This window comes from Amphiura filiformis, chromosome 8, assembly GCF_039555335.1.
Source record: "Amphiura filiformis chromosome 8, Afil_fr2py, whole genome shotgun sequence".
In the NCBI taxonomy this organism is placed as follows: domain Eukaryota; kingdom Metazoa; phylum Echinodermata; class Ophiuroidea; order Amphilepidida; family Amphiuridae; genus Amphiura; species Amphiura filiformis.
The window spans coordinates 1,857,200-2,351,602 of NC_092635.1; the positions used below are offsets into that span (position 1 = coordinate 1,857,200).

A 494,403-nucleotide genomic window follows, 5' to 3' on the forward strand; every position below is an offset into this window, starting at 1 on the left:
GATAGCATCCTGATTTTAATACCCATGTTAAAAGAGAAAAACAGGTATTTTGAAACAATAGGTACACATTTGATGGAGATGTCAGCATGGTAGATCATTATAAACTAGTTTCTAAAAGTGTAATACGAAATTGAATTTGCCCACTTAAGTATCAGAAATAGAATATTAAGTGTAAAGGAAAATGCTCCCTTTTAGGTAATACACGCATTGCCATCATATTTCTGGAGTGCATTTAAGGCATGTGTATTCAAGGCAACGAAATTGGTTTCACCTAATATATTGGTTCATATACACTAATGATAGGGAACAAAAACTGATCAATCAAATCATCTGAGTAGCTTTTACAATGAATATCTTAATTTCCTGCCTGATTATCCAATGATGTTACAACTATTTTTAAATTACCTGCCTCAAGTATTTACAGGTGCCCCATTAGTCATTGTGATTTTATACTTTGATCATCGCTATGGGCTACACTTTACCTCATATGATTACAATATATGTGATACATACCTGAAGAACTATGAATAAGTTGGGATAAATGAGGCCAAAACCACCTTTTACCCAAATTCACTTCTGAATACACAATAAAACACACTGTTTGTGTAAGTTAATAAAAATCTGAATCTTTAATGAAAGTATATTATGATTGACAATGATCCCGGGACAATGATTCTGCACAAAAACATAAATGCATACACTTTATGAATCTCAATGGTAATTTTTATAAATTACTTAAAAGTCTGTCTTCTTATTCTTGTTGATTATAAAGTTCTGTTGCACCCAATGTTCCGGACGACTGATGTATATCCTGGTCAAACTTGTCCTGTGAATACTACTGCTTAGCGAAGTCCACTGATGACTTAAAGTTATATCCTTCGCGTACAAATCCTTGCACAGATGACAATTTCCAAAATGGTGCTGCTTTCACCAATCATCCACTTTCTCTTGGTGGCGAGTTCTATGGGCTAATGCAGTTGAAATCCATAGATCCTTCGTAAGCATTGTCTTAATTTCAATGAAGTTAATAGTTTCCTAAATATCCCGTAAAGTGTCCATTCGCCGCCTTAATAACATTTCCCCCGACAAATACACACTGATATCAAATGTGTCGATCGCAATCTACAGCTGATCCATGTACTGTTCGTACAAAAAATGAAAAAATTGTGAAAAAACCCAGCCAAAGTAAACTAAAACTATTCATAACAACAGCGTCATTCAGGAAAACAAACTTTTTTTGGCTTAATATTGCCCCTGCCATACAATCGTACGCTTCGTCTAGTTCTTTATATAAACTTAAAGAAAATTTATTACAAGGACATGACCAAATCTATTATGTTTGTAACATCTTAAGTTGACATGAAATATTAACACGCCTAAACAGAATGAAAATTGTAACTTATATTTCTGTATCTCACGATTATTTCTTTCATTGCGTAAACACAATTTGCGCTACACTTCTCAGGATCTATGCAGACATTGGTAGAATTTTACTTGAAACTCAATGACTCCATATAGAAATATTTTACTATCATTCAGCAAATACCAATTTGAATCATTTTAATCCGCTGTTAAATATAGGTAGAATCAGAATGCATGTATCATTGAGACTGTCGCATGCTCAAACTTGAATACTGTTCGGAAATCGTAATTTTGTAGTATTTTGATTCCTAAACAAGATATAATTTACACATTTGTATAATAAGACAGAAGCTGTCATATAATTTAAGGATGTGTATTAGGCACATAAAATGTACATTATTTTGACTCGTGGAATAGAAATGATGCGTGATTTTCAAATTGGTATAACTCATATAGTTCAATGTTTCAATTTTCGAAATTCACAAACTTTGTGATGGATGCTTTATAACGCAATATCATACACGATTCTGTTCTGTTTCGTAGTGGAACTAGAATACTGAAACATTGCATTATCTGACGGTACAGTTCTTTGAAAGAAACCATTTACATATAATGAAAGACAGAGATAAAAAGAATTTATCGCGTCTGACGTCATCTGTCAATCAAACTCGAGCACGGTTTGTTTACAAGTGTCGTGATGATGACTTGCTGAACGCGGCGGTATAACCGGGCGCCTTATTGTTAATTGTGCACCTTCAAACATACAAACCATCTCAAAAGTTAGGGCTTTATAGTAGGAAACTTTCTTTCGCGAAGGCACCATGTCAACAATGCCTAGAAAAGTTGCTTTTTGCCTTGTAAAAGTACGTAATTTTTCGCCATTTTCTGCTATTCCTTTTCACCGATCGGCACCAGATAAATCGGCCTTCCATTTACGCGCCATTATAACCTGTGTAAACCAATCAAGGATCGTAATTGACATTGACATCAGACGCGATAAATTCTTTTTATCTCTGTCTTTTGAGGAAGTTTTCTACATCATCATAATCATTGTTTACATAAGAAAAAGATGTATCCAATTTTGAAACTTTGTTAAAACAATTATCGTCAAGGCAACTTTTCTAAATGTCACAAACTATTTTCATGCAGTTTGAAATTGTATCCAAACACTAAAGAACACTTAGTCAGAACATTTTACTTTATAATGTACAGCTTATAGGCTTTTGTCTGCCAAGCGGCTCTAAACATAGCTATTTGTACCTCCCTTATGTTCCAGCTTATTGAATAACATCTTTCTGCTTATAATCGAACGCGGAAAGAAGATTACATGAAAATGTAATTTTTTCAAATGCGCGCAGTGCCACAAATAGCAAGAAACAAGAAATCGTCTACATTCATTCTACAAAAGCTAGAAAGGCGTCAAGGAGAATTGGTGGAAGCTGTATATCATTATATAGCACAATTAGGATTAAATTAAGCGTGTGAAATCATCATCTGAATTTCTCTCCTGAGACCAATGTTCCCAACTTGGGCTCATCAACAATTTCCAGGGGATAAATGAGTACCCCTATTGGCACCTTCACATTCTTTCCCCATTCACATGTAACTAATGTTGCCGTCACAATTCTATGGAAGTTAATATATCGACTGACACAAAAAGTAGAGTCTTGACTGATTGATTAAATATGTAATAGAATACCTTAAAGGTACACTCCGTTAGGTTTTGTGGAGATGATAAACTGGAATTATTAGAATTTATGACAGAAATTTGTTGTTACTATTTTGATTTCATGCTGGGGTACAATCAAAATTTCACATGAAATCACAAAGAATGTTCCAACAAAATGTTTAGTTTGACAAAGCGGCAGCAGTTATAGGACCTGATAATTTTCATCAGAATCATCACTACTCAAGTTATATTGGTCTGGGAAAGATTTGTGGTTATTTTCTGCGATTATTTTGATAATAGTGCCACGTCTGGTGATTGCCCATTTTGCTTTACAGATAAAGTTACATTGGCTAAGTTCAAAGTTAAAATAAGCTTAAATGGGCATGATTTTTATTGCTAAAACATGAATTGGTCATGATTAATAGTGGTGTTCCATCCTTCAAGTCTATGCCGTTAATGCATGAGATGATCCAGTAATATTTAACCATTAAAGGCGTCCATTTCCTTCTGTTTTCTGTCAAGACACTCTAGCATGATTTCGTATAGAGAGGATATATGTTAGCCCAGACTTTCAGGTCTATATGTACATGTACATGTAGATGTTAAAAATACTGAGGGTCAACCAATTGCTTTTCCAATAGTAGGAGAGATCGGGCACGGGCTGATTTCAACCATAACAGACATAAAAGGCACAACAGACAGTAGAAACAGTTTCATGAACTACGGTGCCCTTGTGGTTGTGTTGCTGTGACGCAAGGATAATGTGATTAATGTAACAATCCAGAATAATTTTTTCTCAAATCTAACCTTTTGCAGTTTGTGTACAAGGTCACCATAAATTATAAAAATATGCAAACGTTTTAAAACTCACAATGTCCCTTTAACCAGGTTTAACATTTTCATCAATTATTGCACCATTCCATTTCAACTGATTCAATTAACTTGACTACAGCATACCAATTAAACAGTTGTTACATTAATACCTAAAACAGTTGTTTACCATCAATACCCCTAAAATACCTTTCGTTTCTAAGATCGTTGAAACTTCAATTGAGTTAATACTTGAGTGGCATGTTGGAGTCATTATCCATTTAGTTTTAATCTTTTCATTATCAGCTTATTTGTAATTCTCTTTCTATTGTTTGAGGCATTGCCAACTTAGTTTTAATTTATTATTGATCGATTCATTTAACATTATCTGTTTATCTTTTGCAGTGCGACTTGCATGTATAGTGTAAGTAAAAACTGCTCAAACAACTGCTTGATATAATAAGATAAGATTTTATTTCTAACAAATAAAATCAAACGAAAAAAGCATGTGATGGCGGTGTTGTATCTCTATGGGAAAGAGCCAGAGAAACAATGTACTCCTGAAACAATCAAAGCAACAAATAAAATGCATAAAACATGTAAAAAGACAAACAAATGAATTACAGAGGTCTTAATCAATGTTCATTGAAGAACTCAATAGTTCATTCATCTGTACCTCAGATAAGTGTCTTGGGGAAGTTGCCGAAGCGTCTGTCAAGGTCGCAGGTGTCCTTGCTTCAGGATGATCTTCTATCCACCAAAGCTTACAAATTAAGTCAGGGACACTGTACAGATATACAGGGTGTCCCAAAAAAAGAGGCCCCTCATTGTACCCTCTTTTTCTCCTATTTCTGATAAGTTGATCAAATATATTTTGGTATGTAAAGAAACCTTGAATTGTTAGCTTTAATAAACCAAAACATTTATTTCAATCGGCTCACAACTTTTGAAGATATGCTCTTTTAAAGAAATGTACCCGTTTTTCACTCTGTCCACGGAGAAGGTTTGGCTACTTCAAAGATTGAAAAGGAGTACACATACCATGTATATAAATATCAAAAATTCCTCAATGATAACTTTATAAAATAACTTTATTTATGGAATGGGCTTTACCGGTGGGTTTATGGGCAATGGATTTTGTTAATAATGTCATTAATTGGTGGGTAAAATGGATGCCAAAAGGGACTTCTTTTGCTTTACTTGCAATTACTTTTTTTTTCTTGGTTATTTTGCCTTTCTGTTTTAGTATGTTTCTTACTTTCTTACTTTGTTGTTTCTTGCTTTCTTTCTTTTTTATTTACAACATAAGTCATTTCTCTTTTTAGGATAAAATGTAGCCCGAAAAGGCTGTTTGGTTTGTCTTTGGTTCTTCTGAAGTGAGTTTACTGTGCTACTCTGCCCTGTACCTGGTTGCTTTCTTGGCGAATACAGGTTTCAGCCCTGGTCCTCATTGCATCAATTGCGTTGCGTACCATCCTTGTGCGCCGGATACTTGCAAATGCATTTAGTAATACGTTTGCGAAGATCTTGGATTTTGCCACAAAGGAAAAAAATCAAGTGGTGTGAGGTCTGGTGATCTTGTAGACCACTCCACAGCATGAGCCATCCCAACCACTCTGTTTGCTATCCGTGGACAGAGTGAAAAAAAAGGTACTTTTATTCAAAAGGGCATATCTTCAAAAGTTGTGAGCCGATTGAAATAATCGTTTTGGTTTATTAAAGCTAACGTTTAAAGGTTTCTTTACATACCAAAATATATTTAATCAACCTTTCAGAAATAGGGAAAAAAAGAGGGCGCAATGAGGGGCCTCTTTTTTTTGGGACACCCTGTAGTAAAGTATAGCGAAGACTCTGATGATGACACCGAGACTGAAGGTGAACATGTTTGCACTTAGTAGCCGACCAACAAATGGATATTGTCTTTCCGATAATGTTAATTGTCTTCACATCAATATTGAGATGTTATACGTGCGAAATATGTATTTTTATGTTGTTGTGGTTTTTATTTTGTTTTTGTTTTTTGTTTTTTGTTTTTTTAACCCCTTCCAGGACAAAATTTGTTAGATACCGTGTGTTTACGCAAATTACGCAAATTAAGAGTTGCGACTTATAAAGCATGTCTTCAGTACGTAATTTATGAAAAAAAAAGTTATATAAAGAGGTGAACAGTAATTTAAAAATCATAATGGATTTGATTTCATTAATGCTTAAACCAATTTTGCTTTCAGTTCAACATCTATTGTATCTATGAATTGAAACCTGCTTGACTCGATAGCTATTTTGTAAATGTATATTCATGAATAATATCAATGTAATTGTGAAAACGGACCATAACAAAATAATATAAGAATACGATAATGGAACGGAATCCCAAAACTACACGATTCCCCACATGTGTCATTTTGTGGCTCTTAAAGAAACAGATTCCTATAGTAATATCTGGGGGGACAACGTCACTCAGAAGACCCGTTACTCAGAAGGCCCACTATTTAGGAAACCTGTCAACCAGAAAGTCCGCTATTCAGAATTCTGAATAGCGGGCTTTGTATTCATTTAAAATGACCCGCTAACCAGAAGACCTGCTAATCAGAAAACCCGTTAATCAGAAGGCCCGCTAAATATTTTCTGAGTAGTGGACCATCTGATTAACGGGCCCTTTGCAGAATCACACCCTCTATTCAGACAACCCGCCACTCAGAAAACCCAGTTCTCAGGGTTAGGGTTAGGGCTAGGGCTAGGGCTAGGGCTAGGGTTAAGGTTGTGGCTAGTGTTAGGGTTAGGGTTAGGGTTAAGGGTTAGGGCTAGGGTTAGGGTTAGGGTTAGGGTTAGGGCTAGGGCTAGGGCTAGGGTTAGTGTTAGGGCTAGGGTTAGGGCTAGGGTTAGGGCTAGGGCTAGGGCTAGGTTTAGGGTTAGGGTTGTGGCTAGTGTTAGGGTTAGGGTTAGGGTTAGGGCTAGGGTTAGGGTTAGGGCTAGGGCTAGGGCTAGAGTTAGGGTTAGGGCTAGGGCTAGTGTTAGGGCTAGGGTTAGTGTTAGGGCTAGGGCTAGGGTTAGGGTTAGGCTTAATCAAATGATTAAAACAGCCCACTGGTCAGAATTCTGAATAGTGGGCATTCTGAGTAGCGGGTCCTCTGGATAACGGATACAGCCAGAAAACCCGCTATTCAGAAAAAATTCTGAGTAGCGGGGCTTTTACATAAAATACAACAAAAATCCCACTATTCAGAAAGTCTGTTATTCAGAAGGTCCGCTACTCAGAAAATTCTGACTAGCGGGCCGCTAAATATGATAAAGCTGCGTTTTCTTATCAAGAGAGACATATCTGAGTTATTTAAGTCTAGACATACAGCACTAGCTCTATCCCGATATAGGGGACACGCTCTCAAAAACGAACGTAACCCTTTAATTTCGTTTTGCTTCATTGTGTTATTTCTGATATTCTGAAAAGGAAATGGTTAAAGGGGTTTTCTCCGATTTATCCGATTATCTACCGCTCTCAGCTCCGTGCGCAATTCGATGCAAAAAGCCAAACACCATCACTTTGCAAATAATGAAGTAATAAAGGCAGTAAAGAAACTTATTTTAGGACCATCAAATGTCAAAGTGGATAATCCAATTGACAGTCATACCTACATCAACATAGAACTGGTTCAAGTTACGGGGGTAATGGCCGCGAATCGTCCTTCGAGTACGATTGCGTTCGTCACGGTGACGAGCTAGGAATGGTGGATTTTGTCAGATAGGGCCTGTCATGGTCCCTTATGCACTTAACAAGTGCTACATCATCAACATTGAAATTGTGGCATCAGAAAATTTGGTAGCATGGATGAACATGTACTGTATTATTGGCCACCGAGGTACACATTTTGTGTTCTAATATTCAAACCACTGGCGCATACTCGAAACTTAGATTATTCAAGTGATGGATTTACGTGTAGCGTAAAAAACTATCATGTGAAACCATGCCCCATTGGCACCCCGACCTCCATGCCTCCAAGCTTGATAAAGTGGAATTTTTCCTTTCCGTGTTCTGACAGCCTGATTTCTTAAATATTGCACAATAATTTGATTCCAAAATGGATAAATTTTCAGATGAAAATGTTAAGAAACCTTTCAAAACAGTGGTGGTGCATTGCGTTTCGTAACTGGGTGATGCATTGGGTGTCATGTCACTGATAGCTACCGGGTGACTACTTAAATTTTAACTAGTGCAAATGAATAATTTTGTCAACTTCTAATTAAAAGTGGATGAATTCTTTGCGTAATTTTGATGCAAATTATTTGGTTAGCATGTGGCACAAACTCTAAGCTGTAATATATAGCCTACAGGGAATACATGCTTGTCTCGGTGCGATACGTTTATTTAGGAGAAGTACAAACTGATGTTAAGTGCAACTTCATTCCCTATTTCTAGACATATACCGTATGAGGCTTCTACAACGAACGCTAGACTTTCAAAAGCTTGCGGCCCTATTTCTGAAGTACTAAACCAATGTATTAATTATCAATTAGCAGTCCACGGTCAGCTGCTACAGATGTAAAAAGGGCGGGCGGGGGCAAACGTCAAATTCAGAATTCTGAATAACGGGCTTGTTTTCATTTACATAAAACGATTCGCTAATCAGAAATCCCGTTAACCAGAAGGCCCGCTACTCAGAAAATATTTTCTGAGTAGCGGGCCTTCTGATTATATAACGAGGCCTTTGCACTTTGCAGAATCACCCCCTCTATTCAGACAACCCGTTCTCAGGGTTAGGGTTTGGGCTAGGATTAGGGTTAGGGCTAGGATTAGGGTTAGGGTTAGGGCTAGGGCTGGGGTTAGGGTTAGTGTTAGGTTAGGCCTAGGGTTAGAGCTAACTTAGATTAAAACAGCCCACTGGTCATAAGGGAGCTACAAATAGCTATGTTTATAGCCGCTTGGCAGACAAAAGCCTATAATTCTGAATAGTGGGCATTCTGAGTAGCGGGTGTTCTGGGTAACGGATACAGCCCGTTAGCCGGACTTTAACATAAAATACAACAAAAAGCCCACTATACAGAAAGTCCGTTATTCAGCAGGCCCGCTACTAAATAGCGGGTCTTCTGGCTACCGGGTCTTCTGAATGACGGGCTACACCCAAACAGGGCGTATAGTAAACAATATGGATAAACCAAATCTGCCCTATGAGTAAGGAAAGATGACAGACCAGTTTACATTTTACTATAATGCCTAATGGCAAAGAAATAAAGGAGCATGATTTTATTTCCTTACCAACTGTTTTCAACTTGGTTTGACACCTTTGACTCCCACTGTCCACCGAAAGAAGTTTATGTTCTTATCAATCCCATCAGACCTTGATGGATTATTTAGTTGATGAATGGGTGAGCTCTTTTCAGACACATTTCGAACTACAAAATCGAAACAAAACATCTTTCATCCCTAATATTTTCCCTAGGTCAATGAAGACAAATACAATGTATACATCAAATGTCTATTCCTTTTATTGAATTTCTATCCCTTTTTGCCCTGTTTTAGAAGTAAATGATCACTCAACATATCTAACAAACATGACAAATGATAACCAAATGGGCCACAAATACATAAGGAAAACGATGCTGGATGATGTTATTTCCGTATCAGGCTAGTAGCAACGAAGCAAAAGAAATATTTAAACTATTCATCGGGACTTGCTGTTTATGATGGCTACAATATCACGCCTCATCCGATAGACGAATTTTCAGGCCTAATGGGCTGGCACTGAAATGTTGACCCGCGAACCATTTGGAGTTGTCTTGGAACGTTTTTGACCGGCTTGGCCCTGGTTTTTGATGACTGCGTCGTCTGAGTCGATTGAGTGAAGGCTCCTCACGCCAGACATTATACGCATATGGCCCGAAGATGCATCTGGGATGATACGTGATACTGTAGCAAGAATATACAGAAATTTCTAATGAACAGTTTAAAATGTTTATTTTACTTTATCTACCTGGTTGATTTAAAATATTCACAAATATGCTAGTACCACCACGTATAAATCTGCTAAACTCCTACCTTAGCACAGCCCAAAAGACCGTCGACGTCTAAAAACGAAACTAGTTGCGTTAGGGAAGGAAGGATTAAAATGTCGATTGCGTTTCTCATATGCTCTTACAAACATAAATGTCATTTTGACTCACTTACGGTTTCATTACAGACGGAGGGGGGGGGGTGTCAGCTATTTTAGTGAACAATTGCGTTTATATGACGTCATCAATTGTTTGGGATGTTCCCTATATGCGGAGAACGCTTGATATTCTCTCTCTTACTCTTGCTATTCACTGTTTTACTTGATGATGCTAGATGTGAAGATGCCTATAGGGTGAAAAGAGAGAAGGGTATACACACAATGTAAAGAAGTACACAGACAATGTATCATATAACAAACATAAACTAGAATTGTGGGGGACTAGACAATCTAAACTGTCAGTATATATAAGATACACAAAGGGAGAAACTATTATAATCCGGATTGGATGGATATATAAATGTCTATAGAATAAAAAGAAAAGGAGGATACAGACATTTTAAATACACAGACAATGTATTATTTAAAAAACATAATCTAGAAATGGAAGAGACTATGATTGTGTAAAAACCTTTTAATGTATCAAATCATCTATAAAATCCATACCATAAGTCGTCGTATAAATCATCATGTATCCTGTCAACTCATCAACTCGTCATGCTCTTCAGTGCTTCCATATTTTTTCACTCTCAAGATATTTCTTGTACTTGGAGAGTTTCTAACACATAGTGGTTTGTTTTGTTTGCATTAGCTGATTATATATTTGCTGTATAAGGCCAATAATTAAAACTTTTTTTTCACATCTATTTTTTTAGGATTTTCCTCCAGTTATAGACCTTAAAGGTACAGTAATCTTTTTAAAGCCTGATTCCTGTTTTGAACAGTGAATATGAAGTTACAAAAGAATGACTATATTTTTAGAAAAAAAGGGTTCTTGGCTCGTCCCATATTTAGAACCCTCACAAGAAAAGTGTTGTTGAACATTGTAACAATCCTAAAATGGTTCTTTGTGGTCTTTCCAGAACTTGTCTCAGGTCTATGGTTCTTTGAAGCTTTACCAGTAGACTTTTGATTCTTCGTAGAACCGTTTCCGAATATTTTTTGTAAGAGTGTACAGCGGATTGACGGTCGTGGTCAGGGCAATTTCTCAAGCACAGGTATTCCTCATTGAATATATTGTTGCAGTAACGTAAGATGACACTGGACTGGAGGCAGCAGACTTCAAGACAGCAATGGAGGACAGGAAGTTGTGGAAAGCCATCACAGTTCGAGTACACCACTCGAATTAAGCAAGTAAGCAAGTAAGCAAGTAACGTAAGCTGAAATGTGCAGTTGATGTTGTCTCGAGTATTTCTGTCGTTCGCTTGAGAATGTTTGGGCATAATTCACATGAAACAAGTTGATAATTCTTACCTCCTACCGAGACATTGTGACACTTTAATGTTGTTACTTTAATTGATGCCTACATATATTGTGTCACACTTTCTGGCTTGTATGTTAGATTAATCTTGTCTTGTCTCGTTCAAGGTCATTGAGCCTCCACCTTAAAACATTGCAGAAGCATAGCCAGGAATTAATCGTGAAGGAGCAAAGCTTAATTTCATCCACATTTGTCAATTGTTTGTCCAATTTTAGTCATTTTAAGGACGCTTTGCTCTATGCCGTCCCCATTTTAACCCTGAATATTTTCTGGGGGGGTAGTTTGTCCTCCTCCCCCTGGCTACGCCCCTGCCACATTGAGCACCACTTTTTACTAGTTGCGTGATATTGTTACTTGAAGTTACTTGAAATTAATGTCTGTACCTCTTTTTCTTTCAGGGCAATTGACCACCCACTCTGCTACTGTATATTGCTACAGCCCTATTAAATTTAAATTGATAGCAGAGTACTATTGGGCATATAGGGTGTAACAATAAAATTTGTACAATTGCATTTTGACTTCTCATGAAAAACTAAAAGAGTTATGGCACAAATGTTATATGCAATACAATCAGTAATATATTGGCTAAAAGAAGACGTTTAGTCGGTTTCTTTACCAGCTTTAGTTCAAAAGCTATGTCCGATTACCAAAATCATCCAGAAAACGTGTTGGGCCACTTTTGCCTTGTTTGTGCATATCAAGTTGCACCTCGTAAATATGTTTATCGTGCATTAAACATCAAAGAACTGACACAAAAGAATCATAAGTGGTTCTTCTTCTTATAATTAACATGAACTAAATAAAAACATGATATTTCTTTAAAAGTTATAAACGAAGTCATGATATTTTTTTTTAATTATCTTATAAATAACGTAATTTCTTATATCCCTGAGATATCATCATTGGTAAAACTAAGAGCAGTTTTTGCATCCATAAGTGCAAAACAAACGGTATAATAAAAGTTTTGAAATTAAGTTCAGCTGGGCTTCTAACTGTTCTTGGGCGACCACTATTGCTAGCATTTCTTTTGGTACTCTTACCAAATTCTACATACGTCTCATAGTTATACGTAATTGTATGACTTTATGGAAAATGTGAGTTGGAAAATGAGCTACAAACAATCTAACAGTCTCGGTGCCATAAATGTATTAAGGAGAATTGCTTTTCACATCGGAAAGTACAAACTGATATTAAAATGCAACTTAATCCTCTATTTCTAGACAGGTGAGGTTCATACAACGAACACTAGAATTTGATAAGCTTACAGTACTAAACCAATATAATATTTATCAATTAGCAGTCCATGATCAGTAGCTCCAGCTGCTACAGATGTGAAAAGGGCGTCTATGGCAAGTATATTGCACAATAGAACAGAAAAACCTGGTTTTTCGTAGAGAAACCTGGTTTTTCGATCGAAAAACCTGGTTTTTCGATCGAGAAACCTGGTTTTCCGGTGAAAAACCAGGTTTATCGGCCGAGAAACCTGGTTTTTCGCCGATAAACTTGGTTTTTCACTGATAAACCTGGTTTTTCAAACGAAAAACCAGGTTTTTTGAATTCGATTGTCATAGTTTTTCGAAAACCTGGTTTCTCGGTCGATAAACCTGGTTTATCAAAAACTATGACAATCGAATTTGAAAAACCTGGTTTTCGATTGAAAACCAGGTTTATCAAAAAACTATGACAATCGATTTGAAAAACCAAGTTTATCGGCGAAAACCGGGTTTATCGGTCGATAAACCTGGTTTATCAAAAACTATGACAATCGAATTTGAAAAACCTGGTTTTCGATTGAAAACCAGGTTTATCAAAAAACTATGACAATCGATTTGAAAAACCAAGTTTATCGGCGAAAACCAGGTTTCTCGGTCGATAAACCTGGTTTTTCAAAAACTATGACAATCAAATTTGAAAAACCTGGTTTTTAGATTGAAAAACCAGGTTTATCAAAAAAAACAATGACAATCGATTTGAAAACCAAGTTTATCGACGAAAACAAGGTTTCTCGGTCGATAAAGCTGGTTTTTCAAAAACTACGACAATCATCTTCGAAAAACCAGGTTTCTCGGTCGATAAACCTGGTTTTTCAAAAACTATGACAATCGAATTCGAAAAACCAGGTTTATCAAAAAACTACATTGTATGACAATCGAAGCTAATCGAATGCTCCTCGAAAAACCGAAATTTCCAAACCATTAGTAATGGCGACACACTTCATGGCGCGCGGGCATGGTGTGATCAACGAGGTAGAAAGGATAGAGCTCCTGCCGATTTGGTAAAGGTGCTCTTACATATACCCCTTGAAGATTCCACATCCATCCTACCAATATCATGTTAAAAACCTGTAAGCACATCATGATTTATCACTAAATGGCGGACGGAAAATTGCTGAAAATTTGCTGGCATGGAGTGTACAGTACCAGGGGGAATCGATGCGTGTACGAAGTTGTGGTACTCGACAGTTTGTTTTCAAGCTCCTTGTAGGCCTATGTAGCGTACAGACCACAATAAATCAGCAAATCCACTCGGCTTCATAAGCGTCTGTTGTTTTATATTCCCCGTCTCTGAAATCAATGACGTAATCAAATCTACTCAATATTCATATTTTCGAACGTTGTTTGCTCCAGTCCAGGCCCTGCTCCAGTCCTCAATACAACACAGTGAAGCGGCCGTGCGTGCGTACCGGTATTCGATGCCTGGAGGATCTAGCCTAAGTGCAATCGGGGAGTGCAAGCGTATAGTATTCGATTGTCATAGTTTTTTTTTGATAAACCAGGTTAATCAAAAACTATGACAATCGAATTCGAAAAACCTGGTTTTTCGATTGAAAACCAGGTTTATCAAAAAACTATGACAATCGAATTGAAAAACCAAGTTTATCGGCGAAAAACCAGGTTTCTCGGTCGATAAACCTGGTTTTTCAAAAACTATGACAATCGAATTTGAAAAACCTGGTTTTTCGATTGAAAAACCAGGTTTATCAAAAAAACTATGACAATCGAATTGAAAACCAAGTTTATCAGGAAAAACCAGGTTTCTCGGTCGTTAAACTTGGTTTATCAAAAACTATGACAATCAAATTCGAAAAACCTGGTTTTAGATTGAAAACCAGGTTTATCAAAAAACTATGACAATCGAATTGAAAAACCAAGTTTATCGGCGAAAACCAGGTTTCTCGGTCGATAAACCTGGTTTTCAAAAACTATGACAATCGAATTCGAAAACCTGGTTTTTGATTGAAAACCAGGTTTATCAATAAAAACTATGACAATCGAATTGAAAACCAAGTTTATCAGTGAAAAACCAGGTTTCTCGGCCGATAAACCTGGTTTCTCAAAAACTATGACAATCAAATTCGAAAACCTGGTTTTTCGATTGAAAACCAGGTTTATCAAATCGAAAAACCAAGTTTATCGATTGGATTGTCATAGTTTTTGATAAACCTGGTTTATCAGCCGAAAAACCAAGTTTATCAAAAAACTCTGACAATCGAATTGATAAACCTGGTTTTTCGATTTGAAAAAACCTGGTTTTTCGATCGAAAAACCAGGTTTTTCGATTGAAAAACCAGGTTTATCGACGAAAACCAGGTTTTTCTGTTCTATTGTGCAATATACTTGCCATAGGCGTCTATTAAACAATATGCATAAACCTGATTTTCAACTTGGTTAGATACCTTTGACTCCCACTCCCCACCTAAAGAATTTTATGTTCTCATTCAATCCCGTTAGACCTTGATGAAATATTTAGATGATAAATGGGTGAACCCTCTTCAGAAACATTTTGAACTACAAAATCGAAACAAAACATCTTTAAGCCCTAATAATATTTTCCCTTGGTCAATGAGGACAAATACAATGCATGCAAACATATATCTATTCATTATGCTGAATGTTTGCCCCCTATGTTAACAATAAATGATCATGATCAAGCAACAAATGTATAACTAAATTTCAAATACATCAGGAAAACGATCCGTTTCAAACCCTACCTTAGGCACAGCCTAAATGACGTCTAAAGCGAACCTAGTTGCGTTAGGGAAGGAAGCCCGCCGGAGGTGGTTAAAATTCAGGTTCTACATACCCGACAGCTTAAGAACTTACAACCCTTTATTCTAAGAGTGTACAGTACAACGGAATGACGGTCGGGGTCAGGGCAATTTCTCACTGACAGGGATTCCTCATAACGTAAGCTGAAATATGCAGTTGATGTTGTCTCGAAAATTTCTGTTGTTCGCTGTAGCATGTTTGGACATGATACATGAAACATGTTGATAATTCTTACCTTCTGCCGACAGGTTCACTGATAGGTCTATAACATCTCACCTTACATGTCTTTAGCAGTGTGACACTTCTATTTTGTTACTTTAATTGATGTCTATATTGTGTCAAACTCTCTGGCTTGTATGTTAGACACATTAGACACATTACACGTTTGATCTTGTCTTTCTACTAGTTGCGTAATTTTGTTACTTGAAATTTATACCTGTACCTCTTTTTTTCTTTCAGGGCAATTGGCTACCCACTCCGATCCTCTATATTACTACAGCCCTACTAAATTTATATTGATAGCAGAATGCTTTTGGGCATATACATAGCACAGTATAGGTGTATAACATCACACTAGTTTATTGACATCCGGTTCATTCTAACATACCTGTATTTGATACATTAAATCGTTTTCTCTTCCTTGCGTGTCCTACTTTAACTCTAATGTTGCAGGCCATTTACATTGTTTACCCAATTTCTAGGTTACGTTTGTTATACGATACATTGTCCGTGTACTTCTTTATATTGTCTGCATACCTTTCCTTCCCTTTTTACCCAATAGGCATTATCCCATCCAATCTAACATAAATGATACATTAAATCGTTCCCCCTTCTTTGCGTCAGTGTCCTACTTTAATGTTACAGACAGTTTACATTGCCTCCTCATTTCTAGATTATGTTTGTTATAGACCGTTTACCCCTCTTTTTACTCTACAGGCATTACCCCATCATCTTTTCTAGTTAGCATGGCTAGTGAGGCTGGAAAACAGTTTCATCAAAATAGGTTTAAAAAACCTCATTCCCAATTTGGTGCTTTAACTTAAAAAGGAAAAAAATGCTTGTATTTTTAAACAATAGTTAAAAGTGTGATACAAAATTAACTTTGCCCACCTAACAAAGCATCATAAATATTTTTGTCATGTTAACAAAGTTCAAAGGAAAATTGAATAATTTACACAGTTATATAATAAGACAGCTTTCATATACCTTTTTTACATTTTGAAAATTGACTGCTACGTTCTTGAAGCATATTAAAGACAGCAGTCAATGATGTGAAGTATCAAAGACTGGGTATTAGGCATAAATGGTTAAATGCACGTTGTTTTACTCGTGGATTAAAAATGTGGTGTGATTGTTTTTCCGGTGGTTTAATTTTCGAAATTCACAAAATGTGTGAAATTGTAAATAACATACACGATTCCGTTCTGTTTCGTTGTGGCATTAAGTACTCCAAAAATTACATTTTCTGACGATACAGTTTTTTCATAGACACCCTTTACTTAGTAATCCTTATATTATTTTAATTTACAAATTGTCTTACATCATTGTTCACCTAGGAAAATGATGTATCCACTTCGGAAATTGAAGCAACTTTGTTCAAACAATGATCGTCAGGGCAGCATTTCGAAATGCCCGATAGGTTATGATCATGCAGCAGAGTGAATGTCTTACATTTCTTATGTAATTATATCTAAAAACTAAAGAATACTGAAGAGTCAGAATTTATTACTTTCCAACTTGGGCTCATCAACCATTTCCAGGGGATAAATCAGTACCCCTATTGGCACCTTCACATTCTTTCCCCGTTCACATTTAACTAATGTTGCCGTCACAATTCTATGAAAGTTAATGCATCAACTGAAACAAAAAAAAGTAGAGTCTTGATTGATTGATTGATTGATTAATTAAATATGTAATAGAATATCTTAAAGGGACCAGGCTTTGCAGGATCTTCCCCGTCGTCTTCCCCGTCGTTTGTCACGTGACCAATCAGATGCCTGATGAAGTTCGGAGTTACCGGACGCAACTGTCGCATGTAAGTTGCAAATTTTATTTCCAGAATTCGATTTAACTTTACCTTATAAACATTCAGTTAGGTTTTGTGGAGCTGCTAATAATCGAAGGCGAAAAGACGATCACATGAAAATGTAAATTTATCAATTGCACGTAGTGCCACAAATAGCATATTTATGGCAAGTAACAGATTGTGTCATGGAAAACAAGAAATCGTCTACATTCATTCTACAAAAGCTAGAAAGGCGTCAATGATAAGAAGCTGTATATCATTATAAAATTATAGCACGATTAGAATTAAATTAGGGAGTACTACACCTCTCGATAAATTTGTGGCTATTTTTGCATATTTCTCAAAAACTAATAACACAGTGGTAACAAAATTTATGTTTATTATTGGGGCAAGGAATCCAATTACTACACTGGAATTTCAGTGACCCAAGACAAGCGGTTCGTTATTTATGATAAGAAATAAGGTACCGATAGGATGTACCTCATTTCTTATCATAAATAACGAACCGCTTGTCTCGAGTCACTGAAATTTCAGTGTAGTAATTGGATTCCTTGCCCCAATAATATACATAACTTTTGTTACCAGTGTGTTATTATTTTTGAGAAAAATACAAAAATAGTCACAAATTTACCACAGGGGTGTAGTACCCCCTTAAGCTTGTGAAATCATCATCTGAATTGCTCTCCTGAGACCAAATTTCCTAACTTGTTTCATCAACCATTTCCAGGGGATAAATTAGTACCCCTATTGGCACCTTCATATGCTTTCCCCGGCCCCTATTCGCATTTAACTAATGTTGCCGTCACAAATCTATGAAAGTAAATGTATCAACTGAAACAAGAAGTAGAGTCTTGATTGATAGATTAAATATATAATAGAATATCTTAAGTCAGATAGATTTTGTGGAGTGGTAAACTGAATTTTTTGACTGAATGATTTGATTTCATGATGTGGTGCAAACAAAATTTAACATAAAATAACTAATGAAAGCTGAAACAACATATTTATTTCGACAAATCACTACTCAAAACTTATGTTGGTCTGGGAAAGGTTTTAATCGATTTTGTGTTAAGGGGGTACTACACCCCTCGATAAATGTGTGTCTATTTTTGCATTTTACTTAAAAACTAAAAACACAGTGGTAACAAAAGTTATGTATATTATAGGGGCAAGGAGTCCAATTATTACACTGGAATTTCAGTGACCCAAGACACATGGTTCGTTATTTATGATAAGAAAAGAGGTACCATATATACTGAACCGCTTGTCTTGAGACACTGAAATTTCAGTGTAGTAATTGGATTCCTTGCCCCAAAATAGTCACGAATTTACCATAGGGGTGTAGTACCCCCTTAATACGTATATCTCTATAAATGTCACACTTTTAAGTAGAAATCTGGTCGAGCCATGTCTGATGCTTTACAAATACAGTATGACGGTTTAAGTTTAAAATTATAATTAGCGAAATGTGCAGAATATCCGAAATGATTTTTTTCCCTGAACGTTTTGAAGTGTGTATGTAAGGTCACCATTAAACAAAATGTATGCAAACATTTTAAAACTCAAAATCTTTGAATATCGTCACCAGGTTTAACATTTTCATCATTCCATTTTCATCAATTCACCATTCCATTTTCATCAATTGCAGTAAAGCTATTAGCAATTGTTACTTGGTTGTTTTCCACCATACCCTTACCTTTCCTTTTTAAGATCTTTGACTTCAATTGCGTTAATCTTTGAGTGGCATGCTGGAGCCAATATCCATTTAGTTTTAATCTTTTCGTTATCAACTTATTTAAAATTCTCTTTCTAATATTTGAGTCATTGCCAACTTAGTTTTAATTTGTCCATTATTCAGTTAGTTTTAATCTTTTCAATATCAACTTATTTAAAATTCTCTTTCTAATATTTGAGCCATTGCCAACTTAGTTTTAATTTGCCCATTATCAACTCATTTAACATTATCTTTTAATATTTTGCAGTGTGACTTTCATGAAGTACATGAAGTACAAGTACAAACTGCTCAAACAGCTGCTTGCTATAATCAGATAAGACGTTATTTCCATCAAATAACATCAAACAAGCGAACCATGTGATGGCGGTGTTGCATCTTTATAGACAGGAGCCAGAGAAACGATGCATTCCTTTAATCAATCAACACAAAAATAGATCACAATATAATACATAAAACATGTAAAAGACAGATGAATTACAGAGGTCTTATCAATGATCATTGGACAAATCTCAAACATTTTCCTTCAACGGTATTGTAAATTACAGTGTCTCTCAAGGTCGCAGATGCTATTGCTTTAAGGATGGTATTTAATACCTTGCAGATTATTCAGGAATACTGCATAGATAATACTTTAGTAATGTACAGCGAGGAATCTGAATATGATGATGACACCGAGATTAAAGATGAACAAGTTAAGGTAGCCGACCAAAAAATGCATGGATATTGTTTTCCAATAATGTTTTAACAGTATTGGAATATCAAGATGGTATAAGTACGAAATGTATTTTCATGACCATAAGTCTGAGAATTTGGGAAATTAAAGTCAGGTCAACATGCATGATATGAAAGAAGCATGGTACTAAAGTCTGTTTTTTTTTTGTTGTTTTTGTTGTTTTTTTGTCTTTCGACCCTTCCGGAGCAACATTTATTACAAAAAACAATAATATTCAGAATGATACAGTAAATAAAAATCCTTATATATTTGTTGCCAGTTCAACATCTGTTGTATCTATGCAATTAAACATGCTTTTTGTAAATCTACATTCATGAATATGAACGGTGATTCTAGAAGTTGATTTATACTAGTATCACAAAATAATACAATAATACAGAGCTTTAAAATAAACGATCCTCTCATGTGTAACCGGACGTAACCGTTTGATGTCAGTTTTCTTCACAATTGGTGATATTTCTGATGTGCCACGCCGACTGGCGGATGCTGACTTTGAATTCTCTTTTTGCTGTTTTTGCCACCCATCAGTATACCAATTTTTCACACACACACACACACACACGCCCACACAAAAGAAGAAGCGGCAGAAAGCTTGATCAAGAGATCTCCAAGAGAGGAGCTTATGGTCAACGTAGAAGACCACATGAAGAACACTGTTTGGCATAGCAGTTAGGAGAGTGAAAATAATAGTCATCAGGACTATACCTTAGATAGACGGGATCTTAAACATTGACGGATCTTGAATCAAGAACGGAGACCATCAATGGAATCTCATCAGAAAGCCAGCCAATCAAGATCTCCAGGCTTGGTTAAGTGAACATAGCTAAAGATATTCTTTGTAGTCATTTTCAGATTGATTCTTGTATGATATTGCATTGTTAGTTGATTGACAACCATACTGCACTAATTAATAAATAGTAATTAAGGTGTAATATAATAATGTTTGTGTGTTTGCAGTTGCGTGAACTCGGAAGCATTCAGGTGATTTTGGCCTGGGTCATTTTAGTGACCATAACAGAATTCAGCAGTAATCTCTTTATCATATTATTTTTATTTAAACTAGCTATAATAATGTTTCACTAAATATTCTTACGATAATAGGCCTATATTATTAATGACTGTTTAATTATTTAACGTTAGCTTTGTAAATTTCATATTTCCATTTGAAAACACAAAGCGTAATGAAATAACATTTTTCTTCTTTCTTTCTGCTCCTTCTCCATCTCTCTCCCCTTCCCCTCTTGTTTCCCCTCCCATCCCTTCTCCATATTCTCCCCTCCCTCTCCCTCCATCTCTCTCAAACTTTACCCCCTCTTCTGATACCCTACTCCCACTCCAGGGCACTCCAGTTTCCTCCTCCCTATAATTTTCGCTACTCCTACCGCGTGTCTACTCCTAGCACTACGCCGACCAGTTCCACCAAGCATTCACTTCTGGTCGGCGTAAACATCGGCTACCACTTCCGGTGTTTCCGTGACCTTTTTCAACCACGCAATATGTAATGTCCTAGTTCCGACCAACAAAAGGTCAAACTTACACCGGGTGCCAGGAGTAGCAGCGTTCACATTGCAACATACGCCTGGAGGAGGTTACACCCAGCTCGCTAGCGAAAATATTTGTGGAATTTTTATCAATGTTAGCGTAAGTTTACATCGGTTGTAACTCAAAATGTGAACACGACTTCTACTCGCATACAACATTGGCTATCTCACAACTTATTCGCTGTCGAAGTTGCGTAATAATCGGATTAAATACCGTAGCAATAGATGAATACAATTTTTGAATAGATCGCTCTGCACTACAAGCAGGATGCACTCATCACCTGTGTATGTCTGCAATCATAGATAGAATACAATACCGTTCTTTTCAATGATGCTAATCTGACAGCTGCGAGTGATTAGCATTTCTTTAGCATCCATGATTCAATGCATAGTAGGCCTACCGCATGAATGTTGTAGTGCAGGGCAATCTATTCAAAATTTGTATTCATCTGTAGCTTTGGTAATTAATCCTGTTACATCATCACTTCGACAGCGAATGAGCATTTCATTTTTGTCTCTGGCAAGATGGCAACTAAGGATCTAAATCACTGCCAACTGCGCTCGGTATATCTAATAACTTACCGCCGAGCAGGCATAACGCGCTTCCCAACACGCACCTCATATAGACGAATCCAAATTCACGCATTCCTATACCTTAATGGCTGCCAAAGTTGGGTCCCCGTCGGCTCAATCTCACATAAAATGTGAAATAATGCGGCCTTGGAGGGTATCCGTGTTACACGTAGACAAAAGAATAATGACAGAATACAACACAAAAGAATCTAACATCGAATTTTAAGCGGCTTTAATCCACCCAATTGGGCAGTCACTACACCAGTGTGGTGCATGCGGGGACCCGTCATGGCCGACCAAATCCTGACCATGACTTGGCTTGGAAGAAGTAGATGAAGTTCTTACAACAGCATGTGAGATGGCTGGGTCAGAGGCGGCGCTTGAGAGAGCAAAACTAAGAAGAGTAGATATCCTTTCAGAAAGTTTCGATGGAGAATGTGTTACTGGTTGTGACCAGCAGAGGCTAGAACAAGCCCTTGACATCCTGCAGAGAAACCAAATTGATAAAGAAGAGTTTTGCACAGCTGTAACAAATCTGCTGACAGAAGGCTGAGGAAAATACAGAAATGTATCATCACTGGGTCAACCAACTGCGGCAAAAGCTTCATGCTTCAACCTCTTGCTACCATATATAAAGCATTCGCGAATCCAGCCATCACCACCTACGCCTGGATTGGACATGTTGGAGCAGCAGAGGCAGAAGTCATTTCACTTAATGACTTTCATTGGAGCCAACAGGTTATTAAACTTGTAACGAGTATTCTGATACATTTTAAAATATGTAAACAACGGGAAAAGTAACATCAAATACAATTACATCGCTAATGTTCATGGAATGTTGGATTCAAAATCACCATCATTGTTTACTCTTCGTATGTTGCCATCTGGAACCCAAAACTGTCAAATTTTACACCTATTCATGAAAATTCACAGAAAAGGAGGAAATTATTTATTATGTTTAATGTATCATGTGACCCAGATTGGATAGATAATGCCTATAGGATAAAAAAAGAAAAAAGAAGGAAAGGTATACACACAATGTAAGTACACAAAACCATTTTAATGTATCAAATAGTCTAGAATGGATTGGGTGTCAAACAATCCATATCATAAGTCTTCCGTACCTTTTTCACTCAGGAAATTTCTTGTACTTGAGAGAGTCAAACACAAAGTGCTTGTTGTGTGCATCACCTCCAGTTATAACATTTGGAGTTGCAGTAATCTTCCTTGTACCTACATTGAACCTGATTCCTATTTCATACAGTAACTATTTAACTAAAGTTAAACATAAATTAAAACACTCTTAGAAATAATGGTTCTTGGTTGTGCCATATATATGTATACCCAGCAAACACAAAACGTTTACAAAACGTTTTTGTTAGGTTCTGGTTAGGTCTTTTACGTCTTCGTCTTCCAAAACGTGTTTAAAACGTGTTTAAAACGTTGCGATTTGGTTATAATGTTGAAGCTTTAATTTCGTCTTATTAGGACGTTAACAAGACGTATTGTGAACGTTATAAACTGAACGTTATTTCGCGACGTGTATAAAACATTCGCCTGCAACTTTCTCAAAACATATTGTGCTGACGTCTGTTAAACGTTTCTTTATCAATAGAATATTGGAAATGTACAATAGAATGTAGGCCTAAAAGAAGAATTTAAATTCTACAAGTAGAAATTTGATTTTAATTTATTCATAAACGTGTACAAGAAGATGACGCGTTTATTTGCATTTTGCATATGCCTATGGAGTCAATATAAATAATTATTGCGATTTTGTATTTATATACTCATGCATAAATAGTTCTATAGGCCTATATGTACACGTAGGGGTGAAAGGGAAGTAAGATTTCAAATGGTCCCATGAAAACGGTGTATATGTGCGTATACACATACACTTTCACTTTGTGTCTTGACCTCAAGAGCAAGACTATGATAGCACCCACGCAGAATATGGAAAGAATGCATCAGGTTGAACTTGACCTTAACGGTCACTCACCAAAGCAAGTACAGTACTATGTGCAACGTGTATGTATCAACTGTATTATTATGTATGCCGGAATCTCACTGTGACACATGGCTCCGGGAATAATTCCTCTCTCTCTATATATATTATCAAAGCATCAACGTTTTCCAAGAAGTGACATTTTCAGGTAGGCCTATAGTGATGTTTTTTCCTTGATTTGTGTTACCGACTAACCACTTCCCTGTGAAAACGGAAAGTGTGTTGTAGTGTTTGTAATGCAAGTATCTTGTTGGTACATGTATTGGCGGAATTATTAAGGTAAACATAATAATTATCCCAAACAGGTATGCATACAGGGATGTGTTTCTGCTTATCGTGTATATTTTTCCCGGGATCATGCTGATATTCCTGCCGGTAAAATGAAGAACCTGCTGCTGCTGTCGAACACGTAACTGTTGAGGTCATACGTATTACCTTTGGTGTGAATACTATCATCATCATGGTAGACGTATTACTACAAACGGTTCTCGTGTTTATACTACAGTTTTCGTCCGGAGTTTTCGTCATTTGGTCACTGTAAAACTGCCATGGACCGCGTTTTTTCTTCTAGAAGCCGGACTTATAGTTTTGTATATTATGTATGATATTTTTGGTACTTTTGTAAAGTGTACTAATAACAGTTTTCAATACGTCATTATAACGTTCTAAATACGTAGTAGAAACGAACATAAGTGCGTCCTGCAATAAAAAACAAAATATACAATACGTTTTTTACGTTCCTATAACGTTTTCAGGACGTTTTGGACGTTTCTACAACGTTCGTAGTACGTTCGTTGCGTGCTCCAACGTCCGATACGTTTTCTGTAGGTCCTGGATACGTCCTGGGTGACAGAAAGAAAGGTTTTTAAAACGTTGTTTACGTTGTGAAAACGTTTTTAGAACGTCTTTTAATAACGTTTTTAGAACGTAAAAAACCTTCAACAAAATTACGTGTTTAAAACGTTTTATGGAAACGTCTAGAAAACGTCAACGGTACTTTCTCAGAACGTTTTGAGAACGTTATTTGGTTAGCTGGGTAACCCTTACGGGAAAAGAGTTCTTGAACATTAAAAGAATCCTTACGGGAAAAGAGTTCTTGAACATTGAAAGAATCCTACAATTGTTCTGTATGGCCGTTTTAGGTATATGGTTCTTTATAGCCTTGCCAGATTACTTTTTGGTAAACCGTTTCAGTTCTACATACAGGACAGCTTAAGAACCTTTTTTCTAAGAGTGTACATGGATTCCTCATTGAATATATTGTTGCAGTAACGTAAGCTCAGATGTGCCGTTGATGTTGTCTCGAGTATTTCTGTCGTTCGCTTGAGCATGTTATTTTTAAGGCAAGATTCACATGAAACACGTTGATAATCCTTACCTTCTGTCGACAGGTCAGCTGACATAGTTATTGGTCCCTCACTTTACGTGTCTATACTTTAGCAGTGTGACACTTCTACATGTATTTTGTTCCTTTAATTGATGTCTACATCATACTTTCTGACTTATATGTTAGACACATTAAACGTTTGTTTTTGCCTTGTCTCTTTCAAGGCCATTGAGTACCAACCTTATAGTGCACCATTTTCTACTAGTTGCGTGCTATTCTTACTTGAAAGTAACGTTTCCAACTCTCTTTTCTTTCTCTATATTGCCCTACTAAATTTATATTGATACTTTATCTCATATTATGGTTTATGTTTGATATATTACACATTCTCTTTTCTTGGAGAGTGCTATTGGCCATATAACACAATGTAGGTGGATATAACATCATACTAGTTATTGATATCCAATTCATTCCAGCATATATGATACATTAAATCGTTTCCCCTTCTTTTCGTGTCCTATTTTAATACAAATGTTACAGACAATTTACATTGCCTCCCCCATTTCTAGGTTAATTGTCTGTGTACTTCTTCATATTGTCTCGATACTTTTCCTCCTTTTTTACCTCTAAGCATTACCCCTCCAATCCAATGTGATACATTAAATCGTTTCCACTTCTGTGCGTGTCCTATTTTAATACAAATGTTACAGACAATTTACATTGCCTCCCCCATTTCTAGGTTAATTGTCTGTGTACTTCTTCATATTGTCTCGATACTTTTCCTCCTTTTTTACCTCTAAGCATTACCCTCTCCAATCCAATATGATACATTAAATCGTTTCCCCTTCTTTACGTGTCCTATTTTAATATAAATGTTACAGACAATTTACACTGCCTCCCCCATTTCTAGGTTAATTGTCTGTGTACTTCTTCATATTGTCTCGATACTTTTCCTCCTTTTTTGGGCGAAAATCGCGAAGCGATTTTCGACCCATATTGCGCTGGGTTTTGTTCTACTTACTTCTTCACGGCGTTTCAGAATAAAAATGAAATATTCGTGCTGTCTATGTAATCAGGAAACTACAGAGGCGATAGTGTCCATTTAAATTTGTCATTACTACTTCATGTTGATATTCAAACAGTGCTATAAAGTTGTCTTACCAAGGAATATGTTTGTATTAAAAGAAATAATTGTTTTACAACTTCCATGAACTAGCATTACTTTTATGCAAATCAGAAAATTGCAACAGATATTTTTCATTTCTCTCAGACTGAGCAGTATTGCCAGATTGTACGTACAGTTGGGCTACATTATAATAGCCTCATTATAGTTTTATTGATACTGGCAAAATACTTGCTTGCATGTGCTTGTTGTTTTACCATAGCGTATAGAATATGTTAATGATACTTGGCCTTCACTTGGCTCTGCTGATGTAACATCAGTAACGCCCTCACTCAGGCTTGCTGGGTAACGAGAATCCTTTAATCGGTGTAAATGAATAAGTGGAGCTAAAAGGCGCAAGGTACCATTCGGAAGTAAATTATTATACATGTACCGTGCCAATTGGACTTTCTGAAGGGGGGGTTAAGATGAGCTGTAAATCTGTGTATATACTAGATAGAGAGACCTGATACTGCTAATAGGCCTAATATCTGGGTAAACGTGGAAGTTAACTAAAGAACGTCATTTATATTATGACACATTTAAAGCTAAAGACAAAAATGACATGTGAAAATGTTATTCTGATGGCATTTATTGTTAGAACACGGAGATAAAATAGCATTGAATTGTTAGAAGATTTATGCACTTCTCACAACACACGCATCATGGTCATCATGATATCAGGTAAATTACATTTGATCACGCACTAAAAACTTCACACTGTGGAAAGGACATTTACAACCATGCATGACTCATAGATGGATTGATATGAATATTTAGTAGGTACCGAGATTACCCAATCAGCGCACAATGCCAGTAATTGATCACGCAGCAAGTACCATCATGATAATGCACTACTGTTACGTCATGCGTGATTTTCGTTGATAGAGCACGGTGATTTCCGGTAAATGATAGACACCTAAATATGGTAATTTTGCAAACATCTATTGATTTTATTGGTTGAAATTGCACACGTGTTGTTTTGTTTACATGGCCTTTAAAATGAGACCGGTTCACAAAATATTTTTTAAGCACGGGAAAGGAATATAGCGGGTTCATTAAAATATTGGTTCCCAGTGTTGCACAGTGGCTAGGTGACCGTGTTATGGCTATGTAATTACCAGTTGCTCGGGGTTAATATCAGTTGGAAGATGAGTTAGTAAAATAGTAATATTGCACAGTAATAAATTATAAAATACACCTAGTTTTGAGAAGCTGAAGGGTAGAGGTAAAATCTGAATGTGGTGCTGAAGATATACGATAGAGCTAAGGGGTGGTGCAATAATTATGTGTACCCCGGGGGGTGAATTATAGGGGGGCAAAGATTTTTGGCAGGCCAAAAGGGGGGGGACAAGCATTTTTGGCAGGTCGAAAGGGGGGGGGGCAAGTAATTTTTGGCAGGTCGAAAGGGGGGGCAAGCAATTTTTGGCACAGATATTTTGGGCACCGTTTCTATATTACGCCCTAAAAGGCATAGGAAAACGTTACGAACACGTTGAAATATGCCAAATTTCCTGCTCGCTGCACTCGCATTATATGTTAAGACAATTTAAGGTTTTAAATGCGGGTTCCCCAAAATCTTGCATGTGTAAGGGGGGCAAAGATTTTTGGCACGTCAAAGGGGGGCAAAGGTTTTTGGCACGTCGAAAGGGGGGGGGCAAAGGTTTTTTGGCACGGCCCAAGGGGGGGGGAGCGATTTTTGGCAGACCATTTTGAGAATTCACCCCCCCGGGGGTACACATAATTATTGCACCACCCATAAGTGTGTTAAATCGGGTGAAGTTTTTTGGGTCCCTATACGTGCTCTGTGTGTTGCTGTGTGAGTGGGCCAAACATGGCTGAGGCAATTAGTGGAAGATGTCCACCTAGTTTTCGTAACACTTGACTTTCATTTACCTGTGTTTTCATTGGTCAATAATCTAATGACATTCATATTTTGTTATGGATATGACTGATGCACATAAACTTATTTACATAATAATGTCAACGTAATAACTACTGTGTTATGATGGTGCTTTTATGTTATCTCGATCTTTATAAGATTCTTTTTCCAGTAGGCCTATTATTAAAATTACAAAACTACATTGCATGTGTCTGTAGTAATTATTTGTGTTTCTTTTGAACCACCCTTTTGACAACAATTGCCTATCAAGAATTATGCAGTGTGTTTTTACTACATGCCCTACTTGTCATTTGACAAACGTACAAACATGCTTATTATGAACAATCCCATTTATAAAAACAGTTCGAATAAAATAACTACACCTTTATCTTGGCACTTCCTCAGTGGCTCGCCCTGTTCCTTTTTAAAGGAATTTTTATTACCTATAACATTACCCCTCCAATCTTATATGATACATTAAATCGTTTCCCCTTCTTTTCGCGTCCTATTTTAATACAAATGTTACAGACAATTTACATTGCCTCCCCCATTTCTAGGTTAATTGTCTGTGTACTTCTTCATATTGTCTCGATACTTTTCCTCCTTTTTACCTCTAAGCATTACCCCCTCCAATCTAATATGATACATTAAATCGTTTCCACTTCTGTGCGTGTCCTATTTTAATACAAATGTTACAGACAATTTACATTGCCTCCCCCATTTCTAGGTTAATTGTCTGTGTACTTCTTCATATTGTCTCGATACTTTTCCTCCCTTTTTTACCTATAAGCATTACCCTCTCCAATCCAATATGATACATTAAATCGTTTCCACTTCTGTGCGTGCCCTACTTGTTACAGACAGTTTACATTGTCTATTTCTAGATTGTTTGTTATGGAACATTGCCAGTGTATACCTTTTTACATTGTATAATTTTCTCTCCTTTTAACCATATGCAGGGTTAATTGTCCAAACCGAGTATACGCAGTATTGACAAAGTTGAATATTATTACCATTCAAATAAACTTACATATATCTTAATATCTCTACTTGAATAGAGATATTACAATTTCATGTAAAATGATAATTTTGATGATTTTTACGATTTTTAGTTAGAATGAGCTAATCAGTGAATAGAACTTTAACTTGGGCAATCTCTTGATTGGGTCTTTTGCGCCTTCACTATTTGTGTGTGTTTTATTGGTGCTTTTGGATTGGAAATTGGTCTGTGAGTTACAAGTATGGCAGCTCCCAGCCTACAAAGTATTTTGACATGTTTATAGCATTCCCTGGATGATGTGAAGTCCTCATATCCAAGACAATTGACTTCAGACATGTTTGGTTACTTGTCTGGTATGCAGCACATAATTCCCGCTTGACAAAGTTAAAATTGTATCTTCTTAAAATGTCTTGCCGTACACTGTACTGAGATTGACAAGTGACCTTATTCTTATACGTGGAAACTAATTTTGGCAAAGAACGACAAGATGGGCAAATACTATTTTCAAGCCAATCGGGAACTTTACTGTATATTGCGCTTCACTAATATATTGCTGACTTGTGAGCCCTGGAGAGTTACTGCACAAATATTTATATTTTAAGATAAAATTGAGCTTTAATATTTTTAGAAATTAGGTTATCAGGCCATTGATTGGCGCTTAAAGTTGCTTCTCAAAATATACCATGTTCAACCTAAATGGCAAAAACTCATAACATCATGACACACGTGACATCATGGATTGAAATAAAATGGTAGGTACGCAGTTGGGAGCGTAGCGTACTTACTGCAAGTACGTTTTTGCATAATGCGTGATTGGCGCGTGCTATATTTGTGCATTTATTCGAGTATAAAGTGGGACTTCATTGGCGCAAACAATTAAAAAAAAACCAATTCATTTTGCCACTTTCATAAGCAGGTTGACCAAACGATAGCATGGGTTGTTGTTGTAAAGTCGGCAGCGTCATCTCTCACTTATACACCCATCAGAATTGAAATTTGGCATCAAAAGACACCTTATATATTTCTGAAGTTGACCTGAGATACATTTTGGTATCAACGAAATAGGGAGCAGGATAGTGTACATCCCCATATTGTTCAATTGGCAACTGCCGTACACATTTTGTTTATATTATACAAACCAATTAATTGAAAAACAAATAAGCTTGATTGGGTGATGAATCTCTATGTAAGTTACAAAATGTGATAGATCGAGCCCAACTTAGTATTTAAAAATGTATAGTTATAGTTAGGACGTACGCGTACCTCAACTGCCAGAAGAGGGATCCTTATGGAGAATCTAAGAGTGCAGCAAGAGCGAACTAAAATCAACATTGATCTTGCTTACCATGCTTACTAAGTTTTTCACCTCCTTCTCCTCCTTCACCTACTCGTATTTGGGCGATGTGTAATTTTTTTCAAAAACTAATAAAACAGTGGTAACAAAAGTTGTGTATATTATAGGGGCAAGGAATCTAATTACTACACTGGAATTTCAGTGACCCAAGACAAGTGGTTCGTTATTTATGATAAGATAAAAATTCACTTTAAAAGGGAAAGCCAGCCTCAATGTAGAAGAGGTCTTGTAATTAGTTTTGGTCAATGTGAAAGGCATTTTAGGATCACGCTTACATCTACATGACAGTCCACCAAACCATCAACGATGAGAACATGCACACTGAAACAGCAGAAAACATTAATTCCTAATCTCATGTCAACTCTTTTAATTCATTACATGTACTCCAAATTGTTCTGGTCTGTTTGTTTTGTTGTTGTTGTTGTTGTTGTCGTTGGTTTTTTTTGTCTTTTCAGCTTTTTACCCACGATATCTCAATTTCCAATTTTGTAATACCAGAACTTACGAACTCAATATCTTCGCTTAGGAATGTCCGATTTCACTGCTTTCGATATATACACTGCCGGTTTGAGTTAACTTACATGTACATTTTATTTTAAAATAACTTAATTAATTCGCAATGTATAGTTTAAGCCTACTATATTATAATAGATAGTGGCCAGCACATTTATAAAGGACTGGTTACTCACTACAATCTTCACTCTTAAACTGTGTTTTTCTGAATGTGCTGATCATGTTGATTGCTAGTCGGAAACTCCTGCGAAGCTATGGACATGGCATCTTACATACTCCATTCTATAACAGTCTGCCTAGTGCCTTGTGTGTTTTCTCTTCAATCATTTTGTTGAATGTAATTTTATGAATCAAATAGTTATGTGTCATTTTATTTATAATAAAGAAGTTATTAAATTAATAAAGTAAGACAATTTATTTATCTATAAGTGCATGTCAAATGGGGTACATTGTTCAATACTATATGCATAAATTATGCCCATATTATAGCTAGGCCCTAAAAACTTTATTTTGCATCGGATTTTTCCCGTTGAAAAGACAAAACTGATGTTTATGATAGCAACCATTTCATCAATAACATTTTGAGTCATTTTTATCCATAAAACGACACAGGATATGATAGATAACTACTTTCACATCAATATGGTCCATATGATCACAGATTGTTGAGAATCTGTGATATGATCCGGGGATATGATGAAGATTTTGATTCTATAGATCTGTTATCAACATGATATCACGCTGTTCAGTGGTCAAGGAGTAAGGACCCCGGTCAAGGACACTGATATGACATCATAGGTGATGTCAGATTTTCTTCTGCTGACCATATGATGCTATATATATTAACTATTATTGTTACATTTAGGCCTTTAAACTTTTAAAGTCATAATTAATTAGTTCAAACATAACTTTGGTAATACTCACTCGTTTTCGTTCGTTGAAACGGCAAAACATACTTACTTTTCCTAACAAATCGAATTAAAATATTAAAAAAAAAATTTAACCACAAAAAGTAAAAAAAAAAATCATTCCAATACCACTAAAATATAATCTCTTGAGTAAACTGACCCCAAACCTGAAACAGGTACCAGCCCGAATGGGCTGGCGAAAAGAGGTACCGCTAGAATGTACGTAATTTCTTATCATACATACTGAACCGCTTGTCTTGAGTCACTGAAATTTCAGTGTAGTAATTGGATTATTATTTTTTGAGAAAAATGCAAAATAGTCACATATTTACCACAGGGGTGTAGTAGGCCCTATCCCCTTAATGTACGATTTCCTTCAAATTTTAAATTTGTTATTATATACTCAAAATGCTGAAATAATTATCGGGGAGGGTTTCTGCCAATTTTGAGCTGAAATGACAAGGTAAGTTGGAAGTAACCCTGCTGGTTATTTTGGCTGTTTAACACGCAGTATAGGAGGACATAATGTGAATTATGACATTATATCGAACTTTGCTCTGTTGACCTACAAACACGACAAATTTGGCTGATTCGATTTAGGTGCAAGTTGGAACATGTGTAAACATTACAAGTATGCCAAACAATCAGGTTTGAAAAAAAATAACCAATTTCATATTATAAGATCGTACACTATGGCTTTAAGAACCAGTGAGAGTGCTGTCAGAAGGTTAGCGCATGATGCTATTCAGTTGCTACACCCATCTGGAGAGCCAACAATATCAGCAAATCAGCAATGAAGTCAAAATTGACCTCTACCAAGCTTTAGTTCTCTCTTTTGCTCTTTATCGAGCCAAAATTTGGATACTCAAAAGGAAAGACGAAAACTGTTACAATATTATTTGAATTGAATAAAATCCACACCAGGCGACTGTCATATGTCCACATTACACGTACAGTGTATTAATGAATGGTATGCCATGAAGTATCACTATCAGGTAAACATACACTAGCGAATACACTATATTCACCAGTGACCAATGTCACGAAGTTTAAAAAAATGAACAAAATTTCTCCTACAAACTTAGCTTATCAACTAAAAACTCCCGGGTGAAAACTATCCGGAAAACAAAGAAGATACTAAGTTTGTTGAATTACTAAATACTTGACTTTTCATAAGAGGGCGTAGTACAAGTTTTTTGAACATGCTCATGGGCTACTTGCAGCCCTCGTCATTTTCTGTGAACGCGCGCCCAGCAATTAGAATGTACTGGGATGATGTTTTATAATTTTCGCTATCTTGAAAAATGAACAAAATTTCTCCTATAAACTTAGCTTATCAACTGAAAATTGTATATTCATCTGAGCGATACTAAGTTTGTTGAATTAATAAATACTTGACTTTCTATAAGAGGGCGTAGTTTACGTTTTCTGATGATCTTACCAAATAATAGAAGCAATGGAATGGATTATGATTCCCGTTGGTATAATAATATGCATTTCTCTCCTCTCTTTTCTCTGATATCTACTCAAAATAGCATTTACAGCGCGATCGCTCAATCATAGATCCGCTTCGACATGCATTCTGTGAACCCGCACATCCACTTACGGCCTGTCTCTGACGAACTCGTTAGGGCGGTCTTTTGGTAATAATGTTTCATGTTTGTTTGCTACTCAAGATTACGGCCTGCATCATTTTTTCTTAACTTTGCAGGGCTAATAAAACAATTCAGAACATAATTCACACTCTTAGTAGAACTCGTTAATAATCATTTTCTGTGAACCTGCGCCTGGTTCACTTAGCCTACGTCCTACAACAATTTTCTGTGAACGCGCGCCTTGCTAGTCGTGTGTTCGAAAGTGTTTTGGCATGTACGTTGATGATGTTTCACGATTTTTCAACATTTCCTATCTTCTGAAGGTATAGCATTGCCGGCCTATTAAAATAAAGTAATAATGATGTTTCATGATTATTCATTATCTTCTTAAGATAGCATTGTCGACCTATTCAAATACGGTAATACAGAAATAAATTGATACATTTTCGCTATATTGAGATAGCATTGAGGGCCTAATAACATAATAGTTTACAATACAGAAAGAAATTAATTCATACATTTAGTAGAACTCGTGTTAGGAAAGTATTATTTTGATGTTTGTTTTAAGAAAAGTTCAAGTTGAAAATGTTTGTTATCTACTGAAGATAGCGTATGTGATCTAATAAAATAATGCAGAAAACTATTCGTACATTTAGTAGGCCTCGTGTTAGGAAAGCATAATTATTTTAATGTTTGTTTGGTTTTCTCTATCCATTCAAGATAGTACGAGGAGTGTCTGGGTTTTATAGGCCTTAACTACAAACATTTGAGAAAGGTTGAAAATTATTTGAAAGTTTGAAAAATCTACTTAAAGCATTTGGGATCTAATAAAATAATGCCTAAATTTAGTAGAAGACGTGTTTGGAAGGTAATTTGGTATATTTTCAATGTTTTATGTTTGTTTGTTATCTATTCAAGATATAGCGTTTACGGTGCGGCGGCCAATCATGATCATGACTTATGGCCTGCATCATTTTCTGCACTGTGAACGCGCGCCAGGTCATAGTTGTGTGTTCGGAAAGTGTTTTGGCATTTGGCATAGGCCTACATTTTATAACGTTTCGTGATTTTTCGCTATCTTCTGAAGATACCGTAGAATTAAAAAGTAGGCCCTTAATGATGATGTTTCATGATGTTTTGCTATCTTCTGAAGATACAGGATGTCCCAAAAAAAAAAAAGGCCCCTCATTGCGCCCTCTTTTTCTCCTATTTCTAAAAAGTTGGTTAAATATATTTTGGTATGTAAAGAAACCGTTAATCGTTAGCTTTAATAAACCAAAACAATTATTTCAATCGACTCACAACTTTTGAAGATATGCCCTTTTGAATAAAAGTACCCGTTTTTCACTCTGTCCACGGATAGCAAACAGAGTGGATGGGATGGCTCATGCTGTGGAGTGGCTTGCACGATCACCAGACCTCAAACCACTTGAATTTGTTCCTTTGTGGCAAAATCCAAGATCTTCGCAAACGTATTACTGAATGCATTCGCAAGTATCCGGCGCACAAGGATGGTACACAACGCAATTGATGCAATGAGGACCAGGGCTGAAACCTGTATTCGCCAAGGAGGCAACCAGGTAGAGGGCAGAGCAGCACAGTAAACTCACTTCAGAAGAACCAAAGACAAACCAAACAGCCTTTTAGGGCTACCTTTTATCCTAAAAAGAGAAATGACTTATGTTGTAAATAAAAATTTAAAAAAGCAAGAAACAACAAAGTATTAAACATGATAAAAAAGGCATAAATAACCAAGCAAAAGAAGTCCCATTCGGCATCCATTTTACCCACAAATTAATGACACTATTAACAAAATCCATTGCCCCAAAACCCACCGGTAAAGCCCATTCCATAAATAAAGTTATTCTATAAAGTTATCATTGAGGAATGTTTGATATTCATGCATGGTATGTGTACTCCTTTTCAATCTTTGAAGTAGACAAACCTTCTCCGTGGACAGAGTGAAAAACGGGTACATTTCTTTAAAAGAGCATATCTTCAAAAGTTGTGAGCCGATTGATATAATTGTTTTGGTTTATTAAAGATAACGACTTAAGGTTTCTTTACATACCAAAATATATTTGATCAATTTGTCAGAAATAGGAGAAAAGGAGGGCGCGATGAGGGGACTCTTTTTTTTGTAGCATTGCCGGCCTATTCAAATATTACAGAAAATAATTTCTACATTATATACTATATAATACATAAAATAATTCATACATTTAATAGAACTCTATCATTGCCAAATGTGGTAAAAAGCACTTCCACTTGGCAAAAAACAGTTTTTGCCAGCTTTAGGGGGGGGGGAGCAGATTTTGCTATCTGGCAAACGTACGGTACCGTTTTTGTCAACAAAAACTAAACAAGTGATTTGTTTTTTTATATATCGAAACGAATAAAGGCCAACAACTAGCTAGGAGAGACGTGTAAGTGGTCTACTTAAGCCTTAAAAGGGCATTACGCGTGGTCTACAGTCTCATCCCTCCAAATTTTCTCAAAACAGTTGAGATTTTTATACCATTGGAAACCTCTGACTACATAATGTTTATGTACCAAAAAATTCTTGCAGATTAATTCGTTTAGCAAAAATATCGTCAATTTTGACCGAAATTACAACACATTGTCTATGGAGCAGTGTAATACACATAATCATTCATAACTCGCAAACGCAAAATCGGATCAACTGAAATTTTGGGAGTAGCCTAGGCCTAAACCTTTTTTTGTGGATATCTCCGGGGAATATCTCACTGAACAATGTCAAAAAGAGGATGCTAGGATCAAGAAATCCTCCTCGGAATAAGCCTGGAAGGTCTTCTTTACTTTATACTATTACCAGAGGCTCCGGAAGATTTTTAATATTGGGGGGGGGGGGGGCAATTTTTTGTTTTGGCCTGCTCCGGAACGCGAAATGCTGGAGGGGGTGGGTGCGCCCGAGGGGGTGATTTGAAATGCGTACCGTACATTTTTACATGAATTCTACATTACATTTTGAATTATACCAACAATTATGAATATTACCCTAAAAGTATGAATTTTATCTTAAAATTTTTTAATTTTTCCCCCATTTTACCCTAAAATTATGAATTTTACGTCAGATTATTGGAAGCCCCCTCACCAAAATTATTGAGGGGCCGCCCCCCCCCCCAAGGCCCCTCCCAGGTTCCGGAGCCACTGATTACTGTTGATTGATGGTAAAGAACATTTTAGGAAATTTTCACCCATGAATTTTAAATTTCGAATTTGAAGAACGCCCTGATGGACAATATCTGGACAATATCCGGGTCTGACAATATCTTTTTTGTAAAGTACGCCATCATTTTATGTGGTGGAAACAATTCTAAATTCTAAAATTTTAAACACAGTAAAAAGTTACTAAAAATGGTACCAACCCTGATTGTTATTGGTATTTTCAACAAACACAATTGTCTGATTCTATTTCACATATATAATGTGTACTTTCTAAAAATATAGTGAATAGTACTTCGACTTTATTTTTGTCCATTTGTTCGTAGAGAGAATTTATAATTCAATATCTAGAAACACTTTACCCGGAAATAATTGATTGACGCAAAGTCCGTTCCTTGAAACTGACGCACATAGACAGAGGACAGGTCATTCATGCATTGTTGCGGTTTTGTCAAGGTCGATTGGATACTACGTACCGGTATTATCTCTTTCGTATACATGTGAACATAACAATTAAGGGAATTTATAACTAATTGTGGCTCATACTAAGTTGTGGATTTATAAAGGATAATATTTCAAATGTTATAAGGTGAGTTTTAGTGTGCGACATCTGTTGCTAAAATATGACGATTTTTGATAAGCTTAAAATTTCATTTTGATTGTCGTTAGGTTTGTTTACGTTATTTACACGGTCATCATGCATTCATTGGTTTGCTTACATGTATTTGAAGGTAGCACAAGTTACTCTGGATCTGGATATGGTTTAAGCCATATTGTAACATTTCCATAAAAATAGTTCTTTTCCTAAAAATAAATGTAGGTATGAGAGGCAAACCTTAGTTAACACATTTGCTAGTCAGCCAAATTCACCTAGACCGGGGCCCAAACACAATACATGTTTACATAGAAATTTAAAAGAACAGATTGGACAGCCAGGTGGAGGAAACCTACATAAATATGTTGTCTATACTTCCCTTGACCCAAATATATGATTTTTTATGGTGATGAGACACTTGCACATGGAATTTTAGGGGCATTTTGAATTTGATAGCAGTTCCACATAGAAAAGCTGCTATCATCATGAGACTAAGATCTAGAAACACCACCAAAATGCTGTTTTGTTAGCTGAATCTTTTTGATGAAAGTCAATCTTTGACAAGATGTAACTTTGCTTCGGAAAGTGCTATGTCGACAAAACGGTTTTCAGTTTTGGCTTTCTAAGGGCTTTAAATTTTTTAATTTGATATAAAATGATGTATTTTGATGGCAAATTTGAATTCACCTGTCATACCTAAAAATGTTTAGTTTTTACTGTCAGATATGTCCCTTTTAAATTTTGATCAAGAAATCTATCCCCCGGGATCTATCTAGGTTAGCCTACTGTCTGTGGCTGTGTGGATAGATGATATAGTGAGGAACGGTCAATCGCCGCCAATTTTCAAATCCCGGTTTCATATATATTAAAACAATTCTTTGTGAAGTTTAATGTTCCCGAAATTTATTTTGATGACTTAGGGCTTAGGCCCATGGGAAGTAGATTTGCGTCCACCGCCCGCATGTTCCAAAACCTACCGCATATATTTTTTTTATTATTTGCAAAAAATTCATTATTTACCAGAAACATGAAAAATGGCTTTCAAACATAAAATCAGCAAGTTTGAAGTTGGTAAAACAGTCGTAAAAACCGTGAAAAATGAGTCTGCAACAAGGGCTTTAGGCAGCCAGCCATGTAGGGAGTGTTTTACACACCCAAATTTGTAAATACACACACAGGTTTTGCCCATGGCCTATACTTTGTACACAACTCTTAAATTTACACACCCAGTTTTTTTAATTTACACACCCAAACCTTCAAATCCTGCCTAAGACCCTGGTCTGCAATGATGATTGTTGTTCAGTGTTCACCCGGGTTGTTCATCGTGAGTCCCGGGTGTGTAGTTAACTAGTTCACTACAACAAGCATGACAGGCAACGCTGGTAGCCGAAAAATATTCATGTACATGTATTTGTATGGGATCAAACAAAATCAGTTGGAAGACAGAAATATTGATTTTGAGATATTTCCTTCTGTTTTCAGTTGTTTTGGAAACACTTAAGTTGCTTTCTTTGGAACTGCAAGTTCAATTTCAATGGGGTTTTCTACAAAATGCAGCTTTGTAAATGCTTTTTACTATATCCTATACGAAACTGAAAATTTAATATTCGCGCGTCGGTTAGCGTTGCTATGACAGTAGCTCCGCATCGTACAATGGAAAAATAACTATTGCACGGACGCGGAGTGCAATAGTCCTTTTGCAGAGCTCTGGCCACTAAAAATAGTAGAAAAAATCAATAGTGGTCATGATGGTTGGCCAATCAAATGACAAGAAACTTTGTATGACTTTGTGCGACAGGGTCATGTCAAAACATTTTATCACGTATGCATGCATTGCATGTATGATGAATGGGATGATAATGCCCCAGTGCCGTACTATTACGCTGACTTTCAGATATGCGAGGAGGCGATTTCGACCTCCTGGTTTGTTTACAAACAGAGAGGTAGACAAAAACCGTTCCGCTTGTCCAAACACTCAAGTATCAGAAGGATGGTCCACAATAGCGTGATTCACGTAACCTGAATAGGGATTAAAAAGCTGTCACGTAGAACCATGTGCTTCTATTGTCCAATTTGCCATCAAGATTTCATATGGAAACAGTTCAGACCCAGTACACGATCATGTCAGAAATTAATATTTTGTTCTGGGTCTGATTATTCGGACTAATAATGCCCCTCAGGGAGGATGTCCTGCAAAAAGTCTATTCTTCAAAGGAGTAAAGTAGGTAATGGGGACGGGATACACATCCTGCACAAGAACAAATAAACACAATGGGGATGGGCAGGTCAAGGAAACCTACATTTATAGATATGTTGTCTATACTTCACTTGACCCAAATATATGATTTTTTATGGTGATGAGACACTCGCACATGGAATTTTAGAGGGATTTTGATAGCATTAGCAGTTCCACATAGAAAAGCTGCTATCATCATGAGACTAAGATCTAGAAACACCATCGAAATGTTTTGTTAGTTGAATCTTTTTGATGAAAGTCAATCTTTGACAAGATTTACGTTGCTACGGAAAGTGCTTTATGACAAAAAGATTTTCAGTTTTGGCTTTCTTTTTAATTACTGAAGGGCTTTAATTTGATATAAAATGATGCAGTTTGATGGCAAATTTGAATTCACCTGGCATACCTACAATTAAACATGGCAACAAATAAATACAAATCCCGACCGGCACACACCCCAACTTGAAAAAACAGCAAGGGAATGTGCCGGCATGGGAATAGAACCCACGACCTTCCGATCTCTAGGCGGACGTCTTATGCTACCAGCTCCCACTGATTAATTAGGGGTTCATTCATAGAATTAAGGGTGTCTACGTTTACACGTTTCACGTTTATTCGACCGTAAAATGCACTATCACTACCTAATTAAGGTGTCAGATGTGCGTGGGTGACTGCGCATGATTAATGTGAGTGTTCGAAATATTGCTTCATGAGCTGCCTCCCATCATGAAACTGCGGTGAAGGTGCTGTTGTGATACATGTCTTCTGACAGGGTGTTCCAGTCAATAGTTGTGTGTGAAATGTAGAGTACCGTACGGTAAGTATTGAAAACATTCTGGGTTGCCTTGACCCTTTGAAGTTTGGATTGTGTGTATCATGTTATTGTTCTGGTGTTGTTGCAGTCTGTGAGGCATGTGTCTTGGCTAATGCCCACAGATCCATTCTGAATCTTCAACATCAAGGATAATAGGCAAGCTTTCCTACGCTTTTTGTGCAGTTCAGGTCTTCTTGAAGAGCGAGTACCGTAGTTCATCTTCGGTGTTACCAAACGTGTACAATACGCAGTCATCTGCAAATAACCAAACATTGTTCTCAACTCTCCATGGCAGATCGTTGAGTTGCCCCCCGGTACTCCTTAACTACACAAAATTATTTTCAAAGTATTAGTATCTCTCTCTTTACAAAAATAGGAAAATTACAAGTTATTCAAGGTTGGAACCAGAGAAGAACTACTACCGTACTTTTAAAAATAAAGAAAAAAGGTTAAAAGAAGTTAGGCCAAGTAACAGAAATTACAGGTTTCTCATCCCTGCCTGCTTCCTTTTTGGCCATCGCCTTGGCTATCGCCTCCTTTTTTTATTATTTTCTTTTTAAAAATGCAGAAGAAACACCTTTTTTTAAACCTTTTAAACGAAGATCGTGTTCAGTTTGTGATTGTGCACCGTTTTAACGTTCGATATAATCAACTTCGCTAGAGTCTAAACCTTGAGTAATGAGTCCTTTTGTTTGGCTACTTTTAAAGACGGCCGCTAATTTACGTTTAATTTCCCCACATTTGCTTGTAAAATTTTGCAATTTGTAGGTTTATTTGAGTTGAAATTCATGCCGGTTTTTGTGTGTATTTGCATACGTTCAGTGAAAAAGGTTGTCAAGCCTTGGTACGCGAGATTGATACCAGTCTCCTTGAGCATAAGAAAGCTGTGTCCTGAATTGAAAATAGCAATGTTCATAAATTCGGTAGAATTGTCAAGAAATTTACATGTTTTCAACATTTTATTGCATGGAACGCATCGTCACAGGTCACAACATCGATAATGTTACCACATACTTAAACATTTTGTACCATGGAATCATCTGGGCCCAACGATTCTAACATCAATGAATAATTTTGTAACCATTGAATTACTTTATTGTGTGCAATGAATAAAATATGTCTCAAATAAGTACCCTCTCAAGCAGAGTTTGCAAATGGTGAGCATGTAAGTGTTGATGCATATGTTGGCATGATTATCTCACCCTCAATGTAAATGAAGAAATGTGTGCTTGCATGCCTTGTTCTTACTCTAAACATTACATTTGTTTGTTATATTTAAATTGATATTTGATAATAAATCAGAGTTCATTGTATTTTATTGAATTGGAAGCCTCTGGGGTAAAATGTAAACTCACCTTGCATTGCTATAATACCATGTGTAAACATAAAAATGAGATACAGAACTGTGTGATTTTTGACATACAAATATGATTCATTTAGATTTTAATGCACCCTAAAAATGCTAGTTTTGGATTTTTAATTACCATGCATTTCCCAGACAGTATTTTAGTTTTTATAAATAGAACAGGGTTGCAGCTAGCCCAAGTTGAGTGCTGGCTAATTTTACTATCGAATTAGAGCACTGGCTCGGGCCCGGGCAAAATCTTCCGGGGGGGGGGGCACTCAAGTATGATAAGGTACACTCGAATCACAGACCCTAGAAAAAGATGTGTGACCAATTTTTTTTAACATCCCCTAAACAAGTTTTACCCTACCAGCAAATTTAGTCCCTTAATTATTAATAAGGTAATTTAATATAGAATTTACCCTCTAATGAGTTTTTGGCTAGTAAAAATCAGGGACTGTCTTTTGAAATTTGCAGGAGAGTATTAAATAGATCTTCTGGAGCCTTCAAGGAGAGCTGATAGACCAAATTTACAATAGAAGGTAAGGAGAGAATGGTCAACTAAGGAGAGCTAAAAATCACTCTCCTATATCAGATAAGGAGAGCAAAAAAGGCAGTCCCTGAAAAATGAAGAAAATGTACCCTTTTTGGACTCATAATTTACCAAAAAATTGAATAGTACCCTAAACAAGTTGTTCAGTTTAAGAAAACTACCCTTATTCTTAAAAATCAGTGGTTTTTAGACCCTAAATTCATCACACACGTATCTTGTCTTGCCTAAAAAAACACACCTTTTTACTTCACGCATGCGTACAGACCAAATGTCGCTCGGCGCCTGCTTGTTTCCAGGCTTGGAGTGGCCCCTGGGCAATCTTTTTAGCGAAAATGAGGGATCAGGGAATAGGCAAGGTGTATCTCTCGTAACTTTTTTTTTTGGTTTTTACTCTGATGAAAAAAAAATCATTTGTGGGGAATTTGTTTTGGTATCGGCAACCCCGACTGGCGTAATGACAACACTGTAATCTAGTTGAAGAATGTACAGTATAGCCTAGGCCTGGCATTTTCGGGTAATTTTGTACCCGGGTACCCGGCACATTTTTCGGGCGGGTAACCGGGTACCCGAAATTGCAAAAAACAACAATTTTTTTTTTTTTTTTTAAAGTTTTTTATTTTTTCGGTTTTGTAGTGTCCCTGGACCTATCATTAATTTTTATTAATTTTTTTTTAATTTGGTACCCGGCAGGGTATTTCCTGCCCGGTAATGTAATCTCAGGCGGGTACCCGCAAGCCCGCCCAAAAATGCCAGCCTTAGTATAGCCTCAATAATGTAAGGTCTCTGCACAAGTCCCTCTCAACAGTAAAAGACACATATACTGTATAATGCAAATTTGTGTGTATATTGTATTGTATTGACCATACATGTAGTACATGTACATGTACATAGCATTATCTTGTCTCATTTATAATCACAACAACTAATAATAACAAACCAATTGTAATAATACGTAATTCCATTATTTGTTTAAAATGTTATTAATCATTGTCATTTAAATGAGACAAGATAAATTAGAATTTAAAGAGATGTTATACCGTAACAATATTGCAATACATCTAGGTTTAAAATTATTTGTGGAGAGATAAATTGCAAACTGCAATTTGTCATTTGATCCAAAATACTTCCCTGACCTGCTTTCCATTTAATTACCTTAATGTGTTGCTGAGCCAAAACAATTTGCATTGTCTGGTATAAACAAGTACATGCATTGTGGACCTAGACACAGGAGCCTGTATACATGTAATAACAGTAATATACGCTTTTAAATTGGACCAAAAAGACAGTTATGCCCAATTCGCTGCTGTAGTGCACGTTAGAATATGACTGTTGCTAGGTCAACTGGATCACGCTTTCTTTGTTACGAACCACTGCTCGAAATGATCACAACACAAAGCCTACATGTATGGCATATCAAAATTCGGGATATACACACGTGTATGAGCCCAGGCTTGGAGCAGTAACCAATGGTTACTAATGTGCACTACGACAGCGAATACATATAATGTGCTCATAGAGCAACATGCAATGTAATATAGGCTGCATTGCATCTACATGTAATACCCTGTAAAACTACCTTTAATTACAGAATATGTCAAATGAATATTGGATACAAATAGAACTAATAGATTTAGCATTGAAATTCTTTAAATTTAAGTAACATGACATTGGAATAATTATCCCAGTAACCGCCACATCTCTCAGAATGTAATAAATGACAGCTCATGTCCTACATGTAATCTAGATTCTGATCTCCATCTTCATCATATTTGTATAGGTTGGCATTTAACTATATTGGAAATCGTTGTTAAAATTTAAACTTCACAAAATGTCATCGGGTCACGTTCAAGTTGCTTAAATATGGTGTGATCAAGATAAACAAGTCATTTTTCACACAAATTGCCTTGGTTTGAAAGAACTGATGTACTTCTCATGTATTTGACTGTTTTCTTCAACATGATATGATAATTAAATGCAAGAACCACCAGTTCAATGGCAATTTCAATGGCATTTTCAGCAAATTGTAGTCTGTGATATGATCATGTAGTCTTGTAGAGAAAAGGATATTAATAATAAAAACTGATTTTGTGACTTGATTTGCTTGCTTGTGTCCCCATATGCAAGGTATTTTGATATAACACTTGTAAAAAGCAAGAGCTGTAATAAGCTATGGAATTAGGCCATGTCTCTGATGAATTGCATCTATTCTGTTATCTTTTTGTTGCATGCAGGCTCATAATCTGGGTATTTTTAGGAGCGGGTAACAGTAAATTGGAAGTAAAGGTAGGCGTTTTGCTTCTTTTTCAGTTCTGCAGGTCTTGTTGCTTGTAGGTGTAATTATAAGAAAACAGACGTTGATTGAAGATGACGTCAGTCTATCCGTTGGTTAGCTACTGGTGCTGATGCTACTGTTGTTTTCTACCTATTCTTAGTGACATTGATTGGTTGATAAGGTTAAGCCATCACTCATTGAGAATAGTAAATATAGCATTTGTTGCATTTGGTAAAGATGGATTGAAACAATTTGACGACAAGAATAAGATGATTAAATCGTGCATGTGTAATTATTGTCTATGAGCTATAAGATTTAAATGCTTTAAGGGGGTACTACACCCATGTGGTAAATTTGTGACTATTTTTGCATTTTTCTCAAAAATAATTACACACTGGTATTAAGTTATGTATATATTATTGGGGCAAGGAATCCAATTACTACAGTGAAATTTCAGTGACTCAAGACAAGCGGTAACAGTATATATACACGAGGAAACGAGGTACATCCTAGCGGTACCTTATTTCTGATCATAAATAACAAACCGGTTGTCTTGGTTCACTGAAATTCCAGTGTAGTAATTGGATTCCTTGCCCCTAAAATATACATAACTTTTGTTACCACTGTGTTATTAGTTTTTGAGAAAAATGCAAAAATAGACACAAATTAATCGACGGGTGTAGTACCCCCTTAAATGAACAGTCAACAGGAAGCTACAATTTGATTGTGATGTACGTGATATGCATGTATGCAAGCATGTATGTTATAATTTGGTGAAGATATCTCAGCAAATCAGACATCCCAATTTCTCTCATCCCTCCCTCTGCTTTCATCTGATACTGATAGCATCTCTTCTATACACCTTTTCTCCTCGTCTAATCCTTTTCTGCCCCTCCCCACCCTTATTTTCTTTTCAGCTCTCTGAAAACATACATCTTTTTCAATGGACAGAAAGATGCATCTATATATTTTGATTTAATTTACATGGATTGATTGATTCCAACCAAGTTGTTTTCATATCATGTCGTGGTTGGATGTAGCAACTTGCCCAGCAGCTTGAGAAATGAAGCAGCCACTTGCAAAATTACCAATCAATAGAGCTTCATATTACTCAAAAATATGTCAGCCAATGGTAATGTTATTGTTGGGTTGAGCTTCAAGTTGGAGGGACATAGACATAAATGCAGTACATCTAGTAATGTTTAAAGGCTAGCTTGAAGTATACATGGAATGCTTCATGTAGCTGTTGGTTCCTATGTAAAAATCACTTGAAGCATGAACTGATGAATGGTGATTGGAAAAAGATGTACATCATGCTTGATGTTCTTTGGCTTGATCAAGCGATTTTGCTGCAGTTTAGTCACTTGGTTTTCATTTGTTTCTCCAGATATCATGGTTATAGAATTAGGTCTACATGAATGATCTTGATCTCTATTCAGACTTCATTTTGTATGATCTTGGCAGAGCCATTGTTTTTAAATGAAACTATTTAAAGATGCATGTATTGTACCAACGAAACAAGAAGTAGAAACTTTTATTTCAGTTCCTCCTCATTTACAATAACATTATCTGCAATTTCCTTTTTGTAGTCTTATTTTCGTTTTGAAAACATACATCATGTGAGTGGTATCAAAAAGAAATTGGGTATGAAAAGGAAGGCCTGTAACCTGAAATATTGGCTGCCTTTCTTTGGACTGATCTTCTTTCACACTACATGGAGGTGCATGTTGGTAATTCTGGTTCCGGACTTTTTACTTGAATGCCTGCATACCATGTTTTCGGTTTTTGTTTTTTTTATTATAGGGGGTAAATTTTGCACAATATGACCTTAGCAATTTAGTGTCACAATGGTATATCAATGGGGTGTGGTATATAGTTAGTTTTAAAATAGATTTAAAATGTAGTTAGGATTGGGTATTGTGTTAAATATTCTGTACCTTTAGGGTTCAGGATAGGGTAATGGCTCAACTTCATGGTTACAGTGATGACTTCATGTACCAGGTAGAGGTAGTGTTAAATTTCCTTGTGTATGCTCATGCTGAATATTTAAATGTTTTGAAGATGTTACAACATGTCATCAGGTGACATTAGTGTACATGGAATATCAAATGTACATGTATGAACGTAGCACAGGTACAGAAACAGTTTGAACAGTTTCCACACAAGGATTTGTAACAACATGTACGAAGCAATTGCCCCAAATAATTCTATATTATTATATATCTATTTATCTATTAATAACGGAATTGTTAGCATATAGGCATTAAATATGCATAGATTTACCACCTTGAAGTGTTTACACAAGAATTTAACTGCTATCTTGTAGATCAATAGATACATACAATTTCAAATTGGTTGATTTAGTTGTCATTGAATCTTGATTTGCAGATAAATAGATCAAATACTTGAATAATAAAGCTTATTCCAGAGTCCTGCCTCACTCCAAAACTGCCTGATCAACAGGTAAATTCTATTATATTATTAGTGTGTGTGTTTTGTGATATCTAACACTTAATATAGGTGCAACACCTTGAAGTGTGTGGTCAAAATGGATTCCATTGAAGATCAATACCTACAATTTCAACTATTTCATTTTGTTGGTAATGGACCATGTAAGCTAATCCCTTATGATATGAGGTAATATTTTCCCTCCTTTTCAACTCGGTTCTTTGTGTACTTATATTTTGCAGCCACCCAAATCCTTTTATATATTAATTATTAATGCTTCATACATCTTGAATAATATTCAGTTGTATAGAAGGCTAAATTAGATCCATTAGAAACCAGCTGATGACATAAGGGTGGGTCTGCCCAATGTATAGAACAGCGCATACATGTATGATATCAGAAATTGATTTTTGTATATCAAATATGGTGAAATATTTCTACGGTCTTTGTTATGGTGAAGGTTTTTCATTGAAATTATTTGTCGTAGTGGAAGCAATACAAAAGTACAGCTCCAGGGTCGATTGCACTAATGTTGATGAATTTTTTCCGTAGGAAGCACCCTCTGTACATGTACTTTGTTATATTGTAATATAGGGTGAACAATTGCTCTGCATTTCACTAGAGTTGTAATTTATACATTATTTCTAATTTTGTAAGAAGAATAATAGGGTTGTCATTGCAGAAATTTAATTTGGAAGTTAATCAAGTCAAAACACTCTGGAGCATTTCTTTAATTATGCCTCAAAGGCTTTATGATTTTGGATTTTAGATTAACAAATTGTGTCAGTGGAAATGACTATCAGTTTGAAGCTAATAATTATTGCATACACTGAGAAATATGAACATCAGAAAGATTTTTTGTTGGGGAAATGACATAATGTTTCAGGATGCAAGTCACCCATTCAATTTATGTCATAAGTTGACGATAATTCTTTTAAAATTATTTTTAGAATACTGTCATTTTTGATAGGCAAGTGAATGTTTTAAGTACATGTATTATAAGTGTGGACATCAATCAGTCTGGTATGAGGTAAAGGCATTTTTTTCTTCAAATTGGCTGTTTTTGTGCAAAGTGCAATGCACAGTAAAGTATCATATTTTGTCAAAATACATGTAAAGTAGGGTTTTTGGGGGGGCTAGGGTTCAGAGTGGGGTGATTGGCTGATCTACATGTTTTGTGGAACCTGCTACAAATTGATGACACAACTGTATTTTTGTTTTGTTTTCAGCCTAAATATACAGAAACCTACACAGTCATGGATATGCTTATTGTTAAGAAAAAATAAGCTTATTTGTGACATTGTCCCGGACATAGTACTTGTAGGTTAAGTTGGCAATATAATTCCTTTCAGCAGAGAAGAATTTGTATTATTGAATTGATGCTGAAATGTTACAGGAATTTTAATTCATATTGTCACATTTTAGACATATCTAAGTGTGATATCATTCCTGTGCCCTTGCCAAATTGAGTCCAATTAAGAAGTCCTAATGAACTGCCATGGTATGCCTCTCATCATACTCATGACCTACATTTACTATGCAGGCCACAGAAATGTTGTGTATACAGGGTGAGTCAACTGATGATAAATTCCTGAAAAAAAAGATTCCCGAATTTTTTTTAAATGACCTGGATGGGGGGTACTAACTTATCTACATGAAGGTTGAATTTGAATTTTAACAATAAAACAAGTACCATTGCAGGAATTGGTTCAAGGTCTAAATATGATTCATTTCTAAAATCAGAATTGTTTTTAATCCTTGAATGTGAACTAGTTTGGTAGGCCCTACGTGTATATCCAAGGTGTTTTAAAAATATATTTTGTATTTTCAGCTTTCAAAAAATGATGTGCATGAAAAATAAAAGCACATAATATTATGCTGAAACTAGAACTATAAAATTGCAGCCATGATGCAAGTCTTCCTGGAAAAAGGGCAAGTCCCTAAATTACTAGTAATTGGACACAATTGCAAGTGAAATCCAATTCCTGGATTCTGTGTGTGCCTCCTAGAGTCACAATGTCACTGTCAAAAATAAACTAGAGCATGCTGCTTAATAAATTTGCAGTTGACCCAATCTAATAATCCCTGTCCATTATAGAATTACAATATTCATAATTTGCTCAGCCTTTGGTATTAATCAAAGGCCAGTGTTTTATTAAACCCTCTCAACACTTAAAAGTGCTCTATGTTTTGCAGGATCAAAAATTTCATAATTTTTCTTGAAAAATTCAAATTACGTAGATAAAAACATTTGAAAACTATAAAAAACAGGTACAATCAGTAAATCATGAATGTAATGCAAGTCAGTAAAATTGTGACTCAAAATCAAACCCTAACATCTTTTTTACAGAATTGTTGAAATTTTAGTACTGAGTAATTTGTATTCACTGGCACCATTTTTGCTCTATGAATACACCAGAAATCATTTATCTACCAGCTGCTCTACAACTAACAATTATTATATTAGTGTCTTTGTTTCTATTTGTTCTTTTCTCTGTTTGATATGACCTTGCTCAATAATAATGACCTTGTATAGAAGTCAAAATAGCCCTTAAAATACAAAGAAAAAAATGAATTTGCAGTGGTGGCAGCAGATATGCTATAGCTGCTGTATGTTACTTTTTAAATTTTCAAGCAGATTCTACTGTATACTAGTATGTACTGTAAATTAGGCCAAAAAAGAAATTGTTTGTTTGTCCACGTCCGACCGACCGATTTTTGGATTTTTTTTTTTGGATTTTTTTTTTATTTGTTTATTTTTAATTTTTTGGATTTTTTTTTTGGCATCAATGGGACACCGTATAAAACAGTGGTTAGTATAAATTTAAAGAAAGAAAATGTAAAGAAAATGAACAGTATAACATGCAGAACCATCTCAAGAGTTAAACCAGTAAAGTGCTGTGTGTTTTGACTTATTTACCAGTCTTCAAATTGTCAAGTGCAATATCTAAAAAAAAAAAAAAAAAAAAAAAAAAATCAAACCTACCGACCCAACTGTTTCATAAGCCTCTATGGACAAACAAACAAATTTTGTTTTGGCCTTAAATGTTCATATAAAGTAGGGTGTAGCATGAAACAACAAAAGTCTGCTACATCTGCCCATAAGGGAGCTATTTCTGATGTTATTAACCAGAGGCATCTATTTATAATTCTTTATAATATTATAATGTTTCTACCAACACACTGTTTTGCACACCAAGTCTATATGATGGTTTTAGGGATTAACAAGTTTTTAGTTCCAAGTACGCTAATTGATGAATCACTGTTTCCTAAACCTTTGTACAGGTTTTGTTAGCCTTGTCACATTTAGGCATTGTGGTTACTCATCATTGGTCAATTGTGTGGCTAAAAGACCCATTTTTCTACACTGATTCTTATCTAGGTTTCACAATCAACAAGGTGGTTTGGTTTTCAACAGAATAGGGTGAGGTTCAACAGGGAGTGATATGTTGAATATCACTATCAGGACCCAATTTAACCCGCCTGAGGCAATTTGCACAGTAACGAAAAAGACAAAAAAGGTGTTATTTTTGGTGTAATTGTGAACTAATCATGTATGACCATGCACAATTTAATGAGGTTTTGACTGCCTTGTCCGCCCTTTTCCTCTTGATGTTTTTGTCATGGGAAGAAAAGGTGTTCCGGTATCTGTGGTGACTACCAGCATTTTGACAAGAGTGCTGACAGACTTTGTTCAAAGATCCTAAAAGGATCTTTGCTCTTTGCTTTGATAAAAGTAGTGAATTATAGAGCAGGGTAAGGTAGCATTCTCTGGCGGGTTTCGGTATCTGGCCAAGATTTCACTACCTGGGTAAGAGAGTCCGCTTATGGGTTGTATTTAGAAGTAGATCTGCCCCTGCAATGCAATGCAATGGTAGTAAAGGTCTCTACAGCTAGGATATGGTAATTGGCAAAGTATTCTTTACTGTAAAGTACATTACCCTTATGCCCCAATCTCTACCCTATGTCATGCAATAAGTACAGGCATGTTCCCATTCGAAATGTTTTATAATAGGGCTGTAAACTTCATGCACCATGATCCTTCATTGTTGTGCAAAGATCCTTGTCTAGGTCCTGGTGGTGTAGAGCCTGGTTCTATCCCGGGTAAATCAATCATATCACCTGCTTCATACTGATATCTTTCAATAAATAGTCCAGTGGATTTTATCCTAAAGCTAGCAGCTGCCTTGATCCTTAACTTGTTCTCACATAATTTGAGCACATGAACATAGTACAAGTGTTTTACAGGATCATTTAACTGGCTGAACTGCAGTTTTATAACTACCCTGGATAGATCATGGAAATATGCTGTCCAGGATCTGTGATAGGCCTACTCATCAGCTTTTGATTTTTAAGCATTCAACTTTATTATCCCATCATCCCATGATACACAGGGCAGGGTTTGTGAACAGCCAGGTGTGAACTCCTTCGTTATCCTGATCCAAACGGGCTATGAGGTCTTCATCATTCATTGCATGCACTCCCACAAATAAATAATGCAAAATAATCTTGCACCATGGTAGTTAAAGCATGGAAGTAACTGGCCCACTTTCCTCTCAATTTCGAGCAAGAGCAGCGAACTATGCGCATTGGGAGAAACCTGTGTCGGCGTTGGCCCAGGCTCCGCTGGTCACTACTGGCTATTGATACTTGACTAGTAGTTGGGATTTTGCCATGGCTCTAAATGCTTGTTGAAAGTTTGACATGTTGATACGCTTCTTGTGTTTAGGTTTATAGGTGGTCTAAAGCATTGATTTCAACATTACTTTTGTAACTCTGCTCATGTAGTAAGGATCAAACTATAACTTCCTACACACTTAAATCACAAATTTTGTTGAGCACCTGAGCAGGTCCAATTCCCATTTTTCAAGAGGTTAGCGAAAGGTTATATCAACAGCAATTCATAAAGCCCAATGCAATGCCAGAGAGTACCTTTACTCCAATGTAAACAAATCTTATTCAGGATCAGTAATGGGCACTAAAACAACAGATTTTGGTGCAAAAGTCAGCAACATTATGCCCACATACACTGTAGTTGCACATTAATAATGTGACTTGGGTTATGATGTCCAGGAGGGGATGAATGTGCGAAAACTGACACTTGAACTTGAATTTGTAGGTACATGTATATGTGATGCAGTTACTTGTGGAATTTTTAGTTCAGGTGTAGACTGGGGCAGCAGGTATGCAAGGCAAAGTAGTCCTACATGTATCAGGCTGAGTGGTTTTCTCCCGGTTTTCTTCTTCCTTCAAGTTCACATATAATATATAGGCCCTACATATAATGCCTTTGAATTTTAAAAAGTCTATGAATGATTTAATATTGCCAGTGGTGACAACTCCCAAATCATGTAACTGACAGAAAAAGAAAATAAATCTGAGTGACTTTTCAAAGATTCAAATAGAATATTTTTAAGGAGAGAGGGTGGGTGGTATAGTACATGTACCTGTGACCCTTGCCCTGGCTACCTTGCCTCCCAAATTTCACTCCCCCTTTGTACACACCTGCTGCCCCCTCCTTCACAGGTCAAGTTACTTGACCCTTCCAGTATTTTTTGCAGAGAGCAGTGAGGTTGCCAGGATATGGTTCATGGTGGCAACTAAAGGTGGAATACCTGATGTGGAAGGGTATAACTGATCCCCCTTCACTAGTTTCTCTGCTATATTATTAAATGGGATTTGGGTGATCATACTGTTCAACCCTACAATATCATTGTATGGAACTTGGTCTTATACAACATAAAAGTTGTATGGAACTTTGTCTTTACATAAAAGTTAGACTTAGCAGGGCAGAATGAGTTCATGTAGTCGTTTCTTGTCTGGCAACCTTCCAATCACCCAAGTAGTGTTTTTCCTATGTCTAGGACAGAACTTTGTGAATTGATATCAGATTGGGAATTGGAAAGTCTTAATAAATTGGTTAGACTTGGTTCCAATGAATATGTACATGTATTTGATACTCGGATTGTAGTCTGCCTCAACCTGGTCAATATATTCATGACGGGTACAAATTGCAAATTGTTGTTCAGACATGATATAATTAACCTAAACACTACATTCTCAAATATTTCTTAATTAGTGAGACTCAAAAGTCTTTCTAAAGAGTTTTTCAGAAAATTGCACTGTGTAAGAATCATTAACTTTTATGGCATTCCCCTCCCATCAAATCATCTTTTTGAAGGCAGGGCAAATAGGGCCTCTTCTTCATGAAATTTTATTGAAAATGTGTGCTATCCTGCTTGGATTTCTCCAAATTGGTCAAATTGTCAGCATTTTTTAAATTAAAATATCAGCCAGGCATGAAGCATTAATTGTGCCCCATCCCAGTGTCATGAAATTTTATTGTGAAATGGAACGATCAAAGTAGCCTGTTTCCAAGCATGTACTTTGGTTTGGTGCAGGTTTTTTTGGTATTCGCTTTGATCTTATCATGCTAGGGGCCATGTCCTTCTTGATTATTTGCTTTATGAATAGCGATAGGTGTCCTGGGATAGGCAGTGGATACAGATTCAGGATGACATGCCCTAAGCTTTAGTGTATATTGGTCTGCATGCTAAAAAGTAAAGACCAAAGCCTAGAGACCATCGTTTGCTACAAGCTTCACATTTTTGCAATGTTCCTAAGAGGCTTCATCATAAGGCGCTATGTAAAGGTATTTGGGATGTTAAACTGAGGACATCATACTCATACTCGTACATCAATGCATAATACCCATTGATGCATTTATAGTGAGGGATTCACAGAGATGCACAGGTTAATGAACTTTGTCTTCTGGGAATGGTGCAGCATAATTTGATGAAAGGAGCATGGGGATTGAGAATAAAAAGTGAGCAATAAATCATGTGTTATGCTTCATTCGATTTCATGAGACATTAGGCAGTTTAATTACATACTGGTATGCACCGTTCCCTATGTCAAATTGCGAACATTTATCATCTGGTGATGAACTTTAAAAGCTGGTTTAAGGTAATACACTATTTTAAAGTGTTGCGATTTGCTAGTTCACAACATCTTGCAAATGGTAGTGGGCTTTGGCAACAATTGCATTGCTCATTTCCTTGCGAGCGTGTAGAAGAATTCAAATATCACCGAAATATTTTGTAGGTCCTGTGGTTCTTGAGTTATGTTGTAAAGAGGGCCAAAACAACAACACTTTTGTAAAATGTACATAACTTATTCACAACAATAAATTAAGCAAGTTTTCAAAGTATATGATTTGTATAATGAACTTTTGCAAAACATCAAAGTGTTATTTTTCAATAATATATTGATTTAGACAATAAAAATCGATTTTTTTTTTGGCTGCTTCGACCAACAATACCGCATCTACCCTTAAAAGCATAGCCCTGTTTTAAAATTTGTTGCTCAAAGCGCTTCTTTTAAAATCATAAGAACTCAAGCATACAAAAAACAGACGACCTGCCATGCTTGAATGCTCTGTCCGCCGCGCCCATATTAACAGGGTTTTGTTTTTTCATCACCAAAGATAAAAGATATATAAGTACTTAAAACTTTTCCAACAACTTTGAGAGAGATTGCAGGTGCTTATTTTGCTCATTTTTATTGCTATACCCCTATGTTGCTGTAGTTCCAAATATCATGTGGGTTCAGTGCTCAAGTTCAAACCATAGACGTGAATGTCAAAATCATACCATTGATAAGATTGTGTTCAAATGAACATACCAGCATGTTATAATAAGGGCTTTGTTGTAGGTGATTGATTTGTAATTTGTTAGAAATTTTAAATCTCAAAATTATTCAGCACAGAAGACTGGGTATGTAAAGTCTAATATGGCCTTGTGAAAATAATTTATTATCTCATTTTACAGTTCAGTTGTGATCACAAATGAAGTAATAATTTTCCAAATTACCTTGTTAGATGATAGTAAATTGGATGTTTTGTGTTGTTATGCCTCTTTACATGTTTGTGTAATTACCAATGGTGATTTCGTACTTGAAAAGTGCAATATCCCTAGAAGGAAAAAAAAATCAATTTAATTTCAAATTCATTCTAGGTAGTTTATACAGCAATTTTCTGTTTCTTACCAGAGGGTGCCAAGGGGATGCCTTTATGTAGTTCAGTAGTTGGAAGAAATCATTCTTTCATTCATGAGATATTGAAGAGAGAATTTAGGCCTGGATATAGGATTTTTGAAAATTTCATGCCAAAGGGCCAGGCTGAGAGGCTAAAATTGACTGGTGCTGGATTTTTCAGATTTGATTCATACTGTGCAATTTGCAAACCAGCTTGGCTCATTTCAATACACATTTATTGCACTGAATCTGTTCAAACAACCTGTGTCCAATATTTTGATCCGGTGTAGTTTCAGATGCGCGTTGGATTACATGGAATGGCGACAGTCGGGCTTATCGATTTAATCTGTCTGTAGAAATATATTTATCAGTTATTAGCTAGGGTAATTTAAGGTAGTTGGAATGTCAAGTGTAGGACACAGCAAGTTGACCATGTTTGAATGTGGTACATAACAAATGGACCATTGGCAATCATTGGTTTGAAAAATGGTACCACAGTCTTGGATTTCAACCAGACTGTGGTACTATTTTTCAAACCAATGATTGACCATGGTCCCATGGATATACCACAGTCAACCATGGCACCACAGCCATACATGACCATGGTTGACCAAAGTTTGTATTTGAATAATTGACGATGTTGTGGCCTATGCACAGCAAAATGCGGGAGTTGTAAGTTAGTAACTAATTTTCAATGAACAATTCAAAACCAGTAAAATGGATTTGATGTGCAGTAACTTGAACCTACTTGAAGCCTGCCCAATTACACAGAAAACTCACTGGAAAGAAAGTCATTTAAACTTCTTTGTCCTATAATTGAAATTAAAACCAGACTCTGACTTGAACATACAACAAGTTGTAAATATAAGCTTTGAAATACCTGTGCATCAAAAACAGACCTAGAGAATTGTTTTTTTGAAGTAAAAGGTTCTAGAGTTTGTAATACTGTGGAAAACACACTGTTTTTCAGCCAATTCCTTTGTTTTAAGCATGTCTGCATGACCAAATAAACAACAGGGAACAAAGACGGACCTAGAGAGAATAGTTTATGTAGTTGTTTAAAAATAGTCTATCAGTACAAGACAGCTGATATCATGCTCAGTGCTGCAGAGGATAAACTTGTGTCTCAGATTTGTTGGGTTTAAGTGAGAAATAGGATATTAAATACGGCAGGCAAAGGAAAAGCAAAACTGCAACAGGAATGAACGAATGCTTGCATGGTAAATATGTTAATGCTGTGATGCACTTACAAAAACAAGCTGATAATGTTGTTTTAGAATGATTCTTATTATTGCAACATTGTGTGTAAATTACATTTTGCAATTACCTTGTTGTCCAGTAAAATATTAACTACATGAAATTTTCAAGCAACATTTCTTTGTAAAATATTTTTGATAAAGTGTTAGATCGTTTTCAAGCCAAGTATTATTAGAACTGTAAATTCTATCAAAAGTTATACAGTGTGTCAGTATATTATTAGTCCAGGTCACACTTGAGTTAGTGAGTTAGTCATGTGTTTCCTGATGGAGCCATGCTGAAATGGTAAGGCACTGAAATTGAACTAATATTTTTACAAGATACTTTTTTAACTGAACTGTGATGCTGAAAGTGTGCCTGACTAATTCAACAGTTTTTCTTTATTATTTGAATATTTCAGCAAGTTTGCATGTCTAGGTGCTGAAACTTTATAACATATCATGCAAAATTTACCCAGGAAATTTGGTGGTTCACTGATCATGCAAAATTTGCCCAGGAAAATTTGGTAGTTCACTGTGGTAAAGGTGACTCAAATTATAGTAATTTGGCAGCCTCTTGAATAGTAGTTTTGTTTGAAACTGAAATACCTGTTCTGCAGATTGTCATTTTGATGGGTTCAAGTGAATAGCACAAAAGTACTGGTGACACTTTGATCTATTATTTGTAGAAGGTAACAGTTCATCCTCTTCCTATACAATGTACTCCCAGGTCTGTTCTATTGGGGTGGGTGGGTTCTTTCAAGGATATTATGGTCCCTGGTTCTGTCTGCAAGTAGAACCTGTTGTTTAGTTCACCCAATGATAATGGCCTACTTTCATAATTCAGCCTATTCTTCTTGGTTGGAGCAGTTCAAAATTTCAGCTAATGTGAACACGTCACACACACAAAAAAACATGCGATATACACATTACACATGCCATGCCTATGTCACGTGTGGCAATTTCACGCATGAACATGTTTAATAATAATCTTAAATTTTATGTGATTCTTTATTAATGTATGTCCACATGATTTTTGGTTCAAAGACCTTTAGTAACAGTCGCAATTTGGTCAACATAAAGTTTAACAGATCTGTATGGTTCAAAACAGCAGTTATTGGCTTATTTACCTTGGAGTGGTAGGATACAATATATATTAAAATTTGTGTATTAAATACTGAACTTTCTTTAAATGTGTTTTCTCTATGAATGGACATCACATTAAATGTAGAATACTACGGGTCTCCTACTTACGTACCTATAAAATCAAGTCATTAATACCAACCATGTACGCTAATTGTTGGATAATTGCAGTTGCATCTAAATTTTACTCAAGTATGAAAAATATGAATGCAAAGCTTATGCTGTCGCTATTCTGTTCATTCTGTTTATATGATATCTCCTCTTAACTCACCCATACTCCGTATCAACTGACCCCTTTTTAAGCTTTAACCATCTGCTCAAATGACAAAAATGGATACAAATTTTGACAAGATTATGTAAAAAAAAATGTTTCAGCCAGCATGGAAAATGTGAGGGAAAAATGATCCAGATTAATGATAGAATCATGAAGCTGGTCTTGGCCTTAAAATACTTTAAGAAAGTGATTTAGATGAAGTTTCCAATTCCAACCTCAAATATAAAATGAGGAGATTCTTATGTGTACAATGAAAGGCATACAGTAATGCGTGTGTGAAGCATTATGAAAATTAACTTGATTTGGATACGGTGATGGGTGCCAGGAACCCATCCAATTCTGTAAATTGACACGGTTCGTGGTGGATGTCAAGAAAAGATGCATAATTCAACCCTTCTACATTTTTTGTATTTTTTTGCGATTTCCAACACTTTGAAAAGTACAAACTTTGAAGGTGTTACGATGTAACACATATGTTATTCCATGACTTTACACATTATAAATCATACATTTTCCTGTTCTTTTGCTAAATTTATCAAAATAAAATGACAAAAATTACAGCATATTATTTTGCAAGATGAAAGCATGGACAGTTTTGTTGAATACATGATGAGGTGCTTCTACATTGTATATTGCAATTCATCAAAATTATGAAATGAAAATTTCTGCTTGGCATTTTATTTATTATTATTCACACATTCACACATTACATGAATTATATTTTTAAAAAAATTGGCAATTCAGTGTTTAAAAGGATGCAAGAATACACACATTTACTAAATAAATACACTGTTACGAACATTTAATTGTTTAAGTTTATCAACTTAAAAATTGCTAGTATAGAATATTGCCCAAATGTGACAGGTATTACAATAGGACAACTGCATGTAAGAAATGTGTCACTATTTCACATATACTGCGTAGTGCTAGTGAAATGATTCTGAAGTTGTAGAGTTGTCATAATTTGACAGATAAAATTGATCATACTTATTGATGATTCTGTACTAAAATGGATAAGTCCCACTCCCATCTGACCTATCAAGTATATTAATTTGTATATTATTATTAATTAAGCAGGAAATGTATACAGGTAAAAATTGATTTGACTTTGTCCTTTCTTTGTGTGTCTTATATTAAAATGGTTTGGTCATGCCTTGATGCTTTAATCGTACAATAAGATTATTAGTTCACTGCCAAGACCAGGCCAAGATGGAGTCAATATTCTCATCCTTTTAGTTTGCCTTGTGGAATACAATAAATATGCCTGAGGGTTAATATGGCCATGTTATTACTTCGAAGCCAAGACAAACTCTTCAAATCAATTCAGCCAATGTATAACAACCACTACAAATATTACAATCATATCCTATGAAATATCCATGTTGAACTCTTGTATGTCAAAGGTGAGGGAGGGAGGGTAATTATGACAATAGCCAATGGGTAAACCAATGCCTCAAGAGTTACTTGAGATTTGTGTAGTTTCCGTAAAAAATTGATTTTGTTTTTCGAGAATAAGGCCTTTAAGAGCGCTAAGAAAACTCAAGATGATAAGTGAGAAGAGGTAGTTGGACAATGTTAAGTATTTACGTATACATGTATGTAGGTCTACATTGTACTCTGTTGCCTTCATATAGCATGTTACATACATAGTGTGATCAAGAATAAAATCACCCTGAAACATACCAGTACACATGGTACGTACATCATACTGATCACAGAATTGTACTCAGGTCTGGACTGTTGCGTCAAATATTTAATTTTAATTTAAAATTTAAAAAAACTGTTATGGTTGCCCTATTTAAAAAATGTAGTTCAGAATAAACTTTAACACCTTTAAGACTAATTATAGAGACCTACTTTTGACAAGTCATGGATAATATGAAAACGGTAGTTTTGACAAGCAAATAAGACTTTGCCACCCTGCAGAATATTCCCCATGTAATTTACACTATAAAGTATAAAGTTGATTCTTGAAACTACAAGCAGTCAATCTCTGTCACATTTATCATGGAGCCTTATCATGGAGCCATACAAACGTCATAACTATTTCTTACATTTTATTCATCATGGAGCCATACAAACATCATAACTATTTCTTACATTTTATTCATCAATTGCATGATTTTTTCTGGCATATTCATCAAGATGAAATAGACACTTCAGACTGTCAGTCATGCTCTTGTATCAAGCATGTAAAAGAAGCTAATTGAATAATTTTGTTCTGCATAGACAGAGAGATGACACTAAATCTGTGCGACTTCTGCCTTAACAACCATCTGCATCTAGGTACCCTAGAAGCACTATTATTCATTTTTGCAGTGATTCAGTTTTTCACACTTGAATTATTTCAAACATGTTCACTTTTGTGCATTTCATTAATTTGGGATTCTTACATAATCCAACCCAGTGCAATAATTATAATATATCTTTAATATCATGCTTGCCTGGAAGAGCATACAAAAATGCAAAATTTAATGTGGCATGAACAAATTCAACCTTTACCATAATAAGGCATGTCATGAAGGAACTGAAATAGATGAGATTAATTAATATTTTATTAGAGTTTCAAATCCTACATGGGCTTTATTAATTGAATCTTGATGAATTGCTGGTTTGGAAAAAAAGCTCAATGTATATCCTATAATGATTAAAACAGGATTGAAAATATATCGGACCACAAATCAGATTTGATACGAACGTGGAAAATCTCAAAGGGCATTTTCTACAGGTATAATTTTACAGGCAAATCAGCGCGAGGTGAATGTACGTATGTAATATGAACATTCGGTCAGCTTGCCACATCTATTGAATGTCGCGTCTGTTTAGAACGTACCTGCGATAAACCTGCGGCCCTGTTAAATTGATTATCAGATGAGATTCTCCAATCAGTCAATACCTGAAAGAGTTTTAGGTAACACATACATGCATAATATGGGATGTGACCTTTTTCTTCTGTGTTGCAGTCTTAAAACTCGTATTGTGGTTTGAATGTTCCAAATGACTGTTCCCAAAGTTCTAAATGGAGGCACCTTGAATGAATAAACTCAGCATTGCTGTGTGATAGATAATTGATGCAATTCACAAAATTCTTTCAGCCCAACTGATCCAAATCCTTTTTGTAACGGTGCTGCTTCTGCAAAGTGCTTCACCAATGCTGTAATTGCATTGCACATATTATAGTAGCGTAATGCATATAATGAAGATGAGTTAAAGAATGTTCTTTTAAAGGCAACTGGATGGAAGGATTTGACAACAAAATGGGTTATTAGAACTAGAAGAGAAAGAGCTTTGGCATGTCAGGGCTTGACTGGGGGACTCATGCATGCCCCTGCTCTTGGAAAACTAGGAAGATTTAGAGAGTGGTTTGAGTGTTGTTCCTTGCTGGGGTTAAGATCAGGTCCCGGGGATCAGGTAGGGCTGTCTCACATCACAGATCCTGGAAATAAATTTATTTCCAGGATCTGTGCTCACATAATGTGTGTCTGTATCTTCCACATTTGTACCTCTGAAAAGACATCTGTAATGCATAAATCATGTAGGCCTACAGTTTCTAATGTTTGCTTCTCCATGCATATGACTCATTTTCAAGGAATTTTAAATAGCTTTAAACCAATATTTTGAAATCACACAACGTTAACATTTCCTCAGTTGGAAATCAGTTTCTTGAAAGATATTTCTATTTCAAATGCTTTTCCTTGGTTTTTGTTCCGTCCTGTGGCATCATAGGCCTATACATGGACTGCTCACACATAAATCTAGGAAATGTGTCCAGGAAGCCAAGCATTACACATCAAGAATTCAGTAAATGCCAAATTTGCACAGTGTTTAGTGAATTGGTGAAGTTTCTATGCACTCTATGGGGGTGGGACCAGTGTACACATTTGACAAGTATATAAAGGAAGCAATTTCAATCTGTAGCAATTCCAATAGAGTACATTTTTATGTACATAGTATATGAAATAGTAGGTAATTTCTGTGGTTTGTGGTAAACATCATAAACAAAAGCATAAAGAGTAATAGAAAACGTGGCAATATTTCAAGTCTAGGAAAACGTGGCAGTATATCTTGAGTGTGTAGGTAAGGTAAGCTGGTACTCTATGTAAATTTGACATGGTCCTATTACAGTTTCATAATTTCATTATTCAAAAGTAGGAAAAAACATATAAAGTGAATTTGAAAGCATATTTATTGCTCATTGTATTTCATAGAATATTTTTATGTCAGATCTTTCCCAAACAATACTGTGAAAGCTCATAAAACATCGGCTTCATCAAAAGTGGAGTTCTTTTATTTACAGCCAAAACATTTTTTGGACTACAATTTCTTTTGATTTTGTCCATTGTAAAAAGCAATGTTCACCACTTTCAAAAACAAATTCTAATATTAATGGCACTTGCAGGAATTAACTGGAAGTATTGAACTGTATATTTTGAACAATTAATAGAAATCTATTGGCCTGAATTGAACATGGATGTCACCTGACTTATTTTTGCATGATCCATTCCCTGCACACATTACCTTATTGTCAAATGAATGTGATCGTATCGCACACATTTGACAGAAATGTAATAAGAATGGCTATAACATTCAAGTATTGAAAGAAAGCCCTAAGAAAATCAGCTGTAGTAAGTTCATGATCATAGTTGACGGGTGACAGGTGCCCAGAAGACATGGTAATATCTTGTCTGCTCATATAGGACATCAATGGCAGCTAAAATGATCTCATGTCCATAGCAAAGTTCATTAACATCCATTTAATACTGAAAGCAAAATAATTTACCTTAAGTTGCAGAGAATGATCGAGTTTCTGTACATGCACAGGTCGTTGTATACAGTGTGGAAGCATATTTGGAGGTTAAAGAATTTGCACTTGGAGATGAGTTTGCTTGAGTTCATTGTAATGATTTAGTATGGGAATTTAATGTTAGGAAATGATTTTCGTAGTGAGAACATGTCTATTACAATGATTACATGCATATTTAGTGTTGATGATGTCAATGTATTAATGAAGACATAGGAATTCAGTGCAATGTCAAAGTGATGTGAGAATTTGCAGTTTATGATGATAATTTCATGCAAAAGTGGTATTGAACATTAAAATAGGACATCAATGTATTGGTGAAGACAGGAGTTCATTGTGATGTCAAAATGATATGAGAACCTTTTAGTCTTTGACAGTGATGATATGCAAAAGTGCAATTGAGAGTTGAAAAGAGACATCAGTGAGCTAGTGATGTGGGTTTCAGTGTATAACATGACATATTTTAAAATGGAATTGTGTCTTTATGTGTATTATAATGAACAATGATGAGAAGTCAGATTCCAATCAATAATAGACCATTTATACATTATTGACTGTGGGGGAATTCATTGAATACTTTATGTGATGTATTTGTTATGTTTGATAAGAAAAACAATAAAGTGGCACCATCTTGCCGAACTGAGTGATATCCTTTCTTTGGAGTACAGGCAACATAATTCATGTTATCAAAATGTTCCTCTGTTTCCTGGCAGGTGAGAACACATCAAACCATTCTACAAACATTCTATGGTGTCCAGACCTCTTTGTATAGTGTGTCTCGTCTCAAGTTGAGAGTAATGTTATGTTCGATTTCGCAGTAGAAGATCCGAATCAGTGCTTATACACGAGCGGCGATTATGTCGCCATCATATAGACAAATCGTCTTTCTATGCTTGTATTAGCATGATTCAAAATTGCCTCTGCAAAATCCAACATAGCATTACTCTCAACTTGAGATGAGACACACTACATGTACATGTAGGGTATTTGTGTTGAATGATAACTTGTAATGTTGTTCAGTAATGGATAATGTTTAGACTCCGAAGAATAATTGATATTGGTAGCAGTAGCACCACCCAGAACATTACATTTTAATATAATAATTTTTCCATTTACCGTAATAGTATGGAAAGTCAGTGAACTTTGTATGAAATCAAATCATGCGTTCCTTACATTATATTGAGTAATTTGTTGTAATAGGATGTGTTTCAGGAAATATCTGTGTCCAGTCAATAGGAAGTTATGTACAATGTACCTGCCTCCAGGGATGATATCATATTGACTAACATGACCATCCTTAATTATTATTTATTAACCAAGTATTAAGAGGAAGCCAAATTTGTCTCATTTTGTGGTACATATTTGATGTAAACCACAAGTATTCATCAAAAGTAGACAGTATCATATTTACATTGTTGTTGTTTTTTACCCAAAGCTCTAAACAAAGTGTTTTTTTTCTGAATTTGTTTCTAGGCCTACATGTATATGGTCAAGTGGTTTTCAAATTTGAAGATTGAGAGAGCATCTATTGGAAGTTGATTGTGGTGGGATATATTCAAAACAGGTAAGTTTTTTGTTGTTGGGGTTTTTTTTATCTTATCATTTTTGATAACTAAGATTATGATAAAGAGGAAGCCCCACTAGAGCAGTTCTTCTGGGGTGAACCAACCCTGCCTGGTTATCAAATTAATAGTGACAAGGTTAACTCTGAATTTGACAGATGCTATTAAATTGATGCAATAACATTAAAACATCAACTAGCAACTGTCCAATTCATCTATAATGTTATCACTGATTAATTTGATAACAAGGCAGTTTTGGTTCACCCCAGAAGAACTGCTTTGGCGGGGCTTCCTCTTTAAGATCTGTCAGTCACACACAAGAGTTTCCCTTAAATAGCAAGCTGCGGACTGCGGTTGTTCTACAAAGCTCTACTGATGGCTGAGTTGGCTGTGTTTATGCTACTCAATTTGTGACAGAAATGTGAGAGAATTCAAAATAAACATGTTGGAAACCTCTTGGGTGACCCAGACCTAAGGAATTTTTTATTCAAGGGAATATATTGATGATAACAATTCCAATTATTGATAGCAATTTAAACTATTGGCATTAATTTAAATTTATTGCTTTTCAATATTTAGAACTATGGAATTGGAAGCTCATACTCTACAACTTACAAACTTGTGAATGAATTGATTTTTTTGGCATATAATCAAATTTGCTATGTATGTTTAGGATCTGAAAAAAATTTTATCTTAGGAATTTTGTTACACTTTATAAATGGAAGAAGTGGTTCAGATTCTGACAAATAAAATATACAATTTAGGAAAATATTATCTAAAAAATTACCTTGTTTTGTGTATGTTATAATATTAATAAAATCAAAAAAAGTAATTCCAAGTATGCGATAATGCTTTGCTGTTTTATTTATTCAAGCAAATTATATCGCCCATTTCCAAATATTCTACAAAATTTGCCAAAAGGTCAAAGGTCTTATTTCCCATATTAAATGATGCAGGCAAACATTATTGAGTGGCCCCTGTCAGCTCTGTGTTTATAAATGCTTCAGTCAACATATGCTATCCAGATAGCAAGCAACATGGAGGCAAGCATGGAGGAACCAACCAACCAACGTCAACAGTGGAAGGAAACTTAGTCTTGGCAACCGTTACCGAGGCGATGCAACATTTATCCATTATAATGTACATGAAGATGAAGTGGTACTATGTGCACATCCTTTATCTTTTGTCTCTGATGTCAAAATAATGGTGCAAGGAGTGTATATGAATACCAACGTACAACGCACATCCTGTTATGTATGCCTATGCTTTATGAACACATAAAAGGGGCAATTCATTTGTGCAATTGAAATCTGTAATAATTGGCTAAATGGTATAGAAGCATCATCCATCTGTATCTCCAGTATGGAATTTTTTAATGTGGATGTGCTATAGCCCTTTCACTCGTACTTATCCTGTGACGTTTTTCCGGTATCATGCAAGCTGATTGTGATCATAGCTTTAGTGGTCCAATTCAACACACTGTATTTTGCGTGCTTTCAGGTCGTAGGAGCTATATTATGTCACAATAACCTCATCATAAGTCTTACCTGAAGCTCAACATAATCCATTAATACTTTAATCTGTACTATCTCTATGGGAATATATGAGTGGAATTGTGAGACATTGATGAACACCTGAGGCCACCTTTCATAGTGTCTTTGCCATGAAGATGATATAAATGATTCTAAATGAACAAGCCTCAAAATAACATTGATGTGGAACACTCATTTCTACCTCATGTGGAACTGAGGTCTCTGTACACGTACTCGCGTAAGTGTCTAATTTTCCATCACTGTCCTGATTCAAATTTTGAGATCAATTCCAAGTCCTCTTGTTTGTATGAATTGTGGAAAATTAATTTCTAGATATGATATAAATCTAAGAAGCACCATTCATATGTAGTAAAACATACTCAATTTTGGATGTCAGCAAAATGATGCACTTACAGTACAGTGTATTGTACATGTACATGTAAAATTTTTGAATCAAATATATCAAATATTTTGATTATCTCTATATATGAATTCTTTGAGCTTGATGTCACTGTAAACCCCATACTGTATTTCTTAACCCTTTTGTTACAAAGTTATGCAAGTATATAGTCATCACAAAAACAAAGGGATTACATAAAAAATACTGACACATTCTTCCAAATATCTGCAAACTAGAATTTCCAACTTGCGCCTCATTTTGCTTGATCACATCACAATATGGGGAAAGATTCAAATCATTCTGTTGATCACATACATTTGTATTTTGTCAGTTGCTGACTTGATTCCCTCTGCTATTTTTATATTTTGCCAGCTGCAAATATGATCCCTTATGATCAATGGATATGACAATCACATCAAACGATCAAATTTTTGACAAGGGACTGAAATTTATTTGTCTAGCTCATTTCAAAATCACCCACCAGTTTGTTGCTTCTTTTCTTTGCATTCGTTTAAAATAGTGAAGTGTAAGTAAGTTTATCCGTAGTCTTAATTTCCTGAATTGCAAATTAGTATTTTGTCTCCAACTGAAGTAGTTGGAAATTGATGAAAATTTGAAAAGAAGAGTACCTCACTTGGAGCAATTATTTTGCAAATTATAGCATAAACAAAATACTCCTGTTATGCAGTCTGTGTTAAAGGAACATTAACTGCCTAATATCTACTTTTAAATGTGATTTGCATATCACAGGAAACTCATAGGAAGCAATAGCCCAAGTATATATATATATGCATGCATGAAATGGTTTTATTGAAACATTTAGCGATTTGCAATAGACTTATAAATTTGTAATTTTTTTAAAAGAGTGGCACTAAGGCATATAAAAATGCTATATTTGACCGTATAGCAAAAATAGAATATAAAAATAAGCAACAAAAACACATTTGGCACACTATTTGTGTGACTATATAAATTCACTGAAGAGCAGGCAAAGCAGGCGATACAAAAAATATAATGAAATTTTTCTTTCAGTAAACATATGTGATGTGTCATGTCAAAAGGAGACACTTTTGGGCAGGTTATCAATTTTGAGGTTTTTACCTATCTTAAATATAGAGATATTTTGCTCCACAACGCCGTTTTCCCCAATGAAATCGGACATTCCTAAGCGAAGATATTGAGTTCGTAAGTTATGGTATTATAAAATTGGAAATTGAGATATCAGCCTTTAAAAATATTATTGACAATGGTGAGAGTAGGAATTACCTTGAAAAATGTCTCAAAAAATACAAGATGCCAGTTATATTCGGTCTGAAACTATTGGCCAATATTTTTAACATTATTAACATCACAAATTCAAGAAACCCAAATTGTGAAAAAATCACCCGGGTAGATTTTTGGCTATTTCTCCATTTACGATCCTGCCCAAAAGTGTCTCCTTTTGACATGACACGTCACATATCATAAATTCATCATCATATTAGGCGGCTTACTAACAGTAATTCAGTATCCAAATTCACCATCTTATCACCTGATGGAGAAACCATTATATGCTTCAACAAATGTCACTTCAATTTTAACATTGTCAAATTTTATATCAATCGTTTCAGATATTTTCTTTTGATGCTATGAACTGTCGCCATTTACCACAATCAGTACGTGGGTAATAATGTGCGGTGCAGTGCGAGAAAGCCGACTTTGTTTATACCTCTAGGCCTGCACTTGTCAAGGTAGTTTGTACCCCATCGTAAGCGCATGTTTAAGCGTGTGTTTCCTTACGCTGAGGTGCCAACCCTTGTCTCATCTCTCTCATTTCATCTTACCAGGTATCATGTTGTATCTATCTCTATTCAAATACTTACTTTAAAAATTTACTCTTTCTCTTCTCTGATTCTTCCCTCTCGCATTGTGTATACTTTACACCATATCACATACATTGATGTTACATTGCTGCCATTTATTCATTCAAACGGCAAGGTCCAAAGTGCACTTCCTTCCAGCATTTGCTTCTAAGAGAATAGGGCTGTGTGATAAGTGCAATTCTGTATTTTAATGGATAGGTTGTGCTGTCTATATATCTCTTTCTTGTAGGGGTCCATTTGAAGGGAATATTTTGTTACCAGAGTGATGATAGATAGTACATGTCTTTTCTTGTAGTGAATCTTTCCCAGAAGGTGATGTTTTTAAGCTTTGGAGTGTAACCTTAGTGTCTCCTACAAATGCCCATAAGCGGCCACCTGGAAAATGTCGGACAAACCTCAACCATCTTCGGTAATTGAATTACACCATGTAATGGGAGGGGAATATGACCGCTGTAGTGAAATGTAATGAATTTTGTCCAGTTTTAGGTTAATGGTTGACTATTGGTTTGGTTAGATTTGATTAAATCGAAGGTGTGTGTTTACAATGTAGGTGTAAGACATCTGTTAATTGTGACAGCCCTAAGTGGAATAATCTGAGCAAAAGTTGTAAAATTGAGTTTAAAATGATATATCAGTTGAAGCTTCAATTTAATGTTGCCTTTTTATTTCAAAATGTCACAAAACTCAAATCATGCAAAGTTCATAACGTTTCTTTTGATATAATATAGGTATTTGACAATGTGACAATCAATTTCGCAAAATCTATTCATAGAGCCAGATTTTGTCACAATTTTAGGAATTTGTTTTTTTCTTGTAAAGGGAACGTCAAAATTATTTTAAATTTGATAAAATAGATAGCTACGTGTAGGTAATTACTGAATTACACCTGTAAAGAAATCAAGTTGACTGCACTGTCAAGATTGCAATCGAGCAACACTAAAGTTTGTTCGGTTTATAATTGGCGAAAAAATGACTCATAACATATTGACAGAATGGTGTGCACGCACTTGGGCGCAGTACATGTAGATACGCTAGTTGCGTAATGCGTAGCGGGCTCACGCTTATGTGAATTTGCTCGTCAGAGCATAAGTTTAGACTTTATTGACCCTCACAGCAACAAAAAGCAAATAATTTTCGCCAATTTATAAGCCAGACAAACTTTACAGTCATACATGTTACCGAGTACATGTACAGGTAAGGCACTGCTACACATTTTGTGATTAGAGCGTGTAGGCTGTCTTTATAAACCACTATAAAGTGCATTTTCAACTGAAGTGAATCTGTCAAGTAAATGACATACAAGTGTAGCAACATCAGAGTACTTCTGATTGCAATTAGGGGGTGTGTCATGATGCAGTTTCTAACAAGAGGTCCATATGATGAAACCTGTGTATCCCATACCATCATAATTTTGACTGTGTATTGGGATTGTAAATTCAACAATTGGTGCAGTATTCGCTATTCAGGTGCAAAATTATTCCAAAACCTTTTTTGCATTTTCTTTAAATGTTAAAAGTAAAATGGTAAAACAGAGGATTTTTTGTCTATTCAAAAAACAATCTTGGAAATTGCAGTCCTGTGTACTTTTCAGCTTTTACCAACATAGCATTACATATAGGTAGTTAGTGAAAATCTCTTATGAGATTATTTGCGAAAACATCATTTTTCATGGCAAGCGTAAAAGGCTGTCATTTTAGGAGCTCTCTTAAGACTGAGAGGTATGGAAATATGCGAGCACATGCATGAAACAGGAACATACTTGTTCATTGCATCGATTTGTCTATAAATATGACGTCAGTCACCACCAAACTGTTGGCAAAGCTACTTGGATATATGGACCTGAACAGTGTCTACTAGTGTTTTCACATATTTCTTCATGTTCTTTTCCCTCAAAATAACATCCACATTTTGTCAAGTCGTTTTATGTTATCAGGAGTAGACAAGTGCTTTTAGTCTGTTTTGGTTGGAATAGCTGTGGAAATATTAGCCAAATATACTGGAGGTTTCAACTTAAAACTTTTTTTATTGAGATGATTATGAAAGCAAGCACACTGTGATGTTATGATTAGCTTTTTCATAAGAAGAGAAAAACTGTACAAAACATACATAACTTTATCAAAAAACAAGAAAGTTAAGTATTTATGCTTGAATCTGGTGAAATTGTGACGACAGTAAAGGTAATAATATGCAATGCACCGGATGTCCAGGATCTGTTCCTAGTTCTGCCGGGGGCTCAGAGGTGCTTTCAGAGTTATGCGGGGGCTTAATGGGTACAATCGCCAAAAGACGTCTGATTTTACATGATTTTTAACAGACAGATGAACTTCATTTTCAAGTACATTATGTGTTTCTGGCTATTTTGCATTATTCCAGTATTACTGTGTAACAGGAACATCAGGGAACATGGTATGGTAAAACAGGCCTGAAGCAGGTAATATACAATGTATGTAGACTTAATGAATGAGTCTGGACACAGGTATCTATTTTTAATGAGCTTATATCCTTTAATAGTAGTAAAGTAATTTTGCCATCAGTTTATATTTAATTATTCAGGATAGGATCGGAAATAGTAATGGATGGATTTAAACATTAGATGATGAAGGGTACTTATTTTAAATTAAATAATTTTTTCCATCTCTAATTTAGGGGCATATTATGTTGATGAGAAATGTGATGTCGTCTTATAGTGTGTCAGAAACTAGTAGTGGTGGTGTAGGAAAACTGTTTATAAGTGTGCACCGTTTTTGAAGTTTTTGTTATCCAAAAGACTCCTGATTAAGCTGTTTTAATTTAAGAGATGCATTTTTTAATAAGTCTCTCATTACATGTCCCAAATGTATCACCAAATGACCCACCTTTGAGCATGAGAATTGTCAGGCTTTTGCCTGAATTCAGGCAGTTTTGTTCACACATTTTTCAAGTATTCAAAAAGCCATTCTCATGCCTGCATTTTGGATTGAAAGAACTTCAATTTGGGGAAGAAACAACAAAAAGTGATCATTATGTATGCCACACCTACCACAAGGTTGCCCCCATGATTCAAACCATTGTTGCTGCTAATGTTCCCTGGTAAAATCACCACTTCCCCCTCCCTTTCAGAGCTCCATTTCCTGTGTAGCGGTATAGAGACCCAAAAATTTCCATATATCCCCCAGGTATTCTAGAAGCCCAGGAAAACGGTGCTAAGCTATTCAACTATGACTCACAGCGTAGTAGTAGCACGGGAAGGGAACGACGGCGACGTGCTAAGACAAGACAATTTTCAAGATACACTCACTGAAAATTAGTGACAAATTAAATATATTTATATAAATTTTCAAGATTCAATAATTGACACAATTTGGCTTGCCTATATTCTTGTTTTGACATTCTTGTGTAATGAACCTGATCACATACAAAAATATTATTGCTTCCGTTTAATTTTGTGTCAGCTTTGAGGTATGTAAAATTGTAAATATTATGATAGAGTGAAATATGCTGCAAGAAAGATCAAGACATCCAGGTCATTATGAAGTAAATTTGTCTTCATTAATTATCAATCGGCATTTATCTTATTATCTTATAAGTAGTAGTCCCCAGAAACCAAATCTAGTCAGGCTTTGCATCTGAAATCACCAATTGTTCTTTTCCGGGATATTGGAGTTGAGGATTTAAGATGTGATGGTAAGAAAGCAGTGGAATGATTAGAAAGGAAGAAGTCTCGATTGCAATAGCACGTCAGTTAATATTATTATTGTAAATTAATGTTGTAGACGGTGTGAAGTGCAACCATGTTAGTTGGGGATTAGGAAAACGTGTTCAGGGGATTTCATATCAGTATAAATACCGGTATCTTTCTTGTTCTTTTAAAATCATGCTATAATTTACTTTTAGAACATGTAGCATTAATTCATAACACAGTGTATGAATAATTGCTACATATGATGTGCTTTCAATCAAATTTCATACTATGTACTGTATTGAAAAGAGGCTTATTCAAAGTCTGCAGCATGATCAACTAGCAAAATGTGAGCTTGTGTTATTTGAACATCTTAAATTTCCTAATTCATTGTAAGCAAAACAACTGCAATGTACACACAGCAAAATTTGATATTAAACTTTATTGAAAACTAATAAAAGCATTGATGTATATAAAACTAATATCTCAAATGAACTCTATTGTTACCGATGTACAACAGTGAGTTTAGCCTTATATGCAAAACTCTGCCTCAAGTTAAATTTGAAACTCTTGAGCCGTGAAACCGCAAACGTACTTCGTTTGTAAACCGAGAAGTAAAGGGTGGATTATCTTTAGCACGGCAAATTGCTTTTGTCGTAATAATTATGAAACCCAAACAATGCAATACAATATGCTTTTATGGTTTGGCTTTTCAAAGGTCAGGTTTCCTTTTTACAATTGCCGACCTTCTGTAATGTATCATTAATTACTTTCTTTTCAGTGGAACCTGAATATATACAATGTAGCACCTCACCAGGTAAATGTATCCTACCTTTTGTGATTCGTTAATTTTAATTTTATTAAGTCCATATATAATCATGGTAATAGGCAGGTGTGCAGTGAAATGACACCATCTGTAGAAAGCTTGTTGTCATAGCATTGGCTCCAGTATTGATACTCCATCATCAACAGGCTATACATAAGAACATTTTTTGACATCATTTTCTGGGAGCTCATACTAATGAGGGATTTTAGCTGCTCGGTTTGTGTACAGCTTTTTGGTCACAAAATGAAATCTGGGGCTCTAATAGGTACACAAATTAAAAATAGCAACAAAACCAGAAATTTGTCTTCAGTACTTGTGCTGTAGCCTATATGTGATGCGATTAAGCAAAATCAGTCAGAACTCGGAAATATTAAATTTTCAGTTTCTTACAGGATAGTAAAAAGCATAAAAATGCATTTTGCAGAAAACCGCATTGAAATTGAACAACCAGTTCCAAAGATATGAGCAATTACAGAGTTTGCAAAACAAAAGGAAACAAAGGGATATATTTCCTTTGTTTGGCTATATCTCAAAATCGATATTTCCGAGTTCCGACTGATTTTGCTTGATCGCATCACATATGTATTTCAGTAGCTCTTTCTTCAAATATTATCCTATACTAGGACTAGGAGATGCTTTCTGCACATACCAATTTACCATACCTTGAATTCTGATCATTAGGTGAAATCATCTGGTCACTGCAAGAACATCATACATGCAGTGATATTTTGGATTAAATTGAGTTATTAAATTATGAAAATATAGGTAAAAGGTATGCACACATTTGAGCTATTTTACAGGTCTCATGGTTTTTGTCACTTCTGCCATATAAGGGATCCTCAATTAGATTTTCATAACTGCCAAATAATTAATGTTTTTGAGCTGAAGTACCACTGTACATATCTTCATAAAATCTTAGAGATTGTTGAGAAATAAGCATGTTCTTTTATTTTTAAATGAAATAATGCTTTTTTTTTTATTGAATTAAAATTTTTAATGAACACTTGATATCAAGCCATGTACCAAAAGTGTGTACTGCCATTTAAGGAACCCTGTTCTAAACTTCTTTGCTGCATTGTATGTTACTCATTAGTGTTGTGAGAAGTAACTAATGCTTCTGAGATGCTTATTTCTTTACTAAAACTTTTCTTTTCATTGCAACAATTCATTACATGTCTTGCAGTTCTTGAACAATTTTGGGTAGAAGTTTCTTCACAAAATTAAACCTGTACAAGTTCTTAGATATAGATGAAAACTTTATACAAAAAATAGAATTCTGCAAGTTCTCTGGACATGCAAGAAATCAGATGAAAGAATATGCTAGATTGTCTTAAACTTCAGCATCTCTTGAAACTGAAGTGCATTTGAAATAAGATGGACCTCTCAGTTACATACAATCTCTTTAATTTGATCATATTAGAAGTGTTTTTGAAAGTGCCCACCATTAAGACGTACTTAAATATACATATATGTACTTAATAATGCAGCAGTATTTTCTGCAGAAACAATATTGTTTGGTGGGTAGGTTACTTGATGCACTCTAGTTGTTATGAAGTGAGTGTGGTAATAAAATCATCTCCTCTTTGCTTTCTTTTCCCAGTGTTGCCAAGCAAGACAAATCATCCATTAGATACATTTCCCTAGCTGTATTAGGCAATTTTTTTCTTCCCATCACCGAGTGTTTTACGGTGCAAAAATTTGCATAGAACATTGCATTTGATTTAAAGTACCCAGTATTAATGGTACTACAGTTGAGGGATAGGGGAAACCATCTATTCTAACTTTGTACCCCTCCTTTTCGGTATTCTAAACCAAAAATATGAACAATTCATTGCCATCAATGCCTCATAAGTGATCCCCAAAAGCTTTATTGGAGATAAACCGCATGGTTGGCAACATGAAATCTTCCTTGACACTGGTCACAGATGGCAAATGTCTTAGTACTTTTCATTATGCTTCTTAAGGTAACACATACCACTCCTTAAGTATTTTTGGTATATTTTGTTTCTTACAAGTTACATTACACTATGTGATGAAATTAGACAACACATCTAATAATATTAGGGAAAGGGAATCATATTGAAGACAAATGCATTAACTTTATTGCAAACCTAATGCAGCATTCAAGAAAACATATAAGTTGGTGAGAGAAATGATCTAGCCAGTCACACTTTAAAGAAAAACAAACAAGATTCCGATGTGACCGACAGTCACAGATTGTTGATAGTAGGATCTGTAATGGCCTCCCCAATGCAAAATTATAGAAGTGATTAAGCAGCATGAAATAATTATTTGAATGCGGTGTACATGCTCATCATTAAATCATAGCAGCTTTCTTTAGTGGTATCAAACCCTAACAATTTCCAAGTGCGAACAGGGTGTCCGTCGTTTGAGACTTAAATTTAATACCCATGGCATTAACACACAAGATACAATATCAGACTTTAATATGTTTCTTTTATGGCATATTAATCAGAATAGACTGCGGCGTTTCCTCGGTTGATGAGATGCCGCAAAAGTGAGTGAACTCATCCTTGCATAATTTGTTTGGCGATACAATTTGGGTAAAAGATGCAGTGTGAGGTGCCAAATTCGGTTCCAAATCAACTTAATTTTGCCAGATGCAAATTTCATATTTCAAATTAATAACAGTTGCTAAATTAATGTTATTTTTATACACATTTTGATCGTCATAATTACAGCTTCTTTGCCAAAAAGCATATTATGGAGAGGAAAAAGCACATTTATTTGTTGTATTATTTTAATGTAATTTGTGAAAGAAATTTCACTTGAAATATAGATTCTTGGCAGTACTTGCAGGTTAATAAACTGGTATATAGGTTAGTTTGGTAGTGAAATGTTGTGTGCAGTAATACGGTGCAGATGTCTTGTTAACGAAGCATATGTTGCTTTGTGTCATCTCGGCATGGAGGAGTTTGCTTTCAAAAAGACACTTTCAAATAAAGTTGTCTCTGAGAAAATTTTGTGTGATAAATTGGAGTGAAAATAAATAGGTAGTACAAGGTGGCAAAATATGCATAGCTTTTATGGTGATGATGAATATGTTTGGTGTCATCTCCTGGCAACTTTATTGTGTCATTTATTATGAAAATGGCATTCTGTGGATGTAATATTTGACAAGTAAGTTAAACTTTAACAAAAAATTATTAACATTAAGGGGGTACTACACCCCTGCGCAGATTTGTGCTTATTTTTGCATTTTTCTTTCAAATTATAGCGCATTGGGGACAAGTTTGATATGTATATTATAGGGGCAAGGACTACAACTACTGCACTGGAAATTTTATTTCAGCACAGACAACAGATATGGAGTTACAGTCAAAAATGAGGGAAAACCAATATTTGATCAATAAATCAATAACTACTTGCTTTGAGTTGCTGAATTTTCAGTACAGTAGTTGTAGTCCTTGCCCCTATAATATACATATCTTACTTGTCACCAATGCGCTTATAATTTTGAGAAAAAATGCAAAAATAGGCAAAAATTTGGCCAGGGGTGTAGTACCCCCTTAAAGGAAAGGGCACAGGAATGTTATTTTACAAAGTGAAACCTTTCATTAAATTTATTTTATTCAAATGTGCACTTAATTAAATGTTGTTTTACACACGGCAGGCATGGCTAGGCAATCAGTGTACGTGCATTGATACTTGTACTTAAATGTTCTGCTGAAGCATGTGTGGTGCTAAAAAAATCTGTTCAGTGATAGGCTAATGTTCTGTAAAAAATGTGCATTAGTTTCCCCAATCCTTTGGTTGTGTGTTGTGGCATCGTTGGAGTTCAGGGAGTTAGTTATTAGTAGATTAGAGTATGTCGTCAAGTATGCAATCTTATGTCAACGTACTTATATAAGGTCAGTTTTCTTAATACAAATTGAAATGCTAGAGTGATGGAATCGGTGGAATTGCAGGCACTACGAAATAGAGCCTGTGACTCATTGTGAATTTTGGCACTTTATTTTAGAGTTTTTAAAATTATAAATAAGAATTTTAAAATAATTTGGTTTATTAATGCATAAACACTGCATGAATTTGCATAATTGATTGCCCGGTGGGTTAGTGGTGTTTGTGTTATATCATGCATCAGTGGTTAAAGATGATGGTTTTAATGAATTTATTTCTGATAGAATGATGAAAACTTGAAGGGAAAGGATGAATCAAGAAGAGGCTGGAAATCAACATTGTCATTGATTTTTTGTGCCTTTATTAATTTTGTGGTTGGTGTAATGACAAAGTGTATGTGCTATTGGGTAGCTGAAGGCCATTGCATATATATTGATTTATACATATACGAGGAAACCTCGTACACCTATGATCTGTGATTTTGTGTTATGATATGTCATATGAAAATTGTAAAAATTATTTCAAGTGTCAATATAAATTATGATAAATATATTGTTGATAGACCTGTTATTGTTTTATTTCGTTATTGTTATTATTTTATGCAAAACATTGCTATGCATGAGAAATCTTGTGGTTCTGCATGCTTTGCAGTTGGAAGATGAGGATGACTATTATCATTATTATCAGTAATAGCACTTTATAATTATATGATTATCATAATCATTAGTATTATCATTACAATTATTGTTACTATTATATAGAAATTGCAGTTAATTATGGAGTGAGGTCAAAAATGGAATGTGGCCAACAAATGACTTATTCTGATCAAATATTTCACATTTGCATGCCACATGTAGGCCTAAAGCATAGAAATGATAAAAAATTAACATTGTCTAAAATAAGGTGCAACATGTGAGTATTCATCAGACATTTGACCTTTTTAATTTTTCTATGTTATTCTTGCAGCAAATCACATCCTGTCATCAGACATTTACACAATAAATACACTCAGCTCATTATGAGTAAGGAAGGAAGAATGATTAACCCAGGTCATAATCAATAAAACTGGGCTCCTTAATAAGTCTGTTCATATTTTGCATACAACGTGGTAACAAGGCTTAGAACAAAAATTACATACTTTTAAAATATAATTAAAGAAAATTCCATAAAATTCATGGAATTTTCTTTAATTATATCTTAAAATTATGTAATTGTAAAAACCAAATGAGAAAGAGCAAACAATATTAATTGAATCTTGCTCTTCTCTCTTTCTCATTTGGTTTTTAATCTTTTTGTATGACTTTCAGCTGGTCAGGCATTCTTAAACAATTAAGTTTTCTCTTGGTCAATTGATTTGTTTTTTCACTCAATTACTCATTATTTATACATCTGCAGCAGTCAGCATGCACTGACCTTTCTGTGATTTTAAAATAAGCAAAATTGAAGAAAGCTGTAGCCAAAATAAAAATATTCACTCACACATATGGATATATATTTTGTATTGATAGGTGTTTAATGTAGGCAATAATAACAGTCTTAAGTCATATGATATTATATGAAATTAGCAATATGTGATCCGGTCAAGCAAAGTGTTGCCAAAGTGGTTTTTGAGTTATGACTATGAGCATTTAACATCCTTAATGTTCTTTAAATTTGTTTTTATACCCAATGTTTGCAACTTCCACTACAATACGGAATTAGGTAGCCTACATCGCAAGTGCTTCATTGTATTTAAAAAGGTAAAATCAGACTAGCTACAAATTTTTAACTCAAGAAGATATTAATTAAACATATTTTGAAATGTGAATTAAACACCCACTAAACTGTCCAGAATTTATAGAATTGTGAAAAATTAATCCAACGAAAATATCCCACTTAACAGTACTATTGCATTTGCATACAGTGTAGGCCTTCATGTAAATGCTAAAACATTATCTTCATTATATTCCCATCCCAACATGTGGAGAATATTGCATTGATTCTTGTCACTAATTACGCCAACATGTTATGCATGTAAATTATGGCATTAAAATGCAAAGCAAGTAAATGAGGTTAAGCCTTGTGATGTATATCTTCTCTATTACTTGTACATCTAGGTTTCAGCATTGATTGGCAAGTCGTCTGTAGCATGCTAATGTATCATAGCTATGTTCATTACGAGGTGTGAGACTTGTGTTAATGTACAAATGGAATTCACATATTGAATGTTAAGAGTCAGTCAGTTTATACAGATTCAAGTAACACGCTTCAGCTTATTTGATACTTTTTCTATACAAAATATGAAAAATTACACCTGTTTATGAACAATGCCATGAGTCAGCTTTGAAACAGGGAATTATGATTATACAGATTTAGAGATACACAGTTTGTTCCTTTAAAAATATATCTTGTGATTCAACTCCTTTATTTTTGTTTTTAGTAGCTACAAATACTTCATTGCCATGGTAACTGTTTTTCCTCAAGTGAACCAAAAGCCACCATCTTCTACTTATCAATATATTTCCACAGGCAAAATCAAAGAATTCCTCATCATTATTGATTTTTACACTGAAAAACTCATCAACTTGGATTTGTGTTTTCTCTGGGGATATGATTAGTATGTATTTTTACTTTGCTAAAAATAAAAAGATAAAGAAATACCAATTAGCTTTTGCTAAATCCTGCTGGCAAGTGAGTATTACATTATTCTGATCTTCAAACACTTCCAAGATTATGATTGTAATTCTTTTTATTTTTTGTTCTCTCTACCAAAATATCTTCTGAGGATATCATAATGATGAAAATCATAATGTAATATGAGGCTGAAGGGTCATATGTTATCCACCTCTGGCTAGGGGCATGATGAAGGGATGATTCTTTATCTGTCCACAACAACTGACATCCTTAACTAGATTCTCATTTTCTTTCATATCTAGAATTTCATGGCTTATATTTCATGGTGTAAATGTGAAAATGTTCCCAGCAGGTACATGGATGTAAATACTCTCAATCTTCTTTCTATCTGCCATCTTTGTCATGTGCCTGCAGGAATCTTAACCCTCTTACTGCAACACTTCCAGACAACATAGGGAAAAGTTAGTGGGAAAAAAATCAGTATTTTTTTAATTTTTATGCTCATTTTTATTTTCACATGACAAATGCAATAAAAATATTAATTCAATTAGTATTGCTTTATATTACCAAAATATTTAACATTTCACAAAGAAAAATCATGAAGATTAGCAACTTTCATATTTCTTAAAAGATAAAACATACTGCCATTGTGCCATTCACAATATTATAAAGATATCGTATTTTGTTATGTGGAGGAACTAGCTGAAGGAAAGACAGTTAAAAGATGGCAATGGTTTCAAGCTTGGAATAGTTAGACAGTTAGGATGTAAACAACTTGAAATTGGAAGTTCAAGATGTACAACTTTCACCATTTTTGTGTTTACTGTTATAGTTTTTACTTGCTGTAATATGTGTCTAGCATACCTAAAATTGGAAGAGTTTCATAGACAACATTAATGTAATAGGACAAATATTGAACAGTACATTATAACCTCCTTGAAGGCCCACGCAAGTACATTAAATAAAATAAAGAGGAAAGCAAGGTATTCAATCACACACACAAGAAAAGGAACGTCAGGATGATGAGAGTGATTACATTACCCCATTTTACAAATGGCATAATTCAAATGTATTACCCAGAGAGGAGCTCATACAGCACACATGCATCATGATGTTTGGCGACTCAATATCCACCTCAATCAATGTGTGAAAACTCAATGCCTTGTGGATTTCTCACACCATTCCAACATAGCTTGGTGTGTCAGTGGATCTATTTTTTCTAAAGATTAGTTTCACTCTCACAAGACAAAAAGACTTTTCCCTAATGTCTTGTGATTCCCACGTTTGATTTCCACGTATATCACATATTAAAGAAAATCACACAATTTGAAAAAATAAGCAATTGTCAGTAGATCTATTTTTTCTAAAGATAAGTTTCACTCTCACAAGACAAAAAGACTTTGCCTAATAAATGTCTTGTGATTCCCACGTTTGATTTCCGTGTATATCGAGCATTAAGTAAAATCGTACAATTTGAAAATATACATAGTTTTTTAATCGGATTATATATTTTTTCGAAAGATCAGTTTCAATCTCACAAAATCATCCCTTAATGTTGTGTGATAGGTTTAATAAAAAAATTCACACACAGGCCTATATTAAAAAATACATAACATAAAATAAAAAATCTTCAAAAATGCAAATGGGATAAATGAGCTTTCAGGACAAGTGCTAAAGTGCTAATGCAATAGTTAAACGTTAGACTAATTTGCAGACATTAGTCCAGATTATATGCTAATTGATTGTAGTTCTGATTTGTTTAAAGCTTAATGCACGTCTCTAGTATTAGTAATTAATTAATGCATTAGTGCCTCTGTGAAAGAAAGCGTGCTTCCTATCAAATGTTGGAAAATTGTGCAAAATTTTGGAAGTTACAAATTGTTATTAGTTCAAAAAAATCTGTTTGCAAATTTTGTAATGTTAAACTGATGTGAAAATAAACATTTGCTATAAGTAATGTATGCATTGACACAGTCACATGATCCACTCATACATCAACTATCCATATCAATATTTTTGAATTGTAGGGTAAGTCAACACTTCACCCGAATTCATTTGCATCATCTAAGCTGATGATCACCAAAGTGAACTGGTTTTCAGCTAATGTCTGCCAGTCACTTTAATAGCATGGTCTACTCAAGTGGAAAGGGCTGTCAACATGACATATTTGAATCTAGTTTAGTTTCAGATTGGTGTAGATTTCATTTATCAGTATATCATCCACACCCCAATGCTATTTACTGTAACCAAACCAGATCAGGAGGTATGATCTACATGTACTTAGTGTATCAACATGATGCATTTTTAAACACAGTGTATCCATATGAGTGAAGATGTGATTCACATTATCCATCCACAGAGCTTGTTTTGCTGAAATGCGTATAATTCAGATTTAAATATTAAGATCAAACTAGATTCTAAATGTATAGTACATATTTCCTCTGAGTCTAGCTCCTCATATCGATATTGCCAAATTGTAGGCTAAGTCAACATCTCATGGTAACCAAATATCGTGAGTGGCACCCCTAAGCTGTCATCAAGTCGGAATCATACTAGCCATTTACGTAATTAACATGATGTATGTCTCTCAGATATGTTCAATATACAGTCAAATGCTTTTACAGAAAGCGGAGAAGTATTAAGATATAGCGGGTGTGGAGATTATTTTGAGAGTACTTTTAGAATGATTAGGTTGTTTTCTCATCTTGATAATGTAGTAGAGTTTGTCTAGCGTAGTATGCTCATAGTAACATTATACTAAATTGTCTGCACACAGTAGTAAAAATTGTTTTATTGTCTGTCTGAAATGTTTGAGTTTGAAATGACAAACCCATTTAGATGAGAGAGTGTGTACACGATATAAAATAATGTAGCTAAGATGCAATTTTGTTAGGATGTAGTTTTTAAAAATTAAACATGATTTCTCAGCAAGGATGGTCTGTATGCCCTTCCCTACTTGTATTCATACAGATAAAATGTGACAGATGACTGCCTTTATAACAAGTTTTTTGCCCATTCACATCAGTTGCCTAATATTAGCATAAAAAACAGGGCTGTAGAAAGGAGGATAGCTTGGGAGACCATGTCCCCCTCCCCCACCTTTCGATAATTTTTCTTAATACATGTAGCTGTGTTACAATTTTGGTGTATGTGATTTTGGCTGCCCCATATATTGATGCTGCCTCACATATTTCAACCTTGCTACGACATTGTCAGTGAGTGTCAGATAATAACTTGTTAGCTTTTCAAAAATAAGCCTTTTAACTCATGTACTTGGTCCAGTCTCTCCAAAAAATTAGAAGTGATAAACATTTTATGAAGAGCTGAATCACAATATCACTATGTGTTGACATATTATACTTGCTTCATATTCACTGGTATACAAGTGAAGACAGCCTGTGCATCTTTCATTCATTTGGAAGCAGTTTTGACTGAGCACTCATCAACACTGTCTGCTGATCTGTCTCCCTGATGACCCTTTTGTGCACAAGTGCTCAACCTGTGATAAAAGAAGAGCTAATACAAACACTCAGCACATCTGCAAATTGTATTGTCACTGAGCTATCTCTCACTGTCAGTTCATAAAGTCAACATAAAGTTTTCAAAAGAAGGCTCAGTCTTGAAATATTTAAGGGGTGCATCTGCAATCCACAGTGACAATATGATTACGAACCTTTCCGTGCAAACAAAGTTAAAGCGCCCTCACTTGTGGCTATGTATTATTCAAAGTCAACATAAATAGTTATTTGACGGTAAGGAAACTTCCTTTTAGGAAATTGAAGTGGGTTATAGTGGGTACACAATGAGTGCAAGTAAGGGACATGGAAGTGGTAAAATTGGAAATACCTGTTTACAATTGTTTACAATCACTTCCTTGACATCTGAATATTTTCTTTAGGAAGGTGGACTAACCTATTAATTTGAAATGCTTTTGCCACCTTTTGTAGCAGTTCAAAAGTTAATGTAAACTTTCCCAAAAGAAGCTTACCCAAAGAATGTGGGAATTGGTGGTGCATCTGTAGTGCAAGCTGAATAATTTGATGTAAATGTTTATCTAGAAAAGAATTTTCTTTTCTTTGTGATAGGTGTCAAGAAGAGGAGCTTACTACATGTACCAGGTACTCTGACAGGAATATGTACCTTGTAGGGTAAGGAGGGCAGAGCAATGCAAGGCAAGATGCTTTGTAACTATTCAGAATTGAAAGTATCTATAAATATATCCTTTTCTTGTGTGTGACCTTTCGAAGGCAATTTTTGCCACCTTTTCAACATTGTACCTGGTGATTTCCTTAGTATTGTCATGCATAATTGCAAGGATTTCTCACCTTTTACCAATGTACTTTTATTGCTGTTTTTCTTCCTTTTCATGTTATTTTCTCACTCTGGAGTGACATTATTTACTTTCATGGTGTTGCTGCTCTATTGAGATGTACCAGCAGTGTAGAATCTTGGACTGTCTGTCACAAAATGGCCGGGACTAACTTGAGTCATCTACTATGATCTACAGTCTGTCCACTTAAGAAGTACAAACCAAATCTGTGGCATCGGGATCGATGCTTTGTGTCACACGCACTGCGTATTAAAAAACGTGATGCGTAAAGAGTGTGGTGCGCTCGGCAAGTACAAATTGCGCAGCAGTTGGCGCGCCAAAGAAGTATTTACATATGCATTGCACTGAAATAATTATTCTCATACCTCCAGGTTCCGAGGTCTATTTACTTTGTACTTCTATGTGGACAGACTGTACTAAAATGTTGCCTCATATTCTTGATTAACTTTATGGCATAAAATGTCACAGAGAAGTACATAATTTAATATAAAGAAAAATAAGCAGAAAATATGTTGGAAAGTGTGGACACCTCTCCTTTAGACACAAAAGGTAGAAACATGGGTGACTGACACTGATACGTCCTCAATTGAATAGGGCTATGCCATTGTTTGTAAGCCCATAGGGTACAGTAGTTTTACCAAGTTGTGCCATTTTCTTTGCATGCACTGTACAAATATTTATTGTACAATAAAAAATACGGATTTGTATGAATTTGTAAAAGAAAAATAGCTAAAAGTTGACAAAAGCTTATTATGTACTGTATTCCTGGTATATCTCAAAAACTAAAAAAAGTTAGGCCTACAGGCGAGAAAACCTTTTTCTGAACAACTTCACATTTATCAAATTCTAACCTGTTCTAACCCCAAATGTAAAATTGTAAATCATAGCCTACATGTACATATAATACTGTCATAAATAACCTTTGGTTTGAAACTTCTACATTGTAGACCTTTATAATAATACATTGCACAAATGGCAGTATGTAGATCAGCAGGAAAGAAGTAATTTGACTGTTTTATAATCATATTTGCTTTCCATAAAATATAAAATGGAAATAAAAGTATTTCAAAGGAAAACAAGTCAAGTTTCTCCCATTAAAAAATTAAGCCAACCAAAGTGACTTGAACATATTCATAATAGTCCCACATCAAGTAGGCCTATGTATATCAAAATGCACATTTATGCTTTACTTTTTTTGTGTGTTTGTAGTAAATATACTACACCAGGCACAAAAAAGAAACTCGTCAGTTATATTCATCCTTGCTGTTCAATAACGTGATAATTTTGGATTATTCTGAAATAAACATTTTGTTAATTGGACTTTTCTTTCTCATTTGACACCCTGTTCGTGAACATTGAGCAAGAATGGACCAAGATATGCGCCTCCAAACTCTCAAACCCCAAAATGAAAAGTTGCTATTTTAACGATTCAATTGTGCCTGTAACACTGTGTGCTTTATTGATTGACCCGTGGTGCTTGTGTGCAATACCACGATGCGTTCCCATTGAAAATCGTTGAAAATGCAACTTTTGATTTTGGGGTTTGAGGCTTTGAGGCGCATATCTTGGTCAATTCTTGTTGCGTTTTTCACTTAACAGGGTGTCAAATGAGAAAGCAAAGTCCAATTAACAAAATGTATATTTCAGAATAATCCAAAATTATCAAGTTATTGAACAGCAAGGATGAATATAACTGACGCAGTTTCTTTTGTGCCTGGTGTATATTTAAGAAATAAAGGGTAATGCATGATCCTTTACGAAAATAATGTGTCCGAGGCAGTAAAAGCGTAAATAATGGGTGAGGCGCAGCCGAACCCATTATTTAAACGATTTTACTGCCGAGGACACATTATTTGCATGTAAAGGATAATGCTGCACCCTTTATTTCTATTCTATTACCACAAAATAGTGCGATTTAAAGAGAAAATATCACATTTTTGCCCAAAATTTTCAAGTTGTTTACCTCAAGGTGTAGCGCCTACACGTAGCCAAAGCGTATGCACATTCCAATAACACAACCTAAGGCTTATGAAACTTGATGTTGAGTTTAGCGTCCCATTTTTTTCAGCTCGTAATGAGGCAACTATTTCATTATTCATTATTCATTATTTTCCAGATTTCATTATATTCATAATAAACGGCCTTTTTCTCAATGCAATGCTTATTATGCGCTTCTGTTCATTCTATTTGGGTATCTTGGGTCCCAATATAATGTCAGTAACACACATTAACATTCATAAAAATATATCTTGCTTTTTGTTTTTCCAAACTTTAAATCAAGTCTCCGATTTCCACTGACCTCTCCGTATACATTTGAGGATGGGGAAAATGGGGGGTGACTCATTTATATAATAACAAAATCATGCAGAACATTTAATATGAAATAATTATTATCGTCACCAATTTGTTAAAAATATACATGTCTTTCAATAGTATCTTCTAGTTAAATTATTTACAACATAAATCCATCTGGTGAACATAGGCGTAGATCCGGGGGGGGGGATAAATCCCCCCAATATTCTGCTAGGGGGATGGTCCATACAATCACCCCCCCCAATGTTGAAGCTGTGAGTTTCTGACGAAATTAACCTCATATTTGGCCATTTTAACCTAAAAAAAACCTTTGTTACATTTTTTACCATATTTCACCAATTTAGCTTCAATATGCCCAAAAATTTGCTGCTTAAGAAAATTTTCCAACCCCCCCATGTCAAAAAAGAAATCTATGCCACTGCTGGTGAAAACATTTGGTCAGGTTCGGTTCAAATTTAGTCTACCCTGGTATATCCCAAAGGTATAATTGAAATAATTGGATAGAGCAAGGGTCAAACATTGGTATATTTTCAATGCTCAAATATTTAGATGAATTCTTCTAATAGTTTTTGAAGGCTTAAAATACAAAAGAAAGGGGTTTCAAAAATTTTCAGAACAAATTTTCTTGCTGGTTTAGTAGCAATTTGCACAATAATGAATTATTTTCAGATTTTACATCTCAAACGCGGCACAAAATTCATAACGCGGGCGGCGGACGCTAAACTCAGAATCAAGTTTCAAGTGCCTAACATTCCATTCTTCCCTAAAGCAGGTATGCGCACAAACACACCCTGGCATTCCATTCTCCCCTACATAAGCAGGTGTGTTGTGCGCTTTGCTAAAGGCCATGATGATATAGGCCTCACTGAACATAAAGTTCGTTGCCCTTGACACTTTATCGCTAATTAATGGTCTGTCACGTGACGCGTTCCAACAAATCACAGTGCGCGATTCATGAATAATGGGTCGTGGGGGTAATAGAATATTACATAGTAATAATATATGGTGGATACATAGGCCCTACATGGTTGGAACATAGCTAGTCCCTTCCAATTTTGATAGTTTATGGTTGGGATAAATTCAATTCGCATGGTTCAATTACAGGTGAAGCAACAAGCCGACAGTATAAGTTCAGTCTGATTCAATAGATTATTTTGTTGTTACCAAAATCAGACTGTGGTGCCTACTACTCCAGTGACCTGCAGACATGTAGAAGTGCATTGGCCAGGTTGTGATTACAAATTATGATTTGGCTCTGGAGAAAATAATATTTCACATACATATGATTGGAAACTGTCATGTTATATTGTGAAAATTTGGCATCAGAAATAGGTGAGATAAAATGACAAAAGCAGACCTTCATTTTCGTAACCTTTGTATGTTACATCATTTAAGAATTTGTGATCAATCAGTGTATGGATTTGACCAATTTTCCAAGGATTTGTTGATCTGGTGAGATTCCTGAGAATGTCACAGATCTTCCCACAGATCTGTGAGTTGTCAGCAGAGTGTTTGAGTATACAGACACAAAAGGGCTCAGAGGCTACTAAATTTAAGGGATGCCATCCGGATATGACGGGACAGAGATATGGGAAGAGGTCCGATTTTAGATGCAGGAGGAAAACCGGAGAACCCGGAGAAAACCTGCGAGGACGAGTAACCAAACTCACATGTGGCACCGCGGGGAATTGAACCCCAGCCACAGCGGTGAGAAGGGATGTGAGAAGACCCTACACTAACCCGCCCTCAGATGATTCAGTTTCACCAAGTGGTGTTCTTTTGCTCAATTATTAAAGGACCACAGGCTTGAGCCAGACATTGCGCTGCGTGAAGGCATTACAATAATTGTGAGTGTGTGTGTCATTGGAGAGAAGATGGATAAATGTGAAAATTAGAGAGATTATTTTACATTTTGGTAAACTGCCCGTGCCAAAAGCCACATGCATGATCAACATGAAACCTATTTCAGCCTTATATTTTTCAATATCGGCGAGACAAATATGAAGCTTATTTCTGTGTTCATCCAAAGCCTCTGTTTCATGGTGAAAAATGTACTGATCAGCATGCTGTTGAAAGAACCATTTTATTTATTTTTTGATTAGAAATGTTTTGTTTTTGTTTATTGGTGTGTTTTTTTGTGTGTGTTTTTTTTGGACTGGTTGACTTTAATACAATAATGAGACAGGATATGTAATGCAACCACTGACTGAACCACTGTCTGGCCACAAGCACCTATCAGACCTCATAATCGTATTCTACATGTAAAGCAATAGGCCTTAATAAGCAGTTATGGTCCCATATATCTCCAGGATCTGATCTCATCATGCCCCCAAAAGCTAAGGTCAATTGTTAAGACCATGGGAATAGAGGGTACTTGGGGTTACCATGGAAGTTGCCGACTCATCCTATGTATCCAGCGGGCCTACATGGCATCATATTTACTCTCATGATGTATCTATTGCCAAAAATGCAATGTAACAAGAAGTGTCTTTGTGTGATGTTGTTTTCATATGAAATTAATACATGGTAAACCCGATATAGCCAATTAACCGAAAAGCACGTCGGATGACAGCTTTCACCTTTTTTGCTGCTTACAAGGTTTAGCGCAATACCCCCAAAACAAAGTTCCACACATTTGACAGTAACACGTTATATAAATATTTATGCGGATATGATCAATCGTTTCCTAATATTAGATTTTTTCTAAATCTCCTCTAGTGCATATTGATATGTAGGCCTATGTTAATGAATTAAGTTTTGTAATTGAGATTACCATGGTTACCACCTTTTGATTGTGAGAGATTTGTCAACAAGGTGTTTCTAGATAAGGTTTCTTACTTTATTATGGCAGGGACACAATATACAGATACTAGACTGTCCCTGTTTATAGTGTGGGTTAATATATGCAGTGTTTAGTAACTTACTCCAACAGTTGAAACCTTAGTACTTGAATGTCAGATCCCTTGAAGCCAGATTTTCATTTTATCATAATTAACAGTTTCCTTTGCCTACACAGCATAGTGTAGCATTCGTAGAATTTCATATTTCCCCAGCATGAATTGTCAGGTTTCCAAAAATAATACATGTTTACGTGTGAAGCACAAACATTGATTATGATGCCATTTTTGGTCAAAAGGAGCTCATAAATATACATTATTTTGACCAACGTGACTCCAGCTCTTGCCATTTTTTGGTGCTTTCTTTGCAATTTTGTAAGTATAAAATTTGTCTGGCTTTACAGGAGAGAGATAGTGGTTAAGTGAACTCTAGTATTGCCAGGAAACTCATTTGTATGTGTGTGTTGCTTGTGTGATTGTAATAGGAAGGGCAGGCATTCCTTTATTTGGAAACAGTGGTTTTCTTTTCCTGTGACCATCTGTAAATGACTAGAATGGAAGATAACAGAGGGCATAGAAGAATACCCCATTGTATTGCAATTCTTTTGTAGTGCTGTAATCTTGTAGTTTTCTAGTGATGCTTTCTTTAGCATGTTTAAAATGATTAATTGGGACTTTCAATGGTCTGACAGGTATGCAAAATTGAAAGCAAATCCACTAAAGATGGTTTTGAAAAAATTCAAAAGAGTCCATAGATGCTAATTTTAGAATTGTCAGGATAATCAATTTTCACGATCCAGGGTTCACATTTTAGAAATCCAGCATGCAGCACCCTTGCCCAAAATATAAAATCCTGGTGTTGACAGTGTTTGTGATCTGTAAATGTGAACAGTGAACTCAGTCTGTAGGAAGAGGCACAGTTACCCAACTATTAACCCATAAACAATAGGGCCCATAACAAACCTGTAAGCCAGTATTGTGTAGTAAGCAGGTAAGGTCTTGTTTTGATCCTTCTGAATGTCATCCTGAGTTGTATAGTATGAGTTCTAGTAGCTTGAGGTTACCAATTTCTGTTTATCAACCATACTCACACATCTATCGTCATCCAAGACTTTTTCTCCGTCACTTATTTTAATGGTTACACACGTTTATAGGGTGTTAGTTATGGCAGGTAGTGTACAACGCAATCCAACGTATCTCATGGGAAGACATAATGACCATCTTCTCTAATGAAACTCTTTAAGCCTCAAGTCTATTTACCATGCTATGAGTGATCACCCTTGATTTAACCTACTGTCATTCTACAAGTTGACTTTTTATTCTGAAATTAGAGTTGTTAGTTTTGCATAAAGATGTACATGTAGTGACAAACGTCACATTGAAATATACTCCAAATATTACGTCATAATGTTCTGTCTTTGATGCCACCTTAAGGTATTAAACTAATATTTGAAGTTTGTATTCAACTTGCTCAAAGAGATTATTAAATAAAGTAAGTATTTATGTCAATATTGTCTTAAAGAAGTGTACTTCAATATATATTTTTATAAATGGGCATTCAATCTAATAAGTCATCTTTGGGGTCATACCCAATATTATAGTGAATGGAGCATAGCATATTTTGTGCTGCTTACCAGGGATCCTATTAGGTTGCAGGGCTGTGTTAAATTGCGTTTCAAGAATTAGTTACAAGATTTTTCCTCCGAGGGTGTTGGATTTCATATGTCATACTGCATAATATTCATGCAGTGTGGGAGAAAAAGACTGCAAAGGACAGTGACTGCATTTTGTGCAATGTTTCACTTGGAGAAAGACGTTATTTTGATGTTAACTTTGATGAGATGAGGTCTTAAAACATTCATCAAGAGATGCTTGAAGATTGTCTTGAACAATTTGATGACAGTATGCATATTAAAGTTGCCATCTAAATGATATTGTGGACTTGTATATGAATGGAGGCATGGTGACTGCCTTGTTGTGCACCATATTTAGTGTTGCAGAAGTCATGTTCATACGGTCAGACTTAAGTCACTTAATACCGGTAATAAGTCACTATTACCGGTAATATGTCGCTTATTACCGTTAATAACTCATTTATGTCCGACCATTTGAACACAACTTAACATTATTGTGGAAAAACATTGGATGTTTAGCTTCAAATTAGTTTGATCACCTCTTCAGCAGCACAACTGTATTGGTTTAGTTCTTCAGGAAGGAATTACATGGAAGATTCCCTACAGCACAATCTTTGATTTTACAATCTTTGATTGTATTTTGAAAGTAAACAGGACTGTGTAATTCATTGTTTTGAATTGTCTTTATGATCATATTTATCTCTTTATCAGTTGTTTAGATCCTTTACCACCAGAATAATCTGATAATAAAAGCAGGAAGTACTGATCATGCTATTCTGTCAAAGTCCAACCTACGTACTAGCTAGTCACAAATCATATTGACTATTGACCTGTACAAATAAAAGAATTATGTTGATAATATATCACAGAATTGAAAGAAAATAGTAGTGAGTAGGCTGTAGCTGTTTTGAATGTCAATGTTGTGGATTTCGGCCAACAGGAAATATGACAGTGTTCGTGATTATTAATAACCTAGGAGACTAAGAAATGCAGAAATTTTTTATCATTTTTTGGGCGAAAATTCGCATTTGTTTTCAAACCACTCGTGAGCTTTGAGACAAACTTTTTTTTTTGGCCATATCTGATTTACTGTGTGTAATTTATGTGGATGGTAGGAAGAGTAGATTCACTATACGTAACCGGAGGAACACGAACACCAAATGGCATTTTGTGACATCATTTGGTGACCTGTGCACTGGTAAAATCTTTCCATGACTGCACTGGTCCTCATGCAGTGCCTTCAGTGGATATGTTAACACATGTATTGGTCTACAAGTGGCCAACTGGGGATTGAACCCAAGCCAATGATGCACCAGAGGCAAGCAATTTGCTCTCTTAGAGCAATGTGATGTTAGTTTCCCTTAGCACTGTCTAGAAGTAACAGGCTTGTAAAAGCAAGACCTTTAATTTAATTGCTTGTCCAGGAGACTGCACTACATGAAGTAAATCTGATTAATTGTAATGGAGATGTAATGAGCTAGAAAAATCTAGATGTACCATGATAGTTTGCAACCTAAGTCAACCTCTGGTAATAGTATGGTCAAGTAAAAAAAATGTAAATAAGGAAACGGCACAGGCTTGCTTACTTTTCTTATTTTCTACTTCTCTTGCGGCTCACAAACAGTCACCAAATAAGTATCATGTATGATGTTGTTATTTGCCACGAGAAGACAGCATATCTGGATGTGATTCAAGGTGGTTTTTCTTTATTCTTTGTACATCTAAAACACTGAATAAATAACCAAATTTATCAAAAATGGTAAACTTCACTTTCTGAACTGGCTATATGAGTGACACAATGTCCAGGACAAGGGGAACAATAGTGAATTTCCCTTGAATATGAAGAGAAAGAAACGAAAGGAAAATGAAATAACATACCATACTATGAAAAGGAGTTGAAAAGGAAACAGTTGACTTAACTTTAAAAAGATACAGAATGAATTGTGTGGGTGATTTCATTTTGATGGAACATAAAAAAATTATAAGTTATATTTTAAATACAATATAAATCTGCTATTCGTGAAATTAAAAACCTTGCAAAATGCAAAATAAGGTAGTTTAAAAGTTTCCAATGGCATAGAATCAGGCTGTATATAGCCCTACCAGGACAAGGTGTTGCAGCAAGTTTGATGAGATTTTCAATGTACATGTATAGGCTATACTGTAAAAGGTCAAGACTTTTTACAGTCTTCACTTTCACTAAAAAAGTGAAAAATTTAAAATTGATTTAGGCCCTGCTTGACAAATTACCCGGTTTGTTGGATAACGTCACATTATTGATGTGAAGAATGATGTCAATGCTTTGATGTCATACAGAGGACTGGAATATTTTCAAGTGAACATTCTTTGTATCAGTTGAAGTACATAATCATCTTCATGTATGTGACTTTAATGTCAAGTGTGTCTGGGAGGAATATTGATAGGAACATGTGATCAGTGCAGCTGATAACGAGCCAAGCTGTGATGTCATAGAGCTACAGCTGCAATAATAATGTTACGGAATTTGAAAATACAGCTATCACGGCTATGGAAGGCAGGGCAGAATAAGTGAATTTACACAGGTACAAATACACCTGTACATACAACCCCGGGATACTACCCAGCATATCCTGAAGCACCCACTCCACCCCCACCCCACCCCACCCCGCAATCCACACGTACACACACCCTTTCATTCAATACAATTACAGCCGCATACCATGCCATCTAGTCAATCTTATAATAAAATTGCATGGTTATTTTTTTTCAAACATGATTTTTGCCATATTTTTAATGTTAACACATTTCCGGAGCCACTGGCCATTACTAATATTATTTCACCATTTTGAGTAAAGAATAAGAAAATTAAAATTTGATGGAAATCGTACAGTATGGCTTTAAATCCAAGTAATTTCCCCTATTGCTATGGGCTTTTTGATGACCCAAATACCTCCAGCACTCAGGGTAGGGGTCAATTCATTGTGAGCACTCAACCAAATTGTTACTATGGTCATAGGTTTGCCTGTACCTTTCCATAAGGTATTTAAGTTTTTGTGTGAATGTCACCACTTGGTTGTGTTGGTGGTTCCTATTCTGTGAATACAACAAAAGAAAGGAATGTGATATACTAGCCCCTATATTTTTGGTTGCAAAATCCTGGCATAGCTTGTATTTCAGTCACTTGAAAAATTGTCCATGTTGCAAGATAGGCTACATGTTGCATTGTTTATAGATCCTGCAACGTTATCATTTATGTCAAATTTTGAAGTCTTTTATTTCAGAGATTCCTAAAATAAAGCATAATAAGATAAAAAGGTCCAAATCATAAAAAAAATTGTAGTGAATTATATACTTTCTTTTTTTGGACTGCAATCACCCAAAGTGATGCTGCTTTACTGAGAACTTTTTCAGTGCTGAGGGGACCGTGACTGAGGCTCTCTCTTCCGGCTGTGGGCGTACCTTGAGGATTAGCTGTAGCCATACACTGCAAAAAAGATATGCTTTAGCATGCTCATTTAGGGCTCTGACTGCTCTCTGTTAATCAAAAAATAAGAATTAAGATATTGCATAACACTTTCTTTTAAAATTGGTCTATTTTCCAAACTTGCTTTTTCCAGCAGTTTTGTTAGCTCTTGGTGGCAGTCTTTTGGACTTTCAGAGTCTTCTTGTTCCATTTAAAATTGCTCTTGGAAGTGCTACCTCCCATTGTTTATGTGATATTACAAATTGAACAGCATTCATCCTAAACACCTAAAAATTTAATAAGATGTTGCATAACATTTTCGTTTAAAATTGGTCTATTTTCAAAACTTGCTTTTTCCAGCAATTTTGGTAGCTCTTGGTGGCAGTCTTTTGGACTTTTAGAGTCTTCTTGTTCCATTTAAAATTGCTGTTGGAAGTGCTACCTCCCATTGTTTATGTGATATTACAAATTGAACAGCATGCACCCTAAACACCTAGAAATGTAGTAAAAGGAGAAAACAAAGCAATGAACTGAGTTCACCTCACTTAAGAAAAAGTTTACTAGTATTTAGAATGATCAAGCAGCAAAACATGTTGCTTGATTGTACAATATTCTTAAGGGCTTTCCGGTATTTTACAAATTGCAGGGCATTGAGAGAGACATCAACTCAGTCTCTCATATGCCCCATAGAAGAAACTTAGTGCATTATGCAAACAGGTTCACCCCAAATAACTCCTTGCTTCATTCGGTGACGAAAATCAGCAGAGCATTGTGAGGAATCCATTGATACCTTTGGGTTTAAACAGATACACCACACATTTTTGCTAAATATGTATATTTTTAGTTGTGTGTATGCATCAGTAGATATGCGCATACATGTATGTGGGTGAGACTGTTTTGCCTTCCAGCTACAGGTATTATCTTGTTTCTACAATTTATGATATCAACAAATACAATCTGGATAAAAATGAAAGTGAATCTATGTGTCATTTATTCTGCAAAATTAATGTATCTTGTTGAATGGCAGTGCTGAAACGAGTAATATAATATGCCATTGTGTTCAGAAAAGGGTGTTAAATGTTCCAATCCTCTTCAGCTTGATAAAGAAAGTACTAATGATATGATCACAAATTTTTCTTTTACTCCATCACATTTTTACTCTTGGTGAGTCAATGACCTCAACCTGTTGGGGAACTGTTTCATGTGTGTGTAGCATCTTAAACATATGCGTTTATGTCGGTATCAAACACTCGCAATTTGAAGCTGCACCGCAATGAAATGCACACCAAGCACAGACATCACTAACTCATCGAGAGTAAAAAATACTATTTTTGTACAAGGAAAACAATCATCTTCCCTTTGTGGTAAGAAAGTTGGTCTGGAGTCCCAGAGGTCCCATGTTCAAGTCCTGGACAAGGATAATTTATTTCCTTTGCCAGCATTCATACCTTTTGTATTATAGAAAAATTGTTTCATTTGTGTACATCGTGGAACATTCAACTACGCTTGTTACTCCGCGACTAATCCATTAATCACGCTAATACACAGCGTACAACGCTACTCTCTACGCGTCCATATTAGCGAGGTTATCTGCGTACAACAGCTTACTACACACAGCCGCGCAAAGAGTATGTTCCACGATGTACACATATTAAATCATTTTTCTATAGTAACTGATCATTGACAAAGTACAGGTAACTGTTAATATATTCACTTATTATGAAATGAAGTAGGTCAATCTGTGCATGAATAAATAGTGTACTTCATTAGTCAATCTGTGAATATGCAATCATATGTAACTAAGTACCATCAATCATGTTTACAATACCCTTCCAGGTGTAAATATGTACCTTTGAGGGTGTGCAGTTTGATATTTGGCAGGTTACCGAAAACCTTTTGTATGTGACATTTAACACACTTTTGGTATACAAAGGGCGTTATCACAGTTTCCAATATTTTCTACACCAGTTTTCTATTCAAATTATTTTGCTTATTGATAACACCCCATGACAGTTCTTGCTAATGTCCCGATCAGTCATTTCCGAGTTTCCAGTAGGGAATGGAGAGAATTCAGATTGCATTCTGAGTCAACGAAAGTGCACAAATTCTGTGGGTTTTTTTAGTTTTACTGCAAAACACACTTTTTAATTTAAATTTAAAAAAAAATCACAATAATGAATCAAACACAGATATTAATTACATAAAAAGGTGACAGCAAACTTAGAATTGATTGTGTGCAGGACCTAATGTGTGTGTTTCTAGTTCTGTGTTATAAGTATTATTTAACAGTCTCGGAAATATGAAGAGATTTTTGGCACACCCTAGTTGTCCCAAAATAAAAGTATTCATGTACCTGCATAACAGCCAATTCTGAATAGTGTATTTGGAGCTGAGAATATGTCTAGATCATAATAATGAATATGTGTGGGTAACACTATATGAAACCCATAGATCAGATGATAAACCATGCGATCAAAAATGGATGCAGAGCTTGTCACCAATACCGTGAAAAATATGTTTCTTTGTGTGGTTTACTTTTTTGCTAGCCAATTATTTCAAATAACTAAGCATGTTTTTACATTTGCCAATTTGGAGTTGTTTGCTTAAACCTCTATTATATAAATATGTTCATGGTGTGATTGGTGCAATGCCCCAAGTTTTTAAAGTCTGACAAGTTTGAAATATTAGAGCATCAAATAATTGTTGTTCACACTTATTTCATCAGTTTGCTTGTGTATATTAGCTGTCACATTGTTTCCCTACCTTATTTTTCATCTCTAGTCTCCAAAGAAGTGTCCTATTTACTCAATGCATATTTTTCTTTATATGACTTACAGCTTCAAGTTTCTCGAGCTGGAGTTATGTCATAACAAATTTCCTCGTACAAATAGACCTAGATATAGTAATATTGTTCATACAATAGTTTCATATTATTTCTGTATTGTTTTGTCATTGCAGAACCAAGATGCATCGTGTATATACAATCATCTTTTTCACATCGTTTGTGTGCTACTTTGGGGTAATGACAGAATTTCTTGTACCGTCAGAGCCATTTCATAAAGGAGGTAAGAGTCGGTGGTCTTCTTGTCTTTTCTCTTCTCTTCTCTTCTCTTCTTTTCTCTTCTTTTCTCGTTTCTTCTCTTCTCTTCTCTTCTCTTCTCTTCTCTTCTCTTCTTCTCTTCCTTCCTTCCCTTCCTTCCCTTCCTTCCCTTCCTTCCCTTCCTTCCTTCCCTTCCCTTCCCGTCCCGTCCGTCCGTCCGTCCCTCCCGTCCGTCCCCCGTCCCGTCACTTCCCTGTCCCGTCACTTTCCTGTCACTTTCTTTTTCTTTCTTTCTTTTCTTTCTTCTATTCCTTCAAATGAAATATGCATCCATGGCAAAATGATTTGTTTCAAGATGGAAGCATTGCAGCCAATGCTTTTGCATCGAGAACCGTGTAATTTATAAATAGCATAAATGTGTAGTATAAAGTTGCACACATCACTTCTTTGCTCTGATTATAAAAGGAAATAGATATGGACACTGTATGATGATAAATGTTCATGTCTGCAACAACTGGGGAAAGGTTGGTGGTTGATGAGGTTTAGTTTAGAGTATTACTGGTTAATGTGCTCAGTAGAAACAGATCGGTTCGGAGTCATGTGGTGTGGACACCCGGCATCTGTGATCCACCTCATGAGGTAGACCATGCAGTGTAGCACCCGGTATTTCTGCTGGTAGAAACACAGTGGTTAATGGTTGCTGGGTGTTGTCCGGGGTGTTGTACTTCCTTTATGTACATTTATGTATCCCACTGTGATCTTGAAAGCAGATTGGGAGTCAGGAAAACACAAGTACTTTCAGTACACACCACAACCCTTATTTTAAGCATCAGCAGAAATATGATGTTTGTTGATGAATCAAATTGTTGGTACCAGGTAATACCGGATAAAAATACAGAGTACTAAGTCATGCAATTTTTTAAAGGCCAAATTAAGTGTCAAATCCTAAAATGTTTATGTGCTGGGTTCTTGCTATGAATTTGGTTTATGGGTAGATGTGGGTATATATGGCATTTCACATGCAATTTAAAGAGTATTATAACATTGTGCAGTTTTGAAGAAAAGAATGAACTGCCTTAATATCCAAATAATAAAGGTGGAACAAATGGTTCAATGTATAAATAATCACAATCTGGTCCATTGAGGCAAAATAAAGGAGACATTTGTGAACATTGAGTTACTATGGTTATTACCTTACAAACATTATGCTATCTTATATTGAAAACACCAAAGGTCTAGCATACTTAGTTCTAAAGTTTCGTGATGTGTATTTTCTTATGTATTTTATTGTTTTTTACTCCATATTTTTGCCTTTATCTCAGTTTCAATTTTGCCGCCTTTGGCCTCCATGGACCAGATTGTGTTACATATAATGAAATGCTGGTTTTGAAAGCAAAGATAAAAGAAATATTAGATGCAAACTCAAGTTTCATTTAGTCTATTTATGGTTTAGTTTAGTTGTGAAACCATACTAAATAAATGACAGCATTAATGCACTTTCAACAGAATCGTGTACAGGGTAGTACAGTATTATTTGTACAAGAATGATTAATGTTGAGTTTTCTTACTGGATAAGTTTCCAATGTATATAACCTGCTAGTTGCAGCATTTCTTTCAAAATCACTGATGCAAAGAAAACTTTTCTCAAGTTCAAATTCAGATTTATTTAGAAGTCTACAAAACCAATATTAGACTTACGTGTCATACTGACAATCCTATCACTACAAAGCATGGTAACAATAAAGAAACTTTGTTTGTTTAATTTTGTTATTTTATGTGTTGTTGTTATTACAGGTTTCGGAGCAGAAGATTATGAGTTGCCAAACACAACAGAGAACACAGAGATGAAATACAGAATATTACACAGAGTAGGGGATGTATTCTATATAGGCGGAAAGGGGTCGTTTTATAGAATAGATCCTCATAGCTCTTCATGTAAACTTGCAGTAAGTAGCTTGTTGTATAATGTTAAAACCCTGGGTTTTGGTTTGGTTGGAGATGTGCAGCTGGAATTCTGAAGATTGGACCTAAAAATATACCATGATTGATGAAAAGGAGATAAAATAAACTAATGTTTTGGACTTTTTCATAATTTCTGTTCACAATTGAACTTAATTTAAACTATTTAGGGCATTTTGTGCAAAGTTTTCTGTAAAAAAATATAGAAAATTTATCCTCATTTGATAAATTATAGTTGGAAACAGAACCCCTTCAATTTTCTGAAATGTTGTTACCCATAACTGAACCTGACAATGCTGCCAGCGTTCCACACAGAACATCAGCAGACACTACATCTCACTTGTTGACCATTGCCCGGGACCATTGCTTTGTTCCTTATTTTTACCCTTCCCTTTCTACCCTTCCTATTGATGTTTTTGCTTGCTCTATCCCTTCTCTCTCACTTTCTTTCCCCACCCCCTCCCCCTCTCTTTCCTCTGCCTCTTTCTCCTCCACTCTCTCTTGTCTTTATTCAGCCCCAAGCTATTGTCTCATTTTCTCTACATACATTACAATTCAAGCCCCTCTGCTATTATATTAATTTATTTTCCTCTTTATGCTTTTCCTATTGTTATGTACCAATCAATCAACAAAGGTTTGATTGTATTTTGTATTATTTCAGTACCCAAAGATAGAAATAGGGACGTGTGCAGCGAGTGGTGGTGCGTTACCATGTGCAGATGTGGCACCTATTAATGCAACTGTAAGTAGTTGTTAAATTTCTTTAACAATCTGCAGCTTTCTTATACAGAATGGTCGACTGCAGATCCGTCGGATAACGCTTTTTCAATGGGAAATGAACTTTGCTTTTTGGATGATGTCACGATGAGGTTAGCATTTATTCCGTATTGAAAAGCGTGTTCCGACGGATCTGCACTCGACCAGCCTCTATAATATCATAGTTTTGGTAATGGCAAGTACTAAGAATTTAAATTTCTTTTATACAAAGGTGATAATGTGTGCATGCTACTTGGTTGTATTAACCCCATGAAAACTACCTGCCGATTGGTCAAAAAGAAGTTTTCATTATCAATTGGACCAATCAGCAACATTGTTAGAATAATTTCACCACACAAGAAAATTGGGATGAATTATTTGCAAAGCTCCATTCTGATTGGTGATTAAAGTGAAAATATCATGTAATTGACCAATCAGAGGTCATGTTAGATCAGCAGGTAGTGCTCAGGGGGGTATAAAAAGGCAATAATAGAAATTGCAGGGTGTCTCATACAAATCTCTGTTTTATCCAATTCTGAAACATGGTAAATTAGTGATTGACACCCACAAGTTTCTATTATGTCTTTTCAGATGTCATGAGAATTCTAATATTATTTCAGCTTGAATGTAGAAATCTCCTGCTGCCAAAAATAATAATAGCAATAAGAATGAAAGGTACAAATTGTAAAATTTGGCTTGTAAACTGAAAGTATGGCTAGTTAAAAGTTCAAATTGTAATTTTATTTTATAGTTGTCTAGTACCAAACTACAATTGAAAGTTTTCTTTTTCTGTGGTATAAAACAAGTTTTAGAGTACTGTCATGCAGTTTTGCTCGTGTAATATCGAGAGCCTTTATATGTGTTTAATCACCCGTAGCAAATGATACTAAAATCAGCGTAATTATCCCTACACAATCTTATTATGTATTCTTGACAAAAATGGCACTGCTTTTCACAGGCTCAGCACCTTTTGTGTAAAGTAAAATAGTAAGAGTTTCATCAGTTTAATGATCATGGGAACCAAAGAGGATTTAGAAATAGTGAGAGTGCTTGAATACTGGAAATTGCATTAGGCACTTGATGTATAAAAGATTATAAGATGAGGACTTTAACCCCATGGGGACTACTGCCTTTCTTACAGTGCCTCTGATTGGATAATGACATGATATAATCATCTGAGTAACCAATCAAATAGATCTGTTGACAATTTTAAGCTTAATCCCCTTCAGTTCTGCTATCCATTCTTACCATTATATCTGATTGGCTCATTACATGATATAGGCAGCTTTGTAACCAATCAAAATAGTGCTTTTGAATCTCTTAACAATTTTAAGTTTAAACCCCTTCAGTTCTGCTATCCATTCTTACCATTATCTGATTGGCTCATTACATGATATAGGCAGCTTTGTAACCAATCAAAATAGTAAAGTTAAGTGCAGGCAATCAATTTCGCTGATGTAGAGGCACATTTAGTTCAAGCCTGGGCTCATACACTTGTTCCAAATTATGATATGCCATAGGCTTTGTGTTGTGATCATGTCGATCAGTGGTTCGTAACAAAGCAAGCATGAGCCAGTTGACCTAGCATATTCTAATGTGTACTACGCCAGCAAATTAGGTATATCAGTCCAATTTGGAGATTTCTTCATGAAATTCAAAGCAATATTGTGACATTTGCTGAGGAAGACGCCCTCAATATTTGTCAAAATTCAGAATGTTAGACATTATTGTACTGAATTACAAACAAACATACCCTGCAAAAATCATGGCTTTTGGTGCTGATCATTTGGTTACTTAAAAAGCATGTCTTTGAGTTTAGCCCTGGAGCTACTATGAAGGGCAATATACCCTTCCTTGACAAGCACTGTTTCAGGCATTTGCCATAACATGCAGCCAATTTCTAGCCTGTGGACACCAGTGCTTTTGGGTGAAAATTTCACTATTTTGTAAATGCAGTTACTGCACCTTTGGGGTGAAAACCTGGCAAGTTTGAGCTTGGTAATTGATGTGGTTTGTTTACTGCCAGTGGCATTTTCTCACTTTCTTAGTTTCTTTTATAGATTTAAAGCATACTTAGAGTTTTGATCTGGTATAAGCTGAGATTGTTATTGTAGCTTTTTCAGGCTTATTTTTAGCAAATGTAGGTACATGCACTGACTGCATATTGTTTTTATACTTCCTGTTATTTTGGGTTTGTTTGCTGCAAGCGGCTTGCAAATGCACTATCAAAAATAATTATAATGTTATGATATGAAACGATAACAAAAATGTATGAAACATTAAATATGAGGAACAGTTAGAAAATAATGAAGCACTAAAACTAAACTTGTATAGGATTGTAGGAACAATATGATCAGCTTTTTCTGGTTATCTAAGCTCAAACAGTGTATAGATAAGTTGACATCACTGTTTAACAACAACGGCAAAGGGACTGGCCTATCAATATGCTTTAGAGAACTGCATACATGTATAATCACTATAATAATACTGTTCAATGGCCTTATTGTCTTCAGAGTCTTATGTTGTGATGTGGCAGGAATTTTATAAGCACAGGTCCTGATCAAAACATGATGCACATGCATATTGCCGGGACATTGCTAACAAATTGCATCTAAGATGTGACATGTCAACTCATCTACAATGTATAATGTCCTGGTCCCGTCACTCTATACTCTATCGGGTGCACATGCTTGTGGAAACTTCACTAAGACATGCTGATTTCTTTTTTCACAAAATTCCGGAAATTGAAAAATTATCAAAATCCTTCAAAAGGGTATTTTTGTCCTAGTCTGTTCATCAGTAAACATAATTATACAATCTTTTGAGTGGGCATAGGGTATGCATAGCAAGTCAATTTTTAACTTCATATTTCCTTTACAGAGTGTATTTTAATACATTCCGTAAAGGAAATATGAAGTTAAAAATTGACTTGCAATTAAAATTGTACTTCCTGTTTTGTATAAAAAAGGGTAAAATTTAAAATAATTGTAACCTTAAGAAAATTGGTGGTATTTTACACACAAAAAATGTAAAAAGTTGATATTTTCAATTCCTTTCCATGAACATGCATTTCTTTAGTATTTGGGATGAGTTAAACTTGTATTGAGAAGTCCATAAATTCATTATTCAATTCATATTCCGTCATTATAAATTTGGGGTACAATTCTGGTTTACGCTGTACACCCTATTTCTTAGGGTTGGGGTTAGGGTTAGGATTATACTTGTGCACAGGGTATACCAGAATTATTCCAAAACATGTATAAAGTGCAATGTAACAGTTTATGGAAGATTTACAATATAGGGTTGAAGGTTATTTTTAGCATCAATGTTAGGATTAGGTTTTTTTTTGGTGGGAGGTGAAGATAAAGTCAATGTGGCACATATATTGAACAGAAAACATTACATGGGGTTATTGCAAGAAAGTCATTTTACATTTTGTCATTTTTCATTTTTTTAAACATTTTAAAACACATTTATTTATTTGAATAAAATTCAATTAATTATTTTGAGGCATGTAAAATAGCTTAAAATGTGTGCAGTTATCTATAGTTTCATAATCATTTAATAACTCAATTACACCCAAAATGTCACTTATGACTTACGTACACTGGCCCGTCAATATGACTAGACCGTCAGGATTGATTTCAAATCTGTGAAATTGATATTAGTCAATTAAAGAAGTGCTGTAGACCTGGTAATGTACCTTTAAGATGAAATAACATGTTCCTTATATGCTACATTGAACATTGTTGAATCACATAGATATGCACTGACACACTCACATGTGTATGTCATTAAATCAGAGGTTCATTAATAGAATTGAAGACATGAGTGATTGTTTTTCCAAGGGAAATTGGAGCAGTTTTATTGAATCACATTTTTTTTGTGTTAGATATTCAAAAGAGGAAACAAGATATCCATGCACAACAAGGGCTAAAACAATAATGTATTAATTACTTTATATCATTTTTCACCCTGAGTGGTAGGTGACATCTGTTCACATTTCATTGGTGGCAGCCTCAAATCTTTAGCATTCACTCAAAGCACTGATATGCACACACATGCGCTTAGCTTAAAGATGCTACATAGATGCGCACAAGAAACAGTTGCCTCAATAAGTTGATGTCACTACCATATCAGGGTGAAATTATGGTATAAAACATGATAAATCATCTTGAAATATATTTATTTTGATTATTATTTTTCAGTTGAAGATGGCTCACCACAAATATGTTACTGATAAGTTAATGCTTGGTCTTAGACAGCCAATAGTTAATGTTCCTCAAAAATTATGAAATTTATTGTTTCTGAACAGTAAATAAAAAATAAAAAAGTTATTAAATAAAGAACTTTAGAAATTAACCAAATTAATGGGTAACATAGATATGTGAAGCAAATTTTGGTAGAGCACTCTCTATAATTCCAAATCATGATGATAAATAAACAGTATGTAAAACAGTCACTCCCACACCCTTCTGATCAGTATTCACACTGCAGACTTCTAGTTCTATTCAATTCTCTGTCATTATGGTGTTAACAGATGGACTAGATTAGATACATTGTTATATCCACATAACAGCAGATAACTTGAGTGTCATCAATCATGTTTTTCTTTTGTCTTTTATTATGAACAGGTGGATTGTCATAACTACATCCGTATTGTGGAGGAGTACAGTGTGGATGGCACTACCCACAAACTACTGGTTTGTGGTACAAATGCCCTCGAACCCAGATGTTATACATTTACATTTGATGAAGTAAGTTTTCATATCTGAGTTGTATTTGGAGCACTTACTTGCACATTGCCATTTGAAATGCATTGGGCATGTTGTGAGAAGACATTTCTTGCCGGATGTCTAATTGTAAATTTTAAACCCTGTACCAGCAATTTGCATTCATTTTGCAAGTCCTAGGGAAAAGTAGAACCTGACATAAATTGAAGCAGATGGAGTGTTGGCAGGCATTTGTAAAATCAAGCAATTTTTCCAACATGGCCCAAAGGGCAAGTTTATTGAGGATTTCCTAACACAATTTGTGTTGGTATATGTGCTATACTGTAAAAACTCGATAGTTAGCATATGTGCTTACTATCGAGTGCTTTAAAACATGCAAACATGAAGTGCCCCATCCACGAAAGTGTAAAGGGTTTTGAGCAAATCATCGATACACATAGTTATACGAACAAGTAAACCTGCAAATTTGTGTCTCAACCCTATTAGCTCAGTTGGTAATGCGCTGGACTTTGGTACAATTTCATGTTTTCAAAAGCACTCGATAGTAAGCACATATGCTAACTATCGAGTTTTTACGGTAATGCAACTGTAAAAAGACATCGCAGTGTAAGCATAAGAGTGAATGTTATAGGAATGTCTTAACAAGACGATAGTTTGTTTGGCCTATAATTGGCCAAAAGAATCAGACTCATAACATTGTGTATTGATATAGAATGGTGTGCACAGAGTTAGGCACATCACTTATGTTAGTTTCATCTTATGTGAATCTATGCAAACGTAAGTTGCAACTTTATTGATGGGCGCAGTAACAAAAAACAAATAATTTTCACCAATTATAAGCCGAGCAAACTGTATTACCAGTATATGCTTCAACTTTAATACTTCCTCTCTATGGCTATACCTGGGTGATTCCCATATCCACAGATCCAAGATGGTGGCCATGGCATGAGAATGGTAATAATTATTCACTATGCAAGTTTTTGATTCATTTCAAAACTGTTTTTGAGGAATATTCATTTGAAATGCTTATGAAGTAATTGTAGTATGATTTTACTTGCCTACATATCCAAGATGGCTGACAGAGTGGGGTTTTCCAACAGTCTTAAAAATGCAACTTGCCCATATGAAGTGTCAAAAAACATCACATTGTATAAAGCATAACAGGTGAATGATATCCATCCAACTTGTGAAATCTAATTTCTTAAGAAAGATGTATTTTTCTCTCTCCATATATGACCCGTAATCATAGTGAGGTAATCATTCTCCCATTTAATTCATTGCATTGATTAGTCCCTTCTATTTAATTCATTGCATTAATTAGCCCCAATACTGCTGGGGTGGTTTAGGTGGGTTGCCCAATTATGTTGCCTGCTCTGTTCCAGGGGCACACAGATTGTTGTAATTTGTGCATTGACTGGTGTTAAGGTTAACCTGCTGATTAAATTAAACCACTGTTCAGTGCAGGGTATTTACTCTACACTATATATTCACTCATTACCTGTATGTGTTCTTTGAATATTTTTTACAGACAACATGTGATATTCAGCTGGATTGGCCTGCCAATGGTATAGGAGAAGAAAACTTATGTTCAGATGAGGCATCATATGATGCTAGAGGTCTAGCACCAAGAAATTGGAATTTGAATTACTCATATTGGTATTCTGATAATTCTAGTAGTAAGTATTTTGTACATTTATGATTGGTAGGGATATATAAGAGGAGAGAAGCCATATTGCTAACATATTGAGGCTTTGCATTTAGGCAAATAGTGGTGCACCTGGAAATCAACTTTCATATCCTTCTTGAAAATGCCACGCTTCTATGATCAATATTGTGATCTTTTCAAATCTATTTGTTATTTACTTTTCATCCATATCTAAATAAATAAAATATTTTTGATTTATCATGCACTTCACCTTGGTCATGTAGCAGCACACTTACAGTTTAATCCCCTGCCACTGGGATACTCTCAGTTTCATTTCGCCTCAACAATTGTGCAACTAAAGTGCAGCTCCTTTTAGATTGTAATTAGGCCTATCTACTAACAGATTCCCATTACACATGGGTGGGGTAAGATAAGTATCTCGCCCGGGTGCACAATACATCAGTGCTGCAGCATTTGAACCACGCCTTGTGCTACACTGCGATAATGAGTCTAAGTCTTTACCACTGCGCCCCTTTGCCCCATATCTGAATATTTTTTATTAGAGACATTAAATTGAGTCCCATTTACAATGTTTAGTTGAAGTGAAGATGTAGATTCATTGTGCAGATGATGTCACAGACTATCATTTCACTATTAATCAAGTGAACTCACATGATCACACAGGCTCTAAATGACAACCATACCCCAAGCATGACAGTCACTTCTATATTCACCCAATCACTTAAGGTTTCAACTGAGTCTCATTTAGTATATTTCAGGCATTCTCATATTGGTTTACTGTTCCTATTTTCATTTTCAGGTGGAGGGGATACACTATTATTCACTGGTGTCTCCAAATCTACAGATGAGACCGATCCTGTCTGGGCAAATCACAGAGTCACCACAGACAATCTAGGAACTGACACTTCACCATTTGCCACACACTTAGACACATATGAAATTGAGTCCAGGGCTGTCAATGGTGAGTCTATGTTTCTTTTCTTAATGCTGAAACAAAACAAAACCAAAGAAAGAAATAATATTGGAAATATAAATGTGTCCTAGATAGTCTAATGCCCTGCTTAGGTAGGTGAAGCATATATAGGCCATCCTCATCAATAGATATCTAATGTCATTTGCACATGTGATCATAGAAAACTATCTTTAGATTCACTAATGCATCACAGCCAGACTTTGTGACATAGATGTACAGTAGAAAAATGGGCTAATCCATTTAAAGTCCACCCTCCCTATGCAGAAGATTTTGGAAATATGTTCCTCATGGGGGAGCATGAATTTCAAATGGGGTTCTGATTAGCTGAATCAATCATCTGACAATCATAACAACAGACCAATGATCTGATTGGCCGAATACACATCAAAACATTGGTCGGTGCAGATCGGCGCTTTTGAAGGGAACACAAAGCTCTGGGTATGTCGCTCATTAACAAGCCGCTCATGTTAATCTGAGCAAGGGAGGATTGCCGTTCTTCTTTGAAACCAAGTTTAGAAGAGATTCAACCACATATTTTGTAACTGGAAATAAATACTATCAAACATAATGAAAATGTCCATGACAGCATTCAACTCCATGTTGGTGATGGTTCTATTGATAAAGTTCTATTTAGTCTGAAAATTAAAACAAAGTTTCCAGAATACTCCCAGACTAAACAATAGATGAAGAGAAAATTTCCATAAATTTCTAAAAGCACCAAATATTAGTGACCATTATTTTCAGTGAAGGAGTTTTTGCTTACAGGATTAGCAAAGTCATATACATACTAAAGTTGTATCAGTATATTTTAACCCCATGAGAACTACTTGCCGATTGGCCAAAAAGAAGTTTTCATTATCAATTGGCCCAATCAGCAACATTGTTAGAATAATTTCATCACATAAAAAAAATGGGGTGAATTATTTGCAAAGCTCCATTCTGATTGGTGATTAAAGTGAAGATGTCATGTTATTGACCAATCAGAGGCAATGTTAGATCAGCAGGTAGTGCTCAGGGGGTTAAGCAATTCTCCACTAAAGCTGTCTGCTTTGAAATGATGTATTTCTTTCACATTTGTTATTTTCAGAGGCCAACTTTATAGTCAAACCATATGAATACACAAAAGATGGCAGCACATTTGTACTGTTCTTCTATAGAGAAACAGCTGTGGAATATATCAACCACGGCAAGATTGTGTACTCACGTGTGGGTAGAGTTTGCAGGGTAAGTAATGATGCCTAACAATTGGGTTCAACAAGGATGGCAGAGATAAATTTCAGTTGACTTGAGAAATGATCAGTTTAACAGAATGGAAACCACCAAATACAATGTGCATCTACTGTGGAATTTAGGTGAAGGTTTCATATATTCTAGGTGTGCAATGTCATTTTAAGTAGTACTTTTATCAATATTAACTCAAACTGGACATATTTTAATCAAAAGTAATTTTTGAATTCATAAATTTAGCAGTACAGTACAGTATTAATGATAAAGATGGATTTTAGCCGGATAAGCTGTGTGAAAAGTGCTTCTGAAAGGCTTTTTAAACGGACACAAAGAACCAGGATATTGTAGCAGATGGAATGGTTTTTATTATTTTTTTGTTGTAATGTCTTGATTGTTCTGTGTTCAAAAATATTTCAGATGTTTCAAAACAGATGCTGTGAGATTGTTTTTGTAAAAGTATGATATCCGTGTTTAACCTTTATTAGTGATCTCCAAAATGAGCAATGTAGGCAAAGAGAAATTCTGACGATGCATAGTGGAATTTTGTACGAGACCATCTGTCAGTTTTTAAGACTCCATTCTTATAATAAGCACTTTCCTGTCATTGATGGAGTGAACAGCTGTATCACATATCAGGCAGGCAGCAAGGTGACAAAAGTTGGGGCGCTCAAAGTTATGTGAAGCTACAAAAAAGCTGTAAAAAAGTTCAAAACAGTGTAAAAAAGTGCAACGCGCCTCTTACATATTATATACTGTAATTAGAGAAGGCGGCCTATCTGCTGTGTCCTGGCAGAACATCAGTCAATATGAGTCATTAAATATTAAATGCGAGGATCCAGAGGATACAATGACTGATGTTCTGCCAGGACACAGCAGATAGGCCACCCTCTCTAATTATAATTAATTTACATTGGCCGTGAGACAGAGAATTAAATCATTACATGTTCAATTCGCCGGCAGACCCGCCATGAGCTGTTGTGGTGTGTGGTGGTGAGCTGAACGACATGTAATCGTTAGTGCACGCTTGTTCGAATCCGAACGGTTCTGATTTTTTCTCTCCTTTATTATAATGCCAGTTTGTCTGAGCTCCATTTTTTAAAATATTATATACTGCATACATAGATTCTTGTTGTTTGATTGGTTAAAACCGCATCACATGGCATGATTCTTGAGTTAAAAGGTTGTTCCCATGGCAGCGGAAAATAGTAGTACTATTCCCCGAGCAATAGTAGTACTATTTTCCGCTGTCATGGCAACAACGTAACTGTCTCACTGTACGCACTGCTTTACGCTGAAATAACTCGCACCATAGCCACCCCAAGACAGTTGTGGCTTGTGTGTGAAATAGTGGTTCATTGTGTAAATATTTGGTGAAAAATCTATGTATAAGATGCATAAAACAAATATTGACTGCCTGGTCAAAACTATTGCTCTGAGTGATCTCAAACCAAGCTATTTAATAGAATGGGTTTGAGATCACTCGGAGCGATAGTTTTGACCAATCACCTCTTGGGCAGTCAATATTTGTATTCTATAAATCAGTGAAAGTGAGGTCAAGAATGGTATCGCATGAACATTTGGTTATTTTATAATCACATGATGCCCTTTTTGACAATGCTTTCGTTGCTTTATAATACATGTATGTGATATTGATGTCCACTCCATCAACAGCAGGGAAATGCCAATTATAGGAATGGGTCTATAAACTCAATCCATTGCCTACTAGTTAATTCCAAATATACCTTTTTATCCACCTATTGATAGAGTGATGACGGGAACAGCTTTAAGTGGTCGAGTTTTCTCAAGGCACGACTTAACTGCTCCCTGCCAGATGATTATCCCGCTTACTTCAATGAAATACGTAAGTCTCAAAATAGTATTTTTTAGTTTTGTTTGTTATTTTAATTCTGTCTGACTGCCCGATATGGTATTGTGATGGAATTCAATTAGATACACGAAATCACTGTAAAATTCATGTACATGTAAATAACATCAAAGTGCAAGTGCAAGCTTGGCAGATCGCCGAATATAGATTTGATTCTTTGTTAAATACCATGTTCCGTTTGTTATGGTGTAGTGCCACATGGTCTGATCCCCTGTTCATTAATTCAAGAGAATTTACATGTAACATGCATGAATTTAACAAATACACAAATCAATATTTGGCAGTTTGCCAAAGTCATAACGATATAAGCCAATCAAGGATGTGTTTCTGATATGAACATTGCAGCATGTTGATGAATTGGTTAAGGAGCTTAGGTAATTCTAACAAACAAGCTTTAGTGACTCCGCAAGGACAATTTTCCCATGTATTTATTCCATTTCTACAGCAAGGTCATAGTTTCTCCCTTTTAGAAACTTTGTAAGAAGATACCTAGATCTGAGAAAACAAGGCTACTTCCATCAAATGAAATCAATCAAAAGATTTGATTTTTAGATTTGACTCACAGATTTGACTCTCAGATTTGAGTCAAGAAAACAGAAATTCTGAATTAACAGTTAATTTTGAGTACTTTTTTTGTGTGTCTTCCACAGAGGATATGTCCATTGTAGAGGAAGGAACAGACAAAACCAATTTCTATGCTGTGTTTGCAACCCCTAAGTAAGTTAATACATTCATTTGTCAAAAGAGGAAAGGTGTCACACAAAGTTATTTATTCTTTATTAGTTTTGTTTTTTGTTGCATGTATAGATGAGTTGACCTCAATGTTTATCAACAAAGGCAAGGGACTGGTATATTGATATGCTTAAGCAAACTGCCTACAACCACTAATCTGTATAATAGCCTTATTGTGATGTGGCGGGAGTTTTAAAAGCATGGGCCCTGAACAAAATATGATGCGTGCGCATATTACCAGGCAAAACACAATGGAAATTGTAATAATGCATGCGCATACTGCCAGGCAATAACGTCAGAAGTCAACTCATCTATACATACATTTTTCTATTAAGTGCTATTTCATATGTAGTAATAATGATTGCTTCTTTACACCATAATTCTCTGTTCTAGTAATGGAGTATCCACATCAGCGCTTTGCAGATATCGACTGACTGATATACACGATGTGTTTCAAAACAGCAAGTTTAAGAGTCCTGCAAGTGCCAAATCACTATGGTTACCAGTTAACCCGACAGATGTACCCAACCCAAGACCAGGTTATGATGTAAGTCAGGAACAATATAGTTGGATAAGAGTCATATGATGTAGTACACTGTTAAGCAATAGAAACAAATTAAAGATCGTCCATGGATGCTTGGTTGATCTGTATTATTTATAAAATAAATTAATTTACTATTTTTAACTGTCTTTGCATGTAATGATATAGACCAGTACAAATTTATCATTCTGATTAAAATTAGCTGGTAGTTCATTAATAACAAGCATCAAAGCTACATTGCCGGTTGATCCAAATATCAAATCAATTTAGTTGTGCTGCCTTTAGGTGTCGTTTTTAAGGAACAGTTATACTTGAGTTATATGCTGGTATATATTGTTATGTAGCATTGTGTTCTTGTTCAGTGGACGTGGTCTAACTTGTCAATGCTAAATTTTGATTGGTTACTTGATATCATCTATATATGAGACCATAAATGGCAAAAGGTGAGGTTCATCAGGAACACACTTAGGCCAAAAAAATTGTTATGTTGCCCTCAAGTGGGAAAAATGGAAAAGTTAGGTCGGGTGGTAGATTTTTTTTTTTTTTAAACCTTCAGTTTTTAAAAATCCCCACTAAATATTAAACAATGCTTTTTTCTGTTAGGGTAAATTTTGACTACTGGACACTTCTTAGATAATCAATTTAAGACTAGTCTTTCAATAAAATATTAATTTGAAGACAAAAACATTGATTTTTTGAACATATCTGTAAAAATCGTCATTCAAACAAAAAATTGCGACCCTGATATTTCAGGATTTAGGGTCGGTCGCTGAGGGCAAAACAATGCCTTATAGAGGTGCACATTTAATTCAGATTGCTATGCTATTGTTATGCTATAGCCTATATCCGCAGAACATACGCTGAACAATAAAGAAATTTTCACAATATTTTAGGGCAAGCACTACAAGATCACATCACACTTTCCTCCAACTCCAGGTCTTTTAAGGAAAATGGTAATGGAGATATATTATTAAGATAAATGGAGTTTTAAAATGCTGGGCTGAGGTCTCAAATTACTTGTGGATATGATAGTATCATGATTCTTACCGTTGCTAGGTGACATTGAGTTAATGCATAGAAGTGAGGAAGCTTACTAATAATGTAACTTTATCATTTTTTCCAGTGTAATAATCCAGCCACAGATACAGCATTTATACAAAACAACCCCTTAATGGATAACCTGGTGGATAACTACAATACACATGAAGAAGAAACCAAGTCAGATGCGCCCTTGTTTTACACAGACTCTGGAGGGCGCTTTTCTACCATCGCTGTTGATCTACGAGGAAATGATGACATAGATGATAACATTTATTACATAGGAACAGGTATGTTATGTAAAGATTTAATCTGGTCTCAATGATTCAATCTGATCATATTGGATGTGATCAAGTTGGATGTGAATGAGTAATTTATTGAGTGATTTACTTTCTGTGTTACAACAACAAAGTTTAGTGGTGCACTTGCCAGTTGTTACTGCTATGCATCTCATGCACTGGTCCACTAAATACCAAAATTCACCTTAATTTTGGGCTTCTTTACGGATTTCCAGGTTTTGGTTTTTTTTGCGGGGAGGGGGAAGTAAAAAAAAAATTCTGGAATTGGATGATGATATTTCATAATGAAAAAAGTGAAAAAAAATTAGAGGCAGGTGCCCTCAATGGCCTATTCCCCAATCACTAGCGTTCTTAAAAAAGATAGTGCTCTGATCAAGCGTTCGGCTTGCTTGCTTCACTCGCACCGTTTCAGGGTGTGTGTTTTTTCAATGGCTACTTATCCCTGAGCATGATAGTTTTAAAATGTTTCATAGTACTGTAACTTGTTTGAGTAAATGAGGCTCTTCTCACTTGTGAAGTCAAGGTGACACAATTTTCTAGTTTTGATTAACAGGAATAATTTTAATTCTTTGACTCTCCCAAATTCATAATTACATTTGCAACTTGCATTATCATGCTTTCTGATACATTCATCAGACCATAATGTGACATAATCTGATCTACTCAAACCAGAGTCAGACATTTTGAAAATTTAGTTATTAGTTGCTGAATACCTATGCTTAATGATGTTGAAGTCCCTGGCATACTTTACTTTTAAGGTTTTACCGTAGTCATCCGATTTGACTTGACTATTGCGCCTGTTTTCAACGCGTGCGTACTCCGCGTCGTGCTCGGCGTTGCGTTGCAGACATCGCAGAGAACGATGCGTGTTGTGCGTGTCAATGCTATTTTTACGCACCGGCGATAACTTGGACCACAAAATAAAGAAAACAATGTTTGCTGAGCGCAAAAAAAAGTGGCCGCTTCTAATATATTAAATACAACACAAACCAAATACCAGCGTGCTTCCACTGATAACGGACCTAGACCCCCTCCCCAAAGTAGGCCTACGACAGAATAGTGTCCAATAGATGGTATGAAGTTATAGGCCTACCCACACAGAATTACGGTGGTTTTGTTTTAACATTAGGCCTAAACAAGTGTTGGTTAAATTGGTTAATACGTTTTAATAATATTTTGGCCTGAATGTTGGGTAAGCACTCTATATTATAGGCCTATCATACGATTGTAGAACGTTTCATAATGAAACACACTACAACAAAATCTAAAACATGTTGTAAAAAATGTTATTGTAGACATATATTATTTTGGCAACATTGTACCAACTTAGAATATGTTTTGCAGCAAGTGTTGAATGTTTTTATTGTTATTTTAAAAATGTTTTAATAAAAGTTTATAATCCAACATTTAAATGTTTAAAGCATTTTGTGTTATAGGGTAAAAACCTACTACGTGCATTGAATTCATAATTATGCATGCGATACAGACAACATCATCAAAACTATTCAGTTAAAAAAAAAAGGTCATGGGCCTACATGTACAAAAATTATATCATAATTGGCCAAACGTTTTTCTATAGCTATAGGAAACCCAGTGTTTAACTGCAACCATTGATGATAATGAATCCACCTCGAGATAATTCCGTGAGGCCTATAGTTTTGTGACCAAAAAGTTTTCCTCTCGGTACTAAGCATGCTAAGTAGGCCTATGCATACGGTAGACCTATTATAGTCAAACACTTCCGCCCATGTGTCAAAAATTTTGACCTTTCATATTGAAGATATGGATTTTTCCCTAAAAAGACCTATTTTTTTTTGGTGTTTTGGGGAAAAATTCCATATCTTCATAATGAAAGGTCAAAATGTTCAATTGATCGTCGGCTTTTCATCCCACCTACATACACGTTAAGTATAAATCATAAGATTTATAAAGTTTACTTCAAGTAAAAAAAAAAAAAAAAAATATCAATTTTTAATCATTTGCCATAAAATGTGTATTGCATTGCTAATTTCAAAAAATCAAAATTATTTGATATCAGAATGACATTCTTCGTATTCAGAATGCAATTCGATATGTCTGATGTGCTCTAATGTCCCACAATAAATACTGTCCAAACGCTCATACCCCTTCCCTTAAGTCTTTTATAGTCGACATCATTATAATTGTTCTATTTAATATGGACACTTCTTAGCCTAAGAAGTATCTTAGGTAACTTTTGAAAACTTTCCTGCGTAAACAGACAATTTCTTTTTTGTGGCCATATGCGTAAACGAACGCTGATCGCGCATCAGATCGCGCTTGTATACCAGCGCGTTGGTACGCACCAAAATATCCATCTACGCAATTAACTACGCATGGTGTCGCAGAAAAAATGCTTTTTTGACCTATTTTGGTCAATTTACGCGAAAACAAGGTCCGGTACCCCAAAATTTTTTTGCACGATTTTGCAGAGCTTTTTCTTTTTCATAACATATATAAAATTAACAAAATTTTGTCTCGACAATTTTTTTATATAACGCAAAAGGTGGTATATTTTGGACAAATTGCTGATTTTGCCATTGAAGTGTACAGAGATTTTGGAAATGTACACCTCTTTTAAAACGGTTGTAGCTCAAAAGTGAGGTCCGGCACCCCCTGTTTTTTTTCCTGATTTATTATCTATACATATTAATGTACAAAATATGTCAATTAAAAAAAAAATCGTCGATAGGTTTAGTAACGACGGTAAAACCTTAAGTGTTGCTCAGAAAAATCAAATACAAAGGAAGTTGAGCACTATTATTGCCTCTATCTCAAAATCAATGTTAGTGACAAGTGACTCATTTAGCTTGATCACATCACATCTCAATTTCATTATTGCCAACTTTGGTCTAATTGGATCAGGTCATGTCACACTTACTGAATGTGTCCTAAACATGCTTTTCCCCATTAAATATTACAGAACCATTATGGATGGATTTCATATTTTTACATGAAGGAAAAATTCCATTTTGAGTGTTCTTTTGATCATTACTGACATTATGTCCACTCCCAAAGACACTAATCATACAGTCACTTCATCATGGTGATTTCAAAAACATGTTCAAGCTGACAAGTAAATTATACACCAGTTTGCATTGCCCGTTCAAAAGGTTGCTTTCCACACAGTGAATGACAGTCAATTATTGTTATAAGGGTTATACTTGTTTACAATAATGCCAACTTTTAAGTTGGCATTATTGTTAATTAAAATTATTATCATACATCCATAACCCACTGCATTTAAGGAGGCTGTGTACTCTCAGACATGCATGTAGTAAAAGTGCAATAACTTTGTAATTATTCACGCAAGACATATAAAAGTATACATTTTTAAGAAGGCAAGACATCAATAAATCTTAATATAAATACAGATTTGGGGTAAAAACAACAATTTTGAAGAAAATCACAAAAAAGTGAGTTTTTGGCAATATTTGTTAGGTACATCATAACAAAAAAACACTCTTTCCAAATATTTTATTTTGTTTTTCGCTCAATCTTGAGGCTCCATTCCAAAAACGTTTTTTTTTTTTTTTGATATTGGCCTTATTTTTTGAGATATTGACCATATAAGGCATCAAATTGAACTTTTTAAAATTCACAAACGCATATTTGCACAAAATGATGCCTAAAATCGGAAATAGACCAAAATATAAAAAATTGAGAAAACCGTTTCTTGAGTCGATCATGCTTTTTACGATGATCCTATTTGCTTACCTATAGATGCTGTATTTATTGAGTTATCGTGTACCTAAATCGTCATTTTACTGAGAAAATGAACTTTGAAATAATGGCCGTTGAAGTTTAAAGTGGTCACATTTTGCACTTTCATCGAATCTCGCAGGAGAATGCGGCAGTTTTTATTTTTCTACCTTACATTACATAAACATCGGGTAAATCCACGGCCCCTTGAGAAGTTTGAGCGAAATCCATTCATAACTTGATATTTAAATCGGGGGAAAGAACTCGAAAAAACCCACATTTTATCAGCTAAAATGGGAGACATTTGACCACTAAGTTTTTGTGCTTCCGTGGTGTTTCCATAAGATGCGCCGGCAAGATGCAGATAAGCGTCAGCGTATGCGTAGCGTATTTGTGCGTTAACAAATTGCGCGATCACGCGAACGCGATGCGTGATTATGCCGCTGTACCCTGCTGGTACAACAAAGATTTTCTTTCCTTTTCAATTTCAAACACGAGTGGAATAGTGAAATTGGAGTTTACAAATCTGGATTTTCATTCCTTGTATTTATAAAAAACATAACAAAGTACAAACATACCAAAAAAACTCAAATTTGCGAAGGAAACAATGTCTAAAGTACACAGCTGCCTTAATGACAACATTTGCTGCCAGGTGTAAATATTCAGTTATTCAGTTAATGCACTATGGTGATTTAAGAACAGTATTTATGAACAGGTTATGTTTCACTATAAGAATTCATCCAATATGATGTTATCAATAAAGAGTATCGAATCACAGCATATTTGTATTAACTGTTTTTAACCCCATTTCCACAGTTTGTTGCTCTGATTTCACTGTTCCATCATCTGAATACCATATTGTGATGTCCCACAGGTCTATTAGTCACCTTAAAGTTTGTACCACACTCGGCAGGAAGCTTGTACATGAATAGATTGAAATCACATATATGTCCTTGTTAGAGTTCATGTAAAAGCACACCAGAAAAAGTAGTATACTGATGTGCATTACTGTATATTTCTTTTCCTGAATCTCTGCACCAGATCCACACTCGTTCTCCAGGGGATAGTTGCAAAATTGCTGTATTTGTGCTCACTTCCATTTTACTTTGTGTATGTCTATATACACAATTAATTTTATCATCATTTTTGAACAGACAAACTAAAGGATCAGAGGGGTATGTGGCTATGTTGTAGGTAAACAGATATATGCCAGGGGTCTCACAAGTAAATTGTCCAGACGCTGTATCAAAGTCATCGCCAAAATTAGTGTGAACTTGTTCAAAAGGCAAAGCTTGACCCGCTGATGATGGTGTAAAGCTGGTACTCCTAACCACTGAAAAAGCAGACAGCTGACTGGTACTCCTAACCACTGAAAAAGCAGACAGCTGACTCTGTCCAATTTCACCCTTTTGACCTTTGACCCCAGGTACACCTAAAGATCCCAAGGGTCCAGCTATTCCCATAGGACCAATCTTTCCCGGTGCACCTCGTAAGCCTCTTTCTCCTCTCAATCCGACACTTCCAATGTCTCCATTTTCCCCACGAGGTCCAGCATCTCCCTTGACACTTCCTCCACTCTCTCCCTTGGGACCTATGTTGCCTGGTATGCCGTTAGACCCTGGTACCCCAGGGATTCCGGGCGTACCAGCAGGCCCTTGACAGCAACCATTGCAACTCATTTGAGGCTGTGTACCTTGCTGGGCATTGGTTGCAGAATTTCTCAGGACAAGGATGACAGTGTAAATCAAAGTGATGATCCCAGGTTCTGAAATTAATAGCAAAAGAAAGTTTGGAACATTTATGTATTTTTTGTCATCATTTCATTCTACTTTTTCCAAAATTAACTAATGCATTACCTGATCACAGAATCAGTAGATAGTAATGTCTACTCTATGCTTAGTACCTGTTCTGAGCATCAAGATGACTTCAATATAATTTCGTAGAGCATGCACTTTATAGCATTTATTTTACTCTCTCTCAATAATTCCTCAGCATCATGTCAAATCCAAATCTTTTTTCAGCAGCCTGTGAGAAGAAAATGAGAGTGATAGATATCTGAATCAAACACTTACCGTTCATGTTGATTATATTCAGGTACCACAAACACAGACGTATTACCAAATGGTCACACTCCTGTTTCTTTCCAGCTAGATGCTTCTGCTTTAAAAACAGATGATGAAGCTTGTGGAATTTTGATGGTTTGCCTGTTCCTGTTCAAGCTGATTATTTTACTGACACAAAGTGGTTTATCAAGTCAAGTTTGGGTTCTTTTTCAGTTTTCTGAAATTCTACAATCTTTCCAGCTAATTTCTATGAAATTTTACTGTAACAAAATGATATTGCTTTCTGCAGCCAAGTTGTTTCTGTGACTACTGATGCAAAATGGTTTTGCCAATCGTAGCTTAAGTGGAATTTGACTAGAATTGGCATGAATTTCAATTCCTGATAGTCATATCCTGTTCAAATGTGATGAAGGACATGTTAAATCTCAGGAGGAAAATATCTCATAATTTGTTATTAAAAGAGCATTTCTAGGTCTACAATCTCTAAACTTGATTTGTTTAATATTTGCCTCTTGATGTTTTAATAAATAGATTCTGGATAGTTTCTGGGTGGATTGCGCCACAACTAACCAATCAAATTAAAGAATTTCTGCCCATTAACAGAAATCTAATACATTTTGGTATTTCAGCAACACAAAATAAGGTTTACATCTGCAACTCCAATTGAACAGGTCAACCATTATACCCCATGAGTCCCTTGCTACAGAGGAATTTGTGCCATTCACATGCATGCCATTTGTGTATTTCACATGCATGCCATTTGTGTATATCACATGCATTATTTTAATAACTTAGTTTCTCTTCTTTTTTCTCAACAGAATCTGGCAATGTGTTAAAGGCCTATAATACAGCATATAACGGCAATTACAACAGCAGTGGCTGGACAGTGTTCCGGTATTGGCAAAAGGTGAGTGGGTGTGTTGTCTTTTCCAGTTTACGTCTGTTTACGATGTCTAAGCTACCATCTATCACATGGCAGGAGATATTATAAACACAAATTCATCTCTTTTATTCTCTATAAAACAAGAATATACTGTAATGCAGGACTATCCTCACTTCTTTACAGCTGCAATGGATTTCTGGTAGCGTAAAAATGCACTTAACGCTATGTGCCCCATTGACTATATAAAAGTACCTTGGTTTGTTGCAGTTTGACCAGGTGTGTCCATGGTCAGATAGTGACAGTTGTGTAAGGTTGTGTAAGGTTTTTCACCCATAAACATCCACCTTTAAAATCAGTAACATGTATGTGTGTGTGGAGGGTGTGCATCAGCATGGCTATATTATTATAAAAAGACAACATGATGGCAGAGATGCAACAAAAAGTAGAGCCTATAATGTAAAGCCATGATTTTTCCGTGTTACAAAATTTAAATTCCGTGTTACAAATTGGACGATTCCGTAATTTTCCGTTTTACATTATAAAACACTGAAAAGTGAATACAAGCATGTTTTTAAAAGTGTAATTTGTCTTATATAATTAGATGTACCTTTTTACTGTAGTCTCCCCTCAACATCCCCATTAAAATTAAGCATCATCAATTGTCTTGTGTGTACTTCCGATAGCGGTTTCGGCCAGAATCTTGCATCATTGGCTTAGAATAAATGCTAGAATGGATTGTTTAATGGTTGATCTTCTTTTGCAAAAGTTAGACATTTTACACAGTTTTTCACTATTTTGTGGCATTTTCAAATTTCTGTGAGCAAACCCTGAATTCCGTGAATTTTTATGTTTTTCCGTATCACAGAGAAATCATGGCTTTACTATAATGTTGCACCACCCCCTCACAAATAATTTACACAATTGAAACAAGGACAATACAGATTACAGAGCAATGCAGCCAAAAATTTATACAAAAATATAATGACTCTATACTGAGCAAATAATTAACTTAATTTCTGCAGTATAAACATGAGTATATCCATTGAGTTTGTTGGGTCATCTTGCTGAAGTATATACATATATACATTGACTGTAAATGTTGGGGTTTCTTTTTCAGGAGAATAATGAGGCGATCACCAGCTTAGAGTTTATCCCAGAAGTAGGTGGTAATGGACCGTGGTTATTTGCTACTACTGATAACAGTTTGACAAGAATAGATCTGAAATATCGAAAAGCACAAAATCAGGAGCAGTATGATACAGTGTATTTTCCCTATTTGTAAGTACACATTCTTTTAATATTTGTAAATAAAACTGCTCAGATTGTCAAGATGTGGTCTCATGTCCTAGCATGTGTTTGTATGTGTAACACGATCTGGTCTAATCAAACCCAAGTCGGGAATAACGAATTTGGGATCAAGACCAAAGTAAGGAGCAAAAAAACAAAAGACAAACATAAGAAATTGACATATCAAAAGTTGATAACTTTGCAACCAAGTATGCCAGGGACGTAGGAATTTCAGGTAAGATATGGTACTGAGCGATATTTGTTTTTGTTACTACCTTATTTTTTAGGATATTAACCATATAAGGCAAAAAACTTTTTAAAATTCACACACACCAGTCTGCACAAACTGGTGCATAAATCGGTAATAGACCAAAAAACCTATGCAACTCAATTTGTTGTTGCGCGTTTGTGCCCCGCTGATTCAACAAAGAGTTTCTTTCCTTTTAAATTGCAAATATGAGTGAAATAAAATCCATGAAAAATGCAGTTAGGGTTTTCAAATCTGGATTTTCTTTCCTTTACAAAACATTTCAAAGTACATACATGTCAAAAAAGCTCAATTCCTCAAGAGAAACAACATCTAGAGTGCACAGCTTACAAATTCTATCAAAATATTGATAAGTTGGTCTTATGAAATTAAATGACTATATAAATTAACCTCACTGCATTACTTTTTGTTTTGACAGAAGCGGTCAGACATTAGACAAGGCTACAGGTGGTAAGTGAATACTGTTTTATAAATCATTTACACTCCTAAACATTGACTACAAAGTTATATCATGCTGACGTAATATGAATTTCACTAGTTGCTTAAAAACAAGTGAAAGTGGTAGTTGTGATTTGAATATAAAATCTGATAACATAATTCTAAGGAGTATGACTTAGCATCCCTATTAAAACTGGGTATCAATGAAATTTCATCAATATTCTCCTCTCTCAGTGATTAAATTTTCATATTTATCTTCTTTCTGTTATTTTCTTTCATTTATCTCTGTTTTCTTTGTTTTTAATGGATCATTTTTGTCTTTTTTGAAGTTCTTTCTTTCCTTCTGTTTTTTTTTTTCATTTTTTTTTGCTTTTTTTTTTTTTTTTTTTTTTCTTGTACTTCCTCTTTATCTATTTATGTGTATCTATTGTACACCTGCACAACAAACAAACTGATATTGATCTCACTTTATCTTGTGTATGTATATTACAGTGATTAACAGCAGAACCAATATGTCAGAAATCACAACATGCGACAATCGTCAACTGAACTTATTCTGTGAGGGAAGACTAGATGAAACATCGGGCGTTGGCAACATAACATGGTTCAAAGGTGACGAGGCTGTGACGAAATCAGAACTAGGTCACCTATTAAGTCAAACACATCTGACTGGAAGTCTTAGTCTTCATCCAGCTAGTTTCTTAACGGTTCATGCCTTGGAAGGTAAAACAGATGGACGTTATAGTTGTGAAGTGTGGTACGATGCAGCACCAGCAACAAAAGAGAGAGTACACTATGAAATCATAGTTGAAAGTAAGTAGTGAAGTTGTGAAATAATTGTTTCTTGAATAATTGAATACTAGTGGTGGTTTAATGGGCTATTCCAGTTCTAATCCATACACCCCCTATGGAAGACATGACCTTAATCTCTCACTCAGGGAGTGTAAATCTCAAATAAAGTTACCCATTCAGGTAACTACATTTGAAATATACACTCCCTGTGTGGAAGATTAAGGTCATGTCTTCCATAGGGGGTGTATGGATTTCAACTGATTCGCCAATTTTATTGTAATCTTTTGCACAAATTGAAGTGGATGTTTCATATTTATATTTGTTTGGCTTGTTTGTTTGTTTTTGGGTTTTTTGTTTTGTGTGGTTTTTTTTTAATGTGAGCATGTGATGATGAGACCAAGTTCAAGCTTCTTGTTTTAGGCAGGCTATGAGCATGTTGTATGAATTGGGTAATTAACAGCGTTTTCAACAAGATAAACGGCACACAATTTTGGGTTTTTGCACCAATAAATTGTACAGGTATGCATGAAGTAGTTGTGAATAGTTCCAAAAATAAGAAATTTTCATAGCAATCCTCTTGGTATATGCACATGAAGATTGTGTTTCCATAAATTAATGGTACACCCCCATAGAAGACAATGGGAATCCAACAAAACAGAAGTCAGTTTTTGCTGTGGAAATTCCCAAGTATGTTTCTTCAGAAATGTTATAGAAGACATGGGAATCCAAAACCAAATTGTCAGTTTTGTTGTGCAGCTGGGAATTCCCAATATTTATTTATTTATTTATTTATTTATTTATTTATTTATTTATTTATTTATTTATTTATTTATTTATTTATTTATTTATTTATTTATTTATTTATTTATTTATTTATTTATTTATTTATTTATTTATTTATTTATTTATTTATTTATTTATTTATTTATTTATTTATTTATTTATTTGTTTGTTTGTTTGTTTGCGCTTTCATTATACAGGGTAGCTCATTCAGTGACAAAGCACTGCTATTCTAGGGGGCCCTGTTACAGAGTATAACTTAAGAATATAAACAAAAATATGTTAAGAATGGAATAACATTTACAGAACATTGTACATAACGAAATTGGTTAATATACAAGGACATAATAATAATATATTATTACATGATGATCAATTACCCTGAATATAGTTTTTAAATTGACCAATAGACATTGTATCAAAGTTGGAACGAGTATCAATGTCAATTGAGTTATTCCAAAGATTAGCTGCTCTGACATGAAAAGTTCTTAAACCAGAGTTGCTCTTGTAATGAGGAACAAGAAGTGAATTAGACGAATTTCCTCTTGTACTATAGCTATGAATAGAATGGGTAAAGCTGAAAACATATACTTGATGTCAAATGAAATTATGAATGGACTAATTACCACAATGTCTTTGTCTTGCAGATTGTATCACAGAGGACTCAGTGGAAACAAGGAGAGCTGAATATGAAAATGTATCAGAAACAGCAGAACTGAGAACAAGCAAATTTAATGGTGAACAGGTATGTTGTAGTTAGAGAATAAAGGTATTGTTTGTAGCCCCTGTCATGCAGCTCATATAACACAGGCGACATCATTATTTTAAGTAAAACAACAAAGCAAAGCCGAGTTGTTTAATGGCATTTTATGCACATTTTAAGGAATTACCTATAGGGCTTATAATCGATCAATCCCGTTGTTGCTATGTGCCTCCGATTGGTTAAAATAGCGTGTACGAGTATCGCATTGACGCGAACATGCTAAACCATGTTATGTCGTGTCATATCACAGCTCAGGAACCAATAAGATTGCAGGAACACTCTGAAGTGTTTAAGAATTTTTATTGTATCTTTCATGCTTTCAGATTGATTGATTGATTATTTGGCTTTAAAACACAGACATTAGGGGCAACAAGCAAAATTGCAGTACTAATTGATGCCCCCTCTAATAAACAGCCCCATTTAATTTCAAAGAAAACTTTACCAAAAAGGTGAAATTTCCATGCTAATTCATTGCCACATTATAATTGATGAGTGGCCATATATTTAACTACATAAATCGCAATCGTACATGCATAAAATTGCACTTACAGATGTAATTTTGTAGTATTTCCCGAAAATATATGGCCCCGGATGGGAGCTGCCTTGTTGTATTTCAAACCAGAAGTAGTATTTTGCGAGTTCTGGAACTTGTAATTTGCAAGTTTTTTCATTATAAGTTCACTTCTAATAAACGCCACTTCTTTTTTTGAAAATGTTATGCTCGGTAGCGTTAATTAGAGAAAATATGGTATATGCACACACCCCCACACACATATTACACCCACCCCACTCATAGACACTACTCTCCCCTACACACACTTGCACATGCTCAAACACACCCACACCAATTTGTCGACACCAGCAATTGTAGCCATCGATCTACCCAGTTACCATATTTTCTTTATTAAATGCCCCTTCTCTAATAAATGACCCTCCAGTCTTTTTGACAAATTTAATTAAATAAACGTCCCCCCTAATTCTCCCTGAAACAAACAATTTCCATGCTATCTTGTGTAGTTAGCTTACCACGTTACACAAACGATCAGTAATGGTGTCGGAAAGTGACGAAAGTGACATTGTTAACCCGGAAGTGAACTGTCCTTGCTTCTAAGTTCATAATTCGTCATTTCAGCAATTTGAAGCGTACCTAACAATTTTAACAGGAATTATCGTTCTAAAAATGACTTTCAATAAACGCCTTTTCGTTTAATAGACGATATACGGATTTTACTAGTACTCCAGACCCATATGTTTGAGTTTTATTTGCCTGATACTGTGGATGTGTTCCAAGTTTTTACTATCCAAGTGAGCACCCAACACTATCCGGCAACTGCATTCAATGGCTAATATACATTCTTATGCTATCTTGGATCCAAAAACGCTGCCCAAGAACTGCAGTTTCTGTGCATCCACAAGAGATGTCCTTGTTTGCCAGTGTTAATAATAATAATAATTTAATCTTATATAGCGCATTACAAACAAATCTCAATGCGCTTTACAAAGCATACATGAAAGCATAAACATGTTGGCAACAATATTTAAATATACAGTATTAAGATACGAACTAACATTTTAAAATTAAAGAAATAAGTTGATGTATATTGCACAGTTACGTCAGAGGCGAGCAAAGGAGGACAGTAGCATGTGAAATATACAACAAAAAACATGCAATCCAAAGCCAAAAGAACACAAGGTGCATATTTCACACAAGGAGCAAAACAAAAACAAAAAAAGGCACACACAGAAGCAGCAAAAATGAAAATGTGAAATAGGCACAAGTGCAAGAGGCAAGGAATTGGAAAACATACAATGCATATTGCACAGAAATGGAATGCTTTAAAGCACAAAAGAACAAAACAACAATCGTGGAATACGCATAGTTAACCAAAGCACACCCTCACATGTGTCACCATTTCCATACACACATTGCCTAATTCTAAATAAACCATGAGGGAAGCCAAAGTTTGAATTTGCTCCATACATAATACCAATTAATTTCATACTTTTTGCCAAACCAATACTCCATTGTAAGGGATTGAATGAGCATAACATTGTTCCAGTTGAAATCCATGTACCACCAATTTAAGATATATTACCTGAATCTTCCACACAGGGAGTGTGAATTTCAAATGGGGTTATCTGAATGGTTGATTCCATATCAAATATACACCTCTGTGGGAGATTAAGATAATCATGTTTTTCACACAGAGTGTATAGATTTCAACTGGAAAGCCCATTGTCATCTAAGATGCCTGCAATGTAACAAACACATGATTAATACAGGCAAACCTCTTTGTGCATAATTTCAAATAGCAAAAAAAACTTCTTTGAAACTGTTTTATTCATATACGAGTGGATATTCATACGTAGTGATATCTCTCACTGATGACGTCATATGATTGACAGGATGACGTCATAGGATGTTACGATGTAGCGCCCCCATGGCATCAGCAGGTTATCCCAAATAGGATCTATTGTGACCAAGGACTAGAAATAGATCCTATTTGGGATAACCTGCTGATGCCCGGGTGCATGCTACATCGTAACATCCTATGACGTCATCCTGTCAATCATATGACGTCATCAGTGAGAGATATCCCGATTGTAGACAAGATATCAACACAGCATCACCATCTGCTGAAGACGGACTAGTGAAAACGTTCCAGGTGAGCGAAAAATAGTGTAGTGTTGAAGTTAAACTTTTATTCATTTTGTTTTATTCATGTTTGCTTTTTTGTGTTTTTCTTTTTCCAGATATGTTTAATAGAAAATCCGATCCTATGTTCGCAGAGTTGTCCCTACCAGTGATGCAAGCTGTAAATCTGTCTAAGTATATAAATATATATATATATATATAATTATTATTATTTTTCTATTCTTATTAGGCTGTGATGTAATTGGTATGCGTATCAATTCTCACAGTGTAAAAAATAAAATGAAAAAAAAATATAAAAATGATAATTAAAAAAACATAAGGGAATGTGCATAGTGATACAAATAATATCATTTTCATTTATTTAAAATGTACACAGTTTATGTTAATTTTTTAAATTCAATATAATATGATCTAAACCTCAAAACTTTAGGTATTTTACTTCTTAAATCTTACCTCTCAGTTTGATTTTTGCCAGCTGTTAAATTAATTTGTCCTACAAACTTGTCATTTAACTTTTCAACAAGTTATAAGATGCTCATAAGTAAGAAATAAAATAACCAATTCATTTTTTGCTAGTTCATTGTCTCTGTACAAAAAACATGATTATAATTAAACATGTCACAATTACAGCTACGTCTTCAAGCCTTGATACTCTTATGTTGAATTTTAATAGGACTTGTAACAATTATTAAAGAATATTTGGCAATGATGAATGACATGGTATAATGTTTCATTTTCACTAGCCTACAAGATTGACATAAGCAATACAATGATAGGTGTGCTTCATTACACATAAATATGTGTGCCAGTATTCACAAAATGGTGATATATTTAATCCTGGAGCAAAATGGGATTTGGTCCAAACATACAAGTACCAAATAGACAGGCCTCATAACATTGCGCATTGATTTCAATACACCTCACATTAGGCTATGCACCTGTATAATCGATTAAAGATGAATGCATGATTTGTATGAGTCAAATCCTACAGCTGTTTGATTGAACATATTGGTTTGACATAGCATAACAAATGTAATAATACAAGAGCAGATAATCTCACCCATTAGACATCAAACTATTTGAGTCCAGGATTAAATGGAGTCTCCTTTTGTGAATACTAGGTTGTGTTTCACTAAACTTTTATCACATTTGTAAGTAACCTGTCATAAAGTTACGACAACTCTGTACTTGTCATAACTTTACTGCATATTCCTGTTTCAAAGCCCTATTATTTCTGATGTGTATCAACTCTAAATCTTCTTGGTAAAATAGCAGTTACAATACGTCATAATTCCTAAATGTTAGTGAAACACTCTCAGGCCATAACATTGTTTTCTTTAGATATAGCTAATGTTTGGTGTCTGCCAATTCATCCATGGTGTAGCTGTGTGATCACTAAGTCTTAAATTTGGAAAAGTAGAATGATTAATTATCTTTGCTCTATGAAAAGCCAGTGACAAGTTATACAAGTTATCATAACTGTTCAAAGTTGATGGACACGCTATACAGGTGCTGTATGTTCATACATGGCACATTAGAAATCCTAATTTGATTGACCGAAAAGGTGAAGCACTTGATTTTGATTGTATGTGTACATGCACATTATACTTGATACACAGCAAATAACTTAGAACAATTATGAAAATAACTTCACTTCAAAGAAGACACTGGCTATATGTATAGCAACAGTAGTCATTGCTACATATCAAAGTAAAATGATAAAATCATCCCACCTATCTATTACTATAAAAGATCTTATACTCAAAGAGTACCGACTCAAAATGTAACGCTGTGGTAAATCCGCCATCTTGGTTTGTCGCTCATGGAGGCTACTTGATGTACCTCCTGCATTCATCGGCAAGAGCCCAAACTCAAACAATTTAAGTTTGAGCATTATAAACGTTTGCGCATGCAACGCTTTGCGCATGTTTTTGGCACAATGTGCTCCATGCAGAACACAAACAACAATGCACTTTGAATCAAAGTTTGCCGGTCGCTTAGCAAAATTATGTTGAGGTAGACTCTGTGAGCGACTCAAACATGGCGAAGTTGGTACTCATTGATTCTACCTCGTTGATTTTTATGGAAATAGGGTATTTCTATAAGGTGTATGTATTAGTGATGGCAAATTACACAGGCAGACATAATAAGAAGAGCTATATAATCTAGACTTTACCACAGACAGTTATTACTAGCTGAAGCTCATCTGTTATATAGTTTTGTAGGAGTCTAGCAGAAAACTATTCAAACTGATGTATATGGCCATGCGTTTTGAGCTGGTGCATTTCTCGGTCCACAAGAGTGGCTAAAATTTGTCCCCTCAAAATCGCGCCAATTTTCGTATAAAATTATTATTTAGTTTTCTAGTTACCCCAGTATATGAAAAGTATACATTTTCTGAAAGGAAATTTCCCAAGGATTCCAAAATGCTGTTATTTTGAAGATAGGGTGAAGTGTAACAGAATTACTTCAAGTCAAGCAGCATACTTTTCATTATTTTTTTTTGACAATTGACTTTACCAAATTTTTTTACTGTTATGCCCCCTGTCCAAAAAGACACCATATTTGAATTGCTCAGACCAAGAGCTTTTGAAATATATATACCTTGCCTATACCTATCTGTTATAGTTTTTCCGATGTGCAAGCATCTTTGCGGCACGGTAAAATTCAAGTCAAATTAATTATAAACAAATTAATGTGTGCTTACTGCTTAATTAATTTAACAACATGTACCTATAAAATGATTTAAACTGGTCTGAACATGGTATAATGACAATCACTGAAGTATTTGAACATAAGAAATAAATTCACCTGTTAATTATCATGGTGTAAGAACTAGTATGTCATGACTCATGATCCTATATACTTTATGAAATTAAACACATAATTTAGACTCATCCACTGGTATCAAATCATGTCTAATATGTGGATGCCTTGAGGTTCCTGTAAGTCAACCCCTACATACAGAACACTTTCTTTTGATACAGTATTGCCTCTGTTGACAGTCTTTTGCAGTAGCATCCATCTTTTGTAGTGTTTTCTTTTAAAACGTTTGATAATGTGCACCCTGAGTGGAATACATAAATTTCATGAAATTTGATGTTTTAAAATATCATTTCTCAGTCCCAAGCAGCACTCAATAGCACATGTATAACTGTATGGTATCTGTCAGGAAATGTATACCTGCCTACATGTAGGCCTACATGTAATGCATGACTCTTGAGTTGCGAATGCACACAATCAATCACATTTCCATGTGTAGGCCTGATATCTTACTCCGATAAGGTCCAATACTGATTAAAATTAGCTGTTTACTTCAATAATAACCAGATTGTTAAAAAAACAAGTAAATAAATAATATGAAGCAAGGTATTTGAGTACTTCATAGGAGTTTCAGCATAATTTGATATGACGCATGGTATATTTTTTACATATTGGGTCATCCATATCGGTTCGTCAGTTCCCCGCCGTCACTTTTATAAAATGTCATTACTCATGAAGGCTACATGCTACATTGAAGGGTTTGATATTATTTGAAAACACTCATCAAGAGCTTTAATTTGATAGGTAATTTGTCTAGGTAGATATAAGGTAAAGACTTAAAAAATATAAAATTAGGACAAAGAATCTCGCACAAAGGCCCCGGCTCCTCAATATCAATGCAGCAGTTCAAAACACAATGACAATTCCCCCAAATAAGATCCAATACTGATTAAAATTAGCTGTTTAATTCAATATAATATCCACTTTGTCCTTAAAACAAATTTATAACCCAAAACAAAGTATTTGAATACTTCATAGGAGTTTCAGCATAATTTGATATACATATTGACACATGGTGTATTTTTTACATATCGGGTCCTCCATATCGGGTCCTCAGCCCTTGCGTCACTTTTTGGTATAAAATGTCATTACTCATGATGGCTACATGCTACATCCAAGGTTTAGGTGTCATTTGAAAGCACTCATCAAGAGCTTTAATTTGATAGGTAATTTGTCTAGGTAGATATAAGGTGAAGGCTTCAAAAAAATCCAAAAAGGCCAAAACATCTCGCACAAAGACCCCGGCTCCTCAATATCAGTGCACCAGTTCAAAACGCATGGCCATATTTTTCCCCAAAAGTATATAAATATTGTTAAAATTTACAAATTGTGCATTTACTTATCAGTTCCTTAGTGTGGTTTTTAAGTTACTTGATCAAATTTAAGTTTGTAAATTGCAAAAACATCAGTTTTGCTTTAACTTAAAAACCAAACATGTACTACTATTTAAATGCAATTTTATGTTTCTCATTTATTCAGAAGAATACATTTGCACTACACAAATGTATTATACAAAGAAAACCTAAATGTATCACTTGTGTTTTTTCAAAGACTTATATTGTATCCAAGTTATTGTCCATAACAAAACATTTCAATTCAAACTATCAAAGTAGTAGTTGAATTGGAAGGTTTGTTGTGGAGCATATACATTGTTGTCCAAGACAGTGGGACACTGGCTTTGGATCCTATAGGCCATTTCAAAATTACTTTGTGCTTTAATTAAGATCTTGAAAGCAAAAATTGTGCTGTACGCTGTAACAAGCATGATATTAGTCATCAAAATTGTCTCCAGGAAATTAATAAGCTAATGTAAAAAAGGAGACTTGGACTAAAGAAGTAAACATGCAATGCAACACAATACTGCAAGAATGCAAATAAGATGGGCAGCTTGGGGATATTTTGACGTAAATATTTAAATGTTTAACAAGAAAATGTGCCCTGAATAATGTCAGGCTAACTAACTTGAGTCAGTTTTCAGAGTTAATAAAATGAAAGTACAGAAGTCATGAAATCATGTTCAGAGGGGTTCAGTTGGCACAATTGACTGATTTTCAGGGGGTATAAGAGCACAAAATATTTTGAAACACCTGTGTATTGTGATTATAGTGATATGATTTGTGCATGTTAAAATTGCACAAATTCTATAGACAAGTTTGATAATCACATCCCAATATTGATTTTGATTTATTGTGTTATCACAAAATTGTAAGTATTGTATAACCATATAGATATATTATTATTATTATTATCATTATTATAATTTATGTTTTAATGTAGGTATGTATTGTTTGAACATTTTTGCCATTGATGCTGTTCTCAGAAAAATTAATATATATTTTAATGTACAAAGCATTCTAGTAGCAATTAGATAAATAAACCAAGTGAAATCATTCTAATTAAACAAAATAGTTGAAAATGTTTATCACAAAAAATGATTAGATGACAATGACGGGTATATTGCTAGATTTGTACATGAAGAGAGATTTCAATAATCTGTCGTAATGTCCAAAACCTTTGCAGCCAGAGTTGCTAGAACTTAATCACTAAGACCATTAAATAATGTTTATATCTGAAAAAGTTACCTTGTGCTCAACAGCACAGAAGTAGCTTCCCCAGATTCTGGTGGTAAAGTCAAATACAAAATTACACTTTTGTTTCTCAGTTGTTAACCATTACGTTGACTGACTGAGGTCAACACTGATATGTATTGGGGATAATTGCATAATACCAAGTTCAAATATCAGGCAGCAATGCTATTTGATTGATCATTTTTTTAAATTCAGAAATGCAATGGAATATCTAATGTGTTGCATTCCTTTATTACGATTCACCCTGTAATGCTTTTGATCTCATTCTCGATAAGTCCGATACTTGTAAAATTTAATTTCATAAGATGAATGATGCAATGTCCTGAACACACTAGATGCCTTAAAAGACGGGATGTCACAGGTTAGATTTAATGTAAGAGGGCATTTATACCCACCATTGAGAACATTATAATAGCTTGTCATACAGCATCAATAGTAGGAGAGTGCAGATGTCAAATCCGATATATCCATTATCTTCAATTCAAGATATAGGCAAATATAACTTGTCAAATATAAAGAAAATAAGAAAACTTGTGCTACTTTGATCTATAGTTTGAAACATTTACCTTTTTTGAGGTAGGGATTTGATTTCAAGCTGGCATTATTAATCACGCATGAGAATATTCAGTTTTTAAACTGAATTCAATTTTCGTTTAATTTCGGCCTGTTTTTGGTACTTTTTGCCCAATTTCACGAGCATTAAAATTTTTTTTTAGGAAAGTGCAGTCTCATGCCTGATTAATGTTGGTGACCTTAAAAAGTTTTAGAATGGTGTTTATCAGCCTTGGCTTCTGAACTCTTCAGTTGTATACAGATATTCTACAGGATTGATCAATAAAAAATTATGAATTTTTGTTTCTTCATGTTACAGACAAAAATAATTATACCACAGTTAGTTAGCACAGTGGCTAACACATGTGGTTAATTCTGCTATATAGCAGGTTGGACCAGCTGATTTGTTACCGATCAAACTGTAGTTATATGTCTCTTTGGGTTTGCTGGGTAATATTCTCATCACCTTGAATACTGTCCTTAGTGCACAAAGACATAGTCAAGTAATGGTCACATTGCCAGTGCTTTCTGGTGATGATGTGAATAAGACAAGGATCAAAGTGATCCTTTCAAACAGTTTTGTTGACATTTTAAATGTTGTCGAAGTTTCTTGATCAGAAGCATTGTAGGAGTGTGTATGAGCATACTTGACTATGTCTTTTGCACATGTAATATATAATCTTTCCCTTTTTAAAATGACCCCACACCAAGCAATGGCTTGCAATATTTTATAAATTTTATGAGTATGCCAAAGTTGGAGGGACTTCTATAAAATGGACAAGCAAAATTGAGACATGTTCTGCTGAACTCAGAACAGTACATTATATGTTATAGGTTCAAATATCACCAGTATGACAGCTTTGCTTGTTAAATATTGACCTGTGCAGTTGATATATGATGACTGATTTCAGCGGAGTTCTCATTTTTGTTTGTCAAATCGCACATTGACTGTAATCTAAATGTTCCTGCATGTAATCAAGAATACCTATTTCCAATATCTGTATATGTGTAAATATAAGATGACAAAACAGACAAAAGGAAATAATGATATCTATTGTATTTACTTTTGGTTATGTAAATGACATTGAAAGCATTTAAAAACCAACACTTCAGTGAAAAACAATTTGCCCATTTTCAGTGCTGCAAACTCACATAGTCAAATGAGTTTGTCAAAATTGAGTGTACTAAATTGAGTTGCAAAAAACAGCAAAGTATGTCTACACTTGGCTATGTCTGCAACACGACTCGCTAGTATATAGACATGGTATTAAAAAATTGATTTCACAAAGAATCTGATAAACAGATTTGCATGAATCAAACTTGAAGAATCAAATGATCACACAGTCAAACCTGAGACGAATATAACTTTCGTCTCAGGTCAAACATTTGTTTTTGCAAGAATGAACTTGATTCATGCCTTCCCAATAATCTATGTGCCCAACATCTAATGCATAAAGGGACAATTTGATCCTGCAGTCTATATCTGAGTTTGCAGCGATTTCTCTAAGAGGAATAACCATGAACTATGGTGTTTTGAGTGTGTGAGTGACTAGCTTTATCCAATTATAGTGCAAGCAAAAACAATATGACTCAGAATGAGAATTCCACCAATAAATAAATTGGAATAACAATGACCTCTGATGTTAGTAATTAAGCTTATACAACAGTAGTAGTGTAGAAAAGGAATACCAACTTGTTGTGTGGGTGTTACATGGTCACAAATGCAATGTCTACCCACAGAGTTGGTAAGAATATTGTTTTGAACTCCAACAGCCCACTTCTGAAACAGTCTGTGAATTTATGATGAGTTTTACCTAATTATAAATTACGCCAAAATGTTTACTTGCATTTGTGACCATGCCACATTCATTCAACAAATCAAACTATTTATAATACCTGCAAGCAAGCATAATTATCCCAAACTTTTCAAGTAGTAAAATTTTCCCCTTTTTTACAAAATGTATTCAACAAACATTGATGGCAGACAAAGGCATGATTGGATAACAAATCACCTTTTCTATGTAAATATGCATGTTTGCAATAGAGCAAATGATGCCATAATAAGAAAGTGCATTATACTATTCCAGTTGAATTGCATACACCCCCTGTGGAAGATATAACCTTAATCTCCCACACAGGGAGTGTGAATTTCAAATGGGGCTACCCGAATGGGTGACTCCATTTGAAATTCACACTCCGTGTGGGAGAGTAAAGCCATGTCTTCCATAGGGGTGTATGGATTATAGTCCATTATAATCAAACTAAATAGAAATAACACTAAGTCTTGCTCTCACAGGGAAGGCAAGTTTCATAAATTATAAAAATTTTTGGTGTTGAATTTTCTCCTTTCAAACTTTGCTGCACAAGATCAAGTAGTAATTATTGTGCCAAATTTTCCTTTCATTCCAATGTGTAAGTTACAGCTATATATCCAATCAACTGGTGTATTTACCCTCTTGGCTCTAAAGTCAATCTGGTCTGATAAAAATATATAATTAATCTATATTGAGTATAACCAAGATCCATAACCAACTCTTTTTTAAATGATGTGGTGGAATAAGATGTACATCAAAACTAATTCAGTCCACTCCAAGTCTTAAATGGACTGAATGAAATTTGAGACCAGATTATGGAAATGACTGCTGCATTTGAAAAATTATTCAATCATTTGACATATATATATAGGTATTTACTCATTATATTTGTAGCAAGGATGTTCAAAGTTTGGGAATTCAAATATTCCTCCAATCTATTATAAGTATCGTATATCTTGTTGAATACACTTTGTAATGTTATGTACACATTTGTTCACATGAAAACCAGACAATAGCAACTTGCCTGTGAGGCTGGCTATAAGTGCATGCATGAATGCAGGGTACATTTCACTATCATTTATGATGCATTGAATGTTCCAAACCCATCGTAAGTTTCAAACCCACCGTAACCCTTTCATATAATTCATATGATAGAATTACGATGGGTTTACATTTACGAAGCATTGAATGTCCCAAAGCCATCGTAAGTTTCAAACCTATCGTAACCCTTCCATATAATTTATATGAAAGAGTTACGATGGGTTTACACTTACATTGTATTGAATGTCCCAAATCCATTGTAAGTCCCAAACCTATCGTAACCTTTCCATATAATTTATATGTTAGTGTTACGATGGGTTTACACTTACGATGCATTGAATGTCCTAAACCCATCGTAAGTCTTAAACCTATCGTAACTCGTCCAGATGATTTATGTATTAGAGTTACGATAGGTTTAGACTTACAATGGATCAAAGAACTTAGGATACATCATAAAGTTGAGTGAAATGTACCACAGCATGAACTTTATAGACGTATGTAATGAATACTGTTATAGGGACAAGCATGCACAATGCCTCAGTAAAGACCAGTATATACTTCCAATTTCTTCTGTGTTTTCAGTTGCAACAGACACTTAGTATTTAGTTTCCGCTGCAACATTTGGTTCTGGACTGCGACATTACGTCAAATAATTGGCATCGTTTAAGGCTTTTGTCCTCAATGTTATTGGCAGTGGAAATTGCCACAGAGTTTGTTGCAACAGACATATGCAAATAGTTAACATATAGCCTGGTCTTTACTTTAGCTCCACTTGTATCCAATTTAATAATGCATTAGATACATAGTACTACCCAGGGTGTAGTGATAACCAGGCAGTGTGATTTGTCCTTTTGTATCCAACCATTTCACCCATATGTGCCTTTATTATACAGTTTTTATCATGTGTGTTTTGTACACCCAATTTTGCTTTAACTGAGAGTAAAATAAAGACCCATGCAGTCATTAGATATATAAGCAGAAAAATTGGCCTTAATCTAATGTGCATACAATACAAATAGCTTTGGTAGGAGGAAGTGAGCGGCTTATTATTGTGCATATTTATAAGCTAAACTGCTGTTATTTATCAATTTAGAATTTTTGGCTATTATCCCTGCTATCGCTTTGTTTGCTTCCTCCAATTGAAAAAAAAGCAATTAAACACACACATATGCAGATTGTACAGTTTATATGCATGACACCTAGCAACTCTCATATATATTAGCAAAAACCTAAATAAGTTAAGAATATTATCTTCCTGGGTGGATTCCACAAATATTTCTGATGCATGATAAATTATGATGGGGCCAATGCCAAAGGCGACTTTGGTGGCACAGCAGCAACAAGACATCCCTATTTACTTGTGATGTGCATGAGCATATAAGCAGCAGGAAGATGTATTTTCATTAGCTGCTATGTGGTTAATTGTAGTATACATGACTAATCATGCATATTCAGACAATCATATAATGGACATACATCTTTGTGCCACTGAGCCATGGACTTCAGACTGATATCATGAGTGATGGGGTCTATAAGAGGCTGTTTGTAATATTATGAGTAACTTACGATGACGCATTCAAAGTTCTGTGAAATCCAGCTGTAGATGAAACCAATACAATATTTCCCCAATTACATCAAGCTTAATTGGTAAAAGTCTTACATGTATGCATTGATTGAGTAATCTAGTGTGTGATATTGCTGTGTTTTTTAGGAAAGTAGATTTTGAAAGTGAAGATTAGAAGTGGAAGAATTACTGAAATGTTTTATTTGGATTCAAAATCTTGTTTTCATGTTCTGAAAGTGTCTATTATGAGAGTAAATCAACATATCTCTGGGGCTACAGCAACAAGGCACTGGAATTGAGTTAAGTTTATATTTAAATTGCATTTTTGGCCCACAGTTTGTGTATACCCCCCCCATTTTTCTCAAGAACCTACAAAAATAAATCCTTATGTGCTAAAATTAATTGTTGGTCCTATATAAACACAGGAAAACATAATGTAAGCACTTCCATTATAATCTTCCTATTTTCTGAGAGATGCTATTTAATTTGCATACATGTGACTTTTAACAACTGAACTAACCTGTAATGATTGCAACCCTTCAAGATGTAGATATCATTCAAAGAAAAAATAAACATAATTGTGCAATGTTAGATACAATACATAGAAAGTAATACCTCATAGTTACCTTCAAGCATATTGGTCAGTATGCACAAGGGGACTAACTTCAGTCTTGGTCAAAATGACATTTGATCTGATTTGGTAACACGTTTATTTCAATAACCAACTTTTTTTGTCAAAAACTTAAAAGATGCCAAAAAACTTTTAATAGTCAAATCAAATGTGTCAAATTCATCATTTTTTTAGGTTTGAAAAGTGAATAAACCAGCCATTTAGATTTCAGGCCAAGTGTAAAGATAGTCCTTCTTTGACTTTGTGAATACTGATCTTAATCCTTTAGCCACTAGCCAATGGGATATTGCATTTGAAATCCATACACCCCATATGGAAGATATGACCTTATCTCCCACACATGGGAGTGTGAAAGTCAAATGGGGTTACCTGAAGGGGTGACTCCATTTGAAATAAATCTTCACCGCCTGTGTGGGAGATTCCATGTCTTTCATAGGGGGTGTATGTATTTCAAATGGAATAGTCCAATAGGTTTCTGTAATCATGATCCCAGGTACACTGCAAAAACAGAGTCTAGCACTTTTCTTGTAAGCGATTTGTAAAAATATTTTTAGGGTTTTGATGGTTTTGTATTTAGGAATTCAACATCTGAAGACTGCTAATTTGACATCTGGGTGTTAGGTTTGAAAATTTTTGGAGTTTAGGTTTGAAACATATTTACAAATCGATTACAAAAAAGTGCTTAATCTCTGAGTTTGTCTGTGACCTTTAAAGCGGTCTTGACATTGTGACCTTAAGTGAGGTCATGAGATTGCATTTGACCTTCGCAAAGGTCAAAATCAATGTCTGTGACTCAAAATGTAGGGATAACTCAAATTGTTGGGCTACATCCTTCCATTTATAACCCCATCAAAGCTTGCTTGCGATTCTGTTCTATATAAATTGTATGATAGCCGCTTTTCTGAGTGATGTGTACATATGTATAGTTTTTTCTTTGTAAATGTTTCGTGGTGTTGTTTTTATTAAATCTTCACCACGCTAAACACAAAATTTCAACTTGCAACTTTTGTAAATTGGCACATTTCTGCTATCCCGACTGTATTGATATGATAACTAAGTATTGTATGATGAATTAATATATCTAATGTGTATTGATCATTTATTGGAAAATATGATTTTGATGGTGCTGTATTATTGTGTATAAACTTTTCTTTTATAATTGTGTGATAGATATGTTTGCATCAAGTTAAATACATAATCCATATTTAAACACATTAATTACTGGTAATTGTAACCATGAGGGGTAGTGACTGGGGTACGACCCTGGGGTGGGGCATGGACCTAAAAGTGATAATAAAGGGGGGTTTTAAAACTGGGGTGAATACATATTACACATTATAAATGTTAATTATATGCTAATTTACGTAATTTTAGTGCAGAATGTGGTATTACTACCCACCGATTTATTTCATTTAATATTTGAAATATATTGTATGTTAAATAAATCCTTCATCATAGAGCGTGTTTATAGTGAGCCATATTTTATCTGTTATTTCAAGTATAAGTACTGCGAAAACAATGGATATTGCCGTATAATCTTTTCTTATACAGCCACTATAAACATGCTCATAGTGTATTTGGGCCTTAATAAAATGGCTTTATATAAAAAGCATTAGAAGTAACACTATTAATCAAATTATTTTCCCATAAAACCAGAAGATCTTAAGATGTGTTTCATTTGTTGTCAGCGGATAGTCAGCAGTGATAATGATTAATGAATCTATCACTGCTGATTACCAACTAGCACACTGATTATCAGCAGATAGTCAGCAGTAGTATAATTTATGTTGACTATAATTGGTGCTGACTTAAACCTAGCACTTCTATTTTTGCAGATAGTCAGTAGCTATAATCGAAGACAGAATTAAAAAGACTAGTTTGCGTCTGATGTCACTGTCAATCAAACTCCCCATGACCCTTGATTGGTTAGTAGCGTAACAAAGGAGGTTGATTCATTTGGTGGCGATCGGAGAAAAGGAATCACAGAAGATGGCAAAAAATTACATTCTTTTTTCAAGGGAAAAAGCATCTTTTCTAGGAATTGTTGAAATTGTGCTTTCTGGAAAGAAAGTTTCCTATTACTAAGACCTAACTTTTAAGATGTTTTGTATATTTGAAGGTGCAAAATTAACCATGAGGCATGCTGTTTTACTGCCGTGTTCAGAAACTCAATCATCACCCCACTCGTAAACAAACTGCCCGAGATTGATTGACAGATGATGTCAGATGCAAACTATTCTTTTTAATTCTGTCTTTGAGTATACAACCACAGATAATTTAAGGGTATCTTTTGCAGTGGCATATGTCAGTTTTGGTGAATCTACCACCACTGACCATCAGCTGACAACAGATAGGGCACAGCTGCTAAAAGAATTGTCTAAATTCAAACTATATAATAAAAGTAATGTAAGTGCTTTTAAATTTTGACTGACTGTTATTATGGATGTATGCAAAAATTACAATGCCTTTAATGTGAGGTTGTCAGTTCTGGGCTATTCCATTTGAAATTCAGACCCCCTATGGAAGACTTGAGCCTAATCTTTCACACAGGGAATATGTATTTCAAATGGAGTCACCTTGATAGGTGACTCCATTTGTGTGAGAGATTGCGGTCATGTCTTCCATAGTGTGTGTGGATTTCAACTGTAATATCCCTATGAAACCTTGCCATAATTTATGCAGTGAGTGTGCAGTTGATGAATTGAGTGCTACTGGATTTATTTTTAGTTAATTATTGAGATTTCCAGAGAATGTGATAATTAGTGTTCAAACAGGTATAATATCGTTTGGCCATTCAGATAAAATCTTACACAATTTTCTGTGCTATTAAATTAGTTCTGCAGCAATGAGAGAAATGCAAGTTATTGAAAGTTGATGCAAAATATGCACCAAATGTTACAACTTATTTGTTTAGAAAAAATATTTTTGTTTTTGAATGGCCAACATTTTAGAAACTGTATGCTATAATATAATATAGACTCGGACAGCAAAAGACACAATAATATATTAAACCATAGCACAATATCACATAATGTTACCAATATAAAATAAGTACTTGGATAATATCATACAATCAATATGTTATGTGGTAGGGAGGTTACCTCAATTATGTCTCAAAAGTCTTTCCATATATGGTTATGCAATGTTGCCAATGTAGCATTCGAGCTGATAAATTGGGCTCTTATTGGAGAGTGTTTGCCAATTTTAAAACGGGTTTTAAAATTGATATGGGCTAATATTGTAGGTGTCAAGTGCAGCAATATTTTTATGAAATTTAAGACAGTTTTCCTTCTTCTTGTTGATTTTTTCGTGATTTAAAGCGATGCATATTGCTATTTCTTTGTGTATAAGCACTTCCATGAAATAATTGACCACTGGGTTCTGGGATCCATTTCACAAAACCGTAACATCCTGTGAGATGATTTCATCCATGGATTCAGCAAAAATTACCTGACCTTTGGTTCATTTATCATGACTTGGAGTACCAATTCATCAGACATTGGAAGTTACAGCAACACTGAATTATAAACAGCTTAAGTTCCATGAAAGAATTTTGAGACATAATTAAAATGATAGCCCATGTGAGTATTCAAATATTCAAATGATAACATGGTTGGAATTAGAGATTCTAACCAAAAAGTAAATTCAGAAAAAAAAGAAGAAGAAAAAAATGATGTAGATAATTTTGGCAACACTGTGCCAACTGTTTTCCAATTTGAGAACTTTTTTGTTTTTGGTAAGAATCTCTACTTGTAATTTGCCAATTTTCACTATTCTAATGTGAGGGAATACTTGAGTCATTCTGAAGCTGTTATATCTTGGGTTGGAATTGTATAAATTTTGTTCTTTTCTATGTTATGTTTTATGGGTTAAACCCACTTTGTGTGTTATGTGAATATCAAGTGTCAGAAATAAACTAGGAAGTGGCTACTTAAACAGAATATGGGTAGCAAATGATAATGAATGGAAGCTAGTGTGTGATTTTTTTTACTGTGTTTGCTTCAATCTGTCTGTCCAGAATGTCCAATGACAAGGAGGTTTAGCGCTACACACAACACCGTCCAGGGACATCTTTCTTGGGGGGGGGGGGGGGGCTGATTCCCCAGGTACCGTGAAGAAAATGATGAATCTACTGATTTATGTATGGATATACATAAATCGGTCGATTGATCACCCCATCGGTTGATTCGGCACCCCATCCAGACAATGAGAGTCAATTTTTTTGCATGCATTTCAACAAAATTAGGTATTATGAGACCATTTAAGGCCAAAATTCACTAACCTTGTTTATGACCGAATTACTAATATTTGTGCAAATATTTATACACTTCATTTTTAAAACTTATATTAAATGCCATATTTATTGGTAACTTGTGTGAAAAAATGAAGTCATTATGCTACTCTTCCTCTTTATGTATAATTTTACAACAAAAATAAGTAGTCAAAAGGCTCCTAAAATTAAAACAGTCAATGCGATTTACTTGATTTTTTCACCAAAGGTTACCATTGAGTAGCATTCCTAAAAACGTTCAACAATTGAAAAGTAAAACTTGGTTCTAAAATAACTTCTTTGTCTTATTACACTTTTTGACTCCCTGATGTTGCCAATTGTTGAGAGTTTGGATTCAAAACACCAGTTTGCTGACAATTTTGGTTTCTTGTTTCTCTTTTTGCATCAGATTGTCTGATTTCTCATGAGTGAGGGGTAGAACTAGATGGTATTAAGTCCAACAGGTTTCCTAAACCTGTGAAGAGAATCTACTGTAGATAGTAAATTGGCACGAAAGAGCAACATTTCTAAAGATAGTACAATCGTGTAACTAAAACTACTGTGAAAAAGATTAAAAACGTACTATGATTAGCATGATATCATCGTTTTAAAGTGTTAGAATTTGACGAAAGTATTATAACAAAAAAGAAAAAATGTAACTTGCTCACCAGATTAGCAAGAAGTGTTGAAATAACACCGTCCAGATTTAAAATGTTTTAGCCGTTTTTATTAAAGAATAGTTGCAAGCATCACCAGCTTACCAAAAATGAAAAGGAGGGGGCACCCGGATTTGAACCAGGGACCTCTCGATCTGCAGTCGAATGCTCTACCACTGAGCTATACCCCCGCAGCTGATATGCTAATCTCAAGCACTTTTATCAGATTTTAGATTTAGATTTAATTTACAAAATAAAGTATGATTCAATATGCCTTTTACATGACAATTGTACTGAGCCATATTATAATGATCGAAATTATAACTAAAACGTGTGAAAGTTAGTCGTACCCGTTGGTGTTTTTATTATTTTTTTAAATATTTTAAAAAGTGTATAAAGAAAATGTTGCAAGCAGCACCACCTTTTACAAATGCGCCTTTCGGCACTCAAAAGTTTAGCTTCCCCCCCCCAAAAAAGAAACCCAGAGTGGGCATCCGTTACCTCATGTTTGAACCAGGGACATCTCGATCTGCAGTCGAAAACGTGTGAAAGTTAGTCGTATTGGTTGGTGTTTTTATTTGTTTTTTAAATGTTTTTATTAATGTTTTAAAAGTATATAAAGAAAATGTTGCAAGCAACACCACATTTTACAAATGCACCTTTCGCACTCAAAATTTTAGCTTCCCCCTAAAAAAGGAAACCCAGAGGGGGCACCCGGATTTGAACCAGGGACCTCTCGATCTGCAGTCGAATGCTCTACCACTGAGCTATACCCCCGCAGCTGACATGTTAATCTCAATATAACAGTTTTATCAGCTGTTGTCAAGCATGATTCAATATGCCTGATACATGACAATTGTACTGAGCCATAGGCCTATATAATGATCGAAATTATAACTCAGAGGCCCTAAACCGTGTGAAATTAGTCGTATTGGTTGGTGTTTTGATATGTTTTTTTAAATGTTTTTATTAATGTTTTAAAAGTGTATATACAGAAAATGTTGCAAGCAACACCACATTTTACAAATGCACCTTTCGCACTCAAAATTTTAGCTTCCCCCTAAAAAACAACTCAGAGGGGGCACCCGGATTTGAACCAGGGACCTCTCGATCTGCAGTCGAATGCTCTACCACTGAGCTATACCCCCGCAGCTGACATGCTAATCTCAATATAGCAGTTTTATTGCCAAGCATAATTCAATATGCCTTATACATGACAATTAGAGCCATAGGCCTATATAATGATCGAAATTAAAACTCAGAGGCCCTAAACCGTGTGAAAGTACGGTCGTATCGGTTGGTGTTTTGATATGTTTTGTTTTTTAATGTTTTTATTAATGTTTTAAAAGGGTATAAAGAAAATGTTGCAAGCAACACACCACCTTTTACAAATGAAGAGCTTTGTTTCAAAACCCCTTACATCCACTTTTGGCTGAAATTGAGCTATTGCCATGATATTATAGTGTGGGTATAAATACACATTTTGGTGGTTGTTTGACCTTCATACTACCTTCCCTTCCAGAATTATCGTATAATTCCCGTTTGGGAAATCTTAGGGAATTTCCAGAAATCTGAACTTAAAATGAATATAGCTATATAGAATTATTTTGTTTTAATTTTTTTGATGTATAATAGTAGCCTGGAATGTTCTTTACCTATTAAAACCAAAAGAAACTCTTTTTTGGATTAGTATGTTTGAAAAAATCATTTTAATTAACCAAAAATGCCATTTTCCCGAATTTAATTAAAAAATCATGATGAAAAAAGTAAATGAGATATTTCAATTTTTCTTTTTGATCTTGAAAGCATTAGTCAAGTTACATAATGTAGTGCAAACAAATGGGCTCAAATTTGATTGCAAAGGTGGTTTCTAGAAAAGGGGTAAATTTATTTTGTTGCAAAACCCCTTACATCCACAAAAAGTGGGATATAAAATAAATAATAAAATAAATAGGAAGGCTTGAAAATTGTACCAAACATATTCTTTTAGTTTCTATTCATCAACACTTTATCCAAACCCAAATTGAATCAAATCGAACAAGTAGGCCTAATACTTGCACAATTAAAAAAAGCTGTTTTTCTCAAAAAGTCAAAAGTGGAAGGGGTTTTGAAACAAAAGCTCTTCAAATACGCCTTTCGCACTCAAAATTTTAGCTTCTCCTCCCCCTCTAAAAAATGAAACCCAGAGGGGGCACCCGGATTTGAACCAGGGACCTCTCGATCGAATGCTCTACCACTGAGCTATACCCCCACTGCTGACATGCTAATCTCAATATAGCAGTTTTATTGCCAAGCATGATTCAATATGCTTTATACATGACAATTGTACTGAGCCATAGGCCTATATAATGATCGAAATTATAACTCCGAGGCCCTAAACCGTGTGAAAGTTAGTCGTATTGGTTGGTGTTTTATTAATGTTTTAAAAGTGTATAAAGAAAATGTTGCAAGCAACACCACCTTTTACAAATACGCCTTTCGCACTCAAAATTATAGCTTCTCCTCCCCCTCTAAAAAAAAAGGAAACCCAGAGGGGGCACCCGGGTTTGAAACAGGGACCTCTCGATCTGCAGTCGAATGCTCTACCACTGAGCTATACCCCCGCTGCTGACATGTTAATCTCAATATAGTAGTTTTATTGCCAAGCATGATTCAATATGCCGTATACTGAGCCATATGATCAAAATTATTATAACTCCAAGGCCCTAAAACGTGTGAAAGTAAGTCGTAACGGTATTTTGTAACATATTCCAAGAGAATGGAAATTAGAAATAAAGAAACTCTCTGAAACAGATTTTGGAAAACTTAAAAAGTATTGAAAAAACATTTTGTTAAAAATAAAAGTAAAGAAGTTTAAAACAACTCGCGATGTATCTAAACAATTTAACATGTCACAATCCACAAAACCAGTAAATTAGAATTATTGTGATCGCTTATTTAATCATCTGGGTAATCGAAATTGGGAATATATTTGGACATTATACCTTTTTAAATTACCACTGAAGAAAGAGTGAGATATTTTCAATATGAAATCCTTCATCGAATTATTCCAAGTAATAGTAATACATCTATGTTACAAAAATAAAATTTTGGGACTGGAAGGACATCCAAGGTTCAAAGGGCTAAACTATATTATTTTGATAAGTATTACTTATTTAGAAACAGGTTTTTAAATGAGAAACCATATATCGCCACTTTTTCACATTTTTAAGTAAATTGAAGAAGAAAAAGCTTGTTTTCAAATTCAGAGAATATATAAATTGAATATCATTCGTATGAAATGGGAAGGTATTGTGTAAGAAAATATATGTTAATATAACATATTATTGTCTTTCTTGTGTGCCCACGGACAAATAAAGTATTTAAGGGGGTACTACACCCCTGCCAAATTTTATGCCTATTTTTGCAATTTTCTCAATAATTGTAGCACATTGGGGACAAGTAAGATGTGTATATTATAGGGGCAAGGACTACAACTACTGCACTGGAAATTTTATTTCAGCACAGACAACAGTTGCGGAGTTACAGTCAAAAACGAGGGAAAACCAATATTTGATCAATAAATCAATAACTACTTGCTTTGAGTTGCTGAATTTTCAGTACAGTAGTTGTAGTCCTTGCCCCTATAATATACATATCTTACTTGTCACCAATGTGCCATAATTTTGAGAAAATGCAAAAATAGGCAAAAATTGCCCAGGGTGTAGTACCCCCTTAAACGATTTAAAAAATATGCACAATGTTGTACTAGTCCTATATTATAATGTAAGAGATGTTTTTGTATTTGTATTTGTGTTGTGTATGTTGCTTTTATTCTTTCTATCTTTTTTTTTTCTCAATTTTTTTTTTTTTGTCTTTTGTCCTGTTTAGAAACAAAATGAATAAAAAAAACAAGAAAAAAAAAAGTCGTATCGGTTGGTGTTTTCATTTTCATTTTATTTCAATTAATGTTTTAAAAGTGTATAAAGAAAGTGTTGCAAGCAACACCACCTTTTACAAATGCACCTTTCGCCCTCAAAATTTCAGCTTCCCCTCCCCCTCTAAAAACAAAGGAAACCCAGAGGGGGCACCCGGATTTGAACCAGGGACCTCTCGATCTGCAGTCGAATGCTCTACCACTGAGCTATACCCCCGCTGCTGACATGTTAATCTCAATATAGTAGTTTTATTGCCAAGTGTTATGACGCTATTTGCTTTCCATAGCTAATTTAAATATATATCGCTCCGCGGCGTTCTCTCCTCAATTACCACTATTATTCGTGGCAGTTGTCAGCCAGCCATAGCCGGAGAATGAACTAAGAATGTTTCGCTCATCTATTATATTATTGTGATCACTTTGTTGATGAGAAATTAAAGTTTATTTGTGAAGTTATATTTTGCTCTCCGTTTGTTTCTGTTGAGTCTTTCCCCGTCTCAGATGGAAGATCCATTGGCCATGTGTTTGGTTTAATTTCTAGTAATCAGATAACTGGCGAGTGGATCTTCACATCAAAATCTGAGTCATAATAAATGGTGCAGAATCCGATCTTTTCCGGTACCAAGCAAGCTGTGACTGGCTGTCAGCTGCCCCTGGTGGGAAAAACCAACCCCCAGGTAAGTTAATTTGGTATTATTATTTCTAGCAATTTTGGATTGATTCATTTTATATATATTATGTGATATTTTTGATAGATTAAGTGAAATACGCTTCTCGTGATTTCCCGCCAAAGTTGTTTTATGGCGCGAAGAATTTTGTTGCGTGTTTTCTGTTTTCGGCCATTTTGTGAATAATATTGCAGCGTGATATTCTTGTATTGATACAATGTATATTAATGGCGAAAAGTAAATGTGATTATGGCTCCTATAGGCATACAAGTTGCCATGATTCAATATGCCGTATACTGAGCCATATGATCAAAATTATTATAACTCCACATGATGCAGTCATGTCTACAGTAGAATTCATCTCGACCTTTGCAGGACTTAAGGATGCACACAGGATCACTGAAGTGTTACATGGCCAAAATTGAGTTTTCATCATTAATGTCATCTTCAAACCGTATTTTATCTTGTCATTAATAGATTTTAAAGAAATTTTTAAAATTTGAACCATAAGAAAAGCTATTTTAAAGACCGTTTTTCATTAAAAATTCGTCAAAATGCAAAAGCAAATAAATCATTGTTTTCCCGCAATATATCGCGTTCTCGAAACGCGTACTGCGGCGTACAGCTAGCAAAGACACGCACACATGATAAACTGGATGGGCGAGGTGATTGCTGATTGAGGCGCTGGAGTCGCCAATCGCGATAACTACCGTATTTTATCGTATTAATTGATCTCTTCCAAGGTAGGTAAAGCTTGCACCATTGCATTGCGAAACTGTGGGCCGACAGACCACCACCGTCCCCATCCTAGAATCAGTAGGCCTACTCGATAAATTTCGCCAAAAAAAGTGCTGATATAGTGGTATAAATTATAGGTTTTTTATATGAACATAATTTAGTGAATTTTTTGTTTGTTTTTATTTTGTTTTTAAAGTTTCATTCTGAACTTGAAAAGATGAAATTTATCTGTAAGAAGTAGTTACCCGTAAGAAGCCCTGTAATGATGACGCAATCTGGTAGATACGATAGAAAACGTAGGCCCTAAATATTTTGCTAGTAGGCTAGACTTAGCCCGTACTTATTGTTTTATGTTTAAAAATTTGTTTTATTTCATTCATTCATTCATTCATTCATTTCATTGTTATTATTTGATTTACCAAGTTGGTGTAGTTGGACAAGAATATAGGCCTATTATATTAGCTTATAATTATGCAGTCCCAGCCTTGGTTCGGGGGCCTCTGCGGTCGTTCAGTCTCGTCTTAATTTTAAAGACCATAAAAATAGGCAAGCAGTTACTACCGGTAGGCCTATTAGATACCTAAGGCCCTGAATAATGTTTCAAAGTGTTATTAAAACACGGATTTAAGATTCATTTTCAAACGTTCTCTCTCCTGATTGATTATGATTGCGATAAAAGCTTTTGGTTTTACAACACTTTTTGCGAATGTTTTGGCCGAATGCCTTTTTATTTGCAATGTTTGCCTGGTTTTCAACTTTCATGTTTATAATGTTTTCTGCATACTTTAAAAGGTAAACTGCTTTAAAGCATAAATTTTTTCGTGAATGTTTTCATGCAGTGTTTTAAAACGCTCTTTACAGCATGATGCCTATACGGTAGGCCTACTGCATAAACCACAATCTAATTCAAAGCCACAAGTGTTCCGTTTTCTACTTTTGAAATTCGGTTTTGTTAGGCTATGTCAATTTCCGTGTTTTTCAGTTTTCTTGTGACCTCTCCGTGTTTTGCCCGTTTAACATAATATATAGGCCTACTTTTTGTCCGTTTTACAAGAAGTTTATTCAAGACATATTACAACTTTTACCCCAATTTTACACGTTTATTTGATTGAAAACAACAACAGACACACTTTTTTTTATATTTTTGTTGTTGTATTTTATTCACTTTTTATGCGGTACAAAATATTTTACAACTTTATTGTAGCTTTAGGCCTATAATAGGCCTATGACCTTTGTACGTGTTTGATATTCCGTAAAAAGTTAAAAATTAAATATGATAACTACAAACAATTACAATAACAAAAACGGAATATTGAGTAATGCGACACATCAGAATCTTTTCAAATTTTACTTGGGATTCCTGTGGTGTAGGCCTAGCTATAACGGGCGTTAAAATCTCATTGGCGCGGACGGGCCGTTGTGGTGCCTCTCAAGCACTAACTAAAAAGAAAAAGCAACGAGTAGTAACAACATCATGTTTGCGGTTCAGAAAAGGACAATGAACATAAAATGCAATTTTGTCAACACCAAAAAAAAAATAATAATAATAACCAAAAACGATAAATTAAAAACATTGCATTTTTAAACATAAATTAAGAAAATTAGGCCAAAACAGAAATCACAATATTATAATATGTCTCAATTTATTCTTCATTTCATAAAACTTCCTGATTATCTGCTAAAATAATTGCTTGTCAGTTATTCTATGCTACTTTTAATGTTCTGATGTCCGCAAATTTTAATACAGAGCATGATCTTTTTTTGTACGGAACAGGACAAAATTGTGCTTAAATAATCATGGTTTCGTTCGCGGCAACACTACCATGCACTGTGCAACTTATTCGCGTAACCTGTCTGTCTGTCCGCGCGCCCTGTCGCTCCTCAAACGCTGACGCGACGCCGCGGCGCGCCTTGCCGGAAGCTCTGCTGCACCATGGAAACAAGACTGCAGTAAATAAAATGATTACACCATGTGGATAAATATCTGCCGAATGTGCACGGATAATTTAGTAAAATTGTATATTTTACCTTATAAATCACCAAAAAAATGCCAATCTGCTGCAGTTGGACGCCCCTTCTCATTTTCTAACTTGACCAAACGTCACAAGTCACCGGATTATATATTTATGGAATAATCTTCAAAATGGACCTAAAATCCGCTGTATTTTTCTAAATCGCGATTTTCGGCAAGTTCACTTTTGACCACTTTTAACCATTTTTGGTCCGCCATAGCGTCTAAATGAAGCATCACTGAGGTAAGTTTTTAAGTCAAACGTTTAGATATGGCCAATATCTAGATAGTGTTTTTCATTTTTTTAAATTAGGGCCTAGAACTTTTTTTATCACCCACGATTCAAAATTTTGAACACGGGTCATACGTTTTTACTGATTTTTTGCCTATATTTTAAAAACTAAGCAAAATTTCGAAAAAATAAAAAAACACTTTCTAGATTTATTTGTCTAAATTAATAAAGTTCATGTTTTACAGTTTTTGATTTTCAAATAATTTTTTTATGGCGGACCAAAATTGTTGGTCAAAAAGCTGTTTTTGGGATTTTCTCGAAAATTGTACTTTTTGACCCAAAACTGACATTTTAAATGGATTGATGAGCTCATTTCCGTTCAAAAAATGTATACTTTTATATACTTTACATAAATAGTTTTCGAGTTATGAGGTGAATAATAATGGATAATTAGTGATCCTGTGTGCCTCCTTAACCCCATTAAAAGCTATTAAACCAAGATAACACTCATTGAAACAGCTTGTTACGTTCACTGCCGGCTTATCTTCTTAATAAAACTATGAAATCACACCATCAGGCGAAGTTTTACCATAATTCTTAGACTAGTTAGAGTCCTTTTATTTCTCTCTCCATCCTCTCTCTCCTCTTTTCTTCCCATTCCATAGTTTTACGACATCGCGGTCGGACATTACATTCAAAAGTGAATTACAATAATAAAATACATTCGCAATCATGGCGCTACGCAAATCTGCGGACATAGCGCGCCACGCCGCGTACTAGTTTGAGCGCATATTGCAATTAATCGCGCATTGATAACATTACTACATGACACTCCCCGAACTCCTATATGATTGTGTCAATCATCTCAAAAATGCACATTTAAATCGCGTTAAATTTACATCTTTTGTGTGCATAAATATAATTTCATGCAATTTGTTTTTAATGCACGTTTTAATTCATTTTATAAAATATTCTCCAAACGTACATTTGCCATAAATACAAATCAAATTTATGTGATAAATTTCTTCTCCAATGATAATCTCACACTAGTTTCCATTTCTCCAAAACATAATGAATTAAGTTATACATGTCCATGTTTATATGAAATGTCGCTTGACTAATTGCGCACTATAGCTGCAATACCAAACGCTTGTCCAGAAATTTAAATTCATCAAGAAATCCTGATCAATAACACGCACATTTTGTGATAAAATCTTGAATGTGACGGCAAAGTACAAACACGCCTCTTCAATAATGTCCGACCGTGATGTCGTAAAACTATGGAATTCAGAAAGAGGAGATGGAGAGAGAAATAAAAAGACTCTAACTAGTCTAAGAATTATGGTAAAACTTCGCCTGATGGTGTGATTTCATAGTTTTATTAAGAAGATAAGCCGGCAGTGAACGTAACATGGTGGCAGCGGAAAAAGTAAATCTACAGGTACGCCATTTTCAAGAAATAGCCTAAGAAAGACTCAAAGAAATCACAACGAAAACATCAACGAAGTTTTCGAAGAAAGAAACTGGAAAATTACCAAAGAAAACATCAACAAAGTTTTCGAAGAAAGAAACTGGAAAATCGCCAAAGAAAACATCAACAAAGTTTTCGAAGAACGATACTTGAAAATCGACAAAGATGGTATCAAAGTCGATAAAGAAGCTTAAAGACTAGTTCAGCTTTGAAAAAGAAACCTTCAGTGAGCTAGCCATAAGAAGAAAGAAGAGGACGCAGAACTGATTAACTGTTGTATTGGAAGCCCGGATTGGAAGAAAGAAGAGAGCGTCACAGTACCAGATAGCTTCGCTACAGAAGAAAGAAGAGAAGAAAACAGATAGCTTCGTGACTGTATCATCATCAATTCCGTTCAAATACCAGAATTGTGAGATTTGATGCATTTTCATCGTTGGAATATATTGCTGATTTGTGTTCTTCTGGAAAAAGACAGGTGAATCGTGTGTTTTCATCAGTGGCAGTGTTGTCTACATGATCTACGCATCGGTGTGGCAGATTGATGTGGAAAATGGATTACGAGAGGCTGTCTTCAGGTTCTAGCCTGCTTGGATTCCTTGCTAAATGACCAGACATTTGGTATGATATTTTGACTGTTGGCCTTTTTACTTGAAGACAATCAAGAGATGTTCATATTTTCACAGATGAAAATGATCAGTAATATATTATAAAATTTAAATGAGGATTGTGCGATAGTGAAGCAAGTATCTATATAAATAAAAGGAAGTCGCTAAATCTTGTCCAGAAGCAGTCTCCGAGATGCTTTCACTTTCAGCTCTGATTTATTCGTACATTGATCGGGTACATATTGCCATTAAACCATCTGACGTTCATTTTTGCAAAACTATTCAGTCACTATGGAAATAACAAAAAAATGTTCGGTTGCTAGGCCGTTGAGGTCAATAACCTTATGGGTCAGGTCATGACAGCAAACGCGTCAAAATGCAAGCGGTGTCCAACACGCGCGGTAAGTGGCGAGTCGCGCACCTGCGCGTACACGGCACATGGTTTCACGCGCATTGCGGCGCATGGTATGGACGCATTTAATGTTGGCTTACCGCGCGTAGGCCTACGTATGTTTGTCTGGGTGTGTACGTGACTGACTGCTTCTCTGAGACAGTGGCGGATCCAGGAACTTGGAAGGGGGGCACACTCGGAAGTTTTTGCCGCCACATTTTGAATGGCCACGAAGCACCATTGTGTCGCGCGCCGTGCAGCCGGCTGTGTCCCCTCAGAATTGGAAACTGGGTCAAAGCAAAGGCCTTGAAGCCATTTCAGGGGGATCATTGGGTGTAAGCTGATGAAAAGGGGGGGTTATTGGGTGACAGATAAAAAAAAAAGTCCACTTTTCAGATGGAATGTTAAAATATAGCCAACAGAGTCGTTCAACTGTTCAGTATAGCCCCAAAAGATTAAATGATAGGGGGGTGGGTGAGCTCACTTTAGTGGAACTTGAAAGTCCACATTTTGGAAATTCTGCGAACCCCGCAAATAAATCCTGGCTATATGCAGGCCTAGCTTTTAACACGGGCTCGCTAAAATGTTTTGCTGCAACTTTTAAACATGATACCTACATGTTTTATACCATTATAACCCGAAACGTTTTCTAGCAACCTCTTTAACATTAATGTTTTATGTTTGTTGGGATAAAGTTAAAATCAACCATTTTGTCACGAGCTGTTTCAAAAGAAATCTGAGGGATTGAGTGAGTAACAACATTATCACAGGTCTGGATATTCACTTAAAGTTATTCAGCTTCTTTAATATGACAGGAGCTAACATATGATTATCAAGCTAACAATATAACATGGTCATTACTATACATGCTATACTGGATGAATAATCTACACCAAGACACCATGATTATCATCATCACCGTTTACCATGTTTACTAACCACTCCCGTTTACTAACCGCTCCCGTTTACTCAACTAGCGGGGACCCGCGCGAAGCGCGGGTCTCCCGCTAGTTATAAATATTGCAAATGTACGTGCACAAATGAAAGGTACGTACAACGAAATGTGTATGCACATATCAAAATTAAATGTTGCATATATATATCACGTTTATTAGAGATGTAGGCCTAAGGCTATGCACGTCAATCTTTGTGGCATTCAAAAATGTTTTGTTGTGTAAAGCATAATTGCGTTTAAAAACAAAGATAAACAGCAATGAAACATTATATTGTTTTAATTTAGTATTATCATGCACATGGACAAATGTGTGCATTATTTCACATGCAAAAACTCAAGCCAGAGTACAAAAATGTGTGTAAGATTTTTTATTGGATTGTTGTAATAAGCGACGAGCGTTTGGGATTGCAGCAGTAGTGCGCAAGTCAATCGAGTCGACATTTCTTTAAAAATTGAAATGAAGGGATAAAGTATTAATATAATATGGTCGTCAAAAAACTGTTGTGTTTAAAATAAGATTTTATCACAAAATGTGCGTATTGATCAGGATTTCATGATGAATTTAAATTTCTGGACAAGCGTTTGGTATTGCAGCTATAGTGCGCAATTAGTCAAGCGACATTTCATATAAACATGGACATGTATAACTTAATTCATTATGTTTTGGAGAGCTGGAAACTTGCGTGAGATTATCATTGGAGAAGAAATTTATCACATAAATTTTATTTGTATTTATGGCAAATGTACGTTTGGAGAATATTTTATAAAATGAATTAAAACGTGCATTAAAAACAAATGTATGCATGAAATTATATTTATGCACACAATAAGATGTAAATTTAACGCGATTTAAATGTGCATTTTTGAGATGATTGACACAATCATATAGGAGTTCGGGGAGTGTCATGTGGTAATGTTATCAATGCGCGATTAATTGCAAAATGCGCTCAAACTAGTACGCGGCGTGGCGCGCTATGTCCGCAGATTTGCGTAGCGCCATGATTGCGAATGTATTTTATTATTGTAATTCACTTTTAAATGTAATGTCCGACCGCGATGTCGTAAAACTATGGAAGTGGAAGGAATTGGAAAAAAAAGAGGAGAGAGGAATAAAAGGACTCTAACTAGTCTAAGAATTATGGTAAAACTTCGCCTGATGGTGTGATTTCATAGTTTATTAAGGGCTGGGGTATGAACGTTTGGACAGTATTTATTGTGGGACATGAGAGCACATCAAACATATCGAATTGCATTCTGAATACGAAGAATGTCCTTCTGATATCAAATAATTTTGATTTCTTGAAATTCGCAATGTAATGCACATTTTATGGCAAATCATTAAAAATTGATATTTTTGATATTTAACAGTACTTGAAGTAAACTTTATAAATCTGATGATTTATACTTAAAGTGTATGTAGGTGGGATGAAAAGCCGACGATCAATTGAAAATTTTGACCTTTCGTATTGAAGATATGGATTTTTTCCCAAAACACACAAAAAAAAATTAGGTCTTTTGGGAAAAAATCCATATCTTCAATATAAAAGGTCAAAATTTTCAATTGATCGTCGGCTTTTCCTCCCAGCCACATACACTTTAAGAATATATCATTAGATTTATAAAATTTATTTCGAGGACTGTTATATATCAAAAATTTGAAAAATATCAAATTTTAATAATTTGTCATAAAATTTGTATTATATCGTGAATTTCAAAAATGAAAATTATTTGATATCAGAAAGACATGCTTCGTATTCAGAATGCAATTCGATACGTCTGAGGTGCTCTCATGTCCCACAAAAAATACTATCGAAACGCCATAAACGCTCATTCTAGATCCCTTAAGAAGATAAGCCGGCAGTGAACGTAACACAGCTCAACTGATTAAATCGGATTTTCTCTGGCTGTGCACATGTGACTGTTTTCATGTGAACTTACATGAACTTACATGAAGTGCCACACCATTCCTCCCTCTTCTCACTTGGTCGCAAGATCCTTTTTAGGGGAGGGGAGGGTCATAATGTGGCTTGGGTGAGTGGGCTTTTCGCCTTTAGTAACCCAAAAAGGTTTGGAGTTTGCTTTTGAAGTCGTTGATGGTTGGAGCTAACACTGTAGAATTTGGTAGCCTATTCCAGTCTGTTATAACTCGTTGGCTGTAGAAGTAGCGTCTTGTATCTACTCTCATGTGTTGTTTTTGAAGTTTCATTGGGTGGCCTCTTGTACCTTGGTATTCTGCTAGTTGGAACATGTCTGTCGGTTTTATGTTGTCAATTCCTGTGAATATTCTGTACGTTTGGATCAAGTCTGCTCTCCTCCTTCTATCTTCTAGTGTCATAAGATTCAGTTCCTTCAGTCTTTCGTGATATGGTTTGGATTTCAATTCTGGTATTATCTGTGTCGCTCTTCTCTGCACACCTTCAAGCAGCTTGATGTCTTTCTGTTGGTATGGTCGCCAGGCTTGTATACTGTAGTCTAAATGTGGTCTGATGAGGAACTTGTAAAGTTGTAAAACAATTCTCTTGCTCCTGTACTTGGATGTTCTTTTTACCATCCCTAGTGTTCTGTTCGCCTTCTTTGTTGCTTCCGCTACCTGTTTCCCTACTTTGAGTGTATTTTCCGTCCAGACGCCCAAGTCTTTTTCTTCTGTTGTACTTGCTAACGCTTTATTCTTCATTTGGTACTGGTGTTGTGGATTGTTGCGTCCAATGTGCATGACTGAGCATTTGTCTACACTAGCGGGACACCCGCGCTACGCGCGGGTCCCCGCTAGGTGAGTAAATAGGAGCGTTCACTAAAACGGGAGGAATTACTGAACAGGTAGAATCATTGAAAAGGTAAATTTCATTTATCTGAGTCTGACCCTCGTTAAGCCTAAGTTTCCATTTTAGCGTCTTTCTTTCTTTTTAGTTTCTTCTACATGGGCCAATTTTGTTCCATTTTTTAAAAACATTTTGCCGCTAAGCTTGCAAATTTCCGTTACCATGTTTTTTATTTACTCAATCCCGTTCCCATTATTTTCTAAATCTGTCCTTTCTTACATTTCCCTGTTGACTTCATTTTTTATTTGCTGCTTAGCTTGTGATTTCCCGTTTTCATGTTATTGATTTAGTTCTGTCCTCAGTTTAATAGCTTTTTTTTATTTAAATCATCTAATTTTATTAGATTTTATTATTCTTTCCTTCTTTAGCCTATTTTATTCCCGTTTTCATTTTCTTACTGTGACTAACTATAGGCTAACCCACATACTCGTAGGCCTACCTGTTTGTCCTCATTTTGTTTTCTTTTTTAATTACAGTAGGCCTACCTCTTCATGTTGTTTGTACTTTTTAACACACATCTTTTCCCCGTATTTATTACGCCTTCGGTCGTTCACCCGTATTATCATTCATTGCGCGACATGGCGTAGTGCTGCGTTACCCGCGCGCTATCGCTGCGCTACGCGAGCGGCTTGGCATTAGATACGCCCGTACGACGCGCACGGGCTAGCTTGACTACTGACTCCCTTTTTTGTTTACCCAGCATAGCAACGTACCACATTTTCACTGATTTTGAGGCCAATTCTTGACCGTTTTCAACCAAATAAAGTTTAAACACGTTCCCGTATATTCATCGATCTCCCGTATGAATTTGGCGACATTTGGATCGAAACTGACGGAGCCTTTATAGCATACATAGATAGATAGATACATACAACATTCCCTATTTATAGTAAGACTAGCGGGACACCGCGCTACGCGCGGGTCCCCGCTAGGTGAGTAAATGGGAGCGTTCACTAAAACGGGAGGAATTACTGAACAGGTAGAATCATTGAAAAGGTAAATTTCATTTATCTGAGTCTGACCCTCGTTAAGCCTAAGTTTCCATTTTAGCTTCTTTCTTTCTTTTTAGTTTCTTCTACATGGGCCAATTTTGTTCCATTTTTAAAAAAACATTTTGCTGCTAAGCTTGCAAATTTCCGTTACCATGTTTTTTATTTACTCAATCCCGTTCCCATTATTTTCTAAATCTGTCCTTTCTTACACTTCCCTGTTGACTTCATTTTTTATTTGCTGCTTAGCTTGTGATTTCCCGTTTTCATGTTATTTATTTAGTTCTGTCCTCAGTTTAATAGCTTTTTTTATTTAAATCATCTAATTTTATTAGATTTTATTATTCTTTCCTTCTTAAGCCTATTTTATTCCCGTTTTCATTTTCTTACTGTGACTAACTATAGGCTAACCCACATACTCGTAGGCCTACCTGTTTGTCCTCATTTTGTTTTTTTTTTAATTACAGTAGGCCTACCTCTTCATGTTGTTTGTACTTTTTAACACACATCTTTTCCCCGTATTTATTACGCCTACGGTCGGTCGTTCACCCGTATTATCATTCATTGCGCGACATGGCGTAGTGCTGCGTTACCCGCGTGCTATCGCTGCGCTACGCGAGCGGCTTGGCATTAGATACGCCCGTAAGACGCGCACGGGCTAGCTTGACAACTGACTCCCTTTTTTGTTTACCCAGCATAGCAACGTACCACATTTTCACTGATTTTGAGGCCAATTCTTGACCGTTTTCAACCAAATAAAGTTTAAACACGTTCCCGTATATTCATCGATCTCCCGTATGAATTTGGCGACATTTGGATCGAAACTGACGGAGCCTTTATAGCATACATAGATAGATAGATACATACATACAACATTTCCCTATTTATAGTAAGACTAGCGGGACACCCGCGCTACGCGCAGGTCCCCGCTAGGTGAGTAAATGGGAGCGTTCACTAAAACGGGAGGAATTACTGAACAGGTAGAATCATTGAAAAGGTAAATTTCATTTATCTGAGTCTGACCCTCGTTAAGCCTAAGTTTCCATTTTAGCTTCTTTCTTTCTTTTTAGTTTCTTCTACATGGGCCAATTTTGTGCCATTTTTTAAAAACATTTTGCTGCTAAGCTTGCAAATTTCCGTTACCATGTTTTTTATTTACTCAATCCCGTTCCCATTATTTTCTAAATCTGTCATTTCTTACATTTCCTGTTGACTTCGTTTTTTTTATTTGCTGCTTAGCTTGTGATTTCCCGTTTTCATGTTATTTATTTAGTTCTATCCTCAGTTTATAATAGCTTTTTTTATTTAAATCATCTAATTTTATTAGATTTTATTATTCTTTCCTTCTTTAGCCTATTTTATTCCCGTTTTCATTTTCTTACTGTGACTAACTATAGGCTAACCCACATACTCGTAGGCCTACCTGTTTGTCCTCATTTTGTTTTTCCTTTTTTAATTACAGTAGGCCTACCTCTTCATGTTGTTTGTACTTTTTAACACACATCTTTTCCCCGTATTTATTACGCTTACGCGCGACATGGCGTAGTGCTGCGTTACATAGATACATACAACATTTCCCTATTTATAGTAAGATTAAAGCTCATTTTCCACTTGTCAGACCAGTCCATGAGCTTGTCTAAGTCTTCTTGCAGTTTCTGGATCTCTACATCTGAGCCAACCTTGCTTGTCATCTTTGTGTCGTCTGCAAATTTACTGATCTCTGAGATGATATTTATCTCCAAGTCATTCATGAATATGAGGAAACAGAGTGGGCCTAGGACGGATCCCTGTACAACTGAACTTGACACATCACTTGTCTTGGATTTTGCTCCCTGAACTCTACCCTCTGTTTTCTATCAGCTAGCCACGCTTGTATCCATCTCAGTACTTGGCCTTCTATGCCGTGAGCTTTTAGTTTTTGCAACAGTCTTTATGTGCGATATCGCAATAAAGTTTGTATTATAGCCAGGCCCGTACGCAGGATTTTTTTGGGGGGTGCTGATTTTGAAAAAGTGGACTTTTTTCCCAGGAGGGGTGCGATTTTGTGAAGAGTGGACTTTCTTCCCCAAATTTGGACTTTTTTTGACCAAAAAAAGCGTAAAAAACCTGATTTTTTTGCTCGCTACGCTCGCAAATTCTGCAATTTTGGGACTTTTTTAAATACTTTTGCAAATTTGGGGAGGTGCGGTCGCACCCCCCCGCCCCCCCCCCCCCCCTGCGTACGGGCCTGATTATAGCTTCAGTTGGGTAACCGATTATAAAGGAAACGAAAGGAAACAATGGTATGTGTACTTTTGTTCACGAAATGAGACAATGGCGTGCTTTTTGTAAACCAGCATTCTTGAAAATGAGCAACATAATGATTGTTGACTTAACACGGTTTGGAAATAATTTCTTCATATTTTTGGTGTTATCTGTCGTTTATATCCTTCCTAAAACACAAAAGTACGACCCTCTCCAAACACCTAAATTAGCTAAAAATTTAGGACATGTTACAAAACTATATTGTCTAGAATTTTAGAAGAGTACTTTTAATATTGGCCGGTTATTTTTCACACAGCGACGTTAACTAGGCAATGTACTATTACCTATAACATTAACTAAAACACCAAAGTACGAATATTTCCAAACATCTAAATTAGCTAAAAATTTAGGACATGTTAAAAACTATATTTTCTAGAACTTTAGAAGAGTACTTTTTATATTGGCCGGTTATTTTTCACACAGCGACGTTAACTAGTCATATCCCCATACTTTTAACGTAGGGCTATTTGTAGAGGTCACGCGTCAATGGGAAAGAGCACTGTGTATTGTGTATAGGAAAACGGACAGTAACTGCAGTATGAAGGCCCTAAAACGTGTGAAAGTAAGTCGTAACGGTATTTTGTAACATATTCCAAGAGAATGGAAATTAGAAATAAAGAAACTCTCTGAAACAGATTTTGGAAAACTTAAAAAGTATTGAAAAAACATTTTGTTAAAAGTAAAGAAGTTTAAAACAACTCGCGATGTATCTAAACAATTTAACATGTCACAATCCACAAAACCAGTAAATTAGAATTATTGTGATCGCTTATTTAATCATCTGGGTAATCGAAATTGGGAATATATTTGGACATTATACCTTTTTAAATTACCACTGAAGAAAGAGTGAGATATTTTCAATATGAAATCCTTCATCGAATTATTCCAAGTAATAGCAATACATCTATGTTTCAAAAATAAAATTTTGGGACTGGAAGGACATCCAAGGTTCAAAGGGCTAAACTATATTATTTTGATAAGTATTACTTATTTAGAAACAGGTTTTTAAATGAGAAACCATATATCGCCACTTTTTCACATTTTTAAGTAAAAAAATTGAAGAAGAAAAAGCTTGTTTTCAAATTCAGAGAATAAATAAATTGAATATCATTCGTATGAAATGGGAAGGTATTGTGTAAGAAAATATATGTTAATATAACATATTATTGTCTTTCTTGTGTGCCCACGGACAAATAAAGTATTTAAACGATTTAAAAAATATGCACAATGTTGTACTAGTCCTATATTATAATGTAAGAGATGTTTTTGTATTTGTATTTGTGTTGTGTATGTTGCTTTTATTCTTTCTATCTTTTTTTTTTCTCAATTTTTTTTGTCTTTTGTCCTGTTTAGAAACAAAATGAATAAAAAAAAACAAAAAAAAAAGTCGTATCGGTTGGTGTTTTCATTTTCATTTTATTTCAATTAATGTTTTAAAAGTGTATAAAGAAAGTGTTGCAAGCAACACCACCTTTTACAAATGCACCTTTCGCCCTCAAAATTTCAGCTTCCCTCCCCCTCTAAAAAAAAAGGAAACCCAGAGGGGCACCCGGATTTGAACCAGGGACCTCTCGATCTGCAGTCGAATGCTCTACCACTGAGCTATACCCCCGCTGCTGACATGTTAATCTCAATATAGTAGTTTTATTGCCAAGCATGATTCAATATGCCGTATACTGAGCCATATGATCAAAATTATTATAACTCCAAGGCCCTATCGTGTGAAAGTAAGTCGTAACGGTATTTTGTAACATATTCCAAGGGAATGGAAATTAGAAATAAAGAAACTCTCTGAAACAGATTTTGGAAAACTTAAAAGTATTGAAAAAACATTTCGTTAAAAGTAAAGAAGTTAACAACTCGTGATGTATCTAAACAATTTTAATTGTTTAGATACATCACGAGTTAAAACATGTCACTCCACAAAACCAGTAAATTAGAATTATTGTGATCGCTTATTTAATCATCTGAGTAATCTAAATTGGGAATATATTTGGACATTACCTTTTTAAATTACCACTGAAGGAAGAATGAGATATTTTCAATATAAAATCCTTCATCGAATTATTGAATAGTTATTTAAAGCTGACGAAAAGTGTCATTTATGTCAAATTTAACAATTGATCACACAAGAAAATGTTGCAAGCAACACCATCTTTTACAAATGCGCTTTTCGCAATCAAAATTTTAGCTTCCCCAAAAAAAGAAAACCACAAGGGGCACTCGGATTTGAACCAGGTACCTCTCGATCTGCAGTCGAATGCTCTACCACTGAGCTATACCCCCGCAGCTGACATGCTAATCTCAATATAGCAGTTTCAGCTGTTGCCAAGCATGATTATACATCATTTTATATTGAGCCATAGACCTATATCAGATATAATTATTGAAATTATAACTCCGTGGCCCTAAACCGTGTGTAAGTAAGTCGTATTGGTTGGTGTTTTTATTTGTTTTGTTTTTTTAAATATTTTTATTAATGTTTTAAAAGTTTATAAAGAAAAAATGTTGTAAGCAACACCACCTTTTACAAATGCGCCTTTCCCACTCAAAATTTTAGCCCCCCCCGAAAAAAGAAACCAAGAGGGGGCACCCGGATTTGAACCAGGGACCTCTCGATCTGCAGTCGAATGCTCTACCACTGAGCTATACCCCCGCAGGATATAGAGCAGTTATATCAGTGAGTTTTTCCAATATAGGTGTTTTGAAACCAAATCTGTGTCTATTTAGATGTCTTGACTAATTTTCTTTACGAAAAAATGAATAGGGCCTACTCTTATATCTTGCATGAATAATTAAAAATTACATCACTTTTATTTAATGCATACTTTTCTGAGAGTACGCGGCCACTTTGAGCTTTAAGTCAAAGGACTATACTTTGGTTATTCTTACATTTATACACCCTGGTTTTGTTTCTGTTTGTTTGTTTGGTTGGTTTTTGTTTGTTTTTGTTTTGTTTTTGTTTTTTTGTTGCGATTGCGAGTCGTGCACAATGAAAATTTAGTCAACCGACAAACCTTGATGTGCATTTCGAAAATAATTAGACTTAATAAATCAAATATGAACAGTACTGATACCAAACTTCATTCTTTACATTAGTCTTTCATTCGTGATGTTATTATAATAATCTGGCCTTGTTTACTAACATGGTTTCGACATCAATAAATACAAGAAAATCAATAGAGAATTTTGCCGCTGTATGAACAAAGCTATATTGTTCTCAGTCAGTTACCAGTATAGTCTCAGGTCTCAGCGTGCATATTGGTGGTGCTCCGACATTGATCACTCATGGAAACATAGACAAATCTTTGAAGATTTTGTTAATTTTTTAAAATATAGGAGGTAAGTTTCTTTTAAATTGTTATATAGTTCACTGAAATTATCAGAATATGTCATAAAGACATCCGTGCAAGTGTTTTATTTTTGTATGGATATCTTATATTTTGACATTTTGCACATGTGTATCATGGGTATGAAAGGACGATTTACGATTGTAAGACGCCAATGAATGTTTATTAAACTAATTATTTAAGTAGACCTATATGAGCAAAGTATTTATTTTCACATAATTTTATCAAAATATTCCGTTATACAATGGGCTTCATAAGTAACATCATTAATACTCATAAATACACGTTCGAAAATAGAGTTTACACGGAGAATCCCGGTAGGTCTAAGTGCATAGCAACCACCTTGGCAACCAGACGCTCAATAAGTTATCCCACTTCCGGGTTTGGCGAATACATGGACCACATGACATGACTACTATTTGTGTGTGTATTTATTATTATAACTTTATCATACAAATGAAAATTCTATTTCTTGACGATTAACAAATACACCAAGTGATCATAAATAGGCCTACATAAGTTGAAGGATGTTTCAGAAATTACGATCCGATCTGCATGTGACATTTTATTTGTAGCTTTTCTTAGCCTAAATATTTTTGCCAGAAATTTAATGCATATGACGGGAGAACAGCATTAAAAATATGAATCATTTGCTTCCAAATTAAAAGTATTGTTAATGTATACCTATGTAACGAACGATACATCCTATAGAAAGATGGGGCAAAGTATTCTAATTTGAATGGTTTTTGCAAGGCGAACAATCTGAGACCATTTTGGTTAAAACCGAAGCATTTTTAAGGGTTGACCCCTGTGGAGCTCTAAAAAAGTCATACAATAATTATGATGCTTAACTTAAAGTATTAATGTGTGATTTTCAAATTTCTACATAATTGTAATACCCTACCCGTGAAAGACTAAGCCTGTATAATTTTAGGTTTAAAAAAAAATTAGAATCGGAGATCGCCGGTTTTATTCGTCAATTCTGCCATATAGGCCTAGCCTTGCTCCATACCCGGCTCCATAGCAGCAAAGTGGCCGTTTCTTTCAGATTACCAAATTATTTCGGCTTCAAATGATCAGAAAACCTTCTTGACAGTTGTTACTGATAGAATGTAATAATTTTATGCAAATAAAAGCAAATTAAAATTCGACAGAAATCATACATTTATGGCTGCAATGTAGCAACATCATACAAAATAGTTTTTTTACTACAATTTTGTTGCATAACTTCAAGCACATTTCAACGATTAAGAACAAATTAAAACCTATCAAAAGAGGGGACATTAGACTATATTCACTCAAAGTTGTCCCTTTTCAAAATAGTTTTTATTTTTGCCCCAAAAAATATCAAATTGTCTAAAAAGTACGTTTTCAGAAAAAGTTGCACTTTTCAACATCCAGCTTCTTAAACTTTCTATGTTCAATGAAAATGCAGAAATCATAATTATTGGTTCTTTCGTATTGGTTCACAGGTTTATTTTTTCAATTCGTCAAAATGTGCGTGGAGATATGCAACCAAATATTTTGTTGTTGTTGTTGTTGTTGTTGTTATTTTTTTTTTGAGGAAGGGTATTTTTCAACCCTTAAATAGGCCTATTCTGGAATTAATAAGACATTAAAATTTGATTACATTTCTTCATGTTCTTACAGATCCTCCTGTTCCTAAAAAAGTTTCCATTGAAGGCATCTTCCACAATGCCAGCAGCAAAGAAAGACGTGGTGCGTTTTGCTGTGCATCAGCGCACTGATGAACCTGTGGAGATGGTGGCATACATCATCAAAGATGATGACTTTGAAGATCACAATGAATATATGACAGAGAATGGCTATGAGTTATGTGACGTAGTGCAGGGTGAAACATTTAAAGCGATCACCGGGGAGGCATTCCACATCAGAATTGCTGGAGATCTTAAGGTAACACAACCAAGGATTGATTATTTAGATCAGGTGTAAAAACTAGTATGAATTACCCCCACCAAACACAAAACGTTTTACAGAATACGCTTAACTGTCGGATTAGGGTATAAAACGTTTCAATAATATTCAGAAAACATTTTTAAAAACTAATGCAGATGTAAACATTCTAACATAGGCAATGCTATTTAGTGTTGACAAAATATTTTCCAAAATGTTGTTGTAGTGTTTTTTCATAAACAGTTTTCATGACCTTCATAATGCCGACATGTAGTAAATGTCACTAAAACGTTTTGACCAAAACCAAACCACGTTTATAACGTTTTAAAAACATTGATGTCTCGGGTCATTTGTTCTAAACCCATTTTGTTCGTCTTCATTTACCTGCATTCCCTATATACCGTACTGGATTACGAGTCAAAAAAGGGTATTTATCGGTAAATTACCAACCTCCTATGTTCAATTTTGCCGTTTTATCCAACAGATGAACACCTTTGGCGACCACAGTTATCATCATGACAGATTTATGTTGATGTATCTACGCAATAGAACGAATAGGAAAGATTTCTTCATCAAGGGAGTCTATCGGGGACGATTTCAGCCACAATATGAAGGCAAAGTCATGCTACAAAGGTAAAATCATTCTCTCTGTATAAGGGACCATCTAGTATTTACTCACAAAAGTAGTATTGTCTTACGTATCATGGGTGTAAATGATGACATCATCACCAACAAAGAGGATCCTATAAACACGCGTGTTTGCCTGTATCATGCACCTATTTAAGTTTTGAGAGGGTAGGCATAGTAATAGGCCTACAACAATATCTATACATGTAACTGGCAACATACCTGTTCTGCTCAGGATTTATATTCAGTCTAGATTCTATATACCAACCACTCAAATTGCTACAATTATTCAACTATATAAAAAGATAAATTTGACACCGGAAAATGAACGATGCGAAACTTCTGCATGCTAAAAATCGCATCAACCAAAATGTGCTACGCGACAATCCTGATATCAATGTAGTTTTTCCAGTGCCCGGGTGTTCCACGCGTATATCTTTCGTGGTTCTCTGTGTTATGCACTTGTTGGATTCATGTCTTGCTGAAATATAGGCTTATATGTTTGGTAGTGTTGCATTGCAAGATTGCTCTTTAAATATGCCATATATATTTTTCGTTCCTTTGCTGGGTTTTCGATCACCGTTGCTGCAATTCAAAAAACGAGGTCTTAAATCAGAGCTAAGGGTACAGGTATTGGCTGCTGGTTTTGATTTTGACATATATTTGGCTTAGGATACACGGGGATGAACATTACTGGTACCTTAATGGTTTTGCTCTCTGGGTTTAGACCTAAATGTTGCTATGTCGGGCATGTGAATGAAGAAGATACAGATTCCAAACTTACACTCATGCATGGTTATTTACACTTACTCTCGTTGAAAATGTTGCATTTAGTGTATACCCTTGACCAGTATTGCCCAGTTATTTGTCCTTTTACCCCAAGATCATGCTCTATGTGTTCAAATGTCTGCATGGATATGGACCAAATTATCTCATTGAATCAATTTCATTGTACAACCAAACTCGTCTCGGCTTGCGTTCTGCAACAGACACTACACGTCTTTCTGTACCAAAATTCAACCCTAAAGGCCTGCAATCAGCTTTCGACAAGAGTTTTTCTCTCACCGCACCTGCACTCTGGAACTCACTTCCATCTGAACTCCGTACTGCTGCTTCTCTGCCAAGTTTCAAGAAAGGTCTCAAAACCTTCCTGTTCCCACAATAATCTGGTGGCTTTGTTTCAGTTTTGCTGTTTTATTTTGCCTTTCAAATATTTTGTGTTCCATCTTGGCGCCGTGGTCTTTATGAAATGGCGCCCTATAAATGCCTTGTACATGTTGTATGTAATGTAATGTAATGTAAAAAGAGGGGGCATTTACTTTTTGTGATGTGTGCATATAATAGTACTAGTAAAACTCAGTTTATTAGTACGTCCATGCTCTGACCAACGTAGAAAAAGCCTTACACATAAAATTGGTTGAAGGACGGAATTCATAGAACACCGCGGCATGCAAGGATCCTCTGATTAAAATGGACGACCTATAATGCCAAAGATCCACGGAGATTAGGCCTATACCATGTATACAGCTGTAATAATCTTCGAAAGAAAAAACAAAAAACCTCGCATTTAATACAAACACATTAAGGGTCTTTGGGGGACCATGGCGACTATTTGGGATTTTTGCCTTTTTATATTGTTATTAAGCATTTTGTTCTTTTATAGTTTACAGACAATATTTTAATTAAATATCGTTTGCTTGAATATGTGCTGTTATAGGTTAACCGTACATGCCGGGACAGTGAACAGAGGCAGTGGAAGACAGGTTGCTCTTAATAATCTGGAAAGTGTGCTAGGGAAAATAGTATCAACATCTGCTATAACATTGCCAAAGGTATGTGAAAAACTCCCCCTCTATACTTTGACTCTGTCTTTCGCATCTTTCTCTCTCCCTTTCTTCCCCCCCCTCCCTCATCTCTCTACACTCCACTTGTTTTTTTCTCTCATTTAGGCTCTCTCTCTTTCTTCATGTTCTTGCTTTCTCCCCTTTCTCTATCTCTCTCTTTGGATCCGTTGATCAGTTATTTTTTAAGAACTATTGACTAAATGTAGAATGTCAGCGAGTCACCAAGATACATGACCAAATCATCATTCATTGTTTTAAGGCACAAGTATATTAAAACCATTTGGTTTCTCTATCCACAATCTATATAGGATAAAGAAGACCCAGTTCCAACAGAAGTCCAAGATGAGTTTACTGATGAAGAACTCGAGAAAGACATCGTACTACGCACCATATCCAAAGACATCTCCAAAGAATATGTCATCCCGCTAGCCATGCATCTCTATGGACTCACAGAGACTGAAGTCCTCAATCTAGCTTTACTTCCACATCAAAGGGATTTTGATGAACAGAGATATTATTTACTGGAGAAATGGAAAAAGAGTCAAGAAGATGGGGCTACGTTTAGCCAGCTCATTGACGCGTTTAAAGGGGTTAAGATGATTGCAGCTGCTGGCACGCTGAATAGAAATCTGTTGACAGACAAAAGTAAGTTATGCATGTTTGTGTGATAATTCCCTAATATGTAAAGAAAGCATATAGTATATTAAAAATTGTAAGAAAGGGCATAGCATTTTTCTTAATCATGTAATACCCAGCATTAGGCCCTACCATTAATTAACCATACAGGGTCTTATTTGAAAGTAATTTTAATTACACTTCAACACTATACTTGTTTATTTTCGCTTACCAGGAGCGCTTTCGAGGAACGAACTTCCTCATCAGAGCTAACAACATTGGCTGATGACGAGGAAGTTCCTCGAAAGCGCTCCCGGTATAAGCGAAAATAAACAAGTAGTGTTGAAGTTTAATTTAAATTACTTTCATTTTATTACCACTATGTATGAATATGCAATTATAGGGTCTTATTTATTTGTTCTTTTTCAACTCATTTTTCCCAATCAAGGATTACGGATGGTTGCAAAAGGCCTTCCAGCTGACGTAAAACCTCTAGCTGACGTACTTGGAGTTGAACAAGACAATGTGAAGACATTGTATGAAGAAGAGCTGACAGAATTCAAATATCAGATACTCTGGAGGTAAGACAAAGACCCAGGGATAAGACAAGCAAATATTGTAACAACAGAAAGAGTATCAAATTATACCTTTTCAGCTTTTTTGAGATCATGTATTCATGTATTTTAGAGCTAATCTGTGTCAGTGTTTTTTTGAGATGCATAGGCTTAGGAACCGAGGGGGAGAGGGAGCTCAGCCCCCTCAATAATTTTGGTGCGGGGGCTTGAATACCTTTCAGCCCCCCCCCCCACCCAATAATCCCAGGTGAAGTTAAAAAATTGTGATCAAATAGAGGGGAAATGGGTGTTTGTGACCTATGTTTTGCAAAAGTTTGTGACTTGGGCACCCCCAGGGTGGCCTACCAAAGATTTTTCAATTTTCAGCCCCCCCAAATGGTTGAAAATCTTCCTAAGCCAATGAGATGGTATTGAGATTTGAGATGTATTTGAGATGCATTTCAGAGCTTAGCTAAGATAAAATATATAATGCATTTCAACCAAATTGCTTCGGTCGACTTGACAACATGAACAACTGTTTATTACCATCTTTCTATAAAGCTTTTACTGACTAGCTTTTATTGAATATGGTCAATTTGAAAAAGAATTCTTGCAAGAAGTAGGAAGCATTGGGCAGAAACATACGTACAGTGCAAAACAAACAAATTTTTTTATATCCCTTATTTTGAATGCTTAATTTGATTGAATTAATCTCAGATGGCGAGAAGACTCACACGAGAAGCTAACCAAACGAGCTTGTCATAGTAGACTACTGAGTGCTATGAGGAATTGTGGAATGGAAGCAGGTGCAGAACAAGTATCAGCCATTACTTCTGTTGCTGCAAGAGATGGTAGGTAAAAAGTACAAAACACAATTGGTTTCGCGAAAGTTTAGTAAATTTCAACTTCATTGTTATATAGTTATATAATCTGTTTTTTTCTTCCAAGATTTTATTACACCTCTATTAATTAATATTATGCATAATATGTTAGGTATACAGCAACACAACCAAAAATAATGCTAGTGTTAGTTTTCCTCACACAGCATCATTTCCTGAATGAGCATATAGCAGTTGGGTGTCGAATTTGACAATTCACAAGTTTACACAGATATACTTCTACACTAATTACTCCCTTCCGCCACTCCCTCCACACCCACAGCTATATATATCCCCACACATACACACCCCTACATGCACCTCGACACACCCTACCGGTGTCATGCATTTATGGCATTGAACATGCCAACTCAATTAAAATTACTTTTCACTTCATTTCAAGAATACAAACAAACATGATGCTAGTGTTCACTTTCCTGGTACTGCATCATCTCACAAAATGATTTTGAATATAATACACTGCACATAATGGCACTGGTCATATGAAAAGGCTTACACAAGTAACACATGCATGCATGCATAAGACATCTCCTTAACATACACCAAACACCTCATAGGCCAACCTAATTTTTTTTTTTTAATTGCACATAATAACTTTATAATGATTTTACCATATTACATTTACCAAATTCTTTGCAGTGGTCATCTTGAGAATAATAACCAAAGATGTAGGTCGAAAAAAGATAATTAGTCTTGTGCACAAACTTGGACTATCAGCAGACGACATTGAGCAAATCACTAAGGAACACGGCCAGGATTTCAACAAGAGACTATTTCTTCTGAATGCAATGGTGAAATGGAGAGAAACAAAGGGAGCTTCTTTTGAGGCATTGATGGAGATCATGGACTCAAATGGAATGACTCCCAATGCTGATATATTGGATGAAGAACTAGTATGTGATAAACGTGAGTAGTCTTTTCTTTCTAGAATTATCAGTCATATTGTATTTAAATGGTATAGCACAAATTTTTAGTGTGACGTTCTGAGGAGCCCTGCCACAAAATACATTATTGCACTCGCAGGTCAACAAAAGTGGGTAAAAATGGGGAAATGGGGGGTTTATTTTGAATGCTTCTGGTACAAACTTGGATGGAGAGATAAATAACTATTTGTATTAAAAAAGTCAACTCCTGAACTATTAGATGAACATATAGACCACTTGACATCATTGTTTATCAACAAAGGCGAGGGACTGGTCTATCGATATGCTTGAACAAACCGCTAGACTGTTCAATGGTTTTATTGTACTATATGAAATATGGTGGGCATTTTAAAATGCATGTGCCCTGAGCAAACTACGATGCATAACACGCACACTGCAGGGCAAATAACAATGGAAATTGCCATAATTTGTGCGCATACTGCCGGGCAATGACGTCACATGTCAAGTGGTCTATACACCTTTATATTAAAGAATTAAATTTCAATATAAAACTGGTCAAATGTTACCACCAAGTAAACACCTACTATACTGTGTTAATTCACTAACAACAAATAACTTCCATCTTTACTGTATATCCATTCACCTTAGGTCTGAGAGAGGCAGCATCCCTGATAGAGCATGATTTTATGCAGACATTGGCTGATGCATTGAAGGTTGATACAACACCTATGATGATCCCATATGATGGAAACTTTGCTGCTGAACTAGGATACAGGTTTGTATATAGGCCCTATATATTTTGTAAATTGCATGAAACAGTGTTGAGAACTCAAATAAAATATGTTAAATTTTCTAAAAGTTTACATTTCTTTTGTTAGATATTTGTGTGCTTTTTGAAGGCAAGGTTTGTTTGGCACACTTGTTTCCGATGGAAAATCAGTGACCTTACAAGCTCTTACATCTGCCTAGGAATTTTTCAACAAATCTGTAGAGAGATAACATATTATTTGACTTTTTTCCGTAATAGTATATACATCAGATATTACTTTCTTTTCAAATGCTATATATTCTTTTGCTTCACTCGACTAGGCACACAGTTATGTTTGAAGTTTGTACAGAGGGAATCTGCACCTCCTGATTGCTTAGTCAAGCACCCACTTCAGTTTGTTTGAAGAGTAACAAACTTCATTGGGCGCAACAACAAATTAAAAATCATTCTTGTTTATAATGTAATTTAAATTCTTGATTCTACACAGATTGATGTCTCGATGGAAAGAATCACGGGGTAAATACGCCTCACACACTCCCTTCCGCCACTCCCTCCACACCCACAGCTATATATATCCCCACACATACACACCCCTACATGCACCTCGACACACCCTACCGGTGTCATGCATTTATGGCATTGAACATGCCAACTCAATTAAAAATTACTTTTCACTTCATTTCAAGAATACAAACAAACATGATGCTAGTGTTCACTTTCCTGGTACTGCATCATCTCACAAAATGATTTTGAATATAATACACTGCACATAATGGCACTGGTCATATGAAAAGGCTTACACAAGTAACACATGCATGCATGCATAAGACATCTCCCTTAACATACACCAAACACCTCATAGGCCAACCTAATTTTTTTTTTTTAATTGCACATAATAACTTTATAATGATTTTACCATATTACATTTACCAAATTCTTTGCAGTGGTCATCTTGAGAATAATAACCAAAGATGTAGGTCGAAAAAAAGATAATTAGTCTTGTGCACAAACTTGGACTATCAGCAGGCGACATTGAGCAAATCACTAAGGAACACGGCCAGGATTTCAACAAGAGACTATTTCTTCTGAATGCAATGGTGAAATGGAGAGAAACAAAGGGAGCTTCTTTTGAGGCATTGATGGAGATCATGGACTCAAATGGAATGACTCCCAATGCTGATATATTGGATGAAGAACTAGTATGTGATAACGTGAGTAGTCTTTTCTTTCTAGAATTATCAGTCATATTGTATTTAAATGGTATAGCACAAATTTTTAGTGTGACGTTCTGAGGAGCCCTGCCACAAAATACATTATTGCACTCGCAGGTCAACAAAAGTGGGTAAAAATGGGAAAATGGGGGGTTTATTTTGAATGCTTCTGGTACAAACTTGGATGGAGAGATAAATAACTATTTGTATTAAAAAAGTCAACTCCTGAACTATTAGATGAACATATAGACCACTTGACATCATTGTTTATCAACAAAGGCGAGGGACTGGTCTATCGATATGCTTGAACAAACCGCTAGACTGTTCAATGGTTTTATTGTACTATATGAAATATGGTGGGCATTTTAAAATGCATGTGCCCTGAGCAAACTACGATGCATACGCACACTGCAGGGCAAATAACAATGGAAATTGCCATAATTTGTGCGCATACTGCCGGGCAATGACGTCACATGTCAAGTGGTCTATACACCTTTATATTAAAGAATTAAATTTCAATATAAAACTGGTCAAATGTTACCACCAAGTAAACACCTACTATACTGTGTTAATTCACTAACAACAAATAACTTCCATCTTTACTGTATATCCATTCACCTTAGGTCTGAGAGAGGCAGCATCCCTGATAGAGCATGATTTTATGCAGACATTGGCTGATGCATTGAAGGTTGATACAACACCTATGATGATCCCATATGATGGAAACTTTGCTGCTGAACTAGGATACAGGTTTGTATATAGGCCCTATATATTTTGTAAATTGCATGAAACAGTGTTGAGAACTCAAATAAAATATGTTAAATTTTCTAAAAGTTTACATTTCTTTTGTTAGATATTTGTGTGCTTTTTTGAAGGCAAGGTTTGTTTGGCACACTTGTTTCCGATGGAAAATCAGTGACCTTACAAGCTCTTACATCTGCCTAGGAATTTTTCAACAAATCTGTAGAGAGATAACATATTATTTGACTTTTTTTCCGTAATAGTATATACATCAGATATTACTTTCTTTTCAAATGCTATATATTCTTTTGCTTCACTCGACTAGGCACACAGTTATGTTTGAAGTTTGTACAGAGGGAATCTGCACCTCCTGATTGCTTAGTCAAGCACCCACTTCAGTTTGTTTGAAGAGTAACAAACTTCATTGGGCGAAAAAAAAAATTAAAAATCATTCTTGTTTATAATGTAATTTAAATTCTTGATTCTACACAGATTGATGTCTCGATGGAAAGAATCACGGGGTAAATACGCCTCACACACAGAGATGATGAAGGCATTGGAGGAAGCAGGGTTGGATGGTCTAGCCAAAGATGTGGATGCAATGGGATCAGTAGATACATCTAAAGGTAACATATATCATCATGGTCTTCATTGTACTCATTATTTGGAATGAAAATACACCTGACGTCACTGGCAATAAGTTAAAGGCTTATTCAGTGATTTGCTCATTCAGAGGACTGTAAAAATCATCAAAATTTGGATTTTGGCACCTTTGTTAGTGTCATAGATGTGCTAGTATAGCCTGCTAGTGGTTAAGCCGAAAGTTGTCTATTTAAGACAAAATAAGATATTTAACATGAATCTGTAATTTCTCTACTTAAGTAAGTAAAGAAATTAACTACATGTATTTGAATGGCGCTTCAACTTTGTCAATACTGCTGTTTTCCTTGTTTTTAGTCAGTTAAAAAATAATTTCATTGACTTATCCTTCACAAGTAAGATTATTGGCTAGTTTGAAACTCTTCTTTACCAAATTGATGTTATTTTACACTATAATATTTATGTTGTTTTCCCTTTTCAGGTGGAATGAGTGACTTCATCCTGCGTTATGTGAGTTCTTGGTGCCATGTGAGCCGTGCCTATGAGTGGCCATCCCTTGTTCAGAACATCCCCTCACAGCTTGTCAATGGCTTGGATGACAGAACCATCAAACAAATACAACGAGAACTGAGAGATCCGAAAGAACAGATGGCCAGGGCTTTGATCCTATGTCATAAGCGTGGTATATTGCAGTCTGCAGGGGCGCTTGTTAATCGTCTTATAGCCTGCGGTTTTGAGAAACCTGCTTTGACTCTGTTAGATGTGTCGCGATCACAGTATTATTGTTCATCAATTAAGCTTGATGAATAATGAGTAGGCTTGACAACAACAATTTCTAACACCCATGAATTCCTGCCAAAATTATCTAACATACTTTCCTACTTTATGATGACAAGTTGAAATGCATGAGGATTATGGGTGTGCTGTCATTATGCATCCAATTTCATGCATTCCTACACCTCAATGGCAGACACTGACAGGGCCCATCCACCTGATATGTGAAATAATGCAGCCTTGGCGGGGATTTGAAGATGCATTCCATCACCCGTGTTACACTAGACAAAAGACTGATGAAAAGTTACAACGCAATACAATATAACATCAATTTTTAGCGGCTTTTATCCACCTAATTCTGCAGTCACATCACCAGTTTGGTGTAGACGGACCCCAGTAATGGCCGGATGAATTCTGACTGACACTTGGCTCTTTGGATTCGTCTATAGAATGGTTAGAATTATGATAATAAAAAAACAAAACTCCGCCCATTATAATATAATTTTGTAAACAGCATATGCCAAATGAATAAGTTGGGCTTAGCAAGTACAACTACTGCAAAACGAGTTGATATACGACATGTTTCATAACTGATAATCTTGTGTAACATATTTTACATTTTCTATATGGCATGATAAATACACAGTATATCAGCTTTTACATTACATGTCTATAAACACAAATAATTATGGAACAACTCAATTTCAATGAGTATTTTGTTTTGAAGAAACAAGTTCCATTTTCAAACTTTGTGTGACAGATTCTATTTTTTTATATTTTTTTCACTAGCACTTGAAGTGATGAGTAAATTTTAACCACTTTGTATTAACTCATAAAAAAATTGCCTGCTGAGTAGTAAGTCGTAGTAAGCCACATTTACAATGCCTAATTTGTGTGGGGTTTTGAAACCAAGCATTAATTAACATTAACACAATAAGGTGGGTGGTCATACATGGTGTTCTAAATATTCTGAAGGCCCATCACCCAAATGTTCTTATTCCATGTTTTGAGTTAAATTGCTCATTGTACATGACTTCTAGGCTGATAATCACCAAACTATCACATAATTATTTCAGGCTGAAATGTGCTGGAGTTACGAGATTAAGAGATTTCATGTTACACCTTAATCTGTATTTTGATGGGATAAAGTACAAGAATGAGGCTGCCAATCTGGTTTGAAATGGCTAGAGTATCACTTCCAATCCAGGATGATAGTGAGAATCATTTAAAATTAGACCTCAACACTACTTGTTTTATTTCATTTCCAGGACTGCTTTTGAGGAACTTCCTCCTCGTCAGCTGATGTTGTAAGCTCTGATGTTTTTCTTTGAAATGGCTAGACACCAACGTGATCAGATGACGTCTCACTAGGCTAAGTCACCACAGTCAGAAAATTCCTTCCCCTGATCCGTCTCGGGTTTTCCCACTGTTTCCAAGAAAAACAGAGCTAACAACAATATCGGCTGACGATGAGGAAGTTCCTCGAAAGTGCTCCCGGTAAGTGAAATAAACATGTTAAATGTTGATATCTAATTTCAAGTTATTCTCCTTTTATTACCACTATGTATAAATTTGCAATTCTATACAGGATGTTAGTGTTTTTACACAGATGATCTGGCACAAATTAGCTAGGAATATTCGCAAACATGTTTCACTCATGAGGTAGAAGCCATTATATCATACAGTGACTTTAGTAGCTCCTGGCACACCTCAAGTATCAAAACACATAGACTTGGCATCCTCAATAGTGATACAAACTACAAATACCAAGAGGCATGGATTTATGATGTGACTTTCTTGCAATAATATTTGAGTGTAAAATTTTGTATGTTTATAATAAAATATTTTCATCACTAACCTTGACTATTCCGTCTCTGATCTTCCATGATTAATGTCTACCAATATTTTCAAAAAATTACTCGAGACTGCAACTGAGTGGATCAGATCCTTTCATATTGCTGTCTTCATTACTTTTAAAAGAGGGAGGTGGGTTAGCGTAGTGGGTCTGTCCTTGTTTTGCACCACTTATCCCCATCTTAATATGCATTTGATTTCCAGGCCATACTAACTCCTGGCGGTTTTCACTGAGTACTCCAATTTCCTCCTTCATCCAAAACTGGGTTTACTTATTTTGATAATAAAGGTATTGGAAAATAGGGAAAATGAGCTAAGCAACCTATAAACCCCAATAAATCCCGAAACCCAATTACTTTCCAAACGTATGGTGAAATAAATCTTGACATTGATAATACAGATACAGCTACTGCACACATTGTTGTCTACATGTACATGTGCATGTACATATGTACACTTACCACCCTCCCACAAAATTGAATACCTGAGTGGAAGAAGGGCCTGGGCCGAACTCCATCAACCTGTTTTTGAGATTAGAATGAAAGTTCATCTGTGTTGGTAGTAAACATAGTTTAGTGGTTTAAACCTTTGATCACAACACAAAAATTTGTGTACCTGGAAATTCCAGGTATGCAAATTTAAAACTATGTTTTTGAGATATTAAGAAAAAACTTAATATTTGGGAAAATTGTATACTATATAGACAGAATGTTTTCATCTTCAGGGGACCTTTAATACATGAACATACAGTATTACATACAACCAAAATTATATATGATGTTTCCATGGCAATGGTACAGGTCTTAATACAAGCTGGAGTTGGCCCCTTCTTCCACTAATATACTGCAAGTGCCAGTTCCGTAAGCAGATGTGTTATAAATAGCTACAGAAAATTGATAATTATCCATTAATTGCACAAGTAGAAGCATGTTATATGTTAGCAAGAAAGTTGATTGTTGATGGATGAACAAAATTCCCCAATATTTCTTCCATGAAAACCAAGATTAAATGTATGTGGAAGACTATTTAGAGAGTGGATTTTGGCTCATCTTTCACGCACAAGGAAGAACAGTCTGCTGGCAATAAAATGCTAGGTCTAACTCAATTTAGTAAAAAAAATGGAGTTTGGGCCCTTCTTCCACTTAGGTATTCAATTAAGCTATGTATTGCTTTGATCTTAAATGATAACAATAAAAATACATGTTTCCATTTAGTCCAATGTGATCTTCAATCATATACTGGTATACAGTACTTTATTTTATCTATACACATACAATGTACATTGTATTTAATGATATATCCATGTACAATATAACACATAATAATTGCAAATGAAATAAAAACAAAATAAAAACTGATATTTGAAAGATTACAGAGGCACATGAAGAAATTGAACCTCTTTTCTGTTCTCTGTTAAATTACAGTTTTTCAAACCCAGTAAACATGAGCAACATGAAAAGAAATTCTGGTTGTGGTCAATCATTACCTATTCATCCCTTCACTACGATAGGATTTACATTCTGACTCCTTAAGGGATCTAAAATGAGCGTTTATTGTGTTTCGACAGTATTTTTTGTGGGACATGAGAGCACCTCAGACCTATCGAATTGCATTCTGAATACGAAGCATGTCTTTGTGATATCAAATAATTTTCATTTTTGAAAATCACAATATAATACAAATTTTATGACAAATTATAAAAATTTGATATTTTTCAAATTTTGATATATAACAGTCCTCAAAAGTAAATTATATAAATCTAATGATATATTCTTAAAGTGTATGTAGCAGGGAGGAAAAGCCGACGGTCAATTGAAAATTTTGACCTTTCATATTGAAGATATGGATTTTTTTCCCAAAAGACCTAATTTTTTTTTGGTGTTTTGGGAAAAAATCCATATCTTCAATCTGAAAAGGTCAAAATTTTCAATTGATCGTCGGTTTTTCATCCCACCTACATACACTTAAGTATAAATCATCAGATTTATAAAGTTCACTTCAAGTACTGTTAAATATCAAAAATATCAATTTTTAATGATTTGCCATAAAATGTGTATTAAATTGCGAATTTCAAAAAATCAAAATTATTTGATATCAGAAAGACATTCTTTGTATTCAGAATGCAATTCGATATGTCTGATGTGCTCTAATGTCCCACAATAAATACTGTCCAAACGTTCATACCCCAGCCCTTAATGACCTGACTTAATTTTTCTTTTCAGAAAACACAAGCAATCATTTACACAGACACTTGTTGCAGTAATTCAATAGTCATATATCACTACCCAGCAAACACAAAACGTTTGACAGAAAACTTTTTAATGTCAGGGTTATATAAAGGGTATAAAATGCTTTAATGAAATGTTGACAAAATTTTGCAGAAATGTTGACAAAATTTTGCAGAAATGTTTGCCAAAATATATTTTACAGTAATATTTTGTCAACATTTTAAAACAGTTATTGAAACATTTTTCATATAAAACATTTTAAAAATATTCCCATGACCTTTATATAACCGGACATTTAAATGTTATAAACAATGTTTTGTCCAAAACCAAAACGCGTTTATAACATGTTACAAACATTTTTGTGTTTGTTGGGTATTGTAAAATAACAAAAATACTTGAAAGTGAGAAAATCTACACGGTACTTAGCTGAAATCCTGGAGCATGTTTTTATGCATTAAAAAAGACAAGGACAGCTTCATAAATAAGTACATGTACAGCTGCATGGTTACAAAGATTTATCAACAAAAATAATATTATAATATTTACACTAGAAATATCTTTATGCTCAAAGGATCAGAATTGTTATGTTCATATAATTGCACTTTTTCTCAAATTCAGTGTTTTTGTTAAAATACACACACTTTTTATGGAAATTTTCCACAATAAGCTAATATTATAATTTCTGTAGATCTTGAATCAAAATTTTACCAAAAATCAAAAATTGCTTTTTGATATTTCGTCTCGAGTTTCATATACCCTAGAGTTCTTATCAAGGTCCTTTCGCAATTGCCCAGATTTGCTGATTGTTCATTGTGTAAATAGAGCTACTCCTGGACCACTTGATGCTACACTGACTTGTTCAGGTAATGAGGTGTCGATAACCAGTGACAAGATCAAATCAGCTAATCAGGACCCAACTTCTGTTTTTATACTGTACACACACAGATACATCAGCAAAACAGTGCAGGAATATTTATGCAGTGTTACAGCACCATGATCACGCCACTGTGTCGTAACTACATCACTTGCAAATACTAGAAAAGTGCCTGAAAGTCAGGAGTATAGTTAGGATTTACTGGGTTGCTGATTTTGAAGGAAAAAACAGTAGATGTTTTTGGGCACCAAAAAAGAAGACATTTTTCATGCGTCACCACTGAAAAAGTTTACTTCTTTGACTTTTTAGGTGACAAAATTTAAAGTTGGACTTGTTTATCCAAAGCAAATCTATTTGGCAGACTCCAATTTATCATTTGTGGGGGTGCACCCTCACATCCCCTACCTATGCCCTGATGATCACTCATCAAACAAAAATTCCTTGAAGCATAACAAAATAAAATTATGAAAGTTATGAAAATACCACTCCATAATAAGTACATCATCGATTATTGTTTAAAATAATAATAATAATATATTTGAGTTGTGCTGTGTTGTACAAAAAAATGTGTACTTCAGTTTTTCTTGAATTAGGCAACAAAATTATACCAATCAGTTGCTCTCTTCCAAGTTGATTGACTGGATACCATGTTTTATTATTAATCATTTGTTCATTTTCACCTAAAACAACATAAAATTATTCATTTTGATCCTATTTTCAACATATTTTTTTCAAAAACTATGAAATTCCTTTCACAATCTAGGATGCTAGTGCTAAAATGGGGTCAAGTCACATTGAGTGCATTTTGAGATCAATGACAAAGAAGGTTGTTATTATGTTCATGTAGTTTCAATGCACGGTGGTAGCTTTGTCCACACAATTTCAATGCTCTGGCACATTATTTCACTATGAAACTTGCAGAGGGTGACCTCCCCCTTGTAGCAGAAATTAACACTAGCTCATTTTCATGATTTTGTGACTTAACCCTCGTTTAGAACTAGTACCCTCAATTTGCCAAGTGGCTAGCAACCATGGCAAAACAGCTTTGCCTCGTAAAAAAAGTCTAATAACATTGCCCTCTCTAGTCATAATAGAAAGGGAACGGTTTATAGTTACCTGTGATTCACCAGTATGTGGTGATCATGACGATATGAGTCCACCAGTGTTTACTCACAGACTCTATGTCACGATGACAATTTGATTTCTTGCATAAGAATTTGAAATATAATTAGTAAATTTGAGCCAAAATTGGGACAAGTTGGGAAAAAGATTTCATTTGGTGTACCCAATTTTCAGGGAGAGTAAACACTGGAGTCCACCTCGTGATATAAATCTTCAGAACAAAACAAGTTATATTACATGCTTTTCAAGTTATATAGCATACTTTATCAATCTTACAAATTAAAAATCATTTCTGCTTACTATTTCATACAATAACTTGGTCCGCAAAATTATGAACAATACCAGAGATTGTCTAGCATCCACCTACAGAATATGAAGTCAACTTCAGTTCCCCTCTCCCACTTAACACACTGCATTGCATTATGTGTAATATTAGATTTGCTGGCCAGCAGTAAGGTAAAAGGTTAAGTCCTGCTGGACAATGCTACTACCTCTTGAATTTTTCACCTGTCTGACAAGACAGCAATGTGAGTGGGTGTTAAGGTACACACCTGTTGGCCAGTATTTACAAAGGGAGATAAACTTTAGTCCTGCCACCTGCCAAATATACAGCTAGGCGCAATGCGATTTGGGTATTGGGTGACTAATATAGGCTTTTGTAAATTTACATGAAAGTGAGTCTGGACATTATTTACTCGCACAGCTAAGAACTAAAACCAAATAATTGTCGCCTATTACTAGCTGATCATCATAAAGGGCTATGTGTATTCTGCCTTCTCCCAATTTATTTCATTGCTTGATACACACACACAAATGTCAAAGCTACAACTTGGCATAAGATGATATGTGAAAAGCAGCTTACACACTATTATACTCCCAATATGTTCTATACATCATCAACAAACCCTCAAGTTTGACATAATTACATTACACCAATAAGGTGAGTACATAAAATTTGTATGAATTAATATAATCTACAAAAATGATTTGTATATAATAAACAATAATTGATTTAAAATATTTAATACAAAGAACTATACAACCAAATTGCTGTATTGAAGGGTGAGGAAGGATATTGGAAGAGGGTTGCAAATCCCTGCCTTGTTCTAATACTCAACCACGGTTACCAAGCATTTTCAGTGCAAATCTTGGGTCAAATCTCTTTCCCATTGATTTCTATGTGGAAAAAACTACCGAAAGTCGCAGGTGCCAATGCTGAAAAGTTGCCCAATGTTTTTCTAACTATTGGATTCTATTGGACCGAAAATTGTCAAAAGGCACAGGAAGAATCTGTAAAAGTTGCCCAAATGGGCTACAAAATCACAGGTTTGGCAACCCTGAACTCAATACAATGCTAATTGACAAGAGCAGGTAAGCATCTAGATTTGACAAGAAGAGGAAGGAGCACAGAGTGAAGTCCTCTGTAATGGAAGATATTTGGTTGTATAAATAAGGATATAAGGAAGCAGAGTAACATGTACAATCTCATTGCACATTAAATCTATCTAATACATAGTAAACCTTGTGTGACAAATGCATGTGTGTTATCAAAGGCACACAGGGATATTAGTATTACACAAATATTCTACCTTACTGCTCCTCAAATTCATCATTTAGCCTCTTTGAAGTGCATAACAGGAGCAGTATTCAATCTGGGTACAAACCTGTCAAATTAAAAAAACTTAACCCACTTTGTGCAGCACCGTGTGTTCATGTTATGAACACAATTAATGTCCATTTGATAATATACTTTTTGTCTAAATGCTAAACAAAAGTAACAGAGGCTCTGTGCTGGGACTCTGATACTTGTATACTGATCCAAGATATCTCAACAATAACTCACTGTTCGCTTAGCTCGCTTTTCGAGGAGTGTTGCGACTTGCGAACGGTGCTAGTTCTAATCATAAAAGCTCAAGTTTGTATGTTAAGATTTCTGGATTTGACAGCTTTACTTGCATAACTATGAAATATGCAGCATCACATTGGTCTCTATATACTTCCCTGTTTGCTATTTGCGGAGTTAATAATAAGCACAGGCATATTTCTGCCAAAAATACCACAATTTAAATAATCACTAGGATGTTCTGGTCATGCAAATCACTATGGGCATCACAGGTTAACGTCACAATCTTTTTGGATGATTTTGTTGATTCAGTTTGTTTGAATATGTAATACAGCAGTACAGTGGAGTCATGAAAGATACAATGAATCAGGTTATGAATAACAAAGTACCTTACAGGTAGAACATGCTATGGAATATGGGATTTATAGTACCGTACTGATGCGAGTATAGTCCCACCCCGTTTTTGGGTGAAAATTTTTCAAAATTGGGGGGGGTGGGACTATACTCGAATTTCAAAAAATTTTTTGTAGTGTCCCTGGACCTAGACCTAAATGCTAGGTTCATTCATGGTTGACCTAAATAAAATAAAAAAATTCAAGATGTTTTGTATTTTTAATATGAAAATTGATAATTTGTATTCATGTCATACTCTATTAATGATTTCAAAATGCATTGAATTTGTGCATGCATTTTGAAATTTTGTGGGACTTTACTCGAAGGTGGGACTATACTCGTGTCAGTATGGTAATATGCTCAATGGAAAATAAGTTAAATGTTTTCTGATCACAATAAATTACCAGCCATATTGGATGAGCACTGGAAATGCTCATTGCAATTTCACTTTTGCATTGATTAGATTAAATTGCGAGTTTATTACAGTACATACAATACAAAAATATCACTAATAATTCAATATAAGTCATTTATTATGGGGTCTTTTTTATCATGTCCTCTATTATGGTGTCTTGTTTTCACATTAAGTCAGCAATAACAATATGTAATTTGTACAAAGCAGTTTAACTGCAAATTATAAAACAAAATGTACTTGTGTAAACTTAATTGTTCAAAGATATCACACTAGTATACATAGAAACATCTGCCTCAAGTCACTGACATAGACACTCAAGAAAGCCAAATACAGTGTGCAAAACAATTAAGGTACTACATGTACATACATAAATGACAGCCAGTGAAAAAATTTCACTGACTATCCAGGATTTGAACCTGGGACCTTCGGATCACCGGACCGATGCTCTACCAACTGAGCTAATAAGTCAGATGGAGAAGAGCAGTGATGTTATTATCTATAGGCCTTCAGTTCAATACCCATCTGACTTATTAGCTCAGTTGGTAGAGCATCGGTCCGGTGATCCGAAGGTCCCAGGTTCAAATCCTGGATAGTCAGTGAAATTTTTTCACTGGCTGTCATTTATGTATGTGTTGACTTGACTTAAAAACCTTGCTCATATTTAATTTACCACATAGATTAAACTTTATTTCTCCGTCTCGAATATAATTTCGGAATGATTTCCAAACCTCTTTCTTAAAGCTTCTTGGATGAGAAGATGATAGAGGGCGGTATTGAACTGAAGGCCTATAGATAATAACATCACTGCTCTTCTCCATCTGACTAATTAGCTCAGTTGGTAGAGCATCGGTCCGTGATCCGAAGGTCCCAGGTTCAAATCCTGGATAGTCAGTGAAATTTTTTCACTGGCTGTCATTTATGTATGTGTTGACTTGACTTAAAAACCTTGCTCATATTTAATTTACCACATAGATTAAACTTTATTTCTCCGTCTCGAATATAATTTCGGAATGATTTCCAAACCTCTTTCTTAAAGCTTCTTGGATGAGAAGATGATAGAGGGCGGGTATTGAACTGAAGGCCTATAGATAATAACATCACTGCTCTTCTCCATCTGACTTATTAGCTCAGTTGGTAGAGCATCGGTCCGTGATCCGAAGGTCCCAGGTTCAAATCCTGGATAGTCAGTGAAATTTTTTCACTGGCTGTCATTTATGTATGTGTTGACTTGACTTAAAAACCTTGCTCATATTTAATTTACCACATAGATTAAACTTTATTTCTCCGTCTCGAATATAATTTTGGAATGATTTCCAAACCTCTTTCTTAAAGCTTCTTGGATGAGAAGATGATAGAGGGCGGTATTGAACTGAAGGCCTATAGATAATAACATCACTGCTCTTCTCCATCTGACTTATTAGCTCAGTTGGTAGAGCATCGGTCCGATGATCCGAAGGTCCCAGGTTCAAATCCTGGATAGTCAGTGAAAATTTTTCACTGGCTGTCATTTATGTATGTGTTGACTTGACTTAAAAACCTTGCTCATATTTAATTTACCACATAGATTAAACTTTATTTCTCCGTCTCAAATATAATTTGAATGATTTCCAAACCTCTTTCTTAAAGCTTCTTGGATGAGAAGATGATAGAGGGCGGTATTGAACTGAAGGCCTATAGATAATAACATCACTGCTCTTCTCCATCTGACTTATTAGCTCAGTTGGTAGAGCATCGGTCCGGTGATCCGAAGGTCCCAGGTTCAAATCCTGGATAGTCAGTGAAATTTTTTCACTGGCTGTCATTTATGTATGTGTTGACTTGACTTAAAAACCTTGCTCATATTTAATTTACCACATAGATTAAACTTTATTTCTCCGTACTACATGTAGTTATTTTTACCCCTGTATAAACAAAGACAGATATGTCATAATTAGAAGCAGCAACCAAAAGCGGCATCTTCTAGCTCAGATTAAGACCTCATTCCAGGGATGTACTTTAACACCCACCCAAACGCCGGGGTGACTTTGCTGTCGGCAGGTGAATTTTCAAAAGTACCTGCCCATCTGGTGGGTAAGAAATTGAGGAGGCTAAACAGGTTTTATCGCAACTCTGAGCTGAGCCGCCTGAGGTAGCTCTGGGATGTGATATCCACACTTTTCTTTTGCTCCGTCACCTCAGGTAAATCACAGAAATCCGGTCAGAGTAAATTATATTTTTTTGTAACTTGCGCTTTTCAAACTCTGGCAAATGTCGGGCTGGCAAGATTTCTTTCGGGCTGGTAACTTTTATGTGTTACCTGCTCGACTGGCTAGTGGCCAAAAAAGTTACACCCCTGCCTCATTCATTGAAATCGTTCAAGAAATAAAGACAGTAAGACACAATGAATGATCCAAAAACCCAAGGAAGTTGCAGTTTGCTTCATTGCCTGCCCTATTGATTTGTACACAAAGCATTCTCAAACAAGAGAATTAGCACTGTACTTTTCATTGATTAGCACATTAAAACTAGCATCATGCTTTCATTAATTTGAACATAAAAGTGCATGTTCCTTTCTTAGGTTTTCGATCACCATTTTTAAAATCTCAACCAATTTCAACAAATGAATCAGAGTTAAAGAAGAGAGTACTGGCTGCTAGTTTTCATTTTGACATATTTGACTTCGTTTAGGATATACATAATTAGTACCAAAATGATTTTGTGCACTGTAGTTTTTTTAACACAGGTTTGTACTATGTTATACTGTATAATATTACACAAGTACATACTAAAAAGTAAGTCAAACATTGTTTTCCAGTATCACACATCAATTTATGTTTACTTTCAACTGTGAAGTGCTAATCCATAAGTCCATTTCTATTATATCTCAATATTTATTGACCAACATGCATTGTTCCAGGACCGCCACCAACTGTTTTTGTTAGGACACTTGGTTGATACATATTTCTTATGATAGAAAGCTAAAGGTATAACTTTCCTAAAATGGAGTCTATGGAGTCTACATTGATCTACTGGTATAAGCTCCCTTGTAAAGAGATACTGTACCACTGTGGCTAATTGAAAATGGCATTTAACTCTATGCATGGAATGTTGTCATTAATCTAGTTCTTGATAAACTAAGTGATTAAGTAAGATGTAGGCCTATACAATTTCTTCTCAAGTTTTCTATTTAGTACCGTTCTGAACCTTAAAGCAATAATGTAAGATTTCTGACAAATTGGTTGCTTACATAAAATGATAAAATTATAGTTTTCATTATCAGATATATTCCCTTTTCATTTGGAGCCAAAATATAAATGAGGTAAAATTAAAGAAAATAGCTTTAACTACCAAACCTAAATTGGGAATGTGTGTATCAGCAACTCTGATTGGCCGATTAAATCCCATAATTCTGTGATTTAGAAAAAAATTGACTTTGTCACATATACAAATGCAATGCTTTACTCCTCATTCCAGAAAAACAACAGCACCAATTTTTGGGATTAAAAAATATTATCAACTTTTGCCAAATGAAACATAACTAAATCCAGAGGATGTTTAAAGGCATTCCCATAACCCAATGGGGTTTCTGACCTTGGTATGTCTGGCGTTTGTACACATTTGGCCCAGTTGACCATACCTTGCATTGGGATTGTGTGCAAATATCTGGTGTTTTCATCCTTTTATTTAACATTCAAAACATTGAGACTTATGAATAAAATTAATGCAGTGGGACAATATGAATGTTTCCTGTAAGAAAGTCAAATATAAGTTATGAGTCTCAACTATTAGCTCGTTGGCTGCAGTTTTAAAATTACCATTTTGTGTGTGTGGCAATGGGGACTTTGCCTTTAAAATTAGGTTATATTGATCAAATTTCCCAATCATAGTGCATTGTAGGAATGCCTTTAAGCCTCCTCTGAGCTAAATCCTAATCATTTAGTTAGTTCTAACTGGCAATAAAAGTAATTTTGGGCAATAAGGGCAAAAACCATGCGCTTTTAGGGCGTTTTTTTGTATGCTGTGACAATCAAGCCCAAAGACTTGTACTAAGACTAATTTAAGATTATGCATTCTAAAAACTAATACCTTTTTAGAACCAGATTATGAGCAATTTCATAGCCTATACTCAAGATTTTGAATACTTACATCCATAGTGGCGTAGCTAGGGGTTGTGGCACCCAGGGCTAAGGATACATAATGGTGCCCCTCCACAATTCAATTTTGCACAAATAGGGCCTACCACTCATTAATTTTGGCTATAACAAAATTGAATATCGGTCTTAAATGATTCTGTGCTGAAAAGGGGACGCAGAATCAATGTTGAATTGGTCACATGCCCCCCCCCCTTGCTGATGAAATATTAAGAAATCATGCAAAATTGCATGTTTTTGGCCCATTTCTCCTCAAATTGCAAAACTATTAAAATTTGACTTTATTGCTAGTTAGAACAAGCTAAAGGATTAGTAAAAACAAAATATTACTGTATTTTTCTGGAATGGGGAGTAGGCCTTGTTTTTGCAGAGTATTCATCAAAATATATTAAAATTGTGTAAAAATTGTAATTTTGAGAAAAAAGGGCATCTTCTTGAACAATCTTACAATACTGCTTTACAGTCCCATGAACCAGCTGTTTCTGCTATAGCTTGTGTTGATAGTTGTAATGTTGCTACACTTGCTAATGCTGATATTGTGATGTTACCTACTCCTGCATATCAGTGACTTGCCTATGCAATCTCAACCCTGAAATTCACCTCCACTTGCTGTTGATTCTGCTTTAGCTGATCCTGCTGTAGATGATTGTGGTTTAGATATTGTTGAACTTGCTGTTGATTCTGCTCTAGCTGATCCTGCTGTAGCTGCTGTTGATGATAATGGTTTCAATATAGTTGAACTTGCTGTTGATGATCTTGGTGGTGCCATTACTATTCCTGATGGTAGTGATGATGCTGGTGCATGGTTGGCAACATCAATGAATGTCCAATCTAATCCAGAAGAGTCCTCAGCATTCTGCTGTAGGTCTGATTTGATGCTCTCAAACGCCTCATCAAATCTACAGAAAGACAAGAACAATAAAACTGTTGAAAAACTTGTTGTCAAAGAGATTTGACACAAACTACATCATACTGTCAGCAGAATTTCATTCAGAATTTCATAGTGTTCTAATCTAATATGAATCAAGGGAGTTAAGCTAGTGCCCCATGTTATTATGCTTCCATTTCCAGAACAGCTGAACCAACGACCAGAAAATCAAGGGTATCACTGTGAGAGAGAAATGTTGCCGCTGACAGTATTTATGTAATTTATTATCTACTGAAGACTACAATTTTATAATTAAGTACTGCTATCTACTGAAGACAGTAATTATATAATTTATTACTGCTATCTACTGAATACAGTAATTATATAACTTATTATTGTTATCTAATGAAGACATTACCTATATAATTTATTACTGCTTCTACCGAAAAAAGCAATTATATATTATTGCATTCTACTGAAGACAGTAATTATATAATGTATTATTGCTATCTACTGAAGACAGTAATCATATAATTTATTACTGCTATCTACTGAAGACAGTAATTATATTATTTATTACTGCTATCTACTGAAGACAGTAATTAGACAGCATTTCCTCATTATAGTAAGGTATCAAATTCCAAAATAATGAAGGCCATAGAAATACATATTTGAACTCTCTGAACCCTTCATGTAGTAGGCAGGCTGCTGATATTTGGTAATTTCATTCACATCATGGGCAACTTCCCTAGTTACTTGATAAAAACAACACTGTTTCAGTTTAGAGAAGGCACCAACTTAAGGCAAGTCTTTTGTCTGTATCACCACATCATTACTTGAATCTGATTTCATATTGCAGATTTCAAAACATCTGATTTCATATTACAGATTTCAAAACATGGCTGCCATACCTACCTTTCTTTGGTTGAAAAGCTTTCTGTCATCACGTCCTGTGAAAGTTTATCAGGAGGCATGCTGACGAGGCCTCGTATGTTTGGCGATTCTGGTGTAGTAGCACCTGCCGAGTTGCCGGATGACGACCGACGACTTCCAGCTCGCTCTCGATGAAAATTCTGCATCTGAAAGTATCCCAAAGTGTGTATGGATGTGAGAGCCCACAGTTACACTATGTATTACAAGATTAAAAGATGTTCAAGTTCCACAATTCTATGCGATATAATACCAGACATGCCAACTTTGAAATCCAGATTTCCGTACTCAGAAGAACAAAAATCCGTATTTTGCACCCTAAAACCGTATTTTTAAAAAATGTACCTTTTGCATACCTGCCAACCCCAGAAACCCCAAAAGTAGAACACATAATTGCGAGGGAGCACTTGTGCGACCAAGCACGTAACGGCCGGTGTCCATGGGCCCACCTTACGAATTTGCAATCAAATTTGGCAATACCAAAGAACCATCCCATCAAAGTAATAAATCAATACAGAAAGATGCTTCCTTTACGAGTTATCACTCATTGAAAGTGCTACTTGGCTATACTTTACATGGAAGCGGCCTTCTTAAAGTCGTCATATTTCCTTAATTACATGACTGATCAAGCTGATTGTCGGATATGTGATGCACAATTAAAAATTAATTATTAAAAGATTTGGTGACCTCGGTCAACCTTTGACCTTGTATGTGACCTTTGACCTCACGAAATTGGTTAAAGTATGTAAACCAAACAAATTGACATATTTCTTGAAACATTGGGCTTTGTTACTTCTAATGTTGTTAGAAGTATGCTTTGTTAAATCTTTCAAGTTCAGAAAATCATTGATCATCATCTCATCATCATAGTATCAGTCGGTAGGCCTAACATTGGGTTTTGTTCATGTTTAAAAAAAAAAATTAAACAGTTTAATGCCAATGTCAATTAGAAGACTGTACTAGTGGGTATAGCAGTTATCTATGCATGGTTAAAGAAAAATATTAAAAATATCAATGTGCCACTAGCTGGGTGCACCATTGAGAAAACAAAGTCGGAAAGCATCTTGCAGGCTTATTCTTTTGCAGACCTAAATAGTTAACTAAATACTTCCAGAAGACATAGCATGATGTGTAGCAGTTAACCATCGGAAACCATCTTGTATAGGCCTATAAATATTTCTTTAATGTGCATGCATCGTGCGAAAGTCGGGAAGTAAAAGGAGGTCGGAAACCTTCTTGTAGGCTTATTCTTTTGCTCCAATAGAGCTAAATAGTTAAATAAATACCTTCAGAAGACATAGCATTAGGTGGCTAATAAAAAAATATTAATGTGCATGAAAAATCTGCAAGTCAGAAGAAAATTATTTCGGAAACCATCTTGTAGGCCTATTAAATATTTCTTTAATGTGCATGCATGATGCGAAAGTCGGAAGTAAAAGGAGGTTGGAAACCTTGTAGGCTTATTCCTTTGCACATAGAGTTAAATAGTTAACTAAATACCTCCAGAAGACATAGCATTAGGTGGCTAATAAAAAATATTAATGTGCATGAAAAATCTGCAAGTCAGAAGAAAATAATTTCGGAAACCATCTTGTAGGCCTATTAAATATTTCTTTAATGTGCATGCATGGTGAGAAAGTCGGAAGTAGAAGAAGGTCGGAAACCTTCTTGTAGGCTTTATTCTTTTGCACCAAAAGAGCTAAATAGTTGACTAAATACCTTCAGAAGACATAGCATTAGGTGGTTAATAAAAAATATTAATGTGCATAAAAAATCTGCAAGTCAGAAGAAAATTATTTTGGAAAGCATCTTGTAGGCCTATTATATAATAATTTTTTAATGTGCATGCATGATCGAAAGTTGAGAGAAAAACGATGTAGTCAACCACTTTAACAGACCAAAAAAGTGGTCAAATGATACCAGTAATTCAGTCGGTAGTCTAATCTTGCAACTGTTTATCTTCTTAAGACACAACATTTTATATTTTGGTCAAAATTCTGGAATTCCGTATTTTTTTGGAGGTGACCGTACTACCGTATTTTTCACGTTTTACCGTACAAAATACGGTGAAACCGTATTAGTTGGCATGTCTGTAATACCCATTAAAATCACGATTTATCTTTAAAAAGTCCTTGAGTTTCAAAATTGCCAGCAGACACAGTTAAGTTAGCAATATTGTTGGACTGTCATAACTGTTTTCACTACAAAATATTAATTAGTGGTTAGAGTTTACACAGCTAAAAAGTGTTCACTTTAAGTGAGCTTTCAACACAAAGCCTCAATGTCTCAGTGCTGCAAGGACTTTACTCTTTTAGGTTCGCCCATTTGATAACCTGACCATATCAATAAGTACATAGTACAAGTCCATGACACACATATGAAAATAACACCAATTACACAAAAGAACCAGAAGATTTTACAAGAGCCCAATTCCTACTTTGCCTCCTTATTGATAGTATTTGAAATATTTGTTTCTTACTACTTACCACATATCTGAGTAGTGTCCATATATCTTTCTGTCTCTGCTTCTGGAACATGATAATCTTAGTTTCAAACTCCTTCATTTCTTCTAGACATTGGCTAATTTCTGGCATCATCTTCTCTATATCTTGCTTACAAGTCATAAGCTTACTGAAAATTCAAATGAAATGATAACAAACGTCAAATAAAACTACAATATATATTCTGTGTAAAGCTCATGAAAAGAAAAATAATGTTATACTTAGCAATAAAAGTGTGGACCAGCCGTTAAGATCTTTGACTCTAGTGCAAGAGGTCCCCATTTCAATTCCCAGTGGAGGCAAATAATAATAATAAAATATACATCCACTCTCTCCATTACTGCATTATGCAGCGGACAACAAAGATCTCTCAACCAGTTCTGATCAGGGTATCACCTATACTTTGATCAGCTCGTAATTGGCATGAATTATTAGGCTTTTACCACTACACGAAAAAGTAGATCCACTTTAAGAGTGATATTATAGTTGATTTACCTGGTCTATATTTTGCATGTAATGTTAAAGAAACAAAAATATAGGACTTCCAATGAATAATTTATGATACTTCTGGCGAGATATCACAAGACAATTCTCCAAATAAAATATATTGTTATAAAACTGCGATGTTACAAGAAGAGGCTTTCTTGGGCCATTCTGGTCCATAAGGTTTAAACAACAACCAAAAAAGAAAGAAAGTCAGTCCAGGAAATGCACAGTAGTCAAATTCACTATGCAAATATATTTAAAATAAAACAAAGTAAAGTGCAATTAATGATTGACAGCTTACCCTAGATGTGAACACAGCTCCTTGGTGATTTTTTGTCTTTGTGATATACACTTGAGAACTAAAACAGCCATCTTGGTATTGTCTTGGAATATATGTGCTTCTTCTGTAAAAACAAAAAACATCTCAATGTCAAGGAAATTGGTTTAAAGAATGTACAATGCTATATAGAGGTTGTGCATATGACGTATATATACAGTAAATATGGCGGACTACTTAAATGCATTCAACAAAAGCATGATTGCAATCTACCACGGCAGATCGTCTCACACATAAAAAATGCACTACGATCAAATAGGTAGATAACAACATTTGATCGAATGGACTGCACTGCGCCATGATTACAATGAAGGACACCTGTTCAAATCCTTTGTTTGGAGCCAATCAATAATTTCACGCACATTCGCACAACCTCTATATGATTAATCCATACAACTGCTAATTTGACATGGCTGAATTTCAAATGTTGAAATCATTCAAAGCAAGATTTATTTTTAAAGTGCAAATGATATCAATAAAACACCTCTTACATGTATCTAGTTATCATCATAAGCTTACCTCTCCCTGATTGCCTGAGTTCTTGATAAAGACCTGTTGCCTTCTGCTCTCTGTGATGGGGAAAACAAAAACATACATTAATCACTGAAATAGATCACTATATAATATTATTACTGGATTTATAGCAAGTATGATGGTTCAAACATGTCTGCAAGTTGAATAATTACACAAGTTATGACCAAAAGTATGTCGCCTTTTACTGCCCATATTTGCATTGGCAATTGCAATTTTTTGGATCACATAAAATTTGTTCACCTCCTAATCATGGCTTGCCATTTAGCATGAATCGAAATTTTTGCCATTGAAACCTGTGTTCACTTTTAAACCATTTTAGCTAAAATGCACTTTACTTTCATGATGTCCATTTGCTTGTGTATGGTTATTTAGGCATCTGTGAATACACCCTACACAAGGAGACTTTAAAACATGGGATTTATAAAGGATAAAAATGAATGTTGAATTTTCCCCATATGCTTACACAGTAAAGTACACTGCCAAATGCTGCTCACATGGCATGCCATGATGATAAATTTTAGTATGCTATAAAGGACACCCTCTATAATCAATGATGTGAATCTGCCTACTTACGTATCAATAAGTGTATCAGCTTGTCTCATCCTAGCAAAAGGACTTCTCTGCAGTTCCACAACTCTGGTTTGGATGGCATTGACTCTGTAGTCTAACTTGTGAACTTTACCAGTCTAAAATTGAAAAAAGATGCACCAAATGTGAAGTCACTCATGGATAAAAACAATATTGTCTGTTGGGTAGATTTAGTGTTTAAATGATGATAGTATTACATATTTCAGCTAAAAATACTTGCACCAGCTCAATTCAATATTATCTATATTCTACAGTGGAAACTCATTAACACAAAGTTTTGCAGAATTCAAATTTTACTTCTTGTTATCAGGAGTTTGTGTTATCCAGTTCTAATAACATGTGAAATGTATGCTTGGGAATGTAAAACATACTTCTTGTTATCAGGAACTTCATGGTAAGAGGGTTTGTGTTAACGAGTTAATACTGTAATAGAAAAATAATGAGTTACCTGTTTGAAAAATTATTCTTAAACACTTGAGAATGTTCCTGCAACCTTATAGTTAGTACACAGGATGTTACCTGTGTGATATGACATAATATCACACACTTTAGCGTGTGGGTGTCGACGCCATACTTGTACGTGCTATATGAACCAATCGGAGGTGCATAGCAACAATGGGACTGATCAATTTTAAGTCCTAGGTAATTCCATGTAAAATGTAGGATTTAGTTTGATCAAAACTTGGTACACTTATTATATATTTTTTAATTGAAGTGTTTAAGAATGAGAATAAAGGTATTGTTTTTAGCCGCTGTCATGCATCTATCGTCTCATATAACACGCGACATCATTATTTTTGGTGTAAAACAACTCGGCTTCGCCTCATTGTTTTACTTAAAATAATGATGTCGCCTGTGTTATATGAAACGATAGATGCACTCCAGCGGCTAAAAACAATACCTTTATTCTCTAAATATTTGTCTTGGTTTTTGTTTTTGAATTGTCACTAGGTCATTTAGAAAAATCATATTGACTCTGTGGTGACTTATAAATATGTTGATAATTTGAAATTCTTCTGAACAAAACCATTGATTTTCAAATTCAAGTGGGTTACTAAGTTGTACAACCAAATCAACAAAGAATTACATACCACTGCAAACTCTACCACTTCTTTCTCAGTTGTCTTCCAATTTCTGAACATCTTCTCTGATGCTAGTGAAAAAAAACAGAATTATAAGATTGAAAACTACTTAAAGAATTGAATACTCTAGAATAGCTTGATGTTTCTTACACTTGTTTCTCCCAAGGATTTTTGATAACCTTTTTCAGTATGGTGACAGTTGAACATATATAAGTCAACATGTAAACATGTGATGTTTTGTAACTTGCTATATTATGAGTCACAATGAAATAGCTTAGTTGGTTTAGTAAAGCACACAATACACCGAGATAACTAGTTCTAAATGGCCTCACTTTACTAACATACTGTATCAGTTCCACTAAATGTTTTAACTTATTTTGCACAGCACTTATATTTGTGCATCTATGATTCTCAAGTACTTATATTAGCTAGACCGGTAAACAACTCCGGGATAGACTAAAGGGGCACAAGTCACCTGCCCCCAGCCGCAAACCCTCTGCTGTTGCAGAGCATAAAACAGAATCTTGCCACAGCATTGACTGGGAATCCACAAAGGTTTTAGCCAAGGATGATAGAGAGTACCCCCCTTTAGTGTGGGAGGCCCTCCAGATCAAGAAGAAATTGACAGAACTAAATCGCGATCAATTACTGGAATTGCCAACCTTATACAACACCCTCATTCAACCAACAGTCGCCAATGGTCAACAAAAGAGCAAGTCCATCACAACATCACAGGACTTTTTCTTCTGAAGATGTGTGTCACACATCGAAAATTCAAGGTTAGTTGAATTTTTGTGTTGAACGTCAGTTTAAACTTTTAGAAATTACACAACTGATTTTGATCACACTTCACTTGCATACCTTTTGCTCACTGGTTTCTTTTTTTTTATTAATTATGATGTTGTTGTTAATATTATTACTATTATGTTTCAATTGTTCCTATACTTACTGATTCCATTTGCAGCTTGTACAGCGTACATGTCAACATCAAGCTCCAAACTGAAATGACAGACGACATGTTGGGATTAGAGTTTATATTATATTAAACTGCATGGGAAGAATGTGAATGACAGTGCCCATATTACAATATCTTGACAACATATAGGACAACCAAACATAATGGCATCACTGGCCCAAAGCAGCAGTTTGAGGAAGCATATGAAGAGCTTATTTCCAAACCTTGTTAAGTCCACAAACCCATGTTGCTGATTTACCTGTGCGATGTTGCTGTGTGTTGTGCTGCTATAGGTATTATAACTTCAGTTGGATGCACCATTACAAAGCAAGCAGTGGATGGATACACAGTAACAATACTGTGTGAGGCCTTTGATTCCCAAATGAGAACAATAGTCTGCATATTGTAAGCACCATTGTTGTGGTAAATAATGGCTTGCTGCTGATGGTACAACTCATTGTGTCAAACTTGTCAAAGTATAAATTGTGATTGTAAATGAGAAACTTGTGGTTGTGGACTTAACACGGTTGGGAAATAAGCTCTTCATATATGGTTGCCTGTCAGCAGCCACATGATGATGGATGAGGATAAAGAGGAGGCATATTTTATATCATTATTAAAATTTGATATACAGAATCATACAAACAGCTTCACACACAATTACAGCTAATAACTCCATCTTACCTAACTCTAAAGTGTTCTTGTAGTGCTTGCAGCTTATACAGCTGCTCTGTAAGTTTACTTCTCTCTTTGTTCAATGCTGTGTTGAGTCTCAATACACATAACCTGCATGATAACATAATATAAATCAAATTAGAGAAACAGAATAATGCTTCATTTGTCAGTTCGCAAAAGTAATTTTAAAATTATTTTATCTTTTTTTCCAGAAATGACCTAGCAAATACGAAAATGTTTTTAAGATGTTATAAGCATGATGTAAACATGTTTTGGTTTGGCCAAAGTGTTTTAATAACAAGTAAATTTCAGATTATATGAAGGTCAAGAAAACGTTCTTAAAATTATGAAAGAACACTACAACAACATTCAATAATGTTTTCAAAATGTTATTGTAAAATATTGTTTGGCGAACATTTTTACAAAATATTTGTCCACAATTAAATAACATTATGTTAGAATGTTTTGCAGTAAATTTTCAAGAAATGTTTTTGATGGTCAATGAAATGATTTATACCCTTTATAATCTGACATTTAAACAATTTCTGTAAAATATTTTGTGTTTGCCAAGGAAGTAATAAGTCAAACTATTGGTTGACATTTGCATGATACTGTCAATTATTTTTGAAGCAAAGAAGTAGACATAAATATTTAAGATGTACTCTGAAGTCCTTAAGATTACCTAGCTACCTAAATATGCAAGTGAAAATTTAAGACACCATCAAATTTGTGATAATAAAAGAAGGGTTTGTCTTACCTTTTTAATCAAGTTGACTAGACTGTGTGAAAACTTTAATATATATTTTTATATCTTTAACTGATGAAGTAATATGCTGTTTAGACTCTATAGTCATTAAAAATGAAGACAAGATCAGAGCCTATATACTTACATGGCAGCTCTAGCACCCTCAAGCAGTCGTGAACAGTCTGCCATTTGCTGCCCACAGTAACAGCATGCCTGACCCCAGATCTTTTTTCTATCTTGATATGGCATCAAGGTTTTGGCATCATCAACTGAAATGAAAAATATAAATATGAAAGCTTAAAATTACACGCTCTTTCTAAAGTTTTATCAATATTTATTGTAAATGTTGCAACAGAGATGATGACAAACATTCTTTTTTAGCATCTATATGAGGCATGCATTTAAATTGTCTCAAAAGGAACAAAATTAAAAGTGCATCTCCCATATGCATGGTGCTGTGAACTGCAGACTAGCAGTGGTTATAGTATATTGTCTGAAACTCAAGTTCAGACTAGCACTATATCCATATGACAAGAGTACCAAGTATTTTTACTACAGTGCCCCCTCAATCTACCCATCTAACACATATACATTATTACAAATATATACACTGTGCAGATAAGTTATGAGGGCTCATAATTCTAATAATTAATATTCATATCTTTCTGAAAATAAGCAGTTTGCAGTATTAGCAAAGACATCCAGCCAGAAAAGAAGCTAAGAAATAGAAGCAATCTTTATATATAGGCCTACCTATAATCTGTACTAGTTCTGGTAGTGGTTTCTTCTGAAATGATGTTGGCATTTGACCTCTATGAAACAGGAATACTGTTAAATCTTGCTGTTCCTGAAAAATTGAAATAAATTGAAACATTTCTGTAAACCTACTATGCAAATTTATAATTACAATGAAAAAAAAAAAGAAAAAAAAGAATAAGAAAAACCGCACACCATAGAAACCAATGGTTACGAGAAAAATTGGGTGACTTCTCGATTATTTGACCCGCAATTTGGGCTGAAATTGCTTGGCAACCCTGAAGAGGCACATCTGACAAAAGCTTGGCCACTCACACAGGGACCGGCTGGTACTGTGATAGCTAACAGCATACTCATAGAAACACCATAACTTATTACTTTAGATACTCACCCTTCCACCCCAGCATTGCAAAGCTGGTTTTTTGCTGTCTGCAGCCATACCTGTAGGCAATAGGATCTCTTGCTCTTCTATAGGTATACCTGTGTCCTTGGCAAGCTGTTGTTGTAATGTTGTTAATGTGTCCGAGTCCTGAGCTATGTAGCTTTGAAGGGAATCATCCACCATGCATAGGACATTTAAAACCTGTAAATGACAACATGAATGCAGTTAGTACTTTGATCAAATTATATCCATGTACAAGTACACAATGGATCCAATCTCTGATCTCAATAAAATGGAATCACATCATCCTGAAATAGCATACAGATATAAGTACACAATGGATCCAATCTCTGATCTCAATAAACTGGGATCACATCATCCTGAAATAGCATACAGGTACAAGTACACAATGGATCCAATCTCTGATCTCAATAAAATGGAATCACATCATCCTGAAATAGCATACAGGTACAAGTACACAATGGATCCAATCTCTGATCTCAATAAACTGGGATCACATCATCCTGAAATAGCATACAGGTACAAGTACACAATGGATCCAATCTCTGATCTCAATAAAATGGAATCACATCATCCTGAAATAGCATACAGGTACAAGTACACAATGGATCCAATCTCTGATCTCAATAAACTGGGATCACATCATCCTGAAATAGCATACAGGTACAAGTACACAATGGATCCAATCTCTGATCTCAATAAAATGGAATCACATCATCCTGAAATAGCATACAGGTACAAGTACACAATGGATCCAATCTCTGATCTCAATAAAATGGAATCACATCATCCTGAAATAGCATACAGGTACAAGTACACAATGGATCCAATCTCTGATCTCAATAAAATGGAATCACATCATCCTGAAATAGCATACAGGTACAAGTACACAATGGATCCAATCTCTGATCTCAATAAAATGGAATCACATTATCCTGAAATAGCATACAGGTACAAGTACACAATGGATCCAATCTCTGATCTCAATAAAATGGAATCACATCATCCTGAAATAGCATACAGGTACAAGTACACAATGGATCCAATCTCTGATCTCAATAAAATGGAATCACATCATCCTGAAATAGCATACAGGTACAAGTGCACAATGGATCCAATCTCTGATCTCAATAAAATGGAATCACATCATCCTGAAATAGCATACAGGTACAAGTACACAATGGATCCAATCTCTGATCTCAATAAAATGGAATCACATCATCCTGAAATAGCATACAGGTACAAGTACACAATGGATCCAATCTCTGATCTCAATAAAATGGAATCACATTATCCTGAAATAGCATACAGGTACAAGTACACAATGGATCCAATCTTTGATCTCAATAAAATGGAATCACATTATCCTGAAATAGCATACAGGTACAAGTACACAATGGATCCAATCTCTGATCTCAATCAAATGGAATCACATCATCCTGAAATAGCATACAGGTACAAGTACACAATGGATCCAATCTCTGATTTCAATAAAATGGGATCACATTATCCTGAAATAGCATACAGGTACAAGTACACAATGGATCCAATCTTTGATCTCAATAAAATGGAATCACATCATCCTGAAATAGCATACAGGTACAAGTACACAATGGATCCAATCTCTGATCTCAATAAAATGGAATCACATCATCCTGAAATAGCATACAGGTACAAGTACACAATGGATCCAATCTCTGATCTCAATAAAATGGAATCACATCATCCTGAAATAGCATACAGGTACAAGTACACAATGGATCCAATCTCTGATCTCAATAAAATGGAATCACATCATCCTGAAATAGCATACAGGTACAAGTACACAATGGATCCAATCTCTGATCTCAATAAAATGGAATCACATCATCCTGAAATAGCATACAGGTACAAGTACACAATGGATCCAATCTCTGATCTCAATAAAATGGAATCACATCATCCTGAAATAGCATACAGGTACAAGTACACAATGGATCCAATCTCTGATCTCAATAAAATGGAATCACATTATCCTGAAATAGCATACAGGTACAAGTACACAATGGATCCAATCTCTGATCTCAATAAAATGGAATCACATCATCCTGAAATAGCATACAGGTACAAGTACACAATGGATCCAATCTCTGATCTCAATAAAATGGAATCACATCATCCTGAAATAGCATACAGGTACAAGTACACAATGGATCCAATCTCTGATCTCAATAAAATGGAATCACATCATCCTGAAATAGCATACAGGTACAAGTACACAATGGATCCAATCTCTGATCTCAATAAAATGGAATCACATCATCCTGAAATAGCATACAGGTACAAGTACACAATGGATCCAATCTTTGATCTCAATAAAATGGAATCACATCATCCTGAAATAGCATACAGGTACAAGTACACAATGGATCCAATCTCTGATCTCAATAAAATGGAATCACATCATCCTGAAATAGCATACAGGTACAAGTACACAATGGATCCAATCTCTGATCTCAATAAAATGGAATCACATCATCCTGAAATAGCATACAGGTACAAGTACACAATGGATCCAATCTCTGATCTCAATAAAATGGAATCACATCATCCTGAAATAGCATACAGGTACAAGTACACAATGGATCCAATCTCTGATCTCAATAAAATGGAATCACATTATCCTGAAATAGCATACAGGTACAAGTACACAATGGATCCAATCTCTGATCTCAATAAAATGGAATCACATCATCCTGAAATAGCATACAGGTACAAGTACACAATGGATCCAATCTCTGATCTCAATAAAATGGAATCACATCATCCTGAAATAGCATACAGGTACAAGTACACAATGGATCCAATCTCTGATCTCAATAAAATGGAATCACATTATCCTGAAATAGCATACAGGTACAAGTACACAATGGATCCAATCTCTGATCTCAATAAAATGGAATCACATTATCCTGAAATAGCATACAGGTACAAGTACACAATGGATCCAATCTCTGATCTCAATAAAATGGAATCACATCATCCTGAAATAGCATACAGGTACAAGTACACAATGGATCCAATCTCTGATCTCAATAAAATGGAATCACATCATCCTGAAATAGCATACAGGTACAAGTACACAATGGATCCAATGTCTGATCTCAATAAAATGGAATCACATCATCCTGAAATAGCATACAGGTACAAGTACACAATGGATCCAATCTCTGATCTCAATAAAATGGAATCACATCATCCTGAAATAGCATACAGGTACAAGTACACAATGGATCCAATCTCTGATCTCAATAAAATGGAATCACATCATCCTGAAATAGCATACAGGTACAAGTACACAATGGATCCAATCTCTGATCTCAAAAAAATGGAATCACATCATCCTGAAATAGCATACAGGTACAAGTACACAATGGATCCAATCTCTGATCTCAATAAAATGGAATCACATCATCCTGAAATAGCATACAGGTACAAGTACACAATGGATCCAATCTCTGATCTCAATAAAATGGAATCACATCATCCTGAAATAGCATACAGGTACAAGTACACAATGGATCCAATCTCTGATCTCAATAAAATGGAATCACATTATCCTGAAATAGCATACAGGTACAAGTACACAATGGATCCAATCTCTGATCTCAATAAAATGGAATCACATCATCCTGAAATAGCATACAGGTACAAGTACACAATGGATCCAATCTCTGATCTCAATCAAATGGAATCACATTATCCTGAAATAGCATACAGGTACAAGTACACAATGGATCCAATCTCTGATCTCAATAAAATGGAATCACATCATCCTGAAATAGCATACAGGTACAAGTACACAATGGATCCAATCTCTGATCTCAATAAAATGGAATCACATCATCCTGAAATAGCATACAGGTACAAGTACACAATGGATCCAATCTCTGATCTCAATAAAATGGAATCACATCATCCTGAAATAGCATACAGGTACAAGTACACAATGGATCCAATCTCTGATCTCAATAAAATGGGATCACATCATCCTGAAATAGCATACAGGTACAAGTACACAATGGATCCAATCTCTGATCTCAATAAAATGGAATCACATCATCCTGAAATAGCATACAGGTACAAGTACACAATGGATCCAATCTCTGATCTCAATAAAATGGAATCACATTATCCTGAAATAGCATACAGGTACAAGTACACAATGGATCCAATCTCTGATCTCAATAAAATGGAATCACATCATCCTGAAATAGCATACAGGTACAAGTACACAATGGATCCAATCTCTGATCTCAATAAAATGGAATCACATCATCCTGAAATAGCATACAGGTACAAGTACACAATGGATCCAATCTCTGATCTCAATAAAATGGAATCACATCATCCTGAAATAGCATACAGGTACAAGTACACAATGGATCCAATCTCTGATCTCAATAAAATGGAATCACATCATCCTGAAATAGCATACAGGTACAAGTACACAATGGATCCAATCTCTGATCTCAATAAACTGGGATCACATCATCCTGAAATAGCATACAGGTACAAGTACACAATGGATCCAATCTCTGATCTCAATAAAATGGAATCACATCATCCTGAAATAGCATACAGGTACAAGTACACAATGGATCCAATCTCTGATCTCAATAAAATGGAATCACATCATCCTGAAATAGCATACAGGTACAAGTGCACAATGGATCCAATCTCTGATCTCAATAAAATGGAATCACATCATCCTGAAATAGCATACAGGTACAAGTACACAATGGATCCAATCTCTGATCTCAATAAAATGGAATCACATCATCCTGAAATAGCATACAGGTACAAGTGCACAATGGATCCAATCTCTGATCTCAATAAAATGGAATCACATCATCCTGAAATAGCATACAGGTACAAGTGCACAATGGATCCAATCTCTGATCTCAATAAAATGGAATCACATCATCCTGAAATAGCATACAGGTACAAGTACACAATGGATCCAATCTCTGATCTCAATAAAATGGAATCACATCATCCTGAAATAGCATACAGGTACAAGTACACAATGGATCCAATCTCTGATCTCAATAAAATGGAATCACATCATCCTGAAATAGCATACAGGTACAAGTACACAATGGATCCAATCTCTGATCTCAATAAAATGGAATCACATCATCCTGAAATAGCATACAGGTACAAGTACACAATGGATCCAATCTCTGATCTCAATAAAATGGAATCACATCATCCTGAAATAGCATACAGGTACAAGTACACAATGGATCCAATCTCTGATCTCAATAAAATGGAATCACATCATCCTGAAATAGCATACAGGTACAAGTACACAATGGATCCAATCTCTGATCTCAATAAAATGGAATCACATCATCCTGAAATAGCATACAGGTACAAGTACACAATGGATCCAATCTCTGATCTCAATAAAATGGAATCACATCATCCTGAAATAGCATACAGGTACAAGTACACAATGGATCCAATCTCTGATCTCAATAAAATGGAATCACATCATCCTGAAATAGCATACAGGTACAAGTACACAATGGATCCAATGTCTGATCTCAATAAAATGGAATCACATCATCCTGAAATAGCATACAGGTACAAGTACACAATGGATCCAATCTCTGATCTCAATAAAATGGAATCACATCATCCTGAAATAGCATACAGGTACAAGTACACAATGGATCCAATCTCTGATCTCAATAAAATGGAATCACATCATCCTGAAATAGCATACAGGTACAAGTACACAATGGATCCAATCTCTGATCTCAATAAAATGGAATCACATCATCCTGAAATAGCATACAGGTACAAGTACACAATGGATCCAATCTCTGATCTCAATAAAATGGAATCACATTATCCTGAAATAGCATACAGGTACAAGTACACAATGGATCCAATCTCTGATCTCAATAAAATGGAATCACATCATCCTGAAATAGCATACAGGTACAAGTACACAATGGATCCAATCTCTGATCTCAATAAAATGGAATCACATCATCCTGAAATAGCATACAGGTACAAGTACACAATGGATCCAATCTCTGATCTCAATAAAATGGAATCACATCATCCTGAAATAGCATACAGGTACAAGTACACAATGGATCCAATCTCTGATCTCAATAAAATGGAATCACATCATCCTGAAATAGCATACAGGTACAAGTACACAATGGATCCAATGTCTGATCTCAATAAAATGGAATCACATTATCCTGAAATAGCATACAGGTACAAGTACACAATGGATCCAATCTCTGATCTCAATAAAATGGAATCACATCATCCTGAAATAGCATACAGGTACAAGTACACAATGGATCCAATCTCTGATCTCAATAAAATGGAATCACATCATCCTGAAATAGCATACAGGTACAAGTACACAATGGATCCAATCTCTGATCTCAATAAACTGGGATCACATCATCCTGAAATAGCATACAGGTACAAGTGCACAATGGATCCAATCTCTGATCTCAATAAACTGGGATCACATCATCCTGAAATAGCATACAGGTACAAGTGCACAATGGATCCAATCTCTGATCTCAATAAAATGGAATCACATTATCCTGAAATAGCATACAGGTACAAGTGCACAATGGATCCAATCTCTGATCTCAATAAAATGGAATCACATCATCCTGAAATAGCATACAGGTACAAGTACACAATGGATCAAATCTCTGATCTCAATAAAATGGAATCACATTATCCTGAAATAGCATACAGGTACAAGTGCACAATGGATCCAATCTCTGATCTCAATAAAATGGAATCACATTATCCTGAAATAGCATACAGGTACAAGTGCACAATGGATCCAATCTCTGATCTCAATAAAATGGAATCACATCATCCTGAAATAGCATACAGGTACAAGTGCACAATGGATCCAATCTCTGATCTCAATAAAATGGAATCACATCATCCTGAAATAGCATACAGGTACAAGTACACAATGGATCCAATCTCTGATCTCAATAAAATGGAATCACATCATCCTGAAATAGCATACAGGTACAAGTACACAATGGATCCAATCTCTGATCTCAATAAAATGGAATCACATCATCCTGAAATAGCATACAGGTACAAGTACACAATGGATCCAATCTCTGATCTCAATAAAATGGAATCACATCATCCTGAAATAGCATACAGGTACAAGTACACAATGGATCCAATCTCTGATCTCAATAAAATGGAATCACATCATCCTGAAATAGCATACAGGTACAAGTACACAATGGATCCAATCTCTGATCTCAATAAAATGGAATCACATTATCCTGAAATAGCATACAGGTACAAGTACACAGTGGATCCAATCTCTGATCTCAATAAAATGGAATCACATCATCCTGAAATAGCATACAGGTACAAGTACACAATGGATCCAATCTCTGATCTCAATAAACTGGAATCACATCATCCTGAAATAGCATACAGGTACAAGTACACAATGGATCCAATCTCTGATCTCAATAAAATGGAATCACATCATCCTGAAATAGCATACAGGTACAAGTACACAATGGATCCAATCTCTGATCTCAATAAAATGGAATCACATCATCCTGAAATAGCATACAGGTACAAGTACACAATGGATCCAATCTCTGATCTCAATAAAATGGAATCACATCATCCTGAAATAGCATACAGGTACAAGTACACAATGGATCCAATCTCTGATCTCAATAAAATGGGATCACATCATCCTGAAATAGCATACAGGTACAAGTACACAATGGATCCAATCTCTGATCTCAATAAAATGGGATCACATCATCCTGAAATAGCATACAGGTACAAGTACACAATGGATCCAATCTCTGATCTCAATAAAATGGAATCACATCATCCTGAAATAGCATACAGGTACAAGTACACAATGGATCCAATCTCTGATCTCAATAAAATGGAATCACATCATCCTGAAATAGCATACAGGTACAAGTACACAATGGATCCAATCTCTGATCTCAATAAAATGGAATCACATCATCCTGAAATAGCATACAGGTACAAGTACACAATGGATCCAATCTCTGATCTCAATAAAATGGAATCACATTATCCTGAAATAGCATACAGGTACAAGTACACAATGGATCCAATCTCTGATCTCAATAAAATGGAATCACATCATCCTGAAATAGCATACAGGTACAAGTACACAATGGATCCAATCTCTGATCTCAATAAAATGGAATCACATCATCCTGAAATAGCATACAGGTACAAGTACACAATGGATCCAATCTCTGATCTCAATAAAATGGAATCACATCATCCTGAAATAGCATACAGGTACAAGTGCACAATGGATCCAATCTCTGATCTCAATCAAATGGAATCACATCATCCTGAAATAGCATACAGGTACAAGTACACAATGGATCCAATCTCTGATCTCAATAAAATGGAATCACATCATCCTGAAATAGCATACAGGTACAAGTACACAATGGATCCAATCTTTGATCTCAATAAAATGGAATCACATCATCCTGAAATAGCATACAGGTACAAGTACACAATGGATCCAATCTCTGATCTCAATAAAATGGAATCACATCATCCTGAAATAGCATACAGGTACAAGTACACAATGGATCCAATCTCTGATCTCAATAAAATGGAATCACATCATCCTGAAATAGCATACAGGTACAAGTACACAATGGATCCAATCTCTGATCTCAATAAAATGGAATCACATCATCCTGAAATAGCATACAGGTACAAGTACACAATGGATCCAATCTCTGATCTCAATAAAATGGAATCACATCATCCTGAAATAGCATACAGGTACAAGTACACAATGGATCCAATCTCTGATCTCAATAAAATGGAATCACATCATCCTGAAATAGCATACCCAAATCACAGAGAAGATAGCTTACACTTCCATCCCACAATCCATATCTTCAATTACAATTTCCTGCATTGATTTGCTATCTAGTGTAACATGGGTCGATAGTGACAAACAGCGTGTTTCTACAGAGCAAATGCGGAAAGTAGTGAATAAGCGGTAACATTCTCAGTAGAAACAGTTTGAGTGACGATTTTGTGGGTGACACAGGAAGTTACCCTACTATAATACAATGGGAGCATTCAAAATCTGACCTTGAAGGTCATGACAATATTTTAGTCAGTCTATTCTCGACATGAAAACAAAGGGAACCTGCACAAAGTAATAGGAGTGTCATTTGAAGATTTTGAAGGCTAGCGGGAGCCTTGTGCGGTACCAGTACTTTTCTGGTTGCTGGTTAAGCAGTTTGTGAGAAATGGGAGGCGTAATTAATGACATGGGGCACTAGCTTAACTGCCTTGGTTCAACCTTACTTATTACTAACCTACCTTACACTCTATTATTCTATCCAGTATTCCAAAACATTTTGGTCTCTTCTTGTCATCTGGACCTCCTCCTCTTGATGTAGAATCCCATAGCAACATGTATTTTAACCAGTATTCAAACAGGTTCTGATACGGCCTGTGGAAAAAATTATTCTTCATTAATTTTTTAGACAGATGTGAGTCTGTAAATTTATGAGTCTTTTAAAACTGTACCTTCGTCTATTCAATTGCTTGTAACTTTACTTCTTGAGGTCACATTGGATTCAATGTGATGTCTAAATGTACACCGCAGGGCAGTTGGAGCAGCCACCCTCTTCCATCGTATGTTTTACAAGGAGGCCCCTGAGTTGTTATGCCAGCTGATGCCAGACATCCATGTCCATGACCCCAGGTTGCGACGGTCTGTGAGATCCCATGACCTAGCAGTGGAAGTCCCAAGATCAAACCTTGTCAGCCATGAAAGATCATTTCTACCATCTACAGCCCAATTATGGAATTCTCTACCTGCCCAAATTCCAGCCATTAGATCGAGGGCCAGCTTTAGCAGGAGGTTAATCGCTTTCTGGGTGCATCCTCGTCAGCAGCTTCTAAATGATTTATTTGTCTCTGCTGTTAATGCCCAGTTATGCCATGTCGTAAAAAAAAAAAAAAAAAAAAAAAGATTAGATAGTGCATCTTTTAAAAAAACAAATTTACCCCAATATTGTTCAGTTTTGAAATTATGATTATTTATCCAAGTGTTAGGATACTTTATTGGCGCAGTATATAAACATTTGGAATAAGCAGTAACTATCTTACCTTGAAAGATGGTTGGGTGATAAAAGATGCTCTGAAAATATCATCTCACCTACAAACAAAGAAAAAAAACTATGGGTAAAAACCTATTGATTCCATTTTGATTTTGATTTTTCAGTTACAATGATCATTGAGTGAGTGAAAAAAGGTTGTATATGTCATTTTTGTTGAAATTTAGTTTTTGGTGGATTACAAAAATATAGATAAATGTACAATGTACATATTTTAAGCTATTTTACAAGTCAGGGGAATACAAGTCTTAAAAGCAATTAATTGTTGTTTAATTAAATAATTAAATGTTTAAAAATATAAATAAGTAACAAAATTGAAACACAAAAATGCTTCTGCAAAATGAACAGGCGATCTTCTTTCATGAACAGAGCTTTACACTGTGTTATACTCAGAGGAAAGGGTTGTGATTGCAATGGAGCATGCAAAATCTATGCTTTGATTTTACCAAGTATTGAATACGGTACCGTCTTATCAAACTACTATAATGCCCTTGTATCAAAGTGATACTAGTAATATACAGACTGATACAGACAATAACTATTTTATTCAGAAATTACTCTGTACAGAGTTGATAGCTGACTCATTGCTTGTTGACATATCACATATTCCCAGGTATTCAATATCATACAAAAAAAAGCAATATTTAAGTGTATATTTCTTAAATTATGATATGATTTCATTCATGACATATACAAGCCATGTGCAGTAGAGTGGAAAGCAGACAGCATGATTACCAGCGATTAAAATGAGACACAACAATACAAACCACATCCTGGTCTGCAGGAAGTTTTCTTACTGAATTAATCAGAATTGGCAACAACAACTACTATGTTTTGCAGATTTTGTTTGAAACATTTGTCCAGGTATAAATGTGCAGCTCAGGCATTCTCAAATAGATATTTTGAAGTGCCACTGTGTGAAATGAAATGAACCTGAAGTGCCATTATCAAATGTGAGCGCACAAATTAAGCACAGCATGTGACAGGTGGGCCCAGACGGCCTGACTTAGGGCCACTGTGGGGTTGCTGGGGGCAGATCCCTCAGATGCTCTTGAATTTTAGCTTTCTGGAAGGGACTTTCCTGGCACATAAAATTGAAAATAAAAAGATTTCATGGCCAAAGCCAGCAAAGAAAAAATCTTGCAGTCTTTGGCAGGCCCAAAAAATTCTGCCTGACTCAAACTCCCATATACCCTCACTGAAAATCAAATGGTGCATCTCTAATAAATTGATATTATGAAGAGACTAAAACTACTTCAACCAACAGAGACAGGGTGATGATTTGTATGCAAAGTTTGTCTCCAATGATTTTAACAGCATATCATGAAAGTATTTGAACATGTATCACAACCACCACATCAAAATGAATAAACTAGCATGAACCTAACCAACTTGATTGGTGAAGTTGGCTGCCAAATTTGGTGTCGTACAATTTTGCCAAATCTATTGAACAAATTCTTAAAACTTACCGTTTGGACTTTCATATGCTGTTATTTGACTATCTTTCTTCTGGCTAACAGTCCCATGCCTGAAATATGTTACAACATAAGACATACATAATCGGATTTATTTTGCATAATAAGTATTCTTTGCATACTGGTAGTTGTTTTTTCGGTGTGTTTCTTTACATATTTGCTTGGGACATACATAAAATGAATACAATAATAATGTTGGCAGCAGCATTCTGTCATGAAATTGAAAAAACCCACAATGAAGGAACAAGGAACTTCCTAAAATGTATCTAAGCTCATCCACACAAAGTTACAAGAAGGAACAAAATAACATAGACACTATAAAATGTCATTAATTAATTATCATTCATGTTATTGTTATTGAATTTATCATGTTGTGAAACTTTATGTGCGTTGAATATCAAGTTGCTTTACAAATAAGTTTGATTACAGGGATGTTTGGAATGAATATGAAGTGCTTACAATTTGATTGCAGGGAATTGTGAATGCAGATTTAAAACCAAAGAAGATATCTTACGCTTCCCATAATGCATTTCTCATATTTAAATGTTCTGTCCTGATTTGCTATCAAGTGCCAAAAAGTACCTCAATGAATAGAGCACATACAGATCTTGGAAAAGATTATATCTTGACTATCAACACATGCTCAACATGAAAACAAAGGGAACATGTGCAATGTAATGAGGTGATGCGCCATGTTACACATGACTCTGGGAAGGGTAAGATATTTTCTCTGATTTATAACTGAATGTACAAGCAAAGAAGGTTTACCAGAATATTCTGCAGATTCAAAGAAACAAACCAATTCACTGAAGGTTTGACAATCTTTAATTTTAAAGACCATATCATTGATAGTACAGGCCTGTAGATTGAAAGGAACATACCATTGAACAGGGGGGAGGCTTGGTAGGAATGGTCTCTTCCCTGTGATGCATTCAAAGATGACTGTACCAAGACTCCAAAAGTCTACAGTCACTGTGTAGTCACGTGAAGCATATAACTCAGGTGCCTGAAAGAAAAAATTTGACAAAAAAAATATTAACTTGAGTTTAATTAAAAACAGGGAAAATATGACACAACATCCAATGGGGGAATAACATAAGACATATAAACAAAGTTAAAAACCCGACGTTTCGAAAAGACAAAACTTTTCTTTCTCAAGGGATAAAATAAGAAACCTGCTCTCAGTATAGTGGAGACCAGCTCTGATCAAAAAATGATGAAATGAAGATAAAAAGCTGCATTGACTGGAGCATTGATTATAACAGCAAAAAATAAAAGAAATCTGAATAACAGTGGAGGCTTAAGTGGGTTGGGACAGGTGTGAAAAAACCATAACAGCAGGCAAAGTATGGAGAGCCAAATGGGACAAAAACCAACAGAGACAGTGTCCGTGTCGTCTCGGAAGACGCAATTTGAGTTTGTAAGTATTATTCTTGAGTTTGTAAGTATTATTCTTAGTCAGTGGCTATGGTTCAGCTTGTTAGCGCTGAATTCCATTGGTTTCTGCATGCCATCTATCACATGGTAGATGGCAGCAATCGTGTCGTCTCGGAAGACGCTTGACCAAGCGTGAGTATATAGAGCGTAACATTTCAAAAAAGGGGGGTTTTCATGACAATAACTTTATTTACCCTCAGACCGAGAAAGCCAAAAAGGACAAGGACACAAAGATTTTGTAAATCATAAATCATAAATGACTCACAAACTCAATCGCGCACTACATGTAGATGTTTACAAAATCGATGTCACCTATTGATCCCCATGCCAACACCACAACACACACAGCAGAGAGCTAGCATGACCGTACCCGGATCGACAAACACAATAGGGATCGTCCATTTCTCGCCATGGGTAAATTTGTTTTCCTTTCGCTTTGCTCGTAAAACATTATTTTGCAGAATAAAACAGTGTTTAGTTATTTTAAAAAGTAATATTTAACTGACTAAGAATGTGCGCCGGCATCCACTACTCAAAATATTGGATCTGCCTGTCTATTAAATGAACTATTATGCAACTATCAAGTGCCAGGATCACCTTGAGTTTTGAAAAAAAAAAAAATCAAGTTTTGGTCAGTCTTGCACATACAGGGTTTCTGGCAATTAAGAAATATTATGCAACGTGGATGTGGTGAGTTGTTTCAGGGGTAAAAGCTGTATGAAACTAGATGGACCGCGGTTCTCGGATGTCGCGGTTTTCGACGCAAAGCGTCGACCGTGATGCCTCCACCAAAGGGAGTGATGTGGCACATACTCACAAGTTGATACAAAGCTGGGTGACCTCGGATGACCCCAAAATGACCTCCCAAAAATTTGGCTCTAAATGTGACTGTAGGCCCTACTCACCAAGTTTCATGCCCATATGATAGTTCAAACTAATTTGACCTCAGATGACCCCTGGTGACCCCAAAATGACCTTCCAAAAATTTGGCTCTAAATGTTGACTGTACCCAACACGGTACCAATACGTTTTATGCTCATCCAACAGTTTTTACTAATTTGACCTCAGATGACCCCTGGGTGACCCCAAAATGATGTCCAAAAAATTTTGCTCTAAATGTTGACTGTACTCACTAAGTTTCATGCCCATATAATAGTTTTATTTAATGTGACCTCAAATAACCCCTGGTGACCCCAAAATGACCTCCCAAAAATTTGGCTCTAAATGTTGACTGTACCCACCAAGTTTCATGCCCATAAGATAGTTTCTACTAATTTGACCTCAGATGACCCCTGGTGACCCCAAAATGACCTTCCAAAAATTTGGCTCTAAATGTTGACTGTACCCACCAAGTTTCATTCCCATACGACAGTTTTTACTAACTTGACCTCAGATGACCCCTGGGTGACCCCAAATGACCTTCCAAAAAATCGGCTCTAAATGTTGACTATACCTACCAAGTTTCATGGCCATATGACAGTTTTTGCTAATTTGACCTCAAATGACCCCTGCATGACCTCAGGTGACCTTGACCCACTAACCAATACAAACTTGTTCTGCCTGGGGTCAAGATGCACCCACCCACTAAGTTTGAGGAACATGCGACCCCTAGTATCTGAGGAAAGAGGTAAATAAGGAAAATGAGCCCCCTGACCTCAAATGACCTTTTACCTCAGTATATGACCTTGAACCTCACCCAAAAAAAAGTAGCCAGAGTTTTTGACCATGACCCACCTATCCTGAAAATCTGAAGTCAATCCGCCCATCCATGTCCGAGATATGGCATCCGGACGGAAGCACGGAAGGACGGAAAGACGGAAGGACGGAAGCACGGACATTGCAAAAACAGTATGCCTCGCGGTGGAGGCATAAAACAAACTACCATACAGGAATGAGAATGATCATCCATGAAAAAACCTGAAAAGTTTGAAAAAGCCTGAAAAGGAATGTGAAATTAGGCTAAAAAGGCCAAAAACAGGGTGAAATTTAAAGAAAGTGTGTTAATTTTGACCAAAAAAGCCTGAATTCAGGCTTAAGTCTAAAAACTCATATGCCTGTATATAGGGTTAATTAATTTTTATTGTAAGATGTATCAGGCTTTCTTACCAGATATTGAAGTGTTCCTACAAATGTACTAGCTACACTTCCTTGGTCCAACTCTTTGGCATAACCCAGATCTATTAATTTATACAATTTCTGAAATGATAAAATATTTAGCAAAATAAAGAGGTTAGGAATAAAATACTATGAACACACAGGATGTTTGTCTATGGAAAGATCTGCAATCACTTTAATAGTTGCCTATGATTTGGGCAGTGAGAAGCTTATAAGCAAGGGTATTCCACAAAGGCTGGATATGGCATCAATTAAATGACCATCACTCCGTCAGCACTAAAATCATCATGTATGTAGAACAGATTATGATTGGTATATTCATCTGAATGGTATAATTGAAGACCAAATTAAAAAGACTAGTATGCGTCTGACGTCAGGGCAAAGGCGCAACGTGATTGGTTGCTGGCCTGTGCAGTACAGCATTTTTTGGTCTGGTTGACAGGACATCATACGCAAACTAGTCTTTTTAATACCTTCTTTGCTTTAAACACATGGTGTTTTTAGCCTTTGATTTAAAAGTGTAGACATCTCAATTCTGTTTTAGATCTGACAGGAAATAGTGATTTTCAAGTTAAAGGTGGGTGTTCCTATATTTTCATATGGTGTTTCCAACATTGGAGGCCTATCACAAGTTTCTATTGATCATTTAATTCCAATTTGAGTTCAATTTACCCAGCGGTTTGGATATTAGAAGCATTAAGTGTATCACATAAGGCCACAAAAAAAAAAGATTGTTTGCTTGTCCTCCACAACTTTTTCAGAATTGGGTCGGTCGGTCAGTCAGGAATTTTTTTAAATATTTTTTTTAAAGGTCATAGCCAAAACATGACTGTACCCTTAATTAGCTTAATAAATAGCCCAAATAGTTGTGAATTGGGATATTTCTCTACTGTATCCAACTTCATTCATGTTTTAACACAGTTTAGAAGTGTGTAGAAACTGTAAAAAAAACTTTTCAGGATTCAAAAATGTTGAAAGAAAAAAACCTTTTTCTGGAATTTCCAAAATTAGGGTCGGTATTCATTTGTACAGTAAAACAAAAACACCTTTTTTCCAGATATATTCCAGATTAGGGTCGGTCGGTGGAGGACAAGCAAACAATCTTTTCTTTTTTTGGCCTAAGTGATGAGGCACTACATCTAATGCAAACATTTGTTAGGCTTAAAATTGTACCTAGGGTTATAAGAAAAATATGAGCTTTCTTCTGATACCAAAATCTTGATGTGATAAAGTGGATGACGAGGCTTATATAAGGTTGGTCACCCATCCACCCACACAGTATCCAAACACCCACACATATTACATGTACTTACTCTTCCGTCTTCTTGCTGAATGACAATGTTTTCTGGTTTCAAATCCCTGTGTATGATCCGATTAGAGTGAAGATATTCCACTCCACTGGCGGTGTGTTTGGCTACATCTAGCACTTCAGACTGCTTCAGACCACAAGCATTCTCTGCTTTAAGCAATACCTAATCATAACAAATAAAATGAAAAAATAATTGATTTATAGCTAATAAAAGTACTATGTTGAAATTATGATCTCAGAATCGAATGTTGAAATTATTTGGGTATGGAGCTCCATACACCTGTTGAGGTCACTCCATTTTCAATGGGAAATTCATATTTAGACTTCAGAAACGTGCAATCAGATATATCACCAATGCTGATTTTCGAGCACATACTGGGCCTTTGTTTGCCAATCTTAAAACTCTCCGTCTGGATGATATAAATGAACTTTATACAGCTATTTTTATGTTCAAAGCTCACAATTGCTTGCTTCCTGCACTTTTTGACAACTATTTTCAATATAGTGCTACAATTCATAGTCATAATACAAGGCGTGTGGATAATTTCTATCCGCCTCGTGTTCGTTCTAACCTTGCTGCTAACTCGATTAAAGTGCATGGAGTTAACATTTGGAACTCCATTCCCATTTCCATCCAAAATGCCACATCCACAAGCTCCTTCAAACATCATTTTAAGAGCAATTTGCTTTCTAAACCGGTTTACCAGGAATTATTCTTTGACTCCTGTTCACATCTTATTTTTTTGTAATGTCTTGTCTTGTCCTGTTTGTATTTGTATTTTCGTTTGTACTGTTTGCCGGCAACCCGCACCCACTTGCTCCTCGCGTGTTGCCCCACAACTTTATTTTAGGTTTTTTTTATTGATGCCCCTTTTAATCTTGTCTCAGGCCCACTCTTGTCCTGTCTCTTGCCTTTTAATAGGTTGTTTGATCGCATTTGACTGTCATCAGTGGGCTTGTGATCGGATTCACTACTTTGCTTTGTATGTAATTGGTTTGAAAATTATGGCATTTGTCATTTATACTATGTATTTTTGAAGTTGTGAAATAAATGTTTCTTGAATTGAATTGAATTGAATTTTCAAAAGAGTGGCTTTGAACAATAATGTGATCATGCCCAAATCAGGCCCAGCTCAAGCAGCTCATATACCACTGCAGATATATTCATGTTTGCAAATATATGGAATGTGGATATTGCACCTTTGAAAGATCATACATTAACCCTAACTCTATAGATGAATCCGACAAGCCAAGTGATGGCCAGGATTAAGTTGGTCATAGCTGGGGGCCATCCGCACCAAACTAGCTTAGTTCGTTTGGATTGCGATCCAAGACACCCACTATCTTGAGCGCATCGGAGCGCGTAGCACTTGCGCCGCATCATGGGAGTGGTAAACGCTGCACATCTATGATACTGGCGTCACGTAAAATGGATGGATGGCCCCCAGCTATGGCTGCCAGTGAGGTGTAGGAATGTGGCTTGTCGGATTCGTCTATAAAATCTTACAAAACTTCAAAGAAAACCACTGCGCATGCATGCATTGCACATGATACCATGACACAATCAGCCAAAGTCATACATACTCAGGAAATTGCTGGCTGGGCCAGCGAATCCCCTGTGGCTACAAGTGGGTGATCTTGTGTGTGGCACCAAGTGGTCTAATGTTCAAATCCCGAGCTGCCAAGTAACCTCTTTGTTCATCTTCTCTCCTTTTTTGTTCCTTCTTTCCTTTCAAATGGCCAAAAACCATGTTCAGTGTTAGCTTTAATATGGACTGTGTTAGTTCCCTAGCACTGTGATCAAAAAAGTTTTTAAAAAAATCAAAAACCAAACAAAACAAAACAAACTGGACAAATACCTTTCTGAGGTCTCCACCCACACAATACTCCATTCCTAACACAGGAATGTCTCCAGAGGGGGCCTGTAGATCTAGCGGAACATCCATGGATCTACAAACAAAAGTGTTATCAAGTCTCTTCATGATATCAATTTCCATGGTCCATCTTTTGCAGTTCTTGGCATCTAGTATCACACGGCACTGTTTAATGGCTATCTTCTCCCCACGCTGTTTCTGAAACAGGCAAGAACAAAAAAGCTCTATTTGTTATGACAATGTTGTTATTTAGCCTATATGTTTTGTGTTATGACAATAAGTATTGACAACATTTGCTCAATCATAAAACATGTTTTGAAACAATAAAAAAAGCAAATGAATAAAATTTATTTAAAGTTTAGTGGTAATAGAAATGTATGTTTTGAAACAAATCAAAAAGCAAATGAATTGTCTTGTGACATCTTGCCAGACGTATCATAAATTATTAATTCAAGTCCTATATGCTACTTTTTAACATGATCAGACAGGTCAACTATATTTCTCTTTTATAATGTGGGTCTACTTTTCAGCTTTGTGGTTAAAGACATGTGTAAGTATCTCCAATCTACATGTATGAATTCTACACTTACATATAATGAAGATGCTTTTATAGAGCAACCACAATAATTATGCCAATCTTCCATTGCTATTATTGATTATTGTTGTTGTTGTTAATGTTGTTATCATTGTTGAAGTATACATATCACTTTTCACCCAAACTTATATAACATAGGTCGGATATGTACTTAGAATCAAAGATCTCAAGACAACCAATATCATTGTGTGGGTGCAAAAGTAGCCTCAAACCTTTTGAATACTTATTAAGATGTTTTTATACAGCTAACACAATTACAAAAATGTTGAAGTTGTTATTATTGTTGAAGTAGACATATCACTTTTCACCCACAATTACATAATATGTAGGTCGGACATATACATTAGTCAAAGATCTCCAGAATGACCAATACCTAAAGAATTCTACACTTAATTGTGTGGGTGCAAATGTAGCCTCAAGACTTATACTTAAATGAAGATGTTATTACAGAGCTACAATAATAAGCTCGCCATTCTTATACTTTATTTTTGCCTCTTGACATTTCTAATGTAGCAAACATTTTATCTTTTAGACTTGTTGAGTGCCCCCATCAGTTGCTGATATGAAACTAATACTACATGTACCATATTCATTCCAATAAGCGCCCAGGGCCCTTTACAGAATCATTTTGAGTGGGCGCTTATCTTTTACCTGGTTTACCTAATTTTTTCATAAGGGCCGTTTATTAGAGACAAATTTACGATACCTACGTTATAATAAGGCCCCAAGATGTTCTAGTAGCTTTTCTGATGCAGTAAATGTATTGCCATAGGCGTAGATCGGGGGGATTACCCCCCCCCATATTTTGCCAGGGGGGGGGGAGGTGGACCATACAATCATCCCCCCAATGTTGACACCTGAATATCGGTTTCTGACCAAATTAACCTTATATTTGCTCATGAATTTTTAGTCCCAAAAGTGCAAATTTTTGTGCGCTTTGCGCGCATTTATTCCACTTTTGCACTATATTTAATCAGTTTAGCTACAAAATAGCAAAATTTTCCACGCGCTTCACGCGCATTTGTACCATAAACTTAATCTGTTGCGAAAAGGTCTACGCCACTGTGAATTTTGCAAGTTTATACAAGACTTCAAATCCTCAAGCTATTTCACTGTATCAACATCTATCACTTCAACATTAATGGTACCCTAATAGCAAATTGAAAATACCAGGGCTTGGGTGGGTGCTTATTGGGGTATGGGACTGCTTATTGGAACGAATACGGTATGTGAGATACCATTCCGACAATCATCCAAACATCCATGCTGTCCTCTATTTATCAGCATTCACAAATCTTAGCCACTTGACTTAGTTGAGATAATTGTGTATTCAAGCTTTAATATCAAACCTCAGGGCCTGTATTACTGTACATGTAAACACAGCCAAAGAGCCACCGCTAGTTCCATACCTATTTAATCAGAGTCTGATGAGTTTATGGCAAAATAATTTATATCATAATTTTCTATTCACTTTCCTTGAAGGTTGATACCAAATTTGATATCAAAAGTTTAATCGTTGTGAGCATAGGAACCGTTGTTTGGAACCTGGTGCTATAGTTCTACATAGGCCTTGCCTAATTGGTCTACGATTGAAACAGGCTATTGAAAATGTATCTTCCGTTTACTGTTTTCATTTGCATGCAAGTATGTGGGCATACTTCCAGTATTATGTGTGTTTGTTTGCGTATAGAGCAAGTATAAACACAGGTTATTTATATATCTAAAATATGATACAAATAATAATAAAATGTAAAAATATACACATTCCGCATATTCATCCGATAATCCGATCACCCGATAATGAGGGCCGATCGTTCCATGAAATGTGACCCCGGGAATGCGACAGGCAAAACAGCTATGCACATACTGCATACTTTTACGGTCTTTTGTGTAAACACAAAGAGACACAACGCAGGCACGCAATGCTGGCGTGATTGTTATACACACATGATCAAAGAATCAGCCCTCATGAATATATATAGTGTGAATTCCCAGCATACAGTACAGGGACTTTGACTGTTGGAAAATAGTCTGTATTTTAGTAGTCTATGGGAATAACAGTAAGTTGCCATCCATATTTTGTGCAGACAATAAATTAAGGTATCCGGTATTATTTTGCACCAACAATGTAGTTCCATGAGTCTCTCTTACCTCATGTTCCCATAGCGTCACTTGACCAAAACCACCAGATCCCAAAACTTTTGTGAGAACCCAGGCTCCCCTTCTCTTATTGACAGCATTCTGATTTTCCATGGTTACGTTGTGATTACCATCAATCTGCAAGATTAATAATAATAAAAAAGAACAGCAAGTTATTAGGACAAACCAGTAATGAATTTATACTCCTGTATGACAATTAATGGTATTGTATTTGAGTAATTGGGGTAGACTCTCTCCTGATTATGCCCATGTTATATCATTGGATGTGGTCGATCCTTCATGTAATTATTTCGTGTAATCTAATCCTAACTCTAACCCTAATCCTAACCCTAAGAAATAAGAATTATGAAAGTACATTTGTAAGGACTAGTAAATTTTAATGCAATCCTGATCTTCATTTGCAATTCCGTTTATATTAGTTGGAATATTGATGAGTGTGTAGTCCGAATTTATCAGGGCCAGAACAAAATTTGTTTTCTTTGATGATCGTGTTCTGGGCCTGAACTGGTTTGCTTCAAAATCTTGATAGCAACTGGACAAAAGAAGCATTTTCAGCTTTTTAAACTCCTATTCATGGTGCACAAATCACTATATTGTGGACCGTCCTGATGATACTTGAGTGTTTGGACAAATGGAACAGTTTTGGACAGGTCCGTCTTCCTCTCTGTTTGTAAACAGACAAGGATGACAAAATTGTAGTCCTCGCCGAATCCTAGTATGACCCGTTATCGAAAATTTTGTTTGATAAACATTGAACAAAAGGCAATTTTTTTCACGAGCAGAACGCACATGGGCAAAATCGCGGAGCTAATGCTGGTTTCATACTTTCATGTCGCTTGCCGCTGATCGGTATGACGCATGAGCAGTGCAGCTAAACGGACATGAACAAGGCTTACGAATGGCTGATACGTCATCGAATACAACTGTGTATAAATTAGTCTCAGGCCAGACTGTATACCACAGGTTTGTTAGGATTGACGAGCGTCAGACCGACACAATCTGGTTGTGTAGGAGACTATCATTGTGACGCCAACGTGAATACGGTAGAAATGTTCATTAACGGGACTGAAGCAATGTGGCCATGTCTGTGTTTGTACCGGGCAAGTCCTGGGCATTCTTCGACACGGAGAGACTGAGCAAATTCGTCCAAAGATAAGCAAAGGGTTGGGGATCGCATTTTTAACAATGACTAAACTGTTTCGGACTTGAGGTGCACTAAAAGTAGACCATTTCGCCCATGATTTCGGGGGCTGTACATGTCATGTTTTGAACAGAGTAAAAAACGACCATTACTTTATAGTTGCGAGAGAGACTCGCTTTACCATCCTGCATATTGCATGCGTGAGCCACACTTACATCTCACTCTGCTCGGGCTAAGCAAGTCAGAGGAATTAGAGAATAAGCGATAGGAATTTTTATTTTGCCTATCCTCTACCGTGTGATAGGCGACAGGCAGGTCCAATATTTTGAGTAGTGGATGCCGGCGCAGCCGTATCCACTACGATAAAAATATTGGACCTGCCTGTCGCCTATCATACATGTAGGTAGAGGATAGGCAAAATTAAAATTCCTATCGTTTATTCTCATTCTTAGTCAGTTAAATATTATTTTAATAACTGTACACAATTTTTAAAGCAAAAACTAAATTACCGTCATAAAAACTCCCTCATTATAAAATGAACGAAACTTGTTTACAACTTCACGTATTCTGTTGCGCGTACTGCTAGCTGCGTTCGCGTATTCCGCACTAGTCACGCATCCAGCGCGATACATACGCCGCACCTCTACACGCGTGTTACGCATTATCAAGACGCATGATGACGTGGGGTCGTCTACGGCCTAATAGATGGCATCCGAAATCATGCGATTGTCCAATCAGAAATGTGTCTACGAACTAGACCACTCCCACTGACTAAGAATTTCATTTCAGCTACAATGGCACTGCTGTTGTTCGAAAATTTCTAACTTTTGCATGAACAACCGATAGCTTGTGATACGAAAGTTAGAACGTGGAAGGATTTGCGCTCATGTAACGTACCTTGTTTGGTACATGTACACGGTTGGCATACAGGTCCCAACAGTGTCCAAAATAAGGAAAATATGGAGGTTGTCCCGAGGTCAACTAAAGCATAAATTCTGCTTGTCCTCAAAACATTTTGGTTGTCCCCAAAATGTGTCATGATTTTAGAGGTAATATTTAGTGATTATCCAGGGGATAAGTACATAGCTCAATATGGTTGTCCCCGGTGATTTTTGGACAAGAGGACAAGAGGATAAGTGCTTATTTCGAACACTGGGTCCCAATATCATGCATATGAATAAAAACTTCTTCCTCAAGTTAATTATTGTCTCAAAAATATGAGGATATTATTCTTGTCATATTAGTGACACCATGTGCTATACTCCTATGCCTGCCACTTCCACATACTTGTGCATAATACCATGGAGGTATATAAATAAATGGAGAATGATCTAGCCAAGCATCTTTTGTACTACGTTGGTTATGACCAATTATTGTTGAATAGGCAATTTCAGGGGATATTGATTATGCTAAGCTGATTACATTGTTAAGTCTGTTTCACTGGTCATTTATTTCAATGGGGTGCAAAATGCAGTTACTTATAATGTTTATTGGAAAGTGCTCATGTTTCAGAGAATTTAATATCAAAATGTCATTTTCGCCAAAAAAATGCATTGAAATCAGTCTTTTTTAATAAAATAAACACCCTATCTGTAGGCCTATATCTGTGGTCATATTGTGACCCCCTACATTTTGGTCATGATTCTTGAAAAATTAAATTAGGCTATGACCCCTATTTTTCTTTCCAAAAGTTATGACCCCCCGGTATAGGCCTATTTGGAACCCCCTCCAAAGAAAATGATGGCCCCTAATAATATTAATAATCATTTAGGCCTAAATACTGATAATTATTTATTATAAAATGAGAAGTTTAATGATGATGAAAAGATTTTAGCTGAATTCAAGTACTTCCGTAAATTTTACTCGCTCTTAACTCAATTGGCCCAAATTGGCCCAACATAATTTTTTCACAATCGGAAGGTAAAAACGTTTTGCTTTCATTTGCACTATATTTGAACTCCCTCAGACCCCTTAAAAGCTTAATATATGAACATGAAAACTAAGTATATTTGTCAAGTTACGGCACAACTAGTGTTGAAAACAGTTTCATAACTTGAGAACAGAACATCCAAATTTCATCGGGTTTTCGCACAATCATACATTGAAACTATAAGCTATCAAAACTGGCGACTTTGAACAGCTAATTGACTAGCTGACGTCATTATACAGTCTCTTTTACAAGCCTTCCGCACGGGTCAATGTAGGGTCAATTCCTATGAGGAAATTTTGGGAGTGACGATCAATGAACCATGGTAGAGTCTCATAACCATCGTGGAGATCAATAGCTTGGCTGAAGTGGCTAGTCATTCAAGTTTGGTGACTCAATGAATAGAGGTAATCGGATAATCTCCACTTAAGAGATTAGAATTCTGGCGATCATTCTCCATTTATTTATATACCTCCATGATAATACGGAAGGTCGATTTGTGCCCATAAATGTTTAGGCCTATGTTAAACTGTATGTTATACAAATTGTACAGCTATCATTTCTACCCTATGACGAACCGACATACCTGTAAATCAAATAGCCCACAACAAACCGGACATCGCCGGCATCTCTCATGAAGAAACACGACACTATTTTACGCCGGCCCACGCCCAAAACACGTCAGCTGACGTACAAGCCTCCCCACGCATGTACATAAACAAGCCGTGTTCATTGTTTAATTGTCACCTGCAGCTGTTCGCAAGAAAACTTTCTGCATAAAATTACCTGGGGTCGTTATCAGGCCTGAGACACACTGGCGCTAGTTTGAGGACAGTCACTATGAGTTACTAATGTCGGCACATGCAGAAAATGCGTGATGGGTCGCCATTTTGTGACTCGTGCAAGCTAACACAAACAAATTATTGGACTTAATAATCTTTTCAAGTTTTAATAAAACGTGCATCTATCATGATAATATTACATTTTATTATTTTATTATTTGAATTACATAAGCTATGTCAATTTGGTGTCCATGTTAATTTTTATATGGATTTACCTGTGTTGATTTTAAACTGTTGTGAACGTGGAGCTACGCAAATTGGCAGGCGATTACCCACCATGCAATGCGAATACACGGAAACGATCCAGTTTAGGATGCATCGCAGTTCCTGTTGTGTAAACCAGGCGTAAACCGCCCATCCAACCTGATCGTGTGCACAGGATTTGTGCTGGAGGCTAGTTAATGCGCACAACCAATGCGCAGAAGAAGACCTTGATACTAGGCGGAGCTTACGTTTCACAAGAATGATTGACAGCTGTGAGTAAGTGAAATTCTGTTCTGTGATTGGTACAAAAATATGGTTCTCGTATAAATGAATATATTATCCATGGCTTCAAAATTAGGAACTGTTTCTTCCACAGAGCCCTATATAGGGCTCTATGGTCTCTACTCATCATACACGACCGTAGAAGATCTGGCCAGCGACGACGCTTGCCACTCAGGCTAGCTATTTGTCCGGCGTGGCCTCTCATCCTTTTTATTATCTCTGGTCTTGTCACGCTGGTAGATTCGCCCACCTGTGATTACTGACCTGGATCTGACAGAAGATTGTGGAATTTACGATTTTCAGCAGCAGGATTTTATGAAACTGCCAATATTTGCAAGTATTCTGAAGGATCGGTAATAATTAAAATATTTTTCATGGTGTCGGTAGTGCAAGTTGAAGTTAGTGAATTTGTGGTTTTGTATGTTATGTGCAAGAGTGTTTTCAGGAAGCGTAAATAGGCAGGCCGTTATGCTAAGCTCTCCATCTTATATGTAAGTTCGGCGACGAACTGGACACATCACACGGTAGTGTGATGTGTCCAGCCTGGATATACTATACTCCTTCATCAATTCATCATGACTTTACTCACGAAAAACGTCATTTTGTGCCAATTTTTCTCGAGTGATCGCCAGACATCGCACAGTCCCCATTGTAAATAGGTGATCAACACGTGTAGTGCTGGGCTCACATGTTCAAGAACCGGAAGGGTATCACCATCAGTTTGCAATGACAAGTCAACCGTTGCAAATCGGGAGATGGATTGATTTGCCCGGCATTGGACTTTCTGAAATCTTTAAATCACCGACGCAGTTGGCAATTGTCAAAATATCATTGATCAAGCAAGGTTGCAGAATTAAACGGACTCATAATATGGTCGGAATTAATACTTCAGCGCCTGTATTTCCGGTTAAAAGTAAGAAAACACTTCAGCTAAGCTAATTACATAAATATGTTAGCCAAGCTATAAAATTGAAGCCAAACTGGACAATCTAAAAAATTGTTTTGCTGCGTTTTAAAACTGAAGACGCCACGATGACTGACCGTGTTATACTAGCAATCTCTATCTTCTATCCACACATTAACTATCGTGTCGTCGTGGATAGTAGATAGATTTCTCGATCAACACTGCTGTAGCCTTCATACGGAGTGGAGGCTATCCGCCCGGGGGGTCACTCCCATTGTGGCCTGTACACCATCCGCGATAATCAACTTTTGAAAAGCACCCTAAACAAGGATTTAACCCTTGGCTAAAACGACACCCTAAACAGGGATTTCATTCCTAACATCAAATTTCATACCCTAAATTTCATTTCAGCGTATTTAGAAATTGCAATTTTGCTACCCTTTTTTCCAATTTTTCATGTTTTTGACACCCTAAACGCGATACGCGCGTATCGTGCCTACCCACGGAAAACGACCCTTTTTACGCGTTTTCATTATCGTGGACGGTGTACAGGCCACAATGGGTGGGAGTGACCCCCCTGGGGCTATCCGGCTACAGCTTTACAGGACCGAACTGAGCTAGGCTCATTATCATTTTTAATCTATATAATAATAATCTTTTTGTGTGTTTGTCACTAGCTTTCTTTGTGTGTCATGTGTGTGGGGGTCACACACACACAGCACAGGCTCACCCCAGCCAGCATTGCCATTGGTTGCAGTGACTTGCGTGTGTGGGGGTGTACGTGCAAAGATAAGCTTACAGTAAAATTAGGTTTACGTGAAGAAATTTACCCCAACAAATACGTGGAATCTTACTTTTTTTGATGCAAATAGGATCTCCTAATTCACGATGATCATCTCTGAACGGTCAACCGATGAACATTGTTGTACGATGATGTCATTTGCGGGATGCGGGATTTCCCCAAATTTCCAAACTTCGTTGACAAAATAATTGCAAACCGATACACGTAAGTATGAAAAAACCCGTGTAGTTGGTGAAGCTATTCTTAAAAGTAAACATTTGTAAATATTAATAAATTCACAATTATTGTCATTCATTCCACATTTTTTCAACCGTAATGTACAAAATACATTAAAACACATATGCATGCTATATTTATTTTGATTTATACTTCTGATTTAATACATTTTAATATTTAGCTAACACCATTTTCTTGAGCGGAACATATACCGGCCGATATTTAAAACACATATGCTTTCGGAATCCCGGAAGTAAACAAATCAGCAAAATGAAAGCGCCATACGTTCAAAACAGCGAACGCACTTTGACTTCTTCGGTATGTTACAATTTTTGTTATAAAAACTTTAGTTTGTCTTTCATGGTGCAGCTGATAGAGTCAAACATTTTCTTTTGCCCGTTAGTTTCCTTCAATCATGTCAATTGCGCAACTTGCCCATTTCGTGATATATTCGGAGCGCCAAAATCAAAATTCTGAGCTGGTAGTGCGGGACTAGTAGCTGTCCGGGCTAGCTGTCAAGTGTCATGTCATCATCATGAACATGCATCATAGTTATTCATACTTGATCTTGATATAAAATGTCAACAGTTTTGAGTTTGACAGTTCTTTTGTCCCACGTCAATCACGGCACAATCACCCAGAAGCTTATAAAGTTATCACCTGTATAAAACAAAGAAATTACAAGCAGTCATTTTTTCCAAAAACGGTAATCAACTGGAACAATCTCCCTTACTCAATGTTACAAATTCAAGACCCTGCCAGCTTCAACACTGCAGTGATGGAACACCTAAGACAAGACTAAGGCAGCAACCCATGCGCACACCAATTCCTTTCCTTTTCTTTCCTTTCTAGTACTTCCTATAGCAGCTCATTTGAGCTAAACTGGAAGTCCTCTGGAACTTAGAGGAGGTGATTATACAGATATCAGAACCGGGGATGGTCCCCCTTCTCTTTTCGAATACCGTAGCTCTGACACTTAAAGGGGTACTACACCCCTGCCCAATTTTGTGCCTATTTTTGCATTTTTCTCAAAAATTATAGTGCATTTGGGACAAGTAAGATATATGTATATTATAGGGGCAAGGACTACGTACAATTACTGCACTGGAAATTTTATTTCAGCACAGACAACAGTTGTGGAGTTACAGTCAAAAACGAGGGAAAACCAATATTTGATCAATAAATCAATAACTACTTGCTTTGGGTTGCTGAATTTTCAGTACAGTAGTTGTAGTCCTTGCCCCTATATCTTACTTGTCACCAATCCAAACTCCATCAGACATCATTGATATGCTTCAAATTCGTGTTACGCAAAGGCAGCTTAGATCATCATGCTCAGATGGTACCTCTCTTTTGAACCAAGAATAATGTGTTTCTTTTGGTGACCGAGCTTTTGCTGCCTATGCTCCCAGATTGTGGAACAAACTACCAGGTCAAATCAAAATTGTACTTTTGAACAGTTTAAGAAGCTCCTGAAGAGCCACCTTTTTCAGGATGCTTATCAGCAGTAGTTCTTTTGAGCTAATGAGCGCCGTTGAACATTTTGTAATGATTTTGGCGCAAGGACATAAATGTAACTGATTGATTGATTGATTGATCACTCACATAAATGGTCTGTACGCATGCGTGACCAAAAAAACAAGTAAAAGGGGTGTTTTTTTTAGGCAAGGCAAGTTACGCGCGTGACGCGTTTAGGGTCTAAAAAACAGTGATTTTCAAGAATAAGGGTAGTTTTCTGAAACTGGACAACTTGTTTAGGGTACTTTTTCAAATTTTTGGTAAATTATGAGTCCAAAAGGGTACATTTATTGCATTTTCACCAGCCAAAAACTCATTAGGGGGTAAATTCTACACTAAATTACCTTATTAAGGGGCTAAATTTGCTGGTATAGGGTAAAACTCGTTTAGGGGGTGTTTGAAAAAATTTGGTCACGCATGCGTACACTGTCATATTTGAGTGGCCCCCCGGGTCACCAATGTGCTATAATTTTTGAGAAAAATTCAAAAATAAGCACAAAATTGGTCAGGGGTACTGTAGTACCCCCTTAACGTGCACAGGATTTGACTCTTCCTGTACACGGGACCACCAGCTTTACGTGACTTTCCGAACCACGAGACACCGTTCATACACTACATATATCTGCATGTGCTACGTATAGTGTATGGGGGCGAGAAGGAATTCTACAATTATATTCTATACTGCTTCGAAGCAGAGACAGAGACTGCTTCACACTTTCAGAGAAAATATCTCTGATACACTAACCTTGCAGTAACTGAACATAATTGTAGGATTCCCAACCTTATAGGAACATGCCTGGTTCCAGTAGGGAGCGTTGTGTAGTTACTAACTACAGATACAGATACTACCTCTCTCTGCTCTGTTTGTAAACAGACAAGGATGACAAAATTATCCGTAGTTGTAAGCACAGTACTTCACAGTGCTGTACTATTATGCTCACTTTCCTATATAGGGAGGTTTCATGTACGCCACGGGTCACTAGCCCTGGAGGAGGCACAACAACGATATTGGAGCATGTGTCTGACTTTCGTACTGCAGGGGTCTATGGTTTGGGCATGTACCTACTCAATTACGTTCAATTTTACTTTTCATACTTTTTTCCCACGCTTTACAATTACCAGTACTTACAATTTCTTGAAATAAAATGTCTTTCTTTTGATCATATTTTATACCCCCAGTCCTTCCATGTATTCTTCTCTCATGTCATCCTAATACCAATGATCAGGCATTAGGCCTACAATCATTTGAGTGTATTTGCAAAGTCCTGGTTAATTCAGGAATTGGATAGCAACGTTTGCACAGTATTTTTTGTTGGTCCTGAGAGCACATCAGACATATCAAATTGCATTCTGAATACGAAGAATATCTTTCTGATATCAAATAATTTTGATTTTTGTTTTTTAAAATTTGCGATATAAATTTTATATGGCAAATTATTAAGATTTGATATTTTTGATAATTAACAGTCCTTGAAGTAACTTTATAAATCTAATGATATGTACTTAAAGTGTATGTAGCTGGGATGAAAAGTTGACCAACAATTGAAAAATTTTGACCTTTCATATTGAAGATAACATTTTCCCCAAAAGACCTATATTGTTTTGGTGTTTTGGGGAAATGTTTAAAATCTAAATTATTTGATATTAGAAGGACATTCCTCTTTTTCAAAAGCCAAAAAGGTCCAATTATAAGAAGGACATTCCTCTTTTTCAAAAGCCAAAAAGGTCCACTTTGCAAGCATAGTCAGCGGAAAAAACAGGTTTTTGTGCTTTTGGGGTCAAAAAGGTCATAATTTGCCCATTAGGGAGTGTAACAAGTGAAAAATTAGGTTCTTTATGCTTTCTTGGTCGAAAAAGTCCAAAATATTAGGAAAAGATCCACTATAACAGGTCCACTTCAGCCCCCCAATAAATCCTGGCTACGCCCTGGTCGCAATAAAGCCAATTTAAGTGCCTATTATTAATTAGTGCATAGTTTTTGCACTATATCTGAGAGAGGCATCATAGTAAATAATTTTTTGGATCAATATACAATGTGATGAAACCCTGTTGTGTGTTATAAATGAAGAGCTAATTTCCAAACCGTGTTAAGTCCACCCACCTTTTTAAAACAAATTAATTCATAAAAAAAATTAAAAATTGACCCATTTGTGTTATATGCTGCCTCTAGCTATAATGACATCAACTCATTGACAGATACGAACCTTAGGAGGGAATTCAATTTTTGATCAATTCTCTCCAGGTAGTGAAACATAATGTGACACGATCGATCTGGTTCATGGGGGCCAAAGGCGGCAAATTTGAAATTGAGATAAAGGCAAAAATATTGAGTAAAAAAACAAGAAAATACATAAGAAAATAGACATCATAAAACTCCATAACTTTAGAACCAAGTACTGTATGCTAGACCTTTGGTGTTTTCAGTATATAATAGCCAAATGTTTGTATAAAGGTCATAATTTTAGTAACTCAATTTTCAAAAATGCCCCCTTTGGCCTCCATGGACCAGATACATTTGATGCAATCAAGCAAAATCAGTCGGAACTCAGAAATATTAAATTTTCAGTTTCTTATAGGATAGTAAAAAGCATTTACAAAGCTGGATTTTGAAAAACCCCATTGAAATTGAACAAACATTTCCAAAGATTGAAGAGTTTCCAAAACAAAAGGAAACATTTGCTTTGTTTCATGGTTATATTTCAAAATCAATATTTGCGAGTTCCGACTGATTTTGCTTGATCGCATCACATATGGATGTATTTATAACCTCCAAAATAGAACATGAGAAGTGATGACCATTGTGATCTTGTTATGTCAGACACTTGACTGAAGAAAGACAATTTTAGTGATTGACATTATAACATACCTGATGGAACTTTTATTTTACATAAATTCAGGGACAGCATTTTGAGAAATCAATCTCTACTGCTCTCCTTAAATCTGATATGGAGAGTAATTTTAAGCTCGCCTTTTTAATAGTTAATCATTCTCTCCTTGTAATTGCATTAACAATTCTAGCCATTTGACCTGCGGGTCACCATTAGAGTTTGAAATAAAACCTTCCTTTAAACCTTCCTTTAACAGCTCTAACATCTAAACAGCTTTCCTTGAAGGCTCCAGAAGAGCTATTTAATGCTCTCCTGCAAAGTCCAATTTTCAGTCCCCGATATATTGCACATGGAATAGGTTTTTTATTCACTGTTTAATTTCCATTTTACTTTGCACCTGTAGATCTCTATCTTCTTTGGATGTGAGTTCACTGGAATATTGGTGGAATGGTATTAGATTTCTAAACTCCTACTGCACTTCAAATTCCAAGGATCATGCATTGCATTAAGATTTTGTGTTGTAGAACTCCTCCTGTAGCCTTCCTGCATTATATTCGACCAATGTGTGCTTCCAGTTTAATATCAGTAACACAAAGGGGTCTTTCACAATATGTGAACAAGGCTCGATATCTTCAAAAATTAAAAGAAGATGGTGACTTTTGTAAGAAGTCTTTAGATGATGCGCAATTTGCAGTTTTCTATGGGTTAAGACCGTTCGTTCGGGAAGTACAGAGTGAATATCAGATTGCATGGATGAGTAAATCAGGTAGGTGCTAATATGTGCTGTGTTATTTGTTGGGAAGCCAATATTATATTATATTATATTTAATGGTAGAAGTTAACCCAAATGCTGAGCCTACATGTATATCAAATTCAATCCATTTCTTGTTATACTTTTTTTTCAAAAAAGTTGTTTTAAATCACTTTTTTATTCAAGTACCCCAATTGTTCCAAAAGGTGATGAGCAGATAGGCAGGCCCATATATAGCAAGGATTTATTTTCAGGGGGAGGCACGGCCCTGCACTTCTTAGATCCCCTTGATAAGAGTTCGAAGCCCTGTCGTCAACAGAGGGCAGTAAACTCGAGGTAAAGAATATCCCATATCGCTAATGAGCTGGGCAGTAACCGTAGAAAAAGCTCGTTTCTGGCGAAAATTGACAAGTAACTTGCACAAATTTCAGGATACAGTTACTATAAGGTTGTGCGATGTATTCAAACCATTTGTTAACCATTTCTTTTTTAGGGAGCAATAATTATTTATCATGAATATTATTGTCATGTTCATGACATCATAGTTACTTGCATTTTGTTCATTTTTAAATTTTGAAACATTTAACGCTCAAAATCAATCGCATATATTTTTCTTTATTTCACCAGAGTGTCCTTGCCAAGATTCTAGCATCAGACCATGCGCTTTCTCAAGATACAGCCTTCATAAGTGTTAGGTCACTTCTGTACAATTCTTATAATTTGTTTCATGCATACAAATAGCGATGCACGTTTTTGTTGTGTTTTTGATAGGTTTTCATGTCCAATTTTAACGATAAAACATTATTCCCTATAGAAAAACAATATGGCAAAACATACAACAGTTTGTAACATTCTCCATGAACTTAACCATCTATGTTTGGATTGTGATGTAATTAACATGTGTAATGAGATTTTCTCTTTCTGAATCTGACTTGTAAAATATTATTTTTCATCACAATTTCTCATCAAATTCATACATTTCTGGATCAAAAGTCAGGTAAAACACTTTGTGGTTTTGAAATTTGGTTTAGAAATAACGCTTATAAAATCATTTGGGTTGATCAAGCAGTTGCTTTTTATGATTTTCAAGGCAATATGCATAAATGATGAATCTGCATGTACATAATTTTTCACTTCAGTAAGCTCGTCTTTTGACCAACGTTCATTATTGATCACGGGTTATATTGTATGCGATTGACATCAAAGAACCACATGTGTATGAGCTTGTGCATTGAATTGAATTACACAATGGTTTATTCAGGTTATTGATCGCTAGATGGAAGCGGACATGATACATATTACGTAGGATTCCATGCCTGTGCAGGGATTTGAACCCTAGCGACCAGAACTATGAACACTTTGAATTGTTAGCACCATGCAGGGCCGTGGAGGGGGCACAGTAAGTCAAATGAATAAATGTCACACCTATGTTTATATATTAGTCAGCCACTAGTCACAATGACTAATCTATCTAAGTCACCACATATGACAAATCATGGACTAAATATTAGTCATTCAATACTATCAAAGATAGTCAGCAATTTGTCAGACTAATTCGTGAAGATCGAGTGATTTTAAATAATTATATTAGTCAAATGACTAATACATCATGTCTCGCATTCTAGTCACCTGACCAGCTCATACCGGTATTAGGCCAACTGGTAATTAATAATTAGTCATTGGCCCTATGCCTAAAATAGTCAAACTGACTAGCATATAATTATTTTCAAGTTCTTGGTGAATTAGTTAGTAATTTAGTTCAATAAATTAGTCACAATGACCAAATTTTCTTAGTCATTAATGTTGACTTATTTATACAAGTTAGTTCCGATATTTGAAAGCGAGGCAAAATTTTCCACCATCTTGTTTCGTATGTTAAAATCGTCTACAGTCAGTGTCGGTGATTACGGACATCAAATCATCATTTTCTTCAAGAATGTTCTCACTTGTCAGTATTAAATATAGGCCAGCAAGGTAATAGAGCTTTGTGTCCAGTATGCAGTTGAAATACTAAAACCAGTTCGCTTTTTCAATTGGAAACCGAGATAAGCTTACTATAAGTGTACAATGATACAACATAGTTTACTGTGGTAATAGAACCAATGTTAATTAAACATGCCAGTGATAAAAGAAATAGTAATTCTGGTGTAGTAATCACTGAGACTGCACTCATGATGATCAAATGCGCAAAACAAAAATAGCGGAGGATCATGTATATGCTGCCGATAAGGCTATTGATGAAGTAGCTATATCTACTGTTGATTGCAGTATTGATGAAGTAGCTATACTGCTGATAACGGTATTGATGAAATAGTTATCTACTGCTGATAACGTTATTGAAGAAGTAGCTATCTACTGCTGATAACAGTATTAATGAAGTAGATATCTACTTCTGATATCGGTATTAATGAAGCAGCTATCTACTGCTGATAGTGATATTGATGAAGTAGGTATCTACTGCTGATAACATTATTGATGAAGTAGCTATCTACTGCTGATAACGGTATTGATGAAGTAGCTATCTACAGTACTGCTGATAACACTATTGATGAAGTAGCTATCTACTGATGATTGCAGTATTGATGAAGTAGCTATCTGCTGCTGATAACGGTATTGATGAAGTAGCTATCTCCTGCTGATAACGACATCGATGAAATAGTTATCTACTGCTGATAACGTTATTGCTGAAGTAGCTATCTACTGCTTATAACAGTATTAATGAAGTAGCTATCTACTGCTGATATCGGTACTGATAAAGAAGCTATCTACTGCTGATAGTGGTATTGATGAAGTAGGTGTTTACTGCTGATAACAGTATTGATGAAGTAGCTATCTACTGCTGATATCGGTACTGATAAAGAAGCTATCTACTGCTGATAGTGGTATTGATGAAGTAGGTATCTACTGCTGATAACAGTATTGATGAAGTACCTATCTACTGCTGATAACACTAGGACCTATTGATAAAGTAGCTACTGCTGATAAGAGTATTGAAAGGAGTGACTGATGGTAAACATGATGTTATTCCTCCAATGCTGAAGTAGCTATCTACTGATGATTGCAGTATTGATGAAGTAGCTATCTACTGCTGATAACGGTATTGATGAAGTAGCTATCTCCTGCTGATAACGACATCGATGAAATAGTTATCTACTGCTGATAACGTTATTGATGAAGTAGCTATCTACTGCTGATAACAGTATTAATGAAGTAGCTATCTACTGCTGATATCGGTACTGATAAAGAAGCTATCTACTGCTGATAGTGGTATTGATGAACTAGGTGTCTACTGCTGATAACAGTATTGATGAAGTAGCTATCTACTGCTGATATCGGTACTGATAAAGAAGCTATCTACTGCTGATAGTGGTATTGATGAAGTAGGTGTCTACTGCTGATAACAGTATTGATGAAGTACCTATCTACTGCTGATAACACTAGGGCCTATTGTTAAAGTAGCTACTGCTGATAAGAGTATTGGAAGGAGTGACTGATGGTAAACATGATGTTGATGTTATTCCTCCAATGCTGATCATTTTTACCAAAGTGTCAATCTTTGCACTTCCTGCACATTTTTCTGGGTGATGTGTTATGTCACATAACTTGTGTGCTAGCCTGATAAGGACCGTCGATGTCAGGATTTTAAAAAAATGATGTATTGCCCTTTCTTATTCAGTGGGAGTTGCCTAGCTGGTAGACATATAATCTGATTGGACAATTGCATGATTTCAGGTGTAGTCTATCTGGTCATTTATTCTCTAATTATTGAATAGTCGATTTATTGATTATTATCGATATATCCATAGGCTTCAACATAAAAAGTTTGAGAACCACTTTACCAATACTAGGCTTGTTTGTACTCATTTTAATGCATTTTTCATGTTCATTCCAACTATCATCATGAAAATGTACAATTCCAAAAAAAATTGAATTTAAAAAAGTTACTGTGTGCAGTCGACAACCGTGTGAAGAGGGTTAAAATCACTGAAATAAAATAAGCACTGATATGTTTTCTATGCTAGCTCCCTCTATATGGTTTTACTGATGACACTTGTTGCTTAAATGAGAGCACCATATGTGGCTCAACCATTGTAGTATACATGCCTGTAGGCTATTTACTCGTTTACTGCATTTGCTATATTGTTTTATAGTCCATTAAAATAAAATCAGAGAATACATGCTTGGATCATCTCCATAAAATAAGGTAATTTTTATATGGTTGGAAGCGCATGTAAAGGCTTATTTTTTAATTTGAAACTTGCAAAATAATATAAAGCATATAGATATATTTTATATTTGAAGACTTTTTGCTATAAATGCATGGATAAGTCATATTTTATTGTTTTTCAAAATGAGTTTTCAAAACAATTGCATAATTTCAGAGCAGATTTTCCAATTTAAAAAATGATAAGCAAATTTTGTTTGTACATTTATATTATGTGTAAAGAAACAGTGAATATTTGGAAAGGAATGAACCTAGGAGAGGCACTTCTATAATAGCGTGACACATATGGTATGCTGTTTAAAAGTCAGCAGTTACCCAAAGAGATGGAGATAGAGAGGATGGAGATAAGAGTTGAGTGGAAAGGACAGAGAGAGAAGAGGAGAAATTATAGTCACCTATATCCTATCATCTGTGGATCTTGAAGAAATGATTATTTCCAACGAAAGCAAAATATCCCACCAATTCCTATTTTAAAGTATTTTTGTTTATTGGAAGAGAATAATCTTGATGAAACTCTCCAGTCAGAGTACAAAAACAAACACAGTACTGAGACCGCATTGTTACAGGGGAGGTGCTGATTTTGAAAAAGTGGACCTTTTTTCAAAATTTGGACCTTTTTGTCGGAAAGAGGACTTTTCGGGCCTTTGACATTTTGGGCGGGGGTGCACCATGGCCTCTCAAAAATGTTATTAGTCCAGTTGAATGGTTTTTAAGAGTTTAATTTTATATTTATACCTGGATCAATAACAACCCTAACAATACATTGTATAATCTATATGCATAGATATATTTTATAACCATGGTAACCAGTGATAACAGGTGTTACCACCTGTCTACTCTTAGAATTATTACTTTTGTAATGAAAAATTGTCAAAGGCATTGACATAATTTATATTTTATATCATTGTTCTAACTTCTGGCTTTGAATTTTATGTTCATTCAAAAAATTGAATCCAGAAAGGACATCACCCTTTTGATAATTATGTTGTGTGATTTGAAATGACAAATGCACCAGTATTTACTGTTTAGTCCAAAATCATGAACATTCAGGATTCCATAAGTGAGGTGAACAAACAGTTCACTACAGTGAACAAAATTGTTGCTCACTGATATATAAATGTATCATATTTAATGTTTTAAAAGATTAATCATCTTAATTTCAAGTCCTCATTAATCAATGATTTAACACTGGGTGAATCTGCAACATCAACTGTGTTACTTATTTCCAATGAAGAATTCCTCTCAAGAGGTAGATTTTTCCTCGCATTACTTTTTAGTTCAAGGTGATATCATGGTAATATTTGCAGCTACAAGGTCTTAACAATCAAGGTTTTATCTGTGGAAGATATTCTGGGTTCATGGTGTCTTTTGTATGGTGCAATATGAATAAACGCAGCTGTTTTTTTTAATATATTGTTGTTTCCCTTTTTTCTTTGTTTCTTTTCTCAGAAATTGAAGGCAAATTAGGTATTGATATACATTCAGAGAATCTTGCTCTCTTAGACTGTGATGAACTAGAAAGCACCACACCCAATCCCAAAGCATGGTTTGCAATCAGTATAACACCTGATGTGACGTCATCCAAGGATGACAGGAAACACCAGAAGATGGTAGAGGGTTCATTGGATGCTACCTCCATGAATATCAGGAAAGTCATGTTTTTGACTTCTCAGTCTCAGGCAAATCTTTTATCTCAGGTGAGGATATTTGTCTCTTTTATAGTTTGATCAGCTCATAATAGGTGGGACTGTTAGCCTTTTACCACTACGCAGAAAAGTAGAACCACGTTAAGAGGTTGATAAGTTGACCTGTCTGATCTATATTTGTATGTTAAAGAAAGCAAGAAGGCAGACAAAGTGTAGGACTTGAATTAATAATTTGTGATGCTTCTGGCGAGATGTCACAAGACAATTCGGACAATAAAATATTTTGATATTAATCCGCAATGTTATAAGGCCCGTCGATTATGAGCTGATCAAAGTATATAATGTAGGCTAATTTATGCACTTCAAAATTATTTTGACCATTTGTGACCTGTCGCGGCGAATGAGCCGTAAATTCCTCCTCCGGTCAAAATTGTTTTATTTCATGTTTAGCAAATAGATATCATAAGCTTTAAAATGGTATATTATTTGACTTCAAACGATATCCAGTAGCGGGGTTATGGTTTGTTGAACTTTGCTCCTTCAGTAAAAAGGTACATCATTTTGGTGCTACAATATATCTCTTTTTCTACATTGCTGGTATTAAATATCAAATGGTCATAATTGGCGATCACTTCAAATCATCCCCAAGTCAATGTGGTTCAGAAATGTCCTCTCATTGTTAATTGTTGGTTAACCCACCACTTGAACAGGATTTAGCCAAAGCAAACAAAGACTAAAGCTATTTACCATAAGTATAAGCTTATTATCCTCTTCAACAATAGCATTAAAGATTGGTATTTAACTGGACTGAAATGAGACACTTGTAGGACAATTATTAGGTACATTATGAATACAAGCTTTATGCACATTTTGGACTGTAACTCTGAATACAATTTAGGGAATTTACGGCTCATTCGAGCTGTACGGTCACATTTCATAAAACGAAATATGATATTATTCATAGTGAACAACCTTGTCCCAGCACATCCCTTTTAAAGCGATTTTTTTTTCTGTGGGGGTTCTGATACAGCATGTCTTGAAAATATCTTATCATTTGGATGGCAAATAATTTTAGAAAAATGGTGAAACCTATGGATAAAACTGTATTGTAAGGAGAAATAATCAAGCTTTAATAAACTTAATTTGACTTCAAAGAAACATGGTTTAAAAACCATGTTTCTTTTAACCCTTGCACATTTACATTTTATTCACCTTTTGCATGGATCCATGCGGTAATGAAAGCACTCGGTTAACAGACGCAGGCCCGTACGCAGGGGGGTTGCGGGGTGCACCTCCCCAAATTTGCGAAAGTATACAAAAAGTATAATCAGGTTTTTTATGCTTTTTTGTTCAAAAAGGGCCAAATTTGGTGAAGAAAGTCCACTTTTCTCAAAATTGCCCCCCCCCCCTGGAAAAAAGTCCACTTTTGAGGTGACTGTAGAAAGTGTCAATAAGAACACCTCCCCAGGTCGATATTTGACCCCTTTGTTGGATTAACCTTTGTTCTAGACCATTGCTGACTTAAGTTTATAATAAAGCTTTATTATTATTATCTTGGTGTAGATTATTCATCCAGTAGTTCAAAACATTATTTTGTAAATTAAATCAAATACTGGAACTAAAATTTGCAACTCACTTTGCTACGTTGCGTCCGAAAACATCGGACTTCGTCAGGCATCTGATTGAAGATGTTGTGATGAAGATGTTGTGACGTGACGTCAGATGTTTTGGACGTCAGCAAAGTGAGTTGCAAATTTTAGTTCCAGTATTTGATTTAATTTACAAAATAATCTTTATTATTATTCTTTATAGAACATTTTTTTTAATCCCTGATAGGTTTCACTCTTTTTTAGTGTTAAGATCTTTTTGGGACACCCTGTATGAAAAAAGTGCAATTGCTGCTTCAGGCAAAGTACATTCTTCTTTACAATACATTGTAAGGTGTTGTATTCCAGTAAATTACCTATCCCAAGGGGCTTCTTTGACAGCTTTGAATCTTTTCCGTATTTTTTATTGCTATTACACGTCTGTAAAAGTGAACAACCTAAATGATCGATGGTGCCCCATGAATGTTAATAATTTTGTTACCCGAAGTGGGGCGAGATAACGTTAATGCAATCAATATTTTAAAACTTCCATCACTAACAAATTAAGACTTCATCAATCTTATATCTATTATTAATGAATGTATTTCATGACCGTGCCCCTGTGTATATAACCTTGCAATATCGCCAAGTCGGCATCAGTGTTTACTCTCTCTGGATATATTGAGTGCACCAAATGAAGCATTTCCCCCAAATTGGCTCAATTTTGGCTCAGTAATTCCTCAAATTGACTAATTACTAATACAGCATTGCAAATTTAATGTGAGCCAATATAATTTTGCCAAAACTGTGACATAAGCCTACAGCTCCTGAGTAAACACTGGTCAGCATTATGGGCTCTTCAGTCCTTCGTTATAAATAAATCAGTGGAGCTCAATTAATTGCTCTCCTGGAATTGTTCAGGAGAGCAACTTTGAGCACTTAAAATTACACTCCTGATTACAGAACTGAGGAGCTTAATTTGTGCTCCCAATTGAACATGAAGGCAGATCGTTTTGCGTCCATATCCCATGCATTTATTGTATGTGGGCGCAGATAAAACTTCGAAATTTAATCATTAGTTGATGATGAAAATTAGAAATTTCAATTTATAAAAATATAATTTTTTTTCCACCATGGTGGGATAATTACCCATAGACAGAGAAAGGAAAAACCAAGCGGAAATCACATTTGCCACACATATCAGCCATCCAATAGGATCGCATTTATTTTGCTTATGCGAATCAAATACATCATCATGAATAAGCATTTAAAGATATTTAATACAACATTATCAAGCAAAATTGTATAAGGCTTCAGCAAGCAAGCAATAAGCATATTAATAGATGGCACATCTGAATATAAAATGAGGATACCGGTATATATCACAGGACTGTGTGAGATACGCAGGCCAAAACCTACGAGTATGCATTTTACCAAGTTAGCAATAGGTAATTGCTTCATTTTGCATATATATGCATGACTTTCTTTATTATACTCAAAATCGGATTTTATTATACATGTTTAAATATAAGGAAGTTGTTTACGTGCATATAGGCTCCTTCACAGCAGGTTTCTGTCGTGTATGTTTGCGAGTGAGCCACAGCAGACTGGGTTGCCAGGGACTACAGGACAAAATACCTGTTTCTGACTATAACTATTAGCAAGGCACCCTACCAGCTATACTGATAATGGTTTTGGAAATCTGAAAATAAACACTTATTTTGTAAACAGATGATACTCTGTGATTATTTATGGATGGAAACTTAGGAAATTGTAAGGGAATTTCAATATGAGTCCTTATAGTATGTCATTGGCGGTATTCGTGGTAACAACATTTCCAACCCGGTTAGTTGTGCATGTACTACACACACAAAATTACTAGCATTCCAAGTACTTGTCAATGTAAAATAATGAAACATGAATTTCATCCATGGTGTTGTCTTTTTAAAGACACTTCTTGTTCATAATAAAAGCCCCAAAATTTTGACCAACCCGCTATAAGAAGTGAAGTAAATTCTGCAATATTTGTAAATGCAACGTTAGGAAATCTTGCACTTTGTGTATGCTTTCCGTAACAATGGTTTGATGGGGAAATCCCAGCCGGTGGCCCGGTTGACGAAATTCACACTTTGGACTGACGACATGCGGTTAATGTTTATTTACTTATTTATCACAACCTGAAAATATTCAGTTTTTAATGTTTTAAGTTTATTTTATCATAAATAATCTACGTTTCCTTTATTAATATTATTGTTACGTTGAATAAAAGCAATTTTAAAGGCAAAATCGAAATGATAATTTTTTTTGTATTATTGTGGCACCATGTGTTTTAGCGCCATCAACAACACGTTAATTAAGAAGTCTGGACCCCGGAAGTACAAAAATTTGCTAGAAATTGGCCGAGTTTGTGCATGTTTTTGCACCTGTTTCTGACCACGTTTTGGACCAAAACTGATACAAAAATGAGACCATATATCGTAGTGACTAGAAATGGAATATTAGGGCGAAAATGTACTTAATTTATTGGAACAATTGACATTTGATGGGGTGTAGACCCATGGTACGTGTAGCATAGGTTATTATGAAGTTCAATGCGCTGCATGTATTGATGGGTTTGGTTTACTGGTGCTGGAGCAAGGAGCGCAGTGAATTGCGCTAAAGGATCAGAATTCAGGAGCGCCAAGGAGCGTTAGCGCAATTCCGCTCCTTAAAAACGAAGGACTGCTCTACATGTGTATATTACTTTGTTTTTGAGCAGGGTTAAATTCATTGGCTATTATGTGTATGTTGCTATCTTCAGTAGATTGCATGAGTATGTCCCCTACTCTGTATGTGTGAGTCACTGGTGTACTTGAACCTGAATCATTCATTCAAAAATGTTGAAAATGATTATGGGAAATGAATTTTCCAAAGTTTTGAAAAACAATTTTGGTCCTGTATTTTACAGGGCTAATAAATCCAATATCTTGTAAATAATAGTATGTAGAGGTATATATAATAGCTTTCAATGTCAGCTGGGTTCAATTTTCATTTATCATAATTATGTATTTATGGAAACATAGATTCTCCCAAGGGGATTGAAAATTGAAAAAGAATCAACACGCTCAATATTGCTTGTGGAACATTCAAGATAAAGGAGAATCAAAATTGATTTTCTTTTGGCCATTATTGTGGACATCAAAGCACCAAGATATAGTTTTTGTATGCTTCAGCGTGAGGCATTATGTTTTGTACGTCAGTCCATTTACTAGTCCTTCTGAGCTTGCGAGCATGACTTCTCTGAAAAAATTAAAGTGATTTATAGTGGGCTATTATACATGTGAAGGCATAAACAAACAAGCCTTGGTACACTTTACAGGAATTTGCTGACCCCTGTTGCTCATGGCACACCATAAACCATTAAGCAACAACCTTAATATTACATAGAGTGATGTAACTAGGTGAATGGGCGGAAATTGGCAGTATTCATATTCCTTTATATATTTTAAAATCTGTCCAAAATATGCTGATTAGATTGCTCATTTGCACAACTCAAAACCGGGTTATCATACAAGCTTCTGAGTATAATATTTCTTGGAACTGGTAAGGCGTATCATAGTGATGTGACTTGTTGGAGGGGAGCAGTGTTCGAATTAAGGAAAAATAAATGGTTGTCCCATGGACAACCAGATTACAATTTCTGGTTGTCCGTCTAAGTTTTTGGTTGTCTGTAGGCCTACAAAGGTGAGTTTTGGCTACAGATTTATGGTTGTCCTGCGGACAACCAAATCAGTATTTTTGGTTGTCCGGCGACTTTTTTAGTTGTCCCGGGTGAACGGACAACCAAAATTTTGAACGCTGCTTGGGGGGAGGTAGCTTAAATGCCGGTTCTCAATTTCCATTAGATGTTTATCACTAAATATGCAAATTAGACCTTTAAAAAACTTTCCACACTATGTGGGAAAAATAATTTTATCAATTTTCAAGCTTAAATCCAGGAAACTATAAGTGCTACAAATGTCAAATCAGTAAAAATAATGACTTATGTTAAACAAAATTCCTTAGATATGGGTCCCTATTAAGTTACCATCAAAAATGGGTAAGGGTTTGGCAGCTATGTATATGAAAGCCACCATTTTAGGGCAAAAACAAGAATGCATTTCAGTTGTTCAACAAGGGTTCAACACCACAGAATCCATAACAGTTAGTGTGTGAAAAAAAAGTTGTATGTAGGTTGTCTTCCCAATATCATGTTTCTTTCTGATATCCAAGTAATTAAATAAGCCTATATCTAAGATTACGTTATCATCGTCTTTCTTTTAAGGTAAAAAACCGAAGCAGTGTGAATTTTATTTTTTAGAATGAGGCTATGTGATATGCACAATTTTTTTGAAATTGCATTTTTTCCCTAACAAAAAAAAGTTTCTGTGGGCATGCAAAGAAAATTTTATTCGCTAAAATTGAAAATGAAAAGCTATAAATGCATGTGGATACTAGTATCTGAGACAAGGACTACGTAATAATTACTCTTACAATCAGAAAAAAACCCAGTTGAAACACTTACTCAAAATTCAAATGCATGACATACCAATAGTAATAGTATGAAGGCGATTGATACATGTTGCTACAGGTTTGTCATGAATTTGAAATAGAGATTCTGCCATGTATCCCACGCTATCCCACTCCCCATTTTTCAATGTTGGAGGGTCTCACGGACCTGATGACAATATGAGTTTGTCCAACATTGAATTGGTTGAGCAGGGGCATACAGGGTGTATCAAAATGATTGGTACCCATCAATATCCAGTGAGCATAACCAATACTGCCACATCAAAATGCAGCATAACATCCACCTTATTTATTGATTTCTGTTGTAAACAGTCATAAAACTATAAACTGTACCCATTTGAAGAGGATCTAACGTTGAATTTGGAAGAAACAGGCGTTTCATTAGACAACAAAGCTGATGGGTACCAATCATTTTGATACACCCTGTAGAATCGCCAAAGAACAGTGTGATGTGCCCTGAGTAATTTAATTTGATGATTTATCTTTGTTTACAAAGTTACATGAGTGATGACATTTTGGGGGAATTCCCCTCTCACATTGAGCAAAACAAGTTGAATCATATCTAATTTGGAATATTTGGAAACCCCCTGAGGTTGTAAAATGAAAGTGATGTAATGGAATTCCCCTAAGGAAGTGATGCAATGAGAAAGGTTAATGTTATAATTAAGACTTTGGAATTCCCCAGATTGAACATAATGTGAAGGTAGTAAATGACCCATAATAGAATGGGGTTTTTCCCAGGCTTGATATATAAGAAATCTAAACACAATTATTGTCACAGTTGATAGTGTTGATCTGGGCTATGCTTACAGTCCAATTCCTTCAAAGAAAGGAAGTTGCAAACCAGAAATATTTTATGTAGTCAAAGTACTACTATTTACCAGTGTTGTCGGAGAAGATCTAGAATACGTCAAAGAACGTTATTCTTCCAAGAAAGGAATATATATTCTTCTGTCGACTTGCTGAAGTCTGGTGTTTTGATTCAACGCAACTGTCAAAATAAGTGGGGACAACTGCATCGCAGTCCTGCTTCCTGAAGATATTGTGTGAAAGGTGGAAATAGCACCAAGTTTGGAGAAAGCAGCGCAAGGAGTTAAATTTGGAGAACTGCGCAAGGAGTTTAATATTGGAGAACGGCGCAAGGAGTAAAGTGAGTTGGAGAACTGCGCAAAGAGTTACGAATGTGTTTGGAGAACGGCGCAAGGAGTTTAGTACTTGGGAGAAAGTAACACCATTTTCGTATGAGGATTTTATACATAAGGATTTATCAATGCAAGTGTACAAAGGACTTCGCTGATTTTGCAGGACAAGTGAATAAGGATATATTACATCAGTAGTCCAGAACATTGCAAGAACTTTATGATCACCAAGAAGAAGAATGCTGGCTAAGTACTAAATAGATAAAGAGTGATTATATTCGATTATTGTGTATGTGCATTGTTGCCATATATTGTACCAATAATAACGTGCTTTCAATTAAAGACTTAGATTTTGTTAGCATAATCAAACAGTGTATTTGTGTTGTGCATTCGTGTGAGTTCGGGTAAAAGGTGATTTTGGCCTTGAGTCAAGTACGACTCGTAACAACAGTCAAAGTGTGCCAACGTTTGTTTCCATGATTGTAGCACTGTCAGTAGCAGGAATAACTCAGCCCTACCATAGGATGCTTACTGTGATTTCTGTCAGGTTCTCCTTCAGTCATATAAAACACAAATCTTACGTAATAAAGACCTGATGAGAAATTAGGTTACCATGAGCCCATGATGTTCTCAAGCAGTGCACAACATATATTGGGCTGGCTATTATTTATTAAGAGCCCAAAAAGAGTACATGGAAAAGGTGAGGCTTTAATCAAGACTACTGATGGTCTACATTGTTAGCTTTGACAGTGAATTTTTCTCATACATGTACTTTCATGGTTATTACATAAATATTTTTGTTTTTATGTATCTGTAGTAGAGTTTTTATTAAATACAGTTATTGACTGTGACAGGTGTCATCACCTGGTTGTCAAAACATCCATTTTCACTTTTTTTTTGTTATGCATAGGTATATACAATATTAAATGTGTATTAACAATGTGCTGAATCAGCGGTAGCTTGTAAATTGGTGGCTGCCTTTTTTTGTTCTTTTGCATCTTTCTGCTGTCTTCCATGCCAATTGCCAAGTTGCCTTCATATTTTTTCCAATGTGTATTTTATTCCTTTCATAATATTTGTTGTGTTTCTTGTACAATGCAGTGAAATGAATTGAAACTTCATTTCTTTAGTAGCTCCTTCAACTTATATTTTGGCAGGGGTGTGCAGCGTTTTGCGCTTGCTTCTTTATGTAATTATATACAAAATTAGGGTTAGGATTAGCTGACACAAAATAGTGACTTTTAATTTTGCATATTAAAGCGTTTCCGTACTGTTTTCCTAAGCCTTTTTAGAGCGTTTTATTTAAAAGGCGACCCATGAATGTGTGCCAAAAATGGCTTGCCCCCCTTCCTGGCTGGCCAAAATTGCTTGCCCCCACCCCCTTTGGCTTGCCAAATATTCTCCCCCCCCCTCCCAATTTTACCCTCCCCCAGAGCTCATAATTATTGCACAGCCCCTAAACAAAGTATCATAACCATGATAACTAAAACTTTAAAACCTTTGAATGTTTGGGGCAACTTTTTAAGGTGGTTGAGCTTTCTTTCACAGTTGCAGCAGTGCAGATGCAGAGTCGGATGTTATAGGGATTTATTTATGTGATATTTCCCTGGTATGTTTGCAAAGAAGCAAGACTTTACATATAAAGTATTGATTTCAGTCAATAATACATGTGATGCAAAGAAGCAGAACATTGGATTTATCAACCATATTCACATTTTGCTGCAATGTATCAACAAGACATCTTGTCTTGAGCAATCTATTTAAAGTTCAGTGTGTATATATCTCCTGATTCAACAGTGATTGTGGGACATGTGGGCATCAGAATACTGAAAACATTTCAACAATTTAAACTGAGATTGTAGTTGCACTTTATTTAGTAAACAATGCAGACAATTGCAATCAACATTTAACCTCATACTATCCAGGATTCTAGTTAACTCAAATGTCATATTACATGTCCAGTGGAAATTGCTATCATCCTCATCACTAGAGTGCCATGTTGACTAAAGCATACGCATATTCCAGAAGAACCTGTTGTATGATGCACAAAGATGTTGTGTAAAGCAATCGTAGTTTGACCCTATTAGAGCATTTGGTGAAACAAAGAATTACTATAATCAAAATACCAGCTTGAAGCATGCAGGTTGTAATAAGCCATTGAAATAACATGGATAAGAATAAAGCCATACTACCGGAGCCTGGAGGCTACTGCTGTCAATTCTTGTTGTCTTAGAATAAGTAAAATCAACAGAGGTTTTCAATTACTCAAATAAAAGCTAATACAAGGGTAGTTTCCTTCTAATGAATAAGAAATGATAGAAGATTTTCAATTTGCCGATACTTCCTAATGTGAATTTTATCTCTCCTCGTAGTCAAAGAAAAAAAGAAAAAAATAGAAGACTTGCTATAAAAAAAAGTTAAAGAACAAATATAAATATTTCAATGTAAAAACACTCCAAATGAGACAAATCAAATGCAGTTGCAGTTGCTTTGTCTATTTTTATCATCTTTTGTGAAGTTGAAACTGGTCCATTATATTGCATTTCCAGATTTTTCCAGTAACATGGGCAACTGGAATTCCAGTCGTTTTTAGGAAGCAAACCTGGAAATCCAGACATTCCTTTTATTGAAAATTTACTCCTCTATAGGGGGTGTGCACTTATTTTCTGGAATGAATAGCCCAATGTTGATCTGCTAAAGGCTTTGGGCTATTGTGTTTGAATACTGTTTGTTGTATTAACCCTAACACGGCCAAACATCAAAAAACCTTAATGCATAAGAGTCTGCAAGCACAAGTATCCCATGTGATCCATTTGCGTCATCATCCAAACACACCCGGACAACGTACACACCGGGATCATGCTATTCTATTTGTGGTTAATGCTCTGCGTGCTAGCCATGTGCTTCAATGGAAAAAGTTCAAGTTTTGAAATATTTTCTCAAAATATCAAGAGCTATCTTAAGAACTACTGAATAAATACTAGGCTTGTTTGTACTCATTTTAATGCATTTTTCATGCTGATTCCAAATATGGTCACGAAAATTTACATTTCTGAAATTTTTGAATTTTGAATTTTTTTTTTTAACTTGTTGTCTGCAGTCGACACCCGCGTGAAGAGAGTTAAGCTTTCACAGTTGCAGCAGAGCAGATGTATAGTCAGATGTTACTTTCCATAGCTTTATAGGGAGGATTTAATTATGTGATATCTTCCTGGCTTGCTTTCAAACAAACAAGAATTTACATATAAAGTATTGATTTCAGTTGTAGTACAAACAATGCAATGACGCAAAACATTAGATGCTTCATCTATATTCAATTTAGAATTTCTACTTTATATTCAAAACCACAGTCATGGTTTGCCCCCAAAGTTTGAAAATCAGAAGAACCATGAAATTTTAGCATTTGCATGTACCGTACTGACGCGAGTTATTTATTTTTTCGGCTTTGGAGTGTCCCAGGACCTAGACCTAAATGCTAGGATCATTCATGGTGGACCTAAAAAAAAAAAAAAAAAAAAAAAAATTAAAAAAATTCAAGATGTTTTGTATTTTTAATATGAAAATTGATAATTTGTATTCATGTCATAGTCTATTAATGATTTCAAAATGCATTGAATTTGAATGCATTTTGAAATCATTAATACATTGTAGAGTATGACATAAATACAAAGTTGGTTTTTTTTAGGTCCACCATGAATGATCCTAGCATTTAGGTCTAGGTCCTTGGACACTCCAAAGCCTAAAAAAATAAATAACAAAAATTTTTTTTTTTTTTTAATTTCTGAAATTTTTCGAAAATTTGGGGGTGGGACTTTACTCGAAGGTGGGACTATACTCGCGTCAGTACGGTACTTCACTTTTGGTGTTGACGCATGAAGAGATCACACAATTTTGGAGATAATATGTGACATTCACAATATTAATTTAGAACAAACTATATACTTCAAAGAATAAAAACCACATTATATATAGGGTGAAAATAAGAATGGCATAATTTATTTCAATACAAGTAAGAGTTTTCGTAAATGGGACCAAGTTTGAAAAAGGATGACAACACAAAGTATATTTTTCATTTTTGGTGGTGCTTTTACATTTGTAACATATGTTTTTGATAGATACTATAGCAAATTTACATTTTGCTGAAAATGCATCAAACTTTATTTGACAGCTTTCATGATTGTAGAATAATTGAATGTATATGAAATGAATATGCTTATTGCTAACTAGTTTGTATCAAAATTAATTTTCATAACATTTGACTTATTGCGCTCAGTCCCATCACATAATATCCTTTTGATGGTCTTTGTACTCATGTTCCTATTTGATATTCATGTACGAATCTTGAAATTCAAATTATGCATGGAATAATTATCAAATTTTTGTTTGAAAACATGTGGAGAAAAACATGATGTTAACAATATAATGTACTAGCGGTCACCCGTCTTTCGCGGTCAGGGTCTTTCGCGGTTGGTAAATTTTGTACATTTTGTGTACATGTAAATGTTTTATTTAATGTGATTAATGGTATGAGAGGAGATGATCATTTAGAACTTAGAAGTATAATATTTAGTATCTTTTCCAAAGAAATCAATGGCTTGAAATTGCAATTAGATTATGTCTTGCCCCTGTGGGATGCTGGTCGCTCTGATATTTAAGATTTTTATGCATTTGTTTCTACAGTACTTTTTAGCCCATTTTGGACAAATTTGTTGTACCTTTTAGCTCATTTTTTATCATTTTCATCCAAGTTTGTCCCCCACCTTGAAATGTACCTTCTGCCCCCGCCTCCTGCAAAAGTCCTGGCAACATCCCTGAGCAGATGAACACAATTTTATTCACATCCCTCTTGGCCCGCTGTGGCCTGCTGGCTGATCTGATATTTTAGATTTCTATGCATTTGTTGTACTTTTTATTTGTTAACCCATTTTGGATAAATTTGTCGTACTCTTTAGCCCATTTGTGACAATCCCCCCCCCCATGAAATTTACCTCACCCCCCCCCCCCTCTCTCTCTCTCTCTCTCTGAAAAAGTCCTGGCTACACCACTGTGCAGCTGAAACAATTTTATTCACATTTCCTTACACTCTATTTTATATATATACTAGCGGGACCCGCTAGATGAGTAAATGGGAGCGATCACTAAAACAGGAGGAATTACTGAAAAGGTAGAATCATTGAAAGTTAAATTTTATTTTTCTAAACCTGTCCCTTCTTGCATTTCCATTTTCTTTTCAGTTTCTTCTGCACGGGCCTAGTTTGTTTCCATTAAAACAAAATGCTATTTAGCTTGTGATTTTCCGTTTCCATGTTATTTATCTATCTAGGCCTAACCCCATTCCCATTATTTTCTAAATCTATCCTTTCTTATCGTTTCCTTTATAGCTTCATTTTTATTAGCTGCTTAGCTTGTGATTTCCCGTTTCCTTCAGTTGTTATTTATGTTTCTTATTTTTCCTGATTAGTTTCTAATTTTAACTTCTTTTTTTTCCCTTAATTTTCCTGATTAGTTTCTTTCTTTCCCTCTTAATAGTTTGCTCCCGTTTCATTTAGTTACTGTAACCATAACCCGTATAATAGGCCTACCCGTACCTTTTTTGTCTTCTTCTTTTTTCTTTTTTTTTAAAATTCATTTATCTCCTTTCTTTCTCTTCAGTTTCTTTTGCATAGGTCTATTTTGTTCCCATGCTGCTTAGCTTGTGATTTCCGTTTCCATGTTATTCATTTATTGAGCCCCGTTTCCATGCATTATTTTATAAATCTACCATTTCTTACATTTCTCCTTTTAGTTTTGGCTTTTTTTTTATGTTTTATTCCCATTTTTCATATTTCCTGCTTAGCTTGTGATTTCCCGTTTGAATTTTATCTAGGCCTATTTAATTCTATTCTCATTATTTTAGTTTTTTTACATGAGTTATTTATTTATTTATTTATCTTTCCTCTCGTATCCTCACGATTTTTTATCATCTTGGCGGGTAATCTCTTAATCGAATCCAGTACCATGCATATAATCCACAACCCGACCCATCCATAGGCCTACCTTTTCAGTTTTGTCTTCCTTTCTTTTCTTTTCTATTTCTCTGGCACGGAAAGTTGGTCTGTGCATTATTATGCACCCCGTACGTGCGCGTCACATTGCTCAGTACGCCGACGTATTAACGCCAACGCGCTGCTGCCAGTTAGTTACGGTACGCGCTACCACTGAGTTTTGACAACAAAAATCCGGGAAAAAAACCGGTTTTAACCATATTTTCACTGATTTTGAGGTCAATTATTGGTCTTGACAGTTTTCAACCAAATAAAGTACAATGCGTTCCCGGTATATTCCTCAATCTTCCGTATGAATTTGGCTAAAACTAAACGACGATTCATAGGCCTAGAATAAATAATAAAATTCACGCGACGTAGCCTTAATCTCTTGGCTGCCAACCGGTGCAGTGGCGGAAAATGGGGTGCGAGGGGCTTAAAAGCTCGTAAGATCATTCTTAAAGTACGCGATGTTGTGCATCTAGATAGCCTGAATCATTTCTTGGCCACCTCGCAGTTGGCAGAAAACAGGGCAATGTTGCTCTGCGTATGGTCTTTTAATGGAAATATTATTACGCGGTTCACACTGTCCTTATTACCCACAATGCCACTGCATGCGATTTTGCATAGCAACACGACAGTTTTTTATGTTATTCTCTTAGTTACCATCAATTTTTGCAAAAATGAACCTCAGATGGTTTAATGGCAATATGTACCCGATCAATGTATCGAATAAATCAGAGCTGAAAGTGAAATCATCTCTGAGTCTATTCGCGCACAAGATTTAGCGACTTCCTTTTATTTATATAGATGGTGTGGTTTGGCAACCCTGATTAATTTGTCCTTCAAAAGTTTCACTTTAACTATAGGTTCTCCATAAGAACACAGAATACATGCTAATGTTGATCAATTAGTTGAATAAACAATAGATGTTAATTGAGTTTCTACTGTGTCATGTAATAGTTGCTTCTACTGTGTCATGTAATAGTTGAGACTACAGGCATAATATCCTCACACCGATGACAGGATAGAAGGCCTAATTCCCCTCAGGCTATGTCAACATTAGTGTATTGTGTTGGCTTGAAAAGTTGTAGCATGCAAGTGCGCTGCCACTGCCTTTGCCCTGCCTTTGAAACTAATTAACATAATTTGACACCCTTAACGTAAACAAAAACAAAATTGGACATTTTATTGGGGTGGGGACAACTTTACTCTCATAGCGCAAAAATCCGTTTTCGAAATAATGTAAAACGTAGAAGTTTTTAGCCTTACCAATTCGAAAAACTCAGTAATTTATTATAGATTCTTGTACTGTAAAAGTCAATATTCGCGATTTTGAAGATTTTGTCAATTGCGCGAGAATTAAATTTCGCGGTTTTGATATTGATACAATAGAAACCTAATACAAAAGGTTATTTTAGCGAGTTTTTATTTTTTACCTCGCTGAAAATTTCTACTTTTACAGTATTACAATCTTGAGCATTTGGTTGAGGTAGAGAGTTCAGCGATTTATAGGAGTGAATAAAAAACTTGTCTTATTTATAAGTTAACACCAAAGTTATCAACTTTGGCTACTAACAACAAGGAAGTTCTTTGAAAGCACTCCCGGCAAGCAAAATAAACAAGTTGTGTTGTACTTGAAGTTGAATTATTTTAAATTATTCTCAGTTATTAACCTATTTCATACAGAAGAAAAAAAAACACTGTGATATTTGCTATTTTTATTACAAAATTGTCACTAAAAATGTTGGATATGCGAGCAAATATAAATGCATCAACATGCAAGAAAAACGAACTAATGTTAGTTCTGATTGGTTCTTAATTTATCAAAGAGTGTATAAAGAAATGTTAGCAAAGGAGTATTTATTGTATGCATCTGAATTTCTTTTCTTCAACAATGGCACTGTAGTAAACCATTTATATTTGTAGGATTAATTTTAGGGACAACATTATTTTGTCATGTCTTCAAACTCCCATACCCCTTACATCAGAACAAATTTGTAATTATTTTAGTTTAGTTTATTTGTTTGTTTTATGTATTACCAACAAGAAATAACATAATTATGCAAGGCAAAAGAGAAGTGTAAACCATAAGGTGGCAGAAGCAGGGGGGACATATCCCCTACATTTTTCCAATGGAGGAGAATCCCCTCTAAAAATCCTAATAGACAATGATAGAAGAAACAATAAAGCAATTGCCCTGTGAATCTTCCTTTTAGCCCAAAAAACACTGTTTTGGGCTAAAATAGGATAAAATTAACCAATTTTACCTGGTTTGGACGCACAAGCCCATCAAATAGCAAAATTCACCTTCATTTTCATTCACCTTCTGGCGTTACTGCTAATGGATGAAACAAGTCTGTGCAGTGTAACTACAAGGGACATATGGAAATGGCATTTTGGACACTTAGCGGAAAATTTGGCTGTCAATGACATGCCCTAGTGGAATGAGTACAAAAGGTACCAGTACTGAAAATGATTTGGATTTGCTTAAAAATAAAGTACCGTACTGACGCGAGTATAGTCCCACCTTCGAGTAAAGTCCCACCCCCAAATTTTGAAAAAATTTCAAAAAAAAAAAAAAAAAAATTGAATTTTACACTGTGCAAATTTTTTTTCGTTATTAAAAAATAAATCATACCAAAAATATCAAAATTTTTTTTTGATGTTAAAAACTTAAGAAAAAAAAAAAAAAAAAAATTTTTAAAATTCGAGTATAGTCCCACCCCAATTTTGAAAAATTAAAAAAAAAAAAAAAAAAAAAAAAAATTTGAATTTTTACACCGTGCAAATTGTTTTTTGTTAATTTTTTTAGGTCAACCATGAATGATCCTAGCATTTAGGTCTAGGTCCAGGGACACTACAAAACCGGAAAAATAAAAAATTTAAGAAAAAAAACCAATTTTTTTTTTAAATTTGAGTACAGTCCCACCCCCCAATTTTGAAAAATGTTCACCCAAAAACGGGGTGGGACTATACTCGCGTCAGTATGGTAATATGATTTAGTTGCTTTTCTGCCAAATAAATAGATATGGTTACATTGTCATTGTATTAAAATCACCTCCAAGGCAGGTATGAAAACTTGTCAACAAGAAATGGCAGGAAGAGCTCCTACTCAATCTTCTGCATTATGTGTAAAGATATTGTGTTCAAGGACATATTATATAGAAAAAACAAATTTGTCATCTTAAAATAGCCAATGGGAATGATACATGTTTGTTAGATACATGTATATGATTAGTATCGGCCAACAATAGGATATAATCAAGTTAATTGCTGTTTTTGAGTGGGAATTGTTTAACAGCTCCAGAGGCAAGGAATTGCATTAGGGCTTTACGTTTTACCAGCGTTTCTAGCCCTGCGGACCCCTATATTGGGGTCCCACTTGGAGTGTGTAGTCATCGTATAGAAGTCATTGGCCTCGGACCTGCCGGCCTTGCAGCCTTAATTTTTATGAACTACAATTTTGAACTGTTAATGCAGATATTATTTATAGGCACAGTTAAATGTTCAATTGTTTGAGTTGAATAATATATAATTTGAAACTTGAGCGGAACTTTATACATTTGAAAGATTTCGAAAGAAACACTTTTTTTTGCCTATAAACCTAAGGCGGTAATATAATTTGGATGGTTTACTAAAATAAAGAGAAATTAATGTATACATATATGAAGTAATACTACGAAGTTTCAGAAGATATGTGTGGTATTAGTTTTCTTCAACATGATTAAAAAAATACAGCTACTGAATAGAATTTAACAGATACAAGTGGTATAATGTGTTAAACATGTTGACTTTCTTAAATGTTGAAGGAAGTTGTGTTTTTGATAAAATATACATGTAGGACCTAGGGCCTATATGATTTGTGAGACAAATTTTTGATATTTTCTTTTATCTTTATATCCCTTCCAGCTCCTATATTAATTCTTTGAATGTAAAAAACTCCTACTTCAAAAATTACAATAAATCAAAAGACTAGACCTGTCTATGTGTCAGTTCATGATAGTGTATACATACTACATAGTGCAAGTATGCAACAGGTTTATATCAGGAAAATTGCATTTTTTAACATGCACTAAAAACAAAAATTGCTGGGTGGATGGCACAACCACCAGAAAGGTTTGCTTTTTCGTCCATATATAAATAAGCATTATAAAAACATGACAAAGTACACATTCTCTTCTAACATTGTTGATCAAGCTCCTAATGTGCTGTGTATAAACTATAAGATGTATATATGTATGTGAGCAGCAAAGGACTGAGATGATATCCGCATCAGCAAAGTGCAGTGACGGGGTTTGCTGTTTTGGCTTGCAAATAAAGTACATACAAGTCAAAAAAGTCAGCAAAGTTACAGACGCAATTGCGATATGATCAAGTGAAATGACTGAATGAATTTGACTTTCTGCTACTAGATACATAATATACATAATGGAAATTCTCTTCTACAAATGTAACTGGCATCATTGATGGCTTACTTCGCAAACTCGCACAAAATGCTGCTGCTCGTATTCTTACAAAGACAAGAAAATTTGATCACATAACTATATTAAAAGAGCTTCACTGGCTACCTATTCGTGGGAGAATTGACTTCAAAATGCTCATTTTAACTTGGAAAATGCCAAATGGGAAAGCAGCAGGACTTAAACATAAACATAAAACATAAATTTCATTTATAAAACGCATAAGACTGAAGTTTTTATGCACTGTACATCAAATAAAAAGCACAGGAAGATATACAGTGTGCCAGCATAAAGTTTAAAAAAATACATCGAGATAAAAAGTACAATAACATTATAGAAACATTATAAAATACAATATTATAACATAATTGAGATAAAAAGTACAATGACATTATAGATACATTATAAAATACAATATTATATCATAGCACAGAATAAGTGGAAAAAACATGAACATTGTCCTCCAACAAGCAAAGAAGAGATGCATGGTGCTATATAAGGACTTGATGGAATACCTGCAGAAGTATAGAAAACATGCAATTTTGACATCTTGCTTGACCTCTGTATAAATGAGACATTACTTAGACCGGAGATGCATAATATATTGTCTATGAATGGAATTGTGCTAATCCCTAAAGTACTTAAGTACTTCAAGGTGAGTGACGTTGGTGGATGAGCGCAATCTCCCACGGGCAGGAAAGTACAAAGTCAGGCATACCACTAATGGCCTTCAACAAATACAGTAAGATCCTAAAATCTACCCAATCCTTGACTGGCAGCCAATGAAGTTGTTGGAGAAAGGTTGTGAGTGTGGTGGTGTGAAAGATAAGTTTAGCAGACCAGTTTTGCAGACGTTGAAGTCTGGCAATATTAGCTTGTCTGTGGTCTTGCTCCCAAAAAAAGTGCATTATGTTATAGATCATGACTTTGCTGATGACATCGTTCAAGCTCAAGACTTACTCTTCAGAGTTAAACATGCTGCAGATTGGTCTTCAAATAAATACCTCCAAAACCAAAATTCAACTCAGCCAAAGGCTAATCCAAGACACAGGGTCAACAACTCAAGATCTAAACAACCTAATGCAAGACCGCACAGTTGAGACATTTCATTGCAAAAGAAAAGTAAAAATAAGATATATCAAATAACAAACTTCTTTCTTTATAGATATATTAATATGTTCTTCCTCCATTTATCACAAAACTTTTGAGCAGCATTCCATTACCTTGGGTATTGTTTTTATGACTTATTTAGTCCGCATGAATTATGGAAGATGGATGCCATCGATGCAACAAGATATTTGCCAAGTTTTAATTCATGAGGATGGACATAAGGGACCTCAGTATGCATAAAGTTTTAAAAAATACATCGAGATAAAAAGTACAATAACATTATAGAAACATTATAAAATACAATATTATAACATAATTGAGATAAAAAGTACAATGACATTATAGATACATTATAAAATACAATATTATATCATAGCACAGAATAAGTGGAAAAAACATGAACATTGTCCTCCAACAAGCAAAGAAGAGATGCATGGTGCTATATAAGGACTTGATGGAATACCTGCAGAAGTATAGAAAACATGCAATTTTGACATCTTGCTTGACCTCTGTATAAATGAGACATTACTTAGACCGGAGATGCATAATATATTGTCTATGAATGGAATTGTGCTAATCCCTAAAGTACTTAAGTACTTCAAGGTGAGTGACGTTGGTGGATGAGCGCAATCTCCCACGGGCAGGAAAGTACAAAGTCAGGCATACCACTAATGGCCTTCAACAAATACAGTAAGATCCTAAAATCTACCCAATCCTTGACTGGCAGCCAATGAAGTTGTTGGAGAAAGGTTGTGAGTGTGGTGGTGTGAAAGATAAGTTTAGCAGACCAGTTTTGCAGACGTTGAAGTCTGGCAAACCTAGAATCCAGCTGCAGCGAAGCCACCAGTGAGTGTCACCAGGCTATCTGTACAGGCAGTGAGCAAATTAAGAACAAAAATCAGGTCATCCAGTGGATAAGCCAGCATGATCAGTAACACAGAGTGTGTGATTATGATATCTATGATTTATGTATTGTATGCAATATAATGTTAAATTGGTGTCAATCTGCACATCATAGACATTTACGCTGAAAAGGTCTGTTCCGCAATACACCATACCAGAAATACACTCAATATGCATTCAAAAACATTATTGTGAAACACGTGTGGGAAGCCAACTTATTTTCATCGCATCACTATTCTCTCTCTCTCTCTTGCTGTATTAAACATGTTTATTGTTTTTAGTGTTCATTCTCATCTTTACCGCATTGACCTTGTGTTAATTGTCAATCATTTTTCATGATATATTATATAAAAATTTTGATTTTCTGGAAATGAAACAAGCTTATTTGTAAAAAAGAATATTGATTATGTTTGTCCATGGTGTTGAAGCATTTATTTATGTCCACAGTATATTTGCAAGCCCGCAGCTTCTTAAAGGAGAAGATCAAAATTACTGGGGAGGATCCTTGAGGAAGTTATATTCTCTGTAATAATGACATTTTTGTGTTAAAATTGTGGTAAATATTACATAAAAATTGTGTGTTTTAATCTAAATTTCTGAAGTTGTTTCACTTAATCCCATATCAAGAACTATTCAGCGTTGTAAGCTCTACATCTGTGCCAAATTTGGTGTATTTCCTATAAAAGAATGTAGGATTTCGCCAATATATTGCACACTACGGCTGGACAATGGTAATAAAGTATAGTATAGTATAGTATATTTTATTCACACACAAATCGTGGCCCTCAGGCCAAATTACAAGTGGTTTACAATATTAAAAACAATTAAACATTAAAAATACAGTATCAATATTAACAAGGAAAAATACAGCTACCGCTGTTGATAGAAAATAAAATATTGCACTTATTCAAGACATCATTCAAAAACATTATAAATACACACCATTAAAAGGCTAAAATTGCCTCATTATTACCATATATTTAAAAAGTTAGAAAATGCAAAACAGTTCAGGGCATTTAGTTATTCAATAAATTGATAAAGTATGGAATAGCGCTGTTTTTGAAACGATCAGTCCTTGCATAAAGTTGAGAGATTTGAGTGTATTCATGTGTTATGATGCCTTTGTGCTGTAAATTACATAAATGTAGTTTTCGTCCATTTTCAGTAATATCAATGTCATGCCAAAACGAATCAAGCAATTTCCATGAAAGTCACAAAATAAGTAGGAAACATATGTGCCATTATATTGAACTTATTAAAATTAGATACACTGTTACCAATACATTTTTAATATTTTTTCAAACTTGGTATAGATCATCCTGGGACACTCTGTATATCCAACACATGTAATTCTGCATGAAAAGTAATTTTCTGTGCTTGCAAATTGTCCTGAACATGATATATTATAGTGGCTATTATGTGGTCAATCTAAAATGGATAGCAAATAGTGCAGGCGTTTCATACAACAAACCTTTATAGTTACAGACAAAAGTCAATATGCTTGATCTGTGGGGTAGCTTCCTCCAGATGCTTTATGCTAGCTGTTATGTATTTAACAAATGCAATGAATTATATATGGGAGATCACACCTTGCACTTTGCCAGTTTTTCCCCTGACAATCCAAACAATGGAGGAGAGTTTCATTTAATCCAGAGCTATCCAGATTGTTGTTTCTAACACCTGGGGGCAGGGTAAATGTGCCTTTAATTAGGGACAAAGACTCAAATTTTCACATTTTGTAACCATGGTAGGATAGATAGGAGTATTTATGCTTTGATAAAAGTCACTAAAACAAGCTCTCTTTTCACTTTATTTATTTCTTTTTCTTTTTTGTGCAGGGTCATGCATATCTTCAGTGGCATAGCAAACACAAATATTGTTCCAATTGTAGTGCTAGGGCACAACCAAATGCAGCTGGTAGTAAACGAGAATGTCCAAGGTGTTCAGAGACAAGTTTTCCTATTGTAAGTATAACTACAATTGTGAAAAACAGGTTGGCACACTTTGCCTGTATTTTGGTATGTCTCAGCCCGCTCCCTATTCAATGTTGGACCAAATCATGTTGTCAACATGCCTGTGAGACCCTCCAACATTGAAAGATGGGGAGCGGGGAAGGGTGAGATATTGAGAGCAGTCTGTATTTCACATATATTGCATGCATGTTTCACTCACCCCTTCAATTTTGATAGTTCATATATTTCAATTGAATACCTGAGTGGAAGAAGGGCCCAACTCCAATTTTTTACAAAAATGAGTTAGACTCAGCATTTTATTGCCAGCAGATTGTTCTTCCTTGTGTGTGAAAGATGAGCCACAATCCACTCTCTAAATAGTCTTCCATGTACACTTAATCATGGTTTTCATGGAAGAAGGGCCCAACTCCATGGAGTTGGGCCCTTCTTCCATAAATATGGGTTAAAGAGGAATTTTGTTCATCCATGAAATCTGCTTTTCACTGCAATAAACTTTCGTGCTAACATATTACATGCTTCTACTTGTGCAATTAATGGATAATTACCAACTTTCTGTAGCTATTGCTTACGAAACTGGCACTTGCATTATATTAGTGGAAGAAGGGCCCAACTCCAGCCACTATTAAGATCTGTACCATTGCCATGGAAACATCATATATAATTTCGAATCTATGTAATATTGTATGTTCATGTATTAAAGGTCCCCTGAAGATGAAAACGTTCTGCCTATAAAACTTTTCCAAATATTAAATTTTTTCTTAATATCTCAAAAACAGTTTTGGTGGAGTTGGGCCCTTCTTCCACTCAGGTATTCAATTGTTTAGTGCAAATGTGCCAATTAATTTTTTTCTGGATTGCCCAAATCAATTCCAAAAATATGTATCTAATTTCATAGTTTGGTTTATAAAATGAAAACCATCAAAAAATTAAAGCAAAACCACACTATCACGTACAATAAAATAGACCTAATGGGCTAGCTTGGGAGAGTCGGAAGCATCAAGACCAAGACTGTGGTAAGCTTACTTAAGCGTAATTTACATGGAGACTCTATTGCTGGAAATTTATTTCCAGCAAGGGAAAGTCCCCGTGTATATTGGTAATTTTGCCAGGCAATGCTCCTGGACCTCTGACCTTTCATAGTCTCCTCAAAATAGAACCGGGGCTATTTTTTCAGGACAGTATACACTCTCCAGAGAGTTTTCTCTGGTATGTTGATGACATATGCACACTTTTGTTATGTTTTTACCTGGTTATGGTTTTATAGGTCACATAGGGGGCCCCAGATATAGTTGATTCAGATCATATTGCTGGAAACAAATGTCCCCATGTAAATTGCATCGCCAGGGCAAGTCATCCATCAAAATCAAATTTATGGTTATTATGTAGGCAAGGGTAAAGTCCCCATGTAAATTACGCTTTACACAAGATAGCATGGAAATTTTAGCATTGACTGGAAAATGTTTAATTGCTTTAAAATTGATAGGGCATATACTATAAAATAAATGAGGCTGTTTGGTGGCATGGACTCTGCATGACATCTCCCCAGACTGATATTGCAGGCTTTCTGCAACCATGTGTAAGGATTTTCAATAACCTAGAGTTTAACCAGGCAAGTTGGTTAGTTTTATTTTATATTTTGCAAGAAAAAATGCTTTTGGTAATTACGTCACAAGTCAAATTTTATGAAACCTTTCATAAAAAAAGACAGAATTGTGGAAATACAGTTTATTTATAAGATAATGAGTAAAAATAAACACAAATCTTCTTTTGAGCCTAATATCAAGTGATCATGCTCATTGGCTGTGTATTGCTATCTTCAGTAGATAGCAGATGTGCTTCCCAATACTGCTGGAGAGTTGCTGGAGATGAGTTGCAGGTATGCTTGAATTTGAATGATTCATTCACAATGGTCAATTAAAATGTCAGAAAGGACACATATCATGGAAAATAAGTTTTAGAAAACTTTGCTGGCTATTAGTATTTCCAAGATGGGTTGCAGTAATGAGGTCAGCCCATCATGGCCCATTATATTTACATGTTGTTGGACAGATGATTCAAATATACGATTTATGAACCCATCGCCAAAAATTAACTACCCTCCTTTATCAGTCAATCACACAGAATTTATTAATATAAATTAAGCGATGACCATGGCAGTGTCATAACCAGATCATTGAGCAATGATGAGTGATCCGCTACCACAAAGTACACACAAAGATATATTTTTTTTAATCACTTCAAAATTTCTATAGCACGGGTATATGAGATTCTTTCAAAATGTTTGCAAAACAATAGTTAGAAAATGTATGGTGATCTCTCACACATGCAACAAGGTTTTTTCCATATTTCTGTTCTACAAGCTGAGTGGCGCAATATGGCGACTCCCAGCAGTGTTCACCTTAAATTGATTTATTTGTATTGATACATTTTGTGTGATACACTGATAATAACTCAAAATGTATGCGTCAAAATCACAGTTTGCATGTCCATCCAACCAGCTGCAGGCACAGACAAAATAATGCATTGGCTGGCACATGCAGCAAGTAAATTGTTATTTACAACTGTTAGATTTTTTGCTGTACTACAGCAAACTGCATATGGAAAAAGGAAAATGAACCTTGATTACATCACTGAAATATGGAAAAATGACTAACCATGAGCCTTGATTTATCACTGAAATATGGAAAAGGCCTTGCCTTACATCACTGAAATACCTGAGGTAGAAAGTTGAGGGGTTTTAACCCATCTACTTAAAATAATTCTAGCCTACTTTCAATATCACATTAACTATTACATGGATATCTTATTTGCCTCAAGATATTTTTTAAAGCGGTCAATAACACTTACATTTTTAGTGGTCAACAACATTTACATATCACTTTAGAAACATTCGCAAGATGTCATTGGTATGCTGCTGTAGGTTGATTGATGTTATATTGACATCCCCTTCAGGTTATAGTAGGGTTGTTAAATTGAAGCATCTTGCGCTTTGTGATATTGGGTATGGGGGTTTCCACCTGAGACCATAATACCTAGGTATTATGGTCTCAGGTTTCCACTCCTGAAGTGCAAGGTCCAAAGTTTATTTTAAGATGTGGAGCCATTTGGGATGTGACCTATGGGGACCACTAGAGGTCATGGAAGGTCATACAACCAAAAATGTTTATTGTAGTATAACTTCATAACAATAGGCCATAGATAGCACAAACTACTGTATAGTGGTAGGCCTGTGCATGTGTCTGGCACCCGAGGGATCAGTGGTTCAAAACCGCACCCGAGAAAAAAAGTTTTCTCTTCTTCTTCGTTCTTTCTTCCTTCTTTCCTTCCTCCTCACCAAAAAGCAGCTGGGGCATTAGGGTTAAAAACACCTTAATTTTCCCCCTGTGAAAATTTCCAGATATACAGTATACATTTTTGAAATCCTTGAGACAAATAATTTGGTATATCTTTTAAGAGGATTGGATAATTTTCAGTTGCAGTTACAGTTCCCTGTACTTTGTGGAAAACCCTCATGCTTTGCACAATGGCTTCCAGTTTGAGAGTTTAGCAGCTGTACTATTAGTAACACATTGACTGAGTGCAATTTTTATTTTCTGTTCTCTGGCAGGTTTTCTGGTAAAGAATCCCATATTTTGTTAAATTTTTTTGCGTTTAATACCTACATCATGCGAAGAAAAAAACCACTATCGTGCAGGCCCACCCTACCCAGATTTTGTGTTTTGGGAGGATTTTTTTTACTTTTTGCTAAAATCGTAAAATCATGCGTTTTAGGGCCAAAATTTATTGATTTTGACTGTGTGTTTTTTTAAATCAGAACATTTTCAAAATGTTTGCCAAAAAGGTCATCAAATGTTTTGCAAAATATTAACTTATTTTTAGATATTAGTAATTTTAACCTCCAGAAAAAAAATCCAGACCGACTATTTTTGGAAAGAATCTGAGCTTGGGTTATTCAATTTGAATAACCCTTTGGCATATTATATATTTATTTATTTATTTATTTATTTATTGGAACATACACTTTTGTATCAGTGGCACACGCCTAACCAGCGGTGCGTTCAAAAACAACAAATATACATTATATATAAATAAGAAACAGAATTATAATACAATGGAATATAGGCCTACATGCTAAATTATGGCCTTAGTACAAAAAAATTAAAGGAAAAGAAATTGCCTATCATTTCATCAATGTAACCTAAATAGGTTTCTGTTCCTGATGTCAAGATTACCTTTGACATGAAAAAGTGGCAAACAGCATGGTTATTTTGATGAAAATAATTGGGTCAGATAATGATGTAAGGACAGCAAACCTAGCCCCGGACCTAGCCAATGTTTCCGTCCCATTAATTTCTACGAAAAGGCATATAAGTTTAACAGTTGATATGAATATCGGGAATTGGGTTATCTATATGGATCAAGAAAGCAGGCAAGAAACAGTAATTGAATGATCAACTTATGTATATGTCGTACATATGACCAGCGGTCATTGACTACATGAGAGCAGTGAAAGAGTCTCATTCACATTTTCTCTGTTCTAATAAGCAATCATGCATGTGTTGGATATCAATTTCAACATATAGATATAACCAAAACAAGTATCTTTTGTTTGTTTCAAGTTACTCGAGCAATGTTCATACCTCATAAATGAATAAATTGTTTTCAGCAAAACTCAAAATCGAATATGGTCAATATCATTATCTGACTTAAGCTGTTATTATTTGTTAATGTTAGGCATTGTTTTACAGTTAGGTCGATCCTTCATGTAATTATTTCGTGTAAACTAATCATAACCCTAACCCTAATCCTAACCCTAAGCCTAATCCTAATCATAACCCTAATCCTAACCCTAACCCTAATCCTAACCCTAATCCTAACCCTAAACTAACCCTAACCTTAACTATAACCCTAACCCTAATTTCGTGTAAAATTACATGAAGGAAGAAGAAGAACCTACAGTTATCAGTAAATATTTGGTGGAATATGTTCTGTGCTTTTGACACTGACAGTTCAATTTTCATTTGTTAGTTTGTTCGTTTATTCATTCATTCATTTATTCATTCATTCATTCATTCATTCAGACATTCATTCATTCATTCAATCCATATCATTTCCTACTACAGAGGAAACTCTGATAAGACAAGCTTGATTTTCAGGTCCCTGACACTGAATCCCTATGTAATATGTGATGGATAAGACAAAATCCTAATAAGACAAACTAAATTTTGTGGCCCCACAAATTTCGTATTAAAGAGTTTCCACTGTACTAGTATAACATTTTTTACAGAAGCTACAAAGCACTGATCATTGTGGACATTAGAATCAAAACACTCCCTCAGGGAGCACATCATGTCTGGTACCAATGCTGGTGTCATACTTTCCTGCTGCTTGCAGCTTTGCCGCTCTGAAAATGATTTTGCTTCATTGCACAGTCGTACCAGAAACGCTAGCGGTGATCAGCGGCAAGCCGATATATCAATCACTCCATCGCTTTGCCCAAGCAGCAGCATCTCTGGGAGTTAAATTCAAGTCAACTTGGAACGGTGCCGCTCTGACGTATGAGAACAAAATACGATTTTGGAGTGAGCGGCAAAAGTAGCTTTCAGAGTCATGCCGGTGCCGCTGCCACTCAGCGGTGTGCGACTCCACCTGCAGTGCAAGCGGCATGATGAAGGACCACGCCGCTCAGTGGCAAGTGGCAGAAAGTATGAAACCAGCATTTGTTTCCAGATGAAAAATTTGTGTCTTAGCTTAGTACCTATGCCATTCATGCAGGCCCAGTGGGTTCAGTCTTCACTGACAATGTGTACGCATGATGGTTCCAATTAGGGGTACTTTCAAGAAATGTCCGCGGAATTTTCGAGGACAAAATTGTTTGCGATTGTCCAATTTAGGGGTGTTTTGGAGCAAAATTGTCCTTGAAATGAAAATTAGGGTGTATTTCTAGGACTTTCATCCTTGTTTTATCGCTACAGTTTTTGTTTTTTGTATTTTTTCTGTTTGTTTTTAACTAGTTCCACACGAAAATTGATAGGGTATTTTTTCCGAAAAAAATTGTCCTCATTTCATTTGAAATAGGGGGAAATTCAAAAGCGTCCTTGAAATGGTAAAAATAGGGGTATTTATCTCGGAAAAATGTCCTTGATTCCTCGTGATAAGGGGGTGAAATGAAAATGCGTCCTCAAAATGATAAAAATAGGGGAGGTATTTGGGGGCAAATTTTCCTTGATTTTGCGCTAAATAGGGGGTAAAATTGCTGTAAATGTCCTCAATTCCTCGTGAAATAGGGGATCATTTTCAAATCCTGGAACGGTCAAAATAACGTCCTACCTTTAAATACTAACTGAATCCACCGGGCACGCAGGTTGTAACATGTAGATGTCTTGGATAACTGTGATGTGTCGCATGTCTGGGAATGCCAAAATCACACATTTCAGACAGCTTTATTTTGATGGAATTTTGTAGCTGTACTATATTGATATAATATTGGATGGCTGAGCATGATACCATAATATATCGGATGAGTCATAAAAATATCGGACGAGCCAACGGCGAGTTCGATATTTGTATGACAAATCCGATATGTTATGTATATCATGCTAAATAAGCCATCAATATTATCATTATTAGGTTTTCTTAACTCCTAATAACCCTGAAAACATAATAATGATTATACACTGTTCTTTTGAAACTGACGGCATGCCACAGATAACATTTAAAATCTCCTCTGCAGGCCCTTACCAAACTTGAATGCATTCCTGTTGCATTCTTAATGCATTCGGCAGCATTGTGGTAGAATGCATTATGAATCCTAACAACCACAACCTATATAACCACAACCATAAGGTCACCATGCTTAGCTTTTGTTGTCGAATGCATTCCGAATGCAAAATAGCATTGAGTTGCCCTCAATATGCACGAAATATTTAAATGAGCTCTGAATGCATTCGGAATGCATTCGGAATGCATTCATCGAATGCATTCGGAATGCATTCGGAACAAATGTTAATACCACAATAATTGCATTCGGAATGCATTCGGAGCAAATGCTAATACCACAATAATTGCATTCAGTCTCCTGTTGCATTCATGGAAATGATGGAAACTAACGTTTTATGCATAGGCCTATGTAGGAAGATTGAGAAAAAGCTTACCTTGTTTCATGCATTTTTGCATCAAGCATGTTTGCTTGATGCTTTAAAGCAGGTTTGGGTGATATTTTGATTAATCAAAAATAATTAAAAATTAATCAATATCTGTTATTTTTAACAATCACCCAAGCCTGCTTTTAAGACACTCAAGATCTACTATATTTGTTGATCCTACATGTATTCTCTTATCTATTTTACTTCATATAAAATTATGAAATAAAAGTACATTTTTGCAAAGGGTGATTCCAGTTGAAATCCATAAATCCCCTATGGAAGAGACATATACCATGATCTCCCACACAAGGTGTAGATTTCAAATGGAGCCACCCATTAATCCCATTTGCAATTCAATTCATTTACATATGATTTTCACATTTATGATAAATACAATTAACAATTGAGTATGGAAGATTATACATAGGGCTATGTCTTGGTATGTGGAAATTCTGTGTGGCGATCCGATGTTGGAGGTTAGCCACACACCAAGCCCTTAAGGATTCCAGCACACTGAGTGGCAATTGTCTGCCGCATGTGGGAGGTTTAATTGGCACACACTGTATGGTGATCCTCCAAGCCCTCGTAATCGCACACTGTGTGGCAATCACACATGGAGGCTGTACGTACATCTACAAAATCGAAATACAATTGAAATGTATTAGTAAGGGATTGCAATAATTATAAGCCCCCAGGGGTAAAATTCCAAACAGCACTCCAAAAATTGCTTGCTCCCCCCTCTCGTCCTGCCAAAAATTGCTTGTCCCCCCCCTCGGCCTGCCAAAAAATCTTTGCCCCTCCTTGCACATCATGCCAAATTTTTGGGATCCCAATTTGCAGACCTTATTAATGGTCTATAGATACATGTTGCGAGTGCAGCTAGCAGGAAAATTTGCATATTTAAGTGTTTCCAAGCGTTTTATTCAAAAGGCACCCCATAAATGTGTGCCAAAAATTGCTCCCCCCTTTTGCTTGCCCCCCTCTTGCTTACGTCCCCCCTCTTTCAGCTTGCCAAAACTTTCTTGCCCCCCCTATTTTACCCTCCCACCAGGGCTCATAATTATATTGCACAGGCCCAAAGAACTATAAAGTGTCCGGGTAAAGTGTACAAATTTATTCTCACTTACTTGCTTGTACTACGTTATATGTATACGTATGTAATTACATATGTACTCTATGTACAGCATACGTCAGAGATACATGTAGAACAGATACTATACACCTGGATTACATGTGGCATAATATTACAAAACTGTAAATTTCAACAGGATTAACCCATAGCTATATCATGCCACCAAAACCTGGCTAGAATACTTTGATGCCACAATGACCATTTATATAAGCTTACCTTAATTGTTAGATTCATGAATATTCTCCTCTTGGAGTACTGTTGTAATTACCATTTCCTATACTAACTGCACATTGATCTAAATATAGTCCAGAGCCTTGGTATGTATTTTATTCACAAAAAACCAAACATTTCCTGTGGTAATATCACAATACCAGCAGCTCACATCCATACAACCAGGAAGCTAGTGGAGACTATAACTGCCAGTATCAACTGCCACTTTTGTAGCATAATTTGAAAAAAACATGTGATGAACATGTGATCATCATTTGTGGTTGGATTAGAATGCAACCGAATGCAACACGAATGCAAAGATTTTTGTTGAAAATAGTCTAAGTCCTTAGTTGTCAGATCCGAATGCAAAAATACCACAAAAATGTAGATATTGCATTCGAAAGGATTAAAAAATTTTGTGGTCTGTTGCATTCGAATGCATTCAAATGCAAAATACCACAAAAGGCCACATCACTACCACAATGGTAAGATACGAATGCATTCCGAATGCATTCTGAATGCAATAATTGCATTCGGGTTTGGTAAGGGGGATGGCACCTTCCAAGGGTCACTACTCAACTTTAAGAAGAATTCAGATTTTAATCTACAGGTGACACTGGAATTTAAATTCCAAATATATTTTGCAATATTTTGTCAATATCAAGCAGGCGAGCTCACCTGTATCCAATGTACGTCACCCTATTCTAAACTAAACAGAACATTGACACATTGCAGCTAGAGTAATGAATACCAGCACCAAATTAATAGCTTTTCTTTAATTTTCCAATACAAGTAGATATATAGAAGGAAAAAATACATGGATAGTAATTGAAATTTGTTGTGACGACAAACCGTTAGCTTGATCACTTGATACCTATTAACCCACATTGCAATGAATGTCAGTGCAAGGTACGATTTTTCACCACTCTCATCAATTTTGCTTGCGGTTAGTTTCAATTGCCGTTTCAAATAGATAACACATTAAAGGAAGGGAGCATTGAGACTGGACTGTGTTCAACTCATTCTTATTTCATTATTTTAATAATTGCTAAAGTTGATAGAGCATATTTCTTGCTTTAACCAACAAAAAGCAAATTAATTTTGTAATACCATCTTCATTTTAAAATTACATCAAATTTTGGTACAAAATTTCATGAACAATCTTTTATTAGCCCATGTTTACACTTCATATTTTTATCTCTGACCATGCTGACAAAGTTTGGACTGTTTAAGGTTGGTCTGAACCCTGGAATTATGGAAACTTTCGGGCCTCATAACTGTTAAATTATTGCTAAATGTATACATATTTAGAATGGCAAAGACTTGATAAGTTCATCTGTGAGGTCAAATTTGGGCCAAAATGCTAAATTTTTTAAAATTAATTTTGAAAACTAGATAAAAATATCTGGGAGCCGTTTTTACGTTTTTTTGAATTTTTGCCCGATTTTTAGCCCCAAATTTCAAATATTTTTGGTGAAGTTGGTCAAAATTCAAAAAATAAAAAGCGGCTCCTAGATATTTTTATCTAGTTTTTAAAAATTAATTTAAAAAAAATTTTGGCCCAAGTATTTCACATTCGAAATATGTATACTTTTATATACATTACACCAACAATTTCAGACCAACCTTAAAACAGAGATATATATAGACGTCTAGCAGACAACATGAGAGCAATTTTTCACAGCGGTGGCCGGCTCCAAATTAAAAACTAAATAAATTCTATGAAAATTGTTTGTGAAAAATATTTATCAAATTCTAAATAAGTGTCTATTCATGGAATGAGTTGAAATTTTTTTGTGTCACTTTGGAAATGTTTTTGAAGCTTTTTATCCACTCTGTTTGATTTTATAAAACATTGATCCCATTGTACAGATTGTTATTCTAAAATTTACATGTAGCCTTTAGTAATGTAATAATTGATTTGAAATAACTACATCTTGAAACAACCAATCATGTTATAGCTGAGAAAATTGCACTTGAATACAAAACATGTATAGCTGCCATTTTATACAGTAAGTATAGGTACATGTAACTGTATTGTGGGTGGGTACTCAGATAAATGAATGTTCCTTTAAATGTGTCTATTTTCCATGTCCCTACATCAGTTAAATCAGAATTGTACTTCATTTTAACTTTATAAAATCAATGCATATAAAACTAGACCCATTAAAACAGTGCAACAGTACCTTTATATGGGACTTGGCTCTAGAGAACTCCTTCAGCATGAGCATTACCAAGTTTTTGATCTTACCGTAAGCAATATCTTTGTGTGCTCATCGCAGATCCTCAATTACAACCTTTGTATCACAAATGTAATTTGTCTTGGAGCGGAGTGGTCTTAGTTTTACATTTTAATTGAAGCAAGGTGCACTGAATCAAAGTGTGTCAACATTTCAAGAATGACGTTGTCAATGCTGGTGAATGCCCAGCAAGGGTGAAGGATCATCAATTCTTCGTATCACTGATGATGGAAAGTGTTTTTCTCAAATTATTTGGATGAAAAATGTTGACCAGTTTTAAATTCCTGTTGATGAACAGTTTCTTATACTCAAATTGACTGAACTTAACTATGGAGCAGTGTAATACATATTATCATGCATAACTGGCAAAGGCAAACTCCGAGTAAACTGAAATTTTGGGAATAAGTTTTTTTCGTGGATATAAACTGAAAAATATCATAAAAATAGCGAGGATGCTAGGATCACAAAATACTCCTTTAACTACAGACTAAATCTAGTTTTTGAAGAGCACACACTTATAGGCAGGGAACTGATAAAAAAACATTCAAACACTTAGGACTAACATGCTCCATGCAGCATGTCGCTAACACGTGCTTGATTCAGACGGGTGGTAGGATTTTTTTATGTTTATGTTTATTTTTTCATTTAAATGCTTTCTACCATGTATTCTTGGAAATTAGTTAATTAATTGTTGCTTTCGTTTTCTGTCAGTATATTGAGCATTTTTTACTTTCATGATTCATCCAGCATGGAGTGTAAAGATATTGTTGAAATTACTGTTGTGAATGCGATTGTACTACGGTATATTATTATAACAAAGTTGTGCGTCGTTGTGAAAATCATCATGTGAACGTGATCTACTGCGGTGTTTTTCTCAAAATCACTGCTATGGGCAGATTCAGTAAATTCAATTTGCCTGTTTCTCGAAGCACTGTGTCCTTGTGGATGAGCTCATTACAGCAAGTCACATGCACAAGACATACTTTCCTGCATGTACATGATGAATCACTCCAGAAGCTACCATTTCCATACACACGTATTGTAATCCCATGTCTACATTCCTCTCTTCCCAGTAAACTTCCACTCACCAATAATCCACCTAAGACCTATAGACTGACCCATTTCAGATATACTGGAATAATTATAAAGATATTTTTTGGTGTGGTGGGTGAGAAAATATTTTCTTCATCCAAAATATATGCCATCTTACTCCTCCTGTGACAGATTGCGATGTGCCTGATTTCCAGACAGCAGGGCAGTGCTGAAATGTTATTGACAACTTCCATTGGCTACCACAAACAATAGACACTGTCTTCATTGCCCCTAAAACTGTAACTGTAATTGAAAACCGAATTAAAAAGACTAGTTTGCGTCTGACGTCAGGACAAAGGCGCGGTATGATTGGTTGCTAACCTGCGCAGTACAGCATTTTTGGTCTGGTTGACAGGATGATCGACATACACAAACTAGTCTTTCTTAATTCAGTCTTCAATTGTAAACACTGGAATAGCCCCACCAACATTGGACTAGACTGTTTCTCAGGAGGTAAATCTGTTTATTGAATTTATTCAATAAACTTTATTATAGGTTGCATTTTCAGATCAATGCTTGTACATGTTTAGGGTGCTTTTTGGCCCAACAATGTGTTGTATGGGGATCATTTTATGGCATAGATGGTTGGTCCATCAAATATTTTCAATTTCAGACTATTTTAACCCCATGCAAATGAAGGTGAATTCTGATATATTTTAATGGGCCACTGCATGTGAGGAATGCAAAATTGTGCAAAATTTAACCTATTTTGGCCAAAAACATGGTGTGTTTTGGCTAAAAAGGAAAATGCACAGGGAAATTATTACTTTATTTTTTTCTTCTATTAGGATTTTTAGGTGAGATGTCCTATTTAGGGGGGGGGGGGTGTTCTCCCTTCCGTCACCTATGTTCATGAAGTCTCCTTTTGTAATGGAGATGAGAAAGATATGTTGTCTGGGTGAGACAAACTAGTTATCATCTTCTTGATAGCATTACACAATATGAACTACTTGTAAACCGTGATCAAGATAATATTATGACTTTGTTTTATGGTCTGAAATCGATACAGAGATGAGATTGCTCAAGTTGATACAGAGATCAACGCTCCTAGACAAGTATTATGATCACTATCATAGGAAAAGGTGCAAGTAGGTGGGTAAGTGATTGTAAATCTGATTAAACCATCTATCTTAAAGGGATAAAATTACCAGTCTGTGGTACCACTTTGTAACTGGATGACATAACTGCTCTTTAGCATAAATAAAGATTACCTAATACTGGATAGGGTTTCCAAATCACACCTTTTCACTAGAAAACCATTAGAAGAGTGTCAAAAATGCTGAAACCAGATCGTGTCACGTATAATATAATTTAAATTTATAAAAAAACATAACCCCCCTAAAAAGATGCTTTATATAAGCACTGACAAAATACAAGAGAATTTTATAGGTACTTATTTACAATTTGATAAGCAATTTATCCCAAAATACTATTTTCATAGTACCGTATTTATTCTTTTAATTAGGAGAGGGCCACCACTGTGAAAGACCTTACAACATACATGATCAGTGTCCGAAGAGCTGTTAACAAGAAAATGCACAGATTATTAATTTGTGCATTTAAATAAGTAACCACCCATTTATGTAAGCAAATCTATTAAGGAAAAATGTCAATTTTGAAACTCCCATTTGTTGCAGTTCCTAAAAACACAGAAATGCAACATAAATTGACCAATTCTTTAAGGTTAAATACCACTAATTATGTATTACATGGGTTTCAATGGGAAAATGCCTAATTTCGGGTGGAATTTTCTCATATTCAGAACTCTCACAGTTCAATGCCACTAATATCAGGTGAGACTAAATGATTTAGATGCCAAATGATCAAAAATTCAACATAGGTTTACCTGAGACTTTTCTTGTTTTAACGCACTGAACCGTAAACACCTTAAAATGACAGTGCGCCCTCGAAGCTGAAAGTTACAATATGATAGGCGAATATTTACTAAAACCGAAGCCGTATGTATGAATTTTGGTACTATTACAACAAAAATGTCATATAATGAGAGAAAATGTACCATTTTGAAGCATCAAACTCTAAAAAGTAATTTTTTGGCTTATATAACTTGATCAATTTCAGCGATTTTAATACAGTCTTTTCGCCCAGGCCTATAATTAGTGGTATTTAACCTTTACCATAGTTCAAAATTGATTGCAGGGATGCATCACTCATTTGCTTGATCGCATCATAAGGTCAAAAATTGCTTTCACAACTTAACTGATAGCTTAGTAATTATGGAATTGTGCAGTTAAACATCTGTGGGAGTATAATGATCTGGCCTGGTGAATATCTAGAATTTACACAGTAAAAAATGTTGGATTTGAAGAATCACAACCAGCAATCCAAAAGTGACAGACACAAGAAAATGTACATGTATATAACGTTACTTCCCCACCCATTGTTGCATTATTGGTAAGTCGTATAGGTAGGGCAAACTATGTTTTCTGACTCCTTTATTATGACCAGAGAAACTTATTTGTGCTTTAACCCTACATCCATAAATACCATATACAAATTTTTTATTCAATAATGAACAAATACATTTGGGCCACCAAAGCGGCATTATAAATCATTACATGAATAAATTACAAACAACATGAAATTGAACAGGAAGAATTAATTGATTTTGGTGAGCCTGTATCGCAGTCTCCAAATGATGTTGGTTCCAATCATGGAACTGACAGAAGCATACTTGGTAACAGCCTTGGCAACACGTTTAGGGAAGCAAAGTTTCTTCAACCCACTTCGGAAACGGTGATGAATATGGCCGAGTGACCCAATCACGAAGACAAGGATTTTGCAATCAAATCCGCACAACATACATACATACATACAAAAAATTTTTATAAGGCGCTTCTTACAGAGCGATCAGAGCGCACAAAAAAAGAAAGAAGAGAAAACAAAAATAAAACAAAAAAATATCAACATTCTGGATACAAATGACACTTAAGCATTTTTTTGAAAGAGTGAAGTGATGAAGCCTCCCTGATGTTACGTGGGATGCTGTTCCACAATGAAGGTGCCGCAACACAAAACGATTTGTCACCGATGCATTTTTACCAACACAAGCTCTTAGTAATGTGGTGTCTTTGGAAGATCTTGTCCTACAACCAGTTGAAGGTATTTCTCTATGAGAGAGTAAAACACATAAATATTAGGGGGCATTACCTTGTAAACATTTATAGACATACATCAGGGGTGTGAGAGTTCAGATTAAAATCTGAATTCAGATTTTTTGATCTTGATATTTATCTCTTTTTCTACACTGTCTCTGTACAAAAGTATAGGAGCTTGCCAAATTTCAGACTTTTTCAGATTTTTTCAGATTTTTTTATTTGTGGTCACTCACACCCCTGATACATGCAAATCTTGAACTTGATTCTATCATGGATAGGCAACCAATGGAGGTTATGCATTAGAGGCGACAGGCTTTCATGTCTACCAACTGAGTGAATCAGCTTGACAGCTTTATGCTGAAGTGATTGCAAGCGGTCAAGATCTCTAGCATTCGCACCATAGAGCAAGGCATTTCCATAGTCTAGCCGTGATAGAATCAGAGCTCGAACTACCTATGCGAAAAAAGCATGGTTGAACTATGGTTAACCATGGTCAACCATGGTTCAACCATGGGTTTTGACCATGGTCAAACCATGGTCAACCATGCTTTGAAAAATGGCACCACGGCCAGAGACCATGGTCAACCATGGTTAACCTTTTGACCATGGTCTATCTAAAGTGACCATGGTCAACCATGGTTAAAACTTAGCATGTTTGACCATGGTTGAACCATTGTCAACCATAGTTCAACAACCAGGGTTTTGACCATGGTCAACCATGTTTTTGACCATGGTCAACCATGATTTTGACCATGGTCAACCATGTTTTTGACCATGGTCAACCATGGTCAACCATGTTTTTGAAAAATGGCACCACGGCCAGAGACCATGGTCAACCATGGTCTATCTAAAGTGACCATGGTCAACCATGGTCAAAATTTGCATGTTTGACCATGGTTAACCATGGTCAACCATGGTTCAACAACCGTGGTCAACCATGGTCAACCATGTTTTGACCATGGTCAACTATGGTCAACCATGTTTTTGAAAAATGGCACCACGGCCAGAGACCATGGTCAACCATGGTTAACCTTTTGACCATGGTCAACCATGGTCAAAACTTTGCATGTTTGACCATGGTCTACCATGGTTGGCAGTGGTGCCATTTTTCAAAAACACGGTCAACCATAGTCAATATGATCATGTTTAACCATGGTTGACCATGGTCAAATTGTCCATATTTGACCATGGTCAATCATGGTTAACTTTTGACCATGGTCAACCATGGTCAAAACTGTTCATGTTTAACCATGGTTGGCAGTGGTGCCATTTTTCAAAAACATGGTCAACCATGGTCAAATTGTCCATGGTCAAGCATGGTTAACTTTTGACCATGGTCAACCATAGTCAAAACTGTTCATGTTTGACCATGGTCATCCATGGATGGCAATGGTGCCATATTCCAAAAACATGTTAAACCATGGTCAAATTGTCCATGATCAATCCTGGATGGCAGTGGTATCATTAATCCTGGCAAACAGTGTCAAGAAATAGTTGCGTTAAGTATTTGTATGAAATCTATCCTACAAAAGCCTTTGAAGATCTTGGAAGACAATAAACAGCCAATACCAGAAAGTTGATATCTCTTAACTTTCGTGTTTTCTTTAAGTCTTAATATCTAACACAAAACAACAACATCAGGTAAGTTACACTAACATCCTTGAATAAGGCCCCTCAGACCTAACCCTAATAGCAGACCATAGAGTTTGAAAGTTGCTTTGTTTCTAAAAATGTAGAGCCCATTTCCAAAACCTCTTACATCCATTCTGACATGTTACTCATTTGCAGCTAAGGTCACAGTAAAGAAACCAATTTTCAAAATTCCCTTCAAATGGAAAATGTTCATGCTAAATGAAATTTGGAATAGAATTATCAACAAATTCAAATTCTACAATTGTTAGAACTGCTTTCTGGCCCTGTCATACTATATATATACACATAAAGAAAAAAAGAAAAACAAAGAAATAAATTCTTCTTTGATTCCAAAACCTCTTCCATCCACTTCTGCATGTCACTCATTCCCACTTTTAATCACTTTGTACACATTGTGGAATACGTCAAATGAAAGTAACCGACAATGGAACATATTTTATGAGACTTGAATATTTTTAATCTATATTAACTGCAAGAGGAAGTCATGTTGGGGTGGATATAAGAGGTTTTGGAAATAAACTCTTCAAATACAACTTTTAAAAAAAAAAATGGTCTCTTTACTTTGGTAATAAGCAAAACACAATGTCACTATCTAAGTTAATATCCAATTCTCACCCCACAAAAAAAATAATATAAGTTTGGTTGTGCTCCACAAGTTTCCTTTAGTAGATGCAAGCGGGCAGATTTTTTCTTTTCAAATCAAAGCAATTTAGCTACACAGAATTATGGCATTTGTAACTCCCAATGTAGGTCTCAATAAGTCTACTTCCTTTTATTAAAAAAAACATTTTTATACAAGTTTTAAACAATATGACAAATATTTTTGAAAGACCAAAATCTAAAAAAAAACAAGGTGGTTCTCTGAACCAGGAGTGTTGCCTGCTCTCCCAATCACACATCAGGCTCCATGCGCGGTATTTATTCAGTAAGCTAGGGGGTCAAATTGGCGAACAGGAAATGTAATGAGTCCAATCGCGGTACCAGGAAAATGATCATGGGGTCATCGATTTGAACATTTTCCTAGCATATTGAGCTAACACCTGAGGTTTTTCACAATATAATACTAAAATGAATAAATGTCTGTCATTTTTGAGTAACAAAATAATTTTAGAAATTATTTCAATGAATCGGTTTGAAAAGGTCTATAAAAGGTAGCTCACTGTCAATGTGATTAAATGATGATCCATGTACAGGTATTTTTTGATATGTTAATGTATTGCCCTTTTTTTAAATAAAGCTCTCAAGGTCGGTCGGACATGAAAACTTTTGTATACATTTTGCCACATGCAGGTTCACCACAACATACAATGTAGAATGGCAAACAACAGGTTTTTTTTTTAAACTGATCAAGAGTTGTGTGTTAAAAATAACAAACCTGCAAAACATTTTGCGAGTGTGATACCAAATGAAAATTCAAATGTAAAAACAAACACATGTGACCTTAATACAGATTATTTCACATAAAGTTGTTGATCGGTCAGAAAGGGCAATTTGACTTTTTTGGGGGCCAATAGTGAGAAAAATAGTTTGCCACTCATGTATTCTAAACAATAATTAGTACGACACACATACTAATTGCCACAATGTGAAGTTTTGACGGATCCATTTGAAATCATGAATCAGAAAAATGGTCTTTTAAAGTTAAGTTTTATGTCCATGATCCAGATCTGCATGATCTTTAACAGTCCAAGTCAAAATTAGCAAGGTTCTTTTTTCACATTCTTCTTTGCGTAAAATCTGAATTCTGAACTCCTCATTTGCATGACGTACAGCATTTTCTTCTTGATGAGTTGCCATTGATGAGTTGCTACATGTATTCCTGCCGCATTTGGATCACTTTTCAGCAGCATCTGAAAGCAAATTGTACATAAAGTTACAAATTAATTAAACTTCAAATCAGCAAAATAAATATTCCCGCTTACACATTTGGTAGTTTTCTGAAACAACTGACAAAAATATTTGGTGTCATCGAGAAATCCAGGATCATCAAGAGTATTATATGGTTGCTTGGTTGGGCAGGTATTTCCACATTACTTTTTAGAAATTAGAATCCATCAGGGAAGAACCATCACCTGGGATTTTTTTCTCCCAGGTTGACCCAAAATACGTTTTCGAAGCTCTCGAGCATGCCAAGTTCTCAAGTAACTAATTCTATTATAGGCAAACCTTAGTTTTACACATTTGCTATATACTCAGCCAAATTAGTCAAAAAAAAAAAAAAATACAAATTTACATTCAATTGACCGAAATATAATTGATTAAATTGTGATGAGATATAATATCGCACATGGAGTTTTAGAGGGATATTAATAGCAGTTCCATACATAGTATAGAAAAGCTGCTCTATCATGAGACTACGCCATTGTCTTTAGAAATTGATTCATTAAATATCAGGGCTGTCAACTCTTATGCACTGGTCGTGAATCTCACGCATTGGGTCATTTTCTCACGGTCTCACGCCAAGGTACTAGTATTATATAATCTCAAGCCTAGGTAGTACATTGTGTAAATCTCACACAAAAAGCTGGAAAATGAGTAAAATCTCACGCATCGTCATGAATAATTTATTCCCCCCGCTTTCACATTCCCGAGCGCCGTGGCTCAAATAATCATGGTACAAAATGAACATTGAGTCGGCAAATCCTGCACGCCTCTGTCTCACGCCAAGCAATTTCAAAAAGTTGACAGCCCTGCAAATATTGGCTGGATGCTGAATGTTTTGGATGAAAGTCAATCTTGTAACTTTCCGGGTAACTTTGTTATTTAAGAAACAAACTACCCCCCATTCACGCTGTACGAAGTGAGAATTAAAGGAGCCAGTTAGCACGCCAGGCACCACTAAGCATGCAAAGTCCATAGCATCGGACTTTTGGTGATCCCTGTTATCTTTATTTACCGTGTCAGGCTGCTCATTAAATATTCATGAACCCCACACGTCACAAGCACGTGGTCTTATTCGGCCGATCAGAATCATTACAATTGACCCGACATGGTTTTATGAATGAATTTTTGACCTTACATGCATAATTCAGTGATTTTGTATTCAAGATGGCTGCTCGATCGGCTATGGCGAAAACAGAATTAAAATCAATGGTTCCAACTTCCGTTCGGAAAATATTGACGTTTGAAAATTGACTTTTTTCTGGCGTCAAACGAGCAAACAATTCGATGACTGAAGATATTCAATTTTCATTTATCTGTAATTTTGGTTATAATTTTTTGTTGGACATGGAATATTTTGTTCTGACTTGGCTGGAAGCTTATTTCAAGTGGTCATGATGGATTTTACCGCGGAGGTTGCAGTTTTTCAACAGAGACGGACAATATGCACAAGCTGTTTTTTACCAAATTTTACAAAAATTTCACCGATCCTGCTCACACGATTCGTCAGTTCTGTGCACGTGATGTCATGCTGTGGGTGCGTGGGGCAGTGCTAGGAAATTTGCATAATTCTAACTTGGTAAGAAGTTTGATTGTGTTATGGAAAGTGGCAAAATGGTTTTCAGTTTTGGGTTTCTTTACTCAAGTCAAGGGCATTAATTTGATATATAAAATCATATGGTTTGATGACCAATTTGATTTTGCCTTTCATACTATATGGTAGGCCTACAGTGATCGGGACAGTGATACATTGACTGTAATAATATGTATGCGCCATAATGAATAGGTAAGCTTAAAATACATTTTTTTAATTTTCAAAAACTGTATACTTACCATGTGCTTTATCCAGTACATACAGCATGCGATGATGTAGTACTCTTGATTGGTAGTCAGTAGCAGCATGAACAGCTAAAACTAAAAGCTTTATACTCCATGCATTGTCCATGCATTCATGATTCACGTCAGTACGTCACAGACTCGCACCAGAGAAAATAAAGGTAGAGAAGCGACACTCCGTACAATTAACGTGCAGACGGCCTATACCGATGTGAGGACAGAAAATGTGACTCTCCTGCTAGTCTCGGGCGCGGGCCAGACTGTATGCGGTATGAACAAAAATATAATTAACTGGTTGTGTAGGAGACTAGCAGGAGAGTCACATTTTTCTGTCCTCTGCTGTCCTCCGGAGTGTCGCGGTCCTGCTCGCACTGCAGCCAGTGCAGTACAGTCTGAGTCACAAGATTTGTTGACCATGTATACTATAATAATAGCTCAAGCCTGTCCGCCGAATCACACATTTGTATAATGTTCATGACTAGATGATATTGATGCATTCCTCAGCTCCGTTGGCGTGACAGACTGTCTTTAAGCTTTAAATTTGATGAAAATTGAACTGTTAAAATTCAAATCCACTAGTAAAAGCTGACATTTTGTTTTTCTTCTGATAGGAAATTCCTCCTTTCTGGAGGAGAGCACCGACATTTTACAAAAATTCCCTTTTAAAGGGGATGGTTAGCTGCATTAGCCCAGTGCCTTAGATGCCCTTTTAGTAATAGGGGACTGTCATTTTTTCCCGAATGGGAGGGGAGGTGGGGGGGTCGTGAATATACTGGGGGGGTCATAATGTTTATGCCATATTATGCTATAATTTATTTACACCCAAAATAGGGAGTTAATTAAAATAATTCATAGTATTATGAAGGGCGAAAAATTTTGTCCATGTTCCGCTCCCTTTCCTGACACTTAGGCCTACAATAAAAATTTTTGCATGCTTCACCCCTTAGTTCAAACAATGGATTGAGTCTGCATGGGCAGAAGGGGGGGGGGGTCATGATAAATTTTCACCACAAGATTGTAAAAATTCTGATAGCACACCAACAAGACGGCTGATCCGTTTTTTGTCTCGCCTGAACTTTGTTCAGGAGTGGACTTAGGTGTCACTATTTCTGTCTGTCCGTGCGTGGGGGGGGTGTGGGGGGTGTGTGTGGATGTCGGGGTGTGTGGATGGATGTATGTGTGTCCGTCCGGAGCCTATCTGGGGAACCGTAAGACCTACTGCGACGCTACTTGGTGGGAGGAAGGGTATCTGAGTTTGCTCCGTAACCGTATGTTTTCGGTGAAAAATATGCAAATTAACATAGCTAATTTGCATAATTTATGCTTGAAAAATCAGCGCAAATTGATAGCGGAGTTTGTGGACAGACTATCTCAAGATCCGTCGGGCGCATGGTAACGAAACCTGGTGACAGGAATGATACACACCTGCTGATCACCTGATTAGTTTTTCGGCGAAAAGTATGAGCATTTAGTTGTTAATTTGCATAATTTATGCGGAACGATTCTATAAATATGGTTGGAAACTGAAGAAATCCGCCTTGTGGAGCTGTATCTGGGGATTCGTAAGATCCTAAGCCCTATGATGATGAAAGCGTGGTAGGGGGTAGTATGACCAGAGGATCTCAACCCGATTCGATTTTCAGCGCAAAATATGGTAATTAAGTACCTAATTTGCATAATTTATGCATAAAATGCAAAAACCTATTTTCTCGGAGACTAGGGGTCTCACGTTCTTCAAACTTGGTGGGTGGGTGCATCTTCACCCCAGACAGAACAAGTTTGTATTGGTTAGTGCGTCAAGGTCATCCAGGGGTCATCTGAGGCCCAGTGACTAACACCCGTCGCCTGGGCGAGGCTCTTGGTGGGTACGGTCAACATAACGTGGCAGGGGGTAGTATGACCAGAGGATGCACACTAGTACCCCCCCCCCCCCATGTGGCCCATCCCACACACTCAAAGTTGAGGGGGGGTCAAAAATTTAATGAAATATTGTTTTTATATTGTGCATTACATATATCAACTAGAAGGCTATATATTTGTACACAAATACGGCTATACCCGCAAGTTATTGGTGTACCCAAGCTTACAGTCCTTTTTTGCTGAGGACTTAAAATAAAGAAATTGTATGTGTAAAAAGTGAAAGTCCAAGTCACAAGCTTTAATTGAATGTAGGTTGCACTGTCGTAGCACTTAAAATAAAGAAATTGTAAAAGTCCCTCCGGGAGTCGCTCTCTTATTCTCCATAGGTTGCTGTTGTCAGTCTCTCTTACTCAGGTAGTATGTAAATTAAATGGAACAGCCATTTCAGAGGGAGTATGTAAATTAAACGGAACAGCCTTTTTGGGGCCATTTCAGAGGGAGTATGTAAATTAAATGGAACAGCCAATGGGTATGTAATTTAACTGGAACAGCCTTAACGCTTCACGCTGGTATTTCCAATTATGATATAATACGATCTGTCTGTTTAGTCCCACGTGTGTGGGGTGGAGGGTGCGTGCGTGGGTGTTAGTAACAATATAATTCTCAGGTGCTATCTGTGTACAAATTGCTGAGGACTTAAAATATAGAAATTGTAAAAAGTCGCCCAATCAGAGCTGAATATTAGTGGACAAGTGTAATAAATATCATTACTCCCTGGTTCTTCTACCTAATTTACATATCCCTTAGCTCCCTTTGATTTTGAATTATATTTTTTCTTGGAGGGGATCAATTCTTGGGCCATAGGACACCTGCTTGATAGAATCATAGATCCTGATAGAATTCACTGCCAAGGATCTTTGGTTCAAATACATGTAGTACAAACTTATTGGATTCAAGTTTGCAATATGAATAAAATAAGTCTCTTCAGCCCAGAGCTAGATCTTTCTTTCTGGATTATGCATTCACTAAAAAACATCCATCAGGCCACATGAAAAAGAAAATCTGTCTCAGACACATTTGGTAGAAAAGCTAAGTGCTATGCTTTTTTTTTTTTTTTTTTAATAAAGTCCATGCGATCTTCTTTTTTTTTTTTTTTTAACAGTCAAAGCTCAATGTTTACATACTTTATGATATGCAGCAAACAGAAACAATAAATATATACATACACCACTTATATCTTTGTTTCCTCATTCTAGTAATCTTGAAGTAACCATGGTCAACTGTTGTCAGACAATTATAGAGCCCAGTCTTATAGTGACCATGGTCAACCATGGTCAGACATGTCACTTACATGTAGTGAACATGGTCAGACATAATGGGCTACTTGAAGTTACCATGGGACTTAACTTATAGTGACCATGTTCAACCATGGTCAGACTTGAGTTTCCTCAGGAAGTGACCATGGTCATGAGGTGATGACCATGGCTTTTTGTAAAGCATGGTCGCCCATGGTTATACTTGAAGTGACCATGGTCAACCATGGTCAAGTGAGGCAATGCCATGGCTGACCATGCTACAGCATGGTGGACCATGGAATACTTGAAGTGACCATGGTCAACCATGGTCAGGTGAGGTGATGACCATGGCTGACAATGCTACAGCATGGTGGACCATGGAATACTTGAAGTGACCATGGTCAACCATGGTCAGGTGAGGTGATGACCATGGCTGACAATGCTCAGCCATGCTAAAGCATGGTCGACCATGGTATACTTAAAAGTGACCATGGTCAACCATGGTCAGGTGAGGTGATGACCATGGCTGACCATGCTCAGCCATGCTAAAGCATGGTTGACCATGGTATACTTGAAGTGACCATGGTCAACCATGGTCAAGTGAGGTGATGAACATGGCTGACCATGCTCACCCATGATAAAGCATGGTTGACCATGGTATACTTAAAAGTGACCATGGTCAACCATGGTCAAGTGAGGTGAAGACCATGGCTGACCATGCTCGGCCATGCTAAAGCATGGTCGACCATGGTATACCATGGTGACCATGGCAACCATGGTTGACCATGGTCAAGCCACCATGGCTGATCATCGCTGACCATAGTTAACCATGGTCAACCATGTTTTGACCATGGTTGACCATGGTTGACCATGCTAGCACGGTTGACATTTCGCCTAGGTACACTATGTTTGGTTTCTTTGTCCAGATATCTACTGATACGTCTTACGTTACGCAAATGAAAATTTAGAGAAGATATTAAACTGTTGATGTGTGGAGTCATGGACATATGCTTATCAAAAACAATTCCAAGATTATGGACTGTATCTGAAGGAACAATGATGTTATTATCGACTTTGAGTGTCACTGGTGGTATTTTGTTCAGACTCTGATAAGTTCCAGCGATGAAAAATTCATTTTACCCGGTTTAGTTTAAGTTTGTTGTTTCCCATCCAATCTTTCAGCTCACAGATGCATTTTTCAAGTTTTGAAAGAGCAGTTTTATATGAACCCGAAACATTTGGATCAAATATGACACATAAATTTGGGTGTCATCTGCATACATGTGATAGTTTAATTCATGCCTGCGGATGATTGAGCCAACAGGAGTAGTGTAAACAACAAAATCTAATGGGCCCTTAACAGAGCCTTGCGGCACACCATAATCCAAAACATGGGAACCTGAGTAAATACCATCAATGTGAACCTGGCTAGTTCTACATTTAAGATAAGAACTTATCCACTGCAATGCTTTACCACATATACCAAAGCCAAGTTTCGTACGACGAATCAAAATGGCATGCGTGAATCCCAGGGTCTGCGATGTCGCAATCACCCTAAGTGTTAAATGCTCACGGAATTCAGCGTTACCCGTGTAGCTACCGGTCCGTGATCGTGTGCTTGGCATGCGGGGGGTCTAAGGTTCGAATCCTGGGGGTGCCAAGTGACTTCTTTGTTCATCTTCTCTTCTTTTTCATATCTTCTTTAACTTCCGATATCAAAAAGCAGGGTTGGGTGCTTTAATAAGGACATGCCTGACACAGGCAAAGCAGAGAAGATTAAGTGTGGCAAAGATATGACACATTGACTTTTGTGAGCACTTTTAGAATACTGTAAAGCTTGAAATGTTTGTGTGCATTTTGTGAATTTCGTGAGTCCTGTTGATTTTTATGCACGCAAATATTTTTTCTTCTTATAGACCTTTAAGGAAATGTACAAATTCACAAAATTTCATGTTGCAGAATCATGGGTTCTCTACCAAAACAGGAAATTTTAGGCTGCAAAAATCTCATGCTTTACAGTATGTAGGAACTAGTCCGGCAATGAATAACTAAGCATACTTTGCATATAAGACAAGAAACAATCTTAATTCTTCTTGCCCACATATATGGAATTCCATGAAAATCCATTAGGGACACAGCAATTTTTCTGTTTTCTTGCAATTTTGTAGATATTTCTAAAAAGAAAACGGCCTAATGGTATTCTCTTGATTTATTGACCATTAATTTTGAAGTAACTTTGGAAAATTGTAGATATTGCTGTTCCCGGTCGGATCTCTAAGTCCTTTTACACAACTGCACAAAATCAGTGCCTCAAATGTTTTGGGTAAGTCTGAAACAAAAATCTCAGGACAACACCAATGTTATTGGTCAGTCCTCACCACTCCTGGAATTTTGATCAACGTTGCAATCCTGGAGGGGGGGGGGGCAAAGTGAAATCAAAACGTTTGCCTAAAAATTGGACCATTCTTAACCAAAATAATGTGATTTTCAGTGCTGGTTTGTTCTATTTTTTTACAGTGTAGAAATCTAAGAGCTTACGTTGGTGCCAGGTACAGCTTTTCTTCTCTGAAATGGTATACTGTAACTGTTTAGATGTAAATTACTATCCAGTGACAGAAGTGATCTCATATAACAGGATTTGCACAATCTGTATTTATGGTGGAACCTTGTAAAGTTGTCTTTTACTAACAAGTAGTAGTCTCAATTGTAGTAACTTTATCTTGCTGCACATCATAGATCAATTTTCTCTTGAAGTATTAAAATGAAATAACCGTTGCTTCTACTGCATGGCACAAGTGTGGCATTTCTCAGTAAGGCAACGAAAAAATAAAACCCTGTTCTACAGGCCAGACCGACTCCAGATTTTAAAAGAATCAGAAACAAATTTTTCCTGTGCAAATGAATGCTGACCCAAGTTTCAAAAATATCAGGAACAATTTTTTTTGGTGTATTTCCCTAAATTGCAAAATATTTACAGATTTTGGTGATTTTTGGGGTCATCTGCAAAAAAAAGAAAAGAAAAGAAAGAACACAACCCAATAAAATTTTGCTATTCAAATAACAGACCTGAAACTTCCTTTTTTAACTGATTTCCTCTTTTTTTTATTCCTCAAATCATGCTCAAATTTAGGCATTATTTGCTATTTTCAGCCCAATTTGAGCTTTTTATGCCTCCACCGGAGGTATTATGTTTCCTGGTTGTCCGTCCATCTGTAACAGGATAAATGTTCATTCGATTATAATCGCTAAGAATTAGTATGCCAATTTCAGGATGTGTGGTTCGCAGTAGATCGATGCTTTGGGTCAAATGTTCCTCCAGCAGATTTTGATATGGTGAATCAGTGGTGATGTATACTGCGCATACAGCGATTGCAGAGATACCTCGTGGGAGTCTTTTTGGTCAAATTTTCACCCAAATACATTCTAAATCTTTAGGGACCTCGATGCAATCCATGGCGGTTGCAGGCAAAGAGTCTCATACGTACACCGCAACTCCACCTCCACGCATGTTGTCTCTACTTTTGGTAAACATTCATAACCAGAGATGTTTAACTGGTGTTCTTGAAAGCTGGATTTGAACCATGATTCTGTTATCAAGCCCACATCAAAACTTTGCAGTTCAAAGATGATTTTTGCTTCATCAAATTTGTTCATCAAAGATTGTGTATTACCGAGAAAAATGTTTGGTAACTCAACCTGAGATGATAGCATAGACTGAGATACATTGTCATGATTGTGTTGTGGTTGATTGCATACTGTTGGTACAGGAATCAATATTTATGGCCGGAAATGAACAGTGGCATTATGTTCAAACCGAGTATGATTCCTGTACAACACAGGAATTGTTCTCTTTATATGAGCACCACCTCTACGTCCACGGCAACGGTGTTGAATGCCTAATGATTTAATAGTTTCATAAGTCTGATTGGAAACCCTGCCTTTCTAGTGCCACTGTAAAGAAAGTAAGACCATTTTTGCACCATAGTGTACATAAGGACCAGTGATCACACTGACAAAATTTCATTGATATAGCTCTTTCACTTATTGTTGATTTCAAAAACTTTTTGATACCCCCTCATATATAATGAACCACTTATCTTGAATCACTGAAATTTCATTGAAGTAATTGGATTCCTTGCCCCTATAATATGATAACTTTTGTTACCAGTGTGTGGTTATTTTTTGAGAAAATGCAAAATTAGTCACAAAATTTATCAGGTGTGTAGTACCACCTTAAGCCAAAGGTTTACCTTACCTACTTATATTAGTTATTTTAGCCTCAGTTGTCAACTAGTTTCCATAAAGTTGACCGGATCTGACCATGCAAATATTGAAATCGAGCTGAAAAGCCAAAATGTTGACTTAAAATAAAGTTTGCAAAAACATGAAGATATTGGCTAAAATGGTTACAACCAGCTAAGGTAACAGTGTATTTTCAACATTTAGAGCTTTGTATTTTGAGTAACAAACTAATTATGAAAAGTCAACATTGTTGACATATTTATTTGAGTCAGATTTGTTGGAGAAGATGAGATAAGATGAAACTCAAAGAGAAGAAATCATGAAGAGAGAGAGGATTATGAAGAGATGAGAGAACTCAGAGAAGTAAGACAAGCAAGAACTTCAAGCAATATTGTATAAAATCTCCTTAAAAAAATAGATTTACAAGTTGAAACTCAAAGAGAATAAATCATGAAAAGAAGCCGATGATGAAGAGATATGAAAGAAGTGAGCATAACAAATCAGTAGAAAGAATAAGGAAGTTGAGAGAAAAGAGAGAAAGAGGGGACAAGGCCACGAACAGAGATGAGAGCACGTTCTTTCTGAGTCATATCTTTGATCCTTTGCTCAAGACCACCGCTGGAGACAGGAATACCACTGGGAAAATCAAAAACATCCGGTCAAGGTTCCCGCTCCAAGCAGATGGATCAATAACATCATTAATGCCTTGTGAAAACCAGAATGTTTCTGGCTTAAACTGTCAGCAGAAAATTGACAAATTAACTCTAAATACAGTTGTCTTAGGGTATTTAAATAAAGGCACTTAATTTAATGCCCACATGACCAGATGGGCGCTGACATTACAGCTTCTGGAAAAGTGACCTTTGGCACAGTGGGTGGTCTTCCTGTGTATTTCAATTGGAACGTGGGATGCATGTCCAAATTTTCTAGCAAATTTGTAGTATTATTGTAAGAGTTTCCGTCGATAACTTTGTTAGCATTTCTTAGCATTGTAGCACATCTACTGATCACTTGGAGGTCTTTATTAAATGGCCTATGGTGACTGAAATAGCTGATTAATTAACAGACCTGATGAACCTCTTCAATCACAGAGAAAAGAGAAGCAAGAACAGCATTATAAGTTAGAAACAAATGAAAACAAATAAAATAAATTAGAAATCTACAAAATGAGACCGAAGACCTCAAGTCAGAGGAGACAAGAGAAAGAGGAAAAACTGGCTTTCCTCTCTGCATACATGTTTGTGATCAGCTGCAAAGCTTGAGTAAACCACCATAATATATTGACGGCGGACTGACTCTCATGCTGACACAATCAAAGCAGAAGATGGTGTTTTAAATCCAATAGACGCCTGGGATAGAGGGCCATAGATCATGGCTTGGTGTTACTACATAAAGCTCTGCTACGTGATGACACTTTCTTGGAAATTTAAACAAAAAGCTTTTAGCTTTGACCCTCTGTGTAATTGCTATGTTAGTGTCCTTGGATTATATTCTTAACTTGAAGCCATCTTTTAACATTTGCTGAGGATTATGCCATCAATATTTATTCTGATTTGTACACAATAGTAATGTACTTTAATAAACTAACGTACCCTGCAAAAATCAAGGCTTTGGGAGCTGTGTTGTGGCAAACACTGTCATTTTGAAAGGAAGTTGTCGGCAATGATAACATTTTGCCTTATGTTAAAAAAAAAATAATTATCAAGTGCAAATATTGGCCAAAAAAATGAATGAAAACAGCCGTCTCTCACCACACGATATTCCAAATTCCTGTGCACTGAAATTGTCTGGTGCAATGACATCCTAGTAATACAATGAAAGCTGACGACCATTACGTCATTGCACTAGAAAATTTTGGTGTGGGAAATTTGAACATCCCCGCCCCCCTGAATCCGCGCCTGCATTTGTGTGCCTTTTCGGCAACAAAATGAAAAACTTTCCGAGAAAATTATAATGTAATGGTGTTGGCAACTGAGGGGATGGGATATCAGTTGACCAAGGACAAGTGAATTACAGGGCAACAGTGTGGACGTGACTAGTACTAACTTGTTGATCCACACGCCTCACTTCACAGTGTCTATACATGAGGGAGCACACGGAACTGCGGATGTCGGGAATTGGTGGTAAACACATACTGTACACAAACACCCCAACATACACATCCAAACTTTTTGTCAAGATTTACTTCACCTCCATCAGTCCGGTCCGACTGCCTGATCAGGAAGTACTGCCGAATCAGGCAGTATGTTGCCGAGTCAGGCAACACAGGCTTTGGTAACCCTTCCGAATTTGACAGACTAAGGACTAAATTGTTCATGGTGATTTTATAAATGATCGGGGGAAATTTTACTTTGACATACATGAGCTATGTGTAAATTGACAATTTTTCACCGGGCGAAAAAAAAATTCCACCGGGAGGAAAATAGTTAAAATAACCAAACAATTTCTAACAGTTTTTTAAAAATTTGATTTAAATATGCAAATTAACTTTATTTTAACTAAAATTGATGAAAAAATACTACTAATTGTACATCCATTGATAATTTTATATATTTCACCTACTTCTTTACTCTAAACCAAGAAATAACGATATATTAAAAGATGCTCTATTTGAAATAGAGCATTGCATTGTGGGATACCATGCTGCCTGACTCGGCAACATACTGCACGGTTGTTTGATGGGATCATTTATTAATTTTTCAAACAAAACACCATGTACAACCAAATTTTAGGCTTAAACAGCCACACGTAATATCATGTTAATGTATACAGATGCTTTTGAGTCATTCTCAACTTTAATTTCCCCTCTTTTACAAAATTATTCACTTTTATAGCAATTTCAAAGCTTTTTCGGATATAAAATGTATCTATTAATCACAAAATAGGCGGCGCTATTTAGTTACTGGAAATTACTCTTTCAAGCTTTTAATACAACTAATTCCTTTTATCTTTTGATCAAATATGTTTATAAAATTTCCTTGTTGCTTGTTTCACCTATTCCAGGTGTTTTAATCGCAGTATTAATCAACTAACCCTTGCAAATAAAAAAATATGATTTAGGATAAATAGCGCCATCTATAGTTTTCATTTAGTTAATAATGAAGCCAATTCTATATACATCAAACAACCGTGACTGCCTGATTCGGCAGTACTTCCTGATCAGGCAGTCAGACCGGACTGTCCAATCCAAATTCATAATAAGTGTCACATGGAATTGGACCAATATGACATCAACAGTCAGAAACATCTCATTGGATTAAAAAATTCATTCAGGGTGTCCCAATAAAAACAGAACCCTCATTGCACCCTCTTTTTCTCCCATCTTTGAAAAGTTAATCAAATATATTTTGGAATGTGAAGAAACCTTTATTCGTTAGCTTTAATAAACCGAAAAAAATATTTCAATCGGCTCTCAACTTTTGAACATATACTCTTCCAAAGAAATGTACTCGTTTTCACTCTGTCCACGGAGGAGATTTGGCTACTTCACAGATTGAAAACGAAAACACCTACCATGCATGAATATCAAGCATACCATGCATTCCTCAATGATAACATTATAAAATAACAAACTTTATTTAGGGAATGGGCTTACCAGTGGGCCTATGGGCTATGGATTGTATTAAGTGTCATAAACATGTCGACATGAACCTCTGTTGCTATACTTGCAATTAAACTTATGTTTTCTGGGTTATTTATGCCTTTTTATTTTACTTTCTTACTTTGTTGTTTCCTGCTTTATTTTTATTTAAAAGGTAGCCTGAAAAGTGCTGTTTGGTATGTCCTTGGTTCTTCTGAAGTGAGTTTACTGTACTGCTTTGCCCTCTACCTGCCTCCTTCACGAATACAGGTTTCAGCCCTAGTCCTCATTGCATCAATTGCGTTGCGTACCAACCTTGTGCGCCGTATACTTGCGAATGCAGCTGTAATACAGTTGCGAAGATGATGGAGGCTAGCTGATGATCCTTGCTCATAGTGAATGCGTTCTAATGCCTTATGCTATCATCTTTCCATGTCATTAACCGTGTGTTTCATTTTAATCTTTGATATAGCCAAACCTCATCCATGGACAGAGTGAAAAACTGGTACATTTTTTAAAGAGGACTTTTCCTCAAAAATTGTGAGCCGATTGAAATAATTGTTTTGGTTTATCAAAGCTCAGGATTTAAGGTTTCTTTACATACCAAAATACATTTGATCAACTTTTCAGAAATAGGAGAAAAAGAAGGCGCAATGAGGGTTCTATTTTTATTGGGACACCCTGTATATACAGTACCAAAAGAATTGAGGTTCCAGTTACTTTAGTATGTTCACCCCTGTATATCCTAAAGAAAGACAAATATGTCAAAATTAAAACAAGCAGCCAAACCTGTACCCTTAGCTCTGATTTAAGACATATTAGTTGAAATTGGTTGAGAATTAAAGAAACGGTGATCTAAAACCTAAGGACGGAACAAAATCAAAATGGCACTTTTATGTTCTAACCAAGGAAAGCATGCTGGTTTTAATGTGCTAATCAATGGAAAGCTCAGCGCTAGTTCTCTTGTTCGAGAATGCTTTGTATACAAATCAATATGGCATGCAATGGAGCAACTTGAACTGCAAGTTTTGAATTTGCATCTTCCTTTGAGTTTTAAATCATTGTGTCTTTATTTGTTGAATGAGGTCTTAAATCTGAGCTAAAAGATGCAGCTATTGGCTTCTGGTTCCGATCCTAGTTTAAGATATACAGGAGTAAACATAACTGGTACCTTTATTGTTTTGCACACTGTATCTCAACTAAAATCACTGATTGTCACAATAACAAATGTTTTAGGTGCCATTTTCAGAGCTGTATTTCGCTGAAAAGTCCATCACAAGGACTTGCGTTCCAGAATACTTTATTGTTGCTCAGAACAATAAATTACAAAGGAAGTTAAGTACTGGCTATTTCTCAAAAACAAATTTCAGCAAGAAAGGACCCATTTATCTTGATCACTTTGCAGTATTGTTCTTTTTCCAAGAAGGATGGGAGTAATTGTTCTGATTTCAAGTATTGCAAATTCTACAATTGGACAAACAATAGGTTTCTAAAAATAAAGAGCTTAACTTTGACACTTGTAACAATGTTATTTGCTCACTCATTCTATCCAGATTGGATTATGGTAACATCTTACTTTTGGGTTCGAATGTCACTGAAATTGCTCGTCTTCAAAAACTAGAGAATTGGGCAGCCAAGATTATGTTTCTTGCAGCCAAGAAAGATCATGCTTCCCCATTGCTCCGCGAATTGCACTGGCTGCCTGTGAGGGAGAGAGTCTACTACAAAAAAAAAAAAAAAAAAAAAAGCGCAGTGATTTATAGTGCTCTACGCACAGGCACAACGCCTAGACGTTGATCCACAAGCCTCAGCACACTTTACAGGTTGTGGCTGACCACTATGGCCCACATCATTCCATAAACCATTAAACAACAATTCAGGGACTTTGCTTCAAGAGCGCACACCATAGACATACCACAAATAACCATCGCAACCAGGATCAGCTCCCCGAGTTTCGTACAGGTTACAAGGAGACAAATTAGCAGTGAGTTCCTTGTCCAGGGAATTTCAAACTAACTCAATTTTTCCACGAGAGCATACTAGGCACCACCAGGGTTCGAACCCGCAACCTCTCGCACCATAGTCGAACGCCTTATCGATTGAGCTAACTTGACTGCTAAAAGCCATGTTGTATGTTTGTAAGTGCCTTGCTGGCTTGGGGCCGGATTATTTGTCATCTCCTTGACATTATATATCCCTGGAAGACAAGGACTTCGATCTGCCACTGATGCCACTCGCCTGCATGTGCCCAAACTCCACTACCGCTCTTTTAAGTCACCCGCTGATAAGGCTTTTGCTTTCACAGCTCCTAAGTTGTGTAACCAGCTACCTGTTTCAGTCCACTTCCTCCAACTCTTTGCCAGTGTTCAAAAAAGGGCTGAAAACATTTCTGTTTTCAGAAATATAATTGCTCTTTATAGCATTTTCTTATATTCTGTCATGTTTTTGCTATATATTTCATGCTATGTTGTTTTGAGCGCTGTGATGATTTGAAATGGCGCTATATAAAAGCCTATTGTATGTATTGTATGTATCAAATTTGAACAGTACATATAAAAGGTGGCAAACACCACAGGCATGTTTGAGTGACCCAATGAAAGTGTAAAGACCCAGAAATGTCTAATGCAGAACACTTGAAGTTGTAGACTTACTGAATGGAGATTTCATAATGTCAAGACTGGCTTCAGGATGATAATGTGCATGTTTGTTCACATTTTGGCTTGTGGGCAGCGAGAAAATGCATGCTCTGTCAACAGTTTGCCAACAAGAACTTGATGTGCGATCATGCAAAATCTATGTAGAACCGGAAATAGTTTGTTTTACAAATAACAAAAAGGGTTCTCTAAAGGTCAGAACCCATTTTAGACATGAAAGATGTTTTGTAATGACCAGAAGGGGCCATTTGGGGGTTTGGGGGTTCTTTTAATTTCCTAGAACCCTCGTTGTCCTAGAAGTAGAACCCTGTTTTCGAAGCATGAATAGTAAAATTGATTTGTCCCATTTGAGGAATTAAAATATTGCAGCAAAATAGGACATGTTTCTGATGCAATAAACTTTCGGCCTAGGGCACTGGACCAATTTTGCAGAATAACTTTGCCATGCAATATCTCTGGAGTCCTGAAGAGTTCAAGTTCAAGTGTCTCATCCATTCAAGTGTCTCATGTAACCATTGGCATCAAAATTGCCTCATATGTAGAATAATTAATGTCTACAGCCTTTGGGTGCATCAACAACTGCATCCTTGCTCACATTGGCCCAGTGTGAAGTGTGACCAGTGCTGCATGTATGAATACTTGTGTGCATGTCAATTTTGACATTATTTTTTTCTGCCATAGCAGTTTAACCCTGAATTTACACTTAATTTAGGTGTAATTTGTCTTGGGTCCAATCTCTACCATGGAAAGTTTGCTATATCTTTATAAATTTAATGACTGCTTGTACTAGATTTGGGTTTTTGCGTTTCATATTTGAAAGAACCCATGTTTAATTGCAATATTTCGAAACCACAAACCAAAACTGGATGCTATGATGTACAAGATTGGGCTACGAGTATACATTTCACCAATAGGAATTTGCTTAATTTTGTATTACATAACTTTCTTGTGATGACCTTCAAGATGTGGCTATTTTCAGAAAAGAAATGAGGTTGTTTATTCTACTTGAACATGTTGAAGAATTTAGGCAGATATGAAATGTACTGGATATGTTTTTTGTTCATGGATTTTGCTGTAATTAACAAAATCTGGTAAATGACTTCATATGCCAGATATGCAAAATATTTTATGATAGAACATACATGTGATTCCACTGGTTCAAATCAATTAGTCTTACCATTAATTTGGTCTGTTCAATAAAAATAATGGGTTTGAAATAAGGTCTAAACTTTTTTCTAGGGCCTAAACACAACTGGCTATGATTACATGTAGGCCTAGTAGTCGAAGATAGAGACCATTGAAATCCAGTATAAGCGTGAAGTTGCATACTAATGCAATTTTTTTCTTTTAAGTAACAACCAGGGGTGTGTAGATTCAGAATCAGCCGGGCCAAAATGGCACCCTTGAGCAAATTGAGTTATAGTTCAAATGTCACACAAAGGGATACAATTTTAAAATGCTTAAAGTATAAAATAGCAGACATTTTTTGGGGTCCTAAGGAGTAAAAGGTCGATGGTCATATATTTCTAGAATACCTAATTAATGAGATATAGGTCAGAATAGGTCAAAGGGTAAAAACAAAATTGTACATTTAGTTGTCAAAATTCTCCAATTGCAATGAAAATGGTTTATCCATCTTGACAAAATGAAACACAAAATAAAAAGGGCGAGTTAGCGCAGCGGTAGTTCCCTCGCTTTGCACCACTGGGTCCCGGGTTCAAGCCCCGGCGCAGCCCAAGGACTCATGTGCACTTGGTTTATCCCGATTCCATGCTCGATCTCGCAGGTTTTCTCCGGGATCTCCGGTTTCCTCCTGTATCGCAAAAATCGGCGATTAGTTGTTTGGTTATCAAAAACTTCCTTCACCCAATGGAATTTGGGGAGCTGCACAGATAATTGGTGGATGTTACAATCTAAATGCGGATAGGTGTGCGCCGTTTGGCAGCAACTGACCTAGTTGATGCGACGTGATTGTGATGATTCACCATTGCAGCAAAATTACAGTGCTTTGAGTCCTCGAAGATCTGGAGAAAAGCGCTTTATAAATCCAAACTTTATTTATTATTATTATTATATAATTTGCTATATCAGAGAAGTCATCTTATTCTAGAATCATGGGTCCGAGTTCAACAACCCTATATAGCCTATCCTACGCAGTACGCAATATATATAACCTTGACAGTTCAGGGGTCATAGCATAAAATCTGTGGCAACCTTTTTTGCCAGGATTGTAGCAAAGATAAACACGTAATTCTCTGGATGATGGAGTGATAGATTTCTCCAATTACGTAAGTCTTTCGTTTTACCTCCTTATAGGTTAATCTTTTTTGTCTTCACTACTAACCAGACCTCACAAAAGATTACATAATCCTTATCTTACATCTTGATTTTATAACAAATTATAATCTTTACTTTCTGGAAATGGCGAATCTTGATATTCTTGTTGACCCCAATCAGATGAATTTAAACCAAGCACTGCTTAAATACTTGACAACACCATTTCCAACTTAAAAGATTATATATTATAGCTTACATTGAAATGCAAGCATATCACAAATACCACAGTTTATGGAGCATGCTAGCAGGAGCCAAGGATTACTAGTATGTATTGGAGGGAGGGGTGAAAATAGAATTCTCGGAGGGAGAGTCAAGGATCCTCACGAATAGCTGCACAATCATGCCCCGACTCATATTCCCTCCCTCATGTATAGATAACTTTTCAAGCTACATGTATATCTTTTGTGGCATGTAGCAAATAAATATTCATAATTTACTTTATTTCATGGCTTTTATACCCATATGCAAAGTGTTAAAATAAGCCACTGAAATCTCTGGGTAGAAATTGCACTGAACTTCTTGACTTGTACTGAAGGATTAGTGTAAGCCACACAACACTTTGTCCATCCATGCTTCCAAGCTTCCCTACTTCCAGATGCTGTATCTCGTGACTGGAAAGGAGGATTGACTTCAGATTTTCTGGATAGGTGGGTCATGGTCAGTAACTCAAGAGTGTTTTGGGTGGTGTTCAAGGTCATAACTGAGGTCAAAGGTCATTTGAGGTCAACATGTAAATTACAATTTGGTCTCATCAGTTCAAATCACAACCAAACTTGGGTCATAGCTGCACTATGGGAACCCTCATCTATTGGTGGTGTTCAATGTCAATAATGAGGTCAAAGGTCATTTGAGGTAAATTTGTAAAATACCATTATTTGGTCTCATATGAACAGTTTAAATCCTAAGGCTAATGAAAGTCGATTTCGAGTCTGGGGGGAGTACTCACATATATCAGGTATCCAGGGACATGCCGCTCCAATGGGTTAGTTTAAGTTCATGAGAAATCCTTAGCCATGGTTCTAAGGCTTTTCAACTGAACAATCCTTTCACATGGTTCCTGTTTTAGACACTAGCCCTTAGCGGATGGTCAGATATGTAAGTATGTACAAAGTAGAATTCATTGTACTGTATCATTTTCAATTTTGAATGAAGAACTAACACATAGTCTACTAACTGTTATAATAAAATGTTAATCTTGCAAACTGTAAGCATGGTACTTCAAATGTGAATTTTGATTCTTTTAAGTGAAATGTTGTGTTTAAAATCTCGGGGAACAAATCCTTAAACATGGGTCTACATTTGAAGAAAAATCCTTAGACATGGGTACCCTTTTCCTGCAAAATTACCCTTAGAAGTGCAGGGGTATGGGTTTTGAGGCTACAGCTGCACACCCCCGTCCAAAATAAATCCAAAATCCCCCCCCCCCGGGGTTTGAGGTTCCCGTCACCCACCCTCACTTCATTTTCTGAACCTCACTTGAATTCCTTATTGTAATTTTCCAAAAATAATAATAAAAACTGGTTATAGTTATAATTTTTATTGGAAAAATCAAAATCAAAACATCCATTTTGCTACCGACATTGCAGGCTCTTTTTAGAATACTTTTTAAATTGGGCTAAACATCCATCTTTGAGTGAGTAGGCGGTAAATAAAAACGTGTTATACACTCGTGTTTGGTCACTTGTTTTCAGAAATTATGTGACATTAAACTCAAGATTGATTTGGTTGCATTAGGCAAAACGTTTCCCAGTACTGTCATTTCCTTTTAGATATCCATACACCATTAACATAAGTACTTGTGATTGTCTTATATCATTGTAGATGTCGCCAGTGGCCATTACGTTGGTTACTAATGACAACCAATGCTTAGTTGCTAGGCAGTCACAGTTTCCCAAGGAATGTACAGTGCTTTGGCAGGATTCTGTGAACCAGGTATGTAGTCACAAAGTTTATGACTTGGATTATCTTTTACGACCTTCGATTATATGCGAGTTATGCAGAGGGCGCAATGTTTGATTTCCTGTTATTGAGTTGCAATTCAAAATGCCAAAATAATCGTCAAGATATGCCAATATTTTCTATTGTTATGTCAAATTGTGACGTGCCATGTCAAAAGGAGACACTTTTGGGCAGGTTATCAATATCCTTACTAAGCTATGTGCTTTTCCTTCTTTTGGCCTCAGTCTGTGACCCTTGTGGATTTGGCCAAACTGGCAGCATGCATGAGGCCAGCCCAAACAGCTTGGACCAAGCAGTCTATAATGACCCTTTAACCCTAACACTGACCCAGGTTTTTTGCTATCGGAAGTCACAGAAGATCCGAGAAGTCAAGAAAAGTCAAGAAGAAGAAGAATTTTTGACTTGGCACCCCCCGGGATTCAAACCTTTGACCCCCGCATGCCAACCACACGATCCGGACCGTGAGCTACACGGCTAATTGCTGCCCGGCCCACAATTCTGTGAGCATTTGACACTTACGGTGATTGCGTCATCGCAGACCCTGGGATGCATGCATGCGCAGAATTTTTCATCGTGGTATTCTGTGTTTTTTTCTGGTGTAAGGGTTAATGACTTGGACCTAGTGGGCAGCTCAATGCTGTGCCTAAAATGAAAATTAGTATCAAATCATAAAATACTTGTTAATTTCTATGATTTTGCATAATTAAGAACAGAATGTGCATTATTTTACTACCTACAGGTGAAACACTAGAGGACGCTGTCTGTCGAGAGGTAGCTGAGGAAGTAGGCTTGGACATCGGCAATATAACATACGCTACCTCACAACATTGGCCTTTTCCATCCAGTGCTCTCATGCTGGCTTGTTATGCAAGTATCAAACCAGGAACAACAGCGCAGGTAAAATTATTCACCACTGTTATAAATACGAAAGTAATACAGGCTGTATCAAAATGATTGTTATGCATTATTTGTGATATTTATTGATGAGCCTGTTTCTTCCAGATGCACCATTAGATCATTTTGAAATGACTAGAATTGATAGTGTCTTAATAAGAATCTTTGAATTAGGTGGATCTTGTGTTGCTTATTGTTTAAGCAGTCTTGTATATAATCACTGGAAACTGTTGGGTATCAAGCATTGTGATGTATACCTTCTTGGTTTAACTATTCTGAATTGCTTCTTGATTGCTTGGACTATCTACACTCCTCAAAATAATTAAAGGATCAGATGAATATATCAGCATTTTTGAAAACATAGGATATGATTTAGGATTCAATCATGTTTCACCGTTGTTCATCACCGTTTAACAACGATGTTGACGCGTCGTCTGCGTGGTTTACTTCGCGAGGGTAGCGAAGTAAACCACGCAGACGCGCCGGACGAGAGTTGTTAAACGGTGATGAACAACGGTGAAACATGATTGAATCCCTTTCAACAACGAAAAGAAGCTAAAGATCGTATAATTCACATGATTATTTAATGAGGAATGTCAGTTAAAATCATTGCCACTCAGCCTTACAAAAACTTCGATGATCTGTTGATATCAGCAATAAAACTAAAATGCAATGTTTAGCCGCTACCTGAAAAATACTGAATTCAAGTTGTAAAGCTTGCATACGCACACAGGTTCCAGGCATGACGAATTTTACGCACTCTCGCGTAACACGTAGTCTCGTATGGGGCGGGGCCCAAATCCACCAAACAAAAATGGGGGTAGGTGCGGGTGGTGCGACGCACCCCCATTGAAAAGAAAGTGTACTTTCAAAGAAAAGTGCACTTTAAAATATATCAAAGAAAAATAAAAAACAAAGGAAATAAGTTTAAATTTCATACAGTGGCTCAAGAGAGAAAATGGTAAACTGGGTTATTACTTTTTCAAAGAAATTGCGCGCTCCACGAGAAAAATTTGCTTTTTTATAACTAATTTGGTCTTAATAGAAATGAATTTGGGCCATAATTCTTGCAAATCTCCTGGTTAAAGTGCGCACGAAGCTCGCTAAAAATGTCCCAATTTCAGACAATTTTAGCCCAAAATCAAGGTAAATTTTATGTAAAGGCCAGTGCTTGCAAGAATTTGTATTTCTTTGTCTTCAAGAAGTCAAGTATATTGTTGAGTATATTGATAATAATCGTATGGCACTACATATCGTAGGCCTATGGATTCCCTCTTTCTCTTCTCTCCCCATCTTTTTCCTCTCTCTCCCTCCTGTCTCTTTTTTCCCCTTTTCTTTTTTCCCCTGACCTCTCCCTCTCTCTCCCCCTCTTTTTCCTCTCTCTCTCCTTTTTCCTCTTTTTCCTTGCGCTAGGGCGGGGCCCAAATAGGCAATTTTGCCCCCGGCAGCTACGCCACTGGATGCAATGAAAGATCAAGCACAATTATCAATAATATTATCATCATATCCTATGTTTTCAAAAATGCTGATATATCTGATGCCTGATCCTTTAATTCTTTTGAGGAGTGTAATAATAATAATATAATAATAATATGGAAATTTATAATGCTAAGTATCCGTCAGAGCCGCTCACTGCGCAACAACAGGAATATGACCACAAAGGGGAACATGATGAACAGAGCAAATACAGAAAATATACAACATACCATAATAAGAAAAACATTTTACACTACAAGTCATTAGCAAAAGCGATATTAAACAGATGTGTTTTTAACAAAGATTTAAAAGAGTCCAAAGTAGTGCAGTTTTTAATGTGAGTTGGTAGATTGTTCCAAAGTTTAGGAGCACAAATGACAAAAGAACGGTCGCCAAAAGAGTTGTTAGATCGTGGTTCCTGAAGAAGATGAAGATTGGCTGAACGAAGTCCAGTGCGCCCAGGTATATAAGTGTGCAGAAGATCGGCGATATATGATGGTGCAAGTTCGTTTTGTGATTTGAAAACAAAAGTGAGGATCTTAAATTCAATGCGTTGTTCAACAGGCAGCCAGTGCAAGTCAATGAGAATTGGAGTGATGTGCTAACGTTTCTTTGTGAGAGTGATGAGGCGAATGCAGTATTTTGAACCAATTGCAGACGACGAAGTTGTGATTGTGGAAGACCGTACAAAAGAGAATTACATGTGACCAAGCGAGATATTACAAGAGAATGAACAATGAGTTGAGTTGCTTCTGTTGTGAGATATTTGCGTATCTTGCCGATGTTACGATTTTGATGATAGGCGGCTTTGAGAGTGGATGCAACTTGCAGTTTATGAGACATGTCAGAGTCAAAGATGATACCCAGATTTTGTGCATCACAAGATGGTGTAATTTGCGATTCTCCGATGACAATGTTACTGATGATGGATTTAGATTTCTGATGTTTAGAGCCGATGATGAGAAATTCGGTTTTGGTATCATTGAGTTTAAGAAAGTCTACACGCATCCACATTCTTATTTCCTCGATGCAAAGATTCAGATGGTTTAAAAGCAAAATAAATCTGAGTGTCATCTGCGTAAAGGTGCAGATTGTGCCTTCTGACTATGTCACCAATTGGATGAGTGTATATTATGTAACCATGTCATGATTTCCAATACTTTGTCAAGTAAAACAAGAGCTCTGCTGCAACGTCTACTAAATCAGAGGGGTCGGGTGGGCACTCAACTTTGGAAGTGTCGGGGATGTGCCAGTTCGAAACTGGGGTCCGAAGTTTCGGTGAGAGCCCAGACAAGGCCCCAAAATAGGAGGTCTTTTGGTGAGATCCTAATATTCAATAATTTAACTAATGTAGTACTTTATTAAACTAACATACCCTGCAAAATCAAGGCTTTAGGTACTGTAGTTTTGTCAAAGACTAAAGTGCCGGAACCGGCGCTTAACTATTACAATGGAAGTTTTAGTTGAATGAGTACTGAGATGTCCATAACACAGTATGTACATGGTGTGCGGAACAGTCATATACACATCAAAGGACCGTGCCGTAGCACAACCTATGGAGTGGCACACATTGGCGACATTGATGCTGTAGTAAATTCAAATTTTCTTTGCTTTACCTTTGTTTTTATTTGTTCAGCTCAAAATTTAAAGGGAACATATTTGACAGTAAAGCTAGCATTTTATAAAAGAAATACTAATTTTTTTATGGAAATTTTACAATATGGCTTTAAGGTCAGTGTCACATATATGGCAAAATAGATACTGAGGCTGGCAATGCAAGTCCTTCATGCACCAATGCAAAATACTGTGCTGATTTACTGTTGCATAACTTGCTACAAACATGTATGTAGTGGGGATGATCCCACTCATACATTCACATGTTGTAACAAATGTGAAACCAAATTAAGAACAAGGATCAAGTTTCAAATTACATCTCATTCTTTCGTTGGTTTTGCTTTGATTGATTCCAATGTGGTTACTTGAAAAATGTTCGAATAAAAAAGCTTACACCTGGTTGTAAAGCAAATTATTTACTAGTTCTCAAGACATAAAGAAGTGAAGCTCAGGCACCAACTGGCACTATAATAAAGGAGAGAAAAAACCAGAACCGTTCGGATTCACTGATGCTTTTTCAATTTGTTTTGATTGATTCCAATGTGCTTGCTTAAAGGTCCGAACATAAACAAGCTTACACCTGGTTGTAAAGAGTAAATTATTCACTAGTTTCAGCATTTTCTCAAAACAATACAAATATAAACCTACATGTATTTGTGATTCACTGGTACTTTTTCCATTTGTTTAGATTGATCCCAATGTGGTTGCTTTAAAATGGTCTGTACAAAAACAAGCTTACACCTGGTTGAAATTTTTCACAAGTTCTCAAGAGAATGCAAATATAAACCTACATATTGTTTTCAATACATGGCGTTTTTTCAATTTGTTTCAATCAATCCCAATGTGGTTGCTTCAAAACAGTCTGTACAACAAAACAAGCTTTCATCTGGTTATAAAGAGTAAATTATTCGATATTCACTCAGCATTTCTCAGATGAGTGTTAGTCTAGACTGATTGTTACACTTTAATAACATGACACATTATGATTTGCTAGAAATCTATGGACCCATTGAATTCTTACGCCCTATATCACTGCCGTATATGACTGAGTACACCTCTAGAGGAGCAATTCTACCTTCCATAAAGCATGTTTTATTTGGGGAATAAACAGTTAACAAGCTTGCAACATAGAATCAAGGTATGTTTCAAGTCTCGCTATGACGTTATTGGAAAATGTCAATTGCCACAGGAAAGAGTTTAGCTTGCAGCAGAACTTTGTAGAACTGAGAGGAAAGCAATCTTGACTTGAGAAGTAAAAAGTCTTTGTCATAACTTTAAACTCATCTTATCAGTGGTGTAGCCAAAAGGGCAGCTGCCCCCCTGACAAGTCTTGCCCCACTCATAGGATGCTGGCCACCCTGATTTTTATGATTTAATGAAAGTCCCCGCCACCTGACTGAAGCCCAGAAGGTGCAGATGTCTGGTTCATGTTTTCAGAGTCAAATTTTGGACAGGCAGCTTTGGTGAAAATTATGGATACTTGCCAAATCCTAGCTAAGACTCTGTTTGCTAAATAGATCCAATTGATGAGCTTGGATGGGTGAAATGTGAAAAATAAAATAGGTCAAGAACACAGTTTTAATACAAACTGCAAATGCAAACTGATGCATGTTTTGGGCATCAGTAGAATCATCATGATGGGTGTTGGTTGACAGGTAAAATACCTTGTTAAATGTGATGCAGAACATTTTGTCCAGAATACACACATGTAAGACACTACATACAAGCTGACACAAATAGATCATTCTAGCAACAATTAGACCAGATTACTAAGGTCAATGTGTTGTGTCAGCTGTTTCGCACACACATGTACAGTGCTTTGAGGGAATACCAGCGATTTGCAGCTGTACCAAATGAAATGCCCATTGACATCACTGCTACATCAGGGTGAAAAAGGGTATAGTATGTGATGTGATACTATAGATTTGGCTGAAACCGTCCCAAAATTGAATCATATCGGTCTGATATAAAACAGTTGTTTCATTAGTTTAGTCTGAAACTTAAAAAAAATTGATATCAGATGGATCATGGATGGCATCATTATGACAAATCGTTCCACCATGCACAGGTGCACATCCAAAGATGCATGCATGGCTAACCAAACCCTTCACCAAACAGGTCCCATTATCTACAGTCGGACCTGGATTATCCGGCCCTCAATTTTGCAAGCTGAATAATATAGTGTTGATAGGTTTTTAATAATCTTCATTTGTCAAACACGAGTAAGCTTACTTTGTATGGACATCAACTGCAAATGCAATTGACCAAGTTTTAGCGATTAACGTTAATAATATAGCCATAAAAGCATAAGTCCAAACTTTACAATATATACTTTGAATCTGAAGTCATTCTCCTTTGTGAAATAACTACTTTATGAATGATTTAGAACAGAATAAGGTCTATTGCAGAATTATTATCAATAATTCAATGCAATCTGAACATTCTATTCTTCAAGGTGTTACAGAAAGTGTCTGCTATAGTGTAATGATATTGTCAATAAATATGTCATGGTCAGACACCATATAGTAGGTATTAAAGTCTGGCTGTAATATCTGGTTGGCTGTAAACAGTTGCAAATGTTGGGTGTCCCACAATGCTTTGTGCAGCAGCATGTATAAAAATGAGAGGAGGTATGTGCCGTATTGGGAGTATGTTGCATGTTGCTAGTTTCCATAACAGATGGAAGTATGTGTTGTATTGGGAGTATGTTTCTACTTTCCATTACAAGGCATGTAGCAAAGTAAAATAACAGATGGAAGTATGTGTTGTATTGGGAGTATGTTGCTACTTTTCATTTACAGGCATGTAGCAAAGTAAAATAACAGATGGAAGTATGTGTTGTATTGGGAGTATGTTTCTACTTTCCATTACAAGGCATGTAGCAAAGTAAAATAACAGATGGAAGTATGTGTTGTATTGGGAGTATGTTGCTACTTTCCCTTTACAGGAATGTAGCAAAGTAAATTAACAGATGGAAGTATGTGTTGTATTGGGAGTATGTTGCTTCTTTACATTACAAGGCATGAAGCAAAGTAAAATAACAGATGGAAGTATGTGTTGTATTGGGAGTATGTTGCTACTTTCCATTACAGGCATGTAGCAAAGTAAAATAACAGATGGAAGTATGTGTTGTATTGGGAGTATGTTTCTACTTTCCATTACAAGGCATGTAGCAAAGTAAAATAACAGATGGAAGTATGTGTTGTATTGGGAGTATGTTGCTACTTTCCCTTTACAGGAATGTAGCAAAGTAAATTAACAGATGGAAGTATGTGTTGTATTGGGAGTATGTTGCTTTTTTCCATTACAGGGGTGTAGCAAAGTAAAATAACAGATGGAATTATGTATGTGTTGTATTGGGAGTATGTTGCTACTTTCCATTTACAGGGCATGTAGCAAAGTAAAATAACAGATGGAAGTATGTGTTGTATTGGGAGTATGTTGCTACTTTCCATTACAGGCCTGTAGCAAAGTAAAATAACAGATGGAAGTATGTGTTGTATTGGGAGTATGTTGCTACTTTCCATTACAGGGCATGAAGCAAAGTAAAATAACAGATGGAAGTATGTGTTGTATTGGGAATATGTTTCTACTTTCCATTACAGGGCATGAAGCAAAGTAAAATAACAGATGGAAGTATGTGTTGTATTGGGAATATGTTGCTACTTTCCATTACAGGCATGTAGCAAAGTAAATTAACAGATGGAAGTATGTGTTATGTGTTGTATTGGGAGTATGTTGTTACTTTCCATTACAGGGCATGTAGCAAAGTAAAATAACAGATGGGGGTATGTGTTGTATTGGGAATATGTTGCTACTTTCCATTACAGGCATGTAGCAAAGTAAATTAACAGATGGAAGTATGTGTTATGTGTTGTATTGGGAGTATGTTGTTACTTTCCATTACAGGGCATGAAGCAAAGTAAAATAACAGATGGAAGTATGTGTTGTATTGGGAATATGTTGCTACTTTCCATTACAGGCATGTAGCAAAGTAAATTAACAGATGGAAGTATGTGTTATGTGTTGTATTGGGAGTATGTTGCTACTTTCCATTACAAGGCATGTAGCAAAGTAAAATAACAGATGGAAGTATGTGTTGTATTGGGAGTATGTTGCTACTTTCCCTTTACAGGAATGTAGCAAAGTAAATTAACAGATGGAAGTATGTGTTGTATTGGGAGTATGTTGCTACTTTCCATTTCAAGGCATGAAGCAAAGTAAAATAACAGATGGAAGTATGTGTTGTATTGGGAGTATGTTGCTACTTTCCATTTCAAGGCATGAAGCAAAGTAAAATAACAGATGGAAGTATGTGTTGTATTGGGAGTATGTTGCTACTTTCCATTACAGGGCATGAAGCAAAGTAAAATAACAGATGGAAGTATGTGTTGTATTGGGAATATGTTTCTACTTTCCATTACAGGGCATGAAGCAAAGTAAAATAACAGATGGAAGTATGTGTTGTATTGGGAATATGTTGCTACTTTCCATTACAGGCCTGTAGCAAAGTAAAATAACAGATGGAAGTATGTGTTGTATTGGGAGTATGTTGCTACTTTCCATTACAAGGCATGAAGCAAAGTAAAATAGCAGATGGAAGTATGTGTTGTATTGGGAGTATGTTGCTACTTTCCATTTCAAGGCATGAAGCAAAGTAAAATAACAGATGGAAGTATGTGTTGTATTGGGAGTATGTTGCTACTTTCCATTACCAGGGCATGTAGCAAAGTAAAATAACAGATGGAAGTATGTGTTGTATTGGGAGTATGTTGCTACTTTCCATTACAAGGCATGAAGCAAAGTAAAATAGCAGATGGAAGTATGTGTTGTATTGGGAGTATGTTGCTACTTTCCATTACAGGCCTGTAGCAAAGTAAAATAACAGATGGAAGTATGTGTTGTATTGGGAGTATGTTGCTACTTTCCCTTTACAGGAATGTAGCAAAGTAAATTAACAGATGGAAGTATGTGTTGTATTGGGAGTATGTTGCTACTTTCCATTACAAGGCATGTAGCAAAGTAAAATAACAGATGGAAGTATGTGTTGTATTGGGAGTATGTTGCTACTTTCCCTTTACAGGAATGTAGCAAAGTAAATTAACAGATGGAAGTATGTGTTGTATTGGGAGTATGTTGCTACTTTCCATTACAAGGCATGTAGCAAAGTAAAATAACAGATGGAAGTATGTGTTGTATTGGGAGTATGTTGCTACTTTCCATTTCAAGGCATGAAGCAAAGTAAAATAACAGATGGAAGTATGTGTTGTATTGGGAGTATGTTGCTACTTTCCATTACAGGGCATGTAGCAAAGTAAAATAACAGATGGAAGTATGTGTTGTATTGGGAGTAGGTTGCTACTTTCTATTACAGGGCATGTAGCAAAGTAAAATAACAGATGGAAGTATGTGTTGTATTGGGAGTATGTTGCTACTTTCCATTACAAGGCATGTAGCAAAGTAAAATAACAGATGGAAGTATGTGTTGTATTGGGAGTATGTTGCTACTTTCCCTTTAAAGGAATGTAGCAAAGTAAAATAACAGATGGAAGTATGTGTTGTATTGGGAGTATGTTGCTACTTTCCATTTCAAGGCATGAAGCAAAGTAAAATAACAGATGGAAGTATGTGTTGTATTGGGAGTATGTTGCTACTTTCCATTACAAGGCATGAAGCAAAGTAAAATAACAGATGGAAGTATGTGTTGTATTGGGAGTATGTTGCTACTTTCCATTACAGGCATGTAGCAAAGTAAAATAACAGATGGAAGTATGTGTTGTATTGGGAGTATGTTGCTACTTTCCCTTTACAGGCATGTAGCAAAGTAAAATAACAGATGGAAGTATGTGTTGTATTGGGAGTATGTTGCTACTTTCCATTACAGGGCATGAAGCAAAGTAAAATAACAGATGGGGAAGTATGTGTTGTATTGGGAGTATGTTGCTACTTTCCATTACAGGCCTGTAGCAAAGTAAAATAACAGATGGAAGTATGTGTTGTATTGGGAGTATGTTGCTACTTTCCATTTCAAGGCATGAAGCAAAGTAAAATAACAGATGGAAGTATGTGTTGTATTGGGAGTATGTTGCTACTTTCCATTACAGGGCATGTAGCAAAGTAAAATAACAGATGGAAGTATGTGTTGTATTGGGAGTATGTTGCTACTTTCCATTACAGGGCATGAAGCAAAGTAAAATAACAGATGGAAATATGTGTTGTATTGGGAGTATGTTGCTACTTTCCATTACAGGGCATGAAGCAAAGTAAAATAACAGATGGAAGTATGTGTTGTATTGGGAGTATGTTGCTACTTTCCATTACAGGGCATGTAGCAAAGTAAAATAACAGATGGAAGTATGTGTTGTATTGGGAGTATGTTGCTACCTTCCATTACAGGTCTGTAGCAAAGTAAAATAACAGATGGAACTATGTGTTGTATTGGGAGTATGTTGTTACTTTCCATTACAGGGCTGTAGCAAAGTAAAATAACAGATGGAAGTATGTGCTGTATTGGGAGTATGTTGCTACTTTCCATTACAGGCCTGTAGCAAAGTAAAATAACAGATGGAAGTATGTGTTGTATTGGGAGTATGTTGCTACCTTCCATTACAGGTCTGTAGCAAAGTAAAATAACAGATGGAACTATGTGTTGTATTGGGAGTATGTTGTTACTTTCCATTACAGGGCTGTAGCAAAGTAAAATAACAGATGGAAGTATGTGCTGTATTGGGAGTATGTTGCTACTTTCCATTACAGGGCATGAAGCAAAGTAAAATAACAGATGGAAGTATGTGTTGTATTGGGAGTATGTTGCTACTTTCCATTACAGGCCTGTAGCAAAGTAAAATAACAGATGGAAGTATGTGTTGTATTGGGAGTATGTTGCTACCTTCCATTACAGGTCTGTAGCAAAGTAAAATAACAGATGGAACTATGTGTTGTATTGGGAGTATGTTGTTACTTTCCATTACAGGGCTGTAGCAAAGTAAAATAACAGATGGAAGTATGTGCTGTATTGGGAGTATGTTGTTACTTTCCATTACAGGCCTGTAGCAAAGTAAAATAACAGATGGAAGTATGTGTTGTATTGGGAGTATGTTGCTACTTTCCATTACAGGTCTGTAGCAAAGTAAAATAACAGATGGAACTATGTGTTGTATTGGGAGTATGTTGTTACTTTCCATTACAGGGCTGTAGCAAAGTAAAATAACAGATGGAAGTATGTGCTGTATTGGGAGTATGTTGCTACTTTCCATTACAGGGGTATAGCAAAGTAAAATAACAGATGGAAATATGTGTGTGTTGTATTGGGAGTATGTTGCTACTTTCCATTACAGGGGTGTTGCAAAGTAAAATAACAGATGCAAGTATGTGTTGTATTGGGAGTATGTTGCTACTTTCCATTACAGGCCTGTAGCAAAGTAAAATAACAGATGGAAGTATGTGTTGTATTGGGAGTATGTTGCTACTTTCCATTACAGGGCTGTTGCAAAGTAAAATAACAGATGGAAGAATGTGTTGTATTTGGGAGAATGTTGCTACTTTCCATTACAGGGGTATAGCAAAGTAAAATAACAGATGGAAATATGTGTGTGTTGTATTGGGAGTATGTTGCTACTTTCCATTACAGGGCTGTTGCAAAGTAAAATAACAGATGGAAGTATGTGTTGTATTTGGGAGAATGTTGCTACTTTCCATTACAGGGGTATAGCAAAGTAACATAACAGATGGAAGTATGTGTTGTATTTGGGAGTATGTTGCTACTTTCCATTACAGGGCTGTTGCAAAGTAAAATAACAGATGGAAGTATGTGTGTGTTGTATTGGGAGTATGTTGCTACTTTCCATTACAGGGCTGTAGCAAAGTAAAATAACAGATGGAAGTATGTGTTGTATTTGGGAGAATGTTGCTACTTTCCATTACAGGCCTGTAGCAAAATAAAATAACAGATGGAAGTATGTGTTGTATTGGGAGTATGTTGCTACTTTCCATTACAGGGCTGTTGCAAAGTAAAATAACAGATGGAAGTATGTGTGTGTTGTATTGGGAGTATGTTGCTACTTTCCATTACAGGGCTGTAGCAAAGTAAAATAACAGATGGAAGTATGTGTTGTATTTGGGAGAATGTTGCTACTTTCCATTACAGGGATGTAGCAAAGTAAAATAACAGATGGAAGTATGTGTGTGTTGTATTGGGAGTATGTTGCTACTTTCCATACAGGTCTGTAGCAAAGTAAAATAACAGATGGAAGTATGTGTTGTATTGGGAGTATGTTGCTACTTTCCATTACAGGGGTATAGCAAAGTAAAATAACAGATGGAAGTATGTGTTGTATTTGGGAGAATGTTGCTACTTTCCATTACAGGGATGTAGCAAAGTAAAATAACAGATGGAAGTATGTGTGTGTTGTATTGGGAGTATGTTGCTACTTTCCATACAGGTCTGTAGCAAAGTAAAATAACAGATGGAAGTATGTGCTGTATTGGGAGTATGTTGCTACTTTCCATTACAGGGCTGTTGCAAAGTAAAATAACAGATGGAAGTATGTGTGTGTTGTATTGGGAGTATGTTGCTACTTTCCATACAGGTCTGTAGCAAAGTAAAATAACAGATGGAAGTATGTGTTGTATTGGGAGTATGTTGCTACTTTCCATTACAGGGGTATAGCAAAGTAAAATAACAAATGGAAGTATGTGTTGTATTTGGGAGAATGTTGCTACTTTCCATTACAGGGCTGTTGCAAAGTAAAATAACAGATGGAAGTATGTGTTGTATTGGGAGTATGTTGCTACTTTCCATTACAGGGGTATAGCAAAGTAAAATAACAGATGGAAATATGTGTGTGTTGTATTGGGAGTATGTTGCTACTTTCCATTACAGGGGTGTTGCAAAGTAAAATAACAGATGGAAGTATGTGTTGTATTTGGGAGAATGTTGCTACTTTCCATTACAGGGGTATAGCAAAGTAAAATAACAGATGGAAATATGTGTGTGTTGTATTGGGAGTATGTTGCTACTTTCCATTACAGGCCTGTAGCAAAGTAAAATAACAGATGGAAGTATGTGTTGTATTTGGGAGTATGTTGCTACTTTCCATTACAGGGCTGTTGCAAAGTAAAATAACAGATGGAAGTATGTGTTGTATTTGGGAGAATGTTGCTACTTTCCATTACAGGGGTATAGCAAAGTAAAATAACAGATGGAAATATGTGTGTGTTGTATTGGGAGTATGTTGCTACTTTCCATTACAGGGGTGTTGCAAAGTAAAATAACAGATGGAAGTATGTGTTGTATTGGGAGTATGTAGCTAATTTCCATTACAGGGGTGTAGCAAAGTAAAATAACAGATGGAAGTATGTGTGTTGTATTGGGAGTATGTTGTTACTTTCCATTACAGGGGTATAGCAAAGTAAAATAACAGATGGAAGTATGTGTTGTATTTGGGAGAATGTTGCTACTTTCCATTACAGGCCTGTAGCAAAGTAAAATAACAGATGGAAGTATGTGTTGTATTGGGAGTATGTTGCTACCTTCCATTACAGGGCTGTAGCAAAGTAAAATAACAGATGGGAGTATGTGTTGTATTGGGAGTATGTTGCTACTTTCCATTACAGGGATGTAGCAAAGTAAAATAACAGATGGAAGTATGTGTTGTATTGGGAGTATGTTGCTACTTTCCATTACAGGCATGTAGCAAAGTAAAATAACAGATGGAAGTATGTGTTGTATTGGGAGTATGTTGCTACTTTCCATTACAGGCCTGTAGCAAAGTAAAATAACAGGTGGAAGTATGTGTTGTATTTGGGAGAATGTTGTTACTTTCCATTACAGGGCTGTTGCAAAGTAAAATAACAGATGGAAGTATGTGTTGTATTTGGGAGAATGTTGCTACTTTCCATTACAGGGGTATAGCAAAGTAAAATAACAGATGGAAGTATGTGTTGTATTTGGGAGAATGTTGCTACTTTCCATTACAGGCCTGTAGCAAAGTAAAATAACAGATGGAAGTATGTGTTGTATTGGGAGTATGTTGCTACCTTCCATTACAGGGCTGTAGCAAAGTAAAATAACAGATGGGGGTATGTGTTGTATTGGGAGTATGTTGCTACTTTCCATTACAGGCCTGTAGCAAAGTAAAATAACAGATGGAAGTATGTGTGTTGTATTGGGAGTATGTTGCTACTTTCCATTACAGGCCTGTAGCAAAGTAAAATAACAGATGGAAGTATGTGTTGTATTGGGAGTATGTTGCTACTTTCCATTACAGGGATGTAGCAAAGTAACATAACAGATGGGGGTATGTGCTGTATTGGGAGTATGTTGCTACTTTCCATTACAGGGCTGTAGCAAAGTAAAATAACAGATGGAAGTATGTGTGTTGTATTGGGAGTATGTTGCTACTTTCCATTACAGGCCTGTAGCAAAGTAAATAACAGATGGAAGTATGTGTTGTATTGGGAGTATGTTGCTACTTTCCATTACAGGCCTGTAGCAAAGTAAAATAACAGATGGGGGTATGTGCTGTATTGGGAGTATGTTGCTACTTTCCATTACAGGCCTGTAGCAAAGTAAAATAACAGATGGAAGTATGTGTGTTGTATTGGGAGTATGTTGCTACTTTCCATTACAGGCCTGTAGCAAAGTAAAATAACAGATGGAAGTATGTGTTGTATTGGGAGTATGTTGCTACTTTCCATTACAGGCCTGTAGCAAAGTAAAATAACAGATGCAAGTATGTGTGTTGTATTGGGAGTATGTTGCTACTTTCCATTACAGGCCTGTAGCAAAATAAAATAACAGGTGGAAGTATGTGTTGTATTGGGAGTATATTGCTACTTTCCATTACAGGCCTGTAGCAAAGTAAATAACAGATGGAAGTATGTGTTGTATTGGGAGTATGTTGCTACTTTCCATTTACTGGTCTGTAGCAAAGTAAAATAACAGATGGAAGTATGTGTTGTATTGGGAGTATGTTGCTACTTTCCATTTACAGGCCTGTAGCAAAGTAAAATAACAGATGGAAGTATGTGTTGTATTGGGAGTATGTTGCTACTTTCCATTTACAGGTCTGTAGCAAAGTAAAATAACAGATGGAAGTATGTGTGTTGTATTGGGAGTATGTTGCTACTTTCCATTTACTGGGGTGTAGCAAAGTAACATAACAGATGGAAGTATGTGTTGTATTGGGAGTATGTTGCTACTTTCCATTACAGGTCTGTAGCAAAGTAAAATAACAGGTGGAAGTATGTGTTGTATTGGGAGTATGTTGCTACTTTCCATTACAGGCCTGTAGCAAAGTAAAATAACAGATGGAAGTATGTGTTGTATTGGGAGTATGTTGCTACTTTCCATTACAGGGATGTAGCAAAGTAACATAACAGATGGAAGTATGTGTTGTATTGGGAGTATGTTGCTTCTTTACATTACAGACCTGTAGCAAAGTATAACAGATGGAAGTATGTGTTGTATTGGGAGTATGTTGCTACTTTCCATTACAGGGCTGTAGCAAAGTAAAATAACAGATGGAAGTATGTGTTGTAATTCAAAGTATGTTGCTAGTTTCCATTACAGGCATGTAGCAAAGTAAATTAACACGCGAAAGTATGTGTGTTGTAGTGGGAGTATGTTGCTATGCACATTGCCAGTGGCTGTACAAGGATATTATTCTGGATGCTTTGGGGAGGAGGTGCAAATTGAAATCTACAATAGAAAAATCTGAACATTTGGCAATATTTGCTGCAAATAGTGGGATTTTTGGTGAGTTTATGTTCTAATGGGGAGAGGAATAGGGGGAATTACCCCTGTTGCCACCATCACTGGCCATGAACGTAATTCGCATGTGCATTGATGTTGACTTTATAAAACTAATACTGTAAGCTACTGTACAAAGTTAAGCTCTGGGGCCGGGGTCAAGCTACAAAGCAGACACACGCTACTTGATCTTGCCAAGAGCTGTGTTTATTTGAACCTTCCTGCTATACTATCAGCAACTCAATAAGAAAACAAGATAGTGCAACAAAAGCAGATCAACTATTACCTTGCCCATAACTCTGATATAAAAGTAGAGATAAATGACTCCTAATACTTTAATATTACTATGGCATTAGCAGTGCTAAATCCTTAGGGCTTTTTGAGCTTTTGAAAATAGTGGGGGAAATTTCTTAAGATTTTGTTTGAGACTGTCGGATATATTACTTCATCTTCTATTGTCTGGCTTCTTATTTTACTAAAAGCTTTCAGTGTAAGTGCAAAGTGCATCCACTTAATATGTAATCTTAAAGGGGTATACTTCATGTGCTGTTGAAAGACGAAAGAAATTAATGGTCCTCTTTGCCAACAATAATTTCTTTGTAAATATTACCTGATATATCCACCAAACGTCTTGCCATACTTAATTTTGATCCTCCTACATGTTGTTGTTGACACCTGTCTAGCTGAAAGTTAGAAATAAAGACGCCCCAAACACATTGATTGCTATATGTTCAATTTAGTTTCCTTGGTATTCAAATACCAAGTACCATCTTCATAGAATGTTTAAAATGCTTTTTACATCTAAACCAGACAAGTCTGCAATAAATGCCTTTTGGGGATATTAAAGAAAAACATTAAACTTGATTATAGTCTTTGTCTGCTCTTATCTTTTCTTTGTGAAAAAGCAGTGTTTTTTGTAGAGTGAAGCAGCTTTTTGTTATTTTACATAATTGTCCATGTTTTTCTTCATGTCTGCTTCAATTTGTACAACCTTAAGTGACCACCATGTTATGGTCACAACAAATATGGACAATACTTATGTCTTCTTTGTAGATATGTATACAGATTGTCACACACTCACTAAATCCTGTAATCAGTTTTCCTTCGCCTCTAAAGAGTGAAAAAGGGTTATCAGACCCAAATTGTCCTCACAGGCTAGATAAAACCCAAGATAATGATCATGGGAAAATATGATAATGTTACTAAATGTGACCCAACCTCAGTGAATGAGGTAGAATGTGGCAAGTGCCATTTTGTTTTAAGAACACAAGATGTGCTAGACTTGGTCAAATTTATAAATAATACATTTAAAGTCATAATGTACGATCTTATAATATGAATTTGGTTAATTTTTTTCAAACCTGATTTTTTTGCATATTTGTAATGTTTACACATGTCACAACTTGCACCTAAATGGAATCAGCCAAATTTGTTGTGTTTGTAGGTAAACAGAGCAAAGTTAGACATAAAGTCATAAATTCAAGAAATTATGACTTTATGTCCGCCCATAGAACTGCGTGTTAAACGGCCAAAATAACAAGCAGTGTTTCTTTCACGTTACCTCGTTATTTCAGCTCAAAATGGACAGAAACCATTCCCGATCATTATTACTAGTATTATTTCAGCATTTTGAGTATATAATGACAAATTTAAAATTTGAAGGAAATCGTACATTAAGCCTTTAAATGAACTTTGCAACATATTATACATACCTACATACATACAAGATTTATATAGCACCTTACGATCAAGGCGCATATTAGTGAATGACAAGAATATACAGAATAATAAACAAAGCACAAAATTAATAAGCATTATAGTGAGATTTTAAGAGTTTCTTGAAGCTTGTGATTGAGCGTGCCTCTGTTACGTGGGAGGCAGGTCCAGGGATTAGTGGCTTAAAATATAAGGCAAAATATGTTAAAAAGTATCTGTTTTTTATTTCTTCGATTGACTTATTAACAAATTAAGAACCTCAAATGATGATAACTATAAAATATCACAATTTTGTCCTGTCCCTCATTCAGCCTCATTTGCTCATGTTAAGTCATATTTTTAGGAGCAGATATATGAGGGTTGAGGCAGAACATTTTGAATGACCCTCATAACTCAATACTCAATACTGTGCCCAAAAATGTTTCCAGCATGACACCTGTTGTCAACTGTCAACATTTGATAGCCAAGTCACTTCCTGGAAAGCTGGATTGATGTATCTGATTCCCCATCTTGGTTGCTTGGTTGCTTGGGGTCATATATATTGCTCTTGGTTGCACGCCAAACCGGTAAGGCATTCACTTCAGGGACACGGGTAGAATTCATTTGGTATAGTGTTGCTCTCTTCACTCATTTCTATTGAGTGAAACACTCTCGTATATGGCACTTACAACATCTAAATCAGTAAATATGCATCTATTTATTAGCTTTAACACCATTTATATAGTTTATATTATTAAAATTAAATTGCTTTACATTCCCATGTCATTTTATGACTACTTGGTAACAAACAGCTACGTAAAACACAATGATACTCCTGTAAAATTGTTTAAACTTCACTTTGGCATTTAACAATATTTTGTGCATGGTGATACATAAGATCTGCATGCCATATGCAGGTGGAGGAGTACTTTTGTACTATTGGACCAACATTTCTTGTGATATCAAATCCAAAAGGAACAGACAGAGGGCATTAATGCATTTTACAAGTGTATAAAAGGAAATGAATTTAGCCAGCAGGTAAAGTGTTTTCAACTCTAACATTTTGTAAATAAAAGAGACTAACTCTCTTCTATCAGATATCAAATAGGCAACAAACATGTGACATGATCAGACATATGTGACATGTCATGTCAAAACCAGACACTTTTGGGCAGGATCGTAAATGGAGAAATAGCCGAAAATCTGCCTGGGGTGATTTTTTCACAATTTGGGTTTGTTGCGAATATGTGATGTTATTAATGTTAAAAATATTGTCTGATAGTTTCAGACCAGAATATAACTGGCATCTTGTATTTTTTGAGACATTTTTCAAGTTAATTCTTACTCTCAACATTGTCAATAATATTTTTAAAGGCCGATATCTCAATTTCCAATTTTATAATACCATAACTTACAAACTCATTACCTTCGCTTAGGAATGTCCAATTTCATTGGGGAAAATGGCGTTATGGAGCAAAATATCTCTATATTTAAGATATGTAAAAACCTCAACATTTATAACCTGCCCAAAAGTGTCTGATTTTGACATGACACGTCACATTTGTATTTCAGTGCTATCTACAGCAGAAATATTTGTATCTTTTTAAGTACAATGGAATTTTCAGCATATATTATAGCCCTTTTATGGGAAAATATTTAATGAAATCATGAAACTGATATCACTCAACAAACGTCTGAACTTGTTTGATGGTGTCAAATTGTATTTTTATTAAATGGATTTAAAGGTAATTACTGGAAATAAATGTGGGGAAAAAGTGGTATAATGTTTTGCCTATTTCCTTTTACAAATTGAGCACACACAAGAACTAACACTTAAAAATAAAGTCGGCAAAACACGATTGAGCCGTAACGTCAGCAAGTTGTATTATGAGTTACAGTGTACAATGTGCATGAAGGTCGTATTCATAGGTACCTCAATTTGGTGCAACAAGTTTCTCATTTGATAGCGTTTAAACCAATCAATAATCCTATTGCTGAAGAGGATAATAATCTTCTACCTATTTTTATTGTCTCGCCTGATAAGGCAGGAGACTATATAATCACTTTTCCGTATGTATGTGTGTGTGTGGGGGTGGGGGTGCGTGTGTGATAAATTTGATTAAAGTTTTGTTTTTCGCCTATTTTCTCGGAGACTAGGAGTCGCACGTTTCTCAAACTTGGTGGGTGGGTGCATCTTGACCCGAGACAAAACCGGTTTGTATTGGTTAGTGGGTCAAGGTCAAAACTGTCGTATGGGCATGAAACTTGGTAGGTACAGTCAACATTTCAAGCCAAATTTTTTGAAGGTCATTTCAAGGTCACCAGGGGTCATCTGAGGTCAAATTAGTAAAAACTGTCGGATGGGCATGAAACTTGGTGGGTACAGTCAACATTTAAAGCCAAATTTTTGGAAGGTCATTTCGGGGTCACCAGGGGTCATCTGAGGTCAAATTAGTAAAAACTATCGGATGTGCATGAAACTTGGTGGGTACAGTCAACATTTAAAGCCAAATTTTGGAAGGTCATTTCGAGGTCACCAGGGTCATCTGAGGTCAAATTAGTAAAACTGTTGATGGACATGAAACTTGGTGGGTACAGTCAACATTTAAAGCCAAATTTTTGGAAGATCATTTCGAGGCCACCAGGGGTCATCTGAGGTCAAATTAGTAAAAACTGTCGTGTGGGTATGAAACTTAGTGGATACAGTCAACATTTAGAGCCAAAGTTTTGGAAGGTCATTTCAGGGTCACCAGGGATCAAATTAGTAAAAACTGTTGCATGGGCATGAAACTTGGTGGGCACAGTCACCATCAGCCAGATAATCGTGCCTAGCCGATAACCGCCAAATTCATTTACCTCTACCAAAAGTAATCACAAAAGCAGGCGGTTGCGAAAGCAGGCGAGACTCGTGGTTCGAGAACCGCCTTGTAGATTCTTTAAGTAGCTCTAGTCTTTGTTTCCTTTGGATAAATCCTGTTCAAGTGGTGGGTTACAACGCATTGTATTTTGTCTAGGTATGTATAACCCCGGGTGTATAACCAACAATTAACAATGAGAGGACATTCCCGAACCTCGTTGACTTGGGGATGATTTGAAATGACCGCCAATTATGACTATTACCAAGCAATGTGGAAAAGGCGACACATGTAGAACCGAAAAAGGTGCCATTTTGTTGAAGGAGCAGAGTTCAACAAACCATAACCCTGCTTCTGGATATCGTTTGAAGTCAAATGATATTAGTGTCTGACCGATCAGGTCCCTATCTGAATCGGCCGATTGGCCGATCAATTCCCTCTTTGATCTGCCGATTCGATCACCGATTACCAATTCCCCAATTGTAAACAATGGCTGCCATCGCATTTCACCTGTATGTTGAAAAGGTACTTGTACGCAAAGTATTACCATAATTATGTACAAATGTATGCTCTGAGCACAAAAATACACTCCCATGCTCATTTACAATACTTAATTTGACCATGATTATTCTAAGTTCAATTTACCTTTTCCCCCTGATATCCGAGTCCGTCAAATCATTCGATCGTCCCATTTTAATATTGTGTTTACGTTCAAGTCAGTATTGGGTTTTGCACACGGCCCGTAGCTCTCTCAATCTGACACGCACGTGTGTAACCCGGAAGTTTTGAGTTTTGCACGCGGCCCGTAGCTCTCTCCAATCTGACACGCACATGTGTAATCCGGAAGTGTTGAGTTTTGCACACGGCCCGTAGCTCGATCTCTTCAATCTGACACGCACGTGTGTAACCCGGAAGTAAGAACTACAACATGTGCATGCGGGGAATTATCTCAGCTGCGTGCCTGAATCACGGTATGATTATATATGTTTATCGGCTACAAAGCTTGTTCTTTTGCTAAATTTCGCTTGATTTAACTAGTCTAATTCAAAGAAATATACCAATAAATGAATACTTGTTAAGCTTCAACAATTACTTTCATGATATTTGGTGATCGGTGCATTACATCGGCGGATGAAGGAAAAATCGGCTGATGCAGATCACTACCGATAAGCTAATAATCGGCCCGATATGGAAGCTACCGATCTGATCGGTCAGTCTCTAAATGATATACTATTTTAAAGCTTATGATATATATTTTCTAAACACAAAATAAAACAAAATTGACTGGGGGCTGAATTTACGGCTGATTTGTAGTGTCCAGTCACATATATTGTTGCATGTTGCAAAGAAGATGTCATAGAACCTCATTACATCTTTTCTGATTGCTGTTTTGCCTTTTTTCCAAATTCAAAAAATTGAAAAGGTTAGATAGGTATTGAAAACAATTTTACTGTGGATCCTAACTTTTGCCAACAGTTTGATACTCGATCCTATTATCATTATAATGGAAGTGATTTGAAGCCTGAACATTATATTAATGATCGATGTGGGTTTATCCAAGGGGAATGTATATCTGGCTGTCTATTCCTTGTACCACTTCAAGTTTAGTAGTATAATAAAAATACATATCTGTTTGTGAGAGAGCGCTCCGATTGTACAGCTTTTAAACATGTGAGATATTTTATGCAGGATATTATGCTGAGATTCCGCAAACAGTGTGCACTTTTCAAGGTTATGCAACTTCAAACTCAGTGACGTCACTACCAAACTAGAAGCGGCACAGGATATATAGTTTCAAATTACTTCTTTTATTATGTTTCTAAAACAAAATAACAGGTGCAACAGCCGATTCATTCATGAAAATCAATAAACCAATAACTGGAATATTTCAATATTTGCCGGAAGCCTCTTGAATTAATATGATCAACAATACAGAAGTACAGATATTCTCCATCTGTGATGTAAGAATATGTGAGTTACAAAAATGTACAGTACGTTCTCCATCCGTAATGTGAGAACTTCGTTAAAATGCTATGATTGTTGAGTAATTTAATACACACTATACATTATGTTCACACACTTTAGAGTGTGAGTGGTGTATTACATGCATTGGCTATTATTTCTAGTTTCAGTTAACATTTACTCAGATCATATCGGGTTAGCGCAAGTTCTCATTGCTCGGTCCAGTGTGCCAAAGAAATAAAATAAGTCCGGATCAGGCAGGCGGCGGATGACATGATCGAGCCGGCAACTCGTGAAACCGCCCGGCCGTATGGCATTTTCCATATACTCGGTTAGTTTTGTGGGGTTCATTATCGAACCCCAACGGTTTTAGCTTGTATTTATATTATTTATCAACATAGGCCTATTTGTTTGTGATATTTCAAGCGTTTTAAAATTTCAAAATAATCCCATTCAATTACACGGTTGATGATGAAAATTTACTGAATTTAGGGAATGCACGTCATACACCACCTGGGATCAGGCAGGATCATGCCAGGACGATTGGACTGGGTTGGTATTATTCACAGAATGCCAGGATCAACCGCGGTGGGGAAAATTGTGCCCCACAGGGCATTAGTTTGATCTTTGAACAACTCTTTTTAGAGCCACCATTCTCATGTAGATGATCGGGGGTAGTCTTTCCCAATCCATGACTTTCCTAGCAGACAGTAAGAATGTTATTTAAATTTTTGATAAACAAATCCAATGTTTTGAAGTTATGTTTCAGACAGCGGGTTATGCCATCTTGATCACAGGTGCTTTCCAGGCTTGATACGTCTCATAGTCTTGTTCCTACCATATGTGTGCTTAATTAGTGAGTCATACTAGAGAATACATTCCAATGTCTCTGTTCATGGATTGCCTCCCCCTCTTTGAATCCATATTGCTTTGCGGAATTGATTGCTGTTTGTGCTACCAATATTGTAAACTCAGTTCATGATGCTCATGTCTTGACTGATCTTGCTATATTTTCTGTAATTGCTCATGCACTGAGTATACCGTTAGTTTCTCATTTCTGACATATTGTTTACAATCCAAATAATATGCATGTATCCATGATGTACTTTCCTACTGTGTTTATTGACTTCAGCAATTATCATCAATCTGAATTTTCATGTTACCGTATTCAAAGTTTCTATTGCGTATGCTTTTTTGACTGAACACATAATTGGTTGTTTTTATTGATTCTTATGCTAGCGTTCAATATGCTTTGGTCGTAATCCACTTTGCCAACATGTAGCTATGTTTGTCAACTAGCATAATACTCTCTAATTGCCGTACTTTGTATCATTTTAATACTTTTCTTTTAGCTCATATTGTGTTAGTGTACCAGGGCATAATCACCAGTCATGTATTCTGCATGCATTCATGTTTCGCGCGTGTAATCCCTTCTGTCCACCCATGCGCCAATTATATTATATAGCTGTGAATTGCTTTGCGATTGCCTTGATAACTAAGCACGATATGGGCCTAATTGACTTTTTTCTGTTTCCCCATAAATGATTTTTTGCTCTGCTTCGATTGGATTTAGTATCCCTTTTGGTATTTTCCTATATCATTTAAGCTTGTTTGTAAGTGTATTTTCTAAGTGTATTTATATGTTCCCCCATGCTGTGTTCCCATTGTTGTAAACATTTTTCAGGATCTAAGGACAACTCCACCAACTGTGCCATCTGTGGTAACCAATCAATTCACAATCATTGTTTAAAAATCCTTGATGAGAATCACACTCTCATCTCCAAACCCTGGTACTGTAAATACTGTATTGGATCGATTTTACCCTTTAATCATATCATTGACGATGCAGAATTTTTGCATGAAATTAATCAGCTAAATCATGATCATACTGTTTCCTTTACATATCTTCAAAAACTTAACATAAATCCCTTTGATCTAAACGACAATAATGATAAAGATGACGAACTAAATAAAAATTATGAAGTTAATAATAATAACGATAAATGTAACTATTACTGTAGTGACACATTTAATGAACGCACTAAACATCTTAATAACTCTAATCTAAGTTTAATTCACTTCAATTCCCGCAGTTTAAATAAAAACCTTGATAATATCACTGATTATTTAAAAACACTTAATCATAAATTCCCACTTATCGCATTCAGTGAGTCCTGGCTCAATGATAACAATGCCCTACCGCCTCTTATCAACATTGATGGTTATAATATTGCTCATTTCAACAGAGTTGGGAAAAGAGGAGGTGGGGTAGGGTTGTACATATCTGACGATCTCAACTTTAAGGTTCGTGATGATCTAAATCTAATCCCTAGTCAAGATTACGAGTCAATTTTCATTGAAATCGAAAGTGAGACTAAAAATACCATAATTTGAGTCATTTATAGACCTCCTGACAGATGTGCTCAATCCTTCATCACTAATTTGTCTACTACCATCAACTTGATCAATAGAGAACACCTCCCAACCTTCATTTGTGGTGATTTCAACCTTGATTTACTAAATACATCCACTCACTCAGTTTCAAATGATTTCCTCAACACACTGTATGCCTCCTCATTTTATCCACTAATCGATAAACCAACCCGCGTAACCACTAAGAAATCATCTCTAATCGATAATATCTTTTGTAATATTTTGAATCATAAAATAACTCCTGGTATCCTATTTAGCGACGTCACTGATCACTTTCCTGTATTCCAAATAATAAATAACGATAAAAATAATGTACCTAATTCTAAAGTCAATCGCTACTATACTAAAAGAAATATAACTAAGACCACAATAACATCTTTCACGTCTGAACTAAATCAAACCAATTGGGACGAAGTCCTAAATAACCAATCTACTGATCAATCCTATAACGTCTTCATAGATAAATTGACTAATATATATGATAAACACTTCCCCAAAGTTAAGAAAAAAATCAAAAAGCGCCAGCAATGTAAACCCTGGATCACTGCGGGAATTATCAAATCCATTAAAACTAGGAATAAACTCTACAAGTCGTTCATTAAATACCCTAATGAAATAAATAAAACTAAATACGTCAAATATAGAAACAAATTAACTCATCTGATTAAGATTTCCTGTAAGAATTATTATTCAAATAAATTTAACACTTATAAATATAATATCAAAACACATGGCAAACAATAAATAACGTTCTTGGCAAAACAACTAAATTGAAAAACCCCTCCTATTTTTTTTTTTTTTTCTCAAAAATCTCCGACCCCGGTAACATTTCCACAAAGTTTAATTCTTTTTTTGCTGAAATAGGTCCTAAACTTGCTTCAAACATTCATTCTCCCTCTTCCTTCTCTGATTTCCTTAAGGACCCACACACTAACTGCATCTTCCTCAATCCCACCCACGAAAGGGAAATCCTAGACATTGTCAAGAAGTTTAAGAATGGCAAGAGTTCCGGCTACGATGACATCAGCCCAACCATTGTTAAACATATCATTCCCCTTATCTCCAAACCCCTAGCCCACATTTTCAACCAATCCCTTTCTACAGGTGTCTTCCCTTCAGCCCTCAAGATTGCGAAAGTCATCCCTGTCTTCAAAAAAGACGACCCCCACGCCTTCTCTAATTATCGTCCCATTTCTCTTCTACCATGCTTTTCCAAGATTCTTGAACGCATCATTTACAATAGGATTGATAAATTTCTCTCTCACTTTCATATTCTTCACAACAATCAATATGGCTTTCGCAAACAGCATTCCACTGATCTTGCTCTTCTAGATATCTACAACAATATTTCCTCCTCTCTTGCTCTTAATCATCACACTATTGGCATATTCCTCGACCTCTCCAAAGCCTTTGATACCATCAATCACAACATTCTTCTTACCAAACTCCAACACTATGGTATTCGTGGAACAGCCCTTAATCTTCTCTCTAGCTATCTGTGTAACAGATATCAATTCACGTCCTTTGACTCACATTTCTCTGATCTTCTTCCAGTCTCTTGTGGTATTCCTCAAGGCTCTATCCTGGGTCCCTTGCTCTTCCTTCTTTATGTTAATGATATCCCCACTTCATCCAAAATCGTCTCTTTTGTCCTTTTCGCCGATGATACGAACATCTTCTTATCTCACCCAAACCTTAACACTCTCATAAACACATTCAACGTAGAATTAGTCAATGTCTCAAACTGGTTCAAATCCAACAAACTATCCCTAAATGTCAGCAAAACTAACTACATCCATTTCACCAAACAAAAACAAAAGCAAAAGCACGCCACTCCACCAACACACATTATGATAGACAACGTTGCAATTCATCCTGTAGATAACACAAAATTTCTAGGTGTAATAATTGACAAAAATCTTTCCTGGAAAGACCACATCCACAAAATTACAAATCAAATTTCTAGGAACATCGGGATTCTTAGAAAACTTCGTCACATTTTACCCACACATATACTATTCTCACTCTACAACACCTTAATCCTGCCTTACATATCCTACAGCAACATAGCATGGGCGATATCTGACAACACCCTTGACCTTAACCACTGTCCATGGACTTCTCCTAATTCTACAAAATTGGACAAACTATTTAAACTCCAAAAAAGAGCAATCCGTATCATTAACAACTCTGGTTACCTATCCCACACAAAGCAAACTTTCCATAATTTTAAAACACTAAATATATTTGACATAAATAAATTACAAACAGGTCTCTTTATGTACCGCTATGAGAACAAAACCCTTCCAAAATCATTCTCCAACTTTCTTTTAAAACACAGTGACATTCACAACTACAACACTAGACATGCTGAGCATTTTACTACAGTTAAACACACATCTAATTTAATCAAATACTCGATTAAAGTATCTGGACCTAAAACCTGGAATGGATTAAACAAAGATATAATAAACTCAAAGAATATATTAAGCTTCAAAACTAGCTTGAAGGACCGCCTGATTAAAAAGTACTTATCTAAATAAAATAAACCTATTATATAATTTTCAAGTATCATATATCATTTTCTTTCATCTTATAAATAGTTCAATATGTTTTAAACAAATACTGCCGTCAAATCCCGATGTTGGTTTTGGCTATAGGCCTCGGTACCGTGCACGTGCGCTTATTTTAAATAGGCCTATTTGAAATCGATCCACTACATTGTCAACTTTTTTGGTTTTTGACTGGTACTGCATTGTATTATCCCTGTCCTGATTGATCCTTTCCCGCCCTGCCCTGTCTCGTCTTGTCCTGTCTTGTACTGTTCTGTCTTGTCATGTTCACCCCCTCCCTATTCTAATATTTCACTTTCAAATTTGCTAAGGTGGGACCAGCCTTAAAGCCCTTTGGGCTTATTTGGCCTCTCCTTCACATGTTTTTTTTTTTTTTTCACCCTTTCATATTATTCTCTTTCGTTTTCAAAATCTACTGAGTTACTGGTACTTTAATTAACTTTTTGTACAAATTAAATTTGTATCATTAATTGAATTGCTATTTAATCATAATCTTGCGGTGTAAATATTTTTATATAAATTTGTCCTACTATATATAATTTCGGAAATTGCGATTGTGATTTGTAATATAACCATTTAATTCTGTATTATCCTTCAGATACATTTCATTATGTTACCAACTTAATTAAATTTGTTTTTGTTATTGATGCTTAAATTTTGTATATAATACATATTATATATATATATATATGATTTTGGAAATATTGTTATCTATATATATGTGAAATCATGTGTGAATAAATTGAATGAATGAATGAATGATGAATTTGAGTTTTTGTGTATGATTTTTGCCTCCTCCCAGTCAATAACATGGGGTTTTTTTGAGATATATTCCAGACCACATATCAAAAATTTAAATAATTTTACAAACAATCCTAATCATGAAACTCTTCAAAGTATTAAGAAACATACTTTAACAGATCCACCAGTTTTCACATGTAGCAGGCAGCAAGAAGCAATCTCTCCTAAGAACCAACATAGCCAAGTGCAATACTTGTGACTTTTTGTGACTTGTAACATTTAATCCTAAAGAAGTTTCTATCCAGACAAAACTTCTATCCTTTCCTGACAGCGTGCCAAAAAGGAATTAAGTTAAAAAATTTGAATAGAGAACCTGAAGTTTGATAAAGGAAACATACCTGATGTGTGAACACCTGGAGACTTGTGTAGGAAGATTTGAAATGGTTAACATACTTTTCCTCATGTATGGATGACATTTAGCAGAGAAAGTCAAATTCATGTTGTTGTCTGAGAGACACAAATTAAATTTAGAGTAATCAATATGATAGCAATTTCACAAATTGCATTTGAAAGGAATCAATATATATAAACCTCCAGGGTTAACTTAAGGGCATATTTGCTCTACTTTATGTTAAAAAACAGATGAAGAAGAGATGGATGAATTCAGACAATGCTCCTCTAAAGTTCATGTGTGAAAATATGGACATCCTTCTTGTTCATGTCTGAGGAGCAATTTCACAAATTTGAGAGGAATCAATATCTATGTAAATCTCCTGGGTAACCTTTAGGACACATTTGCTCTACTTTATGTTAAACAACAGATGAAGAAGAGACGGATGAATTCAGACAATGCTCATCTAAAGTTTGTCTGCATTGATTGGTGCTTTCCCAATCCATGACTTCTCTAGCAGACGTTAAGAATATTATTTAAATTTTTGATAGACAAATCCAATGTTTTGAACTTGTGTTTCTTAGCTTTAGACAACAAGTTATGCCATCTTGATCACAGGTGCTTTCCAGGCTCACTGCATCTCCCACTGGGACTGGTAGTCTCATTCCTATGATATGTGTGCTTAATTAGTGAGTCATATATGTGGTCAAGAGAATACATTCCAATGTCTCTGTTCATGGTTTGTCGCCCCCTCTGTGAAATCTATATTGCTTTGCGGATCATCCTGGTATTGATTTGAGTCTTTATATGATTTTTGCGGGTTGGTACAATTTGTGACCTTACTTCTCATACCCGACTTTTCACACCCCACTTGACCTGACTTATTTTTTAAGTTTTGTGAGATATTAGCAGCGTATTCAGTAGGTAATCAAATATTGAACAAATGCCATACACATTTCCTTTATTATCGACTAAAATAACAGCATTTTCAAGCATTTTTTATCGCAAATTTCAAAGCCTCGTTCAGCGATATACAGATACAATTAGCATTGATGAGTTTTGAGCCCTGTGCAATAGAAATCGCCCGGACTAATTTGCTCAAGCCAATCAATAAGTGTTTGCTTAGGGAGTGATCGTTATTTACGACAGGGGGGGTAATGGGCGTTTTGAGGGGGAATCCGAAATTTTTTTGGGGTCTTGAGGGGGGAACGCGAAATTTTTCGTTGAACCAAGAGGGGGGAATGTTAAGTTTTAAATGGAGAAATTCGGAAAAACAAGGGGGAATCCGAAAATTTTGAGCGGACCCGAGGGGGGAATGCGAAGGCAAAGGAAAAGAAAAGGGGCAAAGAGCCAAAATTCATCCCGATCATGGGCCACATACCTTAAAAGTAATATCTCAATAAAGCCCTTTTTTGGAAGCTCGAACTTAACATGATGTAGGCTAGCCTACAGTCATGACAGTCGCTTAAAAAAACGGTATAGACCTTTTTATATGCTCCACCGATAATTACCGGGTCAAATTGATGCAACCGGGAATTTTTTGTCCCCCAACCTACCTGAAATCCCCCTCTCCCCCCCCCTCGACTAAGAAAGCTGGCTATATGCTCCTGACAGTGCCAGTATTTTTGGTAACGAACCGGAGCGATATTGACAAAAAACTTGAAACATCAACCTTCTTTTGTGATGACTTTTAGAACCTTCTTTTGGAATGGGATGGGAGCATCTTTTGTAATGATTTTCGGAACTGTCTTTTTAATGGGCCGAGCCATTATTGGCATAACCACAACCGCATTAATTAACCTTCTTTTGATCTTCTTCTGTTATGACTTACGGAACATTTTATTCTGTCATTTTTGTAACTTTTGAATTCATAGTATGACCGTCACATCTCTAGTAAGATTGTTTTTTTTGGGTTTTTTTCTTCTTCTTTTCTTCGATATTTTTTTTCATTTCTTTATTCAACGATAAAGAAGGAATGTTTTTTTATCTAGGCCTAGGTGCAAAAATATTTAGATGTAAAGCAGACATTGAGATGTAAAGCAGATGTAGGCCTATCATGTAGACATTATCATGATTATGGGGGCATATATGCGCATTATTGGATTGAAATGTTCTCAATTTATTAACATGTTTAAGTGCAAATGTTACCCTGCCGGCTTTTAAATAGAAAAAACATTTTAACATCTAAAGACATTTATGCAATTTTCTATTTGCCAGCTATTGTGATATGCTGAGGCTGAAGTTCATTACAGCATGTTTAGACATCAAATCAGTCCAACAAATCCATTATCCACCCGTTTAGTGATCGCCCCTTTACTCAGCGTGGATCAGTACCCGCTAGTCAATATAGTTAATGAGCTAAAATGAGTGAAAAGCCTCATCAATATGTAATATTTTGCTAAAAATCAATGCATAAAGGTCATAGTACTTTTATTTTGCAGACTTTAACCTTCAAAGTGTTTCTAATTATCGTCTAACCGCCCTCTAATTTGCATATTTGCATAATTAATGAGCTAATTTGCAGATATAGCTAAAGTAGGGCAGCTAACTAATTAATTATCTGGAAGTCATTTGGAACACTTTGACCAAGTTTGAAACCAGTTTTCTATTAAATAAAAATGTTATATATTACATATAATGAGCACTTCCGAGTCATATTGGTTCATTGATTATTGATAAACTAGAGCGATAACCGCACCATAGCTGAACCATGTGGCTTCGACAGTAGATTGTGGTAGGCCTATACCACTGTCACCCGGAGTCTGTAATTAGACAATAATAACTGCGCACTATCTATTTTGAGGTCATTGTGTGAAATCGGAGGGTTTTGTTTTGGGCTGAGGTATTTTTCCGAGGGAGCCGTAGCTCCCGAGGAAAAATACCGAGGCCCAAAACAAAACCCGACAATTTCACACAATGACCTCAAAATAGATGGTGCAAAGTTATTATTGTCATTCATTACTGTCGTATCTAATATTTTGAACAAATCAAAATGGCATTTTATGTTATTTTATGCCATAAAACGCTGTTAAATATAACCAGTTTTAATCATTGTTGTAACCTACCCTACAAAAAAATCAACCAGGCGAATATAACATTCTCTCTCCCTCCTTTTTCCTCTCTTTCTTTTTTCTTCCCATGGCATTATTTCCTCAATTTTGACTCTCATTTCCTGGGAGCGGTGCTCCCCGCTCCCGCACATCCCAGAGTCATTGCCCTACTCAATTAGTCTATATTTTAAACATGCATAGAGCACTTCCACAATGCCTCAAATACCACCTTAATGCGACAAACAGATAAACGGCTGGTTTGGAGATTATGGCAGCGAAACGAGGAAGAGCGAGGTTTTATAAAATTAATAATGTTTTCGAAAATATGATTTTTCACTAATCACACTGATTTAGCCTTGTCAGTTCAGTAGACTTCATTTACACTTTATTAAGTATTCATAGAAATACAGCGTGTCCCAAAAGTAACTTAACATTGTGAATTTGCCATATCTCAAATATTTCCTACTTCATACCAAAATGGAGAACATATTCACATAGATTGATCTTTTAGAATTATTCTGATACCAAAAACAGCATCATTGATGACCCTTTGACCTTACTGCGCGACTCTATTATGTGTGTATCAAACCCACAAAAGCAAGCTCATATGTTCTTTGTTCAAGCACATGGATAATGTGCTTCCCTGAACAATAGAGTTGGTTCACTCACTGCACACGTTACATTTAGGTATGAACATTCATGGATTACGGATGGCCTAGCGTAAGCGTGACTGCTGTTTTAGATTATAATTAGGATATATTGACCATATTAAACTTTACTTTAAAACAGTTGAAGTGAAGATGAATTTCCTATAGATCAACAGATTCAGATCGTTTGGTTCTTTGCCGGGACAAAGTCGGACACACTCACTCAAGCAAAGTTTAAGGAACATTTTAATGTAAATTATGCACCCAGCCGAAATGCACTCCAGCAACTAGTGCAGAAATTTCTATCAACTGGATCTGTTCATGACCTCGGGCAGGACGTGGAAGAACAGGAAGATCGGCTACAAACATCATACGAAGAGCGGTGGCGAAAAGCCCAAGACGATCAGTACGTCGACTTTCAATGGAGAACAACGTACCGCGTACAACTGTTCATCGAATCCGCAGAAAAGAAACACAGTTTCCATATAAATTCCAGATAAAACAGAAATGAAGATTACTCATTGAAAACAACAAACAAACAAACAAACAATCAAACAAACACAGCAAAATTAAACAAAACAGATTTTAAAACGATAATACGTTATATCGTGTTATCACGTCTTAAATGACGAGACTTATTTTGCGTCTGTAAAAGTGGGTTTTACGGTACGCTAAATACTCGTTGATTTCATGCCAAAGGGTCATGACCACATAGGAATGTTTGGTATCATAACATTTCTAAAAGAATTATCTACATACTGTGCAACTTTTGTAACAACACTATTAACCCAACGCAAGTTATGGCAAATTCACAATGTTAAGTTACTTTTGGGACACCCGGTATTTAAACAGATTTATTGTAATGAAAAAAAGTCAGGTCAAGTGGGGTATGAAAAGTCGGGTATGAGAAGTAGGGTCACAAATTGTACCAACCCGATTTTTGCCTCCTCCCAGTCAATAACATGTTTTTTTGGAGATATTATATCAAAAATTTAAATAATTTTAGGAACAATGCTATGAATGAAACACTTCAAAGTATTAAGAAACATACTTAACAGATCCACCAGTTTTCTCATAGGCAAGTGAAGATATCTACTTTCAGCATAAAGCAATATCTCTTCAGAGCCAACATAGGCAAGTGCAATACTTGTGACATTTTGTGATTTGTAACATTTAATCCTAAAGAAGTTTCTATCCAGACAAAACTTCTATCCTTTCCTGACAGCGTGCCAAAAAGGGAATTAAGTTTTAAAAAAATTAAATAGAGAACCTTTAGTTTGATAAAGGAAACATACCTGATGTGTGAACACCTGGAGACTTGTGTAGGAAGATTTGAAATCGTTAACATACTTTTCCTCATGTATGGGTGACATTTAGCAGAGAAAGTCAAATTCATGTTGTTGTCTGAGAGACACAAATTAAATTTCGAGTAATCAATATGATAGCTGCAGCAATATAGTTATAGCCACCCTATAGCCTGTTCACAAAAAAACAGTTCATGCATTAAAGTAAGATCACAACAAACATTTTGAAGGGTAAAATACTACAACAACATTTTAAATGTTGCTCAAACATGTTATTATAAAATAAACTTTGAAAACATTTGTTAACACTTTAAGTATTTAAAAATAACATCATTCAAAAGATCCAGAACCGCTCTGCACGTTTCATTTTCCAGGCAAGCAGACGTGAGAACACTTCTCCTCTGATTCGAGAGTTGCACTGGTTGCCGGCCAAACAGCGAATACAAGTGCCTGAACAATTTAGCCCTCACTTACTTTACTGAACTCCTTAAAATTTACATTCCGTTAGTCAACCTGCATTCCGGATGTGATCAACCTTGACTTGTAGTCAACAGAAACTTAACTGCTCAAGGAGATCGTGCCTTCACAAATGCTGCCCCAATGATATAGAACACCTTACCAATTGCTATTAAAAACTCTACCACAGTGTCTTTCAAGAGCCAAACAAAAACTTATTTCCGGACTAATTCTTCCCTCATGTTTCATGCTGCTTTGTTTGTTCTGTAGTTCAAAATTTATTTTTGTTCAGCGCTGATGCTTTTTGATCATGTTTCGGCTCTATATAAAAGCTGATTTGTTGTTGTTGATTATGTTAGCAAGTTTTCAAAATTGTATGTTTTTAAAATGTTTCATAACCCCATTTTCTGAAAACTTTTTCTAACCTTTTTACAAATGTTTTCAAAAACGTTTTAAAATGTTTCATAACCCCATTTCCTGGAAACTTTTTCTAACCTTTTTACCAATGTTTTCAAAAACGTTTTTGTGTTTGCTGTTCTGCTTTCTATTCATGTCTGAGGAGATCAGATTGCCTCCTTGTATGAGAAGCAATATGACAAAATACATTGGAAAGGAATCAATATCTACTTTGTTAATACTCTGCATGCTAGCCATGCGCTTCAACGGAAAAATTCCAAGTTTTGAAATATTTTCTCAAAATATCAAGAGCTATCTTAAAGGAGTATTTCGTGATCCTAGCATCCTCTTTTTATGACATTTTTCAGTACATATCCACGAAAAAAGCATATTCCCAAAATTTCAGTTGATTCCGATTTTGCGTTTGCGAGTTATGCATGATTATGTGTATTACACTGCTCCATAGACAATACGTTGTAATTTCGTTCTGGTGCACCAGAACTAAATTCAAATTTCATGATATCTTTGCTAAACGCATTACTCTGCAAGAAATAGTTTGTACATAAACATTATGTAGCCAGAGTATTCCAGTGATATAAAAATCTCAACTTTTTTGAGAAAAGTGGGGGGATGAGGCTGTGGATCACGAAATGCCCCTTTAAGAACCACTGAATTAATACTAGGCTTGTTTGTACTCATTTTAATGCATTTTTCATGCTGATTCCAAATATGGTCATGAAAATTTACATTTATGAAATTTTTGAATTTTTAAAAAATTTGAAACATGTCGTCTGCAGTCGACACCCGCGTGAAGAGAGTTAACCTTTAGGACACATCTGCTCTTCTACTATTTTTTTTTTTTTTAATGGATGAAGAAGATTGGTGAATTCAGATGATACTCCTCTAAAGTTCATGTGCAAAGAAATAGACATCCTCCTTGTTCATGTATTTGGCAAGTTGTGTTTGAGAGGATTTTAGGACACATTTGCTCCACTTTATTTTTAAAAAAGATGAAGAAGAGATGGGTGACGTGAATTCAGGCAATACTCTAAAAGTTTATGTGTGAAAAAATGGACCATCCTCCTTGTTATGTCTGAGGAGCAATTTCACAAATTGCATTTGAAAGGAATCAATATAAGAAACCTCCAGGGTTAGCTTAAGGTTATATATTTGCTCTACTTTATGTTAAAAAATGATGAAAAAGAGACGGTTGAATTCAGACAATGCTCCTCTAAAGTTTATGTGTGAAAAAATGGACATCCTCCTATGTCTGAGGAGCAATTTCACAAATTGCATTTGAGAGGAATCAATATATATATAAACCTCCAGGGTAACCTTTAGGACATATTTGCTCTACTTTATGTTAAAAAACAGATGAAGAAGGAAGAGACGGATGAATTCAGACAATGCTCCTCTAAAGTTTGTTAGAAGAAATGACATATCCTACTTGTCCATGTGGAGCATTTACCTCCTGGGTAACCTTTAGGGCACATTTGCTCTACTTTATGTTAAAAAACAGATGAAGAAGAGATGGATGAATTCAGGCAATGCTCCTGTAAGGTTTGTTAGAAGAAATGGACATCCTCCTTGTTCATGTGGAGCAATTTCACAAATTGATTGAAATTTGAAAGGAATCAATATCTAGGTAAACCTCCTGGGTAACCTTTAGCACACATTTACTCTACTTTATGTTAAAAATAGATGATAAAGAGATGGAGAATTCAGACAATGCTCCTCTAAAGGTCATGACAGAAGAAATCAGGCTATCCTCCTTGTTTGTGTCCGAGAAGCAATTTGACAAATTGTGCATGTTTGAAAGGAATCAATATCTCGGTTAACCTTTCGACACTTTTACCCGACTTTTTTTTTTTTTAACGGGATGATTAGTAAGGTTCCTTGCCCCATCAGCATGTATTACCTTCAAACAAGTTGAAGTCTGGGATTTTTCATAAAAAAATTGGCAACATGAAATTCCTTATGAAACTGAATTTGATTTTTCTGTAATAATTTTGGTAAAACCAGCCTTATCATGAAGCTCCCGTGGCCCAGTGGTTAAGGAACAGGTCTCGTACGTAAACTTGAGGTCCTGGGTTCGATTCCCAGACAGGATCACTTTTTCTACTTGTCTCCTTTATTATTAATAGCGGTGGCGAACCTGGTTAAAAATTATGTTTATTTACATAATTCCCGTCGATCATGTCACGGTTTTTCCTCTTAAGTTATTATTATTATTATTATTTATTATTATTATTTCATTATTATTATCATTATCATTATTATTATCATTATCATTATCATTATCATTATCATTATCATTATCATTATCATTATGGGTGGGTATGTATTCGGGGATGAGATGAGATCAGACCAGGGGAAAATAAAAGAGATGGCCACTCCGGCCGTCTGTTAGCATTGCTATGGCACAAACTAACTTAATCTTTACTTTTTTTTTAATTGCACATGTTTGCTTGAACTACAGCTTAATTGATATGTTGTAATGAATTTAACATAAATTTGGTAAATTTTGAATAAAGCAGGGGGATCAAGTCACAAAGTACTCGTTTTGAAAATCTGCAGGCTATCCCTATCAGATTGTAATATTACTAGTATTGGTTACAAAAGCAAAATTAATCTGAAAATTTGATTGCATGTAATAATGCTTAGTATCAATTGTCATAACTGTCAGGAGAAAAGCCAATCTGATGATAAACAATTGTAATGACACCTGCAGCTTTAGGTAGGACATGTGTGTACCACACAGTGTCATCGCCCCGATATCTTCATGGCAGAAATTGCCATGGTAGGTTGAATCCACAGCCACGCATGACCATTTTGTTCCGACCTTTAAGATGCATAATGAGCCGAGGGACACTCCGACTAAGGCTACTGACAATAGCCTGGTAATCGACCTCTCTGTGTGTGAGTGAGCATGTATACGCCATGATGATGAGGTCAATGGTCAGCTTTTAGACTGCCTCCACGCACAAGTGAGTGGAGCTAGCCTACAGAGCACTAGTATAGTTCGGCACATATAAAATTAAAAATTTTTGTAAGTTTTTGAGTTCGAGACGCAAGCTTCTTTCTCAAGACACAAGCTAATGACTATCATATCCGTTCAACACATATATTCAAGTGCAAGGAACCAAATCTGGTTTCTTTAGACTAAATCAATTACGGGAGATATTCATCATTTTCTATCCTGGTATCCAAAGATTTATTGTCTGAATATCAAATCGTGCATAGCACATTCACGTAAATCGATCCCGGGTATTCATTTTAGTGTCTCTGCTGTATAATGTTATTATCAACCGGGCGATGTCGGTGTGTACCATACATCTGCCTTATTTATCATGCCAATTGCAATTAACAATAAGAAAAACACATTACAGAGTGGACAATTTTCATTGAATTATTATAATAAGCGTGATGCGCTGTATGCTTTATAGTGTTATATGTAATCGGATCTGTGCCGTGCTGCCGTTGATCCATTAAGAATATTAAAATTACAAAATTGACTTAATTCTGATAGAAACTCTCAATCTCATGGGCCGGAGTTTATACATCTATTTTTTAATGTAATTTTAATATTAAGGCCAAAATTCAACTATATTCTTATATAGGATCACATTAATACTTATTAGTTGCCACATATGTGTACCCTGTGCTGTTGAACAGACTCACCCCCACACACCCCCCCCCACACACACACACACCCCCCCTCGGAAACATGCACCCCCACACACTCCACACCATAAAAAAATCTTGTTCTAATTACTTCAGTTGTAATCAGGGCCGTAGCAAGGTTAAAAAATGTGGAACGGCCATCACAAATTACAAATATACAAATAAAGATATAAAGAAAAAGATAACAAATTTCTCAAAAAGTGGGGCGGCCATGGCATCCCCGGCCACCCCGCTTGCTACAGCCCTGGTTGTAATGGCATACAGGATTTGCAGTGGTCTATGAGATAAATCATGTCTCTAAATCAAGAGGATGCCAGCCTGTGTGTTACAACATGTGGCAGGTGTGTTTAAACAAAAAGGTTGATCACTTCTATAAAACAGTGATGTATGCAGATATTTATCTCTGCCAAAGCAACTCTTTATCCATACCGCATGTTTACTATAAAGTGAATACCAATATGGACTTGCCTCCACAAGCCTATTTGTTACAGCCCCAGGGGTACAGTCTCTGGTGGGTGGATGTTATACAAAAAAAAAAAAGGTTGACTACTTTAACAACCAGTGATCATGAGTGATGGTGTGTTATAAGATACAATAATTGCATGAATACCAATGTAATCACTGTTCTGATGCCTTCTGTCTAGGAATGCAATGAACATCATTCAAACCTAATACCTATAGATTTTTATCTTCTGCTCTTCTACAGTGTACCTCAGAGGCTCAGTTGGCTAGAGTCAGTGTCATGCTAGTATTACGAAGTTCACCAGTTCCAGTGGCGTACCGTGGCCGCTCTTACCCCGGGGGGCTGAAGGAAATTCAATTTTGCCGCCCCTTCCTCATCAACAGCCCGAAAAGTTGGCCCCAATTTTTTTTCGGTCGTTTGAAAAAGTGAAGAGCAAAAAAAATGATTATAAGCGCTAGCACCCTAAAAGCAACATTTTTTTCTAAATTTTTATACTTATCAAAATTTTTTCCGCCCTTTTTTCTTTACTAATTCTTTTTGCCGCCCCTTCTTCTTCCGCCGCCCCTTCGTTTGCCGCCCCTTCTTCTTCCGCCACCCCTTCGTTTTGGCCACCCCTACTTTTTCACCGGTGGGCTGGCGCCCCCAAAGCCCCCCAAAAAATACGCGCATGAGTTTGAATCCGGCTAGATGTACTGTTGGGTTTTGGTTTGTTTTGGTTATGTTTTTTTCAATGTTTATGTGCGCACTGGCTGCTCTGGATAAAGATTAAAATTTGTTCATTCTATCAGCTCAGAGAACTAAGTATAATGATTTTTAATGTAATCACTTGTCTCCACAAGCCTTTGTGTTAAAGCCCTGGGGTACAGCCTCATGGTGGGTGGGGTTATATAAAGCAAAATACTATGTTGTGATGGTGTGTTACAAGCAAAGCCTGACAGCTAAAAATTGAAATTAGCCAAATGTAATTACTTGCCTCCAAACCAGTTTGTTAAAGCCTGTAAGAATACAGGTTAACCACCTTAACAACATGTGATGGTGTGTTTTAAGCAAAGAGGTGACGTTGACCACCATATAAAGATACAATAATTGAATACCAATGTCATTTAGAGACGCACCATTAAATATTATCGGGGGGCTAGGGAGTTTGGGTCAGGCAGAAATTTTTTTTTTTTGCAAAATTTTTTTTTGCAAAAAACTCCCAAGCCCCCCCCCCCCGATAATATCTAATGGTGCGTCCCTTACTTGTCTCACAAGCCTGTTTGTTCACAGCCTCTGGTTATTACAAGATGGTGTGTCACAGTGTGTGTTACAAGCAAAAAGGATGTAGATTAAAAATGTCCACAAGCCTATTTGTTAAAGCCTGTGGTGGGTGGATGTTATATAAAGCTTGACCATCTTTAGAGACAGGCTGCCATATAAGTTGGCATAATAATAATTAGCATATTTGAAAAATTCAAGCTCCCCTAACTATGATTCTAGTATAATTATTATTTTAATTAAAATATTATTATTATCATTATAAATTGACATCACATGGTACAGAAAAGAGAACATACTATTAAGGGTAATGTAACTTGTAAGTCGATTCCCAGTTTCTTGTTGCCCGACCCGGTACCTGAAAATTGTCAGTCAAATAATTCATTATTTCCAAATATTTCATTATTTGATATTTTGTCAAGTTTTAGAGAAACAAAAGCTATTTGAAACTATTCCTCAGCATTTGTAATGGATATATAGGGGGTAGTTCACTCAACTAACATCATGACATTGTTTGTGACTAGCGCGGCCCTGATTTGGTAAAACGATCTAACTTAAATAAATAAATCCATATCATGGGTAATGTGAGGGTGCTCTTTCCATTGGTGACATCCTCAAATCACCACCATGCCACCAAATAATGAGATTTATATATTTTTTAAGACATTAGATCTGTTTAATAATTTATTTTATTCAAAAAGAAAAAACGTCAAGTGTTCAAACTTTAAAGCTCTTTTTCTCGAAACAGCGATTTTAATTTCAAGTTAGATCATTTTACCAAATCAGGGCCGAGTCTGCGCTGCACTTCTGTTATCCTTTACCACATGCTGGTTTGAATTCTATGCACTGAAATCTTAAAATAATGAATATGAAAATGTATCCTACTCAATGTGGGGAAATAATGGACACTGGAAATGAATTTGACTTTCATTTGCCTATTGTGCAGTGCTTGACAAATAAATGATGACACATACATAAAAGAAACTCATAGAAATTGACACATTATGTAATGTGTTATGCAGTGAATAATAAAATCAACCCAGAAAGTATCAAAACGATTATAGATGGTCAGATATATCGGGAACTGAAATATATAGCAAAAACTTATTTAATGTATATGAAGCGCAGCTTTCTCCTGTGCATTTTGATACCTCTTTTGTTGCTCTACGATATCATTTGGTCGAGTTATGGGCGCTTGAGTGGCTTCAAGTCAGATTTTGAAAGGTGCACATACTCATTTGAATTTGGCGGACAAAAGCAATGGTCATTTATTGGTCACAGTATAACGCATTTGGCTTGTCCACGCTTTAGTCACATCACGTCTTGACAATGGAAATGCTTTATTATATGGAATCACTGAACGACAACTCAAACTTCAACAGGCTCAAAATGCTGCTGCACGCATGCTCACAAGGACTAGAAAATTTGACCATATTTCACCCGTCTTACAACGTCTGCATTGGTTACCAATTCGATATCGCATTCATTTCAAACTCCTTCTTATCACCTGGAAAGCGCTCCATGACATGGCACCTTCTTATATCAGTGAACTTATTAATTTATATATTCCATCACGTAACCTTAGATCATCGGATAAGCATCTGCTTTCAGTTCCACAGACTTCTTCATCATTTGGCGACCGGGCCTTCTATGCTTGTGCACCTGCACTTTGGAACTTGCTTCCTTTAAATCTGCATATTTGTGATTCACTTGATATTTTCAAAAGACTTTAAAAACTCATCTGTTTAAGATTGCTTATGACAATTGACTTCTATATGTGACTGTTTTTATAATTGTGTGTTAATTTTTAATTGTTCAATGTTTGCGCCTCGGAATAGGTTGTCTAGATAGATGGCGCATTATAAATGCATTATTATTATTATTATTATTATTATTATTATTATTATTATTATTATTGAATAGGAGCCAAGTGCAACTTTCAAAATCCGACTTGAAGCCACTCAAGCAACCATAACTCGACCAAATGATATCGTAGAGCAACAAAAGAGGTATCACAATGCGCAGGAGAAAGCTGCGCTTTATATACATTAAATAAGTTTTTGCTATGTATTTCAGTTCCCGATATATCTGACCATCTATAATCTCTTGGCACAATATAATGGAGGTTGCAGAGTGGATGTATTAGACTTCCTTAAATCAAATACTGGCACTTACATTTTTTGCAACTTGCTACGTTGCGTCTGAAACCATCAGACTTCATCAGACAACTGACCTGCTGGGCTGGTCATGTGATTTAATTCAAAAACCTTGTGATTCTAACGACTGGATGACTGAGAATGTTTACTATTTTCTTTATGTCATGTGATGTCATTAATTGGGTTGAATTCAGTACCTTGATTTTGTTCAGTCTACAAGGTAAACCTGACTGTGTCTGAAAATTTGAGAAACATGTTTGCACTTTTATTCCTATCTTGTATATACCAGCATTATAAACTGTTGCGATTTGGTAGTTCAGAGATCTTGCGAATGACAGTGAGCTTTGGCAAAAATTGCATTGATCATTTCATAGCGAGTGTGTAGAAGAATTCCAGAGGAGGCTTAAAGGCATTCCTACAATGCACTATGATTGGGAAATTTGACCAATATAACCTAATTTTAGAGGCAAAGTCCCCATTGCAACACACACAAAATGGTCATTTTAAAACTGCAGCCAACGAGCTAATAGTTGAGACTTATGACTGATATTTGATTTTCTTACAGGAAACATTCATATTGTCCCACTGCATTAATTTTATTCCTAAGTCTCGATGTTTTCAATGTTAAATAATAGGATGAAAACATCAGATATTTGCACACAATCCCAATGCAAAGTATGGTCAACTTGCCACATGTGTACAAAAACCAGACATACCAAGGTCAGAAACCCCATTGGGTCATGGGAATGTCTTTAACCATCCTCTGGAAGAATTCAAAATCACAGATATAGGTCCAGTGGTTCTTGAGTTATGTTGTAAAGCGAAAAATGAGTTTTGTTCCCCAGTGAAAACAGGATGGCTTGATCTTTGCTTTGACTTATTTTTATCCTCCACTGGGACCTTTCAAAGAATCTTGTGGACTTGTAGTCTCGGTTGACTTATTTGTTCTGCAGACTGTTATAACCAAAAAGCATCAAAATTGTCTGGAGCTAGGATGGTTTATTTTTACTTACTTTATACTTACTTGCACCTTCCACTGGGGCTTTTCAAAGCATACTGAGGAATTGTATAGGTGGTATCAAAATGATTGGTATGCAACAGTTTCTAGTGGATAAGACTGCCACATCAAAATGGAACTTGATCCACATAGTTTGTGAATAGATATATTGAATTGTCATAACTATCAATTGTGGTCATTTCAATATGATCCAATGTTGCATTCAGAATTAGAAGCAGGCCTTTCAATAAACTTCAATGCTTACTTGCTTACTTGCTTAATTCGAGTGGTGTCCTCAAACTGTGATGGCTTTCCACAACTTCCTGTCCTCCATTGCTGTCTTGAAGTCTGCTGCCTCCAGTCCAGTGTCATTTTTCAGAATGTCAATGTAGGTCAGAGCAGGTCTTCCAGGTGGTATCAAAACTTCAATACTGATGGCGTATCAATTATTTAGATACACTCTGTATTTCCTTCTAGTTGTCTACTTTGTTCTGCAGACGGGATATTACCCAACAGCGTTAAAATTGTCTGGAGCTATGACAACATTAAACCATTTTGTTTAACATTCTTCTATTTAATCGTCCTAGAAAAACAGGAACTGAAGAAATGTGATATGAGGTTAACATTAAAAGAGAGAAATATATATGTAGGCTTTGGTTTACATTACCTACAATCAAAGATGTCATTTTAGTTTATGAAAGTAATAAACCATATTCTATCTGAAATTTACCATATTACAGGGTGTCCCAAAAGTCTTGATACCATTTTAAACGTTTATAACTCTAGTATACAGCAACCGACCATAAACATGAAGGTGTGTTTGCACAGAGAAAATTTGTGCAATTATTTTGGCACCAAATTTGACATATTAATCCACAGATATAATAAATAATCTACGGTGAAACAGTTGGGCTTATTACACACAAAACTATACAAGAAGTTTACAGCACATCTCTGGATCCAAAGTATCCACTACCTCCTCTCAACATCTAGACCCCCCTAGTTTCCCCCATTTAATGCAATTGCAATATTAAAGTTTTAAGTGTTTTTATAGTCACTTCAATTTGGTTTAGTTAATATATATCCTTTGTGCAGATGTTCTCCATGTCCACAATACTGAAACCCAATTTTCATTTCCCCGGATAAATTGAAAAAAATATTTAAAATAAATGTTATAATCATGAAAAATAAATGAAAGGGCTACTATTTACTGAAGCTGAGATATGAGGGTGGAGGCAGTACTTTTTGAATGACCCTTGTATATACCGTAATGCTATCAGATTGTTCTAGTTATTTCTGATAGTTTGTTGAAAACACCTGTAATGTTTCATGGTTCTATTGTATTGTAAAATCATAAAATGTGTTGAACACAGCTTTTTTTTTTTTTTTTTTTTTTGATTCAACACCTTACTCCAATGAAAGTTGATTCATTGGTTCTGGTTTCCCACCGGCACTGATTTTTCTTTTTAGCCTATGTTTTTTTAAATTTTTTGCTATTATTCCTGGAGGAAAATGTACTGTAGACCCAACTTGTTATAAATATGTCACACTTCTCCTGATCATTATAACAAAGTTTCATATCAGTGGGCATAATGCAGTATTACATGTAATAATGAAATTTTAAGCATTCACCACCATGTTTCTTGCACTCCCAAAGCTGATTCAAGTTGCCAACAAATTTTGAAAGAGTTACCAATGATGTATGCTACCGTCATAAACTTTCCATGTGTTTATTAACATGTTTTATTCATGAATGTAAGTTGTAGTGCTGACTCCCACCATTAATATTTACGAGATTAAAGAAAATAATGAAAATAATGAATAATGGAATAGTCTCCTCGTCCCAGATCAAAAAGTATGAAATTGGAACCAAGGAGTCCATTTTTATTAGCCTTATACTTAATTTACATAATCATGATAATAGAGACCAGACAAATACATTTCTTTTTTGTATGTTTTGAGCAAAAAGAAAAAAGAAAAAGAAAAGAAATGTGAAGTAGTACTGTAAGTAGATAACATATTACATAGATATTGTGTTTTTCGTTATCTACAGGAAAATGAAATGTGAAACCGATGCTTAATTACGCCCTACGTAGAATTAATCTTACCATCGCTTTAATCCAAGCACAATATAATTGAATGGATCTGTGTCATCTCCAGGGATAACGTAGGCATTGGGTTTTGTTTTATAACCATCTAATCAAATGCCATTTACTTGTCATATTGTACTTTACCTATGTTATCAATACCATTGTTCTACCAGGCTTTAATTGAAATAATTGAATGTATAGATCTGAGTTGTCCCCAGGGATAACATACGCATGAGGGTGTCGTTTTATAACCATCTAATCAAATGCCATTTACTTATATATTTGTCATATTGCGCTTTTTTAAAAAATTATTTGTTATTTTACTTTGCAGTATCCATTACCATATTTTAAGATTGAAATCAAATTTGCTCATTGGGGTATCAAAGGAAATTGCAATTAAGCTTCCCCAGTGTACAATATGTGCAAAATAACCACCTTTGGTATTAAAAATGTCTACAAGACAATTGTAAAATGACAAGTTTTTCTTGAAACAAATTACCTTTGTTTTTTTCTTTTTGGTATGCTTTTTTTAGTTTTTATCACTATTTTATAACTATAGCCCGAGTGCTAAAAGGATATGTTTCCGGCAATCACAACATTATGCCATATATGATTAAAAATTAATCATCAAGCACGAATCACATATTGACCATAAAAACGAATTAATACAGCTGTCTACTCTCTCAAAATGCGATATTCAAAATTCCTGGGCGCTGAAATTGTCCAGTGCAATGACGTCCTAGTAATACAGTGAAGGCTGACAACAATTGAGCACCAGTAACCATGACGTCATTGCACTAGACAATTTCAGCGCAGGAATTGAGAGCCGGCTGTTTTTATTCATTTTTATGGTCAATATGAGTTTGTTTCAAATAAAACCACATGATTCGTGCTTGAAAATTGTTATGCATATAAGGCTTAATGTTGTGATTGCCGGAGACATCCTTTAATTAAGGATGACTCTTGAAGTTGGGCTGCCATAATGGCTTTCCAAACTGGTCTATCTGGCATAAAATTCTTGAATTCAGGTCGTATTAACTGCAAACATCTTGATGTAATCCTTCTTATTATAGCTTACAGATATTTTGTGCATGACCATGCAGATATCATCAAAGTGAAATTTGCTGAACCTACCCACAATGCAATGCAATGAGCATCTAAAGATATTGATAGCATGTTCCCAATTTCTCCAGATATACATCCATTTTGAATGTCAAGTTTCAGGATGGTAATGAGAAAAATAGGATCTATTGTATGTGATACCAAAATCTCACCAACAACGATGTAAATCAGAGTGATGAGGCTGTTGATCAGATCAAGGACTTTGAAACATTTTTGCCCCCTTGGCAATCCCTCCCCCCCCCCACTTACACCGCATATTCAACTGCTCATCTGGCTCTTACACCTAGTTAAACAACATTGTTAATTTTTTTTTCGTTCTGCAGGTTTCTCTGGATGTCAATGAAATTGAAGATGCTAGGTGGTTACATCGTGATGAAGTTAAAGATGTAATTGGGGTTGCAGGTGGACGGTCACAACAAGGTCCCCCAATATGGCTGCCACCCACTCAAGCTGTTGCTCATCAACTATTAAGGAATTGGGCTCTTAAATGACTTTGATAATTATATTGATATATAGGATGGACCTTCTCTGATGGGGAAAAGAAATATCATGCCATGATAGTCAGTTGGCAAATTAGAATTAAAAACTTTTGTTTTGTCCGGGAGCATAAATCTTGCAAATTACAGGAAATGCTAATGGATTGATTGGAGTATATTTGTGATGAAAAATGTCAAGAAAATTATCCCTCTATAGGTTTGGTTTGTACCTTACAAAAGTCTCATGAATGTATCCAATGACAAGTGTAGATCAAGTTATGCATCATTGGAATGAATTTTGCTAAATATCACAATCTAAAATAGTCTGGTGCTTAGGGATCATTCAATATTTATGCCAAGGAGTTATGACAACAACAAAATTGGATTCCCCCTTGTTTTCCCATTTTTCTCTGTCTCCATTTTTCATTGGTTCGATTCAAAAAATCAGATTCTGCCCTCAAGATCACCAACAAATTCAGATCCCCCATTAAACTCCCACTTCCCTGGTGTAAATATTGAATTGTCCATTAATCCAAAAACCTGTCAGCATTGTCCTCTGCACATTGTTTTGGTGTTTTCTATTCTAAGATTCAGAATGAGTGGCACTAAAGTACCCTTGAACACTTTAAAATAAATGACCCCACAGAGTTATGCAGGGGTCAAAACTAAAAGTGCCCCAATATCACTTTAAACAATATCAAATTATTTGTCTAGGCACAAGGATTCCAAATAATGTGTACATCCATATCAAAAGGATGCACTTGTCGGCTGCTACATGTGTCTCATTTCACATAATAACTAGGAATAAATACCAGACTCATCTCCGAAGTGGAGGTCACTTCAAATTATCCCAAGTCACATGGTTTAGGAATACAGATAATATTTCTTATACAATTTGACTTGGGATGATTTGAAGTGACCCACACTTAATATGAGTCTGGTATTTATTCCTAGCTGTTATGTGAAATGAGACACATGTAGCAGCCGACAAGTGCATCGTTTTGATATGGATGTACACATATGCGTTTCCCTGTGGCTGAATTTTTTTGCCGCAACAGATCAAGGGTCAATTTTCAATTTGCACCGAGGTCAAAATTTGTTTTAAAAGCGCCTTTTTTCATTTAAGTTGCAGCAAACTGTTCATAAGAGGATTCAGAAAAAAAGAGTACCGTAAAACCTTGTCTACAGCATATAGAGTGCTTTTGATGAAAGATAAATTAATCCAGACGCCATCCGTCGACAAAATTATAATATTATGGAGTTTAAGCAAATTAATTACCGATACAAACATATACAAACAAGTACTATTGTAAGACCAATCTATAGTATTGGCATATTTACGGCTGTCTCGTTTTAATTTAGCTTTCATCAAAAACACAATATATGCTTGTAGACGAGGTTTTACGGTAGTTTACACTAGCTCCAATTCAGATTCAGATTCAGATTCAGATTAAATTTATTTCAAATTCGTGGCCCGTAGGCCAAATTACATGAAATATTACATTTGCAATGTTTACATTAAAAGACATAAAAACATATAAAATATACATGAAAACACCATAAAATTACTCAAAGAAATTACTCAATGTCTAGTTGATGAGTTACTATAACCAAAATTACATGGTTCAATATATCTCAATAGGATCATATGACAGCTGCTTGTGTTTGACTTTTTTATTTGCTATTTCAGTAACTTTACTATGTAGATGGTGCAAACTATTCATTTTATGAATTACTTTGGGTAAATGAGCAATTTGATATAACTTTCGCAAAAATTGGAGCAACTGTGATTTTTGACCCAGGTACAAGTGGAAATTGCCCTTGACCTATTGCAACACATAAGTTCCGAACCATAGGTCATATTGAGAATAATTTGATATTCTTTGAAGGGATATTGGAGCATTTTAATTTGTTGTCCTCTGTATAACCATATTGTGTCATTTTTGTTCAAAATGCACAAGGATGCTAGGTTGCTACGGTGGCACCCAACCGATTACTTAGCAGTCTCAGAGAGGAACATTTTTAATCAGCAGCACTGAAAAAATAGAAAGAAGAGTGCACCAAAATATACTAACGTATAAAATTTAACTTATAGAAACTTGTTTGAATACAATGTACTACCTGGAAAACTGAATTATGAATAATAAAATATGTGATATATTTTCCATTTCAAATCAATTATGGGTGTGCAGTTTTGTTTTATCAGCTAGGACTTGCACAATCATCTTGGAAAGCTGAATTATGAATAATAAATATGTGATATATTTTTCATTTCAAATATATGTGACTCCTCGCCACAACTGAGCCCGGATGTCGCCAATCATCATTTTTGAGATATTCAACCAAAATATTCTGCTTGAAATTAGCTTTAAAATGATGTATATCATGTCTATAGTACTTGACATTTAAGTAGTGAAAAATCAATAAAACAGTCAATAAATCCTTTCTTTCCTATTGTTTATTGTTAAGTTCGATGGAGCATATCTCAATAGTGGCACTGGCGACATCCGGGCTCAGTTGTGGCGAGGAATCACATATTAAGTTTTCAGTTTTGTTTTTATCAGTTAGGACTTGCACCATTATTTATTAACACATCTAAAAAAAGAAAGTCCAGTCCAGTTTGAATGGTCGTTTCTTTGAGCAGGTATAAGTAAAAGCAATACGATTGACAGTGGCGTAGCAAGGGGGGGCATGTGGGGGCATGTGCCTTGGTTTTTGTGCACTTTGCCCACATTTCAGCACAAGTCATTTGAAAGATCAATTTAAGACCGAAATTCAACTTCATTATAACTAAAATTAATTAGTGGTATTTGTGCAAATTTTAGATTTATACAGTTCACTTTGAGGACTGTTAAATTTCAAATATATCAATTTTTAATCATTTGCCATAAAATGTGTAATATATATTGCGAATTTGAACAAATCTAAATTATTTGATATCATCAGGACATTCCTCGTATTCAAAATGCAATTTGATATGTCTGATGTGCTCTCATGTCCCACAAAAATATGTTACAATGTCGCTATCCGAGCCCTTAACATAAACATTTTATTTAAACAAGTACGTGATGAATCAAAGACATTGTGTTACATCACAGATGTGTTGAGTATCTGTGGTTACATAGAAGTAAAAACGTCTAAGATCCTGTGTCATATACTGGGGTACTCAAAAAGGTGGCTTTGTTACATTTTGATGTGCAGCTTGGATTTCAAAACACTGTCTCTTGAGTATTCCTTCACTTAGAAGATTCAATTAGGTCTTAAATATAGGCTAATTTATTCGATATTACTCATGTTTTTAACCTGTTTTAAAATAATTTTTTATTATTTTCTTATGACGTTTGGCATGAAATGTGCCAAGGGTGGCTGAGGATTAGGGGGAGGGATTTGTATCGTAAATATGATCTAAACCCCCCATTAAAAATTTGAATCTAGTAAAAAAATGTCTAAATGAACTCCCAGACATCTAAACCAAGTAAATAAATACAGAAGGTCATTTAAAAGACTAATACTTGCTCAGAATGATTGTAAATGTGGAAAAAAGAGGTGGGGTTAAATCCCACCTACTTTGTGATTGTTTTTGCCTGCACTCTCTCATTTTTTTACCGATTTCCATAAAAAAAGGTGTCAAAATGCTCAGGAAGATGAACCGCTTCAAATGAGACGTGTAGGTAAAATGTTTGAACCATTTCATTTTTTACTATGTAACACAAAGGTACCCCAGGTTGTGACACAAGACCCTAAGAGTTCATTCTCGGGATCATGTTCAACTCAGAAAGTGGAGAAATAGTGTTATCAACTCCTGTGCTGACAACTCCTTTGCTAGAATAGGATCAGACAGACCACCGCATAGTGACAGCTAAAATATGCCTTGGTCTAAGAGCTTGTGGTAAAACTCCACCAAGGAAAATTAAGTATGACTGGAGACAAGATGAACTTTAGGAGTGCAAAACTGTCAAGGTGCATAACCAATTCAGCGTTCTAACAAAGAACTGTGATGATAATGCTACAGCAGTGTATGAATGCATTATCCAGGCCAACAAAGATGTTGCGGAAGAGCTGATTCCACAAGCTAGGAAACGACCTAAGGAAGCAATTTGGCACGATACCAGGATTGGAGAAGCAAGGAGAGAAATACGGCAAGCGCAACTAGTGGATAACCAAGAAGACTCAAGCATGTCAAGATCAGAGCTGCAGTCTTAAGAAGAATCATCTGAGAAATGTTTATGGAGATGCCAGTGAACAAATCCTTACAAGAAAGGTCATAAAGGAGGAGAATTGTAACATCAACTGCCAACATAAGGCAGCCTGGAACCTCATCAATGAAGTCACTGGGCGTAAAACTTAAAAAGTCAAATACAATGGAACACACAAGGTGAAAGATTGAATACTTGGTTCCAACACTTTCAGCAACTACTTGGAGACCCACCAGATGTAACCAATGAGTATGAAGCCATAGATCAAGTATACCAAGAGTTCAGCATGCGAACTGATGCTTTCGATCAGGATGAATACCGGTAATACCGATGTCAAAAAGGACATTTCTGAAGGGAAAAGCAGCGGTGAAGATGGGATTCCACCGTAAGTCCTAAAACGTTGCAACCTTCATGGCATAGTCCTCAACTTAAGCAATGAGGCATTGATGAATGGAAAGAAACCTAAACTCAACCCAGAAAGTATCGAAACGATTATAGATGGTAAGATATATCGGGAACTGAAATATATAGCAAAAACTTATTTAATGTTTATAAAGCGCAGCTTTCTCCTGCGCATTTTGATACCTCTTTTGTTGCTCTACGATATCATTTGGTTGAGTTATGAGCGCTTGAATGGCTTCAAGTCGGATTTTGAAAGTTGCACTTAGCTCCTATTCAAGCCAAATGCGTTCGTCGTGTACACCCACGACGAATCCAGGCAGTGATAGACAGTGATGGTGGGCACACCAGGTATTGAGATGTCAGCAGAAAGAGTTCATGAGATAAGTCAGAGATAAGCAAAGGGTAGCAAGTATTGAAGTTGGAAGTCGAAGGAGTAAAATAAAGTAGAGTTCATGGTTAAGTAAACAGAGCATATCTGTGTCCTTTGTCTTGATTTGTGTGTGTGTGTACACGACAAACGCATTTGGCTTGAATAGGAGCTAAGTGCAACTTTCAAAATCCGACTTGAAGCCACTCAAGCGCCCATAACTCGACCAAATGATATTGTAGAGCAACAAAAGAGGTATCAAAATGCGCAGGAGAAAGCTGCTCTCTATTATACATTAAATAAGTTTTTGCTATATATTTCAGTTCCCAATATATCTGACCATCTATAATCGTTTCGATACTTTCTGGGTTGAGTTTAGTACCTGACCAGTGGTCGCTTCTCAACTTAATACCAATCCCCAAAAATGGAGATTTAAGAGAAGGGAAGAATTACAGGGGAATATGTGTGCATCCATCATAGCAAAACATTCAATAGGCTGCTACTGAATAGGATTCGTCCTTACCTTGACCCACTCCTGAGATTCATTTCGACCTGGGAAATCTAAAGTGTCACAGATAAGGAGGATAATTGAGGGAGTCAAGAACAACAATCTGAATGCTGCTGTAATATTCATCGATTTAAAGAAGGCATTTTATACCATCCACCGTGGGACATAATAATGAGAGCATATGGAGTCCCTGAGAGGCTGCTAGTGTCTGCCATAGGATACATGTACCAACATACTATATCTCATGTCACATCACCTGATGGTGTCACCAAGAATTTTGAGATCCAAGCAGGAGTTCTGAAGGGAAACACTCTGGCACCATTCCTCTATATCATAGTCCTTGACTATAGGCAATAAAGAATGACTACGCTTCACTCTTGAGCCCACACACAGGAATACAAATTGTTGTTTATTGAAATGTCACTTAAAGGTTTTATAGAAAGATCATATATCACTTTATAATGTAACTAAATGTGTTTCAAGTGTTTCAATCATTTGTAGATTTATTTACAAGAAGAGTGGAAATCTAGAAAATATTAAACACAAAAACAAGGTGCTTTTTGTACATTATGAAACTAGAGAGAATATTTTGAGTACGTTTTTATGCCAGAGGCATCTTCAATGTTTCAATCCTTTAAAATAAAAGTGATCACACCTGTAAACTTTGCAATGTATGTAGTATCTCACACTAATAGCAGAATAACATGTAACCAATTCATTTCCATTCCCACAAAGTAAGTTCTTCAACTGATCTTGTTTCAAAGAAATATTGAATCCATGCAAATTTCATAGTACATGTATGATATTCATGGTGAGAGATGATACTAATCTCATACTCGGAGATGGAGCAATATGATCAAATATGTAGTACCAGACAAATTTGACTCTAGTGGGACAAAATTTGCGCAAAAGTTTCAGTTTTAATGTTTGAATGAAGTTAATTTTGCCTAAAACAGACCTTAAAAAGGGACCTCATTTCTAACATGATAACTGACATAGGTCAATATCCTTCCCGACATGCTTAGTAGCCAAGTCCGTAGAAGATTATTATTCTTGTGATCCACACACTATGTACACATATACATTTGGCCACATTTTATTGTACGATAAATACGAGTTTATTAAATATGGTAATAAATATTCCCTAGCAAATCGGTTATACGATCGAACTGGTAGGCATATTATAAATTCGGGATAATAAATATCTTCCTGACCAGCCAGATCTGCGCATGGTAAAGACGATTCCTTACTAGCCACAGATCGTCCGCTGAAATTAGTTAGAACATGAAGCATTCGTTATAATGAACAAAATGGCTGTTGGTCGGACCTCATCTCTTCGCATCGACCTGTGACGTCATGAACTTTATTCCACGACATTGCCCTTATGAACTCGCATCCTCCTGACATACCCATCTATTTTGATCCAATTGCAGCATTGGCTACTCTTGAAATGTAGCGCCCTATACTATCCAGTGAATCGTTCATAATTAATGGCTCTCTTTTAAATAAACTCCTCAACAAAAGTTTGGAAAGTTTTTTCAAGCATCTGTATCTCCAAATATTTGCAACATATTCATATCGTGTTGCATATCAATGGAGAACTACAGTAGTCCCTTTACAATGACACCCCATTTGAAACAATAATAATTTTCACGGCTGAGTACACGCCTTGTGAATGTAGTGGGTCTCAAACAGAATTTGCCAAATTGACCATTATTCTGTGCTCAAACAACGCTAGCCACTAACCTCAATAGCGGGTGGAAAACCCACATGCAGCCACAATAGTAAGGCACCTTCTCCTCATGCTGCTCACCAACCTGGTTACACGTTACTATGGGATGGCATTCCATTCTTCAACAAGGATTCGTCGCAGATCATTCAATGCGGTTGCATATGGGCTTCTCTGGCACGCACAACACGATCAAGGTGGTCCCACAAGTGTTCAATTGGGTTGAGATCTGGTCTGATGGCAGGCCATTTTGACTCTACTCCCATATTCTGTAGGTAGTCGTTGACTACCGTGGCTATGTGGGGCGAGCGGTGTCATCTTGGAGGATTGCATTAGGTCTCAGATTGTGAAGATATGGGATTGCAGCTTGCTGCACAGAATAATGGTCAATTTGGCAAATTCTTTTTGAGACCCCACTACATTCACAAGGCGTATACTCAGCCGTGAAAAATGTTATTGTTTCAAATGGGGTGTCATTGTAAAGCGGAGTATTAGTAGCTATCCAATGATATGCAACACGATATGAATATGTCACATATAATTTGAGATACAGATGCTTGAAAAAACTTTCCAAACTTTTGTTGAGGAGTTTGCATACTTACTGGTCTCCCAAGAGGACCATCTAAATTTTGCAAACGAAATGTTAATGTTTAAAACAAAATAAGTATACAATGAATACATAATTAATAGAAAGCATTTAGGAACAAATTAGAATCAGATTACTGATAAAACATTCACATTAGGCATGTTAGGCATCGTCCGCGATTTTCCGAATTCATTTCACATTGTCCCATTGTGTCTTTGTACCGTATCAGTTTGTGACATAAGCTTGCTAAAACGAAGATCACACAATCATATATGCAATATTATAGTGCAGATAATATAACATTTTCTTTGTATCAGTAGTCAGCTTGATATCTGTCGCGTTACTACGGGATTTAGTGCTTGATTGAATTTTAAACTCCTTCACCAATGCGTAATGGCATTATATAATGGGTTAGGTAATAACACAGTATATGAAGTTTGTACTGCACCAGAAGAAATACGCTTGTATTTACCATCTGAAAAATCTTAATCTACCAATTTGACGGATGATCAGACGATGTATTACGCAATTTTATACGCGATCTAAAGGTTTTGTGATAATATTTGCAAAATAGAGAAATAGGGCGTCTTCAAGTAAACTTTATTAATGCATATTTATGATGCCACCACACTAGCCTGAGTAATAGCCTACTGAAATAGAACATATCCGTCGACATGGATGGAATAACTTTGATATTAGTACGTAAAGATTGGGAATAGCTTTGAAATACTTGTAACGTCATTTAAAAAAGTTTTTCAGGGTATTATATAACTTCAGCAGGTTTTGTAAGAAACAGTCACTAAAATTGAAATATGTTTAACGTGATCTATATCTGCAATCTGATGCTTTTGTTCCTTTTAGTTTGACTGTAATTCTGTCGCCCGTTATCAACTCATTTGTAGCCACAAATGTACGAATTCAACGTAACTCTTGATTTGATTAGAATTTCCCGAAAATGTATGTAATAAAATCAAGGATATTGAACATACAAAGCAAAGTCTAACTATTAATATGATTCATTTTGAAGCGGCGATGTGTGAAAATTTGATTCAATTCAAACATGTCAAACGCAAGGTTCTTACATAGAGATAGTTCATTGATATGTGTGTATTAAAAATGACATTGCGATTTCACATTTTGGACACCAGCGTCGTATAAGACGCACCGGCGACGTTGATTTTTACGGCATGTCGAGGTTCATGTAAAGCGCCTAATTTTCACCACGAAAAAGTCTCATTTTGAAAGTAAAGTCATGATATATGGATGTAGTGGTCATTACTCTACCAAAATATATGTTATTTGGCAACCATAATATTTGGGAAGCACTGAAATACTACTTATTTTAAACAGCATGTTGGTTTTTAGTCAAAATCTAAAGCAAGCTGTATTGAAGTAGGCATAGGACACAGTGACCATTAAATTTCAAGCGCGTCGCCCTCTATTGACCAGATCAGATGTTAGTCTTTGTTCCATCCGACTTGTTCTCCTTCGTGATGAATGAGCACAATCCAGCTTGGAGCCGAGATTTGCAATATAGAACGCTGTTTTGAAAACCGTATAAACGCACGGTCTACGCAGCGCGTATGTAACATCACAATCTCTCTATTGTCTGTGTTTATACCCATAAATAATGCCATTATGACATAGGTGAATGATTTTGAAATTGGAAATTAAAAACTAAATCCGGTAGTATCACCGACGGGCGGCAGGATCTATACATTATTTTTCCCGATTAGAGCGCTCATGATGCAGTCATGTCTACAGTAGAATTCATCTCGACCTTTGCAGGACTTAACCCCATTAAAAGCTATTAAACCAAGATAACACTCATTGAAACAGCTCAACTGATTAAATCGGATCTTCTCTGGTTGTGCACAAGTGACTGTTTTCATGTGCGATATCGCAATAAAGCTGGTATTCATAGCTTCAGTTGGGTAACCGATTATAAAGGAAACGAAAGGAAACAATGTTATGTGTGGCTTTGTTCACGAAATCAGACAATGTCGTGCTTTTTGTAAACCAGCATTCTTGAAAATGAGCAACATAATGATTTTTGACTTAACACGGTTTAGAAATAATTTCTTCATATTTTTGGTGTTATCTGTCGTTTACATGTCCTTCCTAAAACACAAAAGTACGACCCTCTCCAAACACCTAAATTAGCTAAAAATTTAGGACATGTTACAAAACTTTATTTTCTAGAACCTATTTAGAATAATTTAAATGTAGCTTTTACCGGTTTTTTGTGGCATCCTTCAGAAGTGAGCGGTCCGATACCAATATTTTCGGTCAAATCTCCATTCAAATAACACGGGGAGTTGGCTAGCTATGCCTTGCCCTCACTCATATTTTACAAAAGTGCGACCATTTCTGAACATCTAACCTAGCTGTAATTTTAGGTCATGTTAGAGAAATATATTTGCTAGAAGTTTTGGAGAATAAATAAAATATTGGCTGGTTATTTTTCACACAGTGATGTTAACTAGGCAAGTGTCCATTCTCCCAACATACATCATTTGTAGGGGTCACGCGTCAATGGTGAGAGCACTGTGTATTGTGTATAGGAAAACGGACAGTAACTGCAGTATGTGACATAATTGGAAAATGTTCATGAGAGTGTACATTCAACGTCCAGTTTTCAAAAATTGGGTGACTTGGTTTGGCAGGTGTGAAATACATCTGAGCGTGTGTATAGTTTCTATAATAGTTATTATTACATTTATTAATTCATTCCTTCATTTCCTTTCTCTGCACTTATTCTCTCTTAGGCCCGTACTTTATCACTCAATCGCCCTCCTCACCCCTCTCTCCCCCTTCACCCTCCTCTTTCTTTATTTTGCTTCCTTCCCTCCCCTCTCGATCGCTCACCGCTCTTTTCACTCCTGCCGCAGATACAAGGAGGTTATGCAAATAGCTAATGCATAATGTTAAAGCAGTTTGACCCGAATACAATATAAGAAATATTGAAGAAGTGCAAAGCTACAACGATATTGAGGAAAAAGCACTGCATTATACTTTGATCAGCTATTAATAGGCGGGAAATGTTAGGCTTTTACCACTACGCCGAAAAGTAGACCCGCGTTAAGAGTGCTATTAGTTGACCTGTCTGGCCTATATTTTGTGTGTTAAAGAAAGTAGACAAAGAACAGGACTTCAATTAATAATTTGTGATGCTTCTGGCGAGATGTCACAAGACAATTATCAAAATAAAATATTTTGATATTAATCCGCGATGTTATAAGGCCCGCCGATTACGAGCTGATCAAAGTATAAGTAACTTTTTGACACTTAAAGTAAATAAAGGATATTCATCGCGGTATTCTGACAAAAGGTTGCCTCACATTGAAAAGTTTTGTTTGTTTTTTCTTAAAGTGAGAACATATGAAAAATGCATACAAAACAGGTGAGAAATAAAGGAACAGACGTTTGTGCACTTTTATGTTTCTTGTATATAAATCCACAGGACGGGGAAATGTGATAGATTGCGGTGTATTCTTCCTGCCCTTCTTGTCCTTCAAGCTCTTCTCAGCTTCTAGCTGGTCTGGTTCTTCTGTAGCATTTCCAGACTTTCCCTGTTGTTGTTCGCATTTACATTTTCGTCTTCACCTGCACGGTTATTTCAGAATCGTCAGTGTTGGCTAAATACGTGACCTCGCGTCGTCACAGGAGAGTGGTTTTGAATACTTAAACGGGCGTATGATCACGGCGTTCGGAAATCGCAAGCTCTCTATATGAAATTACCACTACACCAGATAATGATAGCCCAGCAAACACAAAATGTTTTCGACATCATTCGCAAAAGGTTAGAAAAGGTTGATAGAAAACGTTTAAATGTCGGGTTATATAAAGGACATGGTGGTACATGCGGGTACTTCTTTTGAAAATCCTTAACAAGGTATAGCAGTCGCTGATTGGATATGCAACTTAGAGAACACGGATAACCTCTATAACAAGTCACAGTATGCATGGTACCTTTTTTGATTCATAAAAGTACATTTTCATGTATATGCATAAACAAAGGTTACTGTACTCTTAATTTCATGCACCTGCCAATATATCTAAAATGCCGAACCTCACAACAATTGACTTTTACCTTACTCTTGAACCAATTTGTCTGCTACAACTGTACACTATTTCTTTCTACTGGTATCACCTTTAACTACTTTTCCGCCATTAACTCGCCAACTCTTTTGATCTCGCACAATCCTGAGCAACACACATGACACTACTATACACATTTTAACTCACACTTTTTGAGCAACTCAAGCCTTCACGTCCCTAAACTTGTTTCACTAATAAGCTCTCTCACAACTCGCCTAGTCTGCAACTCCTAAATGCATAAACCACAAAAGTGCGATTACCAACATTAAGATTACATTTTTACAATTATTTCACAAAATGACATTTTTGAATGCACACTGCAAGCATTATATTTGAAACCATATCACGCCTACACACTGAATACACATGAAGAATGTCCTCATGGAAATCTATGTTGCACACGACCTTCGGGCAGGGCCGGATTTACCATAGGGCCAGATGGGCCCGGGCCCAGGGCCCCCCAAATTTTGGGGGCCCCCAAAATTGCCCTTAGCAGTGTGCATCTTCCATTTTAGCCGAAAAACACCATGTTTTGGGCCAAAAATTGCGCGCACTGGCCTGTTATGTAGCAAAGGTCAGCTTCAATTTGGGCTAAAATAGTATAAAATTGAAAAATTTTCGTGCGCTTCGCGCGCAAATGTCATATTAGAAGATAAAAACTTGGCCACTTGAGTGTACATGCCTTCCTCACGCTGCGATTGGGGCCTCCAAATTTTGGCCTGGCCCAGGGCCCCCAAAAAGGTCAATCCGGCCCTGCCTTCGGGAGTTGATGCTGGGAGCCACATCAACACATTCTGCACCACTGCGCAGATTTCCACTTGAAAGACAATATTTTTATACAAGAACACATTAGGGCCACTACAGACTTCAAAGTGCACGAGGAGTCTGCATGGGCATATTGACCTTAATGGAACACATCTGTTAAAGCCATATCATATAACATTTCTTTAAAAATAGATTTGTATTTATTTTCCATAAAATGTTAGCTTTTACTGTCAGATATATCCCCTTTTAATTTTGAGCCGAACAAAGAAAAATGCAATTTACTACTAGCGCTATTATATGTTACTCCGGCGGTTGTAATACCCCAGCAAACACAAAAACGTTTTAAAAACGTTTTTAATAAGTTATATTTTGGCTTTTGGTTTACATAAAAACATTTTAATAACATTAAAATGTCGGGTTATATAAAGGTCATGAAAACGTTATAAAACGTTTTGTATGAAAACACACTACAACAATATTTTTTAAATGTTTTCAAAATGTTATTGTAAACTATTTTTGCAAACATTTTTTGCCAAATATTTTGTCAACACTTAAATAACATTATGTTAAAATATTTGCACTCAGCAAACACAGAAATGTTCTTAAAATGTTTTTTCAAAACGTTTTAATAACATTTAAATGTCGGGTTATATAAAGGTCATGAAAACGTTTTTAAAACGTTATTACAAATATTTTGGGCAAACATTTTTCGCAAAATATTTTTTCAACCCCAAAATAACATTCTGTTTAGAATGTTTTGTATCAAGTTTTCACAAATGTTTTTGGAATGTTATTAAAACGTTTTATACCCTTTATATAACCCGACATTTAAACGTTTTCTGTAAAACATTTTTTGTTTGCTGAGCAGTAGATTATCAAAAAATGATTTTTGATGTTATGAAAACGTTTTATACCCTTAATATACCCTTTATATAACCCGACATTTAAACGTTTTCTGACAACCTTTTATAACCTTTTGCGAATGATGTCGAAAACGTTTTGTGTTTGCTGGGACGGTACGATCGTCTGGCGTATGTGTGGGGGTGTGTGTGTCGTGTACGTAGTATGTGTTATGAACATCGCATACACGTTCGACTAATATTTCTATCGTAATAATAAAACGACGGTTCCGGCGGTTTATTCAAAATCTCGGATTTTGACAAAACTACAGTCAAAGGCGTTCTCCTCGGCAAATGTTATAATATGGCTTTAACTCATCAACACACATTTTTGGGTTGGTACACAAATCCAATACTCAACTTGACAGCTTACAACCAACACAAGTACAAGGTTACAGCAATGGCTGCGTCATTTATCACATTAAAATGATCTGTTTTTCTTACACGTCAATCACCAAATTCAGTACCAATTTTGTCAACAATGGCCTGCCATAACCAAGTTAGAAATACACAATTGTATTATAAGTTATACAACATAGTTTCCTACTTGTACAAAGGTTATTAACAAAGCATGAATACACATTTTTATCAGAACTTATTTTTATACAACTCTTGAATCCAATGATGCACTACATACTCCTACACAAAGCATCTAGCCAAACCAAATTATGATTAGGCGATCAGCAAACCTCGTACATTATGCAACTATTTGTTACTCGAAGTAATTACCTCTGGTTGCTTGTTTTGATCCGGGGGGCACTCACATGTTAAGGTGGTACGGGTATGTGCGGCGCTCAAGGGTCCCTTTTTCAGGCTCTCCGGCAGTTCCTTAAGCCCCACATTTGGATCGGCTCCAGTTCTTTGAGCCTCAAACTCTGACAATTGTAGCTCTTTAAGCTCAAATTTGGAAATAATTTAGAAATTTTTAGCTCAACAGCCTATGAATTTGGCCCTAATTTCAGTTCTTCAAGCCCCTATTTTGCCCGAAAATCAGTTCTTAGTTCCCAAAGTTCGGCGCTCCGCGCCGCACACCCCTACCAAAATTTAAGTTGAGTGCCCCCCCGGGGTTTTGATTACATGTTTGCAAGCTGATCAGAGGTTTACAACAGAGACACAACTTCATTATAGTTACAGACCAAATGTGAACGGAAAAAGATTTAATTACAATAAGTTCCTAACTTCCCGTGCTATTCCGTGGCAGTATAGAACTGAACCCTGGTCCTTCATCATCTGATGAAAACTATACTCTGAACTATGTCAAGAATAAATATATCAGATGTGAATTTTTCACATTGGTTCAGAATGTTGCAAATTGAACTGTGTCCTCTACTGTTTGGGCTACAATCAAGGGGCTTGGTAATTTTGGTATTCAGGGTAAGCAGTCTACTCATCGGGGTTCCGTGGTGGCATCAGACAAGATCAAAGTTGTTCAAAAAGAACTAAATAACCATCGGCGGAATAAAATTTCTGAATTGGCAGATGATGGAAGGCATTCACCAACCAAATTGTGTTGCAGATGAAGACAAATTTGACTGTTTTAAATCAAGGGATCTACATTTTATTCGTATTAATATTCAATCTTTGTTACTTTTAAGTAATGTCGTTTAAAAACGTTCTGAATTGAAAATGGTTGTAAACATTCAATAATTGCAATATCCAAAACATGGATTGATGACTTTGTCAAGTCATCCCAATGTGGCTTGGGCTTGACAAGCGTAAATAGAGCCGGGTGGGATCATTTTTCCTATTTCCTCCTTTAATCATTGCTCGACGGCGAAACTGATAAAATTGCATTGTAGTTTGATTATTCCCGTCGAAAAAAGCCACTGTTTTTCATGTTATGTTCCTCTACATTGAGGACGGCTCTATTTACGCTTGTCAAGCCCGAGCCACATTGGGATGACTTGCACGAAGGAGGTGGGGTTAAGTGACCGCTTATATGTTGAATTCCCAGTCTGCCTAATCATGAAGCTCCCGTGGCCAAGTGGTTAAGGCGCTGGTCTTGTAAGCCAGAGGTCCTGGGTTCAATTCCTGAGCGGGATCATTATTCCTATTTCCACCTTTAATCATTGCTCTACGGCGAACCTGATAAAATTGCATTTATTCGACATTTTGTTCAATCTCTTGCTTGTGAAGGACCCCAATGGAAATAAGCTTTTCCCAAGGCTTTTTTGGCTATCCTTGGTACTTGTGTTTTTGTAATTTCGTATTACTTTATGTTCCGCAATTTCATGTGCAATTATTTTATTTTGTAATAATAGCACTTTATTGTAGTGTAGTTTGTATGTGATTCTTAAAGTACCAAATCAAATCAAATCAAATCACACGTTATTTCAACCTGGCTTACTTTACGCTAAGTGCACTAAATCTGAACCATGCTCACAATCGCAATTATGACGCTTTTGGCGCACCATACTTAAGCTACAAAATTTCAATCAACATGATAAAAGAGCTTTAAATCTCTGTTTACACAAAGTTCGACTTTGTTTACAGAAAAATGTCACGACAATTTGCCGTCATCTGGAAATTTCGTCGGCGATGAGAGTTAAACTTTGTTCAACTTTATATCGCGGCCGTGCACGCTTGTGATTGGTTGCTGGAAAATCAAGGTCGACAGAATGACCATAAAAGGAGATGCAGACCCACATACTTTTAAAACATCGCAGCATCGCGCGATGAAATTAAGATGTACATTGTTAGAAGTATCGCAGCATCGCGCTGCGATGTGGAGTCTGAATCGGATTTAATCTATCGCATTTTCCCGTCCTGTGGATTTATATACAAGAAACATAAAAGTGCACAAACGTCTTTTCCTTTTTATCTCACCTGTTTTGTTGGCATTTTTCACATGTTCTCACTTCACGGGAAAAAAACAAAACTTTTCAGTGTGAGTTAACTTTTTGTCATACTACCGTGATGATTATCTTTATTTTCTTCAAGTGTTTGAAAGTTACCCACAGTGCTTTTTCCTCAATATTGTTTGTAGCCTTGCACTTATCATTATTTCTCATATCGTATTCGGGTCGGACTGCTTTAACATTAGTTATTTGCATACATCCTTGTATCGGCGACGCGACAATTTGAAGCGGGAAGTTGTTAACGTGTCTGCCATAACAATGCCACTCCGCAGAGTTATCATCATTACATGTTCAACATTGGAACATTGAATATCAACATTTGAACATGTTACTCATGTTTGCATTCCTTGCCAACTCAAGTGTTTGTGTTCTACTAATAATGTCAGCTGTCGAGGACACTTGGAAAACGAGAACAAGATGCATTACCTTGTTAGAAGTGGTGCTTAACTAGTGAAAAACATGATCAAAGAGCTTTCATGTTTTCGTCCTTTACATTCTTGCATTTTGATGTGGTTATATTCAAGGAAAAAACGGTGACTTTTAACTTTTAAGTTAAACTTTATTGTCTTTAAAAAGAGTGTTAAAAGGCAGGAAAAGCGTACTTTAAGTCTCTTAAAAATACGTATTGAATAAGACACTTCATGATGCGATGTTCCACTTATGCCCGTAACAACAATAACATCACAATGGCTGCTAAAAAAGTGTTTCATTCGTCATGTTCTACACCGGGTTAAAGTTTGAAAAGATGGCGGATGTGACTGTTCCTGTGTGGGGGTGTGATAGCTGTACTTTGGGATGTTTTTCTCAACATCCAAGCATAAAATGATTACAATTGTTACTATTCTGAAATTTGAGGCACGTTTTTGGTTCTACACCACCCGATGACGTCACTACATAGAGGCGGTGTGTTGTAAGATTGAAGCATGTCATAGTTTTGGATACACCACCGCAAAAAAATCGAGCATTGTAACAACCAAAAATTGTTGGTTTTGAAATGCTGTTTTGAATGAACTAGGGGGGATTTGAGAAAATGACAAATTCATCTACACATTTTAATTCATAAAAGAATAGGAACTTAAAATGTTGGTCTTGACCCTGGTAAACAATAAGTATGATAAATATACGGCTTTTTGGCAGAACGACTCGAAGCACAGTGGTATAGCGTTTGGACTATGGATCCATAGGTTGCTGGTTCAAACCCCGGTCGAAACTTGGTAGAATTTTAAATATAACATATTTCGTTTCTTCTTGTTTATTAAAGTAAGAGGAAATAATAGTATCTCCAACGCAACGCTAGTAAGTATTCGTTAGGTGTGCAGAGGCACGCTTTGTAACGCTTGTTAGGTATCTAATCGTCTATCGTGAAAGTGCGACAAGAGGCAGGCTGCGTACTCTGCTTTCATTTACGTCCATGACGGATCATTAACCGCGGCTGCGTATTCACCAGCGAAGTTTTACGTGTAATCCGATTATCACCATGTCAACTGGATCACACTTTTGAATTCTTCACCAACACAAAGTCTATGGCATGTGCTACCGTTTCCAAAATGCATATGTTGGCTACTATGCAATCTCCATAAAGGATGTCGACACAGGGCGCTAACACGAATCAAGGCAGCAAGCAAATTAACGACAAAGAACCCTCTTGGTCAGCTCAAGAAGGTTGTTGGACTGAAGCTGACATTTAAAACTTTCTATGGTCGGATAATATATGGATGAAGGGAGTTTCGTTCTAAGAAGAAAGAAGTACTTGTAGCAGTCTTTCTGAGTGGGCAGGTTTCTGAATGAGGTTGCGGAGGTTTGTTTAGTTGTAAATTGGTCTCCCTGACACGAAAAATAGTTGCAGACTGGTGTATTGCCTTTTTTAATCGATGTGATATCACTTTCCCTGCTATAATTCCCTGTAGCAAACCTGGCAGCACGGTTGAGCTCCAATGGTTACTAGGTGAGGGGAATCCCAAATAGTGGTACAGTATTGTAGCTGTGGGCGCAGAAGAGTTTTGTAAGAAATTGACTTTACCGTTGTTTTATATACTGGCTCAAACTGAGTTTATTATTTATGTTGACTCCCAGGTGGAAATAACTATCTGTATACTGGATTAGTACACTTTTCATGCTGTAGGTAGGTGTGAGTAACAGGATTCTTCTCGTGAGTGATGATTATGGAGAAACATTTCTTCGGAGTTGAATCTCATGTTGCAGGATGCTATTATCTGCTGTTGTTCTGACCCTCTTGTACATGATGTCATTTTTTGGTGCAGGAGGAACATGACAGGACCTGAGACAGTTCCGCGTGGGACTCCAAAAGGCATGTGCGCACTTTCTGATGACACCTTATCTAAAACCACTTGTTGTGATCTCCGGGTGTGAAAATTGTACATTAATAATATTAATATGAGAGTAAATATGTGGTACTGTAACAAAGGCCTTTGCTGAAATATATATATTATGATACCGTCAACGTGGCCCTTCTGGTCTAGGACTTCAGCAAGATCTTCAATTTTGGTAGCTAACTGTTTTCACAGGATCTCACCTTCCGGAACCCGTGTTGGTTGCCCAGAAGAAGTTCATTATCTTCCAAATGATTCACATTGTATTACGATAATGTGTTCAAGTAATTTGCACACATTGAGCGTCTTTGCAAGATACACTTGAGGATCGGAACAATACTTGCAGCATATAACTTAAGAATGTGTGATACCGTCTGGACCAGGTGCTTTTTGCGGCTGCAGATCTTTGAGCAATTTTGTCACTCCTTAAGGATCTGGAACGAGTGTTTTGAGCGTTTCGACAGAATTTTTTGTGGGACATGAGAGCATATCAGACATATCGAATTGCATTCTGAATACGAAGAATGTCTTTCTGATATCAAATAATTTTCATTTTTTGAAATTCACGATGTAATACAAATTTTATGACAAATTATAAAAATTTGATATTCTTAAAGTGAGAGAAGTCATTCATTGGTAGAGCACCAGCGCAGTCACCTTCGGAGCCTTATTTCACCCATATATAGATGAGCACTCCATTATAATGCCTCTTTGAAGGTGTCTTGGGAAGCAATTCTTGAACTGCATATCTCCTTGTCTTGTAGCTGGGAGGAAAAGCTGACGATCAATTGACAATTTTGACCTTTCATATTGAAGATATGGATTTTTTTCCCAAAAAGACCTATTTTTGGGTGTTTTGGGGAAAAAATCCCTATCTTCAATACGAAAGGTCAAAATGTTCAATTGATCGTCGGCTTTTCATCCCACCTACATACACTTTAAGTACATATCCTCAGATTTATAAAGTTTACTTCGAGTACTAAAATATCAAAAATATCAATTTTTAATCATTTGCCATAAAATGTGTATTTCATTGCGAATTTCAAACAAATCAAAATTATTTGATATCAGAAGAACATTCTTCGTATTCAGAATGCAATTCGATATGTCTGATGTGCTCTAATGTCCCACAATAAATACTGTCCAAACGCTCATGCCCCATCCCGTAAGCGCGGATCTTGATATATTGAAGTTGAGGAACCTGACTAGGTTCCAGATTATGTATTCAAACCGTCCGCCTTGCCTGTTGGAAAAAGCTGCATATCAGTGTTGAGTGTTCCAGTGTTGTCGAATGCTTTGAGGAAGTTCCAAAACGGCTTATAATTAGCGTTGATCACTTCGGAAACCTGGTCTGGTAATCCCATTGAAACTGCGATCACCCAGTATATTACATACATACATACATAAACAACATTTAATAGGGCGCCATTTCCAACTTGATTAAAGCGCCGTAAAAACAAAGCAATAACAAAAACAGAGTCAATACGAAGGATAAAAATGAGACTTCAAAACTTTCTTGAAACTAGGCAGTGTGCATGCCTCCATGATGGTTCTTGGGAGGCTATTCCAGATTGTGGGTGCCGACTGCCGAAACATAAAACGATTTATCACCAATGCGATTTTTCCCGACATGAGCGGTGAGAAGAGTAGTATCAGAAGATGAACGTGTCATGGGTCCTGTAGCAGGTTTGACTTTATGAGTGAGAAAGTTTGTGAGATAAACTGGTGCATTACCCTGAAGACATTTAAAAACATACATGCATATCTTGAATTAGGTGTCATCCTAGATCGCTGCTTCACCTTCAAGACCCATATGAAGAGGACAAAAGCTGAAGTCCCGACACTCTATTTTGCTATTTGTTAGGCCATTGCGCGCGAAGGACCCACACTTGTGCAAATGTAACCAATGTTTTGCCCAAACATGGTGTTTTCAGGCTTCTTCTTCTTATCGTGTCCACACAGGCTATATATTGTGTTTCAGCCAAAGCTGGACAAAACTCTTATAGCAATATCATTGTTTTCTGCAAGGTCCTCGGCTTTGCATTCTTGCTCCAATAGAGGACATCACAATAGGTGCTCTTTGAGAGAGTCACTTTGAGTCTTTTGAGAGTCATTTTGAGAGACATTTCTATTCAGCCCAGTTTGAATCGGCACCAAGAGAAGTTATTCTTTGGATGCAAGCCTCTGCCATGTTTCCATATAATGCAGCTCCGGTACCTTCAGCTTGTGCACTTGGTTCAACTACGGTGAGGAAGTTTTTCCAGGATGGCCGAATAGGGGATGATGCTCATAAGGCGGCATGTGGAGTTGATGGCTGGATTAATCTTCTTAGCATGGACTGATCTTTCCCAAACTGGGCATGCATACTCAGTCTGTAGATGAAATTAAAAATATTTAGCGCGGATTGTCCTAGAGCTTCACAGTAATACCGCAAAAAATATGTATTCCCCTCTCTAAATTTTAATGCTTCCGCCTATACTGTCTAAAGGTTCTGTGTCTCTGCATTCAAACGGATTTTCACTGGAACATACTGCAGTTACTGTCCGTTTTCCTATACACAATACACAGTGCTCTTTCCCATTGACGCGTGACCTCTACAAATAGCCCTACGTTAAAAGTATGGGGATATGACTAGTTAACGTCGCTGTGTGAAAAATAACCGGCCAATATTAAAAAGTACTCTTCTAAAGTTCTAGAAAATATAGTTTTTAACATGTCCTAAATTTTTAGCTAATTTAGATGTTTGGAAATATTCGTACTTTGGTGTTTTAGTTAATGTTATAGGTAATAGTACATTGCCTAGTTAACGTCGCTGTGTGAAAAATAACCGGCCAATAGTAAAAGTACTCTTCTAAAATTCTAGACAATTTTAGCTAATTTAGGTGTTTGGAGAGGGTCGTACTTTTGTGTGTTAGGAAGGATATGTAAACGACAGATAACACCAAAAATATGAAGAAATTATTTCCAAACCGTGTTAAGTCAACAATCATTATGTTGCTCATTTTCAAGAATGCTGGTTTACAAAAAGCACGCCATTGTCTCATTTCGTGAACAATGGTACACATACCATTGTTTCCTTTCGTTTCCTTTATAATCGGTTACCCAACTGAAGCTATAATACAAACTTTATTGCGATATCGCACATGAAAACAGTCACATGTGCACAGCCAGAGAAGATCCGATTTAATCAGTTGAGTTGTTTCAATGAGTGTTATCTTGGTTTAATAGCTTTTAATGGGGTTAAGTCCTGCAAAGGTCGAGATGAATTCTACTGTAGACATGACTGCATCATGATGCACGTATGATGTCTCCACCCTTTCATCCCAATGATTAACCTGATCCATAGACTATAAATGCATCCATCTACGTAGTACGTAATGTGAAATCGATAGGAAATTGGATATTGCAATACGATATTGCAATACTTTTTGCGAGTGTGTGTATTTACAACAATATTCTACAGTCCAGGATTAGTAACACTTTGCCTTTTGTTACATTCTAATACCAGAAGTCTAATCATGCAATCTAAATTAAATGTTGGTGCCCCAGTTATGTCAAAAAATAATCCTCTTATTGAAGAATTGCATATACCCGCAGGATAATTGGCACTACTTGAATCATTTCTCGTATGTCCAGACAGGTGGACATACTGAAAGAAAAAGAAACCATACTGACGGTGAGATAAGATAAATGTGGATGAGATATACTGTTCATTTTGATCACAGATTATTGATTAGGTACTAAGTATATCACTTTGAACCGACAATCGTATTAAAATGAATAATTTACGTTTTATTTTAACAAGTAACTATTCAAAGTGACAATATCTCCAACTCATTATTTGACAAGATTACCCATTTCATTTTGATAATATTCTGTTATGTTCCACTCTGAGAAGATAAACTACTTAAGAATCTATTCATTCTATAATAATAGAAAGGATCCGTGTGTTGGAAACACCATTCTAAATAAACAGAGGAAAAACTAGACGTGCTCACAGTGCACGGCCCTTAGCCAGTGATGTTGATCTTTTATGACCTTTGACCTAGAGTTGTTCATGTGACATTTGTACTACCAGCCTATGGTTCATGGTGGTGACGACATTGTAGGCCTACTATGTAATTTACGGGAGCTGGTAAAGAAAGAAAGAAAGAAGAAGAATCCTATCACTACTTTTGGGTTCGCCAAGTCCATGATATGAAGGCCACAGACTGCGGCTGCTTATAATCATGCGTAAGTTGAACGATCGAACTCGGGTTGAGCCTGCGAGCCCGTAGGGCGAGACGAGGTTTTGGCGGTTCATTAGTAGCCGTAATCTGTGGCCCTCACTGACTTGTCGAGCCCGAAACTGGTTCCGCGCTATACATGTATAGATATGATTCAAGTGCTGATCATGAGGGATGGCAGGAAATCTTAGAAGGCCTTGAACAAGCCTACCATCCATTGTGTTGCATTAAATTAAGTTTGGTGAATGACTTCGGTAAATGACCTGGACATGTCATTTTGATGAGTCGTTTTAAAGACCGTGACCCTTTCGGTGATTTCAGCGAAAGTGCAAAAAAAGTTCAATTGTTTATAAATTGCCTAAAATGAACGGCAAGTCATTAAAATTGTCATTAGGTATTTTTGAAATAAACAAATTTGGCAAAAAATGAGGAAAACAGCAGTATTGACAAAGTTGAGGCCCCATTCAGATACATTTAGCTAATTTATATACTCTCAATATTTACATTGCATATTCATGTAGGCCTATTGCCTTATTTTAAGCTTTCGGCTGAAACACTAGCAGGCTATATTAACACATCTATGACAATGACAAAGGTACCAAAATCTGAATTTTGATGAATTTTAAGATCGTCCGGATGAGCAAATCCCTGAACGGGCCTATAAGAGTGTTATCCTCAGTCAACCGTATTTCCTGTCAATAAACATGCATAATAGAAAGCACTGTTATAGAAAGCCAAGGAAATATAATAAGCTGACACACATGACACGGCACATAAAATTACTCAAATTAAATTTTAGGATGCGACACCAAGATGTCACCATAATTCGTTAGGGCACACTAGATGTAATCTTGACAAACGTTAATTAGACATACATACACATTATATTCAAACAAACGGCTACACTTCAGTTTGAATTCAATATAACGTAACCTGCTGTAACGCGCTGCAGGTGTCCAACTTGGTAAATTGACAATCATACTTACCCTACCCCACGGTAAGTAGCAGTGGAAATATTGCTTCTTTACTTTAGGGCAGAATTGCGCATAATAAATTTCTTTGGACATGATGCCGCAAAGATAACAAATATGAGTAAATATGATTTACTCCTTCTTTTAAGACAAAATGGGCGATATGATTAGATTACCAGTATACCCGCTATAAAATGTTTAAATGTCATGCGGTCCAAAACAGGGTTTAATATTGTGACCACAAAATGGTCCAAAGTTAGGATTGCTGCGGTTATATTAATTTTGAAAAGTATATAGTTCTGGGGTTGGAAATCGGTATTAAAGAGCATATATATTGCTCGGACAACATCATATCATTGGCAAGCTAATATTATGAGGACAATGAAAATGACTCCTTTTTTGAGAAAAATATGTCGCTTAAAATTGATATTCCACAAAAACCAACTGAAAGCGGTGAGTTCCTTCGAATGAGACACATTTGCCCTAGAAACTACAATGATGTCATGATATGAATGGACTGCCAACACTGTCAATGTATGTATGTAAAGTTGTTATTGGCTTGATCCTCTTGTCTACCCGGTACTTTAATGTCCCCACAAATGCTCCAACGGGTTCAGGTCTGGAGATTTGGCAGGCCATAACATACGATTGATGCCTTCTTGTTTCAGAATGCGGTTTTTTTTTACTATTAATATCTGTTCCTCAATTGAGTCCGCCACCAGTTGCGGCTATGGTGATAAGTCTAATATTGTTAAAGCCGTAATTGAATTGGTTAAGATACCTTTGGTACATGTATATAATAAGCTCAGAAATTGTGTCTGACCAACTTAAAATAGCTAAACTTGTTCGAATTCAGAAAAAAGGGGATCCAGCTTAGTGTAGTAATTATCTTTCCATTTCAATCCTTTCTGTTTTCACTAAACGTTTTGAACGTACTTTTCCTAAAGGACTCTTTGTGCTTTCTACTCCTCATACATGGCTGACCTTGAAGCGTATGATAAAATTGTGTCTGATTTAGATAAGGGTTTTCATTCTTTAGGTATATTCTTGGACCTCTCGAAGGCGTTAATCACACTAAATCATTATATTCTCCTGCGAAGCTTTATCATTATGGTTCCGAGGGAGTGCCTTTGAGTGGTTGAAGGTATGCTTAACAAATTTGGAGTTAACAATATCTTCCTAAGATGGTGGGGAAAAGTCATCAACTGGGGCCACATTCAAAAATTACCTGTATCTTGTTGAAAACCACACCAAACTACTCCTCTAGTCATAGGGTCATGCTCAATACAATACAATAGTATGGCAAATAACAGTGAACACGCATGCTCAATACAGCCTTTATCCAGAAAACAAACTCTCATTTTGTCTTAAAAACAATATTTTCTCTGAAAATAGTGACATTTGATATTTTACACGCTACCATCGCTTGAATATTTGTTTTGATGAAAGTATCCTAAATATTTAAATGAGGGTAAATACAATTTACTTTATTCGGGCTTTTCTCTAATTCCCCATGTTCGATTCAAAAGTGTATGATAGTTTCATCTCTCATTGGACATGCTATATAGATCCTTATATACTGCGTCAATAAAGTATCCTTACACTTGGAAAATAATCACAATTTCAAAACTAAAAAATATTGGGGTAAATTTGTTTTTTAATACATGCACTATCGAATCCTGCACATTATGACACCACATTGAATCCAATGTGACCTCAATAAGTTAAGTTACAAGCGATTAACAATGATTGAATAGACGAAGGTCCAGTTTTAAAAGTGACAAACCGGCCTATACACGGCGCAAAAAGATTCCAACAAGCCGCAACAAAGAGACAACACAGTTTCTTCAATGAAGCGTTATTTAAAGCAGTTTTTATTTCAGTTTTTACTTCTTGTGTACTTTTCATAACTTTCATTTTATTTGTCAGTTCTTTTGTTTCAGTTGTTTTAAATTAAAGCCAAACGCATAAATCAGCCATTCACCACTCTCAAACCAGATGTCTAGTCTCTCAAACCAGATGTCTAGTCTGTGGAGTTTTGAATAGGCCAGTTTGTCACTTTTAAAACGGGACCTTCCTCTAATCAAATGCTTGTAACTTTGCTTCTTGAAATCACATTGGATTCAATGTGGTGTCATAATGTGCAGGATTAGATAGTGCATCTATTAAAAAAAAATTTACCCCAATATTGTTCAGTTTGGAAATTGTGATTATTTATCCAAGTGTAAGGATACTTTATTGGCGCAGTATAGCTCATTTAACAGTCTCATTACAGGAGATTACTCTATATAGAATCAAATGGAACGTTTGGCTTCGACATCCAGTCAAATATGTACCTATTTCTGGAATATCGACTTATAACTGACACGTCCACGTCCGCTGTCCGCAAAGAACTACCCACTCCCCATCACAGAAGTGAGGGTAACCAGCATTTTCTAGAGATTATAAACGTTAATCCATGTGATAAGGATCAGTTATTTTTCCTTATAGGGCAAACTAGATTTAATCGCTTTATTACTCATATAAAAATTGAGGGCCTGTTAGCTTTTCTGTAGAGAGGCTTTTTTGTGTGTCAGGTAATTATGTTCATAATAATTATGTGGGTTTGAATTTGGATATAACATAAAGGATTTCAGTATACATTTAACTTGGGATGTAAATGGTGAGTACAATTATTGAGATACAGTGGCGTAGCCATGGTTGGGGCAGACGGCTAGTGCAGTTTACCTCAAAACTTGGGAATTGGATTATTTTGGTACATGACTCAATGTGGGGTTCAAAACACAAGACGAAAAAATCTGACCACCTACCTTTAAGTAAGATTCAGTGATATCATGGAAGAAAGAGATAAGAAGGAACCACAACGAACGCATTCACTTTGTCCACTCCCTTTACCGACATTTAGTTGACATTGTTATTCATGAGGATTTACTTTGATCAATACCCCGCGTTAAATAGGTGATTGGTATTGTATTCCATGTATTTGCATGTCTTCTGGAGCGTGTGTGAAGGATGATTTGAACTAATGACCTTCCGTGCAAGCACCCTATAGGATTTTCTTTGGTGACGTGATCATCGGTCATTGATGGCCTACATCTTTTTCTTCCATTTTGCCCAATTTTTCCGAACTTTGATGACTTTTTTCTCAGAGTTGGCAGTCTTTGGCACTGAAACGAGTTAGCTAGTTATGATTATACACATATAAACTATTAAATTAAACAGGTTTTATGTACCGGACTCAACCGGAACATTGTGCATTATTTAAGAACATTTTACATCTATTTTTCATCGAAAAAGTCACCAAAATCTTACCTTATTTGCTAAAGATGAAACTCAGCAAAAAACGGCCGATTTTGATTACCTTTTCGATGTTTTATAGGACATTTTCTACACAACACGATCAAGAAAACAGTTTGACTGTAGATCCCAAAACAAAGCTACTATACATGTTCAGAGCATCAGTGAAATTCCATAATCTTACTTCTGGGTAGCGTTTGTTTGTTCGTGGATGGGTTTGTTATAAATTTTTCCAGTAATGATTTTGCCAAGCATCGATCGCGGTAAATGGATCATACATGAAAGTAAGTACCATTGATAGCTTTTCTTTTCATGCGTCAATAGATAAGCGGATTAAAACTTGGCCGATCGAAGTCGTTGTGGTTCCTTCTCATCTCTTTCTTCCATGGTGATATATTGCAGCTGGTTAAAAATACAAAATATGGCGCAACAATGAAAATAGATTTTAATGAATTCGCTGTAGGCCAAGTGTATAGCACTGAAATTCATCAAGTTTGTGAAGTCATAAAAAAGCATGAACCATTAATTCCAATGATGCATATTAACATTATTTCTCTAGTTAACAACAAAATATCCAAAATTTTAAAAAGAGCGAGTGCATGAATGTGATACAAAATTCAACACCTGCAACAAATGTTTAACTTATCATTTAGGAGCACTATGAATTTTCTTCTTACATATTTATTTTCAGCAACAAATTTACATGTGGCTACCTGCATCAAATTTAAGGATAAATTTTGACAAAAGATTATATTTTGCCTGAAAATAGAGGATGACAATGATGCAATAAATATTCCATCGGTAAAAACACTGGCAGAAATGAAGATACTTTATAGTATGCATCCGAAATTATTACATAATTAATACAATTAACCTCTGGAAGCTTTGAATAAGTTTTAGGGACATTCAATCAGAAATACAATTTAATTTGAAGAAAGAAAAAGACACAGATAACGATATGGTTTTCAACTTTGTGCTTCCATACGCTCATAACAACTTTAGTATAGACACAGCTTTCAATAATCTTCAATGACATACTAGTACACTTTATATTTAAACAACCTACCGCGGCAACACTTCAGATTGTATTTAATAATATAACGTATCCTGTAATGTACTGCCGTGTCAACTTGGTAAATTGAACATCATACCTAGCTGAAGAAAAAAATAAGTAGCATAGGAAACTTTGCTTCCTGGGATTGCTTCCTTACGCTAGAGGTAGATATGACAAACCACCGGTCAGAGGATTCCATTATAGTTGAAGGAGACATTATCGAAAAGGTGGATGGCTATAAATATCTTGGCCAAACAGTGAAGATTGAGGATGATCAGAATAAAGGCAATATTGGAAGTCTTGCAGCTTTCTACCGATCCCCGGCATACGATTATCACATGAATAGATGTTTATATATCACCCAAGTGTATATTCTTTTGTAATCTCGGTGGAAATGTTTCAATGTTCTATATTTTTTCACAGGGAAATAAGCTTAGGGTTATTTGATTTTCTAAACCACGCTTTTAAATGTAGATTGACATGTTCGAGTTCTCTGCTGTTGAATATTACACTGTGAAATTTTAACATTTCTTTTCTATACTTATATCAGGTAACTTCAAACCAATCGATTATGCGTTCACACGATTATGTATAACATACTGAAATTGCTTGCTACAAGTTTTAAGTTTCTAACAAAGGGTACAGACAGAGATATCGATAATGACGTCAGTCAAGAGCTTAGGCAGGATAATAGGAAACCACGTGACCAAAACCAATACTGAAACTCGAGTTCGGCTCACTTTTTGAAACTTGGTCCCATTTGTAAAAGGATACTGATTTCAACTTTATCATATCATTAACTTTTTCCAGAAGTGTTATGTATGTTAATTAATGTGCAGATGCGATATTAATTTGTAAGCTTTTTGGAACGACCAGAAGGTTATTATCTTGTTCTTGCATGGTAAGCCAATAAATATGTTTTATAATATTAATTTCATGATTAATCATTAATTTACCGAATAACAAGTTTACATGTAATGTTGGTGATGCTATTGTTAAAACGTTATATCTGGTTGGAAACGCTGTATTTTGTTGAAATAAAATAAAAACACCGATTTGCTGTTGATGTACAAAATGGGACCAAGTATCAAAAGTGAGCCGAGGTGGGTCTTTTTAAACTTGCTACCTTCTTTACGTTGTCATTGTTTTTTGGTAGATTTCCTTTTTATGAATATAGCCAAGCAGCTCCGAGCTTGGTTACGAAGTACTCCATAAATCGAATAAAACGATAAATAGATGTTTGAAATGATTTTATCCTTGATTTAATGACAATAACTAATTTAATAAAACTTTACCAGTCGTTAATTTTAAATTCGCTGCCTTCTTTACGTTGTCAGCGTTTTTATTTAGATAATTATCACATTACATTTGATGTAACCTACAAGATATTGCTCAAATTGATAAATCGATAGTTTTTGTCAACGTTAAATCCGCACGGTATTACCGGCGCAGACTCGTTTACATTCACAAGACAAATACAGAAACCCTGGGCTTACAGAACTTGTTAATGAAAGTCAAACAATGAAACAAAAACACAAGTCGTCATATACGTGTAGTTTAATACATCGAATAGGATTCTAGGATAACTCTTATCCCTATCATGCTCACCCCGTCGAGTAAGATGACATATAGGCAAATGGATGGATTGGTCCCAAAAGGAACTGGAGGGTTTTGTAAATCGACAGTTAGCATGTGTTGACATGTCATATAATAAATCCACAAAGAGCTGTCTCAGATGAAACGTTCACATTTCCATGGTGGTTAACAGGACGAGTCCACAGTCATCCCTATTTCTTAAATAAACATACATGTTTAGAATGTTTTATTTTCTTATTTAGTTTAATTTCTGCAAGAAAATATTGTCCACGTGTCACACATATGCGATAGAAAGATGCGGATTCAAACTAAACTGAGCTCGAAAAGAAACTTATAATTTTTCACAACTTGTAAATCACAAGGTCATATCTTAAAATCCTGTCAATTAAAATGAACTAAAATCACACCCAGAATTACTTCAATACTCTATTCAAAACACATGTCAGTAGCCAAGCAGTTGTCCAACTGACATAGCAGCAAAAAGCACTGACACGGAACAGCTTCCTGGACCACTTTCACAGCCCAATATTTGGCACCCAGCACAAAAAAATCTGTGAGTATGCATACAAGTTCTTGGCACAGATGATGAAACGGTGCTGCTTTTTTCTTTTCACACACTTTCTTCAAGAAATAGGTCTTGTTCCACACTATTCCACTTACTCTTTAGGAATGATCACATGTGCAAGGATCTTGTACTCATTCTCACAGATTTTTTTTGCTGGGTGCCAATTATTGGGCTGTGAATGTTGTCCAGACCCGCACCAGAAAGAACTCATTAATAAAATTGAAAAAATCCAAAAAAGGGCAGCCAGATTTGTTACGAACACATACGACAGAACCACCAGCATTACTAAACTAGTCAGCGACCTGGATTGGGACACAATGGCCAACAGGAGAACAGCCAACAGAGTAACAATTCTTCACAAATCAAGACAGGGCCTCCTGGCCCTACCGGTCGAAGACTTACTGCAACCAAACCCGTGTCAATCACGACACAATCACCCAGCTGCTTACAAAGTCATTACTTGCAACAAAGACTGTTACAAACAATCATTTTTCCCCAAAACGGTAATCACCTGGAACAATCTACCCTACCCAATAATACAAATTCAAGACCCTGCCAGCTTCAAAACTGCAGTGATGGAACACCTAAGAAACGACTAATCAACCCATGCGCACACCAATTCCTACACGCCTGGTTCCAGCTAGGGAGCGTTGTGTAGTATCAACTACAGATACAGATACAGGAAACTGTTCCATGTCAGTGAATTTTGCTATTGTGTCAGTTGGATAACTGATTGGTTACCGACATGTGTTTAGAGTAGAGTATTGAAGAAAACATGTGTGTAATTTTGGTTCATTTTGATGGACAGGATTTTAAGATATGACCTTGAAAAATTATAAGTTTCTTTTTGAGCTCAGTTTATATCTCAAGAATTATTATTATTTTTTATTTTATTTATTACACTTTATCACTGGCACAGAATTACAAAAAATATATAATATTGCACATAAGTTACATCAAAAATTACACAATATTATGAAAGGAACATTTGTTTTAAAAGTCCAGTGAATGGCTGGAGCGAACAGGTGCCAGGCACCTCTAAGACCGCCCCACCAAAACCAAAAAAGAAGGGAAGGGAAGAACAGTGAAGAAGGAAAACCAGACATACCACATATCAAGTCATATTGAAGTGATATGATACTACAAGATTTCTCCAAATTGCTTAATTGACACTAATCTTGACAAGTATTAAAGCTAATACTTGTATCCATGGTAATATCAATTAGTAATTGATATTAAATATATATATATATATATATATATATATATATATATATATATATATATATATATATATATATATATATATATATCAATCAGTAATATCAATTGTAATACATACAAAAACAAAACAGGTTACATCATAGACTGTGGTTACGTCAGTTTTGGTTACATGTATCCAATTTATCCCAGAAGGCATTCCTGAACTTTGTAAATCGTCAATCACATCTGCGTCAATGTGTTCAAAGTAAATAAGTAACTGTCGCTCTTACCATGCTTACTATATGGCAGTGTTCTAAATTGGTTAATTACCGGTATTTTACATCAGTAATTACCTGGTAATTTACCATATTCTATTTTACTTACTGAAAAATAGGTAAAATGTGTGTTTCTAGAATTAAAGTAGTATTTTGTGATCCTAGCATCCTCTTTTACGGTAAAGGTCTACATTATTTAGTGAAACAAGTTTTTTGCTATGTGAAGAATAGGATTGTCCGCACCCCAATAAATTTTTTTGTGTTTATGTTAAGGGCGCCACATTAAGTTAATTAGTTTCAAAAGAACTGAAATAGCCTTTCGGACTTTTTTCTGATATCCGGTCACTCATTATCATTGCACAGGAGCTCACCGGTAATCAATATATTGTTTATTCAATTTTATGGCGATTGTTGGTCAACTGTCTTGTCCCTACACTTGCATCAAGCTTACCATTGATTCATGGAAACAAAATGTATCTTTCGAAATGACCAAAGTGCTGCATTTGTACAAGGTGTCCCAGAATGATTTATACAGTGTTTGAACAAAATATCAAAAATATATAGTCAACAGTGTATATAATTTTAATAAGTGCAATACAATGCCACACATGTCTCCTACTTATTCTGTGACTTTCATGGAAATAGCTTGATTCGTTTTGGGGGGACATTGCTTTCACTGAAAATGGACGAAAACTACATGTGTGTAATTTACAGTGCAAGGGCATCATAACACATGAATCGTCCAGCCGCACTGTGCAATATATTGGAGAAATCCTACATTCTTTTATAGGAAATACAACAAATTTAAGTGAAACGTTTCAGTATGGCATCAGATATTTAGGTTGAAAAACTTACTTTTTATGTGATTTGTACCACAATTTTTACCCAAAAATGCCATTATTACAGTAGACTATGTCATAGTCGATTTTTGATAAATAAAAATACGTTATTAATCATGATGAACGAATTCAGTTGAACTCGAAATTATACTGATATTTATAACATCAAAATACTAGTATAAAATGGTTATGAAAAAGTTTATATAATTATATTTGTGACAGTAAACGTAAAGTATACGTAGGCTTATATTATTGAATGCAACATATCATAATGGCATAACTATAATGGCACTTCAATACTGAACAATTCTAATTTTAGAATCTGCCAGTTTATTACCAGTTAAAAATCGACTATGGACTTTCACTTTTAAGCAGAACTTTACCCAGGGACTTCGTTCTCTAAAACACACTGTCAATCATACTTGTTTATCAATCAAATCTAACCACAAGACTAAGCATGGTAGTACAATACGCGCTAGATGCGTACGTTCATCCACCAACTTTCGCGCCAGCACAAAAGCGCCGCATTCCAAAGATAGATGTGTACCATTTATGTACCAATGGTAATGGTACGTGTCGGGAGGATTTAAACAATAACGAGATCTGGGCGACCAATCACAAGCCAGATTCATTTAAAGATGCATTACATCATGACCAATTTTAGTTAGGCCAGAAATTGGCCTAACTCTCCATAGATTCCCATGTTAAAAATGTTAACCACAATCAGTAGTCCACTTGGGAAGCTAACATACAGAGGGAGTACGGTGACTGAAAAGATGATCAGTTGTGAAAATCTATCAATTGTGCACAAATTAATTAAATCGGAGTTTTAAGCTTAAATGCAATACTAGTATCCGGAGTATGCACAATCATGACAATGGGCAAGTGGACTGCGGAGTAGTCTATTATTACAGAGGATATAAATTCCTCAAGGATCCTCCGCAGTAAATTTTAATCTTCTTCATTACGTAGCTGTGGGTTTGCCCATATACTGTGTACATAAATGCATGCTGTGACAATAAGGAAGAACCTTCTCTATACTTTTATAAAAAATCCATCTCTGCCGGCATTTCAAATGATGAAACTCCCACACCGCAATAATTGTCTTCAAAACTGCCGCCAAAGAAAGAATAATTTAAGGTCACTCAAGCGCAGCAAATCATTTATTCCATACAAAGATTGCTTCGTAACATCATAAAGAAACGATAGATATCGACTATTTAGTAGAAGTAACAACAGGACACAACAAATATGCTGCATAACATTTTCCAAATAACTTTGTGCTGAACAGTTAGCAATTTTACAGATTTTCAAAATAGGTTGCTTTGTCATTGAAAGACCCTCTTTTTTGAAGGCCTTCCCACTGAATGAGCCCCTTATTTGGTCTCAAACTTATCACTGAAAGACTCCTAGATTGCAGCTAGTGTGTCCGCACATCCCCGTCACGTTAAATACGCAGCCCTATTGGTACACTCTTAAAAATTCTTAAAAATACGGGGTCAAATATGCACCGGCTAAAAATAAACTGACCCCGTTTCATTTCAAACAACTACTTTTGTAGTCAAATTCGACCCCGTGTCTTAGAAAATATAAAAATCTCATTATTTGGTGGCATGGTGGTGATTTTAGGATGTCACCAATGGAATGAGCGCCCTTACATTACCCATGATATGGATTTATCTCAAAATGTCCAAATTTCAAGTTAGATCGTTTTACCAAATCAGGGCCGAGGGGCTAAAAAGTACCCCAAAAGTGGTTGTTTGCAATGAAACGGGGTCAATTTAATAGTCGGTGCATATTTGACCCCGTATTTTTAAGTGTGTAGTATTTGCACACAAGACAGACATTTACTCACGTGCACACTCAACAGGCATAAACAAATCAGGTTGTATTGAAGGCGATTTATCCTTAAAGGTACTGCTGATAGATTTGGTAACCTTATCAAGTAATCTTCTGCAGGGCACGAGTCTGTAAATTGTCATTCTTGGCTCAACTGTTGTTTGGAAAGTTAAAATATAACATATTTGCACAACCTCAAGAATTATAGTTGGAAAGCTTCCAATTGCAGAAATCAAAGTTTTCTCGAACAAACTTTTATTCATCCTCAGTGAAAGCATGAATAACATAACACAGTCGGATTATAAAATGAATAATGTGGACTAAATGTGAGTGGACACTACGAATGAGCCGTAAACTCGGCAAATTGTATTTTGAGATACAGTGCAAAATATGCGTGAAAGTCGTATTCATAGGTGTCTCAATTAGGTGCGACATGTTTCTCATTTGATAGCGTTTACACCAATCAATAATCCTATTGCTGAAGAGGATAATAATCTTCTACATATAGAATCATTAAATAGCTCTAGTCTGTATGCTTTGGCTAAATCCTGTTCAAGTGGTGGGTTACAATAATTGTATTGTATTTTGTCTAGAGGACATTCCTGAACCTCGTTGACTTGGGGATGATTTGAAATGACCGCCAATTATGACTTTATTACCAGCAATATGGAAAAAGAGACACATGTAAAATCGAAAAAAGGGTACCATTTTGTTGAAGGAACAGAGTTCAACAAACCATAACCCCGCTTCTGGATATCGTTTGAAGTCAAATGATATACTATTTTAAAGCTTATGATGTATATTTTCTAAACACGAAATAAAACAAAATTGACCGGGTCGAGTTTACGGCTGATTCGTCGTGTCCAGTCACAAATTTAATGAGATACACAAACTTTAGGAAGCGGTGAGCGAGTATGAAAAAGCACCTGTTGATCAAACTTGGAATGAACTGCATAGATGCGCGCATTATGAAATCTTTTCTTATCCTTTTCTTTGCAACCAGTCAACCGAATCAAACATTTTACATTTTTTGACTTTGATATCTAGTTCTCAACTTACGTTCAATTGTATTCACTTGGTAATTTTTTATGGAACACCCTGTATATATAGGTAACTGATCATCAGATAAAGAGATAAATACACTAATAAATTAAAGGAATTTTCCCCCCAAAACACCAAAAAATAGGTCATTTTGGGGAAAAAATATTCAATAAATTTGACGAAAGGTCAACATTTTCAATTGATCGTCGGCTTTTCAACCCAGCTACATATACTTAAAGTGCATATTATTAGATTTATAAAATTTACTTCGAGGACTGTCAAATATCAAAAATATCAATTTTTAATAATTTGCCATAAAATGTGTATTACATATCGCGAATTAAAAAAAAATCAAAATTATTTGACATCAGGAAATTCTTCTCATTCAAAATGCTATTCGATATGATTGATGTGGCCTCATGTCCCACAAAAATACTGTCCAAACGTTCATACCCTAGCCCTTAATATTATAACGTCTTTCCTCGTTTCTTTCTCGCTTTATTTTATTCATTTTACTACCATCGTTCTTAGAGCCTTAAAATGGTAGGAAATGCGACGCTTGCATGCTTGACGTCAATGTTACATCACTTTAAGTGTGTTAATTGCTGATACATGAGTGACAAGTTCCATCAGGCTAAGGGCATGTGTAACTTAGAAGAGTAAAATCGGACTTGTGAATTATTTTTGATGTGTAGGTATTAAGGTGTTGATCTTTGGAGTGTTTCCTTATAACACCTCTGAGAGTGCCAAATATCATAATCCCCCTCATCTGCCAAGACAATATTTTGCTCATTTCTCCATACCAAAGTGATCTCATATTCAAAATTTTACGGTGAAGCTTTCAATGTTATATCAAAAGGGGTAAGGTGTAATTATTGTCACGTACCATTACTTTCCTTCATCATTGTCCATCCCCGTGGCACATGATTATTGCACCCGTCCAATAGCCGAATGTGCTTCAGCGAGTCTTTTGAATAGCGACGTCACAGCTTGGGTCAGTGCAATCGTGACTAAGTTTAGGCGAAGTTTAGTGCTTCTATGCAATGATTATATCGGCTAGTGCTTTCACTCTGCGTTGCATGCATGCCTTACTTGATTTCAGACGAAAGAATTGTAAACATTCATCTGGTTCTTGATACTTTTGCGGCAATCAAATTCTATTTTACACTGCATTGCAACTAACAGGGCAACCGGGGGCAATTTGAGTAGCAAAGAACTGCAAAGATACCCCATGTAAGCCTACGTTCGAACCAATGTCAACTAGAGCTGCTGTGGCTCATGAGCCACGAATGTTAGACGGTGGGTTTTCATTTTGAGGTTCTCTGCACGACCTTTTACCTCTTTTACCATTAGAAATCGTTTATTACTCTCAATTCGGTGTTTTTGCTGTGGGTGAAGTGCAAGTCCAATCGGCAAACTTTAACATTTGATTCATAGAAATGACCTCAGCTTCGAACGGCCAGTTCCATTTTTTCATGCTCCCATCCAATCGAGGATTATTTTACCGAAGTTTAAACCCGATTGAGCAAGCTTTAAAATTTGACCGCAGTATAAACTTTGACCTCGGATTACCCCACATTGATTTTTCATGTTCCTCGCATATCTGGAATAGTTTGCACGAAATTGAACATTTTGACCTGTGACCTCGGATGACATCGGGTTGATTGTTTCATATTCCCTTCTAATTAAGATTATTTGCACTAAATTTAAGCCCAATTGGACACATCCTGTTACTGACCTTTGTGTGACTTTTGATCCCAAAGGTGGAAGTTATATATAGTAAGCCAAAAAATTTAGGTACCAGTTATGTCACCCCTGTATATCCAAAACAATGACAGATATGTCATAATTGGAACAAGCAGTCAATAGCTGTCTCTTTTGAATCGAGTTTAAGACCTCATTCGTTGAAATTGTTCAGGAAATAAAGATACGACATCCAAAAACCCAAGGAAGATGACAATTATTGACATGATTGATTTGTACACAAGGCGTTATCGAACGAGAGAACTAACGCCGTGTTTCCATTGATTAGCACGTTAAAACTAGCGTTGTGCTTTTATTAATTAGAACATCAAATTGCAACTTATGATTTCGTTTTTTATTTAGGTTTGAGATCACCGTTCCTTTAATTCTCAACCAATTTCAACAAATAAGGTCTTTTAAGAATCAATTAAAGGTAGTGGCTGCTTGTTTTAATTTTGACATATTTGTCTTTGTTTAGGATATACAGGGGTGAACATAACTGGTACCTTAATATTGTGGCTTACTGTATTAAACTTCGGTCACTGGTTCTTCTAACCAGTGGTTATGGCATTTAATTGAGTATAAGCTGGGTACAACTTACATTCAGCATGGGTCAGTGCATTCGTGACTAAGTTTAGGCGAAATCGATGTAAGTGTCTGGCAATGGTAGCATTTTAAAAGAGGGTTTGACGAAAGAAATGGAAGCAGAAAAAGCAGATTCTCCCACAAATTACTAGGACAATAACGTCACTTGCACACATTTACCCATTCGCAGTAAATCATACACAGATTTGAAGTCAAAGGTCAATAATGGGTTACTTTCGGTGTAAAACAAAATACCTTCAAAATTTTATTTGCTATGAAAAATGTAGGAGAGTGACGGTATGTTCACACATTAATTGTGTTTACCCAATGTATATATGTGGTATTTTTCAATTGGGGGTCAAAGATCCTAAAGGGGTCACTTCTGGTCTAAAACGAAATACCTTCAAAATGCTATTTTTCCAACAAATTACTTAGGACGTCAAAACAACTTGCACACATGCATTGCTATTACCTTGACTATGAATAATACACATATTTGAAGTCAAAGGACATTAAGGGGTCACTTCCGGTATAAAACCAAATACCTTCAACAAATTTTATCAGCTAAGAAAACATAGCACAGTGACGGTATATTCAGACATGAATTGATGTTGCCCAGTGTACACGTGGTATTTTTTTTTATTTGGGGTCAAAGGTCATTAAGGGGTCACTTCCGGTCCGAGACGAAAAACCTTCAAAATCCGTCTTCTGCCACAAATAACATAGTGATACTACGTACACACATGTGCACATACAGGGTGTCCCAGAAAAAAAACCCGAGTGAATAAAATTGAACGTAAGTCGAGAAATAGACATCAGAATCCAAACATTTAAAATGTAACGCATAGCCTATTTTATTGTGCATCACATATAAAAAGTTTATTTGATTCAGTTGACTGGTTGCGAAGAAACTAACGATTACATTAATGCAGTTCATTCCAAGTTTGATCAAAAGCGCTTTTTTCATACTCGCTCACCACTTCCTAAAGTTTGTGTATCTCATTAAATTTAGTCCACATTATATATTTTATAATCCGTCGGTGTTATGTTATTCATGCTTTCACTGAAGATGAATATCAGTTTGTCCGAGAAAACATTGATTTCTGCAATTGGAAGCTTTCCAGCTTTAATTCTTTAGGTTGTGCAAATATGTTATATTTTAACTTTCCGAAGAACATTTGACCCAGGAATGACAACGATCAAGTGCTTACAGCTTCAAGTGTGATTTTTGATAGCATGCAACATTAATGTTGAAGTTTTAAAAGATTTAAACTATGCATTACAATTTCTTGGAATTATTCCAAAAACATTAATGTGTATGAGAAGCCAGCTGGAATTCTTTATGCAATAGTTCTGTATGCAACATTTATATCAACATTAACACCAACAGATATTTACAAGTACTGAGCATTATCTTACATGCAAGCCTTCATTTTCAATATCGTGTAGGTTTTTCAAATTTGAACAAAACCTAATAAATGTTTTGCAAGAAACAGATTGTTTAAAAAGAACGAAAGGAGTTTACAGAACAAAATATGAAGCCCATTGACACTTAACCATTAGTGCGCATTGTGTTGAATAATCTTTCTTTTAAACTTTGAATGAAGTGAATTGACGCATGCGTTATGTAATCGCTCATTTCTTCGCAATCAGTCAACCGATTCCAGTAAAATTGGCGTATACGATGCAGAATAAGATGGGCTACAGGCTGATGTTTAGATTTTTGGATTTTGATGTCTATTTCTCGAGTTACGTTCAAATTCATTCGCCCGGTAAATTTTTCTGGGACACCCTGTATTAGCCATGTCTATGAAGGTTTCTTAGATTTTGGGGTTAAATGTCATTAAGGAGTCTCACCACGGTTGTGCTCGTGGTCTTAGACCACAGCTATGTCTATTTTGTATTGCTTTTATAAATATCAATAGTCAAAGTAGTTAATTGGTTAAAATGACTGAAAAGGCTCATGAATATGCAATTGTTGCCAATGTTTTGCTCAATTTATTTTGTTTCTTGTATTATATTGTGTATTGTCTAGCCTCAATGTAACATTCATATCTGCATAATCAATGAGCTTAGTTGCATAAATGCAAATTACTTATGCAATTTAGGATGGCAAGCTGCTGATTAATTATGAATAAATTATCTGGAAGTTATTTGACTTTCACCTTGTTTGGAACCAATTTTCTGTCAAATAAAAATATTATGACGATTTATTTACTTCTATTGGTAAAATATTGGCAAAAATTGGCTATTAATGAACAATTATTAGAGTTATTAGCTCATCAAGTACATTGCAATATAGTACAAAGAAATTAAAAATGTTTTTATTGTGGGAACAGTATATCCGATCAAACCGAAGACACATTGACCCGTGTACTTGCCCAACTCAATATGTTTAAAATGCTCAGACCATTTCTAAGATTACACCCCTGAGACTTCAACATCACATAAATAACTGCCCACTCCTCGTCACAGATGTAGGTTTATCCGGCATTTCCAACAGATAAATCACTTAATCCATGATAAGGATCAGTTATTTTGCCTTATTGGGCAAACTAGATATCAACGCTCTATCGCTCACTGTATAAATAAAAATTCCCTTTAAAAGGGAAAGCCAGCCTCAATGTAGAAGAGGTCTTGTAATTAGTTTTGGTCAATGTGAAAGGCATTTTTAGGATCACGACTTACTACATCCATGTTACATGACAGTCCACCAAACCATCAACGGTGAGAAGATGTACACTGAAACTGCAGAAAACATTAACTCCTAATCTCCTGTCAACTCTTTAATTCATTATTGTTCATTATTATTAATTCATTATTGTTCTCTAAATTGTTCTGTTCTGGTTTTATTTGTCTTTTCAGCTTTTTACCCACGATATTTCAATTTCCAATTTTTAATACCATAACTTACGAACTCAATTTCTTCGCTTAGGAATGTCCGATTTTATTGGGGAAAACGGCGTTGTGGAGCAAAATAGCTCTTTATGTGAAAGCCTCCAAATTTATAAGCTGTCCAAAAGATGTCTGTTTTTGACATGATACGCCACATTTCTTAAAGACCCATTCAGTGATCCCAGTGCAAGAGTAAAAAAAAATTAAAATTGTTTATAAATTGCTTAAAAGAGAAGGATAGGCCTAAGTCATTCAAATTGTCATTTGGTATTTTTGAAATGCCAAATTTGGCAAAAAATGAAGAAAACCGCAGTAGCCTACTGACGAAGTTCAAGCCCCGCCATTCAAATACTTGTAGCTAATTTTAGATACTGTCAGTATCTAAAAATACAGATTCGTGTAAAATGTCTTATTTTGTCTTAAATAGGCCTACACGGCTTTTGGCTGAACCATTCGCAGACTTAGCACATCTATGTAATAACAAAGGTACGGTACCAAAATTTTGATGATTTTTACGATCGTCCGGATGAGCAAATCACTGAATGGGCCTTTAATATTAATAATAGATAAGCTGCCTTTAAAAATATTATTGACAATGTTGAGAGTAGGAATTACCTTGAAAAATGTCTCAAAAATACAACATGCCAGTTATATTCCGGTCTGAAACGATCAGACAATATTTTAAACATTAATAACATCATAAACCCAAATCGTGAAAAAATCACCCCGGGTAGATTTTTGGCTATTTCTCCATTTACGATCCTGCCCAAAAGTGTCTGCTTTCGATATACCACGTCACAAATACTACACTGCACTGACTGCAGGTTTTAGTTAAAAGGGCATTTCGTGATCCACAGCATCATCCCTAACTTTTCTCAAAAAAGTTGAGATTTTTATATCACTGGAAACCTCTGGCTACATAATGTTTATGTACAAAATATTTCTTGTAGATTAATTCGTTAGCAAAGTAATCGTGAAATTTGAATTTCGTTCTGGTATACCAGAACAAAATTGCAACACATTGTGTACACATAACCATGCATAACTCGTAAAGGCAAAATCGGAATCAACTGAAATTTTTAGAATAAGCTTTTTTGTGGATATCTACTGAAAATGTCATAAAAAGAGGATGCTAGGATCACGAAATACTCCTTAAATTCGCCATATAACATAATATAAACTCACCTTACATGTACATTTTTTATTTTAAAATAATTTGATATTAATTCGCAATGTATAGTTTACTATATGATAGATGGTGGCAAGAACATTTATAAAGGACTGATTACTCACTGCAATCTTCACTCTTGTGTGTTTTGACTGTAAGTTTATGAATCAAATAAAAAAGATAGAAAGTAGAAAGTTATTAAATTAATAAAGTAAGACAATTTATTTATCTATAAGTGCATGTCAAATGGGTACATTGTTCAATACTATAGGCCTACATGCATAAATTATGCCCATATTATAGCTAGGCCCTAAAAACTTTATTTTGCATCGGATTTTTCCCGTTGAAAAGGCAAAACTGATGTTCATGATAGCAACTATTTCATCAATAGCATTTTGAGTCATTTTTATCCATAAAACGACACAGGATAGGATAGATAATTACTTTGACATCAATATGGTCCATATGATGAAGATTTTGATTCTTAGATCTGTTATCAACATGATATCACGCTGTTCAGTGGTCAAGGACCCCGGGTCAAAGACACTGAAATGACATACTTTTCTTCTGCTGACCATATGATGCTGTATATTAACTATTATTGTTACATTTTAGGCCTATACCTAAAACTTTTAAAGTCATATTAATTCAAACATAACTCTGGTAATACTCACTCGTTTTCATTCGTTGAAACGGCAAAACATACTTACTTTTCCTTACACATCGAATTAAAATATTTAAAAAAAAATTCAACCACAAAAAGTTTTAACAAAAAGTCATTCCAATACCAATAAAAATTAATCTCTTGAGCAAACTGACCCCATCCCAGAAACAGGTACCAGCCCGATGGGCTGGCGAAAATAGTCAATTTTCTATTATCTTTTTTCTATTTTCTATTATTTTGATTACACGTATCATCTAAATTCGAATGCGCTTGCAAAGTTGGGGAATATTTTTGGTATTCTCATCCATGGAGCTAACAGCAGTAAAATGCATTTTGCTGCCCTGAAATTACATTAGTCCAGCAAAGACAGTTGGTCGTAACACTGCAGCAAAGACAGTTGGTCGTAACACTGCAGCAAAGACAGTTGGTCGTAACACTGCAGCAAAGACAGTTGGTCGTAACACTGCAGCAAAGACAGTTGGTCGTAACACTGCAGCAAAGACAGTTGGTCGTAACACTGCAGCAAAGACAGTTGGTCGTAACACTGCAGCAAAGACAGTTGGTCATAACCCTGCTGCTCACTTGTTTTTCTGGATTATAAACAGGTCAAGTGAAACAAGAGACAATTGAATAGATTTCGTAATTAATACTATATGTGGATAAGACGGGCCTGATGCAAAAAAGGGGACCTGAAAATTGTTGACCCTCCTAAGGGGGACCTGACAAAATGACCACAAATTTCCCTGGGAAAATTGAGTTTATATGATTTTCTATGAAGTTGATCCATAATTTTCATGTCAAAAAGGGAGGGGGCCTGAAATTTTTGAGATCTGTAAGGGGAAGGGGGCCCAACAAATGTTCGCAGTGAAATTTTTTGGCATCAAGCCCCCCTAACAAGTGTTTGTGAACGGTCCCTAATCAGAGACAATATCATATTCGCGTTTATTATAAGCAATTCACCTACTACTCTAGTGAGGATGTAGCATTTTCTCGTTTCAAGTAATTAGTTTTCGTTTCGCTTTTGTTCAGAAACCAAAAATCAGCGGATTAAAAAGAGGAGCAGAACTTGTCTGCAATCATAACATCTAAAGCTAACTTTATACTACATAGCTGAGCGACAGCGATTGGTTTTTACCCAATGAAGTAAAGCGCTTTGTGTTGCGTGGGGGAAAGCACCACTTTGGTCAAATAGCAACCGCTTTTTTTGCTCAGTGATCATGGTGATAGAGTAATAAATTCAACTTTAGTATATAATAGCTTATTGTGCTAAACAAATATCGGATACATATCCGGTTGCATTAATAGGACTGGCGTGGCATGGGTATAAGCGTCATAAAATAATTTGGTTGTTTGTTGTTTGTTCCTCTCCCCTCCTTCCCTCCCACTTCAAATGCGCGCATGCTCTCTCCCTTTGTTTCTCTCTTCTCTCCTCCCCTTACCCCCCCCACACACACACACGGCCCTTTCCCACTCTCTCTTCTCCCTCCCTCCCTCTCTCTCTTCTCATTTCGTTCGAGTAATAAATAACTTGAATAAAAGTCAACTGCCTATATTGGAAGTCATATAGCTTTCTATCGATCCTCCTGCATGCTATATGCACATGAATAGAGTAGTGTTTATATCACTCCAGTGTGTAAATAAGCCTAGGATTATTTAAAAAACTTCACGCTTTCAAATGTAGATTGACTTGTTCGACTTCTGCTCGTGAATATTGCACTGCGAAATTTAAAAACTTCTTTTGTATACTTTGTTCAAGGTAACTTCAAACCTGATTTCCTGCGGTCACACGATTATGTAAGCTTATGTAACAACCTGAAATGAAAACCGAAACGGCTTTCTGCAAGTTTTAAGTTTCTAACAAAGGGTACGGACAAAGGTATCGGTAATGACGTCAGTCAAGCAAAATAGCAAAGTTTATTATTTGAAACGACAGATTGGTGATTACTGATTTTGTTTGTTGTATTTTTTAAGTGTATCAACACCTTCAAAGTTTCATTCATGGCTTTACCACTTGTTTTTAATAAGATTTCCGAACATTTCATTCGTCTGTAGCGCGCTATCTGTCGTTTCTTTGGACAGAGGACAAAAGAGTTATGGTACGGTTCTACTGCATCTTGCATAATAAATAGCTATCCCTGCGAGATGGATTGTAAGTTATGAGCATTAATTTGTAGACAATTATATGGGTGACGGGAAGCCAGTGTAACTATAGACGGGGTGATGTCCGGGGCTGATGTTAATGTGACGACCCGGGCAGCTGTATTCTGAAGGCATTGGAGCCTTTTAAGTTGATATTAAATTAATCAAATTAGACTGTGACCTGTAACCGTGCCAAATTTCAAATCGACACGTTAATAGACAAGTTTATTATCAACCGTTTTATGCTAAAAAAAAACTTGATTGATGGCTTCATTCAGCAACACATTCCCTAAATGCAAGTACTTTGAAAGGAAACATGTAATCACAATACACACAAATTTGGTGTACAGGGTGTATCGAAATGATTGGTACCCATCAAATTTGACGTTTATTGCAAGGCCTGCCTCTTCCAAATGCAACATTGGACCATCTTGATATGTCCAGAATGCATGGTATATGACTTGTTTTACAATAAATCTACAAATTATTTGGGTTTTATGTTGAATTTTGATGCGTAAGATTCATTCATTATCAATGAAAACTGATGGGTACCAATTATTTTGATACAGCTTGTACATGGTTAGTGAAATATTCGTAATAGTCTTTTTCTTAAATAAAAAGAGTGGCCACAATTTGTGAATTCAGATTGACAAAATATGAAATGAAAATAGAAGTTGAATTGACTGTAAATTTTGTTCATTTTGAACAATTCCAAGTAAAAACGAAGTTGATTTACTCACGTTTTTAGTGACGTTTCACCACTACACTAGTGGCTTCATCAGACTGGCAACTAATCAGTCTGGCAACTAGTGTAGTGGTGAAACGTCACTAAAAACGTGAGTAAATCACCTCGTTTTTACTTGGAATTGTTCAAAATGAACAAAATTCACAGTTGATATCAACATTCTAATGAACTTGTTCAAAGATTAAAGAAGCTGAATTGTCTGCATTGATATTAAAGTTTCAAAATCGTTACCCTCCGAATTTATGTATAGCATAAATATTTTTGGGCTTTTTGACACACCTACGCAAAATTATAGAAAAGTCGAAAGTCGACCCTTGTAAAATGCCTATAACCGCGTCTCAAAAAAAATGAGCGTGAACCAAAATGCAACATCAAAGCTTATTTAAAGAATATCCTATGAGCTTACACAAGTGATCATGCTTTTATATTAATTTATAGACTTTTCTCTTTCACATGTACGAAAGGCAAAGCAAAAACCGATAGTAAACATGGCAGACTTCTCCAATATCTGGCCATATCTTTTGCAAAATTGTCTTGTCTCACTATTTGTTAACTGAGGTGGGTGACCTAATTGACGCACACTCATCACACACTCCATCAAATTTGAGGAGAAGACACTAATAACGATACCTTATACCGTAACGATTTTAAAATTGACACATCCATTCAATAATGTCATGGTAATCACACTTCCTATGTGAATGTTAAATTGCTGAATGGCAAGTTGATATTTTACTGCAGCGCTTGATGGAGTTCGTTCGATAAATATTTCAAAAACGTTAAATTTAATTAAAAGCATTAATTTTTCAAGCAAAAACGTCGATTCATTGGTCAATAGGTGATCTATATCTCGACGCGTTGGTGTCAACTGCAGCAAAATAGATAGAGAGTAAGCAGAAATTTAATCTTTATGTAAGTCCTTTGCAACGACATAACCCAGTTTTCTGATCTCTTCGATTGTGAATGATTTACTTCTATGTAAGCTAACGAATAGTGTAGACTCGTCTCTATTACTATGATGGTTGGAAATAGAACGACTCAAACAGCACATGACTGTCTTACATACGTAAATTATTTGGATTTATATAGCGCGTGGGGATATAATGTGAATTTTAACTACATTATCAAATCACATCTCTATCAAAAAGAGAAGGGTCAATATAATATGGAGATATATAAATGACAAGAGTTGCTTATCTTCTTTAAGTTGGATAAAGCTTTAGAATAATGGCCGTATCCGTTCAATTTTTGATTTTGCTCTAAGCTCTAATTACGCGTGGTTAAAACAGATGGCTCAGTAGCTCAATTGACGAGTACCGGGTTCAATTCTCCGTAGTGGCAGGTTAGAATGTTTTTTTCTTTTCCTATCCATTTTGTATCCTATCCATATTTTGTTTCCCTTTTTTCCTGAATCGGTACTGCTTGGATGCAAAAAAAGCGCCAAAAACGAAAAATAAGTCAAAGGGCCTAGAGGCCATGATATAGGCCTATCCTAAACCCATATTCGGTATGCGGGAACCTTGTACTCGCATTAAACAGGCAAAGTTCGCTAAACTGACGCCTGTTTCAATTGCCAACCTTTATCGAGGGGAGAATTTGAGGTTTCATATTCATCTATTACTATACCATTTTTACCCCCCAATGTGGGAGTGACGTCAACGCGTTGAAGCAGCTGTTTCGCTCGCGCATCTATGCGGCGTTTTAAAGCGCGTGTGTATGTACACCAACGCTTTGACAGAACGGTAGCGATTTGAAGCTGCGCTCAGTGAAATGCGCACTGAATTGACGTCACTGCCACATCAGGGTGAAAAATGATATTGAACATCGCAAACCAGCCAAATTTGTCATAGGTTTGCATTGCTAGTAGAAAATTGCCATTTTTGGAATATATTCGAACATTGCGTAGGAAACATTCTGGTAAAAAGTAAGTAAACAATGAAAATCGCTTAATTGTAAAAATACCAACCAGTAACGGACATTGAGACAAGACTACGTGAGAAGTTTGGGGTAAGTAAAGCTACATATGTTGGAGAAACGGGTAGAGCGTTTGGTACCAGAAAACAGGATGTCAAATCGGTGGAAAAAACTTCCAAAAACAGATTTACCAGGGCAAACAGGAAAGCATCTGAATCAGAATTTCTCACTTCTGCATTAGCTGAGCACGTAGCTCAAAATAACCATGTTATAGGCTGGGAGGATAGCGCAATTCTTACAACTGAAAATGCCAAGTATACAAGATGGGTCAAGGAATCCATTTGGATCCGGAGGCGGGGCACCCAATCTATGAACAGAGTTGATGGCACATTCAACTTAAGCCACGTACCTTTATGATGTATTGATTTCTGGTGATGACAGTGTTACTTCAATCAATACCAACAAGAAGTCAACTGTCAACCCAAGCAGATCAGTGCATCATCTGGCTGATGAAAAGAGCAGACCTTAGCTCTTGAAACGTCCCATACAGTAAGTGTTTCAATTGGACTTGCATAGAAGAAATCTTTAATTAATAATTACCCCTGTTTGAAAAACTATCCATAAGAATTATATATTCAAAGCTATATTCTGAATAGAATAAATCTGCTGCAACAACCCCACCCTAATTGCCTAACAATTAGTAACCGAAATGATAACCTGAGCTTTAATACTTTTTACTTGAACCCAATCCTCTTGCATCCGATGCAGTACTGCAATAGATATGCTTTACATTTCCTAATCTGATTTTGATTACTATGCTAATGTTACAATTGATTAAAAGAAGAAAACATTGTCCAAACGGTTACATTTCAGCATATCACATCAAAGCTCCGATTGGGCGTCCCAGTCCCAGTCCAGGAATGTTTATTTCACATCCCATGTAGACATGAAAAGATCACTGAACGCTGGTGTCGAATTGCTTTAAGCCTTACGATGATAACATTTTCATTTTGTTATTCTTTACTCAAAATGCTGAAATAATATTAGTTTCTGTCTATTTGAAACAGAAATAACAATGTAAAGTGAAAGACTCTGAATTGACATTGACATTATGTCAAAATTGCTCTGTTTACCTGCCAACACAACGAATTTGCATTAGGTGTAAGCTAAGTTGGGACATGTGTAAACATTTCAAATACACCAAAAAGAATCAGATTTAAAGGATCCAATATCTTATTATGAGATCGTACATTATGGCTTTAAATGCCCTTTAAGATTAACTTAGTCTACTCTATGTCTTTACGAACCATTGCCAATCCTCTTCATTGCCTGATGGCGATGTGTCGATATTTCGAGTAGTTCTTGACAATGCAATTTAACCTTATCGGCCTTAAACGTGTCCTGCAATCATCATTTTCAGGAGCATTAGACAGATCATGGACACAATACTTTATTACCAATTTTCAGTACTCGCAAACCGTGGATCACGTCCCTAATACTCAAATCGATGCAAATGTTTGTCATCCCACATCAAGTAATACAAATGCTTATATTTCCTATCACAATAAACTCACGACACTAATTAGAACTGCAAAAAGAATTTTTATAAAAACAAACTTGAACATTCAAAACGCAATTCTAAACTTATTTGGAATATCTTAAATGATATTCCAGGGAATCCAGGTCGTAAAAAGAAACAACCGCTACCCTCTTTTGTCTACGATGAGAACAATCCTCAAGCACAAATAACTCACCCAGTATCAATCTCAAATAATTTTCAATTCTTAATTTGTAAATGCGCAATACAAATTCCCCGATTAATTCTCTTTTTCTCACTCCTACTGACACAGAGGAAAGTATTAAAATGTGTCGTTCTTTTAAATCTGGTAAAAGTAGTGGCTTCGATGTAATTAAAAGTTGCTAAAGTAATTCCAATCTTTGACCAGCACAAAATTTATAACTACAGACCAATATCCGTCCTTCCTATTTTTCGAAAATTCTGGCTGCACAAGCTAGCCAGCAGCAAATGGGGTTCCAGTCCCGAAGTGATTCTCACCACTGCTTGACTCTGCGCTACTCCGCAGCTAAACATGCCTGCGCATCACCATGGGAAAGATCCACGTATGCAAGAAAACTACATTCTGCCCTCTAAATGCAAACTGCTGCTCTTCTACAGCAGGATTTCTGAAAGCCAATAAATACAGCTGGTAAACCTCTCTTGCATAACCCCCATCCACCAGCGAAACGACGCACCAGTACACTCACATTTAGATGCAACACTACCATCCCGGATGCTACCAAGATAATGGAAATTGAACTAACAGAAGCCCTCCCACCTGGAGCAAATGAGCCATAGATAAAATGAAACCGCCTTACAACTGGTGTTTGATGATGCGTAGTGTCAATGAATACTTTGAGATCTGCAACAATCTGCAATTGTGGCACATAGCCACAGACTATGCAACACAATGTTCACCCTAGAAATCTAGACTCTGTCCTAAATGTAAACTGAAGCCACTAATATCAATAATATATATCTGCTAATGTCAAAGTACAGCTGATAAACATCTCTTGCATGACCACCATCTACCAGCGAAACGACGCACCAGTACACTCACATTTAGATGCAACACCTGAAGATGCCTAGGATTATGGAAGGATAGGCTAATAACCACCCCAGACGCTACCAAGATAATGGAAATTGATATAACAGAAGTCATCCCACCTGGAGCAAATGAGCCATTGATAAAATGAAACCGCCTTAGAACTGGTGTTTGATGATGCATAGTGCCAATGAATACTTTGGGATCTGCAACAATCTGCAACTGTGGCACAGAGCCACAGACTATGCAACACCTATCGCAATGTCCACCCTTGGAGCCTGTACAACTGTACAATAAAAGACCTTACATAAAACACACTACTTTGCCCTACGGGCTCAACAATTTGTCAAGCAATGTTTTTATATAGTGTTTGTTTGTCTGTCTGTCTGTTTGTTTGTTTGTTTAAACGGTCGCTCCGTGTGGAGACACGCTTGGGACACGAAAGAAAAAAGGGGGAGATTGGGGACAATTGTTACCCTTTTTGGTATATCCGGAAAGAAGTATCTATTGTCATGAAATTAAACTAAGTATGAGTTAAAGCCTTAATGTACGATCTTTTTTCAGAATATACCTTTAATTTTTTCAAAACCGATTTTCAAAAACCGCCCTATTTGTAGTAAAACAGGATGATTTTCTGTTGATCCGACATATCATCATAATTATCAGGTTATGATAATATGTCGGAACGATCGCAAATCTTAGTCTCCTACTAAGCCAGTTTGGTTACGCTCCCTTCACACATGTGGAGGGAGCGTAACCAAACTGGCTGCGTAGGAGACTAACTCTGAGGCCGCATTCAGCGTCCTAATCTAAAAAGTGCGAGATATTTCGAGTGATAGAGGTGAAGTTTATGATGTTGTTTCTTTGCAAATTTCCAATGTTTTTTGCGTCCAAATGTATTGGGAACTTTCATAATGATTTCATATTAACTATTTTATCATTTTGGAAAAAAAAAAAAGAAAAATCTAAAAATTTAAAAAGATCGTACAAAGCTTTAAGTGAAGCCGGTCGTTTGAAGCTACGATCATTTTTTTTTTTTAATGTATGTTAAAGCCAATGTGATCTGTTTAAATGAGTTTGGCCAATATTTTTCAAACCTAATTTTTGGTATATTTGTAATGCGTTCACATATCTCAACGTTCATCTCTTTGGATTCAGCCAAATTCATTGTGCTTGTAAGACAACAGAGCAAGCTTGAAACACCATAATTAAGCGCCTAAGTCAAGTGAGTTTTCTTTCATTTTACCTCATTAGTTTGGCTTAAAATGCTCAGAAAACTTTCCTGACAGTTGTTACTATATAGTAATGTTTTATAATACTTGGCAAATAACCAAATTAAAATGTCAGTGACCGAAATCGTGTGTAAATGCTTTAAGTGTCATCTTGTGATCACAAGATTTTGTCACTATATCTTTGACGGAATTGCGTTTCTAATACCTCTATTGTTGCCCAGAGTTTGAGTTATTAGTAATTTAGACACTACAATATACATTTAGGGCATTTAAAGAAAATGCGACATTGTTACATTATTGTCCCCATAGGGTTTTTACATGGCTATTATAATTGTCCCTGACTATGCTGACCACGTAATAACCATGCATAAACTCTAGACCTCAAGGGTACTACAGAGATTGGGAAGTCTACATTTATATAAGACACGGCTAACTGAAGATAGGGTAGAACAGACAGACACATATCACATTACATTGGATGTGATGTAGCCTACAAGATATTGCTCAAATTGGCCAATCGAAACATTCGTGTCCATCGGGCATCACCACATATCCACACACTACTGCCGGAGCAGACTCGTTTACTTTTACAAGACAAATACCTTGAGCTTACAAAACACAAAACTTATGGAGTCCAGGACAACTAGTCTTCTATAACTCCAAACCTTATCCTAGAGCACTGCCGGGTCGAGTAAGATGACACGTAGGCTTATATGATGTGCAAATACTTATTAAGTCATTTCTTGCAGACGGTAAGAAAAACAAAGTACAATTATTATGATGTAAGATAACTGTGGATGGATTTCACCGAATAAATCCACAAAGTGCTGCCTCAGCTGAATAGTGTACATTAAAGCAAGACATTAACGGGACAAATTCCAACCCTATTTCTTAAACAAACATGCATAACAGAAGGCCAACTAAACATAGACATAGCTACAGAAGTACAAATTCAAATGAACGATAGGCAGCCACAACGCATGATACCCAATCACATTGCGCATTCTAATATAGACATACACATATTGAAACAAACAATGCTGCTTACACATTCTGCATTTAATAATTCATATAACGTATCTTGTAATTTGCTGCCGGTGTTCAGCGTCAACATAGGTAACACTGGAAATATTGCTTACGGACAGAATTGCGCATAATATTTTCTTTTGGACACTGTTGTAAACGATAAATCCCTGGGCATGTTTTACTTCTTGTTTGCAAACAAAATGAACGAATGTATAGATAAACACACTGTGATTAGATTACCAGTGTTCCCGTAGAAGTTGTGTGTCCTAAAACTAGGTCATTTTGACGTACAGGGTGTATCAAAATGATTGGTACCGACGACTTTTCATTTTTGCCGATTTTTTTTACTATTTTATGTACCAGCTTGGGGTTAATTGTTTAAATATTTGAAATTATAGTAGTTTTATCTTCTCTAAGAATTTTAGATCATAAAGATAGCACATTCTGTTCGAAAGTTACATGATTATAAAGGAAAGTAGGTGTTTTTACACTTTTCATCGTAACGCTGGATCATTTTCAAAGCTCTATTTTACTACCAATACCTTGTGAGAATGATATGTTGAAAATCATGGAAATTTTTTTCTTTGCCTATTTCTTCATTCATAATATAAATAAATGTTCTAATCAATATTTTATTGGTTGAGAGTAATATTATTGACTTGAATAATTTAGGTGGGTGAAAGAAGTTAATGTATCAACACTTTCTAGGGCGGTAATTTAAATTGTAGTATAAAGATGTTTTAGATTATTAATGATGGTGTGACAGAATGGCTATAGACTGTAGACAGTGCATGGATGTTAGGTTAGACGTAGTGAAAGTTATTGGAATGGCTTCACAGTATTCCACACTTCAGTGTGCATTCATAGTAAAGAATTACTAGTTGACACGAAGCTATGGAGAGGTGCAGAGAAGATTTAGAAGACAGTTTCCAAGAGCAATGAGTATCCCATGCAAACATGCTATAACTTGCCATGTTTCAAAATTTGATATGGGCAGTTATAGAATGGATCCATCCCAGGTGCTAAGTTCATTCAATATAGGGCTTCACCTCACATTGCCAGAGTCGTAAGGCAGGAATTTCAGGAACTATCTTTCTAAAAGCATGTGCAATGCTGTCATGTAGACTGATTTGAGATATTGAAGAGCATGTATACAATAAATAGTTCAAGCGGTGAACCGTTTTATCTTGTGTTGTGTAAGTAAAACCACGATTACGTCGATCATCGTTTAAATGACAATAGCTCCCAGATGCGTCAACCTATTATCTTCAGATTATCAGATCAATAAGTTAACATATGCCCCTTTCTATTGATAGTAGAAAAACTATATTTATTTGAAATTTTATATTTTTAATATATTTTTGAACATGTCACATAGCCCGGTACCAATCATTTTGATACACCATGTAGAGGAAGCAGGGGAAATGAAGCTAAAATAAATTCCAAATAACGTATTTTCTTTATTAAATTGCTGGATTATGTATTCATGAAATAACAAAATGGTCCAAAGCGTAAGTTCCAAAAGTGTAACTCCAAGGATTGTTGTGGCTATATTAATTTTGAGAGGCATATAGGTTTGGTTACAACTAAAAGCGATAGTAACCATGGTAATATCCCAAATATAAATCTTCCCGGTACTGCAACAGCTGATAAGTGTACGTTTTCGAGAGAAGTACACTTTTTTACGCGTGATGAGTTATAATTACTGTTACTTAAAAGTTAACTAACAGTTATAATTACTGTTACTTTTAAGTAACAGTAATTATAACTCATCACGCAGAAGTTAATATTCAAGAAGAAAATCAAAGAGGTGTACCTCTGGAGCCATTTGTTCTGTGCGTTTGACAATAAGATGTTTACACCATAGCTGTGTCCATAGATGGCGTATATGAAAGGACAAGCGCAACGCTTGGCGATTTTTTTTTGTCATTGCGTAATGCACATAACAAATTTATCCATTTAGTTAGGTCAAAAACTTCAATTTGGTGACCACTCTCTAGCTAGTAAGGTTTGACGATTCATTCGACTTCTATGGACCATTTAGAAAAATATAGCCCCCATGTCCCTCGCGAAAATAGCGGCATTTTTCGCTAGAGGCCAAAATCCAAAATGGCCGCCGCCACCATTTTGAAAATTTAAGTTTTGATCCAGAGCACCTATAATCATGCACAAAGACACTTTTTCGGATATGTCGAGTACAAGGATTCCGTCTGGGGTTCACTTCTCTTATCTTAGGTTTGTGTTCCTTATTTAGGGTTAAGGGATCTGGAATGAGCGTTTTGAGCGTTTCGACAGTATTTTTTGTGGGACATGAGAGCACATCAGACGTATCGAATTGCATTCTGAATACGAAGAATTATAAAAAGTTGATATTTTCACATTTTTGATATATAACAGTCCTCGAAGTAAATTTTATAAATTTAATGATATATTCTTAAAGTGCTTGTAGTTGGGAGGAAAAGCCGACCATCAATTGAAAATTTTGACCTTTCATATTGAAGATATAGATTTTTTTCCCAAAAAGACCTAATTTTTTTTTGTTGTTTTGGGAAAAAAATCCATATCTTCAATACGAAAGGTTAAAATTTTCAATTGATCGTCGGCTTTTAATCCCACCTACATACACTTTAAGTATAAATCATCAGATTTATAAAGTTTACTTCGAGTACTTCCTACCAGAGCAAAAAATCCGTTGCCAGCTAAAGTCGGTTATTTTAAATATGCTTGCAGGTAAATTTCACCTTATGATGTCCTATAGTGCAATATCACTGTTTTTATATATCATTGTTGTTTGTATGCAAATTTTATGGCTAGCTGGTCTAGTTCTTAATGTATTCATTGTTAAAATGTGCAATCTGTTATATACTTTTATAATGTATTTTAATATGTATTGGTTTTTTTGATGTTTTAAGGGCCAAACTGAAAAACAGTGTTTACACTGAGTTTTGTTACCCAGGCAAAAGAAGTTTTAATAAATAAATAAATAAATAAATGAATAAATATCAAAATATAAATTTTAATGATTTGCCATAAAATGTGTATTACATTGCGAATTTCAAAAAATCAAAATTATTTGATATCAGAAGGACATTCTTCGTATTCAGAATGCAATTCGATATGTTTGATGTGCTCTAATGTCCCACAATAAATACTGTCCAAACGTTCATACCCCTTCCCTTAAGGTGCCTTATGTGGGGTTGAGACTGCTTTATCTGAGGTGTACGTCCCTTATCTGGGGTTATGGCGCCTTATCTGGGGTTTAGACTGCCATATCTGAGTTTTGCGTCTCTTATCTGGGGTTAAGGCGCCTTATCTTGGGTTTAGATGCCTTATCTGAGGTTTACGACCCTTATCTGGGGTTAACGACCCTTGTCTAGAGTTAAGGCACCTTATGTGGGGTTTAGATGCCTTATCTGTTCCTCATTTAGGGTTAAGGCGCCTTATTTGGGGTTTGGAATCCTTTATCGGGTGTCTACGTCCCTTATCTGGGGCTACGGCGCATTATCTAGGGTTTACTTGCCTTATCTGGGTTTAGACTGCGATATGCTAAGGTTAAGGCATCTTAGCCACAGGTAAGGAACGTAAACCCAGGATAAGGCCGTCTAAACCACAGATAAAGCGCCTTATCCCTAGATAAGGGATGTAAACACAAGATAAGGCAGTTTAAACCCCATATGGGGGGCCATCTTAGATTTCTGGGCAAAAATTATATTATAACGTCATATTAATGTCAGATTCGGATTTCTTGGGGTCGACTTACCGACTTACACGATTTTAGGTACTCTGGTTCAAAAACTTATTTTTTCAAGATGGCGCCGGCGGCCACCATTTGGATTTCTGGGTAAAAATGAGGTCGTAATGTCAAAGTAATGTCAAATTTGAAATCCTTGTGGTCGACTTATCCAAAAAAGTGACTTTGTACACGATTTTAAGTCCTCTGGTTCAAAACTAAATTTTTCAAGATGGTGCTGGCCACCATCTTGGATTTCTGGGTGAAAATAATACCGTAATGTGAACCTAATGTCAGAATCGGAATCCTTGTACAGTAACTCGATATATCCGAAAAAGTGTCTTTGTACATGATTATAGGTGCTCTGGTTCAAAACTGAAATTTTCAAAATGGTGGCGGCGGCCATTTTGGATTTTGGTCTCTAGCGAAAAATGCCGGGATTTTCGCGAGGGACATGGGGGCTATTCTTTTTCTAAATGGTCCATAGAAGTCGAATCAATCGTCAAACTAATTTTGACCTAACTAATGTTTTATTTTCTTATTCAGACGGACTCAAATATGCAATGTAAGATGAAGATTCAAATTGTCACTCGGAAAGATAAGCAGACGTACCACATACAGGGTGTATCAAAATGATTGGTACCGGGCTATGTGACATTTTCAAAAATATATCAAAAATATAAAATCGCTAATTAATATAGTTTTTGTACTAAAAATAGAAAGGGCATATGTTAACTTATTGATCCAATAATCTGGAGATGATAGATTGATGCATCTGGGAGCTATTGTCATTTAAACGAAGATCGACGTAATCATGGTTTTACTTGCACAACACAAGATGAATATGTTCACTGCTTGAACTATTTATTGTCTACATGCTCTTCAATATCTCACCTCAGTCTAGCTACATGACATAAAATTGTTTTACACATGCTTTTTGAAAGATAATTCCTGAAAGATAAAGTCCCTGCCTTACGACTCTGGCAGTGTGAGGTAAAGCCCTATCGTGAATGAACTTAACACCTGGGATGAATCCATTCTGTAACTGCCCATGTCAACTTTTGAAACATTGCAAGTTATAGCATGTTTGCATGGATACTCGTTGCGCTTGAAAACTGTCTTCTAAATCCTCTCTGCACTTCTCCATAGCTTCGTGTCAACCAGTGATTATTTAGTATATATGAATGCACGCTGAAGTGTGGAATACTGTAGAATAATTTTACCAGGTCTAACCTAACTTACACTGTGTACAGTCTATAGCCATTCTGCCACAACATCTACTTAGTAATCTCAATACTACAATTTAAATTACCGCCCTGGAAGGTGTTGATACACAAACTTCTTCACCCCACCTAAATTATTCAAGTCAATAATATTTACTCAACCAATATTATATTGATTAGAACATTTATATATATTATGAATGAAGAAATAGGCAAGGAAAAAATTACATTTCCATAATTTTCAACATATCATTCTTACAAGGTATTTGTAGTAAATTAGAGCTTTGAAAATGGTGCAATACCTATCCAGCGTTGCGATGAGAAGTGTAAAAACACCTACTTTCCTTCAGAATCATGTAACTTCTGAACAGAATGTGCTATCTTTATGATCTAAAATTCTTAGAGAAGATAAAACTACTATAAGTACAAATATTGAAACAATTTACCCTAAACTGGTACAGAAAAAAGTAAAACAATTTGGCATAATATGAAAAGTCGTCGGTACCAATCATTTTGATACACCCTGTATCAAAGTAATGCTACGAGGTGCCACCATATTGCTTAGTTGACACTAATCTTGACAAGTATTACCTCTTGTACCTGTACCAGACATATCAATATTAAAGCATACAAAAAGAACCAGGTTACCTGTATCCAATTTATCCCGGAAGGCAATACTATGCTTCATAATTCAACAATCACGTATGCGTTACAACGTGTTTATAGTAAAGAAGTAACAGTAAGTCAATGTGGTAAATCGACATTGAGAGGTCACAAAAATAGCAATGAGAATTAAAACACAGCCCACAAAATTAGGTAGCCAAGTAGACATGTACCCACATTTACACTCAGTAGGCCCAGACAAATCAGGATGTGTTGAAGGTGATTTATCTTTAAAGGTATTGCTGATAAAAACTAGTGAAGAGGCTTACGCATCATACACTGGAACATAGAAACATTCAAACATTACAAACTAGCGCACGAGATAAAATTAATGATGCTTTTAATCGTTATTCTTTATCAAATAAAATAATTAGGGTACATCAAACGCCTTTCCTTTCTAGTCTAAAATTCTCCTTTAGTGACAAAAACACTACCAACAAAATCTTAGGCAATTTGAAGCTGGGTTAGATGGGCCATTGTGCGTTTGAAAAAATTTTCAACAACTCTTCCTATACCTTTGTACAGGAGCCAACCGTTGTTAATCCGTGATGAACCCACACTTTTACTGTAGCGTATACGCGAACGCGAGCGAGAAGACGCGTTACGCGAGAGCGCTTAAAAGTCGTCATGTCTGGAACCTTAGTGTGCGTATGCAAGCTTACAAGTTGAATTCAGTATTTTTCAGGTAGCGGCTAAACATTGCCGTTTTATTCTGTAGTTTTATTGCTGATATCAACAGAGACATCATCGAAGTTTTTGTAAGGCTGAGTGACAATGATTAACTGACATTCCTTGGGAAATAATCGTGAATTATACTATCTTTAGCTTCTTTTCGTTGTTGAAAGGGGTTTAATCATGTTTCACCGTTGTTCATCACCGATTAACAACTCGCGAAACATGATTGAATCCCTAAGTCTACAAGGTTGCCGGATTCGGTAGGCTTAAAAAGTAACTTCATACCATTTAAATCAATTAAAAGTTACCCAATTGTCAAAATATGATTTCTATATCTGAAATTGATAGGTTTCAAAACAATATTTTTACAGAAAAAATGACTAAAATGCCAGATGTACAACCTTGAATACGGTTTTGTTGCTAACCTGATGTCCGACAATGACATGGTTGTTGCATTCCTAGCTACAAATTTTACATTTTTGTAATAATTTGAAGACGACATGATAAGACTCATGAAAGAATCTTACATTTGAGTTCCCCTTTGTGGTTTTGTTTGAATTTATAATTATTATTTATGATGCATCAAAACATCTTCACACAGTCTATGCATTGTCTGAAACATGGTATTTGGTACTACACCATACTACCACATTAAAGCCTTAATGTACGATCTTTTTAAATTTTTAGATTTTTCTTTTTTTCTTCTAAAATGATAATATGCAATCATTATGAAAGTTCCCAATACATTTGGACGCGAAAAACATTGGGAATTTGCAAAGAAACAACATCATAAACTTCACCTCTATCACTCAAAACATATCGCACTATTTGAGCTTATTTGGATCAGGACAGCGAGTGCGGCCTCAGAGTTAGTCTCGTCGCGGCCAGTTTGGTTACGCTCCCTCCACATGTGGAGGGAGCGTAACCAAGCTAGTTTTGTACGAGACTACGGTTTGCGATCGTGGCCGAAATAAAGACATAATCTAAAAAATTATGACTTTATGTCGGACCAACAGAATCGTCCGTTTTACTACAAATAGGACGAATTTGATAGTTTGCTAATAGATTTAAGTTATAACATGTGTAAGTATTACAAATATGCCAAAAAATCGGTTTTGAAAAAATAAAGGTAAATTCTGAAAAAGATCGTACATTATGACTTTAATACAGGACATGTTTCAGCTTCCATGCATCAAGTCTTCAAAGAGCATTGTTATGGTTTGAAAGCAGACACCACATTCGTGAAGTAGTGAGAGTCACTGCCAAAGTTGTGGTAGAAGACATGGCCTCTCTCAAATCTGCAAAATGCAAGGCAAAGTCCCCGGGGGGGGTCACTCCCATTGTGGCCTGTACACCATCCGTGATAATCAACTTTTGAAAAGCACCCTAAACAAGGATTTAACCCTTGCCTAAAACGACACCCTAAACAGGGATTTCATTCCTAACATCAAATTTCATACCCTAAATTTAATTTCCGCGTATTTAGAAATTCCAATTTTGCTACCCTTTTTTCCATTTTTTCATGTTTTTGACACCCTAAGGCCGTATAAAATTAATGTTTTGGTTCTCGTCCCCCTCCTCCTCAATTTCTGGGATTTGTCAGATTTTTTTTTTTTTATAGATTTTTTAATTATTTTAGACTTTGGAATGATTTATGAATTTTTCATACATATAAATAAGTTTATTAGAGAACAAGGACCACTTCCAAGTCTTTTTGTGGTACTCTAGGGGGTTTATACCTCAGAATCTCACATTTGAAAAAAAAAAAAAAAGTGCCTCATCGTTTCCTCGAGCACTGTTGGAAAAGACCGAAAACTACAGACAATGCTGATTTTACACTGGAAAAAAAAAAAAAAAACACCTCCCTCCCTCATCAATTCATGAAAATCCTCTGGACGAGAACCAAAATATTAATTTTATACGGCCTAAACGCGATACGCGCGTATCGTGCCTACCCACGAAAAACGACCCTTTTTACGTGTTTTCATTATCGCGGATGGTGTACAGGCCACAATGGGAGTGACCCCTGGGCAAAAGTCAGACAACTAAAAAACGACATGAACATTGTAAAAAAGCAGAACTTATCTATTCCACCTGGATTATTTATGAAATCTGCAGATCAGACAACATTATGTACAAAGATGAAAATTACTTCAAATTTGTCAAGAATCATGTATTCTGGGCTAATATTTTTTGCCATTTGTTGTTTATTTACTTCCTTTTATTGATTTCATAAGTGTTATTTAAAAATCAATCCAATATTTGGTAAAAAGAGCTGAAAATGAAATAAATTTATTTGCACTTTGGATCTCTGAACCTGCCGCCTAACATTTTAAAAATCATGGGCATTTGATGCACCATATACAGGAAACAAAAATCACGCCTCGTACAGTAGCACAATGTGCTGTTTGTACTTGTCAAGCACCCATACATGATTGGTGTAGTAACCCCGGGTTGAAAGTAGTCTGCATTCAATTTGTCAATAGCAACTGTTTGAACAATTTATTTTACCTAAATTATATAATTTCTTGCCTCGTTTCTTTCTCGCTGTATTATTTTATTTATTACCATCTTGTTTCGAGGAGTTTTAAAATTGTAGGAAATGCGACGCTTGCAAGCGCAAGCCTGACGTCAATCATACATGAGTGACAAGTGACGTCAGGCTAATGTTACGTAAAGACTAGTGAAATAAGATGACAGTTACTTTCATTGTGTAGGTATTAAGGTGTTGATCTTTGGAATGTTGCGTCCGTCGTGATAAGCCACACTTTCCGGCAACTAACATGTTTACGGCCGGCTGAAACTTCAGCCTTGGGCATTTAACGGTGAAATGTCCGAAAATTGTGCCCAAATCTACGTATGACACCTGCCAAGACAAATTTTGTTCATTCATTATTTGGACCTTACAAAGTTTAGTCATATTCAAAACCTTTATAACGGGCTAGATATGATTTTACATACTTAGATGTTATATCAAAATCGTAATTCGTTATTTCGCAACTTAAAGGTGGGATGTGAGGTATTTGACTAGAAAATGCTATGACATGTTTTAAACAGAGTAACACAAAGTGTACTGATCAATATGCCTTTAGTTTGAGTAAATCGGACATACGGTTTTCATAATATATTAATCTACAAAAAAAGTTTAGAAACTTTCAAGAACGGCTTTATATCAGAAATGTTTTGAAATCTATCTCCATATTGTTTCATGTCATTGAAAACACTGTTCTTTCCTGTCAACAAAGACAGCTCATTTGTGACGATAACTTATTCCACGGCTGAGTAACTTCCTTTGAAAGACAAAGTTGTCTCAAAATGTGCCAAACTGACCATTGTCTGCGTTCATCTCATTGCTTTGAATGAATGAATGTGTGGGTAAAGGGTTAATGCATGTATAAAATAATGAATGAAAAGTTGTTTGCAGTATATCATTTTGAATGAAAAGTGCTAGGATGGAATTCAAGGCAATCTCTCTTGCTGGTCACTTCTTCATAGTGGTCATTTGCAAGAAAGTTCTAATCAACCATGGTTCGATTATTAGATCTGGATAAAGCTCGAGCTATTGGTCATCTTGAGGCTGGCATACCTCAGAATCAAGTTGTGGCAACTTTTGGGTTTTCCCACAGTTTCTCCAAGCTAAAAGCCAAGTTTCATCAGACCAGAGATGTCAAAGACAGACCCAGAAGTGACCGCCTAAGAAAAACAACGGCTGCAGAAGACCGGTACATGAGGATGGCAGCACTTCAAAACCGTTTTTAATGAAACAGTGTGCTATTCCATACTCATGTTTACTAATGCAAATGGCGCAGACAATGGCAGATTTGGCACATTTTGTTTGAGACCTCCATTACTTTTAAAGACAGTTACTCAACCACGGAATAGGTTATGGTCACAAATTTGGTGTCATTGTTGACAGGAAAGAACAATGTTTGTATTGATATGAAACAATATGGAAATAGATTTCAAATATTTCTGATATATAGCCGTTTTGGGAAGTTCAAACCTTTTTTTTTGAAGAGTTTTATTTTCTTTGCTTTTCGTGCTTTTAGCAATAATCAATAAGGTCATAAGTATGCAATGTTTGCCTATACTGTGCCTTAAAACTCTGAGTGTTTCAAATGTATTATATTGTCTAGCCACCATCTGATGTGTATATTTGCATAATTTATGAGCTAATTTGCATAAATGCTACTTAATTATGTAACTTAGGGTGGCTAGCTAATTAATGCATATTGGGGTGGCTAGCTAATTAATTATGCATACAATTACAATTAAACTGGAAGTCATTAGGAACACTAAGACTAGTTTGAGACTAGTTTGGCAAAATAATTACATATTTATGAGCACTTTCAAGTCATTAGTTCATTAACTACACGATTGATAAAAACAATACAATAAAAAGTCATAATTTTTAAGGATCAGTGTGCTTTGCCCTTCTCGATCAATCTGTTTAAAACATGCTTAGAGCATTTTCAAAATGCCCCATATTCTACATACTGAGACTTCAACATCCTGTACTTCTTAAAAAACAACTGCTCACTCTCGTCACAGATTCAAGAGATTAATCACAAGATCCATATGATAAGGGTCATTTATTTTTCTTATAACTGTACATTGCACCCTCATTGGGCTAGATTACATCTCTTTATTGTTCACTAAAATAAAAATCTTTTTAATGAATGGAATGGCCATCTCTTAAAACAAATAGGGGCTATTAGGTTTTCTAGATTTTTTTTACTCATTTTGATTGCACGTATCCAATTATTCTCGTAACGTTGTAGGGGCACGGGGGAGGTGTCTCCATCATGGATAGTGCGCTCCCCAAGGATGACTCACACTATGCCACTGTATCCAATTGAATATGTTATCTGGATCAGGTCAAGTGAAACATGAGGCACGATTCTGTGCGAAACATTTTGTTGAACACTGGAACAGTGTCATATTCGGCTATTACGACAAATAACCAAGTCACCTAGTTTCCTTTTACACTAGTTAACTGAGATGGGTGTCCCAATTGACACACATTGGCCACACTCTGCTGCTTTGAAGTTTTGAGGAAAAAAACATAAATTACAATACTTTATGCTCGTAACGATTTTAAGTTGACACATTTTTCAATAATGTCATGGTAATCACACTTCCTATGTGAATGTGAAATTGCTGAATGGCAAGTTGATATTTTACTGTATAGTGGTTGAGTGGTTCCGTGAGCAGATAGCACTTAGGGTAATTGCGTCATCGCAGACCCTGGGATTCACGTATGCGCAGTGGTTTTCATCGTTATATTTTATCGTATTTATGGGTGTTAGGGTTAATGCAAAAATGTCAATTCATTGGTCAATGAGTGATCTATATATACACTTCTAGTGCCCGTTTCTATTCATCGTTATGTATTCTTCCCCGTGCATTATTTTCGCGAACTACCCTTCATAGCCCAAATTATATAAACCTGCACGCTAAACAATGCATTATCTAAAACCCGCACGCTAAACAATAGATTCTATATAATACGTGCACGCTCAAATACTAGAAATACTACTTTCACATAACTATATATAGTAGAGTTAGGTGGCGCTTTCGACACAGTAAGTCACATAACTATATAATTGTCTGTTCGATATATATACCATCAAAAAAGTACGAATATACATTCTGTGGTGTTAAAATGGTATAGTTACAAACGGTGTTCTATTTTGCAAATATCATTGTCATAAATTATGATTAATGACCTCAAATAAATCAAACATCAAATGAGAATAAACGAGCTTCTATTAATTAAAAAGGGCCAAAAACAGGTGGATCATAATTATACAAGATGACACCATTGCAAAATATTCAGCATTTTACAAATGAAATACATGTAGGCCTATATCTAAAATAACATGGCCGGGCCCGGGAAACACACACTAGCGCATAATATCATGATCATGCTTTATAATACTGAACAAATTTTAAAATCCCAATGTCGTTTGTTTTAATATAAGTAGATTTTAAAGTTCAAATTATAGAGCTATAAAGTCCAGTTGATATTGATATGTTTTTTCTCTCATCTCAATTCACCGTAGTACTAGTCGGACATCTAAATCGATCGTTTCCAGGTGAACTGGTTCAGTGCTCTCTGCATCTGTGTTCGAAACCACGATATTAAATGATCACAACATAAAGTCAATTGGTTACAAACCATGCGTGAATAAGTTACTAAAGTATGACGTATGTCGCAATCGATACCATTGATAGCTAACTTATACAGGGATTGATTTTCTTTACCAGTTAAATGCTACCTGACCTAGCTGGTCAATGGCCTGACGGTGTTTTTAAAATGTAAGATATTTTCCCTAATATTAAAACTAATATAATGAATGCAGCAATTAATATTGCCTATTGTTTTAATACACTCAAAGTGTATGACGGATAATGTACTCGTGCAAATGCATTCGTCAAGATAATTGCACTTGCCATGGAGTTATTGCATTTAGCTCTCGAGCCTATCGGCTCTCGAGCTAAATGCAATAACTCCACGGCGCGTGCGATTATCTTGACGAATGCATTGCACTCAGTTCATTATCCTTATCATACTCGACGCGTTTGTGTTAGGAACAAAATAGATAGAGAATAAACCAAAATAAACTTGTTATGTAAGTCATTTGCAAGGACACAACCCAGTTCTCTGACCTACATCTTGACGGATCCGATTATGAATGATTTATTTCCATGTAAGCTTCCCAAGATTGGTGAATAATGTAGAATCACCTCTATTACCTCTATCCAGCATATGCTATGTTAATGATTGTTAGAAACATATGTAGAAGGCAGGGCGAAGCCAGCTTTCTTGGTCAGGGGTGGCAAAATAAAATGTAGTTGTATCATACAATACATTATGCCGGTTTTGTTTTTGATAAAGATTGTGTCTTTGGAGCTTCCCCAAAGGCTTTAATGGGGTAAATTTTTGTATTTTACACTATTTTCGCCTATTATCAGTTTAAATAGGGCTTTATTACGACAATGAATGCGCGCAGCGACTAAAATCTTTTGTATTTTACACTATTTTGGCCCATGATTGGGGTGAAATTTGGTGGAAAAGGCCTCCTTGCCCTTTTTATTTTCCTTTGCCCTCCAAATTAAGTATGTTCTGAACAAATTCATCAGGATCGTTCATAAAAGACAGATGATCGGATCTACGATCAGATCATCAATCGGCAAGCAACCCATGTGACGTCATCAAGACCAGTCACAAAGTTTGCCGATAAGATCTAGAAACACTCCACTCACCACTAGCAGAGTGAACAAGATTCCTGACAGGAATCGAAATATTTCTAGTGAGTACCTAATTTTACTTATTTGGATCTGTCTTGAGAACATTATTTACCAGTGAATTAAGTATGTTGTATTACATAAACCACTAAGGCTAAAGGTTATCGCAATTTCAGAAATCAAACAATTAACGTCTTATAATCAGGCCAAGACCGATTACAGGAGTAAGACCTTTAACATTGGTTGTAGCAACACATGGTGATTTAATGTGAAATTGTACTTCACATCTAGAAATTATTAAAGTATTTCTATCAAAAAGGCAACGGCCAATATAATTTGAATCTACACAAATAACGGAGAATTTTGGCCGTATCCGGCCAGGAAGTCATTTCCCACAGTAAAGGATGTGGAGCATGCACTGGATACCCATAGTTACCTCCTGTTTGTTCATGAAATACGGGAATACTGTGTAATGGTAGGGCTGAATGGAACACGCACCAAACCGTAGGTATTTCCCAAGTAGCGTGTATGCTGACGCGCTAAAGACGGCGCGCTTTCTGCTAGATATGTTGACACACCGGTTGTCATAGCACGTACATATTGATAACCAGGACGACTTCAATAGAGTATATTATGGTAATATTCTTTGGAAATCTTTGGCTTTACCAGCTATTAATTATGCATGTGCGATTTCATCATATAGCGCTAGTGATTATAAAAAACTTGACAGTCTCCAAATTCAAATGGAAAGGACCATTCTTAAAGCCCCAAGAAACACCCCAGCTTATTGGTGATTTAGGTTGGGAAGATTTTAAAAGTATGCATAATAAGGTAAAAATTAAGTATCTCTCAAGATTGCTTTCAATGGACTTACATAGATGGCCAAAGTTAATTATCAACGCTCTTCTTATTATGTCTGAAAACTCACATCCGATTTCTTGAAATGGCTTAACTCAGTAAGGAGTACTTTAAATGATATTGGTATGAGTCATATAATGGGTTCAAATACTCAGTCATTAATAAGTAATAGTTTATCTAAGTCTTTCAATCATATTCATAATCAATACCGTGTGAAAAATTGGTATGAATCGGCATGTCGTAAATCTTCTTTGAAGGAATATGTTCAATTCAAAAAGACTCCTCACTTAGAAAACTATTTGCTTGACAAATTAGATTTTTATGGTGCAAGTATGAAGTTCAGAGCACGATCTAATACACTCTCGTTAGATAGAAAGTTAAGCATTTGGGATAATAACTTAAGTGGTATATGTACGCTATGTAATGATGGCACAGAGGATATTTTACATTTTATGTTTAAATGTACAGCACTAAAGGGTGTCAGAGATGACGAACTAAATATCCTAAGGAATAACCTTTGCAATAATGGTTTCTTTTATGTTTGGGATATTTTTATATGCAGTGAGATGAATATCAAATTACGTTTTGCTCTAGGTAGTAATATATCTGATGGTCATGGATACGTAGGCCTACCATTCTCCACAGAATTCCAAAATATTATTGATGATATGTTTGATGCCTATTGTAAATCGTACATAAAACGTGCATGGTCTTTAAGGACACATTTGAAGGCACCATAAATAATGTCTTTATTATTTTTCTTTTTATATTCAAGTTCTGATTAATGTCCTTGAGTAGGCTACTAATTAATGTACATATAATGAGGTTTACTTCAGTGTAAATATTTTGTATTTTGTATTTTTCATGTTTGAAACGTATCATTTGTATATACTTCTGTTTAATTTTAAATTAATTTAATTTTGTTTTATATATTTATTCACATTGTTATTATTTAAATGTTTTTGGATGCACCATCATATTGATGAGTGCCACTGATGTAAAAGTGATATCCGAATAAAAACTAAACTAAAACTAAATATATATAGTTTCTTCGGCTGTTTCTTGCTCTCTCTGTATATTCCTCGATCGCCCTATGAATTTGGCGACATTTGGATCGGAACTGACGGAGCCTTTCATTAAAGGGCAGGTCTATTGCAAAAACAAGTTTATCTCTATTCGAAGAGGATAATTATTACATTACAAGTTGACACTCGTTGCAATTTTTTATGCGTATTTCTCCTGAAAAAGGATAAATTGTGTGGGTAAAGTTCAGCTTCGTACGTGTTCTTCCCCCGTTTGAAGCGTACGTGTTCTTCCCCCGTTTGGCTGATGACGTAGGTAAATGAAGCGGACACTATATCATGCTCTCATCATACAACAATGCTGCATAACAATATACAGACTATTGTTCTCATTTCGGAAACAAAGCCCACACAGTATTGTTACTATGCGTTTGCTTTGTAATATTTTATCCAACTGAAACTATAATAACTATAGCATTGCAATATACAGGGAAATCAGATACATGAGTTTGTGGAGCATCATTATTTCTGAATTTTATCTCCGAAGTATATAAAACTATACATTTTTGGAAAGGAAATGAGTCAAGGAATCCCATGGTGACGTCAGATTTTTCAAAAATCTCGAGTTTTTGATAAAATCACAAAAATCACTTTTTACCCCAATTTTTTGTGACAACTTAAAAAATTCAGTTCGGAGTAAAAAAAAATCAGTTAGCTTTTAATGAAGAAGAGACATGAACTTAGGGAAGGTTTTTTTATTTCGTCTCTGTTTTCGAAATATTGAAAAAAACATGTGAAAAAAGCAATTTTGTCATTCTATTCAGCTAAAAATTGCACATAATGGTGTATATTTTTGTTTAAAACAAATATTTTTAAAAAATGAGAAAACCTTCCCTAGACTTTGATGTACTCTAAACGATAGTGCAAAAAGTTTACCTTTTGCTTGCATATTTTTCGAGTTATCTTGTCACAAAAATCGTGCAATATTGTCAAAAGTGAACTATGAGAAATCGACGTTTTAGTAAAAAAATGTCAAAATTATGCACAAAATGTCCTTATATTTTAAAACGGCAAGACTTTCACGCTTGTAAAAGCTGTATCTGGTGCATAGTCTTAATGTATCTTTTTGCAACAATGAATTTATAATGTCTGCTTTTAGTGCGCCAAAATTCAAAATAATTAAAAAATCCAAGTGGCATTTTGACTGCAAATTTGTGTTTTGTTTACACCGCATTTGCCGGCGTTAAAAACATACCGAATGCGCCTTGACTGCGTTGGACATACGCGCAGAGTTGCGCCGCGTCACGCGACGCGAATCGCGCGCGTAATCACAATATTTCGCATTCGCGCATTTCTGAGTCATTATTTCCCGCCAATTTACTAAGCTGTCTTGAGCCATGTGACTCTTTAGAGTTGAAAAGAGTGAAATAAATCAAGCAAAAATACGTGTAAATATTAACAAGTTGTATTTTATCAGTTTCAAGTGAAAGAATACATCTTAGTGTTGATAAATATCAAGAAATCTCAAATTCGGGCGTGCACGAATGTGTCTTCCATTACTCTGGCCTTAACACGGTTTATATGCTAGTCTCAGATGAAATTCTAAGCTCAAATTTTGTATTTATATTTTAGGCCTAATATTTCTCATGATATTAATATACATATGAATTGTAATATCACAATTTACTAATATATATATATTTTTTTAAAGCGGCTGATTTTATCCAAATGTTTAAAAACCATTAAATTTGTGATACTTAATTTAGAGCTTTTTCTGTGAACAACAACGGTATACGTTCTTTCTTTCTTTCTTCTTCTTTCTTTTTAACAAACTTTTTTCTTTCTTTCTTTCTTTCTTTCTTTCTTTCTTTCTTTCTTTCTTTCTTTCTTTCTTTTTCTTTCTTTCTTTCTTTCTTTCTTTCTTTCTTTCTTTCTTTCTTTCTTTCTTTCTTTCATTGTAATAAATGTGTCGATAACCTCAAAATCCAATATCCCTGCCGTTTTGATATGTAAACAATCTTTTGATTACACGTCATTCCTAGCACCCTGTCATTGTAGTTTGGATAGTGTCATATGAAAGGGAATATGTTCACCTACAACGATGATACCAAACTTGACAGTTTACCGTTACCATGGTTACTGTCAAGTTTGTAACATCATTTTGAGCCAATGTAAACACAATGTGTTTTTCATGCAATATCACATTATGTAAAGCATTGAACAGTTGGTAATTGGGTCAGTCGGTCTAACTATACAGCTTACCATTAATATCCCTATCGCTGAAAAAGAAGAATTCTGCAAACTGTAAGTTGAACATATTGAGCCAATATCTGGACTAAGTCATTAAGCCGATTTTTGATACTAGCGGGACACCTGCGCGTAGCGCAGGTGTCCCGCTAGTATCAAAAATCCCCGCTAGGTGAGTAAATGGGAGCGTTCACTAAAACAGGAGGAATTACTGAACAGGTAGAATCATTGAAAATGTACATTTTATTTATCTGAACCTGACCCTCCTTAAGCCTACGTTTCCATTTTGTTACGAGTGGTACTTGACTCATGGCCAAAATCACCTTTTACCCGAACTCACACGAAGCACAACACAAATACACTGTTTGATTAAGGGATCTGGAATGAGCGTTTTAAGCGTTTCGACAGTATTTTTTGTGGGACATGAGAGCACATCAGACCTGCATTCTGAATACGAAAAATGTCTTTATGATATCAAATAATTTTAATTTTTGAAATTCACGATATAATACAAATTTTATGACAAATTATTAAAATTTGATATTTTTCACATTTTGATATATAACAGTCCTCGAAGTAAATTTTATAAATCTAATGATATTCTTAAAGTGTATGTAGCTGGGAGGAAAAGCCGACGATCAATTGAAAATTTTGACCTTTCATATTGAAGATATGGATTTTTTTCCCAAAGACCTATTTTTTTTTTTGGTGTTTTGGGAAAAAATCCATATCTTCAATACGAAAAGTCCAAATTTTCAATTGATCGTCGGCTTTTCATCCCACCTACATAGACTTTAAGTATAAATCATCAGATTTATAAAGTTTACTTCGAGTACTGTTAAATATCAAAAATATCAATTTTTAATCATTTGCCATAAAATGTGTATTACATTGCGAATTTCAAAAATCAAAATTATTTGATATCAGAAGGACATTCTTCGTATTCAGAATACAATTCGATATGTCTGATGTGCTCTAATGTCCCACAATAAATACTGTCCAAACGTTCATACCCCACCCCTTAAGCTAACAAAATCTAAGTCTTTAATTGAAAGCACGTTATGATTGATACAATATATGACAACAAATGCTCATACACAATAATCAAATATAAACACTCTTTATCTATTTAGTACTTAGCCAGCATTCTTCTTCTTGGTGATCATAAAGTTCTTGCAATGTTCTGGACGACTGATGTAATATATCCTTATTCACTTGTCCTGCGAAAATCAGCGATGTCCAGTGTACATTTGTGTTTATAAATATCCTTGTGTATGAAATCCTCACACAAAGTTTCTCCAAACTTAACTCCTTGCGCTGCTTTCTCCAAACTTAACTCCTTGCGCTGCTTTCTCCAAACTTAACTCCTTGCGCTGCTTTCTCCTATTCAGGTTGTTGCATGATGGTCGGCTGCAGTGCGGACTCTGTCTGCAGGCTGTCTTAGAAGCCTGCCGACATTGCTGCACTGCAGCCGACCAGCACAGATGTGCTTCCTTGGTGTGTTCATATATGCTGTTTTTTGTTAAATCCATGGTATGTAATTCTTTTGTATGTATTTCATTTGTATTTTTGATGTATTTTGTTTGACCCCTGGGCCAGACTGGAAATCAGTGTAGACCACTGAGTTTGTTCCCCAGGCAAAATAAGATCTAATAAAATAAAATAAAATAAAATAACTTAACTCCTTGCGCTGCTTTCTCCAAACTTAACTCCTTGCGCTGCTTTCTCCAAACTTAACTCCTTGCGCTGCTTTCTCCAAACTTAGTGCTATTTCCACCTTTCACACAATATCTTCAGGAAGCAGGACTGCGATGCAGTTGTCCCCACTTATTTTGACAGCTGTGTTGTATCAAAAACCATAGATCATCATATTGGATAATCTATGCATGAACCAGTCGACAGAAGAATTTATATTCCTTTCTTGGATGAAGTACGTTCTTTGACGTATTCTAGATCTTCTCCGACAACACTGGCAGGTAGTAGAGCATTGACTACTTAAATTAATTCTGGTTCGCAATTTCCTTTCTTTGAAGGAATTGGGCTGTAAGCATATTAGCTAGCTAGCCCAGATCAACACTACAAACTGTGAATAATTGTGTTTACATTTTCTTATATATCAAGCACTGGGAAATCCCAAGTATTAATAGCCAAATGTGATCTTGGGAATTCCCAAGCCTTAATTATAACATTAACCTTTCTCATTACATCACTTCCTTATGGGCATTCCATGACATCATTTTCACTTTACAATCTCAGGGGAATTCCAATTGTGCAACACACTGAAAAGGGGAATTCCTAGCTATCCATTCAATTTGCTGAGAGGGGAATCCCTAAAATGTCTCATAAAATAGATTTTAATTGTAAACAAAGATAATCAAATTAAATTACTCAGGGCACATCACACCCTCCCCCTTAAAAGAAGAAAGTTTCCATGTAATGAAAACTTTCTTAATTGTTTTCTTCTTTTACATCAACTTCAACATAATATTAACTTTGAGTGCTTTACTCAACATACACAGTGACTACCTGTCACACAAGTTCCTTTTTAAAGGAATTTTTTGTTTGTAAAAACATACAGAATTTTGATCTGCTCGCTTTCTTGAATCTCTGAACTTTAATCTGTACGCTTCAGGCACCAGTTCATAGGCCTTGAGAACTGCCTGTTTGACTTCTTCATAATTATTACACTTCTCTATTGGTAGAGCTGAGTAAGTTTCCCTGGCCTTCCCACAAAACTACACTACGCAAAAAAAGTTTCTTTATGGTTAGGACATTTACCCACTATTAAAATCTAGCGACTAATTTTGTACGTTTTCTAAATAATCGCATGCGGGTGATTGTCCTACGCATTTTGACACCTCAATCACTATTCTACGACACTCCTGAGAAAAGATATGAATGTTTAAGTAACACGAGGTCGAAAAATGAAAATTGCAAAAGGCCCATTCAAGTTTTCAGCATAAAGACCACAAAAACAACAAACATGCAGATAACATTTTTTGTTTAATTGCTGAGCACATTTCAGGCATCATACTGCCGCTTCCAACTTCACTTGAGATTAATCTCTTTCTTTACCAGTCTTTCAATACTTTGTGCACCGTTGGCTTCCCTTACAGCAGCCACGTGGCGTCTCATGCTCCTAATAAGACGTCGAATGTTACCTTGCTCAACCCCATTCCACTCGTTGATAACGATGCGACGCAATCCCACCAGAGTTGCATCTGCCTAGCGCCTTTATCTTCTTGTTGACTCGCTTCTTGTGCTGATCCCAACGTTTCTCCAAGGAGTTAAGATCAGGGCTTCTGGAGGGCCACTCAAGTGTCTCAATTCCTTCTGCTTCCAGGAATGCAGCTGTAATCATGACCTGTTCTGAATCCCTTTTCCAAATCCATCTCTCAAAACGTAAATGCATTAGTACCCACTCACATTTGTCTTTGATCATTCATCTGCACAATAAGCAAAGGATTATCTAACATGCATCAATTTAAATGCTTTAAATTAAAATTGAAAAGGCGGGAATAATGACACCGTCTTGGATCAGTGAATAAGCTCTAAAACCATTGAATAGGCTTCTTTGCAATTTTCATTTTTCGACCTCGTGTTACTTAAGCATTCATATCTTTTCTCAGGAGTGTCGTAGGGTAGTGATTGAGGTGTCAAATGCGCAGGACAATCTCCCGCATGCAATTATTTAGCAAACGTACATAATTGGTCGCTAGATTTTAATAGTGGGTAAATTTCCTAACCATAAAGAAACTTTTTTTGCGTGGTTTACTTTGTAACAGTAGGGTCCAATGCTCTTTAGGCCATTTCAAATTTGTAGCTACCTTTTCAAAATGTTGAAAATACTCGTCAACGTCTTTTTCTTTGAATTTAGGCACAAGCTTTACGTACTTTGTAACATCAAAGCCTGACTTTGACTTTGAGGAGAAACTTGATGAGTATTTGTCACCTAGTTTTGCTAACTTCTCTTGTTCAAACTCAATTTCTTTTTCTGTTCAAATATGCTTCCATTTCAACTTTAGCTATTTTTTCCTTTTCTTTCATTTCCAATTTTTGGTGTTCCAGCGCCATCTTTTCGTGGCGTGCTTTGTCTTCCATTTCTAATTTCTGTTTCTCCATATCTAATCTTTCTTGCTTTTCTTGTTTTTCATTTTCTAACTTGATAATTTCCAGTTTTTCTTTTTGGTCCATTTCTATTTCCATTTTCTTTTGGTCCATTTCCATTCTCTTCATTTCTAATTGAATTTCCAACTCTTTCAACTTAAATGCTGAGTCCCCACCAATTTCAGTTTCTACTGCAAGTTTCTCTTCCAAATAGGATTCATCAAAAATATCTACCCCGACTAAAACATCAATCAAGACATTTTTGATTATTTGCTTTCTTGTAGCTTGCTTTACTTTCAAGTCATAATGTTTGGCAAATGCTAATAAATCAGGCTTCTTCAACTTCTCCCAATTTATAGTTTCAAGAAACTCTTCTGCCTTGAACTATATTAATGTCAACTTTTTACAGTGTATATCCCGGACGAGCCCCCAATTTTGTTACGAGTGGTACTTGACTCAAGGCCAAAATCACCTTTTACCCGAACTCACACGAATGCACAATATCAACATATTGCCAAACATATCGTTATGAATACGGCAGACGGCCGAATCCAGATTCGGCTTTTGGTAAATTCATTTTACATGCATTACATTTGAATTCGAGAACAAGGGATCAATGCTATAGCCTATATATAGAGGGCAGCATATCGATTTTTAACGGTTGCCGTCGGTGACCTGTACTGTGATGCACCGTCAACTAACCTTGTATGCCGCCCTCTTTTGATTACTTATATATGCTGTTATCATCTGGTCTCCGTTAAAAAAATGATATGCTGCCCTCTATCATGTACAGCATTGATCCCTTGTTCTCTAATTCAAATGTAATGCATTCGTAAAATAAATTTACCAAAAGACGAATCCGGATTCGGCCGTCTGCCGTATTCCTAACGATATATTACCCAAATACTTCTAAGTAACTTAAGCCTAACATTCAAAATACTCAGCCACTTTAATAGACTTGCTCCAAGTCCACAGGCTTTCTAAAGACTGATGCATTTTTTTCTATCATATCTAATATTTTTCTAATATCCTAGTATCTGAATGTGATATAACCACACGATACTCGGGGAGCTAGGACCACCTGCTTTGCACCCTCACAGGACTGAACCAAACCAACTTTTTTAGGTTCCTGAGATGACCCCAAAACTTAATCAGGATGTTCCCAACATATAAACTGGTCCCAAGGGGTGAGGGGGGGGAGGTCCTTGAACTTTGCACAGGGTGAATTTCAAACTTGCTCAAATTCCAATATATTCCTCTAGTCACAAGGATTCAGAAAAGGCAAAATCGCAGCACTTTTATGTTTTGGCCCCCATAGAGCCAAAAACGTGATCTTTGACCTTTTTGGTTATAACTCAAGAACGGTACGTCCTAGATAGGTCAAACTATACATTTTCTGAATCCTTGTGACTAGAGAAATACATTGAAATTTTACCCCGTGCAAGTTTGATGACCCTCGGGGCCAGTTTATATTTTTGGGAACATCCTGGTTATGTTTTGGGTCATCTCAGGAACCTAAAAAAGTTGGTTTGGTTCAGTCCTGTGGTGGTGCAAAGCAGGTGGTCCTAGCTCCCCGAGTAATACATAGAACGCCATCCAGTCATGCCTCTGCTTAATAGTGTAATGTGAATGACCATTAGTGTTAGAGTACCTGTCTCTTATCACTGCTTGCATGCAGTATGCTTCATGATATTGTAAGCAGACAGCATCAGATGGTTACCCTAGCCTGAAGGTTGCCAAAGCCAGTATGCCCAATGCATTAGTAGAATGACATCTAGGAATCAATGGAAAAAAGAAATACTATTAATGTTCATACTTCAGACAAAACATTGATCTGTAAGCAATATGTGCATATTATATAACCACAGCCTCTGCAGTCAATTCGGTTTTATGTTCAACTCCAACAAGCAAAATGTCTACTCTCACTTCCCTGCGTGAAAGTGATTTAAAAAAAGGAAGAAAGAAGAAGCTTAAAAGGCAGAAGCCATGAACTAAGAATACCACTATTATTGCAGGTACATACATATATACGTCATGAAGATAGAAAATAAATAAACCCGACATATACTGAATGTAAAATTCCCGGGGTAAAATCTTCCCGACCTAAACTTACTTGGGAAACTTCCATTTGTGGCGTTTAAGCAGTTTTCTCATATCAATATCTTGACCATATAAACAAGGATGATAATAAATTAAGTAAGGGATGAAATCAAAACTCCACCGGCGGTCAACCGCCGGTTCCGGGTGGTTAATACCAGAAAGAACAGCCCGGAATCGGCGGTTGACCGCCGGTCGAGTTTTGATTTCATCCCTAAGCACTGTTGGTATGATAAAGAGTCACGTTTCATCTCTCAAGGACATCGTAGATCTTATAGCTCGTTTTAACAGTCTTATTGCAGGAGATTACTCACAAATGAACTAGAACGTTGCGCTTGGGTTATGATAGAACAAACCAGACATTCAGTCAATATCCCAGGTCAATATATGTATACCTTGGATTTTCAGGAGATAAATCACTACTTCCATATGATAAGGATCAGAGAGTATTTTTCCTTATACGGCAAAATATATTTAATCACTTTATTGCTCACAATATAAAACAACAGATTTTCCAACTTCGTTGAATAGATTCAGCAGGTTTGTCCAGTAAATAAACATTTTGGATTTTTGTGAATTTTTACTCACTACAATATTTTGTCCTACACATCAGATGACTTCATGTCATCTGATCCACTCTCCCGGCAAAGTGGTTCATGATACAGTCATGTCTACAGTAGAATTCACCTCGACCTTTGCAGGACTTAAACCCCATTAAAAGCTATTAAACCAAGATAACACTCATTGAAAACAGCTCAACTGATTAAATCATATCTTCTCTGGTTAAATACACACAACATATGTTTCTGCTTTACACGTACAATGGAGCAATGGGCTGGGATTATAGTTTCAGTTGGGTGAACGATTATAAAGCGAGCGCTAGAGAACAATTCTGTGTGGTCTTTGTTTACGAAATGAGACAATACGTGCTTATTGTTAACCAGCGTTCTTGAAAATGAGAAGCATGGTGTTTTGCAGACTTAACACGGTTTGGAAATAATTTCTTCATATTTTTTGGTGTTATCTGTCGTTTACATATCCTTCCTAAAACACCAAAGTACGCATATTTCCAAACATCTAAATTAGCTAAAAATTTAGGACATGTTACAAAACTATATTTTCTAGAATTTTAGAAGAGTACTTTTAATATTGGCCGGTTATTTTTCACACAGCGACGTTAACTAGGCAATGTACTATTACCTATAACATACACTAAAACACCAAAGTACGCATATTTCCAAACATCTAAATTAGCTTAAAATTTAGGACATGTTACAAAACTATATTTTCTAGAACTTTAGAAGAGTACTTTTAATATTGGCCGGTTATTTTTCACACAGCGACGTTAACTAGGCAAATCCCCATACTTTTAACGTAGGCTATTTGTAGAGGTCACGCGTCAATGGTAGGAGCACTATGAATGGCCAAGTGGACCAAAAAACGTGTAAGATTATACGTGTAACCTTACACGTGTAAGATGGCTTCTTACACGTGTAAGATTACATCTTACGCGTGTAAGATCACATCTTATACGTCTTAGAATCTAGCGGGATGCTTAAATTGACGAATCATATATAAAGAACCCATATTTAAACCCCAAACAACCTATCATCTTACGCGTATTCATCTTCGACCAATGAAAACTCGCCATAACATTTCTTATACGCGTAAGAATGACCTATTAGTGATGGACGGTATTCCGAATTGACTGGTGCGACGAGTGTGGAATAATCTCAGCCTCAATATCGATTTGCACCGCGGTAGTTTTCGCAAACGTCATTATTTTACCATCACCTTTTGAAATTTAATTAATATGAGCATTAATTGGCTCCAGATAACTGAAAAAAGGAGCCAAAAAGTGAGATAAATCGGGATGTGACCATGACGGACCAACAGTCGGAACAATTCCTGACAGAGATTCGTCATAAAATACAGGACATTGCAGTACTCATACAAATTAAGAAAATTAATAAATGTTTACGATCTTGGTGACGAGCTCTCCTTATCCTCGGTACGCCGCCAATAATATCACGTATCGTCCATCACTAAATTTCAAATCTTACACGTGTAAGAAGTGGTGGGTGTTACAAATCACAAAACGTCTTTACATATTACTGGTTGAAGTTTGTTACGCGTAAGATGATTGGTTGTTTGTGATTTCTTACTCTGTGATTCGTCAATTTAAAAATCCCGCTTCATTCTTACACGTATAAGATGAAATCTTACGCGTATAAGATGCAACCTTACACGTGTAAGATGCAATCTTACACGTGTAACCGTACACGTTTATCTTACGCGTTTTTTGGACCACTTAGCCATTCATAGAGCACTGTGTATTGTGTATAGGAAAACGGACAGTAACTGCAGTATGTTCCGGTGTGAAACGGAAACGGAAGATACAATCAAAGGAGAAGAGTGAATGCACGCAGCCTTGGAAAGTTGTGGCTACCCAGATTGGACCATGGACAAAGTTAAAAATCAAATACATAATAAAACCAAAGATGCTGAAAAACTGACATCAAAGTAAAGCAAGACCACCGAGAAAAAGAACACGCGTGAAAAAACAAAAACCGGCAAATGCATTTATAAAATCTGATGCAAATATTGTGGCATCTCCTATACCGGCGAAACCTCGCGGATTTTCGGCACAAGACTTGCTGAACATCAAACGGAAGTGAAAAAGGCTAAATAGAAAAAGTACACTCGCTCAGAACGCAAGACATCAGAAATGGAACAGACAAAATCAGCCATATCATATCATGTCGCTGGGGCCAATCATGTTATAACATGAGCGGGAACCTATGCGGGAACACGGCAAAAGATCTGGAGAAGTTCGGGAAGCAATGGAAATAAGGAGACGGAGAACCAACACCCTAAAAAGAGAGGAGGGCACATACCTCTTAAGTCATGTCTATAATCCACTTCTGAAGTCTGCAAAAGGGACAAATGAACACCAGAAACCACTCAAACTTGTTTGTAGTGAGTAAAAATTCGTTTGGTGTTGTCAAACATAAATCAGACAGATTTTTTTTTAGCGAATGGAATAACCATCTCTTAAAACTGCTGAATAAATATGGCCTATTCGCTTTGATGTACTCATGTTGATTACACATATTCCCGGCACGTATCATGCTGATTTGAATGCGATTGCAAAGGTGGGGAATCTGTCCATTATTCTCATCCACGGGGTTAACAGCAGTAAAATAAAATGCATTTTGCCTGCCCTGAAATTACATTAGTCCAGCAAAGACAGTTGGGTCAAGCAGGTCAAGTGCAACATGAGACGCTTGAACAGATTTCGTAATCAATACGATGTGGAACATTTGGTTTCTGAATGTCATGGGAATATATAAGAGACAATATCATTTTCGGTTATTTACATCTATAAGCATCCATCTACAGGGTGTCCCAAAAGTGTCGCCATATCTTTCACTAGGATTGACCGAGGGAAATAAAAATACATATTTGGAAAGAGTCGATTCATGCAATTATTTGGATATTTTAAACTGTTGCGATTTGGTAGTTCACAGCATCTTGCGAATGGTAGTGAACTTTGGCAAAAATAGCATTGATCATTTAATAGCGAATGTGTAGAAGATTTCATATATCCTGTGGTTCTTGAGTTTATGTTGTAAAACGTACATAACTCATTAACAACAATAAATCAAGCAAGTTTTCAAAGTATATGATTAATTTTGTAGAATGAACTTTTGCAAAACACCAAAATGTTATTTTTCAATGATATATTGATTTAGATAATGAAAAATCAAGATATACATTACCAATTAACAATTCACCTCAAATGCGACATGTCAATACTGGTGACCAAAATGTGCGTTTTTCGTTGAGAATTATGAAATAGAATTTTAAACTTGATTGATGATAGATTGAAATCAATTTTTCCTATAATTTTCAATCTAACTATGGTTATATATTCAAATAGTAGTTTCAACTCTGGCCCTGCTCGCACCAACTAAAGGTCAAATGTATAGAATATGTCTTGACTTTGGAACGCCTTTTATTGGAAAACAACTAGTTGATTTCCTTGTGTTTGCAGTTACAATATGAAGAACGACACTTATGTTCAAGGTTCGCAAGGGTCTCTCCGTCTTTCATCATCCACTTCGAATTATTGAGAGTTTTATCCTTACAATCTTGGTACAGGAGTCTTGTGACAGAGCAGATAATTGAAGAATGGGATATTACACAACTTCAGAAGATAGCTTGATTTTTGAATACATTCAAAGCATTAGTACACATTTCTATCAGTTGTGAATTTAGGATAGGGGAGTACGTGGAGAGTATAATGGATAGTTTATAAATATAAATGTAAATAAAGTTGAAAAGTTTCACATAAAAAATATCTGTTATCATTGGGTATTAACAATAATTTTATTACACTCATTTATACTTTGGGTCACATCTCAAGATCCAATAATATTAATACAGATAAGAGTCAATGAACTGAGAACTCGGCAAGACCAATATGATGTCTTGTTACATATTAATCAGGGGGTAAATGTATCTGCTACATCTCCTAGCCTCCATGCCCTTTCATGACTATTAAATCAAGCAAATATTTGACAACATAGTGTATAAGAGACAGCATTTTACTATTACTTTCTCACACGTATAATTCACGCTCCAAGCAAGTTTTACGAACAGCGGATATGCTAACTGGTACTGGGCATTTTGATCACTCTAGGCATATAGTTTCTGCGGAATAAAAAGTCAATTCATTGGTCAATCTGTCTTCTCTCTACACAATAATAATATTTTTATGGATAAGTCTTTCCTAACGACACAACCCAGTTCTTTGACCCAGTTCTCTCGACGTTCCTATTATAAATAGTATTGGTTTACATATAAGCTAACGAATGTAGATTCATCTCTAGTTTCATCCAGTGTATTTGTTTTGTATGATTGTTAGAAATCTGAAGGGTTCCAACAACACCTCCATACGTGTCCTAAATCAATGGCGTTAGGTTCATTAAACCTGAATGCATAGCAATTACTGTTAGATGGATGGGGTTACCATCTGATGATGGTCTTCTTCTCTCTGTAGTTGTTTAGTACGCCAATGGTATACAAGCTTGATCAAAATGCACGGTACCTTTAACTTTGTCGTCTAATGAAATGCAGGCTTCTTCCAAATTCAACATTAGATCTTCTTGAAAGAAATTACTACAATTTATAGTTTTATGACCCTTTATTACACAAATCTACAAATTAGGTGGGTGTTACGCTGCATTTTGATGTGGCAGTCTTAGTCATGCTCACTGGGTACTGATTAAAAATTGATTTTTTTTGAAATTTAACAGTCCTCGAAGTAAATTGTATAAATCTAATGATATAGCTGGGATTAAAAACCTTCCAACATATGAAAATTTTGACCTTTTGTATTGAAGATATATGAAAGGGCAAAATTTACAATTGATGGTCGGGTTTTTTTTATCCCAGCTACATATACGTTAAGTGTATATCATTAGATTTATAAAGTTTACTTCGAGGACTGTTTAAATGTCACAAATTTCCATATTTAATAATTTGACATAAAATTTGTATTGTTTCGCGAATTTAACAAAAAAAGATATCAGAAGGACATTTTGGTACAATTTGGTGTGTCTGATGTGCTTTCAGGTCCCACAAAAAATTATTGTGCAAATATGGGTCATCGAGCCCTTAAAAATGCAAAATTAAGTAGTCAATAGATAGAGTATTTTTTATTTTTTATTTTATATTTGCGTATTTTAATACCTCATTCGGTAATACGTGACTTCATTTTTTCTACTTCTACTTGCAATAAATAGAAATTTGAATAAAAAAGAGAGCTTTACAAAAGTGACAAAAATTGACATTGACTTTATTGAAATCGTAACTATAGGTAGCAGAAATCGCCTTGAAGGAGAAAATATCTAAATATGTCACTTTTGAAACTCGACCATTGTCTAGACTTCTCCGTAGTTCACTTGCCCATTTTGCATACTCTGGCTATTACATTTAAGTATAAAACTCTGATTTGTATTAATTTGTGTGCAATTGACGATGGAATTGTTACCTACCCATGTCGGTCAAGCAGGTATCCTGCTAGGATGCTGAATGACCTGGATGTTGCTGATGATATTGCCCTGCTGGAATCGTCCACAGCCTGGGCCCAGTCGCAGCTTACCAGGACTGCAACTGCAGCAGCAGATCTAGGCCTAATTGTCATAAGCGCACTTAAGGCAGAATATATGACTGCAAACTGTATCGCCCAACCAGCACTTGAAGTCTATGGTAGTACCATCAACCATGTCACAGACTTCAAGTACTTGGGTTCCAAGATGGGCTCTAGTGCTGGAGACCTAAAAAGAAGAAAAGCACTAGCCTGGATAGCTTATTGGAATCTGGAACGCCTTTTGAGAAGCCCATCGCTACCAATCGAAAGAAAAATCAAGCTGTTTGAGACTTCTTGTGTTACTGTCTTTCTGTACGGGTGTGAGTCATGGGTAATCACCAAGGACATGGAAAACAAGATCAATGCCTTTGCAACATCTTGCTACAGAGTCATGTTCAACATCAAGCGTGTGGATCGGATTCCAAATGAAACCATCTACAATCCGACCAACACCACTCCACTGGTTGCCAGAGTCAAGATTCATCAACTCAAATTTCTCTGCCATATACTGCGTCTTGAAGACGACGAGCCTGTGAAAGAATATGCCCTTTATATTCCACCACATGGGAAGAGGAAACCGGGACGGCCGCGCACACTGTACTTACAGTATGTCCAGCACCTCCGGGAGATACTAAAGGGATGGTGCAGCCAAACATTTGTTTCGCTTGGAGAAAGCTTGTAGTAACCTGCTCCGCAGCCGACTGATGATCATGACGATGATGATGATAGACTTTCACATCTGATCGTTTCAGTCACCGTACTCCCTATGTTTGTTAGCTTCCCAAGTGAACTACTTACTTTGGATTGCGCTTAACAATCTTAACACGGGTCTCTATGTAAAGATAGGTCAAATTCTGGCCTACTAAAATTGGCCATGATGCATCTTTAAATGAAGCTGGTTTTCGATTGATCGCCTAGATCTCGTTATGTTTTAAATCCTCCGGGCACGTGCCATTAGCATTAACTACAGCGTATACAACTATCTGTGGAATTTGCAGCGCTTTTGTGTTGGCGCGAAAGTTAAACTCTCACAGGTGCGTGACGTACGTCAAGCGCGTCTTGTACTCTCCATGCTTTGTGCTTGCGGTTAAATTGGATTGATAAACAAGTATGATTGACAGTGTGTGTTAGGGACAAAGTTACCGTTCAAAGTCCTGCTCAAAATTCAAAGTACATTCCCTCGGCTTTCGCTATTAATAAACTGGTAGATTCCTTAACCAGAATAGTTCAGTATTGGAGTGAGCCATTATAATTATGCAAAATAATGTTGCATTCAATAACATAGACCTACGTTCAATCCAATAGCTGCCTTGTGTCACATTTTTCTGGTATTTTTAAAGTTTAAATGATATTTAATGATTGGAATGGAAATGTTTGTAATTCTAACTTATTTTCTAATTATTTTCAACATCATTTTGTACCCTAAGATACTGCAATGCAAAGTTTAAAAATGGCTCCCATTGGATTTTGCTCCTTTTGGAACAGATATAATAATTTCTTTTATATTTGTCTTCTCCACACGCGGGATGTTAAAGAGATTTCCAATTATTTTTTATTTTATTAAGCAGCCTTTGGAGTTAGCGCCTTGTGGAACCAAACTGCAATTTAGATATGGCTTTTGTTTTAAGCGTTCGGATACTTTTGGAACGCAGTATTTTGTAAGTGTTATTTAAATACACCAACTTGATGTGGGTAACAAGTTATGTGTTTTACTTGTTTCCCCACATCATGTTGGTGTACCTTGCTCTCTTTTCAATTGACTTGACATTCTCAATGTCTTTACCCGACGTTGCCGATCCTCCTCATTGCCTGATGGCGATGCGTCGATATTACAAGTAATTTTTGGACAATGCATCGTACTCTTGTTATAGTTACTTGGTCAATTTCAATTTCAATTACCAAGAAATCCTGAATTGCTTGGGGGTAATTTATTTTATACTGAACATGACAGTTGTACAAATTTAGCGTTTTCTGACGCAATTTACACATAAGGGTATTTCTCACTGAATAACATTTATTACCATGTACTATGTAGTAAAGACAGAATTTTACAATTTTCTTTTCATTTATTATACATTATTCCGTTATCGTATGCCAAATTTATAAAAACCATTGGAAGCAGAATTTATTTTTGTGCAACTCGTAAATATACAGTATGTACAGTTTTTTTGTTTTTTTTTGTATTTTTGTTGGACCTGAGAACACATCAGACACTCCACATTATATTCCCGAATACGATGAATGTCCTGCTGATATCAAATAATTTTGATTTTGGGGGAAAATATATATCATCAATGCGAAAGGTCAAATTTTTCAAATGATGGACGGTTTTTCACTTTAAGTATATTTCATTTTAAGTTATTTTTAAGCTACATAAACTTTAAGTACATAGCATTAGATTTATAAAGTTTACTTCGAGGATTCTTAATAATTTGCCATGAAATTTGTATTATGTCGCGAATTCAAAATAATCAAAATTATTTGACATCAACGGGTCAAAATTATTTCCCCCTGACCAAGAGAGCTGGCCATATCCCTGACAGAAAGTCTTGATATAATTTTGAAAGGTATGCTATTTTACTAAAGTACATTAAAATCGTGTAAAAAACAGAATTTAAACAAAATTGACGACGTTCTCGTCAGTAGATGTTACAATATGGCTTTAAGTGCCTTTAATTGTGAATCACTATCTAGTTTATAATAACTATATATAATTATTGCTGACCACAAGGTTTGAAAATAAACATTAATATTGGAAACAAACTTACCAGTCCCGGGAATATAATTAAAGTCATTAAAGGACTGGTCAACAATGATCTACTAAATTTACATGTAAAAGTTTTTAAAAAGTAGGAAACGCTTTTAGTAGGAAATGCTGTTAGACGAAGATGCTGGAAAAAAATGCTGATTTTCTGTGTGCGGGACAATGGCAACCATTATTGTAACACATATTGACACCATTCGTCTGGCTAGTATGCGTGAATAATATACATAATAAGTTCTGCACTTGACATAGAAAGAGTAATGTAAGACACACAATTCACACCAGGACAGAAAAGTAACACAGTGTTACTAAAACCCCTAGAAGAACTTATATATTCACAACACATCATTCATCATTCAAGTAGGGGAGATTGTAACACTTTATGGCAAATCGATCATTCAGTAGGACTAGCGATGCAGAGCCAACATAAAAACAAATCACTTGCAAATAAGCTATATATATTTACCACCAATGATCAAGTACGTTATTTCGGTGAAAGAATTAACGATAATGTTAATCCATGTCATTGGTCACTGATCAACCACTAGCGACAAGCTATTGATAACCAACAAATTAGATTAGAGTTAGCAACCATTTTAAACTGTTGCGATTTGGGTAGTTCACAGCATCTTGCGAATGGTAGTGAGCTTTGGCAAAAATTGCATTCCTCATTTCATAGCGAGTGTGTAGATAAATTCAAAGTCCTGTGGCTCTTGAGTTATGTTGTACAAACAACAACACTTTTGTAATGAGTAAGTAACTCATTAACAACAATGAATCAAGCAAGTTTTCAAAGTATATAATTGTAGAATGAACTTTTGCAAAACATCAATAAAGTGTTATTTTTCAACAATATATTGATTTAGATCGATGTTTTTGGCCGGTTCAACCAACAATACCTCGTCTACCCTTAATTGTTGTTTCAAGGACATTTTTCGTATTCAGAATGCAATTCGATATGTCTGATGTGCTCTCACGTCCCACAAAAAATACTGTCCAAACGTTCATACCACAGCCCTTAATGTCAAGCCTGTATCTGACGTTGTCCATATCAATAAACCACAATGTCGAGGAGAATGAAAGATAACATTGGAATGGCCTGTATTAAACCGTAACTAGTTTACACATATTGACACAATGTAGAATAAGATATAAAGCACCTATAGATCGCGGTTCATCAATTTGTGACTAATGTTTGGCAGGCTGCTTATCCATCCATTAGATTAGAGTATCATAAGCGTGGTTCAATGCTATAAGCAAACCATGATTTCAATAGATGGATGTCAAAATTTAAGGTGTCGGAAAATTCGAGGGATAATTTGGGGTTCGGACATAAATATTTTGACGGTGTGCAGTAACGCAGCTGCCGTGGGAGGGTAGAGGACAAAGGCAAAATCAGCTGCAAAAGCGGTTTCCTCACATTTTAATGTATTAAAGGTCATAATCCGATCGAGAGCCTCATCCCCTCGATTTTTCTCATAGTTGATTAGATTTAATCATAATGTATCGATCACATTTTTCGCATTACCATCCTGAAATGTGAAGCCAACTCGATACATTTCGACAAAATCGTAGAAAACAATCGATTTGTGGTTACCAAAATATAAAAAATCATGGACTTGTAGGCAAGGAACGTGTAAATTCGGCTCCGATATGTTATAAATTTCCCATTCGATTTTCTCCATTTTTTTTCAGATTAGATTTGGTTTCATATAGTTGAAATATCCTGTAAGATTTACCCCAAACGGTGGTCGAATTTTAAAGAAAATTATTATTTGACAGGGTAGTTTGGAAACTTGCTTCGCTCGCTTTCACAAAACTCCAGTCAGTCACAATCCTGTTTAACTATTCAAAAGGGTTCAGACCATATTTGGTATGCAGTAAATAAGGGCACTATTCCCCATGTTCATCAAGAAGCAGTAATAAATCTTGGTATTGGCCATATTTTCAACTCAAAACCCAGAGAATGTTTTACATAATCCTTTGCAACATAATACACCCCCTCATTTCAATATTACTTTGTTAAGTTTCCTTTGTTTTCATTATTTTTAAGAATAGACTGAACATAGGTCGCTAGTCAAGAAATTGGTTTATTTTGCAAGATTGTGCTCTGTCCACTGAGGCATAAATTATTACTTCACTATCGACCCATGTGGCACGACGTAGCAAATCAGTACAGACAATTGAAATGGATTGAAATTGAAATAGAAGAAATGCATTATGGGAAATGCATTATGGGAAGCCTGGGGACGGGGCTGTGGAAGAATTCCTCCTGCGTAATCTCTGCGTGTCGTAAAAGCCGACTAAAAGAGGACCATGAAATCTTAGGGGCCAGTTGATGTTGGATGGTACCAACAGGATCGGCAGGATCAATAACAGGCTCAACCCTGATACATGGTTAGCCCTGCATCGAGCAGCAGCGATGTAGTACGAGTTCTTGGCGCTCCTTAATATATATTCAAGGATATCGGCAGTACTCGATTTAGTGATGGGCGTTTTGGCAACCCCAAACACGGCTGTCAATGCTGCAGTGAAGAAGGCAACGGGATACCACTTCACTTATTGTTTCCCAAGAATAATCATGGAAGGTTATGAGAAACTGGCAGGAGTCATCAACAGAATGTATGATGATGGGATATTTCCGGAAGACCTGAGCAAATCAATCTTTATTGCTCTTCCCAAGAAACCTGGCGCTGTGGATTGTGAACAACACCGTACAATTAGCCTTATGAGCCATGTTACAAAGATAATTCTAAAAATCCTGTTACTCCGTGCAGGAAGTAGAATAAAACCTGAGATTGGTAAAGAGCAGTTCGGCTTTGTAGAAGATGCTGGTACCAGGAATGCGATTTATGTCTTGGGAATGATAACAGAGAGAGCGGTAGAGATGCAGAAGGATGTTTTCATGTGTTTCATTGACTACTCAAAAGCCTTTGACAAGGTGAGACATGATCAGCTTTTTGAAGATCTTGGTAAGCTAGACCTGCATGGAAAGGATCTACGACTGTTGCAGAACCTTTATTGGAACCAAACAGCGTGCATAAGGGTGGATGGAGATTGTAGTGAATATACAAGCATTAAGAGAGGAGTCAGACAGGGATGTGTGATGTCACCAGATCTCTTTAATTATTACAGTGAGCTGATCCTAAGGGAGCTAGAAAAGGAAAATGGTCTTGGTATAGGTGGACATAACATCACGAACATAAGATATGCAGATGACACTGTCCTATTAGCTGAGTCTGAGGAGGATCTGCAAAGGCTTCTTGATGTGGTGGTTCAGGAAAGTGAGAGGAAAGGTTTATCGTTAAATTGCAAGAAGACAGAATGTATGGTGGTATCAAAGACTGAAAGCCCAACATGCATATTGAAGGTGAAAGATCAAAGAATTAAGCAAGTTTCCTCCTTCAACTACCTTGGCAGTCTAATCACAGAAGATGCCAGATGTATTAAGGAGGTTAAGAGAAGGATTGCACTGGCAAAGTCTGCGTTCTCAAAATTAGACAAGATCCTAAAAAACAGTGCCCTCAGTATAGAGACCAGAATTCGGGTACTCAACTGCTATGTCATCCCTGTATTAATGTATGGAAGTGAAGCATGGTCAATAACAACATACATTAAAAGAAGATTGGAGAGCTGCGAGATGTGGTTCCTTAGAAGAATGATGAAGATCCCATGGACTGATAAAGTGTCTAATGACGATGTCCTAAGTAGAGCAAATGTGAACAGGAAGCTGTTACGTGAAATCAGAGTTAAGCAGCTCAAATTCCTTGGTCATATCCTCAGAAAGGATGGTTTCGAGAACCTAGTATTGACAGGAAGAATAGAAGGAACAAGGAGCAGAGGCAGGAAGAGAGTGATGTGGTTATCAAATCTGAAAGACTGGCTAAAAGAAAGGGAGCTGAACATAAAGCGACAGAGCTTCTGGAGATGGCTTATAACAGAGAATTGTGGCATGACATGATCGCCAACGTCTTAGGATATGGCACCTAGAGAGAGAGAGAGAGAGAAGATACGTTCTCTGCTCCCAAACCACAACCGTTCCTTGTTATGCAAATGAGACATTTTGCTCTTGGTAGCTTTTTAATACAGAAATTTCGGATCTTACTTTTGTTAAGTTCCTATAGAGGAATCCAAATCCACGCATTCCTACACCTGACTAGCAGCCTTTAGTTGGGTAGCCGTTGGCTACAATGCACCCAAAATGTGAAATGATTCGGCCTTGGCGGAAATTTTAAACTGCATTCCATCACCCGTTTTACACCTTCCGCGAAAACACAGGTAGACAAAAGAATGATTAAAGTTTACAAGCTTCTATATGGTCTATTTGCTGTTGAAGTGACATAATAATCGGATTAACTACACGCGGTATCTATGCATTGATGTACTTGCGAACAAAAGGACTATGTATGAATAGATGCGACGGGATTACCTGCAGAATTATCTCCATTATATATATTATTAGCTATTATTCTATTAACCCTCCTCGTCCTTGCATCTTCTCTAGGTTTTAGGCGGCTTTTATTTGCACAATTGGACGCTCAAAACACCAGGTTGGTGCTAGCGGCTACCCAAAGATGTCCGACCAAATCCTGACCATGACTTGGCTACTTGGATTCGTCTATATTCGTTTCCACACAGGTTAACGCTATCGGCATGGAATAGAAAGTCTACCAGCGTTGTGCAATTAATTGGGGGTTCACGCCACGTGAATAAAACGGGATATAAAATCACTGCTTTGTGTCTATCACTTTCAAGAAGATATGTTTAATTTTGGAAAAATAATTCAAAGAGATTTTTGTTGTAAAATATTAGGAAGATAACAATGCCACACGTATTCAATATCTTTACACTTGTTTGAGAACGTAACCAGACACAGTTAACAAGTGTAGCACAACCCCACCCCCCCCCCTTCGTGAGTTTAACTTTTAGTGGGTCCACATATTCCATAGCGATGGTAAAAAGTGCTTCTCTTTCACTCAAATTTTCTGCAACTATCTTTTATATCTCAACCTAAATCTGAAATTTGGTGATTTATAATTAAATAAAAAGGTATTTTTGACCCTTGTTTTCGCCACGGTTTCTGTGCCGAATTGAACACCTTGTGTACAAAACGTATTAGCATGCATAGGCGCTCGCTGTGTGGCCCATTGTAAGATAAAGTAAAAACAATGTGACCAGATACCGGGAAAATGTGTGTTTTGACCTATTTATCGCAAAAAAAACCTCGAGCCCCCTAGGATGGGTCACCAATATTTTTCCTTAGCCCCCCCCATGTTGAAAAGCTTCCTAAGCTAATGAAATATTTTCACAAAGCACAGCGTAAGGACCTTCCTCGTATTCTGAATTCACTTTGGTTTGTATGATGAAGAGGTTCCAATACGCCATTGTGCTATGAGACACCTCAAAATAAATTTCAGAATTATTGTCGTCATATGACCGGAAAACGCAACAGCCAATGAACAAAGTTTATAACATAATGACTTCTTCTTATCTATTTATCAATGAATATCAATAACTTTATTTGCAAAATATAACAAAATGACTTCTGCTGCTGTGAAGTTTTGTGTAAGTATATAATATCGATAAACCTTATTTGCATATTTGAAAATAAACATAAACATTCGGCTGCCGGCTGGGAATTGTGAGTCTTGTTCGGGCCTTTAATGATCTACAGCCTGTCTCAAAAAAATGTGCAAGTGAAAAGCGCTCTCTGTGGCAATTAGAAAATACTGTTGTGACATTATGCTACATCAACGTCAAGGATGCAGTCTTAGCTCTCAAATGATGTTTGTTCTGTTCAATTTGCTTGTTGCAATCTCGAGATATGTTTATTTAACAACGAAAGGGTAAAATCACAATTGTGCCACTTTTACTAAGGAAGAGAGCTGTACATGATACAGCTGATGTTGATGCGTCTAATGCATTATCCCTTCGGGGCTCGTGCATTAGACGCATTATTCGCATCAACATCAGCGCGCGTGCACTATTTTGTCTAATTTCTTTCCCAACAAGTATAATATAAACTAATAAGGTCCGTATGCATAAAAGAGTTAGACCGGATCTAAAGTTAGACCTGATCTAAGTGGAATTTAACATGAGAAAGGACATTTTCCTTTACATTTTTTTAACGTTGCATTAAAATCTTTAGAATTTGCTACCTACTCTAGGAAGGAAATAATAGTAAAGGACCATTCCTGGTGGATCTTAATTCCAGTTAGACCAGGTCTAACTTTGGACCACTCTAACTCTTTTGTGCATACGGACCTTAGTGTGCAATATTTGCTTGTCTTTTAACATATCTTGAGTGACTAAGAAAACAGTATTTACCATGATAAAATCATTGACGTGCACATGTATTTACTTTCACAGCAGAATGTGAAATATTTATTTATAAAAAAAAAAAAAAAAGAGAATCATTATTCCTGCATCATGATAAAATAGTAAAAACAGTAAAAAATATTGTATTGTGTAATTGATGCATTCTTTTGATTTCACGAAGGAACTCTTGATAAACTTGGTGCTATCGCTGATTTACATGCAAAGCTCTCTTCCCTAGTAAAAGTGGCACAATTGTGATTTTACCCTTTCGTCGTTAACTAAGCATATCTCGAGATTAAAATAAGCAAATTGAACAAAACAAACGGTATTTAAGAGCTCAGACTACGCCCTTGAGGTTGATGTAAGCATTATGTCACAACGGTATTTTATAATTGCCAAAGAGGGCGCTTTTCACTTGCACAACTTTTTTTGAGACAGGCTGTATGTCAGGCACATACACCTCCACCCCACCCACGCACACATAGCTTGAGTAGGTTCACTTCGTGTTATATTTAAGTTTCATAATTATTTTCAGCTTTATACCTGTATCCATACATTCTCTGCCACGGTTGCGAGTCTAATGAAAAATATCTAAAATGAAGAATACAACTATGTCTCATCAAATAAGTGCCGTGTCTACGGATCAGATTTGTCATTTTTGTATGTGGGTGGGTCTTAAATCCTCCGGATGTTTTTTACCTCACTGAATTTGAAAATCGTATTGAGTGCTAATATTTTCTTTATATTTCAAACCACACAACATCAGTTTTGACAGTTGACTATATTGGCGGAGAATTAACTCATGAAATGTAAGAATGAACTAATTTTGGTGAAGATTTTTCAACTGATCAAGTATTGATGATTGCCAAAACTCGTTGTTTGTCACATTTGTGAATCCTTCGGGATGTTTTACTAATCACCTTAAGTCATTTATGGAAAACAATAACTTAATAATCTTAAAGCAAACGTTTGAAAAAATCCTGAAAAAAGCATAACAGCTGTCACATGTTCACAGTGGAAACTCGGAAGCTGATCTGATTCTTTAGGCTACATTGTTACTTTCTCTCAAAATGCTATTGCGTGGACTTGCAAAACAAAAAGTAGATCGTGATCCAATAATTCCATCTTTTCATTTCCTCAATTTTGGTTATTTGAGGATATATTATAGAACTTCGGGGTACTCCAATAACCTACACCTGGTAGTGGTTGAAGAGTAATAGAATATGTACGTAATACCTTTAACATCTGCAAAATATGACGCATTTATATTTAAATATAGTCCTTATAACCATGGTGATAACTTGAAAAATCTTTACATTTCTTTGTCCTTCTTGTTGTTCTTGTATTTTTGTGGTGTATATATAAATAAGACTTTTAGTGTGATGTAAACATTCGATTGCAATTCTCAATACGCACTTTCGGGGTTTCTCTACCAGATATCGATTTGTACCGAAATTCCTTCCCACAAGGTAATAGGCATATTGCATAGCAATAGATATAGTTCGGAGATTAATCCATCTCCTTTGTTATGCAATATGCATATTGTATTGTGGGAAGGAATTTCGGTACAAATCGCCATCCGGTAGAGAAACCCGAAAGCACGTATTGCCGTTCATCCGGTAGAGAAACCCGAAAGCACGTGTTGCCGTTTTTCAACATAACTCGTATTTTCCGAGAAGGTTCAGTAATGTAAATCGCTGTGAGACAGATATTAATGTAGTCACTTTTAATTTTGCGCTTATGATACTCGTCATGCCGTTGCCAAATGTATGTACATACCTTTTCAACTAATGTCTTCAATAGTTGAAACTATTCCAAAATCAATGTTAACGTAGCCTATAGGGTTAATCGTTTCATGAGATAACACAATGGCTAATTTAGAACTCGCATGTACACATCACGTTTTGTAGCATACAAATGTATTTACCTGATGATAGTAATGAAGATTGAACTTCGATTTAAAATCTGTAAACAAATTTTGAATGTTAGAGCTTCCATATTCGGCAGGTCCAGTTAATGTGATCCGTGACGTCAGAACTAGACATCAATTATTATGTAGGGAGGTCGATTTGCCTGCAAGTATTGTCTTTATAATACCGGACACAAATTTGGAGAGACTGTAAAGTCGCTCCTTTTAAGATAACGCCTACCACCTCTCCACCTCTCCCCTGCAACACAACCGTGTTATGGCATGTTGTATGGTGTTTCTATCCCCAAAACTTTTATGCATTATACTGAAATGGATAAATAAAACTGTATGCCTATGTATGATGTATGTAGAAAATGATGCAGCACACACAATAACACCCCAGAAAGGAGCCACACACTAATTATGAGCCCCGGGGAGGGTAAATTGTAGGAGGGGCTGGGAGCTGTCAAGCGATTTATGCACACATTTACGGGGCACCTTTTAAATAACACACTCTTTAAAAGGTTTAATGAAAACAGTGCAGAAATGTTATAATATGCACTATTTTCTGCTCGCTACACTCGCAATACTCGTATGTATATCGAGCCTATAAAAGGTTTACAAATAATTTCGGAACCCAAACTTTTGACATGTACAAAGGGAAGGGCTTTTTGGCAGGCTGAGGGGCAAGCAAAACACTAAAACACTCATATCTGCTCATAACCGGACTTTCACACATATCGCTCCGCACATCTGGAACAACTTACCAGCTGAAATCAGAAACTGTGACACACTTGCCACGTTCAAAAAATGTCTAAAAACACACTTGTATCAAGATGATGAATAATGTTTTTTGCTTGTATTGTATAATATATATTTGCCATTTTCTCTTATTGCCGTTTTTCACTGGTTCATACTGCGCTTTGATCTTGATGTAACAGCACTATATTAAATGTACTTTTGTATGTATGTATATCCCTTCAGAGGTAAAATTCAATTATTGAAAGGGTATAGATGAGGTGACATTTGTTTACATTTGATACGCCCTCTGTTGGTCTGTGATCAAATCTGTCAGGCAAAAAACACTATAGTTTACATGGACGAAGTTGATTTTTATTCATTAACTTTGGTTTCAAAACAAATAATAGAAACAATGGTATCAATCTTGTTTATAAATGCATCAAGCTATATACATTATATCACACAAAACTTCAAAGGTTTTTAAAAGTTGAGTTTTAAAGAGATTTATGTTGTCTGTCATAGACACTTCTGTGTTATTTTGCCTGCTTTGAAACAACAGAGGGCGGTCTGAATGTAAACATGTGACATCATAGGTCACCTCATCTATAGAAACAATGTGAATATGCCCTTCAACAAATGCTTAAAGATAGCCCTTAGTGTAGGGGTATGTGGAGCGGTGTGTAGTGTGTGGGTGTTGGTAACCCTTGGTGTAGGGGTATGTGGAGCGGTGTGTAGTGTGTGGGTGTTGTTGGATTACACAATAAACAAATTGGACGCGAACCACAAAAGAATCAACACAATGTATCGGAGCCTCACGCTTTATCTCCTGTGCGGTAAATCACTTATGCGAAAGAATGCCTAAGGAGGCACGAACAAATTGTACAAGCTGAATAGGAATCTAAAAAAAATACGAAGATGACGATTCCGTAGTAGATGATTCTAGTTCTGAACAGGAAGTAGAAATTGTCTCATCTGAATTAGGCGTCTAGCGATGAGCTGGAGGACAATGCCACGTATCAAGATTGGTATAATCAGGCCGAAAGCACTACTAAAGAAATGAGGATTAAAAATACATCAACGAAGGTATGGATGAAGAGCATGCAAAAGAAAAGTCTGATACCCAATATAAAGACCCTGTGGTTAGTGAAACGTATCTTTTTCGATCGGTACGTGACAGTTTTGCCCCGCAACGTTCGCCTGAAAGACGATAAAATTCAGCAGGATATTGTGGTTGACCTTGATTAGAAAACGGATAAAGGCATCAACATGCACAAAGCGCTTAAGAGTGAACTCCCAAAAAGTTCCTGAAAGGAACAGAAATGGGTAATTTTGAGCATTTCGAGGTTCTGATTCTGATTTGGCTTTGTGGTGAATATAGAGTGCACCAAACACGGTATTCATACATGGTACATTTGGAGGTGTGATTGTGAAGTCACACCTCCTTTTACCATGTTTACGTGCTGAGAACCGTAATGTTTTTTACACTTGAACGCAAATTTGCTACCTGTATGTAGATTGTGTAATTGCCATGGATTTTAAAAAGACTCTGTGGAACAGCACCGACTTCCGGAACGGTATTTATTACCTGTCCTACGAGTACATCCGAATGTAAAAAGACAAAACAACGACAACAACAGCAGTGCGTGGTAAACACATTTTTAAAGGTGTGCAACACATGCTAATAATCCGCTTGTTGACAGGCAATCAGCAACATAGACTGAAGAAGTACTTATTGTTCAAATAATTACAGATTGTTTTTACAAAACCAATAGATTGTGGTGAATAGATGGTAATAACTCACCAGCTGACGTTTCATCCGTCTTGTTCAGTCGGATTTCTTCAGAGTTGTGATGAAGCCCTGCTACTGTACGACCTGGTGTTGCCAGTTCTTGAGTCGCTTTGTAGCAGAGGGTTGTAGAGATTGCTCAGGTTGTATGTGCCCTCATCTCGGTTCATGATGTTGCTCATTCCTCTCCTCCTGATCCAATCTGTAATTATTTGTACAATAACAAACCTGATGAATCTCTACAGTAAGTACTTATTGTGTTAGGGCAGTAAGGATAGGGTTTACCGTGTCGTGTGAATGGAGTGTCGAACCAACGGAGCCCCCCCCCATATCCACATTATTATTATTGATGACAGCAGAAGGTGAATTATGAATAAAATACTGGAATATCTTACGAGTTTTTCAAATTTTCATCCAATCTCATCGGACTTCATCTAGCAACTGCAAAGATGCTCCTGTATTGATCGTAATCGGAGACTGGTCAAGGCGTGGTTTTTAGGGGGCACACATTTGAAATAAAAAAAAACCCTGTTTGATCTCGTTAACTTGGTGCGTAAAAAGAATGTAAACAAGGATATTCAAACGGATTCTAAACAATTTGGTATAAAACATACAAAAATAATGTAAAGCTATATCGAACGCACCGACATTTCTCTCACTGTGATTGCTAAGAAAACTTGATTTTAGAGAACAAGTTTATACGTCTTTTGATACGTTTCTTGTAGTATCCTTAAAGAAATTTAACAACGCATGCACTCCACATATATTCCGCTCAAAAGGTCCTGTAACCTGAATAATTATTACCCAGTCCGGATGTTGAAGTAGGCAACAAACGGATACTTCATTCAACACTCGTCAGCAATGGTGACTTCACATATTAAGTAACAACCTTTTGCATAATTTGTACGGAAGAAGCATTGATGATGTTGCTATTTAAATTTCGATTGTTTTGCCTTTAAGGTGGTACTACACCCTTTGATAAATGTTTGCATTTTCCTCAAAAAAATAATAACACACTGACAAAAGTTTATTTTATATTATAAGGGCAAAGAACCCAGTTACTACACTGGAATTGCAGTGACTCAAATGGATGCTAGCAAATTTTATCCTATCATCTGCTATTTGGAATAAAAATTCTTTTAAAAGGAATAGGGCGAGCAAATGAAAAATTGTCAAGAGAAATGAAAGAATGAGTAACCCTTCACAATTAAAAACAGGGAAAATATGACACAACATCGATTTCCAATGGGGGAATAACACAAAAAGTATAAACAAACTTAAAAGAGTATTTAACTTTATACGTTTTTACGTTTCTGTGTTTCCTCCATTGGATGTTGTGTCATATTTTTCCTGATTTTAATCTTATCCACACATCTTATGCTACTGTTGTATCCTTTTGGATCCATCATTTGGTTCCCTGCTGGTCAGTTGGAACAGATTTTCCTTGTTTTTATATTAACCCATCACATCATAACAGAAAACGTTTTATATTAGCATTTTATATAAAACATTGTTATAAATTTTTGTAGATAATTTATTCAAAACATCGTAATCATACCTAGAGTTTTTTTTTATCATCAGATAGGAAGACTTCTGCTCATCTTCTCTGGTGAGACAACAGGTCTGGGCTATCTTTCCATATCAGTTTCAAAATCGGTCATATCTATTTCCTCAATATATTGATTTGATACAACTTATGAGGGGAAAAGTTTGATTTTACAATATTTCGATATTATTTTTTAACTTTCTAACTTTATCATGATTTTAAACATAACTATATTTCAAAGCGTCAAACTATATCATTATTTTGTCCCAACAAATATAATCCAGGGAATAAAATATTCATTCATAGGTTTATTTATTTCATTCAACCTGGGCCATTTCTACTGGTGCTACATACAATGTATGTCATACATGCAGGGCAGCTAGGGCTGCACATGCATTCAAATACTTTGTCTATAATACATTATACAAGCATCAGCAAGCACAATTTGTCACAAGTAAGTAGCCTATGTACACACTGCACATACAAGCTATAAAGTACATAGCGAAGCTGTCAGTATAAAATTATGACCTTTATGGTGCTATTAATTTAGCTCAAAGATTAGGAAAACTAGCAAAACTGCAGAACTGGTACTGTTCAAATAAAGATATCTGCAAATCTTGCTGCAATTTCCGAATAGTATTTCTATTACTTAAATAATTATTTTTGTTATTTCTTTTAAAACCAGCACATTACTGCCTATGATGACTTTATCGTATTACTTAAATATCAAAATCAAGTAATAATTGAAAAACTCGCTGTAAACTATCACCTCTGTGGGTTTTTGGGTATATAACCAGCACGAATATTTTCTGCAACGCTGCATGTGAAAAAGTAGGTCAATAGTCAGACTAATATAGGGCGGGTGCGGCGTACCGCACCTCGCCCAAAAAGGACTTTTGAGGCTATAGGTCATCATAAGTCATCAACACGTATCTAAAATTTTAACGAATTCCGTTCATAGTAAGCTGTCCAGAATGAAGTGAATTTTAAAAAGACTGGTATTTGAATGTAGTAAAAAATTCAAACCCTAGCAACAAAGGTTTCCCTTTGGCTCAGAATAAAACGATTACTAGAATATGAATCCTTAGACCTATCCCTTTAAGACGCACAGTGAATTTCTTCATACGATATTTATTTTCATAAAAAAATAATTTTGAATGTGGCTACCTGCATCAAATCGGAGGACAGATTTTGTCCAAACATAACGTAACCGTGAGTGTATTTCTTTGCTGATTATTGCGCTGTGGGTGGTACAAAAAAAGATCCCGGTTGTAAAACTGTTACCTTTGGGCAATTAAAGAATTCTTAGGTCAACGTGTTACAATTTCCTTGTATTTCTAGTAGATAATCAGGCAGCGTATGCTATATGAGAATAAACGCCAATCCTACGAAGTATACACATTGCGCTCGCAAAGTTAACACCGCCTGGACGAGGATATATTTAGCATGGGTTGTCACCAGATTTTAATTTCTCCCCAAGTAAACGTTATTAACATTGAAATTCATGAAGAGTGACAATTTCCCCTAAGTAAACGTTATTTACCTTGAAATTCTTGAATTACCCAAGAGTGGCAATTTTACGCCCACCCGAATCAGCCAAAGAGCAATATAAATCAGCAAAAGAATGTGTTCACGGCCGGACTATTATGTCCCATATGGAGAATACACTGTCAACACGTCTGGGTAAAACTTGAACCCAGCCCTGGATTATAGGTCCGGTGAGTCTGTGTGGTACTTGGTAAAGTAAACCACGCAGTCAACGCGGACGCACTGTTGTTAAACAGTTATGAACAACGGTGAAACATGATTGAATATCTTTCAACATCGAAAACAAGCTAAAGATCGTCTAGTCACACGATTATTTCATTCGAGAATGTCAGTTAGTCATTCAACATTACAAGATTATATGTAAAAGTCTGCCTACAAAACGATTCTCTTATAAACGTATCTATGCACATCTTGGTGTAGATTAGTCATCCAGTAAATAACATATAAGGTGAGGTTAAATCGAATTCTGGAAATAAAATTTGCAACTTATATGCGACAGTTGCGTCCAGTAACGCCGAACTTCATCAGGCATCTGACACAGAAACGGGCCACAGGTACCCAGATAACAATACCCTACATATCTGGCTTGTCAGAAAGGATCAAAATACTCTTAAGTCCTTTGGGATCGCAACGTCTTATAAACCCACCAACAGCATCAGGGGGGAGTTAGTCCACGTTAAGGATAAACCCCCAAGGACAAGCAGAGTATTAAATATGGTTTATGGCATAACCTGTGCGGCTACTGACTGTGGTGAAGCCTACGTAAGAGAGACCAAACAGTTTTCAATCACTGCAAAACAACGGAACACTTCTTTAAGCCAGAGGAGGTTGTGATCCTCGACAAAGAAGAAAAGTGGTTCGAGCGTGGTGTCAGGGAAGCCATTTGGGAGAGAGTCGAGCAGCCAGCCATTAACAAGAAAGGGGGACTCCGCTTTCAACTGCCGCACGCCTGGGACCAAGCTTTGCAAAATCTTCCCCGTCGTTTGTCACGTGACCAATCAGATGCCTGATGAAGTTCGGAGTTACCGGACGCAACTGTCGCATGTAAATTGCAAATTTTATTTCCAGAATTCGATTTATCCTTACCTTATATGTATCTATCCACAGTTTTCACCTCGATACACCTGAGCACACAATTTCGTCCAAGTAACTTGTAGCTGGTGACTAGTGGAAAATAGGCATCTGTGATTGTTTTTTGTCAAAACCTCAACTGTTCCCTTCATCCAATCAGAATTGTTTTTATATCAAACGAAAGCTAACAACTCCCGCTGAAAACACATTTTTTTCATTACGTCAACAGATGACGCAATTCAATGTTTATAGCAAGGCGAATGTGGTAAATCTGTTGAAAACAAGCTATTCATGCACAATTTTTGAACAAAATGTAGGTTTTAAAAGTCAAAACCGCAAGTGATACTTTCAATAGCTTTCCAATTTTATGTCATTAAATGAAAGAGCACACTTACACTGTCCATACACTAGCTTCATTTCAATGAGCAATGACCAATTCTCTTTGAATTGCAAATCTTGTGTAAAAAGTTACTATTTTCGCCTGTTTTGTCATACGGTTGTAAATGCAATGAACTATGACTTTGCTAAAGAGCGCTTACAAATTGATATGGATATCTCTGTTGATATCAGCAATAAAACTAGAGAATAAAACGGCACTGTTAAGCCGCTTTCCCAAAAATAATGATTTCAACATGTAATTCTGTATGCACAGACAAGTTCGAGGCATGACGAATTATACGCGATCATGCGTAACGGGTATACGTGCTTCCGTTGTTTTGCGTTCACGTATACGCTACTGTAAATGGATTAATAACAATTGCCGTATGAACAACTCTTTTGTTAACATTACTCACAAAAGCGTGATATTTTACCCATGCAAAATATGGGGTTGTTCATAATTATAGGCTGGGTAAAATTTACCTAACCGTAATCGTGTGTTACACTTGTCCAAAATTCGTTCAGTCTCCAAATATCGTTCAAGCTATCGGTCAGCATATTGAAATATAACTTTTGTCTAAACCCACAGGTGTTGAAATTCGGCAGTGAACATGGAAATTAATCCCAGTTCAATTTGTAAAGCTGACAGCTCTGGACGGACATCGAGTGAGTCCTTGTAATGTGAATACACAAAATCACCTTGTATATGGCAAGGACGAATATTAAATAACAACGATATAATTTCAAAAATTAATAAAGCTAACAAAAAAATAAATGACATATTAAAAATTGGATCAATTGAAACCATATTTATTGGTCTAGCTATGAGTTTTAAAATATTGGACGATACCAATAAATATTTGCCGTAAAGATTCATTGGATTCATGAAAACATAATAATGTAGGAGGATGCTCCAAGTTCAATATTCAAGTTTTCAATCTTGGTTGAAAGAACCATACTATCGAGCCACGAGTTTGTTATTTCAGACTTTTTGACATGAGAGCAAGATGTGACCAATTTCCAGAAACCGGATACTGATCAAACTACACAGCCTATTTAAAATATTGTAACATCAACCGATCGGCAAACTGTAAGTTGAACATTCATCCAATATTAACTTTCAATTTCACATTACGTAGATGGCAATGTTCTTTGTATGAAATAATTAAGGGTAGGCTGATCAATGCGATTTTTACGATAAATTTTTACAGTGTATATGTGTATGGGTCGTTCATAAAAGACACCATTGAAAATCTACAGTAGTAGGATATTCCAAAAGAAATCCTTTATATTAAAAGAACCACTTTTTGGCGAGAATTTTTGTAAGTTACACAGCTGAATTTGTGAAAGGGTTCAAAGACTGCAATATTATGTTCGTTTGGTCTTTTGTTCTTATAAGCCGTACCTTCAAATGTGTAATTGCTTATCATTGTATGTTCCTAAGAGACAACTCCGATCTTGCGATGATTATCTTCGTCTTGACTATCCCATGACTAGAGTCTTAGCTGGTGATAGAACTTTTACAGTTTTTGCATCAAAAGAGTGGAATAAGCTACCTGTCTATATTAGACCATCTTCATCAACAAATGCATTCAAAAAAGCGCTTAAAACGTATTTGTTCCCATAACATGTTCTTATTGATATTGTAATTTGTATTATTTTTAAGATGCACCTTAAAAAATGTAGTTTTAAGTTGTAGTATTAAGGTATTTTAATTTGTAAGCGCTCTGAGCCTTATGGAAATGGCGCAAATGCTCTATGTATTGTATTGTATTGTATTGTATTGTATTGTATTGTATTGTATTGTATTGTATTGTATTGTATTGTATTGTATTGTATTTCAAGCATCTCATGTCTTGTTGCATATCAATGGATAGCTACTTTAATCTCCTTTACAATGACACCTCATTTGAAACAATCACCATTTTCACGCCTGAGTGCACGTCTTGTGAATGTAGTGGGTCTCAAACCGAATGTGCCAATTGACCATTATTCTGTGCAGCAAGTTGCAATTCCATAGGACAGGGTGGACGAAGTCCATGGGCCCCGAGGGTTAAGGGGCCTCGAACAAAAGCGAAAATGAAATAAGGGGGAAAGAGAAAGAAAAAGCAGTGTAACTCTTATTAAGTACAGCGTAGTCTCAATTATATTGACTACTTAATTAACGAAACTAAACACAAAAGCGGTTGGGCTGTGCTAGTACCAGATCTTGATGGGCCCCCTGTAAGATTGGCGCCGCGGCGCGCGCCGGTTCGTTATCCCTAAGGACCGCTACATCTAAAGTTCGCTATCTCTAAGGCTCGATATCACTAATTACAAAAAAGGTTCACTATACCTAAGGTTCGATATTACTAATTCGGAGTAAGGTTCGCTATTTCTAAGGCTCTTCAAATTTAACATTTCCATCTTTGTGATATTTACAGAAGCAAGGGCCGCTCCCCTAGTATATCGGAAAATTTATGAAAATTATTTCATGCATGTACAAAAAAATAATTAATGAAAAAACGATTAAAAAATCTTAATAGAAGAAAAAGTAAAGCAGTAATAAACATGCATCGTGTGTTGGACCCAAATAGGTAAAAGTGCACAATTTTGCGCGCGAAACTGGCCCAATCAAATAGCAAAACACACCAGTTTGGGGACAAAAGAGTCTGGAATTAAAAGTCCAAGTAAAACCGGAATAAAATATGCTCGTTTCCTGACCACCTACATTTTAATGCTTCCACTGCCACTGGTAAGTATAATATAAGAATATAATTTATGCAATTATGCACAACATTTGAAACTCTAGATGATTTATGAGACTGGAAAAACAAATAAAATGACGTTTCAGCTTTGAAACAGTGGGTATATTTGACGACAACTTAGTATAATTAGTTATTATTATATGGGTTAAAGATATGGCTGATAAAGGAAGTGTTTATTTATTTATTTATTGCATCATATTTACCCAGGGTGGCCCGATCAGCTAAAATGCTGTTCTTACACGGGGCCCTGCATAACATTAAGAAACATACAGATACATGAGTATTATAATAAAGCATAAACATATAAATCACAATTTAAATAGAGTATACCAATTTACAAGTACTTAAACTAATACAATGTTCAGAACAAATCATTACAAAGTACTACTAATATTGGTAACTCAACATGGCACAAAATTATAATCAAATATATTGCACAAATCCGAATCAAAAGCAAACTCATATTGAACTCATATTCTCCTATCACCCTCAAATATCCACCACTGCACTGCACTACTCCCCACACAACATTATCGTCCTCATATCCCCACTATACCGCACAAACATACACATCCCACACTACTTCACCCCTCACGTAAAAACTCACACCTTATACACCCCCCCCCCCCACACACACACACCCACCCCCACCCACATAATTATATACAAACATAAAATGAAGATACTGTTTATCATGATGTTTTGTGCGCATCAACCATGATGAAATAATTAACAATAACATAAAATAAGATACAAATAACAACCAAATTCATCAACATTATAAACCAAAATATACGATAATTATACTCTTATTGCAAAATAGACCAATATTGGTCCTAAAGCAACAAATGTTATGTTCGTCATAAATTGTACATGTGCTTAAAACATTGAATACTTGGTGACTTTCTGATGTCAAGATTAATTTTGTTCCATACTTGAACACCGCTATAGGAAAATGAAGACTTGAAATATTCAGTATCATTGCCATTGGAACATGGTGGTAGCGCCATCAGATCAGCTGCGGCTTGTCTCGTATTAACACAATGTCTATCTGAAATATAATTGAATTTTGAAGAGAGATATGATGGAGCCAAACCATTTAGAGATGCATACATCAATAAAGCTTTAAAATAGTTACAACGGTCTTGAAGTGCATGACTTTCATCCTAACATTGGAAACATAATATCAGATGAAGTTAGATAATGAACACTTATAATTCTGGCACAACGTTTTTGTAATACACTGAGTTTATGGACATCCTCGTTGTATCTACCAAGCCATACAGCACTACAGTAGTCAAACTGGGGCTGAATCAATGACTTATACAAAATATTTAAAATATTGGCATCAAGAAATGTGCTAAGACGCCTTAGAAGAGCTATCTTACAGAAAACTTTCTGAGTAACACCATTTACTTGTTTGTGCCACAGCCACTCATCGTCAATTATCACGTCCAAACATTTAGCCTTATTTACCCTGTCAAGTTTACAACCATTTACCATAACTGAAAACGAATCATCATGAACATTGCGTAATTTTGAACTACTGCCCAATAGCATAACATTTGTTTTGTCAGTATTGAGGAAAAACATGTTATTACGAAGCCACTTAGTAATTTCTTCCATATCATCGGTAAGCTTCTTGGATATTACATTAACATCACTCTCACTAACATGTAATGTGGTATCATCAGCGTACATTGAGATCTTTCCATGTTTAATTACCATTGGCATATCATTAATAAAAATAAGAAACAAAAGTGGCCCAAGGATACTGCCTTGTGGAACTCCCGTTTTCACGGTTAATAGGGCCCGCACTGCTCCTTGTCCATGGGCCCCCGAGGCTCTTGCTACGCCCCTGCGTATACTCAACCGTGAAAAAGGTGATTGTTTCAAATGAAGTGTCATTGTAAAGGAAAATAATGTAGCTATCCATTAATATGAAACACGATATGAACATGTCACAAATAATCTGAGATACAGATGCTTGAAAAAACCTTCCAAACTTTTGTTGAGGAGTTTAGAAGAAAACAGTTTTGTAGGTGTACAAGAAGGCAAGACAAACATGTAAAATAGGTTTTCAAACCAACGCATTTAAAAATTCTAGGCAATCGGGATCATAACATCCTGTTGGATTAACATGTTAAACACACTTTAATCCTTCTAATTCCGTCAAATATGCTGTGTGTGTGTACACAGTAATTGGGTACTATATATGCGGTGAGGCCAGGTCAATGAGCGTTGGTGTTCCAATTTTGCCAAGGCCCTAAAATCAAGTCAGTGATCGGCAACAAGGCACTTCATCAGTTATATGATATTTGTATGTTCTACCAATTAATTGAGTGACTTGGTAGCTATGTGGTGACCGTGTTTTATCACAATTCGAAGCAGTGTGTTCAGTACATACTTTTAAAGCCATATTGTAACATTTGCTGAGTAGAATGCCCTAAAATTTGGTATATTTCTTCCTGCATAATAATATGTATTATATATTAGTCGAATGCAAAACGCAATGTTGATACACTCTACTTATACATTAGTATACAGTGTTTTGAGATTTGAACCACGGAATATCACTCAACACATAGGCCCTATACAATGGCATACTGGATAGTCAAAACACATTTACATCACCGACCGACGGAGTGACACCACAGGTGACACGCATTGGCGACATAGGCGCTGGATTTAAATTTATGCAATTTATTTTCCTTACCTCAGTTGTTTTGTGGGAAAATACGAATCTATTTTATGCAAATGTTACAATATGGCTTTATAACAATAACTGGAAAATAACACATTAGTTCCCTACAACATCAGAAAACAACATATTATAGTTTCATACATGCAACCATACGCATACTGTGTGTGTGCAGGGTTGTCCTAGGATCTGCCTAAAATCTGGCACTATTCTTCTACAATTTTTATGGCAACAGTTTTCCCCTGTTTGGGACCGCATTACATTTCAAACGACAATATAAGCACTATGATACCACCATATGTGTCACAGATTCACTCTGGCTGAATGGATTATTGAAACAATTGTCTCAACCAGTTCCCTGGTTTAACCTGAATAAAATTTTCACTCATTCTGCTTATATTCTGGAAATTACTATGCTATTCAAAAGTTAAGCTCATCAGTAAATACCTATGTGCCATAAAATTGAGAATCAAAAATCCTCCAACTTACCCTTAAAATACTGCAAAAAGCACAGTGGCTACATAGAAACATAGAAATCATTAATGTGCCGTCAGCTGCTATTATCAGCATGATTTGCATATTCCTGATTATATCAGCAGTCGTGGGGGCATTTCTGGTGAATATCGGCACATTTTAGATTGAATCGATCAATCATGATTCTTGTAAAACGTATAATGTTATAATGTGATATAGCTAGTTCCTTAAAAAAAAAAGGTTCAAATAAGACAGTAGATAATTACACTTATACAAATTACCATGATACCTTGCTCATTTATTTACGATTGGTTTCTACGGGATCCTGGTAAAGTAATCCCACAATGCATTACTTATACTCCGTGATCATGAATAATTTCTTTCCGAGCTAAAGATATAATCTTCAATTAGAGTTTTATTCTCTACATATCACTTCCGGTGATACGTAGATTTCAACATAATCCTTTTAATCACCATTCATTTCATGGGAAAAGGTCAAATGTCAAAGCTTTGGACAAAAATTGAAAAAGTCTCTAACATTAATTTTAAAAAATGGTCTCAGATTACTCCACTTGCAAAAACATTTAAAAAAGAATAGTTTACCATATCTCAGATGGTAACACAGCAAAAAAGATCAAATTCCATTGAGCCCCGTTGACCTTGACCTATTTTGACTTTATCTATGTAACAAAATATCCAAAACAATACAACTTTTCTCAATTTGATTAATTTTTGCCAAAGGAACAATTTGAGACCAGTTGGACTAAAATTGGAGCATTTTTAAACTGTAGACGCCTGTGGACCCCAAAATTTGACCTTTGCCCTTTTTGCTTATAACTCAAGAACTGTATGTCGGAGACACGTCAAACTAACTATAATTTTGCTGGGTCCTCTGGTTTTTAACAGATTTGACCAACTTTGAAATTTCACCCTCTGCATACCCACCAAACACAAAACGTTTTCGACATCATTCGCCAAAGGTTACAAAAGGTGGTTAGAAAACGTGTAAATGTCGGGTTATATAGAGGGTATATAAAGGGTATAAAACGTTTTCATAACATTAAAAAAATTATTTTGATAACCGACTGCAAATATTCTAACATAATGTAGCGGAACCGGCTTTCGGTATATATAGTAGCGATTGGCAAAGTAAGGCTTAGGATGTTGTGGGTGTACGAACCATATCGTACCTGACACTGGCAAATGAAACACTCTCAGACTCACAGATATGAGGACATTAGGTTCAACACCTTTATTGGGCTTCGGGCTGATCCAAGATCGGAGTGTAATCAGGAGCGGAGAGCGACGGTTTGGATGCTTAGAAGAGAGGGAGAGCTATAAATTGACCAGTCATCAACCAACCACACTCACGGCTACAGACAGACTGGCCACACGTGGCCGAGTAGACGGTCCGGCCTGGGCGCCTGGCCCGGCCGACTTGGCGAACTGGCCAAGAGTGCTCTTGCACTCGGCTTATATAGCAAATGGAACCACGTGACTGAAGGAGGCCCTCTCTCGTCGATATCCATTTCCGCCACAATAATGTTATTTAAAAATGTTTGCAAAAATATATTTTACAATAACATTTTGAAAACATTTTAAAAATAGTTTTGTAGTGTGTTTTCATACATAACGTTTTAAAACGTTTTCATGACCTTTATATAACCCGGCATTTTAATGTTATTAAAACGTTTTTACCAAAACCAAAAACCCAAAATATAAGCTGTTCAAAACGTTTTAAAAACGTGTTTGCTGGGTAAGCGGTTATTTTGCATTAACCCTAGGACTACGTACCAATCACACCCTAAGATTTGTATCCGTCACAAACAAACGCACGCGTTTACGCCCAAACGACCTAAGCTAATCGTAGATCCATCCTTTGCGCTCATTCTACTGATAAAATGTTTACCCCTGGACCTTACCCGGGGGTAGGACCGGCCGTCAAAGATGATCATATAGGGGGTGATGCCCATTGGTTTCTACAGTCAAATCAATGATTTTCATTTCCCTCCAGTGAAATTATTCCAGAGTTACTGACTTTTTACTTGTTAGTTTAGGTTGAAATAGGCATTTACTTTTATATTGAGGAAATCGTAGAATTTTGCCTATACTTTTGTATATATAAGCCAGGATTTCCCACATATGCATGGGCGCCATCACATAATGCCGCTATGACGTCATGATGACATGTTTGTACTTACTTTGGTATCACTAGATAGAGGAGATCCATAGCTATACAATTTTGCCTATACTTTTGTATATATAAGCCAGAATTTCCCAAATTTTCATGGGCGCCATCACATTATGACGTCATAGCGGCATTATGTGGGACATGTTTGTACTTACTTTGATATCACTGGATAGAGGAGATCCATAGCTATACATTAGTACCAAATATAATGGTATATGACGTTTATAATTGAAAATTAGAGGGGTTTCCCCCCCCCCCCCCCATTCGTAGTCCGTGTTACAAAATATAGCTCAGTAGTTCTACGGTTGGTGCAAATCAAACACTGCTACACAACTTGGATTTTCGGGGACTTTTGATGTGTTATTAAACATGCTTTTCTGAAATGAATGGTATTAAAATGGGTTCTGTTGCCATTAGTGGTGAGTTAACCGCTTATTTTGCTTAATTTGACTAGCCTAGTAGCAGTAGCCACAAAGACAATAAGGAGGAAAGAATTGACAAAATATAATCATCCTGTTAGCATATAGTTTCATTTCAAATGACCTTCCATCTTATGTATAATTTGTATTAAAGGGTCATCAAATATTGGCGAATCAGTAGTGCTTTTTAAAAGCTCTCTCTGCGAAAAAGGTGTCAAAAAGGAAGGAGTCGGTCAACAGTGAGTAAATTAAAACAAATAGTCACGGATAAGTATGCTTTAAAGAAAATCGCTTGCTAAGACACAGCATATGACATAAGAACAGGTATGGCATATAGCAGCATTTACATAACCAGTATGCTTACTGCTTACCCTTTAACCGCGTTAGATCGGTAAGGGTAAAGCTGGAGCCCGGGAGCTGGACAGTAAATTTTATTTAGTTGAATGATTTTCAAACTAGCTCGTGGACTGAACTTGACTACTATTACTACTTTGCGCATAGTTGAGAGAGGGTCGGACGTTGTGGAGTAAAAATTGTAGTGTCATGAATGACTGTCAGACTTAATTTCAACCTATGAAAAAAATTGTGAGGAGAAACAAACATTTTAATTTAGCCTAAGTACATCATCAAAAACGGTTCAAAAACCTTTCAAGGAAAAAAGGCGCACTGATTTATAGTGCACTACGCACATGCACAACGCCTAGACGTTGATCCACAAGTCTCAGCACACTTAACAGGTTGTCGCTGACCACTACAGCCCCACATCAGGCCAAAATTGTTGTGTTGCCCTCAACCGCCCGACCCTAAATCTTGAAAAATCAGGGTCGGCATTTTTTTTTTTTGAATGATGATTTTTACAGATTTGTTCAAAATATCAATGTTTTTCACTTAAAATTAATATTTTATTGAAATACTAGTCTTTAATTGATGTCTAACAGGTATCCAGAAGTCAAAATTGACAAATGTCCCCTATTTGAAGAAGCATTATTTAATATTTGAGGGGATTTTAAAAATGAAGGTTTGAAAAAAAAAAATCCGACCGTCGGACCCAATTTTTCCATTTTCCCACTTGAGGGCAACACAACAATATTTTTTTTTGGCCTCATTCCATAAACCATTTAACAACAACTCAGGGACTTTGGAGCTGCGAGAGCGCACACACTAAACATTCCACAAATTGACCTTCGCAAACAGGATCAGCTCCCCGAGTTTCGTACGGGTTACAACGAGACAATTAGCAGTAAGTTCCATGTCCAGGGGAATTTCAATTTTTCCACGAGGCATACTAACCACCGTCAGGATTCGAACCCGCAACCTCTCGCACCCTATTTGAACGCATTATTGATTGAGCTAACTTGAGTGCTTTTTATTATGAACCAGTTAGTCACTGTTGATGCTATTTCAGATACATGTTTCAAACACTTCAAAGAAAGAATGTGGCTCAGCTTGCTCAAAACATTACGACGCAGATAATGCAAGGAATAAACACAACATTTTGAGGTTTATGTTTGATATTCTATTTTACCTGTTCAAGTCCCTAGTTTGTGCAGCCTAGTTGACGCAGTATGGCGTTTGACTTATAATTATATCAACGGAAGTTTGAAGTAACAGATCGTTGGTTCGAGTGGCATTGAAATTGCGGAAACGTTTTTCATAATGCATAATTACGATCGTATATTCCGATCATGACATTTTGGGCAACAGGATCGCTAGTACCTTAGGATCAATTATCCCTTTTAAGAAGCTTAAGGTATCAATACCTTTAATACCAATATACATTATTATAGTTATGTTTGTATAAATATATAATGTGTTTGTATAAATTATGTGCCTCTGTTATTTCTGAGTATGATATCAGTAAAAGTCAGTAAAGATTATTTTCCCGATATAACGTTGCCAGGAATTGTGGGATGATGGTGTTCATTCAAATTGTCTAGCTTCAGTTTCATGTAGATAATATGCTAATTAACAAGGTAATTGGGTTGTCAACTTGAGGCACAAGATCGAGTACTTTATTTACATGATTTTATTACGTAAGTATCAGCTTGCGGAATTTGATGAAGTTTAAGGAATATATTAGACATATCTAAGCATAAAATAATATAACATGGTTACAATTTAAATCTCCAGTGCACTGCTAACATAATCTGATCACGGTTCTGTCTGTATTATAGGCGTATAGACCCCGGCGTATAGTGAAAATGTTCACTTAATAAGAACTGATGTTAGCTTAGATTTAGGAGTATTATACTTAGTGGCATTTATCCCAGATAATTCTTGAATTGTTTTTACACGAGGCCATGAATCTGCCAAATTTTACCGCAAATCATAGTATAAATATCACAAAAAGTAACATAGCCGTTACAAATATACGCCTATAGCTTCAGAACTATTAATCGTATTCACAATAATAATGTTCACATAAAAAGAAGAAAAAACATGAGTTTGAGTAAATTGCATTGAATAAAAATCCAGCGCGCGAAGATAATGACGGGTACTACATAATCGTTATGCCACAATGCTTGGGTAATAACCTGTTCCCAGCTAACACACTACGTTTTCACGACGTTCGCTGACGTTGGACTTAGGTTGTCATTTACGTTGTAAACACGTAAATATGTGAACTCGTATTCGTGTAGTGACAACGTTATTATAACGTCATTATGACGTTGTAATGACGTTGTTTCGACGTTGATGCAATGTTTGACCAGACCTGGTGACAAAGTTTGAATAATACGTTCAGAAACCGTTACACAAATACGAATCTGATAAATAGTTTGGATGTTGACACCATGGAATGTAAATTTTCATATTCCAAGGAGATGGTTGTCCAGCCAATATTTCTCCATCGTGTCGTCTGTTTCAAAGTAACGACTTCTATTCCTGAAGTTCTAAACTTTGAATTTTTATACGCTCTCCCTTTTTGAGATTGAGCATCATTGTTGCCGGATGTTAATATAATGTCATAATAACGTTGTCTTCACGTATAAAACACGTGGTTAAAACGTCGTTTAAAAGTCATGAACTGACCCAGATACAACGTCATCTACGGACGTCGTTAGTATGCAAATTTATGACGTTGTTTCGACTTATAAAGCACGTTATTACAACGCCGTATAAATGTCATGGTCTGACCCCGATGCAACGTAATCTACGGACGTCGTAATTACATTAATTGTAATTTTCGGACGTTGATGTAACGTCATAGTGACATTGTTTCGACGTTCACAACTTGACGTCGAAACAACGTCATAATGACGTTACATTAACGTTCGGGAATAACGTTGTCACAACACGAATTCGAGTTCACAGATTTACGTACTTACAACGTCCATATATTACATTTATACGACTTTATATAACTTTTAGACGACGTTGTAACAACGAAAAAGTACAACTTTTAAATTCGGGATTTCTTTTCTTTAAAAATACTGCTGTGTTGTTAAAGCCATGTTTTAACATTTCCATAAAAATAGATTTGTATTTCTTTTCCACAAAATGTTAATTTTCTCCGTCAGATATGTTCATTGTTAAATTTGACCCGAACAGATTAGGCAAAACAAAGATAATTGATATTTAATACCAGTGCATAATGTCTCCAATACGCGTCAGTCTGTCTATCGTGACTAAATTCGGTTCTTTTTATGTGTTATGACCTTCCAACACGCCATGTATGTACCTGTATGCGTTAAACTAATATTTTGATCAAAATAATTAAACGACTTATTCTGTCGTTTTATTCAAAATCTTATCTATTTCCATAAGATTATTGGAGCTAAGATTACTGGCTGTCATTTATGTATGTGTTGACTTGACTTAAAAACCTTGCTCATATTATTGGAGCTAGTTTTATGTTATACTCTCATGCATCAAATATATTTAGGTGTTATATTAAAAATTAAGGTACCAGTTACCTTCACCAGTGTATATCCTAACCAAAGACAGATATGTCATAATTGGAACCAGCAGCCAATAGCTGCATCTTTTAGCTGAATTTAAGACCTCATTGGTTGAAATTGTTCAAGAAATAAAGACACGACGAACCAAAACCCAAGAAGATATCAATTTAAAAGTTGCAGTTTGCTCCGTTGAAGGCTATTGATTTGTACACAGAGGGCTCGCGAACAAGAAAACTAGCGTTCGTGTTTCTATTGATTAGCACGTACAACTAGCGTCGTGCTTTCATTGTTTAGAACACACAAGTGCAACTTTTGATTTTGTTTCTTCATTAGGTTTTAGATCACCGTTTCTTTAATTCTCAATCAATTTCAACAAACAAGGTCTTAAATCAGAGCTAAAGATTACAGGTATTGGCTGTTTGTTTTAATTTGGACATATTTGTCTTTATTGAGGATATACAGGGGTGAGCATAACTGGTACCTTAATTATTTGGCTTACTGTATATAATGTTAACTGGCGCTATTAAAACTTACTCTTCACCAAGCTGTTAAGATAGCTTCATAATAGCTAGCACATTTAACGTATCATTTGTAGCACTAAACCACGAGAAGGAAATAGAACCTGTTTGCCCTATACGTAATCAGGCATGCAGTATTCAATAAAGGCAATTTATATGGATAGATTAATGTTCAGCCATCACTTACCTAGACGACCATGATCTTAAAGCTGTTCTATTTACCTAAATCAAGTATGTCACTTTATCAATCTCACCCACGCAAGTAACAATCCAAATGCCCTATAGAATTAGCAGCACAAAGTCGCTGCCTAGTTCTTATTTATCAATTTATAATATTGTGAAAACAAACAAAAATATATAAATCGCGGGTTTGCACAATAAAGGCCAGTTGGGTCATCGTATTTTTTTTTTTTCAAATGATATTATTGACACGATATAGGCGCTAGAATGAAATAACGATTTTCTTTATTATACACCATTTGCTCGGCGTGAAATTTAAAGGTGGCATATCGGATGTTACCTCCGTTTGATTTTTTACACTTGAAGAAGATCAATTATTTCTGTCTATCCACTTAGAGAAGCATTCACTTAAAGCAATGCGATTTGTTGAATGAAATAGCAATTTTCTTCGTTTAAGCTCATTTGGTTGGCTCAAAATTAAAAGGGGACAATGTGATCAGTGACAACTAACATCTAAATAGGAATCCACTCTTCATGCAAATCACATATTATTGCTGTAAAAACCATTGAAGTGAAGTGTCATAATTACATTCATTAAATTCATTATTTTGGTTTACAATTACCAGAAAAAGTTCTGCACAGTTGATAATATATAATATTGTGTCATAACCTTTCGTAAAGAATATCAAAACTAAATTGAACGGTATCATGTCAGTATGTGTCAATCTGGTATGTGTTATCGCTTGCTAACTTTAGATTTAAACGATTAGTGTGTAAATACTATTTAATTAACATGTACCTGAAATACAGAACAGCAACAAGGTCCTCATCGAGATATATATAATCACGTGCTTATTAAAATACTAAATACTTACCTGAGTGATAAGTATGTGTGTCAATGAAGACGTAATGCCAGTAATTAAAAAGATTTGATGTAACAAGTGTTGTCACTTCAACCCTTTACTCGGCTCACTCCTGACACACGAATCGTGCTAAGCCTTCAATGAAATAAAATGTGACGCAATCAAGCAAAATCAGTCGGAACTCGGCCATAATAAATTTTCAGTTTCCTATAGGATAGTAAAAAGCATTTACAAAGCTGGATTTTGCAGAAAACCCCATTGAAATTGAACAACTAGTTCCAAAGATATGAGCAATTTAAAAGTTTCCAAAACAAGAGAAAACAAAAGGAAAAACTTTCTTTGCTTGGCTATATCTCTAAATCAATATTTCTGAGTTCCGACTGATTTGGCTTGATCGCATCACAAATGTCAAGTTATTCACCCCTACACCCCATCGCATGTCACAAGACAGTTTTAAGGGATATGACGGTCATGAGTTATCGGTTCTGAACCTCGCCGTTTGTGATTGGCTCATGTTCGAAAGTCATCAACTCTACATTCCGTACAAGAAATGCACGTAGATTTGGTAACTTGTTTGCCTAGTTGCCCTACTTGGCAATAAGAATCGTCCTAGAGCTATTATTCTGTCGGTCCGTGTCACGTCACTTCCGGTTGATGATGTTCGAGTGAAAACAAGTCCCTGATTCGATTTTTGTTGATGATTTCTGTCATTGGTGTTATGTAAATTTCAATCGCAAATAGTCAGTGGAATCAAACAATCGTTTCTAAGTCTTCAGAGTGAAAGAAACTTACTTGATTTACCGTTTATATACTGACAAACTTAAAATTAAATTCCATGGTCGAGTGTCGTTTTTTCCGAAATTGAATGCCACTCCAGCAACATCGCTATGTAGCCTCCTTCACAGCCGGTTTCTGTTGTTCACAACAAACCGTGAGCCACATGCAGTTTGGGCCCGAGACTAGAGATAGCCCGGATGTCCGACCGACAGAATACAGGTTGTAACCAAAAATAAAATTGATTGTATTGATTTTTTTCTTTGTCATCAAGGTAATCTTTTAAGATTATTATTCGAATGTAAGTTCACAAGTGCTGGTGATAAACAATTTTTAAAAGTTTAAACTGACTTTCAGCACAAAAATTCAACTAACCTTGAATTTTCGATGTCACATCCTCATCAGAAGAGGTCCTAGGATGTTGTGATGGACTAAATCGTGATCAAGGACTGGAATTGCCAACCCCAGACAAACGAGAACCTAGACCAATGACTTTGACTCGCGTAGTGAAGCCGACACTGCTTAGCAACGACTTTGACAAGGACGCATACCCGGGCGCAAGCAAGCATATAATGTTCGCGTCTACGGAACATGTTGCATTTGACGCGGGCGATAACGGCGCAGTAACCACGCAAACGAGCGAGTCAGAATGTACGCGATATATCTCCGCGCCTAGTAACCCCGTCAATCCGTCAATATCACCTTGGATACGGGGCTTCACCTCCCGCTGTGGTAAGGGATGGGGAGTTATAGGTCTAGATGGTATGTCTATGTTGCCAACCTTATACCACGCCCTCATTCGACCAAAAGTCGCCAATGGTCAACAAAAGGGCAAGTCTGTCACAACATCTAACAACTTCTTCTGATGAGGATGTGTGTCACACATCGAAAATTCAAGGTTAGTTTAAACTGTTAGAAAAAGATTATTATTATTATAATAATAATTATTATTATTATTATTATTATTATTATTATTATTATTATTATTATTATTATTATTAGTTGCGGGAGCACGGTGGCCTAGCGGAACTGGCACCGACTCATAATCGGAAGGTTGCGTGTTCGAGCCCCGGTGACGCCATCGTGTTGTGCCCTTGAGTAAGACACTTGATCTCGATTACTCCTCTCCACCCAGGTGTTTAAATGGGTACCGGTATTCTTAAATGCTGAGAAGGTAACAGACTCGCTGTAGAGGAGGTGTAGCGATCCCCCTATAGCAACATTACATGGAGGAGTCCGGCCCAATCGCCAATGAAAGAGAGATGGGCACTCCGATCACTGTTTATACAGGATCGTCTCCTTTACTTTTTTCCTTTTATTATTTTTTATCATTATTATTATTATTATTATTATTATTATTATTATTATTATTATTATTATTATTATTATTATTATTATTATTATTATTATTATTATTATTATTTAAAAAAACCCATTTATATGGCGCTCCACAAAGCACAGAGCGCCTTACAAGAAAACATATGCAAAATCATTTCAAGCAAATTGACAAAGCAATTCCAACAATTGAAGCAAAGATACAAAAACAAGCAGCAATAGTAATCTGGATAAAGATGAGTTTTGAGCATGCGCTTGACCCCAGACACCGACCCTACCTCTCTGATCTTAGTAGGGAGCTCTCTCCATATTTTAGGAGCACCTATGGCAAATGAAGCATCCCCAGCCTTTCTAAAAGAGCGAGGAACCCAAAGGCGGGTGAGATCAGATGAGGAACGAAGCCGAGATCTGAGACCAAGCGCAACACTACATGTACTAATTGAACATTAATAAATTGAAGATGTACAGAAGTAATTTAAAATGAACCCTTTGTTTAACTGGAAGCCAGTGAAGCTCGTCAAGCAAGCTGGCAGAGAGCTCGTCCCGTCCACAACTAAAAACAAGGCGCGCAGCTTTATTTTGGAGGCGCTGCAAACGCATACGATCTTTCGCACGTGCACCTACAATCCCGGACATAAATAGTTCGAACACTTGTGTCAAAGTAGGACTGTTTGAGACCGTATTTCTGATATGCTTGACCATTTCCTACTACTACAGCCATCCCTCTGCCCAACCAATCAATGTTGGGTGTTTCTAGGGGTGCGTGACCAAAAAAACAACAACCAACAACATTGATCGGGGGAATGGGGCATATTTGAAGTACCAATGTTAAGGGCGTACTACACCCATATATTGGTTTGATTGGTCTAAATAAATATTTTTTCATTTATACCTAGGCGATATATGCACGGATCATGTGAAATAAAAAAAATATGAAAAAAAGAAGAAAAAAAGTGCTTTTAAACAATTGTAGTAAGTCATTTTAGCCCTATATATATTTTGTTTACTGTATCCTAGGGACTCAGATGCGTGTTTCATAACAAACCATGATTTATTCTATTCAACATGTTCAAGTAGGGTACATGAATAGAATACATTAAATCCTTTGTTATACTCTCTATAGAAAATCTAGTGGTGCATGCAAAATATATAAACACTTACACAATGGATCTATAGTCATTAGTCAATAATACTATAATGTGTTGTTAGGAGAAGAAAAGGCTATTAGGTCACCATATGTCAGGTTATAGGTCAATTGGTTCAGGTCAAATTTAAGCATCAATTTTGAATACACATGTGAGAGTTTGTGATATCATAATGAGGAATAATGTTGATATTCTGTCTTTAACTGGATATATATCGAGAAGTGCAAGGTGGATATACTAATATAACTTGGGATGTAAATGGTGAGTACAATTTAGAATGCCTAGTTGAGATAGATTTCACAAATAAATATAAAATAGTTACCAAAATCACAAACGTTAAGCTTACGGAAAACTACCCAATATGGTGGTACAGGTGACAAGAAATACAATTTTTTCAACATTGCTGTAGTATGGTTGTGATTACCTGTTACCTGTGGCTTAATTAAGTTTCAGTGAAATAATGTCGCAAGTTAAAAATACAAAATATAGCTCAACATTGAAAATAGAAGCATTTTAACCAGTTCCTTTTTGATAGTTGTGGAGCACCAAGTTCATGAAGTCATAAAAGAAATCAGGAACCACTTATTCCCATTTTACATATCAACTTTATTTCCCTAACATGTTAGCAACACATATCCAAAATTTTAACGAAATCCGTTGATAGTAAGCTTTCCAAAATGAAGTGAATTTAAATCATCAGTGATGTACCACCTTTTGGCTTCTACTTTTAAAAGCATGTAAGCTACGTTGATACCGATGCCACCAATAAAACGAGAAGATTTGCCCTTCATTTTGCATACCATTTTGTCCAATTTTTTTTTGTAATTTCTTCACAAAATGCAAAAAAATGCAAAAAAAAAATCAATGGGTGTAGTACCCCCTTAAAGTGTTCGAACAATTTATTATGACCGGGATTGTAGTAAAAGCGAATTGGCGTAATCTAGACAAGACGGTACCAACCCTCTGACAGCAATGTGACAAGCTTCCTGTGATATGAAACGGCAAATACGCCACAGATTGCGTATGTGAAAATTAAACTGAACCACATATTGAGTTTATGTGAACAGACATGTCTAGAGAATAATCAAGCATAACACCAAGACCTTTCACAGATGATTTTGGATGAATACACAGATTATCAAGTTTGAGTTGAAAATTCATTGTCATCATGGTCATTGTTTGAAGATCACTCACCAAAAATTACTTTTGCGGGCATAGTCAAAACTATGCCCGCGCTTTTAACCAATCAGATGGCGGGAATCTTTAGATGAGTATATAATGATAAGTTATAGTGACGTTATATCGAGAATATTTGTACTGGATATGAGGCGGACCATAGCTACACTATGCATATTATCAGATGTTTAACGGGGGTTAAAAGTGGAACCCAACTTCAAGGAATAAAGTGCGATCTGCTCACATCGATTCCCTCAATTTTTCTCGAATATCTCCTTATTGAAATACCCAATGGTGTCCTTAATTACCCTAGAAGACTATGCCTGACCTGAATAGTTTTTATCAACTGCGAGGATCCCCTGAGTTTATCGGCAACCATCGGAATGCGAGATTTACTTCACATGATCGAAACATTTTGAATTCCGTCGAACTAAATAGCCGATAATGTCACGTTGCTCGCGTAAATCAATGGGGGGTATTAAAACGATCGACGGACCGATACACACATTGACGATATATAGGCGCTAGAATGAAATAGAGACTCTCTTTATTTAATACCCCATTTGGTCGGCTCGAAATTTAGAGCTGGCATATCTGATGTTACCTCCGTTTGATTTTTTACAATATTGCTTGAAAAGGATCAATTATTTCAAGTGAAACATTCATCCAATCTGCCTATACACTTAAGGAGCATTCGCTTAAAGCAATAATGTGCGATTTGCTCACATAATTGCATGATTGTTCCCAATAATGTCCTTAAAAGCCGAAATATGCGACTTGCTCCACATTTTGCATGATTGACTCTAAAAAACCGATCTACTCATTTTTGAATAGAAAGTTGTGAAATTTGATCAGGGAAACTATTCGGATGGGGATATAACAGATTTCACTTCAAAATGAACGAATTCTCTTCAAAATGGACCAGATGTTCTCATCAAAATGATAAGAAACTCATCAAATTTGATTACCTTGTCATTTTGTCAAGTTTTTGTGAAAAATGAATAGTTCTTATCAAAAATGTAATTGGAAAAGTTTGAAGGGGGATATAACAGAACCTCTTCAAATTGAAATAGATAATCTTGTCAAATAATGAGTTGGAGATCTTTTCAATGTAAATAGTTCCTTGTTAAAAGTGAAAATATACCTAAATGAGTAGGAATTCTATTCAAAAAACGAATGGGGTGGAATGTTGTTATTAGTGTTGTAATTAGAGAATAAAGTTATCGTTTTTGGCCACTGTCTTGCATCTATCGTCTCAAATTTACACACACAAAATCAATTGAAATAACATTTTAAGACCGATATTCAACTTCTAGTAACCAAAATTAATGAATGTAGGCCTATATGCCTTATTTGTCCAAAATTCCGCGCGCAATTGTTTCAAGAATGGGGGGGGGGGGGGTTCATTATGTATCCTTAGCTCCTAGCTACGCCACTGCCCGCGTCTAAGATATTGTCGGGTGGGGGTAGGGACTCCAATTTTGTTTCTTGCCCCGGGCGCTACCAACCCTAGTTACGCCACTGGGCATACCACGTAAAAGATTAAGCCTCATGTGCTTTAATTACAGTAGGCCTAATATTTTTTAAGTTTTGAATATATACTATGTGCATATCGCTATTTGTCTTACGTCTTATTTACACGTCTCAGCTGCGTGAAGCTCAATAGTAATACATGTACGATCAGCGAGGTAATGGGATGAAATAGCAATTTTTTTTCGTTTTACCTCATTTGTATATCTGTTAAAAGGAGACAATGTGATCAGTGAAACTAACATTTAAAGGGGGACTCCGGCAATCATAACATTATGCCTTATATGTTAGAAAAATAATTATCAAGCACGAATCACATTGTTTTATTTAAAACAAACTCATATTGACCATAAAACGAATAAAATAGTCGGCTCTCAACACGCGATATTCAAAATTCCCGCCCGAAATTGTCTAAGTGCAATGACGTAATGGTTATTTGTGTTCAATTGTCGTCAGCCTTCATTGTATTACTGGGACGTCATTGCACTCGGCGCCCGGGAATTTTGAATATCGCGTGTTGAGAAACGGATGTTTTTATTCGTTTTTATGGTCACTATGAGTAGGGATATCACAGTGGCTGCACAATAATTCTGCCACACTGTGCATGCAAGCATAACAGTGAATTGAAAAGCGCGCGCTTCAAAGTTGGTCAATTTTAGAAAACATCCATGTCGAAAAATGAATTTCCTCATATGCTTCATTTATCTCAACTGTTTGCATTTTTAATATATGGTGTGTGAAGCCTTTCCTGGGCTACCATCAAGTCCGACAAAATTAAATTTTGCTTTGTTTAAGAGCTACTGCCTGTTTTTTGGATTTTTGAAGATCGCTCATAAATCAGTAAATATAGGTCTATTGAAATAGTCTGACCTACCACCATTTAGCTGAAATACTAATCTTTCTTAGCATGTAAATTATTTCAGTCGACAACGAATGAAGCACTTGAGGAAAACTGTTTGAAACAAAACATTATCAAAAATATTTCGCAGGGAGTAGTTTTTCAAACCACAATTGCTGTAAGCCATTGTGTGTGCCCAAGGCCACGCTATTTTTGTATACGCGGTACAGCGTCATCGCGGTTGCTTTTACCGATTGTCCTCCCATGTTAATCCAGATAACAAAATGTTAATTTAAAGTCTCATTGCAAGTGAATTTTTATTTTTACTTTTCGGATTTGGCTTTAAGTAATGGTGACACATACCATGTTTACAGTAAAAATAAAAATTATATTCCAGGCACCGTCAAAATGTCAAACTTTGTATTTTTTGTATTATTTTTAAGTAATTAACTGCAGTTCATTTATTCAACCTCATAACAGGTTCATACTTGACAAATTTATGATGAATGAATATTGAAAAAACACAAAATTACTCATGCCTAATTTGCATAATAATATAATGAATACATAATTAGCTTTAATTACCTAATTTGCATAATTAATTACTTTTTGTGTATTTTTTGTTATCAATTGAAAGAACTTTGTATATATATGTGTGGAAAAAACCCTCACCTTTATATCATGTACGGTTGTCTATTGGCATCAATTTTGCATATTAATTAGCTGAACTTAGTCATTATTTCAGGTTTGTTTAATTTGTCTGCAGATTGGCCGAAATTGCTAAAATTGTATATTTGGTTAATTAATTATAATTATTCAGTGATATATTTTTTAATTTTGTTTTCTTTAACGAAGTCAGGAAAGATAGGCATTTAACATGTGATATTTAAATTAACGCTGCTTTTTCAAGCAAGCGTCCAAATAAACCTTCAAAATCTTTAAATGTGCCAATTTTGTCATTACAGCCATTTGTGGCAGGATTTCATTCCATCTACGAGCATCTTTAAATTGACACTACATCACAATGCATTGACCGATTTCAATTCTGTTTTTTGATTGTTGAGGCTTTAATAAAGCCCAATAATGTAGAATCATTAAAGAACGTGTTTCTGCTGCGCTTATATTTGAGGTGATATGCCTACTATGAGTTTGTTTTAAATAAAACCATGTTATTCGTGCTTGATAATTATTTTTCTAACATATAAGGAATAATGTTGTGATTGCCGGAGACTTCCTTTAAATAGTAATCTATTCTTCATGTAAATCACATATTGCTGTAAATACCATTTGAAAGACGGAGCATGAATTGCTATAATTACAGTTCAATTCATTATTTCGGCTTAAAATTGCCAGAAAACCTTCTTCACAGTTGTAACTAATATTGTGTCATAATCTTTCGTAAAGAATATCAAAACTAAATTGGACGAAAATAGTACAGTATTGCTTTAAGTTTCAAAATAATTTATATCTGTAAATCAGTTCAGTATGTGACAATCTGGTTTGTGTCATCGCTTGCTAACGATTAGAGTGAATGCTATTTAATTAATGTACCTGAAATACAAAACAGCAACAAGGTCCTCACAGAGATATAAACTATCACGTGCTTTATTAAAATACTAAATACTTACCTGAGTGGTAAGTATGTGTGTCAATGAAGACGTAATGCCAGTAATTATAAAGATTTGATGTAACAAGTGTTGTCACTTCAACCCTTTACTCGGCTCACTCCTGACACACGAATCGTGCTAAGCCTTCAATGAAATAAAATGTCAAGTTATTTAACCCTACACCCCATCGCATGTCACAAGACTGTTTTAAGGGATATGACGGTCATGAGTTATCGGTTCTGAACCTCGCCGTTTGTGATTGGCTCATGTTCGAAAGTCATCAACTCTACATTCCGTACAAGAAATGCACGTAGATTTGGTAACATGTTTGCCTAGTTGCCCTACTTGACAATAAGAATCGTCCTAGAGCTATTATACATGTTGTAACCAAAAATAAAATAGGCAAACATGTCACTTTAAGTGCTGGTGATAAACAATTTTTTAAAGTTTAAACTGACTTTCAGCACAAAATTCAACCAACCTTGAATTTTCGATTTGTGACACACATCCTCATCAGAAGAAGTCCTAAGATGTTGTGATGGACTAAATCGCGATCAAGGACTGGAATTGCCAACCTTATACAACGCCCTCATTCGACCAAAAGTCGCCAATGGTCAACAAAAGGGCAAGTCTATCACAACATCTAAGGACTTCTTCTGATGAGGATGTGTGTCACACATCGAAAATGCATGGTTAGTTGAATTTTTGTGCTGAAAGTCAGTTTAAACTTTTAAAATAGGCCGACGACTCCCATACGACGACTAAACACTCCAAGTGGGACCCCAATCTAATGGCCCCGCAGGGCAAGAAAGCAAGAGTAACCTTAAGGATGATGAGCTGATAACAAAAATTTTGTTATATTTACGGACAGCTCGTCTCCCATTGGGCTATTCCAGATAAATCCTGCCCACCCCCCATAGAGGAACTCGGATTTCCAGGTTTTTTTTACATGATTATGGACTGGAATTCCAGTTTTTTTCCCTACTGTACACAGGATTTCCAGATAATTTTAAGTCATTACACAATTTACCAACCGTGGGACCCATAGAGGATATCGGATTTCCAGGTTTTTTTAACAAAATTATGGACAGGAATTCCAGTCTTTTTCCCTACTGAAGCAGGATTTCCAGCTAATTTCAGTCATTACACAATTTACCAAACGTGGGACCCATAGAGGATATCAGAAATCCAGGTTTTTGCACATGATTATGGGCTGGAATTCCAGTTTTTTCCCCTACTGTACAACATGATTTTCCTGTAATATTAAGCGAAATCCAGATTTTTTTTTTCAATTTTGTCAAAGTTACAAAATTATAGACAGGAATTCCAGTCTTTTCCCTAATACTGTACCAGCATTTCTAGGTTTTTTAAACTAGTAATTTAAAGTCATTGTACAACTTACCAACTGTGGAACCCATATTCAACCCATATAGAGGAAATAGTGGGAAATCCAGATTTCCCCCTAATTTTTAATACCAAACATGAGGCCCATAGAGGAGTAGCAAATCCGGCTCCCCCAGGACTTTCCAGCTTTGACGTCATGAAATCTAAATTTTTACACACCTTTTTCAGTACTAAAACATCAAGTTGATTAGAGTCCACTCCGAAATAACATTTTTTTGTAGGCTAATGTTGTCACCCAAAATATTACGGCATTTTTTTTATTCTTTCAAAAACCGAACTTAAAAAAACCCCTGATATTACCAATATAAGATTCTTTGACTCATTTTCAAAATGATATACTTGTATGTATAGTACTTTGGATTACTAGCAGCTGGCTCATGGGGGCAAATATGAGACCTTGTCAAATTGGAGGGGTGCAGACGGGTTTGAAATCGGCATGAAGTATCTTATTCTTATCTTATTTCAATATTTAAATTTTAAATTTTACCATAAAATTTTGAATTTTACTTCAAAATTTTGAATTTTACCTTAAAATTTTGAATTTTACCTTAAAATTTTGAATTTTACCTTAAAATTTTGAATTTTACCTTAACATTTTGAATTTTACCTTAACATTGTGAATTTTACCTTAAAATTGCTTAAAATTAATTTACTTTAAATTGGGGCCCTAATGGTAGGCTACTTTGGGGCTGAGACGAATTCGTTTCGGCTTGGGGCCTACCAAAATTCTTCCAGTTCCCGAGCCACCACTGGCTGAGCATGTTTAAAAAAAAGTCTATCATTATTTATAGTCCGGCCTATATGTACATTCATCGTAGGCCCTATGCCAAGAAATGTTTTAGAAAAGAGTAGGCCGAATTTTATCGTTTGGTTCAAAGGAGGTTGCTAAACCGCGATACAAATTATGGTAGCCCAATTGGGCGGCATTTGGATATTTTCATCGTGACATCTGTCAATTCCACATTTTCCTGTCCCATAGAAGGGGAAAAGGATGACTTTTCAACATTGGTGCACGCGATCTTCCGTAAGTTAGTATCCCACAGAAACAAATGGCTAAGGAAAATATTAAATGACTTTTTGATGATTTGACCCGCGATTGGGGCTGAGATTTTTGGCAAGCTGGGTGGAAATGGGCTGTTCCAGATAAAACATGTACCCCCCCCCCCGTGGGCAAATCAAATTTATTCTAAAATGTCTGGAATTCCAAAGCATACTTGAGGAAGAAACCTGGATTTCCGACCCTGTTTTGTGCATGAAAAATCTGGAATTTCATGGAGGGATAAAAGGTTGTTAAAAATACTAAAAAAAAAGTTGGAATTTTCAATTGACTAACCAATTTTACGGCCCCATTTTGCAAATATAGTTACTTACATGGAGGGAACGAGGTAATCATGTTGCTTTCTCACTAGGCATACATAGCAATATTTTGTATAACTGGGTCTTTAGCATATGTTTAGGTCCATGAACTGTAACGCTTCGAACTATAAAAGGATTGGGTTGTAAAACTCAGTTTCTTGTTTTAGTTCTTTCAAAAATTCATTAGGACAAAATTGCTTAATTATGTCCTTAACTATTTTCTATTTAATACTGTTCTTTCTTTCTTGAGCCAAGATCTTTTCTTTCTACCTTTCATCTCGAATATTGGTGTATTGTCAATGGATATGCATAAGAATTCAAACTTTCTTAGTTTGGTTTGAGCTGAGACTAAAATACCTAAAGCCTCAAATGTTGTTTTTATATTAAATATTAAACTGTATTTGAATGAAATAAACATATTACATAATATATAGGCTACATGATAAATACATGAAGCCACAGCAAGTAGAACGAGTCCGATCATTTCGGGCCGATTGCTTATGCTAATTGCTGCAGTACCGTACCTTGTACTACGCAGGTGCTCCTTGGTTAAAAGGGAATTCCCTGATGGGGACGGTCAAAGAGCTTATTATTATATAAATTCTTTGGGGACGTATGAATAAAATACGACACATGATACGAGTAATAACAAAGTCCAGCACGTCTTCCAAATGCAAACACCCAGATTTGGAAGATGTAGGAAAGGGTTCTTTATTGTTACCAAAATAAATACATGTTGCATGGAATGGTGCAATATATTAAAAATACCTTGTCTGTGTCATGTGCTCATGTTTTCGAAGAAAAAACAACAGCAAATAACCATTCGGTCTAAAGTGAACAAATACATGTATAGGCCTACTTGACTGACAAATTACGTTGATTAAAATTTGAACAAGTTTGGATGAGACTGAGTTTGTCCTACTCTTAGAAAATTAATGTGTTAGTGGGGTAGGCCCTATATAGTATACCCGGACCCCGGCACGATATGACTTGATACCGTAGACCGACTCGGAAAGCCGGCTGTGAGTGTTTCCACTGAATATTTTGTTGTTTAAAACTCATGATGCAGTCATGTCTACAGTAGAATTCACCACGACCTTTGCAGGACTTAAACCCCATTAAAAGCTATTAAACTAAGATAACACTCATTGAAAACAGCTCAACTATGTTACATCAGATCTTCTCTGGTTAAATCCACACACACATGTGTCTGTTTTACCTGTGTGGTGAGCAATGAGCTGGTATTATAGTTTCAGTTGGGTGAATGATTATAAAGCAAACGCAAGGTAACAATTACTGTGTGGCCTTTGTTCACGAAATGAGACAATACTGTGTATATTGTTAACCACATTCTTGAAAATGAGAAACATACTGGCTGTGGGCCGTAACACTAACACGGTTTGGAAATAATTTATCGTTTACATATCCTTCCTAAAACACCAAAGTGCGAATATTTCCAAACACCTAAATTAGCTAAAAATTTAGGACATGTTACAAAACTATATTTTCTATAATTTTAGAAGAGTACTTTTAATATTGGCTGGTAATTTCTCACACAGCGACGTTAACTAGGCAATTACCCATACTTCTATCATACACTATTTGTAGAGGTTACGCGTCAATGGTAAGAGCACTGTGTATTGTGTATAGGAAAACGGACAGTAACTGCAGTATGTGGATTTACGTTATCCAAACTATAGTTCTCAAGCTTGCTTTTGGGAGAGTAGGCCTACATGTATTGTAATATATAACAGTAAGGGGGTACTACACCCCTGCCCAATTTTGTGCCTATTTTTGCATTTTTCTCAAAAATTATAGAGCATTGTGACAAGTAAGATATGTATATTATAGGGGCAAGGACTACAACTGCTACACTGGAAATTTTATTTCAGCACAGACAACAGTTGTGGAGTTACAGTCAAAAATGAGGGAAAACCAATATTTGATCAATAAATCAATAACTATACTTGCCTTGAGTTGCTTAATTTTCAGTGCAGTAGTTATAGTCCTTGCCCCTATAATATACATATCTTACTTGTCACTAATGCGCTATAATTTTGAGAAAAAACAAAAATAAGCAAAAATTGGCTAGTGTAGTACCCCTTAAAAGAAACTACATTTATACGCTCTCCTTCACAGGATCGAGCACTCTTTTTAATGAAAGAAGAAACACAACTTTATGTATTGTAATATATGTATTTGAAATAGAAGATGTGAGACTGACTTCTAGTACACATACGAGGGGTGGTCAAAAAGTTCGTAGAACAAGGTACTTGGAAAGAGTGAACTAGCCAAATTCTTTCTATGTCAATCTTAAACGTGGTCATTGCACCTGTCACAATTTTTCTTGAAACATATATCAACAAAACGGAAGTTTTCCGATTGCTCCATGAACCACTCTTCAATGAAGGCTCACCAGCATTGATCACCAGTAGCACTGGCTTCTGTGCTGTACTCTGATACCTGTATGATGATTTTCCAACTGCAGGGTTAGGTCTATTGCCATTTGGTCTTATACCATTTGGTCTAATTCCCGTTTACTCTATATTCAATTGGTCTATTACCAGAAAGGCTAATTACCACTTAGTTTAATAATCATATAGTCTAATGTCCATTTAGTCTAATATTGTTTGGTCTAATAAACGGTATGTCTACTAACCATATAGTCTAATAACCATTTGGTCTAATATTTCTTTAATAACCATTTGGTCTAATACCCATTTGGTCTAATAACCGTTAGGTCTAATACTCGTATGGTCTAATAACCAGTTAGTCTAATACCATTTTGTCTATTTATTAATAAACTAAATGCTTGTAAGACTAAATGGTTTGTAGACCAAATGAGTATTAGACCAAATGACTATTAGACCTATTGGTTATAGACCAAATGGGTATTAGACTTAATGGTTGTTAGACTAAATGGTTTTAGACATATTGGTTATTAGACTAAATGGTTATCGGACCAAATGGTTATCGGACCAAATGGTTAAAGGACCAAATGATTATTGGACGTAGTGGATATAGACCAAATGGGTTTATACGAAATGGATGTAGACCAAATGGATATTAGACCAAATGGCATTAGACCAAATGGCAAATCCCCCATGGTTATACGCTCGGTGCTCGCTCCGCTTGCTATTCGAGAGGCGTCGCGGTTTGTGGAACGGGGCTAGTTCTAATCACTAGCAAACCTGGTATTATGAAGGTGGGTCTTAAAATTCTAAAATAGGTTTCACTAACTGGAGGCCGTGCCTGGACCACAATATGGTTGCCCGGGGGGATCACTCACATAAATGGTCTGTACGCATGCATGACCAAAAAAACAAGTAAAAGGGGGTGTTTTTTTAGGCAAGGCAAGTTACGCGCGTGACGCGTTTAGGGTCTAAAAAACAGTGATTTTCAAGAATAAGGGTAGTTTTCTGAAACTGGACAACTTGTTTAGGGTACCTTTTCAAATTTTTGGTAAATTATGAGTCCAAAAAGGGTACATTTGTTGCATTTTCACCAGCCAAAAACTTATTAGGGGGTAAATTCTACACTAAATTACCTTATTAAGGGGCTAAATTTGCTGGTAGGGCAAAACTCGTTTAGTGGGTGTTTGAAAAAAATTTGGTCACGCATGCGTACACTGTCATATTTGAGTGCCTCCCCCCCCCCGGGTATGGTTGATTTAGTTAGTCGTGAATGGCAGCTTGGCAAATTGAGAATAGAGTAAATGACACAATCCAAGAATAGTCTCATTCCTACCACCAACCTTCTTCACTTGATGGCTTGCCTCAATTTTGCTATCAAAATTGTATGATATCATGCCCATGATTGTACTTTCATTTGGCAAGACTCTCCCTGAATTTCACTATTACCCTATGGTGATTGAGTGATGATCTTCTTTGGGTGGGAGATCCAGGTGCGTCCACTGAATGGACTCATAATTCCAGTGATTTAATGTCTTATCACCTTTAATCTCATATAGACGAAACTTGTCTCGGTCCTCGAGTCATTCTAAGTGTATAGAAGGCGTTGACCTGATTATGTCAACTGGTATCAATTTTGTGTATACAGATACTGGGACTCCATCTAGAAGACACTCTATAATACCCAAATATTAATAAATTTATGTTGAAAACACTTTCATCAAAGTTGCCATGTTTGTGGCTATCTCGTCGTTCTTGTTTGGTTATTTATTCATTATCAATGCTACTGTACCAGCACGTGTATCATTAGTGGTGACGTCAGCAAGTCTTTTGGACCTTGGATGATCTTCAAGGACACTCATTCCATATCCTTGAACTCTAAGGACCATCTCGTTGCTGTTGAATATCAAGGACTTCATCACCATTTACAGCAACTATACATTGTTAAATTTTAGTTTAAGTTTTATTTTTATTTTGAGTTTTCACCACCGTCGGAACAAATTTCCAGGATGACCCTGTGTCCGGGCCCTGTGTTCACTTCTGGTAGTACTTGTGAATTCAAGGAGGTAGGCTTCCTCAGCAGAGTGTACAGTGATGCAAAAATCAAATACTTTTGCAGTAATGTTTTGAAGGAACAAGCTAGCTTTCAAATGAGACCAAGCATTACCGTGCGATAAAGAACCTTGTTCTACGAACCTTTTGACCGCCCCTCATACATAGTAGGCCTACAATGCAACCCACAGGCTACTAGGACGACCATCAAAATTTTATATTTCCCTTGTTGTTGCAAACGATTGTTGTCTGAATATAACTCATCAACAGAAGTATTTTGGTCAAAATCGGACAAAAACTTTTCGAATTATGAATTTTCAAAGTGTCCCATTCCCGGGTCCCATTCTGACCGGTCATGAACTGAATAAAATAACACAGTCCAAAAATAACATTTAGGAGCAAAATTAACACAAGTATATATTTGCCTTTTCATACACATGCTTTTTCATAATATGCATGTTTTCATAATATGCATGTTTTTCATGCTTTAATAAACCACCAAGTCTATTTTAAATATATTCCAGCTCCCTTCTTGGTTGAGCACTTTACTGTGGATGATTTATCTTACTTGGATTTATGCATATTGTATTTGTCAAAGGGGTTTCTTATGAAATGGCACTTTATAGGTCAATAACATATCAATTATTTTTTCAAATCGAAGCACTGAAATCTTGCATTTAGAATTTGCCAAAATTCATGGCCGATTTTTTTCACGATCAAAAGTTTAAAGATGTGGGTTTAATATGCATCTAATAATAAATGAACTGAAAAAATTTGGGAATTTTTTTCTGCAGTCATGGATGCAGAATTAAATTTTTAGGACAAAATCACCAAAATCCATACAAGCTAAAATTTGCATGATCAATAATTTATATAAATATTATTTTGTGTATATGTTCCAATCTCCATAATATTTTTCACAAGTACCAGTATATAAAATATCACGTAATTTATCATAATTCAAATGCCAAGAGTGTATAATTCAGCAGCCTTGTCAGCAAAAATCACCAATCCCCCCCAACAGCAAATTAATGTGACTGAATTCAGTGAATTGTATAAATGGGCAATTCCAAGCAAAAGTGGACATGACTCAAAAAAATGAAATTGCCAATATATATTTCTTTTAACTTTTATATTATTCCAAACAGATGTAAGGTTCAAGTTATAAACTTTTTTCGGCATTTTTCTAACATTTTGGTTTTTTTTTTTAAGTTTCTTTGGAGAGTGTATTTTAAGTGAAAAACTCCTGTTCAACTTAGATATTTTCCAAGTGGGCCTATTTTATTAAACATGGGCACTTTTCTTTTAAATTTGATACATTTTATATCTCTGAAATATGGTCTTCAAGAAACATCCAACACATTTTAAATAATCCCCCACTACTTTTTTTCTTTCATTGCGTTTTCATAGCACTAAATATGGCGTAGCACGAGTTACCGAAAGATGCATTTTTTTATGTATTTTCAAAATGTTGGCAATGTAATTGATGCCACTTATTATTTTCCTTCTACTAGTAGTGCCTTGAGTAAAAATAAGAAATTAATATACAAAACACTATCCATCACATAATAATGACCCATTAAAAACTGTAGCACGAGTTACCAGTAGCACGAGTTACCGATGTAGCACGAGTTACCATAGCCCACTTCTCCCTGTACCAGCAAAGGTAATGCAAAATCTACCACTTGGCAGCAATAGAGGATCTCCCAACTACATGAATATGCATTTATATGTGCCCATGGTATTGGTAACTATTTTTGTTCTTTCATTGCGTTTTCATAGCACTAAATATGGCGTAGCACGAGTTACCGAAAGATGCATTTTTTATATATTTTCAAAATGTTGGCAATTTAATTGATGCCACTTATTATTTTCCTTCTACTAGTAGTGCCTTGAGTAAAAATAAGAAATTAATATACAAAACACTATCCATCACATAATAATGACCCATTTAAAACTGTAGCACGAGTTACCAGTAGCACGAGTTACCGATGTAGCACGAGTTACCATAGCCCACTTCCCCCTGTACCAGCAAAGGTAATGCAAAATCTACCACTTGGCAGCAAAAGAGGATCTCCCAACTACATGAATATGCATTTATATGTGACCATGATATTGGTAACAGCTTTCTAGCAGCAGTGTAGCCAGTGTGGGGGGGGGGCAGCCTGCCCCATGACAAACTAGAATTATGCAGTTCGTAATTAAGGTGCCCATACACACACACACACACAAAAGTGTGTAAATAACAAAGGTTTGTAAATAAAAAATAATATGCAATATCCAAATAAGCTCATTAATATTCATAAATATGCAAATAACATGACACAAAATTATATAGCACATCAGGCCACCATATCCAACCAAACCAAGTTTGAAGTTGATTGGTTATTGTGTTTATAATGCTGCAAAGTGGATTAATGAAAATGTAGGCAAAATTTGTAAATAAGCTCATTAGTATTCATAAATATGAAAATAACATAACACAAAACTACACAGCACATCAAGCCACCATTATTCTATCACCATACCGGTACCAAGTTTGTAGTTATTGTGTTGGAGCTGTACAGTGGATTAATGAATTTGCTTCCGCCCGGACAGCCAAACAAAGAAAGAAAGAAACAAACAACCAGGCAACCACACATGTTTAGGTGCCAAAAATTAAAGAGAAAAGTGACCTCCTGTCGCAGGAAAATTAAAGTAAAAATATGGAAGGCAAAGATAGAGATAAGATTCAAGGAGCCAGTTTCCACCACGATCATGTGCCAAAATAGTGTAAATTTATTTATACCAAATTTTTGCACACACCAATAAAGTCCTTTTTTTTAAGCTCAAAGACTTTACATTGTACAGCCTCTCTAAAAAAACATGCTATTTAGCATATATCCCACTATCAATACCTGGTCAAAATGATGCAACCAAAAATTTTAGCCCTCCACCCCCTAGGATCTAGCCTAAGAACCAATCAATTAATATGGGCCTCATGGAAGAACAGAGGATACCTTAAAACATCCACTGAATGAGTAACCGAGGCAAAAGAAGAAATAAAACAAACAAAATAGATACTGGAAATCCTGAGATTAACAGCCACAGTGACATTGTTGATACTGAGATTGGTATAGTTCTGAGATTTGTATTGGAAATTGGTTTGTTGTTGAGTGTAATGAGGCTCATTTTCCAGCTTAGTGAAGTGATTGAAATCGGGCAAACTAGAGTATTTGCACCAAGCAGGAAATGGTCTCAACCAAAAGATGACCAAACATAACTCAGAAAGCAATTTTTAAAAAACTTACAGAACAAATAACCATGAACATTACAAGTTTTGTGAGGGAGTTTAGAGTCAAATAACATGGAAGTAAAAGTTTTGTCAATTGTTGACTGTTCAATTTAACTGTTTAAATTTAAGCCCTAGAATAAAATATCCAAACAGGATCAAGCAAGGCGTATGTAAGGCTGGGATGTTTGTATGTAATGTGTGTGGTACATTGTATGCTGGTACATACACTGAATAGTGTTATTTGTACATAGATGGGTTATTTGGGGGGTTATTTGTACATAGATTGAGTTATTTGATCATTACACCAGTTGTTGAGGAATTGTTATAAAAAAAAAATTGACATTTAGATGAACAATACCATTTTATATATGGCCGGACAAACTGTAGCACGAGTTACCGTAGCACGAGTTACCATGTTTTTTGCCAGTCAATGTAAAACTATGAGGGGCACAATTTTTAAGGTATACCAAAACAAACCTTATTATAGCAATTACTTATCATATAATCAATAAGGCTTTAGTGTTTTTTGTTTTAGCACACCATCAAAATAAAAATGAGTGATTTTTAAGCATGTCCTCTGCTCGTAGCACGAGTTACCGATTTTTACAGTTGTCCCATACATACAAAAGTTGATATCCTGAATTAGCAATACTATGAGGATCTAGCCTTGAATGTTGGGTATTAAAATACAAAAAATACAGATTCCAATCAAATCAATTTAAAAGCTGGAGCACAAAGTATGTAAAAGGACGCCATAAAGTGTAGCACGAGTTACCGTGGAATTGCCCAAATATGTGCATTGTGCATAGTAAGTGTTAATTAACTAAAATAATTTAGAACCTATATCAATTATCATTAGTGACATTATAAAAAAAAATAATGCCCAAAAGTCTTAAACTAGCACTAGCAGTGTCTGTCTTCAGAGGCTTGTTTATTGACTAATTAAAAATAAACCAGTTGAGTAGGTTTATTTGCATGAAAGTAAAAATCTCTCATCATTCATCATGTTGATTGTCATTAAAAAGATGAAATGAATTAGCACAATTGTACACTCTTTAAAAAATTACTCAACCTTTGATAAAATCACACTCTTTTGGATGGTAAAAAGGGAACGTTGATTGAGTAACACGTTTATTCCAGTATTGTGCAAAATTTTACTAAACCGTCAGCAGAGCAAAATCTTTTCCCTTTTTACTTGGGGTAAATTTTACTCAATTCATGTGATTTTTAGTTTACAATGTGATTTTTGGTTCACATTGTGATATTTTGGTTTAAAATGTGATTTTTGATCAAAAACCTGCTTTTGGTCAATTTAAAAATCAATTGATTTAAATCACGATTTACATCAAATGATTTAAATCAAATGATTTAAAAAAAATCGATTTAAATCAACTTTTTCAGTTTTTACCATTTTTGATAAATTTAAGTTAATTTCTTTCTTGAATACTGTTTTACTTCATTTGTAATGCTTCTACATCTTTTGGATACAATTAGATACCTCTATGATGTCATTCTATTGCTAAAAATCATTTTCAAGGTGCAGAATACAACAGGTTTTTTCCCCATGATTTTACCAAATTTTCCTTTGAAATTTTCACATCTGAAAACGTCATTTGATTTTTTGTAAATACCTGATCTATAGTAGAATTGTGCATATCTAGCATTGTGGGTATAGCAGTTCTTGGAATCAAAAACATTGATTTAAATAACAAACAAAATCTGATTTAAATCAAATAAATTGAATTTTTTTTAATTAAAAAAAACTATTCATAGTCCCTCTTTCAAATGTTATCAATTTCAGACAATCCATAGACGAATTCATCTGACATTTTAGTTTGTAAAAACGTAACATTTTCCAGATACAAAACACGGTCCGGATTTTTTTTTTTTTTTTAGGCGAGGAGCATCATTTAATATAGTAAATTAATTTTAATATGTACTTCTTGATTTTTGCTTTTGGATTTTTAAATGTATATTTAGAGTCCCTCTTTCAAATTTTATATTTATGTGTAATCTTGGCATTTTCGCTATATGAATTTGCTGATACAATTTGTTCAAAATTTGCATTAAAATGATCAGAAAAAAAATATTATTGTCAAAATTTCTGGGGTTTTTTCTGTCATGTTATTTATTAATCTAAAAGTATTTTAGGCGACGAAAAAACCCACCCTTTTCTACGGGCAGATGGACCCGTAGTTCAACTCCAAGTACGGTCGGGTGTTTTTTGTGTTTTTTCTAGAGGGAATCTGGAGTATTTGGACATATTTTCTAAAAATTTCAGCCAAAATATGGTATATTTTTTATGATTTAAGCAAAATAAACTTTAAATTCTGGGTCGGTTGGGCCCGTAGAGAAGGGTTTTTTCGTAGCCATTTATACTATTAAGTATTATTAAATTTATGTTACTGTTTTATTTTGTCACATTTTATAAATACCTAACTAAATAATAAAAACTAATGCTAAACTTAAAATTTGTATCCATCATTGAAAATCAATCCCGGAAATCAAGCCTGTTATTAAAATCCCAAGCCGCGATGGGTAGATTTGTTTTTAATACACAGAATGAAGAAAGTTTCTCTCATGCAGCTACATGCATCTCAACCAAAATATTTTAAAATCACCCCAGTAAAGAAAACAGATGATAGGTATAGCATAAAAGGGCTACTGCATGGACATGAGGTTTATGACCAAGAAATACAATATTGATTTTCCCTTTGTGTGTGTGCCATGTACCATGAACAATTACATAATAGTATTTACTTTTGTTGAACTTGTTAAAAGGTCAGTGGTAAAATAGGTCTTGCAACTCATCATCACTCCTACCACTACCAGAGATCTTCTCTGCTCCTACTAATTAGTCGTTTGCTTTCAGTGAACTTGTTTTCATTTACAAAAGGGGGTACCATTTCAGACTCCCGGGTTCAGACTTTGCTCAAAACTGGGAATATTGGCTCATTTTTTAAAACTTGGAACATTTTTTTTAGTTTGATGCAAAATTAGCTAAATTTCAGTCCAAAATTGCTTTAAAATCCAGGAAATTGATATTATATTTTGGTGGCTATTTCGTTAATTTGTTTTATAAGATCAGATACACATTTATACGCACTGAAATCATGACTATTTTAAACAGTTTTTCAGCTATACCCTTATATCCCCCCATTTTATAACGCTTTCCAAGTTTTCTGGTCATCTTGAAACATAATTCCTGTATGGGTTATATTGGAATTCCATTTATTTTGCATTTTGAAACCCCGGTTTGAAACAACAGTTTTTTGGTCATACTATTCCTGTATGCCCCTCTGTCTTTCATTTAGGAATTCCAGATTTTTTTAACCTCACTCCTGGATTTCCAGAAATTTTTGGGGATGGCTAATGGAAATCCAGATTTTTTTCCGATCAAAATCTTATTCCTCAACCCACTTGAACACAATATGTTACCTGGATTTCCAGGGTTTTATTGCTCCTCACTCCTGGAATTCCAGAATTTTTTTGGGATGGCTAATGGAAATCCAGTTTTTTCCTAATCAAAATCTTATTCCTCAACCCCCTTGAACACACTTGCTACCTGGATTTCCAGACTTTTCTTGCTCTTAGTATGAGGATTTCCAGATTTTTAGAGCATCAAGTTTCCATATCCTCTATGGGGGTGTGCATACTTTATCTGGAATAGCCCATTTCATAGGCCTACTTTTACATTTTAGTTACTCATTACCCCATAATCTCCCTCATTCTTCAGGCCCTGCCCTCTAATTTACAGTTTAAGCTTGTTTGCTATTGTTTTTGGAGCAACATTGTTTCTTAATAAGCCTGCGGCGCAACCTTGAACAATATTGTCTTTGAGCAATATTGTCTTTTGAGATAACGCCCCGTAGCCACCAATATTCTGCTTTTTATATTCTATCGGGTCGCATATTACCTCAAATATTTCTTCACTACGTACTAAAGTGAATTATGACCAACAGAGGGCGCTATTACTTTACTAAAGTACGTGGTATTTTGACCACGGGATACACCGTGACCATACGTATGCTGTAATACAGAATATCCATCCCAGCACGGCATCTACCGTGCCAATACGGCCGTATTGACACAATGTATTACGTGTACACATGTGTGTATCGAGTGGTTTTTTTTATTCCATTTGGCCCATCTCAACATGAAATGACAGAATTTTTGGATATAGACCAGGTGGTATGCACCGTGCATTCTCTAAATTCAGTAAATTTCCATCGTCAACCGTGTAATTGAATGGTATTATTTTGAAATTTTAAAACGCTTGAAATATCACAAACAAATAGGCCTATGTTAATAAATAATACAAATACAAGCTAAAACCGTTGGGGGTTCGATAATGAACCCCACAAAACTTACCAAGTATATGGAAAATGCCATGCGGTCGAGCGATTTTGCATTTGAAAATTTGGGTTCAAAATCCTGCAAAATATTAATTTTTTAGTATTTTGATGAGATTTTGGTGTCTAAATAATGTAAATGAGGTCAAAATGTCAATTTTTGAAAGTTGCAAGTAAATTGGATATTCCGTTTTCGTAAAAATTGATGTTTTAGGTCAAAATTGAACGTGAGAGCGCTTTTTAAGATTTTGCGCAAGTTTCTGTCCAACTTTTATTTTAAGGTTAATAGCGCTAAAGATAACATCAAGACCGACAGACTTACAAAATTTGTGTATTCTATCATGTTTACTTTGTCTGTAGTACCCGTTTGAATGTATTTACAATGCTCCTTTTCAAATGCATTGGGGTCAGCGCACTTTTCTCCCATAGAGTTCAATGTAAGCATAACCGTATACGTTCTAGGAGCTGTTGCAAACAAACCTTTGCGAGTAAAAGCCTGAAATTCCATGAGCAGGTCAACCACAATGTATGCAAACTTAAAAATAAAGAATGACCCAGCTAGCCAAAATACGTTTTTAAAACGTTAAAAAATCGTTTCACTTTGGTTTAAGAAACGTTTCAATATTGCGTTTTAAAAACGTAAATGTGTGGAGTTTTGAATACGTTTCAATAACGTTTGCATGAAACGTTTTGATTACGTTTTTTTCACGTTAATATTACGTTTCACTTTTGTTTAAAAACCGTTTCAATATTGCGTTTTTAAAACGTAGTTCTAAATACGTTTCAATAACGTTTGCATGACACGTTTTGAAAACGTTATCAGACCGTTTTCCAAATGCTAATAAACCGCATCACTTTGGTAGTCCAAGTTATCATGGTTATGACGTTAACACTTCGATCTCTTGTGTAGTATATAAGACATGAAACCATGAAGAAATACATTAACCATGAAAGTAAAAGATGTGACACACCATGAGATAATGTATAACTCCATGTCCCCAATGTCTTCGACATCAAGACATGTTCAGCGTCCCAGTCCAGTCCCGTTGCATCGATTATTCTTGCCGGCAGCTGGCAGCATGATTCGGATAACCAAAATATGAAAGCCAACCTTAGCTAGGATATTAAATGTGATATTAAAATACATTAATGTAAATGTATTCTGCGCTAAAATTATAAAAGTATCCTTACACTTGGAAAAAATCAATTCTACAACTCACTGAACTGAACTGAACATGTGAATTAAAACTAAACCATATTTGGGTAAATTTATTTATTTAATAGATGCGCTATCTATTTTTCTTCCAAGTGTAAGGATACTTTTTGGCGCAGTATATAAACCAACAAGAGACTTGCAATGGGTAACTAGCGTGAATATTATATATGATTATAATCAGAAACAAATGGCACATTTATACCATGTCATGCTATTAAAATTTACAGAATTAAGAAATAAAAGGGCCTCAATTAAAACTGAAAATGAAAACTTACCTAAATGAGTAGACCTAATGCTGTTATACTTTACTCTTGGAGCCGGAACACTTATCATTAAATACAACAAAAATACATGTAGAATTGTATCGCTTTCTCCACACCAGAATCAAATTTGAACAGCTAATATATAGTAGTTGAGCAGTAACCACGTATAGGCTAGTCAAGTATAAGGTCACTGAGATCAAGGATACTAGTACTATAGTACTGTGTAGTAGTCACCATTGCTCGCCATCAGTGCAGACTAAAATCATATGTCAGTAATTCCATTAAAACGCAAATGTTTCGCCCAAAACATAGCTGCAACTTGTCTACAAAATCAAAGGCCTATACACGTTTATCTTTTGATCTATAAACATGATTAAAGGTTAGCTAGGCCTATTAAATTCCACCGTAAACAGTCAGCAATTGAGATTCACAGATATATCCGTTGACGCATGCATGGTCAAAACGGTTACAATTTGTTACTAGTATTTCGAAACACACAAACCGCACTAACCGGTGGGTAGTCTTAGTCCCAGCCGGCTTGTGCTCCTTGAGTAACGAGGAGCACAAGCCGTCTGGGACTCGAGACTAACCGCCGGTTCATTATTTTACGAAATCGAGACCGTGCGTTACCATGGTTACATCTTTTGAAAGTTGATTTATAAAATAAAGCAATGTAAATTTACCGGTACTTTTTACTTTAATTTGCTTACGTTTTTATTCATATCTGTCATCATTCATGCAAATAACGTACAGTAGGCCTAAATAAATTACAGAAAAATAAAATGCAAGTCTCTTGTTGATTCGATAGCCTACTTATTATAATAAATATTAAATAATTATTTAATATCCAGCTAATTGGTTATATAGTGGAACCCCAGTCGAATGGAACGATCTATGAACATTGTGATTTTATTTGCTTTTTTCGTGAGTATTTTGTCTACAATGGGTCTACGTTATTAGAACGTTTTTATAACGTTTTGGTCGAACTATTCTGCCATCAGATAACTCGATGTTTATCAAAACGTTTTGGAAACGTGTATTTAACGTTTTAAAAAACAAAACCAAATAAAAACCAATTCAAAACGTTTTGGAAACGTTTTGTGTTTGCTGGGGATCAACAACTTGCGCAAAATCTTGAAAAGCGCCTTCACTTTAAATTTTGACCTTAAATGTCATGTCATTTTCATGGAACATTCAAGAATTGATATTTCATCTTCATTTACATTTATTTAGACATCAAAAGCATATCAAAATACCAAAATATAAATAATCTGAAGGATTTTGCACCATAATTCATTCATTTCACTAGATAAAGTATGGTGACGCTTGAGGGCGCTGTACACTTATTTGTTCGGTCTATATCCAAAACTTTTGTCATTTCATGTTGTGATAGGTCAAGTTGAATAGACAAAAAACCTGTTAACAGAGAAAAACAACCAAAAAAGCATTTTTGACCCCTGTAAAGCTCACTCCTAGTTATACTTATTACATACAGTACATTTTAATTTCCTTTGATTACATTTTACATAGATATGACAAGTTGAGCAAACACACAACATAGCCTTACACACACACACCCCCACACCCCAATACACAAAAAAAATGTAAATATATATTTTAGCACAATAAGTAGTATGCACCCTAATCAAATGTATATATTGTCTTTGTATTATTTATGATCTGATTTGTAAATTCAATGTATTTTTTATGGAAATAACGATATAGGGAAAAAATTCAAGAAAGACATCAAATCGGAAAGACCGCTAAGCAAACGCATTTCAGAACACAAGCGTGAGTCCTCCCCTGTCGGTGCGCACAAGAAATCACACAAACATTCATTTGACCCCAAGGAGGTCAATATTCTGGACACTGAACAAAGATGGTATCAGAGAGGTGTGAAGGAATCTATTTACATAGCCACCATCAACCCAGACCTCAACCAAGACAGAGGCCGCCACCACCTCCCCAAGACCTACGGAAGGCTTCTGGAGTCACATGGATCGATATCACATGATCGATCACGTGACTCCAGTACCGCTAACGTCAACCAGCAGTCACAACAGCTGAAGAAGTGAACTCGGATGAGTCACGAAAATTTCTGAGTGAGTTTTCATTTTGTTTGTGTGAATTAGGTTAAAAGTTTCAAATAATTACATCAAAACTAGATTAAAACGACAACAGGTGTTAGAAATGCATTTTTAACGACGCTTTGCATCAAAAGATAATTTGAATGACGACATTAAAACTCATTAATGTTGCTATAAATAAAAAAAATTATGAGATTTCAAACAAATGACAGTTTTTTACAAGATCTCATGACTTCAAAACAAATTTATCGTGCTAATTGAGAATAAAATGCAGCAGTTGTTTAAAATGTACCATAAAATCATTTTTTTAAATGCTGCTAAATATATGGTTCAAAACACTTTTAAATAAAACCCAAGATTGATATAATGAGCTTGATCAATGAAAGTTTTGAAAAGGTACACAGTTTCATTAGTTTTCTAAAATTGTTCGCCATTTTTCCGTGATAATTCATCTTGCCGCCCTTTTATCTTTAATCATTCTTCTTGCCGCCCATTTATCTTCCACCGCCCCTTCTTTTTGCCGCCACCTGCTTTTACCTCGGGGGGCTCACGACCCCAAAGTCCCCCCCCCCAAAAAAAATACGCGCCTTCCCCCCACCTTCAAAATCTTTCCGCCGCCGCTGCCACTAGTTTTACACCATGGGCTTTGTCTCCAAAACCAATTAACCGAATCCAATGAAAAATTAAAACATCACACATGGTAGCAAATTAAACGAGTCCATCATTTCTGTAAGCAAATTTCACATCTTCTTTATAATTATGATGAAAATTGTTGTGCCACGTGGATATTTTTTTTATAAGGACACTGTATTTGATAGATAAACTGCTTTTATATCGAAGACGATTGTATCTTCATGTATGACATCAAAGTTGATAGCGAATACGAACTTGATTTCGTGGACGGCATAGCAACAACTAATAGCTTTTAAAAGCCTGCCGCTATAAATAGTAACGAATCGACAGGTGTGACCAAGATTTTACGTCACAAGTTAAGAAACTAAAGAAAATAAAATTCCTGAAGTCCCAAAGACGCTTGGTGTTAACTGTTTCCCAGGCGGATCTGTTTTATCATGTTTAAAATGTCAAATCAATAATTTATTCCTGATTCTATTTTCAACAGTTTTGTAACTTCGTATAGGACAAATTTCAAGGTCATTAACATGTATTTTGCTGTATAATTATTTCTGTTTCTTTGGATGCTTTAAGATGCACAACTACGACACGGGTAGTTTTCCAAAGGCAATGGCTGCAGGAATATTACTCCAAATCGACACCAGGATAATGTGGTTTTTTTTATTGTGGCATTAAGTATACATATATTTCATACACTTGATACAAAAAATATGTTGAATAAACAGGCTTTGTGTGTCTGTTAATTATCGTTTACACATTATTTGAATGTCATTTCTCGGATGTGGCAGAAAATGTCTGCATTTTTTTTCTTCAACTTTATTAAAATTGAAGGTTAGGGGTCCATTCAATTCTGGTTACTTGAGTCACTATACTTTGAAACATATAATGTTAAATGTGATGATTCAAATCAGAACCGGTGTGACAGTAAATCATGAAACTAATACAATTATTTCTGATGATACAAATCAGAACTAGAGTATTGGTAATAATCTTGTGTTGTGTTGTTTTTAGTGTTTACCCTGTCTACTCTTATCCATAAGTACCTGTTCATCAGGGAGAGTCTGTGTAGCTCAGTGGTTAGAGCGCTCGCCCGACAAGCTAGAGGTCTTGAGTTCAAGTCACCACACATGCAGGTATTTCCGGAGTACTCTGGTATATCTGCCTATGCATGTCATGTTTCCATTTGTAAATTCATGTTTAAAGCCATATTATAACATTTGCTGAGGAGAACGCCCTCAAAAAAAAAATTCTGGTTTTATACGATTGTAATGTACTTTAGTCAATAAAGATACTTTGCAAAAATCAAGACTTTAGGTGCTGTAGTTTTGTCAAAATCCGAGATTTTGAATAAAACGACGGCGTTTTATTATTACGATGGAAATATTAGTCGAACACGTATGTGATGTTCATAAAACACACACTCAGAGGGTCGTACCGTATTACAACCGCGGGAGTAACATGCATGTGCGCTAGTAGTAAATTACAATTTTCTATGCTTTACCTCACTTGTTCGGCTCAAAATTAAAAGGGGACATATCTGACAGTAAAAGCTAACAGAAATGTTATAATATATGAAAAGCTGATATTTGGACGGTTAATTCTAATGATACAAATCATAACTTGTGTGGTAGTAATATTCATGAATTTTATGCTAACTCTGGTGATGCAAATCAGAACCGTGAGTCTAGTGATTGTAATAAGTCAATACTTTATACAGAATAAATTAAACTTACATTAACTACATACATAATTACCACGAAATATCAAAACAGCTGTATAAAAGATGAAGCTTTATCAATTAGGCTACACGTTTGTAATTATAGTTACGAAGTCTAATAGCTTATGCAGAGGATGATTTAAGGAAGCCCCATCATGCACTGCAAACGTGTTATCACCAGAGTTTCAACTGCAACTTTACTTTTCAAATCCCATTGAATTCTGTGCAAAAGATGTTGTTTAAGAATTGTGCGTGTGTCATTATTACTTGGTCGATTTCAGATCTAAAGTGATGTATGCATGAAGGATAATTCACACCTTCTGTAGATAACATAAAATGTGAAATCGACTAGCATCTTCACAGCGTTTTTTATGTAAATATAACTGTACAAATTCAAATTAAACCATGCACGTGCAGTACGTCTACATGCAGTGGGCGAGTAGTGGTGTCATGTTCGCTCACACAGCTATGCTAACCGCAAGTAACATAGTGGAATGTTGGGAAGTGCTTAAATCATCCTCTGTAGCTTATGGAAGGAAGAATGAGAAATATCGGTTAAGGCAAATTATACAAGCGTATACGACCGGATCTGGGAATCAGCTGACATGAGAAACGATCGTGGAGTGGATGAGCAGAGTCATTCATGCACCAGTCAGCTTCTAATACTCATTCAAAACCTCATTAATAAACGCGATGCGTGCGATCCAATCATATTTTATTATTTGCGAAAACGCGAACGCAAATCGAGGTCATTAATATCTCACAATTGACCGCAAAATGCGTAATTGTTCCAATGTCGCACACAATTGACTTCTGCGTGCGCGGTATTGTGCGTCCAACAAACTGCGCGCGCGCTGGCTGCCGTATTTGGATTACGCGCTACCATATTTGCACAGATTGTGATACGCACTTTTGTTATTGGTCGTTCTGTTTTAGCCTGATCGATTTTTGGCAAGGGAAGATGTAAAAATCATCTATTTTTATAAACTTTTGAGCAACATTTTGTGTTATTTTGTAGGGTGAAGAGATTAAAGTGACGGTTATGAATGAGGTTAATAACTTTGCATCGGTAATATGTCGGGCATTGTGAAAAATCTAAACATTTTGCTTTGGACCTCGGAATATCCCTCGGGGCTACGCCCCTCGGGATATTCCTCGGTTCCAAAGGCAAAATGTTTAGATTTTTCACAATGCCCTCCAAATAACCGATGCGCAGTTATTAACCTCTAAACAGATCAGCATAGACAGCTATGGCACACCTATTATCCTAGACTTTTCCTTAGTCCACTTGCCCAAAAATACCCAAATTTGAAAGGTTACTGCACTTTCGAGGACACCTGCGGAAGATTTTACAGATGTTTTAATAATTGATTAAGGGTACTGATAGCAACGTTTGGACAATATTTTTGTGGGACATGAGAGCACATCGGACATATCTAACTGCATTTTGAATACGAAGAAAGTTATTCTCACTGATATCAAATAATTTTGATTTTTTTTTAAATTCGCGATAGAATACACATTTTGTGGCAAATGATTAAAAATTGATATTTTTGATATGTAACAGCTCTCGAAGTAAGTTCGTAAATCTAATGATATTTACTTTAAGTGTATGTATATGGATGAAAAGCCGACATCAATTGAAACCTTTGACCGTTCATATTGAAGATATATATATTTTTCTGGTGTTTTGAAGATATACAATTTTTTTGGTGTTTTGGGGAGAAAATCCCTACAAATTTTAATAATTTGTCATAAAATATTATATCGTGAATTTCAAAAAAATCAAAATTGTTTGATATCAGAAGGACATTCCTCATATTCAGAATGCAATTCGATATGTCTAATGTACTCTCAACTCCAACAAAAAATACTGTGCAAACGTTATTAAATATCCGATTCCTACAGTAAAAACCAACCAACGATTTAAGGGTTCTAAAATGAGCGTTTATTGCGTTTCGACAGTATTTTTTGTGGGACATGAGAGCACCTCAGACCTATCGAATTGCATTCTGAATACGAAGCATGTCTTTCTGATATCAAATAATTTTCATTTTTGAAAATCACAATATAATACAAATTTTATGACAAATTAAAAAAATTTGATATTTTTCAAATTTATGATATATAACAGTCCTCGAAGTAAATTATATAAATCTAATAATATATTCTTAAAGTGTATGTAGTAGGGAGGAAAAGCCGACAGTCAATTGAAAATTTTGACCTTTTATATTGAACATATTGATTTTTTTCCCCAAAAAGACCTATTTTTTTTTGGTGTTTTGGGAAAAAATTCCATATCTTCAATATGAAAGGTCAAAATTTTCAATTGATCGCCGGCTTTTCAACCCACCTACATACACTTTAAGTATAAATCATCAGATTTATAAAGTTTACTTCAAGCACTGTTAAATATCAAAAATATCAATTTTTAATGATTTGCCATAAAATGTGTATTACATTGCGAATTTCAAAAAATCAAAATTATTTGATATCAGAAGGACATTCTACGTATTCTGAATGCAATTCGATATGTCTGATGTGCTCTAATGTCCCACAATAAATACTGTCCAAACGTTCATACCCCAGCCCTTAATATGGCATACCTTAAATTAATCAGAAACACCTGCGTTATAAAATTATATGATCAATATTTCGGCATTAATTACTATACTGTATATTTCCGCTTTCATTGCTATTCTAAGTTGTATGTCACGTATAAGCAATTATGAACTTCAGGAATGCCAATGATAAACAATGGGTCATTAAAGATATTAAATTCAGTTGTAAAAATTGCCCAAGTGAAACCAGAGCGGTTATCGCACTCTAGCTGAACCAAACGTCAAACGTTTCAGATGTTTTCTTTCATGTGACACCACACAGGGCAACTTAGTTTGTTTTCGAGATATTTAATGAAGAAAAGACCCCAATATCAATATTGACCCGGGTCTTATGAGGAGTGCCACCCCTGGTGAAGCCACTGCGGGGGTCATGCCTTATTGAAGTTCAAGTTCCGGATTATTTGTTTTCATCTCAATTCACATCAATGTTATAACTACGGGCTTCAACCGGCTTTTGTGATTTTCATAATTAATTAATTAATTAAATTAGTTTATTTATCATTACCGTAATAAATTGATTTATTAAATGATTTAATGAATGAATTAATTAATTAATTACCGTAATTAATTCATTAATGACCATAATTAATAAATAAATAAATAAATAAATAAATTTTAATTATTTATTATTTATCAATTAATTTAATTATTCTAAATACGGACTAACTTATCACCTTTACGCTGATGACACAGATTCTAACTTCTGTAAATCCTACATATCCTGGTGCCCTCGATGAAAGTCTTCTCAATCTGGAATTATGCATTAGTGAACTAAATAACTGGATGTGCTCAAATAATCTCAAGGTAAACAGTAATAAAATTATTTTTAATGATAATAATGATTTTTTGTGGCCGGCACAATGCAAATACACATGCACCAACTCCCTTTGGCTTGCCAAGATGCAAGATATTTATTTCCATCAACTCGGAACATTTATGATCCAACAACATCACAATCTCCTCCCAAAAGATTTGTTCATTAATGACTTTTTTAGAACTAACAAAAGTATTCACCATCACCTTACTAGGCAAGCCAATGATTTCCACGTTAAAATGTCCAACATCAAATTAGCTGATAATATAATTAGTATTCAAGGAGCCCTTTATTGGAACTCTCTTCCCCAACCTATCAAATCTTGTAGTTCGGTACCATCTTTCAAATCCAATTCTAAAAATACTCATCAGCACATATATGTACAGCTCTGATTAGCCTATACCTGCAGTTGTTGTTTTTTGTCATTATTCAGGATCTACTTGCATAAAATTAAATCAGTATGTTCCACATCAAATCGGACCCGTTTGTCTGTCGGTTTGTATTGTTCCAATCTTTGGTTATTATTATTATTATTTTGTTATATTTTTTTCTCTCTCGTATACAAAATAAGCTATTTGGTAAATTTTGTCATCTCGTATTGTATAGGCAGATTATCACTTTTACATTGCATCGTTCTTAACTATATGTTAAATTATTATTGCATTAAATATCATGGTGTAGATTTAATTTACAAAATATTGCATTAAATAGTTACCTGCTATTTGCTCATTATATAGACTCGTTTCAAGTGCACGTGCAATGCTTATACTAGACCTATCACTCGGGCTAAATACATTTTTGTTATTATTTTAATACTTATGCCATGCCTGATATATTTTATAATGGAATTCTACAACCCATTTACACCTGCTGTGTAGGTGCGGTCGTTATTTTCACCATCATTACTCATTGATTTATAATTGAATGCATAGCTCTTGTGATGATAAGTTTATACCTAAGGGATCAAATCAAAACTCGACCGCCGGTTGCCCGCCGGTTCCGGGCGGTTCCGTCCGGTTGGCAGAGGTCATTGGTATATGAATATTCAAGAATGCATGAGTACCAACCGCCGGTTGGTTTAAGCACATAACCGGAGAGATTATCACAAAATGTCGATATGTTTATTTCGCGATCACAATAGCGCATACTTGAAATTTCACGGTCACAATAGCCCATACTTGAAAGTACTACACGATGATCGATTGTTCTTAGTCGTGTATCTATTGGCTTGTCACCAAAGCAAATTAATTTTGGAACTGATTTCTTGTTTATGGTTAAAATTGCTTGAATATAGTACCATTGTTTAGATCATTTAATTTCAGTTCAGAACAGTGTTTCAATGATTTCTATAGGTTAAGTAATTTAAAAGTTGTGAATTATTATTTTGTGAATCACATAGGCCTGTGTTGGTGATGGACAATTATCACTTATAAATTACTATAGGGCGATTTCACGAAAGGTCATTAGTTCAAATCTTCCTCCAGAAGACATGATGCTGCATAAATCACAAAAGAAATCCCCAGTTGAAGTGATATTGATTGACTCATTTGCTATTTTGCTTTGTACTTAAATTGAGATTCCCCCTATCTCGGCAACAACAATTTTATGATCCCACCACCGACACACCTCTAAACAGGCTAAAATCAGTCTTTTTGAATAAAACAAACACACTATATGTGGTCATCTTATGACTCCCTACATTTTGGTTATCAAAATTTTTATGACCCCCCCCCATTTTTCTTTCCACGAATATATGACCCCCCCCCCCGTATATTTGGGACACCTCCCCCTCTTCCCAAGAAAATGATAGCCCAAAATGGGGTTGATTTTGGGTCTAAAATAGACCAAAAGGAAGATTTTGTCACAACATTTCTGTCGACAGGGGAGGGGACTGCCCCATGGCTAATCTCCATTGGTGCTGATGAAGGGCGCGGTGCCGAAGGGTGATGGGATTGGCATATATTTAATATGCATCTTGCAAAATCATTAGTTCTTCTTGCACATCACCTCAACGAGCCTGGCCAACATCATTATAGGCCCAATATACCGGCCTAATATGGCCTATATTACGAATAGTGTAGTTTGGTATCCCCCTCTCTCTCATGCGATGTAAGAGACACATCTCATACTCTCACCCCTTTTCCACCTCTCCCCATCCTCCCTCTTCCTCTCCCTCTCTCTTCTTTTTCTCTCTTTCCCCTTTCTTTCTTTCTTTCTTTGATTCTTTTTTCTTTCTTTCTTTCGATTATAAACTAAGTTTATGAGAAATGTATTACCCTTGCGTTTTAAAACATGCAGAATTCCGAGATCGCGATTATTCCTTCGGAAATGAAACTTTAAAATAGGCCTTGTCTAACCTGTCACGATGTAAAATAATTATATTTTTTCAAAATAAAATTCTAAAAGTAGCTACATTGATTGAGAAGAACTCCGGGAAGGAAAATCGATTATTCCTATTGTACTAAATTTGAAAAGAAACCACTTGAAACCACTCCACTCACTCACTCGATGATACCAACCGGCCATATGAACCAGGGTGTGACGACTGACCTCATTACTGTGTATATTTTAGAACCGGACGGAACCGCCCGGAACCGGCGGGCAACCGGCGGTCGAGTTTTGATTTCATCCCTAACCCACAAGGCACATATCTTACAAATGTATTTATTATCCTTCTATCATTTTGTATTATTTAATACTAACTTTTGTAAAGGGGCCACAACAACACGCTCTGCGTTCAGTGACATCCTCATCATTTTCACCATATTATACGATGTTTGTAAAAGCTTTTTTATATTGTAATTATTTGTATGGAAGGAATTTGATGAAATAAAACTGAACTGAACTGAACTGACCTGACCACTATACAAAAAAGGATAGGAACTCGGTAGATAAATATCATCAAATTTAAGTATTAATTGAAAAGCAAAATTGTAATTTGTTGTCAAAAACAACAGTTTGAAAGTATTGACCACCGGAAACGTTACAATATAATCACAAAGTTGAACAAAATAGACAACTTTGCTGAACAGTAGTCCCATGTTGTTCCGCAGTCAAATGTATTGTATAGGTCACTTACTGTCTACAAGCTGTTCTGACAGAGCGGATGTGGTCACGTGCGTATTTATAAAATCATATTTATAAATAGAGTCGAAGCATACTGATTATGTCCATTGTTGTTAAGACCATCTTAATAAAATCCTGTGTCTCAAAGCTGCCGCGCACGTTAGTAGTCCTCTTTGAAAATCAAGAAATTCATTCATTTCTTATGTCTTTTCATTTTCTTTTTTAACAAAAAGGCAAATATAAAACCCCAAATTCATATTTGATCATAAGTTTCAGATTTTTTTTGCAAATCTTGGACACAAAAACAATAAAAGAGAAGAAGAATAGTTTGTAGCAGTGACTTAATTTGTCTACTATTCCAACATTTGCAACATTGGATTATTTTTGCACAAAACTTTTGTCCGAAATCTTGAACTGACACATAAAAAAATAAACATAAACAAAAATACATTCCGCATTAGGTTTTCAATTTCTCACAAAATTGGAGACACATTTAATTAAGATGGCCTAATCAATGGAAATAATCAGATGAGAAACCTGAAACAGACAAGTGCTACACAGAAAATAGAGTGTGCATAAAATGGAGTTGTGTAAACCAATCAAATTGCGAATAAAATTTAAACATAGAGAACACAAGAAGATCATGATGCAGTCATGTCTACAGTAGAATTCATCTCGACCTTTGCAGGACTTAAACCCCATTAAAAGCTATTAAACCAAGATAACACTCATTGAAACAGCTCAACTGATTAAATCGGATCTTCTCTGGTTGTGCACATGTGTCTGTTTTATATGTGCGGTATCTCTATGAGGTGCTATAATACAGCTTCAGTTGGGTAACTGATTATAAAGGAAACGCAAGGAAACAATGGTATGTGGACCTTTGTTCACGAAATGAGACAATGGCCTGCTTTTTGTTAACCAGCATTCTTGAAAATGAGCAACATAATGATTGTTGACTTAACACGGTTTGGAAATAATTTCTTCATATTTTTGGTGTTATCTGCCGTTTACATATCCTTCCTAAAACACAAAAGTGCGACTATTTCCAAACACCTAAATTAGCTAAAAATTTAGGACATGTTACAAAACTATATTTTCTAGAATTTCATAGAATAGTTTAAATGTAGCTTGTACCGTTTTTTGTGGCATCTTTCAGAACGGAGCGGTCCGTTACCAATATAGCTCAATATTTTCGGTCAAATCTCCATTCAATTAACACGGGGAGTTGGCTAGCTATGAGCTAGCTATGCTTTGCCCTCACTCATATTCTACGAAAGTGCGACTATTTCTGAACATCTAACCTAGCTGTAATTTTAGGTCATGTTAGAGAAATATATTTGCTAGAAGTTTGGAGAATAGTTTAAATATTGGCCGGTTATTTTTCACACAGTGATGTTAACTAGGCAAATGCAATATACTTCTAACATACACTATTTGTAAAGGTCGCGCGTCAATGGTGAGAGCACTGTGTATTGTGTATAGGAAAACGGACAGTAACTGCAGTATGTACAACAAATCTAAGAAAACAACCGACGCTACACAACAGCCAAACAAAAACTTACAAGAAAAAGATGGTAAATCATAATGTGATGATGTATCTGATGAAGGAGTGAAGTCGGCAAAGCAAAGCTTGCCGATCTTTTCATCACAATGCATCCAGACAACTAGAGCGATGTAGTCATCATCCTAGTATTATCCATAATAAAGACCCGAAGTTTACAGACCAATTTGTCTTCTGCATGTATTTCAATCAAACCGGAGAGCAAGCTGGATACCACAAGTGGATTGCCACCAGACC

The 494,403-nt window shown here is 35.8% G+C and overlaps 5 protein-coding genes and 13 non-coding genes across 19 annotated transcripts; 7 read left to right on the top strand and 11 right to left on the bottom strand.

Annotated features, from left to right (window-relative positions):
* The first annotated feature begins 37,332 nt into the window (after positions 1-37,332).
* LOC140158499 (semaphorin-2A-like) lies at positions 37,333-126,530 on the top strand. 2 transcript variants are annotated; one of them, XM_072181599.1, is made up of 20 exons: positions 37,333-37,480; positions 44,666-44,717; positions 64,115-64,205; positions 96,470-96,576; positions 98,346-98,497; positions 99,172-99,252; positions 103,901-104,023; positions 105,528-105,675; positions 106,465-106,626; positions 107,726-107,862; positions 109,630-109,726; positions 110,401-110,467; positions 110,876-111,029; positions 112,147-112,351; positions 118,962-119,050; positions 120,144-120,304; positions 121,000-121,031; positions 121,512-121,832; positions 123,239-123,336; positions 126,109-126,530. In XM_072181599.1, exons 4-20 carry the CDS (start codon positions 96,477-96,479, stop codon positions 126,160-126,162), a joined length of 2,181 nt encoding a protein of 726 aa, XP_072037700.1. In that variant the 5' UTR covers positions 37,333-37,480; positions 44,666-44,717; positions 64,115-64,205; positions 96,470-96,476; the 3' UTR covers positions 126,163-126,530. The 2 variants fall into 2 exon arrangements, with proteins under 2 accessions (XP_072037700.1, XP_072037699.1); XM_072181598.1 differs by lacking the exon at positions 44,666-44,717.
* Positions 116,606-118,461, bottom strand: LOC140158196 (uncharacterized). Its single transcript, XM_072181325.1, has 2 exons — positions 118,153-118,461; positions 116,606-117,845 (listed from the first exon to the last, which is right to left on the bottom strand). Exons 1-2 carry the CDS (start codon positions 118,157-118,159, stop codon positions 117,037-117,039), a joined length of 816 nt encoding a protein of 271 aa, XP_072037426.1. The 5' UTR covers positions 118,160-118,461; the 3' UTR covers positions 116,606-117,036.
* A 15,538-nt stretch (positions 126,531-142,068) lies between the features above and the next one.
* On the bottom strand, positions 142,069-142,140 carry Trnac-gca (transfer RNA cysteine (anticodon GCA)). The gene has a single exon. It is a non-coding gene; the product is annotated as a tRNA-Cys (tRNA).
* Positions 142,141-142,654: 514 nt separating this feature from the next.
* On the bottom strand, positions 142,655-142,726 carry Trnac-gca (transfer RNA cysteine (anticodon GCA)). The gene has a single exon. It is a non-coding gene; the product is annotated as a tRNA-Cys (tRNA).
* Positions 142,727-143,025: 299 nt separating this feature from the next.
* On the bottom strand, positions 143,026-143,097 carry Trnac-gca (transfer RNA cysteine (anticodon GCA)). Its single transcript has one exon. It is a non-coding gene; the product is annotated as a tRNA-Cys (tRNA).
* A 1,383-nt stretch (positions 143,098-144,480) lies between these two features.
* Positions 144,481-144,552, bottom strand: Trnac-gca (transfer RNA cysteine (anticodon GCA)). Its single transcript has one exon. It is a non-coding gene; the product is annotated as a tRNA-Cys (tRNA).
* Positions 144,553-146,010: 1,458 nt separating this feature from the next.
* Positions 146,011-146,082, bottom strand: Trnac-gca (transfer RNA cysteine (anticodon GCA)). The gene has a single exon. It is a non-coding gene; the product is annotated as a tRNA-Cys (tRNA).
* Positions 146,083-160,588: 14,506 nt separating this feature from the next.
* On the bottom strand, positions 160,589-160,660 carry Trnac-gca (transfer RNA cysteine (anticodon GCA)). The gene has a single exon. It is a non-coding gene; the product is annotated as a tRNA-Cys (tRNA).
* Positions 160,661-161,262: 602 nt separating this feature from the next.
* On the bottom strand, positions 161,263-161,334 carry Trnac-gca (transfer RNA cysteine (anticodon GCA)). Its single transcript has one exon. It is a non-coding gene; the product is annotated as a tRNA-Cys (tRNA).
* Positions 161,335-161,632: 298 nt separating this feature from the next.
* Positions 161,633-161,704, bottom strand: Trnac-gca (transfer RNA cysteine (anticodon GCA)). Its single transcript has one exon. It is a non-coding gene; the product is annotated as a tRNA-Cys (tRNA).
* Positions 161,705-162,284: 580 nt separating this feature from the next.
* On the top strand, positions 162,285-173,866 carry LOC140158500 (uncharacterized). Its single transcript, XM_072181600.1, has 11 exons — positions 162,285-162,390; positions 164,049-164,312; positions 164,797-164,945; positions 166,657-166,771; positions 167,092-167,428; positions 167,847-167,979; positions 168,670-168,803; positions 169,491-169,757; positions 170,384-170,510; positions 172,949-173,082; positions 173,538-173,866. Exons 2-11 carry the CDS (start codon positions 164,094-164,096, stop codon positions 173,864-173,866), a joined length of 1,944 nt encoding a protein of 647 aa, XP_072037701.1. The 5' UTR covers positions 162,285-162,390; positions 164,049-164,093.
* Positions 173,867-182,954: 9,088 nt separating this feature from the next.
* Positions 182,955-183,028, bottom strand: Trnat-ggu (transfer RNA threonine (anticodon GGU)). The gene has a single exon. It is a non-coding gene; the product is annotated as a tRNA-Thr (tRNA).
* Positions 183,029-183,082: 54 nt separating this feature from the next.
* Trnat-ggu (transfer RNA threonine (anticodon GGU)) lies at positions 183,083-183,156 on the top strand. The gene has a single exon. It is a non-coding gene; the product is annotated as a tRNA-Thr (tRNA).
* An 813-nt stretch (positions 183,157-183,969) lies between these two features.
* Positions 183,970-184,043, top strand: Trnai-gau (transfer RNA isoleucine (anticodon GAU)). The gene has a single exon. It is a non-coding gene; the product is annotated as a tRNA-Ile (tRNA).
* A 220-nt stretch (positions 184,044-184,263) lies between these two features.
* Trnat-ggu (transfer RNA threonine (anticodon GGU)) lies at positions 184,264-184,337 on the top strand. The gene has a single exon. It is a non-coding gene; the product is annotated as a tRNA-Thr (tRNA).
* Positions 184,338-187,041: 2,704 nt separating this feature from the next.
* Positions 187,042-225,029, bottom strand: LOC140158501 (inhibitor of nuclear factor kappa-B kinase subunit alpha-like). Its single transcript, XM_072181602.1, has 21 exons — positions 224,895-225,029; positions 218,732-218,857; positions 215,971-216,183; positions 214,116-214,274; positions 212,794-212,883; positions 210,132-210,256; positions 209,245-209,303; positions 207,768-207,816; positions 206,973-207,105; positions 197,538-197,729; positions 197,144-197,237; positions 196,536-196,659; positions 195,655-195,756; positions 194,965-195,014; positions 194,025-194,086; positions 192,919-193,031; positions 192,331-192,380; positions 191,776-191,878; positions 190,974-191,118; positions 188,473-188,636; positions 187,042-187,588 (listed from the first exon to the last, which is right to left on the bottom strand). Exons 2-21 carry the CDS (start codon positions 218,831-218,833, stop codon positions 187,273-187,275), a joined length of 2,445 nt encoding a protein of 814 aa, XP_072037703.1. The 5' UTR covers positions 218,834-218,857; positions 224,895-225,029; the 3' UTR covers positions 187,042-187,272.
* Positions 225,030-225,304: 275 nt separating this feature from the next.
* LOC140158502 (NAD(P)H pyrophosphatase NUDT13, mitochondrial-like) lies at positions 225,305-344,665 on the top strand. Its single transcript, XM_072181603.1, is given in 8 exon segments — positions 225,305-225,376; positions 229,808-230,170; positions 235,830-236,077; positions 257,637-257,762; positions 295,866-295,932; positions 295,935-295,976; positions 296,743-296,900; positions 342,335-344,665. Coding segments are annotated over 7 exon segments (1,080 nt in total). The 5' UTR covers positions 225,305-225,376; positions 229,808-229,899; the 3' UTR covers positions 342,503-344,665.
* A 13,345-nt stretch (positions 344,666-358,010) lies between these two features.
* Positions 358,011-358,084, top strand: Trnat-ugu (transfer RNA threonine (anticodon UGU)). Its single transcript has one exon. It is a non-coding gene; the product is annotated as a tRNA-Thr (tRNA).
* Positions 358,085-494,403: the final 136,319 nt, after the last annotated feature.

What these genes read in the sequence shown, in the direction of transcription:
- LOC140158499 (XM_072181599.1), top strand. Translation starts at nt 96,477, where the DNA reads ATGCATCGTGTATATACAATCATCTTTTTCACATCGTTTGTGTGCTAC. An exon ending in GTATTCTGATAATTCTAGTA is followed by an intron (nt 105,676 to 106,464) that starts GTAAGTATTTTG and finishes TTTCATTTTCAG; the next exon opens with GTGGAGGGGATACACTATTA. An exon ending in GTGTGGGTAGAGTTTGCAGG is followed by an intron (nt 107,863 to 109,629) that starts GTAAGTAATGAT and finishes ACCTATTGATAG; the next exon opens with AGTGATGACGGGAACAGCTT.
- LOC140158500 (XM_072181600.1), top strand. Translation starts at nt 164,094, where the DNA reads ATGCCAGCAGCAAAGAAAGACGTGGTGCGTTTTGCTGTGCATCAGCGC. An exon ending in GGCAAAGTCATGCTACAAAG is followed by an intron (nt 164,946 to 166,656) that starts GTAAAATCATTC and finishes GTGCTGTTATAG; the next exon opens with GTTAACCGTACATGCCGGGA. An exon ending in AAATCTGTTGACAGACAAAA is followed by an intron (nt 167,429 to 167,846) that starts GTAAGTTATGCA and finishes TTCCCAATCAAG; the next exon opens with GATTACGGATGGTTGCAAAA.
- LOC140158501 (XM_072181602.1), bottom strand. Translation starts at nt 218,833, where the DNA reads ATGGAAAATCAGAATGCTGTCAATAAGAGAAGGGGAGCCTGGGTTCTC. An exon ending in AGCATATGAAAGTCCAAACG is followed by an intron (nt 207,817 to 209,244) that starts GTAAGTTTTAAG and finishes CTTTGTTTGTAG; the next exon opens with GTGAGATGATATTTTCAGAG. An exon ending in ACAAGCTGCAAATGGAATCA is followed by an intron (nt 194,087 to 194,964) that starts GTAAGTATAGGA and finishes TTTTTTCACTAG; the next exon opens with CATCAGAGAAGATGTTCAGA.